The 576,716-nt window shown below is 43.6% G+C and overlaps 19 protein-coding genes, 4 long non-coding RNA genes and 1 other non-coding gene across 61 annotated transcripts in view; 11 read left to right on the top strand and 13 right to left on the bottom strand.

Annotated features, from left to right (window-relative positions):
- LOC143377571 (uncharacterized) overlaps positions 1–112,029 on the top strand; it is a 137,841-nt gene extending 25,812 nt beyond the window's left edge. The window contains exons 2-5 of the mRNA XM_076828999.1: positions 33,089–33,140; positions 77,625–77,692; positions 94,282–94,396; positions 105,185–112,029. Of these exons, the coding sequence (XP_076685114.1) occupies positions 33,089–33,140; positions 77,625–77,692; positions 94,282–94,396; positions 105,185–105,311 (362 nt within the window). The 3' untranslated portion in view covers positions 105,312–112,029. The remainder of the gene's footprint in view (positions 1–33,088; positions 33,141–77,624; positions 77,693–94,281; positions 94,397–105,184) is intronic.
- Positions 1–176,636, top strand: part of Rpl30 (ribosomal protein L30) — a 191,866-nt gene extending 15,230 nt beyond the window's left edge. The window contains exons 1-4 of one of the 3 annotated variants that reach the window (XM_076829006.1): positions 34,201–34,212; positions 175,719–175,767; positions 176,028–176,173; positions 176,420–176,636. In XM_076829006.1, coding sequence (XP_076685121.1) covers positions 175,747–175,767; positions 176,028–176,173; positions 176,420–176,597 — 345 coding nt within the window. In that variant the 5' untranslated portion in view covers positions 34,201–34,212; positions 175,719–175,746 and the 3' untranslated portion in view covers positions 176,598–176,636. Of the gene's footprint in view, positions 1–34,200; positions 34,213–175,534; positions 175,640–175,718; positions 175,768–176,027; positions 176,174–176,419 lie in introns of those variants that run through there. The other 2 variants (XM_076829004.1, XM_076829007.1) reach the window with 2 other exon arrangements.
- On the top strand, positions 130,853–132,635 carry LOC143377567 (RNA pseudouridylate synthase domain-containing protein 1). Of its 2 annotated transcripts, XM_076828993.1 has the most exons (5): positions 130,853–131,025; positions 131,108–131,393; positions 131,461–131,704; positions 131,777–132,053; positions 132,119–132,635. In XM_076828993.1, exons 2-5 carry the CDS (start codon positions 131,187–131,189, stop codon positions 132,267–132,269), a joined length of 879 nt encoding a protein of 292 aa, XP_076685108.1. In that variant the 5' UTR covers positions 130,853–131,025; positions 131,108–131,186; the 3' UTR covers positions 132,270–132,635. The 2 variants fall into 2 exon arrangements, with proteins under 2 accessions (XP_076685108.1, XP_076685106.1); XM_076828991.1 differs by having other exon boundaries at positions 130,853–131,393.
- Positions 132,218–133,819, bottom strand: LOC143377570 (DNA repair protein XRCC3). Of its 2 annotated transcripts, none has more exons than XM_076828997.1 (5): positions 133,367–133,819; positions 133,087–133,284; positions 132,878–133,008; positions 132,597–132,806; positions 132,218–132,519 (listed from the first exon to the last, which is right to left on the bottom strand). In XM_076828997.1, exons 1-5 carry the CDS (start codon positions 133,389–133,391, stop codon positions 132,301–132,303), a joined length of 783 nt encoding a protein of 260 aa, XP_076685112.1. In that variant the 5' UTR covers positions 133,392–133,819; the 3' UTR covers positions 132,218–132,300. The 2 variants fall into 2 exon arrangements, with proteins under 2 accessions (XP_076685112.1, XP_076685113.1); XM_076828998.1 differs by having other exon boundaries at positions 133,453–133,819.
- Riok1 (RIO kinase 1) lies at positions 133,879–136,096 on the bottom strand. Of its 2 annotated transcripts, none has more exons than XR_013087355.1 (5): positions 135,917–136,096; positions 134,829–135,853; positions 134,536–134,747; positions 134,138–134,343; positions 133,879–134,024 (listed from the first exon to the last, which is right to left on the bottom strand). XR_013087355.1 is itself a non-coding variant. In XM_076828982.1 (5 exons), the coding sequence occupies exons 1-5, from the start codon at positions 135,970–135,972 to the stop codon at positions 133,923–133,925; spliced, it is 1,683 nt and encodes a 560-aa protein (XP_076685097.1). In that variant the 5' UTR covers positions 135,973–136,092; the 3' UTR covers positions 133,879–133,922. The 2 variants fall into 2 exon arrangements, 1 of the variants encoding a protein (XP_076685097.1); XM_076828982.1 differs by having other exon boundaries at positions 134,138–134,425; positions 135,917–136,092.
- LOC143377561 (uncharacterized) lies at positions 158,404–165,894 on the top strand. Of its 3 annotated transcripts, none has more exons than XM_076828973.1 (10): positions 158,404–158,703; positions 160,415–160,618; positions 160,728–160,874; positions 160,946–161,266; positions 161,347–161,470; positions 161,559–161,770; positions 161,844–161,989; positions 162,552–163,096; positions 163,184–163,602; positions 164,532–165,894. In XM_076828973.1, the coding sequence occupies exons 2-10, from the start codon at positions 160,493–160,495 to the stop codon at positions 164,649–164,651; spliced, it is 2,160 nt and encodes a 719-aa protein (XP_076685088.1). In that variant the 5' UTR covers positions 158,404–158,703; positions 160,415–160,492; the 3' UTR covers positions 164,652–165,894. The 3 variants fall into 3 exon arrangements, with proteins under 3 accessions (XP_076685088.1, XP_076685089.1, XP_076685090.1); XM_076828974.1 differs by having other exon boundaries at positions 158,404–158,752; XM_076828975.1 differs by lacking the exon at positions 164,532–165,894 and adding an exon at positions 164,000–164,119 and having other exon boundaries at positions 158,406–158,703.
- Positions 162,551–168,154, bottom strand: Mrpl41 (mitochondrial ribosomal protein L41). Of its 4 annotated transcripts, none has more exons than XM_076829000.1 (3): positions 168,037–168,154; positions 167,503–167,707; positions 162,551–167,423 (listed from the first exon to the last, which is right to left on the bottom strand). In XM_076829000.1, the coding sequence occupies exons 2-3, from the start codon at positions 167,660–167,662 to the stop codon at positions 167,086–167,088; spliced, it is 498 nt and encodes a 165-aa protein (XP_076685115.1). In that variant the 5' UTR covers positions 167,663–167,707; positions 168,037–168,154; the 3' UTR covers positions 162,551–167,085. The 4 variants fall into 4 exon arrangements, with proteins under 4 accessions (XP_076685115.1, XP_076685117.1, XP_076685118.1 ...); XM_076829002.1 differs by having other exon boundaries at positions 168,009–168,114; XM_076829003.1 differs by having other exon boundaries at positions 168,084–168,107.
- Tfiifbeta (transcription factor TFIIFbeta) lies at positions 169,025–171,290 on the top strand. The gene is made up of 6 exons (XM_076828996.1): positions 169,025–169,459; positions 169,534–169,685; positions 169,766–169,855; positions 169,929–170,053; positions 170,126–170,269; positions 170,928–171,290. Exons 1-6 carry the CDS (start codon positions 169,311–169,313, stop codon positions 171,084–171,086), a joined length of 819 nt encoding a protein of 272 aa, XP_076685111.1. The 5' UTR covers positions 169,025–169,310; the 3' UTR covers positions 171,087–171,290.
- Positions 171,496–175,178, bottom strand: Mpi (mannose phosphate isomerase). Of its 6 annotated transcripts, none has more exons than XM_076828988.1 (6): positions 175,048–175,178; positions 174,238–174,568; positions 173,845–174,160; positions 173,149–173,316; positions 172,794–172,996; positions 171,496–172,714 (listed from the first exon to the last, which is right to left on the bottom strand). In XM_076828988.1, exons 2-6 carry the CDS (start codon positions 174,553–174,555, stop codon positions 172,508–172,510), a joined length of 1,212 nt encoding a protein of 403 aa, XP_076685103.1. In that variant the 5' UTR covers positions 174,556–174,568; positions 175,048–175,178; the 3' UTR covers positions 171,496–172,507. The 6 variants fall into 6 exon arrangements, with proteins under 6 accessions (XP_076685103.1, XP_076685100.1, XP_076685101.1 ...); XM_076828985.1 differs by having other exon boundaries at positions 174,798–175,130; XM_076828986.1 differs by having other exon boundaries at positions 174,845–175,130.
- Positions 176,637–176,807: 171 nt separating the features above from the next.
- On the top strand, positions 176,808–178,884 carry LOC143377566 (O-glucosyltransferase rumi homolog). Of its 2 annotated transcripts, XM_076828990.1 has the most exons (7): positions 176,808–176,823; positions 177,099–177,276; positions 177,341–177,512; positions 177,577–177,778; positions 177,910–178,188; positions 178,258–178,490; positions 178,570–178,884. In XM_076828990.1, exons 2-7 carry the CDS (start codon positions 177,153–177,155, stop codon positions 178,772–178,774), a joined length of 1,215 nt encoding a protein of 404 aa, XP_076685105.1. In that variant the 5' UTR covers positions 176,808–176,823; positions 177,099–177,152; the 3' UTR covers positions 178,775–178,884. The 2 variants fall into 2 exon arrangements, with proteins under 2 accessions (XP_076685105.1, XP_076685104.1); XM_076828989.1 differs by lacking the exon at positions 176,808–176,823 and having other exon boundaries at positions 176,922–177,276.
- Positions 178,885–178,915: 31 nt separating this feature from the next.
- On the bottom strand, positions 178,916–221,858 carry LOC143377562 (matrix metalloproteinase-14-like). Of its 4 annotated transcripts, none has more exons than XM_076828980.1 (10): positions 220,985–221,858; positions 199,730–199,853; positions 194,950–195,054; positions 189,476–189,627; positions 188,681–188,983; positions 188,260–188,425; positions 187,641–187,777; positions 187,148–187,468; positions 185,947–186,028; positions 178,916–180,902 (listed from the first exon to the last, which is right to left on the bottom strand). In XM_076828980.1, the coding sequence occupies exons 1-10, from the start codon at positions 221,105–221,107 to the stop codon at positions 180,757–180,759; spliced, it is 1,659 nt and encodes a 552-aa protein (XP_076685095.1). In that variant the 5' UTR covers positions 221,108–221,858; the 3' UTR covers positions 178,916–180,756. The 4 variants fall into 4 exon arrangements, with proteins under 4 accessions (XP_076685095.1, XP_076685091.1, XP_076685092.1 ...); XM_076828976.1 differs by having other exon boundaries at positions 185,812–186,028; positions 220,985–221,857; XM_076828977.1 differs by having other exon boundaries at positions 180,885–181,842; positions 185,812–186,028.
- Positions 221,859–245,034: 23,176 nt separating this feature from the next.
- LOC143377560 (kinesin-like protein KIF13A) lies at positions 245,035–378,537 on the bottom strand. 9 transcript variants are annotated; one of them, XM_076828963.1, is made up of 28 exons: positions 378,221–378,537; positions 358,499–358,586; positions 280,426–280,589; positions 276,706–276,974; positions 272,702–272,949; positions 271,410–271,527; positions 270,504–270,716; positions 269,763–270,026; positions 269,431–269,680; positions 269,195–269,337; positions 268,528–268,875; positions 267,936–268,112; positions 267,349–267,871; positions 266,743–266,964; positions 266,390–266,656; positions 265,756–265,938; positions 265,461–265,652; positions 264,391–264,684; positions 263,420–263,595; positions 262,979–263,147; positions 258,830–258,904; positions 257,308–257,459; positions 256,506–256,839; positions 255,508–255,767; positions 254,665–254,848; positions 254,384–254,581; positions 253,977–254,144; positions 245,035–253,517 (listed from the first exon to the last, which is right to left on the bottom strand). In XM_076828963.1, the coding sequence occupies exons 1-28, from the start codon at positions 378,273–378,275 to the stop codon at positions 253,429–253,431; spliced, it is 5,823 nt and encodes a 1,940-aa protein (XP_076685078.1). In that variant the 5' UTR covers positions 378,276–378,537; the 3' UTR covers positions 245,035–253,428. The 9 variants fall into 9 exon arrangements, with proteins under 9 accessions (XP_076685078.1, XP_076685084.1, XP_076685079.1 ...); XM_076828969.1 differs by having other exon boundaries at positions 256,506–256,764; XM_076828964.1 differs by having other exon boundaries at positions 267,936–268,097.
- Pi31 (Proteasome inhibitor 31 kDa) lies at positions 323,864–382,980 on the top strand. Of its 2 annotated transcripts, XM_076828995.1 has the most exons (6): positions 323,864–324,068; positions 368,576–368,940; positions 380,370–380,519; positions 380,593–380,861; positions 382,537–382,689; positions 382,773–382,980. In XM_076828995.1, the coding sequence occupies exons 2-6, from the start codon at positions 368,938–368,940 to the stop codon at positions 382,897–382,899; spliced, it is 702 nt and encodes a 233-aa protein (XP_076685110.1). In that variant the 5' UTR covers positions 323,864–324,068; positions 368,576–368,937; the 3' UTR covers positions 382,900–382,980. The 2 variants fall into 2 exon arrangements, with proteins under 2 accessions (XP_076685110.1, XP_076685109.1); XM_076828994.1 differs by lacking the exons at positions 323,864–324,068; positions 368,576–368,940 and adding an exon at positions 379,813–380,065.
- A 557-nt stretch (positions 382,981–383,537) lies between these two features.
- LOC143377575 (uncharacterized) lies at positions 383,538–570,226 on the top strand. The gene is made up of 3 exons (XR_013087356.1): positions 383,538–384,428; positions 570,034–570,141; positions 570,185–570,226. It is a non-coding gene; the product is annotated as an uncharacterized LOC143377575 (long non-coding RNA).
- LOC143377948 (uncharacterized) lies at positions 391,046–391,433 on the bottom strand. Its single transcript, XR_013087448.1, has 2 exons — positions 391,297–391,433; positions 391,046–391,214 (listed from the first exon to the last, which is right to left on the bottom strand). It is a non-coding gene; the product is annotated as an uncharacterized LOC143377948 (long non-coding RNA).
- On the top strand, positions 391,588–393,831 carry Xrcc1 (DNA repair protein XRCC1). The gene is made up of 2 exons (XM_076829774.1): positions 391,588–393,311; positions 393,469–393,831. The coding sequence occupies exons 1-2, from the start codon at positions 391,966–391,968 to the stop codon at positions 393,605–393,607; spliced, it is 1,485 nt and encodes a 494-aa protein (XP_076685889.1). The 5' UTR covers positions 391,588–391,965; the 3' UTR covers positions 393,608–393,831.
- LOC143377947 (PRL-1 phosphatase-like) lies at positions 393,885–457,402 on the bottom strand. 5 transcript variants are annotated; one of them, XM_076829778.1, is made up of 7 exons: positions 457,246–457,322; positions 436,368–436,427; positions 398,204–398,527; positions 397,641–398,114; positions 397,420–397,551; positions 397,178–397,344; positions 393,885–397,115 (listed from the first exon to the last, which is right to left on the bottom strand). In XM_076829778.1, the coding sequence occupies exons 4-7, from the start codon at positions 397,755–397,757 to the stop codon at positions 397,004–397,006; spliced, it is 528 nt and encodes a 175-aa protein (XP_076685893.1). In that variant the 5' UTR covers positions 397,758–398,114; positions 398,204–398,527; positions 436,368–436,427; positions 457,246–457,322; the 3' UTR covers positions 393,885–397,003. The 5 variants fall into 5 exon arrangements, with proteins under 5 accessions (XP_076685893.1, XP_076685890.1, XP_076685891.1 ...); XM_076829775.1 differs by lacking the exon at positions 436,368–436,427 and having other exon boundaries at positions 457,246–457,402; XM_076829776.1 differs by lacking the exons at positions 436,368–436,427; positions 457,246–457,322 and adding an exon at positions 418,190–418,756.
- LOC143377763 (uncharacterized) lies at positions 458,704–464,726 on the bottom strand. The gene is made up of 2 exons (XR_013087405.1): positions 462,200–464,726; positions 458,704–462,102 (listed from the first exon to the last, which is right to left on the bottom strand). It is a non-coding gene; the product is annotated as an uncharacterized LOC143377763 (long non-coding RNA).
- On the bottom strand, positions 464,744–526,036 carry LOC143377759 (solute carrier organic anion transporter family member 3A1-like). Its single transcript, XM_076829428.1, has 15 exons — positions 525,743–526,036; positions 479,970–480,286; positions 475,637–475,837; positions 473,672–473,725; positions 472,641–472,746; positions 470,622–470,838; positions 469,659–469,802; positions 468,987–469,202; positions 468,804–468,911; positions 468,387–468,623; positions 467,577–468,119; positions 467,296–467,485; positions 466,716–466,907; positions 466,481–466,632; positions 464,744–465,219 (listed from the first exon to the last, which is right to left on the bottom strand). The coding sequence occupies exons 2-15, from the start codon at positions 480,176–480,178 to the stop codon at positions 464,921–464,923; spliced, it is 2,868 nt and encodes a 955-aa protein (XP_076685543.1). The 5' UTR covers positions 480,179–480,286; positions 525,743–526,036; the 3' UTR covers positions 464,744–464,920.
- LOC143377650 (uncharacterized) lies at positions 476,462–478,717 on the top strand. The gene is made up of 3 exons (XR_013087378.1): positions 476,462–476,748; positions 477,291–477,411; positions 478,406–478,717. It is a non-coding gene; the product is annotated as an uncharacterized LOC143377650 (long non-coding RNA).
- Positions 526,895–526,966, bottom strand: Trnap-ugg (transfer RNA proline (anticodon UGG)). Its single transcript has one exon. It is a non-coding gene; the product is annotated as a tRNA-Pro (tRNA).
- Positions 527,917–563,694, bottom strand: LOC143377758 (uncharacterized). Of its 4 annotated transcripts, XM_076829426.1 has the most exons (13): positions 562,203–562,731; positions 539,698–542,135; positions 535,057–535,151; positions 534,856–534,985; positions 534,643–534,746; positions 534,297–534,474; positions 533,631–533,874; positions 533,336–533,510; positions 533,150–533,276; positions 532,876–533,049; positions 532,716–532,798; positions 532,247–532,285; positions 531,357–531,498 (listed from the first exon to the last, which is right to left on the bottom strand). In XM_076829426.1, the coding sequence occupies exons 2-12, from the start codon at positions 541,816–541,818 to the stop codon at positions 532,264–532,266; spliced, it is 3,453 nt and encodes a 1,150-aa protein (XP_076685541.1). In that variant the 5' UTR covers positions 541,819–542,135; positions 562,203–562,731; the 3' UTR covers positions 531,357–531,498; positions 532,247–532,263. The 4 variants fall into 4 exon arrangements, with proteins under 4 accessions (XP_076685540.1, XP_076685539.1, XP_076685541.1 ...); XM_076829425.1 differs by lacking the exons at positions 532,247–532,285; positions 562,203–562,731 and adding an exon at positions 563,542–563,694 and having other exon boundaries at positions 527,917–531,498; XM_076829424.1 differs by lacking the exon at positions 532,247–532,285 and having other exon boundaries at positions 527,917–531,498; positions 562,203–562,730.
- On the bottom strand, positions 564,257–566,794 carry LOC143377761 (beta-catenin-like protein 1). The gene is made up of 9 exons (XM_076829429.1): positions 566,560–566,794; positions 566,090–566,469; positions 565,686–566,017; positions 565,388–565,611; positions 565,139–565,321; positions 564,926–565,073; positions 564,697–564,863; positions 564,453–564,636; positions 564,257–564,384 (listed from the first exon to the last, which is right to left on the bottom strand). Exons 1-9 carry the CDS (start codon positions 566,587–566,589, stop codon positions 564,296–564,298), a joined length of 1,737 nt encoding a protein of 578 aa, XP_076685544.1. The 5' UTR covers positions 566,590–566,794; the 3' UTR covers positions 564,257–564,295.
- Membrin (Golgi SNAP receptor complex member 2) lies at positions 566,797–568,157 on the top strand. 3 transcript variants are annotated; one of them, XM_076829430.1, is made up of 3 exons: positions 566,797–566,936; positions 567,027–567,314; positions 567,385–568,157. In XM_076829430.1, the coding sequence occupies exons 2-3, from the start codon at positions 567,175–567,177 to the stop codon at positions 567,881–567,883; spliced, it is 639 nt and encodes a 212-aa protein (XP_076685545.1). In that variant the 5' UTR covers positions 566,797–566,936; positions 567,027–567,174; the 3' UTR covers positions 567,884–568,157. The 3 variants fall into 3 exon arrangements, with proteins under 3 accessions (XP_076685545.1, XP_076685547.1, XP_076685546.1); XM_076829432.1 differs by having other exon boundaries at positions 566,832–566,936; positions 567,085–567,314; XM_076829431.1 differs by having other exon boundaries at positions 566,861–566,947.
- Positions 570,227–576,716: the final 6,490 nt, after the last annotated feature.

Raw genomic sequence — 576,716 nt, 5'->3', positions numbered from 1 at the left:
CGTCTGTCGGTGGAGCGGTCGGTTGCGTGGCCGCGGCCGGTCGGGGTTGAATGCAGTCGCGGGCCTCCGCGGCGCTTGGCCGCGCCGGAAACGGTCCATCACGTGACCACGTGACCACGTGACGGTCTGGCCTTTGTTCCGCGCGATCATTAGTCTGTCAATATGCCCAAACGACGCTCGGCTTGTACGCCCCTTGCATGTATGTATACGTATCTACCTGCACAATGCGTCCATTGTCTTCCACGCGCGCGTATTATACACCCCCATTATGCACGTGGACGCGTGCGTGCTTGCCTGCCTGCCCGACCATTCGCTCGTCTGCCTGCCTGCCTGCCTGCCTGCCTCCCTGCTTGCCTGCCCGCCTGCCCGCTTGCTTGCGAGACCGCGTACGTGATCTGGACCATAGGTCTCGTGAAAGCTCGCTCGAACGGGATCGATTGAGCTCGTTAACGCGATCGCTTCGACTAATGACTTTTTAGAGGGTTCCTAAAGGGTGTCGCGTGTTGTATGATAAATAAAGGGACATTCCATGCGGACTCGGACAGATTTCGGAGTAAGTTTTCGTAGATTGCTGAAATTTCAATATGTTGCAGTCTTTAGTGATATTTAAACGTACCTCAAAGGATTTTTCAAAATTTTGAAAAATGTCGATTTTACAGCTGTCTGAAGTTAAGTGCTACCTTTTTTTCAATACATTATAGCTATGGAAGTAGTAAACGGATGGAGATGAGCTTTACGGTGCTTATAGAGAAGACATTGAAGTTTTAAGAAAAAATTATTTAAGTTTAAGAAATTTTTTTTTTTTAACCATTTTTCTGCAATTATTTTAAACAAATGCAGGTTTTTAACATCGGGCGCGGTTTTAAAAATCTTGATGGACAAATTTTAAAAAATATGGACATTTTAAATTTGGCCCCGTAAAAATTGCTGAAAGTCGATGCCGCGTCGCCCAGCACCGGCTCGACTGGTCGGGCCGTGCGGTACTCGCAGCGGCCAAGCGGCTACACCTGATATTCTTATACAGGATTCTCGAAAATGGTAAGTATTTGAGAAAAACTGAAGGAGGAAAACTCTTACTGTTTTTTATATCCAACATAATACGGTATCTGAATTTTTGGTGTTGGCAATATTTTCCTTGAAACGAGGGTGACTTTTAGTTTTTTAAATGGAATGCTATACCTGCAATTTTTTTTTTTTTAAACTGAAATAATTTTTTCTTAAAACTTCAATGTCTTCTTCTCTATAAGCACCGTAAAGCTCATCTCCATCCGTTTTCTACTTCCATAGGTATAATGTATTGGAAAAAAAGTTAGCACTTAACTTCCATCAGCTGTAAAATCGACATTTGGAAAAATTTCGAAAAATCCTTTGAGGTGCGTTGAAATATCACTAAAACTTACTCCGAAATCTGTCCGAGTTCGCATGGAATGTCCCTAAAGGAATCGTAGAATCTGTCGATAGCTTGGATGACACCGGGGTGAAGCTGAAAGCGAATGGGGTGCCTCGATCGCGGCGAGTTCCCGATCGAAATGTTCGAAGCACTGCGTTAAACGTTACCCTGTTCCATTAGCGCTCGCGAGGAAGGAGACACGCGAGATGTTCACCGAACGGCCGTAAATCACATTCAGGTTCATTGGATAATCCCGGCGGTGTTAATGTGTCGGCGTATCCCGACAATGTCTCTGTCTCCGTGTTTCTCTTTCGCCATGCTCCGGCTCCCTCCGAGTCACCGTGTCGTCGAGATCTTGCCAATGATCCAATGATCCCGGAGACACCCCTGCATGACTCTCCACCCCAGGCGCTCGAGGAGCCCGGCGCGAAGAAGGGAAGAGCGACGAGGCCGATCCTCCCGCTAAATCCAGATATATGATGCGCGCGGCCGTGACATGCAAATCTGGTCAAAGCCCGGCGCTATTACGTTTTCAAATCTTTAAAGTGTGTTTAGACAGTCGAGCAAGACGCCCCTCGAGGATTCGCGCCTCGGTATCAGCTGGATATCCGGGCGGAGGGTCCTCGAACAGCTCCCCTGCGTGCCCGTTTCCAGCTTCGTTTTTCTCGCCGGAATTCAAGGGAAAAAGCGTTTTCGACGCTCGTCAAACAAGAATCGTCCTCGTCTCGTCGGCGCGTTCGAACCCCTGTCCCCGGCGTGGACGATAACGGGTCAGCTGAAAACGCAAAGAAAGAGCGCCGGACCTGTAAACTCGATCGACGATAATCGTAAAGAGCGAGCCGCGTTCCTGGAAGTGGTGGATGGTTCCCGGAGTGGATCGGCAGGGCAAAGAGACGCACGCGTGGCCAGCGTAAGCTTGGATCAAGTGGATCGAGCGGTGCGATCGTTGGACGTGGACGATCGATGCCCGTGGTGCTCGGCAGCCTGAGACGAGTTTTTGCCCTGCTCTGCGGTCGACAGGCATCGAACGTTTATTTCGTTTAACTTTCGATTCGTGCGGCCGTGCAGGGCGGTCCGACCGAGCCGGAGTGCGTGTGCGTCCATCTCTGCGGTTGTGTAAGAGCCTGTGCGCAACCTTCGCGTTTTATAGCGGGGCCAATTAATGCTGGGCAAAAAGTAATCGGGTTCGAGGGTGGTCGACACCCACCACAAGCCACCCGTCGATTCTCCACCGATCTACAGCGACCATCCACCGGAGCTGCTCACCCCGAACGACGTTAGACACCGTGCGTCACCAAATCGCCAATTCGCGAATTCGAGAGGCAGAGGGAACAGGTTGCTCGGGACCCTGATAAGAAGGGACCGTTCCAGCCTGGCCCATCTCCTTTTTCTTGGTCCCAATCCCACGAGTCCACGGAATCGATTGTGCCCTCTCTTTTCTCGCGGCGCGGCGCGACTCTCTCGTGCGGATGCTGCTGGTCGCAGGACGATCGGGGACAAAGAGACGAAACGCGGTCGTTTCGCGGAATTTCGCTTCTTGCGGAGGCCCGTGGTCGCCGCGAGCCTGCCCTTTCGCAGCCAGAGCGTCGGGCACGCCCGCGTACCGAGCCTCGGCGACCTCGTTAACGCACGAATCGGCATTTTTCTTTTCCAATTGAAACGACGCATAGGAGCGCTCGTGGACAGTGGGTAATTAGCACCGTTGGAACCTGGGCGGCAGCGAGCTTCAACGAAGCGTTCCTCTTCTTCTTCTTCTCCCTGTTGTACCATCACTCGCGAGAGAGAGAAGAACGGTACACCTTCGATATCCGTGTTACTAGAACATGCAGCAGGTCTGCCGGTCCGTGCTGGAAGCGGGAGAAACGTGGGTTTCGAGGTTATTTACACGGGGAGCGAATTCCGACGTCCGATCGGGAGGCGGTCTCTGCGATACGCGTTTGTTCCTGTTGGCCGGCAAGAAATAATAATAAATACACGGCTGACCGAATGGTATTGCGCGGCTAAACTGATTCGTAAGCGTGGAAGCCGCGGAACAATGGGCGCGGACTCGATCGAGCGGCCTGAAGGGACGTAGGAGCGAAGGGGCGAGGAGGCTGGTCAGGAGGAGCCGAGAACGACCGCCGACACAATGGGGACCAAGTCGGCGGTCTGACCTCCGACCTCCAGCTCCGCATCACCAGCGCATTCGCATTCGCATTCGCATTCGCAGTCGCGTTCGCATTCACATTCACATTTGGATTCGTCCATTCGATTGTGTGCTAATGTCTCGTGCGCTGCCCAGCTACTGTGCCTTTTCGCCGCGACACCCTCCTTTTCCTCTTTAGATCTAGCCCTTTGCCTGCTTTCCCGCGTCTTCGAAAACGGTCGGCCTGACGCGGCGCGGCGACGAGCAAGATTTGGCGGGAATGCGAGAGAATAAACCGGGTTTCCGGTGGCCTTGCACCCGAATTTGAAACTTTCCCCGTTAGCTGGTGGCGGCTGGCGGATGGTGGCTGGCGGGGAAGCGGAGCGGTAGGCAGAGGGGTCAGGGTGGCAGGGGCCAGGGGTGGAACGAAGGTCAGTGTCTGCATAAAACCACGCGAGCGAGCCTCGAGGCTACAGGCTGCTGTTGGTTCGAGACTGCCGCCGAGGCGTTTGCTATGCGGGCTGCGCAGCCCGTGGCTACGTGCCCTGCCTGACGAGCCACGACTCAAATTCAACTCAAACTCTGCTTTCTGCATCTGCTGGTCCGCTTTCCCTCGTTCCTCTCCACTGAGTCGCCTCTTCCTCCACGGCCACGGTTTTTAACTTCCGACGACCGCTACCGCGACCGGACTGGACTCTCTTACATTTGCCGTGCTTCTGGCTATTAATTCGGGACCAATTGTGCCTCGAATCTCAATAGGCATCCCTCTGACCTGCCTTCCCAACAGAGTTCCTGCTGATTCGCGGAAATGGAGCGGTGATTCTGCGCTTGTGATTGACGAGCACGCGGAAACAAGGGGGAAAGGGCTGAGTATTGCCAGGCAGATTCTGCGACCAACGTGTCGGCAGCATAATTAGTGAAATACCCTGGTATATACATAGACCGGCACGCGAGATGGGAGGCCGAGGGACGGAACGTGCAAGCGAGGAAGCGTACCTCGCGATAATTAAACCGAAATAAAAATCCAATCGTGCCGCTCGCCCTCGACGTTCCATAGCCTCGATCGACTACCCTCTCGATCCTTCTCTGCCACTCTCTCCCTCGAACCCGGTCCATCGGCTGTCGTGTTTTTCTCCGCTCCTGTCGACGCGTCAACCGTGTTTCGCGAGCTAATAACCGACGAATAATCGCTTCCGCTTATCCCCTCGTTTTTCAATAATGACTTGGACAGAGAGATTGAACGACCCTCCTACGACTTGGATTTCACGCTCCTCCCCCTGCGTCGCGTGGTGCCTGTCCTCGGGCAGGTCTTCCTTCGGAAGATTGTTACGTGATCACTTGCAATACGCGTGGCCCGGGTTGCGTCGGGATCGATTTTTCCAAAGGAGGAAAGTATTTCTCGAGCGACGCCACCGGCTACGAGGCACTTAACCTCCGTTTCGCCGCGCGATAGCGGCAGGATCAGCTGACTAGCAAAACTGACCTAATTATTATGCATTTATTCGCGCGTATTCAAATGCGCCGGGCGGCGGCGGCTGTTCTCTCTCTTGATCCCTCTCTTGCTCTCCCTCTCTCGTGTCCCTTTCGCTCTCCTTCGCATCAACTGGCGTGCGCGTTCCTCGCCTGCACGCTTCCTCGTGAACGCTTAACGCGCGCACGCGAGGAACGCGCACGCAGGTCGCAGGAACGCGAACCGTCCTGCTGCATCCTCGAGCTGCATATTCCAAACATTCGACGATCACGAGCATGTTCCGCCAGCTCTTCCCTTTATAAATTGATTCAGAACGCTGGTGCATCGTCCGCGGATCGTCGATGATCGATGTGTAATCTGGATCGGCTGGAAGCGGCGCGATAAGTCTCGCTGTCGCCGTAAGAATCGTTTATTATCGCGCAAGTGGCGACCGGGATTTAGAGCGATCGACTAATTGGACGGGAACTATGCGATCGGAGATTGCAAAATCGATCGGTGCTCTCTCGCGCGTTTAGCACGGCGACAACGCTTAGCATTCAAGGACGGATTAGCGGAAGCAAAAAACCCGCGAACGTACGCAATCCGCGGCATTTTTTTTCCGCCCAACCGTGCCCTCTTCGTCCCTCTTCTCCCCGTCATCGGGTTTTTCCCGTATCCGCTTCTCTCTTTCTCTCTATCCCTCCCTGCCTCCTTTTCTCTCTCTCTCTCTCTCTCTCAAGCAGCGATTACAGCTCTGCGTTCGGTGCAACCGATCAGGAGACGCGCGAAGCGTGTTTTTCACCAGAGTCAGCCGAGAGGTGCGAAAGTCCATGACACGAGACGCGAGAAACGGGGACAAGAAGAAACGACATTAGTCTCGGCCAAACTTCACTGACTACCGGTAAATCGAAGCTTTGGAAATTTATTCGAAAGTTCGCGGAACTCTGCCGACGATCCGAATTATTTTATCCGTGGCCGTGACTGGAGCGGCTATCAAACCCGCCGGACAGGACCCGTTACCGGCCAGCGGAAACTGAATTTAATCGCAGCCAGATTGCCCGAGTAGGTACTTTGCCGTAAACTAACTTCGTCGAGGGAGAAATATATTCTGCATTCGTTAAATGAGAAACAATTTGCTCCCGGAGAGCTATCGGTCGTCGTTCAATCGCAACACTGGTGCAGCTTTTCCCAAAATATGCGACACCAACGGAAAAACATAGAATGGCCTTCGGTTTGTGCGCATTCGTACATATGTTCCCGAGAGTAGCCTGTTTGTTGCGAGTTGCATCGCGTATTCCGAGACACTGTGCGCAGAGTGAGAAGCTGGGGGTTCACGAAAGTGGAACGACTGCAGCCTCAAGTTTTCCACTGGCGTTCTCCGTAGCGAAAGGGTTAGTCGTGGATGTTCCAATGATTTCGGGGGAGAAACGGGAAGCCTATAAAGCGTTGGCATGGCGAAACAGGCATCCGACGTGTCGGCGCGTCTAGTCGGTCTTTCGGTCGCTCGGTCGATGCTTCGCTTTCGCCGTTGTCAAGCGTGTGCTGTGGAACACGCCGGTCCTACGGGATGCGCGTATGCACGCGCACCACCACACCGCGGCACACGGTGACACACCGTGATAGCGGAGGCTGTATACGTGGTACACACGTACGCGAGTCGTGGGAGGGTCGGGAGGGCGTCTCGGCGCCATGCTGATTTGCATGCGCCGCCATGACGGCCGCTGCCGCTCGAGCGGGGGTTGCGCGACGGACGGGACGGGACGGGACGGAGGGTTCGGAGGGTGAGCATCGATCGCTTTCTCCTGTCCGCCCGCTGCTTACCCCTCTTTGCCCCCTCTTTGCCCCTCTTGCCCATCCCTCTGTCGGTTCCCTTCACCCCCGCTTCTATTCCTCGTTTTACGTTTCGCGCTCTCCGCTCTTTTCATCTGTCCCCGTCTGTCCTCGTCGATCTGCCACGCTTCACGTTGTTATCTTTTCCTCTTCCTTCGTCCCTCCTCTGCCCATTTTTCCCCCTCGCGCCCTCTTACACGATCACCACTATCCACCGAACAACCCAGCACCAACAACCACCGCCGCACGCCCAGAAACCAGAAAACAACGGACTACCCTCTCGCTCCGCTCCTCGTGCCTGTCGCCTTCCCACTTTCCAGCTTCGTTCTTGTTTTTCACACGTCGCGAGAACTCGCTCTCGTCGGGGATGAACACGCGCTGATTTCTCGTCTCGGAGACCGTTTCGCTAACGCGTCGCACGCGCATGCAAGCTGTCTGACCACGGCGGGTCTCGTTCCACTTGCGCGTCTGACTCCGTGTCGTATATGTATTCCGGCCGATGTGTCGACTAGACAGACACCGAGTCTCTGGCCAGTGAAAAAAAGGGAAAGATACCGTGATATGTCAGACGAGCGTGTTCAGGTGGATTTCGGGAAGGCCCGGGCGAAGGAGAATGATGCTGCGAGGAACAGACAGAGCCGTCTATTTACTTATGCGGCCGTGGATGAGCTCGGTGGGGTGGAGTAGCGCGGAGGGCGTAAGGGGTCGGTGCCTCCGGCTCTGTTTGTTTTCGTTGGACCACATAGCGTGATACGTTTGCGTAATGCGCCACGTCCGTCGTCCTTTCCTCCGCTACAACCCCCGTTCCAGCCGGCTCTGGCTCCGGCTGCCGGGGGTGACGGTCGCTGCTGCGGAATCTGCCAGGCGGTAACTCATCCGCGCACTCGTATTCTCGGATATGTTTTTGCTCGTTCTCTCTGCTCCCCTTCCGCCGATAAAGGGAACGTAGAGACGGCACGACCTAACCCCCATCGGAAATAAAGGAAGGTATAGAAAATCTGAGAATGCACAAGCGTAACTTTCGAGCAAGTTCTTATCCATTCCATTCTCTTGTTCTTCGTTTACTTCTTTCTACTCCCTCAGCTCGACGAGCCACGGTTTTCGTCCCCTTATTCGCGGGGGCGTTGATGCGTGCGAGGTGACGAAAAAACCCAATCGCCACCCTCGAGATTTGGCGCGATGATCGATGCGTGAAAATAAGTGGACGCGACGTGCGTCCAGTGCATCGATCCTGGACCGATCTTTCGATTCGAAGCACAGCGCGGGGATAAAAAGAATCGGTGTGAAAGGGCGGTGCATGAATCGCGGCTGCTAATGGATCCGGTAGCGCGCGGTAGGCCGATGTAAATGGCCACACGCGTGTAATAAGATAATTGACCGTTTCGTTGGTCGGCGAGTGGATAAAGTTGGCAGGTGATGCCGTTCGATGACAGCAATTTGCCTCCGCTAGCACGCCTAGCAAAGTGCTCGCTTCCGGCCCGAACGGTGCGTCCGGGAGCCAGCGTGTCTGCAGTCTGTTCTTAGATCGCGCGATATCCTCTCGTCGAGGTGTTATTTAATATGCAGCGGATATTGAAGTCACGTGCACGTGCTTTCGACGAGTCTCCCAGCAAACTTGATTCCGCCTTGCCACGTATCTTTGTGTTGGCGAGTCGTCTTCCATCTTCCGTTCGTCCGCGCCACGAAGTACTGGCCATTACTCGATGTATAGAATTTTCCAAGACGAAACGCTCTATAGTACGATCGAGGTTCGAACAGCACACACTGGGCAAATTTTGCGATTTTATGGCCAGAACTACAGAAATTAAATTTTGTAATTTTACAAATTTACTACAAATGTCAATTGAAGAACTATATTCATTTTCGTGATCAAAACCTGAAAACTTATTTTTAATATATAAAATTCGCCACTTTTACGTTCTAATATATGAGAAACTAAATTATCCGAAAAACAGCACTTACAAAAATTACGAACGATAAAGATTTTTTTATTATTTACATTTATACACTTGTTTCTTTGTGCATAGCAGAAGGGTTATCGCTTCTGACGAAGAACAAACATACATAATGCAAACAATGAAACAGAGGATCGTAGCTGAATAAAATCGTTTAAAAAAGAATAAAAAGTTTTGTAATGTATAACAAGTGAACAGTTATGTCGTATGTTAGACAAGACACACTGGATCGTGTTTAAAAAAAATGCATATAATACAAGATTAGCAACTATTAGCAATTAATAATTGCATTTATTGAATGAAAATAGTCGAACGTAAAATAGGAATGAAAATCATTGCAGGATATTATGGGATTGATAACTACTTTATGTATTGAAAATTCATTCTTATATGAAAAGGTTATTTCTAAAACACTACTTTAAAAATTGTATAAATTACGTATTAAGAAGCGAAACATAATTATTTTCAGGACAAAAAGATATCTTACGCACCACCAGGAATTCAATCCATGCCTTGAAATTATTTTCAGATCTTTGGATAACACAATATAAGTGTTTGAAGCAACTTGTAAATCTGGATTAATTCTTTGCGATCGGTCTAACCTCGCGTGAACATAAACATTTGCGAGTCTATAGGAGCTTTGTATTAAAACATTTAACAGTAAAATTGGTAGCATTCGATACTCGTATTAGTTGTTTAATTGACATTTGCATTTATTTTGTCGAATTGAAAAATATATTTTTGCGGCTTTGACCATAAAATCGCGAAATTTCCCCACCGTGCAGCAGCCTGATTGGAATCGCGAAACATTCAGCAGTTCCCTCCGTTTTGTCCGGGTAAATCAGGAAGCAGACGACAGAAGAGGTTTCGGTGGTCGGCTACTCATTGGGCGGCATCTCGATAAGCGACGCAAGAAGGAAAGGGCTCGCGGAAACGTGGCTTTTGTTGGAACGTCTATCTGGCCACGCGCGTTCTACGGGTAAATAAACGGAGCCTCGGATTCTGTGTGCGTAAAACACGCGAGCGGGGATTCTCGCGTTTTCCGTATCGCATCCGTGTAGCGGACACGAAGAAGAACCAAAAGAGGATGGAAAGCGAGATCGGGGGTGAGAAAGACGCGGTGGCTAGAAAGGAGAGACGAGGAAAGGGGGGAAAGAGAGAAAGAGTACGGGTTACGGAGTAGTAGGAAGTACAGGGCGAACGGCGTGGACCCCTTGGATGGTTGCCTCATGAAAGATGCATAAGACGACTCACCGGGGGCGCGATAAAGAGTCGACAACAGACAGACCGACAGTCACCCCTGTGCACCCCCCTAATACCCCGATGCAATACACTGCCACCCTGCGTATAGGAATACCGGGATGCGGCAGCCACCCACCGCAGGGGGGTGGCTCCCACTATCAATTAATTATAATCTAGATTGATGGATCCGATCCACGTCCGTATCGGAGATTAGTCTCGCTTCTGTCGCAGACGACGCGCCGACGTCGTCCACGACGGACTCGGAACGAGATCGAGGCACCCCTCGGAACAATGTTTTCCTCCCCAAGTATCTCGATTCCGCGTGAACCGAACATGAACGAGGCTGAGTCGTGACGATGGAAATGCAACCGTACGAGAGAGAGGTGGACAGCTAAAAGACGAGGAGGTACGTTTCCGAGGTCTGTGGGCTAATGGCATGCAAGCGAGCGGTGGCGGTGGCGATGCCACGCCGCGCCGGCAGCCTCCCCGTACCGTCGCGGCTGGTCGATAGGAATTAGCATTTTTATGGGTCTATCCCGCTTACGTGCTACGGTGCCCCGTGGCACCTAGATTCTTCGGCATTGTTCACGCACACCTCGTACGCGCCTACGCAGACCCACGGCCAAACATTCGCGCCCGTCGAGAGTTTCTACTTGGAGCTCTCCGACGTCATGTTTGAATCCGAGTGAATGAGAATCGATAATGAATCGATCGTCGCTACCGTGTACCGCCTCTACTTGCTTGCACGGGGCGCCGTCGACCAGCCAAAGTTGCGACGAAAAACTTGTACCACGTACACGATCTACTTCTTTGGCCGATCGTCGACTAATTGGCCATCGCTCCGTATGATCGACCTTTCCGCAGCAGCTGAAAAACCGCGAGACCACGACGCCTCGGAATTTCGATGGAAAAGTAAGCGAAACGAAAGAGTAGGACCGCGAGCGCGCTTTGCTGCTGCAACACCCTATGAGTGAAGGCGCGCGTGGAAAGTGTAAAGGCCGCGTACGGTCTATGGTCTATGGGGTGTTTAGTGCGTATTACCGGGAGAAGGCGGCCATGGGGGTTGGCCGGCAGGGTCGAAGGGAGCGACGGAGGGGAAGACGACCAAAGAGACGGAGGGTGAGGACGAGAGAGCGAGGGAGGATGGAGCGTCGAAGGGCCGGAGGGTCTTTGCCGAAAGGCGCCTGCGCGTTTCCATGGGCACCGTGTCTGTACGCCCCCTCTTCTTCCAACAGGGGGTATATATCCCATTCCAACGCACTCGTCCCCCCTTTAGTCACTCCATCTCGTTCTATCACCGTTCCTTCTCCGCGCCCTGCTGCCCACTTTCAGTTCCTCTGGCCCGGAATCTCTCCCCCTCAGTCTCCTTCCTTCCTTCTCTTCCCTTCGCCTCTGCACGGAATCTCGTGCGCGAGATACAAACGGACCGTTCCTCTCGCTTTTCATTTCGGTCCTGCCGATTTCCCAATGCGTGCGACTCTTGCTTGGATCCCTGGAGCCACCGCCTGCTTTTCGATCTTCCCGAACTCTCGTCGCATTGCTGACCCAATTATAAGACCGTAACTTTTGCGCGGTGTTTTTCGAGCGACCACGAAAAAAGCTGCAGCTGGCGGTGGAGGCCGCCCTTCGATTCGTCACAGAAAAGTCCACGGCGATTCGCCGACAAAATCTCCGGAAAATTACGATCTAAAATACATCAACATATACATATTAGAAACGCAATTTCTACATATTTATTCAGTTCAGCAACACCAATTCGGGGCGCAAATTTGTATTGAAATATCTCAGCTCATAAGGCACGTAGGAACAAAACGAAGGCACTTTTCTTAAGTAAATCAAAGCCAAGCTATCCATTAAGACCATTCAAAATCTAATCGGATCAACCATTATTGAGATTCGATAATCGAAGGGTTCTTGATAGCGGGTCGTGGCGTAATATAGACACTCTGTGTCTCGCGCTGTGCGTGTACTTGGCGCGAGACACTACCGTGTCTCTTGATAATATTCGTGTAGCGGGAGTGAAGAGACGTGCTCGCGCGCGCGCGCGCGCGCGCGTCCCTGCCGTTTTTCGGCCCGATTCCGTCCTCGTAAAAACATCACGAGTCCCGGCCGTTTCTGTTCAAACAAAACCACCTTGTCCGCCACGGTTTTTTCGACTTTACATTCAGGTCCACGTTTTGTTCGGCAACTCGACGACGGACGGGCGGACGGACGGACAGACGGACGTGAGACGAGGACAGGTAGAAAAACTCGTGGTGCACCGAAACTCGAGAGCCGAGAACACCGGATGGAACGACGCGACCGCCTACTTCGACCGCGGAACACGCTCCGTTACGCACGCACACACGCGCGCACGCCACTGTACGACTCCTCCTCACCTACGTCTCCTCTTTTATGCGTATCACGAGTGCTTTTTAAATATATCAGGCATCATGACTCCGCCGAGACGAAACCGACTCGGGCTAGGCTCGATTGGACGCTACCTATCTGGGCGATCGCTCGGTGGGAAAGCTCGATGATTCCACCAGCCGACAAGAGAACGCGAATGTAAACGTTGACGGGCTGAAAGTTTCGTACTCGGGAAAAGGTGGAGATCCGGGGCAAGTCCAGGAAATGGATCGGTGCAACGTTACCCGTTCGCCACGGGATTCGATGGAAATTAGGCGGTGGTTTACGATCGATGAACCAGAAGGTGGGCTCGGGTATGCAGGAACGAACGCCAGTGGAAGCTGGAAAATAAACGCGGCTCGTTTGCTCAGCCGCGGACGCCACGAATGCTTAGAATGTCTGTTACGCAACAACCTGTTTTACGAGTCGCATTATCCCACGCGATTCGTGTCGCGCGTGGGTTACGGCATTGACTGGCCACTGCGTTTATGACGAAGTTAGCGAGTGGCCGTGCAACGACAGACGGCCCTCGAGCTCCTCGATCGGAATACTTATGCGAGTATTACCGAATCGCAGAGGCGCGAGATTCGCGGTTAATTCTCGAATCGTCGCTCCGCGGAGGAACCTCCTGCCGTCTTTAAACTGCGTGTTTAGCCACCATTATTTCCCTAGTTTACGCGGTGCTACATATATATTCTCGATGATCCACCTAGCTCGCCAGGAGAGATCGACACTTACTCATCGGGGAAACGTTGGGCGGTTTAGCGCGCGGGGCGAAAGGACCGCTCTCGTTGGAATAAAAAGGGCTGTTTATGATTTTTCTATTGAAGCGTAACTAGGTGGCACGCGAGCTGGTACGGGTGATAAACTCCTTTACGTGGCAACTAACCGCGCACGGCTTCGGAGGGTTCGACCGAGCGCCGGCTGCGTTTACCGTTTACTATCGCCGTTACAGCCGCTCGTACACATAAATCGCTTTACGATCTGTCGCTAAAAACGGATTTCATGCGAAAGTAGACGTCTGCCAGCGACCGCAACCGCCGTTCCCGCGGAATCGACTGGTCTCAACCGACCAGCCTCGTTTCCTTCGCCCTTCCATCACAATCGGCAGACTCATCTTCCGTTACCATTCCCTGATCGTATCTTTCGGTAAATTCTGGATCTCAACTTGTTGAACTTTGCTCGGTGAAATAGCGATTAACTCAGAGTCGACGAGTTGGACGACCGGTGTCTGGATGCTCTTTGTTCCCTCGTTGGATTCGCGATTTTAAGGATCGCCGATCCTTTGGGAGGAAGAAGCCTTGAAGAGCGTAAATGAGTGGTTGAGCAGGGGGCAAGTAAGGGAGCGGCGTGGCGCGGCGGGAGGAGGGTTGGGCGCGAACGAAACGGAGGACAAGATGATGGATGGCCCCTCTTCACCCACCTCTCCACCCTTGGCTGGGCTACGGGAACCGAGGGCGTCCCGACGCTGACGACGATGCTGACGCTAATGAGCAAAATATGAGGCGCCACCCTCTCCCTCCTCTTCCCTTGGTTACCAAGGCCTGCTGACTGACACCCTCCTCGATTCTCTCGCTCTCCTCTCTTCTACCCTCGCCAGGTATCGATTGTCGCCGCGCGTTCTCCAAAAGAATAAGAAGACGACGAACGCCGCGAGGGGTGGTGGGAACGAGAGTACCCGCAACGAAAACAAGACGATCTATCCGGCTGATTACTTTCGCTCTACCTCCGGCAATTCGCGAAAGGACTCTGGATCGTGGTTCACCCGCCGGAAGCGAGCTCGACGACACGTATCGGCCACACCGACTCACAGTGGGGAAATTTCGCGATTTTATGGCCAAAACTACAAAAATAAATTTTTCAATTCGACAAAATAAGTGCAATTGAAGTGAATTGAACAACTAATATGAGTATGAAATGCCACCAATTTTACTGTTAAATGTTTTAATACAAAGCTCGTATAGACTCGCAAATGTTTATGTTCGTGTGCGGTTAGATAATTTAGTTTTATTTCTTTCGGATAATTTAGTTTCTCATATATTAGAACGTAAAAGTGGCGAATTTTATATATTAAAAATAAGTTTTCAGGTTTTCACCACGAAATTGGATATAGTTCTTCAATTGACATTTGTATTAAATTTGAAAAATTGAAAAATTTCATTTCTGTAGTTTTGCCCATAAAATCGCAAAATTTCCCCACTGTGCGACTTGGCGAAAGTTTGCTCGTGAAGAAGCGCACCCGCTACTTATCGCGTCCCGGCACAAAGTCGAAAGTTTCGCGTGCACAGATCGAAAGCTTATCGGCGATCGTTCCATGTAAATTACGACATCGACGTTCGATTAAATCGGTGTCGGTTCCTCCGAAAGCCGAGGCACCTGTCATCCCTCCTCCTTCCATCTTATCCTGGCGCGAGCGCGTGAATCGCGGTCGGGGGAAGCTTATCGCGGTGGCGTGGAGGAACGATAACGGCGGAGTCGCCGGACGCATAGCGTTTATCGTAAAATCTAAATAAATAACGGCGGCCAGTAAATGCGAGCATAACGAGCGGAGCTCGTGGCCGGCGCGATGGGGATACAGTGTGCGGAGGATGGAGGGTGGAGGGAGGAGGGGAACGCGTGGCATTAACGAGGAGCTGACCGTGTCTCCGCAGAGTTCCCTCGAACCATCCCTTGGCGAAGGTTGAGCCACCTTGCCCGTGGACACGGGGTTAGTGCCGGATGTCCACACTCGTTTTTATCGCGGACGGGATGCTCCGTCGGTGAAAAAGGGACCCGTTTAATTTCATTTCGCCGGCACCGCCCCCGTGCTCTCGACGCCCGAAGCGACGAGACGTCGCGAAAAAGGAGTTGGCCAACGTTTTACGAGCGTACCCGTAACCCTCGCCCCTGCTGTCGACGCCGATTCTGCATTTCTGGTCTCCTTGAAAAGCTGCCCGCCGCTTCTGCACGGCTTTATGCCGATACGCCCTCCGCTCGCAGCTCTGTCCCTTCCCGCGATCTGCCTCGGGTTTTTAGCCTCGTGACCATTTCTTCCCTGGAACCAGTGTCGACGCGTCCGTCCGTTCGTTCGTGGGCCTGGCAGCGTAGAAGAATTCGCGTAGGCGTGCACGCGAAGCGGATCTCGCGCGACACTTGCCCTGGCCGTGGACCAATTCCGAGAGAAAACCGATTATCGAATTTAAATGTACAATGAGCCATTGTGCGCGTGTAACGCGTCGTAAATTTCGATCGTTGCCTGGCTCATCGCCTGGTCTATCTTTAGCCTCCTCTTACGTCTTCGGATAGTCCAAGTTTCAACGGAGAGGATAGCCTCGACGGCAACCGGTGCTCTAAACTATCAACGATCTCGGGACACAATTGAACGCCACCTCGCGCCACCCCTTTTCCTTTCTCGGTCGAAAAAGGGAACCGGGACAACGCGTAGGCACGTCGAGAAGAACCCTCCGACATGCCGGTCGGTTCGTTTTATTGGGTTGCCTTAGTTTTGCGTTAACGATCCCGTTCCGCCGTCACGCCTACCACGAACGGGAGCCGAGGAGAGAGAGAGGTTTTTGCGCGACTCTCGCAAAGCAAGGCGTTCTCGCGTCCCCGAGGAGGAACGTTGCCGGAGCCTCGTTAGAAATTACCGCGCGGTCCGTCCTTCTCGCCGTTAATGAAAGCCTGGCCCCCGCGGCCAAGATTATTCGCGGTTTTTGCGCTGCGAGGCTGCCGGGCGAAGAAGACGGCACGAACGAACCCCGTTGGACGGGGCTGTGGTTCGGCGGCGCGGCGCAAGAATCGCGGAGGGAGCCAATTAATTTGGCAAATCATCGCGTCCCGCTGTAAACAGGCTGGTTCGATCTGTCTTGGCGGCGGGGGAGGAGGAGGTTGCCCGGAGTTGTTCGGAAGGGCGGCCGAATCCAGGCAAGGGTGTCGGAGAAGTTGGAGTGCCGCGAGGGTGGATATCAAAGGGGAAGACGAGCGATATCAATCCCCGGAGAAGCCACGGACTCGTCCTCTTTCTCTCCACGCGCCCCACAGCCAACGCATTCGCAGTTCTCAGCCGCGAAATCCTCCCCTGAAATTTATCGCCGTCGTAACCGAACGCTTCCTCCATCCTACGAGCTATTCGAATCTTCTCGCGCTTTTTCGAAACGATGGATCTTGGCGACCGAGTGAGAAACCACCGAGATCATCCTACGAGATCGTGCACGCTCCCCCGTTCCAGCTTTCCTCCCCTCTGTCTAAAGGCTTCCATTTTATGCGCCCGCTGTTGGATATGTTTGCAACGTACCTGCCCCGAAAGGGCTCGCGACGAAGGACAACGAACGTAGAAAGTGCTGCTCGCGATATACCCACGTTGATCGATTGCGAATCATTAGAAAAGGAGAAAGAGGCTCGGAGAGTTTGTTCCAGGGCGACGAGGAATATCGTATTAGCAGGCTTTTCCTTCTATCTTATCGCCAAAGCTAGATCGAGGCGCACGCGAGGTCAAGGCGGATCAGCGAGGCCACGCAATCGCGATCCGACTTTCGGACAAGTATACGAGGTCAGCCTTCGATTTTTAAAAAGGCTGTGGGTACGTCTTGATCGCGATAACGTATTGCCGTTTTGCACGCTCGTCGACAAACACTCGAGATGCTGCTGACAATCGAGCCGAGCAGCTTCCGAGCAGCGGGATAGCGAATCGAGTAGTTCCATCCCCGGAAGTCTGTCTAATTTCGCGGAGGACGATCCCATCGAGAATCGTAGGAGGTCGTCTCCCGGTTATCTTCGACCACCGACAAAAGCCGACGCGGAATATGAAGGAAATGGTGAGCACCCCTCCCAGCGACGACATCTCCACCCTTCCTCCCCCGTCCCCCCTCTCCTACTCTCTTTCTCTCCGTCTGTCCCCATCTATCTATCCGAGCAGCAGCTATCGCCCCGTCTCCGTCCCGTCTCTTTCTCTCGAGCGCGAGATAGGGATGCCTGAGGGGTGCGCCGGGCACGCGGGGGTGGTTCTTTCCCTCCTGTGACGGAGGAGTTGAGAGTGCCGTTGAATATGCATGAGGCAGCTCTTGCTTCTATCCACCGTCCTAAAAACATCCAAGCGAACCGAACCGACCGATGCGATGCGATGCGATACCGACCGACCGACCGCGCGCGGCTCCCGTCGCGTCGCTCGCCAATCAATGTCTCCGACAGACTTGTCTCGCGAACCTCTGCCCAGGCCATACCGGGTCATCTTCTCCCAAAAAAACACCCTCAGACCCTCCATCGAATAAATATCTCGCCACCATCCCAGCGACAATCAACCGATCGATCCTCCAAACAAGCTCCAATCCTATGCCTGCTGCTAGACCATCCCAGGCTCCGGCGACATCTCTTCTCTGGATGCTAAGCTCCGAATATGCTAAAATTGGCTGCTAATTGCCATCGATGGTGGGCACAGACTGATTTTGCCGAAAGACAGGGTCTATCGAGCATGTCGCGAGACGAGACGCTCGGTCCAAAGGAACGCCAGGTGCCTCTCGGCCGCCAACGTCCACGTAACTACGCAAACGCGTATACGCGGGACAGCCTTAATGCATTCAAATGATATTCACTGTGGCGCGCTGACGCGAGTGCTTTCGACAAATTAACGCCGCGTATCGAGTGACTATCTGTCGGTGCCGTGTTCACTGACCGTACGCCAGAGTAGTTCCACCGGCGTCTTGCGGATCGAACGCGTAATTGGGAGGCCCGATAAGATCCGACGCTCGATTCCGCCCGAATCTCAAGGCGGGCCTTTGCTCGCCACTGCCACGTAAACATGCACGTACAAAACGGTGTTGCGACGCAACAGGAAGTTGTAGAGAATCCTCATAGACACCTCTCGTCTGGGTATCAACCTGGAAATACGCATCATAGCTCGATGAAGCTAAGTAGCTATGGGGTAGCGAAGCGCCACTCCAAGTGGACTTGGTCTGCGAGTTGCAACTATTGGGTCCCAGAGTTCACCAAACCAAAGGTGTAGACACCGCGAAGAGTCCAGACGAAGGACTTGGACTCCCGATGAGGACCTTACGATTTAAAGGCAACCAAGGAAGGACATGGTCCTGTCGCCATCTCTCGGCAAGGTTAGAAGGTGCGGTAGCCATTTTGTTTCTGGAGGTGGCCAGAAGGTCGCCGTGGTGTCGCGGCACACCCGCGCATGTCCATTGGTCCCTCCTACGTTGTCCTCGCGGCTGTGACGGCTACGGTTGCGGTGGCGGCGGCACTCGACCCTTCTCGTCTCACTCCAGCGATGGCACCGTTTCCTCTTCTGCAATCTCTCCTCCTCTCCCACTCAGACATCCTCTCTCCTCCCGTCGTCGAGGTCCCCACCTTCTCTTTCGCGCCCCTCGTTTCGCTCTGCTCCTCTCGCCAGCGTTCGTCGAGGCTGAAACCTCTGCTCCTCCGCGACGATCTCCACGTCCCGCTGGCCTCCCCTTCGTCGTTCCACCACCAACCGCAACACCAGCCCCTCTTGCTCCTTCAGCTGCTCGCCGTGCTTCTTCCTCCCCGTCGACCGGTGCGGTCGCTCGCGTCCACGATATTATCACTCCGCTTTACTCGCGATTTATCGGCCTTTATCAACTACACAGGACGGTACCGGGCGGTGCGTCGGCGTCGTCATCGTCTACGTCGTCGTTGGGTGCGCAGCGACTCCGCCACGGTCTCGGCCACACCAGCTGCTTCGCTTTCGGTTTCGGTCTCGGTATGCTAGGCTTTGATTCTGCGTGACAAATCCTTCCTCTCCCCGTTATGCAAAATAGATAGATGGGAAGCCGAGTAGTCGTCCGATGCAAGGTAGAGAAAAGTGCTGCTCCGAAACAAAGGTCGCAAACGATCCCTCAGAATCGTGCTGCTGCCAGGACGAAAACGCTGCCGCCACCGCCGCGTATCGTCTCCTACCGAGCTACTTCCATGCTCTTCACTGCTCGACTTCTGGCGCACCCGTCGCGCAACAGACACCCGGTTCTTCGTGTACTTGGACTTCTTTCCGCCGCACAGTGGTTCCAAATAGCTTAAAAACGGCAAGCCCGCTCAAAATGTACTTCATTTGGGTCAGAAATCGGTGCTCGGGGGTTTGGGGGGTCTCAGATTACGAATCTGAAGTCAAAATTGCAAAAAGACAAATGGCGGATCTAAATCACTGGTATAAACGTTGTTTTTAAGTTAATTTTAGTGAAATTTGATGATTTTCCGATTTTTTACTAAAACGATATATTTAGAATGTTGAATTTAATACGACGTCGTTAATTACAAAGTTTTTAAATTTATTTTGAAAATTTTAATTTTTCTGGTTTTAGTGAAAAACTCAATATGCCTGCGTTTAGTTGATCGCGTAGTTCAAGTATATTATCGAAAATAATAAAAGAAACCTATGAATTATATGTGTTCGTATTCAGTGGGGGACAAAACTATGTGGAGACCCTTTAAAATCGTATAACTTGATTAAAATTGGTTCAAACGACTTGATTTTTTTTTAAGAAGCTAGAAGGATATGCTTGCTAAGTAAGTGACGTGTTTCGTGGTTTTGAAGAAGATTGCAATTGGTCGGAATAGCAAAATTAATAGTAAAGTTACGTTTTTTCACCTTTTTTTCTGAGCCTGTAATGAAAATTCAAAAATCCCGTTTGTAGATTTAAGTCAGTTTTATACATGTCCAAAATTTCATCAAAGCTTAAAGATCGCAGAATAAGGTCGAAAATCGCGAAATTCCCGAAATCAGCGATTTTCGACCTTATGCTGCGATCTTTAAGCGTTTATAACTCAGAGCAACGTTAATCGATTTTTATAAATTTTTAGGCATGTATATAACTTACTTAAATCTACAAACGGGATTTTTGAATTTTCATTACAGGCTCAGAAAAAAAGTTGAAAAAGTTTTAAAAAAGTTAGCTTTACTATTTTTTTTTTTTTTTTTTTTGGTATTCCGACCAATTGCAGTTTTTTTTCAAAACGACGAAACACGTCACTTATCAAACTATTCCTTCTAGCTTCTAAAAAAAACTCAAGTCGTTTGGACCAATTTTAAACAAGTTATACGATTTTAAACGGTGTCCACATACTTTTGTCTCCCACTGTAGGCACTAAATACACTTGGTACTTCAAATTTGAATATCTTAAAAAACCGCAAAATTCCGCAAATTTTCTCAATTGGGTATCATACTTGACACGTTACTTTATATCAAGAAACTCGTCACAGCGTGACACTCGGTGAATAACATTTTTGTTTTCCTCCCGTTTTATTAAAACATGACTTAGATTTATAACGCATTCAGAAAGGAATTACAAGGGTAAATTCAAAGATATTTTACTTTGTTTCTGTGTAAAGTTTATGTATATAACACCTACATTAATGGTAAACTGTTTTACATATAGATCTTTTCAGATAAACTTTCTTTGAAACGGCCTATATCTCAGTAATCAATCAATATAGGTATTTAAGAATAGCAAAAAGCGGCTATATACTTCGAAAATTGAATTTTGATCAGCTTTTCGCCTGATGGCACCGTGCGCCGCGCCGTTCCCGAGGCGATCCCCGCGTTCCTGTCGCCGCTGCCACGCTCCCGTAAATCAAGCTCGTCGTGAGAACCCGCGGTCGCAGCTACGCTGAACGATTCCGGAAACGTTGTGGCGATCGCCGCAACTAGGAGCGCTCGATGAAAACTTAAAATCCATCGGGTGGGGCAGGGGTTTTGGGGAAATCCGCCCGCTTTCGGAGAGGCTGGATTCCGATCGATCGGAGCGTGGCCTTTAAGAGGGAAAGTTTTAACGGTACGTTCATACGGGAACTGGTGTTTCGAGAACTCGAAATATGTACTTGCCGCGCAGTCTGCCAATCTCTATTCAACGCGCGCCGCGTTGCTGTCATAAATTAGAGAGTCGGGTCACGCGCGGCGAACTGGTGTATGGAGCGCAGATATTTACAAGTATTTACAAACTGCGATATCTTTTGACATTACTGTCCACCAGGGTCCACCGGCTGGCGATAATTTAATATTCCCCGAATCGATCGGTCGCGTACGAGATTTATTTTATGGCACTTTGAGCGGCCGTGCGGGCGCACAGGTTTGCCGAGGCGTGGCTGGACGTTTCCCGGCTCGAAGCAGACGACGATGTTTCAATGTCCTTAATCGTCCCCCCAAATTGGCTAGGATTTCTGCGTTTCCGGGAGCTGCTATAGCTCCCGTGGCTCCTACAGCTCGTATAGACCGAGGGACCAGGAGGCGGCTAAAGTAGCCTCGGCTAATTCGATCCGACAGAACGAACAGCGAGCACGCAGGTATCAATTTCAGGCGTTCGTGCAGCAGGTTACTTGGAATGGTCGGTCGGTCGCGCGGTAATTTACGATCGCGGCCATCATCGGAGGCCCGCTAGCGGAACCCGACTCCCACGTTCCTCCGCGATCGAACGTCAGATTGAACCGCGGATTTCTCAGCGTGCGCATCCTCGCTATCTCTCATCTTATCTCGCGTATCGGCCGTGTCGACTACCGCGGCGACTGTGCGCGACGCTCGCTTCTGCCGCGGGTTATTCCCACCGATCGTTCTCTCCACGCGAACCAGGTCGTCTTTGTGATCGCGTCGCGTCGCGTCTCCTCCTCGCCCCTCCACCCAACCGCGGGGCTAATTTAATGGCCGTTTGAAAATTTTCGATCGCTGCGAGCTCTTGGACGAGTGCACTCGTCGCAAGAGGAACGAGTAGCTGTAAGTACTTGTTGAAGTCGACGTCTAGACACAAGGAAGATACGTCGCGGATGATTGCAACTATCGTTGACGTAGTACGACTAATGAGCGTTTCTCGTTGCCGTCGTTTTCGAGAGGCGCAGCGACCGATCGATATCGTCGAGGAAATTACATAGCGATCGGATTCTTTTCTGTAGGAAAAATCGGCTGGCCATCCTCGGGCCATTCCTCTTTCTTTCCGTCAGGACGTTCTGGCTTGGTCGGTCGGTCGGTCGGTCGGTCGGTCGGTCGGTCGGGGGCGAGGGGACGCGGCGATTCCATTTCCCGTCGTCATAGTCGTCGGTTTACATCCTGTTGGTCGGTGGAGGGTGCACGCGGTCGCGAGAACGACGGGACGGAACGGGACGGGACGGGACGGGACGCAGCGCAGGCTGTGTGTCTGCGAGGCGTAGGTAGAGGTCAGTCGCGCGTGGTGGTGGTGGTGGTCGTGTCGGGTGTATATAGATCGGAGGCACCGATGCACGGTAGAGTGCTTTCGAGGCGAGTGCAGCAGAGAGACTCACGGTGCTGCACGGTCTGGTGATTAGCGCCGCCCCCTGGGGATGGCAACCGCCAATCGGTGGACGGCGTCGCGACGCCCGCCGTCGTTGCTTCACCCGCGAGCCCGCCACCGCCGGGAGTCCCCCTGCAGGTCCGCACAATTGCGGATATAACGGATAGCGTCAGGCAAAGCCACGACAAAAATCAATCACCCACTGCTTCCTCCTGTTCTCTCCACGCGCACCCCTTTCCACCCTTCGGGAACTCCTGTCTCTCTCTGTCCCCTTTTCTCTATCGAGCTATCGGTGTCTTCCTTTCCTTCTCTCTTCACCCTATTCCATCTCTCTATCCGTGCACCTACGCGCCGCACAGTGGGGAAATTACGAGATTTTATGGCCAGAACCACAAAAAATAAATTTTTCAATTCGACAAAATAAATGCAAATGTCAATTGAACAACTAATACGATTATCAAATACCACCAATTTTACTGTTAAATGTTTTAATACAAAGCTCGTATAGACTTGCAAATGTTTATGTTCATGCGAGGTTAGACCGATCGCAAAAAATTAATCCAGATTTTCAAGTTGCTTCAAACACATATATTGTGTTATCCAAAGATCTGAAAATAATTTCAAGGCATGGATTTGTCCTTTTTGTCCTCAAAATAATTATGTTTCGGTTTTTAATATGTAATTTTTACAATTTTTAAAGTAGTGTTTTAGAAATAACCGTTTCATATAAGAATCAAATTTCAATACATAAAATAGTGTTATCAATCCCATAATATCCTGCAATGATTTTCATTCCTATTTTACGTTGGACTATTTTGATTTTATAAATGCAATTATTAATTGCTAATAGTTGCTAATCTTGTAACTATATGGATTTTTTTAAACACGATCCGGTGTGTCTTGTCTAACATAGGACATAACTGTGACCGAGACTGGTTCACTTGTTATACATTACAAAACTTTTTATTCTGTTTTAAACGATTTTATTCAGCTTCGATCCTCTGTCTGATTGTTTGTATAATTTTCTCTAACAAAGAAAAAAGTATATAAATGTAAATAATAAAAAAATCTTTATCGTTCGTAATTCTTGTAAGTGCTGTTTTTCGAATAATTTAGTTTCTCATATGTTAGAGCGTAAAAGTGGCGAATTTTATATATTAAAAATAAGTTTTCAGGTTTTGAGCACGAAAATTAAATTTGTAAAATTCGAAAATTTAATTTCTGTAGTTTTTGCCATAATATCGGAAAATTTCCCCACTGTGCGCCGCTTTGCCATCCGTAGCAACCACCCCACTGTATTTTCCCCGCCGTGAATCAACCATGTTTCGCGAGGTACGCGAGCACACGAAATTATAGATAGCTGACTGTTACTCGTCTATGTATGGATCTCGTTCTCCCTGTTAAGCTCGGTTAACTTGCCCGTTAACTGCAAGCTTTGCTTCGAAGTTGAAGGTACCTTGTGAAAAGTTGGGGAACGGAAAGGAGGGTTGCGCGGAGGTCGCGGTGCGTTGGTCGTGACCGATTTCGACCGTGGCATCTTCCCACGTTTTCACGTATCCCATTCACGCGCGCGTATCGATCTTGTCCACGTTGATCCACGTCCTCGTGACCGACGCGCACCAGCGGGGGCAAGGACAAGCGAGATATCGTCCGACCCAGCGAGCTGACCGACGACCTACCTTGAATTTCATTCACACACACACGGGGAGGTCGCGTCTCGACGCTTACGCGGAATACAAAACAACGTTCCCATGGATCGGATGGGACGCCTCGTGCCGCTCTTTCCGTCCGAAATGAGGCTACCATACCAAGAAGCCGGAGGATCTATCGTCCTCCACGATGATTCTCAACTAAACTCACCACGTTTACGAAGAAAATTATAGTTGGTTCGCGCGACAATGGTCGCACGACTAATCGGAAATTAATTCGTTAGCGGTTATGGCTCTCGACGCGCCCCGTGGGAGGCAGACAGCTCCCGTTATCGAAAGGATCCGACTTTTCCAACGGAGTCAATTTCCTGCGATCGTTCGCAAAGGAAGACGGTTGAGGGGCGTAGAGGCTGGCAGACGCGGAACGGGGCATCGGGACGAAGAAGCCAGAGCGCGGAAAGTGCAGGCCGTGACTGAAAACATCCCATGGCGATAAGGATCTCCCGGCGATTAATTGGTACGACAGCGGCGGCACACATTGGCGGTGCGTTAACGGGTACACGGCAGCCGTGCGGTAACCGGCTGTATCGTGCGCGATATCTCCTTATGACGCCGGACGACCACTTCCTCCGCCTCCTCGTCCTCGCGTCCAACATCCTCGCGTTGACGAAGAAAAAAAAGAAGAAAGGAGCAGAATAGGGAGACGCGCCTACTGGGAGCGCCGATAAAGAAGGGACCCTGGGTCGCGGTGCTCCTGCTCGCCCCGGAACCACTGCTCCGGGCAAGGTCTGCGGGGAAGCCAGCTGCCGGATGTTGCCAAGGCAAGGCGCTGCTCGACGCAGCGAAAGCTCCGCCAGCCTGCCCCGAAGAGAAAAGCTCGCGCAAGCTCGTTGCAGGGATCTACTTGCCCTGGTCGGGTTCGTATCCCCGGTGCTGATGCACGGCGGAACGGTCCTCCTACACCCTTGCTCGAATCTCGCCTTCTACCCCAGTGATAACGTAGGGATCGGGACTCGCGTTCCCAGGGATTCCTTATCCTTGGATAAGTCGGCTGAATCCACGGCAAAGGTGCTGCTCGCGACGCGGCTTTCGCGTGGTCCTATCCACGCCTCCAGTTTCCACGGTTACGATCCTCCAGCGATCGAGAGGCAGCACCCGTCACCCTATCCTCGCTCGGATCTCGACGTCGCGACGTTTGCCGACACCTTGGAACAATGTAAACCGGCTTCCCCATTAGGCAGCCGGTCGTGATAAATATAGGAAGCGTCGAATCGCAGTGCCGGTGGTTGGTAGCCGGGCTTCAAGCTGCATCGTAATTGATTCCCACGTCGCACCGGCATACGGCTCGACCGTTAATCACTCCTCGTTGACGTTACACGCGCGCCTGTGCTCGCCCGCTCGCGATCTCTCGATGCCCGATGCCCGACGCCCGACGCTTCTTCACGCGGTGTAGATACCTATACGCAGCTTACCGTGCGTATATACCCGTCCCTACGCGCCTCCGTATCCGTCCTGGACGATAAAGCGCAGCTGTACCGAACCCGAGACTCCGCTCGGCTGTGGGATCTCTCCGACTGCCCCGTCTCCCGAGGTCAGCCCCGCTGCCCGTGGCACACGCCGAACATCCTTGGTCCACCTGCTCCTCCTCGCAATCGTTTCACCTGCGCTCGCGGACGCCTCGGACGTACTCACCAAGCTTTCTTTCCCGTGCACGCGACCGGCACTCTAGACGGTTCCAGCTGATTCCCCCTAGTCGATCATCCATCAGGACAGATCCGCTTCCGAATCTGATTTACGGTTCCTTTGTACACGCTCTGTCAATCATTCGGATATTCCAGTCATAGATATACCGGTTAGGTGACAGGGAGGGTAAAAGTTCCATGAGCTGTCGTATCTTCGATGGCGAACTCTCCTCGGCGATCCTTCAGAGAATTGGACGTCAGAGTGGCATTCTCGGCGAAGCACGACACATTCTATTAGAAACGTCGAAGGAGGCTCGTGGCAGAGTCGTGGGAATACGCAGGTAGTCGTTGGCGATCATATCCGTCGCGGTAGATTCATTCCGGAGACGTTGAGGTATAATTGTCCACGGGGTAAGCAAGGAGTTTGGGCACACCTTGCGCGACAGGTGCCATCCCGTTCGCGAGCGTGTAGCGTGTGTAGGCTTGGGGAGCGAAAGCCAGGGCCAGGCTGTGTGTATGTCGTATCGTTCGGTTTGGTGGCCGCGGCCACGGCCGTGTCCGGCCCCGCTGGTAGACGGTATCGCCAGTACTTAAAAATATGTTAGCGACCGGTACATAAGCACCGTGACCTCCGCGATACGATCTAAAGAACTCGGGCCTGGAGCCCGATGGGACGGCTTGCGTCAGATGCTTTTACGGGCCGACACCGAAGGGTGACACGAGCGGAGAACGACCGTGACTGTAACCGTCACGCCGGCCCTGGGGGACGCGTATCGCCGGAAAAATGCCGAAACCGAGGTCCACCCGTTCATCGATAAGACCAGCCGGCACCCTCGAGCTCCTCGAGCTGCGACGGCTCTCCGAGCAACGCTCGCCGCCACGAAGACAAGGAGAACAACACCCAGAAGCGATCGGGGATTCGCATCGACGTATATCCAGCAGTGTAATAATTCATTTTATGGAAATGACGTCGGAAAACGCGAACGGGATCGCGGCCCGGGACAGCATATTTTCCTCGAAATTTAGCGGGGCCGATTTCGAGCCAATAAATCAAACTGACCGCTCGGGGATGAGTTCAGGCGGATATCTCCATATCGAGATTCTTTAGCATATAGAGTGCGGCTTGCGTAACTCCTCGGACTTTGCGACTAGTCCGCTCGGACGAAGAAGACGCGGCTCCCTTTCTTACGTCCTCCGCCAACCCCCGTTACAGCTGCCTGCCAACTCGGGGTGGATGGTCCACGAGGCGGTCCGTCGTTGTTTTATGAGCCAGCCTTCGCCGGGGGTTGCTGCTCGTGGCGACCGGTTGACTGAATAAAAATTACGGAATATGTTGCATATAAAGTAAGTGAAAAACAGACCGAGATGATGAATTACCGTGGGAGCGAGCGGGGGTGGCGAAGATAACGCCCAACGCCATCGATCACTGGCTCTGGCCAGCAATGACGCGACCTCTTTTCTCCTCCGTTCGAGCAACCGACTATCGTCGCTGCTACTTTCTTCCCTTTCTTGGCGTTTGATACGAGACGATACCCGATATGCCGCGTGAAGTGCGCGAAGGGTGTGCGAGCGCTAAGTAAATCGAAGCGCCAACGAGAGAATCGTAGCGACGAGGGCGGGAAAGAAGGTCCGGAGGTGAAACGGGAGCGAAGGAGGCGCGGATGGAAGACGGAACGGTGAAGTCGAGCGAAAAGGGCGGCTGGCAAGGGAGGGAAGGAGGAGAAGGCGTGAGAGCGAAGCAAGCACGGGGAGATAGGTAAGCAGGGGCAGAGAGACGCTTTCGAGGCTCGAGAGTCACGCGAAATCTGCATTTCAGCCTTCCATCCTTTCGCTGCTGGCGTCTCCCGCGCGGCTTCCTGCAACCGGAGAGCTTTCCAACGACTCGCAAACACTCGGAGTCGCGGGAAAGCCAGCAGTTTGTGTGCGTGCACCTAGACAATCGCGCGGCAACTCGTCGAACGAGGGCCACGCGAGCCCCTCGACACTTGCCACCGACCTCTCTGTCATCCTACTTTTCCTCTCGCTCCGGTATTTGCCTTGCGAGAGTGCAGCGCGAGCCTTTTGTTCGGCCTCTGGGGATCAGCATTTTCCGAGGACGCGAGACGGAGAGGAAGATTGGTCTTCTCGCGCCTTGCGCGAGGGACATTCGGAGTAAGTTTCCGTAGATTGCTGAAATTTCAATATGTTGTAGTCTTTAGTGATATTAAAACGTACCTCAAAGGATTTTTCAAAATTTTTCAAAATGTCTTTCAATACATTATAGCTATGGAAGTAGTAAACGGATGGGGATGAGCTTTAAGATGCTTATAGAGAAGACATTGAAGTTTAAAGCAAAAATTATTTCAGTTAAAAAATTGTTTTTTAACCATTTTTGTGCAATTATTTTAAACAAATGCAGGTTTTTAATATCGGGCGTGATTTTAAAAATCTGAAAAAAGGAGAATATAGTTCTATCCTTCCTCTTGACGAAGGTTGAAGCTGCGTCGCCCAGTCGAGCCGGTGCTAGAACTATATTCTCCGTTTTTCAAATTTTTAAAATCCGCGCCCGATGTTAAAAACCTACATTTGTTTAAAATAATTGCACAAAAATGGTTAAAAAACAATTTTTTAACTGAAATAATTTATTCTTAAAAATTCAATGTCTTCTCTATAAGCACCGTAAAGCTCATCTCCATCTGTTTACTACTTTCATAGCTATAATGTATTGAACAAAAGGTAGCACTTAACTTCAAACAGCAGTAAAATCGACATTTATCAAAATTTTGAAAAATCCTTTGAGGTACTTTTAAATATCATTAAAGACTACAAGAAATTCAAATTTCAACAATCTACGAAAACTTACTCCGAAATCTGTCCGAGTTCGCATGGAATGTCCCGCGACGGTGGTAAACGCGCCGAGACGCTCTTCCCGCCAACGGCCAAGCACAGCCGTGCGGAACCACTGCTTGCCGTCAGATCACCCAGGTTAAGCTGCGCTGGGCACGCTGCTGCTTAAATCACTGGCGAATCCGTGATTCGGAATGCACGAGCCACGAGTCCACCCGTTTAAGTAAATTCCATGAATCGTATTCGAAAATTACGTCACGCTAGCCGACTCACGCGGCAGAAATTCGTGACGGCGCGATGAAAAATCGTTTTCCACGGTCGGGCCGACCGGAAGGAAGGAGAGCGATGGTTGCAAGGGTGGCGAGGGAGACGAAGCAAGAAGAGGCGAAGGCGACGGGTAATTAATCCGCGGTTTTTCCTCGTCTAATTAGTTGGATTTATTCCGTTGGTTCCCCTTATCCAGCGGTCCTCCTCTTCTCCCTGCGGTCGTCAGTCTCCAGCCGGTGGCTCGACTGGTCGCTCTTTCGCTCGCTCCGGCTCAACTTGGACGGGCTGATGTATGGAAATGTATGCGGGGAGACGAAGGCTCGCATTTTTCCAGCCACGCTGCCTTCATTTCTCCACCCCCCTTTCGGCTCCTCCAGCGCGACCGCATCCGCGGACGCCACCCCATTTCTTCGAAGCTCGCCGCGAATTTCGGCTCGGTTTTCGGCAGCCACCCCCCTCCGATCTCTCTTCGATCCTCTCCTCGTTAAATTCATGTCAGGTCGTTGTTCCTCGCGGCCGTTCCCAGAATCCGCACTCGCTACCTTCCCGACATTTTCACTTTCCATTTTCGGGTCGCAGCTCCTCGCGATTTCTCGCCCGTGTCCTTTTTGTCTTTCCAGCCCGCCTTCCGAGGTCCGCCGCTCGCTTATAAGGCCTCAGACTCGCGGTAGATTCCCCGACCAGCCATCGCGCCATTGTTTCCAGCGTGCTTGTCCTACCCCGGTTTTGTCCCAATGGCCGTTGACGAGTCGTTTTTTCCCTTTTTTTCCCGTTTTGTCCCGACTCGACTTTGCGCGACGCGCGAATTACGAATACAGAATACATACAGAGTTCGTACGCGCAGCGCGGCGACGCGGTCGTCTTCCCCGCGATTTTTCGCGACCGAGCCATTTTACGTGACGCGTATAAACGCCCTCTGCCCGTTTAATATTTATGCTCGCGCGTACGAGCCCGGCTCAAGCCGCGGCCGCATCAATCGGCGAATGTCCGTTCTCGTTGTAATAATTAGCGGAGGTGATGCAACGGCGATCGTCGTTTTACATCGTTACGTGACCGAATTAATTTTTCGCCGCGACCCCGCGTCGAGTTTTAATTAAACGCTGGTTTCAGGACCACGCGCAAGCTGCGGTGACGTGCCTGTTCGCCCGAGTAATGAGAAAGAGAGATCGGAAACGTATCCCGCAGCGATTTCCAGCGGAATTGCCGGGTTTGCGTGATAAAATATTAATATAAATAATGTGCAGCTCGATTCCGGCCGGGCAAATGTTCCATGGACGAGGGTGGGCGCGGGTGTAGTCGCGACAAAGGACAATCGAAGCCGTGGCAGAGACTCGCGGAATGCTGGCAGACTGTTAACCCGCTCGGTCCGGGAAGGCCGAGCAGCCTCGGAGAGAAAGACAATCGCGAGTGGCCGACTACCAGGGCAGAGATCACCAGAGCGGCAACACAAAAGAATTGGGTAGCTGTGCACCGCGTTCTAGGCGCGACCATCGCGAAGATCTTTCCAAAGACACCTCGTGTCACTGTTCACCGACCGCTTCCGTCGCCCATCGGGCAGGTCGAAGAGATTCGACACGCAAACGAGCAACGCGAGTTGGTCGGCATTAAAAATCGTAAACATCTCACTAAGGAAGGTATCGAAGTAATAGATAAAAGGCGATAAGTGCACCCGGCATGAATAATGCATCGAGTCGGCATACACGATAATTGCCGCGCTTCATTAAAACCAGATCGCTCATTGTCAAGGCAAGAGCGCGGGCTCGCGAGGCCGTAAGCTCGCCAGGAAGAACGATCGATATCGTTACCGAGAAATCCGCTGGCATCGGGGTCGATCTAACTGGTCCACCCGATCTCACGAGCACCAGCCATCGGTCTTGAACTTTTCGAGGATATCTGTCCCTTGATACGAGTGCAGGCGCGCTCCCCCTGAGCGCGTTCCCAGGCGATCGCTGTAACATGCAACGGCACGTAATATGGAATGTCGTAAAATTTCGATAAAGAAATAACGAACTCTTCGGGCAATCGTGTATACTAGATCCCTAGACGCAATAGGCGATGATACTGACAATTGAGCATCAGTCGGGCATCCATTATTCAAAGAGAAACGTTTATATTTTTCGTGGGGTGCAAAAGATTCTGAAAAGTGCATCAGACAGTTAAATATTTTAGCGAAGGTATGTTACAAAGTATTACTTTTATATAATTTAGCATTAAATATGTGTGTTCTGGATTATTCAATAATAGTTTACCAATAAAGTTACTTTCTTCTTAGTATAATTCTTAATTTTGAGTTGGAACATGTGTGTACGTAATATGGAACATACCGAGTAACATAAAAATTATGATTGTCATTATAAAAATAATGACAATCAAAAGTAGACCCAATGTATTCGCTGCTTTCAGTGGGCACACGAAAAATGTGGGGTTTCCAACGTATTATTCACGTGCCCAACGTGTAGGAAACGCAGAAAGCAGGAATAAATTGAAAAAAATGATGTATATTTACTTATTCGTATCTTCTACTTAATAAATCTTGATATTTAGTAAAAAAAAGTTAGCGTTCCATATTACGACCTATTTTTCGAACGGATTTTCACTCTTTTCATTTTTTTTATTATAATGTCAAAACAACTGAAATTTTTACATTTGGCTATGTAAATATGATTATGCATTAGTTCCTTCGTCCCCTCATAAAAAAAAATTCCCTTACTTTTGTCATGCTTTTGAAATCAGATGTTCCATATTACCTGCCTTTACCCTAATGCGCGGAGGAACGCTGGAACCGGTAAAGCTTTGCCAACCGCGCGCTCGCGATCCGTCCGCGGAGACGTGGACACGGGGAACCACCATAATGCTGGGAAGAAGGGAACAGAGGGAACGAGTAAAAGACGGGGAGCGAGAGAGCGTGTGGCAAGGTAGAATGAGCTGGTATGCCACGGCGATGCCCAGGCACGTACCTAGCAAGGTAGTAGGTACGTAATGGGTAGTAGCCAGTAGGTGGCAAGGCTGCGTGACGAGGCGATTGCGGACCGTGACTAAAATATTTAAAAATATGTATCTTTCTGGCCGGACTGCCGTCCAGTTCCAGTTCCAGTCCCGGACTCTAGCCGGAGCGGAGACCACCGCACCGCATGCTGCTCCCTCCTTCGTCCTCACCCCCTTGCCACGGTGTATTTATTTCGCGTTTCCTTCCTGCCGCAAGACTAGCCTAGCTGAGCTACTGGAGGGCTGCTGCCCCTTGTCCCTGCGAGCCCTTTTCCACCGTGCCTTGCTTCCCTCGCGGCTCTCTCGTCCACCTCGAAATGGAGCAACGATTGTTTAGTTAATGCGCGACAAAGTCCTCCACGCTCGCATTCGCGGCTAGGTATTATCAGCCGCCTAGCCAGGGAGTAATTTTGTAAACGCGACAATGGAAAGCGTACGACCCGGTGCGACGACCAAGTCGACGTCTTGTTCGATGCTGGCAAGCCGATAAGCCTGCGAGAACGCTGGCCCAGAGGCGATCGAACCGTTGGCGTATCATCGAAACGATAGACACGTTAGATACGTTAGATCGGGCTGGCGGCAGGTGAGTTGTAACAACTGCAGGCTCGAGTGCAACGGTGTTGGAGTGGCCGTCGTGCGGTTCACAATGCAGGATGACCTCAACGATCCGGGGCCCTCGCAGCCGGGTGCGAAATGCCGGCAAACGGTCGTGGCCGGGTCTGCGCGATGCATATTCATGATTCTTTTTTTTTCTGATCGGCCATCGCGGGAAAGAGGAAGTGAGTTCTGCTGGGCGCAACGCGTCGTCGCGCGTTAAGGACAACCCGCAGGGCACCGCGGCGCGACAGGGCGCATACTAATCGCCCGCTCGCATTTCGGCACTTCCGACACGCCGCGCCACCCCGGTTCTCAGGCCTTCCTCGATTCCACTACGACCATTATCGCGAGACTGTTCAGCATTCGATAATGCACCCTTCTTGTTGCTGGCGGACATTCCAATTCTTTCGTCATATTTCCCACGTGTATCGTCAACCACGGCCGAGATTATACGGTGTAATATTTGTTTCAGGCTGTCAACTGCAGCGGAAAGAGCACGAGAGGATGAGAGGACTACGATTTTGGTGAGCGATCGACAAAGTACTTATTCTTTGCGGAAATTTCAGATTCGTTCGACTGACACAGCTTGTAGCGATCCGTCTCGAAATGTCAGCACGATTTAGGGACGATTATTTCTCGCGGAGATCGAGGGACGACACCACGGGCCAGGGTAAATGTCTGGGTGGGTGAACCTCTAATGGGGCATTAAATAAAAATATTCATTGGCGGGCTAGACGACAGGCCGCTGGGGAGGGGCACGGCTTACAGTTTTATGGAGCTTAATTGCAAGCGGAACGCGGCGTTACCATTCCGTTGGGTCGGGGTATTAATTTAATTCGTATCGTCTCGGAGCCCCTTCTCGCGGACGCGCGAATTACGGTCGTTCGAGAAAAATCCCCCGCGGCACGGTTAAAAAATTAAGCCGGTCCTCGAGTGGCTCGCGTGAAATATTCACCGCGACATTAACTTTTCATTTCCCTCGTTTGGCTCCGATTTTCTTCGTGCTTCGCGGCTGATCTCTCTTCTCGTTAAATACGCCCCTCGCGCTACATCTTGATTTCGCGGTAAGGGTCGAGGGAATCGTACGCGAGGCGTCTTTACGACGACCAACCCCCAAACGAAACCGTACCGAGAGGCTGGAGATTTTTAAAACAGCAGCGAGGGAGGGTGTAGGTGGAAGAGGAGAAGGAGTGGAGGAAGAAACGGGCCGTCTTCGGTAGCGGTGGCAGTTAGCGCCAAAATAAAATAAGGATGGAACGAAATGAAAGGCAGGAAAAATAAGTCGGCCCTTATCTCGTCCTCGTCCCGTTCCGTTTGGCCTATGCATATTCAGGAGGCGCGTATGGCCCTCTCTTTCCCTCGTTTCTCGGCTCTCTCTTGCTCTCCCTCGCTCTTCCCCCGACAACGTAAACTCTACGAGGCATCCCCTGGTTCTCGTGGTTGGTGCCACCGGCTCGTTCGTACCACGGCCGACTCTATACTTACCAACGTCCGCAACCCGCTAATTTCTAGGCTTCCTTCTTTAATTGCACCGCCACGATAATAACACCGTATATCGTCCTGTGGACCTACCCGGTCCCGTACACGTGTGTGGACGGAGCACCGTGTAACGAGGTAACACCCACTCTTGCACCCTCCGCAGCCTCGAGATAATCTTTATTGTCGCGCGATGTTCGACGAGACGCGTCAGTCTGCCGCGAGAACCTGCTCCGCCTCTTCTCTCTTTCCAGTGGTGCTGGTCGCGCTAGCTCAGACGCGTCGGCCAGGAAAAGCGCGTCTCCCTGGCGAGAACGCTTTCGAATCGAACGCTCTGAAAGTCGGGGTCTGGCGTCCGTTACGTAAAGTCGGACGCACGAAGTTCGCGGTGCCTTGACCCGATCGGTCGCACCACCGCGCCGCACCACGCCGCGGGAACGAGGTGCGCTCACCCGGTGACCACTTAGCATGCGAGCCGCGTATATTTTAGTGGAATAAGGTCAGAAACGGGCGACGCTCCTGCGCTCGGGGAGGTCGCGTATGGTATCGGCTGTTACCGAACGGCAAAGCCAACCGACACAATGGCGCGGCGATGTCTCTCCGAATGGATCGGAACGGGACGACTACGCATTGTTCATCGATCTGACACTCTACGCGTCTTATAGCATTCTTATGACGCGCGTGACACGCACTCCCCGCGCCTATTTCCAGACAAGACCGATCTTGGTCGTGTCCACGAGCCCGCGAGTCCATTATGGCGGTGGATCGATGGGTGCCCGGTCTACCTGCGCGTTCCAGGATGGATGGCTTCATTAGGAGAGACCGTCGCGATTAGAAACTTTCGAGACGGTCGTCGAACTTCTCGCTGCCACCTCTCGCGACACCTCGACACCTCGTTCTTTGTCCAGTGCTTGGTATCAGAGCTGTTAGCAACGCGAACTAGGAGAAGAGGCTGATTGATTTTTACGCTGTCCCGTTACTAATGCGTTCCTGCCGAAGTGTTACGATCCTCGGCGATGCACATTGCCCGCTCGTCCGTTGACTACCAGTTTTACTCGTCGAAGTGGAAGCACGGTCCCGTTAGGCGCCAGCCTCGTTACCAAGCTAAATTGATTAGGGTCAAAGTGCCAGGACAAGCAGTCTTCGCGACTGGGGCGCATTTTTCCCACTACCATCGGCCCTCCACAGTCTCCTCCAGTCTTGGACCAAACTTTCTTGCCGCATGCTGCCCAGAAGGCTGCAATCGCTCGGACGATGGAAAAAATGGCACGCGCGACAGAGGTGGATCCCGTTAGGCGCCGGCTTCTTCTAGGTAAACGGTAAACGTGTTCCCCAAGTGAACGACGACAGATTGAATTTTGGATGGACGCGGTGCGTCGATATCGACTCGCGATTAGCAAGCGAGCTTCGAAGCAGCGTAGCGCCGCTCGGACAGATATCGAGGAAAGATGGGCGCGGCACGCGGCATTCCTCCTCGAAGAGCTCCGATGGCATTGTTCCATCGCGTCGCACCTCGATCACGCCTCTGTCACGTGGCCCACAATTCACGGGACGTGACTCCTCGGCCCTCTTCAGGTGTCTACCAAACCACCGTCACGCTTACACACTAACTACCTCGGCCGGCTATTATTTTTTCTTCTTTCGTCCGCTCTCCTATATCGCTCTGTCGCAAAAATGTGCTCGACGCACGCTTCTTTTCCATCTTCTCCAATACCTACGCTTTGGCACGTAGAAGGTCTGGGTTAGGTCACGCAGCTATGCGTCGTTCACGGGGAATATAAGAAATATCTATGGCTCGAGGAAGGAACTCGATGGCCCCCGGTTAATTCGCTTGAAATTATAGATTATTTCGCGCTATCGCGATCGGCCTGGACAGTAAAAATCGCCATAACTCCTCGTTAATATTTTTGTGGCGGTGTCTGGGTTAGTTTCACGGCGTGCGGACGATGTGTGTAGTTGGACGTCGGTTCGTTCGTTCGTTCGTTCGTTCGTTCGCTCGCTCACCTGCCGCTCATTAGAAGCCTTATCGCTAATTAATCCCTACAGGAACGGCGTCACGGCTCTCGTGTCGTTCGTTGCCTCGCTTTTCCCTCCTCCTCCTCCTCTCGTCTCGCCATCGTTTGCTGCCTATTATGGTTATACTTCCTGAACTCGTCACCCTACCATCTCCTAGCATGGCGAACGGCTATCCCCGCGGTGCGTGCAGGAATCGCGGGGCCGAGAGTCGCGTGTTTCTCCTTCCGAAACGAGGGGCGAACTCCACCGACGCCGACGCCGACGCCGACGCCGACACTTGGATGAAAATGAACAGTCATCCTCCGTCTTGCGATAAATCTTTTCGTGTTCATCTATGGTAACGCTCTGTCCGTTCCGACGGTTTTAATGAACTTGGAGTGGAAACGCGGATCCGTCTGCAGGAAGGAACTCGTCGATTAGGATCGCCCAGGATTCGCAGGGCCGTCCCGACCTTCGTTCGCTTAGCTACTCGCCAATTTTAGCGAAATGATCGTCGCGCTGCATTCTAGGAGGCCAGACATATCGAGCATTCGAGGATCAGTCGAACGAAACTCGACGCGGAAGATTCAGTCCCCTTCGTGCCTTTCCTCTGGAGATCCCCTTGCGCAACGTCCACGGTGTAAACGACAGTATTATCCCCTGTACGGGGAATTACGTAAAGAACCTTTCTCCGCGGATACGGCAGCGAGACACGAGTAGTCCGCGCGTGAAACAGCCTCCGATCGTACATCCGATTCGTCGTAGTCGTCGTAGTCGTCGTCGTCTGTCCAGCATCCCCATGCCGATAACGCAGTCGGCGACATTTACAATAATGTATTCAGTCAATGTGTCAAGAGGGTCCCGATCGTTGTTTCAGCTATCCGCAACGTTGTTAAGCCACTTAAGCCCTCGACTACGCGACAGCTGGCATAGGTCAGTATCATTATCTCGCGAGGAACGAGAGTGAAACGACGAATCGATAGACGGACGTACGGGACATTAATAAACATGAAGAGGCGACCGTGCGAGGGCCCCTTCCATCCTGGCAACTTCCTCGCGGCCTCCTCTGCTTCTCTCGTCTCCTCTTGTCCACGGCCTCGCGGCCGCGGCTGGTCCGATCCGCCGCGATTTTCAATCGGTTCCGATCGTTCACTTGTACCGCCTCGCGGAGCTCGGTACATCTAGACCTAAAGCGGCCGCCAGTTTAGACTTTAGAGTATTTAGACCACGTTTTCGTTCGTGTCTGATCCGCGCGAAAGCGCCTAGGTGAAATCGCGTTGGGTGTCTGTTTTCGAAAGGAAACGAGCACCCGCTGGAAGCACCGAGGATGGAGTTAGCGAGCATCGGAAGGCGAAAGTGAAGGCGGTCGGTGGAGCGACGCGATTGCCAAAGGTTCCCTCGGTGGGCGAGCAAACTTGCCGCGGTGTCTCGATGATCCGATATCGGCTCGTTTCCCTCGTAAATCGCCTCGCGAATGCCGGGCGGCCGAGAGTCGAGTCAAAGCGGTTTTTAAATCGGCCGACACGCGATACATCTCGGGAACAGCTGTTGGAGCGCGAGCGGCGGGCGTCGATCGTAAGGCTGAAAGACTTAATCGAGCGGGCTGGGCGCGTTAGCTCGTAACGCGGGAAAGAAAGCGGGAGAAAGGAGAGAAGGGAGCCAGGAGGGACGAGGACGAGGACGAGGACGAAGACAAAGTCAGAGAGAACACCCACCTACACACCTAGCGGCGTGTAGGCGCGCGAGGAGCCGGCAACTTGTTAATTATTAATCAGCATGTTTAATTCATATTGCGCGCGCCAGCTGTTTGTTTCCTTGATGCGCGCTAAGGTCTTGTACTTACTACACCGCTTAAACGTTACCGCAGGTAAGCATCGCGCACTCTGGCTGCTTAGGAATTCTCTCTCCAGCTCACCGGCCACCTCTCTCTCCCGTGCCCTCCCTTTTATTCTCCTCTCTTTCTTTTTCTTTCTCCGTAGCCTCTCCCACGCCACACTGTTTACCATGTATCCGCCACGTAACGCGTTCTCCTCTCGTACATATGCACCTCGCGCATCGCGCAATCACAAGGTCGTCTCGCTCGCGAGCCTTTAGCGTGGAACACCCGATTAACGACACCCGCCGCCTCTACGCTTCTCGCTCTTTCCTCTTCTTCACCCTCTCGGATCGTTACCCCATTTTGGGATCCTCTGCTTCGCCCCCAGAGTCACTCGTGAGCATCGAGATCTCCGGTTGCGCGGAGAATTGCATTCGCAGCGTGACTGACACCGGGTCCACAAAACACAGCCCGGTTATCCGTGTCGAACGATGGGAGCACGCTTCGCGCGTTACTCGAAGGATGCTCTTCGGGGGCTGTGTCTTTTCCACTGTGTCCTTCTCCCTCGCTTCCGCCGCGGCAGGGGTGTTTATGGGTTTATTATACGGGAAGAGCTCGAGGAGGCAGCTCGCCATCATACGCTCGCGCGAGGAGCCCGCGAACGGCAGACTGGCGTGCAAAACATCCCTCCGCGGCTCGAGACTGTAGTCTAGAGCCCAGAGCGCACGCCGGGCCATAAAAAAATACCCGTCGAGTGAAAATAAATCTAACCTCGGCTCGACCGACCGTTGGGTCTCCCTTAACGCGGGGTAATAGAAACGAATGGCCGGGAGAGGGTGGCAAGGGCCGAAAATGGATGCGACACCGGGATCTTGTGTAACGTTGGACCGTGTAATACCGGTATTCCTCGGAGCAGGAAGTTTCTCGGAGGAAAGCCATTCCTAAATCGAAATGTAAGCGAGGCGTAGCGTTTGTGTACACTCGAAGCGTTTGTTGGCTGCCAGTTATCGCTGGGTAGATTGTGCTGCTTATTGCGGATAAACTCGATACATTTAATTACCGTTGGATACGGAACGGTGCTAGTTTCCCACGCGAAACGGCAACGCAAACCTTTTAAGAGGGTTAACGCGAGCGTTCAGAGTGGATCGGCATTTTGCATATTAGCCCCCGACCGCATCGGTGCCTAATCGCCGAGCTCGTACGCAGGCAAGATATCTAGAGACGCGGCAGCGTCTCGACGCCAAGTACACGAAACACACCCTGTATATGTCGACTGTCGTTACCGCTATCATTCACTCGTCGCACGGCTATTCCAACCTAACCTGAAACTTGTTTCATTAATATCTCATCACGCCTACAGTATTTTCTAAATTTATTTCTTTGTATAAATAGCCATTGTTATAATTGGCGCAATTTTTTTATATCATTAATTTTGTACAGCTAATAATTTACGACAATGTTTCGTAAATGGGATTCTTTTTGACGGGTTAATTAAAATGTCCGCGACATGAGCGCAGTTCCTTTTTTTTTTTATTTTGTATTTATTATCATCTTCTATTTTTTGTGATTTATTTGATTTCGTGTACTTGGCGTAATTTTTTTACTTTTTTGAAGTTTTTTATGGGGATCTTCCCTCGGTTAGTCGGGGAAAAAGGGAAAATGTTATTGAAGGATCGGGCCGGAGTGAACGCGGAGGCGCTCTGGAAGCCGGAGTACCCGGAGAAGAAAGATGAGCACGAGGGGAGAGAAAAACGTAGACAAGGAACGCAGCCAGGAACGAGCCACGGTGTTGGAAGAGAGAAAGAAGTTGGATGGTAGGGGCCTGAAAGACAAGGGAAGAGAGAGGCACAGTAGGTTTACCGCACTGCTACCACCCTTAGCGCAGTCTGAGTTCATTGCGCGAGTCATCAGTATCCATAAGCGATGAGTTACCCCCTCGCTCCCTGTCTCCCTCTCTTTCTCGATCCGTGCAGCCAGAGCTGATGGAAGGTAGGAAGAACGAACGGACGTACGTACGGACGGATGAACGAGCGAAAGGAAGGAAGGAGGAAGAAGGAAACGGAGGCAGGGGGTTGAGTCGGAGTCGGGGCACCTGGTTCGGTTGTTCGGAGCAGAGCACTCCTCCTCCCTTCTCTGTGGCTGGTCCAGGATGCTGCAGAGAACGCCAACGCCGGTAGCTGGTTGCCAGTGTACACCGATAGGAGGACGAAGGCCGAGGACGAACGGTGCCGGCGGTGGGTGGTTGATTTTCTTAGGTCAACGTATAATGAAGCCACTGCGGAAGAGACGGGGGGTTAGAGGGAGAGAACGGGAGAGGAGCGCGGACAGGCAAGGTCCTAGACCAATCCCCGGGCTTCGTGGCGAACACCCCGTCCCGGGGGCGAGCCAACCGGCGACTTCACTTCCAGAAGGAGCCTTCGAGAAGGCACCTTCCGGATGGAGCCGGTGCCTTCGATACGCTCCTTCGAAAGGGCATCCTCTCGCCTAGCTTGTCTAGCCACCAACACTCTCTCGCCCCCTTCTCTACAAGCTCGCGGCCAAACTTAATAACGGATGATGGTCCGCCTGTGCACGCTTCGACGATTGAATTAAACGAGCCCGGGCTCTTCGTACACCCGCGTTCGTTCGCGTCACCCGAGAATGCTTTCGCGCCTCTCGGGCTGATTAGATTCCGGCACGCCGCGGTTTCCTTTGCGAAACATATCGCAACGGGGACAAACCGTCGTGTCCCGTCGGTTCGCTTCGGCGGGAGTGGCAGCGCCTTTGAAATAGCCACGCGGTTTAATCTTCGCAGGATCGTATCGAAGGAAATCCAAGATAATCCCTGAAGATGGGAAAGTAAAGGGACAGCTTCTCTGGCTTTCGAGTCTCGTAGGCGATGAACGATGCGATCCGATGGTCAGGACCGATCGAAGCTGAGGGCTCGGAGGGTGCCAGGGGGCAGGTGGTCGGTCGAAAGTCCGTGTTCTTGGAGGCAAACGGGGCGAGATGGAAAAATTGCCTCGATGTAAAAACATGAGAATCGCTTCTCCGACGTCCACACTCAATAAAACGACCCCGACCCAAGAGAGATACGGGATCCAGCGAACCGCATAGAGAGCACTCGACCGACACACACCGCGCACCACGTGCCTGCACACATCCACGGAGAGGAGGAGGACGCGCGGACGCGTAGAAACGGACCGGTCGCTTGGTTTGCTTCCTTTTGCAAGCACCGCTGAAGAAGGGTGAACCGGGGCGGAGAGGGTATCGAGTCGAGTGGTCAGCTATCGAAACCTCCTACCCAGCCACCCACTCGTTCCACCCCCGGGGACTGGCTCCATCGGCCAATAATAAAAAAATATACGATCTGTTGGCTCACACGGACGCAACCGACCGGCACACCGACGACCCTGGACTCGGCCGAATTATACATCGAGGCTGCTTCTAAGTGATCGCATTTCCACATAGACGAGCTGGTCCGATACGATATGAAAGACTGGCCGGTGCCGTTATTGCCGCGTGGCCTGGACGAGGGGGCTGGAAAAGAGCACCCCGTGCGCTCTACGGGGCGCCTCTGCAACCGAAACCCAGGGTATTATCGAACTGGATACTTTTCCGATTCTTTATGATCGAAAGCTCTTCCCCTGCCGTCGCGTCCTCGTCCCCAGGAAGCTCGCGAAAAAAGGGTACTCGACGATGAACGACCGATCGACCGACCAAACATGCGAGAAAACCCAAGAGCCCGAAATCGAGGGGATTATTTCGGCGTTTCGTTAGTTCGCGGGAAGATAGGACGACTAGATCGCGCTGAGATGTCGAATAATTACGCGAAATCTATCACCGCGCACCCTCTCCTCGCAGCGTGGCAGCCGGGAGGGCAAAGTTAACGAAAGAAAGATGATCCATTCGTCATAATATAAAAATGGCCGTGACAGCGTTATCTGTGGCCATTTCCTGCAGCCGTAGCTCCGGTTCCCCAGTCTCACTTGTCACTATACCGGAGGTAATGATCATTACCAGGGGTCTCAACCCCCGTGGAGGATACATAGGTATAGCGTGCCGTCGGGCGGGGGGTGAAAGAAGAGGGCAACGCGAGTCGGAGAAGAATGGCAGCCGAAAAGGGAAGAGAACGAACGGCGAGGGTGGCAGAGAGAGGGGTGGAAAGTAAAAGACGATGATATAGACCGGGTTCTCGGTTCTCGGGCTTGTTTCCTCCTGCTCCGCGTTCAGACTTTTCTTCTCAGCCACGTCGCGGTCGGGCATGGGTGGGACAAGATGGCCGCTGGTAGGTCTTGCCGGGGCCCGGTCGGGTTTATGCGTCGTAATAAATGGTAATTTAAAACAGCGAGAACTAACAATTTCTTTCTTTATTTCTTCCCCGATGCTCCGCGCTCAAGAGGCACCCACCGAACGCGACCACCCACACGCGCTCTCCACGCTGAGGGTAGAGAGTGGAGAGAGCAGCCACGGCAAACACACGTACGTGGCAGAGCCGCGGAAGGGTAGTTTTCTCCCAAGGTGGTAAAAGGAAGAGAGGCGCGATCCATCGCAAGGGGCTGGACGAGAGGCTCTGCCTTTCTCACCGCGATATACCAACCCGAGAACCCGTGAACCAGCCAGTCAGCCAACCAGCCCACGTAATATAAAGAGATATGTGCCGTGGAATAGCATTACCATTAGGAGATATAGTTTAGCGGGGCCACCAGATGAAATGAGATACTGCGGCTGAATCATGCATGAAGCAAAGGTGCGATTCGCCACCTCCTTGTACGACTACCACCCCTTCCCTGTGTGCGTGCACATCCACGTCCATCGAGCATCTCGGGGCTATCTCTCCGCTGCATCTGACGTGCTGATCTCCTTTCCCCGCATCTTCCTCTTTCGTTGTCTTTTATAGTTTCCCCGCTTTGTTTTTTCTCCGTACTTCCGGCCCTCGTCGCACATATTTCGCCCTGTCGTTTCGTCTTTCATCTCGCGACACCTCTCGCGATCACGAATCGCAATCTCTTCCTCGGGGGCCCTGCTCTCTCCTCTTCCCTCTCGCAACGCTCGATGAGAAAAGTGAATATGCCACGGTATTCAAATGGCGGTCGTGCGACACTTTATTAAACGCGCTATTTGCATCGACGACACCCCTTGGTCGCCCGCCACGCCTGCTTCCATCGAGCTTCCTCTTTTTTTTTTTACACAGAGCCGCCGTGAAACTACCCTCTAAGCGACTGATTAAAAAGTCGACAGAGAAATTGCCTACCGTCGGCTTCCTGACGTTTACTCCCAGCCTGGCGTCCAAAAATTCTATCCCCCTCCCGAGGACCTGAGCACCCTGTCCTCCGCAGAGGGACATTTTTCAGAATTTCGAGAAGAAACAGGTAGGAGATTGACGGGGAAAGTATCCTCCAAGTGTGTCTCGGTGGAGGCACAGATATTACGCGGGAAGCGGTCGTCCAGACTACCCCTCTAACTCGTGACGGGGTGGCTGGGGCCGCGCGTGCACACATTATGCTAATTTGTCTTTTAATCTCGCGTCGTGCCACCGATGTCGCGTTCTCTTTCCCACTCCCGCTGCGTCCTCGTCCGCCAGATTACAATCTGTGTAGATTGCGTGCTATTTACTCGCCGGGAACAGGCCGGTAATTCAGCCTTTTTATAACGACCGACGTGAGATTGTGCTTTATGGAAATCGTCCGAGTATGTGCTTTCTCGAGCCTCCTCGTCGCTCGTAAAGAACGATAGTAGAGTATTGTGGGGCAAGAGTGCGCACTTAAAGTGTAGACTTCCCTAAAATCCTTGGTATTACACTGATAGCACATATCATTTTCTGAGAAATGACTACTATCCCTTATTATTCGATAAGCAGAGACTTCAGGTAACTTTACCTGTCACAACTTATATAAAATAAATATTTCATGTGGGGCAAAAGTTTGCATGTTACGGGGTAAAAGAACAGAACGAGAAATTTCCACAATAGTTGTGGTAATATAGCAAAACGACTGATAGTTTAAAATTAATTTTGTGTTAATCAAGGTAACAGTAATCGCACATAAAATTACCCCCTTCGTAGTTTGCGCAGGCATCAGTCTTCTGGAGGATCTGTGTATTCGTCTTCGCACGCAGGACAAATTATTCTTTCCGTAGACGTTGATGGTTGGGCTATTCTCTTTTTGGAACCGATTTGTTTTGTTCCTTTCAAACTTTTTCAGAAGTAGACGTAATTTTTAGGGAGTTTCTTCACTTTTCTAATTATTTATTTGCACGTTTGCATTAAGATTTTCTTTTCATTGCTTCATTTACTTCAAGCTGTTTTTTAAATCAAAAGGTTAAATAAAAAGGATTTTGAAAAAAGATTGTGGAATAAAAATTAATAAAAAAAATGAAAAACTGATATCAGCGTGGCTCAACTATCATAAACTCAAAATTTATTACCATGTTGTGATTGATAATTAATTTCAAATTTATTTTTTATAGTCGGTTTAATCAGTTTTCGTTATTAATTTAGCAAACATTAGAAATAAAGTTCGTATTCGAACTCTTGCCCCACTGCAGTGTACCAACTACTTTTCCATTGTTTAATCAATCCTGTTATCTATGAGGAGAATTGAAAACTTCTATTAGCACTTTTGAATAGAAGAATTTCAGCTCTTTCAGACGACATATGAATTAAAATATATACTGATCATTTTATAGGAATAATATTGATTCCTAAAAATGAAAATATTACATCAGAACTAACGAATTCGGTACTTACCGCATTGTACGATAACATTTCGACACTGGTGACTCTACCTTGATTGACAATTGATTGTCAATCACCATTGGCCACTGCCAGAACTCAAACAATGAAATTCGCATAGTGCGACCTTTTACCCGCTGAAAACTTTTTACCTACCGTTACTCTATGCCTGGAAGTAATTCAGCGAGCCAGCATCTGGAGCTGCCATCGGCTTTCGGCAGACGGGAAATGAGGTAATTGTTTCGAGTACATTTCGCTGTGCGATCATGCTGGGAATTTTAGAGATTTAAAATGGGAGAGGAAGCATTGTTGTCGAGGAGACGGGGAAAATACATTTGTCATCGGGGGCGCGATCAAGGTGGATTTCGTCCTGCGCAGGCAAAAGGGCGGAAAGCATTTCCAAAGGAAAGAACCCGGAATCAGGACTGGAACGAAGTAGGCGGGAAAAGCAGGTGGTGGTGGCGAGGCCGATGGTGGGAGCACTTATGCATTTATGCATTCATATTTCCGTGGTCTCCGCTCTCGAGACGAACCGTGTAAGAAGTCGTCCTCGTCGTCTTGCACGGAGAGGTCTGCTGCGACGGCGACGGGGACGGCGACGCGCGCCATGGTGCCCCGCTGTCGTGCAAGAAGAAGCAAGAGGAGAACGACGTGGAGCGCAGGGAGGGAAAGGAGGCGGTGGGCGTAAAGTTGTCCCGGAATAATAATACAGACAGCTCGTGCCTGCTCGAGGAAAAAATCTGAATACATGAAACGTAATGACGAGCCGAGCCGGGCCGAGCCGAGCCGAGCGCGTACCCCTCCATTCTGCCACAACCACTCCGAGAGCGGCCGTGCCCTTTCAAAATAGAATTTCAGCCTCTCTGGATAGACTGCTCTTTGATTCCTGGCGCATCGAGGTCTTGAGAGCGGCTTGGGCCGTTTCCAAAACGATAGAACCCAGGTTCGCGCGGGTACTAAGACGCAGCTGATGCTCTTCTTCGAATAGGAGAGCCAGGAGTACTTGTACTCGAAGGGACCATGATCCTCCCTTTTCTCTCGGATCTCTATTTCGAGCAAGTTTGACTCGAAGGTCTGAAGGAAGATCGCGTCAATTTCCTCGAGTTTGAATAACGCTGATCCGACTAGGATGTCAAGGACAGGGTTTCCATGAAGTAACGTAGACAGGGATCGTAGGCAACTTTGAAAGCGATCAGCAGAAGGTGGAGATGCAAATGATACCTACATGCTGCGAAGGATGTAAGTGTTGGAATGTAGATGAATGAATGGAAGGAAGGAAGGAAGGAAGGAAGGAAGGAAGGAAGGAAGGAAGGAAGGAAGGAAGGAAGGAAGGAAGGAAGGAAGGAAGGAAGGAAGGAAGGAAGGAAGGAAGGAAGGAAGGAAGGAAGGAGTGAAGGAAGGAAGGAAGGAAGGAAGGAAGGAAGGAAGGAAGAAAGGAAGGAAGGAAGGAAGGAAGGAAGGAAGGAGTGAAGGAAGGAAGGAAGGAAGGAAGGAAGGAAGGAAGGAAGGAAGGAAGGAAGGAAGGAAGGAAGGAAGGAAGGAAGAAAGAAAGGAAGGAAGGAAGGAAGGAAGGAAGGAAGGAAGGAAGGAAGGAAGGAAGGAAGGAAGGAAGGAAGGAAGGAAGGAAGGAAGGAAGGAAGGAAGGGCGCCGTCGTAGCTCGGGTACCGTGGCTCCGCCTATCGGCGCGCCGCCTCGCGGTGGTGAATACATTTAGCCTGGTTAGTTTACAAATGAATACAGCGATTGAAGCAACTTATAATATCAATGTACCTCAGGCCGTCCTGCTCGCACGCCGGGCGCCACCCCTTGCTGGCATCTCGCTTCCACCCACTCTCTCGCGGGGTTCCATACAGAATGGCCATATTAACTTGATAATTAGCTCGGTTATACGACTTGCAGATGAGGAAAGACTCGGGACGGACGTCGGCTACCCCTACCAGGAGTGGTGCCAGTGTTCCTTGCTCTGCTCCCTATGCTATGCTCGACTCGGCCCGGCTCCTCGTCGCTCGTCGGATGGATATAGAACCCTTAGTTCGTATTCCTCTCCCTGTCCGCCAGGAACCCCGGCGTGCTCTGTCTGGCATCTGGCTGCGCGTTTCACGCGACCTTTCGTTCTTTCATCGTGCTCTTGCTCTCGATACCGTCGCGCTGCCACGTCCGTCGCGAGTCGGGCGACGTCTCCGTCTAGTTCCCTGTCAGTGAACATCAAAGTGTGCTCGGTGTGGATGGTTTCGAGGAGTTTCCCTCCAAAATCACGTGCCAGGTCGTGAGAACGATCACGTGCTTACCGGTGGTCCCGATGGCTCCCGGAGGATCGCTGGCGTGGATCACCGCGGTACCATCCCGCTGGATTGGTGAATAGGAGGTAGGTGGCAGCAGGAAAACCAAGAACTGTTGCTCGAGCAGCGGCGTTTCATGGCCGAATCCAAGAAAACGCGGTGATTCCGGGTCTACCGCGTTTTTCGTCACGGTAGACGAAGCAGAGAAGCGGAGAAGCGGACTAGGTGGCGCCTTGAAGAGCCAAAATGGCCGCAAACAGAAGGAGAGAAAGGGAAAAGGGGAGAATGAGAGAGAGAGAGAGGAGCGTAGAAACGGTGGTGAAAACATTGCGCCGCCGTCTGGTCGCGTCTGGTCGCGTCGCGGTGCTAGTCTTCTGGGTTCGAACGGAACGATGCGGAGCCGAGCCAAGCCATGGCCCCGTGTCCTCAAAGAGATCGCGCGAAGGTCTTCTCGTCTTAGCCGCGGAGCGGGCGCGGATCAAGAATACAAAGTACGCTCTCCGTAGAGGCGCATTCCGGGAGATGACTGGCATTGAAAGCTGCCTTTGGGGCCGCGCCTGCTCGCCTGCTCGCCTGCCTCTCCGTCTACGACCGGAATACAGAGGATGGCGGCCATATTAGGCCTCACCTCCTTCCACCGCCTCCTCCTTTCTTCTCCTGGTCTGTCCTCCTGCCTCCTAACGTGTACTCCTCCTGGCGTATCGGCGACCGATGTTGTTCCCTGGGACTCTTCGCGGTAAACACTCTTCTCATCGGCTTTGCCAAACCGCGAGTGAGTTGGCCACGAGCACGCGGCATAGTCACACTTTACATCTTCGGACATCAAAGCACATCCTCACCTCCGCTCGACTAATGGCTACCTGTCGTAGTTTCGCCTGTCCTTTTCGTCCCAATTGCTGGCAAATGACGGGTTCTAAGACGTTCCGAATGTTGTGAATTTATCGCTAAGGTGTCTGCCTGCTATCACGTTGCACCTGCAGGCGCGTGCCCTGTGCCTTTGCTTCTGCTGTTCTTACTCGAATCCCCTGACGTCTAGGATACTATAACACTAAATAGATGACTAGACCTTGAGCCTATTTTCGTTGATGAACGTTCCCGGCGAAGAGTAGCGACTCATCGAAATATCGTTGGAAAATCGCTCGGGAATAAGGATAGCGTGGGCAGAGGCGGAGGAAGGTCGCTTGGAGGCGGACCTCACGACGCGACGCGATACGTGCATACGTGCCGTCACGTACGCGACGAGGTTTTTACTGAAATAAAATCTAAATAAAGCGGCGGCTTCGTACACGGCGATACACGGCGATACACGGCTGCCACAAATTGTGTTCCCATGAACACGGCTGCCTGCGGCCCGTGAGAGACTTGCCCCGTTTTATTGTTATGCTCGTCGCCTCGGCGATTCGCCTACGCCTAACCCGACAACGAAGAGTCGCTCTTGGGAAGATGAAACACGATCGTGCGCTTGCAAATGCCACGCTATGGTCAGTTGCGATGTTTTCCACGCTTTGGCCCGTATCGCGGAAGGTCGAAGGCAATTGTTTGTCGGAGCAACGAGAACAAGCCTGTCCGGCAATAAATTCGGGCCTAGAGTTATCGGGGATAAGAGGACGGGGTAGAGGGTGCAGGGTAACACACCTGCCCGGTGTGGGTGCCACGCGGAGGGCAAAGAGGCCGACGAAAATAATGTATGCACCCCAGTACGCACAATGCAAAGTCGAAGAGCGAAGCCACCTGAGCCTGCAGGCGGACACGGGAGCGTCATTCGAGCCGGCTGTTTGGTACTCACGCCTTCCATTGGCCGCTGGTGCAACCGACGCGACGCGACGCGACGCCTAGCCGCAACCAACCTAATCATTCCTGCAATTTTTCGTACACCAAAGAAGGGTGTCCTCACCGAGACATCGACAAGCATCGATGACCTCCAACAGGTTCCGAAAATACCTGTGTAAAACTGTTATATAAAGGTCCTGATTAAAACGGCTATGGAGAACCTTTATTCCAAATAACTGTCATGAAGAACCGAAATTTCCAACTATTATCTGCTTCGGTTACGGTTCCTATTTCCCTCCTCATATCGCTTCCATAACCGTTATTTTTTTGGTTCTATATCGGTTCCGAAACGATTTCAGAATCAATTCTTGTATCGACTTTTCCCTAATTGATATCATTCATTATTCCTTATAGAAACAGGAGAAACTTTTAACTTGCTATTCTGAATAGTATAGTGTGTGTGAATGTAAAAAATATTTGGCTGATTTATTTATTTCAAAGCTTTATTTGAAATCAATGATATGTATGAATGTTTCTCCTTTTTCTATAATTAACGATATCAATTAAGAAAAAGTCGATACAAGAATTGATTCTAGAACCGTTTCGGAACCGATATACATAGAAGCGAAAAAGTAACGGTTATGGAAACGATACGAGGAAGGAAGTAGGAACCGAAACCGAAATAGATAACAGTTGGAAAATTTGGTTCTTCATAACAGTAGAATAGAGGTTCTTCATAACCGTTTGGAGAACCGAAATCGATATTGTAACAGTTTTCAAGCCCTGGTTACAGTGGAATGAGGTTCGTGGCAGAGGCAGATGAAAGAGAGAAGTAGAAACGGAAAGGACATAGTCAGACATTGCGCGACGCGACGCAAGGACAGACTAGCGAGATTGCAGGGAATCCGCAATAAGTCGGGCTAAAACGTAGTTATCGTTGCCGAGCTTGCCGTGATTATTTTCATTACGGTACGCGAGTGATCGTTATCTACGGCTTCCCACTGTAGTCCGCGCGGCAGAACCGGGCCTTAGATTTCATGTTTTTTCTTAATGATTCGAGCAATTAGCCACGCTGAGTGCTCTGACTTCTCGTTCCAGCTCGCTCCTTCGCGAGTCTCCTCCCCCTTCCTTTCGCTTCTTCTCCACGGTTCTCTCTGGTTTCCCGGACCTCCGTAGAGGGATGGACTAGCGTCGCGAAAATGTGAGGGGAAATAATTGTGCTCCGACTATTGCTTTGTCGATTGCGTGCGACGCTCGGCGATTCCCGCAGCGGTTAATTAAAGAAGCACTGCTTATCCCGGCCGGCAGGAGCTCGGTAAATTGAGCCCTTGGGTATTTCTACGTGGAACTTGTAACATCCTTTCCCTGCACTTGGATAGAACTGCGGTCTTGAGGGCTGCCACAGTCGGTTGATCCGTACCTCGAAGGCTGACGAGCGCGCCCGACGGTTTCGCAACCGCGAAGCTGCTCCAGAGGGGTGAAAAAAAAGGGAGGTCTCTCGATTGTCGCGGATTTGCGTATTGTTATGTTAACGGCTGGGCAAAGTAAGAATCGGTACCAGCACAATAGGGAAATCCTCGGTGAAAGAGGAGCGGAAGGGGTGGCGCTGACTGAAAGTAGAGAACAAGGAGAAGACCGGGGTTGGCGGGAGCAAGAGCGAAGGAGAATGTAGGTGGAGGCGTTATCGCATTATCGTATTGCGGCGCCTCGCTGCCGGGACTTGCTTTGCCCTTACGTAAATTCCTGCAAACAAAGATTTACACCGATACAAGTGTGCCGGAGTGCAGGATGCTTTCCAGCCAGCCCTCGCCACCCCTCGCCACCCCCCGTGAAATCTCGGCGAGCAGACTGACGAGGGAACGAAGAGGAGGGCGCGTCCACGACACGGCGTCCGCTTTAATATTCCTCGTTTCCATAAAAACCCGTCGGCTCCGGTGCTGTCACCGAGAAGATTATTTTCGCTAGATCTCGCCAGCAGCCATTCGACCCGCGATCATCGTTACCGGTCAGCCTCGTCAGGGCCTCCGTACGTGGCTGGACCGCGGGCAACGATGGAAGCTGAATATTTCAGAGAGACAGAAAATTTGGTTGCGGTGGGAGCGGACTCGTTACGCGATTGTCAGCCTTCCGCGAGGAAAATCAAGAAGACAGAGAGCCGGAGAGAAGGTTTTTTCGTGGCGCGTTGGTCACGTCGCGGTCGCGGCGGTCTAGGGGTTTGTGCACGAGCAGTTCCCAGGGCGGTTGAAAGGTGCAGGTAGTTTTTTAACAGATAGCCACGGCACGGCGAACCGTACAACCCCTATGGGCGGAGGAGGAGGGTGGTTCGGCCTAACGGAGGAGAAAGAGGAGGAAACGATGGAGGAGGACAGGGCGGACGGTGGCGGGTCACGGGTGGGTGGTGAATATGCAAATGTAATTGATATTACTTTTTAAATATTCCCCAGTCTCCCCGGCGGTGCGGCGCGGCGCGGCGCGGCGCAGCGGCCACCCGTCTGTTGTTCGTTCGCCTGCAGCAGAGGGTGCGCCAGCTTTATACACTCTTACTCTAAGTGCCTTTTACCCCCGGTGTCCCAGCACCCCCTTTTCTCCGGCCCACCCGTTCCCCTGGCCAAGGTAATTAATAGGCTCGAAGATCTACTATGAGATCAGGACGGATAACGGGCGAACGGCTATCGTTACAAGTGGACCGTAACGAATTATCGCGTCGGAAAGGGCCGCGCGATTTGTTTCTTTCCTCCTTCGGCTTAATCGCGTTCCTCTCCTTCCGGTTCCACCTTGCCTACTGTGGAACAGCGCTGTGTAACACCACGAACACCAGGAACACCACCAAGCTGTTCACCCTTTATTAACAGTTACCGAACGTCCAACGATCCTAACGCGACACTGATACGCATCAGTCCAGTTTTTATCTACGATTCGTCAAACGCATCCTCTCCATCGGCTACCTGATCTAATTTCGTCCGCAGGCCGGATTACCATACATTAATTCACGCACAGTGGCCAATGAATTTATTAGTTAAATGCATCGCATTGCCGGCTCGATAATTACAATTTATGACGCAATAATAGACCCGCTGGACAATTGTTCCGTGGACCGCGAACGGGAGTAACGAACAAAAAAAAATCGATTGGAATCGGGAGGTATTGTTCGACACGGTGAGAAGTGAACAAACACGGGAATTAGCGCGATTTTCTGGCCGCGGCAGTCGCCCTTTCCAGCGCACCGACGCCACGCCACTTTTTTTCCAGAGCTTCGAAAGGATTATTTAACGTGCTACTTAGCGATCGCGGAGTACGCTCCCTTGGGAGAGATTTATAGGGTCCCGATGGACCAGGCTATCCCGGCGTCGCCGTCGTTTCACGCAGGTACGCGTTTGCGTATAAAAGAGCGCTTGCACCCGTTTTGGCCCGAGGAATTCCAGCGTCGGCAGCTTCGCCGCCGTGCCGCTAAATTAATGTCCACGTTCTTGCCAAGGGACTGTATATTCGTGGCGAGTCGCGCGGACCATCCACTGCGAGGCTCTCTCGTCAATTCGCGCCGATCGCTCGCTTTTTTTCCCCTCGAAACTTGCCGCGGTTCCGTTGGAAAAGAGAAAGCAAATTGCGCATCGCGCATCGAACGGTTCGACGATTTCGATCCGCGTTTCTTTCCATACAACGACCAAAGAAGGTTACAGCGGCCTAGAGAAATAATCACGGCTGCCGCAGAGACCTTTAGAAGCCTGCGTATTATTACGAAATCCTTCGGAGCGTTATCGTGCCGGGCGTGTACTATAATAAACTGCCTGTGTACAGTTTAGCATCCATTCACGCAACCATAAAAATAATCGCCGTTTTTGTTTTTCATTCGCCACGGGCATATTCATTAAGATTTATGATATTGCGGGACCCGGCGAATAATTACCCGTAAATTTGTATACACGCTGGCACGCGTTTCCGGCCGCTTTCGCGTGGATCCGCGGGAATATCCGCAGGCTGGATTATCGGAAGGTTCGTTCGGGCCTCGAGGGACGATACGTTTCGCCGATTGTCTCAGCAAAAATCCCGGCAATCTGCTTTGTTTCCAGAGAGAAAGAGCGCCCGAAGAATGGCCGATTCACGAGTTCGCTGGGTAATAACGAATGAATTCCTCGGCTCATGCAAATGCGACGGCAGCCGGCGTAAAGTATTCACCGATGCGCTAATAACCGCCGTTGTTTTTACTTAATGACGCGCAGCCTACTGAACTTGTGCTCGATCGGTCCCGGTGGATCTGGGAAATCGAAAGTATTACGGACCGTTGGCGGCTAGTTTGATCCGGCTCGCCGGTTAGTCGCGCGTCGTTTGATTAACGAGCTGCATCCTCGGCTATTCTTCAGCGCGATGAGCCGGGCTTCCAAGTTACGTTATCGCGGCGAGTTATCGCGTACGCGAGACAAGCTTGCAAATGCTCTAGACGGCGGAACAATCGAGCTCCTTTTCCTTTTTTTTTTTCCCCGTGTACACGCGAAACGCTGCGAGAGGGATTCGCGTTTGCGTAGGAGGGACGGCCGTCGGCCGACGCCCGACGGACGCCATCGCCATCGCCATCGCCACCGCCATATCGCTCCACACTGCTCCGTGCGAGCACGTTGCTGGCAATTATCTGGCTTCCTGTCACTCCACTTCAAAATGGTGGATTATCCGGTGGTTGTTTCGCAGGGGGGCCACGCCGTCGGGCTTCCGGAAAATCCACCGGGACACCGAAAACCACTCGCGAGACAGCTGTCGCGACGCCCAACTAGCCTTACAGGTGGTAAACGGCGCGGCGGGCGCGAGAGAGCTCGACGACCTGTCGATCGTGCGATCGCGCGTTCACCGGGCATCCGGTTTCGCCAGTGGATCGCAGGTAGCGATTCGCGCAGGGAAAGCTGCTAATAGGCGCGAATCGGTGCGTGCACGATTACGTATCTTGCGTCGAGCAGCGAGATCGTTAGACACCGTCGAGGAATGATCGAGATGCGGGGCAGCTATGCGCGAAAGCAATTAACTGCGCATCCTCGGAGCAGTTTCGAGCTTTCTGTGATCCGCTGGCGAGGCAGCTATCTGTTCTGCAAGGGTAGGAAAGGCGCTGGGGAACGGTGGGGTCGGTACAGGGACCGGCGTAGCGTTAGGTAGTTGCGTGCCGCAGGTAATTACCAGGTTCCCCGTGGTAACGCACCAGCGATGGCGGATCCCCCTGAATCCTGCAGGCTACAGGCTACAGGCATTCGGGCATTCGGCCGACGACACGGCCACGGTGTTCCCGTCACACCGGTGGTTTCAACGCCAATTAAACACCCGCTTGTCAAGGAGGGGAAGCGACGCAGGCCGATTCCCTATGGCCAGCTCGACCCAGCTCGGGCCAACTCAGCCCGGCCCGATTCGGTGTCGCACGCGATGCCCGCCCGACTTATTATTGCCCTTTACTACCGCCCACGCGACCACCAAGGACTCTTTCTTGCCCCGACGAAAACCAACCAAACACTCCGTGCTCCGCTACTTTTTTTGCGCCTTTCTAATTACGTTCCCGCGCTGCTTTTTACCGTCATTCGTCATCCGTCCCGCGATCTAGGCTTAGAGGCGAGGGTTGGCGTGCAACTCGCTCTTTCCATCCGCGAGGAAAGTGGGCGACCACCGTCCGCCGGCCGTTCCGTCGAAATTGTAAATCCGCTCGCGACCTGGATTCGCGAGGTGCGTAGATCCGAGGGGGAGCACGCGTATTACACGGCTCGTAATTAAAAATAAACCCCGGGTGCGTGCGCCGGAAGAATAAAGTGGCTCGCCCAGCAGCTTGACGAATGCTCGCCCGTTTCTCCAGACGCGTACCCGCGTACGTGTATCGCTCGCGAGGCGAGTGCGTATCGTTGGATCGCCGCGCAGCCACGGAGTTCCTTTCGCCCAGAAGGAACAAGAAACATTGTGGATGCATCTAGGTCGCGGCTAAAGTAACAGTAAGCGATAGCGAAAACGTATTCTGTGCGTGCACCGATAAGAAGTAAAACGCGAGTCGAGCGGAGCGCGGTGCGTCGGCGATTCCAGCGAAACCTCGCTCCTCGAGCCCTCCGAATCGTGGAGGCGCGAGTGAAATCGTAGAAGCGCGCGCCTTGACTCTGCGCGAGTGTCCAGGAAACTGCCTGATAGAGAGATCCCTTGGAACCGTTCGATGGAGGATTAAACTCGTTTAATTGTCGAAAACCTCGAGGAACGAAATTGCTCGAGGTCAGGCAACTCGTTATTGGTTGACGCGTGTCCATTCCAGGTGAAAACAACATCTGTCAGCCGCTAAATGCGCACTTAACTTTGCCAATCAACATCGGCAGCCGCGTCCTTCGTCCACTTGGAAGCAAGTCGGAGAATTGGAGGCGCGTCGCGTCCATCGGCTGGCATTATGTGATGCGTCTCAATGTCGGCGATACCGACGACGCGCATTTTACTTTCCTGCCCGATAACGGTAACGTATCAGGTCGTCGCAAACTTCTGACACGACTGATAAGAATTGGCGCGGCCATTGGCGAGGCGACGGAAAAATCGGGAACGACGGGAACGGAATGGCGGAAAAAAGCAGCGACGCTCAAGAGTTTAGTTTGGAGCGTGGAGGACGTTCCGATAAATTAGTCGAAGCGGAGGGTAAAGGGAACCCTTCTCACCCCCGGCAATCAGCCCCCCCGCGGCTTTGGCAACGACGGCTCAACGCCAGTTTTAATCACGTCGCAGTCATGGGGCGCGCTCCTACTATCGCCCATGGGGCCGTTTCATTGAAACACCCACTCGCACCCGGGTGTCCGACTGCTTTATTAGCCTTGCTCGCCCATTCGAGCTTCTTATCTAAATGCAACTCGCTGGAAATTGCTCGCGAGCTTTGCTTCGTGTTTTTGCAAATCGCCGCCGCGATAGCTGCTTCGATGCAGGACTATTCGAAGCGAAATACACAGCATGGAATTCGCAAAGGGCAAGCCTTCTGTCGCTTTACCGATTCCCGATGATATCTGTAATCGTAAAACCGATATGGCGGGTCCATTGCCTTCCGTTCCGTTGCTCCTAATCGGACCACGAACAGTTCCGAGCGTTCCGCCGTTTATGATTCGATTTGCATGGCCATCAAGAGCCGTGATGCCAGGATAATGACCATTAAACCTTAAGAGCAACACGTGTATCGCTGCGCGAACAGGTCCGCGAATGTTAATCGTGTCGGAGGGATTTTCAGCGCGTTTTTGAGCGCGCGTCTGGCTACAGAGGGACGCTACCACTGGCCTAAATCTGAACGGGCGAGAGTAGAGGAGCGACGCGACGGCAGGGAATATGATTTTCACACGTTTCAAGAGCAGTCGTTTAACCCCCTAACGACCGACCCCTAAAACGAAAAACTCACTGTACAGACAGCCTCTAGCGCAGCCTGATAGAAACAATTAGCTTACCTTAGAAACGAAGGTTTGTGTGGTAGATTTCGAAGTAGTCATCGATGCATAGTCCTACATCACAGTTTTCGCAACAGTATCATGTGTCTTTTTTCCTACCTTTCTTTGTACACACTACGCAACGTCTTTGGGGATTTGACTTGTTCCCTTTCGGAGCAATTTTGCGAATAAAATGTCTTTCTAATTTTTAACATTTCTAATTTTTATAAATTCACCATTGGTATTTTGTTGACTTGTTGCACACCAAAAGTTTACAAATTTCATTAGGTATACAGGCTTAATTTTTAAAATTGTTTTAATTGAGTCTAGAACGTAGTTTTTATTATATTTAGAGTAGTGAGACGAATAAGTCAACAAACCCCGGCTGTGGGGGTAGTTGTCACGATGACACATTAAATGGCAAGCTGGTCATTCATATGCTTCAATATCGCGAATCGCAGCATAATTTATAACATAATACAACAATTAAAGAGAATTAGTCAACTAACCTCGTTAGTCAACTAGCCCCGGTCTCCCCTATTTGTGAGTGTCGTTGAATGTTGGTTATTTATGTGATAACCATATTTTTAAAAAAGTTCTTCTATTAAACTCATTCTACATTCTTGCTGGCTTATAGAGCTTCCCATGTTATGGCGGTAAATTATCATACTGTTCAATACCGTTTTAGGTACCACTTTTGTTGCCCTTTTTTCGTTCTACTAAAAATGGTGCAAGAAGTTGATCTTTATGACCTCCCATGTATGTGTTGTAGTCATGCACACAAATAGGGTTTTCAATTTCTTTTCCACGTTTAATTTCAGTTTTATATCACTGACTTGTCTCAAGTGACTATCTAGACTAGACTGTCTTATTTTATTAATATACAATCCGTTAAACTTTCTAGTAAAACTGGATTGCACGGAATCGGGATAATTATTGTAAAGGAAACTTGATCTTATATCCATCATTGTGTATATATAATATATTATACAGAAACATCTTGGAATATATGGCTGTTTATATAAACAGAGGGACGGCATAAATAACCAGTTGCATAGGTACTGACGCGGGAACCGCTAGAAAAACAGTGTCCGTACGAGATACTGAGGTGGTCGTTGAAGGGTTAAAATGTAAGAAGTTATAGTCGATACAGCGGAAGCAGGTAATTAAGACGGCTCGCACGCGGTAGATAGAATCGCTTGCGTCCCCGGCGTGTGCAATCAAGAAAATGCCTCGCCGACTTTTCCTACTTCCGGGTGAGGCCGCGAAGGGAAACGCGTGAAATCGCGTTATCTTGATGGGCCGCGAGACGCGAGGACGATTCGCGCTCGCCGTCGTTAAAAGGTACGCAACGGCCGTGGTCGCGGGATCCGCGTGGCTGATAACAGCTGGATGGTCGATACTTTTTTGCACACGGCGAGCTGTTACATAAGAGGAAGGCCGGCCGCTATCTCGGTGAATCGGTGTTCCGCGCGCTAATTACCCATCGTGCCTGGCAAATGGCTTCCGCGGGTTACACCGAACCTGGAACGTGCGCGCCGGCTCCTCCTCCGCGATAAGCTTGGAATTTTAACAGCCGAATCAGTTTCTCCACGCTCGCAACTTTTCTATTTCCATCGCCAGTGTCCCCGCCCCACGCCCCCGCCGCGTCGCGTGCACATCGAAAACGGTCACGCGTGGAAATCGCGCTTACATCCCCGCTAAAGTTTGAAAATAACGCGGAAAACGTTTGATCCGCGATCACTCGAGAGAAATCTAATATCCAGCTATCGTTTTCCCTTGCGGGGAAGGGGATAAGCCTAGGAGCCGCGAGGATTCCGCAGGATTTGCGTGTTCTCTCGCCCGAAAACAGCCATACACGTTCCCGGCGCCCAACGTACACGGACTATGCAGCGTGGTTCTTTATTAAAGCCGACCTCGAGCTCCCCCCGGGTTTATCCCGGGGAGACCTTCCATCATTTTAAAGCCCGCCGTGATAAAATTAGACGGACAATTTCATTCGAAGACTCGGGCCGCGATCGAGCGGTGACGGTTTAATTTCGGTGCCCTGGGCGATCCTTCGGTCCCTCCGTCGCGCGGAGGAGGCGCAGCCTGGCCAGCCGGCGCATTAACAAATTTGTCGCTGGAGACTCGGCTTAACTTCGTTACGATCCGCCCGCCCTTCGGTCGTCTCCTCCGCGAGTCAATGCTGGACGCATCCTTGAGGGATCTGGCGCGAATCGAGCGCTCGGATCAGCATCTGGCAGAGAGCTACGAGCGGCGCGATCGCGGGAATCGCGAATTCCAAGGAGCTTTGGCATCGAATCGCGCGAAAGAATTCCCGCGGTGAAGCTCAGCCCCGATAAAGAAATCAAGCGACCGCGAAACATCGGGCGAGCTGCTGGCGTGTGCGTGGAATCGGAATACGCCAGCCTAGCCCCCGGGACTTTTCCTTGTCCGCGACGATTAGATATCGCTGATCGTGAATAAACCACGCCGCGTGCGCGGCGACTTAGAAGCCGAATAAATCCTGCCGGAGATTCGCGATCCGCGTTCGACCGCGCGGACGGCCAGGACTTAAAAGTTTGCGAATCGGTGGACAAGACGAATGTGGCCAGCGCGTCGCGACGGTTCGGAGAGGCGCGAAGGATAAAGCGTGCGTGCACGCACTCGCGCACGTGGAATAATAATTAGCCATCGCCGGTGCTGATACGAGTTCCTTGCAAATGACGTGTCAGGTGCAGCTGTTGCGCATCGTTCCGCAATGCGGGCCGGTGAGCACCTCTCTCTCTCTCTCTCCTCCGCCGGCTGCTTCTTCCACTCGTCGTCCGCGTCGCCTTTTCCTCTCTCGGCATTCCGTTTCGCCTTTTGTTGCGGTTCCTTTATGGATTCCTCCGGGATGCACGCTCTATCTGGACCATCTCGCCGTGTTCCGTATTTTGACGCGTTAAAGTTACGTTTCACGAGAACGACATCACTCATTACTCACGGGGTGATCTGATACACGCGAGCGAAGCACGGTCCCTCGCGTGCTGGCTGTCATTAGAGGGCCTCGGCTGCCGTCTACACTCTACGCTCGGCGCTCTACAGTCTAGTACGTGCATCGTTCCCTCGCCGGTGTTTTCCGCTGCAATTCAGAATCCCGCTCTCTCGTGGTTAGCCCAATCGCTCCCCGTTCACCTTCTATTTTGTCTTTAGGGGTAGGTAGAATAACCTTCGGTGGATCGGTGTTCAAAGGCGTTCGAAATTCGCGAGGGTGCTGCGGGGCGAGTCCACGGTCGCTTGGTGGATCGTGAGTCCATCCCGAGGAGGAACAGTTAGATCGGTCTCGCGTTCGCAGACGATTTCGTGGTTAGCAAGAGAAACGGGGCAAGGATCATCGGAGGAACAACGGCATTGCGGCACAGGTCGTTCATTACTCTGTCGGTTGCAATCGAGACACTGGCAGCGAAGGATAGGGACAGTAACGGAGGAAAGGAGAGAAGGAGAAGGCACGACACTTCCCACGGCGAATGGCGGTGGCGGTCGTGACGAATCGCATGACGCTGTGACGGCGAAGACAACGGCGACGAAAGGACAAGAAGACGAAGATTCCTCGTGGTGTTGCACCATTGAAAATATCCTCGAGGAAACGAAGGAGGACGAGGAGGGGAGTGAGAGGAGCTCTGGACGCTTCTAGCCTAGATGAAAACCCGTAATCACGAGGTAATAATACCCGATCACGGAAGATATTGCACATTTCCCCGGAATCACTGCTATTCCCAGAGAAGATGCCCCCGTCGGGGTTGTTTGGGAGGTCTTACTGTTCGCCGACATGCAATCCCGAATTCGCTCGGTATCTCTCTTTCCTTCCTGCGTACCGCGTAGCCGCCGATCCTGCCGCTGCCAGCGGCACTTTTACGGCTCTCCTCGTTCTACTTCGCCTTCGGTTTTACGCCCTCCTACGCGCTCTTTAAGGATTACATCGATGATCGCCGCTCGGCGATTCCCTCGATTCACCCGAGTCCGACGTTGCGATAGCGTGCTCTTCGCGGAAACGATAGAAACGAGTCACGGGTGGAGGTAATTTCGCGAGGTTCTGGCAATTTGAAATGAGCTGATCCGCTGCATCCACTTGGACACTAGGAGTGCTAGGAGCCGATGATAGCCGGCGAATTGAATGGGGAAAGAGAAAAACGGACAGTGACGTCGACGAGGACGACAACGAGAGCTACGAGGCACGGCCAGGTAGAGAGGCAGACGGGTTTAACATAGTGCGGACTTTTTTACACGCCGTGGTCGAACGAACGACCGACGGGCCCTTCTCGAAGGGCCAGCACGGCGGTGGCGGAGATGGAGGTGGGGGCGGTGGCCGAGGGCGGACGCGGCCAGGGGAAAGAACGTCTCGAAGGGTGCCTCCAGCCAGCCGTACCATTAATCATCGGGGTAATTCCATAGATGGCTGTTGGCTGCTCGAAGGAGCGAGCGATGCATGCCAAACTTACCTCGTGCCTTGCCTACCGAACGACCTGCGAAAAGACGCGTTACCTTTCTACCGGGCTTCTGTATCCTCGCTCCTCCGTTAAAGCCTAACCCCTCCTCGTATGGTAATGCACGCCAGTTTAGTGTATACATTCTTTCATTACCCTGCACCAGTTAAGATTCAAAGTACGAGCAGGTAATTGCTGGGAGCACGGCGGCACGTTTTTCCCCAAGGCTGCATTGTGCCTCGGTTTTTCGCCGCGCCGTCTCTGTGTGTACGCGATCGAGCGTTTATTGATTTAATCCGCGCTCGTATATCGTCCGGTTCTTACAGCGTCTGCCAAACCGCGAAATTTATGTTGCACCGGGACAAAAACGCGTGCCACTCTATATATCACTTGGAGCGAGAGCCGAGATACGTGCACCGTCCGTGTGCGGAGCGTTGTAATTAATCGAGGAGGTGCGAATTATAAGGGTACCATGCCCATCCTTATGGTATTTAATTAACCAGCAGCGCACTCGCGCGATCTTCGAATGCCTCGGTGGGATTTATGGGCCCACATATTTGCTGTATCGAATCGCGTGGTTGGATGTTAAGCTAGGCGAGGCGAGCTCGAGCCAAAATTCAGGGGATGGATGCCGGCTAATTTCCAAGGCATCGATGTCCCGTCGTTTAAGGTATTCCCTCGGCCGCTAATATCCATCGTTAACGAACTCGCTAGGACTTGTAGCCGGTCGTCCGTACACCGTGTATTCCGTCCGGTTTCTTTCTACGCAAGAAAGAGACCGGGTACATCCAGGCGGACTCGTCTCCGTGACTCTCGAGTCCGCCTCGTTGTTAAATCGACGACGGACAACCCGGCCGCCGGTAGGATAGCCGCTGGAACACGTCGTCGAACGTGAAATAAGGATTCGAATCGCGATCCAGAAGCGGAGGGACTAAGATGAGAGGTGGACGGGCCCTGAAGCCGATGCTGCCCCATTCTCAGGGCTGGGGCACAGAGGGAGAGATGGCAAAAAAGATCGAACTCATCCGCGGAGACACGGTGGCCACCAGGCCGTCCGAACGATGTCAGCAGTTTAATCAATGCATTTAGCCGAATTCCTGTCTGGCCCAAATAAAAGGCGAGACAGGGGGAGGTTAAGCACAAAAAACGCGACGCGTACGTCGGATCCCTCCGCCTTCCCTCTTCGTCCGTATTCTCATTTCTCTGTCTCCTCTGCCTTTTCTCTTTGCCCCGGCCACAAAGTCTCCTTCGGGGGCCCGCAGGGACCCGCGGGGGCCCCCGTACTCCCCCACCACGCTGTCAACCGCCAAAAGTTGTTAAGTATTCCGCGGATGTATTCCGCTCCCGTCCTCCTCCGCCCCCTCGTCTCTTTCGCCTCACTTTCGCTACGGACGGACTCTTCTTCGAATAAGGTACGTCAGCCGCGGGGATGACAAGCGGACGGAAAGCGACTGCTCGCTCGACTGGCCCCTCTAAGGGCTACTTCCATTCACGTTTTCGAAGCGGACGATTCCACGGCTAGACGCGCTTTTTGCCCGCGCACTGTCCATTCGCGGTTCGGAAACTTTGTCCGATTACTCTTCCGTTCGCCGTGGAACGGTGAAATTGCTGGCTCTTCCTTTTCTCTGGTTTCGCGGAGCACGTAGAACACGCAGAAGGCGGTCATCCATAGTACACGCGATCCGCTACGCCGTAGCAACAATGTTTCCGATAAAAATAACACCTCGGGAAAATAGAGCGTTCCTTCTTCGCGATCCTCCTCTCCCTCTCGAGGAGGAGGAGGAGGAACGGTTCACGAGGTGAACCACTGTGTCATTGATAGTCAACGAGTCTGCCACGTTTCCTGTTCATCTCCGTTATCTACGCGAGCATCTCAGAGCCCGACGAATAAATTTCCGACCCGTGTCCCTCCGCTTCACAATTCTTTCCACTGCTTTCCAGGGACTGTCCGCTTCGGGAAAGCGCGGTACACATTGCCAGCGAGTGACAGATAGATTCTGATAAATTTTCAGGCCCTAACAGAGATTGGAAACGGCCGGAAATGCTTGTTTTACTTTCCCGTCGCGTTATTGCTTCCTTTTGCTCCGAGCGGAGGGCAAACCGCGCGTAAGACCGCGGCCCGACCGCAAGCTCGTTACGCCTGTCGGAAGTATAAATCAACCGCAAAGATATTCCGCTGTGCCGTCGCGTCGGGAACTCCCGGCGAGGCGACATCAGGAAAACTGCTACCACCTTCTTATAAGCGACATTCGACATCGTCCCTCCGAGCGTACGTGTGCCCGTGCACGTTCGATACGATAACGACGATTTACAGCGAAACGGCCAAGCTGCCCGATAACGAACAGCCACCGTTTCGCTGTCGTTTCGAATTCCGCGAACAAGTGCCCTGGGACCTGGAAAATCGTCGCTACGATACCTGGAAACAGTTGTTGCGCGCAAAGAAGTGAGCGATTCTTCTTTCTAAACGCGGAGCCTCGGCTGTACGCGCGCATAAACACGGCAGATACGGCCGACAATAACAGAACCCTCGTAATACCCTGAGAATCTAATTGTGAGACGACCCCGTGTACGAGAGGAGAGGTGGCGTTTTCTCGATAATAAAGGAAGAATAATCGTAATGAGGCGGCGCGGCGCGGCTCGGCGGAGCGGCGCGCGTGTACAGTTAGCTGCAATAACAGCGGGGGAAAAAAAATTATTGCCTAATAAAATAGCGAGATAAGGGAACATTGCCGAGTAATTGCAAACAGGCACCGGGTACATTGTCGTGCCGCGTAACACCTAATTGCAGATCCGATGCGATCTAATAATTATTCCGGTCGTAATTGTACCGAACCGGCTAACGTTGCCCCGAATGTTTCCGGAATAATTCATCACGCGATTACGAAAACCGTCCGTTAAACGGCCAGGCTAATGCCTTCTTAAGTGGGGAAATTGGAGAATGAAATATCGCTGGGAAAGGTGGAAAACCGATCCTCGGACAGAAGGTAGTAGTGGTCTCTGCTCGCGAGCGACGCGTCAGGCTGGAACGCCGCGGAATACGGTTTTTGAGCGAGCGTGACTTTCCTCGTTCCCACGGGACCCGTTGGGCCCGACTTTTGTCCCATGATCGAGCGACGCGGCGGACTCGGCACGCCGCAGGAGAACCCGAGCATCCTTCGAGCGGACGAGGCCGGACGTTCGCGCACGCACTCATGACGAACAAGACGACAGGCACGTAGAACCGAGGCTTCTACGTGGATGGTACAGTCCCCGCCAGCAATTCCTGCCCCGTCTCCGGTCCATTGTTCGCTACCAGCCCCTCGCTTTACGCAGTGTTTACGAATATTCCTTGTATACTTAAGCAGCACAGAAGCTCGCTGATAAGAATCGAAGCGGTCTCGTTTACGGTTATCCACGTGGACGGAACCACGAAACTTTCCAGAGGAGAAAATACGTGTCTGCTGGAAACTCAGTCGGCTGAGGAAAATAGGCCGACGAGAAATATCCCCGTCGGGATGATTTGTCGTCGTAGAAATCCGCTCGGAACACGGTCGCGACACGGCTATTTCCTCTCCCAACGTTAAATTGCCTGGCGATTAGTTCGCGCTTACGAACCGTCCGTTTATAGTTCTCTCGTTAACTCGTCGCTTTTAATTGCTCGAGATCGGGCGCGCTACCGGCGCGGCGCGCAGCTCCAAAACCGTGCGCTCCCTCGGCCAGTTAATTTACGGATCTTAAGCACGCTGCACGGCTGGCTAACCGGTAATTTAGCCCTGCATAAAATTAAGATTTTATGCCCGGGACAGCCATACAGTCATCATTTTTACGTTATCCTCGTTAATCGCACCGCGAGAGCAACACACCGTCCCTGCGGACTCGTCATTGACGGCGGGGACTGTACGCGCGTGATGATAATATAGGGAGGAGCGTACAAAGCCGGGCCACCGTCTACGTGACACACGTATCTACGTGGGTGCTGGGCATTTTACGAGTTTCGGTGCTCTTGGAAGGAAAGAAAGCTCTGATCGTGGGCCGCGGGCTTCTCTCCGGCAACATGCTCGCGCTACCATCTCGTTTCGGATCTGCCGTCAGATTTTTATCGACGCGCAGGAGCTTCGGCTGCCCGCCATTGTCCTTGCACGCTCCCTGTGTTCCTGCCTGCGGCTAATTAATAATTTCCATGAAAAATCGCTCTTAGACCGCCGCTCGCGGTTTCATCCGTTCGCGAGCGGCGAGCGAAAGAAACGCTTTCTTTTTATTCTCGATTCGTAAATCACTCGAGTCAGCCAATTAAGACTGACAATGCGTGGCGGAGCGGCGCGTCGGCCAGCGCCACTAAATTAGAAGAAATTCAGACGCCTCGGTAACAATTTCTCTTAACGATACCCGGAAGAATCGGCTGGCGCGCGAGCGCGTGTACGCGAGACCGACTTGTATCGCGTGACAAATGCGTGCCGCTCGCGATAACCGCATTCTCCCATTTCGCGGTTAGTCCCTGCGGTTCCCGCGTCGCGCCGCGTCGAGGAAACGTGGTCACTGCCGCCGCAAGCCCGCGCAACCTCGTCACGCGAGTATCAATTAGGCAAACACACAAGAATGTCCGTTTATAACGTGCGGCACGAAACTACGCCGAGTGTCGATTGCTCGGCGAAATGTTTGTAAGGAGATTTGGTTAACGCCTCGCGATCGATGTCCACGGCGGCTGATTTTTCGCCCTTCCCAATTTTTTGTCGCGTCTCGTCGCAGCAGCACTTTTGGGGTCTCGCCTCTTCCGCTCGTTAGCCGGAGAGAGTCGGGGCTTATGCTAATTTTAAGCAGTCCCCCCTCAGTGGCCCCCTCAGTCGATTCTTTCCTAAAGCTATTAGGCGATCATCTCGGATAATCCCGCGATTCCGGGTTTACTCGGGACACGACTTTTCTAAGTTTTCTTCCTCCGCGCCCCCGACTGCTCGTCCAAAGCCGGCTGCTCCGCTCGCGTACCCCTGCTTTTTTTTTCCCGCCACCGGACGTATATTTTCGCCCGTCCCCGCGAACGGGGTAAGACCCAGGATTACGTCGCCGGGATGTACCGACGTGTTCGACGGAGAAGCGCTAAAGACCTCCGTGGAAACGTAAGCCGGACGGCCGTGCCACGAGACGAACGGTGCTGGCGGGCTTTTCGCGACGAAGAAGGAACCACGATTTCATCGCTGTCCAGCTAATGACTGGTGTTTAATCTGTGCTCCGAGGAACCGCCGTGGTTTTAAGTAATTTAACGGTAATAGAGACTCAAGGGTGGCTCGGTTGCTCGTTCGGACGACTACCTGGCCGGTCAGGTGCAACTTTCCCTCGATGCGCCTCCTGAGGATGCACCTGCTCCGGTGTCGAGCAGGCTGGCTCGCTTTATAGAGCGGAGCTTCTATCGTTGATCTATCAAATTGGCCCCGCAGATAAGAAATTGGGGGAACCGACGAGAGGGCATCCGTGACGGAACAACCCCGGCTGTTACTCGGTCTCCGTCACCCTGTCGTCCCGCTCCGAATTCACCAATCTCACCTGCTTGCCACGCTAAATGTGCTGCTCTCTCTCTCTCTCTCTCTCTCTCTCTCTCTCTCTCTCTCTCCTGGTTCCGGGGCTATCGTCGACATCGTAACACTAGGATGTCCTCTCTCATCGGCGACATATCGCAGGGGCGAGTCGTTAACGACTTTTTATCCCCTCGAGCTTTTTCCTCCTTTGATGCGGTGGATAACCGGCAGAAATAACACGCGCTTTTATCTCGTTCCGACACGGCGCGGTGACCCGATCCGAACTCGATCGCAGTAGTTAGTAGTAGTCTCGCCGTCAGACAAACAGTTTCGGCGCACAAAGGCTCCGCGATACCGCTGCTAATAGATCCAAGGGGATTGTTATAAAACTTGGTCGCGCGATATTCAAATGAACCAGCGAACTTCCCTCGGAACGAGACTCATAGTCAGAGTTAGGTAAATCCGGCCGTCGAGTCTCGCGGCCTCTCTTTCAGCCTGCGTTTCGCTGTCGCTCCAAAACCGCTCGATCCCTCTGGTTCCTCCGCGCAGCTTCGCGTGGTCCTATTAGCAAAGGCTCGGAGGTTCGTTGGCCATTTTTCTCGCGGGTCCAACGGGAACGTGAAAAGATAGAGGAGGCGAAAAGCGTGGAGGGAGCGAGCGAGAGGCCGGTGGCTGGAGCTCGGAGCAACAACGAGGACGCCCGACGTGGGATAATAACTTGATTACGCGGCGTGTTTTATCGAAAAATCATAAAGCAATTAATAACGTTCATTAGAGACGAGAGCGCCAGCCCGCGCGATAGCAATTCCGTTTGATAGGTAATTAGACGAGGGAGCGGGTAATTGCGTTAATTGAGACCGAGAGCAAGCGCGTTGGAACGTTGCGCAAAGCTTGGCCAGATATATGGAACCGTTCCGTTCCACACGCACGTTGCCGTGGTCTCTCTAATCGCTCTAATCGCAGTTCTTCTTGCTGCAAATAACTTTGGCTTCGAAGACGGCGGTGGAGCTCGTCTCGAGCCTACCGACGCGTACCTCGTTTAGAAAATCGCCTTTCATGGAAAAAGCGTTTCGCAACGTCCGTACGGTCGACTCGCGCGCGTTTCTTCGGGGAAAAAGAATGTTTTTTCAGCTTAAAGGGCCTTGCCCCCGCTCAAAATCAGCGAACTGTTGGCCAATCCAGGGAAATGGCAACCGCTTACTCGAGGACAGATCTATCGCCACCGATTCTCCCGCGATCCTTAAAGGGCATCAATAGGCAAGGATACCACTGGCTGGCGCGAACGCACGCGTCCGAGTGTCTTGAATGAAACGCGCGGGAATTTAGCGCGTCTCCGAAGATATATAGCGCCGGAGGACGGGATATATTTCACGGTAGGCTAGATCTTAACGATCGAGCGACTGTTCGCACGGGGAACGGTCGTCCCTTAATGCGATCCTTAACGATTTATCGCAGGGACTCTCGGCCTCCACCTGCTGTCCTTCGCGAAGCCTCGGGTTCATGGGTCACGCGCCGCCTTGGTGACACCGAGGTTGGGGCAACGTACGCGATGGAAGGGCCGCGACGCGTAGACACTTGCTACCACGACATCCTGGACATCTGCCGGTCTCTCGAGCCTCTCCTTGTCCTCTTCGTCTCGCTCTTTCCCCATTATTTCACTTCCGCTTCTTTTTTTTTTCTCGCTGGAGGACGTCGCGCAATAATGCTGCTACCGTCGGCATAATACAGCCGTAAGCCCTTCCGATATTTGCCATTTTATGTAACGTCTTCGTGCACGCGGCGAGGCTCATATTAAAGCGAAGCAAGAAATACGGCTAGCCGTGGCTGCAAGTGCGTATCGCCGGGACCGAAAGAATTACGAAGGAACCTCCATCCTTTCGATGCCCTCGCGCCGCGATTAATTCGCGACCACTCGACCGCCTACCGAGCTCGCGGCTTCATCGCGGCCAGATCGGGATTCCGTGTGAATCTAGCGTCGCGATCAGGAATACGATCGAGACCCGAGACATAAACGCAGGCTGCGCAGAGGGAATGCTGGTCGCGCGAGCGAGCCCGGTTTGCGCGGGATAGATAGCTTATGGCTTTATGGGGGGGAAAAGAAAGAGCCCGAAGCCTGGCTTTATGTAATACCGGTTGTTATTGAAGGCAGAGTATCGCGCGTGGTTGGTTCTCGCGTTGCGCCGCGATAACGAAGCGCTCCTCCTGGCAACGCTCTGGAGGAAAGAAGAGAGAGACAAGTATCCAATTAAAGGCAGGGTGGAATAGTTTTGCGCTATCTTATATCGGGTCGCGGGACGTATCGGCGAAAACGGCCAAGAAACTCGTGTTTAACATAACCAGAATCGTTATGACTCAATCGGCCCGGCCATAATTGGCGCTATCGGGGATGCATATCGGTCGTGACACGGGCCCGACAAATTCCGCGGAAGGCTGATAATCTCGGGAGCGTGCTCTATTATTAATATTAAACTATCTGATCGACCGATCGGGAATACATTTACATTAATAAAGGAGCCCGGCGTTACACCACGGGACAAGGTTATCCGCGATTATCCCGCTTGATCCGGGCCGGCCCGTCCTCCCGAAGACGCGTTAATTGAACCCTCGATTAATTAGCAGCGGACGGTTGACGTCGAACGCGCGATCGCCGAGCTAGAAAGTAGCTGGAAAGATATGGAAATGCAAAAGAGCGAACGCCGTGGCGGCCTGCCTTTCGGCCGTCGCGTCGCTGGCTCCGTAAACGTTTACACGGGTATCAATTACTCGAGCCACTGTTACACCACAATTATTCACATAAATATGAATACAATATACATACGAAACGCGTTCCCGTGGCTCCGATGCAACGATTTATTTCCAGCCGGCTAATTTGCGGGTCAGCGCGATGATGTCGTTGGACAAATAGTACCTACCTCGGGTAAGAAACGAACGATCGGTATATTCCGCTTCGATGACTATTGAATAATACAGCACGATAACTGTCCACCGTTCCGGACATTTATCCCAGTATCTAGCGCGCTCTCAAACATTTCCGCGAACCGAATCCAACGCGATCGAAGATAAAAGTCTTGTATAATGCGCGGAGGGAAATTATGTCGGCCCGGAGAGAAGAATCGCAGCCGAAACGAAAGTCTCGGTAGGGATGGTCCGGCGGGCATTAATTTTCTACCGTTGTCACCGGCAGGGACATGCGTATTCATGAGACACAGCGAGGCTTATAAACGTCGGGCTATTAGCGATACGATTAAAATGTGCATTTCTCGGCGTTGTTTTAAACGCAACCCCGCCCAGGAGCTCCGACCCGTAACTCTGGCCACGACGTACGCGCGCGGCCAGCCTATTTCACCAGCGCTCGCCGTGTTTTATTTCCCTATTCCGCTTCCCTGTTTTATCTACCGGAAGAAATAATAATCCAGCCGCCTCGTCCTCAAGCCCGGTTTAATCCGTTGGCTCTGCCTTCCGAATTAATTCCGCTTTTTACCATTTTACACGGCACGGATTTCACCGGGCGCCGTCCAAGTTCAGAACGGCGGTGGGCTGTATCGAGAGCTTTGACGGCTCGCGAATCTCCTTTGTCCGAGGATATCAGGGGATATGGAATGTGGCGTGCGTCTTGGACGAAATGTCTACGAGCTTGTCCTGTCCGCTTGACCGAGAAAAAAATAGCGAAGCGGCTGGATCCTCGACAGAGATCGACGCGCATATCCGGCAGCGTGGCTGTGCATTCTGTGCAACTGCACCGTGGACACGGAGGAAAGCCAGACGGCCCGGCCCCCCTGTCCGCATCGTTGCAAAACGGATGCATTTCGGATGCAGCTGCGAGTTCGTTAGAGCGTCTAACGCGCGTGTGCGAGCCCGAATTGTTTATGCGCGCTGAATGTGGCCGCCACTGCCGCCGTCGAGGCCGCGGAGCGCCACGTACGCGTATCAGAGAGCGATGAATATGCATACCTTAATTCGCGGGGCTAATTGAATAATTTGTAAAACGCGGCAACCCGGGCCAGGCCTGACCGGGACGGGCCAGGACGGAACGGGACGGGCCGCGACCTTTTTGCATTCCCAGCAGGTCGCTGGCCGGCCACTCCGTCCAAGCAGAATGATATCCTTACGGTGGCGAACTTCACCTGGTATGGCTAGCTCGCCTAAAATGCGGTTTGGCACCCGTCGGTGCTCGGGGAACGCGATGCTCCGTCCGTCCCTTCCCACCGCAGGGCAACGCGTGCCCTCTCTTGGGCCGATGGCGATTCTATTTGTCAGGAAAGTCGTTCCCCTTTTTCTACCATCCGCGACGAATTCGTGTCATACTTTGGCATTTCACGTTTTTGCATAGGTGGCTTCTCCACGGGTGTCAGAATCTCCCGATGCAACAGCCCACAGTGGCCGTTTCACGATGTCTTTATCGAGTTTATCAACTCACCCGGATAAACTACTTTGCGGATTGCAAATTGTCCGGCAATCGAAAGGACGGGGCCTGCGGATGATCTCTATCCCTTGGGAAGAGTAGCCAGAGTAGGAGAAGAGGGGGTGAGGGAGGCCGATGTGGTTCGTGGGCCTATTCCCCCCGTTAGCTGATGAATGGGCCCAAGGCCCTCCTTACTTATGCGATGCGTGCCCCCGACGGCATACATCACTGCCAGCTAACGTTTTTACGGGGCACGATGCGAGCAAGAGAATATGATTACGCGCGTTAACATTCCTGGAATATCGTTGGTCCGCGGTCGTTGCGTCCAAGGATCCGTCGGCCATTCGTCTTTTCCACGGAGGAATCGCGGCCAGGCGGAGGCAGTGTCTGTGTATCAGATCGGGTAGGTGGTTCGATTTCGCGCAACGGAACGCGCGTGAATCATGTGAATCACGCCCGTCGCCGCGGACATATCTCTCGCCTAGATTCCTCCCACGACTTTATTGCGCGTGAAATTGGCGAACGGCCGCTCGACGGTGCCTCGGGCTCCAGACGCGAACGCATAAATTCCGTAATTAACTGGCAATTATGATAATCGGTCGACAGCCAGGATAGCGTGTGCTCCTTCCTCGTTCCAGCCTGATCGCTGATTATCGTCGCGATCACCGGCGCTGCGCGGCGTCTGGCGTGAATCCGACAGGGAGCTAAGCGACCTCTGCCGAAGGAACCAGGCTAGATGGAAGACGGGGATTACCGGCGATATGTCGGCAAGTCGACGTGACAACCGTAATCCCCGGCTCCCTGTCGTGGATTCGAAGGAAATCAGTTGTCGTACCATCGACGATTTAACGACAAAGGCTTGGAAGCAAGCACGAATAACCGAAGTTGGCTGTCATAGGGTTCCTCGGAGGCGCTGCAAAGGCTACCAACGATTCTCTCCGCTCCGTTTCTCTCTGCTTCCCTCTGCTGCCCTCTCTGTCGCTTCGCGTCGCTCGTCCCCGAAGGGAGAGAGACGCCAGCCTGCCAGAGGTCCTTTGATCCTCGGCATTCGGTGTCGGCAAACAGGAACTCCGCTGGTGAACGCAGCCACCGCGCTTTAATACCTCATGCAAATTTTAGGAAAAGGGTGCCCCATACGCCCGCGTCCCAGCTCCACCCCCAGCGACTCCTCATCCTACTCGTCCTTCTCGCTTTCCTTCGCCTCATACTCCGCCACCCCAATGATAGCCCGCTATATTGCTTTTCGAACAAATCGTTATCCGGTTCGTGCGCTTTGCCTTTTCGTATCAGGAAATCAAAGGCAAGGGGATAGCTTCGGCCTCTGCGGTTCCTGTTGCCCTTCGCGAGCGTTGGTAACACGTTACTTGCATCTTGTCGCGCGAGGGCTGTAGGTGGCTGCGTCGTCATTCGCGGTGCGAGCTCCTCGCGAGACCCGGACCTGGTGGTGAGTCTCCTCTCCCCCTGGGTATCCCCTCGCCCTCTCTCGTGCCCTCCTCCGACGGAATTGTTCTTTTCGGCACCACCACGTGACTCTGTTCCTCTTTCTTCTCCTCTTGGTTGGCCAACAGTTTACACCGGTCGATATACATACAATGCGGTGCAGCGCAATGCCAGATCAAACGTAGGTGCGACCGACCATCCTTCTTTTTTCGGGGCCCACGAGCGGGTCTGCCACGGGGAATTTATTCTCAGTGAATTACAGGTTCGGGCTCGTCAGCCGGCATATCGTCGCGGGAACATGCCCGCCCGATTGTCGTCGTTCGCCTCGCGAACGCGAGGGTTTCGCTTCTGACTGGGATGCTTAATTGTCCGTAGGTTGTTGGTAGACCAGACCGGTCGCGATTTACGAATGTAAATTACAGCGTCGATGGCGTTGACGAGTGAGAAAAATGGCCCAAGTATCGTTGCAGCCCGCGGAGGGTGTCAATTATGACGAAGGGGTCAGATCGCCTGGACGCTGGCTCTATTATTGGGCGAGCTTTTATTTCTACAGCGAAGGTTATCGATCGGGCGCAATTGGCAAAACGTATCCTCATTTGCGAGAAGATAATTTTGCTGGGGCATACACCCCGGGTGGTTTTGGAAGTTTCGTGGTTTGGGAAGTGTCCATCGGCGAGCTCGACGGCTGGCTCTACCTATAGGTATATTTGTCTACGCACTCATGCCCCAAAGCCGTTCGTTCCAACCAACGAACCGCATAATCCTTGACGAGAGAACCTCGTCAATCACGGCCCCGATGCGCCAGCTAGACGAATCGATACGAATTTATCCGCGGCTACTCCCGCGGACGCTTTCATCGTTGATTCGCTCTCGTCCGGATCACGAAGTCGATGAATCGAGCACGCTTTTCGACGTCGAGCGCTCTTGTGTTTCGACCGATCGTTCGTTCCCACGATTTCGGGTTCCGCGAGCGAAAAAAACAACGCGCAAGTTTCGACCGTCACGGCTTGACAACATTGGCTAGGAGGAATAGGTGTACCAAAATTCTGAGAATAGGTATTTTACGGGAGGAAAGAGGATTGGAGCTGCGCGAGATTCGAGGTCGAGAAGGAGATTCGGAAGACGGCAGATGTGCTATTGATCGCTGGACGCGTTCATCATTCGCGTTTCGTAACGGCGCGCCTGGAGGAAGTGAAAATCTGGCGTGGAAATCGGTGGAAAAGCATTCGGTTGGCAAAGGGAGGACTCTGCTCGCGGAGGAGAGCAAACGAATCTCCGTGGAGGTGGTCCGTGGATCAAGGTGGGTACCAGAAGGGTACCGAAGGACGTCGGAGGAAGCATGGAGTCCTCCGCTGGGCGCGGGTATCTTTTTTGCACCGCGAAATGGCCCAGAGAATGTCATCCAATGAGGGTGAAGTAAAGGGAAAACAAGTAAAATAATGATAAAAGGCGGAGCCCGCGGCGTGATTTGATTGGTCGAGATATCGCCGGCGTTCGAGTCAACCCGCAAAGAAGAGGGGGTTGTCCTCTCCTTTCTCTCTCCTCGTCTTCCTCCCTCAGCCTGCCTCTCTCTCTCTCGCTCTCTTTTTCTCGTTCCTCCTCTCCGCTTCTCTCCACCACACCTTTGTCCCGCTTTTCTCTCTCGATCCTCTTTCCGTCTCCTTTACGTCCATCTCGTTCCACCCGCTACGTATGCTCGTGCTCGCACGCGCGTACACACACCTAACATCGGCTTACTTTATTCAGCTCTCTCTCTCTCTCTCTCTCTTCCTCCCTCCGTGGGTCCATGCTCCGTGATCGTGTCCTGACTCTGGCAGAACCATCGGCTCCCTTCCCTCGCCACATCTTTCCGCCTTCTTCGCTCTCGTTTTCTTCGTCATCATCGTCTCCTCCTCCCCTTCTGCTTCTCTTCTTCCAGCTCTTCGCTCTCCCGCGAGAACTCCAGTATACTTTATGTCGTATAAATAGGTGCGACGACTGCCTGTGGGATCCACGTGAAATATAGATCCGCGATAAAGCCTGGAAAACTGGATTTCGACCTGGACCCGGCATCTCTCCTACGTATAATTGTATACCAAGGAGATTCTCGCCTCGTTCGTCAAGGCGGAAGAGTAACCGGTCGCGGAACCATATGCGAGAGGCATAGGTCAAAGGGATGATTAGCGTGGCGAAAATTCGGCGGCCGTCACGTGTTCCGAGGGGCGGTTTCGTGGCGGAAAAGTATATTGACTCGTGATACGCCATCTGTGCGGAGGAGGCACCCTCCAGGCATTATTGGCAAAATTAATAAGCCCCGAGATCGGTCGCGGTAGGCCGGAATGGGAAGAGCGGTTAATTCTGGCTTTACTCACCGATGTTGGCGGATTAGAAACCTTTCCAAACGAATGGAAATTGTTTGCTCGACGAACGCGAGACGGAGAGAACGGGAGAGGAAGAGGGAACCTAACGACGAGGGGGGGGCAGGATCGACACAAGCTCGCCACAAGCGGGTATCCTAAAGAAGCATCGGTCATAAATTATTGCGGCCTGCCGATGAATTCGATTGCCGTAATCTCGAATAGTCATTACGGCGCATTAAGCGAGACAAGTTCTCCAAATAAGCATCGGGGAAGGTTCACCGATTAATTGCCGCCGGTAATTTGTCGTCCGCCGAGATTTATCGCCGTTCTATCCGTAATGTATTCCCTTGTTCTCGTTAGATCCATGCTTTTTGCTCTGCCTCTTTAGGGGAAAAATCGCCTGTTACACGTGTTCGTGTACCAGCCACGTTCCCAACATCGTTAGATTACGCGAAACAATTATAACGAACACGCTCGGCGAATCTATTACCGAAGTAAGGCTGGAGGAGCTCTCTACGGCCAATTTAGCGTGGGTAACTTCTCGACAGCGCGGACGCGAGGAATTTTTCGGACTGAGAACTTTTTTAACCCGCGACACTCGAACCTCCAGCCTTTCTTTTCCCCCTGCAGGAACGAGTACACGCTTGGGCGCGTGCTCCAAGGGCGAGCCAGCTCGCGGAGCGGAGCCGAGCCGAAAATTAACGCCACCGCGAATCAAGACGACAATGTGATTCATCAGTTAAATCCGCGTGCATAATCCTTTACACAGCGTCCGATCCCCGTCCACTGACGTACCGAGCGTGGATGATGGAGCAAGGGGAGGCGCGGCGGAGGAGAAACGGGGCTGACGATGGTGGTTGGTTCTGTCAGCAGGGACTACGAATTATAATCACAGTTGTGGTTCATGTGGCCTAGGGGGGTGGGTCGGGTGGACGATAGAGGAGGAGGAAGAGCAGGAGGTGGAGGAGGACGACGACGACGCTCGTCCGCTCGAGGGGATGGAAAAGGGTGTATTTACCCAGCAACGGTATACACCGGCGCCACCGAGGACGGACCTAGATGGAAATCTGCGGCATTCAGAGGCACTGGCCAAGAAAATTGGCTGACAACATTTCGCACGGGCGTCGAATTGCCGATCCCGGTCCCCTTCCTGGACAGGAGGCCTCCGCGTTCAACGATATTTACGCCGGACGAGCCCGACCAGCCCGACGCGTCGTTCTAATCGCGCCAGCCATTCGTCTTTCTTTTCCTTCCCGGATACGGTTTAACGGTGCAAAACCAGACGCATCGCGATCGTCGTGCTTACGGACCCGAACGTCTCGAGAAAGTATCGGATTAGGACTTTAACCCCCACAGTTTCAACCAGATTGCCACCTCTGGCCACTAACTCGCTAAATAACTTATCAGTTGCGTCGCATCGTAACGCCACCGAGTCCCGAGTAGACCGCGATCCACGATCTCAGAGAAGAATCGAAATTGGATTAGCGTTCGCCGCCCTGAAAGTGACAGACCAGCTAACAAGGAAGGCCTCGGCGCGGCAGTATCGGATGGATGCCGCATTTGTTCCGAGCAAGAGGCTCGGAGGCGTTTCCGATGAGAAGCCCTAATGACCGCCTCGTGCCGACAACCGTCGAATCCCGGCCAAATAAATCCGGCTTGATTGAATCATTGTTGAGCGAAACCGCGTTAAATACCCGTGAAATTAACCCGGAGGATCCGTGCGTGGCACGCGATCACCGATTGGCTCGAGGGTATCGCTTTTAAAGTGCCATTAGAGGGCCTGGTTCTCCGCTCCGAAACCATTGATTAATGACTTGTCCGCGATCACGGCATCCTTCCTCGCCAGCGTAGCTCACGGAGGCAGACTACTCGCAGGTTTCCCGTTTTCGTTTTATTCGCTCGGCGCTAATCGGATTAAGGGCTCGGTAAACAAACACCTCTGTCGAAATAAATATCGTTGGCTGCTGGAAGGGACCGGGAGCAACCCTTGGTTACTCCGGGTCGGAGTTTGCCACGTAAACCTGTCCCGTCGCGTCCTTTTCAATTCTTTCTCCCTTTCTGCCTTCCTCCCTCTCTGCCGCACGGCAATTCCAACTTCGTGGCAAGGTCGGCGTACGTTAGGGTGAGCGGTGATGGCGCGGACATATGGGAGCACCATGTGGTCACCACCGTATCGTTGTACGCGAACGGAGAATCGAACCCCCGGCAAAGCGACCGCAAGAGATGACGGGGACGCCGGAGAGGAGGCCGCAGATTCACAACGGGTCCGACGGCTAAACGCTCGCCGCAATTTGTAGCAATTTGTTAAGTAGCTGGGTCAGAACATTACCTATATTGCGTTTACTCCCCTTGACCGGAAGATATACGGGGGGGGGGGGCATGGGCAGATTTATCGTTGCTGCGGACGGGATAGATCGCCGGAGAGGAGCCACGACCTCGGCTCGCGATCAATTCCTGAGAGGCGATAAACGTTGCGCCAATGTCTTTGCGAATTCTCGGGGAAACGCGGCGGAAGAAGGAGGAAGATTCTTCGAGGAAAAGAGCTGGGACTCCGTTGCTCGGGCTCGATAATTCGATGCACAAGTTTTCACCGACCCGTCGCCGATGAGAAGCGGATATAAGCTGCGCAGTGGAAAAACAACGTTTCGCGCGGGCGAGCGAGGAGAAAGAGAAAAAGGAATCCGATGTAACGCAAAGATTCCGTGAAATCGAGGTTCCGGGGCTCGCAGACAATTTAAATCGTAGGTAAACGTCGAGGGAGCTCGTTTCATCCCCCCCGACGAGGCGCGGCACAGCACTGCGGCCTTATCGAAGTCTCCGCTCTTTGGCGAGGACTCTCGTCGGCCGCTGTTCGTGCGGACTGCCGAACCGAGGGCGAGACGAGATTCGGGACGAGAGCGAAACGACTTCGGTCTTTCGTGGATGCTTTTAGTCGATGAGTTTCGCTTCCCTGCATCCCGTTTCGCTTTCGTCTCGTTCTCTGCCGCCGCGGTCCTGGCCTAACCCTGCTTTCTCATCCATATGTAACAGTCGCCTGGTATTAATGACAGGGGGAGAGAGAGAGGAAGAGAGACCGAGCACGACATGTTAGCTTCTTTATCCCAGCAGCCCTCTTTCTCTCTCCCGCTCTCTTCTTCCTCCTTCGTTTCCTCCGACAGTTACACGCTACCTATTGCGGTTTTATCGTGGTCTTTTCGTTATCTGATAAATAGAATGGAATTATTTGTCCGTCGTTTGTTCGGCCATCACGTCACGATGTTTCGCGATCGGCAATAAGTTATCGGGAACGGCCAAGCCTTCGAACCTCACAGCGAAGAGTTTTCGTCTATTTAGTAAAAACCCCGCGGCGAATCTAGAGCACGCTTCAGCATCTGTCGTGATGTTTTTCCGCGTTTTTATGGCAAGTCCATCTCGAAACTCTTACGTGACAGTGTGCCTCTTTTGTTGCAGGTGGAAGCAGATATTCGGTCCTTGGACTGGGAGGAAGAGAAAAAGAAGACTTCGCATTGGCAGCGGTGGTAAGATCGTAAATCACGTATAACGGCGTAGCTTGTAAAACCTAATTGAGCTAGTAGCAAAATCACGTTTCAAGAGACACGCGGTTTACATTCCTATCCGCGAAATAAATATTCATGCGCGCATTACATTATGCTCGGTCTGGCTACCTCGCAAAAAGAATTACCTATATCCGTTCGCCGATTGTTTTTCGTGGAAGACGGTCCTCTGCCTCATCGATTGGAGTAATGATGATTTCACGGATGAATAAGTAGAAATCGATACCTCTATCACGAATCACGGCTTAGCTTACCCCGAGATACCTAAACGATCTTCTCAAGAATCGGGGCGAAAACAATTTGGTGCGTCGATGAATATCATAAGTAGGTACAGTGACGAATGCTAAAGGGGAAAACCGTTTGTTCGGCATTTTCCTAACTGGCGTGGAATACTCGAAGCCTCTCGCAGCTGAGCGGAGGAATACCTGAATGGTATCGGCGGCCTTTGTAACCGACTCGGGCATATGTCAGAATTAATGACAATGAGCGGCTCAGGTTGAAGGTTGAAGAGGACCGGCCAGACCTCGGACACCCGGGGCAGTTTTTCAAGCGTTCGTAAAGTGCTTGATAAAGAGCCGGCAATCGGTTAGCCTTTTTAACCGAGGTGCGATGACGGCCACTTACCTGCAGCCCGGTGGCACTCGGACGACCGCCGACAATGAGATGAAAAGACCAGGAAGAGGATCAGGGGGGGGATGCAGCGAACGTGTACGTAAGCATACACGCGTTTGTCCCGTTCAATGCTGCCCATCCGTCGGCATCAGTTACGGTCTCTCGCTACACCTCCGAGGAATTCATTTTTTCTCACCTCTGCTCGGCCGGGTCGTTGAAATCTCTGAAAGGTGTAGCATGTATCTGGAGCATATAGACGTCTAACGTCTCCCTCTTACTCCCGGGACACTAGGATTTAACGGGCTCTTGCTTAGGCGCCATTTGCTTGGGATTTTTAAGCGGCAACTGGCATAAGGTTCCATTAACAGCTAAGTAGGAGCGATTCGATTCGTGCTTCTGGTAAATGCTCCCAGTGCGGCAGTTAGTCGCGTGTAAATTGTCGGCTGCAGCTCCCGTCGAGCTCTCCGTCTCTCTCTCTCGTTTTTGCACGAGCGTTAACCGTACAAATTACACGAGCCTAGGACCCCACTGGTATATCCCCGAGTAGCGGGCACAGAATGCTCCGTGCCCCGCGGGTTGCTCGGTGACGAGAGGAGAGAGACAGAGAGACAGAGTTAGAGGAAGAGAGCGAGTCAAGATTCGAACATGTGGCATCATTTGTTACGTGCAAAGTGGGGTTCGCCCGTTGGGCCATGGGTTATCTAAGCTCGCTTAAACGCGCCCACGTAACCGGAAAACCAATGGGCGCAAAGGAACGAGGCGAGCCAGTGAAGCATGTAAACGACTCGACGGCTCCTGTCACGGTATCCTAAACTTACGTGCAGGAGCTGATCGAGGGAGGGACAGAGGCGGTTGTTCGTCGGGGGTCTTGGACAGTTGCGAAAGAAAAGGTTATCAGCTGGCCAGAGAACTGGAGTTTTGACATAGGACGGTGGCTAGAGAGAAGAATCGGACAGGGAGCGCGTGGCAGAGTCACGGATACTCGATGGGGATCTCGGTTTCCGTGGACATATGGTCAGCCGTGGCTTGCCGTGACAAAAAAGCGCTACAGAAACGGCGACAGAAGTTGGGAGTGTCGGCGAGCGATATATCAGGGCTTAAACTGTCCCGTCGTACCGGGCATGTCCTACCAGCAACGCGCTCCTCCGCACCCTGTCCGACCGACTGGATGGTCGGCTGGCTGGTTAGCTGGTTCGCTGGTTGGCTGGTGCACGTATGGCATTGCGTTCAACAGGGGTGCTGGCATTAGTTAATAGTACCGCTCTGCCAGATCGGGGACGCGCTAATGCAAAAGGGAAAGAGAGAGGATCCTCTCCGCGCCGGATAAAGGCTGGCCGTCTAACCGAATGCGGTTTCCAATCTGTTGGGTTTTTACGCCTCGAGTCTAATGGGGAGGATTATCAGCCCGATTTCACCGATTCCGGGGAATCTGCTGCGGCCACCTGATTCGCTAGTTGTCGGCGTGGGTCAGCCACCCCATCGAAATAACTACATTCAATTACGCGGTCGCGATTCTCGCGAGATGTCGCAAGAAATTGTCCGCAGCCTTTCCCGGGCTGCATTCGCGAGAGAGCTGGGGCCAATTTGCGAGGTCGTTGAAAAATCTCCGGCGAGGCAGAGGCGCGCGTTAGGCCGAGATGCGCGTAAAGGCAAAGCTAATCAGACGCCAAGTCCACTTCTTGTCGCCGGAGAAACTTCATTACGCATTCAGCTTGCCGTCGGGATTATCATATCCGGAGGATCCTTTGACGAGGAACCTCGATCCCCGGCGGAGGACACGAAAAATATAAAACTCGAAGAATCCAGGCGCCTACGTCTCCGGCGGGCGAGCTACCAGAAACGACAAACGACTTTCAGTTAGAAGGGCAAAGCTCGTCCTCGTCGAGCGGGCGCGCGCAATGAATAAAAATCGTTTGAAGTATCGCTAGCTGCAAATTAACGCATAATCGTCAAACGTAATGAGCGGCGACGCCAGCATCGTCGTCCTGACGTACGCGAGGCTGGCCCGTACAACTCGGCCCTCCATCCTGCTCCGGGAAACTTTGATTATTTTTATAATAACTTTGGCGCGCGACTTGGCGCCGTCCTCGCGCTTCATCCCGCTAGAGTTCCTCGTCGTCGTGGGCGCACCTGCGACCTGCGACCCGAGACCTGTCGAATTAACGAGACCGAGTGCTGACGATCGGAACGTGTCCGTCCGATCCGATCGTCTGTCAGAGCTCAGCGAAGCGGAAGGAACGGGTGGCCGTTTAAATGCTTGTCCCTGCCGACGGGCAAGGGAAACGGATGAAAGAATCGGTGAAAGAGAGGTTGCTTTTTCCACGGTGCTTACGCAACCCTTGCCCGATGCCCGGGCACGCGGTATCAATTAATTCCGTCCATATACTATATATAGGTAGATCTGGGCGCGAGTATAGGAGAGGAATGGAGCATTGTAAGTTGTAAGCGGGCCGAGGCCGCTTTCTCGGTGACTAGGCTCTCTCGGCTACGCCTCGACCGACGGCCACGCTCGTTTTCTCTTCTGACGGCACGTGCCGTGCACAATGCCACCGAGTGACTCCCGTGCACGACTTGCCGGCATCATCGACTCGATCGACATGCTCTCGCGCCCTTTTCGCCCTTCTCGCTCTGCTCGCCCTTCCCGTCCGCGCGCCCACCCCTCGTCGAAATACCGAAAGCAAATACCACCGTCGATATCGCGCAGCAAAAAGCATTTATTCCCGATTCTTTCCTCGTACTTTCACTCCTATCTTTTGTCCTCCGTTTAGCCCCGACATATATCCCAGCTTTGTCTCTCCTGGCCGTGGTGGAACGGCCTGTGGGCGGGTCTGTCCCACGCGCTCTCCTCCACCGTGTATGTACGCGGCATCGCCCGTTTTTATTGCTCCCCGGAAATTAATGAGATCGCGAGGCGATACGCCGGTTACGCGCGACGCCGACGCGGTGTCTTTGAGCCGAGCTCCCAGAGAACGCGAGGGGGTGTTTTTCACGGGTCCTCGTATCGTATACTCGCGTTTCAGGTTTCACCGTCGCGCCGTGCGGGGCCATTCAGTATGGAGTTAGGTTTTCCCGTGGTTCTTGCTGGATTTCGTGGATTTTCGATGCGTCGAATACTCATCGACTTCTTCTAGACGGGATCGGGAGTAGGGCTGCCATGTTTGGTCGAGGACCAAAGAACAAGAGGGGGTTCCATCTGCATTCTGAATTTCGAGGAACAACCTCCGACTCGTATTTGGGAAGAAGGGATGGGATCCATTAGCCGTTCTCATCGGCCGCGCTCTCGATTCCGAGCAGAATCATCGTCGCTCATTCGTCACGATTGGTCAAGCCGTCGAGACGGTGATTTGCGGTTCCTACGATCCTGAGCGGAATCGACGTTGCCCTCCTGAAATCGGAAGCAGGGGGCCGAGGGTTCGCAACCACGCGCCGGCTCGATCACGCGTGAGAGACGCTCGCCGGGTAGTATCGCGATGATGAATCGGGGAATCGAAGGCTCGAGGCTGCGTGAAAACGCAGCCGAAGAGTTCGTGCATCGCGCTCGCGATACATCTGGCGGTGCGGCCGGAGAAACCGCAAAGAAATCTTCTGTCGGGGGGTAGGGCAAAGGCGTGGCTGATGGATGAAGATCGATGCCGTGTACGCGACGCATCGTGCACCACCCTCCCGATGTCGTTACACCTCATATCCTCCCCCGTCGACTTAATATCTTTCGACACGTGCACGGATCCCGCGCAGGAGACGCGCCAGGTGCTTTCTTGGATTTACTCCTTGCCTGCGAGGAGCATGCTCCACCGAGGAGTCTTTTTCCCCAAATACCCTTTGATAGGAGACTTCGAATCGTTACGATGCATCGCTGAGCAGAGAAACAGTAATATCTTGGAGGAGCAGGCGCATTGATAGAATACACGCTATTACGCGCGAAAAAGGTGCATAAATTGCCAAAGTTTCTGGCGGAGCGGAGGAAGCCACCCAGGGGAATGGTATTTGGTCGAGGGTGGTGAAAACAGCCGGCTTTCCACGGAGAATCAAGTTGTCTTTTCTTTCTCCCTTTCGTATGCTCGACTTTTTTTCGATAAACTGCAGTTCCACCAACTTCGAACCCACACGTGGGAATATGGTCGTCAAGCTGTTTCTGCCAAACTTCCACTCTCCTCCGTTCAGCGTTTTTCTCCCCCGTCCCGTACTTTAATCCGTGCAAAAAGGAATGCATCAGGATATCGCGAAACGACAAATGTCGCGTGGCATCGCCGCCACTGTCCAAGTATTATCTTCCCATCCCAAATAATCGTTGCTTCGTGCTCGTTCCGCCATAGCGGAACGTTCTCGCAAGCATCGTCGATCGAGGAGGATCTAAATCCACGAGGAGATCCCAGCGTTTAGGTCGAGGAAGCTGTCAGAGCGCGATTATTGATGGCGCGCATTGATGACCGACGTGAAAGAGCGCTGACCGCTGTCTTGATCGTTGGCAGCGCTCGCTAACGCGAATATAATGCCGACCTTTTCCCTCATAAGGGAGTCCGACAATACAACTTTCAGTTTCGGCCGAAGGGTGAAGCTCTCCTCCCCCTCCCCTCCGCTTCTCTTTATCATCTCTCCCTTTCTGGTGGCAACGTGTTACCGTATCGCCGGGACACGTCTCGTCGACGAGTCGTCCTCGTCGCCTACGACGTCGGCCTTCTAGTCGACGCGGTTGTCGTCTCGCGAACACATCGGAGGTAATGGCGTGTGCCCTTTCGAAAGCCCTCCGTTACGGACGATTTTGCCCCGCGTAGACATAATTTATCACTTTCCAGTGAAGTTTCGAGGCTCCTCTCGACACCCTTCCCCAAGGCTGCCGGCGAGAACAGAGGGGAGGAAACGAGCCGTGGACCTTTATCTATCATAAAGACCACCCCGCGTTAAGAATGTACCATTCCGGTCAATTGTACCCGATATCCCTATAATTATAATTGACGGCGAGTCACTCGCTAGAAAGCAGCGGAACGTATCCGTGAAAGTTACCCCTAGGATCCTCGGTCAAACGTTTCTCTCCGAGGCGTCGGCGTCGAATGGGAAGACGATCCCGTATTCATGAGCCACGGGGGTGAAATGGAAAAAAAAGAAGTTGAAGCGGATCCCGTTAGCCAGGAATATCGGTCCGTCATTGAAAGCGGATGCTGGCAAACAAAGCTGACGCAAAGAACGCGCACGTGTGTTTGCCGGTACCCGCGGCGCGGTGCGGCTCGCCGCCCTGCGAGAGGTCCGCTCGCAACGACAGGATCATCTCTCGAGGAAGGAGGAGAGATGGTTTCGGTATCAAACGTAATGGGAAGAGGTTCTCCATCCAAGCCGGTCCACAGGCAGTTCCGAAGGGAATAGGCTGACCCGTTGCGCAAATCCGTAAAGGGGAGTCCGCGACTGCGGAAGGGATCAGGCTGCCACGTGACGAGCGTGTTTGCTGGGTACACAGAGCTCGGTGTTTGGTACACACGGCCTTCGAAGGCACAATGCTCCACGGGCTCCACCAAAACAGCGGCGCGACGCCGGCATAAGCGATATTTGTGTCAGCATAAAGGACCCCCTAAAGCCGTGTTAAAAGAACAACCGTCCCCCGTTCGCGTTCCTCCTTGTCTCTCCCCAGTTCTGCCTCTCTGTCCTCCTCGTGCTCGCCACGATCCCGCCAATAATCGATTCCGGAGCAAAGATGACGCTCGCGGGAGGTAGGAAGGCCGAGTGATCCTTCTAAACTGTAAGAGAATGCGACTGACCCTTATCCGAGTGGTTAATTGCACTTCCTTTACGCGTTGGTATCGCGTAGCAACGAATCTGACTACACCATCGGAATCTGAATGGAGGAACGCGAACATCAAGGTAGTATGTAACAAGATGGGTGCACGTGCCACGGGTTACTTTTCACCCTTGTGTTAATTGCTACTTGGTCGTGAATTAAGAGAGGCTCAGGAGGGAGGTTCTCGCGCGACCGAGTCTGTCGGAAAATGTTATTCGAATAAATGCAATCGGATTAACCGGCAAATGTACAGAGACGTTGGACGGCGACGGTGGCGGCGCGGGATTAATTGGTACAGATAGTCAGGCCAGCGGAAGACTATGACGGCTTAACTAGAGTGCGCTAGCTCCCACGGAGATCGGACACCAGACAATCCTTCCCGGCCGTGTTAGACTTTATACACCTACTCCGATGCGAGGCCAGATACTTTACGTACAGAGGCACGTACACACGTCTGCCGGCCGAGTACACGCGATAAAAATAATAACGGCCGCGATGACATGTTTATTGCGGGTAATTTTACAACGCGCGAACCCCCTTATCTCTGCGGCGTACAAATTTGCAGCGGTTCTGCCAGATAGAATCTGCGGCGCATCCCGCTCGTTAGAATTAGTTGGGCAAACGTCATTCGATGGAAATGAACGGGAGCGAGGAATGTATTGAAAAACTGGAACAAAGTGCGGTTTGTCTTCTTCAATCATCTAGATCCCTATCCGTCGTTATCACGAAGCTCGAGCGGCATGGGAACGGTTTCTTTTAACGGCGGAAAGGCTCGGGCCACCCGCTGCTCGGCCCGAGGAATCGAAACGCGCCCCGAGGGAGGGGGAGAACTGGGTCCGTTTCGCAACGACGCGACGAAAACAATTAAGCTTGTACAAAGTGGAGTGCAAGAACATTCGGAGGTGCTCGACTTCCGTGCGAAAGTGCAGCTGAAAAAAATCCGCTTTCAACGAGGCGGAACCCAAAGAGCGCGCGTGTGCCCCGCGAGGATTTTCAGCTAAACGACCGTTGGCTAATGTTCGCCGTGGACGAAACCTCTTGCACCCGGTTCTCTACGCCGACGACAGTCGCATTAGCCACAGGACGAGGTTACAATGGACCCCTCTGTTTTTCACGCTCTATCGGGATGCCGGAGGGGGACCACCAACCCCCTCGTTCTCTAGCTCCGAACCCCCTACTTAGCGGAGAAGATTTGTGAATCAGACTGTCGCGTGCGAAATAAATAAAAAAAATGATAAACGACGGAATCCTCGGCCCTCTGATGCCGCTTCGACTTGCACGCTGCGTCCGTCAAACGCGCTCCTCTGAAGGGTCATTAAAATCTTCAATTTCCATCGGCTTCGGAACTAGTAACACCTACTCCACTGAGATCACTTTTCCGTGTACTCCGCTCCTTGAGACGCTCTGCCTAAAGTTTCTTTCTGAAAATTCGAAAAAGAGCATCGCGCAGAGTGCTCGCACAGTCTTTCCTCTAAAGTCACCGACGTGCGTTCGACGTGCAGACTGGTTTTGCACCGTCGGGTGTCACGCTAAATCTCTGGCGCATTGTTCGCGCCCCCTCTAGCCGTCACCATTTTCCATTGGCACCCCTCGAGACCCGGGCGCACAGTCAACCTCCACCCCTTATTCCTTCCCCCCCCCCCCCCCCGCGGCTTGACGAGCCTCACCCTAGGATTTCGTGATCGCTCGGCAACGTATATATCCGTCCAATCGGGTCTACGACAGTTACGACCCGCGACCCGTTACACCCCACGCGAGTTTTTCATCGTCCAGCCAAAAATCGTAATAGATTTCGGATGTCTGTAAACGCTGCGAGTTCCAGGGGAGCGAGGAACGACGTGGAAGGATCGTCAGCGGGCAGATCTGACCGTACAGGATCTGATATTCGTTACGTCGGATAAATTATACCCGTCGGAGGTGGGGCAATCGTTTTTGCTAGCCTGACGTTTCAACGCGATATTTCACGCGCCCGCCGCTGCTCAGATACCGTCCGCGATCCTCGCCGATCGGCGTGATTAACGAGAACGATTAATAATTAAGATCCTCGAAGCGGCCTCCCTAAAAAGCCGCGGGCTCCTCTCTCGCTCCGCACCGCCCCGCCGGGAGCAGCGGGTAATGGCAATTTACGCGTCCCACGGGGCCAGATAACTTCATATCTTCCCGGTAATCATTTATTCCCTCAATGGCCACGATATTACCAAATTGAATTAGATAAGCGGCTACATGTATCTTCCACGTACGTGTTGGAGCGCGGGAGGCGCTCGCCGAGGCACGCGTGCACTGTAGCTCGCTCATCAGTCCCGCCCTTTCGTTAATCTTCACGCCCGCACCCGGAACTTTCGCGATCAGACATTACTGGCTGCAGCGTCGCTGACGTTTCTATCAGGAATTTTCCAATCAATAATGGCCCGTGTCAGAAGCTCGACAGAGACGACTGGAGCTGTCCACGGAGAATCACAGCCGGATAGATTGACCCTCCGTCGCTAAATACATCCGTGTGACGTTCGTGGCCAGGGTGCGAGAGACAAGCGGGGCCCGGGCGTTCTCATAAAGGCCTGCGTGGCATCGGACCGCGAACGGGAACGACCATGAAGTCGTCGGTGCTTTCCAAGGGAAATGCATCGGTTCTGCTCCTCCGCTTTCATGATTCTTAATCATCGTTGACACATTACGTCGATTAGTCATCCGTGGAGGATAGAGAAGCGCTCGGACGCCCACGTGGTCGAGCTTGCTCCCTCCAACGATTACTTCGCGAAGTGAACGATCGCCGCCTACCTGTCTCCACCCCGCCTGCTCGATAACCACTTTGCTTTTGCAAATAAATAGACCGGTGAAACGACGATGTTTGTGCAAAGAGAAGGAGACAGATAAATAGCGAGCGGCGCCGCAAGTGCCACCGAAAGTAGCCTGCGCCTCTATTGGCCGGCACGTGGGCCGGAACGCGGAGGATGTTTTGTTACCAGCGTGCGATCCGCGCCACGTGCCGGAGATTAATGTGTTTTGATTTTTAGACTTCGCATTATAGTCGGCGTAAGCCTTCGTAGGCATTGTGAGGACCGTGCGCTCGCACCGCGTCGGGTCGCGTCGCCCAACCACCGCTCTCCATAATAGGCGAGCTGGCAGGAAGCTAGCGCAAATTCTGCAGGATGCCCCGGGGAATGGCAATCGAATCGATCTTTTTCACGTTTCACCCCCCGTGGCTCCTCTATGGCTGCCACCGCGGGGCTATTTATTCGCGGGAAAAGTAAGGAAACGATCCACCCCAACGACTCACGCTCTTCGTTCGTCCGCCGTCGTGCAGCCGAGGCGCAAAGCATCGGGATCACACGATCTCCCGAGGACGCGCGTTGCGACGTTAAATTAACAGCGCGACGTGAAATCGGGAACGAATGTGGCAGACGAGGAGCCAGGTATTCGCACCGTTTCAATTTATCGTTGGTTTTTAACGTTTCAATTTAATTGACGGCCCTCCAGCGACAAAGAGAGAGCCTCGAGAGAGAGAGGCGGAGTAGGAGGAGACGACCCGATTAATTCCTTTGTCGCCTATCTGCCGGGTGGAATAACAAACCTCTTCGGCGGACGGGAGTCGAGAGGATACAAGGACGATAAAATCACGAGGGTCCACGGGATGCCCGGATAAAAAGACTGTAAAGTGAGAGGGATGAGGGCTGGCGGGGAGGAGAGGTCTGGAAAGGGTGGAGGAGGCACTGTGGACCTCCAGCCATCCCTTCATTTCCCAGCATCGGCCGCGCACGTCGGCAGAGGGAGGAATAGCAATTAAAAGTATCTGGCACAATCTTCGTTAAACTTCTTCCTCGTTCTTCGTCGGTGGAGGGAAGGCATTATTAAAACGTGCCGTCGGCTGCAACCGCTACACCTCTCCCCCTGCTCTCACAGATTTCCCTCCCACCCTTCCAGCCTGCACCCTCGCGCGCCGCAAGAACCATCCTGCGTTTTCAACTCTTTTGCATAGAAAATGCCGTGCCACTCCGCCGAATCGGGAGTTGTAAGTATCGCTGTTCAAACACTCCGACGTATTCTTCGAGAACATCGAATTCCGCCGCGCCTGGCTCGCATCCCCTTCTGTATGGAGATCTATCAAAGCTTTGGGCGCGCTTTTTGTCGTTCCTTCCCTATTCTCGAGGCCTGCACAAATCGTCGCGTTAATTCTCGGACCCGTCGATACCGAGCTGCAGTTGCAGTCGAAGGAAACGAAGGGTAGGTACCTATCTAATAGCAGAATTTGTAGCGGGAATCTCGATTATACCGTTGGCTTTCGCGGAAAATAGAAGCTGCGAGACTATAGTGGCTGGAACGGGGAGGGGGGGGGGGGGCGAAACGTCACGACGGAAGCCCCGGTTTATCGAGAATTTTGAGAATGGTAATGCGGAAGCCCGGGAAGAGACAGAGGGAGAAAAGGAAGACGTCGACGCGATGGTCTGGCGAAGCCGAGAGGCTCGTGGAAGGTAAGAAAGGGAGAAGTTCTCAGGGTCTCTCCAAGTAATCCTGCTGCCGGCACGGAGGTCGAGGAATATAGGATGAAAATACCTGGAGTTAGAGAGGTCTTACTTGTCTCACCCTCTTTCCCACCCCCTCGCACCGTCGCCCCAAATAAGACAGAAGTCGTCATATAATTCCACGACTAATGCTCGTCCCTATTAACACCCATCCAACGGGCGATTATTCATCTCCGTGCAACAAAAACCTCGTTAATACCCAGGGGCTCGCGCGTCCAGTGTTTGCACAATTCTTTCGCGTTTCCCATCTTTTACCGGTGGAATTGTTGAAAGTTTGTCGAGCTCCAGATGGCAACCACGCCGTCAGCTTCTCGTGGCCGAGCCTTTCAAGCGAATTTTCACGTTTAACTTGCCTGCGAGTTGATCGACGATTTTACAAGGCTGTCTGAATGAAATTACGGGATGCGGCGAGGGACGAACCAGGCGTAAGTTTATACCGTCGGCGTTACCGTCACCGACGAGGACATTATGTCACAGTTGCTGAGAACTGCTCCCACGTTTACGATTGGCAATAGTGAGAGAAAGCCGCGGCGGTGTCGCTCGATTATTCCGTTAGACTCTCGGAAATTTACCTTGAAACGTGAGAACTTTTCTATGGATTAAGATTTCCATGAACTTTTAACAGCGCAGCTTCGCCAGCTCGGAGCAGTTACGAGGATTCCTGGGCGGCGCGAGGGGCCAAAACAGGAGCGAGCATGTATTTTTTAATGCTCCGGCGGAGATCGCCGGGAAAGAATAAATTAATTAAGAACTAACGACAGCGATCGCTGGCTCGGTAACACCCACTTGGTCGGAACGCATCGTTGGGGACTCGAGATGGAGAAAAGCAAATACCTTCGAGGGGGTGACTGCCAGCTCAGCCGAAGGGAGTGGGTAGCGGAAGAACGAGAAAGAATTCCGTCACGATCTCGTCTGCGCTTGCTTTGTCCCCTGCTTTGATTTCTTCTCTTCGGTACTCCACAGCCGAGAAAGCGAACGGCCGGGAGAAAGGGAGCGGCAGAGAGAGAAGGAGGACGAGGCACGAAATGGAGAGACACAGACGTAAAGAGAAAGATAGAGAGAGAAAGAGGCTTTAGCTGGTTCGGTACCGGGAGAGTGAACGATATTTACATGCGATTTGCATACTAGTTGATCCCTATTGCTTCCATCTCCAACGAGGCAGCAGGGGCGGCGGACCTACACCCGAACCCTCCGTCATGCCGCGCCCTCGTCCTCGTTCTCTTCCTCTTCCTCGTCCTCGTCCTCTTCATCTCGTTTCACGATTCCACGAGTTTTCATCTCTATCTGCTTCTCTCGCCGCGAGTATCTCCACGGAGAACGTTGGAGTTCGCACGTTCTCTCGTGGTGGCGCGTAAGCGAAACCCTTAACGCTAAAGCGAACCGGAGCAGGGCATTCGGCGTTCTTCGAATCCTCCTCTCCTCGTTATCATCGCACGCCTTAATGAAGTGTCCTCTATCCCTCTTTCCCGCTTCGCCTCTGCCTCCCTCCACCTCTTCCCCTCGGCTCTCCTGCACTCCCTCGTTTTCCAGTGTCCGCGCTGACATTTACCTTCCCCGGGAAACCGTCGTGATTCACCCCCTGCTCTACCGATCGCTCTCCTTCGAGTTTGTAAATACGTGGACCAGATAAAGGGCGGGACGAAAAAAAGGGAGCGTCTCGCGGCACGAGGAAGAAAATTGGCAAGCTGTTCGCAGATTTTGGCCCCGGGGAGGAGGATCGGGCGGATTAAACGAGGCTGGCAAACCGACGTAATCAGGTCATATAAATGTGGCTGGCTAATTGCAGATAGTCGGTTTCACGGTAGCGCGCGTTAAGAAGCCGGCAGAAAGGTAAGTCCGGGGTGATCTCGCGTCTCCTGACAGGCGAGGATGAGGAGGGTAGGGGCCTCGCTGGTTTCCTATCTCGCTAGCAAATGGGGAAGCCGAATTAGCCGGGATAATCAAGTCGGCCGAGGGACCGTGGAAGGAGGGCGGTAAAGTTACCGGCGACTAAAGCTTGTTTCTTCTGCGACGTAAAATCTGCTGCCAGGCTCCGCCGGGCGATACGGGCACGCGGCTCGTCGGAGATGCGCAAGTATTAGCTGGGCCGCCTAATATTTTTATGCAGATGCGAGGCGGCCTCGAGCGGCGGGGGCGTTTGCTACACGCGAGATCGTGTTTAGAGGGTGGAGTTTTGTTTGCGCGTTAATTAATCGACGCGCGAGGAAGAGGAGAGAGAGCGTACCGTTCGCGTTCTAAGCACGATTCTATCTGTTCGGTATCCCATTTTTCGTCCTCCGAGGAGAAGGCTTCTCCGCAGAGAGGACCGGAGGGGGGACTGGGATCTTTTAAGAAAAGCAAGCATGGGTCCATCCAGCAGCGGAGGAGCGATTGATATCTGAGCGTGCTGCTGCCACGTGAGCTCCCCAAGCACGGCGTCTAATTAACTCCGTGACTGGCTGACCCCACGTGACCCTGGGCTCGTTGCATGCCTGGATGGCGCCTGTGTGCTTGCACATGCACGCGTCCATCTACGTGCACACGTGTTGCATCGGCTCGCACACCTAACGGGCCGCTATTCCGTCGTAGATAGAGACATCATCGTGCCACCGTGCCGCTCTACACGTTAACCTTATACGGTCCTCGGTCCTCGGCCCGCGGAGGTGGAGCGGACCCCTCTTCCTCTGCGACGCTCCTCTTCTCCGCTGCACGAACAGGCTGATGCACGAACTCGGAGCTGGACGTGGACGTGTACAGGGCACAGAGGGCCCCGAGAAATGCGTGTAAACCGATCGTCTGCTCGATCCTTAACCGTCTGTCACCATTAACCAGGCAAAATCGTGAATTTTTTCGTTATCGTGGCCGATTAAACGCGACGGACACGATCGACGACGCGAGCAGATCGCGCCGCCTCGATTCCGCACACCCTCCAGCGGATGTTCTGACGCGGTATAGAGAGAGGAGAGAGACGGACCGCGCGCACGATGCCCTCGGTGTTTCGTTAATTAAAATGAACGAACGAACCAACTGGTTAATTTTATGCGAGTGGCGAATCGGGCCGGCGTGCATGGCTTTCCCATTACCGCGCCCACCTCTCCCCCTGCCCCCGATGTCGATTGGTCATTGGTGTCACAGACGATCATGCTCCACTCTTCTGCTACCGTCATCGGTGAATATCCCCACGGAATTTCATCGCATTATCGTCCCTCCTATATTCCGCGCGCTCTCAAAACGCCCGGCAGCCACCCACCGGTGTTTAAAACAGCGTCGCTCCCGAGTAAATATAATATAAAGTAGATGCACACTCTTAGGAGTTTATCGCGCGAATTGCTCGGAAGGGCCGAGACGTCGGGACCCTGATTCGTTCCGCTTAAGCCGAGGAAAACTCGCCTAAAGCGGCATTTAATGTGCCCAGATACAGTGATACACTGTTTATTGCCAGCGGCTCTCGGGAATCTTGAGCAGCCGAGCCTGGGAGCGTGCCGTTTCACCTAGCCTTTACTGCCACCCTCCTCCGATCGCCCGTGTAATGGCGAATAAATCTTAATGAACGTGAAAAAAACGAAACAACGCAGCGGTTCGGCCTCCATGGAAATAAACTGAAACTCGGAAGAAACACGGCCCCGGGAAAAAAGTGGCCGGCGCTGCGCGTGAAATTCGCGTGGAGCTCGGGGAATGTTTGCCGAGTCTCGGGAGCGGCGCGGCGCGTAGCTCTCGTATTTTCCGGGGGGAATAAAAAATTTTGTTAGCCGCTAGACCGAGCGATTTCAAAATTCCGATCGGTCGCGGTGGGCGGTGGAGGGCGAGCGGTTGAGAGGGAGGGAACAGGGCGGATACAGCGTGGAAAACAGGGTGTGGCGCGTGAGAGCTGGCTCACCTGAAACAACACAACGTTTTCAGATCGCTGATCCCATAAGCGTCCACGTTTGATCCCTCTGTTGTTTTGCGAACGCGTCCGCCAGCCTCCCGGTTAATTCGCGAAAGGCTATGGCTGCATTCTTCGAGTCGAGGGGAAAAGCAGCGTTACGCCTCCTTCCAACGCTACCTGCCCGCTTTCTTCCCGCGGAAATACAAAAGTTAGCAGCCTCCACCTTCGAAACTACAAAGAGACTCAGAGGACCGGCCGGTTATTCTTCTCGATCGCTCCTTTCGGCTGGTGGTTGAAGAGAATTTTCCATCGGGAAAGGGGGAGCCAGGAAAAAATGCGACGTGGGGCGAGACACGCCAAGTCATGCAGAATAGCAGAGATATATCGTGGCGTAATATGCAAAGCGGATCGGATGTGCCCGGCGGGGGGGCGAAAGCGGGAGCCAAGGGGTGATTAGCGGGACAAAAGCTGGCGCCGCTACAAGTGGAACCAAATTGGTAGAAAATTGATAATCAACCGCCAATATCAACCTCCATTGGGAACCGTGGGTCGTGTCGGTGCTCGAGAACAGGGCAGAGGATTACGTATGTTAGCAACCACGGGTTTTAAAGACGCTTGCAAAGCGCGTGGCGCGTTGCTGTTTCGTTTTCAGAGGGTCTGTACCCCTGCGCCCCCGGCGGTAGGCAGCGTAGCGACGGCCAGCGACTCGATGGTCGCGTAGCTATTACGTAGGGGTAATCGTCGAATGCGAGAGTGTTTACAAAATTGGCCTGCGAGCCGAGGCCGCGCTGATACACAATAGCGACCTTGTTCCTCAACGACTTTGCCACGGGAAGGGCGCGTTCAGGTAAGAAAACTGATAAGCGGCAGTCGACCCGCAACCGCGGAACCGGGTACATATTTTTGCCGCACAATCTGTTCTATCGCTAATCGTATATAAAGCGTAACTAGAAATCAGGCGAGACCGAGTAGGTATATGTACCTATATACCTACGGCGCGTGACCGCGTGTCTCTCGAATGCTAAGACACTTGCATGTGAGCTATTCCACGTCAAAACAAAGTATACTAAATTTCAACGGCCTATGTCAAATAGTTTTCGAAATATTTAATGTTAAAGTTTCGAAAATTCAAACAAAATCGGCTGTCGCGTCATCACTTAAACCGTAATATCTCGGTCATTTTTGAAGATAATGCAACCGTCTTGGGTTCATTTTAAAGCTGAAGGAATGCTTTCTCAAAGCGCATAAAGAATATTTTGTTTATTCTGAATAACCTTAACAGTAATCGATGTCAAAGTTTTAAATCGCGATTTGATGTCGTTCCCACCCACGGTCCGGCTTGAAAAAAATACCATCCGATTCGTTAAGTCTTCGACTAATAAATGCTTTTTTTAAAAAAAGTGGATAAATTTTGGGAACAGTTAATAAGAAAATAAAACTTACGATAGTGCACACCACTTGGAAATGCACGGATCCCATGGTCATTCCGCACGCACGCGTTTTCAAAACAATAGCCTATGGGTTAAAAGAAATTTCTCTTTCAGTATTTTCGGTATTCTCGAGAAAAATAGTAGGAATATCTGTTACCTACTATTGCTAATCTTTTATATGGTGAGCAGATATTCCAACTAGTTTTCTCGAGAATACCGAAAACATTGAAAGAAAAATTTCTTTTAACCCTGTATTTTTCACGTGGAATAGCTCATGTACATATGTATTTTAATTTGTGATTAATATGGATTAACGTGTAACGAGCGGTGAAGAGAAGTGAAACGAAATTTGTGGTGGAATTTACGTTGTGTTTTTGGAGGCTGCCTCGACCGGGACACTAAGAAGCTGTTGAATAATCGACGAGGAGGAGCGAGAGGAGAAAGAGAATGCCGAAGAAGAGGGATCAAACGAGTGGAGCGTGAAAAAAGTATTCGGTGAGTAGTCAAACCAACGGCCACCCTACTGTGAATGGAACACGTGTACGGTGTCACGACTATCGAGAAAGTTCATCGTTACAAAGATCGCGGCTTGAAAGAGTTTCCTAGAATGTGAGCTATCTCCGGTGCCGCGGTGGCGAGTGTGTAATCGAAGGAATCGTAGAACACTTTTCTCATGCAAATACGCCCGATGCGGGCCCCGGGGAAGGGACAATGAACTTTTTCTTTGGTCTGCTTAAAACTTCGAACTTAGGTCCTTTTAAATTTAAATGATTTCCCCACTCGCGCGACGCTCCGCTCCTCTGCAAGCGTCGCGTCGGTGTCGCGAGCACGGTGATAAAAAAGTGCCAAAGAACGCGCACCAAGCGGCGGATAATTTCAGAGAAATTCCGCTTCAGAGGGAAAGATGAATAAACGAAATTCGATCCGGCCGAAACGGGAATTTTCAAACATTTTCCCGTCACACGCCAGTTATTCCCTTTGGAAATTTTACAGCGGTCGTAAAAGAGCGCGTGCACTCGCCCCGGTAATCATTAAAACGAATAAAATTTTCACCCCGCGCGTAATAATAAGCGGACGCACGAATATACCGTTATAATTACGAGACCGCGACCTGGAATCATCGTAGTAATATTAAATATATATATATATATATATATATATATATATATATATATATATATCAGAAATTACACATTTCGCCGCTCGCGACGATCCAATGACCAGAAAAATATTTCCCTATAACGCGGCCGTGGTTCGGCGCACCTGGACACGGTCCCATTTGAAATTCGGATTATTATAATTACGGCGTGCGATTAAAAACGAGAGATGGCAAAGGGGCAGGGGGGCGGGGGGAGGGAGGATGCGTAAGCTCCGGTGTTGTTGGACGATATAATTATAAAGAGTTACATGGTAGGTTGCGTCTACGAGGGGAGCTCGTTAAATCGAAAATTTCATGCGCATTAAATTAAGAATGGCTGTAATGCATTATAAAAAAAAAGCATCGTGATGCATTAAAAAAATAAGAGCGAATAGAGGAACTCGAATCACCCTGTACAAACGTTTGTAGAGCAAAGCGTTCTTTCGTCTTTGCCGCGAGGTTCACAGAAGATTTCGGTACTGATACTGGTATTAAAACGGGATTCTTTTTAATGGCGCGGCAAGCGCGTTAATATACGACGCTCACGTGGAATCGCGTTATCGCGGAAAATGTAGAGAAAGAGAGAGAGAGATTGGGGGGGGGGGAGCTGAATAGGAAAGAAAAGGTTTCCGCGTCCACGCGGCCGGCACCGCGCAGTGGGAACAAGAGTGACAAGGTAGAAGAGAAGAGTTATTAAAATGTAAATATGAATCGACAATCTGTAACCCACCGCGCCGCGTTAAGCACGTGCGCGCTGCCGTGTAGATAAACGTGTCTCGAATATTCGCGAAAGCGCGATCACCGTTCGCAAATGGGCTCCACGAAAAAAACTTATTCCCAGCGAACTTTTTATCGCAATCCAAACTTTCCCCTTCCAACGGTGCACGCTCGGCCCCCGTTTCTGTCTCGTTTCGGACACACCGAGCGGACAGTGTTGATGAAATTGATACCGTAAACGGCGCAAACAGTGCCACAAATCACCCGGGGGCTTTGGTGTGTCTTCGGGCGGTGTGTTATAAAGAATTCGACGTATCAACTGCGACGATTCAACCCAGTCGATTAATCGTTCCCATTTTCAGGGAACCGAGGGATTACCAGGATAAACAGATTCGACGGCGGTTGCCAAAACCCCGGGAATATTCGTCGAATCTGCTGGAAGTAAAAATCCTTGAGCGTGTTCTGCTTCTGTTTTTTACGGTGCCCCGGCCATAAATTTATATCCCCCTGTTCCCGCTGCTTTCTCCCGAGCTCTCCTCTTCGTCGACTGGCTTTACAGATTTATGGACTTATAGATTCTTTCTCCTCCATCCTTCCGACCCCAGGATTCCGCGGGTGGTGGAAGCTCGCACTGACTTAGCAGCCAACCTCGAATCCTTCTTCCCTCTGGTCACATTCCCCCCGCCCGCGAATTATGCGACGGATAAGAAAAGGAGTGCTTCCACTTGGCCTAGATACGTACCTATGTCTCGAACGTTCCTTCGTGCTCCTTGCTACTGGCGACAGACTACGCCTCCATCTGTTTCGATCGTAATTTTATCGTCGCAGGATACCGAGTACTTATGCGGGCATTAAATCTCAAGGAGGTGGAGACTTTGTAGCTTCCCTGCTCTTCCTACGTGACGATAATTGCCTCTATTAGAAGAGGCCACTTCCCCCGAAGGAAGCGGATCACGATTCGTGGGAGTTGGGACCAGATGAGAACCGTTTCTCTCGGGGGCGAACATCGTGTACTTCGGCGTGCAATTATATCTCATAGGATCGCGTCTCGGCGGAAGCATCGAAAACGAAATCCCACGGGATGACAGTAACCACAGGCGGTTCCTTTCCATGGCCGGTGGAATCTCATTCTTCGTCCCCTTTTGCCAGCAGCATCCCTCGCTGCTGCTAAGGGTTCCTCTCTCTCTCTCTCTCCTTCCCTGCTTCTTCCTTTCTCTGTTTCTCTGCTGATTGCTCTCTCGCGCTCCGCGGCGCACTGGCGCGGCGGCCGCGATAGCTCATAAATATTCAATGGCCACGCGGCCAAGATAAACTAATTAAAACTTAGATCTCGGTAGTCACTTTAGATTTTTACTTACACAAGAAGCATTTCAGCGCGGCTGCCCGGCTGGAAAAAAAGTCTACACGGAGCCGCGAATCCGATTCGACTCTTCGCGGCGACGAGCACGCCAGAAAGAGGGGTAAGAAGGGCAAGGGACCGCTTCCAGGCAAAAGGACGCGCAAAGAAAGCTTTACTCTGTACTTCTCATTAAGGAAACCACGCTTTCTTTTCTCCCCGCGTCTCTTTCTTTCTTTCTTTCTTTCTGGTAGTCTTCCGTCCTGGAAGGGCCGGGCGCGCGTCCCCCTTCGCGGTGATCCTCTTCCTTTTTCCCTCGGAATTCAAACCTTAACGAGTAGCTTGAAAGAACTCGTGGCCCGCGAGCGACGATAATGTTTGTTGTCTCCTCGTAAGGTTTAGTTGCGCAGGCAAGAATACAGGCTGTCTGCAAACACGCGACAGGAGCGCACAGACTATCGAGGGAGATCCATCGAGCTGCCCTCGATAGTTGCTTCTCTTTGTCCAATGCAAAAGAGGCGGGCGCTCGTCTCGTGCTCCCGTCACGGTAGTCACTTGCAATATCGACGGCGATCGATACGAGATCCGTGAATAATCGTCCGATCCATTATCGCGCGTCGGATTCTTTAGCCGCTGCGTCGCTAACAAAATGATTTATTAACGACCCGGTCGGGAGTGCGGTCTCGCGTCTCCTTCGTTTTGTCATCCTCTGTCTAGCCGAGAGTTTCTTTCCTCGCGTGGCGATACCTGCGCGAAACGGAAGTCTGGGACTCGTGGATGATTGGCTTTAAAGACTTCTTGGTTGGCGTGGTCGGGACGGGCGAGTCCATCAGCCAGTGGTAACGATCCCCAAAGACGCGGGCAGAGATCGGTCGATCCCTCGTTAGAAATTCCGCGCAATCATATTCGAGCAAATAATTCGTTAGGCCCTCGTTCCGCGGCCTGTTCGTTAGTATAATTAAAATAAATTCAAATGACTTTCTTGTCCCCCCCCCCAGTCTCGCCCGGGTTCCTCGTTCTTCCGGCCCGTGCTCCCCCCCCTCGTCTTTCCAACTCCTTGTCCTTCTTAAATCCGTTGATTAGTGCAAAAATCCGCTTACAAATTAAGCGAAGCCGACGTGGAGGCACCAAACTCCCTCGGGGATGCCGGCGAAAGACGGAGGAACCTCGCGCCCCCTCGGGAGGGACGGAGGAATGGGACAGGAGGCAAAAGAAAGCTGGAAGAAGGGTGAGCACTTTAATATCTTAAGTAAACCTGGCTCGGGATAAGGAGGATGAAAAAATAAGTCCCGCCAGACGGCAGTTGCGAGAGGAAAGTGGGCTGCCACGCGAAAACATGCGCGACGAATTAAAATACGGGGTCGAGGGAGGAGAGGTCGACACTGCGATGGAATTCGCGATCGGAAAATATTTTTTAATTCAATCCGTGAATACTTATTCCTCGAGAAATGAAACGCGTCAGCCGCATCGATACAAAAGAATTTAATCGCGCGGAGCGATCAGAATCGACCGAAGCACCTTTGCGCGATCGAAGTGTTTGCCAGAGCTACTTGCATCGTTGGATCGGCTCGCTTATTAGCCCTTCCCCCTAATCCCCTTCCGAGTTGGCAAAAATAATTCGAGAACGCGGCGGAACGTGTCGAAATTCGACAGTTCAGCCCCCTTAAGAGGGCATCGTTAGGGTTGTTCCGATTCTCGTGACTCATCCGCGTAGGACTCGATATATCGGCGAGCTCGCACATGCGCCCGATTTCACCATAAAACGTGCACGCTCCGTAATCTCTCTGTCTCTCTCTCTCGCTTATAGAGTGTGTGTGTGTGTGTGTGTTTGAATGTGGGCGGGGTAGGTTGCCATTTGCAATGCAAACGATAACACAGCGTATCGCACGAAAACGCGCGCACAGACACAGAGGTGCTGGGCAAACGGACGGGGAGCACCAGAGAGGAAAGAGCACGAAAGGATCGACGAAAGGAGAATCGTCGTTTCGCAGAGATTTCGTGCAGGCGACCGCCTCTCCTTTTCGCTCCCTCCGCCAGATAATTTTGATTGCTCGATCGAATCGCATCGATAAAATTCTTTGCGTAGCGCATCGCAAAATCATTGTGTAGGAGGAATAATAATCACTGGTTTAATAGCAAGGTGTGTATATATATACACACCTACAAAACCGCGTATGAGAAGTTTGTAAATACCAATATATTGAATGAGGTAAGTGAAGAATGGAGAAAAAGTATAAATTCGGATGTTCGCGCTTGCGACTCGTAACGATCTCTGCGGCAAGCGGCGCGTCGCCCGGTCACTTTTCAGAAAAGTGGTAACGCACGGCTACGTCGACGTCATTTCGGTCGCTGGCAAAATAATGTCACGCTACGCATTTTCGGTCTGCTTTGACCTTGACGCGCGCGCCCGCGTTATTATTGGACTTCGCGGCCCTACAATTGTTGTTTCGCGGTCATGAAACTCTGAAAATTTCCGTGGCCAGAGATCTACCCAAGATCCAGCCGAAGCTTTATGATCTAGAGATCGAAGAGCGACGCGATGCATCGTTTTTGTGCCATGGTAGCTAGCGTAAAATTGAGCGCAACGAAATCGCTTTGGATCGGGAAGAGTGAAGTGGGAATAGGGGGTCGCTGCGAGAACTTCGTGGCTCATCGATCAGCGGAACGAGGTAGGAGCTTTTTTTCTGGCACGTAGCGCATTTCATTTACGCCGGGGACCAGAGCGTTCGCGATATCGAGCTCGCGATCTCCGAGAAGTCGGCACTCGGCAGGCCACGCGAAGAGGGAACACCGTCTACGGGGCTGCTTACGCAACTAAAAGGGGGCGCGATATACAGAGAGGGGGGTGGCAGGCGGCAGCGAAGTGGCAGCAACGCTGGGGGCCACCGAATGCCGTTCCATGGCACGCGGAACACGGAATATCCGTTTTAGAAATGAGCTTACTTTAAGGCCGTCCAACGACCCGCCTTCCTGCAGGATCCCTCCGCGCGATGGAGATCGGTAATTAATCATTTAGGAAGCTGCCCTGGCCTCTCTCTCTCTCTCCCTCTCGCCCTCTACCGAGCGGCAGGGGGTGAGCGGGGGTGAGCGGGGGTGAGCCGCTGCTCGGAGGCAGGGGTTAAACGGAATAAAAGGCAAGCTCGTGTGTGCACGACCGACACGACCGAGGAAACGCCAAATGGCCAGCGTGGACTGAGATTGGCTTCGACCACGAACGCCGGCGTTCCGGCTTACGTAGAACTGGGGCTTCCTTTACATACGTACCACCTACCGACCACTGGCGTAGAACTGGAACCCACCCTGGTCTCGGCACCTTTTCTCCCTTCGAGAAAACTGTCCACCCGGTTCCACGCTTTCGACTAGGAACCACGAGCCGCCCGAAGCCCCCTACGCGTAGGAGAAAATCTGACCGACAAGTCGCAAGCTGGAGGAGGCGACGTCGAGAACGCTCCTACCGAACAGCGCGTTGCCATCTAGCGAAATGATGCGCAATGTTAATGGAACGTTGAATCTGCGTTGAAGGAAAAGAAGGGTGGAAACGGTCCTACGACATTGCACCCTCTCGTGCGTAGGACGAAAGTACGTTCTCACTAACTACCCAGCAGGAGTGTAGGTACGTAAACCGTGTATCCTACGTATGTTCCAGTCGTTATCGCAATCTCGACCCCGTTTGATATAACAGTCACTGTGACGACTATCGTCTTCCGACACGCGAGGCCGTTGCAGGGTTTTACACACCCTGCACGGACCTCTATGAAATTGTTACAATAGGCGGAGTAACTAACGGCGACGGCGATAACGGCGATCTAACGACCATCGCTGGATATCGCCCCGGCTATATGGAACGCTGGCAGAAAGGACAAAGGTCTTTTTCTCCTTATACTTTTTCCTTCTTTCCGTTGTTCACGTGTCGGCCACGGTACGTATTTATAAAGCGAAACCATGAAATTCTTTAATTTGCGATCCGCGGCGCCGATTCGCGCCGCTCGGAAAACAAGACGGGATATTTCCTCGTCGGCCGCGAGCCATCGACGCGAAAAGATGCGCCATCGTGCGCCGGTTGGGTAATTAAATTTAATTAAAAGCACAATGGAAAAGCAGCGAGATAATTAAGCGCGAGTTCTTTGTAAATTATCGTCCCCGCACGCATAAAGCGTACGACGTTTACGAGAATTATAATTTCGCGGTGGATACGCCAAGTTATTTATCGGCCCCATAATTCGTGGCCATTGCCGGCGGCCAGGTCGAAAATTCGAAATTCCCAGTTCCTCCCTTGGGACTGAACGTCGGGCAGATAAAATTGCGACAGTCAAGTGCGCGGCTAGCCGTCAATTAGTCGCAAGATGGATACAATTAGCCGGGAAAGAATCGGAGGGTCCGGAGAGTGGACCAAGACGGAGGCAACGAGACAACAGGGGTCGGACCTCCCGAGTCCTGACAGGATCCATAAACGCGGCCCCGATCCAGGACGGTTAGAAGGTGCTAACGAGCGTTCCTTCGAATCCGAGCAATGTCCCAAGGGCTGCCATTACCGTTGCCTTTGCTGTCCCCGCCATTATCTGCTCTGCTACCACCCTCGCAGTCGCCTCCAACCACCCCCTTAGAATCACGGCCCTCCTCGTTAACCTCGAAACGATCCTTCCGACGGTTTCTCCCTCTAACCTTCCCTCTCCTCGCCGCGTCCGCGTAAATACATACGGTGGGGATACACGCGCTCGGCCATTTCTTTTGGGAAGCCGCCGATCGCAAGGAAGATCGATGTCTCCGCCGGAAAATTCCACCGTTGGTGGTATTCCTCGCTGTTTTCGGAGCTTCGCCGCGTAACGATTCGAATTGGAAACACAGCGAAGCTTCGATTGAAATTCGGTCCGGACAGGTCTGGCTCGAAGGCAGAGCGTATCCACCTATCTCTTAAGTATGTTTTTACAAATAGCAACGGAGAGTATTCCAGCGAGTGGACTCCGATCGAGTTTCCCGCGCTGCAAAAACAAGCCCGCTCGTGTTTTCGCGCAATGATCAGTCCACCGTGAATCCGAACCGCCGCGCGTACCTTCTGTTTTTGCGCGTAGAGAAACAACAGTTTGCCCGTTCTACCGCATAACCGGAGCTAGGGCGCATTATTTCGCCCGGCCGTGGAAAAATACCCTGCACGGTCGGGCACCAAAACCACAACAGGGCGGCGATCTCGTTGAATCCACCACGAAGACGGCTGTTCGAAATCCTCCTCGGCCGTCTAATTAAGCCGTCATTAAGAGCGAATCCAGGAACAAATGAGATTCTAAACGCACCGCAAGGGTGACTACGTTTCACACCGATAACTCTAAAAATAAAAGGCGCTCTCCAGGAAACGCGGACGAGACGTTTCTCATTACGCTCATTGTATGTCTCGCGTTAGTTCTAGCCAGTCTAATTGCCGCTACCGTGCGCCGATTACGTTCGCCGATAACGGGCTTTGATTATAACTGTTAATCGCGGCCCGCCACGATTACACTAAGATTATAACTAATTATTGACTTAAACAGACGGGATAGCCCCGTGGGTTCCCTCGACGCGTTCCCCCGCACAATACATCGAATTTCTCACGCGGATGCGTAGCACGCACCGTGAACCGCACCGTTTCGCGTTCAATTAATCTGCCAAGTACGTTGAACCGTTTTTTTCCCCCCCTCCATTCTGAATGCGAGTCCTGTCGCGGTATCTAGCGACGCGAGAGCCGCGCCAGTTGAACGTGTCCCTTTTCGCAGAGCCGATTCCTCGGGGCACGCCCTTGGAGCTCGATCGAAGGGGGGCAGCTACGCCTAAGAGGAAGCTGCATCGCGGAAGCGGCTGCGACTCCGCGAGAAGAGACACGGAATGAAGGAGAATGAGAGGAAGAAGGAGGAGGATGGAGAAGGAGTCTGGAACTAGAACGGGAGCGGAAGCAGCGTCGTAAATCACCGGTAGTACGGAATAACTGGCAAAAGCGCGATAAATCAGGGATCCCGGGGCAACCGAATTAGGAAATTGCCTGCTTAAAAACCGCAATGACGTTAATCCCGGCGTGGCAGGAGCGCGCGAGCGCACGGGCGCAGGGCAATCCGGGGAATAAAAGTGATCTGGCCAAGGAGCGGTTCCGTATCGCGGCGCTGGGTGGAATAATGCGGAATAAAATCAACGTAACTCAATCGCGGTTGTCTTTCGAGATCAGCCTCCCCGTCTTCGGCCGCTGATAAATCTTCGATACCGACTACCTGTGTACGTACCGAACAAGGCCGTCCTTTTCTAATTCCACGTCGACCCCGTCGATGCCAAGTCGAGCCAAGGAAGCGATAAAGCTTCGCGTCCAGAAAATCTTTTCCACAAATTTATCACCGCTCGACTTCTCTGGCGTTCGGGGCGCGCCCCGAATTCACCCTTTCCGCTCCGCCTCTCTGATCGGTACGCCCGTGAAAACGCGGCCGGAAATATCGCCGCGAGGATGAATCTTGTCGCGTGTCGAAAACACTCGCTTGCGTATTTGCTGTATAACTGTACGTATAGGGAACACCGGGGCTGGTAGGCCAGTTCTTCAGCTTTTGATTTTTAATAAATTATGTGGACGAAATATTAAACCGGTTAGTATATTTCATGGGGCATACAATTGGCTAGCTGATTAAATTATTAAAGTTCACTCAATGTGACAACTATTAAGGCGTTTTAATGTCTTTCTAACATGGGGTAGATTGAGTATAGGTACAATCAGTTAAGAAAATATTATTAGTAACTTATATCAGTGGTAATAAAATTTTTTCAACCGAAACATAAATTATAACGTATTTATAACATAGTTTCCGAATAACAAAATAACAATTTGAACCCTATTGGCGTTATTAGTCGACCAGCACCGACCGATCATTTTCACTTCAATAATCTATATAACCCCCAATTATTTACGTATAAACAAAAACACTAATAGTCCCTTAACATTTATTCTATTGTAACTACATAGAGCGTGAGAAAAAAATATTTACTCACGCAGTCAATTTTTCGACAAACGCTGATAACTGTTAAAAAAAACGCGCGACCGCGGGGTCGGACATAGATGCACGGCATAGTAGAAGTGACTTCTTTCTGTTGGATTACTACAGTTATTAAAAGGCAAAAATTATTCAACATTCAGGGAAACCTGAATATAGTAAAAGATAATGATACGTCTGTGGAGCGTCTTTTTCTTTCAATATCTGGCAACGGTGATAGAACAGTCCGTTGTTAGAGAAGAGCTCACTTCTGTTCGGTATACCGTCGTAGAAAGACATTCTTTCCTAGTCGTTAAATAAAACTAAAAGGCTCGTTTATTTAATAACTACAGTGAGTGTTTCCGCGGTAGAACATACGTCGGTGCAAAGTTGTTAACAATTAGTCAACCAGCCCCGGTCTCCCCTACCGTACGCGAGTGCAGTAAATGAAGCATTACGGCCGCCAGGTAAAGGGCCTGGCAGATTTTCGGCCCTTGACAATGGACCGGAGAATTGCCGTGCGAGTGCACGCTACGGTCGCGGCCTGTCTGACTTCCCTCCTGGAATATGGAATGGCCCGCTAATGAGTTTTGCCCCGCGGCGGGGAGGGCCTAAATACACATAACGCAAGCGATCCATGAGAGAATGCATCGCGAACGGGTGGGCATAAGCATAAGCGATCGACGCCGATATTATACGACGACAATCGATTACGACGCAACAGAGGATCGCGACGTAAATAGGAGATCACGAATCGTGACCGGGACAAACGTACGAGCGGACGGACGGCCGAACGACGGCTGACGTGCACCAATGGGCAGACGTTCCGCCCCGGCGCATTAATCGAGTTATTAATTATGTAGTCTCATGCTAATTGTGCCTGTAATCTGCCCGCGATGCCATAAAATATCTGCGCGATTTACGTTCCGGCGGGCTGCGATTTCGGCTCAAATGATCCGTGATCGTTTCCACCTGTTCCGGCGACCGCGCTCGCGCCGCGCGTTATTGTGCTTCTTGCGCTGCAACATCCGTCACGCGGTTCGTACTTCCGCTGTGCTGTATTAATGGCGCCTCTGGATATCCTGCCGCCGTATAACTTTGCTCGTTCTTTGTTTCAGGAACGGTGGAACCGTCAGGGAGGATCGGAGAGCCGGAGCGCAGCGCAGCGTACCATGCCGATACTCCCGTCGATGGAATCCTCTGTCGTTGAACGCACGCGGTGCTCCTAATCGAAGCCGAGCATAAACTTTTAGCGCTCCCATAAATCTTTTATCGTCTTTCCGCGAACGTTGGAGAACCTAGTGAACCTAGCGCGCCTTGATAAACCGTATCTACAATGTGGAAAGGACCAACACGACCGGGCTCGACATCAAAGAAAGTTCGCCCTCTTTAAGAATCCTCGGCAAATGGGCACCTGTCGTGTAACCAAGGTGCACGCGGCTAACTATAGGAGTAAGTGTACGTTTAGCGTTGTGGGGTGTAACGGGGTGCGTGCAAGAAGCCGCGCTACGGTTATTACACGCGTCACGCGGCACACCACGGTCACGCACCCTCCGCAGGGGGAGAGGCCTTATCATCACCCTTTATCTTGTCAACCGAACGGCCAGTCCCATTACGCCACTTACGGGGCACCGACTCGAGCACACCTTCTTCTAGAAAAGAGGACGGAACCAGCTTAAACACAGCTCTGACCGGAACCTGCACGCGAACCAAGATGTTACCGACAAGAACGACACCACCTGCGATCCACCGCGTAGATAAACCGGCAACCCACTTCGATCGTTGCGGCTCTCTTTCGCGCAGACTCATGCCCGCTAATTAACAATCAATCGGTCAATTCGGAATACATATTCGATGCCAGACGTGTTAATTGCGGTAGATTTAACCGATAACTCGCGGTTTACGTGGGTAGATACCCTTTTACAGGCTCCGGTTGATCACTGCTCGTGTAATATCCAATGTTTCTTTGCAGTTACGTCCAATTTGCCCCCATAATTTACCCTCTACTTCATTAAGCTTTCAATCGACGCCAGTGTCTCAAGTTATGCTAACATGAGTTATGCTCAAGTTACGTCTGCCCTTGTTCCCGTTTAATCGTTGTTTACTAATTGTAGCATGTTACAATATTCATCGCCGATCCCGCATGCATACCTATACGCATATAAAATGACACTTCTCGGTCTATAAGACTCGAGGCGAATCTGAGAACGTCAGTTCTATTTTTCATGACACTGTACACCAGCAGAACGGGGAATCCCAAAAGACGTATAAATCCCACGAACCACCGGAACTTTCGGGAAGGAAAAATAATTCGGCCACATGGATAGCCCCTGAGCGTTCCTCTAAAGCCAAAGGAAACATAGAAAAAAGGGGAGGAAGTGGCTGTAGCAAACGACCCCGCGGGTGACTCGATCCAGACGGGTGGAAATTTCTCGTGCGGAGAAAAGAAGATGGTCGATCCATATAGAGGAGAGCGTAGAAGTGGACCCGGGATATAGGTTGGCCGATATAGTACATACCGTGCCAAAAGCGCTCCGTCTTGAGGAGGCGGAACGAAGAGAAGAACCGCCGCCGTTATCAGCCCGGCCCACGATTGGCCGAGCTCAGACGGAGCTTTCGGAGCGGCCAATGGCGCCCTGGTCTCCGCTTTTCAAGGATTCTCCCCCGAAATCCTGGGTGTGGGCGAACCTAGGAGCCCGTGCGGTGCACGCTGCCTTTTCCCAGCTAGCGCTATACCTACACATACGTCAAGGCCGCTGCCCACTGGTCAACAGGGTTCGGCGAGGCTTCCACCAGAGACCCCCCCATTTCCCTTCGTTCCGCTTCTTTTTCTCTCTGCCACTCGACCACCCGATTCTTCTATCCGGACCGTCTTTCTTCCGCCCCGTCCTCCTCCCTCCAGGAAGCTGATTCCTACAATGGCCCCGTCTTTTTACTCGCTTTTCCCCGGGAATATCCCGAGAATTCTGTGTACAGTGGTCGCCGGCCTTTCTATATACCCCTGGCTCACGTACGCGACCGCCACTACGGAGGAACGTGTGCGTCAACCCTGCCGTACACGCCGGGCTTTATGATGGTTCGCGTATTTATTACGCTCGCGAGCCCCTACCTGTTCGTTAATGCACTCGATAGTGGAAAGAACGCGGTCGAGCATGCCAATCGCTTTATTAAAATTAGAAGATTAGTCCCTCTGCCGCGGTCGCCAGAACTATTTCTCTACTCGAAGGGAGAATTATGACGAAGCTGCCAGTGACACCGCGAAGCCGGAGACGGTGTAAGAGCGCCTCTAAGAACCCTGGTCTCCGTCAGCCGCTCGCTGCTCCGACGAGTGTATGGGATTTTATTATACAGGCGTAAAAACGCCAACTGTTCCGGACAGAGTGTCCGACACAGGCTGTCCACCTTGTAACTTCGTTTCTTGCACTCGTAAAGCAACCCCCCGACGACGCGTCTTTGCCTCGCGCTGGAGATTAATTTGGACGGGCGCGCCGAGCAGCGACGTTGGAAATTGCTTTCGAAAGAAGCAACGGCGGGTTCTTCTGGAACGGGGACGAGGTACGCGGGCGAGACGCGCGGTAAGGTGAACGATAGACGAGTGTCGTAAATAATCGGCAAGTAGAGGGAGCCGATTCGCGGGAAGGGAGGAGGGTCGCGAGCTATTGATAACATTATCATAAAAGCGGCGTTAAATGGTCGTCCGCGAGGTTACGCAGCGGCGGTGGTGGCAAAACGGCTCTATAAATGCGTTTACTTTGAGCCATAAAAGCGGAGAGTGCCTCGGTCGACGCCGTTAACGTGCGCCCGCACACGATCGCCGATGGTGTACGTACGGTAACGGTGCGAGCGTTTGCCGGCGCAACATCCACGGAAGAAACGGGACGTCGAAGCACCAGCGCTTTACGGTAAAAGCCCTCTTTGAGGGATCCGTTTATTGGTTGCTAAACATCGATATATTGCTTTCGGGGTTGCGCAAAGAGGCACGCTGTCCTCCGCATATCCACCGATTCAACTATACGCCCCGCTCTCTCCCTCTTTCCCTGTTCGCCCGCTCGCGTGCGCACACGACGCGCGTATAATACATACTTACGGTCCTATAGCGGTCCCTGAGCTTTTGAAAGCACCGCCGGGAGGACGCGGGCCGCCGTGACGCGAATAAATATTTTCGATACCGAACGGCCGGCGAATTCCGAAGATTTTCGCGGGTCTAGAAGTAATGACAAAGAGAAGGCAGCGCGGTCTGCGGGAGATAAGATTCGTAAAATACCTACCCTCTTTCGCCCAAGTAAATCCAACGCAATCGAGCCCTGTTGCGGGCCAAACACGATTTTATCCCTGGTTTTAGCGAGATGCGGCATTCGGGTCTCGTCTGCGGTGACGTCGATACGCGTCACGCGGACTCTCGCAAGCACAGGCACGGTAATATGAGCGAGAGGGTGGCCGACAGGACGCGTCGACGTTTGATCGATTCCACGGGATAAAAAGCGGAATCAGCGAAGGATCAACGAGCATCACGCCTGAAAAACGTGTCCCTTCGCCAAAGACGATCCCTGTGTCACCGACTTACATTTATCCTCATCGCTGAGGAATATTTTATCCACCTCGCGTGTCGCCTTGGAAACGTTCCACGCGTGCACGTATCGTGAGTAGTATGGAAACGAGTGAAGAAATCCGCCGTATCTGTCGCGTCATTTATCGAGCGCTTAAAACATTTTATCGAAAAAGTCGTTACGCTAACGACCAGAAAATTTCCATGAAATTGCTTATTAAATCGCTAAGTTTTTCGCGATGATTTAACAGGACCGTGGCCATTTGTCTCCGTGGATTTAGTCGCCTCCGTTAATAAAGCAACCCTGTTAGACTCCACCGTCGAGTTAGAAACTTTCGCCATAATTCCCTTTCCTCCAGAAATCTTCATGGTGTCCTTTCGCCGGGTCTCTTGTCACCGTCGTGTACCGCCACTGCCGTTCGACGGATCTTACGGATTGATTCTCGCGCGGTTTCTGGGCGCAACTGGACGTACTTTCAACGCGATGGCAACCGCGGAAAGGTTGATTGCGGCTGGATAGGGGGAGAAGAACGGTTTGGCGGAAAATACGCGATCGATTCTGAATGGAAACGGTGGAGCTGGACGACGGGCGTGCAGCCGTCACGCCGAAAGACACGGCGTCGGCTAGGGTAGTAATAATAATAGCCGAAATATTCCGCGGTATGTTGTCGGACGTGTGTGCGTGGGTGCGAGCAGGAATCTCGTGGGAAGTCGGCTGTGGCAACATGTGGTTCGACGAGCGCAATCTGCCACTGACATTTCGAATTAAACTCGCCGAGGACTACCCTAACCGGCAACTTTCCAGGAGTAGGCAGGAAAAATCGTCGGCCCTCCACCCCCCGTCATCGAGCGATCGCGCCGATGAAACAGCTTTGTTTGCTTGCCGCCACGCACGGGAGTATTTAAATGGATGGAATTACAGCACCAGCCAAGGAGCACCGGCCGCAAAAACCGGGAAAGGGTTCTTACGGCCGTAGCTCTCCGCCTCCTCGGCTAAGCCGATATGCATTCATTATAATAAGAAATGGAAGGCGCCGAGTGAAAAGTTTCAGCGCGCCCTGGGCTTATCAACTTCCTCTGAATTTTCTATTATTTAAGAGAACTCTCGTTCCATCTTCTGCGCCCCCAACCTCGGATCCGTCCCTCTTCTTCCCCGATTCATCCCCCTCCGCGGCCATTCGCGACGCTTCCTCCGAACCGCACCGCCAACTTAGCTTAACTTTCTTCTTTCGACGCGGTGCAAAAGCTAAGGTGCGCGGCATTTCAACTTCCCCCGAATGCCCATTAGCATATTTATTTGTCGTTGAACGCAGGCCTTAAACGCGTTTCACCCGTAAAACTGACGATCTCCCTTCCAGCTGTACGCTGTATATCGGCTCCAAGCCGCGAAGAGTAACGTGCCACGGATACCGAACGACCGATAATGTCCGACATTGTATTTAAATGAAGAGAGAAAGAGAACAGAAACGTCGAGCTGCGAAACAATCGATGGAGATTGAATAAACCGCCAAGCACCGTGAGGGGGCAGGGGGGATCTGTTTGCGTTGCGGCGAAGTTAATTGAAAAGTTGCATGCACGCGCGTACGAGGTGCCTTCGGATACTTGTTACAGCAGATGCTCCCCATCTGAGAAAGCCATCCCACCCGAGAGAATTTTAATTGTCTCGCGAGCAATCGCCTCCTTTCGATCTGCGCCACGTGCTTTGGAGCAGCTTGTACGGCACTTTCAAAAGTAAATCATGCATTCGCAGGCATGCTATTTCATAACGCGATCCTCGATGCGTGCCGCAGCTTGCTGATACGATCGCGCAATAAAAAATAGTTGCTATTTTTTACTCGCACCTCATGGCGACAGGGTATAAACTAAACGTAAGGTCGCGCGCTACCGGAGGCGGAGCATAGCATAAATATCATAAATGACGCATAAAAGCGTTTCGCATGTAGGCCACGGAGGGAATACGGACTTACGAGCGACGGAATTTTCTTATCGCGAGCGAGCGGCCTTTCGCAAAATATCTGAAAACGCCCAATTCGTACGAGGTAGGTAAGTTCGCGTTCCGATCTTTTTTTTTTGAGACTGTGCAGGTTTGTGGAGAACCTCGACAGAAGGGTCTATCTTTGGTTCTTCGGGGTGAAAACACCCCTTAAAGCTTAATGTGTGATTCCCTACTTTCCAGTATATCTTGTAGACTATAGTAGGGTAGACGTACCGTTTTTGGCCATGTGCTTAATTATCTCATTTTTTAAATGGCTTGCTGATCATTATTATGTGGAGAATTTCACATCGTAAATATTTTGTTTAGTATACCGCCAGAAATATAAGGTTACATTTATTGCTTACACGGAAAAATATTATATTTTTTAAGAAGTGGCCACAAATGGTGCATCCACCCTAGATATATAAAAATTATTGCAATGAAAACTTAACGGCTTTTCATGGCCTGTAAAACTGTGTAATAAAAATTTTTAAATGTAATTTAAAGAGTAAAATGCTCCCCACCACAAGTTTTAAACAATTCGATTACACAGTTTTATACAGCATACAAATCCATTCAATTTTCTTTGCAACAGTATTTTTTATATCTACTATAGTTTTCGAGATATACTAGAAAATAGGAAAATGCTCGTTAACCTTTAGGGGGTGTTTTCACCCTGATGAATCGAAAATGGGCACAAACGAAAAATTGCCTGATACTTCTATCGAGCTCCTGCAGAAACCTGCGTAGTTTTAAACAAATCGGAATGCCCGGGTGGCCGAACTTCCCTCAGTTTATAAAAAACTGCCCCAATTCCTTAACACTTCCTTCAACGCGTCAGACTTAATTATAAACTCGATGTTCTTTGTCGTCACTACGGAGCATTACATTAATAACTATGTTGGACCCTCTTATCGACCTATCGCGAAACGGAGAAAAGAAAAACAGTTCTCATAGTAGGAACATGGTCAAACAGGTAGCGTATCGAGTCAGTCAATGCATAATGCATGCGCTTGGAGATTAGAAGCAAGACCTGAAACCACGAGGTTTCGTAGTGGCAGCTTTATATCTACGAGGATACGATCTCCTCAAAGTCCTGACCGGCCCTTTACTTCCCTTCGGCCGGGCGACTGGGGTGAGATTCACTGTTCTGGAAGAAAAGCGACTAAGCTAGCTTCCTTACGAACATGACAACGTATTTTATTGCTTCTCTCGCCTGACTTCCATAATAGAAGCGCTGTTTTAAATATTGCGCACGGTTTAGCGAAACGTAAGTCACTTCGAATCTTCGAGCGGACTTGATCTATAGATCGTGCGTGAATGTTCGGGCGAACGATCGGTAAACTGCGCGTAACGCGTCGTCGAATGGATCGTGCAGGAACTCTTATAAGATATTTCTTATAAAATACTCTTATAAATGAATAAACAATTTTCTTGCTGAATATGTTTGCGTATATTTGCTTCTCCCAGTTATATTATTCGGTGCATAGTTTACTGGGTTCTGTAACCCGTAAACTAATTGTAAGGCATGCGCTATTACAGTTATATTTGAAAATATAAATCCTTAGTGATCTTTAATAATATTTTTTCGTCATACTTTGTACACAGGTAAATAAATAGTTATTAACGGTTTTCAAAGGCGATCGTTACTTTCCTAATTCTCCAATGCGATAAAATATCATACCGTCAAGGACCCAGTTGCTGATCACTTAAGAGTAACTACCGCAGGTTTTTAAACAAGGTAAAGGGATATTTGCTATTTCAGTAAATTTATGTTTTATCTTTAATTTGGTATTTAAAAAAGTGCACACATAATAATAATTATTTTATAATTTAACTTTGAAAGTGAAAAATGCAAAGGGGGCAGTTTCTGATCACCTTCACACGTTTTACTATGAGCTATCAAATTTTACTTATAAATTTCAGAATACTTCATAATTATTTAGTAATTTGCTAGAATAAATTTGTATCATAATAAGCTCATTATTTGGTTTATTTTCCTAAACTGATCAGGAACTGGGTCCTTGACGGTATAATGGGATTGAACTGCTCCGAATGGAACCAGAAATTCTCTCCAAGTTAACAGGAACACAGAATGACGGTGGAGGTATGCAAGTGAAGTTTGTGTGGGAGGGAGAGAGAAAGAGAGAGACGAAGGTAGTACGTGCGACGAGGATGGAGATAGATGGCGTGCCACTAACTTTGGTTATGCGAGCCTGATACTTTTCAGCTCCTGGTAGCAGGAGTGCATAATGCAAGGAGGTGGCGATTAGAGCGAGAGAGTATGCTGTTTAGAAAAGGACAGAGATATTAAGAACAAGCAGGTTCCTTTAGTTCGCAGGAATCGCCACTAGGTGGCTATAACAGATCGAGGTCGATAAATTAACTAACTGTTTAAAATGATTGTTCGGGCAATAAATAATTCTTTTTTAAATACGGTTAAATTCCGTTAAATACAACTGCAAACCCCAACGCAAAAGGGGAGAACTATATAGTGAGTTATCAAGATAGTTAGATTAATTTATGTATCTTTAAAATTGCACCTCGAACCGTAGTTTTGGTAAAACTTTTAGCGATGACATGTATATTTATTTCGTGTACGGTTGATTATTCGTTAACAATTTTTTAATATCTTAAATCTGTGATCAATTTTAACGAACAGCTGTGTTCTTATCAACGCGAAGTATAAGAGAAATCTATCTTATGGACTTCGAGCACGTGATCTGAAATAGTACCGACATCGGGTAAAAGAGTCGTTTTGTTGCACACTGTGATTGGGAACAGAAACGCTGAGAACTGTATTCACCGCAATTACAAAAGCACAGAAACAGACGAGGTATGGGATAGGCCTATCACCTTATGGATGTACGTGTCGCCAGCCAAACTGTATACCTCTATACCTCGTCTGTGACAAAAGTATAAAATAAAAGTTAAAATTAAAGTTATTAAAAATATAAATAAAATATGACACAGATAATGAATCATACAGCTTTCGTACGGATACAATTCTATAAGCATGCGGTCGTATGCAAAAAACTCCCCGCTTCGTCCCGGTGGCTTCACTTCAAAAAATACGAAAGCGTTTTAAACGTGCTCATTTTGCTATTTTTTAATGAAATTAGAAGCTTTTATCATAAGTGCAAATCATGATTATCATCAATTTATTCACTTCTGTAAACTACGTGTTCCTTACCGTTTTCGGTAAAGATTTGGGTAAACCCATCGAAATCTTTGTGCATTTTTTTAATAAAAATTACTATGACTATGCTACAATTATTTAAAAATTCACTCTTCTCGTTTGTAACAGATACATTAATACTTCAACTTAATTAAACAAAATTCTTTCCTTATATTTATTTATGTGAGTTTTTTTGTACGGCTTCTTTAAATGTAAAGGCACCGTAATAGGGACATCGTATGTGCAGTTTGCCGTTTGCACTCCGTCGGATGGAAGCTGAAATTCAGCTGAGTGAACAGGAATGCAGAACATTGGTGGAGGTAGCTAGGGTGAACGCTGTGAGCGAGAGAGAAAGATCGTGCGTGCGACAAGGATAGAGATAGGCGGCGTGCCACTAACTTTGGTTATGCGAGCCTGATACTTTTCAGCTCCTGGTAGCAGGAGCGCACGATCCGAGGAGGTGGCGATTGAAAAGAGAGAGAATGCTATTTAGAAAGAGACAGACACACTCTGAACAAGAAGTTTACTTTAGTTATGTGTGCCACTGACAGATGGCTCTGGCGTTCTGTTTATTTAATCTAAGCAACTTTTTAAATCGTCCTTAAGGGGGTAGACACGTCACGTGACCTGGCCGATTCGGCAGGTCGGTATTACAGCATTTTTTCCTGCACAGAAATGGTAATACCGATAGATCGACGATTACCCGGTGAACGCGAGAGAGAGCTGTTTGCTATTTCTGTATTCTATTCTGAATAAGGAAAGAAATTCTTAGCTGTTCCGTTATACTTATAAAAATTTAAATGGAAAGTTGGCTGGTACTGTAAACGTAGAAAATCCATTGTACATTTCAATTACTTGAAATGTGCTTATGCTACAATATTCTACGTTAGCGGTATTTCTGAATAATAATACAGATTGTTTCAAGTTTCTTTCATTTTATTTGCATAAAAGGCCTTTACAGTGTTACAATAAAGTATAAGGTATATAAAGTCACTATTTTCTTGTGATTACTATCAAGGTTTCCATCATTCCGTCAAAATATTCCGAAGTTAAAACCTGTAAGAAGAAAAATATTTTTAGTAACTTGACTCGTCTATTATTGAAAATGGGAGAAACGTTACAACATTTTGTCACGTATGAAAATATATTAGTAAAGGGAATAATTTTATTGTGCAACATGTTGGTTGAAATTAGTCGTTTTAGATTTTATGTTTCCGGTAAGATTTAATATTAATTCCTACCACTCGTAGCACTGTAATCTTATTTTAGAATCAGTCGGTAACGTTGGGTGCGACACGAGAAGCGGCCAATTCAGCAACTACCTACTCTGAAATCTGTTGAAATGCTGTGCGTGTGTGCGTGCTTGTATATGTGTGACATGTTTAGAGTTTAGAGTGTGCCAATGCGATGTAACTAATCTCACATACTGTAACTAGAGCGATTATTAATCGTGTATATTTCTGCTTTACAGGTAAGGAATTTTTACATAGAAGACGTTAAACCGGCTGCATTTTCGACTGGGTTCATTGATATGAAATTTGCACAAGATACTGCTTCAGCCGAACCCAGACCTAACCCAGACCTTTTCTTTTTTTTACGTGGAGAAATCCCTAACGGATACCCCTAACCCTCCCCTAACCCAGACCTTTTTTTTTTTTTTCGTGGAGAAATCCCTAACGGATACCCCTAACCCTCCCCTAACCCAGACCTAACCCAGTTACACTTGTAACATTTCATTGTATTGCATTTCACTTATTTGAATAAATTGCAGTTAAGTGGTAAAAGAGTTTTTTTATTTAACGAGCACTACTTACTCCTTCCTATTCCAAATCACATATAAAAGATATGCTAAAAAGAACACCTAAAAAGATCCTTCCACGCAGAGTGGTTTTAAAAATCTTCGCATTAAAGCACTACTTTAAATATGCCATTCAATACTCTCAAACTCTATCGACTTTCGTTCAAGGCTTCTACTTCTCTTCAGAGACATTATTTTGCGCTACCTCTTTCCACGTCATGTTATCCTGTTACGAAGCCTGATTTTAGAGATATCTGAAAATTTTCGCCAGATTTTGGCCCAGGTATCAGGAGAACATGAAGCGAAAAGAGGTATTCTGAATTTCAGCTGCGAAGGCATCCTCGATTCTCTCTCCGAAGACGTTACTTAGTGCCACCTCTTTCGACATCATGTTCTCCTGTTACAAAGCCCAATTTTGTGCATTCTGAAAACTTTTGCCAGATTTTGGCCCAGGTATCAGGAGAACATGAAGCGAAAAGAGGTATTCTGAATTTCAGCTTCGAAGGCATCCTCGATTCTCTCTCCGAAGACGTTGCTTAGTGCCACCTCTTTCGACGGCATGTTCTCCTGTTACAAAGCCCAATTTTGTGCATTCTGAAAATTTTTGCCAGATTTTGGCCCAGGTATCAGGAGAACATGAAGCGAAAGGAGGTATTCTGAATTTCAGCTTCGAAGGCATCCTCGATTCTCTCTCCGGAGACATTACTTAGCGCCACCTCCTTCGACATCATGTTCTCTTGTTACAAAGCCCAATTTTGTGCATTCTGAAAATTTTTGCCAGATTTTGGCCCAGGTATCAGGAGAACATGAAGCGAAAGGAGGTATTCTGAATTTCAGCTGCGAAGGCATCCTCGATTCTCTCTCCGGAGACATTACTTAGTGCCACCTCCTTCGACATCATGTTCTCTTGTTACAAAGCCCAATTTTGTGCATTCTGAAAATTTTTGCCAGATTTTGGCCCAGGTATCAGGAGAACATGAAGCGAAAGGAGGAATTCTGAATTTCAGCTGCGAAGGCATCCTCGATTCTCTCTCCGGAGACATTACTTAGTGCCACCTCTTTCGACATCATGTTCTCCTGTTACAAAGCCCAGTTTTGTGCATTCTGAAAATTTTTGCCAGATTTTGGCCCAGGTATCAGGAGAACATGAAGCGAAAGGAGGTATTCTGAATTTCAGCTGCGAAGGCATCCTCGATTCTCTCTCCGGAGACATTACTTAGTGCCACCTCCTTCGACATCATGTTCTCCTATTACAAAGCCCAATTTTGTGCATTCTGAAAATTTTTGCCAGATTTAGGCCCAGGTATCAGGAGAACATGAAGCGAAAGGAGGTATTCTGAATTTCAGCTGCGAAGGCATCCTCGATTCTCTCTCCGGAGACATTACTTTGTGCCATCTCTTTCGACAGCATGTTCTCCTGTTACAAAGCCCAGTTTTGTGCATTCTGAAAATTTTTGCCAGATTTTGGCCCAGGTATCAGGAGAACATGAAGCGAAAGGAGGTACTCTGAATTTCAGCTGCGAAGGCATCCTCGATTCTCTCTCCGGAGACATTACTTAGTGCCACCTCCTTCGACATCATGTTCTCCTGTTACAAAGCCCAATTTTGTGCATTCTGAAAATTTTTGCCAGATTTTGGCCCAGGTATCAGGAGAACATGAAGCGAAAGGAGGTATTCTGAATTTCAGCTGCGAAGGCATCCTCGATTCTCTCTCCGGAGACATTACTTTGTGCCATCTCTTTCGACAGCATGTTCTCCTGTTACAAAGCCCAGTTTTGTGCATTCTGAAAATTTTTGCCAGATTTTGGCCCAGGTATCAGGAGAACATGAAGCGAAAAGAGGTATTCTGAATTTCAGCTTCGAAGGCATCCTCGATTCTCTCTCCGAAGACGTTGCTTAGTGCCACCTCTTTCGACGGCATGTTCTCCTGTTACAAAGCCCAATTTTGTGCATTCTGAAAATTTTTGCCAGATTTTGGCCCAGGTATCAGGAGAACATGAAGCGAAAGGAGGTATTCTGAATTTCAGCTTCGAAGGCATCCTCGATTCTCTCTCCGGAGACATTACTTAGCGCCACCTCTTTCGACATCATGTTCTCCTGTTACAAAGCCCAATTTTGTGCATTCTGAAAATTTTTGCCAGATTTTGGCCCAGGTATCAGGAGAACATGAAGCGAAAGGAGGTATTCTGAATTTCAGCTTCGAAGGCATCCTCGATTCTCTCTCCGGAGACATTACTTAGCGCCACCTCCTTCGACATCATGTTCTCTTGTTACAAAGCCCAATTTTGTGCATTCTGAAAATTTTTGCCAGATTTTGGCCCAGGTATCAGGAGAACATGAAGCGAAAGGAGGTATTCTGAATTTCAGCTGCGAAGGCATCCTCGATTCTCTCTCCGGAGACATTACTTAGTGCCACCTCCTTCGACATCATGTTCTCTTGTTACAAAGCCCAATTTTGTGCATTCTGAAAATTTTTGCCAGATTTTGGCCCAGGTATCAGGAGAACATGAAGCGAAAGGAGGTATTCTGAATTTCAGCTGCGAAGGCATCCTCGATTCTCTCTCCGGAGACATTACTTAGTGCCACCTCTTTCGACATCATGTTCTCCTGTTACAAAGCCCAGTTTTGTGCATTCTGAAAATTTTTGCCAGATTTTGGCCCAGGTATCAGGAGAACATGAAGCGAAAGGAGGTATTCTGAATTTCAGCTGCGAAGGCATCCTCGATTCTCTCTCCGGAGACATTACTTAGTGCCACCTCCTTCGACATCATGTTCTCCTATTACAAAGCCCAATTTTGTGCATTCTGAAAATTTTTGCCAGATTTAGGCCCAGGTATCAGGAGAACATGAAGCGAAAGGAGGTATTCTGAATTTCAGCTGCGAAGGCATCCTCGATTCTCTCTCCGGAGACATTACTTTGTGCCATCTCTTTCGACAGCATGTTCTCCTGTTACAAAGCCCAGTTTTGTGCATTCTGAAAATTTTTGCCAGATTTTGGCCCAGGTATCAGGAGAACATGAAGCGAAAGGAGGTACTCTGAATTTCAGCTGCGAAGGCATCCTCGATTCTCTCTCCGGAGACATTACTTAGTGCCACCTCCTTCGACATCATGTTCTCCTGTTACAAAGCCCAATTTTGTGCATTCTGAAAATTTTTGCCAGATTTTGGCCCAGGTATCAGGAGAACATGAAGCGAAAGGAGGTATTCTGAATTTCAGCTGCGAAGGCATCCTCGATTCTCTCTCCGGAGACATTACTTTGTGCCATCTCTTTCGACAGCATGTTCTCCTGTTACAAAGCCCAGTTTTGTGCATTCTGAAAATTTTTGCCAGATTTTGGCCCAGGTATCAGGAGAACATGAAGCGAAAAGAGGTATTCTGAATTTCAGCTTCGAAGGCATCCTCGATTCTCTCTCCGAAGACGTTGCTTAGTGCCACCTCTTTCGACGGCATGTTCTCCTGTTACAAAGCCCAATTTTGTGCATTCTGAAAATTTTTGCCAGATTTTGGCCCAGGTATCAGGAGAACATGAAGCGAAAGGAGGTATTCTGAATTTCAGCTTCGAAGGCATCCTCGATTCTCTCTCCGGAGACATTACTTAGCGCCACCTCTTTCGACATCATGTTCTCCTGTTACAAAGCCCAATTTTGTGCATTCTGAAAATTTTTGCCAGATTTTGGCCCAGGTATCAGGAGAACATGAAGCGAAAGGAGGTATTCTGAATTTCAGCTTCGAAGGCATCCTCGATTCTCTCTCCGGAGACATTACTTAGCGCCACCTCCTTCGACATCATGTTCTCTTGTTACAAAGCCCAATTTTGTGCATTCTGAAAATTTTTGCCAGATTTTGGCCCAGGTATCAGGAGAACATGAAGCGAAAGGAGGTATTCTGAATTTCAGCTGCGAAGGCATCCTCGATTCTCTCTCCGGAGACATTACTTAGTGCCACCTCCTTCGACATCATGTTCTCTTGTTACAAAGCCCAATTTTGTGCATTCTGAAAATTTTTGCCAGATTTTGGCCCAGGTATCAGGAGAACATGAAGCGAAAGGAGGTATTCTGAATTTCAGCTGCGAAGGCATCCTCGATTCTCTCTCCGGAGACATTACTTAGTGCCACCTCTTTCGACATCATGTTCTCCTGTTACAAAGCCCAGTTTTGTGCATTCTGAAAATTTTTGCCAGATTTTGGCCCAGGTATCAGGAGAACATGAAGCGAAAGGAGGTATTCTGAATTTCAGCTGCGAAGGCATCCTCGATTCTCTCTCCGGAGACATTACTTAGTGCCACCTCCTTCGACATCATGTTCTCCTATTACAAAGCCCAATTTTGTGCATTCTGAAAATTTTTGCCAGATTTAGGCCCAGGTATCAGGAGAACATGAAGCGAAAGGAGGTATTCTGAATTTCAGCTGCGAAGGCATCCTCGATTCTCTCTCCGGAGACATTACTTTGTGCCATCTCTTTCGACAGCATGTTCTCCTGTTACAAAGCCCAGTTTTGTGCATTCTGAAAATTTTTGCCAGATTTTGGCCCAGGTATCAGGAGAACATGAAGCGAAAGGAGGTATTCTGAATTTCAGCTGCGAAGGCATCCTCGATTCTCTCTCCGGAGACATTACTTAGTGCCACCTCCTTCGACATCATGTTCTCCTGTTACAAAGCCCAATTTTGTGCATTCTGAAAATTTTTGCCAGATTTTGGCCCAGGTATCAGGAGAACATGAAGCGAAAGGAGGTATTCTGAATTTCAGCTGCGAAGGCATCCTCGATTCTCTCTCCGGAGACATTACTTTGTGCCATCTCTTTCGACAGCATGTTCTCCTGTTACAAAGCCCAGTTTTGTGCATTCTGAAAATTTTTGCCAGATTTTGGCCCAGGTATCAGGAGAACATGAAGCGAAAGGAGGTATTCTGAATTTCAGCTGCGAAGGCATCCTCGATTCTCTCTCCGGAGACATTACTTAGTGCCACCTCCTTCGACATCATGTTCTCCTGTTACAAAGCCCAATTTTGTGCATTCTGAAAATTTTTGCCAGATTTTGGCCCAGGTATCAGGAGAACATGAAGCGAAAGGAGGTATTCTGAATTTCAGCTGCGAAGGCATCCTCGATTCTCTCTCCGGAGACATTACTTAGTGCCACCTCCTTCGACATCATGTTCTCTTGTTACAAAGCCCAATTTTGTGCATTCTGAAAATTTTTGCCAGATTTTGGCCCAGGTATCAGGAGAACATGAAGCGAAAGGAGGTATTCTGAATTTCAGCTGCGAAGGCATCCTCGATTCTCTCTCCGGAGACATTACTTAGTGCCACCTCTTTCGACATCATGTTCTCCTGTTACAAAGCCCAGTTTTGTGCATTCTGAAAATTTTTGCCATATTTTGGCCCAGGTATCAGGAGAACATGAAGCGAAAGGAGGTATTCTGAATTTCAGCTGCGAAGGCATCCTCGATTCTCTCTCCGGAGACATTACTTAGTGCCACCTCTTTCGACATCATGTTCTCCTGTTACAAAGCCCAGTTTTGTGCATTCTGAAAATTTTTGCCATATTTTGGCCCAGGTATCAGGAGAACATGAAGCGAAAGGAGGTATTCTGAATTTCAGCTGCGAAGGCATCCTCGATTCTCTCTCCGGAGACATTACTTAGTGCCACCTCTTTCGACATCATGTTCTCCTGTTACAAAGCCCAGTTTTGTGCATTCTGAAAATTTTTGCCATATTTTGGCCCAGGTATCAGGAGAACATGAAGCGAAAGGAGGTATTCTGAATTTCAGCTGCGAAGGCATCCTCGATTCTCTCTCCGGAGACATTACTTAGTGCCACCTCCTTCGACATCATGTTCTCCTATTACAAAGCCCAATTTTGTGCATTCTGAAAATTTTTGCCAGATTTTGGCCCAGGTATCAGGAGAACATGAAGCGAAAGGAGGTATTCTGAATTTCAGCTGCGAAGGCATCCTCGATTCTCTCTCCGGACACATTACTTTGTGCCATCTCTTTCGACAGCATGTTCTCCTGTTACAAAGCCCAGTTTTGTGCATTCTGAAAATTTTTGCCAGATTTTGGCCCAGGTATCAGGAGAACATGAAGCGAAAGGAGGTATTCTGAATTTCAGCTGCGAAGGCATCCTCGATTCTCTCTCCGGAGACATTACTTAGTGCCACCTCCTTCGACATCATGTTCTCCTGTTACAAAGCCCAATTTTGTGCATTCTGAAAATTTTTGCCAGATTTTGGCCCAGGTATCAGGAGAACATGAAGCGAAAGGAGGTATTCTGAATTTCAGCTGCGAAGGCATCCTCGATTCTCTCTCCGGAGACATTACTTTGTGCCATCTCTTTCGACAGCATGTTCTCCTGTTACAAAGCCCAGTTTTGTGCATTCTGAAAATTTTTGCCAGATTTTGGCCCAGGTATCAGGAGAACATGAAGCGAAAGGAGGTATTCTGAATTTCAGCTGCGAAGGCATCCTCGATTCTCTCTCCGGAGACATTACTTAGTGCCACCTCTTTCGACATCATGTTCTCCTGTTACAAAGCCCAGTTTTGTGCATTCTGAAAATTTTTGCCAGATTTTGGCCCAGGTATCAGGAGAACATGAAGCGAAAGGAGGTATTCTGAATTTCAGCTGCGAAGGCATCCTCGATTCTCTCTCCGGAGACATTACTTTGTGCCATCTCTTTCGACAGCATGTTCTCCTGTTACAAAGCCCAGTTTTGTGCATTCTGAAAATTTTTGCCAGATTTTGGCCCAGATATCAGGAGAACATGAAGCGAAAGGAGGTATTCTGAATTTCAGCTGCGAAGGCATCCTCGATTCTCTCTCCGAAGACGTTACTTAGTGCCACCTCTTTCGACATCATGTTCTCCTGTTACAAAGCCCAATTTTGTGCATTCTGGAAATTTTCGCCAGATTTTGGCCAATATATCAGGAGAACATGAAGTGGAAAGAGGTATACTAAAGGGTATAGCCGGTTAAGATGATAAAATGTGTCCTTGAACCGAATTCGACTCACGATGAATCATTCGAAAGCTTATTAAAAAAGAAACAGTTGTGGCAATTTTCAACTTCGTATCTCCACCCGGAGGGTAGTAAAGGGCAAAAATAGGAAATCAGGTTTTTGCCGAATTTCTCCTATACTAGGGGATGAAAAATTTTGAAAAAAATCAGAGGCATTTCTGTTATCGGGGCACATATTAGAGAATTGTTTCAGATTTTTAAATTGAAAAACGAAGCTGTGAAAAATAAAAAACGCCAAAAAATGCTGAAAAATGTCGATTGTGTATCGAAGCAGGCTTGGCACTATAATTATATTTTTACTGTAAGTACGTATGATTGTTACTATTGTCCTGAATTTTTTTTCAGATTTTTCAATTGAAAAACCAAGCCGTGAAAACTAAAAAACGCCAAAAATTGCTGAAAAATGCCGATTATGTATCGAAGCATGCTTAACACTATAATTATATTTTTACTGTAAGTACGTATGATTGTTACTATTGTCCTGAATTTTTTTCAGATTTTTCAAGTGAAAAACCAAGCCGTGAAAAATAAAAAACGCCAAAAAATGCTGAAAAATGCCGATTGTGCATCGAAGCATGCTTGGCACTATAATTATATTTTTACTGTAAGTACGTATGATTATTACTATTGTCCTGAATTTTTTTCAGATTTTTCAATTGAAAAACCAAGCCGTGAAAACTAAAAAACGCCAAAAATTGCTGAAAAATGCCGATTATGTATCGAAGCATGCTTAGCACTATAATTATATTTTTACTGTAAGTACGTATGATTGTTACTATTGTCCTGAATTTTTTTCAGATTTTTCAAGTGAAAAACCAAGCCGTGAAAAATAAAAAACGCCAAAAAATGCTGAAAAATGCCGATTGTGCATCGAAGCATGCTTGGCACTATAATTATATTTTTACTGTAAGTACGTATGATTATTACTATTGTCCTGAATTTTTTTCAGATTTTTCAATTGAAAAACCAAGCCGTGAAAACTAAAAAACGCCAAAAATTGCTGAAAAATGCCGATTGTGTATCGAACCAGGCTTGGCACTATAATTATATTTTTACTGTAAGTACGTATGATTGTCACTATTGTCCTGAATTTTTTTCAGATTTTTCAAGTGAAAAACCAAGCCGTGAAAAATAAAAAACGCCAAAAAATGCTGAAAAATGCCGATTGTGCATCGAAGCATGCTTGGCACTATAATTATATTTTTACTGTAAGTACGTATGATTGTCACTATTGTCCTGAATTTTTTTCAGATTTTTCAATTGAAAAACCAAGCCGTGAAAATTAAAAAACGCCAAAAATTGCTGAAAAATGCCGATTATGTATCGAAGCATGCTTAGCACTATAATTATATTTTTACTGTAAGTACGTATGATTGTTACTATTGTCCTGAATTTTTTTCAGATTTTTCAAGTGAAAAACCAAGCCGTGAAAAATAAAAAACGCCAAAAAATGCTGAAAAATGCCGATTGTGCATCGAAGCATGCTTGGCACTATAATTATATTTTTACTGTAAGTACGTATGATTATTACTATTGTCCTGAATTTTTTTCAGATTTTTCAATTGAAAAACCAAGCCGTGAAAACTAAAAAACGCCAAAAATTGCTGAAAAATGCCGATTGTGTATCGAACCAGGCTTGGCACTATAATTATATTTTTACTGTAAGTACGTATGATTGTCACTATTGTCCTGAATTTTTTTTCAGATTTTTCAATTCGGTGCGCCGCAGTTAAAAAATTTGAAACCGATTTTTTCGTCGTTTTTTCCGTGTCAGAGTAACTTATACGTCAATTGCTTCATGAAATAAGTGTTTTATGCGATCTTCAATGTTTATGCGTACAGCAAAACATCATAGGAATTAAAGAAACTGAAAAAACCGAATCATTTGAAACTGTTATGCCCCTGACATTACTCTGACACGGAAAGAACGACGAAAAAATTGGTTTTTAATTTTTTTAACTGCGGCGCAACAAATTGAAAAATCTGAAAAAAATTCAGGACAATAGTAACAATCATACGTACTTACAGTAAAAATATAATCATAGTGCCAAGCATGCTTCGATGCACAATCGGCATTTTTCAGCATTTTTTGGCGTTTTTTATTTTTCACAGCTTGGTTTTTCAATTGCAAAATCTGAAAAAAATTCAGGACAATAGTAACAATCATACGTACTTACAGTAAAAATATAATTATAGTGCCAAGCATGCTTCGATACACAATCGACATTTTTCAGCATTTTTTGGCGTTTTTTATTTTTCACAGCTTGGTTTTTCAATTGCAAAATCTGAAAAAAATTCAGGACAATAGTAACAATCATACGTACTTACAGTAAAAATATAATTATAGTGCCAAGCCTGCTTCGATACACAATCGACATTTTTCAGCATTTTTTGGCGTTTTTTATTTTTCACAGCTTCGTTTTTCAATTTAAAAATCTGAAACAATTCTCTAATATGTGCCCCGATAACAGAAATGCCTCTGATTTTTTTCAAAATTTTTCATCCCCTAGTATAGGAGAAATTCGGCAAAAACCTGATTTCCTATTTTTGCCCTTTACTACCCTCCGGGTGGAGATACGAAGTTGAAAATTGCCACAACTGTTTCTTTTTTAATAAGCTTTCGAATGATTCATCGTGAGTCGAATTCGGTTCAAGGACACATTTTATCATCTTAACCGGCTATACCCTTTAGTATACCTCTTTCCACTTCATGTTCTCCTGATATATTGGCCAAAATCTGGAAAAATTTCCAGAATGCACAAAATTGGGCTTTGTAACAGGAGAACATGATGTCGAAGGAGATGGCACTAAGTAATGTCTCCGGAGAGAGAATCGAGGATGCCTTCGCAGCTGAAATTCAGAATACCTCCTTTCGCTTCATGTTCTCCTGATACCTGGGCCAAAATCTGGCAAAAATTTTCAGAATGCACAAAATTGGGCTTTGTAACAGGAGAACATGATGTCGAAGGAGGTGGCACTAAGTAATGTCTCCGGAGAGAGAATCGAGGATGCCTTCGCAGCTGAAATTCAGAATACCTCCTTTCGCTTCATGTTCTCCTGATACCTGGGCCAAAATCTGGCAAAAATTTTCAGAATGCACAAAACTGGGCTTTGTAACAGGAGAACATGCTGTCGAAAGAGATGGCACAAAGTAATGTCTCCGGAGAGAGAATCGAGGATGCCTTCGCAGCTGAAATTCAGAATACCTCCTTTCGCTTCATGTTCTCCTGATACCTGGGCCAAAATATGGCAAAAATTTTCAGAATGCACAAAACTGGGCTTTGTAACAGGAGAACATGATGTCGAAAGAGGTGGCACTAAGTAATGTCTCCGGAGAGAGAATCGAGGATGCCTTCGCAGCTGAAATTCAGAATACCTCCTTTCGCTTCATGTTCTCCTGATACCTGGGCCAAAATCTGGCAAAAATTTTCAGAATGCACAAAATTGGGCTTTGTAACAGGAGAACATGATGTCGAAGGAGGTGGCACTAAGTAATGTCTCCGGAGAGAGAATCGAGGATGCCTTCGCAGCTGAAATTCAGAATACCTCCTTTCGCTTCATGTTCTCCTGATACCTGGGCCAAAATCTGGCAAAAATTTTCAGAATGCACAAAATTGGGCTTTGTAACAGGAGAACATGATGTCGAAGGAGGTGGCACTAAGTAATGTCTCCGGAGAGAGAATCGAGGATGCCTTCGCAGCTGAAATTCAGAATACCTCCTTTCGCTTCATGTTCTCCTGATACCTGGGCCAAAATCTGGCAAAAATTTTCAGAATGCACAAAATTGGGCTTTGTAACAGGAGAACATGATGTCGAAGGAGGTGGCACTAAGTAATGTCTCCGGAGAGAGAATCGAGGATGCCTTCGCAGCTGAAATTCAGAATACCTCCTTTCGCTTCATGTTCTCCTGATACCTGGGCCAAAACATGGCAAAATTTTTCAGAATGCACAAAACTGGGCTTTGTAACAGGAGAACATGATGTCGAAAGAGGTGGCACTAAGTAATGTCTCCGGAGAGAGAATTGAGGATGCCTTCGCAGCTGAAATTCAGAATACCTCCTTTCGCTTCATGTTCTCCTGATACCTGGGCCAAAATCTGGCAAAAATTTTCAGAATGCACAAAATTGGGCTTTGTAACAGGAGAACATGATGTCGAAGGAGGTGGCACTAAGTAATGTCTCCGGAGAGAGAATCGAGGATGCCTTCGCAGCTGAAATTCAGAATACCTCCTTTCGCTTCATGTTCTCCTGATACCTGGGCCAAAATCTGGCAAAAATTTTCAGAATGCACAAAACTGGGCTTTGTAACAGGAGAACATGCTGTCGAAAGAGATGGCACAAAGTAATGTCTCCGGAGAGAGAATCGAGGATGCCTTCGCAGCTGAAATTCAGAATACCTCCTTTCGCTTCATGTTCTCCTGATACCTGGGCCAAAATATGGCAAAAATTTTCAGAATGCACAAAACTGGGCTTTGTAACAGGAGAACATGATGTCGAAAGAGGTGGCACTAAGTAATGTCTCCGGAGAGAGAATCGAGGATGCCTTCGCAGCTGAAATTCAGAATACCTCCTTTCGCTTCATGTTCTCCTGATACCTGGGCCAAAATCTGGCAAAAATTTTCAGAATGCACAAAATTGGGCTTTGTAACAGGAGAACATGATGTCGAAGGAGGTGGCACTAAGTAATGTCTCCGGAGAGAGAATCGAGGATGCCTTCGCAGCTGAAATTCAGAATACCTCCTTTCGCTTCATGTTCTCCTGATACCTGGGCCAAAATCTGGCAAAAATTTTCAGAATGCACAAAATTGGGCTTTGTAACAGGAGAACATGATGTCGAAGGAGGTGGCACTAAGTAATGTCTCCGGAGAGAGAATCGAGGATGCCTTCGCAGCTGAAATTCAGAATACCTCCTTTCGCTTCATGTTCTCCTGATACCTGCGCCAAAATTTGGCAAAAATTTTCAGAATGCACAAAATTGGGCTTTGTAACAGGAGAACATGATGTCGAAGGAGGTGGCACTAAGTAATGTCTCCGGAGAGAGAATCGAGGATGCCTTCGCAGCTGAAATTCAGAATACCTCCTTTCGCTTCATGTTCTCCTGATACCTGGGCCAAAATCTGGCAAAAATTTTCAGAATGCACAAAACTGGGCTTTGTAACAGGAGAACATGCTGTCGAAAGAGATGGCACAAAGTAATGTCTCCGGAGAGAGAATCGAGGATGCCTTCGCAGCTGAAATTCAGAATACCTCCTTTCGCTTCATGTTCTCCTGATACCTGGGCCAAAATCTGGCAAAAATTTTCAGAATGCACAAAATTGGGCTTTGTAACAGGAGAACATGATGTCGAAGGAGGTGGCACTAAGTAATGTCTCCGGAGAGAGAATCGAGGATGCCTTCGCAGCTGAAATTCAGAATACCTCCTTTCGCTTCATGTTCTCCTGATACCTGGGCCAAAATCTGGCAAAAATTTTCAGAATGCACAAAACTGGGCTTTGTAACAGGAGAACATGCTGTCGAAAGAGATGGCACAAAGTAATGTCTCCGGAGAGAGAATCGAGGATGCCTTCGCAGCTGAAATTCAGAATACCTCCTTTCGCTTCATGTTCTCCTGATACCTGGGCCAAAATATGGCAAAAATTTTCAGAATGCACAAAACTGGGCTTTGTAACAGGAGAACATGATGTCGAAAGAGGTGGCACTAAGTAATGTCTCCGGAGAGAGAATCGAGGATGCCTTCGCAGCTGAAATTCAGAATACCTCCTTTCGCTTCATGTTCTCCTGATACCTGGGCCAAAATCTGGCAAAAATTTTCAGAATGCACAAAATTGGGCTTTGTAACAGGAGAACATGATGTCGAAGGAGGTGGCACTAAGTAATGTCTCCGGAGAGAGAATCGAGGATGCCTTCGCAGCTGAAATTCAGAATACCTCCTTTCGCTTCATGTTCTCCTGATACCTGGGCCAAAATATGGCAAAAATTTTCAGAATGCACAAAACTGGGCTTTGTAACAGGAGAACATGATGTCGAAAGAGGTGGCACTAAGTAATGTCTCCGGAGAGAGAATCGAGGATGCCTTCGCAGCTGAAATTCAGAATACCTCCTTTCGCTTCATGTTCTCCTGATACCTGGGCCAAAATCTGGCAAAAATTTTCAGAATGCACAAAATTGGGCTTTGTAACAGGAGAACATGATGTCGAAGGAGGTGGCACTAAGTAACGTCTTCGGAGAGAGAATCGAGGATGCCTTCGCAGCTGAAATTCAGAATACCTCTTTTCGCTTCATGTTCTCCTGATACCTGGGCCAAAATCTGGCGAAAATTTTCAGATATCTCTAAAATCAAGCTTCGTAACAGGATAACATGACGTGGAAAGAGGTAGCGCAAAATAATGTCTCTGAAGAGAAGTAGAAGCCTTGAACGAAAGTCGATAGAGTTTGAGAGTATTGAATGGCATATTTAAAGTAGTGCTTTAATGCGAAGATTTTTAAAACCACTCTGCGTGGAAGGATCTTTTTAGGTGTTCTTTTTAGCATATCTTTTATATGTGATTTGGAATAGGAAGGAGTAAGTAGTGCTCGTTAAATAAAAAAACTCTTTTACCACTTAACTGCAATTTATTCAAATAAGTGAAATGCAATACAATGAAATGTTACAAGTGTAACTGGGTTAGGTCTGGGTTAGGGGAGGGTTAGGGGTATCCGTTAGGGATTTCTCCACGTAAAAAAAAAAAAAAGGTCTGGGTTAGGGGAGGGTTAGGGGTATCCGTTAGGGATTTCTCCACGTAAAAAAAAGAAAAGGTCTGGGTTAGGTCTGGGTTCGGCTGAAGCAGTATCTTGTGCAAATTTCATATCAATGAACCCAGTCGAAAATGCAGCCGGTTTAACGTCTTCTATGTAAAAATTCCTTACCTGTAAAGCAGAAATATACACGATTAATAATCGCTCTAGTTACAGTATGTGAGATTAGTTACATCGCATTGGCACACTCTAAACTCTAAACATGTCACACATATACAAGCACGCACACACGCACAGCATTTCAACAGATTTCAGAGTAGGTAGTTGCTGAATTGGCCGCTTCTCGTGTCGCACCCAACGTTACCGACTGATTCTAAAATAAGATTACAGTGCTACGAGTGGTAGGAATTAATATTAAATCTTACCGGAAACATAAAATCTAAAACGACTAATTTCAACCAACATGTTGCACAATAAAATTATTCCCTTTACTAATATATTTTCATACGTGACAAAATGTTGTAACGTTTCTCCCATTTTCAATAATAGACGAGTCAAGTTACTAAAAATATTTTTCTTCTTACAGGTTTTAACTTCGGAATATTTCGACGGAATGATGGAAACCTTGATAGTAATCACAAGAAAATAGTGACTTTATATACCTTATACTTTATTGTAACACTGTAAAGGCCTTTTATGCAAATAAAATGAAAGAAACTTGAAACAAACTGTATTATTATTCAGAAATACCGCTAACGTAGAATATTGTAGCATAAGCACATTTCAAGTAATTGAAATGTACAATGGATTTTCTACGTTTACAGTACCAGCCAACTTTCCATTTAAATTTTTATAAGTATAACGGAACAGCTAAGAATTTCTTTCCTTATTCAGAATAGAATACAGAAATAGCAAACAGCTCCCTCTCGCGTTCACCGGGTAATCGTCGATCTATCGGTATTACCATGTCTGTGCAGAAAAAAATGCTGTAATACCGACCTGCCGAATCGGCCAGGTCACGTGACGTGTCTACCCCCTTAAAGTTGCAAATAAGAGGCGTTCGAAAATTCTGCGTCTCTTCGTTAAACAGTCATTGTCTCGAAACATCTGCGCCACTTCTCGCTCTTTGATTTGCTCTCCGGAGACGTTACTTTGTGCCATCTCTTTCGACGGTGAAGCTATCGACAGCTATCGCTTCAGTTTTGCTATGAATCCTCGTTGGCAGTCCTCCCGAGTAGGCGCTATCTCGTATCTACTACCTCAACTAAATTTGTCACGTGACTTGCTATGTATTATCGCCAATATGGCGGAACTCTGATTTGGGAATGTAGTCACGAGTTTTCGTTTTCCGTTCTTATATGAGCAGATTTTGGTCTGGGAGAGGTCTCATTCGAAAGAAGAAGATTCAATGCGGAGCGCTCTGCTCACCGTTTGAGTCACAAAACTCTTTTAGTGACCTAAAAATGCTTGGATTCTGCGGGTATATTTTGTCGACTTTTGCTTTACTTTGGACACTGATATTATTACATATCAACACAATCTCGTTGAACCATGAGCAGAGCACTCCGCATTGAAGCTTCCTCTTTCGAATGAGACCTCGCCCAGCCCCAAATCTGCTCATATAAGGACGAAAAACGAAAAATCCCGAACCCATGTTTCGGGCCAGATTGTGTCGGTATACAGCGCGCTGCATTACCCGTGTCTACCCCCTTAAGAACGGTAAATGGACAAAATTGTTGCAGAAGATAATCGCGCATCTACCACGGGTTTATTTTTATAATTAATAATGGTGTCTAAATAGTGTCCCACCAGTGTCAGGGAACAGATAGACACTTTTAACAACCAAAAGTCATCGCTGCTAGTCAGAGTTAATCTACGAAATGAATATAAATGAAGTGCTGTATAATTGTAGCGTGCTCATTGCGAAGCTGACACGGATACTTGTAATGTGGTTGAAATTTCAATTGAAAGACCTCGTACGAAGTAGGTGGAAGAATTACGTAGATGTACTGTATCATAGTGAGAATTTCATAGTAGTTTCCAAACCTTACGACATGTACATCAACAGCAATAATCCTGAGAGAAAGGTATACGGAGATTATTCATGAGTTACAAAGAAACGCTTGTTACACTGACGAACGCTCTAATTTTTAGGACACCCTTCAATCCGAATTAAAGAGGATTCTACCAGATCTAGCTAACCCGAGTTTATTTCACGAATTCCATTTTGTACATAGATTAGATTATGCCACCAGCGGAATTATATGCATCGCGTTAAATAAAAAAGCAGCGAGAGCCGCTTCGAGCGCATTCGAAACACGAACCACTAGGAAATATTATTTGGCCTTGCTTCACGGGCACGTCGATGAACCTTACATTGTTATAGATAAAGCAATTGGTGGGAAATTAAATAGACATTTTAATTGGAGTCACGTTAGGGCTTTCATTCATGATAATGTTTCTTTTGCAGGAGTCGATACAAGAGAAAAGAATGGAAACCATAAAATGTGCACTGGTGACAATATCTTCTGCGAGAAGCCAAGGAAGTCTTGCACGGTACTCGTAGTGTTGGAGCATGGTTTTAGAAATGGGAAACCAGCTACTAAAGTATTATTATGCCCTGCGACTGGTAGACGGCATCAGCTTAGGGTTCATTGCTCCCATATCGGTCATACGGTGATTGGGGACTACACGTACAGCGAAAGGAAAGATGTGGAGCCTCATCGGACATTTCTGCATTCCTTCAGGTATTCTACTAGCACCTCTATGGTACCATACACCTTTAAGCTTATGTTTATGTTCATTCTTTAAGGTTGATATTGAATAATGATATGGAGAACTTGGATGTAAGGAGCGCAGATCCGTTTCAAGCTTCCGATCCAAGGAATCGATGGGCACCGACAAATGTTGCTAGAGTCTTAGACGAAAATATATTTTCTGACATTTATAATCTTATACAGTGAGAGTAACATGTTAATTGTTTAGCACCGCATTTCATAGTACTGGATCAATGGCCGTAACTCCAGATCCTTGTATTTGGAACGGAACAATTATTTCTGGTAAATTTGACGACAATCTGACAGAAGCATACCTATGGGAATTTATTCTATAAAACTGTATGGAGCTAGTCATCATGCTCGACCATGTTATTCCTAGGGCTGGTCGTTCGCTCAAATTATCATTAAGCACGTGATTATATATAGTCGCCGTTACCTATGTACAAGTTTCCTTTGAAAAGTATTCATAAAGCAGAATAATTGATATTGCGATGAAAGTTTATATCGTTTTACCTGATTAATACAAATTATACAGAGATCGTTTTTACATAACTTATGCAATTGTTGTCCAATTATTCTTAAGCTTTTTGACCTATTTTGAGAAACAGTCTTCCATTCTTCTACCCTGTACGGAGCGGCAATCGAGTCTACGACTATTAGACCTATCTTGCGCATGGACATTAATATCGGAATTCTATGGCACAGACATACTTCCAATTCCTCCTATAAAGGAATGAAATTGAATTATTATATTTATACAATCTCAGAATTGACGTGCAAAGAATTAAGATTACAATGGTTGAGACATGTTCCACGAATATGATGTCGCCGTTTATACCAAATTTTTTTGTGACCTCTAACTTTTGTATTAACTCTTGTAATCGTCTTGATGGGAAACCAGATTCAGTACAAATGTATACAGCACCTGTATCGCATATTAAAGAAAAGTACTTTGTGTAAATCGAGTGGCAGGAAATTTGTGTGCCTGGATATTAATTTATACCAGCAGCAAATCCATTCTCTGTTACAGGTAATTGAACAGTCAAGCATAATTGTAAAGCCAGCTGAGTTTTTCCTGTACTGGCACCTCCATAAATTTGTGTGATCCCACGTGTACTGATACCACCTCGGAGCAACGCATCAAACTTGGGGCAGCCCGTAGTGAGAAACTTCTCACCATTCTTCATTACTGTTGCGCTCACTGATTTCATGAAACAGTATCTAAACGTTATACTATGTAATGTTGAAAACAATCCTAGCAGAACTGTTACGCAACAAAATACTTATTCGTCGGTGTACATAGATCATGTTTTTCTATTTTGACAATTCATATTATTTATGGAAAATGTAATTATATTTGACATAATACCAAAGTAGTCCTCCATAATTCCTATCGTTTACTTATCAACACAATTCAAATTTTTTCAGGTTATGGACGAACAAACGCTGCTGCCATCTAATGACGATATCGGTGTACTAAAAAAACCCATTCAATGAGTGCAGTGGAACAGAATTTGTTTTATTTCTTTGCATTCTCGGGATGTACATTGTTTATACAGACGTTCTAATTTATTATACAATTCTATCTTTGCAAATTGTTTAAATCCTCCATAATGCAAATTTATAAATAATTCTTCCCCCTGCACAAATTGAATGGAGCTTCTTAGTTCACAGGTTCCACCGCTAGATGGCACGAACTGCAAAATGCGCGCCAAATTACGAACACGCATATAGGCCTGTGATGTGCCTGAATGCTTCATATATATATATATAAAATACGAACACGTATAGCAGATTTGTTTTATACAGTTTATATCCATTTTAAATCAATTTCATCTATTATTTTTTCTTCAGGATTTTCTCCTTTCGTTTTTTTATATGTTTCTTTGTTTTCGTCTTCCTTTTTTCGGCTCGTTGTTCCTTCACCGCTTTTTTCCGTGCCTGAAGTTAAATGTATTGTTCTCATTACGTGGTACATTGTTTGAATGAGTGTAAAAATATACATAAACATTCGGAAAGAAAAGGAAACGAAAGGACAGAAGTAACTACATTACCTTCCTACTTTCTGGACTTTCGTTCCGAGGTCTAGCTGAAGTCACAAATTTTGATTCATTTTCTTCTAGACATTCTTCTTCGCTACTTTCATCCTGTTCGGAATTATCAGTTCCGTCAGTTGAATCGTCTTCGTCGCTCCCATCCTTGGCCTTCTTACTGTCTTTAGCGAGAATTTCGGGAGTATCAATGGGCTTTGATAAGTCCGCTTTTAAACCAACAAGGGTTTTATATATCAAATCCTCTTTTCCAGATTTAGCAAGCTTTATGTCACGCTCAATATCAATCACCTAAACACGCTTATATTAAAATTTATACCTGCGAAGATTAATATACATATACAAGTTCGCATGTATAGCATATTACGTATATGTACATATTCGACTGTTCTGTAAAATACCTGCGTCAAATTTTGGGGGATATAAGCTTGCTTAAAAACTTGATCTTCTATTTGTTGTGTCGGATCGAATTCTTGCTCATTTTCTTGTGTCATTTGCTCTGATATTGCATCCAAATACGAATCCATATTGTCTTCGGTTACTGTCGGATCTGTTATGAAATCAAATAATGACTTCACAGACATCACACCTACGTCATTCTTCTTAAAAAATTCTGCAAATATAGTTCACATATGTTAACAATAGTGCATGATATTGATAATGTTGCTATGGGAGATTTCGGGTCTATTTTTACCAGTGATATTTGTGCAATCCTTTCTAAGAAATTCAAGCGCCATAGGGTGATCGTGTTCAACCGCCTGAGATACATCAATTATAACTATAGATCCATCGTAATACAGCATATTATATTCACTTAAGTCAGCATGAACAAGCTTGCATTTATTATATAATCTCCACATTATTTCGACACATTCTCTGTATAATTTCCTTGGTTTAGAAGATGTGAGAACGACGTCTTTTAATTTAGGCGATGGCCAGCCATCGCTACCTATGAAATCCATTAGCAGTACGTGGCTACGCAATAAGATCGGTTTCGGAGCGTACACTCCTCCTTGCTGAAGACGTATCAAATTCCGAAATTCTTTTTCAGCCCATGTTCGTACCATTTTACGTGGATTATGACGACAATATCCATGACGAAAACGAAATTCACCGGTGACATATTTGTCTCGATCCTTGAATTGCAAAATTGATGTTTTGTATATTTTTATCGCAAATTCTACTCTTGTCTTCGAGGTCGCATGATACACGTTAGCCTCCTTCCCTGTTGAGATGCACCCATTAATTTCTGCAATTATACCTTGATTTAACAGTTTAAACAGTATCATTCTTGTACGAGGATCCAAAACTTGCTCAACGGTTGCACGGTCGTGCTTGTCTTTCGTACGAAACCTGTCCTTTTCCACGCGCTTGTCATTTTCGATAAGAAGATTAGCTGCGTGTCCTGGCAGAGATGGACCTTCGTATCTTTCGACATTAATTTTATTTGCGTAGCGGCGAAATAACTTATCCGACGGCTGGTAATTAGTAATCTTGTTAGACATACTTTGAGCATTAATAGATCGAGCTTGAACACTTTTTACAATATTCTTTGACCCAACTCTGATTTCATCTACGTCCCAATCGTAATTACTATCATCTAAATCATTGTTGTCGTCGATACCATCTTCTTCCTCTTCGCTATTTGAAATATGTATCTTATTCATATCTTTGGGAAGTTCGGAATGAAACAATGGTAGTCCTTTACAAGTCTCTAACCTATAATGAAATGTTATGAAAATTATATAAATTAAAATGAATATAATTAAATGACACACATACGGCGCTTCAGCTTCATCAGCATCGCTAAATTGTCCTTCTTCGCTGTGCCCGAACATAATAATAGTCTTCCCTAATGTTCTTTCTTTTCAAATATGTTTCACAATAAGATGAATGTTTCACTACAAAATTATGAATCACGTTTTCTTAAAGTGCCAATGATCAGGTACTGCTATTGTTTATTTAATTCACTTTTTTATCACTAGGTGGCAATCAGGTGAAATTCTACTTAGCTTGATCACAGAAGAGGTATACTTCGTAGATGGTAGCACCAGCATTGGTTCAAATCCAAGCTAGCCCGTAAATGTGGTTTCTGCGTGCACCGTGGGTCGTGCATGCAGATTTCTGTGTTACCGCGGGGTCGTTGTTCAAAAAATTAATTTTTTTAATCAAAGGCCTTCATTCTTGAGATTATGCAGAAACAGAATTTCACTATTTTTCATCGTATCAATATGAAAGTGATTCAGCTGATTAAATTGACGGAAAATAATTTAAATCCAACTACTTTGAACGAAACGGGCTTGCAATTCTGCAAATAATTTTGATGTGAAATATCGTTAATAATTATAGTTCAAATTTGATATCAGTTTGGTGTTCACATCACTAACACGTAGAGGCACGGTACTCTATGAAACACTTTTTGGCAGGCACAGGCACTGACTCTACAATCGCGTTGCACACGATTACAAAATCATTTTCTGTTTTTAAACATCCTTCAGTTTCTGAAAAAGTCTTCTAAGTAACGGGTATATCTGAATAGAATCCTGTTAAATTAAAAGGCCTCCCACATGGTCCAGTAATCGATGAAATTGATGCGCGAATTGAGAAATACACATACAATTTCATCGATTACTGGACCATGTGGGAGGCCTTTTAATTTAACAGGATTCCATTCAGATATACCCGTTACTTAGAAGACTTTTTCAGAAACTGAAGGATGTTTAAAAACAGAAAATGATTTTGTAATCGTGTGCAACGCGATTGTAGAGTCAGTGCCTGTGCCTGCCAAAAAGTGTTTCATAGAGTACCGTGCCTCTACGAATTACCATAAGGTGATAGGTCTATCGTTTTAGCCTATACTTCGCCGATGTTAGTAACTAAGGGGTAGAAACAAGTATCTCACTCATATTTCTCCAAATATTCCTGCAACTATTCACTTACACTAAGTTCAACTAAAACGTATTTATACATTATAAATAATACTACGTGATATGTATAAGCATTAACATTAATGTATCGAACGATTAAACATTGAGAATAAAAGAGAATTCAGTCGGCGCAGAAAATCATTTGCAAATCCAAGGCGAAATGTTACAAATTGCTTGATATCTCGAGTTCTATCGATTATAGTTAATAATAATTTATACTGGGCGGTTAGTGTAAATGTTGTTAACATTATTTGTCACAGCAATAGCCACTGGAATGGATATTTTAGCCGAAAATCCATTTTTGCCGAAGAATTCGCTGGATTTCGCAATTGTAACTAACCGTCGACCTTGTTTTGATCGGGGGACATCATTCCTCGAAGTCTACATAAGGAGCTCACAGATCTTCATGTACTCAGTCGTCGTCGGTCCTCCGGACTTGAAGGACCTCCGGGAACCCTGGAGCTGCCGAGCCACCTGGATCCACTGGACTTCCTGGGGACCTGGTTCTTCCTCCCCCTCCCCCTGGAGCTGCCGAGCCGCCTGGATCAACTGGACTTCCTGGGGACCTGGTTCTTCCTCCCCCTCCCCCCTGGAGCTGCCGAGCCGCCTGGATCCACTGGACTTCCTGGGGACCTGGTTCTTCCTCCCCCTCCCCCCGGAGCTGCCGAACTTGCTGGGGATCTGGTCAGGATTTCAACCCTGGTTCTTCCGCCAGCCTCTCGCCCCTCTGGCCTGGGTTCGTTTATTCGCTTGGTGCTGATGAAATTTTGGGGTTCGGTAAGTCATTTAAAATTTTATTGTTTTGCGAATGTCAAATCTGATTTCTTCGGTCGTTTTCCATCATCTGTCCTATTTCCATGCATACTTTCGATAAATTTGCGCGAGTCGTTCTATTTTCTGTATTTCTTCGATGGGTTTGCATGATTTATTTCATTTTCGTGAATTTCTTCGATGGTTTTCTCTGATTCATTTCATCTCGTCGATGTCTTCGATGGTTTTCCCTGATTCATTTCATGTCTTCGATGGTTTTTCCTGATTTATTTCATCTCGTCGATGTCTTCGATGGTTTTCTCTGATTCATTTCATCTCGTCGATGTCTCCGATGGTTTTTTGTGACTTCTGTCACTCTGTCATGCATCTCATCGATGGGTCTACATTCTCTGCTCTTTCCTTCAAGTACTTATCTCTGCGGTGGTTTTGCATGCTCGTGCGTGCTCTGCTGTTGGTCGAAATTATCTCGATCGTCTCCAACTCAATAAGCTTTTCCTTAATTTCTTTCCAGGCCGACCACACCGTTACTAACATATAGTTGATTGTTTCAGCTTTTAGAGTTCACCGTTACTCGGGGAATGGAGTTAATAACACGATATATTTAACAAGAAACTAGTGCAAAGTGACAGTGAAAGAAGACATCTAAGGAAGCCTAGGCTAATTTATTATAGTATGAAGTATTTAAGGTCCCATGTAAAATTGCCAAGCAGTCACTAAATCATTAACTTTGTTGTTCGTTTATTGGCTCCTCATCTGCGATGAGGAGGTTACCGCTGCTTCCGTTTGCGGAAGCATGTGACTGAGCATGGAATCGGTATGGGTGGATCAGTTTCATCCCTTGGTGTTCTTGTCCAAAGGGAAAAGTTTCGGGCGTAGGGGGTGCACCTTTTGGTACACTGCCTGCGTAAGTCACCCGGTTCGATTACCCAATCTCCGTGTTAGACGGCTTGAGTCAGGTCAAGTGTTTGCTCCTGACGAGTCGCATCGGAGCAACAGGAATCGTCTGGGAGGCGCCGAGCGCTTTTCCCTTTCGACTTGGACAGCAGGGTGGTAGGAACTGCGCCGTCCAATACTTGTTTCACGCTTACCCTTCGCCTTTCCTTCTTTCCTGAATTTCTTTTAATCGAGTGATTGCTTGGCAGTTCCCTAGATTCCATATCTAAACCGAAGGGATCGATGGAACTTTGTTTCCATCCATCTCTTTGGTTTAGTAGGCTTCATGTACAGGGAGATCGATGGAACTTTGATTCCATCTATCTCCCTATGGGTCTCGAAACGCAGCAACCTCCTCGCGGTGAGACCTGGTAATCGGTGAGAACCGAGCCGATAGCTGCGATTGTCAAATATTCTAGTCGGATATAAGAATTTCTGTAACTTGCAATACTATGGTAGAATGTAAGAATAAAATATGTAACTTAAAATGTTGTTCGATTGTTCCTACCGAACCCCAGAACACGAATATAGTGTTAAGATGGAAGAATAAGTGCAAGTTGGAATATTTCAGCGAGATACTGGAACTGTTGAGTTTTTCACAATTTTTAAAGTCCTCTCTGCTTCAGCATTTTATTGAAATATACAAAGTTACAATTCCTTTGCGAGGTATTCCACGTTACATCATCAAAGCATGTCTTCCACAAATAATGTTGTTGTTTATATAAATTTGTTTTGCGTTAAATAAACCGGAATAGGACAGCAAGGTTAAAAGACGAATGTGATATCGTTTTATTTTCTTCCTCCGTTCTTTTCCGTTGAACGAAATATGTTCATAAGACGATTTTTAAATTGTTACTCTAACAGAAACATTTGTAAATCGCGGGCATTGACTCTCAAAACATAGTTTTACTCGTGCTTAATTCTAGTTCCTACCACGCGTAGCGTTACAATCTGTTTTGAGACTTCACCGGTAACGTTGCATGCGACACTAAAATGGCAAGGGGGTCCTTGGACCCCCTAAACCGGCGACACAAAAATACATTGCTTGATAGGTCTATTCTATACCTCGTCTGTGTTCAAGACTTCTCGATAAAAGAGAGAACTCTGTGGCAACAGCGCGGCAGAGACAGAGAGAACAGAAGATGTGGCAGCTGTGCGTCAAAAGTTCGTCTAAATAGAGTACCTGGAGATGTCACCTATGTGCAAGTTCTTTTTATCGACCGCAGTAGTTTCATTAGGGTCCGTCTGTTTACAAGGGACGTTTCGATCGATTCGGACCATAAGAAAAATGAGATGGTAGCTTTAATCGATTTCAATTAACCAATCATCTGAATTAAAGTTCCGCGGGGTGCATTTTAATTAAAACTAAAATAACTGAAGAATTCAGTAGGTACGTGTGATTTTATTATTATTTTGTGGGAGATGCTTTTAATGAAAATTCAGTGGCAGATGGCAGTACCAACTACGCCTCCTTCCTTCTGTCCGCTGGCTAGGCGCGATACGAATATAACGAGTTCTCGGCATTTTCGCTATTTATCGGGCAACTATTGCACGCGTGCATTCGACCGGGGGACAAAGGCGCGACGTCTTTAGAAATATCTTGCCCTTGTAAAATCCGCGTTACAAAAGCCGCCGTATTTTACACGGGCGGCGATAGGGTGAAGCAGGCAAGGGAATGAAAGGCTCTCGCAGAGATTCGAGTCATTGAAAATAGTAGCCCCGTTGTTGCTGAGAGCATTACTCCCCCTTTGTCGCGGCGAGCCTTTCTTCTTAATAATACTGATATCGGCCATCGTTCAGTCAACGATTTACTTTAAAACATTAATCCCTACTCGAAGAAATTAATTTTTAATTCTCTCCTTCATCATCGGGCCGATGATGATAATTTAAGAAAAATCCAACTTCGCTTCATTTCATGGAAAAAATGGATGATCGCGTGCTAGTAACCTGTAACGGAAAAAATTACTTCAGATATATTCTATTTCTGAGAAAGAATCGTTATAGAAAAATGGTGATTTTTTTTAGTAAATATTACGATTGAAACTGTGGATCGTATTTCGATGTAATTTCATTTTTGTGAAAATTCACTGCTGCGTTCGAAAAGCATTAGAAATCACGGCGATTCCGTTTAAAACCAGAAGGACCGATGCAACTTTCGAAAATTCACGGAAATTACATAATTGCCTTATCTGCTCTCTATTTGCGCAAATACTTCATGCTCGGCAAAGGAAAAACGCGCGAGGTTGAATACATCATGTGACCAGCGTGCATTAAAGTGAAACCGCGTTCTTCGAACGGATTTCCTAAACCGCGGGGGCAAAAAACTACGTATCAAAACCGAACACCTGAGCACGATCGAGGAGTCTTTGTAAAGAACGCTATGAGTGATTTTTTACACTTACAGTGTTTTCGGCAAAGACTCTTGAATTTTCCTACCGAATTATCTACCAATTCTCCTAAAACATTCAAGCACAAACTCTTGCAGTGATGCAAAACAAATTTACCTTAAAATTACAAATTCATTCCATCCAATGCGCGCAACAAATAATCACACATTTATTACAGGAATACGCTTTCAGTATTAAAAATAGAAATGCTCTTATTCGAGAGTGCCACGAGAAGCATTGCCCAAAGAGACCTTCGCTTCTCTCTTTAAATATCGACTTAAGACGATTTGAAAGTAAGGTCTTCGATCATTCAGATTTCAAGGTGCCGTACAGTGGCACGTCCTGTAGGAAAACCTGACGAAAAGCGAAGAAATTTCTCCTCAATTTTACAGATCTATGTTTTGCACTGCATTTATCAATTAGCAAAGCATGATTTTTCACTAATTCCAGTTTTCATTGTACAGTCTTAGAAGTTGCTACATTTATGATCTGGAACTTTTAGATTAGAATTGAAAGTAACTAATTCATTTAGTATCGATATTTAATATAATTCTTTTCTTTCTGTGTTGGTAGCTATCTGGCATGCTCTAAGTTAATATAGATCGGAAAGCTCGGTCTTATGGCTTTACTAGCATTACTACTCGGTTTCGCCCGAAATTTAGATTCTGATTTAATAAAAGAAAAATTATTTATTTTTTTAATTACAATTTTTTTTAGTTATTATTACACGACCTGTATATTTGTTCTCTTCTCCTAAGGAAATAGTTATGTATCAAGCGAGATCAAGCGGCAACTTTTCTTGTAAAATAAAGATTAGAGATTCTTGAAAAAAGGCCCGTTGCATATTGCTGCGATAAATTGTGGTATTACGAGTCAAAAATAAGAAGAAGATTATAATTACTTAATAAACATTTAATATACATTATGAATGAATGAATCAATTATAATATTCTTTTCTTGCGATTTCTTCATGTATTTCACATATTTATATAGGTAATTATCATCACTTTAGAGTCACTTTATTGGAAATTATTCCAACAATTTATCTTAGATTGAAAAATATTACTTTTGGCCAGCCTTCCCTATGACACGTGCCACTGTGTGCCGTCTGCCGGGTTTAAAGTATTCATGGGTAGGAACGAGAAGGCTCGCGCGGCGCAAGGAGGAAAGACACGAGTACGTTGCCTCGAATCATCGGACGATTAGCCTTTCAGAGACCGTTGCCCCCGGAATCCGAATTGAATAAATCGCCACGCTCGAAGAAACCTCCCCGCACAAAGTACTAGGCGTACAAAAAGGTTTCGTCTCGGTGCCTCCTCCCCTCCTCGCGCATTCCCCTTAACGCGAGCGTATCGAGCCAGGCGTGCATGCTCGAGGTGCTCGAGGTGCTCGAGATCGCATCTTTTCACGAATGCTTCTCGCGTGATACCACTATAATGTCATACGTCGTAACGATCGCGGCATTGTAGTCTCGGAACCAACCTGTCACGCCACCGAACCTGTACACAAATTCATTCACCGCACAAACACAGGCCCGCGCACCCAGGGCAATCGATCCAATTAATGTTGTCGACTTTAGAGAGTTTAGAGCGCCGTATGAACGTCCACCGGCGATCCACGTAGGCCGATTTTGTAGCTGGATTCTTCGACCAGGGCCCATTCTGGGGGGCGCGACCAGGGCAGCTGCCCAGAGCGGCAAATTTCGAGGCGGAAAAATTTGTGGACAGACGCAATTAAAATGAATAAAAGTGGTTAAGGTGAATGTCCCAATTTCTGCTCATTTAAAAGAGGTAACTCGTCGTAAAGAAGGTGTAAAAAATTTGTTTGTGATGAAAATTTGCATAATAATTGATTAATTCTTTAATAATAAATCAACCAATTGGAAAACTATTTAAGAAAGATATTTCAACTATTAGTAATTTGTAATTAAATATATAATGCTCTAAATGTCCATATTTCTGCTAATGAAAAATAGCGATGTATGTATTGCATATAATAATAAGAAAAATACGAAATGAGCAGAAATTGGGACATTCACCTTACGTTGTTTTTCTGTTGAGTTATTTTATCATAGTTGTGTGTGTGTGTGTGTGTTTTTTTTTTAAATTTAAAAGATAGGCAGGTACATGTACTGTTCCTTTTTTTTGTGACTATTAAATTTTTTGTACAACGAAAGGCTTTTGTCAGAAATTAGAGTTTCAACGAGTTGAAACTTGGAAAAGCGTGGCACACATGGCGAAATCGATCGAATTTAATGTACCTACTGGATAGATTTCACCAGCGATCCCCAGAGTTCGATTTAGTTGGGGTTTTCGACGTTCAACCCTTTAAAACTTGAATAATGTGGTATAGTAGGTGCAATCGATCGAATTAATGTTGTTGACTCTAATTTATTGGATTACTGGACTTAGAGTTTAATTAAAACTGCAAATTAAAAGAAACCAGAGACTTCAAGTGTTGATATCTTTTGACGTTTGTAATTCGAGTTGCCTGAAGTTTGCCATTTTCTCAACAGGAAATTCAGATCATCAAAGGGACAGATTAAACTCGATATAACATCAGTGCATTCAGACGCAGTAAGAGAAAGAACACAGCAGTAAGTGGAAATCAGCTGTGCCTAAATTTAAGTAGCAATACCATCAAGAACTTCAAGAGTATTACCATTTCTAAAAGACACAAATCTGCTGAATAAATTTACGTAAATTCGAATATCAGAAACTAACTCGGGGCATCTCATGATCGCTAGCAACCGCTATCGATATTTGACAGACTATTAAAGAATCCCTAACGATTTCATTTAGCAAACACTTGTGACAAACCAGGTCACACGTGTGGCAAGAAAAAATTTACAAAAAAAAATACGTGTCCACGTTCAAGAAACTGTGCCAAAGTTAACAGCCGCGATATAACATTCCTACTTCCAATTGTCGTTTATATCAGCGCCTCCCGGAGAAATTGCGACGCTATTAGAATAGAAACAACGCGATCTGTCTCTCAATGCGCTCGTTCTGGCCTGACTTTAACATCTCCTTGCATTGTGCGTCAATGTCGATCGCGATTCAGAATTTTCGCTAATTACGCAAGCAACGTGACGCAGGTGCCTGCCATCGGGCAGCTGGGAATTGGAATCGATCCACCGGCAAATAAGAAAGACTCGAAAATTCAAGGATTCCCGCGCGATTCCCGTGTATGCGCGTCAAAGCGCCGATCGATTGGGGAATATTCTGCTTACGTTATCGTAATTAACGTTATCACAACGATCGCCTGCACTTTCGAGGATTGTGCGATTCACCGGAGCCGGCGGCTCTAGCCCGGAGTACAGTGGTCTTTCCTCTGACGATAAATCTGATCGGGAATGGCACGGAGCTCGGGGATTACCCGCGTGCATCGAAGAAATTGTAAACATTTAATAGTAGTCCACGATCCAGACGGCAGTGGTGTCCTTAATTTGACGCAAGCCTGGGAATTTTTGATCCCCTGGCAGATTTCATCCACCCCCGAGACGCGATCGTGACGCGCGTTTGGATAATGTTCAGACTGAAGCGCAATGCAACGTCCCCTCGCGCTCTGACAGAAGAGAAACTGTTACGGAGCAGCGTGGGCGTGAGAACCAAGCGTGTGCGAATATTTGGAATATCGAATTTGATTCAGGACGCCCAAGACCTCGCGCCATCCTGGAAATTTCGCAAGAAACTGCACCAACAATCCCAACTCCCCTGAGCATTCGCGTTTCGAACGCTCGCATACTTCGAAAATATTCGTCTCCTGAGACTCTTTGGGGCAGTCTTTGGTGCAACTGTTAAGAGGGGAATTCTATTTTTTGCGCTAAAAGCACAGGACAATTTGGGATTTTATTTTTAGGAAACTAGGGATTTATCTAAGGTTTGGACCAGTATACAGATGAGTTTTATACTTCTTTTGTTACAAAGGAAATTGGCGCAAATTGGATAGCAAAAATTAAAGGTTCAGATTTTTCAGATTGAAAACACTCTACGCAATAACTCCTATATTCATGATTAGAAATTAATATAAAAAAAAATGGGACTTGTTCAAAGATGCATAAATACAGGGTCCAAATTTCAAATGAATCGGAACGCTAGGTTTCTTTAAAAAAATCCCAAATTTGACTATGTTTTTAGCCCCGAAAATAGGATTCTCCCTTAAGGTTCCTTGATGAAGAAATCTGAATTCTATGAATTAATAATAGAGAAGTAGAGTATATATACAAGTAATTTTCTTTGAAATTGAATGTTCAGTGTTCCAAGGCATTCAATGGTAGCTGAAATAACAGTGATTAACAGTGATTAACATGTTCTATTGTCCCGTCGACACGTTTCTCCGCAATTTTCACGGACACGCTAAATTACAGTGTTACGTATAGAGAATATCTTTCTGCTTCTCTCTGAATAGTTTCCGAGCTCGCGTCTGGGAAGGGAAAACGCTCTAGAACCCCTTCTGTTATCTCTCAAGTAGTGTAGGGAGCATGATCTCGACTGGCTGGATGGCAACTGAAACCAGGGGTATGCCGTAATGATGATTCTATATCGAAATTTTAGTGAATTCCCTACTCATCTGAGAACTGTACGAGCCGTTTAATGCAAAAGTGGTGTAAGTCAAAAAAGTTGATTACTAGATAAAACTCCTGAACGAAACAGAAAAAAGATTAAACTCTCGAGATGTGGTGTTAAAACAAATAGGCAAAAAATTGACTTACACCACTTTTGCATTAAACAGCACGTAGAAATCCTGTGACATCAATCCTTGCTGGTTCAGAATTGTACAGTTACGCGTAGAGTTAACAGCGTATTCGTTGAGAGTCAGTTGCATCCAGTGAGATCAGGTCCAAACTCTCTTTCGGAAGACTTTTTTTTTGTACCGAACGAATTTCTCTCTAATAAAATTTGTAAACGTTACTGAAACATGGATAAATGTACGAGCCAAATTGTGACTGAAAAGATTTTGTAGATGCTTCATAAAAAAAATCCAAAGATTGTGTAAGAAAAATCACGTCTTACTTTAGAATACCCCCTTACAACATTCAACTATTTATCGCGACAGTGCATACTTGTATTGAAATATTCAGAATAACTAACGATTGATGACATCGGATACATTATTCTTTTATCCGGTGATACTTGTAACCATAGTTGAACGTTCACAGTGATACAACTTTACCGCTGAAATAAGAGTCGAGTTGTATCAAACTTTTAATTTAGAGTTACGAGGCCAAAGTAACATTTCCCGCGACTCTCTGATTTTGCATCAGTTTCGTTCGCACGTCTCACCTATTCAAAAGAGATTTTTCCAACCCAGTGGTTCCCCGATTTCGCATTGGGCTCGTCCACGACACTTCACACTCTTGCGGCTCCCTGCTTTCGCATCAAGTTCGTCTCTAAAGGGGTCTACACACGCTTAAACATGTTGCAATGCAACGCAGAGCTGGGGAAAATTTGGAATGGTTTTAGACAAGATACTAAAAACTGAAATATTATTTCATTTAATGCTTAAATCAAATACTGTTTCAAAATGCTATTTCATTAAAAGCTTAAATCACGAGAAAATACTATTTAATATTTACATTCGGATTCGAATATAGGAAACTAACTTTACTACTCGGCTTCGCCCGAAATTTAGATTCTGATTTAAAAGTTTTGTGGCGACAGACAAACATACGTATGCATTCTGCTTTATATATTAAGATGGGGGATCGATAATAGGAGATACAAAATTCAAAACCAGACAGATTTCTCAAATGTCTCTCGTTACCTTCTTAAGATTACATATATTCGAGTAAATATTTATTGCAAGTATTTCTGAACGCAGGTATGTATGTTTACACACATTCTTTGTGTTGCCAGTCAGTCATTTTATGAAATACTAGGTAAATTGTTTGAAATATTATTATTTGAAATACTATTTCTTTATGTAACTACTATTTCAAAGAAAAGTTTATTTGTCAAATCCTGTATTACTCGAAGAAATACAGATATTCATTTCTATTCATCTATTTTAAAACTCTATTTTCCCCAGCCCTGATGTATCGGCTCTCAGGTTTCACGAACCCTGCATCAGGTTCAAGTCGCCACCGCATTACTGATTCCTGGCAATTTGCGATGCGATGCTGAACCAATCTACACATGTAGTAACATGTGTCATAAAACCTCAGAGTGGATGCATGCATCGCAACATGTTTCGGCGTGTGTAGACCCCATAAGGCGTCCACCCTCCTGGCAGGTCATCGACTATACGCTGTGTTCGTCTGCAAATTTCATCCCAGTGGCTCCCCCGATTTCACATCAGGTTCGTCCTCGTTTTCAATAATCCTAGCTGCGCCTTGGCTTTGCTACCTAACAAACTGGTAAACCGTAATTCAACATTGTAATCGCAACATTTAAAAAAGAAAAACAACATCCAAGGCCGAAAGACTCGAGCTGCTACTTAAGGTAGTTCCTAAATAATCTACTAAACTGAAGAATTCTTTCAAATTTCGTACAAGACTAATTTGAAATACAAGAAACCCTTGTACAAAGTTTAAAATCGATTTACCGCTTAGTTATCGAGAAATTGTTAATTAAAGTTGATGCATTTTAACACAGTGGCATATGGCAGAATCAAAAAAAGAGGGATATAGTTTCAGTTTTTCTTCTGAAACAGGTAAAGCATATTCAACAAGTGTACCAAAATTGGCACCAAAGTAGTTCGAAATGTCAGGAAATGAATTTATTAATTTTTGAAAAACTGACCACATAGTTTCGTAGTAAATGTCCATAAAAAAAATAGGTTTACGAGCAGACATCTTTCGTCCTTCTCCAATATTATTTTTTTAATAAATTTTCCTTTGTAACGCAACCTGTCTGTCATTTTGATGATAAAAGACGCTTGAAAGAAATGCGACGTTATCAGATCTGCTGCTCCAATCCACTACGCTAACCAATTTAATAATCTATTTTCCTATTACAATTATTAACATTGAACTTTTCAAAATAAATATACATGATGTTAAAAATTATCATTATTATTTCTATAGTATCGTGCTACTTTGTATTTATCATTTATTACCCAACTCTGATTTCACTAACATAGTTGGTTAGGAACTACCTTAAACCAAGGTTTATTTTCTTAAAAAAACCACGATATTTTCTTCGCAACTCGGCAGCCCCACAAATTAACACGCAATAAATATCCCCCGATCTAAAAACAAAAAAGAAAGAGTATCCATAAACCAGAGGACTAAGCTACGCTTTAAAACGCCATACCTATATACCTATTTCCAGTTCTGTCACCCACGCGAGGCGCCCGAGCACGTAGCTGGTGGCGTATACTAAACATCCAGGTTCTAAAAAAAGTCCGAACCGTTGGAAAAATAGACAAGCGACGACAATCATCTTAAATCGGCCCTCCCATTGATAAATCATCCTATCAGCCTCTCCCGGGAGGTGCCCCGATCCCGGTCTCCCACGATCTCCGCCGTATCGACCATTAAATCCCAACGGGTAATCCACCTGCCGACGGAAAGTAAACGAAGCGCAGCTCGCCGTGCGTCAGACGGCAGTAATTATTTCACGCACCCGCTCCCCTACACCAATGTACGTTTTCGAGTCCGAATCTTCGACCTTCGATTGTCCGCTGCCGGCCGCGCGGGGAAGAGCGGGTGATTATTTTCTTCCTGTTCCCGCGGAAAACCTCCCTCCCGTCCCCCTGTTATTTCAGGTTGATTCCAGTTCTATTTGCAGATGCCCGGCGGAGAATATAGCGGTGGCATTTCGTAAATCTCGCCGGTTTAACCGTATTGGGTGTCGTAGGAGTCTCGGAGGGCCGAGGTGACGGCGGCGGTGGCTGTGCTTTCTTACGTTGGCGCGATAAAGCGCGCGCCGAACGGCGCTCGCGCGCCACGGGGGCGGAGGGCGATCCGGGGGCGGCGGGCGATCCGGCGGGGACCCCCCGGATTGACGTCATTCAATGACGTCAAAGCAGGACCGTGCCGAAAGCGAGCAGGAACCACGTTCAACCAGGCCGACGCACGCCGAATATCCTTCGTAGCGTGACCTAGTGCCACTCGCAAAAGGATCTATTTCCGCGTCCGCCTACCCGACCTGGCCCAGGTAACAATAAAACCGCCGGCCTGAAGTGGCGAATATTCCCTCGTTAATTGGGTTGTATGGCTAGCCTTGTGAGGGGTTGCGAGCTACGTAATGGCGGAGCGTATTAAACGAGGTATGGGGCGGTTGCTGTTGGGATTCACCCTGCAACTGAACAATAGAATTGTAGATGGACCAGGTGGGAATGCGCATGACGGGATTTGGGGGTGATTAAATCGGTGTGCAAGTTCCGGCTCCAGAGGGGAGGAGTTATGGCCATGGGCGATTTCTAATAAATTAAAAAATATGTAAGTAAAAGTATAAGACTACAAAAATGGACTAACTGAAATTTCTTGTGAAATTGTCTTAGTAGCAGTAATGTATTCCCCATAGGCTGTACTAACAAGGAAACACCGCGAACCCGGAAATTAAAAACCAACGGAATTTTTGCTTTCTGCCCAAATTCCCTCTAAGGGGGTGTAATTGACCCCTGAAAATCCGGTTATTTTCCGACTTTGTGTTATAACTCGTGAACTGTAAAATATATATTTTATCAAATGATAGATCTAGTTAAAAGAAGTAATTGTTGTCTTGAAACTTTTCCTCTATCTCTTACAGTTCGCGAGTTATAACAGAAAATCGGGAAATAGCCGAAGTTTCAGGGGTTAATTTCACCCCCTTCGAGTGAATTTGGGCAGCAAAGAAAAATTGCGTTGTAATCAGGAGGAAATCCTTTACATATTCGCAAAGTTTCAGATTTTTTGGAATCTTCGGATTCGGGATCTTTCCTTGCAAGTAGTCGTACCAAATAGGAAAGATTAATTGTTTTCAAAGTGTCCACTTTTGGGCTCGATGCATGCCTCATATATTGTTGACTGTTCGGTTAGTTTGCTGTATATAGAACGAGGCAGAAGTTGAAAGTGCTGTGGGTAAGTTTGATGAGAAAAGTCTGGAAGGGTTGAAGGAAAAGTTTTAGCATTTTGGGATTGAAAGATGTGAGAGGTGACTCGCGGTTATTTAATGCGAAGAGTGCATGCTCCTCTTGCTACAACGTGGGCGACGTTTACAGTGGTTGTCGCTAGAAATGATTATTGGAGCTTAAGTAACGCCACTCCAAACTGCACGTTACTGCATCACCGTATTGTTATCTTACAGAATGAACGCGTATCAGAGTCCGTCACTATGGCCTGCGCTATCGTGGGTTCTCGTTCGTAGTCATTTTTCTTGGAAATTATGCAACCAGTTGAGAATACTTGTTCCACACCTTTTACTCTTTTTTTATTTCCGTAAAGAATCGCCTGCTCCGCGGTCGCGCGCCATGGTTCACTGGATGCCCTGCATAGGGTTGTATAGGGGACTTGAGGCTTGCCCATTGTTTTCGAGTATGAATATAAAAAAGAGAAGCGAGGCTATAGAGGAGCGGGAAGCGTGATCGCAATACGCCTTGTAAAAAGGATGGATAAGAAACTGGGGAAAGCGGGTTGCGCTGCGAAACAACAGCGACGAATGACGAATAGTTTACTTTGCGATCGACGAGCACACTTTTGCTAGAATAACAGAACCTTCAGTTGCGAGGCTCATTTTATTTGGATCATTTCCCGCGGTCGGAAATAATTATTCAAATAAGGATCTCATTACGGGCTATTGTTACGCGTAATGGGATGTCCGACAGGGAAAAATAGAATACGAGGGGAGAGACATATTTTTAATTTATTTAATCAATTTATTTAGTTTAAGCGCGATCTACCTACATAATTTTCTACTTAAACACTCGTGCCAAGAATACCTGAAATCTGGTTGAAAGTCATCAGATAGCAACTAGCGAATGGAGCGATTTAATTCCGAAATTTGCTCCCGTGTGAGTCAAATAAAATGATTCATTTGCAGTGAGAATATAAGGCGCGGGTTCCTAATAAACTATCTAACTTTAAGAAACTTTTATCTTTTTTGCAATCGGATGACTGTGATGGGTGCTACACATCCCGCCAACAGGAGTTACACTGCCGAAGAGGGGGCCAAGATTCCGCAATAATTGAAAAATAATAGAAAGGATCGACATAAAAAAAATATTTCCTGCGAGTTCAAAGATGCCTCCTTACATCCCAAAAGAGTTTAATCCAATATGACCAACAGTTATTCCAGAAAAAATTCTTAAATATCAGTTACTTTTGGGGCTGTTAGATGAGAATCTCCCCTTAAATCCGCCACTGCTTGAACAAGATTAAAAAGTCATTCTAGCCTAAGTATTTTTTCCTACTCGAATAAAGAATTGCTGAAATGGCCATTCTTATTGAAACGTTCCCTAATTCCTGATTCCCCATCCCACACTTTAAATAATAATCAGTGCACTCTACCTCAACGCGAGCAACAAATACTCATACAGCACAAAGGACAGGAATAACAAGGGAACTTTCCCCGCAGAAAATGGACTAAATAAAAATTCATCCCGACAACTTTTCTGCAAGCGAAACACAGTGCGAGTGATCGATTTCGAGGCGGAGCAGGCGTTCGCCTTCCACGAACGATCGCTCGTTCAACCCTTTCGTGATCCCCCGATTTCATTCACCAGCCCCCTGCATTTGCGGTGTACGTTCAGGTAAAAAGGCGAAGGAAACCCGAAGCTGTACAATTATTTATTTTAAGAAATTATTTGCGCGCGGGAACGGATCGCGCACATGACGCTATTTTAAACTGCGTCAACGCGCGAAGTTCGGAGGCGCGCAAGTTGTGCCGACGCCGGGGGCTTCTTGTTTAAAATTATCAACAGACGAATTAATATCCTAGGACCGATATGCTTTCATTGCGAGCCGCGTGCCACGCCGCGCTGCTCCTCGACTTCGTGCTCGTCGGTTTAAAACAAATCTCCATAATCCTATTATCCTGATCCTATTACTTGAATTCGTAATATCGTTAATAACTAATGTGCTGGCTTATGCTTTTTCCCTTGGTTCAATCACCTTTCGCGAACGTCCCCCGTTCTCTTTGCTGTTTTAAACAGAAATTTTAATACGTAGGCACTGGACTCTTCAAAGGGATTTCCTGATGTTCAGGGGTCTGAAATTTGGAGTTTATTTTACCTTTTAATAAAATCATAAAATTAGTAATTTTAATTTATCTAATACCATTAACTTCATTTATTAATTTTGAGTTTGCCATTTAATATTTTTAAAAACCTGTAGGAACTTCTTAAATTTAGTGCTAGAAAAATTATTTTCAGAAATAAATTTACAATTTATTCCTTTTTATCAGGACACTTAAAATTTTTAGTTAAAACTAAATAAATTTAAATATATTATAAAGTATGACTATACTCAATCAACTACAAAAATATTAGAATACTATACTTTATTTTTGCTTTATGAGCAGGAATAATTGGGGCATTCTTAAGATAATTGTTATCCGAATGCAATTAAGAACCCCAGGAGGATGAATCAATAATGATCAAATTTCTAACATATTATTACATCTCATAATTATTTTACGCACAATTACAGAGCAAAGTGTTGCATGAAAAAAATTCATTTAATTTTAAAGTGCCATAAATTGTTTGTTTTCTTTAAATTAAAAAATTGGCCCGCCAGGTCATAATGGGAATATTACTCTTCAAACACCAATGTTAAATGGAAATATCATGCTGGCCATTTTTTCTACACTTTATCGATTCATGTGTAATAAGTATTTTGTTTTACTTTTCTTATAAAACCCCTAAAAAATTCCTAAAATAAGTATGTAACCCCGTAACAACGACTACATTACACAAATAGTACAGGAGCATTTTAAAGAAACCACTTCTTCAACGTTGAAAATTATGCTCCGTAGCATTTCAAAGAATAGAGAACGCAATACCCCGAGTGTAAAACGAAAGTTAACTTTCGCACCGAAATGCCAGAAAACCGGGGAGCCTTAAGCTGGAATTTTTTTATTTTAATTCACTTTAAGGTCACATCCCCGTTGCGGTTATCAGTGACCTTAAATTCCAGTTAACGCAGTGCAGCCTCAATGATCCGGACTAATGAAACAAGTCGTTAATTATCGTCTCGTTGGGAGCAGGCTGCCGATCAAAGAGTCGGCGATATTTTAAATCACGCCGCGATCGCGTCTGACGCACGAGGAGTTTATTTAAGAAAAGGAAGAAAAGGAAGAGAGAGGTAAGGGGAAGGGAGGAGGAGAGATGATTCTACGGAGGAATTCGCGCGAGACGGAACATCGTTGCTATCGTTAGGCTCGGCGAGCGTTAGAGGAACGTTACGACTTCCTTCCGCGGTCGTCATGAGCTTTCGACGAGTGCATCACACGGCTGTTTTAATTATGACGCACTTACAGCGTATTACGCCAGGGCGTCCGTGGCACGATGCCGAAAATACGCCGATGAAAGACACGCGATGACGCTCGGGGCGGCTCTCGGAATCGGGATTACGTTCGAAATAAATTGGATGAATTGGAAACGCTTTGTCCGGCCGAGCGAACCCTAATTTAATCGTTAATGCGCCGATTATTATTTGAAATCCGCCGGATGCCTCGTGGATTTCTTATTGCGCCACGCTCGAGCCAAAGTGCGATCCGCGAAGCACCTTTTTTTTACGCGATCTAATTGGCAGCTACATATGTATGCCGTGTCAGATTAATTACTTTTGCGGGAACGTCAGTTTAGCTTTTTGCAAAATCAACGGCGCAGCCATTGACTAATTAATCTCGTAAATCTTTTTTTTTTATACGCCGCTGCATAGCGTTGCGCTGAGATACGTGGTGGAAAAACTTTGCCCCGGGATGTGTCCTGCAAGTTTTTAATTAGCTTCGTGCACGGTGTAAAGCGAGAACGTGGCGAAGTAAATTCAATTCGCGTGGCGGGAAGCGGTATTGTGTCGCGTAGTTAGAACGGAACTAATATTCCAAATAAATTGTCTCCTTTTTTTTATATGCGATAACACTTTAATTCTATTTCATCGACTGCTTATCTCATGCACTTAAGTCTGTTTTGGGTTTGTGTATGTACCTTTATGTGCTTTTCTTTTTCCTCATTCTCTTTTCTTTTCCAATACTTTATGTTATTATTTCGTGTATTTTTCACAGAGCTTCCGTTGAACTAAATAAATAAATAAAATGAATTACTCGTAGTGATCCATACTGAGAATTCATAAGCCGCCTATTTCTGGAATACCTAGCCTATAAGTTAAGTCGTGATTAGCCTGAGATGAAAGTATTTCTCGCCATGTATACCCGATGCGCTGAAATTATTGCGAACTTAACAAGGTTGTGATACGCCTCAACACGGGCTAATCCGCTACCAGCCCACGTAGCTTTACAGCAATAACGCCATTACATCCCTGTGTGGGAAGTCTCTAGTGTAACCTTTACCTAACATGCGATAAATACGTTATATCGGCATTCATGAATATTTCATTTGCCGGGTAGGAACTATCATTACTGGGGATACACGCGCGGAGGAATAGTCGTGGATATTGGACGATCGCGTAAAACGAGGAAAAGAAGTGGCGGGCTTGGAAGGGAACCGCCAGTCACTTGCGATCAAATCGTGTACAGTTAATCGTACAACGTGCTCGTCTATTCCATTCGCGTAACAAAGTAAATGTAATTTTTAATAGGCTCCAACGAGATAACGAGGTGAATTAGTTATTAGAATTTCACACTAAACTGCACAATTTCAGTAGTCTATTTTATAATTACACCCATCGCTTGAAATTTCCTTAATTAACTTTATTAGAGCAGAGGCTTCGCGTTAACGTATAAATAGATATATCTCTTCGGTATTTTTTATTAGGAGCACCGTGTTCTTTTTAATCGCGCGAGGTGCACACACTTTTAGCTGATATAATTGCGTAAGTTTTAAACGAACCGATCCATCGCCACAATGTTTTCAGAATTTAAGGGGGCACCCCACCCTGAAGCCACTAACAAAAGACCAAGTTAGGGATTTTTTTGTTCGTATAAATAAAAATATAGGGCTTGGAGTTTTTATATAGTTTTAAAGCAATCTTTATTTTGCTAGAAATTTTTTTTTTTTTTGAAAAATTGTACCAAATGGCGGTGAACGAAATAGCTTCCCGGAACACTGCAAAAAAAGTGGCCCACACTCCCGGGAATGACTGGATCATCTGAGAAGGAAATACAAAAGATATATAAACAGGAATATATTATCTATGACCAGCGTAGGATTTTTTAAATATTTCAATTATTCGATTTTTTGCAAGCATTTCAGTGCAAATTTTTATTGTAAAAAATTAAAGCCAATTCTTCAAACTGCTATAATTTCCAAAATAATTGGAACTTTGCGAAAATCCTACGCTTGGTCAACGATAATATATTCCTGTTTATATATCTTTGTTGTATTTCCATCTTATATGATCCAGCCATTCCCGGGAGTGTGGGCCAGTTTTTCATAAAAAAAAATTTCTAGCAAAATAAAGATTGCATTAAAACTATATAAGAAAAAATCGAAGCCCTATATTTTTATTTATACGAACAAAAAATCCCTAACTTTGTCTTTTGTTAGTGGCTTTTCAGGATGGGGGACCCCCTTAAGTCATCTGCATTCGTTTAAATTAAACGGTAACCGAGCGGATAATGCGTACACGGGAATTTAATGAATAAGCTTTAGTTTAGTGAATAGTAGCTGACTCATTTGTTACCGACGAATATCACCACAAATTACACCCGTTTATTTTTCAACCGCGAGGACAAACGTCGCGCGTTTCGTGAATGCGCGAAAAAGCAATTTTTTGCGCAAGACATATGCACAGTGGGACGCGACAGACCTTAAAGCGTTCTATAGTGCTTCCGGGTCTCGATATCTCGTGCGTACTACGGCGAGAGCAAGCGCGGCTGATTAAAAACGCTGATAACCAAGATTTTATTCTCTCAAGGCATTTTATCGAATGCCTTGAAATCTGATAATGAACGGTGAAAGGATGACCGGTTGAAGCCTCCCTTGACCCAATACAACAAAAGGTATGCGTACAAACGGAGCTGGAGATAGGTAACACTTTCATCTGCGAAAAATGATAAGATTACTTGTCCGTGTACTGTGTCTTCCGTTGAACAACGGATGGAAGTAAATTGAAGAGTACTTGTAGAGAACAGTCTAAGCGTCAAAATTAAAAACAAAAGAGACATTTTTTATCAGAAAATATTCTACGTGCCAATGGTAATACTATAGCATCGAACAGTGATTCCCAACCTGTGGGTCGGCAAATGTTTTCTGGAGAGAGTCGGCATGGATTTTTTTTGAATATTATTAAATTGGAATTATATTCTAAAATACATGTTTTTAATGTGTTTTCTTTACCGTATTAAATTTACCTTAGGTACCTCACATGGGGGCGCAGGTTATTTGAATATTATAAAAGGGGATCGCGAATCACAATAGATTGGGAAACGCTGATATATGTAGAATTCGATTTTTGGCACTTATAATGTTTTCTACAAGGGTTCTTCAATCATGGGCGTACGGAGGGTGGTGCAAAAGGGGCAGTTGCCCCTCCCCCTGAATTTTGAGAAAAAATCGCTTATTTTTCAAAACTGATCCTTATTAAGTTTATGCTTAAGAAGGGAATATTTTTAAATTTCGATTTTCAATTTTTAATTAAACTGGCACTATAAAATGGGTTAAAAAAAGCAAGAGGGGTGTATTTTTCTTTACCGTCATCCCACTGCCCCCCTCCCCCCGGAAAAAAAGTCACCGGACGCCCCTGTCTTCAATTATCTTGTGCTTGACTTTTTTTTGTACGTAACTATGTATATCATCCTTCTCCTCTGAATGATTCCTCGCCTCTTTGGACCGTAATTTACGAAATCTGTAGCTCGCATGCCGTTAAAAAGCGCTTACGATGGGCTTGACGTCAATTCGTGAAAAAAAGTCACAAGTATTTATCGGAATAAATTATCTGTGGCCGTCGGTGACGGCACACGGTCGCCAAACTGCTGACGAACGTTAGAAGATAAGTTACGTACATCCATAGATAATGTGCGGCGAAAATGATGAGTAATTTGTATAATCGACCACTGATTGGTGGTAGCGAGCATTTCCTCGTCAGCGAAGAACATGCAATAAGTCGAAGCTCGATAAAGAAGTTTCAGATTAGAGATCGACAAAGATACTTCTGAGGATTTTAGCACAAGATGTTTGATGTACGACGGAAGTAACAAGATACGACAGTTTTCTATTCTGTGGATTAAAGAGAATCGTATAAAAGAGAAAAATTAGAGGAGAAGGCATCTGAACGGAAGAACTGTAGATGACGAACGCGACCAGGGCAGCAAAACTTGCTAATGCATCAGCAGTTTTTGTAGCAGGAGAAGTAAAAGAACACCCTAGAATCAAAAAGTACCTACACCAGTAGATTGTTACAATATTCCACTTTCAAGTGAGACCAATGGATCAAGTCCATCGGCTCTCGTGATCGCGCCTGACATCTTAAAGTAAGTTTTCCTACACGCCACTGAACGCAACGTCAATTTTCTCGAAAATGAAGCGCGATATAAAAAAGAGTTACTGTTTCTTTTCGATTTATAACATGTAAATGAGTCGATAAGAAAGAATAAAGTTTTTTGATATCGCGCTTCATTTTCGAGAAAATCGGCTTTGAAGTTCTTGACGTTGCGTCTAGTCGCGTATAGGAGAACCTACCTAACCTTTACCAGAGCCGCGCGCGATAATCCTCGACAGCGATACATCCGCACCTACGTCGCGTAACCGTATCCCATTTTCTCGGTGGCGATTTACGCGGCGTCTCCGTTGGTGCGACGGATCGAATTGTGCCGGGTGACGCGGCGGCGGTAACCCTGGTCCCGGTGTGCATAATCGACGAGAAGAAGAAAGCAAGGATCGCTGGGGACTATGAGTGCGCGACGGAACGGAAAGGCAGCACGGGCCCGTCGGAGTCCGCCGACCACGTGGTGGCGCACAGGCTATTTGCCTTGCAATTACACCCAGAAACAATTAACGATGAGACGATAGTAGCGTGGTACGTTGACGTCAATTGTCGAAGATAACGTGCGCGCGCGCTCGCGTGCAGGCCACGGCGGTGGCGAAGGAGAGCCGACGGCGGGGAGGGCAGGACTGTGGCGGACGGCGCGAGGGGGTCGGCGGAGTAGCGGCGATGCTCGCTAAGAATGGCCGAGACGTGGGTGAGGGGCTGGTGTGGGAGGAAGGGCGGCGGAGGGGCGCCGGCAAGTTCGGCGTAGCAGGGGGGTAGCAACATGGCCGTCGATCAGTCGGTATCGAACCGTCGCGTTACGCGAAGCTCCTACGACTCTGCACGCCGTAGGAACGCCGCCGCTACGAGACGAGATACGAGATCTCGTGAACGCGAAGGACGACTTCTCACCGATGGCATCGGCTCCCCGACCTTACGCACCCATCGAGGTCGGCACCGTCAACGCGCTTCGTTCACTTCAGAAACGGCTCCACCGGTGCGGAACGCGCTGCGCCCGGTAATTCGGGACGGGATCGAATCGTGAGTACTCACTAGCCCCGTGGAACTTGTCATCTATACGCTGCGCTAGGTATCTGCCTCTTCTGTCTCTCGCGAGCGGTCAACGGTTTCAATTAAGTCTGACGGGGGGTGGGGGGTGGTCCTCGGCTGGGGTTGTAGCCTCTGCTTTCCTGCCGTGCTCCTTTTTTCTTTCGCTCCCTCCGGGCGCTTCTTTTCGTCGCCTCGTCAAGGACTATCGACAGGTATCGATCCTGGACCCGTCGATGAGCAAGAGGTCGTTGTCGATCCGTGACGTCAGCCGGGAATACCTATTGTACTTGTTGCGGGAAAGCTTTTGCACTTTTGCGAAGGAGACCCCTTTCGCCAGGCTTCCTACTTCGATTCTTTCTTTCTTTCTTTCTTTCTTTCTTTCTTTCTTCTTTTTCCTGGGAATAACGATGTCGCGTTTAGCTCGCGTGCTTCGCGCACGGACGCGTGAATGCTTCTCGTCGAACGTGCACCTTTCGATCAGAGCTTGGGAAAATGTAGCTTTCGGAGAATCAAGGGGTGATTGTTGCTTTAAGGCTGATTCGTCGCACCTGGATCGAAATTTTATTTTATTTCTGTCAGCGTGGAAATGGAATTGTAGCTCTGTTTAAATAAAGGGTTCTTGGCCTGGGCTACTGTTTGTAGTATTATTGTGTATTTGAGATACGATTTTAAATATCGAACGCCCAAGCTGAAAGCAAACGAAGTACTATTTTAAACACAATATGAATGCTCGCGGAATAACGCACGGTTTAATTTGAATTGTCACAAAATGAAATGGAATTATTTTATTTTTGTTCGTAACTCCCAAAGTGCCAACTGTTTTTAATTTTGAAATATTTTGCGGATTCGGTGAAAGTCAAAATAAGGCAGAAGTATTTTAAATAGAAATACAAAGAGTTTCAGAACTCCAACTGTATTTAAGAAAAGAAGATAATCTTAATAAATATAAGTCTACAAATAGCTGGGACTCAAGAACTTTTAGCTTTTAATAAAAAACTTTTTTCAAGTTTCATGATGTAATCTAACTGTCAATCACACAAGTCTCTCTGCATTCTACAATGTGAAAATGAATATTCATTCTGTCTGCATTTGAATGAGAATAAGAAGCCATTTTGAATGAATATGGGTTCTAAAGATGACCAAGAAAAATTGCTGGAACTAAGGAAACTATGAGAAATATGAATATCATAATTCTTTAGAAAAAATTCAATCACTTGAATTTGGAGAACGTCAATCATTGCCTTACAATCTGAAAACAGAAATGTCTCAAGAATGATTTGCGTGTAAACCCAAGTTAACTAAAGTTACTTCTTCCCTTCTCCTTAAAAATTCTACTAATCGTTCAAAGTTTACATACCTTTAGTTTGAAACACCCTGTATTTTATAGACTATAATTAATTTAAAGATCTGTTTCGCATTCTGCATTGAGATATTAAAAGCCTCGGTCAGGGTCTCAGTTTATTGCATTTTAAGACAGCGGGCTCCAAGAATGTGGAGCAAAATTCCGACTGCCTGCAAAGTCTGCACCTTTGGGCCTACACAAATATCAGCAAAAGAATCTGCAGTTAGCGAAATATGAGCATGAATTTAGGTAGCCTTCAACGACCACTGAACTACTTTTACTTAAAGAATGTTGAAAGCATTTAACACATTAAGCAACAATCATATTGCGAATAAGTGAAACGTTTCTCTTTCTTTCCAGTAATTTCCGACAGTTTTGAAATACAATAAGGAGGAATAATCATCTAAAAGTTGCGGACAAGAGAATTTTTGCTCGAAAATGGATTCCGGAATGGGGCAAAGCAAGAAGCAGATTCGTGTAGGATTTTATGACATTGAAGGCACCATTGGTAAAGGGAACTTTGCCGTGGTAAAATTAGCTAGACATCGTATTACCAAGACAGAGGTACGTATGATTTAGTGGGACATATGTTTGCTACTATTTACACTTTCTGTGCCACATCCGCTGACTAAAAATCCCAAGCGTAACAGATCCGTGCTGTTTCTCGTTTCAGGTAGCTATTAAAATAATCGATAAAACCCAGTTGGACCCAACCAACCTTGAAAAAGTTTATAGAGAAGTAGAAATAATGAAGCAATTGGAACATCCGCACATTGTTAAACTGTATCAAGTCATGGAGACGAAGAATATGATATACATGGTACGCTCGCAGAATGCTTTCGCGTTAACGTTTAGAATCTAAGAACGGATATAAGCGTGTGCCTTTCTCAGGTGTGCGAATACGCAAGCAAGGGTGAAATATTTGACTATATTGCACGGTATGGACGAATGGGAGAGCCCAGAGCTCGTGCAACGTTTGCTCAAATACTCTCCGCGGTTGAATACTGCCATGCGACGGGTGTAGCGCATCGTGATCTCAAAGCTGAGAATTTACTCTTAGACGCTCAGATGAACGTGAAGATTGCTGACTTCGGCTTTAGTAATAGATTCTCGCCTGGGGAAAGATTAAGCACATGGTGCGGTAGTCCCCCTTACGCGGCACCAGAAGTTTTTCGAGGGAAACATTATGCTGGTCCTGAAATTGATGTGTGGGTAAGCAGTTTATACGTGGCCATTTAATGTATAACGTTCAACGCGCACAGATAAACATATTATGCTGTTTACCCTTGCAGAGTTTAGGTGTCGTATTATATGTATTAGTATGCGGAGCACTGCCCTTTGATGGATCTACTCTTCAGTCTTTGAGAGATCGTGTTTTGAGCGGAAGATTCAGAATTCCATACTTTATGAGTACAGGTAGTTCGCCTAGCCAACGCTTCTTTCCCTCGAGATTCCCATCTGTTTTGTCTAATCTTAGAAGATGCACATTAAACTTTTATTACAGACTGCGAAAGTTTGATACGCAAGATGTTAGTCTTGGAGCCTGCGAAGCGATACACCATTCCACAAATAAAGAGACATCGCTGGATGGCGGGATCCGCGGACACTGTTTGTTCAATGATCATAACAAGATCGTCGCCATCCATCCAAGAACCAAATGAACAAATACTTCGACTTATGCATAGCTTAGGGATAGATATTACACGAACCAGAGAGGTATGTTGCGCTACGTATATCAATGTATAAAATTTGAACGATGTTGTTTTATATAATTTTTGTCCATTGACAGTCATTAAAAGCTAGCAGCTATGATCATCATGCTGCTATTTATTTCCTACTGTTGGAGAGGCTGAAGCAGCATCGGGTCGGCAGCACAGCAAATAATACCTGCTGGCCTAGCGTTGCAAGAACGAAAGAGGACAAATTCAAATCTAGGTAAATTTGTACTCACCGACCATCCTTTTCCAATTGCTGAATCTTACCGTGTGATATTAACTCTTCTTTATTAAGTTTAAATTAACGTGGCAAATCTTTCACTTGACTTCCAATCCGGCCAGCCAGAAGAGATTTCTGAAGAATTGAATTTTAATCTTTCGCTTTTTATTTACAGCGATAGCTTAGTGGGACGATGATCTTTAATGACGGTGATGGAAATTTGGAGATTTTGTCGGGACAGGTTGGATTGGAAGCGCTTTGCTGTGACTTTAGTTTTGGTAATTCTTTATTTGATTTCATTGCTTTCCTTTTCATTTCGATTACAATTTCGTGAAATTGTATTTATAATTATTTAACATATTAGGGAGTTTCTGTTATATTATAATTCATCGAGTCACGTTCATAATTTCATGCGCTCGTAAAGAAAAGAATTGAAATTACTAAAACAGCAAATGGAGCAAAAGAAGGGACCGCCTAATCGAACGTTACGCGCTCGTCACCATAAACATCTGCATCGGATAATGAGAAATGCGTGCGAAATACCATATGTATCGACTTCCAGGACAAGAGAAGACACGACCCGAGGAGGGAAAAGGTTTAGTTCGACTAGCTCTTCAACTGACGAGGGATGCTGCAGCGCGGAAGGTGATCTGGAAGAAGGCCCGAGCGGTGACGAATTAAGGGAAGCTCAGATTAAACTAGAGGAACATAGACTAGGCCTAGATCATGATATCAGTCAACGAATTGACAGTCAGATAGTGAATCGAAGATTAAGTGATTATCAGCACCATTTTGATACCCCACTTATGGATCCTATTGATCCTCCTAGTCGAACAACATTATTTATCGCGGGTGGTAGTGGTAGCTCGTCGTCCGAACTTTTCGAATCTAGTTTTGACTCCGGTTGCCCACCAGATTACTCGGGGGCAAATTCGTTCACGAGTAGCTTGCCCTCCTGTACACCTCCGCCGCCTCTTAGTCCGTCGCCGATCACCGGCAGAATATCGAGAGCCTCGCAAGGTCGTAGAGCCTCCGACGGTGGTCCCAGATTACTGTTCTGCCAACAGGGTGGTGGAGACAGACCAACCAAGCAGCGAAGTATTCAAGGTATGAAGATATGTTCCAGAGACATGTCAAGATGTTTCAGAAGCTTCTCGGCCATGAAATGGTAGAAATTGAATTCTTTTGTTGCAGACTCAGGCAAGGCAAGGGGTCACTTAGACCTCGTTCACTTGAGACCACCGTCTACGCCGCCTGAGAATCAACCACAGTTCAAAATTCGTGGAGACTCCAGTACACAGTTACAGCTGTTAGTGCAGCAACGTATGTTGCAGCAAAAGCGAAACTTGTATCATAGACATAGAGGTGGAGGGAGCCCGACGCCGATACCGGTATCAGCGAGTACCACGGGTAGACGCGCTGATCACGTACCAAGACAGGATAGTTATAAACTAGCTCAGAGAACGCAAATCTTGCCACCCCTGTCTCAGGGGCACGTTGACAGAGACTTTGACAGAGAGCGAAAGCGAGACGAAGAAAGATGGAAAAGTCTGCCATCCCGACTAGCGGCAGACTGTCAGTTGGCAGAAAGGACGTTGCTGTGGAGTCAACAGGTAATTCTATAAATAGAAATTTAAAAAAAAAAATCGTTTGGGTTGAGCTGCCTAATGATACAAAAAAAAAATTATCGGGCTACAGTTAAAGAACGGAAAATCGCTCGTTGGTATCTGTTCAACGATCGTGACGTCATTGCTAGTTCGGAGCAAAGTCAAGTCGCGCCGGAATCCGTGAACTTATATACTCAGACTCAAACAACACAGAGTATTATGTTACTGTTCCTTTCGTAATGTTAACATTGTTGTGAGCGTGTATCATGCTCACAACGATGGATCTATGTAAATATTCTTAGCATTGTTTTATGACATTAGCGACTAGATGTTACTTGTGATACGATAGCACAATTATTTGTGTTAGATGCAAATAAACAATTATTTTTCTTTAATTTGGCAGTTTATTGTTCACTCTAATTTGCCTTACTTCGTGCATGTACCGATCCTCTACTGAACATCAGTGTACAGTTAACAAAACAAAAAAAAAGGAGACAATTGTATAATTTGAAAACAAATTAGCTGCAGCCTACATGTATTGAAAATACGTGTGTCGAGAAGTGCAAATAAAAAATGAGTAAAATAAAATTCTATTTTGATAACTGTGCAATATAATTTTACATAGTTATTTCTCTGCCTGTTGAATACACATATCTCAAACAATAACACTGACTTGCGCACCGACACATCGTCGCAATTCAGAGAATATATTATTCTCTGGCATACTTCAGCACCACTACGATTAAAGAATCCTCAAACAAGACAACGTTGAACACCCGAACATATGAAGCTTGAAAGATGCATATCGTTTGTAGTACCTTTCCCCTTATTTGGCTTCCTAGATTTTATTTTTTGATATGAACATATAATAAAGATAACGAGCACAGAAACTATATATACAAAATGTAAATAATTTAAAGAAGAAAATATATCAGGTGGGTCTCAGTGGAGGAGCATCATATTTGCCACCTGGCAGTGTGGGTGGCTTCTTATGGCCCACTGGAAGCAACCCTCACTCGACCATCTTCGAAAACGTTGGGGATCCAATGGAATGAGCATCTACCCTGTTATACTTTTAGTATTCAATTGGAGATTTTGAGTCTGAAAGGCTAGACTAGAATACACCAAATACAATAAGCAGTATTGCCTTCCTAGTCTTTCCATATCAGTATTTTTTATTTATATAATTGTGTATTCTATCATATCTATTTTCTAAGTACCCAAGGGCGACTTTGTATAAATTTCTTTATAAACCCGTTTCCACCACGATACTCTAGCTTTCATACACAAAATCTTTGATTAGACGGAAGGCGCGCGTTACTAAATGCCAAAGATTTACTCCTCCTGAATAATTGTTTCTCTTTCCTCGGAAAACGTCTGCTGTTAAGCATAAAATTTTATCATAAATATATATTTATACACATGTATTTCATTCATGGGCAAAATTACATATAACGCGTATGTATGGTGAAACTGTAACGTTATTAAAAAATCTTTGTCATGTAGTAGCATGCGCGCCTGCCTTATTGACTGGCTGATTTAATCAGTCCAATATCCAATTATATCATAGACTGATAATTAACAAGAAAAAACACCAACCAAGTTTATATTCATGAGCGGGTGGCATATGTCTTGCTTTTCAATGACTACGTTTAATTGGGAGTGCAACGTGTATAGCTGCGCATATTTTAATGATAATTAATTGAAGAGTGCTTTTGATGTGCTTCCTGAATACATTTCAGCAAATTATACGACAACGGCTATATGTATACATTCTCCCCCTCCCGGCACTTCTATTCTTTTCGAAGCATCTCGGCCCAACGTAATTAAAGAAGATTTTTAAGTTCACTTGCTCGTTCTGTAACTTCCGCTCCATACATCTTAACCGAATGTTTAACGTAGCGTAAAATTTAGGGGGTACGTTGCGGAGTGGGAAAACTATCAGTGCTCAAATTAATGACAGGTAACAATAAATACGTTATATAATATAAGGGATAGAATCGCAATAATCGTCGCGTTGCAGAAACGACTGAAATAAAAAGTGTATTGAAATTAGACGCAAGAACTATGCCACTTATGCTTTTCTATACGCAATTAACTGAAGAGTGGAGTTAGAAAGAGAAGCGAACGGAATCGCGTTAAAGTTTTTTGTTAAAGATTTTTATTGGCGAACGATTTCAATAACGTTGTACAAAACTAGGTGTTTTATTATTCCACTCTTCAATATGATGGTTGTAGCAAGTTAGGAAATAACAGAAACAATAATAAATAGCGATAAATAGTAGCTGCTGTTTAAAAGAGAGAGAGAGAAAAAAAAAAGTAACAAAGTGCTGCATTCTGTAAAGATGTTTTAAATAAAATTGTTGTATACACGATCTCGAATGAAAATAATGATTGTTTATATTTTAAATTGAACGCCTCGAATGCGTTTCCGTTTTCTACAAAGGGCGCGGGTCGAATCAATAGTTACCGATTAATGTTACCTCGCGCAATTGTCAGTACAAAGTTATCATTTCACCGAGGGCATAAAAAATGGCAATTCCGCTTTACGAGCTTCTTGCGCAATAACAATTAAGAGAACGGGAGAATGAATCGATAACAAGCAAAAAATGTTTGTACATTTTGATACGAATACAGCACTTTTCGAAGGCAAGAATATGTATTAGATTCTGGTAGTCTAGTCAGTAGGAAGCAATACCGGCCGTGCACAACTGACAACGACTTTAATATTCAAATTTTCCGCCATTTTTTACCCAACAAAAAAAAACAATCAAACATCGCTCAAAAAAATCTTTTGATAAGTAGCAAAAAAAAAGAGAAGAAACAGTAGCCGTTAAGTTAGCATAATCATACGAGATCTTGTTCTGGCATATTGTTCTTGAAAAGATATTCCGAGAACGCATAAAGAGTAACTCAGGAATTGAAAATCAGTTTTAGCAATATTGCGCATTTACATCTGTTCCCTTTCCTTGTCGAACGATAGACTTTAAACATGCATGGAATAAACATCATTTATGAACATGTACTGTTCGTTTAATAGCAAATAGATTTACTTCATCGTTACATGGACACGTACTGCGATGCCATCTTTACTTGTGATACAGATTTGTGCAAAAATTATTGTTGACCATGATACACAACCACTGTTCAACCATATACTGTCTGACTAATGTGCGCGAGCACTTCGAGAAGTAATTGTTTACCGTCACGTAGCGACGAGATTAATAAAAAGAATAAGCGAGACGCGGTGGTTTTGATTGAAAAGTCTCTTTGCTTTTGCAACGCCTTAAGTATTTTATTCCCTTGCTGTCACATACGATGGTAAACAATTGCTACTTAAAAACTGCAAAACTGTTGACAATTGTATACACTGCGCATACAAGTATACCGAATAAAACCATATGCAGACTGCGAGAGGATTATCTGGTATCCAGGTTTTTACGTTGATTGAAATACCACCAAAGTTAATCGTTCCCCGTCATTTTAATTTCATTCCGGCTTCTCCATAGTAAAAATATCTGTACCAGTTTTCTCAGCCCGATTTCTAGCTTCTTCGGGCGTTAGTTTCTCATATTCGCTAGGGTTCAACGATTCGCCGTTTGGTCCTAATTTTCCATTCTCAAAATCGTCCTTAATCTTTTTAGCATACACTAGGTTAAACAAGTCTTTCGGCGTGTATTCCCGTGGCGGAAGATCTTTGACTCGGTAAGAGACGTATGGCTTTAAAGGAAAATCTTTCAGCGATGGAACGATCAGTTCTGGTTCCATTTCTGGTATGCTGACCCATTTATCGTTTATCATTCTTCCCGTCAACTTCACACCCCTTCCTAAAAGTTATTCATTAGTTCCTTTAGTTTTTGATGACCTAACGCACTTTTGTTAAACTGTGTGATCGAACATGCTTACGATCAATTGGAATATCGCTGTCTGGATTCTTTGCCTGCTCTTCTTTAAACGCACGACTACCTCGTTTGTTTAACACCAGAAACTTCCGAAAATTTCGTTTACCATGACAAACAGATGAAGTGGAAATTTGCCGACTTATGATCACGCAAGCGGATACCATCGTAAGTTTTACAAAAATACGTGATCCTTAATCAGACACAGAATCCTGAAACAATTATGCATTACGTCTCTGTTATAAAAACAGCCTTTGCTAGGATAGATTTTGCCTCGAAACTTAATCTAACGATTGGATGATTTTGAAATAATTTTCACCAAGTGAAAATTGATACGACAGTAGTTTCGAGTACAATTTTTCACTCGCGTGACAAATATTTTTCAATCATACAATTGTTTAATAAATATGCAAATTAAAAATATCGTGCGTTAGCATTTACACGGATACGGAGTTTATACTTCAAACCATGATGTAGGCTTCTAATATTGTTACAGTTTTATAAACATCTTACAGCGTTGTTAATAATCCACCAAATTTACCGGGTATCGTGTTTTTTCATTAATGTTTCACGATTAGTTTATTACACCTTTAAGTCTGCATCGCATGAAACGACAGGCCATTGACCTCGATGCATGCAGTACACAAATTGCGAAGTTTAAGATAAGAATCAAGCGGTGATATGTAATGAAGGGAAGTAATAAACCAAATCAATGGTTTCGTAACCAAACTTACGAATCAATTAAAATAATTTGTTGATTGAATAATTGAAACTAAGTTTCGGAGTAAAGAAACAAGGAAAGGAGAAGAAAGATGCATTTCATCCAAGATCTAATTATAGATACCCGACAAGATATATGTAGAGTAGATCGAACATTCAATGTAAACTTTTGCGTAGAATTCTAGCACTCTTATTATTTTCGTGTCGCATTCAACATTATCAGCTGAGAATGGAATGGGGTTAGAACGTTATCCGTGGTAAGAATTAAAAGTAAATTTGAAAGGATCTGGATTTTTTTAAAATTTAAAGTCTAAACTTCTTTCAAGATTAGTTCAATAAATCAGTTATTATGCTCATGATTCGATAACAAAGAGAGAAAACAATGAAAAAATATATATCCAATGAATCTCCGTTCCAAAAATTCAAATTGAATATCAAACTATCAACCGTAATGGCGTCGCCCTCCCATTTGAATTTAAATCAGAGATATGTAGCACAGACAGAAACAATTCAAATTTAAAATAAATACCAGGGTATTATAATTAACTATCAAACTCGAAATATGTCGCGAAAGAATCCAGGAACGCGTATAAATATTTATAATATATGCCGAGTGGAGAACAGAGAAAATAATGTAGGCATATCATTTATAATATATATTAATACTCAGTCGATAAGAATTGCAGTTGTAGCCCTCTGGTGACATACCCAGAATGCAAAGTTGCACACATTCTTCTATGCGGCGATACGGTCTTGAAACTCTTCAACCATTGCTTTATTTTCATTTAGAAAATGTACTTTTCCTGACAGTGCATAAGCATAAGTCCACTGGAGTCCGCATAAGCTCACTGTAACACGTACGCACGCACACAGAGAAGGGATAGAAGTTACTTTCCTAGGTCAAATAATTATTCAGCCTGTTTAGTTTCGAGTTAGAATAAGCAAACCTTACATTAAATTTCCTGAATGTACTTTCTATGAAACATAAAGGGCTTCACGAAATATAAATATATCGAGCGTTACAACCACGGTTTCATTTATTTCACAATACAGCACCTGATTTCTTAAGCAATTCCTCCCGCTAGTAGAGAAATCATGTCTACGAATCTTATCCACACAGAGAAAGAATTAGATTTGAGCAATGCCGGCAGAGGAGTGTGGCTTGTCAAAGTACCTAAATACATAGCGAACAAATGGGAGAAAGCGCCTGGCAACATAGAAGTTGGCAAATTAAAGATAACTAAGTAGGTCTGAACTCTACCTCTATACCTTTAACGCTATAATTTCATGGAAACTAAGATCTACGTACAATTGTTAGAAACCCTGGTCAAAAGGCGGAAGTATCTCTTAGACTTTCGGAAGCCGTCTTAGCTTTGAAAGAGCCAGGAGAAGAGGAAATTCCGAAGCAACACAGATTAGACGTTACGACTGTAACGAAGCAAATGTTAGGTGTATTTTCACATGTTACTCGTAAGTCGCCGATAGACACTTTGTAGCACTTTAAATTCCTCGTTCGCAGATATATCTTGTAACTTTTTATTCTTCCCCAGCATCGAGTAGTTCAGATTCTATTGTTCCTGAAACTGAGAAACTTTACATGGAAGGAAGGATAGTACAAAAGTTAGAGTGTCGACCATATGGTAAAGACTTTGCTGTAAAATTGTCAGAGAACTTCTACGTTGAATATATTTCACATGTTGCAAATGCTTTCAGCCGACAACTGTTACATGAAATTAAAACTGCAAAGCATTAAGAGGGCTTCCGTACCACAGAGGCAAGTTCAGCAATTGGACAGGGTAGTTCAAAATTTCAAGCCTGTTTCAGACCATAAGCATAATGTATGTATTTTACCAAAGCATTTGAAATTGTAATGCATTTGTGTTGTATTAACATGTTCGTTCGTTTTATAGATCGAATATGCAGAAAAGAAGAAGGCCGAGGGTAAAAAGATGCGCGACGATAAAGATGCAGTATTGGATATGCTGTTTGCAGCATTTGAGAAACACCAGTATTATAACATAAGGGACCTTGTGAAAATTACGAGGCAACCTATCGTAAGTATTTTCCTTCTTCGAGTTACGCATTCTGTTAGGGGTGTGCGAGTACCCGGAATTTACGAGCTGAGCTAAACTCGGTTTGATTGCTCAAGTTGAATTGAGCGTTTGAATTTTCCAAGCTGTTTGAAAAAAAAAAAATGCGAGCCACTTGGAAAACTCAAACGGCTCGAATATTCAAACCCTCGTAAGAGTTCCAATTACTTGGAGATAAATTTTCATTCAGCTCGCAAATTTTCGAATTACTCGAATATATTCGAATAGGTCTGCAACTTTCGACTTATAAATTTCGAATCACTCGAATTACTTCGAGTTACTAGCGTCTTATAAATTCCTTCCATACAGTTAAACTAATGTCTGATATTAAATACATAAATATCCGAGTGCCTCGAGTAATTCGAATATTTATGAGTAACTCGAAAGTTGGAGATCTGTTCGAATATATTCGAGAATTTTCGAGCTGAAAATTTACCTCCAAATAATTCCAAGTCTTACGAGGGCGCGAATATTCGAGCCGTTTGAGTTTTTCAAGTGGCTCAAATTTTTTTCAAGCAGCTCGGAAAATTCAAACGCTCAATTCGACTCGACCGATCGATCATTATTCGACTCGAAATTCGAATACTGATTGCACTTGTTACTGACTATTTTATTTTGTTAGGTATACTTGAAGGAGATATTGAACGAAGTTTGTAACTACAATTTGAAAAACCCTCATAGAAATATGTGGGAGTTGAAGCCGGAGTACCGACACTACAAAGACGATGAAAAATCTGCCGAAAGTGCTCAGAAGAAAGCCGATGAATCAGATGACGATTAATGGTACTTGTATATACGTTTAGATCTATTCCGTTCGCCTATTTGAAATGAAACTGTAATTTTTCTATCGTGAATTCGAGGCTGTGCAGGATTTGTATGACTCTGATAAACTTTTTAAGTACTGTATACGTATTTCCATTGATTTTTTTCTGTCGTCTTAATAAGGAATAGAGATTAAGATTAAATAAATTATTCATTTATTATTTTTAACAATACAGTGAGCAGCTGAATCAACTTACTGTATTATATTAAGATGTTTATTGTTACATAAGAGAAAACTGTAAATTTATAAAGTATATATTTATACTTCATAAAAAATGCATTATATTATTTCAAGTACATTGTTGCTGCAGAATCCTCGCGTATTTCTTAAATTTGTAAATAAAGAGTAACACAATTCTGTACACACGTTAAGATATTTCCAAAAACAGTTTATATTTCTCTCACTGTTGCGTTCGTAATTAGTGTAAATTAACATATTTTTCATCCCTTTCTTTCATAAATAAGGCATTATGGAATGGTTATTTTTTAATGCTAATCTATATTAATAAACTGCTCAAGTTTACACGTGTGATGTCGTATAGCTCCGTTTGATAATTTGGTGGTGTACCACGAAACAAGGAACTCTCATTTAAAACATTGTATATAGTTAACAAAAATCGACTAGAGTTGATTGCACGTTTGTCTTCTCTCGTTACATACTAATGAGCCGTAAAATGGCGTCATTTTCGTAACTTTGTAAATTGTACGATCACGAACGTGTATACATTAAATAAATTACGCAAGTGCGGTACTGCATAAATTTGCATACTTCTTTAAAATCGAGACAGAGAGGAAGAAACTGATAGTGTATTCGGACGGTCGCACTGGTGCGCACTGAGTGCGAATTTTAGCCTGTTTTAGCCAATCGGAAGCGGAAAAAGTTCACACTCAGTGCGCACCAGTGCAACCGTTCGAATACGCTATAACGATCCTCCTGATATATAAAAATGCTATATATATAATAATGGAAATCAGAAATCTATATAATACATATATCATGGCAGGAATTGTAATTGGTAAATGCTTCCGTCGCAGTCTAGGAATGTCTCCAGCTTTATACACATGCACTGTATAATATTGGAAGCATCGTGTACAAACATCAACTCTATTTTCTACTGTTTATGATATGAACTATGGAATGCCTTACTATGGAAATCATGTTTTTTAGTCTATTAAAAAAGGTATAATATTTTAAACTTTCTATTATAGGAATCATTGCGCGTGGCTTCGCAACTAATGCTTCTAACTATTCGTAAAGTTCAAAGAGCAACAGTACTCACTTTAGTCTAAGAAGAATTTAAAAGTGCAATAATACTTTTAGTCGTGCAATTTTGCCGTTGCATTTCGCCGCACTTTCGCCCAAGTATCCGGGAGTTACCTTTAGACGTTTACGAACGCTTGAAACATCAGCATCGGGTGGCAGCCGCATAGAACTTTGATTCCGATCTTCTCGTTCGCCGGAATAAATATCACCGAGCCACGGTAAAGGATCTTTGACGACGAAATCTCTCCCTTTCCGTTTATGATGATCAAAATACTAGCTGTACTTCTAGGAATGATATTATACGAGGATCTACCGGGAGGTATCTAAAACACGCAGATATTTGTCATCGCGAGTCTTGTACTGTTAACAATTGATCAGAGATCTCAATATGACGAGACTCACTGTGATTTTAGCAACAGCAAAATCTGGTACAGGCGGACGAAATACTTCTGTGCATTCGTCCTCGCGGGAAGGTTGTAATTTTTTTGCAGACACCGGGTCACAATTGTACGATAAGATTTCGATCAATGTTGGCACATCCTTCAATTTCGGAGTGAGTCCCGCTCGAACTACGTTGTCAGAACATGCCATACATTCCATGCAATCTGGAAATGTATTTATAAAATATATTGAATATAACGTAATTAAAATACAGTATGATGTACATTTGTTCAAATTAGACAAAGATATCTGAAACTACTGTTATACGAGAATCCCCCCCTTAATTTTGTCCAGCAGTGTATTATACGACACTTACCACCAGAAAGATATGCGTGTGGTTCATTTGGTCCAATATATAGAGCCTCGCCAGGCTGCATGGTAACAAAATTAAAAAAATAAATGCCAAAACATCCCACATCCCCTGGGTAGTCCGAATATAGTCTCTCTAATACACTGGCGTGTAAAGTTTGCCTTAACGATTCATCTGGAATGAAGATATTGTATGTATCGTTATCAATAAAAAGGTTTTCCTGCGCACATAGGGTAAAGTAGTTGACCATGTATCAGTAGTGGACAACTTTTCAGAAAAACGTGAAAAATAAGGTTTTTAGAAGTGCAACTATGTATTTTCAACAGTGCGCCGCGGCTCCTAATACCCACAGTTCGTCACTTCTAAAAACTTACTTTCAGTGGCGGATTTAACAGGGTGACTGATGAACAGTTGCTGCCTGGGCCCCTGTCCAGAAGGCCCCCCAGGGCCCCATCTTTAATAAAATAATAATTTTATCCAAACTATATTTTTTTCTGTACTACTACACTAAGACCGTTTTTAGTAAATTAACTCTATATTTTCCCGAAAAAAACGAGCTCCTCAGAACGTTTCCCACCTGGGCTTTTTCTTAAATCCGCCACTGCTTATTTTTCACGTTTTTCTGAAAAGTTATCAACTCAGTAGTATCAGTATACATGGTCAAATACTGGTACCTTTACCCTAACTGGTATTAAAATTTACCCAAACTGGATAATCTGTCGAGCAATTTCCTAAGGTGTAACGAAATCAGACCAGGATCACTGGCCATTAGACTGTGGAAACACGCTTTCAATGCTTTGGAAGTGCCTGCTTCATCGGTCGTCATAAATTTCAGCACTTTATCTTCTCCTACTACAGCACGCAGCTCGGGAAGCACTTTCAGAAACTCTTTTATCTCTCTAATTGGACGGAAACCGCAAAGAGCCTCGAAAGGTGTCAACGCTATTGTGAGCTCGGGCTTGTGATTTGTGTCTTTGTAAATAGTTGGATACTGCTGATGCAACTCTTTCGCCTTTGCCTGCCGTGGGGACGTAAGATTTAGTAACGTGTCGTGCAAAGTACACATTATTAGAGTACACATGCTTGGGTATGTACCTTGTTCGGATGTGCCTGAATTGATAACGCTTTGTTCACAGATAAAACCTTAAAAAGAAACGGCAAGTGCTGGCCAAATATTTCCTGAACTTCGCTGCCCAGTATCTTGCTATTTTTTTTTATATAATCCGCTAGAGAAACGTTCAATTCCTTTATGTACGAAGGCCCGTTTGGATGGGTACCCATCCACAGCTCAGCGTACGGTTTCTTTTCGTCCAATGTAAAATCAGAAGTGGCAGACTTCATCAATGTTGCAACAATGCTATCGATGCCGCGTTTCCCCCAATCATAAGTCTGTATCGCAGATTTAAGTTCCATTTTGCAAATATTTCTGAAACATAAAACAGAGGCATATTAGATACAATTTTTCAATCGAAATACTTTTATATATATGTTCTATCATAAGCGAAGAAAAGTTGTTATATGTAATAGTGAAAATTTCAACTTATTGTCATCTATTTAGTGATACCGACACGTATGTTTCCTGGAGAAATCCTCAACGTTGTGACGTTTAAAACGATAACATATGTTTAATATTACATATTTATAACGATACATACGCGTAACGAAACGTGGGCGTTTGTCAGAAAGTTTTCAATTAACTGACCTTTGTGCAAACTAATGGAGCGATAAAAAAGAAGTAAGTAAATATTATTTATAGATTATTACCAGCTCTTCTGATAACACCTGGCAATATTTCCCTCCCGTCTCTTATCATATTTACGATATACCGTTCCGATCTTGCAGCTTCATTTTACCTTTTCCCGTGTTTCTTATCGATCGCATTGAGGTTTTTAAATATTTTCCTACCCGAGCGTATTCGCATCAAAGCTCTTTCATTTAATCCGTCTATAAAATAAACTCGATTATTCATAATTTTATAATATTATACACATCGTATTATAATGTTACAAAATTTGATTATGTACAAGCATAAAGGGCAGTGTTTACAAAACTGCTGTATGCAAAAACTTAAGTAAAGATTCACATGTCGTTTATTATCAGCGCAGTGAAACGAAACTAATAAATATAAAGGGAAGTAATAATTAGTAAGATAAGTAATAAGAAAAGTTTTAATTCTTTAGTCAAATACGATCATTAATGATAAACTATTACATGACACGTATATAGGATGTTTATAAGATTAACTTTATTTAGCCACATTACATATCGATCTGTTTCTTAATATTAATAATTATCAAGATTTATAGGACAGTAGCTTTTTACAATCTTCTATTGTAAATTTTAAATCAATAAAGTTATGCGCTACCGGAAATACCACTCTATGTAATTTATATTTCGTGGCGATCTCGAACTCGGCACGTTGCGAGATATGCCATCTCTTCCACTTTCAAGCTCTTTCACGGTTAGCCTGTGCGGCGGCAGTACGTGTGTGGATCAGGTATTGCGATTATACATAAAATTTATTTAATAATACGATGTTGCGAAGAACTCGCTAAATACTTTCTTAAATAATGTTTCAGAATTAAGTCTACTTAAACAGACAAAATGGTAGCTCAAAAGAAACAGGTAAATATGTTTATTTAATGCACGTGTTCTATCCAATTTTCCAAGCACATGTTGAAACTTTCAACTTTTTCTCTTCTTGCTTCGCATCTACCTCCTATTTTCCATCATTCTTGTATTATTTTATTCTTGTTCAGTTATTTCGTTTTCTCCTAATATTTTATCGCCCTTTTTCCTGTTTCTATCCTTTGTCCAGTTGTCTCTTTCCTCCAAAATTAGATACGCTTACGCTGTAGTTGTACGTTATGCATTTTCTTTAATAGAAAAAGTCCCAGGAGGGTATCAATACCAGACTAGCTCTGGTTATGAAATCCGGAAAGTACATGCTGGGGTACAAGCAGACACTGAAGTCCCTTCGCCAAGGCAAAGCGAAGCTGGTCATCATCGCCAATAACACTCCTCCTCTAAGGTGAGACTGAGATGTAGTACTCCTGTAAAAGTTACAGACTGACACGGGAATTATAAAACGACACGTTTAGTAAGAGGAGCACGTTCGAATTACATTAAACGAATTTTATATTCTTAATATCGATTTGTGTCGTCGTAACGGGAGTCCTACGGAGTAGTCTCACGTCTCTGCTTGTAAGTGCAGAGACATTTCACGCGCGACGCAGCAGACTAGAATCTACAAAGTTCTGTGTATTTCTGTCGACAGGAAATCGGAGATCGAGTACTATGCTATGCTGGCGAAGACTGGGGTGCATCACTACGTTGGAAACAATATAGAATTGGGTACCGCGTGCGGAAAGTACTTCCGCGTGTGCACCCTTTCGATTACAGATCCTGGAAACTCCGATATTATAAAGTCTATGCCTACTGGCGAACAAGCATAAGCATATATTTTTTATTTAATAAAAATGTATTGAAAAACATTTTGTTTGTCTTTCTCACTGTCCCTGTTCGCCCTGAAATTTAATTTATCGTCATTTGTACGAAGTTGGGTTGGCGAAGACGGAAACAAGACCTTTTTAAATGTGTCGAAAAAAGTATGTTCATAAGGTGCGTATTTTTTCGTCCTTGCAGATGTCACTAGCTGCAACCAGTTGCTTCTAAGCATTAAGGTGCGATTTCATGCTGATGCTCGACGCTCGTTTTGAGCGTCAAAACCAGTCACGTGATTGCTCCACGGGACTTTTAAGGTGCGATATCATGCTGACGCTCGACGCTCGTTTTGAGCATCAAAACCAGTCACGTGATCGGTCCACGGGACTTTCAGCGTCGACACTCGTTTTGAGCGTCAAACCCAATCACGTGACCGACGCTTGACCAACGAACGAGCGAGTCAGAGTGAACGAACATCAAGCGGAAGAGCTAAACTGAGTTTAGCACCTTCAGCAATCCTGTTTACACTCTGCTAGGATTTGTCATGCCATTATTCAAAAAGAAATATGCTGATATTAAGTTTCGCTTTCTTAGTCACTGTTCTCTGGGTAGGTAACTGTGTGGAGCAATATTGTTCCATTGACAGTGTGCAAGATTGTGTTGAACAAGATACCAATGTCTATAAGAAAGGTACTGGTCCATAATTTTTAAATAGCCTGCTGCAATATTTCTTATACATTTTGTCCTTTAACAGATTTGAATAAGCAATATACCAAATACTACGATGCGATCAAAGAAGCAGAAAAAAATGACAAGCCATGTAATAACACCAACAACGGTTGTTTTAAAGATGTTATTGAACGAGACTTGAAACCTTTCAGAGAGAAAGGTATAGACAAGGATTTGATAAATACTGCAAAAAATAGGTATGCTGTAATTGCAAAGTTTACAATAAGTAGCTTCAACTTGAATCTACTATGCTCTTTACAGAGGAACATTTTATCAAATAGTACGAGGAAAAGTGTATAGGCAAAAAGATTGCATGTTCCCCTCGAGATGCGCTGGAATAGAGCACTTTCTTTTGAAACTTGCTCCAGACTTACCGGATATGGATCTAGTAATAAATACTCGAGATTATCCTCAATCGAGCAAACATTTCGGCGGTCCGCTGCCCATTTTCTCCTTTAGCAAGGTGAATAAAGTATTAATAAATAATGCCAAAGTAATGAAACTTACGCTTTAAGTTCGTTTAAGCCTGTTGTAGTTTGTAAATTTATTCTCTGTATTGATAAAAAGCTCGAGCATTGCAAAATGTATTTATAGACGCCACAATATTATGATATTACATATCCAGCGTGGGCGTTTTGGGAAGGCGGACCTGCAATTTCTTTGTACCCCCGTGGCCTTGGAAGGTGGGACGAACATCGCGAGTCTTTAGAACAGGCTAGCAGAAACACACCGTGGGAAGATAAAGAGGATAAAGGATTCTTCCGAGGTTCTAGAACGAGCTCGGAGCGCGACAGTTTGATACTGTTGAGTCGCAGTAACCCAGATTTAGTAGATGCTCAATACACAAAAAATCAAGCTTGGAAATCTGACAAAGTAATAATTTCTTATTCCAGGTATTTATTTATCGTTGTATATGGTGTATAATTTTGTGTTTTATTATAGGACACATTGTATGCGCCGCCAGCATCAGAGGTCCCTTTAGAATCACATTGTAAATATAAGTATTTATTTAATTACCGAGGGGTTGCAGCATCATTCAGACACAAACACTTGTTTCTGTGTCGATCTTTGGTGTTTCATGTTGGGGATGAATGGAACGAATTTTATTACGATGCAATGGTGCCCTGGGTTCATTACATACCTGTTTCCAAGGACGCTAATCAAACAGCATTGCGGTAAGAGCTTATATAATTCTATTGCTAATTGCAGTATACTTTATAAAGTGTGTTACTTTTAATGTTTTCGTACGTGCAGGGAATTGATACGATTTGCGAAAGCTAATGATGACATATCCAAGAAAATTGCAGATCGCGGGAGAGATTTTATATGGAATAATTTGAGGATATTCGATGTCATGCAATTTTGGAAAAAACTAATGAAAAGATATTCGAAACTTTTAATGTATAAAACAACTTTAGACAAGAGTTTAATAGAAATTGAAAAGAAAGGAAAATCTTAACGATAGTTCCAACAATTTGCATTTAATATAAGTAATTTTACACTTTTTCTATTTAAATCTCAATATCAGGGTGCAAAATATTGAGCAATAAAAGAAATTCCGTAATAATAGGTGTTGCTGAATTTTTAAAATAAGCATCGGTTAAAACGAACATATATTTTTTTATTGATACTGTACAATGTCAGGGCATAGCACAATGTGGCAAGTTTCAATATGAATCATTTTATTGCCCCGGCGGAAGATCTAACGCAAACAAAGGCCTTGTACGTGTACGTTGCACGAAAGATATGCTATATTTGTGTATTAAATATTCTGCACACTTCAAATACTGATAATATAAAACTTTGCAAGTGTTATAGATATGTCCTTCGCAGAAACAATTTATTTAACAAAGATTAAAAAACTGTACAAGGCATTTTGTGCTTTGTTTATTCTTAAATACTAGATCATTCTTAAGTACTGGTTTATTTATAACAAAACTAATGGAGAGATTTCTTAGAACGTAAAGAAACATATGGTAATGTCATTAATGTTCCTACGATGATATATGTATACTATAAATTGTAAATGCTGTTCAATGTCCTTATCACGGTAGTTAAATTCTTTTTCATTATTTCTACGCACATTATTTAAATAATACAAGAAAGATGGATATATCTCAAAAGACATTTGCAATTCAGAGTATACGTAAATTCATGTAGCGCGTATAACATACACTATACATTATTACTTTTAATGTCATTTCGGTATCGAAGCGCGATACAAACAATCGCTACATTAAAAAAATAATAAAAACTGTTGTTTCTTACGCGTACTACGTTAAATCTCACGTCTCGCAACGTGGTCATTGGAAATTAATGTGCGACTATTAATAATATTATTCTTACTTTTCTGTTACATATCACGAAAGAAGCTATAGGAATGAAAAGAAACTTATCGAAGAGAATAGAAAACATTATGTCTAGCGCAAGAGTTCGTGAATAAAATATAAGATCGTTCGTATGGATGAATGTTAAGAAGACAATTACGTGAACTGCTTTTATCTGGTACATTGTAATAACAAGAACACGATAGAAACTTATAAGAAAGAAGCTGCGCTTTATTACAATGTTTCGGAGGGATTTTAAGGCCCTTGTACGGAAGATAAGTATTTTCTTTTTGGTACAGTCACTACCATGAGTACTACAGATATTTCCATAGGATTCGATAACATAAAAACATCAGGGTTCCGAGACTTCTGAAATACTCTCGCAGAGTCTCTTCGTTTCCTTACATTCTGAGAAGCATTCCTATCTTTAATAAAAACTAACGAATGCTCTATAATACTCATAATACTGTCAGTCAAGAAACCAATCGACCATTTTCTTTATTCGTTATCTGTCACGTTGCAATGGATTCTGCTTCCCCCCGAAGGCTATCTCCTGCATGAATGCGCAAAGTAAGTGCCGTTGAAATTACCATCTTCGCAAACCATGATGTACGAATAAAGAATAAATAGGCAGTGTAGAAAGATTTAGTGACACGTTATTACATGCGACTTACGACGTTATGTATAAACATATTTTACAGGTTCTTTTATACTTTACACATACGCAGAGCGCCTCGCAAGACGCTCAGAATCTATCGGCGCATCTGGCAAGGCGCACCGCGAGGCGCTTAACAACTAGTGATGAAGCCGAACATTGAAAATGATAATCACGCGATGTTGCTTCGACTGGAATGATTGTTTCGCGAGAGATTAAGGGCGCGCCAACGAACAAGCTTAGGCTCATTCGTGAACGTCAAAAGGAATTGCTGCTCACGGGTCCGTGAGCATTAGCACAACTGCCGTTTTGGCACTGTTTGTATTCTCCGCGCTCGACGCACACTTAAAGCCGCGGTTCCCCTGTTTTAATAGGTCAGTTCAAACTATACAGTTCCTAGTGGGCTTCCTTTCATCGATGATCCCCATCGCTCAACGATCTCCCTCGATAAAGTGCCTCTTACGTGCCGGCGATAATTCTAGCGACGAGCATGGTCATCAGATTGAGCGAGAGGCACCACCATTTCGACGACGATTCGAAAACGCTTCCCACCGCGGAGCCCGCGTCCTGATTGGAAGACGTGACTAGCTGCTCGTCCGTTTCGCCTGTCGAATTTTATAAAAAATGTCGTAGGGGAGGGGGCCATTGCAAGCTTAAAAGAATCGTCGCTGATTGGATGGTTCACTGCACCTGTCGCGTTTGGCGCAGTTTTCGCGGGCGAAGCAACAGGTAGGTAAGTAGAAGCACGTAGATTACAAAATCTAAGGCTGCTCGTTGTTTGGAACTTATCCGACCCGCGGTCGGTCTCTCCCTGTTACGAAGTCTGCTCCGTGGACCTGTCTCGTAATCACGGTTTTTACTTTTTACATATTTTTCCGCGCGATTCTGGGTGCAGATCGTTGTCCTCTGGAAAAAGCGAGTTTTTTGCCGGGTTAATGTAACCGCGACCCTCGTGTTCGTTGAGTTTCGAGTGCCTCAACGTGGCGCCACGTTATCGTTTTCGGCAGTCGATCTTGCTCGGGCGAGTGTGGAGTCGGATTGTTAAGATTTCTGTGCCTTTCAAACTTTTCCTCCTTTTGCCGATTTTTAAGACTTCCAAATCTCGAAGTGAAAAATCTTTTGTACGTCCTCAAACGCGAATTAACGATCAAAGAACTAGCTGATGTCCTCTACGTTAGAGGTGGGCAACGTAGTTTTGGCAGAATTCGAAACAAAGAATGTGCGTTAAAGGGAACTTGTTAAAAAGTTGTATTTAATTGTAACAAAAATTGTAAGGAAATAGATTCTATAAGAGTGGAAAGCTGTTATGCTTACCCCCACCCCATTTCTATTATGTCCCCCTTCCCGCCATTTACTTGGCGCGATTTTCAATTTTCTAATTCTCTTTACGTCAAATATTATTGTAAACATTGCGCATCGGCACGAACGCTCTGACACGTGTCTATTTTCGTTCGAGATTCTCCAAAAAATAGTTGACTGATATTGGCGACTCCACTGCTGTGGCCTCTCCGCGTTAAACGTAAATTCATCTTATTTTATAACTCTCTGAAAGCAACAAAACGTGGAACCTAAAATTACCACAGCGTTCGGAAGATAAAGTGGTAGTGTCGTATGTTTTTGGTGCACAAAAATCTTTAGTGAATAGAATGTAGAGGTCGGGTTTCATAAAGTGTTACAAATCACTTTTTTTTCGAAGAGTAATTATCGATAGAGTCCTTTTTCTAGGTTTTGAAGCTTGCGATTCTTTACGTGACGCATGTAAATAGTACTGTCCTCGTCATTCTTTCAAACGAAATGATGCATACATCTTTGTATTTTCGAATAGTTCTTCCTTAAATAAGAAACAATGTTTTAAGCAAACGTTGCTAATTTCTTAAAGAAATTCTCTATTCAGAAATGCAAAGTGTTTACTTGATTTGAAAGATGATGGCGATGCCAGCGCCCCAGATGATGGGCCGGCGATGGTACTAAGCATGTCACACAAATGGCCGCAGTAAGCTTCAAAATCTAAAAGGAATCGTATCGCTATTCCTGATAGCCTTTGTAAAAGCAGCTTGTGACACTTCATACAGCCCGCCGTGTATAACAATATTAAAGGAAACAAACTACAGCAGTAAAAAGTTAACAAAGTATCGTATCAGAATGCAGAGTCGAGAGGAGAATTCCTGAATCCCAACAGCTTCCACATAGACCTTACCAAAGACGTATCACCCGAAGATAAAACAGAGTCTGTGCAAAGGGAGACGGAGGATTCAACATGCCCTGTACCAAAATGAATCCTCGTGTAACGAAACCGTCGGGACTGAAGGTAGAGTATACACGTGCATATAAACCAAACGTGTCGAAGAGAAGTAAACGAAGAGTACGTGCACATGAAAGTGTGTGTGGGTAGAAAAGAAAATTCGAACAAAAGAATCGAAGAAAGGGAAGAAGAAGATAGGACAAAGGAATTCGTGGCAATTTGCAATTTCTTTTCATTTTTTTTGTCATTGGTTAGAAGTAGGATCGGCAGGTAAAAAGGAGAGGCATTGTCCTACGGTAGATTAAGTTCCAAACAACGATACCGTCCTCCATACAATTTTGCATCATGCACCTGTTTCTTCCACATTTCCGTAAAAGTACGTGCGTGCTCGCGCGTGCATGTTAACGCACACGTTCCTGCGCGTTTCGTGCTGTGATACATCCTTCGAGCGTGTATATGCAAAGATTCGTGCAAAATTATCGACGAGAGTATAATTATGCGACAGAGTGGTCCTCGTGTAGCATGGGCCTGTCCATAGATGGCGCTCAGTGTTTTGTCTTGCCCCCCACCACGGGATCTTATTAAAAGGACTCGCAAGATTTTCGCGGGAAAGCACATCTAACCTTTTTGACACCGTAGTAACGCTGACAATTGGCACTAATGGGGGGCACTGATTCGTTTCTCCTAGCTGATCTTGGACAGGCCTCATGGAATGTTTACGTAAGAAGATACTATTTTGCCCACGAATCTATGTAGACATGATTAACGATAATATAGTTATTTGGGAATTCTCTGTCGGGAAACGTAGGGCAAAGCAGTATCTTCCCTTTGTAATTTTCAGTGGTACTTGGGCCAGTGATTGAAAAGTGTTAGTCGAAAGTACACGTGCAACATGAGATATAGCGATGGTACCATCCCAGAAATCGATGTTCGGATTGGTGACACCGAGGAGCCGGATCATTCGTTCGGTTCGAAGCGGGGATGCACGAGAGACGGAATAGCCCGAAGAAGAAGAGAAGACGAGGAGTGAAAAGAAACCAACGTAAGTATGTGGACGTGAAAGAATACGCTGAAGTAGGAGCGATAGATTGCAGTCGAATGTGATTTCGTAGAGAAGCAACATAAATACAGAAAAGAAAGAGAAAGATGATATACAGGGAAAGCTTATCGTTGTAATATTTACTGTTTTCAGCAAACTGGGCCCGGCGACGGTGACTGACGATATTTCACGGTTACTCCCTTCTCGTGGCCGGCGTTTTAAACGTAAGTAACTATTTCTTTTTTCTTTTTGCACTCGTAAAACTTCATGTGCCGCCTGGCTAGTAAATACTCTGGGCTTTGGAAACTGTGTCAATCTAATTCGCGAAATGATACTCTTTGCTTTTTTGAAGAGTTTGGTTGAAAGTTGGGGATCGTGGGGAGGAGGTTCGCGAGCGGACTTAGCTCTAGGAGGACTTTCGGTGCTTTGAATATTGCCGCGTCTTTTTAAATGTTTTATAAGCTGCTTGCAACTCGCAAGAATTTGAGAAATAGCAAATACAGAGATTGTTATATAATATTTAATGAATTCCTTTGTGGTGGTAATTAATTAAGTAAAGTAGCCGATTATTTTGCGTGGTAACTTATTTGGCAAATTTCTGCTGAATAAAGTTAACACTAAAATTCTTTTGCGTCTCATTTAATTGCAGAGGGATAATTTAGTGAAAGCCGCCCTAGAGATAATTACTAAGGATTGGGGATAAGTGATATGATAACTTTGCATATCGGCAAGGATACTGCAAACTAATCGTCAAGATTTAACGAAAATTAACACTCAACATTTTATGAAAATCTTAAATATAAATATAATTATATCCATTATTTTTGAATACTTTAATTATTACTGCGAAAATAAGTATTGTCTCTTGTTTAAAAAAACCAATCCTCCAAAATTTGCTCGTTCGTTAGTATCACAAAATTGGGACATTAGTTAATAAACCTGTAATGCAATTCGTTTGAAATTCTCAGTTAACATTAGAGATTGAATAATTGAAAATTTAGTCACGAACTAATATAATTGACATTTAAAAACGTCACGAGGCGACGAATGTTTTTTCCACGTTCATTAGTAACAGTCGAAGCATCGCGTGCCACTCGTTTCATGTAGTATTCCTGCCGATGTGCAGATATGATTCGGCGAGGAATGAATAAAAACAGAGGAATGGCGATGTATTAAAGCGGCTTTACGTATTTGTTAGCAAATTAACTGAATGTTACATGTGCGTCGTAACGATGGGAATCTGATGATGTCTGATCAAATCGATTTCGTTGATTATCCGACCTTAATGTTAGCACCACCACCACGTAATACCTAAATTAATTGATCACCGCGTATTGGATTTTTCTGTTCACCGAAGAAGTTTGTGCAAACAATTTATGCTAATATTTAAATAATCGTGTGACAATGATTTATTATTCGTAAATGAGAATTCAGTAAAAAAGTAAAAAGCTAATGAAAAGTATAATACACTGTACGCCGCGTGGCATCACGATACAAGTGCGCTTATTGTGATAATGTCGCTTGTCCTTAATGTGGAAGAGCTGTTGAATAACAATTGATACAGTCTGTGACGAAATATCTATGCTTCGAATTTCTATAGTCTGTTATGTTAATTTTTGCACACTCCTCGCTCTCTGTGTACTATGTTCCACTTTGGACCTTAAAGTTGCATTTCATTGCGTGCACAAATTTCTTCGATGGCCCTAGGTATGTAATAGCCAGGTGTTCGAGACGCCAAACACTGTAACCTCGCAAATATAGTTCACTTAATTCCACTTCGAGGCCCTGGTATAGAGGTGGAATAAGTTCAAAGCTTCAATTATCCACTGTTATACAGATCACAGCCCTTTTATACATTTATGAGCAATATTTTCGAAATTCAGTATACACTAAATATTAAATTCTTCCAAATGCAACAGACAGTGATTTTCTTATTATTTAACTCTACTTTAAAGGAAGTAAATTCAGTCTCAAATTGAACATAGCTAAAGCATAATAACAGCGAAAACCAATTGTAAAAATTTAAATACATGTAAAACTATGCACAGTAGTTCTAGTATCAAGTTATACTTGGCTATCTAAAAACACGAAGATAGACAAAATTCAAGGTAGAATTTTAGGGAACTTTCGTGTTCGAGTAGCTTCAGTAGTACTTTGATCACGATTACGTGGACATTGAATCTTTTCTATGGCGAGGCAAGGCTCTGGTCTGGCTCGAATGAAGCTTTAGTACCTGCGTCTAGGATGATGTCCCCGACGTCACCGTTTCTGTCGTCGTCGTCGTCCCCAAAGTCACCGTCGACGGACTCCAGGATGCCAGCGTGTGGGAACGTGTCCTCGGGATTTTCGAGCAGCCATTGGACATTACCTAATGTTCCTTTGTTAGCGGACCTGCACCCGAACCACCAATAGGCTGTCGACCTTGGGAAGGCTGGATCAGCAACGTCCACCTAGAGCACCAGGATGGTCCAGTCAATGTGACTTGAATCATTATCTTCTAACTACGGGTGAGTCCGAAGCTAATTTTTAAACCCTACTAACTCGAATCCGAAAGGCTTCGAAACTCTCGAAACTTTTAACAGCTGATTCTGTTTTGTAAGTGGAATATCTTGCTTTCGGAATTGAAGTCAACAAAATTGTTGTATAAATCTCTGTTGACCATAGTTGAAGAAAGTACAAACAAAAATCTAATATAGAAATTCTCGAGGCACGTTCCGAACGATTCTTTATTCATTGATTTTATATTTTCTCTTATCTGGGTATCGAGAATTTTGAATCATCAAAAAATTGCAAAGTTTCGTGTTCTCGAGAATCCCTACTTCTAACCCTTTGTGAAAGGTTTTTTGGGTGATAAAGTGGGTCAAAAAGACTGAGGAACTGCATTATGGGTAAAAAGTCAGTGTGTAACGTTGATTTCAACTTTGATGTGAGTGGGAAGTATAATTAAAGAAGCTCAGGCATTGCTTGGACCTGGGTAGTATCTTTGGAGTGCAGAGAGTTCATTTTTATTAAATTTGCATGCGATTGTGATTGTGAAATTGTTATTATTCTGGATAACTTTTAATCGAGTCAATGTTTAAAATAATCTACGCACGAAAAGGTGCGAGGAGATGGAGTTCCATATGTATAATATTGCTTTTAAAGCGCGTCTGACCATAGACGATCCTCTATCACTTGTTTTATCTTCCTTTATTAGCTTCTCTCGCGTAAGAATTCTACTTGTCGCAACTTTTATTATTTGTATTATTTGTTCAAATTAATATGTCTTTGCCATCACTGCAATCTAAGACGTTGCAAGTGTCTGTGACTGTTTTTTTATAACATAAATGCATCTATGAAGACTTTCTGCACAGGAAACTAAAAATCTATTCAGTAATATAATGGCTAGTTAATTAGCTCAGGGTAAGTTGCTCTTAAAGAAAATACACATAACGATTTCAATCAACCGCGTATTTCGACAAAAGTGGTAGCTAAATTTGTTTAAAATTTTAGACGATCTTCCACATTTTCACCACTGTTTCATTGAGGAAGACATAATATAAAATTGCGAAGGAATATAAAAGACTTACAGAGAATGTCCTGTCGTTGAATCGATAGTAGGCATCCCCCTTGAAGAAGTACGTGTAGCCACGATACACGATCGAGGCATCGAGATTATCAGGGACGCTCTCCCAGTTCGAGATCAATTTAGGGTAGGTGTTCTTCACCGGCGGTTTCTGCGTAGGGTCGAACCTCCAGAATTTCGTGCCCTTGTAGAAGTAGATCTTACCGTTCCCAGTCCAAACGGTCACGGTGTCGATATTGTCAGGTATGCCTGTAAAACCTTCGCTGATGTCCTTCGGGTAATCCCCGTCCATCCTCTTCCCCACGTATCTCCAGTACTTCGAACCCTGTAGCCACGTGTTTGGTTATTTCTAGCGATCGTCGACAGATCGAAGCTTCAATTGTTTCTTTTTCATACAAAATCGAAAATATACAGTGGGTCGTTTCACGGCTTGGACAGTTAGACTATCTCGGTAATGGAAGAGTTATTGAGTCGATTGGATTGTGGAGAACTCTTACCTTGAAGAAGTACGTTTTGCCATTCTTGTACGTGAACGCAGCGTCTATGTTCCCTGGCAATCCCTTCCACGAGTGCGAGATGTATTTAGGGTAGCCAACTGCCACTCCATCCGCGGTTAGTCTCCAGTAACGATCGCCTAAAGTCAAGTTAATTACTTGTTAGAATGGTAGGATATGGTGACAGAAAAAGGAAATCAAAATTCGAGATTTTGAAAGCGAATCCTTGGAAGCTTTCATCTCTCATCTTTCCTCCCTCATTCTCAGTTTAATATTTACAATTCCACTTTGCTTTTACACCTATTTTTCCACTTGATTCATATTTACGCTTCTCGCACACTACCTTTTCCTCATTCTTCATTTCACTTGCAAATGGAATGAAAAAGGAGGCATAAAGCAGAAATACTATGCTTTAGGCTTTGTGAATGCTACTCGATAATTAAGTTCGCCCATAACATGAGTCAATGATCACCTCTCCAAATATTCAACATATGTTTACCATAGTAATTTAAGCTTTTTATCCTAAAAACACGTGTACCAAATGAATTCTTTTTGAAGGTCATATTCACAATTCATTCTATTTCTTTTCATATATTTTTGCATCGTTCAATTAAACACGTACCTTTGAAGACATACATATGCCCCTCCGCAGAATTGAACATCGTGTCGACCTTCGGGTCCGTGCAGAGTTCCGAGTCTTCTTCGCTGGGCGGTGCTGCAGTCGTGGTTCCGTATTTTGGTCCAATTGGAACTCCACCAGTATTCACCGTCTTCTTTCCGTACAAAGCCTGCAATAGAGCCATTAAAAATTATGCATTCGCTCTTGAAAATATTTCGCTGCTCTTATCGTTCATCGTGAAATAAAGATAAAATTTAGTGTTAATTAATTAAGCAGTGGGTGGCGTGAAAAACAGTTTTGAAAAATTACTTCTTCATTTTTTTAGTAATACTTGATGATTGGGTAGTTAATAATTGGCTAGATAATAATACTAAGTTAATTTCTCGTTTAATTATATCTTTTCAAAAATTTGATTTCTACTCGCCTGAATGCCCTGGATATCGTCCTCGTCCAGTCGAAAATAGGGCTCATAGCCACGATAAAATGGCGCCATTAGGGCAGTCTTGACGTCGCTGTGGCTGAGTCCAAGGGAATGCCCAAACTCGTGAGCAGCCACCTGGAAGAGATTAGTACCGCGGAAGCTGGCGATGGTCCATTGTTCAGCGTCGTCGAAATGAACGTCGCCACCGTACACAGGGAAATAAGCGTGGGCCAGAGTGCCGCCAGGTCCATCGAACGGATCTCCGTCGCCGTGTTCGCCCATCTCGAATCGAATCTCGATGTGCACCTGTAATTATCGAGATATTACACTTGACTGCAAAGCTTTCCACAGTTGGTCCCTAATCTATGCAAATTTCATCCATTTTGCGAGGAAAAAATTCATTTAGATCATTTATAAATTTAAACTAGGGCTGTTACGAATATTCGAATCGGTTGAAATATTCGAATTATTCGAAATATAAGAAATACTTGAAATATTCGAGTATTTCGATTACTCGAATATTTACCTCTCTAATTTAAACTATTTGACAAAAATTACATCTTGGATATAAATTAGGTTACGCTATTTCCAACTCAGAACTTCAACAATTCTTGATAAAGATGAGGCTTACTCGGCAGAAATATCAGATATTTGAACATCTTTAAAGCTCAAGTAGCTCTGCTGGCAACGTGTCATAAAAGAGAGTTATGTACTTAAAGGTTGCCTTGTTCTTTATTCCGCGCTCAATCTTCATCAATTTTTAATTAGGAACATTGTCGTTAATATTACTCATCTTACCTGGCCAGACTTCTTTTGGATGAAGGACAGATCGGTGTACTGCGACCACACCTTGAACGCCTTGTTTAGTTCCGTGTCGACTTTGTGCTGCGGCAGATTTCGCGGATACTTGCTGATTTTGTAGGTCAGCTTCTTCACGCGCCACCTCGAGCCTACGCAGAATCGATGGCGACTCGTTAAAAACACAGGGAAAATATTTACACCGTTAGGCGCGGGACAGAAATGTAACGCGTCTCTTTTCGCTTCTCCGGCGATCTTTGGGCGCGCTTCCGCGCAACCTTCGCGTGACATGATGCACGGCGTTTCCGTAATTTATAATTTTTATAGAGATCATCTCGCCAATGCTTTGCAGCGTCCATTTATGTAACGATCGCTTTGCGTGCGGCAATTATCGTAACACCGTCTTATTTCTTCATTGTGCAACGATTTATTTTTACTCGATCGCGGACGACGACAGGGCGGAACGTTTAGGCTGCAGCTTCGCGTTGAAATGTTTATGACAGGTCTTATCTCCTGTGACCACGATAAAACTGACTCACTTCGGGACTGTCTATTTTTTTTTTATTAGACCGGTTGTTCTTAATCGCGCGAGATGATTCATGGTAAATGTCCCTTGCATGCTGCATAGCCAAAGCACTCTTGAAACACTGTAGATAGGAGAGAATCCTAGTTTTCTCAGCTTTCTCAATCGTTCCACCAATTTCTTCATCGCTCTCTCAAGTTTCCTCGGTAGCCTTATCGAGTTACTTCCTAGCCCAATGAACTTCAGACATTTCCTAAACCATCTAACTCCGAATGTATCACTAGTAATACAAGATCTCCCACCCGGAAATTAAAAAAATTATAAAAATTGGGGATATTTAGAGGATATATAAGTATGTATTGCACATTTTTTTGCAGTGCAAATCCACTCTAAGAGGGTGAAATTGACCCCTGAAAATCCGGCTATTCTCCGATTTTCTGTTAGGTATAACTCGCGAACTGCAAGAGAAAAGTTATTTCGCTTAATTAGGATTATCATTTGATAAAGGTGATACGCGAGTTATAACACAAAATCGGAAAATAGTCGGATTTTTAGGGGCCAATTTCACCCTCTAAGAGTGAATTTGGGCAGCAAAAAAGATTGCGTAATGCATACTTATATACCCTTTATTTTTTTAATTTCCGGGTTGAAGACCACCCCCTGCAAGTACAACACTCAAATTTCAACTCTGCACCCGTTGACAGCCACCAGGCCCGGCGCAAGCCTTTTTTGCCAAATTGCGCCCTTTATCTATAATACATTTATTTGAGCTTCTCGATGACCATACTCTGAACTTTTATTCATAGTTTAATACCATATCGTACAACTTGTAATATTTTAAAAAATGCGAACAACGAAAAGACCATTTTGCGCTCATAATTTTGCCTCGCCACTTACTGATCCTTTCGAATTAAAAGTAACCAATGGAAAAATGTATAAACTGATCTTCAAAGCCAAGAAATCTCGCGAGACACCACCAGCGGGGCGCGTCTGTTTCAATTATCCCCAACACGGGACTCGTCCACTCATTACGAGGAATGCATTCGAGGAAGACTGCCTCGTCACGGCGGCCGCGGGTCCATTATCTCTTGCAAACGACAGGTCCTGCGACAAGGTTCCAGCGACCAAGGTCGGCGGTCGTCGAATTGGCTGTTATTAAATCGAAAAAATCGCGCGGGGGCGTCGAAGCTTAGATCCCCTTTCAGCCTGCTCGCCCACTGAAACACTCTGGACCCCGCGAAGCCCGTGCTCACCTACGAAACGCCCTCGAAACCAGCGTTTCGGGCCATCCCATTGCGGAGCGTCCAGTGGGTCACAGCTAGGCGGCCATGTTACGCGAGAGAATTCCATAGGATGCACGGATCGGTGATCCCGTCGGCCAGCGGGCTCGCCGGAGGCACGGAACGCTCGCTGGAGGTTCAAAGTCACGGCTAGGATCGATCGCACTTGAGGATTCGATCCGCCGCGAGCGGTTACGCGAAGCCGGGCGTGATTCTGCGAACGCGTCAGGCCCCGATGATGCCTCGCTACCGAGAAACGCGGGTTAATGACAAGGGAACGGTGCACCTTGTAGGCGGTGATTAATTAGATTGGCCAGATAGTGATTAGTTAGAGTCCCGAGATCGCTGGTAAATGGCGCGACTCCCGGTCAAAGGATAATTGCTATAACTTCGGGCGGGGGGTAACGTTGAGGGGGCATGTTTCGCTCGGGAGTTACTGGAACGATGGTAGGACGCTTGGAAATTATTATGAGGCTGATACGTGGCTCGAGATTGCTGGGACGTGATTCTATTCTCATTGCACGTAATCATTTTCAACGGCGATGCAGAGGTAGCGAAGGAATTAATGTTGCTTTTGTATGAAATAGTGGAGGCTTGGGTAATGGTATTGGAAGGATCAGGTGGGGTTTAATTTCATTTGTGGAGAGAAGAGTTTGATGGAGAATGATTCTGGGAATGCCTTTGGCGTGACTTAAGGGGAATTTTTTTTTTAAGCGATACGCCTGTCGTTATGATTCGTTTTGTACCTAGTTTATTTAGTTACTTTTTCGTTGTAGGTAAATATTTTTTATTCAGTTTCAAATTAATTGTTTGTTGTGCTTATTTCGCCTGCAATAAACGTTTGTTTAAGAATCATGTCTCGCTGGCGTATGTGATTGGAACTCTCGGGGTGGACTAAATCAAAAAGATCAAGAAGGTTCTTAATCAGTATGTTCGTGGTTATCGTCGGGAGAGAATGGAATGATTTATGTTGAAAATTGGCAAAATGGCGAATGCTTGAATTGAAAAGTCCGAAATTTCATCATTCTTTTTTCGGTAATTTTTTTTAAAAAAGGGAGGATAAAGTCAACATAAAAATATGATTTTGCTTGCGAGGAGAACTATTAGTACGTGGACTATCCTGTAAAAATTTCAGAGCAATTATCTACGCCAGGTGAAAAAAAGTACGTTAGCTGGTACAGCAGCAGTTATAATTTATAATTGAAGTGGTATAATAAAGACATATATTATTATTATTATTATATTGAACGAGTGTAATTGGGAATGAATTTTCTGGATTTTTTTCACGTTTGATGGCCAATGACTGTGTCAGGTGGGGATTTTAATAGGTTCCTAGGAAATGCATTTGGAGCAGCTTCGAGGTGTAAAAAATGCATTCGGAACGTCCGGCAAAACAGCTGCGATACAGATGCGCATGACCTGTTTAGGGTGACTGACTCTACATTGACGATAATGAGGCAGGAAGTCAAAAGTAACACCGGTGACTGCTAAACATTCCTGGCACCGTGAAAACATTTCATTGTAAAACTCGTGTTTGTTCTCTTCCAGTTGCGTCGCACAGTTGAGTAAAAGACCTTAAAAGTTGGCATCAGTTCCTAGGCGTCATGGAAACTTATGTCAATTAAATAATTTAATTAAAAACGGTTATTTTAAAGTAAATAGAACAAACTCTTTTAACATTATTTAATACATTTTTCTACATATTCTATAACACAATCTGTGAATTTATTTGAATAAGTTTAATTTAATTTAAGTGAATTTTTGTTATTTTTGATGATACGGCAATGCAGTGATCATGTCAATGATCATGTGAACTAGTATCACTGCCATCAGTGCCATCATATTTATTATCAGACCGCAACGGTGTAGTATGATCATCACGACTTATAACTGTAGGCAATAATAAGTTTAAAGCTTCTTTGGGCAGAGATTCACGTTTTTTTGCGGGTAATCGTCTCTTGCTGGTTATTACGGGATCTGAACTTAATAAAAAGTGATTAAAAATAAAATATCCTGATTGCAAAAAGACATTATTTTCATGAACTCGGAACCTTTTTGAATAACTTGAAATTTTAGGGATTCTAGAAAAAACGAGCACAATCTAAAAGTTAATCTCAGTTCTTTGATAATCAAAGATGACAACTGTGCAAACAACAATGCTCGATCGGACTTGGAAGTTAACTAAATGTTTAATTAAATGTAATGTACATTCTTTCCCTTCAGTGTTCGAGAAACTTGAAAGAGTAGTCTGGATTTCTCTGAAATTTCTCAAAATCTGTATTAAATTCTAAAGTTTCTTAATTATTTCCTACATTCTCGATACAGAAAGAAACGCACCCTCGCGTTTACTCTTGCACACAAAGCGAGTTTCCACCTATCCTAAACCAAAGTACGTAGGGTCTAAGACCCTTAACCCTGCTCGACCTCGCTAATTCACCCCCCTGTTTCCCAGTAATTAATAGACTCGCTCGTTACACCCAATTATTGTCTACGTGCTGAGATATCGAGAAATCATAACACCTAATGCCCGACCTTTCGATGCAGTGTCGCTGAAACTTCGTTAAGGGACACAGAAACGTCGTAATCTTTGTCGGAACGCGAAGAAGCGGAAACTGGAGACGGTTACGTAAGCGAGCAGCAAACAACCCTTATCAGGGATCTAAGGTGTCCGTCTCGACTTGCGTTCCTCTCGCCTCACCCCTTCAATCCCTCCCCAGTCCCCTTCGTCTCTTTCTGTCCCCGACAAAGTCATAGATTCGAGTAAAAAGGAACTCGCCTCGAGGTCGTGTCGCGGTTCGGCCAAACAAAAAATGTTGAAACGCGTGGGGATGGGACAATGCGTCGATCGATTCTCCTTGATAAATTAACTTTTTGATTTACTTGGAAAATGGTTAGCGTTTTTAATGAATAGGAAGAATGATAATGAGTCTTTGTAACTCGGGCCGTAGAACACGATATTTATATAGTCTTTATTGGTTTGTATCAAATGGAATTTTAATATGAAACGTTCAGTGTTGTAAAAATGCAGTACTATGAATTAGCATAATGAATTTTTGGGAAATTTTTTACAGTCGAAACTGAGTGTCACTTTTGATTAATTATTCACAGTTGCGTCAAGAAGATATCTGTTTCAAAGAATTCGCGATGGATTGTTTCAAACCGCGGTCACACGATTGTTGATTATTATATAATCCTGATAGTCGCTATTATCGTACGAAATATTAGTAGATAATCGTTTCGACGTGATCAGATATGAAATAATAATCCCAGACAGAAGTTACATTCAAATTCCAGCTTTTGTGAGTTCTCAACGATGGTAGTCGATTAGATAATTGAATAATCAATTCAGCGTTATCTCATACTTTAGATTTCATTCCACAGTTTAGCGAAATTCGTCTGAATTCATTTTAGCAATATTCAGTGGAACGAGACAAAGAAATCTGTAATCGTTGCAACGCATTGCTGCATTCGTAATATTTTTATATCAATAAAGAATTTGGTATTATATTCAACAGGTCCTTCATTCAGCACTTTAATGCACAACTGATGAGCTGTGTCAATGTCTAGTTTGTTAAGCAAAATATTATTAATACTAGCTTGGAGAATCTCCAATTTAAACTACTGTATCGCTGTTTCTACAAAAAGTTTAGTTTAGTTTCGATTCTATTTACCTTGAAGAGCATACCGCTTCGATCTCCCAAATCCAGGACCAACTTTATCTTTGACGCCACATCTTGGCAAAGCCATCAGCTTGAACGTTTCATCGTCAAAGTCACCTGAAAAATAAAACAATTTTGTCTTAAAACCTCATAGAACAAATCTTCCTGTGGCAAACCTATTTATCCCTTCGTGATCACACTTTCTTATAATCACTGCACCCCAGGCACATTTTCGAATTACCATTTTCGTGTTTCTGAATCTTTTAACTTTTGAGTGATAGATAATTGTACCTTCGTAATACTTATACAATCATCCTCCACTACACTTTTTCTAGAAATGTAAATTTTCATATGACGAAATCTGTAGTTGAAAAAATAGTTGTGGAAAAAGGCAAAAGATATTTTTGCTAGAATTCATCAAGTTTTAAAATTTTAATATTAAAGTCCAAAAATTTACAGAAATATTGGCAAAGACATATATGTACTTCTGGATGAAAATTTCCTGGGGTGCGTTAAACAAGGAAACTACTTTGACCACTGTAAATAACATTATTCAAGTTAAAAAAGAGTAACAGCTGTGCAAACTTTTCCACAGTTCCACCCCCCTCTATTTTCCTTTCTAACATCAAAATAAATAGAACATTCTCCTCCATTTATCAACCCCTTCGTGTCTAATAAAATTAATTCTCTCTCCAAACTTCTGATCCACTGTCAAAAAGGCCACCAACCCAAAGTCCAAAATGAGAAGCCTTCCACGAACTTTCTGTTGTTCCAAAGGTACCTACCCGCGTCACGCACATCTGCATCCATCCTTTTCAACGGTATTCAAATCAGTCCCGACGACCGTCCCGTTAATGCCACGATTTTCACGCAAACAAGCATTAATAAACGTACAACTCGCAGTCGCGTGACAGTGGGAAACGTGGGCTGGTTTTCGCGGCGGTTAAAGCTAGTCGCACACTTCGGCAGATCGGCGAAGACGCTTTAGACTCGAGTGGAAGAAAAGGGTTTATCATATCGATGGGTGCAATTGGGGCTCGACACAGTTTCGTCACACGCCACCGCGCTCGATCTGCTTGAGTTTCGGTCGGGGAGGTTCGCTTTCCGTCCTGGATTCCCGCGAGTGTGCGAGTAGCTTAACGTTTTCGCGTGCTCTGCATATTATGCATATACGCGTTGCATCGATGCATATGCACCGCGATACAAGGGAACATGCACGTGTATACATTGCACGGAAGATCGCGAATAGAGACCGGAGCGTGCAGAACGGTCGAGGGATCGATATCTGGGAATCCTGCGATCCGAACTAGTGCACTCGATGCACCAGGCATTGGTTTCTTTCAGGTTTGCAAGTGCATAAAGGCATTTCTACAATCAACTTGAATAATCAAATTTTTATTTTTAATCATTGAAAACTAAAAAAAATTATTCTAATATCATTTATAAGTTGTGTTCTATAATTTTGAGTAAACAACTTTGAACGAGCTTTGTGCTGGCAGAAACAAATTCATCAATAATTAAGTTTCCAGTAATAATATGGAAGTAGTGTAAAAATAAATCTAATAATAATCTAACATAGCAATTTTTAAAATTAGAATCTTTAAGATAAATTAAAGGGTCGGACACCAGTGGATTTCGTATAAAATTTTCATTGCACATCCCTGTTACGTGAACAGAACGAAACTCTTTCCTTTGCAACACCTTCGACAGTACCAATGGAAGCAGGCTTTCTTTCCCTTACAAAAAGCTGGCAACGTTACGAGTCGATTTCCCTCGATTCTCTCGCAATTTAGGAATAGCTTCGTTCGTTCTTACAAAATATTACCCGCAGCTGGATGTTTCTTTATCCGAGCCTCGGCGATTCACTGGAAGCAATACAATACAAAGCAGCGATTCTAGGAAACAGGAAGTACAGGATGCGCGGAGCACGTGGCAGAAGATTAGGTACTGTCAATAAACGCGTTTCATCTTGAATAATACCGCCAGCGGTGTACAATTTTGTAGTTAGATAATTCTTCCGTTCACCTTCGGATTTTATTCGTGACCATCGAATCGCCACTTCCGATTCTGCGGATGCTCGCGAGTCGAAAGCGTTTCGCGGCCGTTGCGGCAATGCGCGCGCCGTTTTTGCTTGCTTCGCAATTTGACGGTAGAAGGGACGGTTAGTTTTGGAAAATTCTCTTCGAAATTCAGATGACTTACGTAGGATGAGTTTATTTGAATTTTGAAAAGTTAGATTCAGTCGTTTGATATTATAATGTTAATGTTTGTTCCCTGTTTTCGAATTGGGAATTCCTGTTTTTCTATGTCTCGAATTAATTGGTAAGATATTGTTTATCGAGCAGAGGTGAAGCAACGATATTGGTGATAGAAGTTCAATCCTTTCTCTGTGAAGCAAGTAACGCCTTGCCTCGATTTCGTAGCGATTGATGAATTCGGCGTTTTTGTCACACGGATTGCGTGAAATACTTAGTTCGAGATTTCATTTTGTAACAGAAACTAGAATGACTCTGTTAAGAGGGTATTCGCTCGGAAGTGCATGAAAAATGGGCAGTTTTTATGAATTTTTTTTCGCTTTTTCAATAGTTAGAAAAATAATAACATCTGTACAAACAAACCGTAGGTACATACTGTATAATAATCCCTGTCGTTTCAATTTCTACAACCACGCTTTTAAATAACAAACGTAATACAGAGCCCAGAAAAATCACAATTCCATAAATTCATAAATTAGAAACACACAGATCTGATCGCCAAAACCTCAAATTTATTATTGTAGGAAAATCTTTATTTAACGTCACACTTAACGACTTTTGCAACTCTGAATAAAATGTATTTACAAACTCGAATTAAACGCGTATCTATTACGTACATTTCTGTAACATCATTTATATATCACGCATTATTAGCCCTTTAAATTCCAACCCACAGCCATTCACCGACATCACTAAAAAGAACCGAGCAAAACATCAAATCAGCCAACACTCCGCGAGCCACGTCCATTTCCCAATTAACACCCGCCTTCTTCGAATCGACCATTACAAAATTAACCATATCTTGCTCGGCCATCAATAACCATAACTGGTTTGTCCCCACTGATAGCGTTTTATCAGCGCCATTGCTATCGTTTCCTCGTTTCGCGAGCAGGTCGGTCATAAATCCCGCCGGAAACAATAACAATTTGTTTCTTTGTTCGGTCCTGCCGCTCTTTATTTGCCACAGTCAACGACGCGCGTTCGCGTCAAGGTTCGAGCCTTGGGTAGTGGCTGGCCAGGAACGTTTGTTTAATAGCCTGCTCGTCGCTAAACAATTCTCGGCGGACAAGCGCAATTCAGCGCAGCTCTCAGACGTTATTTGACATTCGCTCGTCGATTTTCCAGACCGCTGTTTTTTCCCTGCCATTGATTTCTGTTGACCGAAGCACGAAATCGCGCGGCGTCTCCGAGCTGGCACGGTTAAAGCGGCGTCCGCCTCTTCAAGGTCTAGAATATTTAAAAATGCGCTCTTTATTCGGAGCCGGTCGGACAAGTATCTCTGGGAGGTGCAAGTGTATGTTTTCCTGCTAGTACGGAGCAACCAGCAGGCGGGTTCCAGATGATACGAGCGGATACACAGAAGTCCTCTGTAACGTTTTGATGCTTCTCTAGTAATGGGGCCTTCGTTGATCGTATTATATGTGAACATTTTGATTATTTGGTGGCGTGGATCGGGCGCTATTTGAGTTTTAAAAATTGCCCTCGAGTTTGACCATTTTCAAGTCTAGATCTTGCTTTCAACTTTTGGCCATTTCGAGTCCTAGATTTTGCTCTCAAGTTTGGCCATTTCGATTCCTAGATCACGTTTCCAAATTTCCACTCCTCCATATCTAAATCTCACCTTCTGTTCTCGATCACTTGATGTTTCCCTATCCTTACCAAATTTTGACTACTTAGCTTGCAGACATTGCTTACCACTTTCAACCTCCTCTTCTATCAATTACCAAAAATTCCCACCAAATAAAAACCATTTGCCATCTTTCCAAGGCCACAAATGAAGCTCGAATTCTACCACTCCACCCAGACATACTACAACCGTAATCAGGATTTTTTTTTCACTATTCAGCTCGCGGTGGAATAATAATTGTTCACACGAACAGGTATGACGTGCGCGTCCTTTGACGTATAGGAAACGGACTTTTGGAATCGGACTCTGATACCACGCATGATGCGTGCCGATACAACGCGCAGCTATCTGATTACACCGATCTAGCGAATTCGATGTTGTCCACGAGTTTTGGATGAGTCACAAGAAACGCTGAATGAATGCATCCACCAGGGGGGGGGGGGCATGATTCACGAACGCGCACCCACGACAACTATTAAACTCAATTACGGCTAAATATAATACACGGCGGTCCCAAGGACGCGAATAAAATTTAATTGATAACGAAGACGGAGTCATACGTGTTCCTCGCTTCCGCCACTTATTTTCGTCGCTTAACTCGCGAAGGACTTAAATCTTAATTACTCCAGAAACGGTCTAATAATCAAGTTCGAAGGAAGCCTGCTAAACACAAGATAATTGAAGTTTTTAGTATTATTGTGGGTTTTTGATTTGATCAATTCGTTCATCGAGCTTTCTTGTGTGTAAGTTTAGTTGGAGGAGGAACTTTGTATTTTCTTCTTTCGATAAGATGACGTAGAGATTCCATTGCTTTTACATTATAAATTATTGGAATGTAAAGGACAGTTGATATTGTTTTTTTTTTCATTTATGAACTATGGTAACTTGTAGTGAGATTGCCTTCTCTTACCCGTTATGTTCAGTCCAGCGAAAGCTTGGAACTCGGCGACTGCTTTCGACAGTGTATCCTGGGATATGATCCCACCACTTGTTGGATTTATGGGCTGCAAGTAGCCGAATTGAGAGAGGTAGTTCTGCAACGAGAAAATAATTTACAGTTATGAATTATTCATTACAGTAGATTAAGATCTATGAAACTATTATTCCTCGCTAAAGAATAGTAACTATCGACACGTTTGAATTTAAAATTGAAAAACATGGATTTTAAAAACTTCATTCTGACCAAATCACTATGAAAATATTTGTTACCACTGCGAGTCTACGAGCTAAACAAATCAGAATTAAATAAACAAGAGATAATAAAAATGTCTCAAGAATAGTGAATTATAATTCCGTGTGGACTATTTTTCATGGCAAATATAGTGATCTGCTAAAAACCCAAAGTTTACAGTATAAACATAACACCATATAACAAGAAACTTTCAATTTTCGGGTCACTAAAGTTTCCTTTCTCGTCTGAAGGGCTCGCCACGGAAATCGTTTGCCTATACTACTTAGAATCTTAGATTCCCCTTAGAATCCACTGTCCTAGAGATCCAGGAAACATCTTGCCCATCTTCATTCCAGAGAACAAGTGCAATAAGCACCGTCATTGCCTTTAATTCACAGGACATTACGTCCAATGTACAGATTGTCTTTTTAAAACTGACTCATCTCTTATATTAGACTGATGCCGTTCCATTTTCTCTATCACACTTCCCTCCACCATCGCGATGTCTCGATGACAACAGATTCGCGTCGAAGTGACATCGATCTCGCCTCCAATTCACCCTTGTACTTAAAACTTTTCCGCTTGACTGTCAAAAACCGCTAGACCTCGCACGTCCGTGAACTACGAATGGGACAGATGCCGATGACAGAGGGGATTGACCTGGGCGATGACTGCGTCGCGGTATGATACTGTTATTTAACCGAGTCGGGTAAAGGCAATTAATATTCTGGCGAATAAAACGCGCCGCGGCGTACGTGCTTCCGTTTTCCTTGTCCTCTCGTTCGCTGGGGAATTGCGGGAATTGTTTTTTCATCACCGTGGTGTGTAAAATATGCAGTATCTGTTGCTTTAAGTAGCCATACCTTTCTTACGGTAAACCTACAAAATTTATAGACAAATAGAGTGGGAAAATAGAGGGCCTAGAATTTGACTTCATAATAAAATTTTGTTAAATTTCTTATTAACGGAGAGAAAATTGCATACAAAGTGCAAGGAAGGAAAATATAGCAAAGTTAATACAAGCAGAATGTTCTTTCCTTTTATATTACGTAATACTATGTGCCTAAAGATACTAAAAAATACTATAATTAACACTCTTCTATGAACAAATCATCAGAACTTAACAAAAATGCTATTACCTATAATAATATTTCCCAAGATTGTCTCAAAGATACTTCTACCCACTCCACCTGCACTACCGTAACGTAGTACCAATTAACAGTAACACACTCTATTACACGTTCGGGAAATAGTAAATTCATTTACAGATCAAAGTTATACTGTACTTCGGAAAAAAAACTGATCCCAAGCTCCAACCACGCGTCGTAAGTGCAAAGTTATGCCACATGAGTCACGTTCCAACGGTGGAAGAGAGCAAATAATGAGGACATTCATTCGAATATTCGATACGTGCACATAGAGTAATCCAGTGCAATCGTTGCTGCACTCGAAGGTACATACGTTAACTCTTAAATCCATGGGGACTAAAGCCTTGAATGACGATGATTCACAGTTGCAACCAACGAAATAAGCCCCTCGCTAGGTTTCATTTCCTGGTCGTAATTAGCTCCGAGTACTGAATTTGGAATAGATACGTGACGAGCAGGTTTATGTCGGTTTTCAAAAGCTGCTCGCGATGGTAAAGGACAGATTATTCTTATTTTTGTTTCGAAATCGCGTTCCAAGTATACGCTACAAGCTTCAAGTAACGCTATGCAAATTGATTCGGTCCACTTTTATGGATGAAACGAGTTTCAGTGTGGATGTGTGTACTGTACTGTGAATAGACAGAGATAAATGTGATCCTTGTAAGGGGTATGAGACACAATATAGAAGTGATAGTGTAGGTCATGTTCGTCTGGTGTGGAGAAGTTAGTGATTGGAACGTGGTATTTTTCAAAATTTTAAAATTTATGTTACGATTCGATAGTCCATGAGGAAATAGAACATAATTTTGAAATAAGAATTTCCGCAGAAGAAGAAAGTTGCACCCAGCATACTCCAATATCCTCAACATCCGCGCGAGGTTTCGTTGAAATCAGAATTTCTGTGTTGGAAAGGTTTCCGTGTCAGTTAAAGCACGAGTGTTTTCTATATAGCAGCAACACTCCACACAGTGCTCGGTCATTTTGCCACAGTGAATTCCATAGGATCCCGTGCACCCTCGCCGACTAGGTGGCCCTGGTATTCCCCTCTCAGTGTCGATGATTCAGTCCGCGAAACGCTTCTGACGAATCTCGTAAGCACGACGAGCAGCGGCGGCTTCCAGGAACGCCGTGATTTTTATGAATGAACGTAAGTGGAGTAGTAGCTCGTGGCTGCGCGTGCACGTGTGTCACGCGTGAATGGACGCTCCTTGTGACGCCCTCGTGTAACAGGACCGCGTGTGCGTCTGTGTTCTAGCAGCGCGAATTACTGTCGTCGCTACTGTGCGCTCGCGCGAAGCAACTACGACTCTGAATCATCCGAGTCGTTTTTTCTTCCTCTTGGAATTTCGATCGTGACTCGACGGCTGGCCGGGGAGAAATCCTCGCGATCGTGAAATCGGGATCCAAGGATCCCAGGGTCTCGTTGACTAGGTGGAGAAATATGGAGTTGCGTGGGTGGAGGTAAGAGGATCTAGCTGATGAAGCGATGTGGGGAAGACACTACTGTGCATCGCGATTGCGATGAATCCACTTAATCTTGAGGCTTGAATGCGTGTAATTTCATACTGATTACGATTTTTAACGATTTTCTGTGGTGGGTGGAATATTTGATTTTGTTTTGAGACTTGTTGGTGGGTGGCTCTGGGTTTGGAAGTAGATAATGTAGTGGATGGTAGAGAGAACTGGCTGGAGAGCTGGATTGGATTGCGCAGGCGAGTGTAATTTGTAATCGTGTTTCGAAGACTTTTGATTAGTGGGGAAAGCTTGAAGTAATGTAATATAGAAATAGGTTTTGTAATTCCTATATGTTAGGTCCCGTGGAAAAAGAGGACCAACCCACGATCTTTGGATCCTCTGCGTATTGGCCAGCCGCTTAACCAACTCCACCGAAGCCGACTCTCCGAGGTCTCTTATTCCGAAGTCTCTTATTTCGGGCTCCCTCTTATGGGGGTTCGTGATCCCACAGTAATTTGGTTAAGAAATGAATGAAAATTGAATGAAAAAATAGAATGTTTAATTGGTAGATTAATATACTATGTAGTATTCAGTATTGCTGCAAAACATAGCTTTTGCAGTTCAAACTTCAGGAAATTCGACTTCAGGTATTATTAATCTAGCAGCGTATTATTCTTTCAATTAATTACTATCGATTTAAGCTCCTGAATATTTAGTGCCCAAGATGTCTACTTGGAACTTGCAACTTTTTCCGTGCAGCTCGATTACCAAAGCGTCTCAACGTTTTAAATAACGTGTCGGAAGATGGACGATGATCGGTTCATCTCCGTTTCATGACGAATCGCGAATTCTTTACCAACGTGACGTATCGCGGGTGTGTTTCATCGTCCACACAATTACTCTATTGTGTAATTATGCCTTGGTATCTCTTACGTATGAATTTATGTTTTAATTCGTAAGCAAACTAATAAACTGACGCAAGAGATCTCGTTCCTCTGTAAGTAGATAAGGGAATGCCCTATTAAATTGGTTGTTCCATGAACAATATCTATCCAACAGTTATGAATAACTAATTTGATGCCTGAATTGTAATTATGAATATATGAAGACCGCGTGGTTTAAAAACTATTGTTATTATTATTATTTAACGTACCGCAGCAGTGTATTCCAACGGATCGATATTTAAATCACTGAGTCATAGATTAGTCTTTAAAAAGATTGAAGATTAAGAGCAGAAGTCGCCACGTAGATCGTGGATCACGATGGTCGCATTGCAATTACACAGCACGTGCAAGCGCGCTCACGTGACAGGCAAAAAGGAACGAAATAAAAAAATGCACGTTTTCAGGGCCGAAATTGCTAGCACGTTCGAAAAAACGAGAGAAGGAAAATTCAACGTCGTCTGGGAGTCATTTTTCTGTATCGCAATAGCTTCCAGGAACTCTTTCGTTTCTGCTAGTACATTATTTGCTTTTCTTTGCAAATCGTCGTCATTCTGCTCGACACAGCTATCTGCAAAATCACCTGTTAACTGGGGAAGACGAGTTAACACGTCATTTGGAACTACCTTTGTGAATGTTCAATCATCATACTCGTAGAAAAACAGATAACTTGCCTTCGGTGGTTTTCAAATATCTACACATTTTTTGATCCACAGATTGCTGCTTGAAAAATGTGAAATTTAACAGATCAAGCCCTGTTCACAAGAGACACTTTTGTGATTTAATTTACTCCCTTGAATCTAACATTTACACCACTATTTCTGTCTTTCTTAAAATCTTCCCCTTTTTCACATGTTTTCATTGAGATTTTCTCCTTTCTGTTCAATTATATGTTCTACCTTTTTCTGTGTTTCCTAACCAGTTTCGTTTCTGCAAGAAGTACCTACCTATCTAAAATATGAATAGTGAACCGCAGAAGTGAAACAAGTGAAAATGTAGTTCACAGGTGAGCATTTTGCGAGGAAAATGGACGACGATTACGGCACGAAACAGCACGGTCGAAAAATTCCTTCTTCGACCCGCGCAGTGTTGCAAATTTGCAAATTGATAATCATTGACGTAATTACTGTGGCTGGCCGCTAAGGCGAGGCACGATATTATGTTTTATGCTCGTGTTACCTTGAGATCCGCCTTCGAACGTGCAGAGCACACGATAATACGATTTAAAGTCGTGGGGTGGGATGTCGAGTAGCTAAATATCGTAGCCTTGTGGGAAAGGATTTTAATAACTTCTGCGGGGCAATCATGGAACAGTTGCATTGGGACACAACGTAGAAAAAATAATTAATGATGTACCAGGACGAAATTAATGAATTCAAGTTGAACTAACCTACTAACAGTTACTCGACAGTTTAGATGGAAGAGATAACGAGGCAATTCTTATCGCGAACTTTCTTGAAAGTAAAGGTGAACAAATTTGCACGAAATTACATTCCTTTTCTTAAGAAAGAAAACGGGAGAAAAGAAAAGAAAAATTTACTCAATTTTTGTAGTCGTTATGCAATTTTTTAAGTGTACAAAGGATTCGAGTAAAAGATAGCAAATATCGAGCACTATTGTTTGAATATACATGATGATTCATGCAATTTGAACAAGTAATGGCTCTACTTTGGTCGAAGATAAGGGAAAATGTAGGGGAGTAAGTTGTTGCGATAATACAGCACGGCATGATATCATCAAAAAGCAAGCATGGTGTGAATTTGTAATAACACTTTCTATGTTCTCTATCCGATGATTTTTCAAAAGCTCAGTTGCAAATGCTTGCTTATTCTCATCTTGCTACCTCAACTATATAAGGGTATTTATAAAAATGTGGGCTATTTTTCCGGATCGGTTCAACTCACTAAAACAATAAAAAAAAGTTGGTATACGTGTACGTCGAATAATGGTTAGTTTTGCAGTTATATGGATTTTTATATTTCGTTAAAAACCGGCCCGGAACTCCTGCGAGGTCTCAGAAACACCAGGCGTTTTAAACGCCGCGTGTCGCACTGTTTTAATGCCACTGACAGCTGACTACACGGGCGTTTTACACGCTTCGAGAAGGAAAGGATATTAATGCAAATATAGTAGGGTAAAGGACCCAATTACTAACACCTAACCAATTACTGTCACCTTAAGCTATTTTACTTAAAATAACGAATAAATAAACGTTGTAAAGTCATACAAAAAAAGAATTATGTAATTCAACCTATAATCTATACTATAGAATATATACTATAGTTTATTTATTCGTTATTTTAAGTAAAATAGCTTAAGGTGACAGTAATTGGGTCCTTTACCTTATATTAAACCAACTGACAAACGCTCTAGTCTGCCGGTTGCCCTTTAATAGACATTTCGTGCCGCTGTTTTACGGAATATAAAAATGCTTATAACTGCAAAACTATAATCTTAATATATAAAGCAGAAAGTGTTTGTGTGCTTGTCTGTCGCCTAAAAACATTCGAACGGCAAACTCTGGGGTCACGAAATGTATCCCAGCTCATTACGCATAGCTAATCCAGATGGATGTGACTACTTTCACAACAAAAAAATAAATAAATTAAAAATTTTTTTTGCTTTGTAAAATCAGAATCTAAATTTCGGGCGAAGCAGAGTACTAAAGCTGGCCCACATTTTTATGAACACTCTGTATATAAACATTTTTATTGTTCCTTACGAATAACAATCTTCTCTCTCTCTCTCTCTTTGCCATGTGTACAATGCATTTCTTATTCCTATCCTTCAACTCTATGCTATACTTATTATTCTATAGGTACCTACTTTTAATCCAACCTTATTTGCTATCTCCCACACACTATTACCTTCTTGTTCACTACCACTGTCTTCACCAGAAACAATCCACCACCTCTTTTATATTTTGTCTTTAATATAACGAATAGTATATTGTAATCCAGTTTCCAAAGGGGTTTTCGTCGCACAAATTCGGCTGCATCGTCGTATCTCGTCCACCTGTCGAAAAGTTGACATTTCGATTGGATGAGTTATCGGGAACCGACGTATGGCCCGTTTCCATGACCCGATTTTAAGCTTGCACGGTTTCGTGCCTCCCCCGTCCACACACACACATCGTCATAATCACGCTGTTTTCTGTTTCGTAATGGCCCCTTATCGGCCATGCCTATCTGCCTCTGAAAGCATTGTTATGCACGTGTCCACGTTTAATAACGATATAGAGAACGAACGACGAACAACGTCGAACGTGCAACGCTGCACGCGTACATGTCTTTTGCTGGTTTCTGACCAGAAACTGGCGATACAAAGATTCCTCGAGGAGCATCCGATCGATTTTTAGGGGAACTTCCTGCGTAGGGAAGCCTCGAATTCACTGGTGGAGCAACCAGGTAACTGGGTCAGCCGATGCATCAACCAGTGACCTTTCAGATTAGGAGATAGCGAGAGGCCTCAAAGGCCAAACGTCCGTCGTCTAATGGAAATTCGCGCTTCTGAACGAATCCGAGCGAAAAAACGTGACTTTTGCATGTCGTGGCACGTCGTACTTTGGTGCTCCTCTGTTGGGCGAAGTTCCTGAACTTTGCAGGTATTTCGCGAACTTTCGCTGTGCATTGTCAGTAGTGGATTGTTTTTAGTGTTTTCATAGGTTGAGGAATAGTTTTAGTGGCTTTTAGCAGTTACGAAAGAATTCCTTCAGGTGGAAAGTGGAGGAAGTAAATTGTCAACCCTTTAGCGCCGTTATCCCATATCTCTTAATTATGATCTACGAAACGCGGTAGCAAATCTACCTAACTTCGTAAATATACGAAGTTCCCAAATCAGTAGGATTCCTCGCCAAACAAGGAAACAAACTCTTTATTATTAATTACCTAACCCACGATACGTCCAAGTTGCATTGCTGATCGCTAGAGTCCCATTTCTGTAATCGAGAACATCGAGGATCGCGCGTGAAATGTCTGTTGATAGTGAGAGAGGTTTGTCTACCCGCGGAGCCTTATCTGGCCGCGTTATCACTGATAAGGCCCTTAGAAAAGCGTGTCTTTCCACTGAAGCACAGCGCGGCGAGCTATAGCGTGAAAAAGAGCGAAAAGAGCCACTGGAAACGAAGCAGCAACTCTTGCGAGCTCTGAAGGCGCTATTGTTGCCAAGATGGCTACGTGTGTCGCGTTTCGTGCGAGCCTAGAGCGTGACTCACGGCTCTAAAGGGCCAGCCGGATGCATAAGGCATGATGCACGATTTTCTGAAATCTCGACACGTTTAGTCGGTCAGCTTCAGATCTAGGTTCTCCTAGAATTTCATAGAATTTCAGTGGAGGTAAATTGTTGTACTCGGAGAGGGATTTATTATTATTAGTTATTAGAAGTTTGGTCGTGTTAGATCATGAAGGGTGTATTTTTTTATTTGTACTGGGATGATAGTAGTAAAGGGTTGCTTAAAAGCTTCTTTTTGGGATAGGGTTAATAACGGTAGAAGTATACATATACCTGTTGGGCTGTTACGAATATTCGAATTCCACTGATATTAGAATTATTCAAAACTTAACTTCGAGTTCCACTGGTATTCGAATACTCCGTACTATTCGAATACTCGAAATTATTCGAATATATTATCTGTATTCGAAATTATTCGAATATTTACAACTCCAGTATATACTGCAAGATTTGTGATTAAAGCTTCCTGAATGATTAATTTTTATATTTTTCTTTCGAGTATATGGAGAAGAAGAATAAATTTGTATTTCCTCATTTGATTGTGAGAGGTATCAAATTCCTGTTACTTCATACTTTGTATGCAGAATACTATGTGCACTGCGTATTAATCGCACCCAGTACATATATGAATCTTCTTGGAAATATCTATATTCATTACAGAGCTGCCAATTAGGTTCTTGTCCTAATAACTACTAGGTCGATGACATTATCCCTACTCACCATGTTCAGATCTAGATTGTACAATTTAATGGAATTTCAGTGGAAGTTAATCGTTCTATGACACTAGTAGTGAAGGGTTTCTTACAGTTCCCTTTTAGCATAGAATTAGTAAGGGTAGTGTTACATACTGCAACATCATGATTCAATCTTCCTGAGTGATGAATTTATTCTTTGTTCCTTCGACTATCTGGGAAGATGAATTTGCTATTTCCTCATTCGATTATAAAAAAGTACAAAATTCTCGTTACTAACAAGGAGAGTCTCCAACATGTCCGCCTCCGATTGCTTTGAATTTTCGATATGTTTCAGAGGACCGAAAAATAAGAAATACGTGTTTTTTTTATAGCGACCTGTTTTCATATTTAGGGGGCGAAACCCCTCAAAGTTCATAAGGGTTACAAAATTGTGTTGAGTAAAACTTCATATAAATTTCATTTGCATCATAATTATCCAAAAACCAAAGCAATCGGAGACGAACACCTGAAAATCTTATAACTTTGAAGGGTGGTTTCACCCCCTAAATATGAAAACAGGCCGCTATAAAAGAAGCAAGCATATCTTATGTTTCGGCCCCCTAAAAAATATCCAAAATTCCAAGCAATCGGAGGCGGGCACCTGGGAGACTCTCCTTGTAAGTGCATTACGTATCGATCACACTCAATACACGAATTTGCTTAGAAATATCTCCACTTATTGAAAACCTCTAACAAATTTGACTATATGTGATATTCAAATTAAAAGCAGAGAAGTATTCAATCTGCACCAAACATCACATTTTCAGCAAACACAGCAGGTGCCCCACTACTTATGAACGCTACTGTACATATATTCATTCCTGAGGAACCCAGCTGCCAATTAGGTTCTTGACTCCCTGCCCAATAACTACTAGGTCAACGGCATTACTCCTGCTGGCCGTGCACGACAAAGACTAGAGCACAGTTTCCCGCCAGCCCACAATCGATACCTTGAGAATCGAACTATCCTCGCGGCGTGGCCCGTTTACAGGGCCGTGTCGCTGCGTTATCGATCACTAGCTGGCTAAAAGTAGCGCGCTGTTGAAACTCTGATTGCTCGATGATCAACTCCACCGGCGTTAACACTCCGCAGTTCGCGTCCAGCTTATCGTTTCACCCGCGGAGGTGCTTCCAGCGAGTGGAGGCTGAGTAACGGATCGGTCAGCCTGACGAGACGCAGGCAAGGTCGTGTCGGGAATAACATTTTACTCGGAACGAAGGGGGTCGCGCTGGCGCGTGGGGGAGGAAAGGCATTAGTACAAAGGCGAGCCCGGGACCATTAACGTGGAAATATATTGTGCGGTCGCACAAAGCTACGGTGGACGATGGGAGATAGCTTTTGTATTCAAGAAACGGCTGGAAGAAGATGCGGAGGCGTTGAATACTGATGTCGTTCGCGTCGACAAAGACCTCTTCAAGGCCGGGGTCGCCACTCGACACTTGCCCGTTCCTTGCCGCGTCTCGGCTGACAGATTCTTGCTTGCATTCTTCCTGCACCGTTAACCCTTTTGGCGCTGACAATTTCAACGCTCGACTCACACGGCGTGCGGGGCTCTACTAGTCCCGTTTCTTAAGCATAGTCGCCGAACGCATTTGGGCGTTTTCCGCACATGCTCTATGTATCGGACGAAGAGTATACGTGGTATTAAATGTGGGGGATGCACCGATGGCACGCGTTGGGATTCTTGAGGCGATGCTCGGCGCGCTGTGCCTTGAGGAGGTATGGAAATGGTGCTGAAGTAATGAGGGGGTTGGTGGAACCCTTAAGTGTCTTGTAAATAAGAGTTATTTTGGACATTAGTGCTGTGATTTGGTGAGGTGTGTAGGAATATGATTAAATTAGGGCAGGATTGTAATGAAAGACAGAGAACTGGTGGCTTGTATTGATAAGAATATTGTTTTATACAGCACTTGTGGATTTGAAGTTGGATACTGTGTATTTGCATGGTATAATACTCGAACCGTCGATAGGTTTTGCTTTCAATTTTATTTTTTAAGATATTTTTCCCTGGTTGGGGATTTCTATAGACTGCAGAAGTATCTTTGTTGAAACTGTTGAAATGCTAATTTTTTATGTGTTCATGAAAGTTTCTGAATAATTAAATCGAAATGCTGCAGTGATTTCGCAAATTTCTGAAGAGTTGACTCTATAGAGCGTTCTTGTCGGAAATTTTGAAAGAATTCCTGTATCAAACCGTGACGTGCCATCGGGAGATCGTATCAATCGTTATTGCAAATATTGTCACGTGTCGTCACAGGAAAATGCTTATTTGATCGATTGCATCGCGCAGTGAGGTAAGTACAGCAACAAAGAGGCATCGAAAAGATCGATAATCTGATATTTATAGAAGTATATGCATTATTTTTGTTGGAAAGTCGAATCTACGTGTTTCAAAACGAACTTCATTTTCTTTTAAATGTTCTATGCTCTGTGGTCTGAAAAGACAATCTTAAATTCAAGAATTTTTTACTGCAGTTAGAAGATCAAATTTTTAGTACTAATTATGTAACGATTGTTTTACCATGTACAAGGTAGTTAATCACACCAGACAGGAAGTCCATAAAATTTATTAAAGTATATTTAATAACGAGTGACTGATCTACATCATAGAATTCACAGGTTTTGTACTGTACACAAGTTGGCTGACTAAAACAATCTTGTTCCACTAGTTGGAAGGTGAGCATAGTGAGCAGTTTACTAAGAAACTTCTGACAATAAAGACCCTAATAATCAAATACTCATCAAGACTACTAACCCATAGAATTAAAAATAAAATATTACCTCTAATTTCAATTTCTAACTATTTCCATCAACACAGTCCATTCTTTGTCACATGTGCCAGAAGAATGTAAGCACTTACAATTAGTTATAAAATTATATGATCCCGTCTCCAATGGAGATATTTATCTCAATTAATTATGAGCTCAAGCATATGAATTTGCCACACGTGAAACACCCCTAATTTAAATTTTTAACTATTTTCTTCAACGCAATCCCTTCTTCGCCATTTCCACCAAAAAATAAAACCACTTAGTTAATTATATGCGATCCTATCGCCAACGGAGCAATTCGTCACAATTATGATCCGAAACATATAATTTTTGCAGCTGAATTTTGCTCGTCCAAGACCACCGAACATGCACAGGTGTTTGACCCTAACTGACCTTACCCGACCCAGCAGCTGGGTTGGGTAAGGGGCCAATTTAGAATCTTGCGTGCATCTGTTCGCGGAATAGCTTCCGAGATAGCAGATTCCCGAATAACCCCGCGAAGGCAACGCGGCGGCCGTTTCCGCGGGCAATTAAAATGTATCGCGCGGTGGTCGTTAGGAGTCCAAGATCAGCCATCGTGACTTCTCACGAGGTCGACTTTTATTGGGATTCCGCGCCGAGGTTGCAATAAAAGTCGCGTACCCTCCCGAAAATACTCAAGGCGCTATAAACGTATCTTCTCCTCTCATTGCGGGCTGGAATCATTCCAATCGTTGTCAATTTCTGCACGATGGATGTAATGGAGCAATTGGGAACATTGACTTTCTGAGAGAATAAGATCAAGTTTCAAGATCAAGTGTTTCTGGAGAAATCTAATGTCAGCAGGGTGGATGTACCAGTATAAATTAACACGTGCCATTGAATGACCATTTTTTATTTAAACGAGTAAAATTAGTTATTAAAATAAGCAACTGATTAATTAGAGACTTCTTTTAATTTCTTGCTTCATATCCAAATAATGTTCGCATATGGTTTTGTCATATTTCCCTTGTAACTGACAAGGGAAGTTAGGCAACGAAGAGTCAGAAAATTATGCAGCGTGAAATCACCCCTTGGAAAAATGGCACAATTCTCTTTTCTGTGGAATAACCCAAGAACGGTGAGAGATATCGGAAAGAAGTTTAATCAAAAGTTGCATCTTTTTCTTATCCCTACAAAACTGTGTAAAAATAATTATCGATTTTTACTAATGTCCGAATAAATATAGAGCAGATTTTTTCACAGAAAGGGTGCTAGGAACACTTGATGCATCACACTGATAAGAAAGTAAAGCTACTCCCACACAAATTTTTTCGCAACACGCTAATCACTGCCTCGTCAGCATAGCTCTCAAAGTTTATCAGATAATTACTGAAAAACTCGAGCAACCCCAACCTCCACCACTACCACGACTACTACAACTTCAATGTACCCTGTGTCCAAGAGTCACCACTCTTTCATCGACCGCCATGTTGCTTTAAAAACGAGAGGTTGCTGACCCACGACCTCCTATGACACAAACGTGTGTCACAATCTGTTAGAGACCTCGCGGGTGGAGAAAAAAAGAGAGTCCCGTCGATAAAACGGCGTGAGTCAGAGGCGTTTGCAAAAAGCAGAAACGCTGATTCAACGGTACCGGAAGTTGATTCTTGTACGTACGCGCCGATTTCACAAAGGCGTGCACTAATCGGGTCGAACTGGCGATCCAGACGCGCATCAAACCATTTTTCTCGCTCTCCCTGTCCGATAAGGCACGCTGCGTGTCGATTATGCATCAGTCTCGGCGGATGCAAATGAGGGTTATCGAGAATGTTAAAGGTGACATCATTAGAGATACAGCGTGTAATGTCAGGCGAGAGTGTGTCCGCAAAGAGATAGCGCATCTGAATTAGTCTCATTTTCTTGTTCTTTTCTCGAAAGTAATTGGTATCGATCAGTATCGATCATTCGTCAGGGGTTCAATTTTGGATGGTGTGTGACAAGGAACTATTCACCACCTGAAAATTCGAGTTGAAATATGCAACGAGCAATTTTCCTTTCTGCGGAAAATTATTGGGTAGGGGTGAAACAGGCCTTAAAGTTATCGTGTTTTTTCGTTTTCTTAATATATTTCTTAATATATTACTTAATACATTAACTAATATAACTTATATTAAGTAATATATATTACTATATATTACTTTATTATTTATATTATATATATATTAAGTGTGACGGTGCAAAATGGAACAAAACTTTAAATATAAGAATATTTCACTTTTTGTGCTCTATCACACTACCAAAAGCAAATAAAGTTATATTAAAGAAACGAATAAATGCGATAACATTAAGGGCTGAATTCACCACCTCAGAGTAAATTTTCGCAGAGAAAAAAATTGCTGCTTGCATAGTTCAATGCGCTCTAAATTTATACGTAGTTTAATTAAAATCAGACTTTTCGGATTAATAACGTTTCCTTGCTAATGGCATTAACAATAATTCACGTTTCCGCGTTTGTAGCTTGAAACACAAACCTTGCTTAAAGATACTTAAAAGCTCTTGAAAGCTCGCTTTTCAAAATTTAACACATTGCACGTGCAGCATAGAAATTAAAATTAAACCTGCACTGTCACCAATACTCAAATTTCTTTCGAAGAACTGAATACATGAATATGTAGGTACATAACTACACTTTTGCTTGCAGTTACAGTTTAACATGATAAGGAAACAGTAGCCCACAATCGGGTCGAGAAACGGGCGAATGTCAAACAAAGAACTTTTGAAGGAAAGAATAAATGCATCTCCCCAAATTCGGGTGTCCTGAGTCACCTAAGTAATTAACCATCTAGAGGACCGTCATTCCTCCACCTTGCGCAACGGAACCGTCACAGTTTCTGCGTCCGATTGATCGTTCAGGGCACGTAAGTAATGATCAACTACGATTAGTAATTGTAATAAGCCGTCGCCAAGTGTACTGCTATCTTTGCATCGACAAGTACCTTCCGTAAAGCTTGATAAGACGCGGAAGGTACACTCGCCAGCGACCAGTCGCCTTTGTGACTCAACTGATACATTTCCAATGCTTCGACACTCCAGCAAGTGGATTCCAACGGCGGCCGAATCGCTTTCGACCCACATTCAACCTCTTTTCGACATGTCTTATCAAACCTAATCGGGATCTGTTGGTGGAGCATCCATCATGAGTATCTCAACTGATCCACCGATTGAAATCGAATCTCTTCTGTGTAAATAGACTCGCGACTGACGTTCACAAAGGAAGAGGCGTTCTGATATATCTCTGGCACAGAATGTCGCTCATACCGTGCGATTTACGGGCCGTCCACTTGTTTTGTTTGTCCTGACGCTGTGCGACACGAAATATCAAGGATCAAACACGTGGTGCATTCGTAGCACTGCTCGAATGGCCGGTAAATGTCCTTATCTAGATATTTCTTGAATAATATCTTCGTATCGTGCGAGCTATTACGAAACGACAGCTAATTGCGCGATGGGTTTGAAATTATAATTATGTTTTTCGAAGCTTGGCTAATCTCGTTTTTGCTTGTGGTTGTTGATGATGTTCGAGTACTTTTTTCTAGTTTAAAGAACCTAAGTGCATATTATATAGTTTGAGGATATTTTTTAAGGGAATTTAATGACACTGTTTCAGTATTTTTAGTGGTGTGCGAGGAAGATGGTTGGATTGATTTTAGGGCGATTTTGAAAACTGAAAAATTGTAAGCTGAATTTTGTTAGGTGGGTTGAGAAGGCATTGATTCTGTTTAAGTAATTAATAATTTCTAAAGGATTTTGACTTGGCGTTCGCAGTGATTCATGTTTATATTGATGAAGCATCTTTAGACAACAGTATCGAAGTCTACTTTATGAATAATTAACCTGCATTAGTAATCGAAGCACATAGAAATTACAATACAATCTCTAGCAAATTCTCTATTTCCACTTGTTCTTCGCAACAAAGGAAACATGAATCTATATTCAAATCATCGAACACTACCGGTTCAAACTCTTTAGATCTCGGCTACAAGTATGTCGACTGTACTCTCCATTTATGTCTACACGATGATCGACAGTAACGTGTCAGCAAATTTGCTCTTTGAAACAAAGAAACCATAGATCCACCTTCAAAATTCAATACGATCACTTCAGAGCCTTTACATCCTATTTCTATATCGCACACACCTCATTTGTGCTTTCAATATTTCATAACTATCGCTCCATAAGGTATAAAGAAGTTCCCATAAGGAATAAAGATTTCAACGAAGAGATAATCGATAATTAACCAAAATCCAGCAGACACTCGTTTAAAGAGTATCTTCAAAGGCGTCGCTAATTGAAAGCTCAATTAGATCTCGTTCGAGGGGAGAATATTTTCTTCCTCCACGAGAGCCATATGGCTCGAGGGAGATGAATGCTAAGCAGACAGTGGATACGTAAAGGAGCGAACGATCGGGGGATCGAGCGACGATGAGAATATCTATTGCCCCCTATCGTTAATATTCTGATGACGGATAGATCGTGTTTCGACTGTGGATCGGCCACAGCGAAGGCCAACATTCGCGATCTTACGCTCTGTGTATTTCCGTGTTGAGGCACATACATTATTTACCATTTCCTAGTATGATCCCGCGCTGAGAGAAAGAGCTGCGAGAGAGAATCAACGATTTGGCACCCTGCCGCAGAGCCTCGTGAATTTTTCCATTAACGATCTTCCTCTCGACAAAATCGCCGAAACAAAGGCTCTCCGCCACTTGTAGCGAGGATAAAGGCCTTTTTATACAGAACATTTTAGTAACTGGTAATTCGCATTTCAGATATATTCACATGGCAGATCAGTGGTGTCTCTGATCTCAGGGATACACTTCTCTTCTTTTTTTCTTGACTACGACAGACTTAGGCCCCTTTCACACGAGACAGTTTGGTGGTTAGTAATTGGAATCCAGATCATATTCAGATGGCAGAGCATTGGTGCCTCTTATCTCAGGGATACACTTCTCTTTTTTCTTGACTACGATAGACTTAGGCCCCTTTCACACGAGACAGTTTGGTGGCTAGCAATTTGTATTCCATATATATTCATATGGCAGAGTATAGATGTCTTAAATGTCAAAGACACAGTTTTCGCAAGAATAATGTAAATGTGATCCATCTTTGAAATCTTGTGGCCTCAGGAGTGGAATGACACTTAAATACTCCTTTCTTTCGTCAAAAGACTATGTTACCCATGCAAAATTTATTTCATTTCGAAGAATTTAAACACGTTTAAACACATTAGTGCGTTAATAGTTATCAATTTTCTTTTACAACTTCATTGATATATCCAGTTTAGCGACGAAGAAGTTTAAGGGTGCTTAAGTATTAGTGACAATGTTTCTCATTTTTCTTTCTTAATTAATTGGTAAGTGCAATGCCAGGCACGTGTTTAAAGCTACACCTGTCGCGTTTCTAAAATTTTACCGCAACACGTCGCTTGGACGACGAAACGATGCTCGTGCTGGTCTTTGTTTGACTTGGCACGTTGCCCAGGACATAAATTCGTGTCAATTACGGGCAAGATCTGGACAAACTGTAACGCTACGTGTCGAACGATGTATCGTGATCAAATTGTCACGGTACCAGATCGCGATAATTGTTGAATAAATTACTGGCTGTCGGCGCGTTCATATTTCTTCCTGCTTAATCCATTACGCTTTCCATTCACGTGATCCAATATGAATCAAGGTGCAAGAAAACTATTAATCGTATTTTGACTCTCAAAATTTCTATAAACACTTCTTATATTCAATCGGATAATGAATTCAGCGACGTCAGAAAAGAAAACATTTAAAACATCTAAAAAGTAGCAAGAGTCGTCAATCTTTCTCAAATGAATCCAAAATCTCAAAGAATATACATAAAACTAACAAAAGCTGTTAAATTTTCTGTAAAATATGTTAGAGTTAACGCAGATTTAAAACTGTATGCAGAAAGCATTGAAAGTTATTGGAATTAATGTCAAGTTCGATAAGATTAATTTAGTTTAAAATTAATCTAAAGAAAATTTTTTATTGATTAAAGAGAACTTGTATGCTTAAGAAGTAATTAATCTTTCTCAGTGAGCGCGCAGCAACGTGTCTGATTGAAGTAAGTATCATTCTACTGCCTACGTTCTCGACTCTTACTACTTGCAACGAGCGTTTAGCCTAGTTTCCAATCGGCGGGATAATTCGAGTATCGTCAGCGTATCAGAATTTCCCAGAATCTTCGTGGAATCTGATAACCGACGTTTACATTCCAATACAAAATTTGGGATACTCCTCGTATCGAAACTTTCTTGTTTATTAAATTAAATTAACTTCGATCTTCATTTTCCATCCATAAGATTGTTCAAGTATTGCAAATCTATGGCCCCAGATGTACTCAACTGCTAAAAAATCAAATAACAAAATTGTACGGGTAATCTCGAAACAAGATTTCAGCAATTAAAATCGATTTCTACATTTTCCTTCTAAACGACCATTAAAGCTCTCTTTTTCTCATTTACAAAAAAACAGCCCAAAAAACGGTCGGCTCGGTAGCGTTAACATGGTCCAAAAACTTGTTATTCATACTCCCGGCACAAAGAGCCGCTCAAATATCCCGTACATCTGTTTAGCGTGCAAGAATGTCCCCCCTGAACAAAGAGAATAGCGATCCGTAACCACGTTTGCGGTGCGTCGTTAATATTTAAGAAGATCGTAAAACGTGCAACAAAATAATATTCGTAGCTTTCCATCCGTTGCGAAAACGGTCATGTACCGCGTGGCTGGGAAAAATTGCGAGCTTTTTCTACCGTCAACGATCAACTAATTAACGATACTCGTGTCTGATCCCGGCGAGAAACAGGCTTGGAGACACGTGGCTGAAACTTTCTTGGGATTCATGACTAGCTCCATTTAACCGTGAACAAAGGAGCACTACGTCGCGTAATTAAGGGTGCGAGAGGCCTCTTTCTCGGGCTTTTCACGCACCGCGAACCTTGGAGATAAAAGCACCTGCGTTCCTATTTACCTGGACAGATAATTATGTCGTTATCGCGCGCTGAGATTGCTTAAGCCGAGAGCACGAAATAGGTTGTTTGGAGGCGCGATTTTCAACGATTCCGCTTTGGGCAAGACGGGATTAGTGGCTTAAACCTGAGACCTCTTAATTCAGGCATTGAGAGAAAAACGGACTAACCCACATTTTTGCGAAATTCAGTTAGTAGCAATAATGTATTCCAATAGGATGTACTAATCATATAAAATAGGAAATATTAATTTCTGTTCAATGTGGGTTAGTTCGTTTTTGCTCTCAACGCCTCAATTGCAATTTTAAGATTTTGCTTTAAGCTTTTTTTCGTATTTGTTATCGCGAATGCAATTTTAAATAATTTTAGATGTTTCCTTATTTCATTGCACTTTGAAATGGTTAAAGGCAACACGTGCATACATCATTTTGAAGGTAAACTTCGCGAATGTATTTTATTGAAATTAGAGTAATAAAGATGGCGAATACAATTCGCGCTATTCCACGCGGTGATTGATGGAAATTTGGACATAAGTGATTCTAAAGTGGGCTTAGTTTTTAGTTTCTATTTTTTCTTGTGCGCGAAGAGTTTCCACGGTGATTTTAAGTGCTCAGAAATTTTTAGGTTTTTTGAAAAGGACGCATCTGAATGTAATCAAGATTTAAGTTTGAAAATTTGAATATGGAGCTTTAATATTTTACAGAGATTTTCGGATGTTTTTATTAGATCCTTTCTATATTTTGCGGATAGACGGAAGGCGATTTCTAAAGTCTCGTCATAGCTTAAACAACTCACAAACTGTCTTACGTATCTCTGTTAGTTTTCTTTGGCATTTTGTGAAATCAGTCTCGCATAGAGCTAAATTATCTTATCTCGTGCCTTGGAACCGTGCGTTCAAGTTCTACTCAAGAAATATTGTTGAAAAACCCGACTGTCAATATTGACCTTTTCACGCCCCAATATTAATAGCAACGCGAATCAGTCTTCCATTAAAAAGGTAATTCCCATAGAAGCATGCTCCAAGCTGAAGTAGAAACGGCAGTCTATGGTCAGACCATCTTTCAAACTATGTACTACATTTCCAATCCCTCATTTTTCTTACTAAATACTCTCCCAACTTCCCAATTTCATATCTTCCACACAAGTACCTACATTTCGTAAAAAGCTACGAGTTTTTCCTTTCTCAACCTGTTAACCAGATTCTTCTTCGACCAGCAACGCTCATTACGTATTCAAATATAATTAAATGCAAATCAACGCATTCTGTCCACACTAAACACTAGGTACAAGCCAATGCTATATTTCCTCCTGTTGCAGGAGTGTAATTATTAAATTTTTACCACAAATTACCTCGTCACGTGCAACACAAGCCCACTTATCACGTGTTCTTTAGTTAACAGCTTAATTGCTGCTCAAAGTATCGCACGTAACGAAAACTCTTAATGTTTCGCTGAAATTAGGAAGCTACAGCTTCAAGTCTCACATCGAAACGTTTTCAAGAGCATTCGAACCGGTACTTTTCAATGAGTCGAAGGTCAGGAGCGAGTCATCGTCGCGTAGCTGAACTTTGTCAGCGAAGGTAGCCAAGTGACGTCACATTGTCCAGCCTTATGTCATTACGTAGGAAACCGGTCTCCCGGTGTTTCTGCATTATACACCGCATACCTAACGCCGCACACAGAATCTATATAATTGTTTATGCAACATTCCTGGCATTACTGCAGAGAATTTTCAATTCGAAGTCCTAAACGACATCGCACCACTCCAACCACCGTTCCTAGGCGACAGACCATCCTTGTTAAGAAAAAACTGACAAGGGAGCAAACGTGCATTTAATTGAACGTCTAATTAATTATTCCTCAAATTCCCCTTTCACACCGTGGCAACAAATAAATCTCTAAACAATAGTCGCACAAATGATAAGCTCCGAGGCACGATCATGAAATGAACAGAAATAATGGGATAAAAATCATGAAAAGTTTGAGAAACTTATGCAGCCCACGTGGCCATCCTTGCGAGTACTCAAATGAACAGTTCCATCACTCGCAGACTGGAGGACCCTCCTCCGGTTTTCGACGATACCGGGAAGCTAGGCAGCGCCGTGCAATTGATTCGTCGAACGAAATCGACGTAACGTGCGCGCGCGAACGGTCCCCGAGATAGCTCGGTATCCATCGTAATCTGTATATCAGTGTCACAGAGATAAACGTTTCCTCTGGAATGTTATTCGCGTTGTCAAAAGGCCACGTACCATTAATACCGCGCCGCGCGGGCATTACTCACTCGCGTATGACACACCGCGCGGAACGATAGATTTCACGGGAATCAATTTTCCTTTCGATCAGCCGGCGGTCTATGCAGGTATTTTCCTCTGCGCAGCCGCCGAGCAGCTCGCCAGGGACTTGTTGCGTCCGGAGGCAGCCGATTTTCCGGGAACAGCCGTGGAAACGCGTGCCGTCGCGCGGGGAACGCTTCGCATTGCGCAACCACGCGATTCCAGTGTCGTCCCATTGCCGTCGTTCTGGCGAGCTAGATCTTTTCAGCGCCGATCGGCGCCCATTTTCAATTATTCTTCCCTCAAGTCTCTCAACTACTCTCTCCTTGCTAGCCAAGGCTCCTTCGTCACAGAGGACCCGATCTTAATAGTGAAATCGACGAATACTCCAGTAGCCACGCGATCGCTGAATTAAAATCGTAACTTATTCACTCACCATCGCCGTGGTCTGCGATATGACAGGAGCCTCGTCCTCCGCCCTGACGCAGGAGACCGCGAAGAGTATCGCCAGCAGGACACTTCCCGTACACCTTTCCAAGGGACTGCTCCACCTGGCCATCTTCTTCTCCGGATAATTCCAAGCGGAACTGAAAGCGGTCGGCACCCGAGCGCCCCTAACGACAGCGTTCGATCACCGGGAGTCTATCACCGCGGACACAAAGCCAGTTTCGAACGTTCCTGCACCCCGCGACACTTGCGCGCACACGCGTCTTCCGAGCTGGCTCTAGATCGCAGGATAACGCGCGCTGGTGATCCCACGTGTCCTCTCGATCGTACGTAGCCACGCGGTGCCTGTCCTTCCTCCTCGACTGTCTTCCCCCTCGGAAACCACCGGAGCACCCTCCTCGAGGACCTTCCCTCTGCCTCGCTCCCAGGCTTCTGCCAGAAGCGAACGAGTCGATCGCTTCGCGGGAAAACGATCCAGGACTGACCGTCCCCCCAGGTGTTAGACCCGCGGCAGCGGCGGCAGGGTCAGTCTAAAACGTCGTTGCCACGACACTATCGATTTCGTGTTTTCCCCCCGTGTGCTGGCTCGCCACCGGTTACTTCTCTGTGATGTCTCTGGCACGGGTTCCGGGGGCAGTCACGAAGCGAAGGGTGGCCACGCACCACGCTGCTGCCTTCCTCAGTCTCGGGGGGGGGACACGGGCGGCTCCTGTGTCCCTAGACGAAGACGAGGGCGCGAGAACGCGGACGAAAGGGATTGCGAACGGAGGAACGAAAGAAGAGGCGCGGAGAAAGGACGCGGCCGTACGGGGAACTGGTACCGGTGTCTACCGCCACTCTGAATTACAATCAGTCTGCCACTGACTTTTATTGAGGCCTCCCACCACGCGCCCCGCGACTACCACCATCGACGCTCGCAGCTCCGCGGGCACACGGCGTATAATACGATACGCAACGTGCCTCGCGGCGTCCCGCCAGCGACCGCACATCGCCACACGATTTCTGTTTGCTTCACGAACAACTTCTGTCCGCCGATTTCGTTTGTATTAAGCGGGGGTCGAATGGAACTGTTAAAAGTTTCAGGTAATTATGAAATAACTGTAATTTTATGATTATTATTCTTCTCCAGAGGAAACTGTTATAAAATGCAGTGTATTAACTGAGACTTTTATTACATACCGGGAGATCGGGGCGAGGTGATACATTTTTCAGTTTTCAATTTTTGTCGTTTTTGTTTGATTTAATTACTTGATAACAAATATGCTGAAATATACTTTGGTCCTTCCTCTTTAACATATTGTATAGGAAAACTTGAGGAAGTATATACAAAATAAATGAGAATATGCTATTTGGATGTGAGCAAAGTGTATCAATTTACTCCACTGCAATGTTTAATGAATAACTAATAAATTTGAAGTGGAAAATTTTAATCTAGATAACTTTCAAACAATATAGACTACAAATTAACAAACACGTAGTCTAAAAGCTACACAGAGTTTTTATTTATTTCGCCACGATTTCTCGAAGATGGGAAACTGTCATAAACAGTGATGGAAAATAAATAGTTTGAAATAAGTGTAAGCTGTTTACAGAAATGTAGAAGACGTACTCTAGCGGACAGAACTTACGGAGTAACCCAATGTTTCACGGGGGACTATGTCCGACCACCAATCACCTATTCTACTGAAATTTTCGACACAGTTTGGTGGTACGTACTGTGTAAATTATGCGTTGCATGATTGTTGTATATATATTTAATTTATTTGCAAATAAGTGTATGAAGGTTTGACAAACTACTTAAAAAGTCTTTGCGAGTAGAAGTATTAATAAACAAACTAGACAAACTTGAGTGCGTTAAGCTTCTGTGATAAGTCTGTTAGGCGAATGTATTTTCAGTAGCCTAATATTAAGTTTGAGCTTCGTCTATTACTGATAGGTAGCTTTGAGTAGCTCTAAAGGTGCGCAGAATAGGGAGTCACGAGGAATACAATAACAAATCTTTTCTTCATCGTAGAATATACGAAGAAAAAATACTTCTTAGGAAAGACGATATACATTTTACAAGTCCAACAACATTCCTCTGCCAACCTTATTTTCGTGTCTACGCTGGGGAACAGAGGGGTGCAGATAAATATATGGTCTGACGAAGGACAGATGCGCGGATAAGTGGAATGATAGACGGAGGAGCAGTGGAAGAACTCGATGGGAACGCCTGCAGCTCGTTATGACACTCGTTTCGACCAGTGTCCAGGATATCTGCGTAACATTACGCACACGTGCTCTGCCTTGGCGGACACACTAGAAATAGGAGTGGCTAGGAAATATCCTTGCAACGCTGTGATTTGATTAGAATAGGGGGGTCGATGACTGTTGTTCCGTTGAATCGTCGACTATCAATGTTGATCGTTTTTTCGAGAATGAATATTCGCTCATGGCAGGCCTGAAGTTTTTTTGAGATAGGTAATGCAATTCCAAGTCTCATTTCGTATGTCATCCTATTTGGATTTTGAAGTATTGCGTTGGCACAAAATTTCGTAGGGTTTTTTTTTAAATAAAATCCAAAAACAATTTTTAGATATTTATACATAGATTTATTCATTTATTCAACCACATATGTGCCATTTTCTTCCACCTTCCAGAATCACTTGTTTCGTTAAACGCTACGAATTTTTGCAAGAACTCGTTGAATCCCATCACCTGAATCGATCGTTTCGTTTCCTTTCGAATTTTCAAACTCTAGGAGCCTCCTTCGCTCGCGATGGCATAACAGCAATTCACCGAGTAATTTCATACAGAATTACACGAGATTCTGTTGCAAGTGTAACATAATTTTCTAAACATTTTTCGCCACCACGTGTGTTCCCCGCTTATCTCGATCGCAGCCATCACTGCGATACGCGTTTCCGTGTTCTATGTACAATGGCATGGCGCACCATATTGTTCCTTTTTTGTTCCTGCACGGAAGAAAAACGTTGTTCCTCTTACGATCGCGTCGTCAGATTCGGCCATTATCGCTGCAGCGGGTAATTGTCACGAATGCTCGTGCAGATCCCGGCCAGGCGATCCTCTTTTCAGAGATCACGTTGTTTGTAGCTGCCATACTTCGTTGAAATGTTCGCAGGCACCTCCGTTTAAAAGGGTACTAGTCCCACGGTACGTACAGTTTTCTCGAAAAACATCGGTGGTCGCGTGTTGTTTTGCGAGGAGTGCATCTAGCCATACCGTGAATACCTCATGCGTACGACGTCGTGAATAAATGATTTCGCCGGTGCCGAAATAGTCGAATGTCTCTGAAAATAGTTCGGATCAGCGACGCAAACAATACAATTTGCATGATTAAATAAAATTGTGTTTCTTCTAAGGCGCATTATCAAAACGAGAATGCGAAGCAAACAGAATTGTTGGGAATTTGTTTATGACGTTTCGGTAGTCCATGCGCGTGGATCCTCTTTGGGGAACTTACAGGAAACTGCTTGATCGAAACGAGTGGAAGGGATAGATAAATAAATAAGTTGCAAGGGGAGTAGTTTAACAAAGCAATATGTGTAAAGTTGGTTAGTTATCTTATTTTGTAGCGTCAGGCCAGGTGCCTTCAATTTTGAGTTTTCTACTTTTCAAATGTATTATACCTTTAAACATGACATTTTTTTTAAAGAAATGTGGTCATAGAAAGATAGGAATGGGAAAGGAGTCGCAGCCTGAGCTAGTCTTTCCAATAGTACTCTGCAAAATGAAGTAGACAATCACGGTGGAAAAATTTATAATACAAACATATTAAAGATATTAAAATTTCCTTGAAAAGGAAGGAATTTTACAACAAATTGGAAGACAGTTTTTTTCAAATAAAACTGAGTACTCAACTACTAATTATCGTTATATGAAATTTGGATTTGGAAGGCAGGTTTTTACAAATAAAATTGAGTACGCAACTATTAATAATCATGACTTATATGAAGTTTAGATTTAGAAGTCAGTTTTTTACAAATAAAATTGAGTACTCAACTACTAATAATCTGTACATGTTGCACGAAATTTAGATTTTAAATAGCACAGATATGGAAATACTTTACACATCTGTATATTGTTATAATAGTCTATGTCTATTTCATTCTTTCGCGCGCCGAGGCGAGACCGAACAATCAATAGTTCGCCAAAGTTACGCGGGCGATACAATTTCCATCGGGACTTATGAAACGGAAGGATTGTCGTAATCCTTCCTGTCGCCACGATACAGGTTTGCGTTTGTCACGCAATATCGCGAGCAAAACACTGTTTTCTTCCTAGCAGAGTTTCGGAAACCTGCTCTTTAAAGCTGCACCCGTGGTCTCGTTTACCTTATTTCGGTGTCCTCAGTTCACTTTCGTATCGAGATGCTTGATCACGTGAGAAAAGGGAGTAGAAGAAACTAGACTCAATTTTAAAGATTTTTATTTGTTAAGTGCGAGGAATCGTTGAACCATTGAGTAGATCTTTTATTTCCCAATTAATCTATCCTCTTCTCTGGAAACTGATAAAAATTTTCATTGCGTCAATCACTATGTTAGTTTTAGTTCACATTGGAATTTGTTCGTATTTGTTTTCTTAAACGTAGAACAATTATCAAATCTACATCTCCCTTTTTTATTTTCATTAAGAATTGTACTCCTTATCCTTTCTTTCTGACAAAATTTGGGAATCGTCGAGTGCAAAAAGTGGTATAGACGTTTCTGTTCTTAATTTTAATTGTAAACCTTTTACTCAAAATTGAATACAATTGCTGGTACCAGAATCTCATTGTCAACTTCGACTATATTTGAAACGATAATTTCGAAAAGGGGGTAGGTCTTCAAAAAGTAATTTTACGGGAAATGAAATAAAACTGGAATGTTCATACAATTATTATTACAACAATCAAGCTGGATTTTATTATTCTTTGATTAGGTATCTTGTGTTCGTCAAATTTCATTTTTTATTGCTTGAACTTATGACGTTTTCGTAATTATGGACGTCTGTGTCATTGACTGTGGCGACAGTTTTACGCCAGATACGAAGGAACAATCATACTTCGTTATTCCGGCACCGAACAATGGACGTTGACGAATCCTGCGCGAATTTCGTTGCCGCGAAAGATCGAGGAAGTGGCCACCCTGTGGAACCACACGATGCGTTTATGAATCACCCAGCTTCTTAAGCCTCTTTCCATTCCCAAGAATTCTTTTTGCGAAGCCGACGACCGCAGGCCTGATCTTGAATCGGGATTGGTGCACGAATTTCGAATGCAAATGAGCCCGCCGACCAGTGACTAATCGGCAAACCAATTCATATAAATTGCACGCCTCTTGGTTACATCGAACCCTTTGACCATTCTAACATCATTCAAACATTAAAAAAATTGTAGTTACCACTTATTTCGTGTCAGTTCTCTGTACTTAAGAAACTCCCCTAATTATCAGCACATATACAATTAAATTCATTTTCATTTAATTAGATTTGATGTAAGAAAACGAGGTGTTCGAAATTTCCAAAAGTGACTGGCCCTGAAAAGTGATTTTTCATTTCTATTAGGCACATTATTATTATGCTAATATTTCACAAGTTATTATATGAATAGTATAACACATACGCTTGAATTCGCAATGAATATTCTTCAACCCCTGAAGACAGCAAAATGAATTCAAAGAAGTCTAGCACATGCCACGTATGACTCACCACGAGTCAAGGGTTGAAATTTTCAGATCCCGTCTAAATTCCCTAGGAGATTAAAATGCAATCCACAGTTCGTCCCATTTCGCGCAGCCTGCCAAAAATATGCTGCCTCGTTTCCCCGAAGCGGCAGACATTAGAAACTGCGAGATCGTCCACGTGACACGAAACACGATGAAGGAACACGCGCGGCAGCACGTGACCGAGCTTTTCGGAAGCTGTAATTATCGCTGCATGCTCTATCGTCGGGGCATTCCGCGTAGCTTTCTGAGAATCAGCCTGCTCTGGAGCGTTCGATTTTGCAACGAAGAAGAAAGCTACGGGAACACCATGGATCCATGAATGAAAGCGTTTCGGGGGAGAACGTGACCCACATGAGAATCGGGGGAACGTAAAGAAGATCCGACCGTTCCTATTTTGAATGAAAATAGAAGGCACGTTGTGGAAGCAGCCACAAAAGAAAAGGAGTGTGATGACGATGAAGAAGGGGCGGAAGGGGGCAGGGATTGGTTAAGCTTGTTTTATTCGGAGGTAAAGAGGCAAAGACGAGATCCTCCTTCTGACCCACATGACCCGAGGGTTAGGAGCAGTCCAGAATGCATTTGCATTAATTCGGTCCTAAGCCTATTTAAATGCAGTCGATCCGAGTTTGCAATCGTATCTGCAACTGCCAGCAGCCAGAGGACGCTCACAATGCGAACGGTGGCCGCAGAAATTAGGGGGTAAATGAATTTCTGCGAACCGCGCCTCTTTATATGGACACCCTCGGAAAAAATGGCCGACGGACTGCGCCCTCCTTTTCGGGACAGCTGAATTTTTATCGGGATTATAGTTCCAATGGATTCTTCTTAGTTACCTGTTGATTCGTCTTGTGCGGCGAATTTGTTTGTTAAGTTGTTCCGAAATTAGGGTTGTTGGGATTTTTGCATATTTGGTTTTTGATACGAACTGGGGTATTTTTTAGAAATTGTGTTTAGAATAAGAATCGAGCTGCTCCGTCGTTATGGACAGAAATGATTTTTGCCGCCCTTTATATTTAATTATAAATAATTATTTTAAAATATATTTTTTGACAGTGAGTCAAATTTGTGTAGGTATTTGTTGAATATTCATAAACAAAATCAGTAACAAAATAAAATCAAATACATAGGTAGGAGGTAGGGACCTACCTATTTTTTAAATCACGAAAAAAAAATACAAGTCCTTATAAAATATTTTAAAAAGTCAATAAAAAACAACGCAAACACTTTTATTGATTTGAATTTTCTATTTCCCCAATTTTGCCGCTCTGAATGTAAGAATAATATGTGGATGTTGGATTAATTTTTTTTATCTTTGAGCTTCTTATTTGGCATGATTCACTATTTAGCAAGAAATTCGTTTCTGGAAATAGTAGATCACAGAAAAGGACTTATTGTTTGGTTTTATCGCGTGGATGCGCTGGCACGTGCTACGGCGGCGCCTCGATTCTTTATATCTCGTCGAACCAACTTTTTTGTGCATCTTGAACACGTTTCTGTGGAAATCACTTTATTTTCATTTTATCTGTCCTCTGCTTGGGGAGCCTCAAGTTTCAGTCGTGCTCGAATGTCGTGATAAAGGAATTGCAAACTTATTACTGTAAATGATTACTTCGAGTATGGAGATCCGCGGAAATGTACTAGGAACTGTGTACCAACATGTACCATTGCGATAAGGAAGAAACAATTTTGATAGAGCATACTCTTCATGGAAGGACAATTCAAAGTCAAAATTCTAAGATGATTTTGAACACGTCACCCAGAATTTTGTAGAAGATTCTTTTTGCAAGTAATTTTCCACGCAATTTTCGTGATTTAAAATTCAGGTTATTTTATAATCCCTGTTAAACATCGATAAATTGACCGCCCTACACATTAATTACGTCGTCTTATCGTGCAATTAATTACCGTTCTGCACGATCACCTTAAACACGAACTAGGCCCGGCCATGGTTCCACAATTTCTTCAACATCCTTAAGAATCGACCTTCCTGTGTTCCAAGTACACTAGTGACCAAAAGTTTGAGAATATACTTCTCCAAATTATGGACAATAGTATGCAATCGAACCTGGTCATTGTTACAGACTGGTAACTCACTTCTCATCTCAGCATTTTTACCATATAGCAATTAATTCTTGTCCTTCCATCTATAAAAATTACTCCGGCTTTTCCCCAGTACAGTACCTCTGATATCGGACTTCGACATATTACACGTCATAACTAAGAAGCTGTAAAAAATGGAGCTGCACTCCTCTTGCTGTAATGTCTTCCCCAATCAGCTCCAAACTCACACTTTTGGCAGTTAGTGTCTTTGTTTCACCGCCATTAGAAGCGTCCTGTGAACGTATCTCGCCTTAGAAAGGATTTATCGGTGGATTCCTCGGGGCCCCTAGCCGGATAACATTCCCCGAAAGGGACATTCGTTATAGGGGGAGGGTACGACACGAGCTTCCCTCCGTGGGTACCAGGAATTAGCAAGAAAAGGAGGAGAAGGAGCGATGGGGCGAAGAAAGACATCAGCTCGGGAGGATCGTCTGAGCCGCGCCCAAAAAGTCACCTGATTGTCGACTCCCGTTCCCTTTCTCGTTGTCACCCTGGCCCCTCCCCCTGTCTAATTCTAATCGCCTATTGATCCGGTCGACTCATCATTCCTCGCGTTCCCTGCCTTTTTCCTCTCGTTTTCGCGACGCCTTGGTCAAGGCTATCGCGTGACACTGGCTCGTCGAAACGCGACGGATCCCTGTTTAAGGATGAAAAATGGTGGAACTGATTCCATTAGGGGCGATCCAGATGCAGATTGCAGGGGAGTGCACGTGCCTCGCTGGTCTAACGGGGGCTTCAATCGCCACAGTGGTGCGTTATGTCGTTAGATTTCTGGTTTTACTTTTGAGTTGGGACTTTTTTTAGTGCAGAGTTAGTGGGGTAGGTTGGTAATTGTAGGTGGACGCAGCTTGGCTTTTAATTTTATTTCTGCGTGTCTGTAAAGTATCTACCGCTTAAATATTCCTCAATGTCACTGTCCCATTGAGCATTAATATCCCACGATATTGCTGCTCGAGTCGAATCGACGGCAATTCATTGTGTCCACGCAGAGCGTCTGCCATTCGTCTGTGCGTTCGTTAATGAGTCAGCATCCTTCCTTGTGGCAAGCACCGCGGATAATTGTTTCAATCGGGCGAACGTATCGAGCAGCGAGCCTTTGTGGTGTTGCTTTCGTGATTCACGGTGTTCCGTCGAGCAACTTGGACAACTTTGCATTAATTCTCCTCATTGTGGCCTCCAATGAACCTCTGTCCCACCGTTTTCCTTTTCAACGTGGGCTTGCGCGCAATTTTTCAAATCACTCGCGGCGGTCTCGTTTTCCTGGTTCGTTAAGCAGCGGTGTTTGTATAAGTATAGATACCACTGTGGTTGAACGACACATTGTGGTGTTTGTGTTACGATCTGATGACTTGATAGGGAATTCCCGGTGGATTAAGTGAAGCAGAGCGTTGAAAGCACTGATTAATTCTTGTTGTTGGTAAATTGGTAGAAATAAAAGCATTGCTAAAGTACGTTTAGGGATGTAAATAGCATTGAGTAGGGCCGGCCACAGGGAGGGTGCAGCGGACGCAAGACACCCGGGCCCGGGGTGTGCAGGGGCCGCAGAAAAAGGGAAAAAGAAAAAATGAGAAAAATTGGAAATTTTTTTATTTGATTCATTTAATTTTATAAACCAACTTGTGGTGATGTGGTGGTAAGCATGCCAGAGTATGCGAGGACTGTGAAAAAATAAATCAGAATATAATTTTAATATAATAGTATAATCTAATAGTATTAATGATATGCCAATACAAAAAAGTAAATAAATAAAAGAATAAAAAAGCAAATAAAAGTTAGATATGTTAATGTTTATTTGTTTTATTTTACTTTTTTTGTTATTGGTATTATTATCCCTCTTCGGTTGTTGAGATATAGTTCAGGGCCCCCTTATTTCTTGCATCTGGGCCCCTTTAAAATGGATATGTTCAATAAATAATTATTTGTTTCATGAAAATTACGATTCGTAGTTCGTTTCGTTAGTATAATTTACTGCTAGAAATATCTGATTGCTCTATGAAATACCTGGAAGGAATAGCTCCGATTCCTCCAAGAATTGGCTCGTGCACTTTGACAGTGATACATGGACTCGAGAATCCATCGTTTCCATCATTCCAGCGGCAAATCTCTTCCGATCGAATCGTCTATGAATACCATTACACGAGCAACGCTGCACCGTACCCTCCGTCGATGCATAATTGAAGCCAGTTACTTGTTGCGCGATAAAAAACGAACGGTGCTCCTCTCTTAATGGATGAATCAGCGAATCATGGCATCGATTCCTTCCTGCCTCGGGCAATTTACTAAAGGAAGCTCGCACCTTCGTTTCCTTCCTTTTCAAACTTCGTGGAAGTTACTTTCGTTATTACCGAAAAATTTCCCTACGCAACGCAGACAGTAAGTTTCATCGCGTACTATGAATGTTGGAGGAAGTGACTTGGTCCAGGGACACTTAGGTGAATGACTTTGCAGTAGAAAATAATGATTGAGTTGTTTAGGATTAGCCACTATCATTTGGGCTAGTATTATTGGGATGGAATTATTATTTGTCGAGATCGGTTCAATAGGTCTTGAGTTTTGCGCAAACATTAAAATCGGCTCTCTCTTTATATAATAGTATAGATATAGATCTCGCGCGCCTTCGTTTTGGCAAACGAATAATCTGTTGAACGGGCGATGAATGAAGTCTCGCGAGCCCTGTCACCCGTGCAGCGTGCAAAACTCGAGGCTAATGACGAGTCGCGTTATCTTTAATGAGAATCATTCGGGAACCTGTTCAGCGCGGATGAAGGGACCAGTCGGCGTATCTTAGCCGTAAAGAGGATCGTTTTCCAAGAAGTATCGAGAGTCATCCCGCAGGGAACAGAGCCGTCGGAAATCCATTCGCCGATTCGACGTACTCGTGACCTAATCTGCCCCGCGTAGAACTTCCCTCCGCTGTCCAGTCAGCGTGTTATGGAAATCAGTGGGCGAAAATTATAAACTGCACGGTTTATCCCATCCCTCCAGAATAACTTTCAGGCTAATCGACGAGGCGACACCATCTGGGCGACATTTGCGGAGATCCTCGACAACACGCGAGGAGAACCAGAATTTTCAATGTATAATCTTATTCTTGATACACATATTGGATAGTGGTTGGGAATGGATTGGAAATCCGAGGTGCGGGTTTCTCTCTCGTATTTCGACAGTACAGGCCTTTTCACGCGAGTTGCTTTTCTGGTCGATAATTGTAGAGTCTGAGCAGAGTTGGACATGGAATAAATAAAAAATTATTTAAATAACAGATCAAATAAAAGTTACTTTAACTTTAAATTATTTGACGAATGAAGTTAACCCGGGTCAACCGTATTCGACACATGACGAATAATTTTTTTAGCTTTTATTCGTTATCCGAAATTTTATTCAAATGCAAATTTTGCCCATCTCTGAGTGCAGGTACCAAAGAGTAATGGTTTCGGTAATAAGGTTATTGGCAATGGCATATTATTATTAAGCGTCGTTATTGCAAAGAGACACAAGAATGATGAATAAAGAAAGAGACCTAATAGTAACTAATTACAGAAAAATTTCTGTTTGTTTAATGTTGGCATTTCATTCCTGTACTATTAAGGTGCTTTCAATTTGCAATTAGTATTTTAGGTATGTCCGTTCAGCAGAGCAATAGAATGTGTTTGAGATAGCAAATCGTGATCCATGCAAGTATTTCGTGTGACAAGGATTTAGTGTGATTGATTTTTATTGATTTTGTTAGATAGTTTTTGTTGGAATTTCCCAGGGCGATTTTTTACGCGAAGATTGCACTTCAGACGTTTCCCAGCGGCATCATCGGGGAACTGCCGGTGGTACGCACGAACGCACAGTTATCGTAGCGAGAAATCTAGTCCGTCTGTGCGGTCGCAATAGCACCGACAGGAAATCTGTTACAATTAAGTAATTGGCCAAGCAGCAGAAAGCTAGGGCAGACGCTCTCCGTCAGCTCGTTCAATTTATGGAAATTCCTGAAGCCTCGCTAACGAAAGCAACCACGGACGCGCTCGGTCGTCATGCAAGATGGAAGGTGTTGCATCCATACGGAAATTTGCTCTTCGGTGGTTCTTTTTTCTGTGCAGTTTGAAATCAGAGGAGAGGGGAATTTGAGTAGGTTGTTGAAGGGAGTGGAGTTGAGGTGCTGTGCAATCTGAGTTTCAGTTGATTTTATTTAAGGTGTATTGGATACTAATCGAATTTATTTGAGGTATATTCAGGTATATAGAATTTGTTTTGAGGAATATTGAATTCTAATTGAACTTGCTTGAGGTGTATTGAATTCTGATGGAAGTTACTTGAAGTATATTGAATTCTACTCAAATTTAATTAGAGGTATATTGAATTCTGGTCAAATTGTTTTGAGGAATATTGAATTCTGATCGAATTTATTCGGGGCTTATTGAATTCACATCAAACATCATTAGTTTCATTAAAGCATCTCAAATTTCATCTGATTTTATTCCTATCTACCATGTTACTCGAATATCACTTTGATTTATGTATTCCACTAATTCGAATTTTTCCCAAATTTATTCAATTATCACAGTTACTCAAACCTTGAAACTTTTTGCTACTTGAACTTTCCAAGTACAGCTCGTCCCAGAATTTCCGTGCAATTAAACAGCATTCTAGCGAGATGCATTTCCCGAAGTTGATGTTTCCTCCACGTCATTGTGACTAGGAAAAATTTATTCAGTCAATTGGAAAGAGACAGATTGTCTCGTTTTTTTCCACAGGACGGTAAAAAATTCTTACCTCTCAATACACGTACGTAACCCCACTCGATCGCGATTAAAACGCACTCGTTACATGTCGCGTTACGCGAATTACGTAATCCTGCTCCATTTGGAATTTTTATCCTTTTTGTATACAATATTGACAAGGACAAGGAAATAAAATTGTAGTCTACACAAACACAGCGTCTTATATGAAATAATTTTTACTTTGTCCCTTTCTGTATTTATTAAATGATCAAATATTTACAATCATCTCCAGATTATAATAATAATAAGAGGTTTATTGCACACAGAGCAAAGTACAATATGTTACAAAATAGGAGAAAAAATGCAAATTGCAAAAGCAAGCTTTCTGCTGCTATTAACCTAGCCTGATTAGCACTTACCATCTCTTATCTCTTTTAACTATCATGGAAAAGTAAAAAAAGAAAAATCATATTCAAAAGATTCAACATCTGGGGCCAAGACGTAAAATTCATTCAAACTATCTAGAAACCATTTCCCCTGGTCAATTGAAATTGAGGAGTTCACATGGTAAACGATATAAGTGCCAAAGAAGACGATTTTTTTTTTTAATAGAACAGGATGTTAATTCAATGCTGAATGCGGTGGTGAATGTTGTAAGTGTCACAGTAATTTATTTTAGATTCTAGGGCTGTCAAGATATAGATAATAATTATCAATGTCGCTGTGGTTAAAAAGAAAACGCTGAAAATTTTCACTCCTGGCGCTTGCATCATTTACCATTTATACTCCACAATTTGCACAATATGTCTATAAAATTTCATCGCAATTGCTTCCTATTGACTCTCCTCTTTACCAGCCTCTTAACGTCTCCCCAATGTCATCCTCCAACCCGTCCTTCCAACTCGTTGGAAGAACGCAGTTCGCCCAGAAGGAAACCCGACCGAACTCGTCCACTAATAAATAATTCCTATGCAAGGAATTGGCCGCGTAATTATGCGCAAGGCTTTCGGGATGCATCTGCACCGTGTTTCCCGTTCCATTGAAATGCAACGCGATGGATCATCAGGAAAGGTCAGCACACGGGGACGCGAGGAATATCTATGCGTTCGTCTAGCTGCCTGTGAATTTCTGCGAGAATAATGCATCTTTTCTGCATCCACTGCATCGACAAGTGTCAATGGACATTCGACCTCCCTGGTTGCACAATTAATTTAATCATCGTTCTGCCTCAATTTCCATATCATATTTTCATACCCTGCAAATTTTTATTCTTAAGAGGTGTTAAAAGTTTTGGTCAAATCCTGAGAATTTTGCTTACTTTCTGGACTGGGCTTTCAACGAATCTTTTGAATCTAATTTAATGCATGATAAGTTAACAGTGAAATATGTTTCTCGAATTGTTAGACAGAGTTCTCCAATAAGATCTACCAAAAGTTTTTTTTTTTAGAAAATTATGAAAGTCTTTATTTCAACATATTATAATTATGTATGAAGCACATAAGTACTAAATGGCCACCGCAATTATTTTTTGTACGATGTCACCCTTTTGTTGAGATTTTTGAGAACATTGAAGGAAAAGTAGAAGATCCATCGCAATTAAAATTTTGCTTAAATTTTCGGAGATTTGCGTAGGTACTTTTCAAATCGAATCGAATTTTCCGCCACGTTCCAAGCGATTATACGCATTCAGGAGTTTATCAGTCAATGGCTGTTGTTTCCACAAAAATGCGTCACTTTGTGCCATCGTATTACAGAATCGTGGCTGGTCAATGAGTGACTCACAATGGCAATAAGTTTCTTTCCCTTCCTGTTTCATGGAAGATTTTAATGCACGCTTTATTGCTTACGCCATTTTATCTCGCGAATCGGCTTGCGTCGATCGCTAAGGAATCTAAAATGCCCAGGGGATTCAGACTCGGAAGTGACTCACAATCAGTTCGATCGAGAATTCCGAAATCACGTTGCATCGATTCTTATCTAAGCTGCGTGATCCTACTTCGACCTTTGTTCGAAGATTGAAGGCTGAAAGCGAAGATTCCTTTATGCTTTGGTCGAATCCCTCTATTCGCAGGTTTCTAAATGCAATTGTTTATTTGTTGATTTACTAAAACTTAAATCTCCAGTAGAGGAAATTAAGCTTTTAGAATGTTCAGTGCTCTACGAAATGTAAATTTCTCGGTGGAAATTATAGAACAGATTGAATGTCGTAGTTGCATTCTATGTTTAATTATAAGGAAATAATTATTCCAGTGAAGTCGACGTCTTCTTTCCTCTCTTCGGTCAGGTTTCTGGGAAAATACGTTTCTTCTGGCGAGTCCAAATTTACTTCCGGTGAATGCCACGGGTCATCGCTGATTCACGCGTGCTAAATTAATAAAGTATTTTAAATCATTTTATTTCATTGTAAAGCCACCTTTGGCGGTGAATATTAAATGCAATACTGTTTAGAAAATTTAGTCACTTTTTGGGATTTATTGTTGTACATAAATACTTTATTATTTCACAAAAAAATACTAGTAGGTATTTAGGACTGCAATTTCTACTTTCAAATTTATTTCGCAGTCAGAACTGAAGCGTAGAGCTATTGAGTATTTTTGGTACTGTTTCAATTTGCTTTGAAAGCAAAACTCAAAGATAAGGAACCATACATATATATCTGAAGAGAAATCACATAAAACTATTATCAATAATTGACCGCATAAGTACCTGCAACGAGATGATATAGCCAGTTTTTCTTCTGGTTGCGTCTCCTAATTTGTTGCACAAGGGAGTAGGAAATGAGGAAGATGAATAACGAAATAGATAAGCGTATGAGCAGAGTAACGGATGGATGGTAAAAGGGAATGAAAGACCGAGGGTGAATGATACGTAATGGGAAAAGTGGGCGTAAAGTAGGAGAAAATTGTCTGCAATTTGATGAAATCCTTCCAGGATACAACTTTTGCACAGCATCGCGATGTGGTACAGCTGTGCATGGCGTAAATAGCTTCAATATATTTCAATGCAACCTGCTTCGATGATATTCAACCTGATAAACTCCCTGCTCGAGTCGTTCAAAGTTATCTATTTTCATTTCCCATTCATTCAAACTCAAACCTCCAACCATAAAAAAAAATTATTCACAATTGCCCGTAACTTGACAAAATACTAGATTTATCTTCAAGTTGTCTTAACACAATCTCCTTCTTTCAAACTGACTAACCAGCACTCACAAAAATTTACCAATTTCCATAAAATCTCATCAAATCACAGAAACATCACCGCAACCAGTGTTCCACAAAATTTCAAAATAGCACTCATTAACCCCACTGCAGTCTTCAGCTCACCTATTAACGTATCACCTTTGCCTCAAAATTAGAATAACGTTTACACAAGTAACAAATTTCAGTTGGATCAAAAATGACCCAGAGACTGTTCCAGGGTGAATCAAATTCGCCTAACTCAAATCATTTCCTTCCGTTTCCCTAAGCGCAGACTCCGTCAAAAGTGCAAGCAATCAAAAATAAAATCTCTTAACCCCCTGTTTCAAATCAATTAACACCCAACGGTGCATCGTGTTGCGGCCAGCGGCTAATTTAATAACGCGCGACGCTTGATTAATTAGCAGCACGTGCGCGACACGCGAGCGTCTGGATTTATTAATATCTTTCTGGCTGGGTGGAGATTTTGAAAGGCCAGGTGGGAGCATGTTTCTGTGCGTTTCAGCGATCGTATCGATAAATACGATCAGGCAGGCACGTGTCTGAGATCCCGTGCCCCGCGGATTCGTGCCGCGGAATGACGGAAGCGGCTGGATCACTTGGGTAGGAAGTCGTTCCACTCGCCTCGATCATGTGCGCGATCTCAATGTAACAGGCAATTCCGAATTCACTGGACGGAGGCAGTGGGACGAATTAATGGCTCGTCACCCTGAAGCTGATTCGCTGATCGATAATTGGATGCGAAATTTTAAAAATGGGGATCGGGACCTTCGTCTGCTCGCTGTGGACAAAAGTTCTTTGGAGGATAAAGGAAAGCACAGTACTGGGATATATTTATTGCATCACTCCCAGATTTACGCAGCATGCAGAATTTTTGTAGAAATATAGATTGATAAAATGGCTAGTATCCAAATTATTTTGGCAGAGATAGTGAGCTACACATTTTTGCAATAATATTTTCTTAGAGGGGTATAATCGAGGAGTGATTTTTCAAAAGGACAGATTTCCACATAGAAAGAAATTTTAAATGTGATACCTACGTTTATCAAAATAATCTTTTTGTTTATTTGTACACGTACATTTTATTCTTCCATCTGATAGCGGTAATGTTTTAATTTAGCGACATTGTTTTAATAGTTATTTAAAAAAAAAGTTTGGAAATCAGCCCTTTTAATGGAAGCTATAAAAAATAAGCCTAGAACCTGCACAATCTTTTCTGCCATTTGCAAAATATAATATAATGTTTATGGTTAAGATGACAATGGGTACATTTTTAAACCAATTTAGTATGTGTTTGGGTAACTCTATAGAATTAAGATCCTTTTGTTTCGAATTCATAAAAATTTCATAGATGAGTATAGGCAAACTTGGAAATGAGACCTTTTGTATGAAATATATATTTTCACTTCAATTGTTCAAAAAGAAATTAAGTCTATTTTGTAGTGTTTTGTGCCACTTGGAGATATAATTTAACATTATTAAGGCAATGCCATCAAAATTTGCTTGAAGGTCAAAAATGGAAATATGTCCTTTTGAGAAGTCACTTCTCAAGTGATAACGTGTTTATTCGAGTGATGCAATAAATATTAGCCGCACTGTATCGTGATAATGGAATATTCGACTGCACACTATGAAGAGCACTCAATTGCCAATTTCTATCTTTTTTCAGAAATGGAAAATGAGTTGAGATATGGAGGGGGTTAGAGGATGGATTTTCTTTGAAAGTATAGTGACCTGTGGAAAGACAGAATTTTAAATTCTGTTCCATTTCGTTTGGAAATGGCGTGTACGAGAGTCGACCAAGTGTGAAGTAGTTGCACCGAGATCACGCTTTCTCAGATCTGTGTTGACGCAAGTCTGTCGCGATGTCTTTCTCTGGGCCCGAATTTCTAATTTCACGGTTCGATTCGCTGGCACTGGTTGCAACGTGTGTGACAATACTATCCAGATATGTAGCAATTAAACGCGTTACATAAACTGGGTCTTTGTGAGCGTCGCCTTTTTGGCTTGGGTTTTTGGGTAGTTGTAGTCTTGAAGTGGAAACTTTGATAGAGATAACGATGCCTGTAGAATAATCGCGGAACAATAAACAGAATTGTAAACCACTTGCAGGAATTGAATTTTCCGCGTACGTGCGTGACGATATCGAACTTGCAGCGTGATCCTCGAGAAGACCAATCTGGACGATATTGTTGTTTCTTAGGAATAATTGATATGCGAAATAGTTCCACGATTTTTATACACAAGTGTGAGCAGAACGGTAGAACAGTTATCAGTCAGAGTATTGTAATATCAGAATATTATAAAATTCCACCTGTTTATTTCTTTTCAGTTTCTTCTGCAGAGTATGCTTTCGCCAACTGTGATTAGGGGATACCAGGGACAAACGTAACAATTTGCCCTTTTGAGTTTGCAACTTTTAAACGTTTTTAATTTTTTATAACTTGGAAAAACTTGGAATATATTACACGAGTTATTTTAAATAAGCCTTTCTTTAAAATGAGTCATTTGTTACTTTTGTTCCTACCCCTAGAGACGATTGTAACACCGTATCTAACTTGATTTAAAAAAAAAAACAGTTAATAGAAAAGATGCTTTTAAATGATATTTTTATTTATTCTACAGATAGACATGCGGAGACGTTCTTAAATTATGTAAGGCTTTTGGGGGGGGGGGGGCAGGAGGTTGCGAATTTCTTACGTTGTTTACGTAAAATATTTTTTAACCTAATTTTCAATAAGTACAAATCCTATCGTTAATGATCCAGAGAAGTAATTTTAATTTAAATATACCGAAACCGAGTTAAATGCATTATATAAACTTTTAAAAGAATTTTGATAACTGAAAAAATGCAATGTGAAAACTATTACGTAAGAACGGGGGGAGGGGATTGGAATGTACAAATTTACAAATTATTATACTGGGGGAGGGAGTAAGAAATCACCAAAAGTACCCTTACGTAATTTAAGGATGGACAGTAATTTTACGTAAAAATTCAAACGGTTTCATGTTAATAAAATACTCGAATTATGAAAAACATTTCTAAGCACCACCGCAGAATCAAATAGCAGACTTAAATCCTTTATCCTTGAGTCAATGTCTGAATTGTTCGGCATATGAAATTAAGAAACCTCATCTACTATGCGCAGAAATATGAAGTCGATCTCGATCGGAGTGTTCGATAGAAACGCTTGAAAGTTTAAAGCGAGCTAAACTCCAAACGATCGGCTCTATAAAAACGCGGCTGCTCCTTCGAGGCGAAGGTTTTCGAGCGTGCAGGCGGCATTTCGAAAAGCACCGAAGGGATTCCAGTAACGCGACTAACCGCGTCCCGACCTTGCGGCCCCGGGAAATCGCTTGAATAATTCAACGTTTAATTCAGAAACCGTCTATGGCATATCTAATTTTTATATGCAAACGGTATGTAGAGTCCCCGTAACACATGTGCCCGAACTTGAGTCCGGATGGTCCCGAAGACGTTTCCTATTCCATCGGGTCTATCGTGATCGAAATATCAAAACGTTTGCACGGTCACATTGCAAAGCCAACGGAAAATTTCACTAAATTGCGCCAGTCTGTATTCATCTTCATTCCCTTGTACTTCTCTGATCCTCTGATGCCATCGTCCAGAAGAATTCATTTCTCCGGCCGATTCTGAGTACAGTATATACACTTACGTGACCATATATGACTTTCGCAATTGCAAGTCTAATTTCTTGAAGGCTGCACGAAATAATAACTGAATAGAATTAATGAACAGTAACTTTAATTACACTTTGTCCACACTATACATATTTCCATCCCTATTGAATGCCACAAGCTTGGTAAATATATTTGAAAAATATAACTTAGTTTCTTTTGCAAGATCACTGTGTTGTCCCGCGTGAAGGGAGAGTATACAATAAACATTTAGAGGAATCCTTGAATTCTAATTTGAATAGGACACTTTTCCCCTGCTTCGCGAGTCTGACAAGTGGGGACGCGGCTTAACGCTACGCGGCCTAATGCCTCGCGCCTGTTGGCGGGCCGCCGAGTGTCGCGCAAAAGGCAGCACCTCACGGTGTTTTCGCGCGGTGCAACGGCTCGAACAACGACATTATGCACGTGCGCCGGTCATGTCAACGCGCCACGCCTGCTGCAAAACAACGAGGAACCAGCTCGCCTCATGAGCACGTTCGCTGTTTTTCGTGTACAGACTTCGACCCCGGGGGGCAGGGCGAAATTTGTATTTAACGCTGCGTCGAGGAGGGAGGACTAACGATAAAAATAAGAGGAGAGATTCATGTTCGACACGCGCTCGCGCGACCAAAAACGACGAGCAAGAGGCGCCGATAGTGCCTTTCGCATAAATGCATTTGAATTCAACTCGTTTGGATGGTGCGCGATATAGGAATGCGGTATGTTCGGCTGGCGTTCTTCTTTCATCTGGCCCGGTGCCTTTACAGGGAATCGCGACGAAAATTCAGGGAAACACTGTTGTATACGGGAATTGGTGTACGTCGCTGCTAGTCTTCTGAAAGCCTTTGTGCAATTGAAGGCAGAGCTGCTGGTATGGAGAATTTTTTTTCAGGGACTTGTGACGGCTTCGTTTTGTGAATCTTAATTATCACTTCAACGAGGAAAATCCTCCGAGTTTGTAAAATTAAGTTTTAAGAAAAAATGATTTTCTGTGATAAAGATGATGAATTATTTACAAAATAATAGCGTCGGGTTCACAGCAATATAATTTTTCAGCTAAAGTAGGCAACTGTTGTGAACTTACTTTTAGTGGTGGTGAAATATGAATTTTAGCAAAAATGGATTTAGTTAAACTGTACAATTGAGTATCTTGCAGCAAGAGGGGTGCAGCTCCACTTTTGAGTTTCTGAGTTATGGGGTGTAATATACGTAAACGAATTCTACATCATTTGGTACACGTTTGATGTAAACCCGAAAACAAATGAGCAATTTATTGCAAATAAATAAAAAAAAAAATTATTAATATTTTTATTAATATTAGTATCAATATTTCTTTTTTTCTAGTTCTAATATTTCTATTTCTAATATTTCTAATATTTCTAATATTTCTAATATTTCTACTATTTCTAATATTTCTAATATTAATCATAATATTTTTATTATAGAATATTTCTCGCCAAAAATAGAAATAAAAATTTACCAACTCAATAACTACTGCTTATTTTATTAAAATATATATCTTTCAATTAGTGTTCTCTGTTGAATGTTAAGTCAAAGCAATAATTTTATAAACAGTTTTTTTTTCTAATTTACTCGAAGTTGATAAAGGTGGAGCTGCACCCCTCTTGCTGCAAGCGCTTCAATTGAAGGATTTAAATTAAAATGCCTTCAAGCACTCAAGTCTACTCATAAACCACAAAGACCCACATCCTTAATGAATTACTTTTTCAGTTCCCAAGCCCCGTGTACCCCAGAACTTCCTCCTCCCTCTTTCAAAGCGCCCCGCGCAGTGATCGAACTCGGTTTAACAAGCCATTCTGAATCACCGAATTAGTGTGAACGGGAGTGATCCACGGTGATTTATGCATCCTGTGGCCAGGGACACGTCGTCGCATCGGTATGGTAGCAAGGTGCAAAACGCCGCCCTTTTTTTTACGATCCGCCACGCACGGGTGATCGGTATCACAGAGAGCTGGGCCGTTCGATGTATTTATATGGCGGGTGTATATAATCCGCGCATCATTCGCGAAGGGAAGACCAGACGATTGGTGTGCTGGCCATGGGCAAGTTCACTGATCCCATCGTGTTCGAAACGCACGCTCGCATCGGAGACGCTGAGGATATAAGCGTATACACGTTCCCCGGGGCCCCGTACGCACTCGTGTCGAGAGAGAAAGAGGGGCAAAAAGAAGGCGAGGAAGGTGGAAGGGAAAGAGACAAGCGAACTCGCTCTTACACCACGGGAACACGGCCATGACGTGAAAGCAAAAGAAGGCTTGCGTTACATCCGAGCAATGGTACCCTCTCGGCTGCTGAATGTCAATGGCTAGGGCGCTTCTTGGAATTCTGGCAAAAATCGATGCTCCCTGCGCTGGGGTAGGCGGTAATGAAACCTTTGGCCCGCGTGCGTTAACCTTTTGCTCCACCTTCCAAGCTTCGTTCTATTCGTTGCTTAGCACCGTGGCAGAAATTCGGTACATTCTAGAGTATTAATCTAGGTAGAATATAGAACGGTGTGCCTTTAAAGTTACAGATGCTTTGGTGAAGCTAATGTCTTCTTTGTTGCATCTCAGTTCTAGCTCGAAGTGCAACGGTTATTGCAGTATTTAATATTTAAGCTTAGGAAAAACTCCAGGTCCTATTGGAGGCTTCTAATGATTATCCAGATGTACATATGTATCCTCAAATTTACCAAGGACTCTTGCAGTGTGGCGATTCCGATGCCTCCTCCAGTTAGAGTCTAATTCCCTTTTGCTTACGCTGACTCGGCTAAATTAAAGCAAATTTAGAGGATGCATGCTGGGTATAGGTAGATACGCGACCCTGCGAGGCGAACATGCGACTGAGAGGGTCGTCGAAGTGGCATATTAATTGCAGACATCTCGTGCCGATGAAAAAGATCTTCGAGTGCACTCACGTGCATTCTGTTTGCTCTGTCAGAGATCGGCCGGCGAGCGTCTCGCTTCTTGTCCGCGGTTCTTCCACCGGGACAAAAAGGACCTTGGAATCCTCGGGGCCCCCGGTGTCACCGACATTCCCACAGGAGTCATCCTATTATATTTAAATTGGGCGAGCGTGCCTCACGCCCATAATGCGGCTGCACGTGTATGCAGGCACGTGAGTCGGCGCACGCGGCCGCAACTTCACGCCCTTCCATTTTCAGCCGCAGCGCGCGGGGCCCACGCACGGATCCCGATGTTCTTTCTTTCGCCCCGCGGAGGGCCCTCGACAAAGGATGCACTTTCGTTTGTCACCGGGCTATACACGATCGCCGGAAGCGCGGAATGTTAATTGCGACGCTGTCTGCGTTAACGTTTATGCTGACCGGCGTATAATTAGGTGACAGAATTTCGACTGCGCTCCTCAATGACCGCCTTGTTCGATCCCTATCCCGAGACACGAAATATTTGCCGATGGCGGCTGGGCAGCTTTTGTGGCGGATTGAAAAAGCCGGTCAAACAGTGGCGCGAGTAGTGTCAATAGGGTTTGCGTGGTTTTTTAAATAACGCGAAATATTTTTCCTGTTGCTACCTCGCGATGAGTTTCACTTGGTGGGAGTGCACACTCGTCTCTGTCGAAGGTTTCGAGCTTTCTTTAGTCTCCACTCTCTCGCGTGAAAAATTTGACATTGTGTTTTTAAAGGTAACTTCGATCGTCGAGTAAATATTGATTTTATTGGAAACTCTTTAACTGTATTCCAGTAAAAGTTGACAGAATTGATATAATGGTTTTCTTTTTACTCAATTTTGAGCGAATGTGATGTTGAAAATTTCAAAGTCTTATTAAAATCATTATTTGATGTGGTAGAATGTTACTGGGTTAAATATTAGTTATTACTACTGTGTTTAAGGGTGACTATAATACCAAATAAGGTAGATGTCCCTGAACGGTGCTCTGGCGGCGACTTGCCCACGAATTAATTAATTACGAACTTCTCTTTCTTTAATTTTGTTCGGTGAAAATTTATATTGGTTTTTTAACTTTTCTCTTTATTGAGGTATTTTTTTTCGGGGTGAGAATGTTAATTTTTCATATTATTTTAATTGAAATAAAAATGTTCTGAAAAGTGCATTGTCCGTATTACGGTGCTTTTTTTAATAGCGTTCCCTACAATCTCGAGCGTTCCGTTTCATTCTGAGAAAGGAAAATAAGGGTAAGTTTAGCAGTTACAGAGGGAGCACTAATTAAGGAGCACCTTAAAACGAACAAGTGTTAAATTCCTGTCCCTATTACTGTATTTACTTTAAAAAACACGAAAACGTTTCAAGAGTGCTCATTTTGTTATTTTTTCATAAAATTAGAAGCTTTACGATATAATTAACACTTTACCTAAGTGCAAATCGTGATAATTATCAATTCATTCACTTCTGTAAAGTACCTACGTGTTCCTTACCGTTTTCGATAAGGATTTGGGCAAGTCCATCGAAATCTTCATATGCATTTTTTAAATAAATTTTACTACACTTTAATTGTTTAAAAATACAATCTTCTCGTTCGCAACACATACATTAATAGTTTAACTTAATTGAAAAAATATTCTTTCCTTTATTTATTTCTACGAATTTTTTTTGTACGGTTCGTGCAGCGAAGAATATGAGCAGCGCAAATTCAAACCGAAGGACGTAAATGAAACAATACACGCAGGCAGAACATTAAATTATACTTTTATTATATTCATAAAAATTAAAATGTACACACCTTATGTTTTAAGTCATACTCGTAATTAGCTTCTATGCATGTATCGCAGTTATGTATAATATTTAACAATAGAGGTATAGGTACTCTCGAGACGAGACGAGCTTACGAAACGAATACAATGAAATTTTCATTCTCTGGGGTGATACGGTGTTTCAGCTTACTCCCGACAATTATTATTATTATTAATATTATTGACTGCTTACAAAATAATACTATTACACAGTGATCCATCGTCTCTCGGTTTACGACACAGTTCTCGGTCTATCTCCGTTAAATTAATTATCATGTCCGCCCTCAGATGGCCTACGCGGTCGAAAAAGTGTTAAGTAGACAGTACCCTCTTGCGTTCCAGCAATTTAAGCACGGGGGGGGGGGGGGTAACCGCGCGCGACTCGCTACCGAGTTCTCTACAAAGAAAACAACGAAGATGATTAGCCTCCTTCGAAGAAATTACGCGGAATATATATATCCCCTACCTACGATTTTATCATGTTTTTTTATGTTTTTTTTTTCGTTTTCTTACATCTACTTCTCCTCGTCGCTAATTGTAAGCACGTCGCACCGCTAGTGCGCACGCTCGCGATCGGCTCTGTATATGCGCGCGTGGTGGTACCGTGTGTGATTCGCGTGGACAGGCGTTCGAAAGGTGGCATGAAATCAAGAATGACGATCTCCGTTATAGAAGCACACGGGACTAGCTCGGCAAGCGCGCGTAGAAAGAGAAAGCTATTGCCCGTAGAACGAGACGAAAATCTATTTATCTGCAGCATATTTCGGCTAACTGAGGACAGTCGTAACCCGAGCCTCGAACGAACGGTAGCCAAACGTCCGCGACACGCGTGTCGCGTCAACAATTGTCGCCGTCTCCGTCTGACTATCGCGCGTTCGGTTCCTCGGGCTGTGCTTCGTGTGTTTACGTCCGCGGACGGGAGAGCGAGCGAGACAGAAACAATAACATCGTGCTGAAGCGGTTCTCCGTGCACAGTAGCACCGGCGCGCGAAAAGGTACGACGCTAATTCGATCGCTAGCTATCGTTCTCTACGCTCCTAATGGAATTCGAATCTCCACCGAGGCGACGTTAATCGCTCCCTACGCGTAACACGAAATAAAAGTCGCCTAAACGCCTCTCATCTATCTTACTTTATTATACACTCCTGATCGACAGTCGCTTCGATCGCGATCGCGCATCGCTCGACTCGATGGAAGCTGGTCGCGATAATTATCGCGTATTTACATCGCACAATTCGCGTGGTTTCCACGACCAGTTCCTTCGAATTTTGGTTAACCTAGAATGGCGTGATCACGAGAATGGTAGAGGTTTGTGTGCTATTGGTTCGTTTATTGATTCAGCAATCGAGGTTAAGATTTTTACGAACGATCGATTGTATCGAAACGCGTTGACGACACCCTCGTTAATAACCGCGTCGCGTCGTTTCGTAGCTGCTTGTATTTTGTTTATCGCGTGAATTTTTTGAAACGTTGAAAGTGACAGTGGCTTATTTTAATTCTTAGGTGAGTGTCGAACGCTGCTCCACGGTTGTGATCGAAGCGATTTATCGTTACAACGTTGGGACGACACAAGTTGGATCGCCTAATGCTGTTTGCTGCCACGTGCCAGGCTTCGGTATTTTGCCAGGTAAAATTTTGTTGTTAATGATCCTTTTTTACATATTCGCAAGCGAATCTTGTGTTTTGCTGTAATCTTAAATTACTTTGGGGATTTTGGTTATATTTTAAACATAGACTTGCGACGTATTTTGGCATACACCATTGTTTGCGGTATTGAGTAAAATATTTGTTCATTTATGAACTCGTTAATGTAAATGTTTCTTGAAATATGCGAAATATAACCCCTCGATTTTATTTAATACTTTTTCTTATCGTTATTATGGAAATATTATGTCGAGGGGCTCTATTTCGGTTTGTTAAATATCTTTATTACGAACTGGCGCCGCCATATTTTATTACTTTCCATCGAGCATTTAGATTTGTACTTTTTCTGAAGAATGTTTACAGAGCTTTCGATATCTTTTTATACATGTGGTATTCAATATTTCTTAAATAGTAGCCATTCAATTGTAATGTAGTAGATTGTTAGATTTGCTTAATGTTTGTAGCGACTTAATTTCATTACATTACCGCGCATGCTTGTTACTCTTTACTGCCGGCAAATAAGTATATGTTTAAAATATTTCCTGTAGCTTAGAAAATATTTTATCTGTATAATTGGTAGGGTGAGAGAAGGGTTTGATTCACAGTATTATGCGTAATTAACTTGCTAAGGAATTTCTAACTGCAGGAATAATCTGAAAGGTACACAGAATATTGATAAATATCCAATAGTTTCTGTCCAATAACTTAGACAAATTGCATAAACTGAACTAAACACAATATGTACAAATCAGACAATTGATTAGGTAAGTAATATATGAATTATTAAAGTTTAGACTTTCCTGGTCATTCGTGTTCACTCTAAATCGCGTCCTCCTATTAATTCATCTATATTCAACAAAATCTATCTGCTGTAACCGATCACATAATGACAAAGCCCGATCTAGGGAGGCTCGAGCTGGGCAAGTGCTCAGAGCGGCAGAATTAATAGAAAGAGAAAATTAAAATCAATAAAAACCAATAAAAAAGTAAAACATTTTGAAAAAATAGGTGTACATGTTTGAATTTAGAATGAAACTAATAAATTGTTTTTACATCGCCCATAATTACTATTTTTTTATAAAACAAAAGGCTTTTCAACAAATACCTACAAAAAATTTCACTCGCCGTAAAAATTCTGTTTTAAAAGAATTATTTACAATTAAATATAAAAGGCGGCAAAAATTCATTTTTGTCCAGAGCGACGGAAGAGCTAAATAGATCGGGCCTTGGATTATGGCTCTTAAGAAAAAGCCATCGGAGTTATCGTGCCCCCGCCCTACCAATTGGGGGTTAAAATTAATCACGAGCACGTTCTATGCGATCACGCGATCCCGATAACAGCGCAGCAAAATGGCAGGACATCCCGCGATATGTCCTTGCGTCGCCCCGTATTCTTACATAAGACATCATCCGAGTGGATTTCAGTTGAATGGGAACCGACTCTAAACACATTTTCTGCCTTTAATCACGCAATGCAAAAATAGGCTTTCCTATTTCCGGCCACCTAGTGCCGGGGCGAGTGACATAGCGGTTCTACGGACCTACAAGGAATTCCCAAAGTCCTTACAATCTAGTTATCGATCATCTCTCGTACTAATTTTCTCTTGTTCCGGTTGATCCGAAGAGGTGCTCTAAGTTATTACAGGGCGACTCCCCGACCGATCGGAACGACCGTATTCCGGTATTTTTGATTTCTCCTTTCCCTTTTAAACCTTCGACCGCCAGCGATCAGTTGGAATGAAACGTGATTAGCAACCAATGACATTTAAACCGATCAATACCGAAGACGCATTGATATAACTCCACCGCCTCAGTATGCTAAGTATCCGTTACTAAGCCTCCCAGTACACTGAATACCAGTATTTCAGCGTCCCAGTGTACTGAATACCAGTATTTCAGCGTCTCGGTATACTGAGTACCAGTATTCAAGTATTTCAACGTACCGAATACTAGTATCTAAGAGTTCTAATATCCCCTCATCTGTATCTGGATTTCTTAGCGCTCCAAATACCGGTATCCAAGTACTCAATCTGTCGAGTGCGAGCCAGCCTTCTCCTATAAATTTCAGGGAATTGAATGCAAAGTTTGTGAGTTCGAGATCAATACTTTAAAAACATTTATAATCACTCGGGTTTTTTTCTCGCAACGATTGCAATGAATATCGCTAAGAGCTCGAGAATACGTCGTTCCTCGGGTCGGGGACTCGTGAAGGTACAATGAACGAAAGTTGCACGGTCGACGATTCTATTTGGTCGCTCCAAGATCGACGTACAAGATTGACTCGATTGCAATGTACAATGTCGGTGTCGGTATCGGTCACTACGATTTAACGACAAACAGAAGGGGATGGCTGGTGAGGGGAGGGCAAGGGCGGGATGGGAGGTAGGAGACCAAGTCGTGAAGCTAGTGCACATCGTACTAATTTTCTTACATACTGTGTCGATAAACGCCTAAGTACCAGTGTGTGTGTGTCTGATGGTTTCCCCCCTTTTTTTTTGCGCACATACATCTTGTCTTTTGTTACTTGCTCTTTACATTACATTAAAATATAACACCAAACTCGACTCGCTTACGTTATACATACACATACGTGAGTTTGTTTCTTTTTTTCGCGTTTTCTTTTTAAATGTATGCAGCGATGATCGTTCGAACAGTCTCTCACTGCCAAGCGTTTAGAAGAGTTCCGAATTCAATATTACGTGCTCGCGATTCGCATTAATTGACGACACTGGAAATATGCAGACCCCGCGGATAGCGCTCGAGACTCTCGAGGGTTTTAATGGATATTGGGCTGCGACGCGTGAAATATCTCGTTGTGAATGGACTTCATTGTTCGCTGTTTTTTAATTCTTTGTCGGAAAAATTATCTAGAACATGGATGATTTTCTGTCGAAGTGTTCTTCTGATCAAGGAGCCGAGGAAAATAATATTTATTAGAAACTCAGAACTTTGAAAATGTGTTAATTCAAATTCATTTTTTTAAAGAAGATTAACTGTGTTTAACGTCGAACGGAATACAGCAAGACTCTCGCGTGTCACAACCCAATGTTTTATAAGCCGCAATGATTTTTTAACCAAATTCGAAATTTACAAACGAAGGAATCGGTAAAATTGACATTTCAAATGCACAGTGCAATGATGCCTGGAACTTTCGTGAAGCTAGTGGGTGCGAATAATTGTTCTTGCCGTAGATCAGACAAAGGAACAGTGGATCTGAACAGTATTCGAATGCTTGCAATCAAAAACTTCAATACCACAATATTCAAGTTAATCAAGTCCCATAAAATAAATTCACTTGCAAATAATAACATAAGTAATCCCAAGATTCCAACATATTTTTTAAACTTTTACTAAAAAACAAGCCCCTTCCTTCATCCAGCATTAATTACCACGTAATTATTATCTGTAACTACACAGTTATGATTTTGAAGTTTAAAGTACATAGTGTTCAAACTCTGAACTCTACTTGCCATCAACAAACTGTCTACACGACACTCATCTTATAACTCACTTCTTCGGCCCTTCAGTAGCTCGCGATTGCAAGCATTCCAATACGGTCTTTATTCGCTAAGAGCTCGGTTTGGCCGACACGTTAAGAGCTCGGCGCTATCCCACCACTTGTGGCTCACTCCTGTCCTGCGCAGTCGAGAAACGATCGCTCGGAATCGTGCCCCTCTACGTTAAATGCTCACCGCCGGTCTCCGAGCAATTAGCGAATAAATACCGTTCTTTCTTCAACAACCACTGTGAAGCGAGTCTCATAAAGACTCCCGCGGTTCAGCGTGGCCGCGCGTTAAGTCAGTGCTCGCGTCACAATTCAATCGGTACCCGGTGGCACCCTGCTGTCGGCCGGGTGCAGAAACGGTGCATGGACGCGCGTGTATGCATCGAGCAGCGGTGCGGGGATAGAAAAAGAGGGAGCGGCGTAAACAGCAAAAGATTAGTCTCACAGCCATAGTTTAGGAGAATCGGTTAGATTGCAGAGCGTTTTAAATACATGCCACTCTCGCGAAAAAATGGACCCGTGCGACCCCTTGTCTTTTTTTCCTCTTCGTATCATTTTGCTCGCTTCATTTTTTGGAACTTGTGACCGTGTCTGCTTGCAGCAATTACGGATAATGTTAAACTCGGAAGTCTTCCACAGAGACACTCGTAAAACCGATTGGTCGAAAATATTATTCTAGAAGTCCGTTAGGGTACAAAGTATAGTTGTGAACGATTATCATTAGATAATTTATAACGATAAAAATGGACATTGTCTTATCGTGGGATGGAATAGGCTGTGTAAGCTCCGTCAATGCTAGATGCTCCGCTGTAATTCTCCAAACAAGTACCAAGAAATAGAACAGTAGGAGAAGATGAAGATAGGGAACATAGAGCGTTAATGTAATTTGTGTAGGCTCGAGAGGTAGAAACGAGTGAAATGTAAGTCACAGAAACGATGGGAAAACAGTAGACGTGTGGATACAGCTGGCTGTATCGAGGAACCGAACGCAAGAAAAACAGAGGGGGGGGGGCTGAAATGAAATATTTATTAATCTTATGCCGGGCAGGCATGTAGCATCACTGTGACATCGTGAGTCTTAATTTCTTTTGTCTTTAATAATCTTGATTACCAAAAAATGGACAGAATACCTTCAGCCGCGACGTTTCCCTCCCGAGTAGGCATCGTTGCGATATCAATCTCCCTTTTTCTCATTTTATCCTATTTCCAAAATGTACCAGCCAGAGAAGATCTGGACCGTCAGCGGCAGGGAAACGTCGCGCCTCAGGCGAGTTTATTATTTATATTCAATAAATATTACATACAGTAATATGTTCATTATTTGATAGCGTTAGTATTGTTCTAATTGGACAGAAGTTGTTGTTGTTGTTGGTTGTGTTAGTAGTTCACAATTTGGGCGAATTTTCATTCACGATCCAACCGTCGTGATCGTCGAATCTCTTCCTTTTACATCCCCCTTGTCATTTGATTCCTCCGTCTCTTCGTACTCTACACAATCTATTCCGTGAATTTAAAAAAAATATGACAGTCGTCGTCGTTTTGATTTTGCCTGGTGGGACGCGTGTACATTAGGTGTTCCTTCCCTTTCCTTTTATCTATAGGGTAATATACACGTGTAGAGTTCGTTCAGTCCTGTCGAAATGAAATCAATCGTCGCCCACGTACTGAGCAAATCGCGTTCAAATGTATCAAATATATATACGTGTGTGGAGTGTGTACGTGTGTGTGTACATACATAGCTCCCCACTGTAGACTCGTGTGGGGAGAACGCGAACGGAAAATTCCGTGGTCTGCCACAGGGTGTTTATTACAATTGAAAGCAAGCTCGTTTATTCGATGTCTACTATCTAAAAAGAAACTTACGAACCTAGTATTGCGATCCTATGTACCGCACGTTGCAACCCAGGTGAAATTAGAAGAGAAGAGAGAAAGGAAAAGAAAGAAAGTACCCATTGGCCTGCTCGAAATCGGTTGATCCAACGACGCGGCGGGCCAATGCAGGCTTCTTGTATCGTGCAACATGCACGTATCAACAAATTGCGCCGTACATACATATACATATACATATACATATACACACACACATATATATATATATATATATATATATATTTATATAAATTAACGTGTGTTACGTTCGCGTAATATAACACAACTGGTGGATAAAGAGGATGTATGTTACAATGAAAAGGAACTTAACAGATTGCGCTAAAAAAATACAATATATGAAACAATTGTATACATATAAAATCTTTAAATAATCTACAAAACGCGGTAATAGTATTTTAAAGGGCATTTCCATTTGGGCGTTCGTCCTTTCGTTACGATTCTTTTCCCTGGGCACATCTCCGACACGATTCAAATTACCGTCGGGTAATTTCGGAGAGTGTGTGTAGTGTCGTGTGTATATATATGGTTGTATTCGCGGCAGCGGTTGCTCGAGGAGTTGCAAATCTCCACTGGCTGTCGTGTCTCGAGTTCGATCCGATTTTGCAAATGCGATTGACGCTTATCCCGTTACGGGATTAGGTTCTCTGAACAGCGGTCGCCTTGACGCTGCCAACCGTCAAGCGTGTGTGTATGTGTATGTGTGTGAGATGGGGTGAGGAGGTGATCGTTATCGGATCGGCTACCTGTTTCATGCTGCAGCCCTTTCTCGATAGCCTTGTTTGACAATGTACAATTCGTGTGAACCACGCGAACTAAACGATGCTCTCTCTTTACGTAAAAAGTAAATGGCTCGTCATCCCAGTCGCGAAACGTAAAATTCGTGGAATGCAATAGAAATCATGTGAAACGTCGCCGCCTGACTCTCGACACATAAAGACCGCAGTCCTCGCGTGTATCGGGCCTCTACTCCTACCGAAAGATGCGAATTAGATACGCTATGCTCTCGTTCAGCATGTTCCGTTCAAGATGAGTGGGTGGTTTTTGAGGGGTGGGTGGGGGGAGGGTTGGTGGAGGTGAACATCCCATGCTTTGTTTTCTTCTTTTTTTTTGTGTGATACACGTCAAACGACCTAATATCTCAAGTAATATTTATAAGTATTAATAATCCATAGCTGCCCTAACGTCTAAGGGACTGAAACACTGCTGCTACACATAATCATAGGCATGTAGCAATTAGGATATTTAGTGGCGTTTAGAGTAAAACGAAGTTACGGTGAAGCGGTGTGTGATCCGTTTACTTGCCACGGGGAGAAGATCGCGTGCCTGTCGTTGAGAGGCCCTCCCCTCGGCTCCGACTTCGGTGCAAGGAATGTAAACCCTCACCTGGAATATCGTCTCCTTTCGTTAATCGGTCATTATGGTGGTTTTTACAGTGTACCTCATTTCTTGAGTGGGAGCATGGGTAGATTAAACTTTAGATTAGGGTTTATAATTTTCTGGGGGAATCGTAGGGGTTGAGGAAGAAGGGAAAGGAGGATCCCAATTACTTGAGTTTTACTGTGGACGGGATATCTCATGGTAATCTTTAAATTTCTCGCGAGTAAAACTGAGGGGGTTGGAAATTTTCCTTTTCTTCGTTCCCAACCCTTTTAGCTCTATCCACGAACATTATAAACATTACCATTAGATCACGGGATACCTCGTTCAAAGTGAAATAGAAGAAGCTAGGGACTTTCTTTCCCCTTTTTTCTCAGCCCCTTCAGCTTTGCTCTTGAGAGCGATAGTTTTCTAATCGCGAGATATCTCGTCGATGCATACAAGCTATGCTACTGTTATATGTACCTCTGCTGACGCTTCTGCGCATCGGTGCAGACTGAGGAAGAGTGAAAGTGTAGTTCCTAAGTGCTCTGCCACGTTTGTCTTGGATTAGTTTGTCCACCTTGACGAAGATTCCGCCTTTGGGTCGACACGTGAAGTACCTATGGCCGTTCACAGCACCATCGTTTTTACCTGTAACAATAGAGAATACTTCTGTATTCCTTTGTCTACTGTGTTCCCAAAGCTCCACTTCTGTATCCCTACTGAATACTATTCCGAGGATATTTCATTTTCAATTCTTCAACCGAAGACGATCAAAATTCAAGTGTCCGCTGCACGCACGGTTTCCCCGAAAACGTTAAAAATGATTTCATCAAATACATGCATGCCAAAACGTGACCAAAACTCGATGCCAAAAGACTGAAGCTTACCAGTTGGGGCATCGAGTTCCACCCCTATCCACGTCCCAGATGCAAAGTCTGTTGGGCCAACGTACGCTATGACTCCAGAATAACTGTAGGGACGAACCAACACCGATTCGCCAACTACCACCCAGTCTGGGACCGATGTCTCGACTCTGCTCAAGTCGTGTCTCGAGCCGAAACCTGAACTTTTGTCGCTCACATCGTCTGCAATGAGTATTTAGAAACTAAGTTCCACCGCTTCTTTACGGAGCAACGTAGAGCTTAGGGGATGAAGAAGGATTATATACCATCGATGCGTTCGGACGAACTGTTGTCACCGTTCTCGTAGGGCATGTTGGGTTGCATCGATTGTTCTAGTCGTGCTGCAGCTTTGCTCTCTGATAGTTGTGGACGGACCATAGGGAATGAAGCCCTGTGCTGAGAACTGGTAGGCCTTCCTGTCGTGGCAGAAGCTTTCCTTCGTCGTACCACCTGAATGTTAAAAAATCATATTCGAGATTAGTATGCATAACGTATCTATAAATGGGAATTAGAGAAAAGTGTCTAGGTGGAGGTATCAAGGACATTTTCAGGTCACTTGTACTGTTCTAAATGGGATCCATTTTTTTTTCATTTAAGTATATCAAACGGTGTATGTTTTTTTACTAATCTAAGTTAATCCTATAGAGGCTTCGTGTATTCTTAATTCTTCATGGGGATTTGTGCACCTGATCGCCTACAGATTTTCAGTTCATCAGTTAGCAAAGCTGACGATATAAAAACGTAACTATAGAATGTATCTCACAGTGTTAAGTCGCACAACCTCGATCTTTGTTATCTCTAGTTACTTACTCATGTTCCTCTCCAACATTCTAATGATCCCCATTGATCTTCCTTAATTCGTCCTATTAGATGCGTGCAAAAGTTCGTTCGCTCACTGTTAGGTGCATGCAAATGTCATTCTTCGCTATATCTACTTGTACTTTTACCAGAAAAGTGGTAGAAGATCGTAGATTAAAATATATTTCCACTTTTAATAAAGACTTTGGTTCCATAAAGCGAACGAATTTTTGCACCATCCTAATATTGTACTTTTTAAGATACATCCATTTCTAAATTGAAATAGTAGGCCTGGTAGCAATATATCTGACCTTTCCCGGGGGTAGTTTCGTGTGTACAACCGAGTTACCCTCCGAGGGACTCTCCTCGCCCGAATTCGACGCCTGGCTGATTTCCATATCGCTTTTCCTCCGATTGCTCAGAACCTGACTGGGCACATCCTTCTTCTGAACACTGTTCACGTGAGTTGCACAGCTGTTCGCATCACTATCGCTTTTCGTTGAGGAAACTGGACTATCCATGCCCACGTCCACGTAGGCACCTGTTTCCTCCAGGTTCTTTCTAGTACGCTCTGCAATATCACACGAAAATATTTCGATATCCAGTGCCAGAGGAGACAGACATTAGTTGTCCCACGATAAATAGCTAAACTTTTATAATAGGCTAGAATATGCACATCCACGATTGCTTTTTCAAATTAACACTTTGAGTGGTACTAAATAGGTATTTTCCTTAAGGGAATTAACCACCTTGGCCAGGTCACGAAATACCGCATCTTTGGGGATTTATTTCTAAGTGACAAAAACATATTTTCGATTAAAATTTTTCAAGAAAGGTAGAGACATCTTTGAATAATATATACAATTTTTTTCAAGTTTTCTTTAGAAACAAATATGGCAGTCGAGATTATAATACATTTCTGAAACAAAATTTGGAAAAACAACGGAATATTAAATAAAACCAAGTTTTTCAATTGGTTAAAAAATAAGAAAAAGGCGACGCGACATTTTGAAGCGAAAGACATCTCAGTTTTATTTAATATCCCATTGTTCAAATTTTGTTTCAGAAATCTGTTATACCTACTCTTGACCGCCATATCTGTTTTTTTTTAAAAACTTGAAAAAATGTATATACAATTATTCAAAGATGTCTCCATTTTTCTTGGAAAATTCTAATCGAAAAGGGTGTCATTGTCAGTTAGAAATAAATCCCCGGAGATGCGGTATTTCTTGACCTGGCCAAGGTGGTTTAACCCCTTAATTTCGACCCACCCCGCGTGCAATTCGCTTCGCATCCCTGCGAGACTGACCTTCGGCGCAGCTGTTCCCCATCACGTTCAACTTGTCCAGGGCGTTAGTCACCTCGCCCATGTACTCCTCTGGCGTCTCCTCGACCAGGGAGCTGTCCATCCGTTCCGGCTTCTTGTAGTCCAGTAGATTCCGGTACTCCAGGTCCGGGGTCTCGTCCACGCTGATGGACTTGACGGACAGCGAGTCCTCGGACGTGAGGTTCGTCGTAGACACGGCTTGGGAACCGTAGCCACTGCTGCTCATACTTGGCGTGTTGATCTTCGTCGATTGAAGTTCGACGAGAGAATCCAGTGTGCGTGAAGAAGTTAGTGGTTTTACTGGTTTCGCCGTTGCCTGAACGTAATCGTGTTTGATACGCTTTTGATAACGATGAGGTAATTCGGGGTGCAGTTTCGGTCGTGGCCGTGTGTTTTCGTGGCAAGATACCCAAGGATCTTGAGAAGCTAAGTATCCTTTGACAGCAGTGTATAGAAGCTACTGAAGCTAATGAATTCTACTGATCAAAATTTCTCAACTTTCAAAGATGATGTGTCACTTGTATGGTGGTAGACTATGAGAATCTCTTAAGGGGTTACAACAAACTTTATGTCATGATTCTTAAATATCACGTTTCTTTATATGAAAACAAAAACCATAAGACCATTTCTTCCTGTCAAGGATATCTAACCCCTTAAGGCTTCTCTCACAGCGAAGCATTGTAGTGGTACATCGGATTGTATCAAAAGAATCAGATAATTCGGTGTAGGGGTTCATCGTTTAGTTTCGGTGTTAATGATTCTAAGACTTAAGAAGTTGTACTACCTGGTACGGGTCATATTCGGAGTAGTCGGCGTCGCTCTTCTCCTCGTCCTCGTCGTGGGCGGGCGTCGACAATTGATTCCCAGGGTTGGACGTTTCCTCGTGCAGAGTGGTCATCCGTAGACCCAGCTTACTGCCCACAATATTTGGGGACGCTAGAACGAACGAGGCTGAAATTACCGAGGGAGCCACGGGATTGTCGCGCGCGTGTCCAAAGTGTCATTGCTTGCGAATATCAGGGCCGATCTGGCCACTGTGTAGAATTATCATTTAACAAAATTATCACTTAATTTGGGATCTAATTCTCTCCGCGGGTTCCAACACACATTCTATATAAACGTAATCGGGTTCATGGGCTCACGAGATTCACACTGAAGGTGCCAGGTCGGTTCTGATACACATCTGTGATTGCAAAATATCGAACAAAGGAGAACCCATGCTGTTCCTAAGAACGGAAAGAGGGTAAGAACATATTCCACGTATTCGGCTATCTTGCTTTCACCAAACATCTAAACCGCGAAGGTGTCGCGGTGGCCGTAGAGTAATGAGTCTTTGGTGTACACCTCTGGATGTCTCGAATCGCCATGGAATTTGTACGTGTGGTCGCGGTGTGGTAAATTACGTTCGCTTTATTCCGTACGCAAGTGTTGCGATAAAGTGTCAGGGTTTAGAAGAGGAAGCGCATACGTGGAATATAAGGCAGCCTGAAATGAACACAAAACAGAGCCGAGAAGGTACCGATATATTGTAAGCAATAAAACACCGACACACAGATGGAACTACGCACTGCGCCAATGGCGCAGTAAGGCTGCAATTCCAAAACGACAGTAACTACAGAAGTGTAGATTAAAAGAAATAAATACATTAACAGAAACTGAAGTACGGTTTTCACAGTAATCTATAATTATACTACATAATGGTCGAACTAAGGAGTAAGGAAACCAAAGAATCTACTAATATCTACGAGAATGATCGAATGAACCCTTTCAAACTTGCCAGACATTGGTAATCTCACATGTTAAAGTTGATATGTTTAAGAATCTTTTCATCTGTAGGTACGTATACGAATCAAATTCACTTGCGAGAGATAATTTCATTAGAAAACTCTTGTTCATTGGGATGCTTGGGGCCCTTTAATCCCTTCCTCCATTAAGCTGATTTTTTTTCAAGATTTATGATTCTATCCCGAGGACTTTGCATCCTGTATACAGTTTTCACGTGTTTTCACGTCGCACAGTGGTTTAAAATGCGATTCTAGCTAAGCAGAATTATTGTTATGTACCTTATGACACTACCAACAGAGAAAGGTTTAAAGTGTCCAAGACATCCAACAAAGAAGAGTACTGTTTTACCCCACTGAATTATGCCCGTAAAAGTCCCACTGAAAACCCAAAGAAAACGCGAGTACATAATCCAGTATCTGAAAGACGAATACAAGATCTGCCCGCGGTATTCCTCCGCGCGCCTTTCAGCGGGAAGACTAATTGTAAGTTTGAAAGAGTGCCCAACAACGAGTGTCACCTACACTTGGCAGAGGTGGATTGTTGCAGACGTGTCAATGAGTTGAGATTCAGGTTGAGATTCAGGAAAGTTGGTCTCGCTGAAAGGAGATAGACGCACTGATTACATGGCACTCTCTCTTTTTCTCTTGATTTTTTTTTGCTCTCGTCGATTACTAAACACTACGTTCTCTTCTCCTCTTAATGGCGAGCCACAAGTGAACATTTTTCTCTGCTTACCGGCTTCTTAAAATCATGAATCATGCCCGGCGGGCAAGTGAGACACTGAATAGTGAGACAAGAACCAGACGAACGTCAAAACACTTGTTTCTGTCAGACTCGACGGCCGAGGAACACTCGTGTGATATCGTCGCAATTAACGCGGACAATGTACAGGCAGATAAGTAAACGCGGTTCAAAATTTCATTGCCACTTTTAGATCGCACAATTCTCTCAGCATGTGCAACGTTTTAACTCGCCATTTTCATTCAAATCCAAAATGCACAGTCTCTATGATCGTGGAACAACATGATAGAATATAATGAAACAGAGAACAAGGAAGCCTACCACATCCCGTGGGATAACGTGCATTGTGAATTTGTTATAGATATATTAACGAAAGTGATTAGTTTAAAGTCAATGTTACCAATGATCTTTACTAAAGTCGATAGTTAGACGCTATCCTCTCATGAAGCATGCTTCACTAGTTTCGAAACAGTACCATGCACGACTAATTACTGTACATCTTGTAATCTAAGTCACATGAAAGTCGGTTGCTAGTACTTTTTTTTGTCCGTTTGACTTTAAACTGACTCTTTCTGTGGAGGGAGAAAAAAGGGAACTCCTTATTAGGCATGAATCTTTTTAAAATGTTCATTTTCCATTCGCACCTGTCTCAGCATAAGCATTTCCCTTTTTCTGAAGAATCGCGAAAAACAGCTTAGCTTCCTCGAATACTTTATTAATGTTAAATGACTAGGAATCTTATCTTGAGAAGCGAGTAGTGCTAAATTGTTTTTCAGGAATGGATCCACCTAAATCATTAATCGTATAAATATATAGATAGATATATGTATATGTAATATGTACACATTTATGATACAATTCACCTACGTCTGTTTCTAAAATACTGCTCGATAGAACATTCACAAGAAAATTCGGAACAGTCAAATCAGGAACAGTTTTACAAGCTATAAAACTTTATTCTCGTCTTCCCCTCAAACTATGTGCGACTGTAAAACATATTATGCACACTGGTTCACTCTTGAATTCAGTCCTCAACGTTTTCACAAACTTGACAATCTTGTCGAACGCAATATGCATGTGCTTTGTACAAATCACCGGAGGGTGGCAAACTATAGAAATCATTTCTAGTCTAGTGAAGAGTCTTTTGCGGGCGGAATTTTCCGACAAAAAAATCCATGCCTACGGCTGCGAGTAATGAATAGAAGTGCCTCGTGAAAAATGATTTCTACGCGTGGTGACTTCTGATAAAGGAACCAAGCGGCGCGAGGTCAGCCTTTACTTCCAATGCGTTGGTGCCAACAGCGCGTAAGAATCATTGCATATAGTGTCGGAGAAGAAACAATTCAGCGTGAACAGGCTTGTTTGGTGCACAAGGGGCGGCATTCGCATGCAGTAATTCAATAATAAAGTGGAACAAAAGTAGCGATGCTCACGGAAATAAACAGCGTTCAGACAGAGGAACATCAGCAATTTTCAGAACTAGAGGTGTTAGGTCTATTTAATCAAAAAACGATGCAAAGAATAGGAGTCAGCGTTCCTCGAGCAACTACTATAGTACTGCCCGGTTAAGTGCTCGCGTGGGGTGTTTTTAATGTGAATGAATTTTGGATAATTAAAAGTCGTCCGAATAGCGTCGCGTTTGGACTCATTTCGCGAAGATTCAGTGAAGGGTTGACAGGTTCGTCACCTTCCCCGGTTAAGTGCTCGCGTGGGTGTAACGCGAGCACTTAACCGGGCAGCACTGTGTTTTCCAATTATTATCATCAATACCAGCAGCGTTTTATGCGTCGACTAGTTACAACTATGCCTGGTCTGCTAAAGGATCTCAATACGGACTGTACGAGGGTGATCTGATTACAGCTCCCGGTTCTGAACATTGCTAGTATCCACAATTAATTATACTGTCGACACACTAAGGCGTACTGGAGTAACTAAGACAGACAGACAGACTCAACCACTCACGAGACATATGTACTAATTGTCACCGCCATTTACGGCGTCAAATTAAATATCAAATCAAGACTCCATTTTTACCTGAGTTGAGAATGGAGCCTTGCGTGGGCCGAAATAGTTGTAGAAGTAGTAGACGTAGTGTTAAACAGAGGAACAGATAAGTTGCATACATTAATTAGTCAAGAAGAGCGTTCAGTAATTTTGCTACGGAACTTGGCTATCTTAAGTTTTTGTCGAATGTCTTTGGCGCGGTTTAATAAGTGGTTGGAGCTTTTTAGTGTCGCTGCTAAAACGCTAGGCGGAACCGAGAGAGCGGGTTCTCGTCTCTTTTCCCTTCTCTCTCTCTCTCTCTCTCTTTCTCGTGTTCACTTTCGATCGTTTACCATGCTCAACTCTCCGCAGCCGCGAGAGCTCTATCGCGGTTAAAAAAAACAATCGTCTAAGGAAGCTGTAACATTTTCTGTAACGGACCCGACAGACTGTGTGCAAAAAAGTTGAACATAGCGTGGTGACATAACAATATGATAGAAGCTTTAGATGTAATAATACGAAATTCCAGTGTAGTGGTAATCGCTAATAAAGGGGGCCAGTATTACCAAACATTTTCAAAGGATGGTGATAAAAATGTTGATCGTGTCTGTTCTAAGTGACAGCCATTTCCTTGCATAGTGTCTTGACCCCACATTGGCAGTGATTTACCTTAACGATATCTTACTAAATGTGATGCCGAATTTGTCTTACAATTGTCAGACACAGTGGAAGGAAATGGTAATGAAGGATGACATGAATTTTAATAATAAAAAAAAAAGGAAATAGACGAAATGGTTCTTTTCGATTGGTCAGAACCAACGTGTCCAATCGCAAAGGAAGACGTAACAGTGGAATTTTCGACAATCTAGGGCAGATCGTAAAGTGACTATCATGGCAAGGTGATATATATATCATATTAAAAACACTGCATAAGCCACATTTCAGAAACGTATCGTAGATTCGTTAATTGAATATATAATTGAAGAAAGCGAAATCAAGGCAACGAGAAGTGATTTAAACGCAAATCGTATATCGTTCTAAGGGCTAAGGTTGTTAAACACAGTGCCATTAATAAATTCATTAAAGCGTCGCCTGAGTAACTCGTTTGGTCGTTTAAGCGAAACTAAGATGTTGCATTCATTAAAATGATGTATTTGCACAGAGATAAGTAAGTTATCGAGTACAAACTAAAGTCTCGTAATCAATTCATTACATTTATGTAAGTAGCAATCCATTTAGCCAAAATACTCCGGCGGCTTGGTAGCAAGCTCTGCGCCGAACAGAGGTAGCGGTGGATTTCGCCATAGCGTAAGAACGGAAGAACAGATAACTAAAGAAACTGTACTAAACTCGGCTACGCCGTCAACGTCTTTGGCGGGTGTGCTTGCAAGAGCGAAAGAATTCTCTCGTGGAAATCTTCAAATTACCTTTTTGTTGGCGTACTTATGGTAGTACCGTTGGTTTTTTGTTAAAAAGGTTATTATGAACAACAGTAACGTATTAATTCTATTGAGAAATTATAGTGATATATGTATATAGATACATGTAATCGTTTAGTATAAAATGGATTACTACAAAATGAACAGTCGTCTAATGGATGATAGAATGGAATGTATGAGTGAATTTTGTGTGAATAATAAGAAGAAAATACGAGTAGTCTCTCATTTATCGTATACTACATTGCCATTTAATCAAGTACCAAGAAATCTCTTTTATTTCTGTTTCTATGATTTCATAAATCTTATACTTCTTAAAGTTCTCCCGCATTTAACCGTACTCTAAGTTCAAAAATCGAACAGGACGTAGATTGCGTTCAGTATGTACTATGTCCCATTTACTACCAAGAATATTACAATTAAGAAATCATAGAACGTATATCAGCGAATCTATGTTCTCGAAATGTTTAACTGTAAAATCGAATGCGTGTAAATCGAGCGTGTGCTTACCGATTCCAAAGGATTTTGACGGTGCAGATATGAAGTTCTCGTCGTTCCTCGCGTGGCCCGTGGACGCGCGCCGGGAATGTAGCAACCCGTTCAACTCTGTGTTAAGATCCGTCACGCTTTCGGAGCGTGTGACATTCAAGGAGTCCATGGAGGTGTCGGATCTCATGATCTGTAAGTACCAGCACGTCATATCGATCACACCTAATCCCAACGTGCGCCATTCGGTTCTACTGACTATTTAAAAAGAATCTACGATATTAGCAACTTAAATGAACCAGGAAACAAATGAGACTAAAATGATGCAGGAACATCTCTGTTCTACCAACGTGAACGATAAAAAAAGAAAAAGAAGTTTCAAGTAAAAAAAAAAAATTGAGAATATGAATGACGAGCTAGGATGTTAAATTAATAAAGAGAAAACAAATTAAACGAAAAGCATACAGTGCGTCCAAGACGGCGTAGAGGCAGTAGTACCTGCGAGAAGTTGGGTACGCTTGCTGTCTTGCGCATTAGTGGTTGACCTTGTGCTTGCAGTAACTCTTTTACCGCAACGTTTTGCCGTAATCGGTCTAAAGTTAAGATACTCTCCACCGCAGAGACACCGCGTGTATATTTTTCTAAGTAAACACCATAGATGCAGATTTGAGTTATGCGTTTGAAAAATGATCATGTAGACTACTGGCCAAAAGTTTCCAATCACTCTGAATTTTGTGCGAACCCTTGAACTTGGTGTCCGGGTCCGTTCCGACACGTAGTAAGTGCCCTACTACATGCATTTTAGACGATATTACTATAAGGTAATTTTTTTTAAATATCTGGGGGTTTCTGTATTACTATTTAATATAATACGCTCGGTGGGGTTACGCGTGGGTCCGAAAAAACCCGGGCACCACCGTTGGAGGGATACTTCAACCTGTTCCGGCAAAGACGAGTTAACTCGTCACTCATATTAAAAAACTACGCTTGTTGCGAAAGAATGCATATATCATTTCTTCGCTTCCTTTTTGTTTTCTTTTTCTTTTGCCAGTTTTAACACATGATTAGTAAATGAAGGTAAGCATTTCTCTGTTTATTAATATTATTCTTTGAGCGAATTGTTTATTTATGGATCGGTGAATCCTTTCGCCTTTAGTTTCATTATTCTAATTGTATCAGAAATAACATTAAAGATGTATTTATACCTGTAATGGGCAAGACGAGTTAGCTCCTCTTTTGTCATTTGCCACTTTCGATTGAAAAATGTGCCGGCCAACAGGTTAAACAACTTTTTCGCGTGACAAGGTGTTCAAGTTTATTGGACTTAGAAGAATATTTCGCACTATGTGATTTCAATGGAAATAGTGATTTCAAACTTTCGACTGGTAGTGTAAATTAATTATCAGAACCTGCGCAAACCCCTAAAATTGACTTACCAATGTACGTCTCACCGTCGCACAAACTGTTGTCCTCGCCACTGGCGGCGATCTGCGCCAGACTCTCGCGATCCTCCAGCTCCTCACTGGCTTTGGGTATATTAGAAACGACCTCGTAGGTGACGCCAGTCTGCGTCAAGCAGTCCGTGCGAACGATCCTCTTGAAGATCCTGTCCGTGATGCTCTGCCTCTTGTAAATGTTCAAGGCCAATCGTTTTCGTAGCACGAGATCCATGGGCGCTGGGTGCGACAGGCGCACCGTTGATTTCAATATCAGGAACACCCTTTCGTTCGCTGTAACACGTCCCCACCATAGAAATTAAGTTCCCTTAACAGGTTCTGCGCTGCATCATTCGAACACCGAAGTTAAGCATCACGGGGCGGCGTACTGGGGAAGGATGGGTGACCATTTTTTCTCCTGGTGCGCCGCTTGCTGCTGGGGGGCGAGACTGTGGATAGGGAGGTTCAAGCGGAGCCTCCCTGGCCTCTAGCAGCAGCGGCGCGATGAATGGTCCATTGCGCCACCCCAACATAACTCGGAAAGAGTTCCTGCGGAGGGGGTGATTGTACCCCCTCCTCCGGATAGGCCCCCTACTATGAGGGCTTGGCAGGAGAGGTCCCAGTGCACCGGGGGGGAGGGTGGCGAACGCATCGTTCTGTTTAGAGTTCGCCTAAGTCCTTCCCCCTGTCGTGGGGACCTCTGCAGTCGGGAGCCACCGTGGTGGTGTTTTAGTGATGTAAGCCCCACATAACCTCGGCTCTCCCCCGACAGTTGAGGTATCCGTTAGGGATTTCCACCACGTAAAAAAAGGGGTCTGCGCTGTAGGTGTCACCGGTGACCCACGATATCACAAATGAAACTTTTATCGATCAGACAAGCCAACTTTTAAATTCAATATTGAAATCAAAGTAGGGGACAGAGAAGCTGAAATTACGAAATATTTAGCACTGCTACTTTTCTATAAATGGCTGTTTCGGTCTAATTTCCATGGTCCTACTGGAAATCTGAATTTCCACGATGGCACGAAACGCCAAATCGGCTGATTCAAAGAAAGGTACTTCGATTTTACCATCGGTGACTTTGTTCAAGTGTATGTTGTCGTGTATACTGGAGTCCCAAGCAGCGATGGCGCACACGTCTTTCTCGATCCGTCGAATGATGGGCAAACTGTAGAATTTATTGCCGTGCTCCTTGGGTAAGATGGAATTCAGCCCCGTCACAGAAACTTCTTCCCCAGATTGATGGGTGGAGAGGTCATCAGCTGCACATATTCCATTTCACGAGAATCATTAAACTCTGCCCGGAGAAACTTCTTGTGGTAAGTTTTCTGGGTCGCGAGGATATTAAAAAACTTTCGGGCGTACCGTTGAGATCAAGGAAGAGGACAGGAATGTGTGGTTCCATGCCTGGGGGCGGGTTCCAGTCGGCAGGGGCACCAGGGATCCCTGATCCTGCAGCAGGGACCAAAACCGCGTTCCTTTCTTCCGTTAGGCTGACCCATTGGTCCACCAGACTCTGCTCTCGTTCCATATCCTGTTCCGTTTTATCTGCGCATAAAAAACAAATATTAGAAGCATAGTCTGTTATACTTGAGAGCAAGAGTGTGGGTACATGGAGGCGGTCCATATTCCACTTCTTGTTACTGCTATTTAGCTGTGTGTCAGCGCGTGATGGGATCCACCAAACGTGTCTTCCTTTTTGAACAGTGGCTGGGTCTATAGTTACTGTATTGCTCAATTATTCCACTGATAGAATTATCACTTGAGATAAAGAAATTTTGGTTGTTGGAACCATTAGTATTGCGAGGGTTAAGAATGATCTTTTGACAAGGACACACTGAAATTTTCTCTTTTGCGGTGTGAGTAATCGTGACAGGTTATGCAGAAAATTTAGTTTGTATGAAAATTCTATGCTAAGTAGGTTATTTCTGTTATTGCAAGAGATATTATACATTGAGATGTTTGTGATAGAGGGTCTACTACTTTTCGTTTTGTGTACCTTGTTTGTTGATGAGCTTCTGTATCTGCTGGTCCAAGTACTGTCTCCTTCTCATCAGCGCGTCGCTCCACTTCTCCCTCAGTATACTCAGGTCTTCGTCTTGATAACTGTCTAGTGGAATCTGAAGACGATTCCTCACAGATACGCTACCAACTGCTATATTTAATATCGACTGGCAGATTATGGGCAACGTCCCTGAATTTTGCACTGGTTTCACGCGAACTTGTATTCGCCGTTGTTGTCCTTGGCGTAATTGATAGATGCCCCCTAAACGGCGCATTTAGTGAACCGCATTCAAATTTTAAAGAACGATTGTAGGATTAAAGTAGAATAAGGGTGGAGTTGGTACGTACCCGTCCACGTGTCTGGTTTCACGACCACGTCGACTGGCGAGTACTCCCCCTGCTCGTTGAGCTCTTGGATTTCGACCCACAGTTCGATTTTCCGCGTCAATTCTGACCATCGATCGGCTAGGGATCTAGCTTTGGCCAGTTGCTGCTCCACTTCCCAGCCAGGCTTGCTTCGAGAGAAGCCCGCACTCCGGTGTCCCCAGACTTCTATGCTTAAGGCACCTTCTGCATATCAAATTTAATTTTTTAGTACCCCTAGCTTTGCACAGTCTTCTCCCCACTAAATTGATTTTTCAAGAAACTTCAGAGACTTGTTTCACCGAAGAATATTGAAGTCACCAAGGGTAGTAACGGGGATCGATAACATTCGAATATTACTCCCAAAGCATTCAGTGCTGCACAAATCTGAAGTATCTAGCTAAGCTACTAACAAGCTTCACTTTCCGAACCCAATCGATCAACCCCCACAAGTTCGTCTCAAACTTAAACCCATCGCTACTTAACATCTCCCAATATATTCCAATAAATCTCAAACAATCTCCAATTAGAATACGCTATTCTATAATAAATCCTTGCTCCAAAGATTCCCCCAACTCAGGAAATCCTTACCAGCACAGTGTTCCATGAACTCCTCCGTGATGGGCACAGTAAAGTCTTTCGTGTGATTGAATTTGAACGCCAACGAGTCCCTCTGCCCTGTCTGGCATGTGGCGTTCATCTGCTCCGAGTTGTCCACGGCTGGGACCACTATGGGCTCCGGGTGCCCGCAAAACATGTACTGGCAGAATACGTAGTGGCTCAATGACAGTGGCAGGCCGGTGGCTTGCTTGATGGTCACTCGGCAGGTGATGTGACTCGATCCTGAGTAGTCCTCAGGCTCAGAGGACGTCGAATCCGCGGACGATTCCGACGCGGCCTCGCAGATACGATCCTGAGGGAAGTGGCCAGATATACGACTAATCTCGACCTGCAGTCGACCAGCGACTTCTCCCTGCTGACTGATGATCGGCGTGTGATAGTCTAATCGAACGTCGTGGAACAGAACCTCTAAGAAAATATTCGCTACACCGATTAGATTGTGGTTCTCCTGGGACTCGTAGAAAGGATCCTGCGTCTTCCCTGGCACTTCGTCCTGTTTCAAAACGGCAGTGAATTGTAGAAAGGCTTTTCATATTTATTGCTTTGTAGATATTCACCTTAATGGCAGGCAACCGTTGACAGTTATTCGGATCCTTCCTCTCCTCGTACATTTCTCGCATGTCGACTAATTTGTTCTCTAGCTTCTCCATGGACCACACCTGGCTGCCCATGTTCGTCCTTTTCACTAAAATCGCGGGCTCGCTGACGAACGCCCCTCGCTGAAAGAATACACTCTACGTGTTGAAGAGTGCGAAAGCAGAGGCATAGAAATAAATAAACGAAACTCAAATGAACTGAAATGATATAAAAGAGGGAATGATAATAGGAAATTATAGAATGAAAGTATAATGGAAATTATAAATCGCGCACTTTGGAGGTGTCCTTGCAAGCAGATTATTAATTTCAGAGATATTTCAGTATCACACTTTCAAAGTAGCTACTCGTAATTTTAAAATCTGTCTAAAGCTTCTCTACTCTTATGAGCATCAACTCTAAACTCTAGAAGGTACAAAAATACTCTGCAAAATTAAAACAATACTAGCCCAATTTCCTCTTCTTACAAAAACACTTTCCCGACCACTACTCAGCAAATATAGTTGAACGCTTCGTTACGCTTCTCTTCAACCGCAAACGCCTCCCCCTAATTACCTTTCTATTGGGGCTCAAGTTGTTCGGCGGTATTTGAAGGGTGACGCTGAACTTGGTCTGCTTGCCCATTTCCTCCGCCAAGAAATTCGCCTCCTGCACCAGCGCGTTCGCCTTCAAGATGTCCGCCTTTAATTGACCTAAGCTCCTCTTGAACATCTCGTCCCTCTCCTGGGCCCATTTCTCCACGCGCATCTGCGTGGTAGGCGTGCAGGCGGGCAGCTTTCCGCTTTGACTGCCCCGCAACGGGTCGTAGGGCACGTAGGGCGAATATGGCGTCGAAGGGGACAGAATATTGCGTAGCTGTTGAAACTGGCGCTCGTACTCCTGCCTCTGCTTCTCTAGCGCAACCTTAAAAAAATGCTCATATTTTACTGACAGGGGAACCAACTTCGGTGACCCGAAGATTTCGATTTTCTGAAACTTTGCAGGATTACAGGCGACCTCAATAAAATTATCAGACAATCTTTTCTGTGCTACTTTTATCGAGGTCCCCTAAAGACCTGCACAGTTTCCAAAAATCGGAATTTTCAGGTTTCCAGAAGTTTCCTTGTGACCTATTCTGAAAACTATCTCATATTTGCCACCCTTCACAGTGCAAACTTTTTTCTGACTACTACTGTATCTCCATGGAAGGAAAAGCGTCGCGCTAAAGTAACCCTCCGAGTACCTGTTTGTCCTCCTCGTGTTGCTTCTCGAGTCTCGCGATGGCCCTTTGAATGGGATCGTTCGACATCTCGTTAAGCATCAGCTCCTCCCGGGCGAAGTTGTAATCGATATTCTGTGCGGGCGTCTGCGGCTCGCTGTTAATCGCTGTCGAAAGAGAAACAAAGCGGCGTTCCATCCGCGGTTAATCCCGATAAGGCGATTTTTAAAATTCAATAAAACCCCGCGACGGCCCGTTACCTGTTGCGCTCCTGGGACAGTTGACGCGGAAGAAATGATGATTTCCCCAGACGATCCTGTCGCCGTGCAGCAGCGGCGTTTTCTCCACCACCTGTGTCCCGTTCACGAAACACCTAGCACCGTTCAATGGTGTCATGTAGAGGCCAGACTCCTCTATCGTGATGACACAGTGTTCGGGTAGGATGCCCAGCCCGTGCAGCTGGATATCCTGGTCCGTTTTGGCCGAACGCCCTCCCACGAGCGTTCTTTCCTGATCCCCACAAGCAGAATTGTTTAAATGCTTTTGTTTAGAGGGACTGTCAGGTTGGTAACAGGTGGCGAGGTTCACGTACTTTTAGATAGTAAACAAGCAGCTCGTTCAAGCTTGGATCGTCGTTAAGGTTAACAAGATAATACTTGTTCTTCTCCACTTGGATGCCAGAAGCTTGCACGCTGATGCCCATCTTCTCCAGGGCTTGCTGCCTCTCGTGCTGCAGCCTCTCCGTCTTCACTAGCTTCTCCTCCCAGGTCTGCGACATTTCCTTCATTAATCGCTCCGATTCTGACAGCTTCTCCGTTATGTCTGTGCGTTGTTGACCCACTATCGATCCTTGACCCTTTTGTTGCAGAGGAAAATGAGATTAAAGGAGGCTCGGGAGGCTAAGGGGGTGCTGAGTTTTTTAATGAGTCCGTTGGAAGGTGGGGATTTGGCAAATTTTTTTAATTTTTGAATAGTTAGTGGGTTTCTCAAAGGATTTATGACGATCTCTGTGGTATTTAATTATTCTATAATGCTTCAGAATATTTTGTTTGGAAAAATGCTACCTTTTAAAATCTATTACAACTACCCTAATTGCTGTGCAAATTCGACAACAACTAGCTTTGTTTTATCTTGACTTTCAACATTTCTTTTGTGGCTATTTCCACTTTACTCACAAAAGATGGAATTAAAGAAGAAATTATTCCAGCAAAGCTACTGCTATTTACTTTTGTCAAAGTGTAAATTTCTCTAACCCTACTCTAACCCTTCTTTGGTCCCCGCAAGGACTCTGCGTGCTCATGTAATTTCCCTGCACGAAACCTGATCATCTTACAGTTGCGTGCAACAGCATCTCCTTCAGCGTCTCCACCTCTTGCCTCAGTTCTCGAATAATTCTTGCATTCGGATCCTCGTTGACCACCGCGTGATTAACGATCCTCTTCGCTCTGTCCGCGTACCGAAGGGTGGAAAGCGTTTCCTCGTAATTGTCTGCAGCGGGAGATATAGTGGCTACCATCACGGTTTTACTGTTTCCACCGAGATTATCCTAAAGTCGAAGCAGAATACATTTGCAGGCGGTGGAATCGGCTGTAGATTAACGAAATTTTATAGCTATTTATTTTGTGGGACTCTAATAAAGACCTCTTTTTGCGACCTCCTATACTATGTACATCGCTGGTTAAGTTTAAGTATTAGGACACTCACTTTGCGTGGAATAATTGTGAAAATCTATACAAATTTATTGAACAGTTCTAAGAAATTTTATCTTATTTGGTATTTTAAAATATAAAACAATTGAAAATACCAAAGTAATATAGAATATAAATTAATTCACAATACCAAACAAAAAAAGTATTCAATCTGTATCAAATATCGCATTTTCTGCAAATATAGCAGATGTCCTAATACTGATGAATGATACTTAATACTGTCTGCGTGTTTTCACACCAAGGGATTTGCATTCTGTGCAGAACATATTTTGGAAAATCTTGTACCATTCAAATTGTTAATTAACCCACTATAACCGAACTCTGGAATTTCAAATTAAATTTCATTTCGTACAAACTTTATTATAAAAGTAAAGGTTTGTGATTCCTATGTTGCAATATGTAATTTCTGTGAATTAGAGCCTGCAATATAAAATAGAGATAATGATATGCAATTCCCTAAAGGTCACGCGGGGTGGTATAGAGAGTTAATACAAGGAAATAAGTATTATGCAATCGACGTAGTACAATACCTTTAACAGCCACGTCAGAACAGAGTCCCTGTACGGCACGAACTTGTCCTTATTTTTATTACTTCCGGAATTCTGATCCGCCAGTTTTGAAATGACTAGACCCAACGTCGTTAGGGATCTGCAAATATTAGCCCCTCTTGTATCTCGTGATCGATCACTGGTCACTGGCATGCCAATCACCCGATACAAGCTTTTACTCTTGTTCAGAGAACACTATAATTTCCGTTAGCAGCACTTTGCCAACTAATAGCGAACATCGCAAAGAAGTCGTAACATCCGCCTGGAATCGCATGCTTCGATATAAATTCCTGTAAGGCCGTTCTGAGTAAAGTTTAACAGCAAAACTCGAACATAGCCTCAGGCGAAAAGGAACTTCTGCCCGTTCAGTCGTTCGAGAATCGAGAAGCACTCGAGTGGTTGGCAGAATATTGAGATATTGTCATTAATTAACACGTTCACAGGCTGATCCTTGTACACGAGATTGAGGGCAATTTTAATTAAAAAATCTGCTCAATACGTAAAGTTACTCACAGAAGTATCTGTGCACCCTATATGTAACAATATTTTGCATATTAAGTTGACCTCAAAGTAAGAGTTCGCAACTCTAATTCATATTAATGTAATCCTTGATTAATATACTTTTGTTTTGGGTGCATTCTAGTGAAAAATTATACATAGTTTATTTAAAAAAAAAAGTATTATTCGTGGATGTAGCAAAGATCCTTGCAAAAAAATATTCGCCCAAATTCAATATTTTATTTATACAGATTTATTAGATTCTTCTAATGTTTCTGCGATTTTATTAAAAGATTTAATCTATTATGCATAGATTCAACTAATTTTCGGTGAAATTTTGACTTATCTTGTTCCATTCTTCTAGCAAAATTTATTTTAAGATTTCTTTGGTAGATGGTACTGACCAGAAATATATTAATCAAGGTTTATTAACCAATCTAAACTATAACGCGTAATTGTGAATTTAACATTACTTAAATAAGTAAAATACTTTTACGGATACTTTTGTGAGTAAAGTGTTTTAACTCTAAAATTCAGCTTCTACTTCTAATGCAGTGTGCATAGAGCCCTAAAGTGAAGTTTCATATATGACTACCACTTAATTGCCAAACTTATGACTTCGCTATGTTCCTGTCACCTAGAAACAAAATAGGAATATTTATTCGGCCTAAAATATCTATTCATTTTCTATATGCGGAGGTGGCAGAATGGACGTTTATTGGCGCAGGCGATGAACGTGTCAATACATTTGCATAGATATCGTCTGCCAAAGTTACTTGTTTATATTGCTTCCTTCTTTAAGCCTATCGCCGACTGCCCCAGTTTTCACAGCCCTTTCGCTCCCTGCTAAGTCCACTAAGCTCATCCTCGAGACCTTCTCCCCGCTGACGCCGCTCCTCGCGTCCGTCAACGTCTGCGTGAGGATCACAGAGAACACGGCGTGCGATCGCGAGCTCTCGGAATTCATGTTCGTCGCCGCCACCGTCCTCGACTTGTTACCCTCTGCCATCAGATTGTCGATATCCTGCGAAATCATCGATTACTCTGGTTCATATTCGAAAGCAGCAACGTTGCGCTGCGCGCATCGCGTTTAGCGAAGCGTAAAGCTGGGTTGCCACTTTTGTAACGCGATGCGCAGAATGCCATCGAATTTTCCGCAGTGGAACTTTAAAATCCGATCAAAGTTTGCAGCATTCAATTATGGGGAGGTGGAAGTTAAGGGGGAAGTCCAATCGACGAGCGAAAATACATATGAAAAATTGTGAGTGCTTTTTTTCTCGGAAACTTAGCAGAGGATCCTTTTCAAATTATATGTGTATTCTTGTATACTCATAAACAAAGGAAAAGCCATTAGTTTATTTCATTTTAGTTTGAAGAATTATACAGTGGTTCTTAAGAAAAGCGTTCCGTAGTATTGAGAATTATTAAAAAATCAACGATGCTGCTTGCAGCGCTGGCTGTTGAAGCGAAAAGGTTTAATGGTGTTGCCTAGTAGTTAGCATATTACCTGGAGAAACTGTATAATGAAATGGTAGCATCTTTATTCGAGTTTCTGAGAACGAGAGTGTTTTACATCGAAGAAGTTGGAAAATTGAGTCGCTTCTATGCATTAATGTGTCTGTCGGCATTAATTTCTTAGAAAGAGGTAAAACTGACTTACACACCCAATCTCAGAGGCTCGTCACAGTTTAGGAATGGAAGCAGACCAAAGATTTCATAATTCTGCAACCATTTCCATTTAGTACCTTAATTAAGTATCACTGATAACGATAATAATAAAAGAGATGTTTAAGAAACCTTCATCTAAATCGAATTCATTCTACTCAAGGCTTTATCAACTTCGTATTTCATACCAGTACTCTAGTCTTTTTTAAATTCCTGAAACTTTTAAACTTTTACGTGCAAATAAATGCCTAGGCCTGCGCAGAACAGTAAATCTTTAATTTACAATTTACAAAAGCGACTGAAGCATTAATACAGGCATTACCAATTAATTTTTCCAAACATAGAAAACCAACTTTAAGGGCTCACAAAGTACACAGCATGCTGATATAACGATGAAGCACAGGTAATTTAAAATTTAAGAGTTTTTCTTTGAAGGTAGATATAAAAGTGCTTTTTAGTATTTGGATCACAAATTTTCCAAAAAAAAGCACATAATAGACTCGAAAGAATGAGAGGTTAGTAGTTTGCAGTAGACGGAGTCAATTGAAACTTATCAGGCGTTACTGGTATGCGCGAAACGTGTTTGTTGCATAAAAGAGGTAGCCGCTACCTTCGCCGTATGTAAAACGACCTGATTTTACTTTCTGAAAGGATCGTGTATCATTACCTTCGTCCGTTTAATGTTCTGTGCCTCGGTCGAACGATCAGTAAAAGTCGTCTGATTTAGATCGATCGTGATACTGACAGTTCAATTAATTTGTTAAGCTTGTTAGTTGCTGGATTAATTGTCATGTTAATTGAAACACAGCGTCCTTTTAATGGACAACAGAGGATGCTGCTTCATCATAATTCGAATTAAGTACTCGCTGTCAAATAAAATAACATATACCATAGAAAAGAAAAAAAGAGAAATAAAGTAAAAAGAACAAATATTATAACACCAATACCGAAATAATTGTATTACGTAGCAACCACAATCATTATTCGATCAGAATATCCTCTAATAAGTTTTCCAATCGAACTGTGAATAACAGTGGATAAAATTGGTATATAGAAATTAAATGAAACGGTAAAATTTTATTATTGGGGGTCAATCGATTGATGCGAACGAACAGAGTTGGAATTATGAAGAATATTTCGCAGTCTAGTTTTCTATTCACTTTTTCTAGTCCTACCAAAAATATGGATTTCCAACGTGCCACTGAACGTGTCAACGGAGAATTCTGACTAAAACTTGACAAGAATGTACAATTATAGTAAAATAAGAACGATTAGCTGTCTGGTTCTATGAAGAACAAAGGGCAGTTAATCGATATCAAAGGTAACTTCGATGCCACCCCTTCGATACCAAGGGAGGCTATATTGTTTCAGTTCAGATGCATCACCTATAAGATACTATTGGCAATTGTGTCGATAGGGACTGAAAAGTATTATTTAAAGATCCTCGCCAAGAAAAGGGGAACAAATTAATGTACAATGAAAACAGAAGGTGTGTGAACGTGCTAAAATTAGGCAGAATCCAATTATAGGAATACACGAAGTCCCTGCTTGCCCCTAATTAACGTAAACGCTAAGTCGAGCAACGTGCTTCTGTAATTTCCAACAGTGGAATACTATGCCTACTTAGGTTTTTTATTAACTTTAACTGCAAAGTCTGCAAACACGAGATCTATTGGAGTACTCTATTTTTGGTACTCCTAATCTGGACGATAACTAGTTCAAACCCCTTTAAAGTCTCTACACAGCACTAATCAAAAGCGCGACATAAAATAATATCCACAAAAAAACAATAACGGCGCAAACATGAAAGGTGGAAATTACAAATATGAAAATTGTAGTATGAGGCTTTTGTATCATTTTTAGGAGACATATATGGGATTATAGCGTGCTCTCTGTCTAGGTTCTTCCAACACCTGTTTCGAAAGCTATAGAAAGCTTGGAAATGGAAGAGAAAAATGGAATATCAATCCTCGTATTTGCCTTGTATAAACTGTTCACGTTGAACAGCTATGGTGGTTAGTAGTATAGTTATAGAAATTAAATTGATGAAGCACCGCAACGACAGGTATTGATCACGACAGCCTCGCATTGGAACACGGCCAGTTAACAGTCAAAACAAGTGATAAATAAAGGAGGATAGATATATTCTTCTGTGTATGCAGCACACAAGGACACTGTACATCGCTGGCGATTGATAAATGATAGATTCAATGAAAGCCAGGTAAAGGATCAGCGTTTGAATTACACACCGCTCGAAATAATTAGAGAATCACCTATGTTGGACGTCTAGCCTTCTGTTGGTCATGATTCATTAAAGTGTTTGGCCCCAAGAGTTATTTTCCAAACCTATTATTCATTGTGTTCCACTTTGTTGTCTAGGCTCTAGTTACAGAAGGGCTAGGGGCAATTCTTTTTTCCTTAGATATTCTGGGAACTGTCTGTCAGAAATTTGTTCAGTCAATTTGGTTTTGATGTCCTTTTTATACTGACATGTTGAATATTAACACGTGACTTGCTCAATTTCACTGTCCACTCAAGTGAATTCAATGATTACTCAGATATTCAATGATTTTAAATTTGTTACTGTATGCAAGTTGGATATTCAGTCAAGATACCACCTTAGATTATTATTTATCCTTTCATTGTTATTCAGCTCATCCCTCTGAATAGTTCAAACTCTAATCCATTTGGGCAGGGTTTTCGAATATCACACAAAGCTGATTCAAAGCAGACCAGTGACTGAATTACATACTAAAAAATTGTAGAATTTTAAGGTACATTTATATTACAATGGATCTTGATAGTGACAATCGCCAATTTTTATGAAACTTATGTAAAACATAGTTCTTACAAGAACATGCCGAAAAATAGAAACTACATGTTAACTATTTTTATGAAAATTAAATTTACTTAAGTTTCATCAAACTCGAATCGGAATGTTCCCTTGTTAGAGTTACGACAATCAAATCGCTCAGTTTTCACGATAGATTACCCCCCATAAAAAACTACGATACAATGAACACCGAAAGCAAAACTAATGTTACATCAGATGGGCCAAATTGGGGCTGGAGATTGGATAATGGCAAGCAAGGGACGAAAGCAAGTTTCTAGTTACCTGGAAGGATGTGACGGCGAGTCGACTGAGCCCGTCAACGTACGGCCCCAGGACATTGTGTTCCCTGACTTTGAGCGACTGTTTGTTAGGCTTCGGGTCCAATAGGTCGTGCACCTTCTCGTTGTAGATCTCCATGTACGAGACCTCCACCTTGTAGGAGAGCTCGAAGCTCTGCTGCTTCGCTATCATGTCGAATAGATTGTCGCACAGCCGAGGTATTATGCCCTTGTTGTCTCCGCTCCCCATCATCGTGTAGGACTTCCCAGACCCTTGAAAATTAATCCACGCTCCCGTAAACAATGCTCGCGAAAAACTATCCGCGTGGAAATTCCGTAATGGTTCCTTATCGCTCAGTGAGGTTAGTCGAGATAGAGTTGATTCGTTATCACAGGGTTGTGGGGTGTTTCTTTAATTTCTCGAGGAAACCGTACACCCCCTCGACGTCTTATTTTCGTCCAAAAGAAAATTGCTGGCACAGGGGAATTAAATTGGAGGGAATCAGGCGGAATGGAGATTATTCATTAGATGGGGCAGAGATTATGAAGGTTTAGATTTTGGGGTAGTTCAATTCACGGGGTTGAGTTTATATTTCTTGGATTAGAGGTGCAACGAATGATCGTCGGTGGCAAGTCGTCTGTTACTCAGTGGGATTATTAAAATTTCTCTTCGACAGTGGAATGTGCACTACCACTTATAATTACAGATCCTAGACTAATGAATCCTAGTAGTTAGAATATATTCCATGAAATTGTGGAAACTGATTTCCTAGCAAACAAACCCTCCTACAGAGAATCCCCCTCCACATTTTCGACTGATCTCTACATCCCCCTTCCCCGTTACACCATAAACAATCCACCCTTATTCCTACACCCAAAACACAATACCTCCTCGAACCCCAAGCCCCGATCAGCGCTACTATCTCCCTCATTACCAGGCTTTGCATTCGCATCTGCGAGCTCCTAAGACGCGCGAGCTGTCTTCCAGCGTAATCGCCTGAGAGGATGACGGGAAACGAAAGGTTAAACCCGATTCGCGGACGGCAAGCGCGCAGCTAAGTGAAAGACGCGGGGAGCCAATAGAAGTGCATAATCTGATTCTTGTTTTTTCTTCCCTGTTGCCCCGTGAAACCGTCCTCCGGCAGGGGCGCGCGCGCGCGGCTCGTTTGTCCCGTGTGCGAGCAACGCCTGTCGTCGGCCCGACCGTTGGGTCAATGTCTCGTGTAAGATCAACCGCGGACGTTTATCGGCGCTGACCTCTCTTAATTGCGTTACACGCGGTGCCCGGCTACATCCGAGCGGACAGCTATTGCGCTTCGGGGGTGGAACAACGCTCCTCTCTTATCAGGGCGAACGAACGTCGAGGGGGCGTGCAAGGGGGGGGGACAGATAGGCCTGGGAGGGCAACGGTTTTCTAACCGTTGCGTTGCTACTAGGCGAATTTACGCGGTTCACTTTGGTTGATTCGACAAAATTGAATCGATGAGATTTAAAGGCGAATGTTTACGCATTTCAATGAAATCGACCGAACTGTTTCGCTTAAAAATGCCGCCGCAGCAAATTGCACATACGTGCCGACTGCACAATGGGGTATTTATCTCGAAACCCGGACGTAAATCGATTTAAAAAATTTTGTGGAATCGGTAAAATTTTTGCTGCTCGAGGCAGTTGAATCTGTGAGAAACAATTTTCTGTGCTCGTGAAGCAATGGACTTCGTCGAAAGCTAAGATATTTTAATCTGTCATCGTTGGCTTATTAGTGATTTCTACACGTTGGAAGGAAATTCTGTGAATTCTTGCATTATGGAAGCTTTTCAGGTAGCTATATATGTATGCAATGCACTTTCCGACTGGTTTTACTTTTTCATCTTATAGATTTGTATAGTTATTAACACCGCGGTGTTGAAATAATTTGTGAACATTATTATTATTATGAGACATTCGTGTTTTTTTCTGAAAATCGAGAAATAAGGAAATTTATACGGCATTATAAAATCGAGAGGTACAAATTATTTTTAATATTCTTACTGCCTTTAAAAACAATTCCGATCTATTACTTTTCATAAGCTACAGAATTCAGTTTCATTTCGTATTTGTCACTGATAAAATTGTACTCTGCAAAGATTTCTATTCTGCCTAATGAATAGTTGCGAAAATTGGCAGAGATCGGCAATGAGCACAACTTTGCTCCAAAAGACACACCACTTAAAACGTTAAAATGGTTTTATGTGAATTTTTGCTGCAAATTTTCTTCCTTTTTGAACTCAGTATTCTATTATTTATATGGAGTTACTTTCCAAAGTTTAAATACATCTAGACCTATCCCACATTTTTAATTCTTTAAAGACACATCCTTCTCCAAGTGAATTACCAGTTTCACAAAATTAAAACCTAAAAGTAATACCCTCCACATAGCACAAATTCCCCTTACCACAGATTTCACCATGATTTTTCCTTACCCCTAAAATAGCGCTGCTACTTTTCCGACGACAATTAACCCTCGACCTTAATACTTCACTATCCCCCGTCTCAATTAACTTACCCCATTAAGTTACGGTTCACGACGTTACATAAATTCCTCTTATCACAGCATCCTCCATTATTTTCCCGACACTTGATCGTCGTTGTTTCCCTTACCCTTAACCCTTACACTTCAAAGTCGCCATTCTACCCTCTGTCTTTGCTGCTTCTCTGCCCCTTAATCATACCGCAACTCTGCTTCAAGCAGACAAAAGAAAATAATATAGAAACCTCTAATTCCTCTTTTCGCGAGAGAAACTTCGAAAGTGTAGCCTATGCATAATAATTCCATTCTTCTGTCCAAAGAAGGAGGAACGTTGAAATTACTACGGTTACATTGTAATGGAAATGGGCCAGAGGCAGCCTCGCTTTTGCTCGGTGACGATAATCCCATCGGAAAGGGAGACTTAAAAACCGCACAATGGCCAGTACAGAAGTGACAAATCCGTAATCCGACACGCTGCTACAATGCAAATTGAAACGAGACTCTGATAAAAGTACGCGGAAACGTTACGCGTGAAGGGAGCTTAATCAGCTGCGAGGCGGGTGGGTGGGGCTAACCCGAAAGGTCGTGAAATCAAGGCTGCAATATTAGGTCGTTGGAAAAATCGCGAAAGTCTGCTGCTCCTAACGAAGACGCATAAATTCACGTGTGGAAGCTACATCCATCACACTCAAGCTAACTGCACGATTGTCTATCAAATTCCTTACGCTACATCTCGTTAGTCACGATTTATCATTATTCACCGTATTTATTCAATCTGCTAAAGCCTTCGTGATTCTTAAAATTTTCCATTTTGTGTTTACTGAAAATTGTGCTTCGAATTATTGAGAAATGAACGTTGCTATATAATTGTAGAAGTGAACGATACTAATTATTGTAGGTGTTATTCACAGGTGGAAATAATAAATATATCGTCAAAATCGATTATCCTGAAAACGAAGTCTGGGAGGAATTTTTGTTTATTCTATATTTTCGATTCATTTTCTCACGCAGAATCCTACCAGGAGTTATTTACTTCACTTCGCTGTATGCCTATTAAGACTCTGAATGAAGTCAGTTGATAAATTAAGTATTCTAAATTTAAATGTTTTACCATTTTTCTTGGCACTTTGCTCTAATCGCGAAATAACAGCAATTGATCGATGAAGGAGGCGTTTAAAGAGTCAGAGTGGTCGTTTTCCTGCGATTTGTCGAACTCACCGGTTTGCCCGTAGGCGAAGATGCATGCGTTGTAGCCCTGGAACGCATTGTCCAAAATGTCGCGGCCCAGGGCGTCGAACACCACCTCCTGGCTGGCGAAATTCTCCACGGCCGGGTCCAGGGAGTAGAAACAGTGATCGAACGCGAACGATTTCGGTTTGTTCCTGTAACAGGGAAAAATGAAATGTGAAGCTAAGTATTAGATGGGTTAGTGATAGTGTCAGGTTGATGATATTGGTTTGTAAACAGAAATTTTTAGTCATATCGAGTTGAGGACTAAAATTCATGGTAATATAGTGACACCTTAATATCTGCATCGAGATTTATGCATGCACATGTATATCCATTTTGTTGAAAAAATGCCAAAAATGAGTATCTAGCAACAAAATATTGAAATTGGAAGTGGGATTTTAAGTGTTAGTATTATGTTATTAATTATTATGTGTCATGAATTTGATTGATTAACTTAGCAGGTGGACGAATTTTTAGCCATATTTTCCTTTGATTATCAAGATTCTATTGTGGCAGTAAATGTAGTGTACTAGAATCTTTGATGATACAAAGGGTAATTTAACAAACCAAAATCTTCAGCGCTCTTGAAGTACGTCTTTAAAATACGTTAAATGATCAATTTGGTTACGTTTGACAAAGTAAATTTTGAATTAGTAATAACAGAGAGTAAATATCTCAAAACTTGACCAGCAAGAAATTATTACAGAACAGGATTTAGAGTGGTCTCTCACAACTACGTTTACTTCTTTATGTATTCAGTTACGATTCGTCGATATATTAAAACAGAGTTACTAAGTACTGTTACTGTTCCCTCGAGTTCTTCAGGTATCACGTTAGGAAATCCATACATCTTTGATAATAAAGTCCCAGGAGTTTTCACGGGGAACAGTAACATTATATCAATAATCCTGAATATTCCTCGACGACTTTAATCAATTTATGGGCTCTTGGGACATTGGTATCGAAAAAGTTGCAAGTGTAGACGCACAGAGGGTTGATTTACAACCCCTTCGTCGCGAAAACCATTCTTGGTATTGAATCCAGACGCGTCCCTCAGGGAAGAAACTGTACCAGACATCGAGATATGGAGAAATTAATACTAGACGCATTGGACAATGCGTACGGACAATGGAATCGAATTTATCTAACACGAGGAATTCTCTGTTCTATTTGCAATTTGGTAATTCCACATAAATAAGTGGGAAACATCATTATATCCACGTAATCACGCTCATAATCATTTACTTAAGTCTTATTTATCATCCCCACAGTAATTTCTATATTCTCCAAATTCATTCTAGAATTTAAGTAACTAGTGATTAAACTAATGCCTGATTTTTGGAAATTTTTTCAAACAACTTATTTATTCTAACTTTATGAAACTTTCAGGATGACTTAGTACATATTTAAAAAAGTAAAAAAATTCCATTTTAAGAACTAGTCAATACATATCGATTTATGGTAGCAGTTCCTAGCGCCCAAGGCGTCAAGTCAAAAGTATAAATTGGCGTACAGTGTAACTCAAAAAATATTTGACGATTTCATTTAAATCGACTTCTCCCAGTGCATAGATACAGAAAATTAAATTCTCCTCTACATGACCCTATAAGTTTAACTATATTATTAAATTATATAATATCTATTGCACAGTGAAGACTGAAGATTCCATAAGAATCGCTACCATCTCTTAGTTTCAAGTCCTATCATTTTTTTAATAAAGCACTTCTCATTATTCTAATAGGTTCATCATCTATAAGTGTTTACTCATAACCCGAAAGACTTATGGTCCATCCTAAACGTTCTTAAACTCCTTTCCTTCCCAGTACTTAACAATTTTTAAAATGTTCCTATAGATCTACCTTGATCCCAAGGTTTTCATATCAAATCCAATATTCAACTTCTACAAACAACAACCTACATTTAATTTCCTACTGTTCCATAAACGATGATTCCTTAGTCATCGTTGGTTAATCCAATTACTGTTGAAGAGTTACAAAATTGACGTCAGGTTTGCGTGATCTAGAGCCTTTAGATAGCTGACGCCGATAGGAGAAAGTCGTCCGGGCTTTATCTGCACATTTACGCGGGAAATCGGCGGAGAAGCTGACCGCGAAGGAAATACGTAGGTCCGGCGGTGGAAATGAAAACGATTTCCTCCTGTCCTGAATATCACGTAGCACCGCGACCCTGTCCCAACGTCAAATGAGTGGAAGTCGTTGGGAACGACTGGGTCGCGTTATACGCATCGGCCCGCTATTGATTTCCCGTCGCATTTCCTCCGCGAGTAATCAGTTTCCATCGGCTTTTCCGGCCCCGAGAAAAACTGGAACGTTTATTTCACAAACCGCCTCAGAAAACAAAAGAAACTTTTCCTTTCATATCAGAAAAACGTCAACCGCGGATTGCTGATCTGTTGCGAGTGAGACCGCGGCGAAGTCTGCGTCGAATGACTAGACACTACTTAGTGTTGTCTTAAACAGGAAAATAACTTGTTTGTGTGACGAAACCTCTCCCCTACACACCACCTAACATAACCCCCCTAAATTCCAGCTCATCGTCCACCCTACACTGCAGCAATCCCTCTTCGATCTCACGTAACCCCACAGAAATTCACTATTAACAAAATGACCGCACCAAACATACCCACGTCCTACTTGCTTGTCCCACGATGGCCAATTCGTCGATGGCTTTGATAAGGGTCGTTCACCCCCGAAACAATCGCTGCCACGGAACAAAAAAAAACGGTCGATGCGGAGGGTGGGCTAACGGAGGATTACCGAAACACTTGGCACACGCAAATTGGGCCGACCTCGAAGCCCCCCGAAGAAAGATCCGTTTCCGCGTTTCTAGCGCGCTGCGGACCCGACGAACTTGTGTGCAAAGGCGACGTAGGCCGCTCGATAGCCCCTGTTTTAATCGAGACCGAGTCCCTCGGACACGGGGCGAAGGCTCCGGCTGACCATCGCGTGACGGAACCCCTTCGAGCCCCCGTTCTACCGGGTGTGTGCTAAAATTAGCATTATTAGGTCATCCGATGACTAATGCGGTATGACGATCTTAGGGCGGAGTGGTGGGTGAAAAGGGCACGTCTTGGGCTTGGAAGCTTCCATAGTCCCCGCCTTTGGGTTTGTTATAAATATTACAGGGGGTTCGGTGGGGGAAGGGTATGTTGCAGGAGATTGCTTCGTGTAATGGTTCTTTTAAAGGGTTCTAGATCACGTTACAAGTAGGGATTTGGAGGGCGCAGGAAGAGAAAGGCGATAAGAAAATAATAGCAAGAACAATACAAGCCGTAAATCTCTTTCTAGAGTCTCTTAACACTCCGAGGACTGCTATAAAGTACCTTAACTCCCTGAATACTCTTTCTCGAAACTCGGGAGGCTTGAGTCCGCTGAACTCTTTTAAGGCCTTCTAAATCTATTCACTCCAAAAAGTGACTCGCTAAAAGTCACTTTCCCTACTCACTAGCCACTTTAAAATACCGAAATACAAATTGTATGTTCTCTCTACGATTCCTCTAACGAATTAGCCAATTTTCTCCATTTTATCTCCCCAATTAATCGCTTCTTTTAACACGTTGACTGCCGATGAAACCTGGCGGTGCTTTCCTCGACGCCGAAAACGATGGGAGTGTAATGTTTAAAGAAGGGTGGCTAGAGCGGTGTTACAGGGGCAAGAGGTGTACTCCGCTCGCTCCGCCTGTGGTGTGACAGTTCAGCCAATAACAAAAATACGTGTGTTTTGTTTTTATGATTGGCCCTGCTTTATTGTCCATTTTTATTTATCTCAATTGATTTAACCTTTCAAAACCATCGAATCGGTGAAATAGCAAAACAAGCGACACTCCAATTGACGTGCTCAGACAAGAAACACGCCGATCGGTATAATCGGCAGTCAACCTGTTAAGAGACCGGCGAATAACCGGACACCCTGTATATTAACGTCGACAGATAATTATGTACGTAGAAATTCCCTTTTACAACCACCGTTTCTGACGTCACATAGACACCCCAAAATAAGTCATAGGATTATCAGAGATCTGACTGAGGTCTCAGTGAAGGTGATGTTTGGCGTTCCGTGGCTTCGTGACCTTACGAAAAGGGACCCCATTTTTTATTAACACCCCGTTGTACATGGAAACACACCCTGAAATAAGGCGAGCACCGGCGGCCTTCGGCACGCAAGGCTCTGCGGTGGTCAGACCGCCAGTAGTAAAGGTGTACAGGTGGTCAGACGGTGAAACTGGGTTATAACAGGCCAGCATAATTGCTTGCATTCGGGGCGACGTCTGACAACTGCGATTCGGAAATTGGGTGATTCATCGCTCCAATTACTAAGCGTGACTGTAGGGGAACGGAATTGATAATAGAAAGTAGCTCTGTCAGGGGGAAATTCCCTCGAATCATCGTGCTTGGCAGGCAGCGACTCTTAACAGCAGCAGGGCGAATCATTAATTTAAAAACAGATCTGGAGATAACTACTGGGTTTACTTCAGTGGGTCCCTTGTCTCTTATCAGAAGCCTACTTCGGTAATCTGTGATCAGATCATCGGTAAACTTGTGGTTCCAGATTCAGGTAGCATGGCGTTTAGCTGCGTAGTGTTTTCGAGGAATTCTATTAGTGACTTCCTTTACAAACATAATATGATTTCTAAGAATAAGATCAGCTCCCGTGGGGTATGTAGCAGAGCGAACTAACTTCTTCCAATAAACATAGGAATGAAAGTTTCTCCAACTCACTAATATGAATGAATTAAATTTCATATATTCTCTGTAATAATTACAGTACTTATCGAAGAGGCACTTATCTTTCAAACTACCAAAATCCCACTTGGTGTGGTTACTCTCAATAGCTTACGCAATCAGAAATATCTATGCAAATAGCATACTAAAGAATTTATATCATTTGTATCACCAGAATGTTCTAATTTCCAAACCTTTTCTAAGCCTAAGGGATACGTCGAGAAATCATGAGAACTTCGCGCTAATCAACATTCATAATTAGGAAGGTCAGTCATTGCCTGACTCACGAGGAGTCGCAAAAATCGACGTCGCGAAACGAATTATCCCAGACCGACTTTCTATGAAGTGGGATGCAAATCGGGGAAAATGGAGGGTGTACATCGCTGCAGGCGGCGGATGTACAAGGCGAACAGTGAATCGGGGCTTTAACGAAGGTAAACTTAATTAAGGTAGTTGTCGCTGGCGCAGCAGAGGCTGCGTAGGTCGTGGATCCGCTCGAGCCAATAAATCGGGGGATTTCGCTTGAATAATATGCCGACGGCCTAACCCTCCAGCACCGGAACTCTCAACAATTTCGTGCGATGGGTTCTGCGTCCAGTTGCGCATTGGGATGGTGCATAAATTCTGTTAAATCATATTTCCACTGGTGCGGCTATTTATTGCTTCAAAAGACACTCGGTGTGAAACTTTTATAGCTTTCTGGGCAACATATATGTAGGGGACTGGAATTTTTCAAATTTTTAAACCCCGCCGAAACCCAGCAGAAGTTGCTTTCGCGAACCAGTAATTTCAATATCCACCACAAAACAGTCCACAAGTCATACACTTTCAACAAAATTAATCGATAGATATCAAACGCGTACATATTGAAACTCCACAAGAAATAAGTAATCCATACCAATTATCGATTCGTAGTTCCATTGCTGTTACTTCAATCCTTACCGCAAACTTGACACATTTCCCCCCATTTTATAAGCTCCCTTACAAATCATAAGCATTTGGCAAATACCAAAGTGGCAACCGTGACGTTTTAAAAACACAAAGCACACCACTCAGATATGCGATCAGCTCAATCGATGCCCGCGATAAAAGCTGGAGACACGCGGACAGAGGAAGAACCGAGACGCCAAGAAGTTTCGTGTCACGTTGTTGTAACGCAGTGACGAAAGCTTTTGCTCGGGGGTCGTAAATAGGGAAACTTGTAGGGGGGGTAGAGTTGAGCTTTTGTTGCGCCTTACAGCGAGGCCGTGGTTCGACTTCCGCTATGGAAGCGTCCCTGAAAAACTACCATCGACCATCGTCGGCCACGACACGTACCCCTGCGTTCATCTCTTATTCATAAGCGCTTGAAACATTAAAAACCACCCGCACGAGAACTACCGTCTACTTTTCGTTCTACCGCGCCGTATCAGACCAATTCCCCTCCGCAGCGCACGCGAAAAATCGTCTCGCCGACGGTTGTAATTTATTTTTGATACTTCCACCGTGCCGCGAGGCAGATACTTGTTCTGGATTTACTTTAGCGAGCTGCCAGCCGGGGAAACGGCTGCACCAGCCACTCCAGCGCGAGTTAGTTTTGGGAACTTGAAAAATCGGTCACGAGGCGCTTAAAACGATCGCCCCCCCCCCCCCCATTCACTTTTTCGGTTGACGAGCTTCGGTGGCCGATTATTCTACGGTTCTAGGCTGAAGCTTCGGGAAGAGGCTCTGAGATTAATTCTTCTCGTGAAAACGAGGCTGGAGTTATTTTGGGTATCAGTTGCGGAGGGCAGAAATAAAGAATTTTTAGGTATCTTTTCGGTTGTCTTGTTTTAATATTCCTCTTGAAATTGACAGTATTTTTTTAGTGATATTTGCGACCACTGTTTTCATAAGGCAGTTTAAAGTGTTCTTTGAATTTTAGTGATACCTAAGTACATGTATGTGTACAATAGATACGTGCCGGTGATTGCGAAAATGGTCTGAGTCATTCTCATTTTTCGTTTCGAGATATTTAGACTTTTACGGTAAAGTTTTACGTTTGAGTAATCGATGTAATACAAAAGAAGTGGCAAATATAAGTTTTTTCGATTTTTGACATGGACCACTTTCATGTACTAGCAAAATACTCGTGCATCGCTATGGTAAAGTAATAATTAAAAGAAATTACTGTTATATCTGGGTTTTTTTAAAGTAACTTTTTATATAATTTTTGTAAAGTAACCATTGTTTGTGTGGGTAATCTTTGTAAGTAAAAACCATGGCCTAAGAGATATTAAGGAGTAAAATACATTTTACCCCTTTTCACCCTATCGAGGAGGGAACTCCAAAAAAATTATTAAAGAAATATAACTACTCTCGAGCAAGCTTCTCATGCCAAAGAAACTTACACCTACCACAGGTGGAGAAACATTACCATTTCGACTGGCCATTCACAGCGAGTTAAATCAAAATGAAAATTCATATGATCATAGCAGAAATATCAAAACGATTACAACCATTTTTGCTATCAATGCGCAATTATTATTTACAGAAGACTATTAATATCTAAAAACACCGTTTTCGTTTTCCCAGGCTGCTAGTGCTTTAAAATTTAATAGCTTCCTCCTCGAAGGGACTTATTATCGCGTCCTACAAGCTGTGAAGTGTTACTTGCACACTCGTTGTGATTTATCGAGGGCAATGTTACAACTCACGTCGACCGAAAAACAGCGGGGGCAAAAACGTAGCGCTTCCTCTTTCTCATCCGTGATCTTTACACACGACTGAGAGCGTTCGCGTTTCCAATGCACGGCGTATAAAGCGCTAGCAATTAACGCGGGCAAGGTGTGCACACACGCTCGCGTTCTTGCCGAACAAACAGCGCAATTATATTCGCGGTGCAGCAGTCGTTCGTAAAACAATGCAGTCGAGCGTTGTGCATCGTTTACGTCATTTACATCTTATGCAAGTTACGCCATTGCGTGTGGCAGCTGCTATAATGGAACGATACTCCGACGAACGTGTTCGTCGCGTTTCTGTAATTACTCTTTCCGTAACACCTTTCTTCTGATTCGTATGATTATTTTCTAAAATTCAGTTACAGTTTGTTTCTTTGAAGCGCCACACTGTACGGGGAATTCAACTGCTTCTTTACGAGCACGTATTATTTTCTGCTTGGCAGAATCTAGATCGCTGGAGATCGGAAATTCGATATGAACTGATTTATGGTATTTTAATTGACACCCCCATTCATAATTTCCATCGTATCGCGCTTTAAACTCGCAGGATACCGTGGATCCACCAGAATCAAAATTCTAGTTCATAACGTAACATGAAATTCTTGCAATACACTTTTCATCGGGTTTTAATTGATATTTCTTAGCGCCTCCAAAGAAAAACCGAAGATGAGTATAATAACAGTGTTCGAACGAAAATTCCTGGGAATGACTGTCTTAATGATTTCTATAAAAAACTGAAAATTAGTGTGTAAACTCAATTGGAACTAATACACTAATAACTAATACATAATAATAATAATAATAACAAATCTTTATTACACCAGTAGACATTATGAATAATAACAAAAAGAATTGACCAATTTTATTCTTTAATTTATTTACCGGCGAAGCATTAAAATAAAAATTCTAGAATTGTCATTGCATTTGGCTTGATTAAAAAAAAATTGAAATGTAATGTTGCATTTATGTAAAAACAGCTGTTAATGGGTTAACTCTACAAGAGCTGATGTTCACAAATTCGTCTCGTTCACCTTGATATGTATGCCGTGTAATTCCAAAGTATGACATGTACCTACTCTATCATTTGACCTACATCATTTTGCAGAATTATATTTCTTTATTAACTATGACCCTAATATTCAAGCAACTACCGCCCACGACTAGTTGCAGTTCAGTTCAAGGTCTATCTTTCGTTAGGTAGGTCAGAATGAATCATCGAGGCCCACTTAACGCTGCAGCCTTTCCAAGCCTTCGATCGAAATCGTAGACACATGCAGACAAATGTGTCTCGGGGGAAGAGTCATTGAACGTGGGAAAATAGCGAGGAAAGAGAGACGCGTCTTATGCAGTTGGATTCTTCGTTATATGCGTATGAGCGTGAATGCCAGCGGCACGCTAATTGAACGGACAATTACGGAGACGGTAATTAAATCGTCGGGGATTGCAGGCTGATCTCTTTCCCCGCTCCTACGGTGTCTGTTCTTCTTCGTAAATCCGTTCTTTGCGACGGAAATAACGAATAGTTCCTTGGATGGATCGAGGACGAGTTTAACTTTTGTTGACAGACAACGTGGCACTTTTTTCGGTAGCATTTGTGTAGATTTTTTTATTCGTTTCTTTATTTAGTTTGATCTGTTAGTGGGACGCTGGAAATAATTAGGGGAGTATGTACTGTACAGTGATCGATAGTTTGAAAGTTATTCAGGCTACAGCACCTGAATGTGTGTGAGAATGTGGGCGATTTTAGAGTATTTTTTTCTATTCTTGATGATTGCTTTTTCTGTGGAATCTTATAGACTTGGGGTTCATTCTTGAGGTTTAAAAATCCGAGACTCTAATATTCTTGGGATTTAAAAATCGGAGATTCTAATGTTCATGGGATCTAAAAATTTGAGAATTAAATCTACTGGGAATCTCAAAGTCTGGGATCTAAAAATTTGAGAATCTAAGACTCTTGGGAATTAAAAATCAGAAAATCTAAAAATCTGAGAGTCTAATATTCTTGGGATCTAAAAATCTGAGATTCTAATATTCTTGGAATCTAAAAATCTGAGAATCTAATATTCTGGGAATCTCAAGTCTAGGATCTAAAAATTTCAGAATCCACCATTCTCTAGATAAAAAAAATCTGAGAATCTAATATTCTTTCGATCCGAGACTCTGGGAATCTAATATCCCTGAAATCTCAAAATCTGCGAACCTAATATTCTTAGAAGCCCAAAATCTGGGAATCCAGTATCCTCACGATCTAAAAACCATAGAATGAAAATATGAACATGAAAATATCACATTCGTAGAACTCATAAATTCAACAATCTAGTAAATTTTCGACATCCAAAATTATCAGAACCAAACCTCTCACCGCCACCACCCCAAACCGCCATTTCCCAAATACCCAAAACCAGCACCCATTCTCAACCATCAACTGCCCACGTTCGTCATTCCATTGTCCCTCGAAATAACCACCATTCGTACGCCCACCATTACGTGCCCCGGTTATACGCCCACGCAGGGCTGCCACTCTTGCGCAATTAACTCTATCCCTCATACTTCCCATCGGAGGTCACAATACTGGAACCGTGAACGAGTGTTTTACACGGCGACTCGATGACTGGTACACACCACCATTGCCGGCCTTCCAATCGGCCAGCAACCCCGAAGGGCTTAATTCGCAGCGACGGCCATTTTTAATTATTCCATTGAACCGGGGGCGATGCACATGGAGCACAGGGAGTAGCGCTCGACCGGAACAAAAAGCGTAACAGGTAGGCTGCCCAGGATAATACCGGCGTATCCAGAGCTCGTTTCAATCGATACGGTTCGCATAAGCACGCACAGATGCACGGGAAGCCGTCGAGTGTGTCTCAGCGTTGCGAGTGACGTTGACGACGGATTTCACGTCCATAGGGGACACCGTCAATACATGCAAAAACACTGGCCACCTACACCGTTTCGATCGCCTGTGCACGTGACAGCTGAGTCGCGAAGAGATTTTATTCGAGCCACTTAACACTTTGTCTGCTGCATCTACTAGGGGGAGCTTATGCTTGCTGCCCATCTCTTTCATACATCTCACAAATTCCCGGCCCATTTCTGATAACTTTTACCACTGAATATTGCGGATAATATGGGGATATTCTAGGGGGGCGAAATAATATGGAATTTTTAAGGTACCGTGATGTGGCGGATGTGCCGCCTGGGCCCCTGCTCAGAAGGCCCATCCCAGGGCCTCATTTAAAAAAAAAATGATGATTTTATCCAAACACAATATTTTTTAGTAAACTACGTCTTCATTTTCCCGAAAAATGGGCCCCTTTTTCCTTAAATCCGGACTATTTATCAAAATCGTCAAGTCACGAATATGTGACAGCGATAGATAAGGGGTTACTGATATTGTTGATCTTGGAACTCGTGGAATTGAGAAGAAGGGGGTTGCAAGATGTGTCTAGCCTTCGTTTTGTGAGATTGGGGGAAAAACGGGTTGTTATTGGTAGTTTTATGAATCTTGAGATTTTTAGTACCCAGGTGTGGTAGATTGATTAGAAGTCTTGAAGCTGGTTTCTCGAGGGAAATTAACTCGTCTGTCTGATAGTCGGTTTGAGATTAGGAGCAGAGAGTTTCGAAGTTTTAGTTGGCTGCTATCAGTAGTTCTCTGAGTATGGTTATGGTTAATATGGTTTCGCGAGGACGATTGCTGTGACTAATCAGAGGCGACGGTTTGAAAGACCAGTGTGGGTCGCTTCCACTTCATCCTTGTACTTCGATGAAAAATTGAGAGGCGTTAAATATGGTGGCCACAGCGTCAAGCTATTGTTCCATGATCAATATTCATATTTTCCATTTAAAAAAATTCGTTACGTCATTATGTCTGCATCGATGACTGAAAAAGGTCTTCTGTCTCTTTATGACTTATTGTTAGAGCCTTACAATTGATGTTGTTGAGGGACTTCAAACGTAAGTTATGTTCTTTAGAAAGTATGCTTTTTCCAAGTTTCATTAATACTGCAACTACTTAGACTCGTCTAGAATATTAGCACACTTGTACCTACACTTTGCAATCGCTATTCATTTGAATGTACTCACATTCATATTCTGATTTACTGATTACCACAGATTTTTCATTAGTTAATTTTGATGAATTAAAAAGTGGAAGAAGATTTGTCCCACTGTATAAGCCCCGTTCATAGTAGTCAAGATACTTGACTCCAAGTCGCTTGCATTCAAATAACTTCAAAGTACTTTACCAATGTGAACCTGTTATTTACTTTCAAGTTTATTTTCAAGTTTCAAGGGAAGTAGAGATTTCTTCAGCTTTACTTGCCTTGCAATACAATTTGACTAATGTGAACACGGCCTTAATGTTACTAGGACCCTCCATTATCCCAGCCACAGTTAACAAATACCAAAACCCATAAATATAAAGAATTTGTCTACATCAAATAAGCACTAATTCTCAATTCACAAACTTCCAATAGTAGTCTAGATGTTTCGCTGATTCTACTTGGAGAGACCTTGCCAAAACTGTCTATAGAACGAATCTACTTCTTCCACGACGGAATACCGATTATCGGTACTTTTTCCAAAGGAACAGATGAAAAGAATCTGGATAAAGAGATCGCGAAATCACGAAAGGTCTGTGGCGAGAAGCTGTGTTACTCGTTAGTCCTTTTAATAAGTGTGAAGGGAAATTCAGCGCAGAAAATGCAGTCATTTAAAGCTTGCCTTGTGTATCGCGAACGGAACAGAAAAACTTCTCCTCGAAGGAGCCGCGACCCGTGGGGCGAATTCATTAAACTTCGCAATGGAGGGGTGTGGGCGGAATACAGAGTTGGGGCTCGTTCTCAAAGGGCCACGGTATAATTTAAACGCGGCATTATAATTGCGCGATACTGTGCCTGGAAGAAATTTCATTACTTCTAAACTTTGCATCGATTTCTCTGCTTCTGATTTTTCGCTCCGCCCCTCTGGGAATAATAAAAGAAAAAACACTTTGAATGGGATATCTGTGACATCGAAAATCAATTCGATTTACCTGTTACGAAGTCTTGAAATAAATTTCATCTGCGTCTAAATCAAATCAAATGCTAATACAAGACGAGTTTGGAATACAAGTGTAATAAATCAGAGATAAACTTGATATTGACGTAAAAAATCGTTTAAAGTTCTTTATTTTGAAAATTGTAAAAGCAATTTTTCTCGTTGAAATTTTTTTAAAATATCGAAAATATTGTCCCGGAGCAGCGCTGTTACGAATACTTTAAGTATTCGAATATTCGAATAACAGTAGAATTCGCATTTGAAATTCGACTAATTTTAATATTATTCGAATGGTTCTAATATTATTCGAATAAATGATTCGTGTTCGAAATAATCTGAATTATTGAAATAGTTCGACTATTCGAATATTTACAGCTCTATCCCAAAGTCCCTGAATGTTTAGTTTGAAAAGAAACCATGCTCGGAGTTCGCTTTTAACAGTAGTCGGCGTAATTCTAAACTACCAAGATACTTCTTACCGTTTACGACCGTTATATGACCGATACGTGTATTTACATTTGGGCTGAATCTCAAGTAATCGAATATCAATACGTCGCGCGAACAACGAGATGAAACGAAATTGTCGAAGTGGAAGAAACTACGGTTCGATCCTCGAGTAGGTATCGAGTAATAGAAGCAAGTACATATTAGTCTGTAGCAAGGGATTGGCGCAGGGCCAGGAGCCCCTTGACGATGAAGAAGAGATCAGATACTTGACACACAGAGCTTGGCCACGACTTTCCTTCGTGGAAAAGGAACACCTTGTGCCTCTGATGCTTTCAAACGGCCCCTTTGAACAGAGAATTAGGGGGTGAGCAGGGGCAGGAGGAAGAGGCGAGAGCCGGAAGATCTTTGACAACTACAAAACCTTGTCGCGTGCTATTTGCTTTGCCAGGCCGCTGCAACACTGTACCAATGCAAACGAGCCATTGTTTGCGATGGTTTTTCAAACTGTTCTGCATCTGTCGCTTTAGTCGCCTGTTTGCTTGGCGGATGGTTGTCCAGAGTGATGGCTACTTAAAGATTTCACAGATAAAATGGGGAAGTGATTTACTGTCAGATTGGATATGCGAAATTCTCTTTTAGATTTTCTTTAGTATAATTAATAGCAAAATATTTTGTCAAAGCACGTTCAAATTTTGGGGGCACGCTTCTCGAGGGTTGCAAATCGGCCATGCTTCTTTAATTAGAGCTTTATATTCGTACCGACTGGATTTCTAATTCGACAGGAATATACAGTCCTGTTTAAGAATAAAATATATGCAGGACACTGCAATTGACAAAAATATAGCGACCTTTTTAAAGCCTGTACACATCTGACGTTGCTGCTAGGTAACGTTGCTAAGTCAGACGTCAACAGATTCTACATAGGTAATTCTTCGAATCTTAATCGATTACGAACCATATTGTGCAAAAATACAAGTGAAGTGTTGTTTAATCATTTCTCTACTTCGAATCTTTTCCCATTCATTTTTGCATTTAAACTTTGCATTGGAAATATGGATCCACTAGCTTCAAGCTAATCCTTCCTTTCTCAATCGATTAGGAATCATATTCTGCTGCAATACCACTAAAATATAATTTTTAGATCTTTTCCTTTCGAATTTTACTCCATTCCGAATGTTTGCATTCGAACTTCGAATGAAGACAAGTTTCTAATTTCTGACGATAAAATGGATCCTCCAGCTTCAATCTAATTCTTTCAATTTAAATTGATTGCCAATCATTGTTTAATTTTCAATTAAATTTTAATGTAATATTCTAAGCAAGTAATATGTCTGATAAAAGGAATATTTTGATGATTCTGATTATTGAATATTCTGAAGATTCATTATTTTCATTCCCGGACAAAAATAGCAACTGGCGCGATTTTTTGCGTCAACTACGTCGCCATTCCAGATTACACAAGCGTCTAATTTCCCGCGATAGCAGGGATCCTCCGTTTTCGCGACGATCAGCGAATTCGCCATCGCGCGACTCCCGTGTCGCTTTCATACGTCTCGGGCACAACAGTCGTTAACTCCGCAAATCCCGTGGACGCTTGGCGAGGATTCAAACGCGTTGCAGGATCAGCGATACGCCTGGCCCAGCCATTGAACTGCCTCGCGCCCACAAAAATCCACGACCCCTGTGCAAGCGGATTGCACCCTCGTTTCCCCAGAAACCGAATGCGATTTGTCACGCGAAAGTAATTTCGCCTGCACCGCTGCGCTTCCATTCCGAATTTCCCCCCTGATTTCCCTGGGAATTATCTAGGCCCCGCGACCGCCGGTGGTTTGTTTGTTACTTTTTATTGTTTCTTCTGAAATATTGGTATCTATATACTTATTCGCGCGACGACGTCCGCGCGATTGTAAATATCATGTTCTTTATACAGCGGGGTTGATTTCAATTTACCTCACCTTATACGGGGGGGGGGGGGGTCGCAGGTTATTTGAATATTATAAAAGGTGGTCATGGACTCAAAGAAGGTTGGAAAACACTGTTCGAACTGATCGAGGCTTTCGGATTTGTGAAAATAGATTTTTACTAGCTTAAAGATTCCGACGTTGCCCAGGTTGTAATTATATATTTTTTCGGTGCAGAGGAGGGAGTTTTTGAAAAGAGTTTTTAGCGAGCACCTAGGGGCTAAGAGGAACCTAACTATATGTACTAAATTTTGTGGTCATAGGATCAGTGGTTCCAGAGATATCGTGATGAGTGTGTAAGTGTGCGAGTTATAATTGAATTTGATATACCTGTACAGATGGATAAACGTCGAGAACAGCAAAATGGAATCTCACAGAATTACATTGGCGAAGCTGCACTTTATAGTCAGTGGACATTTAAAATTAAATTACACAAGAAAGAATTGTGCACTTTTACTCAAGCACCTACAACAATCTGCCCCTAAGCCCCACAGCCAACCACACCCCCTCTTGCTCCCCTTCTCACGCCTGCATCGGGCAACCCTGTTATTGACTCAGAAAAATGCAAGGCGTCGCCTGTTTGCGCCCGTCCAGGGAAACGTCGAGAATTAAATCGGAAACAATCCGGTCGAAAATCGTTCGCAGCCTCCACCGCCCCCATCCCCTCCCCCAGGGGAGGCTGGAATTCAATAAAATCGCGCTGGGTGGGCGCTGTGAAAGGTCAGAGGTGAGGTGCAGTTAAGGCTGCATCAGCGAGGGTTGCAACGGCGCTTGCAATGGATTTATGGGGTTGCAGCCTCCCGAGGCCTCGATCCACGCGCGTGGATCTATGATCTATGCGTCGGCTCCATAGTGGAACGGGGGTGTGAGGCTTTTAGTGAGCGACGCCTCCGACTATCGTCTTACGCTAAATTGAATTCGACGTCGTGTGAAAGATCACCCGTCGAGGCTGGATGCATCCGAGAACGGTAAATCATTAAGGTGATCATGATCGAGGGGGCACTTTCAATGGGTGGAGACTGTGACGAAGACGAGTTGCTTGGGATGGGGATCAGAGCGAGTTTAATATCTGTCGGTTCGTAGGCACGTTGGGCAAGGTAAGAAGTTATTACTGTTTAATTTGTAACTTGTTGGTGGACGTTTTGCTTGATGCTTTTTGGGTGTTTGGAGGCAGAGGAATCTGACTTTTGTTGGAGTTTATCTGCTTGGTATTGTGTCGCTGGATTTATGGGTTGAATTTTACGTTAATACATTAAGACACCAAACATTAAGAAAATGCACCGAAAAGGATCGTCACGCTGGCTTTCCCTCCTTAATAATGTAGGGGGCAGTTTTTGATTTAACAGAGAAATACTCTGCCCTCCTTAGTTAAAATGTCCTATTTAGCATTTCGAAACAACCGAGAAACCTGAAGTCTTATCATTCTCTTTGTGCGGTCTTTGTTTTTTTCATTCAATTTGAAAAATGTCATTGTTTCGTAACAGCCTAATATAATTGTTTGTAACAGGTGTGCCGGTAGATAATGTATTATTAACGTAGCAATAAATTAAATGTTTCAGATAGGATATTTTAACTACATTAGACTGTTTCAAGATCTCTACGAAGCATTTAGGATTTTCTAATTTTACTTAAAAGGTAAAAGACGTGTGGAACTTGAAATATTCACTTTCAAATATTTCCCCGTATCTTGAAAAATTGATAATACTAGCTATGACATTTTAACTAACGAGGGCAGTACTGTGGGACTTGCAAACTTCTTCTGCAGCTATTACTAGATTTGAGTGGCTCAGTAGTGTGTCATTGTTGACTAATCATATCTGCTTGGAAATAAATAAAACTCGACTCGATGGTTGAACTCGTGTTGAATTTTAAAATGATTAGATATTATACTTTCCCTAGATAAGATTAGAAAGCTTTTGTTAAAGAGGAATTTCATTACATAATATTGAAAGGAACTGGTATGAATCTAGTAGATCTCAAAGTACTTGGTGAAGATTAAATAATTTAATTTCACTTTCGAAAGGTATAGAATCAAAAGCATAGGACGTCGAATTTGCTTTGGCAAGCGGATATGCAAAATAGCTTGAACGCCAAAAGTACATTTCCCAGTTAGGCAGAACAAAGTGGATCCCACGTGTCCAACACTAATGCACCTTAAAATGGGTCAAGTGACACTTACCCTCCGAAATTCTACCAACTTTAGCCGAAAGGGCTCGTTTCGCGCGAAATCATTAACTTAAGTCGATGCTGGAGTTTCCTGGTGTCCTCTTCAATCATATTTTTGACCATCACATCACTTTCCATCTTCAGATATATTCACACATAAGAACAAGAATTTACGCGAGAAATTTTTTTATCGTAGTACGTTAACCTTACATAGACAATTTAATAAGAGCTACTACCATTACTGTTTCATTTTTTTTCTTCTCCGAATTAAGTAGCTTCCCGATTTCTAAAAAAAAGTAGGTATAGTCTTGATTTCACACGCTAATCACTCTAATTTCCTATACTCTCCCTGCGATATCAAACCTTTCCAATAAATGCAAAATTGAATGAGTAATAGGTACACTGAATCTGCATCTATTCGCGATTTTAATGGTACTATATTCATTAATAGTGAAGAATATTGCAATACCACAGCATTTAGCTCTAGAATTAGTTATCTGTTTTACTAAAACGACACATAAGCAGTGGCTAGATGTCGACCTCGATTTCTCCGTTGACATTCCGAAGCGACTGGTCGTTCAGAATAGTCGTGGAAGAGCATCGAGGACGGGGGTGCATTCGGCGTCAAGGGCTTCCGAGAAGATGGCGACGGTGGATGATGGCCAACAGGCCAATACCACCATGTCCAGCCTTCGCGGTACTTCCGATATCCTTTGTGAATTAGGGGCTAATTGAATTGGAACGTCTCCAGGAATATAGGTGAATCCTAAGAACGGTCACTCGTGTCCCTTGGGTGGAACGACCGTATTAGATATTGCCTGAGGTTGTGCTAATAAAGTGCAGTGAAGAGGTGCATTTTCCTTTTCGTATGATCGTAAAGTCATTGAATAAAATTAAGCTTTAAGCGGACTGCCTTTTAGCAGAATATTTTAGAGTAATTAAATTTATTGGGTAGATATCAAAACTACTTAGGGTTTGGGATGTAAAGTTTAACTATGAGAAATTCAACGTAGAATTTTCCTATTAAATAGAAATGGAATCTCGAATCCACCTATTAGGTAGACATAGAATCTAACATCCATTAAACGACAGATGTAGAATCTCGAACCTATTTGTTACGTATGTAGAAATTGAATCTGCAGTCCACCTATGAAATGGAAATCGAATTTAAGATCTACCTATTAGGCAGACAAGAAACCTAGAATCCACTAATTACGTAGGCATCGAATCTATAACCTACTTGTTATACAGCAAATCGATATCTACTAGGTTGACGTAGAATCTAACATCTACTCATTAGACAGGCATCGAATCTACAACCTACGTGTTACGTCGAAGTCCAATCTACGGTCCACCTATGAAATAGAAATTGAATTTAAGACCTAATATTAGGCAGACATCCAATTCAAAATCCACCCATTACAATCCACTAATTACGTTGGCATCGAATCGACAGTCAACTTGTTAATATGTAGAAATCGAACCTCAATAGAGTCCACCAATAAAATAGAAATAGATTCTAGAATCCACCAATCTCCCTATTATGCAATGCCCACCCCAAAATCCACCAACTACCCAAAAATCGAACCTAAAATCCAGTCGTTAGAACTCGAGCATCGCATCTGAAACCTGCAGGCAGCATCGAACCAAAAATCCAGAACCCAAAATCACTCACTAAAAAACCAATTAATTACCCACAGCTTCAGGAACCCAACAACCACAAAATTCGATCTTTTCAAACCCCCAGCCATAACACAAGAAAGCAAATACCTAAAATCAAACACCAGGCTTCTTCTTCCTACCCATTTTTTCCCCTCTCGAGCGCATCACTGTCTAGAAGCCGGGTTAAATATGTATGTAAATGCCCTTCGAATGTCTCTCGACCCGTTTCTCCGCGGATTCGATCGGAATTCGATGCATCCATGCGAGGGGTGCATTCACTGCGGGGCGAGACTGTGACGGATGGCAAAAGCAAACAGCCTCCGCGCGTCCACCCTGCCACTTCCGTGTCTGCAACACAAGGAGGCGCAGAGGGGGCGTCCCTCCAAAGGAAACATCTTGCTCCTTTCGTGAGCCACCTTTTCTTTTCGGGGTGGTGCAGCGAACTTCGTTTAAAATACGCCTCTGGCATTGTTCTCGGATGAACTCTGCAGCCACTTCTGAATAGAGGAACAGACGGGGCGAACGCTGGACCACGTTCAACGGAACGGACAGGGCGAAGCTGCGCGTTTTTCTTCGTTTCACTCGAGCGGACTCTCGTGGAATACGCTTTCGGGACGGAGTGATGATTGTCAGGTGAATCTGTGATTCATTGAATTGCGAGGGAACTGTTGCACCGCAGTGTAATTGGATTTGATTTTCATTCGGTATTTCTGTAGGGTTCTCAAGTGAATTACATTTCTTGGTGTTTAGGTAGAATGCCGGAGAGATGAGTTGGAATTTTTAAAAAAATTCGATGACGGATTAATGGAATATTTAGTAGTTCTTTATAAATTGTGTGGTTGAATAATATTAATTTAGTTTTCTGTTATAACTTTGTTCTACGTAATTTAGATTGAAATTTTGTTCACATTGTTCAACACAAAATTAGTGAGATTAGGCACTCAGAATTGGCAAGCTATGAATATACACGATTCGTGTTAATGATGGATTTGAAATCAGACGAGAAAGGCTGTGGCACTTTTACTGTTTTGTAAATTAACATTCTCGCGGGGGGGATATACAATATTTTAACCGAGGAAATTCAATCGAGTAAATTCTTGGGAGAAGGAAACTCGGGAAAGGAAATTCACCCCAGAATCACCCCTTGAAATGCTGTTCCGTGAAATACCTCCTGATCAAAATTTATGAGATTAACTTTCTTATCTCGGCAGAGCCTGGCCGAAAAGTGTTACTGCACATTCTCATGGTAATAGAGTTTTCATGCAACGCTATTTCGCTCCGTATAATTTCTCGGCGACATAAATATATCGCGTCGTGGTAAACAAGTCTATAAAGAATCGATGAGAGCTGCAATTTCTGAGTAACACTCATTGAATTAACACTTGGAGTGGTTCAAGCTTTTGAAAAATGCCTTTTCAACTCGGTTATAACTTTCTGAGCTTAAACTTCTGCATTGTTTATTACATCTTCATGACAGTCCTACCAATGGATAGGCGAGATTTTTCCGATGAAAATGAGTACAAACACGACCCTATTCGGGCTATGTTTAATTATCCAAAATTCGAGTCGCTTTTAAAATCGGTTGACTAATTACGCACCCTGCATAACTAAAAATACCCCGAATGTGGTCGAGTTTAGACTCATTTTCATTGGGAGAAGCTCGCCCATCCGCTGATGACACTTTCACAAAGATCCAATCGAGAATATAAAAATAAAAATTGTACAAATGTAGAGAATAAAATCGCAAAACAAGCTCCGAGCTTCGCGTGTTTTCCAAACAAACATTCGGGGACTCCCGGGCAATACTTTCGATGCTTTCCAGGACATATCAACGCGAAACGCCACTCAAAGTGTTAATATGGAGAAACAAAGTTTCCCATAGCAACAAAATTTTCGAAAATCAATATACAGTAAACACACAGTGGCAAACAAGTTTGTCCACGTGGAACTAACGTGCTCGTCTAGATTACGCGTGCAGATTTGCCTCTCCTATTAGAGAGATAAAAACCAGGCGACAGCTGAAAAAGTGCAGATGGCACGGATAATAGCAGGAAAAATAACAGTAGCTTTTGCAATTAGTTAGCCTTTTACGCGAGCAAGCCTGTGGAGCCACTCTAAGTTTCACGCGGATTCAGGCGATCGTTATAGCGTTAATCCGTTAATTACGCCTCACCTGTTTCGGAAATTACGTTTGACGAGGGTACACTGCCAGAATTTCAGACCTAAACAGGTCGCTTTAATCAAACCTCGTAACGTAATACCGAATTATGTGTCCCATTGAAATTTCGAGCACCGTTCAGTGTTATAATCTCTAATCTCTTGCGTTTAAGAAACGTGTTTGCTTTAACGATATGGACTTTATGCAGTGTAATCGTGTGTTGACACGCATTAATGCTTCTAACGACGCGCGTCCACTGTTTCATTTCTGATAACACTTACCGATAAGTGTCTTTGGCGTTCGATAAAGTGGCGGCGATGGAAGTTTCTGCGGTCGTGGCTGTGATCGCGATAAGTCTCTTCGGCAGTCTTCTTCCCATTAATATAAAATAGTCTGTTATGCTCCTTGCGTTTCGTGTGATTTTTGGAAAGTTTGCTCTTTTGTTTCGTCAGAGATCAAGTAGCTGCTACTAGTCAGCATTTTAAGACTAAATTAATCGTTTTCAGTTCGTTTAGAATCCACTATATGCCAGTCTTTCATTTTTGAGATGCTTTTGAAATCTGATTTTTCATGTGAATTTGAAAAAAAAAATGATACACTCTAATCTTTTTTATTTTAGATAATACAATAACTTGAGTTATTCTTTTAAAGATATGTTCTTTTTATTTTACAATTAGAGTAGTATCATCAGTGATATTGTAAGATGAAAAAAGATATCTCTGAAGTGCAAATTTGAATCTGTGCAAATCTTGAAATTTTTAAAATTTTGTGAGTAATAATACGTGATAAGAATTTTGAATATAACAGCATTGTGTGTTAAATAGTTATTGTTTAGATGGAAATGAAATAAGTCCTAGCATATATTTTAGAAACAGACTATAATTTAGAGATACGTTCTCTAATTTATAATTGAAATTTAATAATATAAATGATTTATAACTTATAAATTACACGACATATCCACTGAAAATAGATCAAGCAAAGGAAGCCTGACGAAAGAGAAAAATTCTCGATCCTCTTGCAAATATTTAGCAACAGTTGGCAAGTTTTACTAGTGTCAATTTCGAGGTGTGTATCGCCGCCAGGTGTGTCAACGCAATTTTTTGAATGACTCATCCACGCGATTATTAACATTCTGATGACGTACGCCAACGCTCACTTTCTACGTCGACTGAATCATTACAGAAAATCAGGGCCTCTGATAGAACGTACACAATTCGACACAGTCTTAAAATAGGCTTTTAAAGAAACAACGATACCGTGTATTAATGATTGAAAATAATCTGAAGCGTCGACCTTTCACCCAAAGTTGAATGAAAGTCAATTTTAATGGCAGCATATTTACACGGCCTGATAAACTAAATGTTTTTACTAATGAATTCGATACATGATTGGCTCCTATTACTTTTTTTTTTAAATCTACTACTTGTTAATGATTCAAATAACACTTCATGAAAACACGATAAATTTCATTATTTATACTCGAACATTTCTATTAAGATTTCTTAATTATCAGTTTAATTATCAGAGTCTACAAATACCTAAACAAGTACTGACTTATATTCAAGACCACGCGCGAATAATAAATTCAAGCTGAAATTTAAAACGAAAAATAATCGTATTGACAATGGAAGAACATATTGCCACGGTCAATAATTTTCTTTTCCACGAGATCACTTGCAAATAGGTCGATCTTTTAGCGGTAACTTAATCCCATTAACAAGCAATCCTCTTCCGAAGTATTTTATCAAAGCATTATCAACTTGCATCCCACAAATCACGTGAATACGTCAGGGATGCTTGCCAGTGTCTTGTTTGTTATTTCGCGATTTTATTCAGCCGCGAAACGCAGAAAAATTTCCATCTGGTACAGGAGAAACGAACGATAAAACAAATAAACGACTAGCGAGGAATAAATCGAACAGATAATTGCTCCCACTCCGATCGAGATATCGAATTGGACCGAGAAAAGGAGGGCTGCATATAATAACACCGATTCCAGCTCCCATTTTCTGTCTCGTGTTCGTTTTCTACGAGCACCCTGACCCGAACGGGTCATCCCATGCCGCCCAATGGAAATCCTTTAATATCGCGAGATTGAGGACGGGGCTTAAGCCCCGGTAGGACCGACCAGGCCGAATAACCGTGAACTGTGAACTCGTTGGCCACTGATGGGCTAACTATTCCACTTTTGTTCGTCGTTAAGCGAAATTTTTCATTAGCCCCGCCTTAACGAAATTGTTAGGTGACTATGAAAAGGCTACCATCCTGCCGCCTGCAGGGGAATACGTGATTGCGTCACTTGTATGGGGATTGCTAGAAAACTGCTGATTTTCTAATTAAATTTTCTGTGAAGTTGGATAAGGGGTGGGTGATGGGGATCCTGTGTTATGCGAAATACTTCGTCGTAACTAAAAATTTCTCATCCTACAAGGGAGGATCCCCACCCCAGAAATTAAAAAAAATATACAACTTTGGGGATATGTAAAGGATATATAGGCATCTATTACGTAATTTTTTCCCGCTCAAATTTACTCTAAGGGGTGAAAATATTGACCCTTGAACTTTATCCGATTTTGTGATATAACTCGCGAACCGTAAGAGAGAGGAAAAAAGTTTTCAGACAAAAGTTACTGACATTGCAATTTTCAGACTTCTCTGGCATGTGGCAAGAGGCACCCTGACCTCTGAACTGCCCTCCCTTTCTCAAAAATAGCAATTCCACGCTGCTCTACCATTTCATTTGCAAGCTTCCACCCTTTCAATACCTAAATTATCCCACAACCCTGAATTTACCACCCCGGGTAAACCACAAATAACGCTTCCATTTTCAATCAAAACCTAATTCCTCGAACCAGCCATTCATCAAAGGGTGGAACGAGAAGTTTCACAGTCGATCCCCCGCCCTTTCGTCTCACACAAAAAAAAAAGAAAAGAGAAACGCATTTAGAAAGTTTCATGAGCCAGGTTTAATTTCGGCAAGATGTGTTTTACGGTCTATCTAGCAGAAGACCACGGCAGAAGTTGGAGTCGGCCCGTTTCGAGTCGCGCGCCGCCGTAATTAACCCAGATTCTTAATTAGCGTACGCAACTTCGTGACCCCGCGAATTTTCGAGCGGCTCCGTTCCAGGCGGCGACACGAAGCCCTAAAGCCCTGAAGGGCACCTGTTTCCCATGCGTTTAACGGGTTCGTCCGAGTCAAAGTCTACATAATTACTCGAAAACTGGCGCCCGGAGTCGAGCCACCCGATTGCCACAAGAATTCATTCCGTTTGGCGAAATTTTTAAGTCTTCATGTACTGAGATGATATAGATTTATTTTTGTAGATCCCTTACTGTATTTAAGGGTATCTTTTAAAGAGTATTACCCAAGATTGTTTAATAATTAATTCTGCTTTCTTTTCCCCTTTTTGCATAACTGTGTGTCTTTACTTTGTGTTTTTTATTCCTCACGGTACACCTTGAAGGATTTACCTGTTAATAATAGTACTTATGCGTAAGGAAGTTTGCAGAAAACTTTATAGGTACTTACACCTTTTTTTGTTCTTAATTAACAAAAAACAAATAAACAATTTATTCATCTCTCAGCACAGAAAGATGCCAAAAAATTGGGTTCAAAGGTTGCAAGTCTGTATCATAAACAGAAAATCGAGGGTTCCCAAGCGTGCCACAATATTTGCATGCTCCTAAGAACAGAATGGTCAGATAATTCAAACCTCTTTTGTAAAGAAAATTACATGGTTCCGCCCAGAACGGTGAACAGGATTTCACCCCTTGACATCCTCGAATATTTTAGGAGCAATTTCTTACCGCTCGCAGGGAAGCCTGGAAACCAAACCTACCCCCGTTAACCTGACTACCCGTTTAGTTTTACCGCTCCGTACCCCGGACGAGGAATTTCATTTAGCCCTGAATCCGTTTCGCCTAGTGATACATGGACCGTGTAACGGAGAGGATGATCCCGGGGATCCAGTGAAATGGCGTTGAAAATCGGGAACATGTGGCTCGTGAGTTTCGATAAATCTCGATGGGTGGCCTGCACACCACCCACGGAAGCATCGAGCTGCTTTTGACTTTGCAACGGCTATTTCACTTCGAGAAAAGTGGCCGAAGCGAAGATGAACCTCTTCCGTCGATCCCACTCGGTGAAATTGTGATTCGAAGGCAACGGGAGAAATTAATTGCGGCAAAATTAAAGGTTCAAAGTTAACTGGTATGATTTCATGTACAGCTTCTTAGAAAAGTATCCGTCCACCGCATATGTAACATACTACATATAATTCTAATTCAATTATGCAGTTCTATATTCGCCCAAATTCAATATTTAATTTATAGAAACGTAATTACAATAAGTTTGTGTTACATAGAGTCAACTAATTTTCTGTGAAATTCGGGCTTACCTGGTTCTATTATTTTAGCAATTTTTTTGAGAATTTCTTTGGTAGATTGTACTACTTAGCTAAAAATATATTAATCGCGGTTTATACCAATGTAAATTATAATGGGAAATTCAGAATTTAACATTACTTGAATAAGTAAAATATAGGAGACGAGATATCTACATAGAACTGTAGATACCCATTATAAGATGATCTATTATAAATGAGGAAGGATGAAACTAGGACTACCTAGTTGAATATTTATTTCTATACTTTTTGTTTCTTCATCCCATATAACGAGTTAACCCTCGTGTGGCGCGTACAGGGTCCATTTTGGTCCATTTCAAATATCAAATTATACATACCACTTATTATTAGTACTGAGTTTTATTAGTATTTTTAGTTTTTTTTACGAGTATTATTATTCAGTCGCGAATAGCATAAAAGTTCCTTTGTTTTATGGTGGAGATACAATAATAATTGCTAACGCTAGGTTGAAACTTGAGAAATGCCACAGAAAGTCAAAAAAATGAAATAGTTAAAATGCAAAAAAAAATTTCATTCAACTTCCCTACGCGAAACCGCAATTTCATATGCAGCAACCTAATATCATTTCTTGAAGGTGAGAATTTTAATTTTAAATCAGGGCAAGATCAGAATCTGTAGTGAAAGCTTATGCTGAGATGTGCATGAATGGAATTTTTTTAGTAAAATGAACCCTGCATCCGACGAGCAATTCATCGTCCAGGGATTAGAAAAGAATCAGAATCAATATTCTCGACGAAAGGTCCAAGTAGGCATGTTCGCGTGATTTTTTAAGTGAAGAAGAAACGTCGAAGTGGGAAACATGAGTGCGATAATAGGGGAAGAGGTCCAAGAAAAGCGTATGCCGCTACGTGATCGATAGAACGCTACTATGCGCAACTATTTTTGCGTAGCTCGGGCAATAGCGTGCAATAGTGTGCATTACTATGCGGTTATGCGGTCATCCGAGCATAGTGTAGCCACCGTGTGCGGACATTCGTCGTCTATCGATCTCCTTTCGGTGAAAATAGAACGAAACTCGAAGGGACACGCAGTTCTATCCACTTTACTTTCCCTGTTCTTCTTATGGCACCGAGCCGCGGCAAAAAAACACGAATCGTTCTGGTACTCTATAGCATCGAGCGTTTCGAATGTCCATTCCCCAAGCAGAATATATTTTACTGTTCATTTTTGGAACAGTGAAACTCCATTTTCTATCATTTTAATTGCAAAGTTACCTTTTGCACTCCTAGTGGAACGTTGAGTTATAGCAAAATTTAAATTAAAGCTACAGAATAATATCATTAAATCTTGTACAAGTGTTTAGTAGTGTAATTACAAGAAATTATTAAGTTTTAGATCGACATACTGTATCTTACTTTTTCCTCTCACCCCTTAATAGATATTTCTCTATTCTGAAGCTCTGTATGCAATAAATGAATTTGAGTAAAACATCTCTGCTCAATTAGCAAACGAGTACGTAAATGGGATTGCAAAAGGTTGGTATCTTAATTAAAAGATCAATTACGGAGGTTCTTCAGACTCGACAAACTTCTCCTAAACGAAATCGAAAATTCCCAACCAACTGTTCCCAAATTAAAATCATCAACATCAGCTGAAGAGTCCTTGTAGAGAACACTTACATTTTAACAATTAAAAGAAAATCGGAAAATGATCCCTACGAAAATCAGCATTTGTCCCTTCAAATATCCAATCTTCATTTCAAAAGTAAACAGTACAAAATTCTTTGACTTACTAAGTCCAAATAATTAGTAAGAAAAAAAAAACAATAATTACAAATAAAACTACATACACGCATAAAATGTCTGAACACAATGCACTTCCATTCAACAGAAAAGATTTCCAGAAGCACAGCCAACATTTTCGTTTTCCCAGAACAATTTCCACAAGTGCTGAATGGAAGGTGTGTAGCAGCAGCGATTATTGTACCAGGGTGAATGGATATCTCGCTCGCGAGTCCGATTTCGATCGGCAGGACACGTTGACAGTGATTTGTATTCTAATTGCGTGACGCGTCGTCCTGCTGACTGGACAAAGGAGCCGTATGCCAACTCCTGTCCTTGGCCCTTCGCAGAAATTCGCGCCTCCTGAATCACCTCCTGAAGCACAATTCACCATGCCACACCTTGCACGAAAGTGGAACGTCAGGCATCGTGAGAATGCCAGCCCCTTAATGTCTTCCTTCCATTATTTCGAGGCGTCCTTAAGTAGAACGCCGTCGAATATTATTTGAAATTCGAACGCGTCCCAGCGCGTGCTACGGAAAAGCTCGCATGAATAACCCTGGCTCTAACTGCAGGCTTTACAGCTTCCTGGAATCTCGTAAGCGTTTATTGGAAAATCCATCCAAATTCTACAATCATACACTGGGAAATTAATTTACAGTTCAGGCTAACGTTTGAGTAGAAGCATACGATTGGTTTTATATACTGCCACCGATGCTTCTAAAAACAACACTACACGCAGGACGGCGGTGAAAAAGTATTGCACGAGTATACTGCTATTTTTTACCGATCGGTCACGCGAAAAGTTAAACGAAGACAAATTTTATTCTAAAAAAAAAGTTTCGCAATAAATTAGCCCTCGTTATAAGTTTTCTAAAGTTGTATGTAAATTTCTTGCATTCAAATTGTTTTCTCTGTCTTATTTACTTCTTACGTGAGTTTGAAGATGATTGTATGTACATACCGTTTCTTGGGAATTTATTCTTCAATTAATGTAGGTTATAATAAAACTGAATTGGTGGATTAAAAATTAATATAATTTATTTTAGATTAAATTGATAATTAAAGATTACATAATTACTTTGAAACAGTGTATATTAACCTATACACGTGTCGATACTGTCGAGGAGCACAAACTGAAGGGACTTGAGAGACATCTGGGATAAAATAACATTCACCGGTTCCAAATGAAAGTGTAATATATTTCGCAATAGGTAAACCATTACCGCTTAACAACCCCATAGTTTATCTTCATCCTCAATCCTTAAGCATCTACAATTCTGAACTAACTCTCTCTTCCTTCACGCATCCTCCCCCCCGTAGCCAACTAAAGCTCACCTTTTCCCAGTAAAAAAAGGTACCCAAAAGAAGCACCCACCAAAGCTCGAGACCTTATCGAAATCAAACACTTAAGATCCTGCGAGATTCCCACTTTCCCCCTCGAAGTTGCCATCGAGGGGGCGAGTGAATCGATGTTGGAGCGGATCGAACGCTTCCAGCAGTGAACCACCCTATGAAAACGCGATTCTCGCGCCGATAATTCTCTGTCGTTAAAATTCAATCCCTCCGAGTGCTGGAAATAGGCTTCCGGTTCACCGTATCGTTTTCGAGCGACGTCTGAAAGTAGAACGGCCTGGATACGACCAAGAAGCTGAGCACAGCCCCCGGATAAGAGATGGGGGGGAGGGGGAGTAGCGCGCTTCGATACGCGGAGGAAACCTGCCCTCGCAGAAAGGGAATTTATCCGGGCGAGGAATTTAAACGGTATCGCTATGTGGGTCAGTCTTTCTCGAGTCTCGAGGGCAGGTGTATTCGTAGGTATTCCACAGGGGAGAAGACTTCCCCCTTTATTCCTATGCGTGTCCACGGAAAGCTACCCCAATCTCGTCGAGCTGGGTCTTATCGCGCCTCGTTGGAACGCAACGTGGAATTCGTGATCCCGTAGGTGGCTGAGTACCGGGGGATTCGAGAATATGGTTGAAGATAGTGTACAGTAGCGTAGACGCGAAAGAATAATCCTCTCGTGGGTGGGCAAACGAGTTTAAGTCATATTTTGGTCAAAACAGGATAAGTAGGTACTTTAACATTTTCTACATTGCTGTCCTTTGCTTATGGTTCCAGTAGTACAAATCAATATCACTATTTTACTCTTATATTCTCTTGTATCAATCTTATATCAATATTTCTTGATTTTTTTACCGGACAGCGTAATATTATATGTCAAATATACAGTATAATGGCGGGTAAAACAGTATAAGTTAAATAGTTTTCTTTTTTGTGAATCGAAGTTAAGAATAAAAGCTTCTTATGCTTGATTTGTAATTTAATTCGAATTATTTTGGGCGAAAAAATGTTTCGAGACCCATCAGTTCAATCAGAATCTGGTATTCGTTCACAATTCTCTCATCTCAACATCCGGCCAACAACCCCAACGCTGAAACTCCGATTTCCAATGCTAATCGTTCCTAAAATCAGCCCCACTAATAGGGGAGCACTCAGCACGCCCCTTTGACGGCACGTAACATTTGTTTCAGCAATTACCTACCGCGCGGGCTTCCACCCGGACCACTGTACCAGTAATTTTAAGTCTGAAGTCGCTCTGCATATTCCCGCCCCCAAATACCACCCCTCGAAACCAAAACCAACGCGAACCGTGGCATTCGTGGAGCGAACCATTGTCATTGAAATGCACGCAACTTCCACGAAATTCTCGCCCGCAGTCGGGCGGGTTTCATCCCCCTCCGCGGCAGAGAGTTTCTGGAAGCGTTGAAATTGCTCCCCGTTCCCACAGCTCCGGAGGTGCGATTTTTCCGCGATCGGGGGAGAAGCAGGGAGACAGACGGGGCAGAGTGCGAAAGCGTGTAAAGGGTAATCGAGAGGCCTCGAGTCGCGGGACGGAAGCTGGTTCGCGAGCGTGTATCGAAGCCGGCACACTGGAAATCCGTTTAAGCGGTCAACTTCTAAACTCGATGATGCCCGTGCAGGGGCGCGCCGATGGGAAGGCAAGCCCGCGCTAGCCGCGCGCGAAATCCGCCTAGGTGCTCCTCTTTTCAGGGCGCGGAATGGCCGATCGCGCGGAAACTCAAAGGCTTTTAAGGCTCCCCCAAACCAACGCGAATTTCGCGGAGCGGATCCGCCGCGGATCAGATAAAAGTGCCCATAAGCTGCCACGTATAAAAAAAACTGCTGCCTTATCTGATCCGCGGCGCGGAGCGGATATTCGCGTTGGTTTGGGGGGAGCCTTTTCATCGCTCCATGACGCTTCCGTGTTTTCCGTCGTCGAATTGCCGTTGACGAGCGATCTACATAGATAGTACTCGTGCCCCGTGTGTCAACCCCTCGGGAACGTGGCAAATTGCAAGGGGTAAATTGAAACTGGTATTTCGAGAATACATCTTGAGGATTCCAGGGTAATGTAGGTTCTTTTAAAGGGTTAAATCTTTCGTATGGGAAAGTGGAGGATTTTTTCACTAGAGAGACTATAATTCCCGCAGATCTCTCCTGCGATGATTTTAATTTGTAACAGATGTTAGGAAGGGGTAATACGTTTCTAGGGATATCTCGTGAACTTGGTAGATTAACTTTAGAGTTAACTGTGACTTGGATCAGAGTACTCAAGCTAATTTTCTTAAATTACAGGTGAGTGCAACAGCTTTGTAGGGTATCTCTAGTGGCACCCATCTTGCTTCTACTAACAACCCTTCGAGATGATCTTGGAGGAAGGGAGTTTTCGTTAGGTATGTACAGTGCGATATATACGATGAAGAGATTACATACATTTTTTTCACTCAAAGTGACCCATAAGTAGTTAGAATAATACTGACATTGGCGTGGGGCGTCTGTTCATTTATTTGTTTAAATTGTCTGGTTTTACAGTGCCAGCAATTTAATTTTAATTTTATTATAACTACAACTAAACTGAATTCATTTGGTAGTATAGATTTTTCTAAAAAAAATCTGAGAATAACTTAACCCTTCGTGGTCACGCGGGGTGTATCGCACCCCAAAAGCAACTTTCAAGTTCGAATGTGGCGCCTTTACGACTTCCAAAGAGGATTAATCACGAAAAAAAATCGTTTTTTCCCTCAACCATGGAAAATCGGTCTTTTTCAACTATAAATTTCATTATATCAAAATTTCCATTTCTAGAAAAAGACTATTGGAGTGTACAATTAATACTCAAAACTTAAAGGATTCAAAAATACGAATAATGGTAACTGAGAAATAACGCTGGGGTGCAGTGAACTCCGCGTGACCAATTTGTGATTATAAGAAGGTGTGACCACGAAGGGTAAAATGCAAGCATTTTCTTGAGTGCAAATATAAGAGGCGAAAAGGGACAAGGTCAAAGGAACCGGGGGAATCTTATTAAGCCGTAAAAGAATTAATGTAATTCCGTACTTTCATTAGAACTAAAAGGGAATAGCGTACGCCTTAATCGCCCTGTTTGCTTTAACGCGAAAGACATCCTCCTGAACTGTATTTGCAGAGCGACGTTCGCGCTTTCTCCGGGTTAACGAAGTATTTTACTTCACTGTTGCATCAAACTATCCTTGATGAGTCCATTCTGGACTTTCGAATTTTTTAGAACGTGACCAGGCCAGCCTAATGAATGGAAACCGTCGTCTTATATCCCTAGTCTCAAAAGAGAATAAAAAAATCGAAACAAAAAGTATCAAACCATAAGCTAGTGGCAATGAAAAGCCACTAATCACAAATTCGAAAATTTCGCGCCCTTATTACAAAAACAGTGGAACAGTACAACCCAAAATCTAATATTTTCGATACATCTCACGCTTCTGAATGGTCCTCCACCATATTCACCACGAATCCCTACAAAATCAAAATACTCCATGCATAATACTTTGAGCACCCTTCAAACTTCAGTCCAGAAACTCCGAATCCAAAGATCACTGCTCTGAAACCTCCAAAAGAGAGATGGCTTAAGATGCTCCGAGGTCACGACTTCAGTTTCCACCCCGATTTTCAGTAAATATCGTCTTAAAGGAATTATTGACCACTTTTTCTGAACCAGCATACAATTTTAAACATATCAGGGGTTATTCTGATAAAATAAATAATAATAGTTTTAATACATTGCGCCTCGTTTGGATGATCAAATATTCTCTTATATTTTTCTTTCCAAAGATTAGGAAATATTCGGTGAAAATTTTAAACTCCTCGGTCTTCAGCTTTCTTTATATTAAATTTCAGTGATCATCAAAATGAGCACTCTTTATTTTCATTCCCAATTTCCATATCATCCTAATTTCAATTTTTATAGAGTTCAGTGGAGTAAATAATACCAGTGTTAATTTTAATAGCCATTTTATATTAGCTGATCCGACTGTCCCGGGCTTACCCTATGAACCAACGCAGAGGTAACAATATACTGCGCTACTCTACCTGCTTCAAATATTTGGTCACGCTACTTTTAAGCTAGGGACCCTTCCCACAGTGTTAACAAACTTTAACCGCCGCGAACCGCGAGGCATCTCGTCCCAGTGAACAGTTAACAGCTTTAAGACGTTCGTCGAAGGCCACGGAACTCGTTCGGGGCGAGTTTAACGTGCTTAGAGCGCGGCTAACAACGGCGTACAATTCATAATGCGACGCCTTAACAACGCGTTGTTTGAGGAAACGAAGCCAAGACCTTAACAGTGCCGCGGGCTCGCTCACGGCGGCTGACAATTATCGCTGGTAAACGAGAACGGGGACTGGCTCCAGCAGTGACTTTTGAAACAACGTGCAGCCAGTGGCCACGTGCGGAGATCGCGAACCAGAAAGGCCACTGCCTTTGACCTGGTTCACGGGAAATAACTGGCATAGGCGTCTAAAGCGCTTTTTTTACACATTTTACTGCACTTTTTCGAGTTATGAAGCTGCCACGCACTGGCTTGCACGAGTAAAGCTTAATGAAGTTTGAGTGGGATTCGGTGAACTGCAAACTGAAATATTTCGAATATACGTTCACTGATTTTTTTTGCCAATATCGAGGAACCGTTTATATCGTATTTGTAAATAAGTTACAACAGATTTAAATAGAAATATAGTGGGTAACTTACTTACTTAGTGTGGTAACTTACACTTCTTACAGTTCGCGAGCTACAACATTAAATCGGATTTTATCCTCTTAGAGTGAATTTGGACAGCAAACAAAATTGCGTTATACTCAGGAGAACATCCCTTACATATTCGCGAAGTTACATAATTTTCTGAATTTCCGGGTTCGGGATCATCCCTTGTCGAAAATATAAGGCTTGAAACTTTGTAAACCGTCATACGTGAAAATGGATACTGCTACGAAAAAAAACTCATACAACCTTTTTTGTACACAATTTCCTAAGCTACAAATTTCATAATAACTATTTTTGTCGTAGACGTGGTAGATTACGAGATTTTCGCGAAAAACTATTTTGTTTTTACCTTCGACCGTCTGTAACATTTTTAGTAGATGTCGAATCGGTGGGGTCTTTTTATTGTTTAAAACGACGAAATAATATTATTCCCCAGACAAATCCTATTTTCGCTGGACTAGTATCCAATTTTCTGGAATATTCTATATACATACTTCCATCTGCAGAGTAACGGGAGAATCAATTTGTATGCAGAAAGCATGCCGTTCCATTTGTAAAAAAAAAGGAGAGCACGAACATTGAGACGGTGATTGCCGTTGAATTATTTCGATAATTCAATTGCTTTATAACAGCAGAGCGGGTGGGGCGCGTGGTTCGTGGAAGCAGAATCGAAAATGGTTTGTTTGCCGCGGAGTTGTGGAAGTCGACTGGAAACTGCGAGGGAAAATTAAGGACACCTCGTCGCGAATCGTTTCCCATCGATTTCGCCGCGCGGCACGGGAAAAGATCGATCGTAAATCCGGTCACGTAGCGCGGCCTAATGATCGCAGCGTAGGGACAATCGCCGGAAGAAGCATGTTGGTATCACTTTGTCGCCTCGTATCGGTGTAATTTTAAAGAGTTACGTATTATGTCAGCAGCGGCCTCTTCCGTCGCGCGTTGCAGTGCTTTCCGCTAAAATCGAGAAATCCCACCATTCCGCTACGAAAAACAATCGATTTTCCTATTTTACTCTTTTTAGGTACTTTTCAGTTTTCACTATATTTGCCAGAAAGAGTATGTCACAATTTTTTTTTAATCCAAGAATTTTCCTTGGCTGTCTATGGCCCTTTGCCACATTTCTATTTCCCGAACACTGACTTCGCCTAAAAGTTAGCGAACGAATTTTTGCACCGACCTAATATTCAGTTTCGAAATGTCAACTTCCTTATTTTCAGTAAGTGTGATATTAGATCTATTCGAATTATGAGCGACCTCTTCGAATATTGCGAACAGCAGAAATTATTCTTACCTGTAAATTCTGAAACTAGCCCCCAATCGGCGTAAGCGGAATACAGTTCCTCAAAATAAGATCTAAAGGACCACAAACGATATTCAGAATCCCTTCTTTCTCAAAATTTCCACCGAACGCGACAAATCTCCTTCCTTTCCCCAGGAGTCAGGCACAGGGACATAGACACGCGGGGATTTACTCTACTCATAACGGGGACGTTGGTGTCGAAGAGGAAGGCGATGCTCGACGCGCACGCGAGGCCCATTCGCGTCGGATGAAAACGCGCGGTGCACGCGAGCGCGAGCCCGTGTGCTCGACCCCTCTCGAGTTATGCAGATCAAATGGAATTATTTCCCTCGTTTCGCGGTTGAAAGGCGAACCTGAAAAGTCCCAGAGCAGTCGGACGCCAGCCGGGAGAAGATGAAGAACTTTTCAGCTGCGAACGATACTCACATCCCCGCACACACGCGCGCATAAACACACACAGCGAGCATATAGACGATAAATATGAAGGTGGAGGGGCGCACAAGCCCGAAAAGGACGACTGGTGAATTCGCCAGCGAGCTTTTCAGAAGATCTCCACGAAGATTAAATTGCGATGATCCCCTTTTCTCGTGGACCCGCTCTTACCAGTGGAAGTGAGGTTCTTTTTCTACTCTCGAGGCTCGTTCGTATTCTGAGGAATTGCAGCTCGCATTGTCGGGGCGAAAGTGTGCTCGCGCGGGTAAGGGTACGTTTCGTGATGCTGAAGAAGCGATCGAGGGGGCTGTTTTCCACGACCGCGAAAGAAAATGTACTGTCGAATGACAGAACATTCGCATAGTAGAATCGTTCGGATAGTGGAATTTCTACTCTACAATAGGTACATTTGCAGTGAAATAAATCACTACTCTAAGTTCATCGTCTAACGAAACAAAATTTTCCAACGATTCCGTCGAGAAAGTAAGTTGCCCGATTATGCTGTCGTCCAAGTGTCGTCGAAACAAAGGGACAAGACGCTCTCAAATCGTGCGAATAATCGCGCCGATTATTTAACGCGAATTAGCCCGTGGGGCAGACAACCGTGCGTGGAAATCCTCTGACCCACATATCCAGAAGTTTTCCGCGCAATGAGAGTCTCGCGACGGTGCAATAGCCCGGAACAATTCGTGGAAGTTCGGGTTTCCGGAAAATTGGCGGGTCCTGCGGACTCTTCGGGCTTCCATTTTCGCTCTACCGTGAAATTAATTCAATCTCTCTTCCTTTCTCTGCGGTCTCTGTGTACATGGGGAAAGAGTCAATTAAGTGGACCCCGCTCCGCGAACAAGGAGGGAACGTATGGAGGCGGCCCTATATTCTCCTTCTTTCAGATGAATCTCTTTCCCTCTATTGTAATCGCTTGTGTATCGATTGAGGATTTAGTACATAAACAGCGTAACAATTAAAAGAGTGTTGTTTCGAAGGACCGAACCAGTGCGCCGAAACAACACTCTTTTAATTAGAACGATTTATGCGGTCGAAATTCAAATTATTTTATATAAACAGCGTAGGTTTGAACATACCGAATTCTTCTGATTAGGCATCTAGTTCTGATGACGCAGAATAAGTTGTCGATGAACTAGCAGTGTATTAGTAAAATTTGGTCAGAGTTCATTAGAAATTTTCCAGAGTTGAGTGGATTATGTAAGATTCGATGGATTTCGAATGTCTGGGAAATGAGTTTCTTCGTTTGAAATATTTATTCAGTACACCAAACTGGCGTTTCCTTTGGAAACGGTTGACCATGGAAGTAGAAGCGAACAGTAAACGCAAACGACAATCACTGTGGAAAGTCAAGCGTAAAGTATGCGAAAAGCGCGGAGTCGCTCTGTAATTAGGCACGCAGACGAATTACCCCGGCCAGTATCATCAATGTATTATTTAACGTTTAGCTTAACCGTGAAATGATTGCATGTGAAACGACTGGGCTGCAATCTGCACGGTAAATTTAAACAAGAGGGAATAAGGAAATTAGGGGGTGGGGGAAGGAATGTATAAAGTTTATTAATACGAAAATATGGTCGAAGCATTTAAGGAAAAAGAAATATAAATGACAGTGCTTCCTTAGAGAATTGGAGGACTGATCGAGGAAATAAATCTCCGGTAATAAAACATTACAAGAATATTGATCAGAAATTTATTTACACTTCGGTAATTAAGTGTGACATAATTCACCGATTTATCAATGCCACTGAGAACTCAAAACTGACCTGCATTTTCATTTCGTTAGAAAATAAACACGCGTTTAAAATTCAGTATAAAAGAAGATCAGTAGATGCTCTGAAAATATTGGAGTTATAAATAATTTCTAGAGCACCCCAACTTTTGCAGATAAAAATAATCAGTAACGTTTCGAGCCGATAGCTAGTGAAATAACAATTATCAATCGCATTAAAACTCTAGGGAAATAAGCTTCTGCAAGACGATTGAAAGAAATCGTGGCGTCACTGACATCGCTTAAGTCATTGCCCATTGGCTATCTTAATTAAAACATAATAATTAGTGGCAAAACAAGGGGGCAACTAATATTTTTCCTCGATATTCTTCTTCATAATACAAAGAAAATGTAAATCGAATTACAGTGCCGGATAAAAGTATTGCGACACACTTTAAATTAGAATGACTTGTTTAAAATTGGTCCAAACGATTTGAGTTCTTTTGAGAAGCTAGAAGGATTAGTTTACTAGGTGACGTGTTTCGTCGTTTTGAAAAAGAATGCAATTGGTCGGAATAGCGAAGAAAATAGTGAAGGTCGTTTTTCAACTTTTTTTATCCGATCCTATAATGAAAATTTAAAAAACACATTTTGTAGCTTTAAGTAAGTTGCATACATGCTGAAAATTTCATCAAAATCAGTTCTAGTCCTTCTAGGATCTCAAAAAAAAACTCAAGTCGTTCGGATCAATTTTAAGAAAGTTATTCTGTTTTAAAGGGCGGTCCAATAGTTTTATCCGCCACTGTATGTGACATTAAAGCTATCTCGACAGTGATTTCATAAATAACTAATTACATTCCGCGCGCTAATTAAACTGAAATAACACCTCGGCAAGCAAATTGAATTTTTATCGAAAATTAAAATTATCTATCACCATACTAGATTTGAAGTGTCTCGCGATTCTTATCTTCCATTCAAGATATCGAAAGCAGGACGATATAATAGCCTAGAAAAACATTCCCGATAGGAGAAAATACTTGAAAGCATAAAAACAGGAAGGAAGTAAGAGAAACACGGACAGAAAGTGTGCAGACTGCAGAGTGAAATGTCTCAGAGTTCGATTTTCAGTGTCGAGATAGTTGATGTTAAAATCTGATCTGAAGATGAAGATATTACTCAAATGATAATGTTGTTCCTTGAATTAAACGTTGCTCAACACCGACGTGTCAACGACACCTTCAATTGACACGTTCGGAGCAACGATTGCTGATAAAAGCAGCTCGTGGTACCGAGCAGGGTAAAGAACTCGATGATTTTTTCGTTCACCGAACCGTGCCACCGTAATTACCCCCTAACTACGGCGAACATCGTGAAAGTAGATCTTGTCAGTCGCCGTTGCTCTCTTCTTTTCCCTCCAATAATTACGTTTACGAGTGTCGCCGGCGTTTCAAAAGCAGCGGCTATAAAATTCGTCGTACTTTTCTGAATCAAGTAGAATCGCCTGGAGGCAATTATTTATGCGTGAAAATTGGGCTAGCATCGTACTTGAAACACTCGCATCTTTGAGTATAAGAGAGCTTACGGTTTGGGTTTTTGTGAAATTAATATTGGGCAGGTTTTTTATTAGATTTGAAGTGTGAATAGTGGGCAATAAATTATTTGAAAAACAATATGCAAGATAATGTTCGGAATAATGGTTTCATAAATGATAATAACATTTCACGAATAATAATTGCAATAATAAATCATTTTGAAATGAGTTTTTATTTCGGATAACTGTTTCGAATAAAATAATAGAGCTTTCAGAACTGTTTAATTCTAGTTGACAGATTTGATTAATAATAAAATAAATAATCATATAAAATATAAAATTATTTCATTAGTTACACAATAACGAAATAATTCAGAGGAAAATTACTTGCTTGTTCGAATAAAGTAACGTACGAGTATTTGAAACTAACTTGTAGTCAAGATAGTATATTACTTGAAGAATCATTTCTAAAATATTTTGTTCAAACAATGGCCAAGCCTGAGTAACAGAAATAATGTAATTCAACAAAGGGGAATTATACACCAGCGCATGCGTCATATAAAAAAGATTATTAATGACATCAACGTGGTATGCACCTAAAGTTCTGTGATCTTCGTTGTATAATAACCTTTAAGCTATTTTCATGTGTTCATTTATACATACGTTATTTATGCGTGTATAAAAATATAAAATTTCGTGTACGATACAACAGGTCTTTTCTTCCATCAATGACTGTTGTTCATTAACAAATTAGAATGCACGAGGATGTTATGAAATAATCGTCGGTTCATTGAGTTGAAAATTGCTTCACCCCAAGTAATTTTCACAGATAAAAATAATCGTAACACTGCCTCGGGTCAATAAATAGCGCAATAATAATTATCAATCGTAGTAGGAAGATACAGAGAAAAGAAAAGAGCTTATGGAAGATAATTGCAAGAATTATGGCGCCATTGACATTACTAAAGACGCAGTAACTGTCTCAATTTACCATTTAATAATCCTACATTCTCTAAACAACTTTTACTTTACTTTCATTCAGCAAAATCAAAGCAAAAATACATATATATTTCTTCAGTCGTTAATATTACGGATGTAAAAATCCCACAAAACATTAACATGCTCTTTATCACGGTAGAGTTTCAAATATTCAGTAACTCCTCAAAGAATACTAAAACAAAAAACAATTAAACTATGATATTCCACAGCAATTCTACAAAATTTTTCACAGTTTCTTTCCCTTGCTTTACTCCAACATCCAATCAAAACACATAATTGCCTCAAAATGAATTTAATTTCACCAGTGACCCACACAATGCCACAAGTGTTATCAATAAATTACCCGGAATACTCCTCTAACTGTCTAAAAAAAAATCACCATCGCAGCGCTACACCCTCGAGCAAATAAAACGCGCGCTCCCACTTGCGTTCACCGCGAGTCGCAATTAATTTCTCGTCAAGCCCGCCAGCAATATTCGCGATTAATTGTAAACAAGAGGCGGACGCTTACACGCGCGATCGAAACGGCAGAAAGCGAAAAACTGGAAAAAAAGCTGGGAGAAATTGGGAAACCGGAAATGTGTCGAGCGCGGCTTGCTATTGATCTTCCCCCTTCGCATTTATTTCTCCCGCCAGATTTATTTCGAGCCAGCCGGATATCGGCCGCTGATGCCCTCTTTAAAAACAATTCATCGACGTTTATCTCGAAACTTCGCGCTAATTTGCGGCAACTATCGGTGACAAGAGGTGGGCTAGCGTCGACATGATGCTGTGCTCGATTCGATTTCCTACGGAAATGATAAATTGACCGCGAGTCTTCGGCACAAAAGAGCGACGCCATTAAACGCGTGGTCGCGATCGTTTGGGGTTTTGAGTAGCTGCAGTTTGGATTGAGTAATCGAAGGCTAAAGAAGCGTAAGCTGTGTGATTATTCGTTACATTTGAGGCTGTACGTATTCGATGAGTTTCATCGTGTTTACTTACTAATTGTACTTGCAATTTCCGACTCTGCCGCGGGTTTTTTTAAAGGGGTAGGTGGATCGTGGAGTCTCTTACCTGTAACATAAAAAGAATTAGATATTAGAATGTGGTTTTAAGGGTAGTTTAGAAGTAATTGTAGTTGTATATAACCTTCATAACTAACAAAAAGCAGTCAAGGAAAATTCAATCTGCTCCCACCCCAAAAGCGCCCCACAGTGAACACAGTAAGTCTACCAAAGATGACCAGTCAAGAGACAAACCAGATAAATAAAATCACAAACAAGCTGAATGTACAGTCTGCTACATCTCCAAACCCATCTCGAAATCGAATTACGAAGGAGGTCAGACGGAAAACAACGACACTCCTAGAGACTTAAAGAAGGAGCCGAAGAAATCATCCCGAAGGAAGATCCCTTTCTCAGATCCAATCCACCTTTATTCTATTATTTAAAACGACCGATCCGAGCGCCCCGAAGGCGGTCGGCTCAAAGAACGTAGCGCTGCTTTTCTTGGAGAAAGCTCGAGGAAGCTCCTCAAGAATTCGTCGACGCGTACTTCAGCCAAGGTTCTCGTCATTCCCGCGCATCCCCGTCTCCAGATTCAAGAGAAACGCGCCATCCCTTTAACCCTTCGCATCCAGCCCCTTCTTTCAAACGGAAGTCTCGATTTCACACAGCAAAGGGGTAGAGCCCCGCGTTTGCCCCTCCAAGGCCTCGATGATCTCTTATTTTCCCAGGCGGAAGAGATGCAGGGAGGGAAGATACCTGCCCTCCCCTATTAACCTACCAGCCTCCCGCGTACGCGGAATTTACCGAAAGAATGCGCACCCGCTGAACCGAGACGCGTCCTTCTTTTTCCTGGCCAGGAATCCCTGTTGATAGTCGAGCGCGGTTCAGCTTCTGCGCCCACTTTTGCGCAAGCTGTGGGTTCGATTGTCAGAATCTGCCCGATGGTTTGTTTGTGTAGGGTGAATTCTTTTTTATTTTAGGAGGTACGTTTTCATGGACATGGGAGGGAAATTTGTGTGAATGGATTATCCAAGGATAAGCGACAAATTATAACTGTGCAGTGGGATAAATGTTCATCATCAAAGGGTAAATGTAAAATTAGATTAATTAGGATTTCTCTGTAATTAAATATTACGTTAAATGCTAAGGGTCCTTTCTACTTTGCCGGTCGAACAAAAGGATTTTAGTTTCACGAATTTTTGTGCAGGGACTACCTATTGTACGGATTTTTATGTGTTTGTGTAATGCTTGTATAACCTAAGTATTTTTGAAGTACATAGAATGAAACGTCACCTCTTATGAGTAGTATTCGAATCCCATGAAATGAAACTTCTGTACTGGAATTGACTCGGAGTCGTGAGTACATATTGAACTTGAACCCATCACTATCAAATGTGTCCTTTTCTATTATTCTGCTACTTGCGCTATTATTTGGCACTTGTTACCTTTGGTACATCCACTTTGCAATTGATAAGAGTATGTACAAATTAAAAGCGAAGTGTTCGCCCGCACCGTTTTCAAAATCCTCGTCCAACTTTTTGTACACCACTGCCAGCTGACATTTTACGAAGGGCCTAATTTTATCGCCCTGTCGATGCCGCCGCGTCCCCAAGTCTCGGCTCGTTCGAACGAGTGTATTAACGTTCAACGAACCGCTATTAAGAAATTAATGGCACGGTACAACGTAGCATCCGCGCGCTCAAAATGGGACGGTCGTTGGTAATACAAATGTCTACAAAAGAAACAAACCGCGAGCACCGTTCCTGTCGCTTTTATGTATCTCTGAAACTACGCTACTGCCTCTGGAACTACTCTAACCATTCGTACGTATAATTAAGCCCGCGCGTTTCCATGCCTGCCGAGTTGTAATGCTTCCGTTTCCACCGAAACTGTCGACTGGCCAGCTGTGCTATCCTCGAACGCGATAGCAGAAACTCTCGCGGAGCTTGTCGTTCGTCTTTTGTCTACATTGTGAAGATCCTCGTGGCACCGCGAGAAAGACAATCCGGTGGTGTGGCAGATGATTCGCTTGAAAGACATTCGAACTTGATGACAACCGCTGCTTGCGCTGGATTTTGAGATCAGCAAATCTTAGAACCAGTACTGTTTAGTTGCAGGGCATCCCAAAATTGTGGGATAAGTATAGGAGAATCTAAGGTTCCTTAGATTCAAATTAATTCCAAAAAGGAGTGAAAGAATCATTTATTATATTTTGATCTGTGGCTTTAGGTTGTAATAAATAAGGTTAAAGAAATAATTATAATTAATAGTGTTATAGTTATATTATGGAATATATTTAAATTGTCAGAAAATGGGGAGTTCCGTCTAGAATTATAAATCCTATATTCAAAATATAATATAAGGAATTAAAAGTCGCGAGTGTGGCTTTCAATGTGTTATTTAACCCTCGCATGGCGGATGCAGGGGCAATTTAGACCCACCTTAAATATCAAACCACGTCTATTACTTCTTGAAGAAATTGACGATTTTATTCTGAGGTGTGTGTGAATTAAATTGTGGCTCAAAATCGCCCCTGCATCCTTCATGGATTCGAATCATTCGTCGCCTAAGAGTTAAAGTGGCCACACAAAGTCCAGACTATATTTTCAGATTCAGAGTACGTAGAAAATGCAAAACTAGGGTTTGGAATGTAGAGTTTATCTATGAGGTAGAAATTCAATGTAGAATCTACCAATTAGGTAGACAAAGAATCTAACATCCATTAAGAAGACAGACATAGAATCTTGAACCTACTTGTGACATATGTAGACATCAAATCTGGAATCCACGTGCGAGATAGAAATCAGATCTAGGATCTCCGTTACATCGAATAAATAAAGAATCCTTTATCATTTCATCATCTAAGGTTTCATTTTCAAAACATAAGGGATTAAAAGTCGCGAGGAGTCTGACTTTCAACGCACACTACTTAAAAGTTGCCAGAGGAAATTCTGAGTATCCCCTCGAAATTCGGAATAAATAGAAAATGCAAAGTTAACTGAAAAATGTGGGAGAGTGCGAGAGGATTGGGCCTGAATTTCGCATTGGGAAAGAAAAGGGAAAGAATGGGTCGTGAAAGTGAAAAATAGGCTCGTTTACTAGGATATCGAGCCCAGTAATACGTTCTTGTCCTTACTATGTTCTAAGTCACGTACACAGGCGATCGAGTCTACCACCGACCGACTCCCCACTTTCCCTGCCTGCCTACCGGCGTCACTGTTTTTGTGTATTCCGAATTTGGAGACAGTCCTCGACGCCCTTGTCGAGGTTAGCTTCGAGCAATCAGTATTATTCGGGCAGTGATTGCGAGAGGGTCTCTCTAAGGACATTCCTCGGGACGCGTTGTTGTAGAGTGACGTGGCAGTGATATGAAACTCGTTTGCATTTTAATATTCCTTGATACACTGGTAAAAATCGAGATACCAGTGACCGAACAAATCGTCAGAATTATTCGTGTGACTCGCGTGTGAGTGCAACTACTACTGGGTTTCTAGTGACGGCCACCGGAAATCGGATTCCTCAACTTTAGCTGCTTCTACCTTGAAAACGAAGTCTGAGATTGCAAAGTGGTAACTAACTTTATGATTTCTTATGGTATGAGGAATTTGCTGGTGTTGGATTGTTTTATAATAATTTTGGAGCAGCCTTATGTGTTCGAAATTGAAACTCAGTTGAACGGTGTGATTCTATAATATTTTTTAACTATTCGAGAAGACTGTAAACAATGTGGAGCGGTTAAATCAAATGTCTGTGGTACGTTGAATACACTTGTGCTTAATTTGAGTAAATTCATAAATTACGATTCTCATGAATTGTGTTCTGTGATAACGGAAGTAAGATATTGACGTTTTTAGGGAATATTGGGAGGCGTTGAGCAAAGTAAATGAACAAATTAAATAGAATTTTGTTAAGTTGAGAAGATAAATTGTGTTTCAATTTGTTTTTCAGTCAATTAGACGACACTGCGTATTAAAATACTACTAGAAATTATATTTAGTCATCCTACTGAATCTCATTCATATTTCAACTTTGCACTTTTATATTCTTCTTCAATAATTCTCCTTCCGAAAAGAACACCATTTCGTACAGTTTTACGCGATGAAATCTCAGTTTGTGCGAATGAAAAGCAACCTGACTAGCATTCCTCGATTGAAACTCCCACGAGGAACTATCTACGTACTCCTCCGCTGCCTAAGTATCTCAAAAGTTTATCTCGAGTCCATTTGTGGCTGTGCACCCATCTCGTGCAGCCGAACCTTCGTACTTGAGAGTCCCTCTCAAGAACGCTATAAATGTAACTTCGATTGGGGATTTGCCGTCGAATCTTCATACTGAGTCAATAAAACTCGGGAATATTTCTCCAAGATCGAGTTTACACACTGTGGGGTTGATACTGTCGCTTCCTATTTCTATTAGTTTTCATGGTAGAAACGTGGCTCTTTTCTTGTAAATACAACAATACACAATATAATAGAAGAATTTGTATTTCCTAATTTCTTAAAATTCCATAATATCGTTGTGCTTTATATTTTCCTGTTAAGAATTCTTTAGCAGCTTATATAACTCAATTACTCAGCAACTCAAAGATGTGGGAGTTAAGTTTATTAGAAGATGTGATGTGATTCGTTATATTAATTTACTCTCCTCACTACTCGGCTTCGCTCGAAATTTAGATTCTGATTTTATAAAAAAAATTTTTTTAGTTTTTTTTGTTGTGAAAATAGTCACATTCATCTGGATTAGTCGGGCATAATGAGCTGAGGCACATTTCATGACCCCAGAATTTATCGTTCGAAAATTTTAGGCGACAGGCAAACACACAAACATATAGAAGCTTTCTGCTGTACATATTAAGAATACTGTTCATGCGTTGCGCTGATAAGAGCGACGACACTTATTGTTAGTCGGATTTACGCCAGTACCTATGTTTCGAAACGCTCTGCTCTTGTTAGTTAGGTGCTAAAGAGAAATGTTCTTATCTCGCAGTCAAGTATGAATTTATAACTTAATTCACTGCGAATGTAAACAGATGGAGCCTTTAAGACTTAAAAACTGTTATTAAGTCAAATTATAAAAATTCGGACTTACACCCCTATGATTGTCAGCCCTGCAATTCTTCAACGCCACATCTACACCGCCTCTTAACTCTCCTGATTTTAAACACACTTATTCAGCAATGAAACAAGACCAATTACGATGGCGAAGACGAGAGGGTCCGTCTGTCGCGCAAAGATGGTAACGCCTCAAAGAAACTGGAGTTGAAAAGGCAATAAGGCAGAGTTGAAACGCCACGTCGCGTCCTTCGTACGCTCCGCGCAAATCCACCCCTCGAATAAAATTGAAATTTTAAAATCCAGCAGCAACGCCGACCGCTGCGAATGAGAAACGGGCAGCGTGCGTAAACCCACGGGAAGATACATGCTCGCAATATGCGTCCCGCTTCCAGATTGCCTCCATCTATGGAAATGAAATTTATAGAAGCGCCCCCAGCGAGAGGGTGGGAGCAACGTATAATAAAGTATAAGTATAATAAAGATACCCTCACAATTTTACATGGATCCTCTGCTCAGTTTCCGAAAAAAAACACTCACAAAGTTTTATATAAACTTGTGCTCGTCGATTGGGGTTCCCCCTTAAGCTTCCTGATGTGTTCAAAGAGCGCTATAAAGCTTTATAACTTCAGTGGATTTTTGATTTTTTTTTTTATATTAAATAGTATGGATTGAAGAATAGTATGAATAGCAATTTGGGGTGGGTTTCTTCTTCTTTTTTTGATATTGGAATGGGGTGTTCTTGGTTGAGATTAATAATTCTCTTGTTCATTGGTGGATTTTTTTAATTTTGCGGGATATGTGGCTGTGCTGGATATAGTTTGTTTGCAGGGAACGTTAATGCTACAGTAAAATCAATAAGCTTTGTTGGTTTGAATTATTTGTTACCCTACGGCGACCCAGTTGCGAGAGACATGTATTTTTCAATATTGCAATAATGGAAATGCGCTCCAAATATTGAATAAACATTCGGAGAACGTTTATTCGAGCCTGATACCGGGAGATGGTGGAAATTGAAATGCCTGGAATGAGTACATATTTAGTTTCGTATCCAAGCTGGTTGAATATACCTGATTATCTAAAAATAAATCTTATTCAAATTACTGTAGGTATCTAAATTCTAATTATTTACTAAAAAAAATGTAACAAACAGCGGGAAGTACAAAACAAAGTCGATTGGATCCAAATTACATAAAAAGGAATATACTTTTCGAACATACGTGTACAACGTTTGGATAACAGGTGTTCAGAAACTGGAGGTTCTACTGTACTTAGTTTGTTATTTAACTAACAGTAAAAAGGCTTGAAAAGGAACAGCAATATCTAAATGAGCTCCACAGAAACCAATGTGACTAACTCCAAAAAAAAGTAGAGAAAATGGATAAAATTATACACATTGTGTTTTAAAATTTCGTTCGAAATATATATACAACCAAATTTTGTAGAATGCATTATTGAAAATATGTAGCTTTAATATCACAATGTGCAAAACACGTAGTATATATATATATATCGAGAATAATTATTGTTCAAGTGTTTACAAATTTCGCGCGAACTCAGGCAGTTAATCGATTTGGTAGCTGAAAAGAGGAAATTACAGAGAAATTGAATACTATAAAATTTCACCGTCACAACATATTTATTACAGGACTTCAAACAAAAAAAACAATATAATTGTCTATTACTATTTTCAAATGGAGTTAATCACATGGCTTCTGAAATAGGTTACTTCAATGTTTCCCAATCTTTGTTGAGTCGCGATTCCCCTTTATAATATTCAAATAAGGTAAAAAAAAAACACTTTAAAAATAGGTATTTCAGAATATAATTCTAACTTAATAATATTTAAAAAAATATCATAGCGGCCCTCCAGAAAACACTTCGCGATCCACAGTTTGAGAATCACTGGGTTATTCAGCAGCGATAAAAATTGTCATCTCGTGGTGATAACTAGGATTATCAAGGCATATAATTTTATTTATGAAAATTTGTGCTTTGGTACTACAATTTGAAAAATTAGAAAAACTGGTGTCCATCACCTCTGAATGACTCAACCTGTCCATTTACCCTCGGATGGCCGATAAAGGGTCCACTTTGACCCGTCCTAGATATCAAAATACCCATGTCACTTATTATTATATATAATTATTTCTTGAAGATAAGAATTTCTTAATAAATCCTGACAAGGTCAGAATCTCCGTCGAAAATTTATTCTGAGGTTTGCATGAACGGAATTTTGGAGTAAAATGTACCTGTAGTCCCAGGGTGAAAGCATCCTGTAGGAAGACGACCGAGGGCCCCCATTAAGGAAGAATTACGATATCCAGGTGTCCCCATTCGATACAATTGTCCAACAAGGAACGAGCAATCGCGACGTCGCGATTGCCCCTTCGTCTTGATTGCCTCCAAGAAGGCTAATACCAATATTCACACTCGAGGGAGTCGCAGCTCGCAACGTTCGAGCTGGCAGCCTCGTTTACTTATCTGCAGCATTCGTACAAGCCGCCGGGGCGGTCGATACTTCCCTGTGGAACACATGATTTCCCCAGAACCGTCACTCCGACCAGCGAACAACCAATGGGACCCAGTTTTTGCGGGCAATTGCACTGGAACTCGCGTAATTCAGCGCCGACGTATAGGCAAATATGTACGCGGCATCGGCAATCGGCGAAACCAGCGCCGCTCGGTTCAATATGTTTTCGCTCAGGGGCAGGGAGCAAACTTGAAATTCGTAAAGCCAACAGGGTATTAAGCAAACGAAAGGCTCTCTGGACATCTAATTAAATGGGGAAAGTCGGGAGTCTCTCTCTCCCTCTCGTTTGAGTAGCCCCGTTTCCACAGAAACGTCAGCTGCTGAATAGAATAAAATTAAGATAACCTTATGGTTCGCAATCTGCCTCTCTATCTTGACATACCTATTCCGCCACAGTTCGGTGTACCTTGCATTCTAGACTTGCAAATGTTTACCCTACCTAATTGTATATTGTATACCTAACTGTATAGTGGTATAAACTAGCTTTACTTCCCAGCTTCGCTCAGAATATAGATTCTGATTTCTTTTTTTTTTTTGTGGAAATAGTCACATTCATCTAGCCAGGTGTAATGAGCAGAGGCACATTTTGCAAGCATCTTTAATTATCGAGAAAACGAACTTTAAATTCTGAAAGTAAGAAAGTAATTAAAAATGTTCCCTTACTATTACACTGTTACTGATTTTTTTTTTAATACAAAATCTAAAAAGTTGTATGACAAAAATACACGATTTTTTATCTCTTCACTCTCCTACAGTTCCAACTTCGTGTTCATTTGTATGCATTGCGGTGGATTCTGGTGCATACGTTATTTGTTATGGTAATAGTCTATGGTTGCATTGAAAATCTCCACTCGATATTTTAGTTGACAGCTGAATGCAAATGAAGTGAGTGAAACATTGCTCCTATATGTCAACTAAATAATAAGACATTCTGGGAAGGGAATTTATTCACGTTCAACAACCCAATAATTTAATTGCACATTTCTTCGAATGGCTTAAAGTAGATGGACATTCGAAAGACTTCCTTCGTTACCGTTTTCGAAGACACCATCTTCAAACAAGCTCCATCCTTTTCTCACATTTTTTCTCTGTCTCTCTGGAGGCTCCCCTCTTAACACCATTTCCGAGCCTCGCGATGGAAAATCAGCTGGAAGTGTTGAAACCCAATCAGCGCGATGAATAATTAATCACCGTAATACGCTTTTGGCAAAGGGTGGAAAAAATCGGCGCGATTAATTATACATGCGGGGGCAGTCGGTTGCCTCGGAAAGAGAGCCTGAATTCAAAGGCAAGCCGCGCAAACACGAAGCCACTCGAAGCTTCTCGCGGTGTCCATTGATTCGAGTATTGGGTCTAATTTCATTTGGATAACGAATGAAGTCTGTCGCTGTCGGGAATTTAGGTGACGAGTAATATCAAGTTCCATTTATTGAGGATCAATTGGGGCAAGTTATAAGGAAAGCTACCAGTTCTTAAAATGACAAAAAATTAGTTAAACAAAGTGGGGATCCCATCATTTTGTGATCTTTATTTTGCAAAAAATTCGCAACCAATAGAACAACTCTTACATTATACAATTATTAAAACTACCATGCCAGTTCCATTTTAGGCTTAAAAATAACTACTAAAAATTACAAATATTATTAATTGAAGAGTCCTTGCAGAGAACACTGTAAGTGCCAAAAATCAAATTCAATACTATAGTATTACCATTGACACGTAGAACATTTTCCGACAATTTTTTTTTAATTTTGGCACTTACAGTGTTTTCTACAAAGACTGCAATTATACTACTCACTATTAAATAACTCATTCAAGAACATTTTAAAATAATAACAAGGAAGAAAATATACCCAACAGAAATAAAGTTACTTTTCTTTAACAATGAAAATCTTGAAACTAAATTTACTCAATTTCAGATCATTGAGGGTTGGTAGATTTCTGCATAACTTGATCCAATTATGACACAATTTCTTAAAAAATAGTAGAGATAACTAAGAAGAAACATATTCCATTATGTAGATAATTTTCTATAGTTCTCATAAACGAAACTGAAGGGGTTGGTGAATTTTACTTGAGAAGACTTTTGCAAAGAAAGAAAAGCTTCTCGGCTCTTCCAATTTTCCTCGCGAAAACTGTCTTCAATTTCAAATCACTTACTGCGGACACAATTTACATTACAAATTTCGCTCTCCTTTCCCATTTCCAAGTGCCTGTTCAAAAACAGGCATAACCAAAAAACAAAATTCAACATGCCAAACTAATATTTCAAAAATACCTCCACCTCTCAGAATCCGATCATCCCCCACATTCCCCGCCTCCACCGCACATCTATCGCCCTCCGCCATTCGCACAATGGCACCGCGCAAATCCCGCGCATTAACAAAGTACCTGCAACTTCAAACTAAAAACAAAGCCACTTTGCACCTCATTTCCCCGTTTAACCATACAGAATCCCCCGAGTCGAAGCTGGCGGTCGATTTTTCCACCCGAGCTTTTCTATTTCCCCGCGAGCCTCCAGCCCCTGGACGAGAGGGCGGCCGGGTGTGCGGCGAGTTTAACGTGAAATTTATTGCCGCGGCGTGCACAACGCTCGATACGTGACGAAAATTCATGCACGACCAGGCCCCCCGTCCGTGATAATACATAATGCAAAGAATCTAAGTATTACCAGCGTGTGCAATTGGACACCTTCCAGCGTCCGAGGAAACGGGCGGCGGGGGGATGAAGACGATAGCGTCGGTTCGACGAACTTTTTCGAGGGGGAACAACGGATCGGGGGCGGAGGGCAGTGAGTAGGGAAAAGGGGGGAAAAGTCACCAAGAGGCACAGGCTTGCACTCTCGCTTTCTACGTGTGGGTCCGTCGGGAGACGTGGGCGGCGGACAAGTTTGAGCGGACGGCAGCGAGATGGAGGGCAGAAAGTTTCTGAATTAGATTTTGCTTAATTATCGTAGCTGCTCGCGTCCCTGGCAGGCTTCTCTGCCGATTTCTGACGAAGTTTCGCGGAGGAGGAGTTAGGAAGATGCTGAATTTGTTGATATTGGTAGCTGTTGTTGGTATATATTATTATACAAGGAAATAGCTAGCCCAAAACGAACTGAAATTGTAAAACCAAAGCAGGAAATTTAAATAATATTTTTGCGAATAGAATAAACTAACCTATCATTTCTTTCCATGACGTCTGACCTACCATTATATCATAGACTCACTTGCAGAACATGTGAATATTAGCAGTTAATAGACAAATTCTAAAACTATCACGGGCTTACCCGAGTTTACCCTATCTCAGCAACTAGGGCCGACCGGCATTTTCGTCAAAGGAAAAGGTTACAGAAACATCCTGACAGTTTTCTAAAATTCTGAAAACTATGGAAAACAGAACTACTCACCACCTTACTAGTAACCATAACACCTTGCGTCCCAAAAAGTAGTCACCACTGAAATTTGTGTCTTCGAAAGTTTCCTCGCCTTTCCTTATCAGAAAGGACGTCCAAGACAATCTAGAGCTCTATCAAAACTTCTAATTCATCACCCCACCCTGTGTTTCCCAATTCAGCAACCTCGGAATATTCCACACCAAAATGTCCCTCTTCGGCGAGCAAAGTGACAGCGCAGTTTAATCGAATTTTGAAAGCCGTCGCCAGTCGGGCCACGTAAATTATGTCCGACCCGGCATTTCGTGGATCGAAAACAACACGTGGGTGTTCGTGTAGGAAACGCGAGCGGCGTTTCAAGGAAAACGAGAAAAATACTCCGGCCATCGCCGAGGGAAGCTCGTGACTGGTTTCCTCGTGCAATTTTCATCCTCACTGATCGATCGATTAATAAGACGCGATAACAGCTAATTAAGGTAGTAACGGCTGGAAAGGGGGACGGTGTAACTTGGACGTACCGAAGGGCAAAAGAAAATGTCGTTTCTAATGCAAGCGTAATGAGGGCCAGTCGACGGACGACGGCTCGATAACGAATGGCGCGCGGCCAGAGAATGCAAAACAGCTGTTTCGCATACAGAGGGAAGAGCTTAATTAACCGGCCCGTGTTAATTCGTTGAAATGGCGGCGGCGGTTATCGAGTAAGGATTAATCGCACGTCCAATTGTCAGCTGCCCTAGAAGCATTCTGGATTCCGGGCTTCGTCACGAAATATCTGATTTCACGAGAACAGGATTGGGGGAAATGATTATTTTTATGAAATCAAGATTTCGGTACTTTTATAAATCTCATGTTATACAGGTTTTTCATATGCAGAGTCCAGAGAAACATCATTTTATTTATTTATTTTTTAAAGGATTTCGTCTGTGATTCAGTTTGTTAAAATGGAGGATAGTGTTGCTATGTTTTAAAAAAAATCAAATTTACTTCAAAGTCACTTAAAAGAAAGTGGGATGAAGTATTATGCATTTAGTACAGTTTGAAATCAGAATTGAAGAGTCCTTATAGAAAACACTGTAAGTGCCAAAAATCAAATTTTTCAGGAAAGAGAAAAACTTCCTCGCCTTTAAATTTGTTTTGATTGCTAAATATGCTTAAGTATACTAAATAACCCAAGTACGTCACAAAATTTTCTTTTTTTTTGCACAAATTCATTTGTTTAAATCTACAAGCACGCTAAGGACCAATTCTATTTACCTATCATCTAGCACTATTAGTCATTTATTTACAAAGGAAAATTGCATTGAAATTCTATACTATAGTATTACCACTGGCACGTAGAACATTTTCCGATAAAAATGGCACTTACAGTGTTTTCTACGAGGACTAATTTAGATTAATTTCGAAACAATGAACGAGGGTTAATCGAATGGCCAATTATCACTCGTGCAAACGTGGCTTTATGAATAATAGATTGTTGGGAACATTAAACCTCGCAGGTAGAGCCCGGATGACCTCAGTGGACCTGTTTCGCCCACCAGCATTTTTCAGTTCGCGTCATTTGCATTTGCATTTCCTGCTCCATTTTAATGAGATGCATAAATACATTTTCAAACACCGTCGAACCTTTTAGCGCAACCAGTGATCGGTAAATAACAGAAACGAATGGACCACTGAAACATATTAATGTAATGAAAGTATCCTCTTTCAATGTTTCGGAAGAAAGTGTGGAGGCAGTGTAACGAATAGTCGCCTGGCGGGAGCTTCATTAAGGGCCGTAATTAAGGGGCCTTTTTATCCGCGGAAGTGGAGTTTGCTTGAACACACCGGCGAAGATCGTGCAATGACTCGAGATCCTCAAAAGCACGGGAGAATTAAATTACCGTCACTGGCGAATCGAAACGGTGGTATTTGCGAAAATAAAACGGAGGAACAGGGAATGAAAAATCTCTTTCAGCGGAGACGTACACGGTTAAGGCACTTAATAATCGTGGAAAGTAAAGCTGGAGGAACGTGAAATTAGCTCCGCGGTTCGGATTGTTCAACAAACCGCGGTTTATTCTTTTCTGGAGATCTTATGGAAGGATGAATCCCAAGAAAACTGTTCTGGGGTTAATATTGGTGGAAGAACTGGTTCAAGTCGATGCACAATATGTTATTTAATATAACTTTGATAATGTTAAGGGAAGAGGGTTTACGCGATTCGCACCAGAACTACCGAGAATAATTAATGTATAACTATTTTTACCAGACCAGTCAAAATCACTGGTTTTTTTATAAAATACGTTATGCGAGGAAAATAAACCTTTATTCATATTTTGAATTTTTTATATTGTTAAAAATAGACTTTTTTGTACTTAAAAATGTTAAATTTATTACCAAATTTTAAACCAATCATTTTGACTGGTTTGGTAGTTCTAATGTTGATTGGGGAAGTCGAGTTAACTCGTCACTTGCATACACTTTTACTTCCGTTCAGTCTTCTTGAAACCTTATATACAGTTACTTACAAAATTACTCGTTCTGCCTATATATAATATGTATATTTTACACCCTTTAACCTGAATTAATATACTTTTGTATCGGGTGTATTCAATAGAAAAATTTAAACAGTTTATTTAAAAAAAGTATTACTATCTTTGAAAATAGCAGATATCGCGCAAAAAATACTCCCTCAAATTCAATAAATCAATATTCTTCTAATAATCACTACTGTAATATCCGCTGTTTGCTGGACCGAGTTACATCACCATTCATCGTTTCCACATGTGCATTTCAAAATACACAAGAAGCATTTATAAAACATTCCATGTCACGTGTACCACCGGTGGCCCACGCAGAACGTCCCATTCAGTGCAAACACATCTAATAAAAACCAAGTTTCAGATACTCGAAGACGAAACGTACTGAACTAAAAATTTACTATAAAATTTGCCGCGCGCTAGTAATTTCCCGTGGCCAGTTTAAAATACCAGAACACTCGTATTTGGAATGAAGGATCGCCGAAAGTTTCGTGGAGCCTGGAAGAATGCTTTCGGAATCTTTCACTCGACCAATCGGAGTTTGGAACTGTATAACTTCGTCAGCTTAAACTCCCAAGTTCCGTGAAGAATTATGCGCGAAATGGGCCGATGGATCGCTCCAAGGAATAACAGGCGCAGCGGAGGAAACATGAATCACCCGCGGGGCTGAAAAATCACTTTCCACGTATCAGGCCCTGGGAGCTAACAAATTGCAGTGTGGCAGTTGCTTGCCATCATAAAACGGATATTAGGTGGTCATTCTCCGCGCAGACGTGGGCTACTTTGTCACGGGCTTAATCTTGTTATGCCTGTCTGCCGTAAAAGGTAATATCTGCAGGCTGAAGGGACATCTTATCTTCTGCCACTTTTCCGTCCCGCGCTTCGTCAGGAAGCTCGTGAACCTCGAACTGAATTGGCCCAGTCGTGGACCTCTTAAGTACGAATTAAAACGTGCAGAAATTAGTGGTCGACGTTGAACGTGACGGAAGAAAGGAGGATTTCTTCCCTCTGCTGTAATATATAATGAGGAGCTGACGACCTACTTTGCTTGTGCCAGTGTCGTCGTTTAAAAAAGAAGAGGGTAAAAATATCGACTGCATGTTGGGATACACTTGTGGCTAATTAAACTGCACTGTAACTTCTTCTTATAACAGAAATCGCGATTGCAGCGTGGGTGGAATAGGCGTGATTGTTTGGAAATCACTTTTTTTGGAGTTCACGAAGATTATTATTTTTATAGTTAGAGGATAGCTTGAATAATTTTGGTTAATTTGTGATTTTACTAGAAAGTAAGAAGCATGTTGAATTCACTTATTCGCTTTTGGTTTAATGGGTAGGTTTTAGAGGTGCCTCGTTATTAAATACAGGTTGCCTGTAGTAGATTTGCGAAATGGATTTTCAGGTGAATTCTAGAGAAATTTTCAAACCTAATATTATAACTAGGATTCGAAAAACCAAGATGATCTTTGGCAGTTCTTTTTCCTTGAAAATATTTTTTCGTTTTAAAATACACTCTTTAATGTAACAATTGTGTAAATTTAATTCGAGAACTAAGAAGATTGAATTACTAATTAATTTTCCTTCAAAATTTGCATACTTCTTGCCCTTCTTCCTGCATCAACCTCAACTCAATTTCTAATCTGCAGAACCTGATACCACATTCCTTTCATCCTTAAATTGAAACTTTTAATTTGATAATGCAAATAATCCCCCGGTGTACCAGAGAATCAGAATTTAGAAAATTCACAAAATCAGAGGAATTAGAAATGTTTAAATTCCAAACAACGTGTTGGTTCCATGGATTTTTCCATCCCTAAACCAACAATTTTTTACTCCCCCGCTAATGTATGTAGTGTTGTTTTTTTTCTCTTGTAAATTTTCTCATGGGACTGACCTTACCGATAAAGAGAAATCACTCGTAGGGACAAGAAACTGCAGACACGACGTTATTTTACGCACGACGAGATATCGTTCGCGCGTTCCTAGTGGATCAAAGCTCTGGATTGAGAACGATCGCGAAACCCTAGAATCGTCTCGCCAACGCAGACCTATCCTAACGACTACGGTTAATTTCCCAGAATAAGGAAAACCGTCGTGTCGACGATCGACGAGTAACTGGTTTCCCGTCGCGTCGAAAGGCTCGAGTTAAATTGAAACAGCCTGGCACCAGAGTACCGATAAATTTTAGACGGGGCCGTGGGAATTGATTAACCGACAGCGGTCTGCCTCAGGACACGCCGAGATTTGATAAAGATTGTCTTTATTCTGTGGTTTCCACCCACTTCTACGAGAAATGTGAATGCTCAGCTGAGAATAATATTGAAAGAAAAATCTTGGATCATGATTTTGGTGAATGAAATTGGGATGCTGTAGGAAAGATTTGAAAGTGGAGTCAACTGAAATCAGGCCTCAAAGTTATCTCGTTGCTTCGTTTCATTCGCGTAACTATATTTTTCTTTTGGTAATGTAATACAGGATAAAAGTCTCAACAATTCTTATTCTTAAAGTTCAGTTCTATATCGCACAGTTACAAAATTATAAAAAATAAACGGGAAAAAACGCGAGTACTTTTAGGGCTGATTGCACCCCTTCAGAGTGAATTTCCGCAGAAAAAAAATTGCTCATTAAAAAGTTTCATTAAAGTCTACTACCACCATCCACGACCACGCAACTCCCCTTACAACCCCCCAAACCACCCCTCAATTACCAAAGAAGCTCCACATACACCCTTCGTCACCAACGACCACACCGAAAGAGACCCCCCCAAAAATATGTACTTCCTATAAAGAAAATTTCACCCCCCCAGCCATTTCCTCGAGGGGGTGGATTCTCCGATGAGTTCTCGACAGCCCAGCTTCGATAACTCCTCGATTCGAGAGGGGCTGGCTCGGTGATCTGCAAGTTCGACGCGCGTATTCACCGTTTTTCCGCGAGGCACATTTACAGGGCCATTTTCTATGCCATTCCGGCAGACGTCAATGCATCATTTCCCGAGGGTTTCGCGCTGGTTTAATCTCGAGGCGGGAGACCTTGCGCGTTTTGTCCGCAGCGAGCCCGAAGGTGCAGGATCCACCTCTCCCTCTCCGCGCTAAAAACATATTGAAACGCCCAGCTGCCAGCCAGACCGCCCTCGTGCCGTTAAATTAACGTCAAGCCGTGTTGGTATTTAGGCCAAACCCGCTTCAACCCTCTCCCTGTGTCTTCCGCGCGGCTCGGGCTATTCGTTATCAATCCCGCTGGCCTATTCCGATCGGGGAAAGGGGGGGGATGGACTGGCGTGCTCCGAGGATGTACGGTTTTCTCGCTCGCGGTGAAACGGTTCGGATAATGGAGTCTGGAGAGGGATGAACATTTTCGCTTGCGTATGTCGCGTGTAATGGATGGCTGGGATGTGCGGGGGATGATTTCTTTGTTATTATTCGGGGGAGGTGCCCCGAACGGAGGTAGCAGGGTGGAAGTTTGTATGATGGCGCGTGAGGCTTGGATCACCGATTATATTCAAACTCTGTGTATAATTGGCAGAGCTGGGGAACATAGATTTTTGAAAGAGATAAATAGAAATAAACGTTTTTATTTCTTCGAGTAATAACTGGGATCAGAAGTCCTCTTCTGGATATTATTCATGCTGTTTTGTAGGACAACTTGTTAGAGCTTCATAAAAATCTATGAAATGAACTCACTCCTTTGGCCTAAATTGTAGCGTCTAATAGTTACTAGCGTTTAATGGTTCCTAGAGTTTTCTCCCTAAATTACACGTGGTTAAGAAGCGTTACTCTTTTGTAAAATAATAATTGGTTGACAAGGAAAATTTAATTAAGGAGGCATTGCATTTTATTAGTTTGTAGTGGTCGCATATCAGTTCCTTATTTAATAAATATTGTTAAGTTGAAATTAGGTAATTCAATATATTGTAACTGAACAAATATTAAAAAGTGGCACTATGACAGGCAAATCGGTGACCCCGACGAGATCTGTATACGAAAAGATGCGTTTGGAGCGATCGCCAGTATGACAGCCAAAAAATCGTGACTTTTACTGTCGCGTGAAAAAAATTAATTCTCTCTATTTTATATGATTAGTAGAGCCTATTGGAATACATTATTGCTACAAACTCAATCTCGCAAAAAGTGTGGGTTGGTCCGTTTTTGTGCTCGATGCCTCATTTGTCACCTTTTCGAAGGAAACGACGAGGCAAGGCAAAAAAAAAGCGGGGAATGCAAACAAGCAAATATCTGGAAAAAAATCCGACTTATCCCCTTTTCGAAATTATCGATTCGCTTATGAGAAATATACGTATCAATTTTGCACACAGTACAAGTAGCTAGCGCAGCCTGGATAAGGCCCCATTTAAAAGACGAGAGAAGGAGGGGCTCATACTGCTCATAGTTATATCTCCCAGAAAGTTGCAGCAATTTGCCCCTTCCGATGGCGTCGAACGAAGGGTAGGAACTTTGCCTTCTGATAACAGGGAAAGTTCGATTAATGGCGCCGAGTTTCCTTTGCGCTCAGCTCTTCCAGGGCACTCCTTCCAGGAGTTGCAGGAGCTGCGAGATGAACCCCGCTTTAACGGGCTTAACACGCTGACACAATTGTCGGCTGGGACGGTGTCGTGTGTCGTCGCGCGAAAAGTAAGACGATGGCGGATGTGGGAGCGGGAAATGAAGGTCCAACAGGCACGAAATGTGGGGCGGAGGTGGGTGGGGGATGAAATATTGCGCCGTGGAACGTTTGCACGTGAATTTCGAGCTGGGGGGACACTTGGGTAAAATTTCTTGGCTGGCAAGAGGCGATATTGCAGCGTTACTCGTGACACTATAGTTTAGTATCAAGTTATATCTCGCAAATGAAATACTAATTCCTATGAATTCTATTATCCTATCACATCAATCGCAATCCTAAATCCGTCAACACATTCTGTTAGATAATTTGAATTAAATAGGCAATCTTTCGTTATTTCCCTATTGGAGTCGTCGCACGCGATACTTTTCTGGGACCTCGTTAGAAAATGTGATATGCGTAGATGCGCCACGTGTCGAAGGTAAAGGAAAGCAGTAAAAGTGTGTTCAACCAGCTCAGTTATTCCTGCTTCCACAAATACAACTTAACACATTCAAGCGGTGAAGCGTTATAACTACGTTAACTTTTCAACTACTAAACTCTACGATCTTCCAGTATTATTACTCTGCTGCTGCCTAGTTATCCCAACAAATACCCGCATTATTATTTTCAAGAATCCCTAGTGCTCTCCTATCCATCGCCACGGAAAGAAGTTTGGAATAAATACGCGAGCAGCCAGATAAGAACGAGGGTGCAAGAGGAATCTGCTGCTCGAGCTTCAAGAAGTACCCTTATGTTGAAACATGTATCGCGATCTTTTCGAACGAAGGGGTCTTGTCTACGAAGGAATGCCCCTCGTTGCGCGATGTAAGGGGGCGTCGAAGAAGCAAGGGGCGGCAGGACGCAGGAGTCGCGTGATGGAGAACGCGGAATGCGAAATGGCACCCTATGGCAGAAGCTATAACAGCAAAGCAAACGAGACAAGGCTATGAAATATGAAGCCAGACGCACGGCAGCCAGTCAATGGGGGTCGTGGATAAAAAGCCAAGCGAAATTGAGATCCAATCTTTATCCATCTCCTTTCCTCGCACTCGCCTTTGGGGCGCCTTTTAAGCATCCAAGACAAAGGACCCGCGCTTGAATCGATACCAATTGAAACACAAGGCGAGAAAGGCGGGCAGGAAAAGAGATAAAAGGAAGATGAAGGTCCTGTGTCCTGTGAACCTCCAGCAGCGGTGTAAATGTTCGTTGAGTTCCTCAGTGGGAATATAAATTACGTTTTCATTGAATGCTAAATAGATATTTGTAACTTACGAGGAATGTTCGGCAATTCGGAAATTCAAAAAAAAATTTGAACGTTGCAAAAATGTAGTTCAAGTGATGATAATGACGTAACGATTTTTTGTTTCGGCGATGAAACGATCCTGGGAGTGGAAACAACCCCTCAAAGAAATTGTGAGATTTCATATGACTTATCGCGAATATCTTCGAAACCGTAAAGGTATCGAGAAAAAGTTTAATTCATAGGTTTATGGTTTTTAATATCCTACAATATGGTGGAAAATAATTTTTTGAACATTTTCCCCCACCACCCTGTTTCTGAGAATTCTTTATAATCATATTGTAGGATATAAGAAACCTTGAAACAGTGAATTAATCTTTTTCTCGCAGACATTCGCGAATTATTAATAGAACAGTATAACTTAATACGGGAAAACTGTGTCAAAGTGACACGAGGGACGGATGAGGGTTAAGCTCCACCCACAATAATTTCTTCTCCCAAGCGAAAACTCTATAGAAACAAGACAATGAAAACATTCAGATTTCAGCCTGCTAATCAGAAAAAGAATTCCCCTAAACTCACGTAACAGACGTTCTGACGAATTCTCCAAACAACTCAGCATTTACAACTACCCCCATCAATTCCACAAAACCATCCACCCGTCATCTTGGTCCACCATCCCCGCTCCAATCCTCCAAAGAAGAACGCTCAATCCTCCCCTGTTCCCCAAGCGACACAACACTCTGCTCTTCAGATCGATACCAAGGAGCACTCAACATCCGCCTCTTCATTGTCTCAAAGTCATCGAGCCTAGCCGGCGCGTGGGTGCCCGCCGCGAGACCCCTACATTGTGCGAGCCGCTAAAATTAGAATATTCTAAAACACGAGCGCCCGGCCAGCCTTTGTTCGCCGACAAAGCGACAAACCGAGCCATTGAAGCGATCGGCACAAAGTACACCTCTCGATTGCGTTTCCAAACGCTCAAGGCGGCGCGAGCTCCTCCTCGGGCCCGTCGCGGCCGGTAAAAGAAAGCGTTTCGGGTCTTGGAGTCGATCGGAAGCGTGTTTTCCCTCGAACCGTCCCAGGAACGCTCCGTCCTCGCTCGAAAGCTCCGCGAGGACAATGGGACGGTCGCAGAGATTGACCCCGGTTGCTTCAAGCTCCTTTATCTTCTCTACGGAGGGGAAAATGTAGGAATAATGGTGGCTCCCGGTATGCAAAGGAGGGCCGAGACAAAAGGCGACTAGGCAGGGAGGGGGTGGAGAAGGGGAGGAAGAGGGGCGAAGAGGAGCGAAGCGAGTCAAAAGGGAGACAGCGAAGGAAAACTCACTGGGTGGGCTAGTTTCCCAACTACGCGGAGCTTTTTCTTCCGCGCGCTCCACTTTTCGAGTTCTCGCCCCCTCCAACCCCTTCCTACTACGTGTCCGAGACACTTGACACGCGTGCTAAGTGCGCGAACCCTCTCGTTGCCCCTTCTGGCCACGCTGTGAATACGAGGACCGTTACAACCTCTTGAAGAATGAAGTCATCGATCCTCCTCGGCTAGGTGAGACCCTAATGAGTCACCCTCGCGCTGATTACCATCGGAACGATCGGCGGGACCGGGCGTCTTCCCGCTAACGAGCACTTGTGCCGAACATTCTTCGCCATTCCTGTCGAGATGTTCGAGATTCTGGGAGGTGGGACTTGGGAAGAGGGTTCTGCAGAAATGGCACGCTGGTTTGTGACGCGGAGTCGAGGGAGGACTTTGGGCAGTGCTTCTTTATGGCGATGGAGGGTATCGAAGGGGGTTTTTTGCGTGGACGGAGGATTGGGATGGAAAGATTGCGTTTGCGAATCTGAAGGAATTTAGAGGGATTTTGGAGTGAACGTCCGTGAAGGACGCTCTGTGTAGCCTTCAGCAACCCTTGGACAGCGGATAGCTTGAGGACCGACGACGTATAAGGGGTCCATTTTCACCCAAAACAGAATTGTCTTCGCACAATCCCCAGAATAAGATTTTCGATAGATTTAGAACTTTTTATGATATACAATCTTCGTTTTCTTGAAGCAGTGACGGTATTATATGACGGCTGACGCAAGTAGTGCCGCGTTCACTTAACAGAAGAATATATAATGAATACGAGATTGATACACAGTGTTTAACGAGAGAACGTGGTAGACTGCGAGAGTATTAATCCAGCGGAACCGGTGTGCTACACTTTTAGTAAAAATTACTAAGTTTAGCTTGAAAATTACCAACATAAGTACCGAACAGCGGCATACGAATTGCTTTACTTCGACCCTTATACTTCTGTTGCACCAACGATCCCCCATTATCTCCCTAACATTTGCGCGTGATCCACCTCGAAACAGAGACACCGCAGCAGGTAGGCGAGAGAGGATACCTCGAAACGCTCTACAAAGACAAATACCCGCATATATTTCACGAACTCTCGTTGTGACGCGCAGAAAGCTGCTGAAAAAAAAACAGGAGGAGGGTCGGGATTTATCGAGTTGCGCCGAATAAAACTGATATATCGATAGGTAACAGTCGCCTCCTCGTTCGAGGCAAGCAGTCCGCTCATTTTTTCGCCCCCGTGCAGCAAATCCTCTGAAATACTGATCCCGAGGCGGCACGGTCGTGGACTTTCAAACGTTATTTCCGCTGAAAGGGTTCGTGACTGTATTTTATTGACCCCAGGGATCCCTGTCCTTGAAGGAGAATCAGGGTGGCGTGAACTGAATCAAGCTCGCCAACTCCTGTAGCTGAATAAACTTTCCAATCCCTTACGTGCCAGACCGTACGAGATTTCCTTCTCGCCATAAAGACAGCCCAGCAACCACTACTTCCATCGATATCTTTTAAAAAAAAGCAACGTAGGTTCCACGCTGTTATCACTGAAATATCACACTGCAGAGGCTAGAAGCTCGAGAAAGGAAGAACGATCAAATGCACAGAGAGATTCCATCGCGTGGGGCACCGTCCACTTTAAAAATGAAAGTCACAGTGTATGACGCCCCGATGCGAGGGAAGTCGCAAGGGGATGAAAAATGAGAATCTTCAGCGGACGCTTTCCTGGGCCGCTAGTAAATCAGGTCGGGCAGGAGGCTCCATTGGCGAGACGTTAAAATTCTATCGCGGCAGGGAAAGGTCGCCCCGATAGGAATCCACTTTCCCAATATCCGTGTCCACGTCCCCCGCGGGGACGGCCAAGAAATCTGTTTGAACCGACGAATGTTATCCTCGCGATAATCCGTTTCGAGTGGTCGCCTCTGAATCGCGGCGTGGAAGGGATGTTCGGCGACTTCCAGGCTCGGTTCTCCTGCCGCGGCGAGAGGGTGGCCACCCCCTGCTTGGAATATGTGCATCTTAAGCCTGCTGGCTGGGTAAATACGAGATCCACGGTGCCGCATGGCCTCAAAGTAAATTCGGCGGCCATGGCAACCACTAAATGCGTCACACTGGCTAGTGCCGGCAGCGTTGCCGGGAAATATGTTACCGTGTGGCGGTATAGTTAAAAGTCAGGTAATTAATCAGCAATACCAACGAAATCCTATAAGATTTTACACGGACACGACGACCCGCTCCCAGCGGTGCACCGCGCCCCAGCCTCGCCGTCGCGAAAGGGTTAAGAAGGGCGAATGTAAAAATTTACACTTTTGACTAATTAGCGTTAGGAATTTTGCAAAACTTTATATACCTTCTTTTATCCTTAAGTAGACAATTTTGTCAAATGTCATTAGCCCTTCTTGAACTCGCAGATTTATATCCCATAAGGGGATCGGTGTGCTTCGAAGAAATACATTCTTTCGAAATATCTTCTATAATTCCAAATATCACTCGTTCTAAGAAAACATCCACGTTTCTAAATAGCAGGAAAGGAGAACCGTGTGCACGGGTCTAAATTGACCCGCTTGGCCCACAAAAACGCCGGTTCTCAAAGAAAGAGGTTCCTTCTTGATTTCTGAGAGAGTTTTCTACCTCGTACCGAAACGGGAAGTGCTATTAAACGATCCACGCCATTACTTCCTACAACCTCCATTCCACAGTACACGCGGACCTCTTAGAACAACCGCGTGCGGGGTAACAAGCTCGAGTTTCCTTTGAGAAATCGACCTAAAGGGCAGCTGCAGGCTTCGCAGAGAAACAACAGCGAACTGTTCGCCGGCGCTGCAGAGAATTAGACGCAACGCGATGGTGACAGAGGGAGTTGAAAGACAAAAGGCGCGAGGGGAAAAATGAGGGAGAGCGCGCTGGGAAACGAGGGAACAGACAGAGGAGGCTCAGCGAAAGCCCAGGGAGAAAAAGAGGGCCGCACGGTCGTCCTTCAATCCTGCCATTTTCGTCCTCGACCCGAGAAAAGCCCGCATTAGATGTCCTTTCCACCTCCCACCTGCCCTGCTCCACCGGTGGCCTGCTTTCCGGCGCCGCCGCAAACCAACCTCGTACCCCTTTTACCTCGACTACCGCGACGGAAGTAATGAAGATAAGGGACGGGGAAAAAGAGATAGGGACGGATAGAGGGGCTAGCAACTCGAAAAACGCGGGTTCCGTGGTAGATATCCACTGACAGACGTCGATATCGGATCTACCTAGACCTAGACCTTTCACCCAAGGATCAGCGTAAGCTCTTGTCGCACTGGCTGGTGATAGCAAATGGGTATGATCCTCTGGATGATTATCAAAGAGTTCACTGATCGTAGATGCTGGAGCCTCGGAGGTCGTTGACGAAACTCGAGGACGTGTAATTGAAGACTGCTGGAAGGAGGCAACTCCATAATTTAATGAAGTCGAATTATGGGTAGCATTGAAGGTAAAAATATTCTGAGTAAATTGGTGGAGTTATGTGTAGGTGAAAGTTGCTGTGTAGTTTCCGATACAGATCATGAGCAAGCAGAGAAACTGTGAGATTTGGTAGATTCATGTTTTCTGATGTTTCCATTTACTAATAGATAGGATTCTAACATAATAATGATGTTTAATGTAATTATTCATCCGAGATAAGTGGTTTTTATACAATTTGCTGCAAAGTTTTGAAAGTGTGTACCCTGCCATAGAGAAAATATATTTTTGCTTACAAGGGGAGTTTGGGCAACCCAAAAATTCAAGAAATTGTGCACCTTGCGTGTAGTTATCCAATTAAGGATTGGTGATGGAGGTAACTTGAAAAGTATAGATTTCTCGATAATTATTTTTACGCAGTTTTGTAGATATTAAAAAAGATGCATCTTTCGTTTAAACTTCTTTTCGATGTCTCTCACCGTTCCTGAGATACTCGACGAAAAAGAAAATTAAGCATTTCTTCAAGGGGTGACTTCACCCAAAAATAGGTTTGACTTACAGGTGAACTTATACTTGCAAAAAAGTTGCATAATTTTCTGAATCTTAACGTTGCTTAACATTTCCTGTTAGTAATAGTGCTAAGTGCTCTGTTAATATGTCGATTTTAAGTGGGTAAAATATTTTAAACGCACGTTTAAAAATATTTTGTTAACACTGTTTTCATAAGTTTTTCAAAAGTTAGTACATCTGGAGCTGCTGCCCTCTTGCAGCAAAGTCAATCAATCATGGGGTATTAAAAATTGAAAATTGTAAAAAGTGGAAAATGAAATTTAATGGAATGTAACTGAATATAGCTGCTCAGAATTCACATAAAATTGTGAATCTCCAGGTGGTGATCAGTGATGGCGTCGAAGATATCGTAGACTGTACTACTTAACGAAGCGTTTCACTCGACTGTTGGGGGGGAACACGTTTCTCGGTAGTGGAATGAGTAATATGACAGTGGATGGAGATTCTACACTGTGCCTGCTAGTTGGACCGTGGATATTAGCAGCGAGTTTAGACTTTCACGGCTTACGATCGGAGAAAGTTGTCGCTTTTGGAGAGTCCCGTCGCTCGTAGGCCTCCTCCGTATGTAGAACTTGGAAATTGAATCGCTCGAGGAGCGTTGCTCGTCGCCCGCGTCTTGCCATTGCCAGAAATGTCTGTCTGTCTTCATTATGCAATTCAATTTGCCGTGGAAGTTCTTACACCGGGCGAAATGGCGGAGCGCGACGAGTTTCTTTCTTGCTGCTTGCTTCGTTGCTCTTTGCGGCGAAGGGAGAAGAAATTGTTGCTCGTGAGCGTCGAGGGCACCTTCGCGGTTTTTAGCGATCGAGTCGCTTAGAAAGTTCGTCGTCTACTTCGGCTAACAAATACCTTGGAGCCTTTGAAGTCGGTGGAGGTTCTTAGGGGCTTCTTATCTTCGTAACGAGAAGAATTCTTTTTAGATGGGAGTGGGAGGAAATGTGGAAGCTGAGGGTACCTCTTAGAATATTAAAATCAAGTACTGAATTTTTGGGAGTAGAGTAGAAAATGAAAGAAGAAAAATTGGGAATTGCAAATGAGAAAAGGGACGCATTTTCAGTGGAACTATAATCTTTGAAGATTTAGTAGAAGACTTTTTGAAAGCTTGAGTAGGTACCTACTCGAAGAACCGAAATAAGAAGAAATAGAATATTAAAGTGAGAGAAAAGAATATACTCTGCACTGAACTACAATGTTTAAAAATTAAATAGAAATTTTCTAGTCATCTAATGCATTTAATTAAAATTTTAGTGATTTCGAAGTAGGTACCGAAAGATTTCAAAGTTTCTCTCATTTAATTTCGTATCACTGTGCTAAAACTGCACATTTTGAAACAGCTTATTCTACGAAAGCTACTAACCATCAGCAGCTAGTAGCAGATTCGTTAGTCCCTACAGTATGATCACACAGTGTCCCCTGAAGCATTAATTCTTTCAGAGGAAAGTCATTCTACGAGCGAAATAACACGTCATCCTTTATAAATACCATACCTAGTGCCCGATTACTCACCAATCACCTCGAACCTCTTAGTAGTCAAATGATACTACCTACTATCTCAAAGTCTCCACCAATAGAGCTTTTGGACATTTACTGTGGCACCCACCCAACAAACGTCAACGTCCTGTCACACTAGCCTTACTTTGCCCCGCAGTGCATTGATTATACGCTGAACGAAGAGAATGATAAGCAACTTTCACGAAGGTAAAACTGAGCTCACGAACCCTGGGTTCCTCGATCCTTCCACCATCCTATCATTCGTTACTATTTATAATTTGTAAACAATTTTGAAGTGGTACAAGTTCTGCATACCTATCTACTATTCTTCACAGGGGTGGATTTTTGGTGCCCTTAGGCTGACAAACATCTACTGCTCCCCGAAATTGGATATTCCACCAAATTTTCCGTTCCCCAAAATTTATCGCTTCCCAAAATTGGATGCTCCCCTAAAATTGGATGCTCCCCCGAATTTGATGCTCTTCGAAATTTGCCGCTCCTCAAAATTTTCCACTCCCCCAAATTTACAGCTTTCCAAAATTTGTCGCTCCCCAAAATTTGCCGTTCTACTTAGCCTATATCCAAAGCCATCCGTGATTCTTCACCAATTTAATCCTCCATCGTTGTCGCAGCACACTCAACAGCTGCAGAATATTTATTCTATCGATACATAGAATATTCTCACAATACTCAACAGATTTCACCCCAAACTCCCCCAGCCACTATTACCCCGTGAGAAATTCAGGATTAAATTGCGCTCGTAAATTTAAATGAAATCTGCAGAGTATAAGACAGATCTTGGCAGAACTTTCCACTCGACCTCAAGATAAGACCTCTTCTCATCGATTTCCTATTAGCTGATATTATCGCGCGATATTAAACGCCGTCACGTCGTTGTTTCGAGAGGTATCGGAGGCTGTGCCGAGGAGGAGCCGGAGCAACACTTTTCCACCAGATTCGCGCGAATCGCTGGAATCTCGTCGCGAAGCATCAAGCGCTCTCAGGCAACGCACGTGAACATTATTGCGCAACAAACTCATAAAACCCGGTTAAACAAAGTTCTTCCCGCGGGGAAAAGTTTTTACGTCCTTTGGTCCGAGGCTTCTACTCGTCTCCTCCGCAACTCCCGCCGCGGAATATTAAATCCTCGTACCGTAGTTTCGTTACATACCGAGTGCTGCATAATTTCACGCTAAATACTTTGCTCCACGGATGTATGATAATGCGCGGGACTTTAATATCCACTTAGGGGTTTTTCTTCAAAGTAAACGTTTTCTCAGATGTAGTCAGTCCTGGGTCATCCCCGGTTCTTCTTGAGGGTTTAATGGAAAATTCTTTGGAACCTTGGAAGGTGAGGAACTGGGTCGAAGAATTAGAAATCTTGAGTCATGGAAAAGGTTATCTTTCAAGGTGAAGTGTGGTCTTTGGAAATTGAATGGGAAATGCTTGGGCAATCTTGAGGACTTGGAGAAGTGGAATGAGGAATTAGGAATTGCAACTGAGGGAAAGAATATTTACGTCGAAGTTCAGTATTTGGAATTTAAGAAGATCCTTTGGAATCTTAAAATCTCGTAGAACCGAGGCGAAGAAGTAGAAATTTTAAGTGAAAAAAGATTATATTGGGAATCTTCCCTTGTATGGCATATAATTTTTTTATTATTATTATAAGTCTTTATTACACAATGAAAAAAGAAAATACGTGCGAGTAGCTAACACAAATTGCACAAATTAGAGTAAATGGCATTATTAATAAGCATTAATCATGAACGAAGCACCCAAGAAGTAAAAGTATAAAATATAACACAATTTGCTTGATTAATTCACTGCGATTCGACGCCCCGTTAAGCGCCAAATATTTCCACGGCAGCTTGGAATTGCTCGTAGCAAGTACGTGTCGCGGGCAAATCGTCAGTCGTTAGCCAGAAACGCGCGAATTCACGTACGTCCCCTTCGTGTAATATCCGTTGACGGTGGCGGTTAGGTACACGAAGTAAACGGCTCTGGATTCTATTTACATGGCAGCCTAGCGCAAACGTCGCCTCCAGCTAGCGGAAACTAATAACACAGTTAATCCGGCCTTACAGGGCGTAGCGGGACACGGGAAAGAAACGGAACGGGACGTTGCAGCGCGCTGGGAACGCTTGGCACAAATTCTGCGGCGCGTTTATTGCGAGGAACTGTTTCGCTGTAAAAGATGTATCATAGAGCAGTTTTATGGGACCGACTCGCGGCGGACAATTTACGAATCCTCCACCGTGAGCGCGCAATAAAAGTCGGCGTTATTGGCAGAACGCTCGCCATTATTATGCATACGGTTGCCATTTTCGTCTGCGGCATTGCTACCTAACCAGACCGTGCTGCTTCTTTATTATGTAATACATACCCCGATGAGGCCGAATTATCGTCGATAGCTCGAGGATTGAGTGGTCGAGGGGGTGCAGTGGCGCGTAGACGGGGGAGGAGGAAACGGTAATTTTAATGGGGTTGTGTTGGTTTCATGTTGTAGGGCAGAGGCGATTTTAATTGTTAATGCTTGTGGAGGGAGTTGGTTCTTGGATTTTTCTGTGCTTCAGGCTTACTAGAAATTTAATATAATGGCCCCGGGTAATTGGATGATAATGGGGGATGAGGTTATTGAGATTGGTAGGTGAAATGAGTAAAAGTTGACTAACCTTAAGAAGAGGTTTCAGGAGTACACCTCCGATTGTTTTGGTTTTTGGATATGTTTTAGAGAAACAATAAGAAATACCTGTTTTTTTATTTTGGCCCGTTTGCATATTTAGGGGGTGGAACCACCCCTCGAAGCAGAGTTGGGCATTATCCTGATAAAAAATAATTTAAATAACGAGTCGAATAAAAGATACTTTATATATAATCCAAGGATCTGGATGAATTTATTCGACGCTACGGATGAAACTCTCTTTGAATAAAAAAATTATCTTTATTCGAGGGATAAATTCTCATCGAATAAACGTATTTATTCGTTGCTCTTCGGCTTGGATTATTCGAGTCTCAATAACGAATACAAATTTTTTATCTTTTCTTCGTTATGTGAATTTTATTTAGATAAATTTTTTGCCCAACTCTGCGTCAAAGTTCATAAGAAGAGGCATACTAATTGCTATTGTTAGATTAAAGAATATTATAACATTGTGTATATCAACTATTTATATAAAGTTTTATTCAATAGAATGTTATAATATTCTTTAAACTAATTGTAAGAATAGGAACTTTTGTATTTCAATTTATGAACTTTGAGGGGTGGTTCCACCCCCTAAATATGCAACCGGGTCAAAATTAAAACACACGTATTTATTTTTCGGGCCGCTAAAACATATCCAAAAACCTCTCCTTGTAAGAAGCAATTATGAGGACTCTTTAATCTACTGGGATCGTTTGATGACTTCAGCTCGCGCAACACTTTTAATTAAAGAGATCATAGGATGACGAGAGCTTGTCGTAGGCAGCCATCTACGTCATCTTCAGTAACTTCACCGGTCATGCCTCGTTCCAAAAACCAAAGACCAGAACTTGTACCCCACATCTTTCACAACTGATCCTTTTCCCATTCCCCAAATATCCATCCCTTAATGTTCCTTACTATTCCCATTACACAGAACCTTGCATTTTCAACTACACCCCCATCTAAAAAAGCATTGCCCAAAGATAGCACAAATGCCCCACATTAATTAATATGCTGAGTAATTTACTCCCCCAACTAATCCTCTTCCCACCCCCAAAATATCCATCCCTTAGCATTACTCAGCCACCCAGTTAAACCCCGAGTTTCCCTTCCCTTTCACATCAGGCTTCCATAGAAGCGCGAAAAACATCCACTACATCCCTCTACCCCCCGAACCACGAGACCCAGCAAAACCCTCGAACGCCACCGCGGAACCACGGAAACACCGAAAACACTGAAAACGCAGCATCGTGTTGCCAGTGTAGGGGGGCATGTACTGGTCAGAAGGATGCGAAAACCCTCGGATATTCGGCAATTGCTGGGCTCGTTTCGTTGGTGGACGCGACGGCGCCGAGGAAAGTACTTGAGCTCCGCGGATATTTCCAAGCACCAGGCTTGGGGGAGGGTTTGTGGGTACGCGGGAGTGCCTCGGGCTCATAATTCCGTTCCACGAGAGGGGTCGCGTTGCAGGCTTCCGCACGTATGTACGTACGTGTGCGCGGACACCTCCGTACGAGCTGCACACGTGTTGGTTTGGCACCGTTCAGCGCGGGTAAGGAGCACTGCAAAGCCGTGTCGTACAAAAAGCCGCGCTTGTATCGAGCGTCAGGAACGAATGAGTCACAATGAGACCATACATCGAACCAGATACTATCCGCCAAGGGGCTTTGTGCAGCCGATGCTGTTGCATTCGGTGTACACGGTAGCCGTGTAAAAGTGCACGCGGGACGGTGAAGCGTTCTCAACAAAGAACGATTATTTATCGCTACCAGCGGCGTGCGCGGTGAGACTCGAGCGGTGGACGGCTCGGCAGTTAGTCACCGTTTCGATGGGCACAGATGCTGGTTACCGGTTGCGTGGAGAGGCTTGCGTGATGGGGAGTGGCTTTTGTGACGGTGGAATGGAATTTAGCAGTAGAATTCGGAAGATGTAGGTGGAAATTTTTGGGCGCGATAATGGGGGTTGGTTTTCGTTCGGGGTTGCGATGGTATATTTGAAGATTCAATGAGGTTATTTCTTTGACAATCGAAGGGGGTTATATTGTTGAGTGTTGGATGTGATGGTTATTTTGTAATTTAGTTGCAATGAATTACGATAGTTGCAGAAAAATATAGGATCTGATAATGAGGGTTGATTGTTGTTTCTGTTGTTGAGTGCTGAGCTTAGGTGCTGTGGCGTGATCTTTGACGATTGAATTTCTATTTCTACTGTTAAACTAGAATTTTATTGGTATTTTGCAATTTCAAATGTAATGTGATAGTTGAAGAAAACATTATTGCTAATATAATAAGTTTGTCCCTACTCTTGAAGCTTAAATTCTGTAATCTGATATCCAAAAATCGGATACAATTTGATGCGCATAGAAAGTCCCCGAAATTTTGCAGAAGTAACAAACTTCTTTCTCCAAAATTTCTTAAACCGTAATCTATAAAAATAATTCCAGGACTTTTCGAAAACAGTGAAATGCCGCTTTCAAAAAGTTTCTAACGTGTTTTCGCCATCGATGTAAGAAGCAAATAATAAAAAGCGTTCGATGTAACATACAGCAACACTCTACTTGAACTTTCGCAACGAAAAAATCAAATTTCTCGAAGCTACTGTACACTTTAAAACCATCAAAACTAAAATAATTCAATTTTTAAGAAAAACTAAAACTATCGAATTAAGTTTCTTACCCTCGATATTGAAATCAAATTTTGCAATTCCGCGACGCAATACGCGCACGATACAAAGCGATCTCGGTGTGTTCGACTTATCGCAACAGTTGTATCGTGTTACGTAAAAATAGAGTTTGGTAATGCTTGCAAGCAAAAAAATAATTATTCCACCTGGACGCGTGCGCGGAAGTGACTCAGAGTGCACGAATTTATGGCAGCCGGGAAGATTTTTATCGCGCTCGTGCAACATTAATAAACGTCGCGTTACGTAAGAGCGCCGTTTATAAATAACAATTAAAACTACGCGAACGTCAGCCACGAGCCTAGAAACTCCAGAAACGATATGCCCAGGGAAATTCGTCGCTCAGAAAGAAATGTGGTAATTGAATTTCCCATAAACGCAACATTGTTCACGGTCTTTTTGTTTATCCGACTCGATTGCGATCGCAGATCCATCGCGCAACGGTTGCGAAACCTCTTGCGAACCAGGTGAAAACAAACGAACGTGTTTCATTGCTCGAACCATAAACGCGCCAGTTTTTCCACAGAGAAACGAAAGTGCGAGTGATTTCAACGCCTCCTGCGAGGAAACTGCAACAAAAGTTCGTCAACCATTAAATCTCATAAATGCATTTATTTCTGAAAATTCGTGAAGCCTTTTGGGATGTGGAACACGATACTATAGTTGCAGCATTTCCCACTGTGACGAAATGAAACAGAAAAAGGGAACTGAAGAATTTTCTAAACCCTTAACTCTTTGATCCACAATCGGATCAAAAACGACCCCATGGAATTACCTACTAAGGTTAATTGAAGATTTTTGAATATTTTACGCTACTCAAAGTAGTAACTAGTATTTCCTTATACGCGTGTTAACTAGTTCACTGTGGGTAAATGAGTAGTATTTTCCTTCCTTTGCCACGATTAAGCAGCGACTGTTGAAGAGTTTATTACCAAGAATTGGGTGGAGGCGAGCCCAAGTTTCCTCGACGATCGCAAGGAGGAAAACAAGAAGACTGTCCATGACACGGATGGATTCATAAAAGTTGGTGGACGGGTTTAGAAACTAATCGATGCCGCGAGGAACGTTTCAATCCCAGTGTTCTCGAACTTCCCAGCAATCTGCTCTATCGTTAACAAAACAGTAAATTGCATCCTGACGGGCTGCAGCCCGCGTTCTCGATAACTGACCTGATTCCAGCGCACCGTGGAGACAATAAACTCCATTCGCCAGCCCAATATCCCGGCTGATCGTTCGTTCCTTTGAATTATCAATTTCATGACGAGCATAATGCTCCTTGGTCCGAGCTTCGCCGACCATAAAACGGCAACGAAGGCGGAGCCGTCGAAATTGTCTTATTGGAGGCTGGAAATGTTTTCATTAAATTATTCCGGTTGAAAGTCGTGGCGAAATTGTAGGAACCTGCGCTTTTGAGGAACGACTCGAAAACGGTACAAGCTTCAACACACAGCTGACCCACTTCAGGAAATTTTATTCCCCGCTCGATTATCCTCGACGCGTGCCAGATCCGAAACGTCGACGCAGATAGGTCAAACGTTTCATAATTTATCCCCAGCCCGTGTGAATCGTGCCGGTGCTCTTATTATTACTGGTCATTCTCGGTGTCAAGGAGGGCCGAGTAGACGACTTGACGAGTCATGAAAGAAATAAAGGAAAGGAATGACTTGGGTAAGGAAATTTTTCGGAAGATATGTCCAGTGTACCGTGAAAATAGTACTAGTGGAATACTAGTGGAGGGTGGGCATTTATGCTCCTGTTGCTGTACATTCAGCGAAGCAGGTGGAGATACTTTGAAAAATCAGCATGACGTTCTTAGTTTTGAGTACCCTAATGGAGGATGTAGTAGCGAAGTTACTTCTAATTAGAAAGGCTTTAACCCTTTAACTGCGGCTGTGGTTTATAAACCACATGCTAAAATTATAGCCAGAGGCGGGTGTGGTATATAAACGACAAGTTATTTTTTTTTTGCGTTTGGAGCGCTTGGCTCTATAAAAAGTACCCGCAGTTAAAGGGTTAAGGGATGAGCTGGCAAAGCCTTTTGCAACTATTATGGTAACACAATGACATAGAACTGTTTCAAGTAGATTTTCAGAATGTAAATATCAATGAAAGCTTACACTTTAGCAATACAGAGTTAACAATCACGCAACTAGTACCTAGTATCTAAAATAACTAAAATAACTAAAATAACTAAAATAACTAAAATAACTAAAATAACTAAAATAACTAAAATAACTAAAATAACTAAAAATACCAAAAATACGAAAAATAATTACAATCTACAGCTGATCAGAAATTTCTGCCACTAAAATAAACCTAAAAATCGAAACTATTCAAATATTTATCCCGTCTGTCGACACCCTATTTGAAACACAGCGAAACGTAGCGCCACGCACCTATGTAATTAACATTCAGCTCTGAAGCTCAAATTTAAAAAAAAAAAGCAAAAAAACTACATTTAATACCATATCATAGAAACTGTTAAGTCAGTGTTTTTTGACATGGCAAATGAAACGCTACTCGAGTATCCAATTGGTTCATATTCCTTGGCCTACGCTGCACATGATTCCGCCGCCATTGCACTCGTTAGGATGCAAGGCCTCGTGGTAATGAGCAATCACACGCGCATGATAATAATTGCTCGCTGTTTTTCCAGCCAGCAGTTTATCATATCTGAAGTCACGGCGAGAACGCGCGTACGCGCTCTGCCTTGCATCTCCTCTGGTAATTAGCACGTAGGATAATTAACCGTGAATAATCGGGAAGCGACCCTCTGCGAGGCTCGCTTCTCGCTTCCGCGACGAAAGTGGTCGCGATTTCGCCACGGAAAGGATAACTGTTCGATTCGCAGTCGAGTGTTAAGGCCTTTCCACGCGCGACAATTTTGCGGTGTTGTGCACACAGGATTAATGATACCCCCCCGATAAAACGTTAACATTAATATACGCCCCGCTGGCAAACCTGTCCAGGACTTTCCATCCTTCGAACATCTTACAAGATTCATGCGCTCGGCGTCAGCTTCAGTTTTAAAGAAACAGCGAAGTGGAACAAACCGGGGGCGTAGATTTTGCAAAAGTTCTAGCAGATAGTAAAGTTCGAAGGGACGTCTGAAGGATCATGGGTAATGCGTCGAGACAGAACGAGGGGAGACGACCAGCTTCGTACGTGGACAGTTCTTCGCGTGGCCACCCTCGATATCATTTTTCTTGCATTGGAAGAATTACTTTTCAATTGAAAAGTGGTACGGTTCTGAACATGGGCAACGAAGTACAATTGTAGTAAGCTTGTTGAGGTATCTGTTGAAGTGTAAAAATCGAGTAGATGTTGCAGAAGTTCGAAGCTGAAGACTGTTATTAGTTATCTGATATCGAAATTTGAAATATTCCCACTTTAGTTTATTGATAGCCTGCTGATTTTGAGTTCAGCTTTCTGTAGTCGTGTGTCTGATGTATTTTATAATAGCAAGTCATTCTTTAAGTATATACCTACTGAAGTATATTACGATAAAATACAGTTTGAACACCTTGTAGGATGATCTTTGACTTGGTGCGTGCGCCATTTGCTTTGCAAAATAATTTCAACAGCAAATATGTAATCACATTTATCTGTTTCTATAACATCCTCTCTATCGCTAATGGAATCTGATTAGCCACTTGTTGATTAGCCGTTTATGAATAACAATTGCTACAGGGAAGCTATCAGTCGAAGCTGCACTCAGAGTATCTGGTCACCCAACAAACTACCCAATCATTATTCCGTGGCGGTCTGACTCGTTGAATAATTTCGACGACGACGGCTATGAAACGAGAGCGCGGTGCATCCCTCATGAACAACCCGCTCAAGAAGCTTTCAATTATGCAATGATCGTCGCCTAAGTTCGACACAAGCGAGACGAAACGCTTCCGTTGGACACTCTGTCGCGTTTAGCCCCCGGGACAGTTATCCAGCCGCGTTTGCAACAGCCAGATGAGCGTGTATCGATCTTCGACGTCACCCTCGTGGCGCGAGGGATGCTGGCTGCACTTCAGTCCCCCTTTGCAACTTACCCCTGAAACGCACCGTCCACCCCCCCCCCCCTGAAACTTCCGAGAAAACTCATGGTGGTATCGCGTCGAAATCGCGACTAGTGGCTCGATTTTGAGAAGGAGCAACGTTGAAGAGCGTTGTTTCATGAAGCACTGGAGTCTTATGGGCCATCGCTGGCTTGTTCCGTTCGAGTGGAGGTGTTGAAATTGGGGAGGTTTTCTTTGGGGATATTAGAACTTCAGAGATTTTCGTTGGACATATTAGAATTTCAGAGATTTTCATTGGAGATATTTGAATTCCAGAGAGTTTCTTTGGAGGATATTAGAATTTCAGAGATTTTCTTCGGGGATGTTAGAAATTCAGAGATTTCCTTTGAAGATATTAGAATTTCAAAGATGTGGATTAAGGGTGAGTAAGGGGATGTGAGTTGGAACATTTGGAGTAGTTTGTGCAGAGGTTTCAGCTTTTGCGGAAGTGTATTTTAGAGTATGCATAGAGTTTAATTTTTTTTTATGGTAGAATTTGGAAATTGTTTATTCAGATGGCAAAGGGTTTGGAAAGTTGTCTTTGATTACAAAGGTTTTAATATTACATTGTGAAATAAGAAACTTGAAATTACAAAGGCGTAATTTGAAAGTGCCAAAGTATCAAATTAACTAAATTCTAATATTCTACTCTAAAAACAATCGACTTCAATATTTTGATAATCTGAGTCCAAAGTGCACGCTGTACATCAGAACGAAATTCCACCTACTCCACTTGTTCAGATGACAGCAACTTCGACTGACAGTATTTCACCTGAAAGTCTCCAACAATTCAAAGCCATTCGTTTCATAAAATCTCTGCTCTGAATCGATGAAATGCTTCCCAGACATTTAAAGGTCCAATGAGTTATTACAAATCCGTATTCCCTGACCTTTCTGTCCCAATTTAATTTCTGCCCCATTCAATCCATGAACCCATTATGCAAAATACTTCGTACGCGATTATTTAATCGCCGAATCGAACTTCATTAAATGCATAAACTTCCACGGTCCTGGCATGCCCTCGAACAATACGATTATCGAGGGCCTTGCGTAGCAGAGTGAGTTTTTCACCGAAGTAAAACAACAGCGAACGCTAATTAATTTCTCCTTCGAACGAATGATGTCTTACGAACGTTCGAAGCGTGGGTGAACCGTCTGTTTGCGAAAATAATTGCAAAGAGTGCCACCCTTGCCGACGTCACCAGCCGATTTAAAGTTATTTTTAAAACTCTATTCATATATGCATCTCCCTAGGGAAGAAAAGCTCAGAGGCACGCCACGGAAATTGCAACCGTGTCTGTCGCGAAATTGAGTTTGCTTTTAGTCCCTGTTAAAAAGGGGGCATTAGGCACTCTATCGAAGCCCGTGACGCGTGCCAAACTTTTTTCAAACTTCGTGGGATATTCAAATTTTCGGTATTATGAGTGGGCGTATGTGACGTTCTCCTGTTATTTTTCATTTTGGATGTAAACATTATAATGTTAAGAATTTGATCTGCTAGCGACACTTTTTTTTTAATATTATTTATGTTACCCCCTCCCCAAAAAGAAAGCGCATGATTGAATTGAAGAAATCAAGGAAAAGATGAAGAATTTGATCAAACAGTTGTATTGGAAAAAAGCAAGAGAGGAAGACGATAAAGAATCTTCGCAGCGACAATTGCAACGCGCCACAAACAGAAACGCTCGGTGCCACGTGAATCCCCGGGGCAAACTAATTCCACCAGGTCTTCCCCCGCGCGTGTCCTTTGCCGTGGACGATGGAAAAAAAGCTCCTCGAACGCAGGATGCCTCGAGGTACGTGCTAGTCATCCACTCGACTGCTGTTTTTCATCGCGCCCCTCGCGAGCGACGGAATTAATGCAATTGCAAATTGACGCTCTCCACTCCTCTGTCATTAATTCGCGTCTTTAGAGCTCCGCTTTACACGCCCCTGATGGATCATCACGGCCCTAAGTGCCAGCCATCGCGTGCCAACGAAAGGGACCAAAATGATATCGATGGCCACTTTCAACTAAATAGTGGTTAATTCAAAATATTCTGAGATTTAGTTTATTCTAACCCGTTTCGAAAGTCGGCAAATGCTATTCGAATTTCGAAAACAGCACCTGGTCGAATCGTCCTTAAATTGCGCAACGCTTTAAATTACGTAAAAGAATTTTAATAACTGAAAAAATGCAATGTAAAAGATATTACATAAGGCAGAGGGTTGGAATATAAAATCTTATGAATTCTTTTACCGGGGAGGGACGGAGTAAGACATCGCCAAAATTACCCTTACGTAATTTAATAACCACTAACGGAAATGCCCATCACTTCGTTTTACTTTGTATCAGTATTTACTTCTTTCCAACGAAGTTGCGTTTCGCGCGCTTACGTTTGTGAACGAAAAGCACACGCAATTAAGTAAGAAATGAATTCTGCTGAAACGCAGTCACTCACCGTTCGATTTTGTCCATCGTGCTGGGATGCTGCAAGATGGTTTGCTGTCCAGACATTTCGACGACGCATTGTGTACCGAGTTCCAGCTCTGCAAAATGAACAGTGTCGATCAGAAACGCGTGGATACGTGGCCATTTTGAGGGGAAAAGGATTTTTTTCAGGCGCACACCGTGACGAATATTTAAAGTAACTTTGTTCGTACAACTAGTCCATCCTGAAGTATTTATAAAGATACAAATTCAGAGTAACATAAAGATTAGATTTTAAAAGTAATGAAAATTTTGAGGAGGAAAGGTATTGAAACCCACATTCATCGTTTGTTTTGAGTAGGTAATTAGCTGCTATCCAGATATGTAATCAATTTACAAGTTCATAATGAGATGCTTGAAATGCAGGGATTATTCTTGTTGCATCAATTAATATACATCGATAAATACTTCAAGCTTAAATCAGCAATCCTTAATGATGTAGTAATAGTGCACATTTCAGGCATCGCAGAAATTATCTGGCTTTAAAATAAAAAAATAAAACAAGTCAGCTGAAATCATATAGTGACACAAATTAAATATAAAACTCCATTATCTCTGTGCTCCACAAATTTAATTGTAGATTTGTTATTCTTCCTATCGCAAATGATATTCAATACCTTTATTTACTTTTCCCAGGATAACGTTAAATTTAATATGAGCAAATATTGCTGATGATTGCAGTCGTACAGAAGTTTGTGATTAAATTTCTCTCATCTCTGTGCTCTATAAATTTAATTCCACATTTTCGATTATTCCTCTCGCAAATCATAGTCGATATCTTCATTCCCTTTTCGCAGAATGACGGTACATTTACCGCGACCAAATGTTCCGCAAAAATCATAGGAACGTACAAAATTGTGATGGTAACAGTCGCGCAAAAATTTATGATCAGAGTTGCTTTTTCTTCGGAGCAAAGCTCCCTTCAAGCTCCCAACGCAATACACCAGTTATCGCAGTCTACATTAGCACTAGGATAATCAGTTCCGTGTTTATGAAGACACGATGTTCGCGAAGCATCGGTGCGAATTTGCTATGGCAGCTGCTGCAGCCACAACGTTACGAACTCCATCAACGTTCGACAAGGCCCGTTCCCATTGACGTCCGTGATATACAACTGAATATACATTGTATGCTCAAGGGGATTTATCTAATTATAAGCCCCGAGCATGCTGAGCAGCAGCTTAAACATTATTCATGCACCACGCTGTGATGCTGGCGTCGAACAAATTTTCGATCGACGAAGGCTCGCTTGGAATTTACAAGGGAAAATGTAATTGCGTCTTTGTCCAGCGGTAACGAGACCGTAAATACTAGGAATTAGAAAATTCGAGACAGTGGAGTAAAGGGGCGAGAGATTTTATTATAAATCTGAAGGATATGAGCATTGTAAGGATTTCTACTTGAAATGGGCCATAAATTCAGCTTTGAAGGTGTAATCAGAATTTTATCTTCTGTTTTCTTTATCTTAACGTGGGAGATTTGAACGATCCACGTCGAAGGACTGTTGCTCGTGTATCCTAGACACAAACTCGTTTAAACTTAGCTCATTTTTAGATCGAGAAGTCCCAGTGGGAACTTGGAGGAGTGAAGTCTGTTTCTGTACTTTATTACATTTCTTTGCTTTAACAGTAGTTTTCGGCTCGTTGGGTGGAAAGGATTTCGTAGAGGTAATATGTTCATGGAAATCGGGGTTTAAAGTTTGAACGAACGAGGTCAGAGTATTTTCTGCTTGATATTCGACGACTCTGCGTGGCAGAGAAAGAACGCAATTAATTTTCAATGTTTAATAACTAGATGGGAGAAAGTTCGACGATTTCATAGGTTCTTTCAACCACGACTGAAGAAATTTTCGAACGATCCCATGCTCCTTGATTTGATATTTTTCTGAGCTTAACATTGTATGAATTAAATCACAGTTTCGTACTTTATCTGCAAATTTATGAAGTGGAATAAGGAAACCATATTTGTTTTAGAGATGATCGAGGAATTTGGTTTCAGAATGCTTTGAGTCCAACGAAGAAATAGCAAAGAAAATTGTGATAGGCTTGTATGTGTTGTGTTTTAAAATTTTAAGCATGTATCTTGACTGTGGATGGTGCCAGCATGATTAAGAAGTGTGAATCACTGTGCTTAATTATGAAAAACTGGAGTCACTGGCGACCAAACAGCGAGATATTGATATCTGTGCAAGCGAAACACTGCGATTGCTATGGGTAGAGATAACACGTGTTGGAGATAAATTGGGGCAGTGATCACTGAAGGATTGAATGTCAAAACACATCTAATTTTACTGTGAAATATTCTGGAGATGAATGGATTCGTTATCGATTGTATTTTTATCGCCATTATAAAGTGTGGAAAATATTTGAAGTCAGACATCTCGCAAGCTAACTGCTAAAGTATTTCCATTCCTTTCTTTCACTTTTCACCTAAAACCACTCCATTTCTAAAGTTCCCGCCTGAATGAATCTTAATAAATTAACATTCACTTTCGTAGTCATAAATACATTATGCATTTGCATCTTCTTTTAAAAGAATCATATCATATCACCATCATACATATGAAAGTATAAAAGTGAAATGGGTGAACAACTGTACATTGCACATCCACCACTGCAACTGCAACAAAGATTTTGTCACAGGAAAAGTAGATCTTTTAATCGAAAGTAATGTTTTCATTGAAAGGAGAAAGCTACTTTTGAATTCAGTGTTGAAATAAAAATAGACTACAAAAATCTGAAATTGTGTAGATTGTAGAATATAAAACTACTACTTTATTTAATTCAAAACACCCACAGATATAGTAGTGAGATAAGACAACTTTTATAAAGTAAAGACAACTTATCCCATTTGCGTGTAATAGACAACGTGTTGATACCTAAAAGAAAACACTTCAAAACTGTAAATCTTGATATTACACCAACAAGCTCAAGACGAGCTCAAGTCTTCCTCCCCTTTTCCATGGCCAAAGGAACATACGTTACAGCAGCAATAAAAGAGGGGCCCAAACGGCGACCACCGTGGGGCTAATAAAAAGACGAAGCTACCCCGAGGAGGGGGCGAGGGAATGGAGCAAATAAGAAGGCAGGGGAAGCCGTACAACGTTGTAATACATCTTACAGCGGTCGCGCCTCGTAGTGCCCGTCACATGTACACCCACGCGTAATCGTATCACGCGGCAACAGTTCGCGGGTAAACATTCACGCTCGTGTTATTCAAACAAGCCGCGACGCTCGGTCGATTCGATCGATCCCCGCGATAGGGCTGAAGAGGCCAGGAAACCTGCGGTTCTGTTGCGAGGGAACACTTTTCCCCGCTGGAAAATCGCTGCGCAAGGCAGTCGAATCTCCTGGCAATTTCCAAACAGCGAATTCTTTATCCCCCTACTGTGTTTGCTTCGCTCCTCTTTTCTCTGGCTTGAAATTCGAGTTTCCTCGTTTTTACAGCAAACACTTTGGCGGCGATAAAATCCTTCTGGGTGCTGCGAGCGGTAGAAGGAATCGTATAGGTACATTCTTCTGGTGCGTGTATACTTCAGTTTGTGGACGTTGGAGGGCGAGCTTGGTGCTTGTGTTGTTGGTATGTGGTTGAAGTGAATATCAAGTGAAGATAACACGAATTTTATGAATGAAACTTGATGTATTATGAATGAAAAGGAAAACGTTAAGAACGATCCCTATTTCCCAAGTATGTGCACTATCCACTCTATCCAGGCCCGCGTTTATACTTCTGGAGGCCCCAGGCCCAAGATATTTACGAAGCCTCAAAAGAACAAGTCTATTTCAGTTAATCAAATTCGTACACATTTTTAAAGTGTGGCCCCATAGAGAGTGAGGTCCCGCCTTGTGCTAAATGCGAACCTGGCACTATTCATGCATAACAATATAATAAACAAGTTGAAATGGAATATGTCAGAGATATTAGTCACAGCGTAATGTGGAAGATAGAATAATAATGCATAATCGATGAGGCCATTTAAGCCAGTAGAAGAGCAGGTAGAAGACGCGCGGGCGGGGAAATACGTAGGGAAGCCATGCACCAGGTCTTACGACAGTCTTATGACAGTCACGAGTCATAACGCTCGTAACATTCAACTCAGTATGCATACGTAATCGCATAAGGCGTCAAATCCATACTAAGCGAGCCGCCTTTAGCTTTATTCAAACGCATCGGCGACCTGCTCGGCCAATTGGATCGATACTCCTGTTCATTCATGACTCGTCACGCTCCGTGACGCAGGGATCGGTTTTCTTGTGGTGGCTGCCTTGCAAGAATGTCGAATCCCTTTCTTAAATCCACAGACAGAGAAGATTTATATAACAGAGGAAGGGTAATATTACTGCCACCCTGCAATCGCAATTTTAAAATCCCTCGTAGAGACACAGAAAAGTAGATACTACCTCATATTGCTATATTAGAGATTTAAACGAAAGGAGCTACAAAGAAGGGCAAGAGAATTATCTTCAGTAGGAAGTAGACAAGGAGGATCTTCCATGAATAAAGGCCAAAAAGTTTTTTTACTACAAGTTGTATACTTTTTTTTATAAAAATCCAGAAGATCTCCTATTTTTTGAGCGATTTGATGAGAATGTTCCCTTAATGGAAAAGGAATTGTGCTCGTATATGCAGTTTGGTTCTTCACGAGTTCCAAGAAAAAAATGATATGAGAATGAGGATTAAATATATTCGCACTGAATTTGCAAAATTTTATTGAACCGCGTATCTGATCTTCCTCATCTTCTGCGAGTTTCATCGCAGCGAAAGGATTCTATGAACTGGCTGAAGAACTCAAGGAAGGGTCAGAGCTAAGCCCATCAACGGTGACGACTCAACTCGCCCGTCCATTGACACTTTCATTCATGTTCATTGACGAGAATCTCACGCGCGAGCGTGCGTACGCTGCGTGCGACTTATCGAGCGTGCCCACGCACAACGGTCGTGCCTTAGGAGTTTTAATTACCTTTGTCACGGAGACGTGTCGCCGCGTTGATCACGGCGATCCTCTCCAGCGAGACGATGGACTATGCTAAACGATGGTAAACTTATCTACGTGATGCATCGGGGAACTTGAGGCGAGAGGTTGTAGACAGAATATGACATAATGCGTGGAACTTATTTCAGAGGTGATTCAACATTTAACACTGAGTGGCGCAAGGTTTGGGAGGCTGCTCCTTCAAGTCGATTAGGTCTATTCGAGCAAGGCAATACAGAATATAGAACTATTGGTCAAAGGTTGCTCATCACTGTTCTAGAAATTCTTCCAGCAATTCTAAGGCTTAATGCATCGCGTGCATCCTGTTCATCTACTCGCCAAAGTAATCAAATCGTGTGAGATCCTCAAATTAGTACAATTATTTGGTAAAAAACTATCTTATACCATTTTATAAATTATTTCACTTTGTCCTGTTGATAAGAACACTGAATGTTGGACAGGTGTTCTCGTTGAGCACCAAATACAAATTACATATGAACACAAAGTCCACTATATTTGCAAATAAAATGAAATCAAATCTATAATCGTACAATCCCCGGAGGATTAATAATACGTGTCCACAATATTTAAGCACTCAAAATTCAAACATAATCCCCAGCAACAATCGCGCTATATAGTAACGATCGCACTGACCACACCCCTAAATCGGGACCTAAAATTTTTTCCTCCTCGTGGCCGAAGGGTTACGTCGTCAGGGGGCAATTAATACGTTCCCTTTAGCTTGCCACGTTCAATTTTCATTAGCCGCTGGACGATTCCTTTGGCTGGATATCCTTCCGTTCCGTCTCGGCGAGAGTAGCGAACGAGTGCTTCTTTCAGTTAATTAGAGTCCGCGGAGGGTTCTTTGGTTTTGTTCGGAACTCCGCGAAACGGCGGAATTTCGTTCTCCCTTTCTTTTTCTTTTCCGCCGACCGACATTTTTCGAGGGCGCAGCAAAAACGAAAGGATCGCCAGTAATCTCGTTGAACTGGAACGTTAATGGCCCACGAAAGGGGAAAAGCAGGCGAACTTAACGTGGGTAATCTTTGCCCTTTGCCTTGGTCCCTTTATATCATTGTCTGCTTGCTTTTACCTATTTAGAATTTTACTTTGTTTGGGAGAATTCCAGTGGATTTCTTGGCGCCACTGACATTACACAAAGGGTAATAATTGCGTATTAAATATTAGTAGCTAGCTGTACCTTGTGTTTTACACGACATAGTAAAAAATCTATAAAAAAAAGAAGAGATTAAGTAAAGAATCTAAAAAAAATAATTAAGTCTGTATATCGCGAAACGGAAAGAAATCACTTAAACCATTTTCATAATCACCGGCACAAATATATTTCAAAATTTATATCGAATAGAGGAGGGGAGTGCCAATATATACTTAGCTTTGTATTAAGTTGGCTATGCAGACGTAGAAATATTTTAATATTCTTTGGCTTTCGAATATCGTTCAAAGAGACGAACAAAAGTGACAGGCGATAAAGAAGTAACGGACGAATTGTGTGGCATTAGCATATTGAAAAATTGTGTGATGTAACATTACGTTTACACAGCGAAACGATATTCAAACGACACACGTGGAAAATTCCCTGTGAGTCACCACTATAGCGTCAGGAAGCGTGAAAATACTGTTGACAGCTGATATTAATTTGATGCTAAAGCGTCAGCTGCAATGTTAACGAGTTTAGATAATTAGAAACAGTCGAAGGTAGATATGAAGTATGGTGTATGAAGATAAGGAAGTTTTCAAGTACAAGGTTTTATTATTTACAGCCTTCGCTGCAGAATGCTCTAATTTACTAGTTATCGTTCAGGAATTTATTTCATTTTTCAACTTTGTAAAATAAATGAAACAGAAAGGAAAAAGGCGGTACCAGAAGCAGTAATTTCAAATTTTTCCAGAATACTGATATTAACTTTTCTGGAACACAGTGACTTCTAATTGGTTTCTAACTTATAAAAGAACTAAGTACTAATCTCTCCGCTCTGTTTTTTTATTCTCTTCGAAATCTATCGGGAAGGATTTCCTCGCATTAACCATTCTCACGCATTTATATTATTTTCTAAAAACCACAAAGGTTACAAGTAGCACTAGTAATAATTTACCCTATAATTTAGTACGTATTATTTACATGTCTAACCCAGAAACTCCAGAGAAACTCGATGAATTTCTTCGTTCCACGCTGTAATTGCGCAATTCTCCTGGATTACTACGATGCACATTCTTTTGCCAGCGAATGTTTCCGCGGTGTTATTCATTCAGGATTCCTGTCGTCTTGAGAATTTTGTACGAAAGCAGTTTTTAACAGTAGTACAATGAAAGAAGAATATTTATTACATTTGTCCAAAAGTAACGATAGAGTAGATAACATTCTACTGAGCGTTGCACGATTTTCCTGGCAACGAATTTTCCCCAGATTGTTTAGTAAAATCTTGACATAGCTAGACTAGCAGGGTGCACCTCGGGTAAACATCGCTTTCGTTTTCTTTGAATCCATCTGCTGCGCCAGGTAGACAGGTGTCTCGAGCTGGTTTAGGTCCGAGTTAAAAAGACAAGACACTCGAGTGTTCGAGGGAAAGAAGCTCGGCGAATATTTTTAACCCTCGCAAATCGGAATCCTTGCTATTTCGTGAACCAGAATTATTTTACGGAAAACGATGGCAGCGGAAGTGTAGAAAATGTTGTCAAAAGATTGTTTTTATAGTAATAGGTTCGATGCATCGATATTTTTCCATTTCTTTGGAGTCACAGATATTTCTGGATCAGTTTTAAAATTGTAATGAGAACTGATTATTAACCTGGCGCCACCAAAAATGTGATAATTAATTTTCACGAACCCTTTAGTTATGGACACCAAAGTAATTAAACCAATATTTACGTGCCTTTCGAATATTTCGATAAGTCGACGATTGTTTCGATAATACATAGATCGAGAGTCCCCTCTAAAGGACTATTATTTTCAGGAATGCACAAGGTAGGGTTCCACCACGTGACGCAAAGAAAAGCAAAAGTTTCTAGAAATTTTATTCATATTTTTCTGATTTAAATGCGATTCACTTCCTTCCACTCACAATCCCTCGTTTTCTTTAGAACCTAGTTTTCTACAGAATAGGTAAAAACACGTTCTTATATTTCTAAAAATCACGAGCCAAGCAACAGGGCACGTACGTATATCGTTAAGTGCGTTAGAGAATAGTCAAAGAGCTTTTTTAATCGATACTTCTTTCGCCGCACAAAGCGCACGCGTGTGTCTCGAATGAATAAATGTTTCAGGAGGATACACGTACGCCTCGAAAAGCAACCGTGCATTCATGCAACGGGCGTGTGTGCGTTCGTGTAAAATCCATCTGTTTCACACACACACACACACGCACGTGGGTTAAAGTGAAATTGCTACTTTCTTTCCCAAAGGGCGTGCATGTGTTCCCCGTCCTTTTTGCTCACTTTCTTCCCTCCCCCTTCAGCGTCTTGCTCAATTCCTGTCTTTCACAGAAAATGTGTGTCGAAGTGTATGTCATGCGCTTTGAAAAATATGGCTTTCTGCTTTGCAAGTGTGATAGGTATTATTATTCAAGTGCAAGGGAGGTTCGTCCATTTTAATGAATCTTGTAAACTTTTATCCCCATGTCTCCTTAATTAAGTATGCACGTAAAGGTAGAAATGAAAATGATATTGGTTGACTGGAATTTTGGGATAGTTTGTTACAGAATGGTCGCAAGGACTGCATTTAGTAATGCGTAATAGAAAAACGTGGTTTCTATTGAAAATTTTTGAGAACTTTTTTAACTACGAAATTGATGTTAGATTATATAAACATATGAGCGTGGAAACCCAAACTGATCAATTCTATAAAATAGAAGGTAGAGAAGTTTACTAATTATGTGTTTCAGTACTACTAGGGAGTACTTATGTGAGCGCCAAGAGCGCCTCCTAGTGGTATCGAACTTCAAATTAACGTTACATACTGATTTCACTATACTTTCCAAAAACGTTAATTTTAAATTACTAATCTTGAAATTACAGTACTATATAATATGCATACGACTGTATTAAGATCACTAGTAATCGTACAGAAACACAAAGCCTCAAGTAACAGTGGCTCTATCACGTGCCAACGCCTTTCCAACTCACATAAAGGCAATTTCTAACGAGGTAAAGGGTTCTCAGCGACAGATACCCTCACTAATACGAGTGCAGGTGAATTTTTAACGAAACTCAAAGCCAACCGCGATTAATCGGGGTCCATGGAGCGCATAGTTTACAGAGGACGCGATCCTCGCTGCGCCATTAACGATTCGCAACGCTCTGACTCGTTGTCCCTTCGAACGAGCATAAATCCTTCCCCCTTGACCTTTTCACGTATTCCAAACAGAGAACGCATATCTGGGTCTGCGGACCTCCTACGCCACCGTTCCTACGAGCGCTTTAACGAGACGAAATGATGCGCTTGTAACGGAGAGAAGAAAATTCCATTGAAAAGCTCCCGCGGCAGGAAAACTCCCTGCTCGTGGAAAATGAACGCGCTCCTACGAACTTCAGGATCAAAGCAACAGCTGCAGTAGCCGCTGGAGCCGCTAACTCTCCCAGACGGATCGCAAATATCTCGCGTAACGAACGGCTCGGTTTACTGTCCCAGCTCGAACGCCTTTGACGCGCTTATAACGAGGGCGAAGGCATACAAGTCTCTTAAACTGTGCCATCGATGTCCCCTTAGTCCAAATAATGTTTTATTAAGTAATTGTTAGTATTTGCGTATAGTTCCTGATCGTTTTTGCGATTCTATAAATTATTTTCCATTTCTGGGATTTCGAACACAGTCGAATGTTCGGTTAAAAGGTTCTCGGCATTTAATTGTTATCTACGTGGACTCTTTAAATATCCTGCTTTGCATAAACCTGAAGCCGCTTTATCGCGATCGATACGGTGATATCGTATTATAAATAAATTTCACAACTGCAGGCCAGTGGGCATTAATTATTTCCCGATGTCGATTTCCGTTGTTTTATGTCACTGACTCTGCAACGATGATAATATTAATTTCTTTCGGGCATTCACAATTTGATCCAGGGACGAGCACTAAACGCTGATGCAGATTACTATGCAAAGATGACTATGTGACGATCGTGTCCAACGCGAATCACGATTCAACGATCGCCACGGCGGCGATAAAGCCCGATCGTTGTGCTTCGATAACTGTTGGCTACTCGCTCGACGATTTTGCACACATGCACGCGGAGGAGCGAAGCTCCATATTCCAAGCCCTTTGCCATGGGACAGCTTCAAAGAAGAGCAACGTGGGAGGGTAGCGTGGATCGATAGCGCGACGGGGTTAGTTTCCACAAAGCAGAGCAACGAATCGAGCGATTGTCAGAGGACAGTGTCGATGGCTGAGAGGATGTGGTCGAATTCTACGGATAGTTTGGAAATTAATGGTAGGGAAGATGTTTCTGGTAATCGGTTTGGTTTTGGGAACTGTAATTTGCTTTCAATTTTGATTTGCTGTAGTTTAGTACAGTGGTACCCCGAACTTACTTAGGTATGCATTAACGTTCGAGTGATCACATAGAAGTCGACGCCTGGCTCAATTTCGACCCGTATTAAGAGGGTACCTTTTTCGCCGATAGAAAAAAGGGACTTTTTCAGGAATTCATTCAAGATGTACCTGATGAATTGATTTCTTTTTTTTATCCGAAAGAGGATTCATTTTAGATTGGGTATATAAAAAATTGTTGATGGTGGATATAAGCAAGTATGGAAGAAAAATTAATTTAATTTTTGACTGACAATGAGTATCCATTTTGACGTGGCATGGCAATTGTCCACTCTTATACAGTAATTTATTGGAACACTCGATTAAGCGTTCCAAAGCATGAACTGTGATTACTTCTCAGAAATACTTGAGTCCCTGCAACCTGAGAGACTATTTCTGTGTAGGAGTAAGTAGATGGATTTTATTTTTTTGAGATTTTTATCTACGTACTTCTAATAGTTTATATTTCGCTTTAAACAGAATTCGTTTGCTACAGGTGAAAAATTAAAAATACTTTTTTAAATGATACAATTTGCAAAAGAAGACACACTACAATTTCTGTTGACATTTCTGCTAAAAGTGTATAACAAAATAAGCAACTAATACGATAGAAACGAGTATTTATAAGAGCATAGTAACAAAAGTGCAATGAAACGAGAACAGCAGCTAACTTATCGGAGAAATAATTGATCTAATTCAATCCTATTCCGTCTACTTCGCTTTATATATTACATAACTGCGTGAAGTGTACTTTGCGTTAGAAATTGTATTAATATAATTTAATTTGTAATGAAACCTCGACAATTTTCTTATCTAACTCGTACGTTTGCCAATGCTTTATCAGGACTTTGTCGATAGCAGGGGATGCTTCCTCTTTCCGTAGAAAGGTATCGCCACTTTTGTACTTTTAACGTTAATTTCGCAATGTCTCGCAGCGACAACGTTTCTCCAACCGCGATTGCTGTTTATATTTTTGGAACGCGCACTGCTCCAGGGGCATACTCGCTCCCAAGTAGGGCTCAAGTGCTGTGTTATTTTTTAACGCCACTTGAGGCGATTCTGTCGTGAATAAGTAGAAGTAACGAAGTTTCAAAGAAACGGATGCACGCCCTCCACTCGGGAAGGGAAATTAAAATTATCCAATTTATTCTCGTTTCTAATTTTAAAAGTAGACATTATCTCCAGCTCTTTTACTCGTTTTATCGAATTAAAACATTGCCGCAGAATTAAATTCCCTGCCCTTAACTTGAATTTCGCCGGATAAAATATTCAGTAAAATTTGATTTTATCAAGCAATGAATTTTAATGGAGTTATTTTACTTTTCCAAACAAACTTCAATTTTTAGGAAGTGTATATTGTTTAATAACTTGTGATGCGTCCCAATCATAAAAATATTAACAGTTTTTAGTGAATGTATAATTTTTAATAGCGAATGAATTTTGCTTGACAAATTAAAAAGTATCCGTGAATCGTATTTTCGATAAATCACAGTCAGCTTAAAATTCTTTGCGATCTCAGTCACTTGGATTCATCAAAATTCGTCTATATCCCTGGTGCTAAGATTATTTATAGCTGTGGAATTTCAAGAAGGAAATGACGAAGCTCCGAAGGGAAACGATAATTACGATTTTTCCCGGGAAAAGCCCCACCAGATCGATGTCGCGTGATTTCTCGAAGGAATTATTCACCTGTCGTATCGCGTGTATTTTGCAAGATACTGTTGATTGTCGAAGTCCACGAGATACGAGGAATTCTCTGATAACAGACTGTATTTATCAGCAACTTCGATCTAATTCACCACGATCCACGACTTTTCCGAAGTTTTATCTTGAGAAATATATCTTACTATAATGATTCGGTAAAAGTGTGCATTAATAATTAAAAACTCTACTGGAAAATAGCAATCTGATTGAATAGTTAATATCATTTGATATAATCTCGAAGATAAAAGGAAGGATTTCTGAGTACCTGGATATAAAAATTAAGTGCACTTCGAGTAAAAAGGAAATCCCAGTTGTTGAAGCTTTATGCACCTCGTGAAATTCTAAGGAAACACTAGTTTATGAAAATCCAAGCAGATCGTAAAATTGTAGGATTGAAAGTATAAACCAGAGATTCCTAAGGCACTCGGGCTACTCTTTAGCAAAAGAAATACATTCAGCAACGCGATGGTAGTAAAAAGTGTCTCGAAAGAACGCGTCAGATTTTTATAACGATAAAAGAAATACACCTATACCTCATTGGTAAAAAAGAAACTCCTTTCAATTAATAATTGAACTCCAATCGCCTACTTCGTCACTAGGTTCAGTTTCATTTTCTTAAATGCTCCATAGTTCTCTAATTTCCTAACCACGAGTGTAAAATATTTCTCCAATGTTCCCACAGTTATAAATATTCTTCCGAATATAATGAACTCCACATTTCTCAACAATTTTAACAAAAGTACACAAAAGATCCACGAAGCCTGGTACAAGCGCTAGTATCCTAAATCCTACTATAAACGCACAATTTGAACAAAATATTGTGCATTCAAATTTTATCGACCTGTCGCGTGACACTCGCAACATCGCGGAATAAGAATGATCTAATTAAACAAACCTCGGAATACAAGGGTCGCGAAAGCAGGTCGTGAATAGGCAGCGAGAGCGCGTTTAAGTAATTAGAAAAAGAAAAGGAGAGTAGGGTTGGGGCAAAAGTTGAAGCGAAAAAAAAAATACATAAGTTCGCAGCGACGTGTGCAAACGGAATAATTAAATACGATCGCGGTGAACGGAGAAGAAAGCACCAGGAACAAACACGGGCGGCGAGATAATTGCGCGCGGAATAAAAGAATTTCAGCGGAGGAGCGTTGAGGGTTTAATTGAACAGGATTATAGTAATAAGTCGGCCACCGTAAAACTCCACGATTCTACCGTTATGGTTCACACGTAATTATACCCACTCGCGTTACGAAAGTGCAGAAGGTGCTTTCGAGTTATGCGCTACGATTGCGATGGACTAGTGCCGCTACTGGATCACCAATTTTTCTTCTAAAGGGTTTTCTTTGACGTCCTGGTTAATATGGACTCCCAAAATGTTTACAGAAGTACATATTGCATAGATAAGAGTTAGCGGAGCAATCTTGGTTGACATAGACCCCCGAGTGTTTGCAGGAGTACTGTATATACAGATAAGAACTAGGGGGGTGATCCTGACTATCATGAGCTCCTTGAATTTTTACAGAAATAACAGTTGAGTAAGGAGGAGATAATGCTGGTTCGTATGTATTCCATGAATCTTTGTTATAGAGATAGAATTGAGGAAAATACCTAAGTAGTTAACACGACCCACCGTCAGATTTTGGGCAAATTCTATGCAGTGGAGAATCGAGGAAGAATTTTTATAGAGATAATAATTGAGAGAATGGTCCTGATTGCTATAGGCCCGTAAAATTCTACAAAATAGCGTGACTCGCCGTCGAGTAACATTTCGGAAATATAAAGAAGAATTAAACAGACACTGTGGGTTTTGCATTCGGCTTTGTCGTTTGCCAATTCCTATCTCCCACACAAGTCATTATCTACGTACAGAAAACCATTATACCACGAACGTCCACGTGCAACCCGCAACATAAAAACATTAGTGCCTACAAACAGCACAACAGTATACACAAACTTCTGTAACTTTTATTAACTAAAGATTTCGTACTCGATTCAACGACCCCTACAAGTCTGCAAACTTTTCAGCCATCTTCTATAACCCCTCCTGTATATCACACGAATCGATTCCACCTAACAGTAGGATAACGACCTTAGCCACGCATCGTGGAAGCTCGAGAAACGGGCCGCGATGTTCCAAGGGGACGAACTTTTCTCTTCTTCGTGTTAAAGAAACAATAGTTCTCCAGGGCCGCGAGTCTCGCTTGGTTAACGGATTGAAACGTGGATGGTCCTAGTTGCGCTCGTGAAAATCGGCTCGCGCGAGGCCAGCGTCTCGATACTTTGATCCTAGCTCGGCCGCGACGATCTACGTAGCTTTGAACCCGCGGAAACCTTCCTCGGGATCCTTGGCCCAGATATCTGCGCGTGATCGAGCCGCCTGGTCAGCGTTTCCACGTAATCGACGTATCGAGTGTGCGTCGTTATAGGACCAGGGGAACGATGACGCAGACACGATGGATCCGCGATGTCGTTTCGTCCTGCGACTGATACGATGCTGTCTCGCGAGGTGGAAGGCAGAGGCTGGGAATCTTGGTGGAAGGCGGTTGAAAAGGTTCAGGCATTCCCCCACGGGACACTTCTGTCCCTTGTTATTAGGGAATCAAGGGCGGATCCAGGGGGGGGGGGCGATACTATTTTGTATAAATAATTAATGTGAACGTAATTATTTAGGTTATAGTATCAGATAGAGATATTAAAATATAAATTACAAGGAAATTTTAAATCTTGTAAAAGAAGATTAAAAAATGTACTTATGTACTTTTACATATTTCGCCCCCTCCAAGAAAGGCTCCTGAATCCGCCACTGTAGGGAATTCGATCCCGGGATCATCCCGGCTGTTTTTTGGATTCTAAAACTCCCAGGATTCGATGTATCAAGTTGTAACTTATCCCGAGAATTTCGAGAATTTTTAAAAACGTAAATTACTTTATGAACGACTGAAAAATATAAAAATGAAATCCAAAAAACAGCCGGGATCCCGGGATTGAATTCCCTACTTGTTATTGAGGAGTTCACTTGGTAAACGATGTGCAGTTTTGCCTCGTTATAAAACGGTATTGTGTTCGGCTCGTTCTTTGCCGTCTTCTTTTAGTAAGACGATGCTGCCGCTCTCTCGGCCGAAATTTATGGCTTAGATATCGCTGTCGCTTGTCCTCTCGTTCATTCTCAATACCTCGCACTCGCCGCGGAGACTACGATAGAAGTAGTGGAGATAAAGATGTACTTTTAACGAAACAGGGGAGTGGAACTTACAACGAGACAACGCTGACATTTCTTTAACACCCCTAAACCGCTCAGGGCTTTGTTAAGAGGATTAGGTAGGTAGTCGTTTTCCGTGAAGGAAACACTCTCTTTTTAATGTATTTGTAAAAAAATATAAGCAAATCCAGGTGTATCCTTTTACCCAATGTTTATTATTATCACAGAGGTTGAAAAACAGTTGGTATGAAATATACATGTGCTTTAATAATGGCGATGCTGACTGACTGGTAAACATTTTAACGTTCTTCTGTGGTTTTCAGGTAATATTGGTGTTAAAAAGTGACGTAATCCAATTTCAAGGTGTGATTCTTGCTCGTCACATCCGTAGTTTACCGCAGAACCAGTAAAAACTAAAATTAAAACCGAATGATTAAATTGGTGACCGAAAAACGACGATTATTTCAAGAAAACTTTAGTCCTGTTTCTGCGCTACTAAAAATCCGCGGCTCTTTAATTTTTTTATGAAAATCTCGAAATTTACGGACTGTATCAGAGGTTTGGCGGGGAATCGCGCATGTTTTACGCGTTCTGTAATTTTTTCAAGTCGATATAAACCTCCGTTCAGTCGCAACTAGGCGAAAAGCAAGAGGAAAAAAGATTCGAGAAAACCGCGTTTAAAGTTTCTGGGCAAAGGCGACTCTGCAGGTTGCCGCCTGACCTTTTTAGCTGCCAATTCAACAATTTCGCGAATTTTAATACAAACCAAGCAGCATTGTATTCAGAAAGGATAGTACTTACGGAAAATACAATAAAAAAAACGATTTTTCGACTGCCTAGTCCCATTAACCCGCATAAGAAAGTTGCTACTAAAAAGTGTTTTCCTTATTTCTTAAAATTACATGTAATTTCAAAACTGCCATTACGTTGAAAACCTCCATTACGTTGAAACGCAAACCAGGTGTCCATGAACACCAATGTAGCAATTGAATTAAGCTCGATTGCCTTAGAAACTATTTATATATGTATGAATTTCCCCATTGACTTTGAATTTAGTCGCGGGCAAGTCTCTGTTAGGAGCGAATCAACCGCTCCGCTCCTCTGATGCCATTGCACCGATCCGAACGCTCAAATTCACCCACGAAAGCTCTCACAAATTCCACCCCTTCCCACCACCCGCCCCAAGATTCGATGACTCGAACCCGTCAGCCAGTGAAATGTCCCTGCACCGAATCGTATCGCGAAAAAACAGCGTGGATCGATGCGGGAGCGCGCGAGGAGACTAGGCTCGAATAGCGCGGATTATCAACAGGCATCGCTATTCAGACCGGAGTGCACTTTGCCTCTTCCCCTCCTCCCACGATAATTACTCGCCATCGTCGGATAATTAAGGAAATAAAAGTAAACGGAGTGGAAGCGTTCGAGCGAAGTATCGATTACTGGGGGGGGGGGCAGGTTCGATAGACTCCTACAGAGCGATTGCAAGCGTTCAGCGTATATACGTGGCGTAATGGTAATTTGCGACGAGCGGAAATTACGGTCGCGCGAGCTTGCGAATTTTTCATTAACTCGTTGCGTCACTTGCCAGGGATTCGTGTTCGTAAAACGTTCGAATTACTTTATTTTCGTTTTTCTTTTTTAGTAATGAGTGGAAAGGATCGAATTTCAGATGCACCGTATCTTTGGCTCCGTTTATTTAAATGCTCTTCACTCAATGGGGAAAGGTATTGTAATTTAAAATATCGTAATTTAAATTTCAATATTGCGGGTATTGAAATATTCAGGGCCGGCGCGGGTTCAGCGCGTCCCCCGGAACCCGGAGCCGCGCTTTAAATGGCCCCGCGGTCCGCGAAAAGCTCGTCATAAATTTTGCGGGGCCCTTGGTACAGATATTTATTATTACAAAATTTAGAAGTACATAGAAATACGTATTTTCTGGCCCCGCAAAAGTTCACGCCGGCCCTGGAAATATTCATTATAAATATACTAATACTTTTTTATAATGAAAAGACTGCACCTACTGGCTAATATAGTAAATGGCGTGCATTTAAAAGAAGCCAAGCTTAAAATCTCTTTCACTCCTCAGCTACAGAACACTTTATAAAAGGCAAACACATGCAAGGGACAAATGAAAATGGAACGATTTAAATTTCGGAAAATGGAATTTTTATTTAGAAGCTTGCTTGTTAGCATTCCAACGAAATAGCAGTGCAGTTATACGTCCTTTATTACAATTTCGATTATAGCGAAAATTGCGCGGGCACGTGTCCAGGCGAACGCTCCTGGCAGCGCGTGTGACATTGGTAATCCGCAGGGCAGAGGCGCGAGCGTAAAACTCGCGGCAATGGCAATGGCGACGTTTAATGGCGCTTTCTTTATCAGCCGCGCGCGCGTTAACGATATCCCGATTACGCCTGGCGCGTTACGTCAAAACGATCGGCGATAAGGCCGTGCGCGTCGATACGCCCGCCACTTGTGCTGGCGTACGAGCTGCAAGACGCTTCGAATCACTTAAAAAGTGCGATAAAAAAAATCTATCCGCCCCGCTGTTACTCGAATTTTAACAGTTTTAAAAGTTTCCACAGGTTCCCAGTTTTACATTGAATTTATGACCAGCTGACGGTGGGAAAGTTATCGGCGCGCATAGATACGGCGGATGGGGAAACGTTAATAGGAAATCCATGTTTACAAATCTTGAGATAACAGCAGATATGAATGGAGAACCTGCGAGCATTTGTAACTTGGAAGCTACGTTTTGAAATGTAGCGTTTATTCGCTATAAGCTCGCGATTCGATACTTCCTCGCTCGGCTTTTCGTCGAGATAACAGCCTCGCATGCTCTCACCAGCGCCAGAGATTCTAGGAACAGCGACGAGGTTGTAACGAGGGAATACTTGAAACTCGTTTTCCCGCTCTTTGAGCCATGCCACTTTTCCATTCACTGTGCCGTGTATAGGGGCTGGGATTACAATTGCAAAAGTGCACGTGCACGAGTCCAGAACAGTTCGAAACAAGGGACGAATTGAACGGACATTTCCAAGCGCGCCGATTGAACGCCCATCACTTCCATCTGAGACACGCGTCGTACGATGGAGATGACAGGTAGAAGGGGAATGAAGTCCAAAGGACACAGTCGTGACAAAAAGCGAAAGCAAAGACTCCTCTTTGTCAGCTGGTCACTCGACGCACTAGCGGCCTTCTAAACAGTACACGTTTCCCTAGCAAGCCATACTGCCCTCCAGAACGATTCGAGAACCCAATCCACTGCAGAACAATTCAGGAACCCAAACCACTCCAAAGCGATTCAGGAACCAATTCCACTGCAGAATATCTATTCTCCCGTCCCCGCTATATACCCGCGCGATCCCATATTCCACGAGCCAGTAGCAGAGTGGCTTGCAGGGAAACTAAATTAAACTATCAAAATCGACAGCCACTGGGGTATCTCTCTTCTTTATCGACGATACTGAAGACAATTCGCCAGTGGAGATCGCTCCCTACGATTCATCGATGGCCGTGGGACGAACGTTCCCGTTCGAATGAGCCGATTACCCAGCGATCTGGCTGCAAGAGATCGCGTCGCGTGGCCCAGTCGAACGATGCTCGATGCCCCGAAGGTCGTGACGCGAACGTCAGTCTGGCGTCTCAGTCACATGTTTGTTCTTTGTCACGCGGCTTTGCCCTGCGACAGCCCGGCGGTGCGTGTCCACGTCGCGGGGAATCGGAGCGGAGACGCTCGCCTGTCCGGGAATTTGAACGAACAGCAGCTCGCTAGACGGTAAGCGTCGACGTCTCCGTCGGGGACGCGATGGCAGGACCGCGGCGGGCCTTGGCAACGTTGCACCGCGAACGGCGCTTGGGGCCCGTGTTTTCGGACAAAGGAGCGTGCACGGGGGTCCACTGGTAAACACTGGGCAAGCGGGTGTCGAAGAGAACGGGCCGCACAGCGTTCGCCCGCCTCGGGCACGTTTCCTATTTATCGCGTCGCGGCGATACGAGACGCCGATAACGGAGCGGGAGGCGATAACGGGCTCCGTATCGGGACGGCAGGTAAATACACCCACCACCCCATCGGCAGTGGCGAAATGGGTGGAAGAATGCCACTGTCAAAAACGCAGGCGGCTCGTGGACCGCGGAGGAATCGACACGGTCGATTTCGAAATCGCCCAGGAAGCACGGCGCGATTACGGCTGCTGGAGCACTCGGAGGCGGAATGATCTCAGGAAGGATGGTTAGCGGGAGATGGTGCGATTTGTTTTCTTTCCTCTGGCACCGTACGTACCTCTGCGATTGAACGGCCGGACCCGAACGGCGACCTTTATTTTATCCGTAGCCATGATTTCACACCGGTAACGCGCACTGTGTATCCCGAATCACAAGGAGCCGCTCGATGCTTTTTCTTTTGTACACAAGTAGATCTCCACGCGATCGTCGTAGCGCTACATTATTATCAACCGACACCGCGAACCTCTCGTCATTTCAAACGGCACTACGTCTCACCGAGCCCATGACACACTTCGCCATATTGCTTGAAGCTCGTCGTGCGCCAGACGACAGATCGTCCTATCGAGTGAACGTGCTTTCGAGAACTGCCACCAGGAACGCTCGGGTTGCCCGAGTCCTGTGACGTCACGTGTCCTGCCGGCTGCCATCTAAGGGGCAGCAATTGAACCGAGCAATCGAGAGATATCGATCGATGGGAATGCTCGCCGCGCGAGAACCCGCGAGATTCAAATCGCCGCGTGGTATAATTATTAATTATTCGCTATTTATTACTGATATTTAAACAGTGCTGAGTCGGAGACATGTACGTTAATTTACGCTCTCTTTCCTCTGTTTATAATTTTTCACACTATGAATGGCGCAAGGTTTAAAGGGAAATTGTTATTCAGCTATTTTCCTGTTGGATATTCACGATATGGGCAATGTTTTTCAGATGAAACTGACAATCGGTACAAATGCAGCATTACTTAGGCTAATTTTAATTATACTAATTATGTCTCGTGTATGATTAACCCTAGAACACTAACATGGGGAATGCAGTGACTAATGAATTTTAAGTTCTTTTCTTTCTATATTTTCACTTTACAAATAAGTGTATACTCATTAATTCGTTTTGAACTTAAAATAAACAACTTTTACAAGTATCTCGTTAATATAGATAGTAAAAAAATACAGATATTAATTTTACAACATGGGGTGCAGTAACATTAGTATTCCAGAATTAAAAATAGCCCGAATGAGGTCGAGATTATACTCATTTTTATCGGGAAAATCTCGCCAATTAATTGAGAATATAGAAATTAAAATCTGTTTCACTAGATAACTTCCCAGGAGGCTCGACTGTCGCGCGAATAAAAGACAGGAATAGAATAGAAGGGTAGGGAAGGTAATGAAGTATAAAGCGAGCTCTAAGTTCGGTTTGTTACAAGGTAGGCATATTTCCGATGCTTTCCAGAAACAAACTATCGAAGTGAAAAGTAAACGTCATATCCGGTATGCACACGATGGACATGCCTCAGCGCGAAAACACGCCGACGCCACTGAAAACGTTACAGTACTACAGTTCACCTCTAAATCCTCATCTAGAACTTATTCGAATCGTACACCATAATTCTTTTTACGAATCATTTATCGCAATCTATTATGTAACCCTTAGTTACCATAATAAACGCTCGATTTACACGCCGAAAAAAATATGAATTCATATGTTTCCTGACTACGCGCGTCATAAAACATGATGTCGAACGAACTAACCATGGCGTAAATGCAGGAAATTCCAAACAAGCCCTTCCGACAAATTAACAAAATGAAATTCTACGTCTGACTCCCATATACCCAAAATGCAGTTCAAACTATTCAAGTCTCGTGCCCCGTCCCGGAAGCCGCCACACAGAATCAGCCGAATACAAACGCAAATGGCGTGAATGGGCGTGAGAGCTCGAAAACTTTCAAAACTCGTCTGTCACTCAATACCAAAATGGTCGATCCAAACAGCACGTTCGGCTTTGCGTTCATGCAAGCCCTGTACGATGAACAGATCGCGAAGAAGGAGGACATCCTGATCCTATTCGTTCACTGGTACTTCGTAAAGAATGGATTCGGATGCATCGGTCTGGGCGATTCCGTAAGTTGCAAGGAAAAGCGTTGTTACCACAAGTCGCGCAATATCGGCAGCGATCGTTTCTGCGTAATACGCTCGTGCAATTAAAGGAGAAGTGCGAATGCACCGCAATAATCGAATAATGCGTCGTACTTAACCTACGAAGGTTCTAAATTCATTTTCCAATCACTGCAAACCGTAATGATATCGAAATTTTAGTGTAACTGCGTACTGTCATTCTCGTAATAAATTATATTAAATACAATCACAAAGTAGCCTAGTACGATCTAGTACTCTTTAAATAATCGCTCTTGCCTTTTTCCCTCAGAAAGCGTACGATTCCTCTGAAACGGCATCGGAGTTTCTTCCAGAGGGATGGAATACATGTCCGAATTATGCCTTGCGCTACCTAAACGAAGGGAAGCTGTACATATTGCACGGCACAAGATCTGACGAAGATTTACTTTTAAACCTACTGGTAATTGAAAATTATACGCGCGCCGTATATATTTCTGTTTCTCTGCGATAATTCTATGCTTTCGCTTTCGCAGAGGGTTGACAATCAGAGTGTATCGAACACTCAATATCCGATTAATCGGACTGTGCACAATCTCCATGGGCCATTGGAGTCTCTGATGCCCTCTTATTCGAACGTGCTACAAACGTTGCAGAAAGATCTTCTCAGACCATTGCTTCCAAATAATACAGCAGAAACTTCTACTCAGACGTCAACTAGCGAGCATAGCATTGCGACGGAGCCTGATGCTGATCCGTTGAGGGTAGGACCATCGGCGCGTCCGCGACTGGTCACACAGCCATGGTAGTATTCGCATCGATTCGTAAGAGCGCAGCATTATATGTGAAAGAATCAAATGTAACTTCTGTTTAGAGAAGCAGTCAGCAATTATTTACTTCGGCGACTCCTCATCGATTTTGATGAAATTTGGATATGTTGTAGAACTCCACGTTTCGAGCAAATTTTTCCTATACATGTTACCGCCGCTCGGCCTTAGTTTCCGAGATATTTGCGAAAAACTTTTGTTGATTTATTCCAACGCAACGCATTCCACTTTCCAACTTGTCCCGGATATTAGTATAGGTTGCGGTTAGATCAGCGCGGGGATGCGTGCCCGTTCGCGGGCGCGTAAAACGTGGTGGCAAATCGATGTAAGTTTGGAGATTTTAACCAGAAACTCGCGGATGCCCGTCAACCCCGACTCTGTTCGGCGGCGCTGCCGAATATTAGGATGCCTCTGGTTCTAAAACATAATTTTTTTGCTAGAAAGAGGGTGCTTTCGAGAGCACCTATTGGATGTGTGGGGGCTCCCGTCAACACCCCGACTCACATTTTCAAATAATTGAAAATAATGCTGAATGTAAAGTGCACTTATATTTATTTATACTAAATCTAACCCAACAGTAATCGAAATTATAATACCAAAGTAAGAAATTTAAAAAATATTTTTGCGAATATCTCGGAAACTCAGCCCGAGCGACGGTAACATGTATAAGAAAAAGTTGTTCAGAATCGTGTCCCCAACAACATATCCAAATTTCATCAAAATCGGTGAGGAATCGCTAAAGTAAATAATTACCGAAACTTCTGTTTAGAGAAGCAGTCTTACTACTATGAACAAGGGATGACAGGGAGACAAAGTAGGAGAATCGATGCGATATTATAGTATTTTATATTTATTAATAACCTTTGGAAATCTTTGCAGGCATTGCACGACACCGATGACAGGGTCATGGATGCTTGGTCGATAGTTGACTCTTAAATCTCTGTCATCCATTTTCAAGTGGAAAGTTCAGTTGCTTATAATTTCTGAAGCAGTTAAAATTAATCGATCCCACGACTGATTGGTATAAATGTTTACATTCTCCTCGCGACATGCCCGAAATAATTAATATTCTTTTTATATGCTGGCTTATAAATGGGTCGTCCTTAAATTACGGAAGGATTTTTACGTAATATTTTTTAACCCAATTTTCAATATGACTAGCCTAAAAAACAATGTTTCAATAATACACACGTTAGATAACTTTGTTTTAAATCATGAAAAAAGGGGGCTCCCTCACCACGGAAATAAAGCAAGAAGGTAAAGATGTGGATTGGATCGAAAGCCATGGACAAGCGAGGAACTTCAGGTCCATATAATTCTAATTGTTAGTACAATTTAAATTTTATTAATATATATTATTATCCCAGATAAGTAATTTTTGTTTAAATTTCCCGAAAGCAAGTTAACTGAATTATATAAACCTTTGAAAGAATTTTAATAACTGAAAAAGTGCAATGTAAAAAATATTACGTAAGAAACGGGGGTAGGGGGTTGGAATATAAAATCTTACGAATTCTTATACTGGAGGGGAGGTAGGGTGTAAGAAATCGCCAAAATTACCCTTACGTAATTTAAGGATGGCCCCTTGAATGACAGTAATTAATTGAATCTACGAAGTATTGGTTACTAAGCTGTTTATTTAAATATTCAAAGGGCTCCCGAAATTGATCCTTCAAGGGTAGGAGGTGCAGACTTGAATCCATTCTCACGAGGCGGCGGGATGATCTTTGATCCTTTCAATCCGTCCGCACGCAATCCTCTCGATCCACTCAGACCAGGTGTGGGAATTCCTGGGAGACTGCCACCGTAAGATAGATACTGGGAAAATGTTTAAAGTACTTGATGAAAAAGTTCGTATTAAAATGACGATTAATGTTGCTGTGTTACAGGGGAGCTGTTCCGCCTTATGCAAGATTTGATCCTTTTGGTCCTCCTGATAACAATCCACCGAGACCACGGCGTAATCCAGATAGCGATGACGCGATGCCTCCGGGGTATGATGACATGTTTATGTAAAGAAGACTACGCAAACACAAAACTGTACTAACCCAACTTATAATAATGTATAACTGTTTTAAATAAACTATTTCCAGTAACTTTCAAGAATAAGATTAATTGAAGGGACTGGTGGAACAGGCAGAAGCAATCGCCATATGATCACGCAAAATATGTTAAGTATTCAGGTAAGCTATTGGGCGCCCCGCGAAAATGCAACAATGTTGCAAAGCACAAAATTTTTCAACATTGTTGCAAATGAAATAGAGGTGTTCGAGAAATAAAATCCCAGTTACTTTGCGCCACCTCCTTCGAAGTCATGTTATCCTGTTACGAAGCCCAAATTTTGTGCGTTCTGAAAATTTTTGCCAGATTTTGGCCCAGGTATCAGGAGAACATGAAGCGAAAAGAGGTATTCTGAATTTCAGCTGCGAAGGCATCCTCGATTCTCTCTCCGGAGACATTACTTTGTGCAATCTCTTTCGACGGCATGTTCTCCTGTTACAAAGCCGAATATTGTGCATTCTGAAAATTTTTGCCAGATTTTGGCCCAGGTATCAGGAGAACATGAAGCGAAAAGAGGTATTCTGAATTTCAGCTGCGAAGGCATCCTCGATTCTCTCTCCGGAGACATTACTTTGTGCCATCTCTTTCGACGGCATGTTCTCCTGTTACAAAGCCCAATTTTGTGCATTCTGAAAATTTTTGCCAGATTTTGGCCCAGGTATCAGGAGAACATGAAGCGAAAAGAGGTATTCTGAATTTCAGCTTCGAAGGCATCGCCTTAAAGTAGCAAACAAGAGCTACGCCTTTCATGGGCCTTTAAACAGTTCTCGGTTAATGTGATGCTTTTGAAAGACTCGAAGCTTGTAATTTCTGAATTTTCAAAATTTTCTTCAATATCGACTTATTAACAAAGGAAATCTATGGTATTCTTAAGGAAATACCATAGATATTTGAAATTTGGATAGGAATATGTAAAAGGTATTTCTGAATAATAATACAGTTTGTTTCAAGTTTCTTTCATTTTATTTGCATAAAAGGCCTTTACAGTGTTACAATAAAGTATAAGGTATATAAAGTCACTATTTTCTTGTGATTACTATCAAGGTTTCCATCATTCCGTCGAAATATTCCGAAGTTAAAACCTGTAAGAAGAAAAATATTTTTAGTAACTTGACTTGTCTATTATTGAAAATGGGAGAAACGTTACAACATTTTGTCACGTATGAAAATATATTAGTAAAGGGAATAATTTTATTGTGCAACATGTTGGTTGAAATTAGTCGTTTTAGATTTTATGTTTCCGGTAAGATTTAATATTAATTCCTACCACTCGTAGCACTGTAATCAGTCGGTAACGTTGGGTGCGACACGAGAAGCGGCCAATTCAGCAACTACCTACTCTGAAATCTGTTGAAATGCTGTGCGTGTGTGCGTGCTTGTATATGTGTGACATGTTTAGAGTTTAGAGTGCGCCAGTGCGATATAACTAATCTCACATACTGTAACTAGAGCGATTATTAATCGTGTATATTTCTGCTTTACAGGTAAGGAATTTTTACATAGAAGACGTTAAACCGGCTGCATTTTCGACTGGGTTCATTGATATGAAATTTGCACAAGATACTGCTTCAGCCGAACCCAGACCTAACCCAGACCTTTTTTTTTTTTTTACATGGAGAAATCCCTAACGGATACCCCTAACCCTCCCCTAACCCAGACCTAACCCAGTTACACTTGTAACATTTCATTGTATTGCATTTCACTTATTTGAATAAATTGCAGTTAAGTGGTAAAAGAGTTTTTTTATTTAACGACCACTACTTACTCCTTCCTATTCCAAATCACATATAAAAGACATGCTAAAAAGAACACCTAAAATGATCCTTCCACGCAGAGTGGTTTTAAAAATCTTCGCATTAAAGCACTACTTTAAATATGCCATTCAATACTCTCAAACTCTATCGACTTTCGTTCAAGGCTTCTACTTCTCTTCAGAGACATTATTTTGCGCTACCTCTTTCCACGTCATGTTATCCTGTTACGAAGCCTGATTTTAGAGATATCTGAAAATTTTCGCCAGATTTTGACCCAGGTATCAGGAGAACATGAAGCGAAAAGAGGTATTCTGAATTTCAGCTTCGAAGGCATCCTCGATTCTCTCTCCGAAGACGTTACTTAGTGCCACCTCTTTCGACATCATGTTCTCCTGTTACGAAGCCCAATTTTGTGCATTCTGAAAATTTTTGCAAGATTTTGGCCCAGGTATCAGGAGAACATGAAGCGAAAAGAGGTATTCTGAATTTCAGCTTCGAAGGCATCCTCGATTCTCTCTCCGAAGACATTACTTAGTGCCACCTCTTTCGACATCATGTTCTCCTGTTACGAAGCCCAATTTTGTGCATTCTGAAAATTTTTGCCAGATTTTGGCCCAGGTATCAGGAGAACATGAAGCGAAAAGAGGTATTCTGAATTTCAGCTTCGAAGGCATCCTCGATTCTCTCTCCGAAGACATTACTTAGTGCCACCTCTTTCGACATCATGTTCTCCTGTTACGAAGCCCAATTTTGTGCATTCTGAAAATTTTTGCCAGATTTTGGCCCAGGTATCAGGAGAACATGAAGCGAAAAGAGGTATTCTGAATTTCAGCTTCGAAGGCATCCTCGATTCTCTCTCCGAAGACATTACTTAGTGCCACCTCTTTCGACATCATGTTCTCCTGTTACGAAGCCCAATTTTGTGCATTCTGAAAATTTTTGCCAGATTTTGGCCCAGGTATCAGGAGAACATGAAGCGAAAAGAGGTATTCTGAATTTCAGCTTCGAAGGCATCCTCGATTCTCTCTCCGAAGACATTACTTAGTGCCACCTCTTTCGACATCATGTTCTCCTGTTACGAAGCCCAATTTTGTGCATTCTGAAAATTTTTGCCAGATTTTGGCCCAGGTATCAGGAGAACATGAAGCGAAAAGAGGTATTCTGAATTTCAGCTTCGAAGGCATCCTCGATTCTCTCTCCGAAGACATTACTTAGTGCCACCTCTTTCGACATCATGTTCTCCTGTTACGAAGCCCAATTTTGTGCATTCTGAAAATTTTTGCCAGATTTTGGCCCAGGTATCAGGAGAACATGAAGCGAAAAGAGGTATTCTGAATTTCAGCTTCGAAGGCATCCTCGATTCTCTCTCCGAAGACATTACTTAGTGCCACCTCTTTCGACATCATGTTCTCCTGTTACGAAGCCCAATTTTGTGCATTCTGAAAATTTTTGCCAGATTTTGGCCCAGGTATCAGGAGAACATGAAGCGAAAAGAGGTATTCTGAATTTCAGCTTCGAAGGCATCCTCGATTCTCTCTCCGAAGACATTACTTAGTGCCACCTCTTTCGACATCATGTTCTCCTGTTACGAAGCCCAATTTTGTGCATTCTGAAAATTTTTGCCAGATTTTGGCCCAGGTATCAGGAGAACATGAAGCGAAAAGAGGTATTCTGAATTTCAGCTTCGAAGGCATCCTCGATTCTCTCTCCGAAGACATTACTTAGTGCCACCTCTTTCGACATCATGTTCTCCTGTTACGAAGCCCAATTTTGTGCATTCTGAAAATTTTTGCCAGATTTTGGCCCAGGTATCAGGAGAACATGAAGCGAAAAGAGGTATTCTGAATTTCAGCTTCGAAGGCATCCTCGATTCTCTCTCCGAAGACATTACTTAGTGCCACCTCCTTCGACATCATGTTCTCCTGTTACGAAGCCCAATTTTGTGCATTCTGAAAATTTTTGCCAGATTTTGGCCCAGGTATCAGGAGAACATGAAGCGAAAAGAGGTATTCTGAATTTCAGCTTCGAAGGCATCCTCGATTCTCTCTCCGAAGACATTACTTAATGCCACCTCTTTCGACATCATGTTCTCCTGTTACGAAGCCCAATTTTGTGCATTCTGAAAATTTTTGCCAGATTTTGGCCCAGGTATCAGGAGAACATGAAGCGAAAAGAGGTATTCTGAATTTCAGCTTCGAAGGCATCCTCGATTCTCTCTCCGAAGACATTACTTAGTGCCACCTCTTTCGACATCATGTTCTCCTGTTACGAAGCCCAATTTTGTGCATTCTGAAAATTTTTGCCAGATTTTGGCCCAGGTATCAGGAGAACATGAAGCGAAAAGAGGTATTCTGAATTTCAGCTTCGAAGGCATCCTCGATTCTCTCTCCGAAGACATTACTTAGTGCCACCTCCTTCGACATCATGTTCTCCTGTTACGAAGCCCAATTTTGTGCATTCTGAAAATTTTTGCCAGATTTTGGCCCAGGTATCAGGAGAACATGAAGCGAAAAGAGGTATTCTGAATTTCAGCTTCGAAGGCATCCTCGATTCTCTCTCCGAAGACATTACTTAGTGCCACCTCTTTCGACATCATGTTCTCCTGTTACGAAGCCCAATTTTGTGCATTCTGAAAATTTTTGCCAGATTTTGGCCCAGGTATCAGGAGAACATGAAGCGAAAAGAGGTATTCTGAATTTCAGCTTCGAAGGCATCCTCGATTCTCTCTCCGAAGACATTACTTAGTGCCACCTCTTTCGACATCATGTTCTCCTGTTACGAAGCCCAATTTTGTGCATTCTGAAAATTTTTGCCAGATTTTGGCCCAGGTATCAGGAGAACATGAAGCGAAAAGAGGTATTCTGAATTTCAGCTTCGAAGGCATCCTCGATTCTCTCTCCGAAGACATTACTTAGTGCCACCTCTTTCGACATCATGTTCTCCTGTTACGAAGCCCAATTTTGTGCATTCTGAAAATTTTTGCCAGATTTTGGCCCAGGTATCAGGAGAACATGAAGCGAAAAGAGGTATTCTGAATTTCAGCTTCGAAGGCATCCTCGATTCTCTCTCCGAAGACATTACTTAGTGCCACCTCTTTCGACATCATGTTCTCCTGTTACGAAGCCCAATTTTGTGCATTCTGAAAATTTTTGCCAGATTTTGGCCCAGGTATCAGGAGAACATGAAGCGAAAAGAGGTATTCTGAATTTCAGCTTCGAAGGCATCCTCGATTCTCTCTCCGAAGACATTACTTAGTGCCACCTCCTTCGACATCATGTTCTCCTGTTACGAAGCCCAATTTTGTGCATTCTGAAAATTTTTGCCAGATTTTGGCCCAGGTATCAGGAGAACATGAAGCGAAAAGAGGTATTCTGAATTTCAGCTTCGAAGGCATCCTCGATTCTCTCTCCGAAGACATTACTTAATGCCACCTCTTTCGACATCATGTTCTCCTGTTACGAAGCCCAATTTTGTGCATTCTGAAAATTTTTGCCAGATTTTGGCCCAGGTATCAGGAGAACATGAAGCGAAAAGAGGTATTCTGAATTTCAGCTTCGAAGGCATCCTCGATTCTCTCTCCGAAGACATTACTTAGTGCCACCTCTTTCGACATCATGTTCTCCTGTTACGAAGCCCAATTTTGTGCATTCTGAAAATTTTTGCCAGATTTTGGCCCAGGTATCAGGAGAACATGAAGCGAAAAGAGGTATTCTGAATTTCAGCTTCGAAGGCATCCTCGATTCTCTCTCCGAAGACATTACTTAGTGCCACCTCTTTCGACATCATGTTCTCCTGTTACGAAGCCCAATTTTGTGCATTCTGAAAATTTTTGCCAGATTTTGGCCCAGGTATCAGGAAAACATGAAGCGAAAAGAGGTATTCTGAATTTCAGCTTCGAAGGCATCCTCGATTCTCTCTCCGAAGACATTACTTAGTGCCACCTCCTTCGACATCATGTTCTCCTGTTACGAAGCCCAATTTTGTGCATTCTGAAAATTTTTGCCAGATTTTGGCCCAGGTATCAGGAGAACATGAAGCGAAAAGAGGTATTCTGAATTTCAGCTTCGAAGGCATCCTCGATTCTCTCTCCGAAGACATTACTTAGTGCCACCTCTTTCGACATCATGTTCTCCTGTTACGAAGCCCAATTTTGTGCATTCTGAAAATTTTTGCCAGATTTTGGCCCAGGTATCAGGAGAACATGAAGCGAAAAGAGGTATTCTGAATTTCAGCTTCGAAGGCATCCTCGATTCTCTCTCCGAAGACATTACTTAGTGCCACCTCCTTCGACATCATGTTCTCCTGTTACGAAGCCCAATTTTGTGCATTCTGAAAATTTTTGCCAGATTTTGGCCCAGGTATCAGGAGAACATGAAGCGAAAAGAGGTATTCTGAATTTCAGCTTCGAAGGCATCCTCGATTCTCTCTCCGAAGACATTACTTAGTGCCACCTCTTTCGACATCATGTTCTCCTGTTACGAAGCCCAATTTTGTGCATTCTGAAAATTTTTGCCAGATTTTGGCCCAGGTATCAGGAGAACATGAAGCGAAAAGAGGTATTCTGAATTTCAGCTTCGAAGGCATCCTCGATTCTCTCTCCGAAGACATTACTTAGTGCCACCTCTTTCGACATCATGTTCTCCTGTTACTAAGCCCAATTTTGTGCATTCTGAAAATTTTTGCCAGATTTTGGCCCAGGTATCAGGAGAACATGAAGCGAAAAGAGGTATTCTGAATTTCAGCTTCGAAGGCATCCTCGATTCTCTCTCCGAAGACATTACTTAGTGCCACCTCTTTCGACATCATGTTCTCCTGTTACGAAGCCCAATTTTGTGCATTCTGAAAATTTTTGCCAGATTTTGGCCCAGGTATCAGGAGAACATGAAGCGAAAAGAGGTATTCTGAATTTCAGCTTCGAAGGCATCCTCGATTCTCTCTCCGAAGACATTACTTAGTGCCACCTCCTTCGACATCATGTTCTCCTGTTACGAAGCCCAATTTTGTGCATTCTGAAAATTTTTGCCAGATTTTGGCCCAGGTATCAGGAGAACATGAAGCGAAAAGAGGTATTCTGAATTTCAGCTTCGAAGGCATCCTCGATTCTCTCTCCGAAGACATTACTTAGTGCCACCTCTTTCGACATCATGTTCTCCTGTTACGAAGCCCAATTTTGTGCATTCTGAAAATTTTTGCCAGATTTTGGCCCAGGTAACAGGAGAACATGAAGCGAAAAGAGGTATTCTGAATTTCAGCTTCGAAGGCATCCTCGATTCTCTCTCCGAAGACATTACTTAGTGCCACCTCTTTCGACATCATGTTCTCCTGTTACGAAGCCCAATTTTGTGCATTCTGAAAATTTTTGCCAGATTTTGGCCCAGGTATCAGGAGAACATGAAGCGAAAAGAGGTATTCTGAATTTCAGCTTCGAAGGCATCCTCGATTCTCTCTCCGAAGACATTACTTAGTGCCACCTCTTTCGACATCATGTTCTCCTGTTACGAAGCCCAATTTTGTGCATTCTGAAAATTTTTGCCAGATTTTGGCCCAGGTATCAGGAGAACATGAAGCGAAAAGAGGTATTCTGAATTTCAGCTTCGAAGGCATCCTCGATTCTCTCTCCGAAGACATTACTTAGTGCCACCTCTTTCGACATCATGTTCTCCTGTTACGAAGCCCAATTTTGTGCATTCTGAAAATTTTTGCCAGATTTTGGCCCAGGTATCAGGAGAACATGAAGCGAAAAGAGGTATTCTGAATTTCAGCTTCGAAGGCATCCTCGATTCTCTCTCCGAAGACATTACTTAGTGCCACCTCTTTCGACATCATGTTCTCCTGTTACGAAGCCCAATTTTGTGCATTCTGAAAATTTTTGCCAGATTTTGGCCCAGGTATCAGGAGAACATGAAGCGAAAAGAGGTATTCTGAATTTCAGCTTCGAAGGCATCCTCGATTCTCTCTCCGAAGACATTACTTAGTGCCACCTCTTTCGACATCATGTTCTCCTGTTACGAAGCCCAAATTTTGTGCGTTCTGAAAATGTATGCCAGGTTTTGGCCAATATGTATCGGGAGAACATGAGGCCGCAAGAAGGTATCCTAAAATTCAGCGAAACTTCTGCTTCAAATAGTTCTGCGCCTTTGATTCGCTTTCCAGAGACATTACTTTGCGCCACCTCCTTCGAAGTCATGTTATCCTGTTACGAAGCCGAAATTTTGTGCGTTCTTGCGAGAAGCCAAATCTCTGTTTGCAACTTTGTTGCAGGTGCAAGAATCGTGCAATGGAATTCGGAAGAGGCAGAGGAGTTTGGATAGGAATATGTAAAATGGTATTTCTGAATAATAACAGAGTTTGTTTCAAGTTTCTCTTAATTTATTCGCATAAAAGACCTTTACAGTGTTACAATAAAGTGCAAATTATATAAAAATCACTATTTTCTTGTGTTTATTATTGAGGTTTTCATCATTTGGCCCACATCTTTACGTGCCTGTTCAGGTCGAAATATTCCAAAGTTAAAACCTGTAAAAAGAAAAATATTTTTAGTAACTTGACTTGTCTATTATAGAAAATGGGACAAATGTTACAACATTTTTTCACGTACGAAAATCTATTAGTAAAGGGAATAATTATTATACAACATGTTGATTGAAAATAACCGTTTTAGATTTAAATGTTTTCGATAAGATTTAATTTTAATTCCTACCACTCGTAGCATTGTAATCTTAGTTTAGACTGAATTGATAACGTTGGGTGCAACACGAAAATGGTAAGGAGGCTCGCGAGCCCCCTGAGCGTGACACAAAATTACATTGCGCGATAGGTCTATCCTATACCTGGTCTGTGCCTATTCCATATACCTCGTCTGTGATTCGTAGATTCGATCGCTAGGTGGCTATAGTGTCGTGTCCATAAAGTGAACGAATTTTAAAATCGTGTTAAGAAGCGAGAAATTAACAATATCATCGCACGACAGATAGAAATTTTGGGTGGAATGGAAACCCATTGGTAGATTAATTACGCAGAACTTAAAACTTAACTCCTTTTGCGTATAATTAACATTTTACGACGAACACATAGGTTATGGTGTCGGTACGTGTGTTTCGCACTGACAGATTTTGGCGGTAAACAAACTCAATTTAATTTTCGAGTGCCATTAAATTTCTTTAGAGTAGAACAATATACACACGTTCAATTTGAATCAAATCACTCTGGCATACACTTGCGTATATCCCCAAATGAAGAAAACTGTGCTGAATAAAAGTTGCAAACAATGATTATCAAACTCGCCAAAGTGATTAGCTGTTCCTCCGAACATCCATCCCATCCTGCGTCTAACCTTCTCCAGCATCGCTCAAACTCTTTGTGGCGATGCGCCAAGCCAGGAGAAATGCTTGCCAGTGTTATTTTCCAAATGATGGAGCCTTCCTGCATCACAGGCATAGATATCGGAAACTATCGCAGTTGCGTCGTAATCGTTACTGCCTCCACATCCGCAGAGCCTGACAATTGGGTACCCATTGTAAACCATCAATTCATGACGCACGACGAAGCGATAAACGGGAAGTTCAAGGATCAGGTACAGATATTTACGAAGAAGGAGTTGAACCCCGACACGTTAAAGATAAAATTCGACCGCGTGAAGGTGACTTGCATGCAGCCGGCAAACTTGAAAGAACTATTTGGTCTCTCTTTCATCGTGCTGAAGACGGAAGTAGTGGTCGATTTGGAATTGGATGTGTTCGGAAGGTTCAAACTGAAACAAGCAGACGGGGATGATAACAAATCGCCTGTGGATGATTTTAAGGAGAAATACCTGAGAATGACTGATAACAAAAAGACGAATTACAAACGTGAATTGCTTACAAAGATTAAAGAGACAAGTATGAATAATTTTTCTAAGAGGCAAGAGGAGGACAAAGAGCCAATGAAGAGACCGTTACTAGAGAAATTGGAAGCTGGAAAAGCGGAGGAAGTATTCGGAGCTAAAAACAAAGATTCCGCTAATTCAACTTTGCTGAATGGTTCTAAAAAGAACGATGAGAAAGTTACAGACGAATCGAATGAGAAGCCAGTGGCGCGAACTCCGTTCGGTGATATTATATCTTCACCGTCACCTTCGATAAATAAAAAGGATGCGAAGCTGGAAAACCAGAGACGTAGCACAAATTCGAGAAAGCGTTCCTTGAGCCACGAAGATAGTCCTTCGAAAGAGAACGTAATTAGAAAGAAACAGAACTGTTCTCTGTGTCCAGATGAGTCGGACGATAAGATATGTAAAAATTGTGGGCGATTACCGCAGCCTAGACCAACGCCTAAGCCGGAAGCAAGTACGAGCAAGAAAAGTATCAAATTGAAAAAGCCGACGAAATTGTTTTCCAAACTCTTGGAGGATGTTACATTTTCACTCAGTGGATACGTTAATCCACAGAGGGACGAAATTAGGAGAAAGGCGCTTCAAATGGGCGCCAGGTATATCGCCGATCCTAATACGACTAACAAAAAGTGTACTCATTTGATTTGTGCCTTTAAGAATACACCAAAGTCTCAGCAATTAAAAGGTCATTGCAAAATTGTATCGGACACCTTTGTGGAGGATTGTTTTAGTGAAAAAACAAGGCAAGCTATCCAGAATTTTTAGTTAGTCTTCAACAACTGAGTTGGGCAAATCGAAAATTCAAAAATCTGAAACTTGAGCTAAATTCCTGCAAAGTTTCAGATTTTTTCGAATTTTCGAAGTGGCGAAATTGTTCTTAAATTGTCACAATTTTTGCAGATTTCCTTGGAGGCGTTACGCTTTAGACATCAAGGACAAAGCTGAACCGGAAAGTGAAGAAGAAATTTTGGGTAGTTCTTCGCCGCCGCGGGCAATTAATGCGTTCGAAGAAGATACAGATTCAGATACCAATTACTAAGCTGCCTTTCTTTCCGAAACACAAAATTGCTGGCAGAAATTCTCATTCACTGTGTACATAACAAATTAGAATACTTCATAAGTGTTAGATTAATACTGTATTACTAAATACGTAACAATTTAATGTATTATATGGCTTGTTATTTAACTAATAAAACATACGTACTACTTTTGTAACTGAAACTTTTTACAAAGTTCAGAATTAAAATGGTCACTTTTCTAATACATCTGCATTTCATTAATTCACCGGTCGCATACGGAATATTAGAGAACGATAGTTTCTTCACAAAACGACTTCCATTCTTTTTTATTTCATTACTGATGCTTTACAATATAACAAAATTTTCTTTCCATTTAATTTAATCAGTATGTCATTAATACAGCGGTAGGTAGGAAATTACATTAACAAATTAAATATATAATAATAGTAATTCTTGTTTAAATTGCGCTAACTCGTTAAATTTATCTTCTTTCTTTTTGCTTAATCGATTTAAAAGGAGTGACTGTTCTTTTTATTATTACGTCGGTTCAAAATAGAGGATTTCTTCTTTGCTACCTAAGTTGTTCCTGTTTTCTCAATATTCATGAGCTGATACCTTTAAACATAACATACAAAACACCGTACGAAAACGATTCTCGTAATTACCATTATAAAAGAATGGCAATTATAAATCTACGCTTCATCGTATTTCCTTACGGATCATCTCTTTTTTCCTGAATAATAAAATAACATTTAATAGCGTTTCGATTCAATTCTTCGAAGAATAAAAGATTTCTTTCTTAATACACTGTTGCAAGTACATGTCACAGTAAATACGATTCAGATCGAAATATGTTTTTCCATGTACAATTTTAAATAAGACCCACAAATCTCCGTCGACTCTAAATTTTAATGTAGAGGGCAACGATTACTTCGCCTCGAAAAGACTCCAAATATCATTTCACAGGTGAAGTATGCTTTTGCTTTTTAATAAGCCGAATCATTCCCTTCTAATTTTCCACCATTCCCGCAATAAATCTATCACAGATAAGTAAATTATCACTCGTACACAATAATTACTTCCGCTCGAAGAAGTGAATCGATGCGCAAAATTGAATTCCACGCGGTACAAAATGAAAAGAACAAATTCGTTGGTAACTCTCTCTCTCCCCGAATGAATATTAGACGCGCTTAATCGAAGCGTCGGTATCGTACTTTAAAAAGGGCTGTATGAAGAAGAAAATAAAAACACATACGCCGATCACGGCTGTAACAGTTAATTGAACTAAGAACAAAAGAAATCGAACAATCGAAGGTCATTCAATTTCGGAATCTAAGACTCGATAATTTTCATCTTTTTTTTACGAATGTCCCACGTCCCATCCTCTGGTAAAAAATATTGCAGTTTCTCATCTTTTTAACATTAGAAAAAAGGATCTGTGTACCAGGTTCGAAAATTCCATTTCGCGTCTGCGATCACAGTGAATGTACCCAGCCACCGGCAATCAAGCATTATGCGCGATAAAGGACGAAAGATTTGGTCGTTGACGACGGAATCGTGTCAATCAAAATTCATTAGTCAGTACCGTAGAAAATACGCTCGTAATTCTCACGAGAAAGGAAGGGGGAGGGGGAGGGGGAAAGAACAAAGAAAATACAAAAGTTCGATCCACAACGATTCGCATCGTCGCCCTTGCGGTGTGCAATCTTGGCCAAGCACGAGGCAATTGAACAGAATTCGCGTATCGTAACGCCATGCGGGAAATATGTACATTCACATAGAATCGGCAGACGCGTGAAACGATCTAAGTATTACATTCATTATTTTAGGAGCGAATTCATCATTTTTTTCTTCGTCTATCTTTTGAACACAGTTTAGTGTGGCGTACAGCGTCGCCGACAATTTTACCAAAATCCTAAGCGCGCCTCGCGCGCGCAGCTCTCTCTCTCTCTCTCTCTCTCTCCGTCTGTCTGTCTCTCTAAAACTTTATCGAATAAAAGGTGGACGTTCAAAGGATCCTGGTGAAATTGCCGTTGAGCTACGATAAAAGTGATATATAACTCTGGAGTCGATAATTACTTCACGTTTTGCTTCGCGATATTTCGTTATTCAAGTTAACGCAGATTCCAAGTCCAATAAGAGTTAAGAACACCCATCAGTTCGGCATGCCACTGGAAATGCAACTCTACGGTTCCCTTGCGTTAATCGCCCCATTTTCCCTATTTCATACAGATTTCCTGTTTTCATTATAAGCGTGTCGGAGCTGCGCGTAATGTGTTTAAAAGTTCAGTTGTGATTGAGAGAAAAAAAGAGACAAACGAACCACGTTTGCAGAATATTCGCGATATAATGTACAACTGTTTAAGCGAGTCTCGACCGCGCTGGGCTATTTACAAAATTCAAATGAACATGGCGAAGCCCATTTTGTTTAATAAAAATAATACATTACTGTTGTACAAACCACACTTCGCTCAGTGCCGCGGGATGCTGTTCAATAAATACGTGTCGATATATTACAGTAATCTCCGTAAAAAAGAAATTCAAGTACAGATCATGCCTTTATTTTCTTTCCCCTTATTCACACCGTATGCAGAACATCTGTGAGAAACGTGCGTTCGATTCGCGATCTACAAGTAGACACGCTGAGTCGCTGCTTTTTATTTCCTCGAGCGAGAAAGAAAGAGAAGAACGTTAAAAGATTGTTGTCGGTAAGACGCTTATACATTTCCTGTATTCGATCGTTCTGGGGAACGAAAGTTTTTATTGCACTAATTCCTCTAAAAAGCTACGCTCGCCGACAGCTGGATGCAATCGTAGTACCAAAGGAATCATCTTAACAAGAAGCGTTTGCTCCAACCATCCCTAGAATATTATGTATAAATTACGCATCAACTAATATTCACAAATCGATTGGTAACGTGATCGCGCGTTTCATCATCTTGGATCAAATAAATGCAGCCTTCCAGAGTTCTCGTACATAATAGCCTTGAATTTCGCTGAACGGAATGAGGCACCACGCACGGGCGCGCAAATTGACCCAATGACCGTTTATCATTACAGAGGTAATCAGATCCATTGAAATTTTATCCGCTATTTTCGTTTATCACCCGCTAAAGGCTCCCTTCTGTACCGCAGCGTTTAACATTAATTTAGTATCAAAAATAAATACAAAAATTTCACAAAATAAAGGTGAAAGCAATCGCGAGCAATCTCCCCGTTTGAATTGCATCGGCTCGTGACGGAGAATTAGATGTGCGCGAAATATGGCTGTGAAATTTGTTCGGTTGCATTTCCATTGATAGGCCTTTCAGAACAGAGTCGGTACAGTATGTCTCTTGTTGCCAGGCATGAAAACCTATACAATTAGGTATACCAATCAGTATGAAGTAGTAACTTTCTCAAAGAAATCGTTTAATCTATTGGACGCAGCAGGAGTTCTTCTGTCCATTTTTGAGCTTCAACCGAGACTTGGGACGATACTTTTCAAGGTAGGCCAGCTGCTTCGCGTTGATGGCGCCTCGTCTTTTCCTGCAGAGACAAATCCCAGTTCCACGATTATCCCGTAACGGTAGAAATTAAGAGCTACTTACTCTCTGATCAACGCGACCGCGTCTTCGTACTTCAGCCCCAATTCAATCAGAGCAAGCGCGACCAAGACTGGTGCCCTACCAAGCCCCGCGACGCAGTGCACTGCCACGCACGCGTCAGGAGACTCGCGGAAGCGATTTTTCAGTAGTTCAAACCATTCATCGACGACCTGCAACAGAAATTCATTTATGTAAATGAAGTTCTCAGGCTCGTTTAAACTCTTGTCAGTATGGCTATAATTTACTTCGGTTGGTGGAAATGTGCCGTCGTCAAATACCAAGTCTATGACGTTGATCCCTTCTGCTTTAAGTTCCTCGACTTTGTACGTTGGTTCGCAGACCCTCACTACTTCTTTCACATTGTGCTTCTTCAGTTCCTATTAAAGAAACGGGGCGCCTGTTAATTCGAGTCCGCCAGATTTCCTCGTAACACTGATACAGGGCAGATGAACATTAATGTACGTACTTGGATAAAAGTATGAATGGTCTGATCATTGGGCCGATCAGTGATGAGGAACTTCATGTTTTTGTATTCGATCTCGGCGGGCGCCGGCCTGATGTCCTTCACCCTCATGTTGCTCATTTCCTCTTGGACAGCAAGTGGTGTACCCCTACTTTCCTATCGCTCCGACTCTTTCGATGACTTTTGTACGACACTGTTTAATCTTTCAATATGCCACACTGTACGACGCAACGAAAGCTGAACTTGACAAACTTAGCCCATAGGTGTCAGTCTTATAAAGTTGTTTCTCATTTAACTAATTGAATACTTTGTTATTTTTTTACAGAGGACAGAACAGTGGGTTCACATGTAGACCTCGAGGAGGGGTTGTCGGGGCGCGAATTTCGCCAAAAAGGGTGAGGGCTACGTTACATTAGGCGTTGATTGATATGCGATCGATTCCCACTTGGGATCCTTGACTATGATTCGGAAGATTATCTGAAACCAACAACCTCGCCGTCAGCTTTGTCCTAAACCCCGACGATAAGAATATAGTGGTAAAAATCTCCGCAGCCTTCGATTCTTACCTATTTGGCACTGGGTGCGCCTGGATCAGGTGCGCTCAGTAACTACGATGCTTGCATTTAATAGTGTAAATTAACAATTGATGCTATTTAATTCTTCTACGTCTTGCGCGATGACTAGCTGATGATTTTCTTGACTTTGAGGCAATGATCCCGATATTGAATTTTCCTTTGCCCGATTAAAATTATTCCTCCTTGCTTCCTCTTTAATGGTACCTAGCAGGTTCTAGGGTATGCGGGCGTGTCTCTCTATTTGTGTTGGGCCTGGCAGTATTCTGCACTATCCAGCTGAAACTCCATGTATGTGAGGATGCACTCACCAGGAAACTGTAACACCGATAAAGAAACATCCGTTAATAACGCGTTCGTGTACGAAGCACGTGCGAGTCATTGGCTTTGCACTAAGGTGACCATTTCTTTCATGGGGTTCCCAGAGACATGAGATATATTTTTTTAGGGACCACCTACTCGTAGAATATCATTAGAGAGCTGGTGGCAACGGATTCGCATCGATTATTTTGTAACTCTAAACAAGAACTCGGGGACTATTACTGAAAATTAGGGGCAAATGATTATTTTAAAATCCAGAATTGGGGACAGAAATCGTGTTCCGGGGACGAACGATCACCTTACTCTACAACGACGATTGTTATCGCAGAGTGGTTGACTGTTATCTTTCGTATGAATGAAGGTTAAGTCAGAGTGGTAAACATTTACCGAACCATTGCAAGGGAAGCGCAGACGAAAAATGATGAATCGACGAGCAAAACAAAGTTTCTATTTCGGTGCGTGCTGCGATATTTCCGTTGTACTCGCAACGGGTAAGCGATTACAAGCTGTTGTGAATATTTCGCACGTGCCAAATACGATCTCGCGCGCCAATTTCCGCGGACAGTATTCGCGTGCGTGATAAATGACGCTCCTCACCGGGAAAATGTTGAGTAACAGCTGTGATTCCTTTCCGTGGTAATTCATCACGAACGTGTCACGCACTGAAGTGAACAAGCTCGTTGCGAAAAAAATTCCTTCGATCACGCAAAGTCTGACGAACCTGCGTTACCCTAATGACGTTAGTCGATGGTCTCGAACGGTCTCGAAGCTCGATTACAATCGATTACCGCAGAGGCTGTTACCCACGACTTTTTACGATACACGAATGCACGGCGTGATTAGGTTAGAAAATACTTTCGACGCTTTCTAGGAAATATCGACGCGAAGACACGCCAAAGCAGCGGGAAGCGTGGGAGGCCCTCGGCGTGGAAACACGCCGAGGACAGTGGAGGTGTTAAAACACAGCAGAACGAATGCATTTCCGTCAAGTAATACTTTTTACTTGTTACAAATTTCAATTTCTCAAATTCTTGCGTACCTATGGTCAATTGTGCTTGCTGCGTTGGCGGTAATTTTCACGGCGGTAAGTATTCGTTATCTTGCCCGCAGGAAGGCGCTGAAAATCGGTGCAGTATGAGAAAGGGAGATCGATGAGTAATCGAACGCTCATGGTCATAATTTAGCGGTTTGAAGCAGAGATAATTGGACGTTCGGAAAGAAAGCGAAGCGTTGCGTCAGGAGCGCTTTTAAATTTATCGGTGGCGCTAGTCGCGCGTGATCTTGTCGACCGCGATATTCGAAGCATTTCGATCTAGCGTCGAACAAAGGCGAATTTCTCTTTATTTTTGGCACAGGCGTTCCGCGCCGATGCCAAGCGAAACAGGCAGTTCAGAAATGCGCGCGAAGAACCGCTTCCGTCATTTTATTCGACTCGATCGTGGGATTTTGCGATGGTCGCAGAATGGAAATGTCTAGGTCAACTTTACGACAACATGATCCTTCTTTTTAGGAAATTTTGATAATTGATTATTGCCGTGGAAGGAATCACGTTAAAGTTGAAAGAAACTGTAAAATGTAACCATTCTTTTTCGGTGGGCTTCAAATATTGTATTTTAAGTTTTACTTGGTTAAATTTTGTAAATACCGCCTAAATAGGGAATAAAATTAATTGAAATTGGCACCTTCAGTTTCTATACTATTCCTAACTTACGATCTCTTCCTTTTCTTAGATTTAGTACACTGAACTTGAATCTTACGCCACAATAATGCAAGATGCATATCCATTTTGTACTAAAGTCGTAGAAAATAACGTGTTCTAGATTAAAAAAAAATTCTCCAGAGTACAACAGGCTCCATCCCACTAACATCAAAGCGAACACCTTAAGTCTTTCCTTCACATTAATTCAAGGCGCATCTGTATTCCATGAAACGCTTGCTACCAAAATTCTTTGTAAACAATTACGTTTTAAATTTCAAAAACAAGAACCCACACATTTCTCCTAAGCAGTTGCCATTTGGGTCCCTGTCCAGAATTTTTATTTTCTTTTGTTTCCCATAAATTAAAATTATTATCAAAATTATTATTTTTTTTAAACGTGTACATACAAGCGAAGATATTTAAAAGTTATAAATTTTGATTCCAGAGTCACCGTTACAGCGAAACCTCGAGGTGCGCCTGTTTTAAACAAATTTCTGAAGGTCTATCGCGCCATCGACTGCTGCGGCTACAATAATCAATATTTTTACATGCTATCTTGAGAAAACAATTCTTCAAGAGCTGTACTTTCTAATGCCAGTAAAGAAATTTTATAACAACTTTTAATTTACCAAAAACAGAGCCACGAAATTAGCCTTCTTTCTCGGCCATTTTCATCTCTTAAATCCGCCACTGCCTAAACCACTTTCTCCCCAAAGCTACCCCCCGCAATAATTCAAAGCTACCACCTGAATCTACCAAGCGTTTGCCGTCGAACACGCCAAAAAATAGTCACACCTTACCCGGCAGAGATTCGGAAGGGCAGCACGACCGTCCTCGGCTTCCGTTCGCGCGTAGAAATTCAAAAGTTCGCCCGCGGATGCGGCGGGGGTTCACCCCACGGCGGCAGATGAAAATAATAAGCTCGACTGACAGGCCGTCGCCTGTTTACGGACGTCCGCGGATTCGAAAGGCGCGCAGGTGAACGAATATAGGCGGCGGCGGTGCTTCGGGGAGGGCGAGTGGCGCGCGACGTCGAGACGATTTACGAAATCCCTTCTTTTTACGTAACGGACGCACGGCTCGGTGGTGAACGGCGCGGCGGCCACGCCAGGCGCATCCCCGGCCGCGATGACGGATGGGAAAAAGTCAGATCGACCGTGCACAGATCGACGTACCGGAATAACCAGAATAATTGGCAGCCGGTAGGAGCGCGAGGAGAGACACGAGCTGTCTCCTACGCTCCTACAGCGCGCTCTTTCAAGGTCGGAGCCGCCTTGCCAACCCTACACCCCGCGTCGATCAAAGATGATTCCCCAATGGTTCCTTTCGTTAGGGTTCATGGGTATTCGCAGTTCAATGTTTTAACGCAAAACAACGCGAATTTCGCGGCGCGGAGCGGATCCGCCGCGGATCAGATAACACTGCCCATAAGCCACCACGTATAAAAAAAACTTCTGCCTTATCTGATCCGCGGCGCGGAGCAGATATTCGCGTTGGTTTGGGGGAGCCTTTATGCGGGGGCGATGAGGAGCGCGGATGTTCGCGCCGAAGGAATTCGAGGCGCAGCCACGAGTCACCTCGACTCGACCACTGCCAAGTGCAAGGATCGGCGAGGAAATGAAAGAATAGCTCTGAGCTATTCTTATTGATATTAATGTGTGTAGGCAAAAACTGGACGCAAGAAGTAGGAATTAAAAGGTTAGTTGCAAGTTATGTGAATATAGGGGGAGGTTTGTTTACCCTGTCGATATAAAAATGAAAGAAAAGGAGGCGAAACCCTTACTTAAGGGGGTAGGTTTCCCTAAAAATTTTTGGAAATTGGTTTTTAGGATGTTTGCATATTCAGCTAGCTGTATCTTTTCTACGTATTTTAAGCGCAACCGGGCCCCGAAATTCAAACAGTTGAAGGAATTACAGGAAAAAATGTACGAGCCTGCACATGAGATCGGATAAAGATGTCCAAGTTTAAACGCGATTTCCCAGAAACTACGTTCTCCAAAGCCGCTGGAACGATTTGAATGAAAATTTACAGGCAGTTGCAGGAAACTATTGCCCTCCATGTATTGGGAGCACATTTTCAATATAAATTCGTGTGAAAAAAGATAAAAAATATTTTTCCTACAAAGAAAGGATAAAATCAGAAACATCGACATAAAAATTGTATTAATTTGTTTAACAAAATTTTGCTTCCTGCACAAGATGGAGACTGTCTTACAGATTATAAAAATGCCTTTACTTCGTGTTTTAGGTAATTCACCTGCCCGGAATCGTGTCCACCATCAAACGGTGCATCGCGTACACGCTCTCACATTTATGTTTATAAATATATTTTAAATTTTCTTTTTGCACATTAAATTCAACGAAATCACGCTTAAAAATTGAAACAAAAATTATCTCTATATTGATCTATTACTTCAGAATATGCGTTTGAAGAAGGGCCTGATTTTGGGCTGCTGAGGGTAACCTCAGGAGGTAGAAAAAGAATCGATTCTTTGGGGATTTACTTCAGAAAGTACATGCATATTTTTATGCAATGGTTTTTCTATTCAGATGCGGGACACTTTAACAGGTTGTTATATTATGTTTCGGTATAGAAATATTTAGTTACTGCGAAATTACAACTGATTTCCCGGAAGCTGTTTTGCTTTATCACCATTTAGAGCGGAGTAAGTAGTAACATGTTACAATTTACCCCGAGCTTGAACTTTTGCGTTTTATCTCAGCAAACGAGAAACTAAACATCAGAAATGTGTACTGACTCGTTTGCGACAAAGAAGCAAAAATTCAGACGGTTTCTAATGACGGTCAATTGAAATAAAAGTGCTAAGATTTTTCTCCCTTTTCTTCTTAAAGGGAATTTACTTCCGGGCTATAACCACAAAATGAATACATAACGCTCGTTTGTGTCACTAAAACCGACGGTGTTAATATCGTCAAGCGGCTCGCGGAAGCTGCGGGTCACCAGATTTGTCGTTCAAAAGACTTTACTTATGTTACAATTTACCCCGTGTTACAACCTACCCCGGTCTCCCCTACAGTCTCAAAATTCTACCTTTATAATATTAAATTTCTATAGTTCAGCGATACATTAAGCGGTTAACGCCCACCTTTTCCAAATTTCAGCACTACGCACAAATTCTTGAAAATGATGACTAAATCCGAAATCTTTTAGTCACGAATCTCCATCAGCGATAAATGCGACAAAAAAGCGATAAAAAGTATATCCATTTTGCCTTGAAAACCAGCTTAGTAATTACGCCTGATAATGAACAAGCCATATCACCTGCAGACAGCTAACAGTGGCCGAGTTTCAGTAGAGCCAGCGAGATGATTTCCAAAGTCGTTTTCTTCGAAAATGAAGCTTCGTACTAAGAAATTCTCTCCCACCGTTTCGACTTATTTCGAAGCGTAGAATCCTCTCTAATTGTACCACCTACCTCGACCCACCCTGTATGATTAAAATCGACCTCGAATATCTCGTCCCCATCGAGCTGGAATGCAAGGCACGAGGAGCAAATCGGTGCCGATGAATAAGAAACCGTGCAGGGATCTAACCAGGGGCACCATCGCGGCTTTACCGTTAACACCTTCTGTAGGAGCGTCGGCGAAAAAAAGATTCACTGAAATCAACCTAGAAACCTACTTCGGAGGGGGAACACGTTAGCCTCAGTGAAAACGAGTACGACCACGCTGCACCTCTCTTTACGGTCGCGGGGACCACGATCTGAGAGAAGTGAAACGCTCCACCGACGTGTTTCTCGCATTTCGTTTGCAGATCCAACTTTTGGGTGCCACGGATGCATAGTCACGAGCGGCACGTGCGTGGAACGCCTAAAGGCGTGCAGCGAGTATGGCTAACAAACGTGACTAGGGGATTTCCGCACACGGAATACTGTCCAGATTTTCCTCGCATAAAAATTAATCGAATGTGCGAAATCGAATTTTCTCCCGCGAGGCCCACTTTTCGAGGTAATCGACTTGGAGGATCCACTTCTTACGCTCTTCCCTGTAATTCTTACTGTATAATTCTTCTAAATCAGACATTTCGATTAGAAAAATTGTTAAACAAGTGAGAATTGCGATTGGGTAAAAAGGACCTGGTAACGGTAGTAAGGGTAATGAAAGAAATACGACCATCCAGGGAAAGATAAATTCGGCCAATTATTCCCTATATTATTCAAAGGAGAAGCTACAAATTTTTCTGTTCTACCTTTTGACCTGAATTTCAAAGATGTTTGCGCGAAGGCAAACACTTTTAGCTCCACTTTGTAATCTTTAGAAGATGCCATATTTTCGAAGGGGACTCGAGATGACGGGCACATATTAATGCGAGGATAAGGCGTGTAAATCCACCGAGTGGGCACAGGTGTTCCCCTATCCGAGAAAGATAAACCGCGAATACAGGTTGGCTTATTATTACCGCGCGTACGCGCCGCGAGCGCATAAATTAAGACCGCGAGAGCGCCGCGGCGCACGATCCATTCGATTCACAAAGCTCGCAGTCAACTTTCACGCCTCCATTTTCACCTCGTGCAATTTAAACTGTGCATAGCGATGGAAATGAGAAAATAGAGCAAAGAATTCAGGAGCGCGCCGTCTTGGCGAAAATAGACAACCGCGTCGAGTCGAAATGGACCCACGAGGCAGCCTTAAGGCCTTTTCACGCAGGCCACTTAAAGTTGGGGGTGGAAAATATATTTTCTGGAATATCTCGAGAACTATTAGGAGTTGGAAATATTTTTTTAGGAAGCGTGCGTTTTTTAAAGACGAATCCAGCCCGCTGGTGGATTTTTTAGAAAATTTCAGAAAACATGCTTTCGACCCCCAACTGTAGGGGCTCTTTTCACCCCTTCAACATGGATAATTGCCGATTACAAAAAACACGTGTCAAATATTTTTCACCATTCTGCAAATCTGCAGAGTCTCGTAAAAGTCGGCGTGTGCAATTTCGATGTGTTCCTTTGTAAAAAGAATAATCTTCATTGCTACTAGAAAAAGTTGGGGCGCCTGGAATTTTATTTCCTTCCTTATCGATTCGGCTAGGCTGGCATACAAATTGAAATTAATAAGATCCTTCGATTGCAGAATATATGGGACAGCGATGAACTGTGATGGTTTCGCGTCTCGAAATCAGTCAATTCGTTGAAGTTAATCTACACGTAATCCCTGATAGCAAATATATACTTATATTTACCGTCACGTTTACGATGCCATCGGGCCTAGGAGACAGATAGTCGACTGATAACTCACGCTGTAATCTATCTGTATTGGGCTTGTAATTCTTGAATCAAAAGCTTGTTCGTTGTATAATACCCGGCGTTTGCTTTGATAATTCCTGCGAAAATTCTTCGTAAACCCGTGGGCAGAATTCAGATAAACTGTGAGCAAACTGGATACTCTGAAACTTTAAATTAAACGCAACATGGATTCGACGTCAAGTCAATCTTGAAAATTAAGGTGACTTTGCAATTACTTCTTCGGCTTACTTTTCTCTCTTTTATCACCGTGCTTTTTCTGAAGATTATTTAACTCCTCAAAGATTTAAAAAGTCTCCTTCGTTACTTGTAATTAGTAATAATTAATTATTAATCCGAATTGTGTCACTTCTGGAGCAACGGCGATCGAAGATCCGAAGTATCCAAAAGGTAATTTTAATTTTTTAAAAACTTGACCGGTTTAATTTTCGTCTTGATTTTTGCGCATTAGTCGGCGTTTCCGCTTAAATACGAAGGCAGAAATTTAATTAAGACGCCGCGGGGGAAAGTACTAACTCAATCGCGATTGTTAAATCGCGAGTCAGGCCCAGGAGGGAGCGTTCAATTCGAGCGAGTCACTTCAGCTGAAACTTATGCAATTTCCCTGTCACGAAGTGGGACGCAGCCTCCCAATCGGTAATTGGTGAGGAATGGTGTTAACCAATTGCGACGTTATAGCTGTAACTCGCAAGCAGGCGTAATCTTGGCAAGTGGAAGCGACCAGCCAAAACTGTTATGACTTCTGAGTGGCGTTACAGATTAATCAACTACGACGCAGTCGATTCGTCACGTGCCGGTCTGCTGCCGAAAATAATATAAATACAACGAAACTGGGCGATGTAGAAAACATGCCTATAATTTCGACCTTTGAACTTAAATGGTTATCTGTACTCAGCTTGTCAATGTCGGATCTCACTCGTGAGCCTTTATGTTCATTGAAATTTCATTGGTAAGGATAAAGCTGGATTAAAAAAGATAGTGTGAATTTTTCGGAAATATCAATTTGAAGTTCCAAACAGACTCATGTGGCAATCAATTAAAGTTGAATATACTCATTTGGAAGAGATGGTGTGAATTTTTCAAAAATACCTGTCTCGAGTCACCAAAGCGTTTCGTGTGGAAGGGATTTAATGAAGACACGTTTAAGAGGGCGGGTGAATTTAAGTATTGATATATTCATTTTGCAGAGGTACTACTGGTTTAATAAATATGGAAAAAGAAATAGAAAATACATTCATTTTTTATAAATACCAATCTTGAGTCAACAAAGTGATCTGGTGTGAAAAGAGTCTTTTCCATAAGCTTGCATTCGATGTCGCTTATAAAACAAGAACTGCTTGATAACCTATCTTTATGGCATGATCAAGAGCCTGCTCCTTTATTAACCGACTTCAAAAAGGACGAGGTTATAGATTCAACCCATATGTATTTTTTTTTGCCCCTAATTTGAATCCAAATTTACACCCCCATTAAATCCTGCCTCCGCGCAATGGACGCTTGCTTCAACGTATCAACTTGCAATTTTCATGCAACCCTTCGAATGCCTGGATATTGATCCCCCCATTGTATCTAGATCTCTTTTCACCCGTCTATTCGCGTCTTTAGATTCCAGGTATTATCATTAAACTACACAGCCGGCTCTAACTTGCAAACAAGGTCACGCAGACCGCACATGAATGCGAACTTTTTCCTCGGTCTCCGATATGAAAAAGTGGCGGGCAGCAAAGTGGTTAAGCGCGTCCCGCGGTCGACGGGTCGGCTGACCAAGAATTTTAACGATTAAACGGCTGAAAAAGTCATCGTGGGTCGCTTTTGATCGCGGCTCCGAGGAATTAAATTCAGCAAGCCAACACGCCGATAACCAATCTCTCTCCGCGGCGTTGATAAAGTTGCAAGCTAAATATAGTAGTGAAAAGTTCCCGATGATTAATTCCTCCTTTCTTCACTCTCCTGGGTGGGTTTTCGTTAGTCACGAACTTTCTGGCACCGATCAGTCTTGTGACTGAGCGAAGCTTCTGGGACCGTCGAAATGGCAGCTGACACTTAACCCTTTGTACCCCAATGGAAAAATAAATGATAGCACGATCAAGTGATCGCCTTGTCTCCATTATTTGATCACATGATAATATCATGTGCTTGATTTAGCCATTTAGTGTTGTGTGAGGGGTGGTACTTTTACGTAGAAGTATCAGAAGTATAATAATAATATTAATAATAATAATGGATGATGATGATGATTGAAAATTGTATAAATATTATAATTCGTTAAATGTTAATTTGTGAATTTGAGTGAGTATATAAGAGTTGGCGTGTGAATAGTGTGTTTGGTATGCTAACCGTGCGGCGTAAAATAATAAATAATTCCGCATTTGTAATTTACTGCTTAATCATTAAATACAAGTTTCTGTAAAAATTTGTACCTACTTATATGAGAAATAATGTGTACCTATCATGGCTCTAGAATTTAACCCTGTGCACTAGGACCTATGCCTTTCAGACACATCAAAGTTAAAATGCAACTTACATATTGGTATTATTAAAATTTGTAAAAGTGGAGGAATTCGTAGAATTAAATGGATTATTGATGTTATCTATTTCAAAGTTCTGTATTTAATAAGGGGAGGACTGAGTAGAAGATATAATATGTACCTGGAGCACCAGTCATAAAAAATGTCTCGTGTAAAATAGCCCTAAGCCTTGAATTTAACTTTCTTTGAAAGCATAACAATATTCATCGTTTAGAGAAGTTCTAATTAATTACAGACCTAACATTCTGAACTCTATATATGCTTCACAAGCACATGAAACTTTAAATTCAAGTTACATGCCGATATCACTAAACGATTTTGGCTTTCTCCTTTAATCTTGGGGGGGGGGGGGAGATAGCTTTGTCGATGATGGATCGACGTCACATATTTGTTCTATCGATCAGCGAATAATAGGCGCGGAGTTGAACAAACGAATTAGGCGCAACCGTTCCGAGAAACTTTCTAAAGCAGACAATCGAGAAATTTTGTAAATTTCTCCAAACATACCGTATTTGCCAGTGACTTTGCTAAAACACATTCGTGCTGATTCATGTCGTTTAAGTCACTTGATAAACCGAAGAAAAACCGCATAAGTTCGACCTACATTCGATGGCGGGATGGTAAACAGAATTTTAATTACGGTTGCTTAAGCTGTCAGTGGGTGCTGCACTTTATCTCCACGACGTTGTTTTTGCAACGATATTTTAAGCTGCACCAACGAACCTGTGAGTATAGACGTATTACGCGTGTGTTTGCCTCTTAAATTTTGTTTAACCTAGTAATTGTGGAATTATCCCCCGCAGAGGAGCGCCGCTAACAATTCATTCGGTTAAAAATAACTTCCGCGTTCGCAGATCGTCGAACTTTATTTGTCGAACATTGAAAATTAAAAAATTCCGCATTCCAGAATTCTTGAATAAATTATTTCTACACTGCACTCTGCTATGCTAATTGATTCTCAATTTTTGGACTCTAAATTTTATGAAAAAAAAAAAAACTAAATCCTGGAGAATTTCTATATTTACCATGCCATTCACACATTTCTTTATTTGTTTAGGGGTAGTTCCTAAATTACGTAAGGCTTCTTGAGGGAGGGGAGATAGTCGCGAATTTTTTACGTTTTCTTGCAGAGGAGAGAGAGGGAGTCAGGTAGCGAATTACATAATATAAGTTGAATTATATAAACCTTTAAAAGAATTTTAATAATTGGAATATAAAACCGTACAAATTTTTATACTGGGAATGGGAGGGGGTAAGAAATTGCCAAGATTACCCTTTAGTAATTTAAGGACGACCCCTTATACAGACATTATACAGAATGTTAAACGAATTTGTAATCTTTTTTCGGTACCAAAACTTAGACTCTAAGAATATATTACAAAATACTTCCCTCCATTTTGCCCAACTTTATGCTCCTATTTTAATCTCAAACTCCAAAGACAGATTCTCGGGCATCAATTATTTTTCTCATTATTCAAACTAATTATAAGAATTTTTTACCACACCACAAAGGTAAATATAATCTATAAGGAATCTTCTTTCCCGCCATTTGCACCTGTCTCTGTCGACAGCTTCTTCTGAAACACGCATCGGTGTTTTTCAGGAAAAATTACCTACTGTTTAAGTGTTTGTATTTAAACACGTCATTCTGCAATCTCAGCTCGTCAAGAGCATTGCGATGCTTTAATAAAAACCTCGCTACTATCGGTCCTCAAATTGGCAGCGGAATAATTTGGCACGAGGCATCGGCGGAGCAAAGCGAGTCGCAACAGCGGACACACAGCGAAAGAAAAATATCTCCGCTGTTACGTCACGAGATAATTCGCACTGGTGACATTGTCGAGTGCATCGCCTACCAATGACAAGGGCAGTGTTGGTCTCAGGCAAGGGTAATCGCTTAAACACCAACATTTATAGCAACGACGCTTCTTCAACTAGTAATTCAAGTTTCCCGTCTGACATGCTGACACCATTCTGCCTTTTAGAACTGTACTTTCTTTACTTAAAATTTTCCTCGCTGGACTAGAACTTGGTTGCATTATTCTGCCTCGGGAAAGTAATATTGAGAATACTTAGTCATATTTCATGACTGATGATTACCAATATTCAACCCCGATCGATTTATTATTTAAAATAAATAATAGAATGAATATCCCGAGGGCAACAGTGATCTGTTACTGAAAATGAATGGAGAAGTAATTTTTTTGAGAATGGTATTGATTTCAGATTAATACCTTACTCGAAATGGTTTAAAAAATAATCTTTTCCTGGGTGGAATTGATCTACGATTGACGTGTCACTCGAAATAATTTTCTGAAAGACGGCATCGACGCAGAAAGTACCATGCGCGAGGGTATATTGGTCGCTCCAATGTCAAATTCTTCAATTTTACAGGAACAAAGGGGCAAAAGCTGAATGCTCAGCGCTGAATCGTGTGCAGCCATCTCGTTCGAGAAAGTTGCAAAACCTCCGACCCCTGTGACCACCATGCAAACGAAACAAGGAAATTCATTGTTAATTATCGAGAGACTAGGCGAACAATAAACGCCAGACAAGAGAAATCGCGGGTCAAGGGCCATCGCGAGTATCGTCGCCGGGAAGAATTTATCGAGCAGCGCGGAGAGGAAAACACCTACGACGAAGAGGAAATTTTCAGCTTGCTGAACAAGTGGGATTTACCGTAGGAAGCAAATGTCGTTAATGTTACCAAAAAAATTTAGCTCCCTAAGCATTTAAATACAGTAGGTACACCAGAAATCTCGTACGACTCCGTGCAGAGGTAGAGTGATTAACCCGAGACCCACTGTAACTGCGTGTGAAGGAATATTCTTGGGGGTACAAACCACCAAATCGTAATCCTCGCAAGCTATTATAGAGCTGGACACCAGGAGAGTCACAGCCACCAGACAGCAGCATTAGATTACAATATGCAATTCTTTTTTATTACGTTCAATGATGTACAAATACAGCCTAAAAAGTTTTTTAATATAATGATGTTTACTTTTTCTTTTTTAATAAAATTCTAAAAATAACCTAATTTTGAAGTGAGTTAGTGGGAGGGTACCCTTAACCCTAATAAGGAACACGGATTTTTTTTTTACCCGATGATGTTCTCATTCCTTTAACTCTAATACGAGCGTTGGTTCTTTTTTCACCCAATAGCATTTTCATTTCTGTAAAAATCTTGTCTAATATTGAGAGAAACATAAAGAAGTGTTGCCAGTGTGTGTTTCTCGCCCCTTGACATTATACCAAAAGTAGAATCGAACTAAAGGCCATAGTGTCGTCAAAGTATTACACTAATGTCCAAAAACTATACCGAAACGTCCCCGAAATCTTGACTACAGGACACTATCGACTTTTCCTGTTGTTATTTTTACAACGCTACATCTCTGTAAGCCGCACTAAAATAAAATTCGACAAGTCTCAATTCTAGTATAAAATAAACTTTTCCTAGTGCCACTATTATTGTAATTTCAATTTCATTCACTTGAACTGATCAAGATAGAATATCTTCGGCTTAAGCATTTGAACGCGATAAAAACTAGTTAGATATTTTAACTACATTTTGCCCAATTTTCCACTCACCCTTATTGCGATCTTGTAATAATGAAAGCTTTTGATCTAACGCATCGAACCTAACACTCGTTGCGAGAGTTTTATTAAACGACGACTAACAGGTTAATAAGGAGGACCCATTGAATTGCGAATGCCCGCATTATTTCTTTATTTGCCGCCTTCTCTCATCCCCGGAACGTCGACGGGGCAATCAATAGGGCACGCAGGGCAGAGGCGGCGTTTCTCTATTAATTTCATAATTCATTACGCAATGCTGATCGTGACCGTGACGAATTCGAGCCGCGATAAATCAAACGAACGTCTCTCCAACTTTTATCCCGCGCTTTTCAGAGCTCGTAAATCCTCTCGACCGTGGTAAAATATTGGTTCAGTCGTGGCTCGCTCCGTTCCTTCCTCGATTCCCTCCAGATAAGCCAGCGGCGAAGATACAGCCGTTAGAGAAAAATTACACCGGCAGAAATGCACGCGCGATATAAGAACGATTAGTTTCAAGGTTTGACATCGATTTTTTGTATGTCCTCACACACGGTCAAGTAGATATGCTCCTGTAACGATTTTCCATGAAGGAACGTGCAAATAATTATAGCGCTTGGTGATTACTAAGTAAAAACGTACTTTTGGAGATGCTTTAAACGATGATCATGTTTTCTCAGGTTTTGGGTGGTAGTTGTCAGGTTGTAGCAAGTAGATTAGGTGTTGAGTAATTGTTATTTTTAGTGAAATATGTTAGTCATTTTACTGGTAATTTAGAATCGAATTTAATGTGCTTTTCTTTGAGGAGATTTTTTGGAATCTCTCTTTACCTATCAAATTAATATACTAATAGTGGTACCTACCCAATGTTACTTGTATCTGGGATATATATTTGTTAAATGAAGGGCAACTAATTTTCAGCAAAGTATCTCTATCGCTTAGAAGAATATGAAATAAATTTTTAAGCAATTCATGGCTCAAACTTGCATGAATTAAAATATTCTAATACCACCAGAAAATGATCTGCGAAATAATTTACCGAATCAAGAAAAGATATTCAATTACACCCTGTTGCAACATAATAAAATTCGTAAAGCTTAAGGTCCTTTTCACACAAGTCACTGAGGCTCGCAACTAGTGTTTCAGCTATATTTACTCATACTTATCCCTGTATTCGGAAGTTCAATATTTAACCATTCGTTCAGTGCATACACGGTGTGCGGGAGCCGCCCATGGGCGTTCAGCGACTATGTTTAAGAGATGCTATTACAGGAATCCCGCACGTGCCATACGCCGAGCGTTCAAATTGCCAGCACCAAAAGGATTAACAAGTACAGCACTGGCCGAAAGATTGGCGGAGGAGCAAATTACGGTGCAAGGAGTTAAGTTAAAAAGTGGATTGAAATCCTTTGTTAAATTCGAAATGAAAGGAGCTCGTATCCCGTGGGAAATAATATCCTGCAAGTTCGATGCAACGGGCAAGTTAATGTGTCGGGTGGAATGTTTGCTGAGCTCGATCGATCGGATGGATCTAATCAATTTTCCAGAGTCTCGTGATCCCGGCGAACACGCTCCGCCTCGTCTAACCGATAAAATTACAATGTTGGTGGAGCAAACAAGCGGGCTCCGTGTCGTTTTCCGAGAAATGCATACTCGGGTGCGCGGCGACCACGCGTGCACGTGATCCTGACATTTGGAATGCGCTATATTTATTCGGAAAGCACGTGTTTGCTGAGCATGCCGCGTCTTCACCCTTCGATCTATAAATAAGTACACACCAGGACTCTGAGCTTTGCTCTGCCTCCGTCACGTCTCGCTAGTTCAGCGATTTTATATTATATGATAATGTGAAAAAACAACTTTTTCTTCGCTCTTTCAAGGGGATTCTTTTTAAGTGTCCCGGATAATCCTGGGTTAGAAAATATTGAAATACTGAATGAATGTTTTTCTGTGACTTTTTGTTGTTTTTTTGTTCCCTATAATGGGACTTTTCTTTTCTTTAGTTTGTTTGAGATTAGTATGAAGATTGAGATATGTGGTATGTTAAGGTGGAAGATGAATACTTTTTTTTATTTTAATTTTGTTGTTTTCTTTGTTTCTTATTGTAAAGTAACATTATAAATAAAATTCACAGAAAGATTGATAGATTTATGTTACGACTAGTTTGTTCCATTTGGAATATGTTTTGAAATTCTTGGAGAGACTATAGTATATACTGCCTTCTTATGAGATATATTACTGCTTCGTACAGATTTTAATTGTATTTTATTTGTATTGCAGTATGTAATATGTGTTGAGGAGTAGATAAATATATCGTTCGAATAGATCGATACAATTAATAACTGGGATGGTGTCTACTAACGACTAATTGAACTGATTAGGCCATTTTTGCTCACTAAATTCGCTTTAACCCATTACTGGCCAAGCATTAAAATAAAAAGTCTAGAGTTTTCATTGCATTTGCACTAATTAAAAAAATGAATGAAAATTTAATGTTGCGTTTATGCGACAGCTGTTAATGGGTTAAGGAAAACTTACATTCTACATCGTATAGGACACGTGGTGGAAGTTGAAAATTAAAATATTTAGGCTTCTACGAATTCAGTTTGAACTTCTGCAAAAGATGTATGAAGAAGGATTACTCAGACGCAAGAATTTCAACTACCCCTGTAGATCATTTCCTCCGATCTAACTCTAAAGGAATTATGTCATCGAACGTCGTAGGAAGGTAGCAAGAAACGCCGCGAACCAGTTTGCAGCAGTAAGCCTGTTCGATTGATTCGAAGAATTTGAAACATTTCTCGGTCATAGAAGCACGGCTACCGTATGAACAAAATCAATTGGTCAGCACATGTATACATCTCTGATTCCTAACCATACCTTTTGACTAATTCCACCCTTTTAATTCTTTATGCAAACTTGCAGGCAAGTGGAATTGAGAGTGGATTGCGAGAGACTCGATTTGTTGAATTAAGTTGAATATTCAGTCCTTTGAGCAATAATTTGAGTAGCTAGGTAAAGCTTGAGTTACTCGTAAAAAATGAAGGAACGAAGATATTGTGGTCGTTGCGAATGAATTTGGATGATATTGGAGTAGTTGCAGTGGAATTCAAGAGATATTTGAGTAGTGACTAAAGAATTCTAGATCATGCAGCACCTTTCAAGGAAGATCAAGATACTGGAGTATCTTTCAAGGAAATTTCAGATATTGGAGTACCATTCACAGAAATTTCAGATATTGCAGTACTCTTCAGTGGAAATCCAAATATTGGAGCACCCTTCAATGGAATTCCAAAGATATTGGAGCACCTTTCGATGGAATTTTAAAGATATTGAAGCACACTTCAATGGAATTCCAAATATCGGAGCACTCTTCAATGGTATTCCAAATATTGGAGCACCCTTCAATGGAAATCCAAATATTGGAGCACCCTTCAATGGAATTCTAAATATTGGAGTACCCTTTAATGGAGATCCAAATATTGAAGCACCCTTCAATGGAATTTTAAAGATATTGAAGCACACTTCAATGGAATTCCAAATATTGGAGTACTCTTCAATGGAATTCCAAATATTGGAGTACTCTTCAATGGAATTCCAAAGATATTGCAGTCATTCTGAAGGAAATCCAAAGACATTGGCGTAGCTCCAAAGTAATTCCACAGATACTGCAGTAACTTGAAAACAATTAGGTAACTCAAAATTCAAAGTACCTACCTACTTAAAAAAAAAAATACAAAACTCACATTTAAATCAGACACCTCGTATACAACCAATTAATTCTGTTCCGTCTATAGTCCAAGCCAGCAATATTTTTACAATTATTCGCGAAGTTTCAAAGGTCACGTCGGGAGCACGTGTCACGGCGCAATGATCGAACGACGATCACTAGGGGAAATAATTACTCAAAATCTCGCGTGCTCGTCCTCGGTGGCTCATTTTAAGATCGCCTCGTGTCTCAACGCCAGGAAACTCCTCGCTTCTTGCGCGAAACTCATAGATCAGAGGGACAGATTTCTCCTGAAGAAGTTTGCTACACTTCATCAACGATTTCGTTAGCAACGACGAATCCAGCGAAAAGAAAGACTAAAAATCTATGCTCGTCAATTAGGAACGTCTGGTTCGGCTCAAAAATAACTATCGAGCTGAAATTCAGAAACTCTGGCGCGAGCCAAGGTTACTTGCTCGGAACGCAATTTCCAAGACGTTTATAATACTTCCACGCGCAACCTGCGCAGGTGTTGCTCGTTGTTCTGCCTCAAGGTAGCCAGCTTGGTGTACCTAACGCAGTACTACGCAACACTGCGCAAACAGTCTCTAATGCAATTGAATTTTGCGTCACGCTAGTGATGGGATCGAGTTCGGCGCGAGTACACGATCAACCAACTCGAAACCTCGGTATCGCTCCGTTAGAATTCAAGAGCAATTGAAACTTGCTTGTGGAAGTTTCAAATGAATTGAATCACGTGGAAGTGATAGTTGAACCTCGTCGAATACACGCGACGATTTCTACACTTGGAGGCTCAGAATCACGAGCGACGTGTTATCTATTTATTATATAATATCGGGCAATCTGTTGGCTATCGTAGAGGTACCAATTTATAGCAATGATAGGCGACATCAAAGGCGTTCATATATTCGTGATGATTTGGAAGTGTTAGTTTGTTAAATTTGAAGACTCTTACGCAACGTGGAAGGGACTTGTGTAAAAACGAAGATTGAATCACGAGTACACAATTGTAGTTGGTGGAAAATTAATTGACTAATCAGAATTACTTATTCTAAGGACGGAGTGTTTTCGAAAATTTCAGATAAAAAATGATTATAGACGACTATTCACCCAGAATAGATGCTCCATTATATTTTGGTTCACGAATTCGAACGAAATATTTGGGTGTTTCGAGAACTCCAGGTGTACTATAGAACCATCTTGTGCAGTTTCTAAAAATATTCTTGGTAGCGAAAAGAATTGCAAAGAAAAGGACACACGCAAAAAATTAAGATTGTAAATCAAATATTATCTCTATAGGAACGTTAAGACCATTTTACTATTTCAAGCTTGAGTCAGTTACCCACTACTACTAATTGGAACATCTATTCGAAAGATATTGAAGCACTCTACAATTGAATTCCAAATATTTGAGCACCCTTCAATGGAATTTCAGTTATTGAACCCTTAAACTACCATTAATGTAAGATATTCCCGTAAAGAGTTCGAATATGACTTCTTCTTTCCAGAGGTACTCGTGCACGGTTAGAATGTATTCGGCTAATATCAAAGACTCTATTTAAGAGCATTGTTATTATTTGTCAAGGTTAATACTGCTTGCGAGGTGCTTGATCCCATCACTAGTGATGGGACTCGAGATTTGGTCATCTCGTTTTAGTATTGCGTAAGAAATCGCGAGTATCTGAAGATGAAAAGTATTTGCAATGTAATTACCTTTTAACGTTAGATGAAACGTTCATAACACACGAATAAACTAACAATAATGATAGTACAGATTACTCAATTATTCCCTTCAGAGTTACACGCACAATTTACAATTTAAGCTACTTATTAATTAACAAACCAAAGCAAATACACATTTAATTGCTCCATATTCTATCAATACCAAATATGTAAGCGAATTGACATAGATTCTGAGATCGTGGTACAATCACATCAGAAATATCTGAACCATAGTTGAATAAAAGACTTACAGCCCCCTAAATTAACCTTAAAAAAAATGTTAATTTTTTTTCTTAAAAGTCTAATTTCAGAAGAAGACGCTGGGCTATATTTATAAGCAGAACACTCTGTTCACACATGTTCGCGTTTGTTTAACCGCCATGGAACGTTACGGGTCGTGCGTAAGTTCAATGTGCCTGGATAGTGAGAGAGGGAGAAAGAAGCGGGCGGTAAAAATAGTAGAAATGGCGGACGATTTAGTCAGAGGACTCTACCAATTAGCGTAACCTGCGGTCTGATAAATGGCGGATAAGGATACCACTGCTGGCACCTATACTCCCACGTGCTGCTCCCACATTTAGCAGTAACGAGCGTGGTTCACCGCTCAAGAAAAGGAAAATCGGTCGATCGATCGATCACGCACGCTCAATAACCCGATGCAACAGCAGACGCTTTCAGAACCGTGAAATAGGCGGGGGGAGACGTCTAGAGACTCGTTGAGAAAGAAACTAAACAGAGGGGTCCGTTCTCGCCTATTTAATTCCTTTTCGTAAAAGGTTTGCGTGAACCGAGGACAAAACGATACAGCACACAAAACAGGAGCACAAAATACCGCAAATACACTTCAATTTACACCGAATTAACCTATAAGCCTCCGGGACAGCAGAGGATGGGGAGAAAGAGTCGGGCGACAACCTACATTCTCATTTACACGACTGGTTTAATAACGTCCCGCTACCGAACGCGTTCACATTATTGAACCACCGTGATGCCAAAGAACGCGCGCGCGATCTGTTCGCCCAGCGACGCTTGAATGAGCCGTTCGGCTGTATAATCGGCGAAAATTCGGGGTCGCCACGTGACACGGCACGGAGTACGGGATACGAGGGCGAGAGATGGAGAGAGAGAGAGAGAGAGAGAGAGAAGTGGCGTTGGTAACCATGAAACGCGTACCTTAAGGTCATTTAGCGATGGGACCAGGATAACCGCCACGGTGTCTGTCGCCTGTTCCCTGGTCTCGATTCCCCGTCTTCGGGAAGCAGAGGCGCGAAACACGGTCGGTAGAAGAAAGTGAACTCGCGTCGCACGGTCCTGATGGTCGGCAAACGGCGTGAGGAGGGCACAGAGCGGCACGCCGGGAAGTCACATCTTACGCGACACTTGGGCACACTGTCGTGGATCCTGTCGGCGAGGCTTTCACTGGGTGGCGTCTCCGTGAGAGGGTCATATAAGGCCACCCACTGGCGGCGGGTCCGTGCAGGGGGGACGGACGTCGGGGTTTAACGCTCGGCGAGCTTCCGCCGATTCCAAGGGGCACGGGGGAGACCTGTGCCTCGAAGCCTCGCGGCTGATGCACACGCACACACACGCCCGTACACGGCCAGCGTGCCACGAGACTTTACCGGGATCGCGGACGATCGAAGCAGAAGGCTAACGAGCCGGGAGGCCCAGCGAGCTCGCGGACAAGTCGGGTAGGTATCACGTTCACGTCGCGACGGTCGCATCGAATCTGGGCCAGCGGTGGCGCGCCGATGAAAATAGCACATCGCCGAGACAGCTTTGCCCTCCTCTCACGCACTCGTCTCTGCCCTCCCCTACCCGGCAACTCGCCCCGACGCGGCGCGAGAGCTCCAGCCCCCACTCCCGCGACCGTGACGCTTTGTCTCGCCGCCTCCGACCAATCGCGGCGCTACGCTCCCCGTGACGTCATTCCCGCGACTAGTGATGGCTTGGAGCAACGCTCGAGCGTGAACAAGAAAACTCGAGTATCGCGCTAATTTGCTTCGTAGTAATATTTTGGCGATAATTATGGCGAAACTGATGTTCATATACGAATCGACTTGATCTTTTTGACGTTTCGAGTACTTTGGATGCTAATAATTGGTCGAGGAACTTGAGCTGCTTGAGACTTGAGCTGTTTTATATTCGATTATGTAGAGAAGGTTCACGGGTTAATGGTTTATTTGAGATCTGAGTAGAAATGAAGCTACAGAACGAATCTCTTTGAGAGATAATTGAAATGCTCGAAATAAACGTTTCTTTGAAGTGACTTTCGATTGGCGAAACCTATGTATGCGCTCCGTGAAGTGAAGAAAACGACTTCGCGTTTATTTTCGATCTTCCTCGATTCCGAAAGCGAGACACGGCCAAATCGCTGAATCCGGAAATCGTGTGGGCAATTGCCAGGAAGGAGACACGTGCAGCGTGATTCGATGGGCGATTGATTACTTTGGAACAGTGCTGCGCATCCGTCGCGAAGTAACAGATAAGAAGAAAACTCGAGAACGAACAAGGCCGTCCAATGACCTTTAGATAATGACCTCGACCTTAAGATAATCAAACGCGGTAAAAAAAAAAAAACGTTCTTTCAGCGACCTTACCAGTAACGACGTAAATTTGTTGATAACTTGCGCTATTTTGGTGCTCCGAAAATGTCTTATTCCTCAGTTACGATCAACTCTTTCTACATATTATATACCACCGGCGATTGAAAACAAGATAACACATTTCAAAGTGAAGCAAGTGGTGCATGATTTAAAGAATTATTTAGGGAATGTTCTCGGGGGCACTTGAATGTGCACTTGAACTTTGTCAAAGTTACCATTTGTGAGAGGGCAGCCTTAAGTGTATTCTTTTCGTTCTATTTCTTTTTCAACGAGAAAGGTTAATTTACTAGAACCAAAATTCACATTTTTTTCAGAGGTTCGCCCTTGTTATTTTTCAACATTTTCAAAATAGAACCCGCCGCGCCATAGACATACGCATATAGTTTCTAAAACATTTTGCAATTTTTTGATTTTATAAGAACCATTTCGTCGGAAAACTGTCAACCAGATTTTGTTGCAGCGCTAAGTTACTGGTTCTGTAAGTTGGTAAATCTGTATTAAATAAATTTAGAAAAATATATTCGTATAACTTAAATATCCAATAAAAAGTTCTGAAAGTTTCAAAAAGATTCATTAAGTAGCTTGCTATTAATAAATTTCCAAAGATACCTTTACTTTTTGGGCCATTACACTGCTGTCACCCCTTAACACGACTCTCCCTAATTTTTTCCACGCTATGAAATGTTTTTACCTTAATGAAGCACAGACACGAGTAAGTCCATCAAACGTTGGACCAAGATTTACCACATTCTCCCTTTCCTGGGCGCTTTTAACCGACAAAATACGAAAGATAATAGAAAATTCCAAGTGGCATATATTCTATAATAAAACGGCACGCGAGGACATACCTTAATCTCTCGAGACAGTCCTGCTGACAACCGAATATACGATTTTGCCCGCGCGATATAGATTGTCAGCAATGGTCTCCAATTCATAAATAATGTCAGCACGTGTGTTCGTTAATTAAGAGAGAAATGTTAACGCGACAAGTGGGGCTCGAGTGTCGCAAATGTTACGCCACGTCACGCGACGTGGCGACCATTCTGTCCGAATTTTGCAATCCCTCACGAGATCCCTCGTACTGCAACTGTGTCGGGTGCGGGGGCAAACTTTTCCCTTTCTTTTTTTTTTACCCTCGTGAAACGCGCTGTAAAAGGAGCGAGCTTCAGCAAATAACGAGGAGAGAAACGTTGCATTATTCATTAAGACGGTAAAGAGAGCAAGGGATTACTGCCGAGTAACAGGCGAGATGAGTGTATTCAAGGAAATCTTCCTGTACGCTCTAAAAATAATTCTCAAACGAGGAACTGTCGCGGCTTATTGTCTGCCAGTATTTTAACGACGCGGCGGCCTGAAAGGTTTCATAATTTCAATGTTATTCGCGCGTGGGAGGCTGAAGCGCAATTTCTTTATAAATTTCTGTGCAAAATTATGGTACATAGGAGTATAGAAAAATTTCAATGGGAAAAAAACCTCATGGAAGATCAATTTATTGCAAATTGTTGGGTAATCAGCAAGAACTTATGGGAGTTGAAGAATTTGTTCAGAAGGTCAAGGCGAGAAATTGTCAATGCATGATTAATTCAATTGCTATAATTAAATAAAATTAAGTCTTCGACAGGACATGTTTTTAACATATTTTGGTTGAAAAAGGAAGCTACTGTTATTACAGAAAATCCGTAACACAAGGAATCCTAAAAATCTGACTCAAATGTATTGAGAAACTCTTGACAGCCAACAACAGCAATAGTGCCGGAAAAGATGAGAGAATCTGTGCAAGAATGATACTATATAACAAGAGAACTGATATCGGAATAAAGGAATTGCAATTACAGAGACTAAAATATTACAATAAAAAAAGACAGTAATAATGAGGATGTAATAAATAACCACGTAATACAAGCTGCATTTCATCATTAAAGTCATTTAAACTATTACCGATTGAACTAAATTAATTAATAATTCGATGAACCCATAGATATTACAAGTATTATCAAGTGCGAAAGGTTTATTCATAAAGAATGACATAATCACTAATAAATCATTTATATATTAATAAGTATCTTATTGTAATATTTTATCTGCAGATATACCCCCAACACTGACACGAAAGAAAAGGGGCTGCAAACCGCCGCCCCTCTTTGTTTCACTGTGGGTGGTCCCAGCATCCTCGCGTCTGATCGAAGTATCATTAATTTCGATGCGCATAAACGCGTCCAGAGATGGTCCTATTAGCCACAATCAATCGTAGAAATGGTTCTGCGTATCCGTCAAACGTGGATCGCGGAGGAATGCAAAAGCGAAGCATTATAAAAGCGTAGAAGACCCACGCGCGCGATCGCGTTTTCCAGGCGCCGACTTCTCAATCAACCGGCGCATAAATCGACTGTGACTTCGACACTGACCTCTTACCGGCCTGGAGCTGTTTCAATCCGCATTTTCCGCCGTATGCACGGTAATTCCATTCCCGATGCTTTGCACATTTCCTCCCACGGATACATCGGCAATGGCCGATTCTCTGATTTGGACAAGGCTCTGGATTGATACCGTCCACTGATAACAAGCTTTTGCGGTGGGAAAATGAGGCACATTGAAGTTCAAGCTAAAAGTGCTTAAAGATACTGTTACCTATGTTTTGCAACTCAAAAGCAGATAAAGAAATAGAAATGGTCCCTTGGGATTAAGGAATATTTTTGAAGATATTAGCTTGATACTTAATTTCTGAATTTTGCAGGCATATTCAATTCGACGTGGTTCCTAATTGGAGTTTCAGTCGACTTAAATGCTCTATGTGATTAGTGTCAACATCTCTGATTGATTTGAATACTCAAGGTTTTATTGTAATGTCTGTGATTTAGTGCAGAAAAGTTACCATTTTTTTTCAGAATGTTCGATTTAGTACTATGTTTTAATAACGAAGAACCAAGCATTAAATTAGTATTGAGTCTTCTTGCGAGAAAGCTGTGGACCTTTATTACAGTACTACACAATTTAATAAGCTTTGATCCAGAGCAACGTTTCTTCACAATCTGAAGCCAACAGCCTTTGAAACAGAGAGGTTTCCACTGCACCACTGCGTCTTTTATTACACACCTTTATCTGAAGAAGGGTAGCCGGTGATAAAAGGCATTTGACGCACAAGTGTTTTTATTTACCGCCTAATTAATCCCTTCCTTCTCCACCATTTTCATTTTTAGTACCTTTCTCTCGTTGCTCAACATCCAAACATTTCAGAATTTTTCCAAACATTTCTATTCCTCCTAAACTTCCCAAACTTTCCATCGTCCCCTGGCGAAAATTATCCAACAAAAATCGTGGAAATAAAAGTGGAAAATGTAATTTCAGAGAATGATACTACTTAGCGATATTTGAAAACGATGAATATTTTTTGAAACTTTTGATAAGCAATTGTAAAATAAATAAGGTACATTTTTTCAAAAAGGCCATTCTTTCTGATTAGGCTGAAAGCAGAACCAATTTCGTGTGATGTATAGTTCCAGAGATAAAAACTTATTTGTAGACCCCACTTTCGTGAAAATGGACTAAAATTGCAAACTTTAAGGACCTGCATTTTTTTAACTGATTCGAAACTAGCAAAATGATGACTTAAACCCCCCCTAATTTCACGTGGACTACGTCATGCTTTAGTTTCGTAAAAATCCTAGACATCGATTAAACGAATTGTTCCTGTAAACGGTGTAAAATATGGCTAACAACCCAGTAGCCTGCAATGCAACAAGCCAGGGAATTACGTAAAATTATGACGATCGATTTCGCCGTTTCGTGATTCGACGAAATCAGACGCAGCGACGACAGTCATATCAAAAGACCACCATTTTGCAGGAAATTCCGCATGACGACGAGAAGGGTATTCAAGATAAAGGGAAATCGTGGTCGATCAAAAGCCCCGCTATTTCTCTACTCATGACTCCAAACGCAATCACCATCATCGACGTCCAGATAATCCGAAATACTGATAAACGAACCGCATGCACATCAATTAAGAAGCAATCTATAAAATGGAGACGACAATATCGTGATCTAAAGATCGTTTGGCGGTGATTTTATCACGGTGGCGTCGCGTTTCTTCTGCAAAAGATAGTCGTGAAATATGGATCAGAGAAATTTTTTACTATAAATCACATCTCAACCCTTATGCGGAATTTGTAAAGTTACACGGATAAGTAAATTTCGGTCAAATTGACCCAATATCATATATTTACAAGAGACGAGCACACAAAAATAAAACTCAGTTCATTTAATGAGGATTCTTAACGAATTACCTGTATAGAACAAAATTTTGTGCCATTTAATTTAATAATTTTCTATTTTGCTTTCCTGTGTTTCGATTTGAGAGTGACGATGAAAGGGTAATTCCTTTTTCAGTGAATTTTGATTCACACGTAATGGGATGCATTCATTCGTAAGTCTTGGAGAATATCGACAGCAACTTCCCTCGTTATATGGCGCTATGATGCACATATTCCGTGCAATGATCGGGTCAGGTCACGTTTGATCGAGTTCCATTTGCTCGAATCAGTGGGCCGTATTTCAACGGCACGTTCTGCCAGCAACCAGCCAGCTCGTGGAAATTCAGACGCGAGAGATTCATGAACATTCAGATTTCAGGGAGACTTTCACCTTCGACAACCTCTCAGCCTCTCTGCACCCCTCGAGGCAGATCGATTGGACTACTTTCGATTTTCGATGGTAGCGACCGACCTGATAGTTTGGTAAGTTGAACTTGAAAAACGCAAATTCAAATTCTGTTTTTCTTCAATTTTCATCGAACGAACTGAGGAAATTTTTTAAAAAATTTTATGTATCGTGTTTTCAGGATTTTCTAAGTGAAAGGTGGATGTGACTAGACTACTTATTAAAATCTTTCCTAATTTCATTAATATTGGAAAAATTAATGGTGGTTTCTCAGCAGAATGCCCCATAGAATAATTAAACCACATTTTTTCTCTAGGTTTGATGCTAAAGGTGATAAATAAAAAATTCTTACTTCAAACATAAGAAAAACAGATTAGCTTCAATACAGCGTACAATTTTTATCATATTGTAATTTGTTTGAAGTTTTATAAATCTCCAAAGTTGTCTTTCTCCGGTGAAAAAACTTTCTTCGCAAAGCCGCCATTTCCCTATTTTTTACAATTATTAAAAAAATCGTACGTTACATTGAAGACAATCTATTTCTGTTTAAGTTGACATAAGAATTTCTTATTTTTCATGTTCCAGTCGCTTTTGGTGTTGGGAGCCAGCTGACAAGACATGGCGGCAGACAATGTTGTATAACTCCGCCACTTTAAAACTTTAAGCAATAAATAATGTATGAAAGTAAAGTTAAATTGTTCCCTAACATCTCCTAAAAAGATGCCGATATTTCACTGTGATATTACCTGAGAAAATAAACGTTAAAACCCATTCTTTTAGGTCTGCAAGGTGGTGTATCCCCTTAATTTTTACTATATTGAAATTCACTACTATTATCACCTCGGTACACTTCTTCTACCCAATCTTCTGTACATAAGTTACAGTGGAATACCGAGACTCCGAGTAACTAATAAATTCTGTCCCAATCACTAATCAAGAATCTTCGCGCTCCGTTGCGAAACAAACACCCTTGTAAAATTTTAAAACTGATTGAAAGTTCATGCTCTCAGAGCCCAAGGACCACGATTCTTCCTCCCATTTCTATCCACCGCGACTATATAGCAGCTGGGACTCCACGTGGCTTCAATGAATGGCTGGTTATGCGACACCATCCGTTCGAAAATCGCAAAACCGATTACTCATTGTAACGTAATCGTGGCGGCGCACTATCACTGGCACGCGATAACGTCCACGGGACAGCTGATCTCGCGAGCCGTTGAATTGCCTGTACGAACGAACTTGGGCGGCTGAGCTTGCCAAGACAGAAACACGAACTGAGCACTGCAAAAATAGGCAGCGACACGTGAATTACGATGCTTCATGGAATCCTGGCTTCTAGGCGACCAAAGGTCAGGGCTATCGAGTGCAGATGTCTACTTAACGTAGAACTTCTACGAAGACGGAGGAAAGCGTGAGTCAGGCGTTGAACAGGTTCTGGTGCTATTGATCAAGTACCCTGGTAACATCGTTGCAGGAGGACCTTGCATAGCAGGGGATCTTGAGAAGAACGATAACCTTGGGCGCGTAGCAGTAGGGTAACATTCTGTACCCGATTCAATCTTCTCTTCCAACATTTTTCATTGGTCGTTTGGGGGATAAGAGCATTGCCATTCAGTGGTGCGATTTCAAAGTGATTTTTGGGGAATTTATTTTGAAACTCTCCATATACAGTTACTCACGTTTAATGTGTATTCAGGAATTTTTATGGGCCTTATCAAAATCTGGGGTACCAACGAAATTATTAATCTATATAGATGTGGCTATCGTCTGAACTACTTAGCACGAAAAGTTGAGTTTTAAGAAAATGGTAGATTCATAAAGATTCTAGGTTTCTTGCATTTTTGCAGACTTTGTAATTTGTGAAAAATCGAAGAATTTGGAATATTGGCTTGGTTCTAGATTGGACGAGAACTAGTGGTACGGTGAATAATTGTAGAAAGTGTGGAGCCAAGTGGAACATTCGTTTTCGAGATTTTATGTCAGCCAGTTATGAAAATGCAGCTTCAAGAAGAACGCTTTTCAAATTTCTCTAGCTCAGGTATTTTAAGAAATTTTGAGTTGGTATTTCAGGGAAATATTCTTAGAAGGTTTAATAAGAAAACTGTGGATTTTTCGACAAGTCGATTGGGTACCCCAGTTAAGGAATTCGAAGAAACTGGTGTTTGTAAAAGAAGTGTGTTTTCTGAGATGTTTACTTTAATCTGTAAATGGATTTGTGTTGGGGAATGTGGAGTACTGAAAGGACACTGCATTTCAAGGATCTCAAGTACTTCAGTTGATGCAATTAGAAAGGACGTAATGAGATGAGTTTTACTTTACTGGGGAACCTAGAAAGAGTAAGGTTTACTGTAACCATCTCTCAAGGTGACGCAGTCCTGCACAAACCCCTTTAAAATCTCCCCACTTTCATCCACTTCCCTGTGCAGGATTCTCTCTCCCTTAAAGCCCTTTAGCACCCATGACTCCGTATTTTTTAACTCAACCAACCGTCGAAGATAACTTTATCCCGTAATTACATTTAATTTGAAACGAAACTGGAGTGTAAACTGGCGGGTATGAAAAACGAATTCCTGACGTGCCTGATTAGGGTTTATGCAAAAATCGGCTTTTGAAAAAACCGGTTTTCGAATTCCAGTATTACACAAAAACCGATTTTAGAATTCTTACACAAAAAAATATAATTAAAACGTTAAAACAATATTTATGGAATTACAAACATAAAATATAATAAAATATAGTCTATCTATACGAACCCAAATAAAAAAGAAAAAATTAAAATACCTAAAATCCGTACAAAATATAAATTATAAATCTTTATTTCATTTAGTATTTTTCTTCAAGAAATATGAACTCATGAAAATTAGTTTTACAATATGCTTGTTAACATTTTGAATTAAATAATTAATTAATGCTTAAAACCGGTTTTCGATTTTTACAAATACATCAACAAAGAGAAAACAGTTTTTAAACCCGGTTTTTAAAAACCGACAAACCCTGATAGAAAAATAAAAAATGATGGATCTAAATTGCCACGATGGATGGATTGATGACAAGATCCTGCAGTATTAAACGAAAAGGCTAACAAAGGATTTGAAATGCAGAATTATTCGCTGCCCTTGCTGCTGTGCCACCAGAACCACTTGCTCGTGCGAATGTTAGATTTGAGACACCTACCGGTGCGTGTAGGCGGAGAAACTGCATCTCAGCGACCAGTAGGAGCGTGGCTGATCAGAAAATATTAATCGCACGAGCTGGTCGCCTCGGCTAGACTATGAATCAATGCCACGCAAGCTCGAAGTTTCTCATGTGCACTTGAAACGTTCTCGCTGGTTATGATGATTGCTGTTTCGTAACAGTGGCCGATATATCGGCCAAGGTGGAGTCACAGCGGAGAATGTTGATTTAGAGATCGATTTCCCTCGCTGCCGAGCAACTTTAGGTTACCATAAACGAGAAAACCACGCGACAAGATGGTGGGACGATAGTCCTGGTCGACTTGTCGTTTAAGGCACGCCATGAAATCCCACTTCTGTTTCATCGTGATGGAAGGTTTCTTTGGAATACCGCTGACGCTTGCACTAACGATAGCGAATTCTCAATTTCCTATTTGCGTCATCGTTCTTTGAGTTGATGAATTAATGTTTTGTCAAATTCGCTGCATTGTTAGGAGTTTATTAAGGGATTGCTAATCAGCAAGCGTTTAGCTTTAATATTCCTTGTACCTAGTTTTTTAAACTGCGTCCCAGTGTCCTAAGTATCCCGGGTATTTCAATTCTGTAGGTGTTGTAGTGCAGTCAGTAGCCTAAGTATAGTGCCTCTACGAGCTATAGTGACTTAGGTGTGAGGTCACTCAGTGGGGTCTGAACCGATACCCCGCTGGGTACGGGCCGCCAAACGTACCCCCTACTACCTCTCGCAGGACTGTGTTTAGGGAAGACCAGGACAAAATTGGGGTCTTAAAGGGCAAAGTCCCCAACATTACTTCAAGACATGCAGTGATTTTCATTTAAAATAAGTTGTTAATATAAAATAATTTATATTACAACTGTTCTAATGCAGTACATATACCTTACTACAATGGATTTTTATTTAGTATGTGCTGACAACGAGACAAATTTTAATTGCCAGTAGCAAAGCTTAATTGATGTCTTTTAATATTGATAATCAATTTCTTCAATTTCTTTTTTATTTTATTAAAATCGAAATTATATTACTTAATCTTTAGGGCCCCGGTTTTGTCCTGGTCATCCCTAAGCAGGATATCGGTTAAGACCCCGCTGAGAGGCCTCACACCTAAGTCACTATAGCTCGTAGAGGCACTACACTTACTACTAACTAGATACTACAAGAATTCTATGCACTCTAGATAGTTTAGTACCTACTTCAAGTACATGCTCACAGTATACAAGTAATCTAGTACTCGTAGTACTCCAATTATTCCAAATGCTTTGATACTGCTATTCAAATACTCCCAATACCACTAGTAATCCAGTACTTTAGGTGTTCCAGCGCACACAGGAACTTAATCAAGATTTACATTGATATAAATTGGAATTGCGGAATTCTTACTTCGAAGTCGATTTAATGTGTAAAATAAAATATGTTACGTATATAATGTGTACGGATACTTTTATGAGTAACCGTGTGTCGCGCAATATCTCGCATTCAGAATCCTCCATCGTCAACCCCCCGCTGTTTTTCCTCAATCAGAATCCACTCATCTGCCGTCACTCTTTAAAACTCCTACTGCGATCTACCTCGCGCAACGGTGCCCCGCTAGCCGCCACGATCATCCCTCACAAGCGACATATCGCGGGCAATGTTGCAACGGAGGGTAGATAAGTCCCAAGTGTTGCAACTTCCTACGATAAGAAACACGCCAGGCAGGGCCCCCATCGATTATCCTCATTCATAAATCGTGAGATCCAGGGACAGTTATCGCGCTGACCGAACGGCAGCCGTCCCCCAAGTAGACGCTTGATGTCGCCACCCACTATTAGCGCGCTCTCGGTGCACTTCGTCCTGATCTTCGAAGAAAGTCGCCGGTGAGTCACGATATCGTTGCCAAGGCACGATATCCACGGACGGGTGACCCTTTCCAGATTGCACGCTATTGCATACTATTGCACGAGATTGCATAGCTCTGCGTGGGTCGCTGTATCGCGCAAGCCTGAGGCACACTTGCTACTAGGTCTATGTGGGTAGCACGCATAGGTCAGGTTCGAAATTTTTGCCCACGTGTTGCCCGAGCCAATTAGAGTGCGGTCTGCTGGAGCTAACTACTATTCAGATAGCGAAGGCGGTACCAACCGTAGAATACTAATGTACTCCTATTTTTTTGCCCGACCAGCAGTGCTGCTACAGTTTTTTACTGAATGAAACTCGTCAAATTTAAAGCTGGGACCACGGGTTCAACCTCGCGGTAACAGATGTGGACCCGGCTTAAAGGGTTATTCTGGTTTGCGCGCCGTTAAATTAAGCGATTTTCCGCAATTTATTGCGAAGAAAAGAAATGTAGCAATGGCATGAAACCTTTTTTCTGCTCATAAATGCTTTTAAAAACATTAATTTTATTAGTTTTGTATTTTCTACTTACCGTAGAAATGTAGTTTAATAAATGGAAAAAAGTTTTATACCTTTAGTATATTTCTTTTCTTTGCAATAAATTCCCGAAAATCGCTTAATTTAGCGGCGCGCAAACCGGAATGACACCTTAAATAAATTTGAACTGTAGATTGAAGATAAAAAAAGAAAATATCATTTTTTTGGTAGAAAATGTAATTGTTAAAACACAAATACGAAGTAAAATGAATATTCAATCAAATGCACTAAAGAACGCACTAATTATGGGATATATACGTAAATTTTAGATATCATCAGTAATAAGCGCGTACCGAAGAAGATTAATATTGTATATAGCAGCAGTTTATCCGTAACAGTTACTGACACTGGCACAATAAAACCGTTAGGAATTTGATATGTGTGAATCCGCCTTTATTGTACAGCAGTTATCGATTAAATTAAATACTCGCAAACATGGTCGTGTATTGAGGATTCCAAGAGTTGGCCTCATAAGAGATTTGCAAGGAAAGTAAAAATTTAAATTTCCATAATGTTCATCCCATCTTTCTGAAACTGGCACGAAATGATTGGCGAGTTTCTTGCGATGAAAATGAGTCCAAACACGACATAAATCGGGGTGCTTTTAGCATTTTGATTGACGGTGGCGTACATTGCTATTTTAACTATCAATAATCGTTGATATTGAGTAATAACGGCACTATGCAATTTACTTATTAGTAGAGGTCACTGACGATAAAATTAGGCGGTTCACCTTCAGCACGTGCCCTGCCAAGCTGAAACTAATGTCCTTGACGAGATTTTAGTCGAAAGCGACCCTTCGAATTTTCATCGAAGGACGGAATTTAACCCGCGTGCAGAGAGGCCTTAGGCTGGCCAACTAAATCGTTGGACTGTGTCGGGTTTTACCCTGTATCGGAGATTTATAAATAGTTCTTTGGGAGGGATTAGAGAAGCCAGTCGATGTGTGAAAACAGTCCCAGAAGCAGCGAAGTCAAAAGCTTCTCTGTATAACAGTTGTTCCTGTGCGAGAAATTTTGAAACCCGTAAAACGGCCTCCTAGATAGTTAACGAAGATTCAATAGAGATGATTGCAACTAATTTCCTAAAAAATTCTAAGTAAAGATTAGAAGCAATAATGGAGATCAATTACAAAAATGATAAAGAAATCCCTTTCAAAAATATCAATTAACCCAAGAATATCCTTGAACCAACTAAGGATCCTCTGATCTTCCCCTCATTCGTCTACCTTCCCATAAAAAAAAACATCTCCATGGGTTTCATTAAACCCAAATTAAAACCTTCAAGGACAATTCCAGCCCAAAGTAGATCCCATCGTTACACTACACAAGACTCCCAAGGATCCCTCAAATTATTCCCCCCAAGTAGAACCGAAACGTCCCACGGAAAGTCACGAAGTTCAGCCCTTTGTTACAGTCTCCAACCTCGCCTCCTCCTCAAGCAAAAAAGGAAACGAAGCTGGAAACTCAATCCACCTGGAATGGCTTCAGGATTGAAAAGGATCAAAGGAGCCGGCGCAGTATCTTGAAGCGGAATCCTCTGGATCGTAGCTGAGGGTTGTGTGAGCTCGCATGACGTCATGAGGAATCCATAGTTTCGAGGGTGGGAGTGGGTGTGTGGAACGGTGACGTGAAAACGATGACGTCAACGTGGCTCGGGACGTCACAGAGTGGCGGGGGCGCGTTCACCCCACCCTAGCTGGCACCAGCGGGTCTAGAGGGTGGACGTTCTCGATTCGACGGAGGGGATGAAGTTCGGCCACCACCCCCCACTTTTGCGCCCACCGTCTCCCTCTCGACCTCCAGCGTTTTCGAGCACACTGCCATTCCGAACTCTTCCAGACGACAAACGGGCGGGGGATTGAACGAGGCGCAGGGCGACGAACCGCGGCCATTAGGCCGTGTTCACAGTGGTGTGGACCCCTCTCGATGACTTCCACGCGCCAGCGATATTTTCCAGCCAAGCGAGGACGACCATTTGGGATTTCAGGAGGGGAAGAATCTTGGGAAGGCTGGCAGCAAGATTTTGGTACTTTCCAGAGTCAATTCCAAGGAGAACGGTAGTTTTCTGTTTAGTTCACAGAATCTTAGAAGAGGGGAAGGAGTTCGTAGTGTAGTTTTGGTTTTGGGAAAGGCGATAGTTGCGTCTTTTGATGGAAGTTGGAGGTTTTTGAAGCTTAAGATTGAGTGCTGAGGGTCAGAAGAGAAATTTTTTTTGTAATGGGGGGATATGAATTATTGATGAAGGCATGCGATTTGGTTGCTGGATAACGATTGAGCGAGGTGTATCTATATAATTGTCAGATTGTACTTTAATTTAGGATTCCGAATGTAGGAATAGGTTTTGTAATTCCTGCGTTTCGGAAGCCACAGAAAAATAGGTCCGCGGGCGATGGGATTCCAACCCACGATCTTGCGGGTCCTCTGCGTACTGGTCAGCCGCCTAACCAACTCCACCAACGCCGACACTCCGAGGTTTCTTTTTCCGGACACACTCTTATGCGAGTTCCTGATCCCACACGAATTTGAATGGACGTATCTAATTTACCATTTTTCAGGTATGATTTTCAAGAATGTTATTTGATTTCTAAATCAAGTCATAACTTTGGGAGGAGTCGGCTACTTTTAAGGGATAACGTTCGTAAAAATTAGTCGCGTTAATAGGATTATGGGAACCTGGGTCCATTTCCCCCCGTTCCGTTTACAGTACGGAATTATTCAAGGATTATCTGGCTACCTGTCTGCAGTGTATAGTAGCTTAGAAATACAGGAAGCCATCCCTCCTAGCTACAGAATGCTGTTATACCTTAAGAAATGCAACGTTCGTATTGTTAATGCATAAAAAGATTTCCTCAACTAAAATCCCCAGAACATACAATTCCTCGATAAATGAAAAATTCCACGAAATAAAAATCAACACCGTATGTTTCATGAATATCGAGCGCGCAACAAACTGTTAATAATCACAAAACGTTCCAGCGGAATTTTTATTTGAAAGTACAAAAATTCCAGAAAATTTTCACGTAAAATTACAAACATTCCGACGAAATTTTGCGCGAAATTGCAAACATTTCCACGATATTTTCTGTAAAAACCTTGCAATATCTGCGGGAAGAAGAAAATTAAATTGCTGCTCCAAGCGCGTGCAATTTAAAACACGGGAGGTTAGTGCTAAAAACAGCTTTCACGGAATAATCCACCCCTGTTACGTGAGCTATTCATACGATTTAACAGGGCGTGTGTACCCACCCTAATGCCGACGGTGGCGCTGGTAACTCTACCGGCGGCGGTAGAATCTGATTTGTCGCGACGCTTTGTTGTGCGTCATCGGTTGAAACGCGTATCCGTGAAACAATGTCCCTTGTTTCCCACCCCCGAGGCTCGTTTTCCTTAACCGACAAAACGCTTTGGATCACTTTTGTCGACGGGACTCTAGCCACGCCGACACTGCGTGCTTCCTCGCGCAGTTGCACCAAGTTGCACGAGGAATGAATGTAGTCTTTTATAGCGACAGCATTTTTGACTCTTCGTTTTGGAATTATAAGTGAAATCAGTGCATTCGAAAATAATTGCAGTTCTGAGAGCCAAGTCGATCAACTTCGTCAAATAAAAGGCAGGGGAAATTGACAGGGTAAATAGTAATTTTGTTCTCAATTATTAAAATTGAGAAATTTACATAAAGCGGAGTTGAAGAGTTTGTGGTGGATAGAGTTATATGTTTGTTTCCTTTGCAATTGCATAAGGGTCAATTTGATTATGAAGTTTTTGAAAAAATGTGGAAATATAATTTTCAAATTCCTAAGGGGCCCTTAAATTAAATTACGTAAGGGCGAGTTTGGCGATTTTTTAACTCATCGCAGCCCCAGTATAAGAATTCGTAAGATTTTATATTCCACCCCCCCCTCCCCCTTTCCGTAATATTTTCTACATTGCATTCTATCAGTTATTAAAATTCTTTTAAATGTTTATGTAATTCCTTTAACTCGGCTTCGGAAATTTGAAACTAAAATTACTTTTCTGGAACATTAAAAATTAGGTTAAGAAATATTACGTAAGAGGCTTACCCCCCTCCCCCCCCCCCCCGATAAGAAAACGTAAGAAATCCGCGAAACCCTCACCCCCAAAAAGCCTTACGTAATTTAAGGACGACCCCTAAACAGGGTTGAAACGTTTATTGATGGACTTTTTAATAAAAATAGATTTCTACCGTGTATTTATACCATTTTCAGAGGTACGATCCACTTATCAAATTCCACTGCAGCTTCTAATTCCTGATAGCAATTAACAATACAGAGGCATTCCAGGTCAATTGACTTTACAACAGTTCTCAAGTATAACGAGTGAAGTGCTCTCTTTTTAGACCTGTCGCTATTCGAATTAAAAGAAAAGAAGAAGCCCGATGAAATAATAAAACTACATAAAATTGAGCATTGAACAGTTGGAATCTCCAACTCTCTTTGGATCTCTCCAACACGGAATCCCCCCCAAAAAATTCAATCCTTAAAAGAAAATTACCTTCCACTAACCATCACCATTACAATAAAATAATAAAGTAAAAAATGCCGCCACAGCTCAACTCGCCACCTTTCCAACCGAATCCCAAGTAAACCCCTAATTTCATAAATTAATACTGAGTATAATTTTCATATACCAACCCCCGTAAACGAAGCCTATCCAGCGACTGGGTAGCTACCTACCTAATGCCACAAGCTTCTGAAATTTATATACACAACTGCAAAGACTGTTCCCTTGAACAATGGCGAAATTCTATTCGCCGCGCGTCACCAGCCCACTCGTAACAGTGTTACAAGTAAAGAAGTCACGGCATCGTGTGGTCTCAGGTGCTCGTAAAATCGATACCGCAAGTAGGACACTGGGTTATTCGGCGAGCGATGATAAGGGGCAACCTCGAACCAAGGATCACCGTCGATAATGGTAAGAACCGTTGCGAAAGAGGGGCAGGAATGGGCCCCCAGGGTGGCCTGCCCCAGAATGAACAGCTGTGGACGTTGGGAGATTTCGAGGAAACGCAGGGGGGTGGAGGGGGGCGACGAATAACGAGGAGAATTAAAACTTTCTCGGGCACCACGTGACCCGAGGCAAAACGAATCTTTTTCTGAAAGCTACCAGAGGCAAATATTTATGTACTGTGCCAGCCGAGGATACGAGGCTGCGATGCTTCTCGAGATGACGCTCTCGAGAGGGGGTGTGGATTATGTTGACCACACCCTTTTAGAGGGGGATTAATATTGGATGAAAGTTCAAGTGGAGGAATACCTTTGTACAGGGAAGCACTATGGAGACGAAATTGTTTGGGTAAGGGAATTGTTGATGTTAGGCTAGTGGCGGGGGTGAGGAAGTAAGGGGAGGGGATGAGTTTGTTACAAGTTTGAGGGCTTCGTGGCGTTTTGGCTGATTAATTGACAAACTGTAGGAAATAACACTATTCCTGATTTTACAGAAGAAATTGTTTTACTGTTTTGTGAAAGTAGTCACGCTCATCTGGATAATGAGCTAGGGCACATTTCGCGATCCAAGGGTTTACTGTTAGGAAGTTTTTAGGCGACAGACAAACACAGAAACATGTAAAATTTCTGCTTTATGTGTGAAGATTAGGTATGCGAGGGTAAACCTCTTTTGTAATCAGAGTGCTCGGTGGAATTTTGAACAGAAATATTTTTAACGTTTGTAATCCAAGTTTCTTTGATATTATATATTATAACGAATTTTGCTACACTCGATATGCTTTTGCGCTTTTCGAGGGGTACGAGAAGATTCATAGAACAGAGTTCTTACTGTAAGATTTGCCAAATCCTTTCATATTGTTCAAAATTATTCACCTAATAGCAACACATGATACCAAAAATATCCAGAAGCTATAAACCCGAACACAGATAACTAGATATCGAAGTCACATCGGACAATCTGAGTATTCAAATTGGGAAGTGAAATATGAAATTTTCATCGATGTTCTGTCATCTTTAATTATCCACACGATTGCAAAGTTACGAAAATGAGATTCCTCTATCATTAAATGATCGTCAAGTTGCTGTTACCCATTGCAATCGATATTTGCCAGGGATTTCATCGACGAGCGAGCTACAGGGTACTTGTTTCGCGATGCATTATGCTCTGAAACGCAATTATCTCTCCCCAAATTCGACTGCTAACAGCATTAGGTCCTCCCCTCTGGGATCGAACTTGACGGGGGCACTACAGACATCGTCGATCGTTAAGCAAGGTCAGTGACACCGGTCGTCCACCCGTCTGGCATCGAATATCTTTTTCATCGAGCCAGCGGTGGAGCACTCGTCCTGTTCTTCGCATAAAACCTGCGCCGATACAATCAAACATGACCGGCCCACCTTGCAGCCCCTCCAACAAAATGCCCCGCGACATATCGCACCAAAGTTTAACAGCAACTTATTAAATCAGAAGCCCGATGAGGGAAAATATTCGCGACTACCCCAAATTCGTGTTTATATTTACCAGACAACGTGGTTCAGCCCGCAGTGCCTTAAACATCCATATCTCAAGGGGGCTGCTTACCTGAAATCAGAAAATTCATTAGTCAAAACAAATTTCCAGAAAAAACATTTCGCGTGGCAATCGTGGCTAGGTTGAAAATCACAGAATCAGTGTCTATCCATATTAACACTCTGGAGTCTCACTGGAGTAGCCCACAATTTTGGGGATTTTTTAAAAAAAAAAGTATTGAATATTACAATTCTATACTTTGTATGTGTATTAATTGACATTCGAAGAATGTGCTCAATTTTTTTTTGTGCAAGTATAATTTTGTTGAAAGTTACAGTGGTGGTAGTAACGTATACCGTAGGAATTAGAATGAAATCATTATTTTAAAAATTCGAGTTTTGTAACACAGAAAAATAACATTTTTCCATTTTTATGTGTTCCAAAATATTTGTTATGTTTCTCGTTTCAGAGGACAACGACAGCCAGAATCATGGTCGCCATCAACAAACTTCTTTTTCAAATCCCCCTTACTACTACCACTGTAACTTTGAACAAAATTATTATTATTGCACAAAAATTTTTTAGCACATTCTTCGAATGTCAATTAATAAACTCACTAAGTGTGGAATTATAATACCCAATACTTTTCTTTTAAAAAAATCCTGAAATTTGCCTTATTTTCACAGTGTCCCTTAAATGACACAAGGTTCCGTAAAAGCCTCTTAGTCGGTCAAACCTTCCCAAACGGATACCCCTGTCGAGAAAGTGTTGTACAAAGCGCAGGAAGCAAGCTACCTGCTAAGTCTGTTTCCAAAATAAATGTTGAATACTTTCAATAGATTGCAAGAAATACCGGCGCGAAAGCACGTCGACGTCGGTCGAGGTGTTTCCCACCAGTGATTAAGTTTATACAGCTGCAGCCTGTTAACTTCATTTCTCATCCACACAAAGAGCATCCAATCACCTCGCAACGTTCCATCTTCCCAAGCTTCCACTAACGACCACCTCGATCCGCAACTTTGACGTTCCAAGAGGCTGGTCGCCACTTAATCACACGTTCCCCGATTCATAAACCACGCATTCAGACGCGCGAGCAGAAAAAGACGAGGGGGCTGGGCAGAGGGGTTCGCCCGTCTCCCTGGGTGCTATTAAAACGAGACAAGTGGAGCCAGTTAAAAATAAGGAACCCGTTCAACAGGTTCCGAGATCGCTCCGCGAATTTCACGGTGCGCTAAAACAGCGGCGGTCGCCTCTGCTCGCCCGAAAACTCCCAGGCGTTATCGACTCGCCTTGGAGAGAGCGACGTCGTTAATTAACAGATTACCGGGCGCCCCTCCGCGCTTCTTTGCTCCCTTTTCGGCCACGCAGCCCCGCCGCTAACTAATGTCTACACTTGCATCGATCGAGTTAATTATAAACGGCGGCCTTTCGCGGACGTTATTTCCGTGTAATCGCGACGTCACGTCCCTGTCGATCGCTTATCGAGCGTCCGTGATTATGGCTAAATTTAATCGCGCCCGAGGTATTCGTGGATCCGACGGCAGGCGCGGCAGTTGCGTGCGCTGAGGGCGATTTGGCCGGGGGATGAGTGGGGTGCATGCTCGGGAGTGAGTTTTCCATACACTTTTCGTATTGCGAATGTGTTTCGTAACACTTTCTCTTTGATGTAGGCGAGGCTCGTGGAGGATCACTCGGGTAACAGTTAAATTTGAAGGCGGAAAAATCGGGTCACTGTGTCTGTGTTCCAGGAGGTGATCGAGGTTTAACCCCACAGTGCACATGTAAATTAAAATTACACCATTGCACACGTTGGGTCTTACAAGCCCATCTCTAGAGATGTGTCTGGACTGATGGGTTGTTTGGTATTTATTTATATAAGGTCGATGCAAAAGTTTGTTCACTTTGTTGAACCGAAGTTTTTGTTAAAGTGAAAATATATTACTAGTTTTTTTTTAATTGAAGTGTTTTCCTCGGCTGTCTATGACCTTTCGCCACTTTTCTGGTAATGGTACAAATAGGCGTAGTAAAAAAAGACATTTCTCATAGCTAACAGTGAGCGAATGAACTTTTGCACCGACCTAATAGGCTTATTGTATCCAGATGCATTATTTGCTTGTGGAGATTCTTTTTTATTTTTGTGCAGTACTTTATACGTTTATAAATTACACGCATGGAAAAATGATCTCGATTTGTTTAAGTTAAATTTTTAAAACAAATTACGGTTTTTGTAACGCTTCTCAACGTGCATGTGCAATTTAATTCGAAGGAACGTTTAAAATATCCAAACCAAGAAAAATGTTTCCTACCCGAGATATAAATCGAAAAATATATCATACTCGAGATATAAATCGAAAAATGTTTCATACTCGAGATATAAATCGAAATTTTTTAAAGCACGCCAGGAGGACGAGAAGACACGCGCATATTTACTATTCAGATTTAACCTGTTGAGCTCGCTACTTCAACGCGTCACAAGTTGTACATTCAAAAATAAGAAAAAAAAGGAGAGAATTTAAGTACTCTAACGTGGTAAATAGGTACTTCAAGTGGCGTTCAATTTTTTACATGCTCCAATAATTACGAGCATCCTCAAACTTCCTCATAGCTCTGCGTATTAATTATCGATCGCATTATTCAGAAACTATCAGTGTTTAAGCCGAAATTTCAGCAATGTTAATTAGTCTGGCGTAAATATGCAAACTTCTGCATGAATCGTATTTTTCGTGGTCGATTTTTAGTGAAGCTTCAAAACATACCGGTGGATAATATAATGTACAAAATATTATGGGAATAAAATTATTTTTTGCTCAGACCAAAATACTTCCACAAAAATTTTATAAGGAGAGCTTCAATGGCATTGCGAACTTCAGTTCGACGATCCTAAATGGAGACAAAAAATTACAATTTGCTGTCAATATGCTAATGCTAAATAAAACCAAGATTTACGACTTTCGCCTGTCAAATAATTCTCGAAATGTAAATTTCGGTATAAAAAATTTAGAACGAGGTACCCAAACTGCGTAATTTTAAAGAAAAGCAATAAAAAGAGTAATATAAACTGTTAAACAACAAAGAAAAGAATTTTGATTCGTAACTGACAAAGCAATCACTTAACAAATAATTATCAGATGTTTGGTGTAAAAATTACAAAACAATTTCAACCAACTTCAGCTGAAAATAATGCATCTCACAATTTACGAAATTTTTCATTCAAATTTTGGCATTTGCACTTGCTATTATTAATAGAAGCAGATTACAGTAGCAGAAATTAAAATCTTCTTGTCTCTCGAATCAAAAATACATATTTTGCGATTTGCCGGATTAATGAACTATGTAAAATATTTAACTCAGTAAGTACCGAAAGAGCTTCTAGAAATTGAGTTAGTGATTCTGCGAGGCGCTGGCGGAAGCGCAGAATGACGACAACAAACGAGCCGTGTAATGAAGAATGTAATTATCAACGAGGCGGTAATTTTCGCGCCACACGTCAATACGAGGTGATATATGTGGCCGTGATGTGCAACAGATGTTTGGGGAACATGTACTTTTCCAGGCTAATTCGAACGTTTCCATATTGGGGAATTAATTATCCCAATTACGCATCGAGAAACAATTACCAATGCCTCATAAATGGAAATAATGAATGAGAAGAATAGCCATTAATTTGTACTCTCGATACTAACAATAACTGTGTTTCTATTAACTTCTTTAATTCGCGGAAGCGAAGAATGAGTCCAAATTAGGAGGCTGATATTAATTGTACAGTATATTCACAAATGAAAGCAAGAAATGAATAAATACTGCCTTTCGAACTGATACAATTTCAATTCGTAAATCGATAACCCTTCGTACGATTCCACAAGTTATAAATCACAGAATCTGTTTTTTATAGGAAATGTTGAAACAATGCTTTTGAATTTGAATGCAAATCAAACTTATGTGGATGCACAGCGAAGACAAAGGAGGGGCGAAAATTCTTGAAGGTTCTTGAAAGCTCCGGTACATAATAAGTTTGCAATGGGAAATATTTCTAACATACAAGTACGGTCTCCATCAGAAGATGAGCAGAATTTTATTCGGATGACGAATAAAACTTCTATTCGCCACAAATGGATAAGTTTTTATTCGAATAGAAAATTTATCCGAATAAATCTTAAATTGAGTAAGAATTCATCTGAATAATTTCTTAATCAAATAATAATCAATTCTATAAGAAAATCCGGTGGGCGCATATTCAAATGGCATCTCGAATCCCCGGCCTACTGCCCGGAAGCCCAAACACATCGGCTGGGACTGTTTGCGCGAGAGAACTTGGGAAAAACATAGACATGTACAGACGGCGCTTAAGCTGAGGGGGTGGCAAGGTTCGCGGTAAGGAGAACGATACGAGTAAATCGGGTAACTCAGTGATTATGAATGCCGAATGCATCCGAAGCTAACCGACGAGCCTGTATCTGAACCTCTGCCTTTCCCCTCCAAGCCCACGTCACCCACGCCGATAGTCCCAGCTTCCGCTGCGTCTATATATGTCTATGGGAAAATCCCAAGCCTTAGCCGCCAGGACGCGATCACTCTTGTACAGTCCTAGTGTGATATCGATAGTGTATCCTGCGTGTGTTTGTTATCCATCTTAAGGAAAACATTTCTTACGATTCAAATAAGAGAAATAATTTTTATTCAGTTAATTATTTACCCGTTGCCTAGATTGCTATGAACACGCTTTTAGAAAACTAAGAGGAAATCAAAACTGTGAAGAGTTATTCGTACCATTATTTGAATAATTTTGTAATAGATGTTCGAATGAATAATGATAAGTTATTCGAATAAATATTTAATCGATTCAATTCGCTTCGATGTGGTAAAACGGGGCAAAAAGTCGCGAAGGGTGACAAAAAGAGAGCTGTATATATATGCAATAAAAGAACGAAAGATTGAGTGCGCACGAACCCTGCCCCCTTTTCCATCCACAGCGTCTGGATCGAACAAGTCGTCGGAGGTCAGCAGACAAAATGGTCACCGACCTTAAAACGACACCGTGGGGTCGCAGACAACCCCAGAAAATTTTAATCTTCTCCACAACCGTGTCAATAGACGCTAGGAACAGTGATTCCCAACTTGTGGATCGCGAAGTGTTTTCTGGGGAGTCGCCACGGTTATTTTCAGTTGACGATTTCCAGCACTTATTTATTTCAATATGCTTACACTGCCATATTTTATTAAACCTTACCTTATATGTGGGGGGGTGGGGGAGGTTATTTGAATATTATAAAAAGGGATCGCGACTCAAAAAATGCTGAGAAACACTGTGTGCTAGAACGTGAAGCTTTCATTCCCAAATTTCGATTTTCTTACTGTAAACGAAACCCACGTGCTGTCAATGTCTTTCGAAAATATACCTATAGAGGAATACAAAAGAATTGGTCGGAAACGTTAGGCGAACTTTGTAGTATCAAAATTTCAGTGTCTGATACGCTCTAAAAATGTAACAGTGTCATTCTAAGGTTAATTTTGCGTTCCAGAGAAGTCGCAGACGGCAAGGTCACACTCCCGACTTCCAATCAGAGGCAGAAGGCACGTCTGTCGGCTCTTTATTGCGATGTTTGCACAACATCGCAGTCTCGGATGACGAGAACAAAACTGTTTGTGCGTGAAACATCATCCACATGGGTTGTGTCTGCCGGCGAAGAAAGAACCCCCGAGGGTGGCCAACGCTGCTGATATAATCCTGCGTTTATCAGCTCGAGTGAATCTCGAGGATCATTTGTAATTTGATTTTTAGACGCCACGCTTCAACGCGCGATATTAAATATTAAAACGAAGAGACCATTCCGCATGAGATCTATATGATAAATCGACGAGGGGTAGATGTTTTTTAAACTTATACCTCTTGATCAAAGTTGAAGAGATCTATCGACAAATCCGAGGAGGATCCAAACTGTTATTTCACGGAACAAAAAAAAATTCAATTTTTCAAAACAGTCATATAAATAAAAATTTAAAATAACGCATGAAAGTTGAAAAAATGATTCGTCACGCGTCGACTAAAGTTAACTAAAGTTGAAGCGCTCGGGGGATAAGAAAAATCAACTTTATTCGTCGAAGAATCTAAAGTCAAAGAAACTGTTATTCGATCCATTATTTAAATAATATTTTATTTATTTAATGCCCAACTCTGCAAGGTGGTGTAGTCCATTAAGCACACTGTCCTCTTTTTCAACTGATTTCATTTCAACCCCTCATCGAAAGGCGAAAGTGCACCACGAAGGAATGACCACGAGGCGGAAGAAAGTTGGACGAGCAACAGGCTCCGACGCGCGAAGAGTGGCGCGGATTGAAAAGAGGAGGAAAAGCCGCGAGGGCGCGTGAAAGCGAGAGTGGCGGTCTATTTTCGAGAGGTTCTTTTGTCTGAACCCCTGAAGGGGGCGGCGCAGGTGCGTTTTGTCGTACGGAACGCGTCCTCGAGCGCTTCGTTGACCTGAAATTTTAATCTCCCCGTGCCACCGGCTCGGGGGTGGGCGGGAGGGAAAATCTTATCTCGTGTTTCCGTGTGTTTCGAGTACGACACAATGTTACCATAAATTGATTCCACGGCGACGTAGGTGGCCTTCCAGTAGGCTGACGCGGATCGCTTTACAAAACGCACTCGGATTGCGCTCCGCCGCGCGAGGTGCAGTGAACCTGCCCTGATCCAAACCGCTGATAGGTGGCGGGAGGAATTTCTGTTTGCCTGTGTGGTAAAGATTGTTGAAGCAGACTTTCCTCCTTGATCGTTGAACAAGGGTAGTTGGATTATTTCAGTCGTATTTCGTGTCCTTTTTGAGTGCCATAGTCCTTCCTGCTCGGGTCCTGCTTCGAGTCCTTTTTTAGTCCTTCTAAACACCTATTTGGGTCTTTTTTTAGTCCCTTACGAGTTCCATTCGGGGTTTCTGAGTCCTTCGAAGACGATTTCTACTCGAATCTTTATGAGACTAACCCTTCCATCTATTCAGTAGCGACATTTAATTCTGATGCAGGGACATCGTGCAGGTCTCTTAGGGATTTGGATTAAATTTGAGAAAGTGAACTTGGGGGTTGAATGGTAAGGCATTCTGTAGAATATTTGGCGCTGAGTTTTTTTTTTTAATAGACATAAGTCTTTAGAATTAGTAAGTTATATAGCATATTCTATTCGGTATCGAGTCGTTTCGTTGCTGTTGATGTCAGTAAGAAGGGTCAAAAATAGAATTGTGCATTCTTCAGGAGCACAAAATATGTTTTCGAGGACAGTTGCTGAGATCATCCTTATTTATATCAATTCGGCCATGCGCTGTTGTTAACACCATACAGCGAAAGACGTCAAGACGGTTCCAAGTCCTATCGGATGAAGTCAGCTAGGAATGAGTACGGTGTAAATCGATTTCACCTTACTTTGAGGAACTAATTGCTGGAAAAGTGGATTTTAACGCAAGATGAAAGAAATATGAGGGTAACTCAATTTCCCTACTCCCCAGTTTTCTCAGGAGCTTGAATATTCACTACCCTCATTAATGATGAATTTATTTTAACGGACGATGCAGTGACTTATTTTCGACACTACCTAAATATTCAAAGTTTGAAGGGCTGCTTCGCCCCTTAAAATTAAAATTGGGCCAAAAAATAACAGAAGTACGTGTCTAATAGATTTCTGTGCTTAAAAATATATTTCCACAAAAAAAGGCGGGTGTTAAGCGGGTACCGTTTTCAACACTATTTTCGGGAATTAATTTAACGAAAACTATAAGTTTATACTGTATGTCGTTTTACCTGCATATTAATGTATGTTTGAAGTGAATCTCAGAATTTTTTGCGCGTTTTTATTAAAACAAAATAAATTTTTTAAAAAATTTCAAAGTTCATTTCCAGCCTCAGAAGTTTGACTTCGATCGGTCCCTCTGCAGAGTACATTTTTGGGATCAAAAACTATAAGAAAATGAAAAAATAATCGATTTTTCCCTATAAGGACCTGAACCCCCTGCAGCTTTTACAAAGTCACTATATCTCGGCGAGGCACTATACCTCGTTACCACAACCTCCACATCAGGAATTCGAACACCCCTTACCTCGCCAGCATCCCCAAACTGAATTCCAATTCAGCGGACTTTCGATCACGCGCTCCAAAATCGCCTTCACCAAGATTGCATCCGACACCACTCCTAAAAACCTCGCACCCATCTTCGTTTACGCAACCGAAATTCGGTTGTTTTACCGACGAACCGGGGCGACTGAAGAATTTCACGGTCGGCAAGCCAAGCACGCGCTCCCGCGCTTCTTACGCCCGCGAAGGGCGCAATAAACTCCTTCGAAGCGGAAAGCTTGGGATGCAACGCGTATCCCGAAAGGAGAGGCGAATGAATGCGAACAATGTGCCTCCCGTGGAATCTTTTATGACCGAAAAAGCCGCGCTCCGCCTGCAACACGGATACAGCGCATAAATCGAGCAGGGAGACGTGGCGTGGGTGCAGCGGAACGGGCAGAAAGGGGGCATCCAAACCCTTGCACCCTTCAAGATCAAAAGAGGGCTGCCAGAAATTTGTCTTCTTCGGGAGGCCAAAGTATCTGGAAGATATCGTTCTGAGACCCCACAGCGGGAGGTCTTGGACTGGGCGAGTAATTTCGCAACTCTTAAGGTGCATTCCCACGGCACGTGGCTATCAGATGTACTTGCCGGGCTGAAGTGGGAAACCTAACCTCAAAATTAAATGGGCACTCCCACTTTTCTCGCGTATGACTCCGAAAGTACAAGAGACAGAAAAAAAGGGTTTGAAATGAAAGTTTAATGGTACGATAAGCTGCGAACTTGCGTTAACAATTTTTTTAAAAAAAATTCTTTTCTTTTCAAAGAGAAAATTTTCCTGACGAAAACAAAATTTCACACCCTTAAAAGAGCGATTGGGCACGAATGAAACATGCAGTTATTTTTGTCTCGAATCACTCTATAAACCCACAAAGTTGCATTCGAATCGGCGGGTAAGGATTCGCTGTGTTCCATTGTTAGCAGGCTAGCCTAAGGTGATCATTCGCACCGCGAGTTTCGCGCCGTGAGATCGCACCTTAAAGGTTGCTGCTCACTTATCAGTGACCGTGCAAATTCCGTGCGGCGTGCCATTAGTAAGAAGAATAGAGCCTCTATCCCCTCTTTTTTTTTTACCAATGGACGTTGGCACGGAACTGTCACGTTTAATGACAAGTGAGTAGCGACCTTTACGTGTTTCAAGACGAAAATACCGCTGGCGAGCAAACGAGTTGATTGTTTTAGTATGTTAACGGATCAATGATTTTAGATTCGACTTTGTTCAATTTGCAGGAATGAATTTTAAGGGGCCATTCTTTTAGCCAGTTGTATATGCTGTTTTCTTTTTTTTGTTCTTTTATAAATTGTTCTTGAGACATGGGTAGTAGAGTTTAATATTTTAACCTTAAAAGTTTAATTATACGTAAGTAATTTTAAATGACGAGGTACATATGTAATTTGTATTTTGTGTGCCCAGTTATAGGCTGAGAATTTCTTCAAAATCGTCATTTGTATCTATAGATACGCGTATGCGCGTGTTAACGCAATGTTTACCAAACTTTTTAGAGTCGCCATCCTCATTTTTCATATTCAAATGACTACTATCTATAGTTAAAACTATTACTTCCGGCAAGCCCCGAGCACCTGCGCCATTAAATTGTAACTCGAGCACAAGGGTATAACGCAGAATATTATCCAGAGGGAGCTAAGAAACGAGACTTCTTCAGCGAGCCTTGATGGAGGGTAAAAAGAGGAAACCGAGAGACAGGCTCTGCGTAAAGATCGCGTAACGATGTTAATGTTACGGCGCCAAGCAATAAACGTCAAGGCCGACTAATGTCTCGGCAATTGAAAGCAATTTGAAGAAAATTCTGCATGCCACTACTCGCTAGCACATCGACCACCTAACAATAAGTCAAACGTGAAGTTGATACGCTATCCGTATGACAACACTATTCGTAGGCTAATTAAAAATAATTACACTTCACCTATTCTATCTCCATTAAAAAAAAAAGAAAAAAATCATTTTCTACAAATAATTGTGTAAAATCTGAACTGGTGTTGTTGTCAACAGGTTTATTCTGAATTTAGAGTTCAATTTAAAGCTCTAAATTAGAAAATATAATTTATCGACAATAAAACTGAAATGTTAGTACTCAAGGGAAATTGATGCGAATCAACAATTTTTATGTATATAACTTATCTTTGCCAGAGTCTCAAAATGATATCTTGGCCAAGCAAGAAGAACAGATGTGTTGGATTTGTTGGAAGAAGCATTTTTACTCTCGAGTGAGCTGTCAGTATATCGTGCAGAGGATAATTCAAGATGCCTGAAGTAGACAATGCGTGATGTGTAATGCTATAGCGACAGTGATGTAACTGCGGTGACGGCTCAGAGCCTCTATCGCTGTGAAACACGAGCAACGATGGCGGAGATACCATTTCTATAATTAAAATAGATTACCAAAACGTACAGATGACTACTTCAAAAACGGCGGCGGTAGAAACTTCAATTTTTATTTACACCTGCTTTACCTCTAGAGAAAATTGGTTAAATAAAACCTGCGCGATTTCAAAGGAGATACGCGTTGAAATAAAGAATTCTCTTGTCGATAGAAACATGTAGCTACCCATTTTCTCTTACAATTTTCAGATATCCGGAATTCAGATAAAGCGGAGTATTTTATTACATAAATTTGATACGTTTAAACGAAGTCGCTTTAGCGAAAAAAAGATTCATTTTTAACCGTTGAATAGCGTGTGTTTCTTTCAAATTATATTTATATTCAAATTATTCGAGCTACTCGAAACGTTCGCGCCCGAAATTTCCTTTGGAACAGTCCAAAAGGCGAAGCGAAGCTTAAATCCTCATCTGCTCCCAACCCCAGTTGCGGGAATCCCAATTCCTACCCCCGTCTTCCCGCGAACGAACGGAACTGCCCTGCGCCGGCGACTGAAAGCAGACTCCGTGTGACGAGGGAGAGCGAGGAGAGTTTGAAGAACTCGGGCTGCCCCGTGGACCCGTCTGCCCGAGATAGTAACACAAGTCTCACACGTGGCGGCGGTAAAAAGAAGCGTCTCGAAGAATAATCCGCCGTCTGGCATGGACGATACCGAGGGGTGGTCGCTTGCCCCTCGAAAGTCGAGACCAGCGAGGCAGATAAACCGGCGATAGTTGGCGACGGTCCTCTGATCGTCGTGTTACGGCCGCGCATGGATCACCGAGTGTATGCACCCATTACGCCACTTTGCACTTTGCTGTTTTTCTACTTTCCATCTTCCTTTTTTGAGTCGATACTCTAATGCTGATTCTTGATTAGTGTTCTAAGCGGAGGACGGGAATTTTGGGGCATTGGGGCTGGTGAAGCAATCGGTTGGAATGTTTAATGGGGTGCTCGAGTTTTGAAGCTGAATTTGATGAGCTTAAGGGCAAGGGCGATACCACCCTTTGCGAGCAGGGATCTTTTATTCAATGATGCGGTTGTTCAATAGAGGAGCTTTGGAAAGGGAAAGAGTATTATAGTGTTTTTAAAATTCGTTTTTCTTTTTAAGGTTTAATTAGCATGCAATTTGAAGTGAAACTTTGGTCTGTCTGGGCGGTATACTTTTGGAGGGTAGAAGGTTAAAACTGCGTAAATAGTGAAGAATGCAAAGTTTCCTTGTTCGATACGTAATCATGGGTAATGTGGAGCAGAGTGTTTTAAGCGCAAGATAATAATTTCTCAACGTTATTAGCTCTGATATTTAATGCACCCTCCTTCAAGTTGATAATTATTCAAGCTTCTCTGAAGAAACTGTATTATTAATGACGATACTCAAATATCCTGGAAAATGAATGAAAAATACAGAGCCTCCTTGGTCGACGCGTAATCATGGCTAACGAAGTGCAGAGCGCAAGTATAGTTCGCGCGTTATGTTCGTGTTAGCCGCTCCTCGTTTCCTGTTCCAATCGTTCGCCGTTATGTAATGGTATGTATCGGAATTTACATAACAGGAAACGGTAAACCAGATATCCGATCGGGCGAAATATAGGCGTTGTTATTGGGCTGTTGTTATCGCGTATCGACGTAGATACGCGAAACTGATCGATTCGCGGCCGAACGAATGCGCTCCGAGGATTCTGCGTCACACAAGCGGTATAAAAAAAAGAAAGATAAACCAGCATGCATCAACGCGAACGAAATGTGACGGAGCGCGAACGATAACGGAACGTGTTCTTCGAAACTCATAAATGAGAAAGGACTACTTCCTCTTACTGTGCTAGCCGAGGGACATTGTTCTATTTTTAGGACGAATAAAAGCAACAAATTTAGCGAATTCTGCGGGAGATCCAGTGGCCTTAATGCATCCAACATGGCACATAAATTGCAGCAGTTAAGAGCGAGAATTCTGGGAAATCAAGAAAACAGTGGAATGCTCTTCACTCCAGGATATTAGGATTGAAGATCGCGCGATTTATTTCCAGTTTATTGGACGAAGGAAATTGATCTAATTTTAGGAGGAATATGCAAGTTATTCGGACGATTGAGTGACCTAAATGCATCCAATCTGGTAGCTACACAAATTTGAGTGGTAAAGGGGTTAGACCACCTTGGCCAGGTCAAGAATTATCGCATCTTTGCGAATTTATTTCTAAGTGACAAAAACACTTTTATCGATAAAAATTTTCCAATGAAGCTAGAGACATCTTTGAATAAATTGTACAATTTTTTTTTAAAATATCAAAAAATTCCGAAAACTTTAAATGCGTTCTTCTAGAAACCACGTTTTCCGAAACGGTGTACGCTGTAGTTTGAGTAAAACTCTATGGATTTTTATAGAATTTTGCACAGATGTTCTTAAATGTATCCTCTATCGTTCGACCGTCAATTTTTTCGATATTTTAATTTTTACCTGACTTATGCGTAAATAAAGTCCATTTTCTTACACACGAAAGTGATCTGTTTGATTCAAAGTCAAAATATTTTGTTATTGCTCAACCGATTGAAAAAATATGGTATCTTTTTTCGTCGCTTAGAAAAAAAATCATGAAATCGGCTGAAAAATCGGCCGTCTAAACCCGGATACCTCGCAAAAGCAGGTATTCTGTGAAATTAAGAAAACAGTGAGAAGTTCTTCACGCCACGATATTAAAAATCAATATGTTCTGAAAATCATCGAAGGGATAAATTAACGGAAACATTCTCGACAAAAGCGATCCTTCAAAATAGCCTGACCGACTTGAAGAGGAATTTTTGAAAATCTCGCGCCACTTAGAGTGTGAAGAAGATAACGATACGGTCCAAACATGTGTATCTACAACGTTTCCACTATGCCCCTCGCAACAGAATAACGTGGAAAGCATTTCTGAACACGAGAGTGTTCAAGTATCCACTCAAAGCCCCTCCACCCAAACTCGAGTTTGCTACCGAGTTTCCGCCATCAACAACCCCGTATTCACAAACTTTAAATCCACTTGTGAACACGTTTCCATCAATTTTTCAGGGTACAGTAGCTGGAAATGCGATAACCACTGTAGCAGCTCTGATTAAAGCAAAAATTTGGTGCGAAAAGCGGCAGCTCGAAATTTTTTAAATTCACATTCCCACAGAGAAAATATATTACTTGCTGAGTAATAGTGCTTGAAGAGCGCAAAATGGTTTGAACGCACCATGTTTAAAAATATTTTCTTACCACGGTTTTCATTAGTTTTCAAGAAATTCCTACATTTGGAGATCGTTGCGAAGTGTTCGACAGTGGCACCCTGGTTGCTTACAAATCGCTTTACAGGCCTGATGTCCCCCTCGCGCGAGATGTAAGAGGTGACAGGGCCGATAACGCAGCGTGTAAACACCAGCGACTACCGAGCGCTTCATTCGCGTTCGTAACGATCGACCGTGTATCAGCAACAAAGAACAATGGCCGGAGATGAGGAATAAAGGGGACGTTTAGAAAACACAGGCGAAACAATCGGCTGAATGCCGATCGATCGACCCCTCGTCCGCGCCGCAGCCTCGTGTATTTTGTCACCCGCGCCATTCCCTCCGACGAAAACCGCGATTGGCGGAAAAAAACACTGCCACCGAAAAATCGACTGCGATCTACGGGCTCCGAGCCACTTTTTCCCCGACGGAATACGCGGAGAAATTGCAGAGATGCAAAAATACTCCATATGTGTCGAGAAAGGGGACAATTTTTCTTATCGAAGATTCTTCTGCAACTAGGCAACTATATTTAATATGAACGCGCTTCTGTACATGTTTACATGGAATAATTGCAAATGAAATAAAGAATTGACAAGGTGAATGTTTCCATTTCTGAATTAGCGTGTTAAATGTAAAAAAATACGATTCTTGGAATTAGAATATTAACCATTATTAAAAACTTTCCTTACTTCCTCAGGTTAGGCCACTATTGCACCGATAGTCTCCTGCCAGACCTTAGAATTAACATCGATACTTCAACAAGGAGTTCGGAATGTTGCTTATTATCCTTCTGACCACTGTATCGTGTTAGGAAACTCTGTCGAAGAATTCGACACAGGAAGGAATAAAGGAAACACTTAATGGTTTCACATTCTCCAGCAGTGTGCGTGGCTTCCTTCTTTCTTTTCTCACTATGAATTACCCAGATCCGTCGTTGATATTTCTTTTTCGCGTCGTCGGTCGCGCATCAACCGCCCGTTTGACGTCAATAGAAAATCATGAATCGCATTATCGCGAGGCGCCTCGCAGCGTTGCAAAACCGTCTGTCCGTAAGCTTCGGATGCGGTTAATCGCGGCGGGATGGAATATCATCGTGTTCGATGCCTGAAAAATGCTTTCGTGGCATGGCACCGCGTCTCGTGCGTACCCTATGTCGATCGCGTAAGACAAAATGGTATAATCGATACCCGACGACGTCAATACGCGGGACATTAATCGAAAATTACTTGTTCCTAAGCAAACGAGGTTTGCCATGGAAAGTTATAAAAAAATAAAGCGCGAGCCAGTTTGATAAGGTGAATGTCCCAATTTCTGCTCATGTCCCCATTTCTGATCATTTCGTATTCTCCTTATAATCATATGCGTCACGTTTGTACTATAGCTGCAACAAAATAATTCTAAATTATTTAAACATCTACGCGAGTGTTGCACGAGCTTGGAGCAATGCATACATCGTTATTTTTCATGAGCAGAAATACGGACATTTAGAGCATTATATATTTAATTGCGAATTACTAATAGTTAAGCATCTTGAAATATCTTTCTTAAATAGTTTTTGTAATTGGTTGATTTATTATTAAACAATCAATCAATTACTCTGCAAATTTTCATCACAAACAAATTCTGTACACCTTCTTTATGACGAGTTACCTCTTAAATCAGCAGAATTTAGAAAATACATAACAATTTTATAAATGTGTACTAGGTATAAACACAGCCGAATTGGCACCTCGTTTCTGGAACAACATACCCTAAGCAACAGTCTCGCATGAGCGCTCGTGCTTAAAAAATAAAGGAACTGCTTTTGTAAGAACTAGTTTGTACTATGATTACTTTCCCTATCTTTTAGTGACACAGCAATTGTGTTTGGATTTGCCTGGAAAAATCGGCTTTAAACCAGGAAGACGACTCACAGAATTGCCTCGTGCGGGAAGGCCTTAATGCCCTCGCGCACCCAGCGTAACCAAAGGTGGCCGAGTAAGAGAAGGAACAAAAATCGAGCGCGGTCAATTTGTATCGCGACACATGATATTTCCATCCTTGGGCTCGCGTTGCTTCAAGTTCAGAGAATTTATCCTCTTCTCTCCTCGAGTGACACAGAGCATGATTTTTTTTAATAGAAATCTCTCGTTATCTCCTTGGCGTCTCGCTTTACAAGACCACGTGCGCATCTAGTGTAGGACGGGACCTCGGATTACGCCTCGTCGTATTTCACCTATGTAACGCTTATTAAATTTAGCACACGTGACTGGATCCCGGGCGAGCGACTGCCTGGAGCACCCTTGTACGCCAAAAAGCTCGGCGAAAAGTTATACCCTTTGGGAAAATCGAAATTCAGGAAATTGTGCGAGAGATGTATACTGTACTTATGTAGCAGGTATTGGAAGAGGCAATATTTTGAAGATCCTTCCTTCTATGTAAACTACTTGCTCGTCCCATATTTTATGACACTGCAGATATCGATTGTGTACCATTTTTAACTTTAAGCGTTTGCAGCTCAGAGCAACGTTAACCGATTTTGATGAAATTTTAGGCACGTATATAACTTACTTCAATCTGCGAACGGGTTTTCCGAATTTTCATTACAGGCTCACAAAAAAAGTTTACAAAACGACCTTTACTATTTTTTTTTTTTTGCTATTCCGACCAATTGCATTTTTTTCAAAACGATGCAACATGTCACTTAGCAAGATAATCCTTCTAGCTACTCAAAAAAGAGTCGTGTCGCTTGGACCAATTCTAAAAAAGTTATGCGATTTTAAAAAGTGTCCAAATACTTTTTATTCTAACTGTAGCTACTATGGATAGCGCAGTTGCAGAAGCAAGAGATTTTTAGAATAGTTAGAGGAGTCTCTATGGTACTGAAATTTGATAAACAAATTTTATAAATGTTTGTAGGGAAAAGGGAAAAATTTCATGAGATATTGAATATCTTTCATGAGATGTTTTAATTATTTCACTTGAAATTCGATATTCACAAGGAAATATCACGAGCCTGGAAATTCAAATAATTCTGAAACTGTGTATATGTAGGGGATTTCCTCCTGATTACAACGCAATTTTTTTAACTCGCAATCTGCGAGAGATAGAAAAGAAGTGTCAAGACAAAAGTTACTTCTTTTAATTAGGACTATCATTTGGTAATTCGCAGTTCGTGAGTTATAACGCAAAATCGGAAAATAGCCGGAATGTAAGGGGTAAATTTCACCCCCTCATAGTGAATTTGGGCAGCAAACAAAAATTGCGTTGTAATCAGGAGGAAATCCCCCGCATATTCACAGTCTCAGAATTTTTTGAATTTCCGGGTTCGAGATCTTCCCTTGTCAGTTAGTTCGGAGAGCATACTCGGAGTAGAAGAAAATTCCCAAGTTAATTACAGAAGCCTGCAGCGCAGAAACTTGACGAGAGAAAGGAAATTACCACGTAATAAGAAATTTCGAGCAGGAATATGATTTCATTAAACAGAACAGCAAGAATTGCAACTACGGAGATGGATGTAACAGTATAACTGCGTTTGAAGTTCAAACACTCAATTACAAATATTTTATTCATAGCTAGAACCTTATCCCCACACTGCCACGTCCTGCGCGACAAGAAACCCCGTTATCCGTTTCCATTTACAACCCTCGCCGTACCACGCCGCAATTTAATATCCAAATTAATTAAACTGAAAGCGGGCCGGCAATTCGCCGTTAAACAAACAAATCTACCATTGCGCGTCACACAATAGGCAGCCGATGACTCGCTCGCGCGCGGCGGCTAAACGTATTTCGAGGGACTTTTCTGAAAGCCGCGCAATCGCGACAGAGCCGCCCGGTTGCGTGCAGGAAATACAGAAGCGAGACACTTGTCCCTCTTTTTATCGTGGGAGTGAGTGGCGTCACCCATTTTCCATGGAAAACCGGTCGGCATGTGTGGCAATCCGTGGAAACGGAAATCGAGCTCCATCGAGCGATTTCGATCCAGGGATGTGTGCCCCTTCGAACGCAACCATCGGCTTCCTCACGCGTCGAGCGCGCGTGCGCGGTAGGCATAACCGAAGATGATTAAAATATCTGCACCCTAAGCTATCGAAATACATCCTGGAACAACCGCGGAATAATCGTTTTATCGAACCATGAACGCCTTATTGGTCGAACGCGAAACTCGGTGGAAAATGGAGGAGTTGTGTTGGTGGGTTTGCGTAGAAAAATGGGGGATTGATAGGAAGGGATTTAATATATTGGTTCGCTGAGTTGGCAGTGTTATCGAAGTACTAGGTATCCTTCTGCTGTTTACACGAGGAATTAAGTTTTCTTTGAAATTAGCTTTCTAGCTCTGATATAAGATTTGTGCGCGTGATAAATGTCACTGTGCGTCATGGATCACTAGCACTGCCTTGGGACTTCGTACTAAGTCGATAGTGTGGGAACATATTTTCTTGGAGAAAGATATTGCGGAAAGGAGACAAGAGTGGTGGTAGTCTCTGTAAAAGTATGTCCGAAGTTGGCAATGGGAATACAGGTGGTTGACTTGAGAATTCTAGAAGCAGGGATGTTGGAAATGTTTCTGAGGTTTCTTTCCCTACTGTCTGCTGTCCTAAAGAATAGTAGAGATATTCGGCACTTTGCTGCGTTAAAACTTAGTTGGCATCGAAATTTTGAAATCAGTGAGCTTGAAAAGAATTCCGTACTAACTAAATTCTGCCTTTTTAAAATACACAATTTTCTTCTCGGCGATTCTTGTTATCCTTAGTGTAATTTTTCTACGATCAATTTGGAACGCTTCAAATTTGCGATTCAAAAGCTTTGGAAACAACCTCCACCTTTGGTTTCCCAAAAGGAAATGAATTACCACCCAATTCTTCCTACCACCCCCTTTAATTCCCAAAAGCAACAGCAATGCACTGTACACGTATTTCGATCATAGATGTACACAGTTGACCTTGAAGTCCCAAAGAACAGTTACTTTAAGTTCAAAGAAAAATTGCCATCTGATAAAAAACTAATTTCTGTCACGTTTCTTTAAGTCATAAAAGCAGCGGAAGCGCACAGGGTTGTCGCGTCAATGGAGCCACCCCGTATAACGAAGTGGAGTTCGACGGCGACGAAGGGGTAGAGAAAAGGGGAACCGAACGGCTGGAAATTACATATTCCAGTCGCGTGGCGAAAGAAACGCTGCCAATGAAGAGACAGCGCGATATCTATTTTCCGACGAGGGTCGGAAACAAATGGAAATTAATGGTCAGCGCAGCGATGTAGCCCGCAGATGCGCGGCGCCTGTCCTTGCGTTACTTGACGTCACGCGAGCGCTCAAAAGCGTGACGGATTATAAGCGTATTCTAATTTATCAACAGGGACAAGAGGCGCTCGTAAAACGTTACATTTTTCACGAATTCACTGACTCGTCGCCCGCGCACGCTTTGATTCTCCCTGGAAACGTGACTCGACGAATAAACGATCCACGGGTATTCGTACAACAATAATTAACGCTTTGCCTGCCGACGACGCTTCTTCGCGCGTTCCAGACACGCTTGCCAGGCGTTCCGAGTGAAAACGCAGGAAGAGAAGGCGGGAGGGAAAGTGTTGCAACAACAGCAATTCCATACAGTACGATAACGCCGCGATATGAATCATATATTACATGTATACATTTCCAAGAATGACGTAGAATGACGTGACCGCCCACACGGCTTACGCGATAAACGTCTCACTAACTAATCCCTTCGCGAAGCCAACTTATATCCCGCCTCGCTGCGCCATTCATTCGAATTCTCCCGCCAAGAAAATTCAACACGAGAGCTGGATGTTTATATATATCAGAGGTAAACGATACAATGAGAACTCACAGTCTGATACTCGGCAAGACCCTATTAAACGGTCAGTTCGATCGGTGCAATGGTCCACGAATGGTCGGAAGAGAACAGTAGCCGCCTTCGCGCGGCTCGAAAGGAACTCGCGATGATTCGTCGGGGGCACACCGCGCACGGGACATCGCCGGTAGACCGTGCTCCCCACGCACACAGTGAACGCCGTGTATTTCTTCCCCCCTCCTTGGCCGCACGCGTGAAACTAGCCTCGCGGAATTCTGCCATCTTAATACGCGCGGAAGGAAACAATAACCGCTCGCGGGTTCGGGACAACAGGCGAGCCGACTTCACCGCGAGGGCACGGGGTGTGCCTCCCCCCCTCCGCGATCGATCATCGTGGATCGTTGCTCGCCGCACACGAGGCGAGCAAAACAGAAGCACGCGTGTGCCTGTGGCGTGCGCTCCGCGTGTGTCGGGCGCGCGCGTCTCGCCCCGTAGATCGCCGCTGCCGGTCACTCGGGGGACTCGGCCCAGACGAATCTGTTTACAAAGGCGCCACACGCATCCATTCTGAGCGTCGGTCCCTCTCCAGTGATAAAGTCGCGGCCACCGACCCAGTCACGGTCCACGCACGCAACTTCAGACGGGTTTCGGGGGCAGATATATTAATAGCACCGGGGAGGGGGGAAGCTACACGGTCACATTGAGCGCTGACCCTGGGGGACAAGCTCGCACGGCTCAGCCGATCAGACGAGAACCGATGCTTTCAGGGCGGTATGGTGGCCGCGACAAAGCGAGCACGCTCGCCGAGGAAAGAATGCAGGCCCACTCCGTGTATCGCCGGTGAGGGGTTTCGGCGCACGGCACGCCGTGTCGCGGGGCTCTCGTCTCGGGCGCACGACGTTTGCAAGCGAACGGCGAGGAAGGAGGGCCGCGCGAAAAGACACGTCCCTTTCCGCGATGGATCCCCGAGGAGGGATTATTTGAAAAGGAAGGGAAGAGGAGGTCGGCAACGGTGGCGGCGGGTTTCGACGGGACGCCAGGGTTCGTCGTCCCCGCAAACACGTACACGTATCCGTGCGTGTAAAAGCGTAGGACGAGCGGATCCCGTGAGCGTAGAGGAAGGAGCGAGCGAGCGCGCGCGCGCGCGCTCGCGTGCACGCGTACGAGGAGCACGCATCCCGTGCACGCCACAGACACACACGCACGGGAAACGATGAATATGCCGAGGAAGAAGCACGCAGCCGGGACGAGGGACACGCGCGCGACAACGAACGCAACGATCGACTGCTTCTCGCCAGCGCGGAGAGACACTCGCGGTACACGCTTCCCCGACCGGACCGTCGTTCTGTGTCGAACGGGGCTGGCTGGGCGCCGAGGAACACTCACCTGAATCGCCATACACATTGAATATGGAAGGTACGGTGGGGCGTCCGTTAAGCGAAAACGCGACTCCGTTCGTAGATGACAGAACACACACAGAACACTCGCGTACGTCCTCACGCTAGAGAAGCCTGTGGACAACTGGCGAAAATGGCGGAAGAAGGCCGCGAGGTGGCCGGAGCCGAGCCGCCGCGCGATTGGTCGGCGCGCCGCCTGGCGCCAAATTCGAGCCGCGGCGCGACGCCACTCGCGCGGCATGAATAATGCGCCGCGGTAAACAATACGTTGCGAGACCTGCCGTTGTTTTCCTTATTTTTCTCCACCGCGGAGCGATACGCGACAGGCCGCTTGTTATTCGATCGGAGCGGGGAGGGGGACTGTCGACCAACGCTTTCTAGAAAGATTCCGCCCCGTGACTCAATGTTGCGCAAATCCTATCGACCTCCCCGTGGCACGAGCGCGACATTTCCACGGGGGCGAGTACCAGGCGCGGCGATGTAATTAAAACTCGCGCGCTACGAACTCGGATAATTATTAATCATTGAGGGACACGTGCGCGGGCCAGCTATTTTTATTCGTTGCCGTAGGTCGTTTGAAAGGGGCTGGGGTGCCTGCGGAGGTTCCATTGTTGGTAATTTTATGGACAGAGAGATAATTATACTGTAAAGACAGTCTTGTGCGTAATTATACCTTGAAAATGTATTCTTTCATCGCGTGCTTCAAAAATACGGGTGGACTTGTTTTAATTATAGTGGGCACAAGGGTAGTTCGATCAGCCACGATTACGCTTCGGAATGAAGTATTTTTTAAAAAGGAAGAAGGTACTTTTTAGGGTCGTATGATGTAATTTTCCATGAAATGATTATATCGACGGATAAAGCGAGTCAGGGTATTACTGTGGTCTTTTTCTTATGAAACGATGTTGATTCACGTAGCTTAAATAAATTCCCAGGATCAGGGGCACACTCGGGATTTAATCTTGGGGTGAACCGAGTTGGACGGATAAAAATATTTCTAAGAAAAATTTATTTAACGCAATTTCATTTGATGCAAAATCAATAAAATTCTTTAGGCGATTATAAAAATTTCTTTGAAGACTAAAATCCAGTTTTCTTTTCTTTTTACAAGGCTTCTTTGAGGGTGCCTTGGCCCCCAATTGGGTGCGCCACTGCCCAGGATCTAGATTAATTTTACAGTATCTTTCTGATAACTCAATTTTCAAAATTTTCCTACATCCCAAAGTTTTAGAGTAAACATAGAAAAACCAATAGATAAATTACTTCATCTACCTTGCAACTTAACATTACTTCCACAAAATTGTATTAAACCCTAAGAAACCAATGTTTATCGATTCCATTGTAAAAAACCAAATCTATTCTACTAAAAAGGGAGAAAATGAGACATCGGGAAGAAAATTCTGAGAAGGGGCAGCGGCAAGTGCTCGCGAGAAGAGCGGACAGTGCGTTTAACAGGTTTCAAAACATTTATTCATTGTAAATACATTGTTTGTGCCTTACTTCTGAGAAAAAGAAACTTAAGTTCGGATGAGTCGAGCGAAAGGCGGCATCGTTAACGGACGACGGTCGTCGTCGTCGTCCTTTAATCTCAGGCGTGAAATAATCGTTAGGATCTGACAATGACTTACAAAGTGTTTGATCGATGGATCTAAGGGAAGAGATTCGTGTGCCTGATATAGTAACAGAACGTTCCACGAGCGAAAAAAAAAATAAAACAGCGTTGACCGCGCACGCACGCCATACATCCTATCCGAGGACGAAATTATAATAATCGAGGAAACGATAAATTATCGGACAATACGAGATTCTCTTACGTCTAACATTATATATATATATATATATATATAGATATATATCTTTCTCTGCAAATTACGATCGTTCGTCATCACCATTGATTACCTTTGCCACTTGTACCATCACGCGTTCCTTATTAATTACGTTTTTAGCTTTCTTTTTTTTAAGGCATATCTCAAGTTACAACGGAATCGAAATCGCTTCACGCCGATCTTAACTCGCGGTTATCAAAACAATCCAGATAATTAACGTGCCTGAAACGGTCAGGGCGAGTAATTTGCTGTTCAAGCGCTGTCCGCGAGAATCTTTTCGCGCGAATGGTGTCTATGCGTTGCGCGCACTGCCAGAATTGTATGAAAATGCTTTCAGACGCCAGTGAAGTTTTAATTTTTTTAAATGAATGCTTACTTTGAGACCACCTTTCATGCAGTCAATCCCCTTTTCTTACAATATCGCTCTAGTGCTTTGCGGGCTTCCAGGCTTGGAAAGGTAATGGTACCAAAATGGCCAACTTCAGAGATCGCAGGAAAAGTAAAGTTGTGCTGTACTATGCGAACGCAAAGTTTAACTAAGTTTTCTAAAAGTTACATACAAATGGAAAATGTACTTTCAATTTCGCAGTTTTATTTCTGCTTACTTTTCGTAGCTACTATTGTCGGCTTTAAGTTCACCACGGTTCTGAAATTTTCTGTGAACATACTGAAGGAATAAGTGTAAAAATAAAAGTTTGAAATTGCTACTTTTCCCACGATATTCCAAATTAATCCATTTCTACCCACTGCCCTCTTTGATTCGATTCGCTGTGCCAACCTGCTCGCAGGAAAGAGCCCATTTCTGCTGATATTTAGACGAAATTAGGGTCTCCTCTGCGAGTCTGAAGGTACGAAGAAAAACGAAGTATCAAAGTACCGTTCTATCGTCTCGCCAAACTCATTTCGAAATCTTCCATCGTGTTCGTATGATTGTTAACTTGAAACATTTTATACGCATACCCCTAATTTGTGAGTTTACGTGGAGTGTCCCATAATGCATGGCACGAACTGGAAATAGTTGATTCCTCGGTCAAAAGCAAGTCGAAAATGGAAAATGAAAGTTATTCGTACCAGTCTTCGTTCCGAGAAAATCCACTTCAAAGATACAAATTTGATTAAAATCCGAGTTCGCGTACCTCCTCCTCGATCTATTGCAACGTAACTATTTGTTTGCAGTAAAATTTTACAATATAACATTCATGATTTCACTTAAAAAATATTCTGAAAAATAGTTTAGACCGTCCTATCGCTTTTCCAAATAGAACAAATCCACGAGTCTATTTGTCGAGAAAATAATTATTCTTTATACATAATGAACTGCAGAAAGTTAGGACCTATTTTCATATAAAGAAGAAAGAATCGACGAAAATCGACTTCCTCGAGAACGAAGGCCTTAAAACGTTTATTTTCTATTATTCGCCTATTTTCTTAAAGAAGAATCGCCCGATTCGGGCGGTACCACGCACGTTGGCGACCCTCCGCACTTTTGAACCCTTTCTTTTCACCTCGCAAGCAACCCCGTGTATTGCTTTTCATAAAACCTTACGTAGAACCATCGTGATCGATTCGTATCACCCTTTCGTTACCGACCCAAAACGTTTCTCATATTGTTCTGCTTATATTATGGTCCCTACAAAAAATACATTACATCTATAAGCAGTTTACATTATCATATAATAGTCATATCTATGTACACAACATTCTTTAATTTAATTCTCGTTACTATTCATATAACTCCCTATCTAATACTTAAACGCTTCCTCCTTCGCCGAACCCCACCTCCCGTGTTTCCTTCCTTCAATCCGCTCCCATTTTACTGTAGCTCAGGAATGTTACATACAGCAAGTAGTCGCGACGAAACAGAAACACCGTTCAGAATTCGCTAAAATATCCGTTAGAAATAAGTGTATAACTAACTAATGTGTATACTAGTAGTAATAGCGATAGTAGTAGTAATAGTAGTAGTAGTAATAGCGCGGCGATAGTTACAATAATGATAAAATTATACAATGATAAATCAGATCGAGGGTAAATATCGACGGCGTTTCTAACTAATTGTAAGTAGAAACGAAATGGCGTACAGAGCTTCCCGTAAGGAAACGTGGTTCGTGATAAAGTATACGATAAGGGTCTTTCTCCCTTTGCTCTGCGTAAAAACGTCCTTAAGTAACACGATTGAAATATTGTGTGGGTCGCGCGCGCGGTTCGTCCTCTCGCCGAAGAAGTAACCGTTTATTACTTCAGTTTAATAAGACGTCGCCGTCTTATCATAGCGACCACATAAAATCTATTCATCGTATATAATACGTGTACCACGTTGGTTTTCTCTTCCTCTCAATTGCTCGATACAAATCATTCTAACTATATTTATATGTACAGGTTGCAGTGTGTCCCGGTGGACGTGTACAGGGTGTACATGGCAACATTCGTGATTGTGTAATTAATAATTTGCGAAGAAAGTTTCGCACGTGTCGAGCACCTAGTTGAAGCAACTAGGGTTTCGATAGTGCTCCTTTTTCTTTAGAACACCAAGGTCGGGGGGTGTCGAGACACGTTTAACGACCGCAAGTATTAATTTTATTTTTTATATGAAATTTTCGAGTATTACGACAGTCTGATATCTCGTACAGTATTATAAATATTCCTTTTGCGTTTTCAATTTATGAATATTATAATTTTGCACACGCGAATACCACTGAATATTAATCACTGGCTTTACTACTCGGTTTCGCCTGAAATTTATATTCCGATTTTATAAAAAAAAAGAATTCTTTATTTATTTTTTTATAGCAGTCATATGCATCTGGATTAGCTAGGCATCGTGGGCTGGGGCACATTTCGTGACCTCGGAATTTACCGTTCAAAAGTTTTTAAGCGACAGGCAAAGACACAGACACTTTCAGCTTTATATGTTAATTTCTGTTAGACTGTCGCAAATACTTAAAAAGTCGTACGAATTATTGCAAACTACAGGATGCAAAAAAGAAGTGGTCATGGTTTTCACGTATAAATCTATGCACCTAAATCGATGGAGGTTCATTAATAAACCTACCAGAAAAATCAACTTGATCATGAATCACCAACAACGTAAAAAGAAACTGTATGCCAGAATCGAACCATCTTCCCCGGAGAAACTGTTAATTTCCGCCCTAATTATTCAATAGGCAACTCTGCGAGTTGTAATTGGCCAAAAGTTTAACAATCTTTTACTAAATGCCCTCTTCTTATGAAGTAGCTAATCCTGAATCTCACAATCAAGATCAATTTCGAAATTCCTGACCCAGGTGCTGAAATTCATCTATGAAAACGATGACCACCATTTTTCTCCACACCCTGCGCACCCTGTACACTAACATACATCACCGTCGACCAGTGTAAATTGAATTGGGTTTGATTCGATCGTGTGTATCTTCTTCTCTATTCACAGCACTTCAGTTTTCTTTTCTTTAATTAGTTAATCTCTACAGGGCACCCGCGAGGCCCACCGTTCGGGAGTGGAAGATGGGGAAGAGAGGTTCATATCACAAAGTAAGGGGGTACGTAAGTGCATCGTAATCGTATGTATAGTTACAGAGAGATCATCGCGGTCTCCTCGAGAATAAACGGCTCGCGAACGGTCGGCCGTGCGGCGGGCCACGTTTCTCGAACATCAAAATTGCCTCTAAAATATAGTAGCGTGTATCTACGATCCGAGAAATTGACAGTGACGGGCCAAACAGCGTGCGAGATATATCCGTACAATAGGTAAGTGTTTTAAAACGTAAGTAAATGCTGCGACGACGTCTTAGCCAGCATGTGTAGTTCCTTTTCACTCTCTTCTTCGTGATTACGTAAAAATTAACACTATAATATATTGTTCGTACAAGCATTTATATAAAACGGTTTCGTACCCGAAGCGCTAGACTTGTAAAGGTCCAAAATAATCCATCCCCCCCAGCGAAAAGTATTCACCTTAAGTTCGCGTTATATCGTTCCATTTTAAATTCCTTACACCCCTACCTTCGATCCCCTCTCACTTACATTAAAACGAAATTGAGCTGAACGAAGTAACTCTTATAATTTTTCTCTCTTAGGCTAGGACTCCGTCTTCTCTTTCAGCGATAGATATTCGTGCTCGTGGCTTTCTTTTATACTCTTTCAATCGATTGAAGTTAAAGGTGCTCTTATCACGCCATATAGAATTTCATTCCTGAGTGAGTTTATATAGTTTCTCTTTTTCATCCCGTTCTTTCTTCCCCATCCGTTTGTAATATCGAAATTGATACGACAGGCTTTCAGGTACAAAACAAGTGTTAGACTCCTATCCCCGGCCGACATCGAACCAGCTGAATACGATTGCGTTTAAAGCCAGAGCCTGTTCGAGGCGGGCCTTGGAGCGACATTAATCCCAATTGACCCTTGATCTCGTCGAGCCACCGTTCGCCAACAAAAACCAGCGGCTTCTTTGCTTTCCTTGTTTTCGTTGCTTGGAAGCATAATTCGATCTATAACATCTATGTATAATATATTATGTAGGACACGAAGTGACGCACGATACGACGAATGATATCGCTCGAACGGTTCCCTCCATTCTGTCTCCTTTATACGCGCTACGGTTGCCTTTCTCTGAGAGCTCTTCGAACGGTGAGAGACGCTGATACATTCAGAAGAGAAAAAGAAACATTAGAGATCAGGTGCCGCTTGCTCGAAGCGTGAGATTTCTTTCTTTAATCAGTGTCTGTCTTTGCGGAAAGAGGGGAATAGGATCGTTACGCTACGACAAGTATCGCGCTCAAGGTATGTTCGCGTGGAACGAGTCAAGCTACCGATCATCGTCCGTTTCATATTAGTTTCACTCCTTCCCCTTTACATCACTACGTTTTAAATTGACTACTCTGTTGTTGTATTTTTTTATTTCTTTCGAGAAAGCCTAACTCCTAGTTATAAAATAAATCGCAGCTCTCGATCTGCAATCAATGATATCCATATAGATCGTTAACTCTATCACTTAATTATTCCTTCTTTTTTTTTTCTCTTTAAATATACGTTTGTCTAGTCTTGTATTTCTTAAGGCAGGAATTTTTATATATTTACAGTTTTGTCCTTGTTGGCCTTTTCCCTCCGTGTTCGTTTCGTTTCGAAGCCATGCAAGGCTCGGCGCGCCATTGGGCCACTCGTTTCAGACATGCCGCGAGTCTCTCGTTAATTATCCCATTAAAAAGCTGCGCGTCCGGAAACGAGCCACGCCCGACCCTATTTACCTTCCCTATTTATTGACATTATATATCGCATCACCAGTAAAAATGTACACCCTAGTGATATATATATATATTATATATTAGTTTCTAAAAAATAGCCAAACCAATAAAGGCAAACCTGTGGCAAATCATTTCGGTACGATAAACGATAAGCTGTCTTACGTAAATGTGCTCATTGTAAAAATAGTTTTAGACTCGCCTGTGTGTGTACATGTGCGCGCAAGACCGTTACAATATACGCGTGTGCATGTGTGAGTGTATGATTCGCTTGTGTTCAACAGAATACAAACTCGTGTCCGTCGGTGTGCAGAATTATATGTATAAGTCGACCGTTTCGTCGTTGAATTTCTTTTTAAAAAATATTACGTATTAGCACCATGAATACTCGGATACCCCACCCACCTTTTGTTCAAAGTTACGTCCCCCCCCCCCGACCACCCACCAGCCCCTGTTCATTGTTTAGGATTGCACAAATCAATAACGCACATTACGTCGCACGTGGGCCGTTAGCTCGGCCGCGACAGTAAAATAATTTGCCACAGACTCACGTATCACCCACTTTGATATATTCAATTGTATAGCCTCTAGTATGGGATAAACATTAAACGTTCCGTGCATGGTTCTCCGTTTTACCAGTCGACGGTTTTACTTCGACGTCTGGCTCCTGGGCGGCGAGCGGCGCCTGCCTCGTGTCGGGAACGTCCACGTCCGTCATGCTCTTCGGTCGATTCCCGTTCTCCGTGGAGTCGTGAGTCTGGTTCGACGACCCGGTGTCGTCTAGGTTCGTCGATTTCGTCGGCTCCGTGGGCGACGAAATAGAAGACGGCGTGGGCAACTCGGAACTAGGGGACGTAGCGTCGCCCTCCCCCATGTTATGGTGATGCGGTCTCTCTTCGAACACTGAAATACTCTGTGTTTATCGCGTGCCCTGAATTCCTTTCATCCTACCACGCTCACAGCCCCCTGTATACACGTGTCCTCTTTTCATATATACAGCGCTACCGAGTTTTAATCAGGCCTCTTTCCTATGTCCCTATTTTGTGGTCGATGGAATATTCTGTATGATTTTTTGATCGGGTGTTTCTTCTAGTTTTCTACTTCAAGTTGAGGGGACATTCTCTGCGGTCTTTTTCCTACTTGCCTAGTTTATAATGGTGGAACATTCTTTATTGCCTTTTTCCTATTTCCCTAGCTGAGGTCGATGGGATATTTTCTGTGATCTTTTGACTGGGTGTTTCTTCTATTTTTCTACTGGAGGTTGATGGAATATTCGCTACGATCTCCTTAGGATTAAGTTTTTCTTACTTCTCTATCTGAAATTGATATCTTTTTGTCCTGTCAGATTTCGAATATGGGAGCTTTTACGTTGCTTCTTCCTTCTTGTTAGAACATAGTGGAGGTATCCTATGAACATACTATGTTCTCTGTAATAACTTGATGTAAAGACATCTTGTCAGGAGATATGATGTTGAGCAGGGAAGTCAATGGTCCTGAGATGTCTTATGATATTGATTCCCACACTGTTTATACATTTACTGTGCCCGGATGGAAATAAGTCGGTTGAAATGTCACAGGGGCAAGAGGGGTTCTTCGCTCGCATTGGCTTCTTTCCATCCGGGCACAGTACATGTATATAAAGGATATGTAGAAATTTGGGATTAGGATGTTTAGTTAGAGAATTCTTTATGATTTCTTCGAAGTGTGTCTGGAGACTGGGTCCAGGAAGGTTGTCTGAGTTTTCTTGACTTTTTCAGAGGGATCTGGTTGACGGAATGGTATGCAATACTATAGATCTATGGAATTCCTGTAGTTGACAGTTGAAGGGAATCTCGAGGGTGTTGTAAAGGTTGAGGGCCTTCTATGGCGATAAAAAATTGACGCATCGGAGTTTCCTACGGGGATAGTTTAGAACTTGGTCTACTGTTCTAAATATCATAAGCTGGCCATTTTAAGATTCTATATCTGGTATACATAACTTTTGAACATAGAATTTAAAAAATCAGTGATATCCTAAAATCCTATTGATATAATTATGTAATATAGAGTGATCCCTAGAATACGTTTATTGCAAGTCTGTTGTCCCTGAAAGCATGCGCGTAAATTCGCGCTGGAAGGCTCGGACTGTGAACGTGTTGAAAATATCAAAGATGAATGGACTCACGTTTGTCAAGGCTGATAATTGACCCTACGACTTCGTTAACAGTGAAAGACGGTGCTTGGTCTTCCATCTGTCTTCTCCTTCTGACTAGCCACCAGTCAATAAGGAACAGTGCCAGAGCTAGAATCTTGATGCCAGCACAGAGTCCAACGTATCTGAAAGGATCATGTTACGGTTTAATAAACTCTTGGAATCTGATTTTTCTAAATAAAAAATCAGCTACGATGAAAGAACGTACCTGTATCTAAATTGCTCGATGTCGTAAATCAGACACCGTCCACCTTTCTTCCCGCAAGTAGTGCCCTTCCAATATAAGCACGTGGAGTCAATTAAGTTACCGAATAAAATAGGAGCAGGTATGTAACCGAACAGTCGGAAGATTACAAATTGCATGCCCAAAGCGAACGATCTCTCCTCTTCCGAGACCGACCTGTAATCAAATAGAAACCCAACTGGAGGTGAGTGAATGATTATATTTGCTGTAAAATGTACAGGGTGGTCACTGTATCGTTATCTCATCATATTTTGAATATCGAGAAGAATGAAAAAATAGGAAAATATCAAAGAATTCATAAAAATAAAGATCGAGTTCAGATATGAGTTAGGGTTATTACGAATATTCGAATATTCTAAGTCTAAGTATTCGAATATCAGTAGAATTCGAATTTGAGATCCAGACAAAGTCCTGGAATATCTAGAGAGGGATGAGACCAGCGAGAAGTCAGCCTTGGAGTGGCTGACAAAGAAGCTTGCAACCCTACTCGAGTAAAAACATACATTTCCCCAATACGCACGAGTAAAACAGAATCGATACTCACCGCAGCACTATCATCAGTAGAGGCATCTGAGTGATCGCGACGATGAACGTCATGAAGAACAGTAAAATTAAGAAAGGGAATATTGTTCTACACGGCGAAGTGCACGGCCCAGCGGTAGCCACTGGCACCACCGTCACTTCCGCGAATTCTGGAGCCGTTGGCGGCAACAGTGTTAAGTTTCCATGTATACCTGCTCAAACAGACATAAAGAAAATTCCATATTACTTAGAAATATAAAAGAAAGAAACAAAAGAGAACTCAGCAGAGTGTATCACACTCACATGCGCAATTAGTGAAATTGGATTTCGAACTGAAGGCAGTGCAGCCTGCGTGGCAAGGACTGAAGTACGTCAGCCCGTTGTTGCCGCAGACCGGCTCGACGTCGTTCGTACGGCATTCGCAACCGAAGTTGCACGCGGCAGTGAGGTTTACTTGAAAGGGCTCGGGGCCCTTGGTGCTGCTGTTGAAGTACGGAATAGTGGTCCCAGCCATTTTGACGTTGTCGCAGCCGAGGAAGAACAGGAGGCCGTAGCACACCAGGCATATGATGTTCGACACGAGGACGAACTGAACGGCGCCCTTCGGCCTTAACTCTAAACGCTTGAGCAAACAGCCGCCGAAGAATATACCGATGCAGGCGCCCGGTATCGCTATGGAGCCGGTGAACACGCTGGCCTGGCTCTTCCCCAGGCTGAACTGCGTCTCCAGATACTTGGGCAGGAACACGACGAAACCGGAGACGATCACCAGCTCCATGCACGCCCCTAAACACGTCACCACGTACACTGGGTTGCACACCAGCCTCCACATGCTCCTCGGGATGTCTGTTGAAAGGAACATTTTCGTGTAAATATAATCTATCGACGAAGGACGCTTGCGCTCAATTCTATACAGAACTTTGCAGCAGGGCATTTGAATATCATTACTTCATTCAATCCGACGAGTCACAAACTCTACCAATCTAATTTTCTACTCGAGTTCAATGAAATCAGCATGTACCGTTGATTTCAGTTTCGAGGCGCCTGGGAGGGATATTTGGAGTGGAAGGGTTATTAACGAAGAAGAAAGGAGTAAGAGCTTCTTTCGCTTGCCTTTCACGTCTTTGCCGTAACCACTGTCGTCGAACTTCTCCTTCTTGGGCTCCTTGTACTGTTCCTTCTCCTTCTGGGAGCAGGATTTCTTCTCCTTCTCGATGATCCGTATCTTCTCCTTCTCCCTTTGTAGGACTTTTGGGAAACTGAAGAACGGGATCGCTACTAAGATGAGCAGCAGGCCGCAGAGGAGGAATCCACCCCACCACATGCCCACCCATCTGTGATCGCCTGGGTCTGTTTCATCGGGAATAAAATTGGTCGTTACTTGCTGTGTGAATGGGAAAACTCGGAGCATACGCCATTTGCAGAAATCCTCTAGTTGTGCATATTAACCGTACACGCTGACCGCCTATATGCGTTCTCCGCACGGCGGGCACAAGTGAAATCGAATTTCTACAGAAACTGTTTCGTTACCTATACTGATGATCGACCCGGAGAACGAGTCCATGTGAAACGATAGTAGATAAGCTCCTAAAAGGAAACCCAAAACTGGCCCGAAAGCTGCCATGCTGTACATGCAACCTGGAGAGAGACAAACAACATTGGTCAGTATCTTCTTCATAGATCGAGGAATTTTTTAGTGGTATGTCGTTTTACCAATGTACAAAGAAGCGCTCTCTGGTCGAACATGGTCATCTATGTAAGTAGTGCCGAGGGTGAACAGAGGAGAACCACCACAGCCTAGTAGTAACTGAGCAAGTACAAATAGCATAACAGGGCCGGCGGTAGACGGGGATCCTTGAATGCAATTATCGCCTCTTAAATTGTTGTGTGGTGCCAAAGGTGGAGATGATAGTCCAGACGACAGTCGACCTATGAAAATGATGGCCTTAACTTGACTGGCGAACGTAATTCGCACGTCGTGGGGTCGAGTAGTTAAAACAGAGCGACGCATCATGCTGCAGTAAAAGAATACTGCACTAGTTGCTAATATTTAGAACGACCTCAACTTTCACACTAATGATCAGTGAATGCTTGAACTGAGTTTCATTTCTATATATATATTTTTTAAGTTAACAAGGGTGCACACTTTTTTTGGTATATATGATGAATATTCTATTAAAAAAAAATATTTCTCACGCTGGAAACGCATATCTGTAAATTTCAATTTAATTTCTGGATTTTAACCAGCTATTTGAATTTTGCAGTATGTATGAGAAGGCGCATTGAGAGAGTACTGTGGGACGACTAATCGCTTTTAATTCATCGACTGGTAATTAATGAGCGATCCACGTTGTGTGGATTCTCAGCTATCCGCTGAAAATTTACCCAATCCCATATCCTGTTCACGCAGAGACACCCCCCGACAAATATTGTCGGAGCTGGAGTTGTTCGCAGCCGTCATCAAATTAGGCTCGGCTGTGAAATGCGGCACCATGAAGATCATCGATCCCAGCCCCATTATTACAGCGCCTAGAATCGTAACAGGTGTCAGAATTTTCGTGCTACTCTGGTGCTCGTGGGTGGAGCTGTCCAGGTGCTTGAAATATTCGAGTACTTGAAACTCAAGCCAACTAAAGCTCGCTTTATTCGAGTAATATATAACGTAACATACTCAACGGATCGAATTCGTTCAAGCTTCCTCGAATAATCCAGCTACTATTCAATAAAATTCACAAAGAAATCACACAAAATTTAGGCCACTGATTTGGCAAGAATCTTGCTCATACATAATCCAAAATTTTTAAGAAAATTAAATTCAAAATTTTGTCTCTTACAGATCTACATGTATCCTAATGTAAAAATGTAACGTATCGAAATTACTGTATGAAAATAGGGTTACTTTTATGATTTTTTTTTCGTATTAAAAATGTTATATAAAAATTTAGCTGTATTCTCTCCAAAAAGAAATTTGATATCTAAGAAATGATGCCATAGCAACCCCTTCACCCACAAAGCTTCTTGATTTTTGTAGAAGCAAAAGTATCTCATAGATTACTGGGCCGATTTGAATAAAATTTTACATGAATACTCTTAAGACTATACCGCAGTACTTGTAGAAGCCGATTTATTTAGTTGTGTCTTGTTTTATTTTATTAATGAAAACGTCCAGAAAAGATAAATTTTCAACTCGACTTTCTCGCAAGCTTTTGAGTACTGTATATTATTCTACATGCTGTCCACTAACTATAACGAAATCAGTGACCCAAACTTCATGTCCCTCCCTGGTAACTTCAATTTAACTACTTTTCCAAGCCACCTGGACAGTCCTGCTCAGTCGACGGAATTTACCAATCGCTATCCAGACGGGTATGTGTCGCCTGCTACCAAGGTAGCTGACGAAGATGACGGTAATGACATTGCCGATCTCGTAGGAGCTAGCGATGACGCCCGAAAGGCTGGACGGGATTTCGAACCTCTTCTCTATGGTCGTGATCACAGAATTTATGTAACCTGAGCTAAGCGCCTGCTGCAACGTGACGAGAAACGAGAGGAGGAACACGAACACCTGAAATCATGGAAACGTATAAATATCATCACGGGCACGTGATGGCCGAGCCTTGAGTTGGAGGATGCGCGTGTGCGCAGCCTCAATCCTCGCGTAGTTTTTCCTCTAATTACTGTTCGGGGAATTGGCGGAGTGGCTGGTATTTGCAGGCACACCTGCGTTTTTGCCGTTTACACGCGCGCGCGGATTAAAAATACAGTTGACAAATGTGCGAGTGTGCTCAGCGGCCTGTGCGGCAGACAGGGGTCGTGTTTTTGGATCACGCAAAACTCCTATATTTATTATTAAAAATAAATGAAAAAAAACTACAACTTCTTCAAAGATGCATAGAAACATGGTCCAAATTTCAGATGAATCGAATCGCTAGTTTCTTAAAAAAAAAATCCCCAATTTTGCTATGGTTTTGGCCCGAAAAAATAGGAACCCCTCCTTAATGGTGGCTTTATAGTATTAGCTGGGATTTGCTTGGTACACTCCGCGGAGAAGGCGCGTCATTCAGGGTTAATGGGACGCAGAATTGGTGTATTGAATGTGTACTTGATGATGAAGTTTCGAAGTAGAAATAATTGTTTAATAAATGATTCTTTTGTAATGTAACGGCTCCGTGGAAAAGAGGCACATGCCACATCTATATAGATTTTTGTTTTTTGTACTGCCAAGTAGCTCCTCGAATCTAGCCTACATTCCACCAACTTCTAGCACTGTGGCATGTAACCTTTCCTGGGCAGAAGCATATTAAAATTCCTTGATATCAAAAGGCAACGAATGCCGAGTGGAAAAGAGGCCCGTGCCACATTTTTTTTAAATCATCGAGATGCGATGAAAGTGAAGGGAGACAAGAGCTTGAACATATTGACGAAGAGTTAGATTGAATAAAAATTTGTTGTACAGCTGAGATACAACATAATAATGTCCACTCTTACAGCTATTGTATTTTCATGTATTTCTTTGTTATTTACAAAACATATGTAGCAATATAATATTCCAAACTGATTGAAAGTATCAACATAACTGAATAAAAAATTATTTAAATAAAGGATCACTTAAAAGTTACTTTAACTTTAGATTAGTTGACGACTAAAGTTAGTTTTTTATTATTCTATGAGAATTTATTTGACGAATAAAGTTAATATTTTATTCGTATATCGTTTCAGCGTTGAATAAATTTTTCAACTTTAACTTTAAGGGGGTGTTTAAGTAAAAAATAACAGGGAGTGTCCAGCTTCCTCGCACTTGTACCAAAAACACGTTTCGATTTAGGGAAGGGAAGTGAAGTTGTTTTGTGAAACAAAATGTTGACTGAAAATTTGTGAATTGGACGGTTTCATGAATTTGCATTGCTTCTGTGGAGTCTAAAGCTTGATCGAGGCAGGAACTCGATGAAATGCTGTCGATGAAATTTCATTTTTAATATCCTTGTCGTCCAATCGAACGATAATCTGATTAGATAAGCAGGAAGGTTTATCGATTCCGTCATTGTATCCCTGAGCGAATTTTAACTAACGAAGGTAAAGTGCTGCATTACCGATGATGAGGAACCGGATAAAACGTTTTTGTGATAATCGACGCGCCAGTTTAAATAAATTTAACAGGAAATATGTCTTGCCCAGTTTTTTTCGCGTTATCACGATTGCGTCGTGAAACATTTGTTCACAGAAATTACGTGGTAACGTCACAGCTATTGCGCCGTAATATTGAAATATTGGGATTACTCGAATAAATTATTCGCATTCGAAATTATTCAAATAATTCGAATATGTCGACTAGTCGAATATTTACAGCTCCAGTGGAAAGTCACGAACCTTTATTCCGGCGAATCTCTGTATAAAGGCCGGTCTGCAAGTGAGAATTCCGCAGTCCTTCGAATCCGGATTAAACGGTGGCGTTGGGGCTCTTTCTTTCTCCGTTCTGTGCTCGGCCATGGAAAAAGAAGAAACAGTGTTTGGACAATTTTCAAGATAGCAGACGGACTTCTCAAGGAGAAGGTAAAGAACAGAAGATAAAAAGCACGTGTGTGATTCTGTGAATCCTTTAACCACCCGAGATCTATGTGTGAGTTTCCATGTGATTCTTGGGCTTTTATTAAAGACACTCAGTAGTTTTGGATAATAACTATATAGAGTATTGAAAAATCTGAATCAGGGGTTTTAGGTTTTGTGCTTAAAAGGAAATTTGTGTTTTAGGTTTTGGGTATTTCTAGGTTCTTGGAGGTTTTATTTTGTTTGACGTGAATTGCGTATTTTTATTCGAAATTAATTTTTAGTTGATAGTGAGTATTGGTCTTGAAAGAAATTTTGATTCTGGAGCTTGAAATTTTATTTTCTTAATGGGGAATCCAGGCATTGAGACTACTTATGGAAATACTAATTCGTATATTTTGACTTCACGAGGAACATTATGATATAATTCATATACGAATGGCTTGAATATAAATATTCCAATTTCGTTTAACAATAATTTATAAAACAAAATTTGATTTAAAGCCAAGTCTTTAAAGATTTTATTTTTCTCTGCAACACTTCTATTTGCCACATAAAATAAATTCGTACACCGACATTACTGGTGTTCTTAAACGGAAACTCGAGTAGCAGGCTTACAAGCTTCTAATAGAAATCAATTCGCTTCAAATAACTTTTGTTTCTTGTTTAAACATAAATTGTAACTTCGATGACCACGATACACTCTTCTGCCGCAGTTAAAGGATCACAGAATAAAAGACGATTGATTCAATAAACAATAGTGGCGTTAAATGTACAGACTGAACAGTTCCATATTAATTACAATCGTCTTTTCGTTATTTACATCGATCGTATGATAATCGTACAAGCTTTACCTGTCCACCATGGAAGCACTGGGATTCCTGCTGTGACATTTGATGATAAAATCTCTGAAAAAGTGTAAGAACAAAAAACAGGAAACATGAATAACTGTGCTGGATGATGCACGATGAATGCGTGTATACAATATGTACAATAGTTTTAAATGGGGGCATAATATTGTTAGTATGGAGAGGCAAAAACTTCATCCTTTGGAAACGCCACCTTGCGAAGCAAGTCACGGTACCAATTGCTTCATAGTAATCGGCAGAATAAGTAAATCGAAAAATCTAGTTTTAGCTTGAAACTTTTATCTACGGTTCCTTCCATCTAGAGTTTAATATTTTAATTCCCTTCTTCGGAGAGTTAATAAACTGTTCTGGAGTAATAATATTCCACGAGAAAAAGACAGAGGAATTTAACGGAAATTAACGGTCTATTATCTTATTAGTTTCCTAAGTTCTTCGATAGAAAAACTTATATCACAGAGAACACAAGTGTATCAAGAAAATTACTAGAAGTCCATTCAGATGGCATGAGTAATAGTTTCGCTTGCTTTTAAAATCGTTTGTTCGACAAAACACGGCACAGAAATAAATTTATATACAAATATGAACTTCGAATTTTGCGTGGTTCAATCCACAAGAATTCGTTACAACGAACTTACCTACTCCTTGCTGATGCAACTATTAGTAACAAGAGGCCATCGATGCTCTCATCGCGTATTTATCATCGTGGTTGAGTAAGTTTCCCACGAAAGGTGTGTCCAAAGGATAAGTCGATGACGAGTGTAACAATTAAGTACACGTGGAATCTATTTCACGCCCACTAAATGTGTCACGGTCAACATTTATGCTTTCACTTTCTACGATGTCAAGGATGTTGCGTTTGCAATTTTCGCGGCTGCCATTTGGAAACCTTTTACCGAATGTAAATAACTGGGGCTGCTAGAATGGCCGATTTCACAATAAGAATATCAATCGCAGGAATTGTTCTGGTGACTTATACTTGGTACTCGGCTCAGTTCTCACCCCTTTGTATTTTACTCGTTGGGAACTTACAAGAACCGTGCAATAATTACTTAGTAGCAATGGCAACTGTTATTCACTCTATTAAGCAGTTTGTAGTGTGTTAGTTTGACTGCGAGCGACACGTTTAGTAACCAGGAATTAATCGCTTTTGAAGCAAAGACGACTGTACTATAATGACGATACTCTGTTCAGATAGCCAAAGGAAAGAGAAGCTCCTGCAAGTTTTTAGTTTCCGAACTAGCTACTAACTTAAAAGAAGCGTAGGGTGTAGAAGTGCATTTTACAATAAAAATCAAATATTCAAAGCTTCAGCTGAGCTCTGATCTTAAATTGTGGGTGCATGAAAATTCAAGGAGCACGTTCTAGCTACAACTCTTTTTCTCAGACACAATCGACGTGAAATATACGAAATGAAATTGTACAATTAGGAAACAGAATTATAATTGTAATACTTTCAGACTCGAAGCCTGAGTATAAGGAGCAACTATGACTAAAATGGCAAATCATGACTCGCCATGAGAGTTACAGAGCATGTACGAGTCCCCGTCGCATCAAAATCGACCTGTTTCATTGAAATTAATAGCTACATAATACCGTCCCCTTTTGCAAGGCGGGGTTACAATTTGGGTGAGTGGCTTTTTACTGAAAATAGGTTCAAAACCTTGGGCCCGGTGAATGCAATCGAGTCTCGAGATATTAATTGCCAAAGCTGGAGACCATTTTTACAAGGAATGCCTTTTCGACCATTTTCTAAAATAATGACCCATGGACCATTTTGGCAATTTGACAGAACATGTCTCCTGGGCCATTTTGGCCATTTACAAAAAATGTCGCGTGGACCATTTTATAACACCTGAATGATTTTACAAAAAATGGCCCCTGGGCCATTTTAGCCATTCTACAAAGAATGCTAATTTTCAGAGAAACGCGAGTCAGCCGTTCGGCACTCACCTATGGTCCACGAGGCCGGAGCTGGGATTTCTACTGTGACACCTTATGACAGTGTCATGAGTCAGTCTGCTACCGGTCGCCTGCAGCGGGTCTGTGGTTTCATCGGCGCCCGTTCCCGTGCTCTCCGCGTAGAGGCCTGTCATGGCGTACATGCTTTCGTTCCTTCGATGCCCGGCATGGTAATTGCTGCCAGACTCGGACCTGCAAACGTGCACGAGAACACGAAGGTCAGCGAGCAATTTGGAAGTGTTCCATTAGCCACCTCCTCCTGTCCCTTCCCCGTTAACCCGAGCAATATATGTACCCAATAATCGAATACGTTTTAAATGAGCCCTTCAAGGATGAAGGACAGCGCATGATTAGTGGAGAAAGACTTCTGAAATGCCAAATGAATAATTTCATAACGTAGCATATATGGATCATCGAAACTGGAATGGTACCTATTGGAACGACGTAGGCAAAGTGGAAATAAGTGTCACAGGCTAGTAGAAGGCCAAGGTCTTCAGGAACGCAGAATGATGGTAGGTGTACCTAGCAGTGGTGAGATTTGTAGGCGGGGTCTAGTGTGTCGATTGGAGAGAAAGGAGCACGGAGAGGTCTGGGCTGCCAGCCACCCAATAGTAGTGCTTCGATACTAGATCACTTATCAAACTTCGAATCCTACAAAATTCAATTTAAAAAGATTTCAGAGTTCATGGAGTTGATGATTCAAGCTTTGAAAAATTGATTGTCTGTATGAGAATTATCATATCATCAAATTCAATTTGCTAACAGTATTTTCTAAGTCTTTTGTTACTCCATGTTTCTATGGATATCTCAGGGAATGCAGGATTCTAATAGAGGAATCTAGACTTCGCGTGGATGCAGAGGAACGCTGGCATTTCTTTACTTTCATCCTTGCATTTCTGGATGACACATGTCCTCAGAGATTCCGGTTGAGGAATGCCAGATAACTTTCTCTAGGAAGCAGCCGAGTCACACCACTCTAAGTGACAGATGATGTACAGTGGACAAATGTAAATGCCAGAGGTTCGAGTCAACTGACCCAAATCGGCATAAAGACTTCTGAGTTGCTTTCGTCACAGCTGAGAACTTCTGCAACGACTACATTAGTAACTTTCCGACGTGGTTTCCATAAAATTTTGGAAAACCACCAAGAAACTCTATTGACTATCTTATGTTCCTAACTACTCTCGTTTTGGAGAGAAAAGTAGAATTTGGGTTGGGTAATAGAGTATCTACCCTTTAGAAATAATTCATACTAAAGGTTTCGTAATTAATTAGGAAGTAATGGTAATGAATAAAATACGAAATCTTGATGAAAGGAAGTGTTATAAATTTGATTAATAAAGTTTGAAAATATCACGTTTGATATTTCATGACAATATTTCAATCGCGAATTTCCTAGGAAGTTAGATGCTACTTTCTGAGAATTGAATAAGATCTGCACAACGATTTGAATATTCTATAAACAAAAAAGTGAGGGAACAAAAATTTTTCTGATGAAATAATATTGTCAGATAGCAAAGAACAGGATTAGAAGTCCATATGTTTCTCTTCTTTGTATCGTCCATATCCCAACAAGCAATGAAACTCGACTGCTATGGGACGGTAAGTTTGTCACGGTGTTGCAAACGCAATTTCTGAGTTTCAGTCCTTGTTAACGAGGAAGGGAAGAGGCAAACAGAATCCTGGAAGCCCCTGGACGCTGAGCCTGTAGTTATCTATACATTACACGTCGACCCCCCAGTCGAAGGATCGTATTACTTCCCCAGGTAACAGGAGACTTTCCCGTGTTATTTGAATTTTTCTGAGAACAGCATTGTAGAGGTGAAAATTGCATATCCACGGTTACAGAGTTTCCTTCATTTCAATATTAACCCTATGTTATCAAAACCTAAAACAACCCCTTACAGATTTGGTACACTTCCGTGATTTATACCACAACTACTGCAAAGTATCAATTTCTGTGGTAAGTTTTGGATTTGTTAATTCTACACTTTCTGCAAATTGGGAATAAAGACCACCTTTTGCTTCAAAAGAGTCGTGATAGCAATTTAATTTAGTTTACAAGTAATTTTTTAGTGTACAAGAGATAAACCCTCCCCCAAATTAAAGATGTTTTGAAAATCCACTATTTTTTTTAATAGTAAGTATTTACGGCAAAACTGTTTAGATTCATTTGACTATTAAATTCGCACAAAAATTGTAGATGTAAGGAAACTTCTTGTATAGCATCCTCGTGGCAGATATTTGTGATAGCTAAGAGGAGGCCCAGTGGCTATTTAGGATTGACATTTCTCGCGGAGGAATTATAAGAATGCGCCGCAAGTTTTGGGTGCAAAGGGATTCACGGCACGAGTGTGTGTACACGTGATATTTTAAGAGTACAGTGTGATTAAACGACGAGGTGGGTGGCCAGTCAGAGCTGGTGAGAGCTAATCAGTCGAGAGTCATACCCAGAGAGTAGAGTACGAATAAATAACGAAAGAGTAAAGAACGAGAGTGAAAAATCAGAGTTGCAGTATTCGCTACAAAAAATGATTCTGGAAACTGATTTGAGTTATGACTATTTTTTAAGTAGAGACAGGTGACATTACTGAAGAGGAATTTTGCTATGTTTAACCAATACTAACATTATACAATAATTGTATTTTTTTTCAAAACATGCAGTTACACCAACGACTCGCATTTATCTTCAAGAATTACATAATAAAAGAAGCTTAATATTATTCAAAATTTTAGTATTCGAATACTGTAATATTCCAGGGATATTTATAACACTTGAATAAATTATTTGAATATTCCCAACTTTACTATCGACGGAAAACCTTGGACCCTAGTCGCGACACACTCGATCCCATCGCTATCCAGCACGTCAAGGATGCAGCCATCGAGAAATACAACCGGTCCTGTAAGCGCGAAAATTTACGACGAGAACCGCATCCACCTCGTCCCTGTTACGAACAAAGACGCCTGGTCGGTTTCGTTAAGAGTGTACCCTCATTTGGATAATAAAAAAAATCGATTATTCTCACTATAGCAAACGAACAAAATTCTCTGGGCTATCTCGAAATATGAATAAATCTGTTCTTAGTGTTCTTACTCTCATAAACGTTTTTACATTAAATCCCTGGTGAATTTATATTATACCCAGAATGAATGTATGAATGCAAAAATAAATTATAATGTTTACTCTTAACGGGGTAGATATTCGCATTTGCGAGCGGAAAAAGAAAGTATTGAAAGAAAGAAGCGACAGGCATCGAAATATGTAAAATCTTTAAGTTTATTACAGTTATAGGCCGAAAACTGTGATTCCCACCCCTTTTAACTGTTTGTCGCTCATAGCTACGTTGATCGATTTCGATGAAATTTTCAATATAGATACAACTTAGTTAGTTACACGACAAATAAATTCCCGAAAAATCCGCGCAAACCAAGATACCGTGCATATGAAAAACTGGAGCATTGTATCCAGTCCGCAATCATACGCAATCATATAAACAAATCGTCAAGCCGCGAACTCAATTTTCCGGACTGTGTCACTTACGAGATAAAGCCGGTATGGAAGACAGATTGTCGCTGCACACGTTCAAATAACTCGCAAAAGCCAGGCGAATCCTTTATTTAAAAGTGTGTAGCAGCTTTAAATGCAAATTCCAAGATTTTTTTGTAATCTAGAGCCATATAGGCAGTAATAAAAAAGATGACAGATTTTTATTTTTACTTTTGCCATAAAAATAAAAAGTAATAAATAACAATAATTTCTTTTCTCCATGTTCAGAATTTAGCCATTCACTGATTTCCGAACACTTCATTTATGTTATTTATTACTTTCAATAACTTTTTCGCTGAATGACGACGTATTTGGGGATAAAAATCAGAAATAAAATAAAACAGTATAAATAACATATGAAACTAAATACACAGTATTATAAGATTGGTTCGCTCTGACGTTATCTCTGAGACTTTCAAAAGTATACTGTCCTCTCAGTATGACCGGCTGCGACAGATAAGAAAAGTGATAGAAAAGGACCGATTAAAAAAGAAAAATTGAGTAAACCGAAAGAAAGAATGAATACAAAATTTGGAACCGAATTTTAAAAACCGGTCATGTGATCGGGTGTGGTACGTTCAGTGTTGAATTAAAATCCTGCAAAAACAGAATTAAGTGCACCTCAAAAACAATGGTGCACGCCAAAAACAAGAAAGTGGTGTTTTTCACCCGGCGAATGAGAATACCCTCTTAATTTTCGACCAAGGCGAGTGGCCGCCCCCGTTAACTTGCAAAGAATAAATGCCGCTGCGAAAGAGGCGCGAGAGGAGTCACCTTTTGTGCCCGAAACCGCCGCCGCTCTCGTTCCTCTTGTGGCCACTCTCGGATCGTTTGTGGCCAAAGGCACTGGATATGCTCTCGGCGCGTTTGTGGCCGCTCTCGGAGCGTTTGTGGCCGATGAAACCACCGCCCGATTCCGTGCGTTTGTGGGCGAACATGCTCGAGCTCGAGCCGTTCCTCTTGTGCCCGCTGGTGGACGCCATCTTCCACCCCTTCTCGCCCTCTTCTTCGCGTCTTCCGCTTCCTTCCCTATGAAGATCGCTGGATTACGGCCTCACCGGTGACATTCTTTGGCCTCGCGCTCCCGTTGCCTGGAAACAAAAGCAGAGCGACCTTTTAGCTGGGGGGTCCCTTTGACGGCCAGATAATTGGAGGGTTCTGGGGCATTCTGGGGTGGATGTTTGAAGCTGTTACACAGGTTTCTGAAAGGTGTCTGCGAAAGGTCTGTCGCGTGAGAAGTCCTACTTTGAATGGAGTTGTAAAGTATTATTGGGCGAAGGAAACTATGGGCGTAGCGAGGTATTGTTTATGAGCTTGTCCAGCGGAGCAGAAATTGGTCGAAGGACAACACTTTTGTGGTCGGGTAATCGGAGTTTTGGGCATTCGGGGTGGATGTATGTGGCTGTTACAGAAGCTTCCGAAAGGTGCTTGCAGAAGGTCTGTTGCTTTGTGGGAAGTCCTACTTTGAAGGGAATTATAAAGTTTTATCGAGTGATGGAGACTGTGGACGTAGAGATTCTGTTTAGCCGATGCATTCGGGGAAACCTGTTCAATTGTAGATTTCTTGAACAGATACTTTATCAAATTCTAAAGTCACAGAGCCATTGTATTTTGCTTCTGTTACTTATGTGCCTTTTGTCTGTTACTAAGGTTTAATAATTAAACCTTAACCATTGTACGGAATTTGTAAAGTGGTGTCAAGAACCGAGAATATAAAAATAAAATTCAATTCATTGAATTATTACGGTTTAATATTTTAAGCACTTATTTAATTTCTACGATACAAAATATTTGAGAAAAATTGTTATTATCATTTATTATTGACGGTCATTAGTTATTTAAAGATACGAAGGAGTTTCAGTCCAAATAAAACATTAGTAAAGGAGGAATGCGGATTTGTGGCTCGATTTTGGGTGAAAATGACCCAATTTCGGTACAAGGGTTAAGTTTTTCCCTTTCCCGCGATATCCTCTAGTCAAAAATCCATTTAAAACAGTTAAAATCAATATCATTCAAAGTAGAATCACTGTACAGGGCTCGATTGAGAGCTTGCGGCGAACGCGGCGCGGGAAGCCGCCGCGTTGTTCGAGCCACGTCACAAGCCCCCCTGATGCACAGACGCTCGAATACCTTTCAGACGAAATACGGACTGGGCCATTGAAAAAGTAAATCCGTGCGTCGACACCATTTGATGCAATCGTACGAGCAATTGACATGTCAATGTTCCACGGTTCAACGAACCTGCTTCTGGTAAAGTCAGGGACGTTCGGACGCGCGAGCTAGCAAAGTGGCTGCCGTCTTCGTTAGGAAGATACGAGGGTAACTGTACCTACGGACTAGCTGTAACATCGTGCGCCTGACTATTCCGCGATAAGTTTGTGAACTTTACGTTGATACTGAGAACACCGTCGCGGGACAACGCGGAGGCGCGATATTCGATAGAGACTGTGTGCACAGATGTCAGAGCTTTTTATCGTCCTTGGAACGCTGTGGTGAATCCACGTGTTACGGTAAATTGGGACGTTTGTGCCAAGGACGATTCTGGGCACGATTGTTTTAACGATAACCTCCCGATAGCCGCAATTCGTATTTCAAAAATATTCATTTGGCAGAGTTGCTCCAAAAAGTATAAAATAACATAAATTAACTAATACATATTAAATACCAATCATGAACCACTGGTTTCTATAAAAGCTGATTCCACGCGTAATTAACCCCCCAGCTGCGATACATTTCAATGAAAAATGGCCCACAAAGGGTAATAAACACATATACCGTTCGTTTAACTTTGCCAAAATGAATAACCATCTTCTGATGAAATGGTACAAACATGCACCTTTCCCAAATAAAAAGTTGAAATTCCACGAAATTTTGAAGCTAGTAGAAAATGTTGCAACAGAACTTGTCGTCGTGGTATTCGTAACGCGACGTTTCCCGATTGTTGCGAGAGGCCCCGGGCCGTCGGACGAAGTCGTTTCTTGTCGCAAGAGTTAGCGGGCCATCGGGACGAAAGTTTCGAATCAGCTTGCGTAATTGGCGCGTTACGTAAAGACGACGCGGCGTGACACGGCGCGACGGCCACCGCCTTAGCGGGCGCCCGAGACGGTGCATTAATTAATTCGACGCCAATTAAACGCTCGGAACTAGCGGGCCGGCGAGCTGGCCAACTTCCGTGCCACGGGCACACGGATCGTTTTGGCCGGCCATTTTCTCGTTAATCGACCCTGATTCGCCTGACACGTACCCTACGCGATCTATTTTCGATGAGGACGCGACAGGCGTTCCTCGTGGATCGCATCGTTGATGCGAAAACGGCCTCAAGAGAATCGCGTTGACCCTCATTTTTTGATAATTGAAGGGTCTAGGGGGAGGTATTGGCATTTGTAGCTAAGAAAATTGAAGTTCCTTTGGTTTGTACGTTTTCAGTGTTGTGGGGTAAGTAGAGGGGGGAAAGTAGACGAGTGGAGTAACTAGTAGGGTATAACGTACACGTGTGGAGTAACTAGTAGTGACAGAAGTATATGTGTGAAGTTACTTCGTGAAAATGATGTGGGAGGCGCAGCTAGTTGCGTGAAAAATGATGTGGGTGGAGCACCTAGTTGCGTGAAAATGATGTGGTTGAAGTAACTAGTAGGCTGAAAAGTATATATGTAGGAACTACTAGGGTGAAAAGTATGGGCATGTTTGGAGTTTTGCAGAGTAAGAGCTATTTAAGATAGGTATTATTTAACTATTTAAAATTTCGACATATTTTGAGATGTGGAATCAAAAGAATTTATGATGAATTGAATTTATGATGTATCAGACAAATCACTGGATCAATCTATAGCTTTTTAACTATATTGTGGTAGAGTTTTATCTACCACAATTTTTTGTTCGACTCGATTCCGGTTCTCTAATTTCTCAATCAACTCGGGCCTAGAATGGATCGATTCTAATTCCACGTTTGCTGTATTGTTCATCTTGATAGGTGTCTATTTGTTCTCAGGGGTATAGAATGTCTCTACCAAGTTTGCAAATAGTATAGACCAAAGGGAGTGTAGAGTCATCTTTGAATGGAACAGGTGAAGAAATTCACAGAGAAAATTGAAAACGGGCACCATTATGTGCAATGTTGCACGTCATAGTATTCATTTGTGAGTAAAAAGTGGACTAACAATTTCAAGAAACTTTATCGCAGGAACATGCTAAATAGATTTGACATTATAAACTAAGGGAAACGAAGCTATACAGTACGCCGTTTCTGCCACAAAACAGAACGCTAAAATTATCTTTCCATATTATTGTATTATCCTGATATTACAGAATTGATACCAGACGAAAATGAATATGAGTACAAGAAGATTGTGTTATAAAATACTGCATCCAAAAACAGAATGAATTATTAAAAAGCTCGCAGATATCTTTCAAAATACTCAAACTTCCCTAAAAATATCTTCAACATTTCGTCACGAAAAATATGCACTTAAGAATAATGTAGTTTTCAAAAAAATCCAGGATTTCGAAGAATTTTTGTAATCTTACACTCCCTCAACCCGAAAATAGAACATGGCTTCTCACCATGAACCAGAAAAACAACCACCGCAAAAGAAACAGATTGAAAGAGAACCGAAGCAACCCTTTTGCAACCCCTTGCGAAACCTCGATCGAATGAGCACCCACATAGTCGTATTTGTTTTCGCAGTTGTCTGAAAGGTTCATTCGTGCTTGGTGGGACACGCGGAGCACACTTTTCGCGGCGTTTTTTCCAGATTATCGACCGTCCACGACCTTGATTTCGTAGCTGATGAAAAATTGAAGTGGGTGTACTGCGCAGTATAGGCGGCTAACGAATTCAAAGTCAGGGATACATCGTAATGATCGCGGGGGTATAGCCGCTAGCACGACAGTGACAGTTAAATGGCATCAGCTGTTGATGTTTCATCGACTTCCAGCGGAAGTCTGGGTCTCAAGCGTTTCATCGAGTTCGTGGCCAAGGAAGACGTGCCAAGTAAGAATGAAATTTCTTTTTTCTCGTTTTCACTTTTGTTCGGGGAACTCCTGATTGTTTTCCTAAACAGAAGCTGTTATCAATGCACTAAGTGTGCCAATACTTTTTTGAGTACCTAAGCAATTTTGCTTTTCCTTTTTTTACTCGTTTATACTACATTATTCAGAGTTCTGAAAAATACACTACTTCTGTATGCTAGAATACATTAAAGGACATATTTTGTATTAATATATTACTTCAATGTATAAAGATATTTAAAAAAAAATGGGTGTGTCAATACGTAACGAGTGTCGTTATATAAGTCAGACATAAATTGTGTGGAAAATTAAAAAAGGTAGCTTCTGAATGAGATTCTTCTTTTTTTTCTTTGAAAAATTAAAAACTAGTCGTAAGAAGAATGAGTTATGATTAGGAGATTTTGCAGCCATGAATTCAGAATGGAACGATTGTTTTTTTTTTTAAATTTAAATTTCAAGGGAAATTTCGAGACGAAAATCCCCATAGCGCTCAAATATTTATTGCAATCCAATTATATTGAAATGAAATTTGAAGCGTTGTGTAGAAGCCTAATTGATTTAAATTAAATTAAACTAATATATCTCCTATGCATCATAAATAACATAATAGTATATTATTATACAGCTCCTAACTGAATTAAGAAAATACTGAAATACTGACCAGTGTAATAGCAATCTGAAGTGGTCAAAATGCAAAACAGAAAACCACATAGTTCACCTCAAGCCTAATTAATTCCTTCTTGTTACCATTATCGACATACTTTCTCTTCTATCACCCTTCACTCCTCGATACATCCACCATTTTCAATTCCCACGACTACAGCATTGTATAATATTAATTCATTTCAACCACCTGCTATCGATTACCAATAACTGTAATCGATTTCCACTTTCCCAAACGGAGCAGAGGAAATAATAAATCTGCCACAGGTAAATTACTTTTAACATATAAACAATATCGCAGGAATATTCTTAAACAGTATCCATTGTAAACGTTCGTGGAGGGATATTTTATTAGACACCTGTTTCAATCGCGAGGATAATAATTGGCTACCGCGAGACGAGAGTTAACGATTAAACTTTCCCCCATTCTCTGATCAAATGTTCGTTACTCAACCACCGTTGGTCGCAAACCCAATTATACACCGTTGATCGCATTACGTCTGAGGTTATATACCTCGTTCTGTTCTATCCTCAAATAGCATTATGGGGTTATGGGGTTACGTACCCGCGAATCCCCTTCGGCCATCGTTTCCCTCATCTTTTCCAAAGCGTTTAGCACCACTGTGTCCCGGTTCCTTTGCAACAGACTTACAGTTAAAGGAAACTATGTGCTTTTACAACCTACTTAGGGTAAATTATTTAACACTGTATGGAAGAACCAATCTGTTTTGCTGAATAATTTGGTAATACAGAAAGTGGTGTGTACATTGTAAATCACTGGTAGTCAATTCGTGAAATGGGGTTGGTTAATCAATTCTGTAAATATATAATGAATTGTGAGCGGAATGTTTGTTCTGATAAATGTATTTCTGAAAGTTATCTAGCAGGTGGTAATAAATTAATAATATCAGATGGGACCTTTTTGAGATGGGAATTTCCATTTCTTAATTCTAAAACAAAAAGGCAGCTGATTTTTATGTAAAACAAAAGATATGAGTTTATAGCAAGACTCTATTCTGGTCAGAGCGATGTTTACTCATTTTTAGAAATAATGATCGATAGGAATTTATTCGACGATTCAGTGTTAGTCACAATGATCGTAAAGCAGGCAACTGGTAGTTTGTATCTTAACTTTTAATCGTAAGCTCAGAGTTTAAGTGAAAAATGTAGCTTCACAGAGAAAGTAATTAATTAATGCTCAACGATTCAGGTCAATGTTTCTCAATGTTGCAATACTTTCGTGTACACGCGAACAGTACAGAATACTGTGAATTAATTAAACCAAAGGTGACGCAAATATAAATAATATTATAACTGATATAAATAATTTATAATAATAAAATCAACGTTTACAATGTTACAAGAGTCTCGCGGAGAATGAACTGTACCAAAACACAATTGTTTCTCACTCTTCGCGGAGCATTTTTCGTTTCGCGTCTGATAAAATCGCTGAGCACACAGGGAATGCAAATACATCAGCATGTTTGCGTACCTGACAACATATCACGAGGAATAAAGCTGTTGCCAGAACCCGGTGTGCCGCGTTTTAGAAACACTTCCAGAGGCTGTTCAAGCACCGTTAAATTCGCGAACGACCCTTTTCGATAGTACCGTTCGATACTCGCGACTACATTTCGAGTCTGGGGCACGTGGAATAACAAGCTTTGGCTTATCATTCGTCATCAATCACTGGACTTTGCACAGTTGTTTCAGAATGTCTCACGTGCCTCAGCTTCTGGCATCGCCTTGTATTTTATTAGGTTTGGTGTGGTTCCTTAGTTCAGGGCAGGAACGCGGTAGCAATTGCTACCGCTGTCCTACGATTCGAGAAATGTAACAGGGACTTAACGTTAGGTAACCCTTGCATGGAAACTGAGTCACAACTCCTCATTCCTTCAAAAAATCTCGAAAATCACGTTCTTTTTAGCCAGCCAACTAAATAAGCATGACCCTTTAAATCATCCACGACCTATCCCAGCGACAGAGCTGCAAATATTTGAAAGGCCTGAGGCACTACTTTCGAAAAGACGCAAGAGCCACGCGGCGCATTACGTCCCTCGGCGTGAAAGCGCGCCGCCGCCAGTCGCGGAGCTGACGTCCAAAAAGTCTGGTTCCTACTAAAGCTGCAACACGTTCGCACCTCAGCCTATGCTCCCAGCAACATTCCCCGACATTCGCCACGATCTGAACGGAGAACAGTGGAACGATCCCAAGCGCGGGGCCAACGATACGGTTTGCAGTTCTTGGAGCGTTACTTTCGAGACCAATTGCCCGACAAACGTCTAGTTAAACGAAGCCCCCATTCGTTTCTCCTGTCCATTACGAGGAATTACCATCGACTGTGCTTCCCCCCTCCCCCTCCGCCCCCGCGGGTAACCCAGTTCCCCGTCGATCCATCATCCCCCGTGGCTCGAGACGATATCGCGCGGGCGCCGTTGCAGGAGCGTGCGCCGCGGATTCGGCGAGAAGTTGAAATACGCCGTTGCGGTAACGATATCGTGCGGCGGTGCACGGCGTCGTCGTCGTCGCCGTCGACGGCCGAAAAGACTGACCTAGTGCCCAACCCATCGCCGGGGAACTTGAAGACCTACCGGCACGCGAGGGACCATTCAATCTACACGTGAGGATGGATGGACGCCCGCGGGGCTCGGGCCGTACCACTGCGATACGGAGCCGTTCGATTGAACCTGCTGACCTCCGCGATATCGCGCCATCGCTGGCTCGATCGATACAAGGGGGGGAGAGGGGTCACGTGCAGTCTGACTGCACCTCGATACACGCGCCTCGGCGGATCGAAGGGCAGCGCAATACGCGAGGTCTCCGAGCGCGGGCACCGAGGACCGCGGCTGGGAGACGGGGGATTGCGGCTCTGTCGCGAAAAGTGCGAGTGCACCCGGGGACCCGGCGCGAGCTCTTTTCCAGGCGGGTAGTCTATGCGGCTTGGCTTCAACGCTCCCCCAAACCGACGCGAATATTCGCGGCGGCAGCGAACCTTTCGCCGCGAATCCGTCCCGACGGTTTCTTTATACGCGGCGGCTTATTGGCAGCCGCGGCGGAAATGTTTCGCGTTGCTTTTGGGGAAGCCTTTATTCCGGGCTGCGGCGATTGAGAGGGATGAATATGAGCGAGAGGGCACGCGACAGCAGCGAGCAGTAAATTACGATCGGCAATGTCGCGGTGTCGTTAACTTAAAAAGTTTTAAGTTATATGCACTTAGAACTAAAAATTAAGCCTCTGTTTGTACTGGAATTACGGTGGTGGTATGTCACTTTAATTGAAATCGTGGGGCAGGATATTTCATCGCTTTTTATCGCTCATTTCGACGCTTGATTCTGTATTAAATTGACCCCCTCCCCGAACAATATCAAAATCCTTAACACACATGCCGCCGCTATCTCGCCGAACCCCCAATCACGAATCATCCACAAAACAATCACCACTGATCATCGATCAGCCTCCCCCCAATTGCAATCAGGATCGATCCCACGGCAATTTCCCGATTTTCGGGGCAAACTCCCCGAGGGGGCGAGCCTGAAAGCCAGCATGGGCGCAGCTGCCGTGCAATATTCCTCTCTGATAGAATTTCCCGTCGCCTCTAATTAATGCACGTCTAGCTAATTTATCGGCCGGTAAAACGCCGCACGAAAATTCACCGCCAGAACCGATCGATCCGCCACGGGGAGCCGCGGTTATCGGTGAGTTTTGACGCGGAGCGTCGATTAATTGAACAGAGGCAACTAGCCCGACGTCTGGAGGAAAAGACGAGAGGACCTGTCCCCGGGGATCCCCGGCTGCCGCTTTGTGCTCGCCAGCACAATTGTATATTGTTGGGCTGCGGGCATGTCACAGGCCGATTCACCGCCGCACAATACCGTACACGCTAAAAATTCCACCGCCTACCTTCGTGACAGTGGATTGTTTGTCGAGTGAAACAGCAAAAACGAGAAGGTTCTCCACCGTAACAGTTACTGGGACGAATACTTCCTCGCGCCACCGTTATTCCAGCCGCCCTCCGACAGGAAAAATTCGTCGGATAATTCTGCTTAAGGGAAATAGTTTGCCTGTGTGAAAGGGGAGCTCGGCTGAAATTTGTTGGTTCGGTGAAAGGTTAGCTTGCACGTTGCTTGGAGGAGCGCTGCTCATTTTAATGGCGCAACGGTGTGTCGATTTATGAAAGTGGGAGGGTAGTATGGGAATTGATGGTGTAGGAGAAATGAAATTTGGAGGAACGAAGTTCGTCCATGTTTTGAGTAATATGTTTCACCTGTGATACCGTAAACTGGGTGAACATTGTAGGGGTAACACTGGCAGTTAATTCGCATGTATGTAAGGAAGGAAAAGGACACAAAATTTGATGCATTTTCACACTTGTAGTACAATCATAAATAGGATACTTAAAGCAAATGTAAAAATGTTAGGTAATTAAAAAAATAAATATAAAAGAGAGTGCATTGAACATAGAAAGAAACAAATTTAAGTGACAATGTAACTTCAGATTAGTGAAACTTTAGCAGTTAATTAATATGTATTAAAGAAAGAGAATGATACAAATTTCATGCATTTTGACGACTGTAGTATAATCACAAGAGATGCAACGTTATAATATGATACTTCACTGCACAGCGTCATTTTTGCGTTTCTATTTTCGTATTTTTTAATGTTATAACGTTTGAGTGATAATTGTACATTCGTAATACTCATACCATCATGCTCCTATAGTCTTTTTCTAGAAATGTAAATTTTGATATATTGAATTTGTATTTGAAAAAATAGTCGTGGATAAAGGCGATTATTTTTTGTTAAAATTCAACCAATATTTAAATTTTAATATTAAGGTCGACAAATTTACAGAAATATTGGCAAAAATATCTAGGGGTGCGATACACCCCGTGTGTAATTTTTATATTATATAACAAAATGTTACAAAAACATGCCAACATTCGTCCAGTTTACGGAATCATTTCCTACTGTTGGAAAATTCTATCACTAAGAATAGTGAAAGCAGTGATACTCGCATTTCACGTCAGTAATTTGCCGCATTTCCACTCGGACTTTACAATATCCAAAAATACCTTTCTCCTTCTATACCTATTTAATGAATCTCAGCGGAGAACCTGACAGTGACTTCTTCGCTAGTACATAATTCCTAAACGTATGCATCTTTTATACACCCAAAAAAAACTACCACTCAACCCAGCACTTACTTCCCTCAAAAAAATCCAGAACCTAATTTATTCAGTCCTTCGTATCGAACGATACCCACAATACGGCGGAGCGAAAACATCAAAATGATGTAACATTTTACTGATAGCTAAAGAAACCTGGTTCTGTAAAAAAAAAATTGGGATGCCGCAAGGGCTTTGAACTTTTACTTTTTTTCGAACATATGCTTAAAATTTTCTATTTGTTAATTTTATTGCTAAGTTTATTGTAATATCGTTATTGTTACATAGTAAAGAACATCTGTCGTCAGATTGAAAAATAGGATACGTCCGTTTTTTGTCAAAATTGAGATATCTGCTGTCCCATTTATAAAAAATTAATCTTAACACCTTTCCGTAGAAAATAGTTACTATTATTAATTTCCTTGCATAAGTTACTATTTCCACGTTCTGTTAGATTTTTATTAAAATTAAACAAAAGACTAAATACAAATGAAAATGAATTTTTCACAACTGAAAAAACTTTGAAACTGCTATATTGTAAAATCAGGAAACCCAGACATCAGATTTTGCAATCTGACCACAGAAATTATCCGGTGAAAGCAAAGAGCAAATGATTGCGCATTACCTCTAAAACTCATATTTTTTGAGCGGCTTGCGGCGGCTCAAAAATGTCTTCATCAAGTTCAGAATTTGACAGCGCAAATTCCACTACACGAGGCAACTCAATCCACCCAGTAGAAGTCGTGAATATTGAAAAACATCTGCCCCTATATTTCTATCCACCCGAACCCGAGCAACGTCCCATTTATATTTAAAAATGTAAATGGAAGCTTCTACATATATTCGCATCCTCATTTACCGCATTTCCTGCAGACCTGGTCACGACGGCGATGCACCCGTCCAATCGAGAAGTAGGAATAAAAAATTCAGCTGCACCCCCCTCGAGGTGGGGCACCGGCTCTGTCGAAAGTTTCGCGAATCAGGGGCACGCTCGATGCAGCACACGTTGCAGTATTTTTCGTACCGACACACGAGGGTTACAGCAGTAGGCAGACGGGAAGAAAGTTCGCTCAGGGTCGTTGCGAGGGAACGGGGGAGGGTTCGGCCGGCGATCGAACCCCCGGCTTTTCGCGGACTCCGCTTTAATCGCCGGTCGAATCGAACCGACGGACGCTTCGTGACCGACGATTACGGGAACACGCTGCACAGAGAAAAGAAAACTTCCCTAATCACGCGGGCTTCTCGGAGAAGCTCGACAGACTTTTATCAGGGGACCAATGGGCTCCAAAATGGACTCCATGATGCTCGAAGAAGCAGACAGCAACTGCGGGGGCAGCAATTTGACTTGCGTTTTGAAAATTGTCTACGGGTTTTGATTAGCGAGATTAGTTCGAATTTACAGTAAGTTACTTAATTCTGCTTTTACACGATTTTGATTTACCCTCTTGCTTCTATAATTCCAGAGATATCCAGGGTGTCAATTCCTATTGATCCACTCTAAAAAAGGGGGTACACCCAAAACTCTACCTAGAGCTAGACTGAAGACACTGCAACTAGCTCTAGCTAGACTCAAAAGACACTTGATCTAGACACAAAAGTGTCGTCGTGTAGGCGTACCTTAATAAATCAGGGCTGTAACGAATATTCGAATAATCTAAGTATTCGAATATTTGAATATTTGATTAATACCAGAGAATTCGACTTTCAGATTCGAATAAGCGAATAATTAGGAGTACTCGAATATTCGTTTCCTACAAAATATACTCTGCTTATACTGTTTGTCACACGCTTATGGCAGGACACGGGCAGGTCTAGAGTAGAGGGACCTTTCTCGACAGAGTCGGGGTTGTCCACTCATTATTATTAGAATAATAACATTAATAACTCATGGTTGTTTTCATTTCAAAATGTAAAAATATATCAAAGATTAATAAAGTTCCTTTATCGTTTGAAATACAAATAATTGTAACGGCCAATATGAAAAGAATTTCACGGTAAAGTGTGAAGAAATATTTCATGTTCAGATTCTTATTCGGTACAATCCGAAATTCGATCACTCCCAAAATTCGAATATTTGAAGAAATTAATCGTATTCGAAATTATTCGAATGGTCGAATAATTACAGCTCTATAATAAATAAACACAATCCATCCGAACCTTTGACTCTCTTCTTTCTACAAACTCGGGCAAGCTATAACTCTTCGAATGTGCGACATCCACTTGCACCAGATAAAAACCCTGTACCGTGACAAGATAATCCCTCTTGCACCACTCAATTTTCCCCTCAATCAATTTTTCTACCTGCAGCTCGCTCCAGATTCCAGGGCCACCCTGTGCACACCAGCGGCCGACAAACTTTTTGGCACTGCAATAATACACCGCGACGCGAGTACCGCATAAAAATATAATACAGCAACCTGCTGGCTCTACACAGGCACGCTGGGATCGTATTCCTGAGCCCCGTGCAGAGGAGCCCGAGTTCAGCGGACCTATCGACTACCCCGCTGGATAAATCACCGAGATTGCAAGTATGCACCAATGCAACCGTCGGATGCAACTGCTGTTAATCACTGCCTGTAAACCGGTTGCATACAAGTTAACTGGTGACCTGATCGTACGACTAATTCCTTCTTTGAAACACTGCTGCACCGTTGACGACGAGCCGCGGTTCAATGGGAATCGCAGTCGAAGGTTTTCGGGGCTGCAGTTTACCCTCTGGCCGCTGCATGCGAATTTCAATGACTGAGAATTGGTACGTGAAATGTGAGGGACTATGCGGATACTCGTGAGCGAGGCACACTGCCGTTCATGAGTATTAGGCCACCTGCTCTGTATGCAATAATTGTGAAAGTCGCTGGAAATTCATTGAAGAATTCTAGAATATTTTACTTCGTTTGGTACTTTAAATTAAAAACAGCGAAGAGGATTTAAGCTGTACCAAATATCACATTTTCTGCAAATATAGTAGGTGTTCTCATTGTTGCGAAGGGCAGTGTATGTGTGTGTTTGAATTTATAATGGTTTCTTGTAGCTGAGTGGAGCTTAATTTGAGTTTGGAGTTGTTGGATAATGTGGGGAGTGGTTGCTTCTGTGGTGGGTGTTGGAAATTTTGGGAGATACTTTGCAGGGTGGTGTAGATTTGTGTGAATTAGTATGTAATATGTGCCTAGTTATGCAGAAAGCTACCAACACTCAATGATGTGAAACTGAGTAAATTTAGTTTGAAGATTTTAAGGGTAAGTAAATACAGCTCCATTTCTATTGGGTATATTTCATTACTTGTTGTTGTTTTACAGTGTTTTTTATGGCTTATATAATAATGTGTAATCGATATTATTTTAAATTTTCTGCACTTTTGATGGGTTGGTATTATTCAAGAAATTCAGTTACAGTATTATCCACATCAAAGTTAAGACGTTCTACATTGTAGCCGTCTATATCTTCACTCTTTAAATTGTCATAAAAACTTAAACAATCTGCTGAAATATGGTGCATCGTTTCTTGTAAATTTTTAAGTCTTGCGCCTGATATAGGTTTACCCTTTGGCTATAATATTGGTAGGTACGTAAAAGGATCCATATTTTTAGAATATCTGCCACGAGTAAGTTTCCTTAGATTTATTATTTCAAGTGGATTGGAAAATTCATTTTGCTATAAGCAGATATGGTTCTTTCTTTTCCATCCAGAATAATCTTAATTTTCTAAAATGGCTAAAAACTATGGCTTGGTAGTTTTAATAATTATATAATGTAAGAGTTGTGCAATGGATTTGTAATTTTATGCACATAAAGATCACAAAATTATGGGATCCGTACTGAGCTCAACTAATTTTTTGTCACTTTGACGGTTGGTACCTTTCTGCATAACTAGGCCCATATGTATTTTGTGGGGGAAGTATAGAGTCTTGGCAATAAATTCCGGTGTAGAGAGTGATGGGAAGAACACTTTACCTTTGTGATAAATGTGAAAGATGTTACTCTGTTGGTAATAAAGAAATAAGTGAATCGAAAAAATTGCAGTGTTTTACATACTAATATCTGTCTTTTTCTTCTTTTTTCAAAATAAACTTTCCAAAGCATTTTGAAATATCCCTGAACGTCTTTTTCTATGAAGAAGGTAAGTTTTCCCGAATAGTATGCTTTGCGGTGCTCTCCTACTTTGCCTAATAATATTTTATGATATCACCAATATTCTTGGAGGCACTCACTTGCCACGATCTTATACCTCGCTTTCTATGTATAAACGTTGGCTACTGGAACTGACAAATTAACAGCAAATGAAAACCTATTTTACAGTGCGAATAATTTCAAATACCAATTCAAATTTTCTTGTGGTAAAATAGCATGTCAGTAGCCTGAATCTGGTTAAAATCTAGAAATCTAATATTGTGAATACACTAAACCAACTAGATCCTTTTATGAACGATCTCAATTCAACATAAACCCGGACAAAAATTTCAAATGACACGCAACAGTTTAAAAATCCCATTTAAACCCTTGCATAACTTCTTTGGCTAACGTCCAACTTCAACAAATTTAAACATCATCGAAATAAACTTTCGTTTGAACAATTTTTCGAATAAAATCTTTCTCTTATTTGTTGCTCGCTTTCTTATCGTAGCTAATATTATTTGAATAACAATATATTAATTCGATATCTAGATTTCTCAGTCAGTAACACGCGAATAGACCGTGGACTTGGCATTTACATAAACGCGCGAATATTACAATGCATCGTAAGAGACCCTAATATAATAATGCGATCTAGTAATTAAATTTGCTGACGTCACCAAGAAAGCTAACACCGATATCCTCTGAGAAGGCCTGAAGTGACGCACGCGGTCAGCACGAAGACGTCCACTGACAATCCTTTTAGTTACATAAACGCGTCAAAGGAACGACTAATTAGGAGGAGTCGTTGGAATAACTTCCATCCAATTTCCACGCGCGCGCACGTACGATAAGTCTAGCGGATGATCGCGTTAAGGCACTTTCGATGCATCGTTTCCTCTAATACGCGGATAATCCCGCGAGCATTTAATTACAGAAACAGCAGTTCCGGCCAACAAAATTTTATTTCACCTACAGGCTTCAGATCTGCATGGGTTGATAACTTTTATATTCTCCACCAGATATTGGATCTTTATTTTTGCGACGGCTTTAAGAGTTTCAACTCGAAGATGTCTATAAATACTGCTACTTCTAGGTCTAATGTAGAAATTACGGGAATAAATAGATAATAAAGGTATTATTCTGGGAAGGCTGTTATTCTGGAAATAGCAGAAATCACATTTTCATGTTTGACATCACTCTGAATATCTACCACTATACAGATACTTGGAAGATAATCATAATATTATGATTTGTGCAACTGAGGAAGATTCGATGAGGAACTGAATTTAAATGGAGTAAAAATAGCGGATAAGTATAAATAGTGCTAGTTGCTCGTTGCAATATAGAAATTCAGAGATCAACTATGTAAAATGTAGATTCTAAGTGAGTGCATCCTAGTTCCCAAAAATACTTCTGTCACCCAAAATGGCTCCAAAGAATACCACCTCATAGATGTTTCCAAAGCCGAATTTCTCCAATGAAATCAACAGAAATTTTTCTCCCTGTAAAAGCAACTTATCAGATCCAGATAATCCCGATCCAACTAACAACTTCCAACAAAAATACTTCGCCTCGAAGCGATAAAGCACCCAGAGCCTCTTTAATTGATATCCCTCGAGCAGCCCAAAAAGAAACGTGACCACCAGTGACAAAGTGTTGCTTTCAAAGAGAATCTTCATTGGCCCCTCGATAACCATCTGCCCACCAAAAGAGTCCACAAGCCTCGGATTAACAGCCACCAGCTTCCCTCCACACGATTTTAATTGAAATGCCGTCGATGTCCCTCGAAGCTCTCTGTGTACGCGAACCGAGTCTCTTATTCGGACCAGTAGGAGCTGGATTTCTCGAGTAAACGGCCCTCGCTTGATGCCACTCTAAATATAAATCGCTCCTTGGGAAACGCGAACATCGGATGACCATGTGCGCGGCGCAATTACACGGATTACTGAAATCACTTAATCAGCTTGGCAGCAAAAGCTGTTTTTGTCTCCTAAGGCGAAATCAGATGCTGTGACGTGGGTCCCAGCTTCATGGAATATCTCGAGTCGAGATATTCAACGTGGGGCCGTTCTAATACTGTGGTTTAGATAAAAAATTTTACTGTGCCATTTAGAGGGATGCGTTAATAATAATTGTGTGGTAGTAGCGGCAATTTTAGTAGACGAAGTGCTCCGAATATTGAATTTGAAGGAAACAGACTCCACCTCCTCCGTAATACCTACTGAGTAGGTACTCCGTAATGTAACAGAAATTTAATTTGACACTGCTAAAATCACTGGAAATTTCACTTGAGGCCCTTCTTGCACCGAACGGTACATTTAAACCTACTTATTCAGTCGGTTCATGTTTCTGAACTCTGTTTTGTTTTTAGTTGCAATGCTCGCCTCTATGTATCGTTTGCTCCTATTTTCGTTACTAACAACAAGTGGTTCCTACCCATGTAAGAAAAATAAATAAATAGATAAATACCGAATACATACAGCTCCACTCTTCGACCCATCAGAAAGCCTGGAAAGCTTCACTCAGAATTCCGAAGATGGATCCACCCGCAGCGGAATAAACACACAAACCCCCCATGCAAATTAAGGAGCCCTCGATAACCCCCCTAAAATTCCGATGGAATCCGCATCGATCCAAATCCCCCACCGCCGCCCACGCAGCTTCAGCCAATGGCGGGCTCCAGCTAATCGAAAAAGCCCAAGGAGCCAACTGCCCGCTGCCTGCTCCGTTTTTCACAAAGCCCTTCCAACTCCGCACGCGAATGTCCCAGCGCTCGCCCACGAAAACTGCCCGCGCGCTGCAAAATGCACGCGATACACCGAGGCGAGCCGGCCGGAATTTATCGTTTTCGAGAGTGGCGTGCGGCCATTGCACGCGTGATAGAAATCGAAGCAGGCCCGGGCCTCCCCGCAGAATTACCATTCGGCCCTCGCGCGCCGTTAGAACCTGGAAGAGAGCGAGGTCAGTCTGCTGGCCGACTGTGAGATCGAGCGGAGACCGTGTAATCTCCCGGATCGTTCTGCAGGAAACCCGAGCTAGCCCGACACTCGTGGGTAGGATAATGAGGTCAGCGCGCGCCAGCGTTTCCAGATGTATCGCAAATTCTGTGGACGTTCGGCTGGCGCCATGGGCTGTTGAAACGCGCCACGGATAGACCACCGGTAGGATAAGGCTCGCTTCATAGACTGCAAGCTTGTTAGCTTATTAAACTGAAATTCCAGGAATCCAGAGGTCCGTAAGCCAGGCTTCTATGCGACTGTATTCCGAAAGTAACAGACTGCTCGCTGGTTGGAGAGGAGTAAAGAGACCCATGGGCGATTTCTAGGGATTTTATAGAGGATAAGACACTTGGTGAATTGTTTCTACATTCTGGTAGTTTCATTCTGATGGTTTTTACATTCTATCGTTCATTAGCCTCCAGCGTCAACTGATGGGGCTCGTAAGGAAACATTCCTGGTAGGGGGTTGGCAAATTAAGTAAATATTGGCACTGCTCGAAACCTTAGATAATGAGAATATTGTATATAGATTATCGCTGCTAATGGATTACAGAAGGCGAGAAAATGGGGTACGAAGACTACGTGGTCTGGGTTAGGTCTGGGTTAGTTCTGGGTTGGTTCTTCAATTCCTCCGGTTCCCAAATTCCTTTAACTCTCTTCATACTATCATTAAAAACGCGTTGTAATGTTGCGGTGGTGGTGCGAGGTTGTAGCGAAAAGTGAATACTTCTAATGAAATACTATTGGACCCTCGGTTGTCACGCCTATTTTTTTTCAAACGTAGGTGTCACGCTGGGTCGATTCGACCTAAGCCAATTTTCAATCAGCCGCTGTTTATAAAAACTATCTGTTAAATTAAGGCGCAAAAATTGTGAGGTAAAGTTTGAACATTGTACAGTATATGTTCATCGTTGAAGACAAACATTTAAAGTATCGCCATGTTTAAAAAAAATTTTGAAAGAGAAAGAGTTCCAGACAAATTTTCGTTACTAATATTTTTAGCTAAAAATTTTCAGAGTCAAGTTTTGGGTCATTTTGACCCAGTGTGACAACCGAGGGATGTTAATATACTCTCATCCTCCGAGTAAAACCAATTTAATGATTACTATTAATAGTAACAAGTAATGCGCCTATTTCGAGGGAGCTAGTATTCAATTTTCGTCTCGACAATTGAAGCAGATAACCAATCTTTAAAAGTGAACATCACGAACCGAATGCAAACTGTTGGAACAGATCGGATTCTTCAAAATTGAAGCTGATAAAAATATTCGAATCGTAGCCGAGGATGTCGATATTCTGCACGGTGAGGCTTCAGGAGTTTTGTTCGGTGAAGCAGTGACTGCTTCGGAACATGAGATTATCCAAGTTTCAATACGTCCAGATGACGCAACACGCGCTGTAACCTCAATAAAGGTAGAAATTTCGAGCGCCTCCATTGCGCACGTGAGAACGTGGCTTAATATTCTCGCAGACAATGCGTGCTGCGTATAATTGAATGTAGCGTCACGTTGCAACGGGATGATGACCCAAAACGCGCAGCCGAGCTTTGCAGAGATTCTATTCAGCAGAAGAGGAACAGGGTTTCCTAGTAAGTGTGCCCTTTAGCCGGCATGTTCACACGATATTCATCCAATTGTGCTGTTATACGCTCGGATTGGCCCGAAGGAAAAAGGCTTGCGGAAAAGAATGCTCTTCGTGCCTCGTTTAACCTCTGAAGGCATTCAATCTCCGTCTAGAGAATTTCCAAGTGCTCTTAACGGCGGAGGAGGTAATTAGGTGGTCTGCTTCTGATGGGCAACGCTGTACGAGACACTTCTGGAGGATTGGGTGACGGAGTTGAAGCAATTTGAAAGGAAGAAAAATTAAAATTGTAAAAGACAAAGACCTGTCCTGGATTCGAGCCTCGTTTCTCCTCCGCTTAAAACCTTGAAGCTAGTCCCACGCGTGTCGCAGCTGTTGGAAGAGAACCAAGTCGCTCCAATGGCACTCACGATCAGCTTTCAATGTTTTAAAGCTGCGCATCTTTTATGGGGACGACTGGCCATGCGCACCGAATATTTCGCGGCTCATTCGGGCCAATTGCTTCTTGAAATTCTATCCCGATTTTCCTTCCGAGAAATGTTCGGTCGAACCGTGAATATTTTGTTTGGAACCTATTGAAGATGTAGTTCCTTCAATTCCTCTAACTTCTACGGGGCTTGCAAATCCTTCAGTTTCAGTAGTTAATTCAATGCCAGCAGTATCTCCGTGTTCCGAATTCATTCAATTCTGCCGATTCCTTCAGCTCCTCCTGTTCCCCAATTCCTATAGCTCCTTCAAGTTCTTCAATTCCTCCGGTCCCCAAATTCCTTTAACTCCTTCAACTTTTTCAACTCCCCCAGTTCCTCAATTCCTTCAGGTCCTTCAACTCTGTCAACCCCTTCGCGTTCTTCCAAATCCTACAATCTCCCCAATTCCTTCAGTTCCTCCAATTCTGTCAACCCCTTCCCCGTTCATCAACCCCTCCAGTCTCTTCGGTTCTTCCAAATCCTACACTTTCTCCAAATCCTACAATTCCTCGAACTCCGTCAATTATTTCAGTATCCTCAGCTCCTTCGATTTCTTGAACCGACTTCTCCCAAGCCTCCCCGCATGGCTGAACGCAACGCCACGTTTCCCTTCGAAATCAACGGCGGATCGCAGTCTCCGGGACTGATTCGCAGGAGAGTTCCAGCGCCACGAGGATCGTGGGCAGGATAATGAGGGCGCAGGTAGGAACACGACAAAAGAACCGTTTGAGTTTGCGTCAGCCTCGTGCCTTGGAAACGCTGGGGCAAGGCGATCCGCTCTCCTCGTTCAACCTCCACTAGGTTAAGCGGATTAGATTGGCTCTGAATGAGAAAGCAGGTATAATTCGGTCTATTAAAATCATATGTATGGCTGCGATAATGTTTCCGCAGCGATTCGATGGCCCTCTAATACGAATCCTATCATGTTTGCTTAAGCGATTACGCATTTAATTGCGCTTGGCCACGAGCAAGGTTTCGCGTGAAAATTTATACACTGCGCGGAAAAAGCCTTCGCTACTTGTAAAACGCTCAGTAATCTCTAAACCGAGTAAAAACAGCAGTTACCAAGAAATTGCTAAGTCATTCCATGGGAAGGGTGAAATTAATTAATAACATACTTCCGTTCCGCCATTACAAGATTCCACCTATCAACTATTTTTTATCACCTGTCTACTTAGTTGCTCGCCATAAACATGTCGGAAATAATCGACGAAGACACGCAGATTTATGGAACAAATGACTGCATTACCGAATCTAAAAATAGTTTCCACGTATATCTGGTAAGGGTAATTTTTAGACTCTCGCGCGATTGTCCCATATTTTTCATTAATTCACACCGATTCAAGCGTGTATGTATTGCCGAAAATAAAAATATCCAACAGCTCGATGACACGTTTCACATTCTTATTCGCAACGACACCACTGGTATTCAGAAATTTGCAAATCCAAAGATTCGATTGCCCCGAGTATTCTAAACAAAAACAGTGGCGCCCATTTAAGTTAATGTGTTAATTATTAATTTTTCACTCAGTTTAGCGACTACTATGTACCCTATAATTATTATTGAAGCCCTTTTTCAAGTACCTACTTTGCAAATAGAGTGGCGAACAATAGTATCGTGTCTAAATGGTACTTTGGAAGTTCAGTAGGAAATTTCACACGGATTAAATCTAAAATATCAAAAGAAGGATATATATTCAGGTTTCGTTTTCACCTCGACTTATGACCAGCCGACGAGAAGTGTGCACAATGAGCATTGTCTGACCTAATCCAACGTCGACATTGCGGTTTCTCTTTCGATATCAACGGGGCAGAGCATTTAGGAATTTAGGCATTCTAAGAACGACCTCTTTCGTCTCTGTTACTTGTGTTCCAAGTACCAAGCAGACAAAGCGATCGAAGTCGAAACAAAATCGAGTCACTACTAAAGACCACTATGCAAGCTTGCCTCTCTGTTTCAGAGAGCCTAAGCTTATGCCGAGGCGGCCCTCTATGATCCTGAGTGGCCAATTAAATTCGTCTTCGCTGTAAGTATGCTTGTGACGAAGTAGGTACATGTGCGTCTAATGGGACTTCGACATCCATTTTCCATTCATTATACCGGGGAAAATAAAAGTTCGACAACTTACGGGTCACGTAACATCTGCGTTCGCTTTATGCTCTGGATCTGTTCGCCGAAGTAATGGCACCCAATTAAGGATCTGCGCTGAATTTTATCGATTATAAACGTGGGATATACAGTGTGGGTTACGTGAACCGTTTCAGGCTGCTTCCAACACGCTAACAAAATACATGCGCGTTCTCTCATATTCCTTTTTCAGATTCTGTGCTCGGCTCATTTGAATTAATTCGCCATTCTTACGCTGGAGAACACTTTGACCTTGGCTTTCCCTCGAAATTTGGAATAGTGCACCGTTTGTATTCCACAGCAATAGCAAAAGCCTAAGGTCTGGACTAGAGCTGTAAATATTCGAATAGTTGAACTATTCGGATAATTCAAACATTTGAATAATTTATTCGAGTAAATCGGGGTATTTGAATAATTCAAAGTGTTCGAAATTCGGATTGTAGGGGAGGCCGGGGCTAAAAGTTCCGATTTCGATAAACCATAAAAATGACTGGAAAATAATGTAGTTATTCTCTTCACTATTCACTAATTTCTTGTTAAATTTATTATATCTTCTGATTTTATGCTTGTGTTTAATATATTGTAATAGGTTTCCCATAGAAAGTAATTTATTTGTGGCTGATCGAAGCGGAACTTCTTACCCCTATATGGGGCAAGTTGTTATCGCATTGGGGTAAGTTGTTACTATGATATAAGAGTTGCCTTTTAATGAAATATTTCATTTTCTAATGAAATAAAGCAGAATTTTATTAATAATGGTTATTTATGAAGGTTCGGACCAACAAAAATGTATTATCTTTAAAAGAAAACCAAAAGCGACAGTTTTTATTTATCTTTACGCATAACTTCGATCGAAGTCGTGTCCCTTTCCGCCTTTCATTCATATGTTCGCATCTTAAAGCACAGCGGAAACAATTTATACATTTGCGGTAGGTCTGTGACGATAGCACCCCCAAATTCAAATTTTTGGAAAAACTCAACGGCATTCGTTTGTCCATCGTTTGCCCACGTTTGCCCATAAAAAATTTTTTTTTGCCCACCCTCCAAAAAAAGTTATGAACAAAATAAAAAATTTGTCTTCATCACTCACGATGAATTCATTTCAATTTTTTAAAAGAAGGATACGAATATACCCGATCTGGCCACGCTTGCCCACTCTCAGATTTCATTTGCCCACCCTCCAGAATTTAAATAAAAAATAAAAACCGCGAAAACATGGGTATAGATGAAGCGATCGCGTTAAAGTTCGATTATTCTCGAAAATATTATCGAAATCTTTATTTCAACGGTGCAGTCCGTTAGTTTAGATGTAGAAGAGATTTGCCCATGCATTAATTTCGTATGCCCACCCTCCAGAATCGAATTATTAATAAAGATAGCCAAGAAGTGCGGTACCCGTTGAACCGAATACCTTTCCGTTCGTTTTTTTCCCGAATGAATTATCAAAATCAATTGTACTTACCGTAAAGGTTGAAGGTGTTTGGTGACATGTTATCCAAAAAATGTTGCACACACTTCTTTCTCACTTTATTGGAACGACACTTAAATTTGTATCGCTCATCGAACACTTCACACTTTTCACACATCTGCAGCATGTGCAGAATATCACCAGAGTGGTTTTCTAGTCATTTTTCACTAATTACCGCAATGATATCGCACAACGGAAAATAATATAATCTCACAGTTACTTCACAAACCGTAAATGAATGCACGGTCTTGCAAGAGTTGCGTCCGAACTCTGTAGACCGACTGACTTTCGTGCGTCGTTGGAAGGAATTCGAGGGTATCGCAGACATCTGTTTACGTTTCGGCACGTTCGATGACGACACGCAGCGTTGATACCCTAAAGGGTAGCAGCGCCGAGTGCCACTGCCGAAACGTAAACAGATGTCTGCGATACACTCGAATTCTTTCCAACGACGCACTTCTTGGCTACCTTTATTAATAATTCGATTCTGGAGGGTGGGCATACGAAATTAATGCATGGGCAAATCTCTTTTACATCTAAACTAATGAACTGCATCGTTGAAAGAACGATTTCGATAATATTTTCCAGAAAAATCGAACTTTAACGCGATCGCTTCAACGGGTACCGCACTTCTTGGCTATCTTTATTAATAATTCGATTCTGGAGGGTGGGCATACGAAATTAATGCATGGGCAAATCTCTTCTACATCTAAACTAACGGACTGCATCGTTGAAAGACCGATTTTGATAATATTTTCTAGAAAAATCGAACTTTAACGCGATCGCTTCACCTGTACCCTTCTTTTCGAGGTTTTTATTTTTTATTTAAATTCTGGAGGGTGGGCAAATGAAATCTGAGAGTGGGCAAACGTGGTCAGGTCGGGTATATTCGTATCCTTCTTTTAAAAAATTGAAATGCATTCATCGTGGGTGATGAAGACAAATTTTTTATTTTGTTCATAACTTTTTTTGGAGGGTGGGCAAAAAAAAATTTGTATGGGCAAACGTGGGCAAACGAAGGACAATCATTTCCCACCGACAAATCATTAAAATGTTTTCATGGGGGTGCTGATGCAAATTTTTTTTGCCATAATTTTTTTTTGAAGGGTGGGCAAACGCAATTTTTTTATGGACAAACGTGGGCATACGATGAACAAACGAATGCCGTTGAGTTTTTTAAAAAAATCGAATTTGGGGGTGCTATCTTCACAGACCTATTTGCGGCGGGGCAAGTTTTTACGGTAACAACGTGCCCCAAGTCACGGTAACAACTAGCCCCTACCGACACATGTAGCAATTTCAAAGACTATTCTGCTTATACATGTATTCAAACGATAAACACTATTACACCATGTTCTTAAATGTCATTTGATCCATAAGAACGATTCAATCTATAATATCGACGTTAAATAATTGAAATAGACCAAAAAGTAATGATAGAAAAATGTTTACTTATCTGGTACGCGTCTAATAGGTCCTTGCTTACAACCACACAATTCGCTGTCGCGGACGCTATTAAAGTGGGCGACAGAGTGGCGTGATCAACTCACACGGAAAAAATAATTTAAAGTACAACGCTCTTTTTATTTTGAAGATAGAGCCGTCGGAACAACTCACCCCCGGAACTTTTAGCCCCGGTCTCCCCTACCGAATACGAATCCAAACGTTTGAAGAACAAATAATTGTTAAGACCAGTATGAAGAGAATTTCACGATGAAGTGTGAAAAAATATTTCGTGTTCACATTCCTATTCGATACGATCCGAAACTCGATCACTCCGAATATTCGAATAGTCCTAATTATTCGAATTCTCCGACAATTATTCGACTAGCGTTCGATGATTCGAATCCTCCTAATTATTCGAATATTCGTAACAGGCCCAGTCTGGACTTTATAAAAAACTTAAAGACAGTGTTTAAATTGGCGACCGTCCATTTCCTCGCGTGCATAATGTTAACCGTCTCTGTAACGAATTTTGCCATGGTATTTGAGGCATTATAGTTTCAACACTATGGCCTGTCGTTGCTGTAAATCTTTGATTCCATGAGTTTTGTGTAACCTCAAGAGAATAAAAGAAAAAGGGTACCTACTATCTACGTCTGAATTGCCGTTTTGCTATAAGTATCCCTAGTGTGTTATTTCTAATATAATTGGCTAACAGAACGGAATAGAGCTATAGTGCACACGACATTTTTCATTCAGAATAACTTGTTGAACACCCGGGGGAAGTTCGTTGAACACGTCGCGGAGCAGCTCGTACGTAAAAATTGATTGAAATAAAAACACTCGAAGCTCGTGCACTCTGCTCGTCAGGCAAAGTGTGAAGATTCGTTATCACCGAGAATATTAATCCATCACAAGTAGCGAGCCTTTCGTTCGCACAGTGGGCGATTACCGAGTCATTACTCACAGCCTAACGAGGAAAAGCAACTCCCACGCCGCCGAAAGCCTTTGCAGAATCCTCGGCTCCGAGGTAAGCGAGCGGCGCACGTGGCCAACGTATAATCGGGCCGCATCGAATCTTTCCATCGCGCGCTGGCGTATTTGCAAGCCGATCAATGGAATCGTGCCTCCGTTATACGTATTTGCACATGTGCTACAAACCGTTTCCAGCTGTATCCTTCACGGCCAGCGACAAAACAGCCGAGCCGGCCGAGGCGAGCCGCGATAAAGGCCGGGCAGTGAAAGACCACGTGGCAAACAGTCGTCGCTCTCTTTTTCGCGGCGCATCGACGATGCGAAGACTCGTTGACAGCCGATACGGAGTCGTTTCGAGGGGTGAAATCGCCGGAGAATCGGCTCTTTCCACGATGGTTATTAGCCTCGCTAAAATCAGTATCTTGTCGGTACTAACGCCACTGATAAGGGAATTGTGAGAAGTCCGGGTCAACGGTTCCCTTGAGATCTTGCATGTAGTTAACGCACAGTGTGTATAATGCTGTGCTAAATGCGTAGAGTGCAGGGCCCAAGAATTTTCGAGAAAATGAGGTCCAAAGTCTGTGCTTTCTGGACGTTTTTCTTTAAGTTTGCAGTGGCAGTTTTATAGCTTTTTAATCATTGTGAATTATTTCAAGGATTATGTGACTCGAACCTACTGCAGTTTCGTTGCGAAACACGTTTTTAAGAATGAAGCGTAAATCTCAATCATTAACACTGGCCCAAGTGCGCAATCTGGAAGGACTTAATGGCGTCGTGAAACGATTATTATAGCACACCACGAGCAAACAAATGGGTGATAGCGAGTCGACACTAGTGAATGGCGATTGCGGCTGTTTGTTCGCTCTACTCGGAAATGAAACAGCAAAGAAAGTGATCTCGAGTTTATGGAGGAGTCCGTACATACGTACGCTTGATAACAGGACAGAAATGGCTCGTTGGAACAGAAGGTCTAAGAATGGAAACGTATGTTTAACCAGAGATGATTAGATTCGACTTAACCTCGCAGTAAGACTCTATATGCAATTCTGGCTTCCTGTTTCAGTCATAGATACTGTAAGTACAGATCTCTGTTTTCAGCTATGATACAGGCATCTTCAGCTGAATTATTAATTTGCAGAAAAGGGAGGATGTATTTGATCGGTGCAAAAATTTGTTCACTCAGTATAAGGATTTTTTCTTTTCTTCATTACACCCACAGTGGGGTGATCAAATTATTAGAACCACCTGCATAAATCGACGATCTTACATTAAGATCGTAGCTTGTATTGAAAAATCGTGTTCATCTGTTAACCAAGAGAAACACCGAATTTCTAACAAATTTATATACAAACAGTAGACTTTTCCTTTCATTGATCAAACTAAGAAATAGACTCGAGCTGTAACGCAGACTGATAGGCGTGAAGTAAGGATTCTAAAAATAACGATTAAGAAAGCAAAAGGTAAAATCCATGAAGGATACGCGTGTAATTTACACAAATCTTGAAACTCACTGATTCAATTATCACAGTTTAAAAGGAGATCTCTGTGAAATCGACACTGACCATTCAGAAACCATTGAAAACGAAATTGTTTCAGAGCCAAAGTGGACATGTTAATTAAACACGGAGACTTGACGTATAATGCATAAATTTCACTGGAATTTCAGCGATTAGTATTCCTGCAACGCCCAATATAATCGAATAAGGGCAAAGTTTCCAGCAGTTGCTGAAAGTACGCTCGATAACAAGAACAAAGCAGAGGGAAGAAAGTGGAAAAGTTTCTAGTTGCATGTGGCTCGCGTAAACTTTCGTCCATCAGAACGTCAAACTTCGTTCCTGGTAATCTCTGTAGTCATATTTCATCCTTCGCCGCGGAAGGCACAATCATTATATTGCTCCATTCGAATACGAAAAACCAAATGAAACGCATATATCAGGCTGGCAAAGTTACCCTAAAACATGCACTAGGTGAGCAGGTTCCTGCTGGACAGATTAAACCACAGATGCCCAAAAATAATATTTGTAATTTACATATACGAAATATCAGTCACAGCTGCTTCAACATTGACTACTTATTCGATCCCTCTGTCTTCAACAAATGAGTACAGAAGCTTACAAACGAGAAATTTCCAGTTTGGAATCTGGTGAATTAATAACCCAGAATATCGCTTCTTTATTATTAAACGATTTCATTTAACTTCACTGCTCTGTATGTTTGTTTGGTTTACATCTTGTAAATCAATTTTAACTCACTTCCGCAAATCCAATCGACTTGAAACTTGTTAAAAATAATTGTAATTTAAAAATTAATTGTAATTTGTGAATGTTCAGATACACCTGTTTCTTTCAAAAGTTTTCAAAGGGATATTTGAGTGGAGAATTCATAAGAATAAAAGTTGGTTGTAAAACACAAACACTAAAAATGTAAAAAATATATACCAAAAATTTAAGTGAACCGATTTTATTTAACTGTACCAATGATGACTAAAAAGTACAAAGTAATTCTTTTCCTTTACTACAATTTCGATGGCGAAATGTGATAATTTAAATAAAGTCATACAAACTCTGTGATTATCCTGTAGAATTGTGCAAATCAATTGTAAAAAGGATAATCACAGAATTTGTATGATTTGATACAAGAAAATAATTATTTTTTACTTTTTAGTGCATTATTGATCGAGTTAAATAAAATCGCTACGCTTAAATTTTTTGTTTTTAATTACTCGACGATACCCTATTTAGTATCAGAAGTACGTAGAGACAAATTATTTCGAGCACATGCTGCAGATAATGAAGACGATCAAAGTGTACAGTAAACTCAATGCAAATAGTAACATTAAAAGAAAAAAATTGCATCCATTAACCAACCAATCTCCATTTTCTTTCCCAACACCCACAAAAATCATGAATACACCCCATGGGGCATCCGTCGCCTCCCTCTCGCCTGAACAAATAACACGCCATAAACACCCTACAAATTAATACCCCACTAAAGAAATCCCAAGAAGCCGAATACTCGACCTCGATACATCGACCGAGGCGACCAAATTCACCAGAGAAGGCCACCGAAATAACCGAAGGATATAACTGTAAAGCGATTGGCAAATCGCTTCCGTGTGACATCGTGGTCGATGATTCACAACGAAAAAGAAGGGAAAAACCGAGGGACAGATAGAAGGAAGCAACAGCTGTTCACCTGACACCGGGAAAATCCATTTTATCTCGTACATGGCCAACGACTCGTGTCCTTGATCGATTGCAGATGCGTGGAGCGAACTCGCGAGCCTTCCAAGGTGGCGACTCTTAAAAGCCTCGAGCAGGATGGAAGTGTTGGGTTTTGCAAATTCGTGGACTCCACTTTCTGCAGGTCTCTGGACTTCGGTAATCCAGTGCACAGTTAACCCTGAATTTGTGGCTTCTTTTTTACCCTTTTTTTGTGTCACGGAATTGACCAGCTTGGCTACTGGGTGGCTTAGGTGTGAAATAAAAGTGTACCGGTGGGTAGGAAATTAATGATAACACGATCGACCTTTTGCACCCGTTCTGATTCTTGCGCGTGCACTTCCCTCTCCGTCAAGGGTTTTCGGTGCCTTTGGACGGGCGCCAGAACGCCCCGTATAATGCTGTTACAATGCTAATTCCTGATCGCAATGTCTTTGCGGTGCCAGGCGGAATTATGCGCCACGCTCTGCCAACGTTAGAGCGCTTCATAGGCGTTCGAAGCGTCTTGTACGCGTTTCGCCTGCCGTTTCGACGTCATATCGAAATGAAAGTATTGCCTCATTCACGTAGTTGGCTCCCTTCGTTAACCTGTTAGCCGGGTCACTTCTATATTATAGAAGTAAACTTTTAATACGGCAATGTAACAATATTAAAATAAATAAGCGCAGTGTATTAAAGTAAATAAATGTAATCTTTGATCCTCAACCAGAGCTGGCCATTATTCGAATAAACATTTATTCGTTATTCTCAAATAACTGGATTTTATCCGAGATTTGCATTCGAATATTATTATTAATATTATTCGAATAAAACTGTATTCGAATAATGCCCATATCTGTCCTCAACTACTAGGGTAGAAGAACTGTTTTCTACAACTAGATTAACTCTCTCTCCTTCAACAGAGTATTTCCCAGAAAACAAGCTTCTCTCCGCGGCTGGATTCCTTTCTACACAACTTCTAAGAAAATCTGCACATCTCGCATACATTTGCATAGTTTTCATTAAGCAAGGGTTTACTAGGCGTCGAGTCTCCTTCCGATCGACCTTTGAGGGGGAAAAATGTCGCGAGTCGTTAGTGTCCTCCAGAATTAAAAATAGTCTGAGCAGTCGGCGGAGCAAGGGGAGGTGAAGAGCCTCCCACGTGATTTCACCAATAGGAATACCGCTACCCCTGTGCTCCCCTATGTGCACACACGTGTGCAGAACCCACGCGTGGTTACGAGCCCCCGTGCTCGGTTCAGCCACCCGAAGCATTACAAAACGACGAGAAATTAACAGCTTTTGACGACGCCTCTCCCATTTCTCCCTTCGAACAATCACGAGCGCGCGCGCAAAGTGCCAGCTTCCGGAATTATATAATTCCTGAGCGAGTCAGGTGGGATACTGCCTGCGCAATCTCTTTGGACAATGGATCGTTGTAATTATCCCGCTGTATATCAGAGGGCCCATAGCTGATGAACCGCGGAAATTCAGATTCATTACGCGAGCCGTATGTGAGTGCAGAATCCTTGGGGTTCTGGGAGCCTGGAATCATCCACGGGGTATTTCTAGACCCTTTTACGTAGTTTGTTATTAGGTGCATACGTTAGACTTGCGTGGATGCCGTAACTAGCTGGATTGGAACGATATTTCTTGGGGAAAGGGAAATTACAGTGGGAACGCGTGCGACGTGGACAAATGTTTAGATTGATGTTGCCTAGTGGGAGAGTTGGTTATTCGCAGAATCAAATGAATCGCCGAGTTTGAAATCAATATGCTATATTTCTCCCCGTGGGAAGGTTCTATATATTATATTCAAAAAGTGCAGTAGCAAATGATTTTGGCTGATCGGGGTCAACCAAAGGGTTGAAACCACCAAATGACAGTTCCTAGTTATTGCTATTTAAAATTTATCTTGTATGTTATAGGAAGGCTGCGACAATTCTTTTACCAAATTTTCAGTGGTGACTTAAGACGCTAACTAACACACGGTTTACTTAGGACAACTTTATTTTTCTTTTAAACATAAATAATAATGACTATAAATAAAATAAAAACTGAACAACTCTTCGTTCTGTATTCTAAATTATATTTATAAAAAAAAACGAATAAAGTGATGACTTTGGGGACTAATTTCATCCGTCCAAAGTGAATTTCCACAGAACAAGAAAATTCCTTCTTGCATACTCCAATATGCTCTACATTTGGCGCGAAGCAACGAGGTGGGTGCTGCACGAATTAAGAAAAAGTGGTGCGGAAGCTTCTTCTAAATGTATAAATAAACGGAATTTTCGTTTAGCAGGGAAGCATCGATACAGCGAGGCAGCGCGGGGGGAATTTAAAGGCGGCGATTAATTTGTTGTACGCGGAAATTTCTGACGAAGCCGTTTAATTATGTCAACAGTTATTCTTACGAATGGCGTAGCTGTATCTCTTGCTTAATGACGATGGCGAGAACTGCTCGTCCACTCTGAATGTGCCCAGCATTCCCATTTTATTGCCACCATTCCAGGGAATTTATACAACATTTCCTGTGTAAATGTTTGCAGCGGCTGCTCCCTTGGAATCGAACTGGACCAGGTTCTGCGACCAGCAATTTTCCAATTCTGATTTCCCATCACGACCGTGCTCTCGCATTTGAGATATCGATTCCTGCGCCGTTATACAGTTCCAATGAGTTATCCTCAACCTCGACCCCCGTCTGCTAGATTGCAAAGAGAAAATATGGCGTCACAGTAACACATGGCTCGCTTTTTCTTTCTCCCTCAAAGAGTGATTGCCAGCCCCATGAAATCGCTTTCAATATTGGAAACAGTTGGAGCTTCTATTCCTCGAAATTAACTCGAGTAAAAGAAATTGTCGAGTGCATCAGAAAACCAAGGATCTTTTTTAAAACTATGTTTACTTAGAGAAACGCAGTGGACCCCAAAATAGCTGCCTTGAATGGTCACAAGGAAGCTATTTATTATTTTTACGAGCTAATATCTCTCAAGTTTTGTCTAATTAGAAAACACACTGTACACTAATTTTCGAGCAATCAATTGCTGGTGGTAACTTAACTGAAAATGAATTGATTCGTCGTGTAAAATTGAATTGGAATTTAAAACTAAGGGATACATTTAATTCACAGGCTCTTTCAACCCTCGCACCACCCTTTCTATTATGTCTATTAAATTTCTTAATAAACTTATTTACAAGCGAAGCACCGCCATAGCTAACAAATTAGTGCTTTGGAAGACACTTACAACCCCACTTCACCGAGTGCGGATGTTAAACAAGCGTTCGAGTAGAAAACGAGGAGGCAATCATCGGGGCAACGCGGCGATTCCAAAGGAATCCGTCTCGAATGAAACTTCTTCCAGGACCAGCAGCTGTCACCTGTTACGCAATGGCAAGGAGAAGCGAAAAACCACGATGAGACACTCTCTCCGATCGATTCGATAACCGATCGACCTTAGCCTACTTTCACGATGGAATGGGGAAATCGACAATTATGGCAAACTTACGCTTTCTCCGTGTGCGTGTTACGCAGAGGTGCTAGGACGAGTGTGGCAGGTAAATATTATGGGAAGCAAGGTGCAAGGATACGTCAGTCGCTCCGAATACGGCTTACGAATGTTCCGCCCTTATTTCGTTTTGGGGTCGCTGACAAAGGAGATGGAATTTCGCGAAGCAATTTTTCCTCCGAGGCAGAAAAATACAGGCTGGGTTGGGTGCTAGCTGACGTTTCAGACAGAGTTGGGCATAATTCGAGTAAAGTTTTATTCGAAGATTATTATGGATAAAAATTTATTCTAATAATGTCCAATTATGGCTTCAGAGCACCGATAGTTTTCTATATTTTTAGTTAGTTCTAGCAAGCAGAATAAAGGCGGATTTAGACTTTTCACTTTGAATGTGTATGGGTCCCTGGCACCCCCAAAGAAAGGGCTTTATAAAAAGAATAAAAACCTGAATTTTTTTCTTTAAATAAATTTTTATATTCGCCTAAAGAATTTTATTGAATTTGCGTTAAAAATATTTTTATCCGTTCAACTCAGCTCACCCCAATTTCATTTTTCATTTCGTCCAAAGTGACTAGCGAACCAAGTATAGTCAGTCTTTACTTTCAATGAATTGAATGGATGATTCATCCGTAGTAAAGCGGCAGTGACAAGTCTAAACGTCTCGGCCTTCTGTGCCAGAGGACTAACTTTCTGTACGAGAAAATCAAGCTGAGCTTCAATCACTCTTAAATGATTCCTGCAGCTATCAGGATCTTCGACAGCAAGTTACACTAATAGTTGTATTGATGCTTCCAATCGTTCTCGCCGTCGAATCCAAGGTTTCATCCACTATCGGCGAGGTCGACTTTTATTTTCTCGTTTCTAACTGCCAGGGCTGAACTTATTAACTCAATTCCCACACTCACTATTTCACGCGCCGACATTCTCAGAACTAGTAAATTCAATTCAATTATTGAACATAGTATTGTACAATATTTTTGTCTAGTGTAGTATATACTATTAGAAAAAGATATAGTAAGTAAAAATACTATATTTCCGATACCGCGATAAAATTCAATAATTATATTTATATTTACTTTCTCATTCTATGGCAGCATCAAAACTTTAATTTGCCAAATCAAACTTTAACAGAGATGTTTTCTATAATAGAATACGAAGTGGCGGGAACAGGAAAACAGAACACAGCCAGTCTATCTCTCATAAAAAATGAGCTCTTCATATAAGAGGTATGTTAATAAAGACATTAAATCAATTACTAAAGCAAAATGCACGAATAAATGTACATTTAAAAAATAAGATGTCGTTGTGTTAATGTAGTTTTATTTTGTACCACTTTCCTCTGAAAAGTACAATATTTTTTCACAATGTACTATATTTCCTATCACATTTGACCGTAAAGTACTATATTCCCCGAAAAAAGTGGCCAACCCTAATAAATACTCCAGCTTTTATATTTCACATTCCGCGGTGCAAATCCAAGTGACAAAGTGTAAATTCGCCTTAACTTCTCCCTCCCGTGTCATCTTCCATTTCCTTCGTCCTTGCGCAGCAACTCGGTGTGTGAAATGGAAATTCCTCTCGAGCTACCCAAAACACAGAAATTTTTACGCGCCGATCCATTAATAGTTTGAGTGACGCAAGGCTTTAAGAAATGCTGGTTCAAGTCGGTCAGGCACTTCCAAGCGATCGCTTCTGCTGAGAAATTTCTACGTAACTCGTCCTAAAAAAACACATTCGGGGACACTGGGACAGTATTTTCGACGCTTCGCAGAAAATATCGACGCGAGAACACGCGTGCTCCCTCGGCGCGGAAACGCGTCGACGCCATTGCAAGTGTTAAAAGGAAGCTGACTGCCTTTGTGACAGTAGCATCTGAAAAGTTAATTCCAGAACGGATACAGGGGTAGTGCGGTATCACTTTATGCAAAACTTTATGCTGCGTGTGGTGCAAACATGCTTGCAATAAACATCGTTTGGATATATGTAAAGCTAGTAAAAATTAGGATTTTTTTTCATCGGAACCGTATTTAAAGAAAAATATGTGGGGGGTCGCTAACAACCCCGTGTAGGATAAGGTCTGGAACCCTTCGTGGTCACATCTTATAATCATAAATTGGCCACGTGGGGGTTCACTGCACTCCAGCGAGAGTTTTGAGTTAGGTGCCATTTTCATATTTTTAAATCTTTTAACTTCCGAGTGATAATTGTACATTCGTAATAATTATACAATATTACGTGCTAATGGTTTTCTTCTAGAACTGTAAATTTCGATATGATGAAATTTGTATTTAGAAAATAGTCGTGGAAGAAGCGATCTTTTTTATAAAATTCACAAAGTGTTTAAATTTTCATATCAAGGTCTAAAAATTTACAGAAATCTTGGCAAAGCGAAAAGACTGCCTTGGGCGCGATGCACCCCGTGTGACCACGAAAGGTTCAACTGTAAGCGAAGATTCTCTACAAAACTTCAAAAACTACTTAAAAAAATAAACAGCGATATCGAACTCCAAGAAACTTAAAATTGCATTAAATTTGTCCTGCTTTCGTCTCCTTTCCGCCGCTAAATTTAATATCTCCTCTGCCCGGATAAGAGCTTCGTTTGCAATAAATATCACGTGGCACGGAGCGCGTTGCAAAACAATATTCAGCCCGGCAGCTCCGAACTGGCCATTCGAAGAGAAGTCGGCGTCCAAAGACGGGCGGAGCGGTGTGGCAAGACCCAGTTCAGATTGTCTTCAGGCTAATCACGAGTAATTAACCGAAACGAGGTTAGGATATTAAACTCACATGATGCAACGGCGTAATGCTTTCAACAGGATGGACGTGTGCCTGCCGCGAGCGTTTCCAAGCACGATTTATCAAGAGCTGCTCTGGGTCCGGGGAGCACACGTCGATGGAGCTGATTACTTGCTGACACAAGACGAATGTTTCGCGGGTCGATGGGAATTCCATATCGCCCAAAAGGGGCACTGGTGTATCACGTAAAAATACTCGATTGCATCATTGTTTTCCTTCCTCTATGCAAGCTCAGCTGTGACCTGCTCTTCGTTAACAACCGCACAGTGGTTCGTCAAGAATGAAGTCTTGATTTTAATAACAATGGCGAATGCATAATATTTCACCTGGGTCCCCTCCCAGCTAGGAACAGCTGGTAGCGAAAAAGGCAACGTTTCGGCAAAAGAAGAAATGTTTGCATCGCCAAATGGAATTATAAAAGAAATTCTGTACCAAGACCTCGGAAATATAATACAAAGCAACCTAAGGGCACTAGGCAGTCGTTCGCATTTTCCAATCGCATATAGTTTGCGGCAATAAATAGATAAATAATAGTAACAGTAATTTCAGCTTTTTTTCGTTCTATTTTGATTTCGGCACTGAATTGAGAAATGCCATTTTTGTTTAAATGAAAGCTTCACTGCTAATGAATATCGAACGCATGGAAGTAGTTGGAGGATGAATAGAGTTTTTAGAAACGGTGAAACGAAATTCTTGGGAATGTAGAGCCCTTTGAGGGTTTCTACGTCGATTTTGAATCCCCATTGTTCGAGCACCATTGTACTTCTGTATAGCGGAAGATGGATAAAAGAATATACACAATTCGTTGTAAATTTTAGTCAATTGAATTTGGACCGCATACGATATATTTTGAAAATAATTAAAGGCCAAGAGTTAATTTTATTTTCGTACTATAGCCATTCTTTGTAGTTCATTATTGGAATTTAAAGCGCTGCGTTGCAGTCAGGAGAGAAACTAAGTGAATCAGGATTCCTGGAACGATTTCTACAGCGGTGTCCCATTGACAAGTCTCTTTGTCCAAGAAACGCAGAGAATATGCTTGCAGGATTGCACAAAGGGACGAGAAATGCAATAATAGGTGGTACCTGAAGAATATGGCGAGGGAAGTAGGTGCTCAGTGGTCTTGGACAGCCAGTTAATTTTGTTCCGACTATAGTGAGTGGGAATTAGAACCACTTTCACTGCACTGAACACTCTAATGCATGTAATTAATAATTATCCAAATTGCACTTGTACCGTTCTAATCCTAGGCTTGCCTTTCCTTAAATGAACAAAAGACTCTTTCCCACTAATTGGAAGAAGTTTCTTTATAGAAATATTTTGTACCGAATATGCTATGACTGTTGAAGAATATAAAATTAAACTTATAATAAAGAATTATATATAAAACGTGGTGTTAAAATCGACAAAGAAGCATATCTGTGCACAGAACTCCACGAATTTAAACAACTTCTACAACATTAACCACCAATGCAACATTTTTTCTTTACACAATCTTTTCCTAAGATATTTTCTAAAAACTTCATTCCATCTTTAACGAAGGTCCACAAAACTCTGAAACCAGTAAAACGGCATAATTTCAAACTAATTTAATTGCACTCTATTGTTACCAAGCAGCAGTTATTCAAAAATAATTGTTAGCCAAAATTGTTCGTTGGCCGCGGCACGAAGATTATAAAATAACAGTGAAATTGTTCGAAATTAACGTCGTAGCGAAATCATCGCAGAAAATTTATGCGCAGAAGAGGAGAATAAATTGTTGCTCGCGGATTTTGCGAGAGGTAAATCCTCGCGATATTACAGGGAAAATTGAGTTGCTGTCTTTCCCGCATCGACGACTTCGGTGATCAGTGAACGGTTATTGAATTTTCGCGGTCGCCAAGCATTGCATCGGGATTGTAACCGTCGGTTAATCGCTAATTACATTTTTACCGCAACATTCTTCGTCGAGATAAATGTTTGCAAATGAAGAGCCGCTAATTGACCATTAAACTTCTGCCACGCGAGCTTTGTGCCCGTGCGAAGCTAGTTTCGAAACGAAAGAAGCCGCCGCTAATTAGTTTTCGCGCGCTGCTATACAGGGTGTTTCAGAATTGTGAACACAAGCTTGATGAATGAATGGGTCATCAAAAAGCGGACAGAAAATCGGAAAACTGAAGACGGATGTTTATGCTCGGAATTTTAATTACACTTTTTTTTTATTTCCAGGGAGCAACTTTAATTTTCTAGTTTAAATCAAATGTCACTGAAACTGCAAGATAATTGGATATTACTGATTACAACTTTCTGAAGTACTTCAGTTTCCCTTTTAAACACTAGCTACCAAAAAGCTCATTCTCTCAAGAAGATAGAATTTTATGGATTAAAATTTTCCTAATTACAATCCACCTCCTTGCAATCTTCATTTCGTCATAAATAAATTTCACTACTTCTCAAACTGTACAGATGAAAAGAAATTAATTACTGCTACTCATCACTAAACCATCAGAATTTGTATCATAGTACAGTACAATACAAACGCACACTTAATTTCACGAAATATGAACTTGAATACTTTTAAAATTGAGTAAATTTTGTAAAATTTAGTAAATTTTGTAAATTTAATAAAATTTAGTAAAATTTGATAAATCTAAACTCTCCCAATATCTCATCAAGATGTTTCAAAACTATTCCTCACCTTCACCGCCCATTGACTCCTGGCACATTTGCCATACATAATTCCGAAACACCCAGTACACTTGTATTTAACAACGAAACAAGTCGTCCCCGATCGGTTTGATCAACGATAGGCGTGACAGTGAAATATTAAATTTCTGGGCTAGACCGCGAGAAAGTAGCTCGTTATAATTTACGATATACTATTACAACCGTGTTTATGTAACAATCCTATTAAAACGAGAAAAAGAGAGGAAAAAGGAAAGACGGAAGAAATAATCTCTCTCGTAATCGATGCTTATCGAAATTACTCTGCTGCGACGCAATAATTACACGCCCCTCGAAACCTCTTTGAAACACGATTTTATAATTAACTCGCAATTCCATCGTGATTTTGATACGAGGAAAATTGCATATTCGAAACTGGGGATCGTCTATGTTAAAACGATTGCTTTGTTGCGGCCAAGTAATTGTTTGTATGTAAATCGATGGTACAGAAACCTGGGACAAGGTAGAAAAGGCAGCCTCGTAACAAAATAGATATTTTATACAGAGTGGGGTGTAATTAGTGGTCCAAGCTAAAAGGGAGTAATTATTTAGGTAAAAACAATTTCGAACATTTTTTTATAAAGCCAGGCACAAACAAAAGTTATTTTACAATTTTAGTTCTCTGTTGCAGGGTTCATTTCATCCACGATAATTCTGCCACTAACTGCATGGATACTCGAGTTTTCAAACTCGATTTTCTGGAATGTAAACCATTCTATCAGAAATCCCTATTCCACAATTTTTATTTATTTTTACAGGGACGATCACCTGTATGTATCCAGCTTAAAAATACAAGCTACGTTGAAAATTCAAAAATTCAAAATTGACTAGGTCACCCCATATGTAACATAATTTACATATTAAACCGACTCCAAAGTCAGAATTTGCAATTCTAATTCACATTAATAGATACACTTTTATTTCGGATGCACTCAATTGAAAAATTGTACACAGTTTGTTTTAAAAAGTATTACCTCTAAAAGTAGCAAAGATAGTGCAAGAAAATATTCTCTCAAATTCAATATTTAATTTATACAAACGTAATTACAATAAGTTGATATTCCTCTAATATTCTTGCGATTTTATTATAATCTATAATCTATTACTCATAGATTCAAATAATTTTCTGTGAAATTTGGACTTATCTTAATCCATTTTACCAGCAAAATTTATTTCAGCATTTCTTTGGTGGATGGTGCTGACTAAAAATATATTAATCGCGGTTTATATCAATGTAAATTACAGTGGGTACCGTCAAACGGGGTGACTTTCACCACAAAACTAGATTTTAAAACAAATGTAAGTTAAACAGGAAAAGTATCTCCCTTGAATAACTTTACCTGCCTAAGTACTTCGAGATGCATTTTGTCTGAGAATGATACCTTTTGTTTTAAAACCCAGATGTGTAAATAAAGTTACCCCAGTGATCAAAGTTACCTCATTTGACGGTAATTCCAAATTTAACATTTCTTAAACAGGTAAAATATACGTATGACGTGGGTGAATACTTTTCTGATTAACCGATTAACAATTCCTTCGATTACAATTTCTAATAAACGTCCAATTAACGTCACAGTGCGAGCGTTCTCAATTTCGTTCTACATTCCAACCACCCCCAGCCCTCTTCCCTTTTCATCCAAGCAGACGCGCGATCCTGGTGCCCTGCGCGCGCAGAATACGTATTTGTTCCCTTCGCGTGGAGCTTTGTGAAAGGAAAAGTCCGCGTTCGATTCCGTAAAAGAGACGGAGCCCTTGAAATTCTTTCTTACGCTTCCGCCGATCCTTGGGATTCGTTCTCTACCGCGGGAAGACGGATTATCCTCGACAGCCGTGGGTGTCCTTCGCGAAAGGGGGATATAGAGTGTAATACACGGACGGATTCCCTTTCATTCTACGCGCTGAAAGTGGACGCTCTGGGGACAAATATTAGTGGAAGCAGAATAACCGTTCCAGGCAGTGAAACGGACACTTTCGGTGGCCGAGGTTCTTTTTATTGGCCCCTTGGGTTCCTATACCGTTCTTATATCCTAAATATATTGTAACAAGTTTTTCTATCCACTAGTGGATCCTTCATTCTCTTCCACTTTCAGTAACTCCCTGTCCTTATTAGTCTTAGCTTCATTGTTTTATTTCAGTTCATAGCTTTAATTTTAAATCTAATTTTAGATGACATGATAATAATAATATTTTAAATGATTTGTGTTTTGCCAAACTATTTTTTCCAACTGAAAACGATTATGATATCGGTTCAGTTCTCGAAACAGTTATAAGAACCGAAATAATCTTGAAACAGTTACGAGTGAAAAAGGTTCTGTATGGGTCTCGATTCTGGTTCCACAGAACCGATATCACATCGGTTCCATAACAATTATATTATTATAAAACCGATATATAACTGTTATGGAACCGATAAAATATCGATTCTGTGGAACTGTAATCGAAATCGATATATTTAGAATTTTCGGTTCCTTATAACAGTTATTCACAATATCGGTTCTTCGTAACTGTTTCAGTCAGAACAGATATAACAATCTGAAACATTATTTTCGGAACCGTTTCAGCGTCTGTTATTTTTCCACAAAAATTATTAATTGTCAATAGAGACACTCATACAGATTAAGAATCTTTTCGAATTGTTTGTTTCAGACAATAGCTATTTTTTGAGGTGCCATATTGACGCTATAAAGAAACATTTAAAACAAAGTAAAAAAAAATCTGTTTAAATTTGTTGTATAATATAAGTGTAGCTTAATAAATACCAAAAGGATTTATTTCATTATATATTGTAATTACTCAGTAAAAAATCTTTAAAAATAGCTTAATTTGTCCGCCTTAACTAAAAAAAATCAACAACTTCTATTTGCAGTAGAAGGAGAGTTTGAAATGTGTGAAAGAGAAAAAAATTGATGCAAACTTGCAAAACAGACGGTGTAAATGAAGAGGATATTAGTAACGCTACACTGGCTGCGTGAAATGATAGAAGACTGCTGACAAGAATATTCCAACTAGCACAGAGCTAAAGCGCAGCAGAGCAACATATGGACGTAATATTCTACAGTTATTCATTTCCCCAGAATGAATGAGCGTGCACATAATCAGAATGCTTCCACACTAGCAGCACGCTGCGACATTCTATCCCACTCTTTACGGTTCCCACCGTTTGCACATTCTCCATATTTCGTTCTGTTATATCCAGGAATATAATGCGCCGCGAAAATATTCACCGTTGTTTGGTAAACAGGCGAGAGTGGGGTGAGGCTGAAGTTTGAAAAAAAATTGATACAACTTTTTTATTGCCACGCGCGAGCCAGTGGTTATTTCTCGCGCACCCGGTGCACAGGCGTTCAATCTCTGCTGTGGATGTGTGCGCGAGCAATAAAAAAAACACGATAAAAAAGCCGTGCAGGCACACGGGCTAGTAGTGAAGCCTGAGCTCGTAAATATCCACTGGGAAACGATTGTTCATTAAAGTTCGTTTAATAGGCTGTAATAAACAGGGGGGAAACGATACAGAAAAAAATTTAAAAACATTGTACGGTACGGTACACTTGTTTACCTACATATATCGCTGCAAGTAATTAGGGGATTGCCTACTACACGAATCGATCGCTCGGGAATTTTACATGCAGCACGATCAAACGTATCGATAAAGATACTACCTCCCCTGAATAAATTAAATTTTCAACGGTTGGTACGAGTACTAAAAAATAGTTGATATTTATTTTTTTTTATTTATGTATTTGTTGTTTATTATAGTAAGAGTTATAGACTAGGACAATCTTTGCTTATTTTCGCACGTTAGATACATTGCTTTTTCCTTTTTATCTTATTTCTTATGCCTATGTTACAATACATTACTGTATTATTTCTAAAGCTATATTAGCATTTTACATATTGCTTTGTCGCAGCTTACATACTTTGGTGTTATACTTTATTCTATTCTATTATGTATTATATTATGTTTTGTCTATATTTTTTATCTTAAATCCTAAACTTCATTTTATCTGTATACTTCTTTAAGTTTTCTTTGGTTCTTTGTACTTTATGTTGTTATTGCCTCTGCTTCTACTCATCAAGGCAGAACGCTCTTAGCTTCAGGCTTCCCCTTATGAAATTTGTCAGCCCCCACACTTGTTTCTCGTTGTTTGTTTTTACCAGTTCTATCCACTCCCTATTCTTCGTTATATTTGGTCTAATTTCTTCATATATGGGGCACTTACGTAGTATGTGATCTCTGTTTTCTGCTTCTCCTGTGTTACACATTTGACATATCAGGGTTCCCTCTATTCTATGTCTTATCACAACTTCTGTTGCTGTTATCCATCCTAATTCTCCTGTTAATCTAACAGTTGATATTTACCACATCAATGCATACACTATATAAAAAAACAATGGCGAACGAATTATAATTATCAAGAAGAAAAAAACGAATATGGTTTTTACAAATTTCAAATTTCGCGACTCAAAAATGCTTAGTGGGCTGTATAATTAATTCAATTGAAATTTTTAGAGCTCCCTTAGCAATCCTGTAATTTCCATTACTGCAGGTTTTTAAAGAAGGGCATTTGCTTCTTGAAGCGTTTCTGTTGAATAAATAAATTAACTTTCCACAAATTAACACATCCACAAAGTTGCTCCATTTGTTCCCCAAAAACTGTCTAGTCGCGAAGTGTTTTCGGGCGGGTCGCCACGGTTTTGGGGTTTCTTTTAAATAAGGTCTACTCTCGTTTCAATAAATAAATGAAACAATAATAAAACTATTACTAAGTTAAAATTATATTCTGGAATACCTATTTGTAATGAGTTTTCTTTACCTTATTAAATTTACCTTACCTTATATAGATTATTTGAATATTATAAAAGGAGATCGCGACTCAAAAAAGGTTGGGAAACACTGCTCTAGAATATATTCCTAGAACATTCTGGTGCCACTATGTTCTCCTCCCAACTGCTTTTACGATCTCTACGTGGACGTCCCACCCGCTATAACGATCGATGTTGAAAAACGTGAGATCGAGAGAGTAAACGTTCGAAGTTCAACGATAATGGCACTAGAGAAGCGTATAGAGAGGGAGGGGGAGAATCAGAGATAGAAGCGATGAGGAATTTATCTCGTGTTTTCAACAATGGCTGAACAGCAACGGCGGTTAACCATCCCGCTACTCGTCGTCGCAGAGGCGACTAATTAAGCCGCGACACCGAGTTGTCGGTTCGTTAATTGGTACACCGATTAAAAGCATGACAGACGCCGCAAGGTATCGTTTTGCATAGGACAAGGCCAGAGCACTGGCGAAAATGCACCTGGATTTGAATGGAGCAAAAGCAAAATGGAGTGGGCTACGAGTAGTGACAAATCGGGGAATGTGAAATAATAATATCGAGTCACCTTTGTATTTTTTTGGAAAATGGGTTTTCTGGTTTATACTGTTTTGGTTGTGTTTAAGTTTGAGGGATCTCTATGTAACTATTTTCTAAATTCATCGCCACTTGGGGGGGTTTGCAGGGTTTCGACCCAGCAGGGGGTATTTTTTGGGCCTTTTTTCCGAGTTTAAATTTGTGTCAGTTTGAATCATAGGTTTGTATCAGATTTTAAAGTCTTCGAGATGGAATATTCCATTGTAGAGAATGCTTCAGAATGTAGTTTTTTTGCATGGTGTGGCTTAAAATATTCATTAATATGTAGTTATATGAGTGTGATTGCTTTGAGGAATTTTTTCAATTTGCTCCGATTTTTTCCATATTGGAATATTCCATTGAGAAGTGTGAGATCTGACCGGACACTACGTACAAAGAGGCGGGGACATGAAAGGAAGGGAAAAGGAATAAATTACTCAGAAAAATTCAAAACTCAGTTACGTAGAATTCCAAAGTTACTCAAATGTAATTTGAGATTCTATTTGATTTGCAGTAGCAGTATTAAATTGAATGTCGGTTTACTTGACAAAACACAGCATGTACATAGAATATTAGAAAATATTATATAGGCACCTATTTCTTACTGCCGTCTGAAATTCATCTTAAGGTGTGAAAACCTGCCCCAAAGTCAAGGATGGGAAACCTATTTACACTTTTCGGAAATTAGTAAAGATAAACAAAACGTTCTTAATATTTCATAAGCAATAACATAGGCAAAACAAAATTTTAACGTTTCCCCCAAACCTGAATTTCAGTCAATAAAAAAGTACCTATCCAATACTTCCCAATACTCTACCCATACACCACATCCCATAAAAATCAGCAATTAATTGTCCATTCGGAAAAATGCTCCTTGTTCCCAGCAACTTATCTAAACTCGGGACATTAAAAAGTTCCACCACTACATAAAACAATAAATCAATAACCTATTCAATCCCTACTTCCACTCCTGCAAACAAGACCTCAAGTAACACAGAGCTGCAAAATTGACGGTCTTAAAAACTTTTCAACAAATGCTGGTTTCATAGGAATTTCGAATTCTAAATGCAAAATAACCTCAAATTTGCTCTTCACTTGCTCTGGCGTTTTTATGTTGTAATATGGGAACGAATTAAATTAGTAGCGAAAGATTATTAAACGAAAGAGTCTCCAAGAAACTTCTAATAAGTCCTATATAATATTTATCTGCACCAACAGTTATGGCAACTCTAAAGCCGCTCGTAATCGACGTGGCACGAAATTTTTATTATGTTTTTCAAATTCAGTACTCAGAAGTGTATGGAAAACAGGTACAATATCAAAAAAAGTTTTTTCATCGCAGACCTGTGTGATCATTCCCCATCTCAATCCCAGCGATAATCCGCTTACCTCCAAACATAAGCATTTAACAATGCAACCCACAAAAACCACTAAAGTCCCCACTATTTCGCAGCTCCCTTAAGCTGAATTTACACGGTTCACTTTGGTGGAAAAATACGGTTGACTCGACAGAATTAAAAGCAAAGTGTACAGTGTAGATTACTATTCAATCAAAGTGTTCAACCAAATTAAACATTGAAAGAACAAAGTTCCAACTTTTGTTTAATGCGATTGTCCAGTCAGGATGATTCGTCCAAATTAAACACGTATCTTCAATATTAAAAGATTTTATTTCGGCTGCGTCGATGTATTCTTTGTAAACAGACCTGGCCATGTTGTGCCAGAAAAATGTTTTCAAAAGCAATAACAATATTATGAAGAATTTTCGGTGTTCCTCGATTTAATAATGACATATAAATGCAGAGAACAGACTCCATTACTTTCCAACTTGCACGAAAACCATGAATGTCTTTAATGCTCGCAAATCATTTCAACGCCGGCAAAGGCAATTTGCGTCCGCGCCATTTTTAGCGAACCAGTTCGCTGGATTTCATTGATTATGTGTAAACATTCTTTCAATTTCGCCGAATCGTCCGCAGTGTTCAACCAAAGTGAGCCGTGTAAATTCGCCTTTACGGACCGTCGTCCCAAGCATTTCCGAACCGCCACAAAAAGCATCCGACCAGACCGTGGTCACCTTGCCAGGACCGCTGCATCGCACCCGACAATAACCGGATTCCTTTCGGCGATGCCACCGTGACAGAGCACGGAAGACGTACTTAAAAATAGTTGCTCAGACGTCGTCGAGGTTCAAGACCCCGATAATACCGATTGCCACGCACGGCACGATACGTCCCCCCCCCCGGGCCAATCACACACGCAGCTGCGTTCGCACGTAAACAGGACGGCGGGCGAGTGGCTCGCGCGAAAAGATAAAAGATGTCGAGCGACGCGTCTGTTTGGGTATCGGCCCCGTAACGTCGCAAGCTTTCCGTCCGCGGGTGTTTACCATCGGGCGGGCACGTACACACCGGCTGGCCGCGTAACGCACGATAAAAATGTGAGCGAGAGAAAGAGAGGGCCGTGATCCTCCGCCGTCCGCGATAACAAAGGCGGTTCACTCGAGTTCGAGGGGTCCCCCCTCCGTATGCAAGAGCAACGGGAGATAACGCAACGATAAGAATCTCCCTCTCAACAGGCGATACCTGGCCAGGAGCCTCGCCGCCGGATTACCAAACGCTCGCTTCTGACCTATTTCCACGAAGATGCTGCACGCCACGTCCCTGGGACCCACCGCGACCCGAGCAAACGGGAGTTGGAATATTCGATAGGAGCCCCGACGTGACAGAGACGGCGTCTCCGCGGACCGCCGTCGAACCGGAGATGAGGAATCGCGGAATCGAGATCCGGGGCTCCCGCGGACACGGGCGGGAAGGTCTTTTTTGGGGGGGTAGATGTTGGAAATGGTCACTCTACTCGATGGGTGATGGGGACGTTTGCTAGGCCCAGGGAGATAGGAGCGATGCTATGGCTACTTGAATGGGACTTGTCGTGGACTCACCGAAAGGACGCTCGAAGCACCTCGCCGAGACTCCTTTGTATCCAGGGCAGTGAAAAATCCTCGTGGTGACACCGCGATTGCCGAGTTTTGCATACATCTAAGCACACAGTCACTGACCACCACGGGACGAGCACACGGACGTGTTGACGCGCACGCTTGCCTTGACCTCGCGATCTGACCGGTAGATCGGTAAGGACTTCACGAAAATCACATTGATAGCGTTCGACCGTCAGCTTGCTTCGGAGATCATAGACCAGCTGTGTTTTTGCCCGACCATTGAGGGACTGGCGCATGCGCACTGGCCGCGCCGCCATCTGCACTCTCTCAGGAGTAGGAGAACGCGACGCGCGCAATTCGAAGGGTCAGTTATACCTGCGTCGATGATATTGTTCTTGTTTGTTAAACGAAAGTATTATGACAATAGGGAAATAGGTTATATTTGTATGCAATATTTATGACCAAGTTAAGATAGTAGTGGTGTTTTTAGTATTGTAAAATGATTAGAAAGAGGGTAACTATTTTTGTATAGTAAAATAAGAAATTTAAATGGTGTTTAATATTTAATGTTTTTTAAACCGTAGATGAGAGTGTTGCTACTGTTATGTAATTAAAAATAATCAAATTTTACTGCATTAAGTGGATGTTATTTGAGTTTTAATTAATGTGGATGAGTTGATGACAAGCAGGAAAACATTAGAGATAGATTAACTGCTAATGCGCAGGAGTATTAGTATTTCCTTCCCTTCTCTTTTAATAGTTCTGGTTTACATGTAAATGCGCGAGAGTGTGATGCCTCGTGGAAATGTTCGTACTCAGTTTCTACTTGATATTAATAGTTATTTGAATTGATACCAGCTGCAAAATTTGAAGAAACCAACGATAGAGCGCTCCATACATTATGCATGCAGATAAATGTAAATAACCTAATTACGAGTCGCTATCAAAATGTATGAGATACATGTGCTCTCGTGCCGTATTATATTAAAATGTAACACTAGTCCAACGATGAAATTGATATTTTTTCTGGTAATTTGTTACAGTTATTTATTTATATAACATATTTATTTGTGCGTCCTTTATTGTTTCTATAAAGCCGCTTCTGATCATTAAGTAACTAGAGAAATAAAGAAAGTAGTAAGTAAAAAAAAAATCGGGCCCCTCCGGGATTTGAACCCGGGACCTCCTGCACCCAAAGCAGGAATCATACCCCTAGACCAAGAGGCCAGATGATAGACGTACTAATAATACACAATATATATTGTTAAAAAACAGTAATGATATTTAATGATATATGTGATTGTAAAATTATACATATGATGTAATAATCACTCAACGGAAGAACAATCCTAGAAAACTCAATATTACTTTATATGTCTTAACAGAATTGAATGTTTTTACATATTACCGAGTATTGAATATCACAAACACCCAAGGCAAAGGTCCAATTTTCATGTGAAGGTACAGATACGTATATAGCCATTGTAAAATATAAAAGAGAAAAGAATCTACATCTTCTTTCTTACCCTCAGTTGATAAGAACGATTACCGTTATAAAAACATACCATACAGTGATTAAGGGCGGTATTCTCAGTCGCTAAAAGTTAGAAAGTTTGGTTATGTAAGATATTTACGAAATGTCAACTGTTACAGATGAAATAAATTTATTGAATGCGTACTACAAATAAATACTCGTTACAATTACTATAGCCATCTACGATTATTCCCCGCTACTATTTTAACCTCAGTCTTGTACTATCTCCATTGAATTATGTAATTTTTTAAAGTGTTACAAATCCGTTCCACTTATAAACTATAATATAATAAGTATGTATGTATGTGGACACTTCAAGGCAAATAAATGTAATTAAGTTATTTCAAAAAGCTGCTCAAAACCGCAAAAGGAATGTAAAAAAAATTTACGTAACCCCCCATTTTATAGATCGATTCGAACTGGACTGAAGTAAGCGGCCAATTAACATCTTACTTTAATGCCTTACTTCACTTACGTTATTATGCTCACGAACTACGACTCTTTTCTACTTAAAAACTATATATAATATGTAAGTATTTAGACTCTACAAAGAAAAGAAATGTACTCACTTTTTTTAACATACTTAGGCTTAGCGTGAACTAACTTTAGAGGATTGTAGACAGCGATAATAGATATAAACATGTTCTTTTACCATTCGTTTTTATTAACTTGCAAAATTACCTTACTCGTCTACTCATGCACAGATAAAATATATAAATAAAAATGTAGGTAAATGGTGAACTTGAGTCTATGAATCGAGACCGTCTAAGCGCACATGTGCAAATTTATACCACGAGTTCGATCGTTAGCAGTTATCCCGTGAAAAATAATTCGTTCATCCTTGGATATAGATACGAAATCGTGGCGACAGCTCTTGATTTTAAATGTCGCATAACAGAGTCCCTAAACAGTGATAAACCTATCATAGAATAATGAATAAATATAACAATCGAAAAACATGGCCAAATGCAATGACGAATAAACCACACGTTCTTCTCGTCCTTTTCCTTGTGTTTCAACTTCGTTAGATGAATACTCTATGCACAAACCTCACGACGAAAACTCTAATAAGAGATATGCAACATATATATACAGATATATATATATATGGTAAAAAAATCATAACGAGCTATATAAACGATACAACTGTAAGTGTTAATAGTTTTACATCTTTGGACAGTCAACAAAAGCGATTGCTCGCGAAAAATGTTTCTCTGACGGGTGCGAAGAACACAGTAGAGAAATTAAATAACCTTACGATGAGCATCAACCTTTTATTCGGAGATCCATTATCGTTTCCTTACGAATCATCAACTTCCTTGAAACTTTTTCTTTTTTTCAAAGGGAGCTTCGTTATTGTGGATTCTGGGCCGCCAAATAAAAGGTTAACTCTTCAGCAGAAACGTTACGACAAAATTCACGATTCGATCCTCGGATCGATCCTGGCCATTCATTTCTCTCTCCCTCTCTCTCTCTCTCTCTCTCTCTCACTGTCAATGACAAATTCGTCGACGTAAAGGGGCGCACGTTTCGTTGTGGGCATCGATTACTTGGCGAACACGAGCTTTCGATAAACTATTATCTGAAAATGACTCCAAAAACAGTCGGGCCACTTGATTAACCAAATAGGTATGCACGTAAAAAACAGCAATAAGATCAACATCGATCGTGTTTGCCAAGCATCAACGGGAGTACCGTCTTGGAGTGAATATAAATTTCTTTCAGACCACGGGCAAGTTCTCTTGTCATCATCTTTAAACATCTTTCGATATGTATTTCGTAATTTCCGAACTGTGGAACAATTCTTTACAAAAAAAGATTGAGTTATTTCACAGATTATATATTTTCTAGGTGCTGGGGGGATTTGAACACAGAACCCTTTAGATCCCTAAGCAAGCGCTTTACCAACTGAGCTATTTGAACCAGTAGAAAAACTCTATCTGTTAAGATGATGGATAACTTACGCGTTCCAAAGTCAACTACCCTTTATGTTGATGAATTTTCTTCGTATACCATCGCGTCACTCGAATTCACCCACGTTAACAAACAAACAGCACGAAACAGATCTAAATTGAACACTCGCCGTCTCGTGATCTTCGTTACGTGAATTATAGCACACATTTCGACTAGAGTAACATCATATACGCAGTTAAAATTAAATCTAGGAGACGAAATTAATATATATATAAATATATATATATATATATATATATACACACATACTATTCCAGCAGTCTTGGCGGCTCAGACAGATTCTGACACGATTGTACCCTGGTACTCTTCCAAGTACACTGACAATGAGAAATAATGATCATTCTTTAATCAATAATCATCTAATACAGTAACAAGGTATAGAATTCACGCAGAAATAAAATCTCACAAGCAATCAATTTAACAGTAACAATTAAGAGATTCCAAGGGATATTTAAAATAACAGGGTACAACTTAATCTCTCCCGGGTCATTGTTAAGTTGAACCGCGTTTAACAGTCCTTAGCCATGGCAGTACGTCTTTTCAACCAAATTTTTCCACGCGTCCCTCGAATTTTAGAGCGTTCCTCCGACGAGAAAAGAAGAATTCTCACTTGCAAGTAATTCAGCGTCCTTCCAATTCATTCCCCGCGACTTTCTCGACTACACCAAATTGTAAGTTGTTGGAAATAAGAAGGAAAACAATATCTAGAATACCGTCGTTTCCAGGAGAACACTATAAAGTAACTTCAACGTAGCTGAATATTTCATAACCGTAGCTTTCCAGGGACAATTCCTCCGAGCCTCGCGACGGAAAAATAAAGGATCGCTTGGTCGAATGCGAGAAGACAATGCTGTGCCATCCAGCCGACTCACAATTTCTCTATCTCTCCTCTCTACCTTTGCCATTTAGACTTCAGACGGCAGAACACGTTACATCTTTGGCTTGTTTATCGTTTCGTCCGCCGTTTTCCAGACTCGTCCACTCGCGGCGGGTCCGGCAGCATCAGCGAAAGAGCACGCTCGGTTAAGGACAGTCTCTTGCCGAGTACTCGAGTCACTAGACGCTGGATCGATACTCGAACTCGGTCCCACGAGTAAGTTTGCGTGCGATACGGCCGCGGTGTAATACTATGGCTTTGCAAGACGATTACAGAGGGCAAGAGGTTTCCCTGATGGCGCACCTCCCTGCGCGCAATTTCCAGTTGTTGCAGCCTCCAACCGCGAATTCACTTTGCCTCTCGGGACACTGGTCTCTGTTCTTCTATCGCTCTAAAAAATAACTTCCTTTGGGCTAGAAAAAGGTATGCGCGAGTTCACGAGTAAACGGAGAACCGAGGGTTCTCGACAACCGCCTCTGCTAGCAGGGGCGGCTATACCTAAGAGTCAGAGTCCCTCAGGAAACGGCTGCATCAATTGAAAGACCCGCGTTTAAAGTGGTTACCTTACGTTAAGTAAAAATAACGGTCCGTGATTTGCTGTCTATTTACAACGTGAAGTACACAGTACGTATAGATCGTATAGATTGAACAATGACGCTTATCACATGGGTCGAGCCGTGGCCTGATTCTTCGTACGACTGTTCATAGTTACGGATCGATTCGGTGGCGTTGAACCCTCCCCTCTATTACCGGGAAGGATCACTGGCGTCGCACTCTATCTTTAGAAGTATCGAGTCTTTGGGGAGCTCCTCTCGATTATCTAACAGAAACCTTCCGAAAGCTGCTCGAACGTCCACGTGACCCAGCAGAGCGAGGGCCAAAGCTGCTAAGGTAGCTTTTGTACTTGGTGATGGTTGATACTGTCACGATGATCGACACGGTCATCCATGAAGAGATTACACGACACTCCTATTATATGGAAAATTACAACTACGCGTTTAGACTATTCTTCCTCTCGAACGAGGGAGACCTTCTCTTCCTATACATCCTATTGCTGACGTTCAGTTCCTCTGCTCCGTCCAGTTTGCATCGCTGTTGCCGCCACAAGAGGGGGAACTACGCCCTCTTTTCGCGCATTCTTCCGTTTACAAATGAAAGGACGATCAATTATCGCTCTCGGCGTAATCGTCGCTGTCACCACTGTCGTAGTACTGGTTCCTGGATTGCTGGCGACTCGGGTCCGATGGGTCGGCCGTCGACAGTTCGTCTAGGTATCCCTGGGACTGGTCACCGGCCTGAAGCATGTCCACGGACTCGCCGTCCAGGATGTCCAAGTTTTGGGAGAACACGTCCTCCGTCATGGAATCGTACGACCTGGGGAGACAAAACGACTTTCTCACTGAAATGATTCCTCCGACAGGGCAGTCTTCGACCCACTGCAACACTCTACTATGCGAAACACTTGCAATGCTGGCCTTCAACGGTTCACGGCTCGGCAAACTATTCGCGATGGACTCATCGACACCGTGAAACGTTCAAGGCACCATTAGTCAATCGAAAACGATGCAACTTAGGGTCATACACTGTTTGAACAGGCGATGTTTAGTCGAAGCAAACGGGGATAAAAGCGAACAACCTTGAGCGTGGCTATAAAAAAATGAGGGAGAGTGGAGGCGGTGGATTTTACTGTATCTTGGATTTATGAAATCATTGCGCAAGAAATATTTGAAATTCAATGTGGAAATTTCACTCGGCTGTTACGAAGATAGAAATGGAGCCTGTATTAGTGACCTAATCGCGTTTAATCTCTCTGCAATAAATAAAAGATGGTCGGTTGATTATTGCGGAGGTACAAGCTCGCAACTTTTAATACCGTTAATTATCGATTTGCACAAATATCGCGAGGTACGGAGCTGCCCCGAGCCGTTTAGAATTAATAATTCATCGTGTTCAGCACCCAGTTAGATACGAATGGTGAGTCCAGGGTATGGAAAATTAAAAAAAAAATGGAAGGAATATAAATGAAAAGAAGAAGCAGTTAGCTGACTCTCTATTAATGCATTATGCATACGCGGGGCCTCGTGCATCGGGCATACCATGCAATTCAGTTTTCTTTACTTACTGAGCTGCAGATGATGGTTACATTTCATCATCACACAGCCTGCAACAAACGCATAGATCGCACCATTGTCATTACGGTCTCAGTACAGGGTGAAACTGTTAGGTCCCCCAAGGGGCATACTGTCTATCTAACGGCAAAGCATGCCAGAATTCGATAGCTATGAGGTCCGTTTCATAGCTTGAAAAAACGGTAAGCCAGAACTTTCTATGGTCACTATAAACCCGGTTCATCTATTGCTCTATCTTCACAATATTTTACGAGCGTGCCTCTCGGACTTCGTCTATCAGTTTTGTCCACTTAACTGGGAGTGCCTTTCTACTTCAGCTCGAATGGAATATTTATTACCAGCACGGCGTATCAGTGGCTGATAATAAAGGTAACACGAGGGACCGTGTTCGGATGAAGCGGCACGAGAAATGTATAGATAGATGAACCGTGAGAACCAGACGCTATAAAAATCGATACTCACATTTGCTCGTTCTGTTCGTTGCCACTCTCTTCGGCGACCAGCAGCTCGTATTCCTCGGCTGCGAAACGATCCCAGTCCGATAGCTGTTAGACACAAACGAGCGTTACTAGCGGTCCACTGAAACGTTGACGAAGCACGTTGGTCGTAAAAGTGTCTTTACCTCGTGGCCATCGGAGTCGTGCTCGCGCGCAGACGCGAACGGATCCCTCTGCTCGTGATCCAGGTACTTCTCCAGGTTGAAGAAGGTGTCGAAGAAGATGGAGGTCAGCTTGCACTTCTTCAAGTCGCTCAGAGATATCTTCCCTGGCGTTGCTGGCTTGATCATGTCCAGCATCTACGCAGAATGTCGTTCGATGAAATTATCACACATGGATCCTAGTTTAAGTACGCTACTGATGAAATTGAATGGCTCGTTTGTAATACTTTCTAATCACCTGACAAAGACAGTCCTCGAACGGCAGTGTCTCCAGGCCGATCGCCTCCATGCGATGCAGCTGCTCCTCGTAGAAGTACTCCAGCTCGTACATCGACAGGTATCCGTCGCCGTCGAGGTCCATGCATCTGTCGGTTGATCGCGAGTGAAAACGTTGCCGCGGATATCACAGAATTTTATACCGCACCTGAACCAATACTCGATCGCGGTCGGGTGGTTCTTATCCTCCTCGCTGAGCAAGAACCACACGAACTCCGTGTAGCTCATCTTGTCCTGGGGCTGTTGCACGCCGTTCCCGCTCTTCACGCCTCCCCTCGTCACGGCGCCGCTGAAGATTCTTGCGATCATGCGCTTCGACAGGGCTGCGATCACAAGAGCACTCGTCACTCATAATTCTGATTAGCTCGAGGAACTTTAGCATCGCAAGTGAATAGAACAAGATGCAAGTTCAAGCTTCCCCTCGCACAGACACCTGTCCTCACCGTGATCATTGTGTTTGGTGAGGTCCGTCTTGTCGATGAACAGATCGTGATCGCGATCGAGCTCCCAGAACTTGCAGTATATAACATAGAAGTGCTCGTAGCTGAAGTACGCGGTGACCTGATTGATGTCCTCCTCGTGCTCGAGGATCGCGATCACCGACAGCAGGTTGCTCCTCCTCAGCTCGGCCACGGAGATCCTCCCGCTCCAGCTGCGGTTCACGCAGTAGAATATCCTAGCGATCACCTAAAACCGACATCCACGAAGGGCCAGCGTCAGCCTCCGTCGAACAATACGCTTGAAAAGACCTCAGCCTCGGACAGTTGAGGCTGGGTCGGCTGGCGAGCAAATCAAGCAGCCAAGCGTTTCAATTAAAGGGTGGGCAGAGAGAGAGAGGAAAAATAAATAGAGGAATAAACATTCTCTATGCTCGAGGAACTCGATCCCGAGCGAAATGTAAAGTAGCGGCCTGTCTACTCGTTAAAATGAATTCCCGATGATCGAGGGGCCGCGATAATTGCTCGAGGCGACCGCTGATCGTCTTGAATAATTCACGACGATTGTGCAAACCGCCGATGGAATCTTTTTTCCTCTGCCTCTCTCCCTCGGTTCCTCTCTCCGCGGCGGAGTAAACCCGGCAAATATTTATCGCGAGCGAATGCACGAACCGTGTGTACGTAGCGTGAATGGAACTCAGTAGCCTCTTTCAGGAAAGTTAAACCGGGATGAGTCTCGACCACGTCTTGCACCAACGGGATTAAATCCTCCGGGAGTATATTGTTCCTTAGCCCTCGGGTCGTGATTCTGATAAACTTGCTCGCCGCGTCGTGGTGGGTGTTCGACATTCTGCAAACAATCCGCCCAATAATCTCCATTATCCCCTGTCTCTCAACTCTATCCATCTAATGTACAAATCAATGCAGACGCTCTCGCGGCTTTCTCATCGGCAATGGAGCAACAGCTGCCCGCGTGCAGTCGCTCAAGACCTCCCTCGCCTGGGATCTCGTTACTTACTCTTTCCAGAAGTCGAGGAACGGGCTCATCTCTACGTGTCCGGTTAGGTCTCCTCCAGCGGCCAGGAAAAGGGGTACCTTCCAGTACAGCGGCAGGTCGCATGCCTGTAACACGCACCGAGGTCGTTCACGGTGGAATTTTGTGGGAAATGCTTCCCAAGAAATCGCTAATAGCCGAGATCGATCTTAGACTCGCAGCAGGTAATCTGTTTACCTTGGTGATCGCGTGGAATTGGGCTCGAGAAGCGCGATGGCCAGGTAGAGCCTGGAAAGCAGCGGTGATTCTAGCGACGGTGACCTCCACCTGCGAGAGCGGCAGTGGTTTCCCTCCGGGGAAGTAGAATCTGCAATCATTCGAACGAGCTCGTGATCGGTGCTGCAGCAAGGGATACGGATTTCGGATGAAAAGCGTTACCGTGGTATGTGAACGTTTCTGTTGGCTTTCACGTGCCTCTGGAGTGTCGTGTGTGGCGGCAGGCTTTTCTGCTGGGCCTTGTCTTTCGCGTACGTCTGCAATCAACAAGCATCGGTTCCAGGGAATCTCGCCAGACGAGGCTCGAAGTGGGAGAATCGCGGATTTCGGTGGAAAATAATCCGCGCAACGATCCAACCTTAGCCGATCGACCCGCGCAACTTACTCCTCTAGAGGGATCTAAACATCTGGCGCTCCTCCGCCGCGAAAAGAAGCACACGAATTCCAAGCTTAGCTTCTAAACTCGCAAAGCCGAGAAATCAAACCATAACGCAATTAAAAACCGAGATCGCAATCGTCGGCGATTAAAAATAGAAGCATAGGTTTATTTCCTTTGGTAGGCGTTACACAACCACGTTTACCTAGTCGCGAGCAAGAGGTGAAGAGCGTGACGAGTCGCGCGATCCTGATTCCATTGCGACGCTTCCGTCCTGTCTGCACAGGATCCGCGGGTTTCTTCCGCATCGGGGAGTCGATCGATCGCGAAGCGTGGACCGACACGTTGGGATAATTCTACGCCTCTCTGGAGCGGCCGTTTCGCCGCGGCGCGTATCGACGCGGCAAGGACACGGCATCCTGTTACGCGACGCAGTCGCGAAGGATCCGAGGAATGCAAAGAGGCGACGCATATAATGCATCTAACCGCACCTCGCCCGGGGAAGGGGAGTTACATCATCGGCCACCTCGACGAGGTACTCGCGACCACGGGACGAGGAAATCCATCCACGTGCTGACCGGTGATTATGCAGACAGCGGTGCGCTTTCATTCTCCGATCGCGACGACCTTGTTGCGTTTAGTGGCCCTTGGAGGACGTTCGGAACTTTCAGCTCTCGTCTCGCCAGCTAAGAAATGGGCTTCAGCAGTACCCTTCGGGATTAACGGGCTTGAGATGGGAGGCCTGGGATCAGGCACCAATAGAAACGAGAATATTGATAAGCAATAAAAATAGGGAGAGGGATAACGTCGGTGGTAATAATAACGGAGGAAGGAACGGTGCCAATGGTAAAAATAGCGAGGCCGAATATCCTTCGTTTAGGGAGGATTCAATAATGCATTCACCTGTGTGGGAACGAGGCAATGCCCAGCTGAAAGTGATCGAGCGAGGAATGCCCGATGCTCGGGGCTCGAGTGGATCGGTTATCGATCACTGTCCCGAGCCAGCGACCGTGCTCTGAAATCTAGATCGATGCGCAACTCACCGCCAAGTATCTCAATGGAGCCATGTCGACCAGAGGAAGGGCGGTCAAAACTGGGGTGCAAACGGGCGGTAAAAGCTGTCTAAAAGGGATCAGCTTGCTAGCCAGGTTCTACCGGTCGGAATTAAGACGCGGGTGGTTGCGAAATCCCGGAACAGACCTAATCTACGACGCGCGGCATTGAAGCAGACGGTGTGCAATCAGCTATCGTAATTATTGTGGCCTCTGTTTGGCACGGTCCGCTGCGTGTCACACGGGATACCGTCGATCAGCGTTCCAATTGACATTGCGAATTCGACTGCGCCTCTCGATCGGCTCTGCCAAGCGGCCAAGGACCACTCGTTTCGATACCGAACACTTGACCTTCGCTGCGCGAACTGCGTCGGTATTTTGCTTCCATTTAATTCGGCTCTCGTCGACCAACCCCCTGGCTCAGCCATCGTCCACCAATTCGTAAACATTCCGAATTAATTTGCCTCAAAGGAGTTCAAGAATATCGTCAAGGTGTTGGGTCAACCGGTCACCGTTTGGTGGCCCTGTGATGGCTGGAAGTGGACGCGAGGGATGGAGATCGTGAAGCAGAGGGAGGAGATTGAGAAGCGTGTATTAGTCTGGGCCTGTTATACTTGGGGTAGAAAATAGGAGGCATTGAAGGCTTTAAGGACCTATGTCTGATTTCCACGGGAGTGAATATTTTCCCTAGGATGTTATGGTTAAAACAGTAATCTACTCGAAGCGGGGCAAAGGGTAGCCGAGGAGTCTAAAGAATAACCATCGATAGAAAGCCTCTGCTGGTGCGTGCAGCAACAGTCCATCGCAGAGGTTTCCCTGGTTCTTGCACGCTCAGCCAGATCCCATTGCGATTTCACGTCAGAGAGATATTCTTCCTGCTTCCATTATCTTCAGCGACTGGTTCTCAGCGGACTGCCGCGAACTTTCCTCCTCGGGCTGCTTTTCAGCCATAAGCGGCGCGATAGAGGCTTGCTCCAAGGCGACAGTCGACGGCCTTTTAAAATCTAGCACGGTATCCGATATGGAACGGCCACAATGACTCAGCCGACGCGAGCACACGTCGCGAGCAACGATTTCTCGTCGTTAACCCCAAGGGCGCTGGAAATCTTTTTCCTAGTTTTCCTTCGACTCCGTTTTCCCTCCGATCTCGCCGCGGCCACCAGTCATCCCGCTCCCCGTTATAGGAATCGGCGACGCGCTGGCGTTTCATCGAATGGGAATCTTAATTAGCGATACTTGGAACGCTGCCGATGGTCATCTGGCCATAAGATTCCCTGCCGTCCAATTCATCCGCGGGTAATTTCAGCAAGCTCCTTCCAGTCTCTTACAGGCGTGTTTTCTACTAATTACGGCAACTGCCTGCTATCGCGACCGTCCCCCTATTCGCTGGCAGCGAGCAGCGTAGTTTTATCTCGGCGATCCTCTGTCTAGTTTACAGAGCAAACTCGATGACTGGCTGAAACACCAGTTACTCGCTGGCAAACGTAATATGCTGGCGCATTGTCGTGTCGTTTAATCCGACCGGTACGATAAAGCAGCCTCGATATCCCTGTTTCCACTTATGGTCACGGTGGTCCTCGTGTCCCTTTATTCCTCTCCGCGAGGTCGAATAATATTAATCGTAACGAAAACCGACAGTGAGTCAGCGCGGCGAGCAAACAACGTGACACGCAGCTTTCCTCCCCCTCGATTAAGTTAATTGAGCCGAAGATCCTTCGCCGCGATATTCACTGCTTCTCTTCTCTAACCGAGCCTTTCTTTCCGTCTCGTTCCCCCGGTCGCTGTCGCCGTCACGCGGACGAACAAACTTTCCCGGTCCGCCGCGAATAGTCCATCGAACGTTTTCAAAAGCTCCTTCGCGAAACACAGAGCCAGGGGCTTCCTTCGCGCTCGCGACGGCAATGCAACGCCCCCAGAGTCGAACTCGAGAGTACTGAATCGATGCAGCCACCGCACTCGTTGCATCCATAAATATCCGCGTGTTCCTCGGTTCCCGATGCCCCAAGGCATCCTGGAATCCGCGCGATTCTCTTGCTTCGATTGTTCTTCTGCTTTCGAGTTCCTCTTTCGAGGACTGATCGACTCGTGGCAAGATCTCTGGCGCAGAGATTGGAATCCCATCCCAAGCTTTCCTATCGGGGAACCTGAATCTTTCGTCAAGTATCGGGAAGAAACGATTCGCCGTGCGGAGAATTACAAACTCTGAACCGAAAGTGACCACACCACGCTGAGTTGCTTCGAGCAGACTCAAGGCTAGGTCGTCTCGGAGCGCAATAGGAATGCAATAAGCGTCTAATAACAACGCCACAGCCAAGCCCTCGGGACACGCGCATTGTTCGAGCATTGAGCAACGTATCGGAACCGTGGCTTATCGTTGGCGTGTAGCAGCGCGATTAACACGATCCCCGGCTCCTTCAAAGGGCTCCACTGATCGAGATTGCTCCCGTCTCTTCTTTACCCCGTCCCGGATATTCAGGTCAAATTACAGACACCTACACAACCAGTCCTCTCCTCAGCAAACAACCAAAGGAAGCGAGGAAAAGGAAGATAGAAGATGTCAGGCAAATAGTGGCACCACTGTCAGAAGTGATCAGAGGTAACCGCACAGCCCGGTGGATGCACCCAAGTCAGCCACCCACGGTATATCCGCGTTCGACTAGGAGAGCGTGGCGCGATAACGCTTTTTGGCAGCCACGCGTTGCTCGGTATATCCCGCCGCTTTCTGGCCCCGGTCCAGAGCCACTTCGAGACTCTCCGCGGCGTTTCTTTCTTGCACGGTCGATCGGTAAAGCCGCTGTTTCCTGGTATCTGACCGCCCGACGAAGATATTCGGGGATGGCAAATATTTGGTTGCCCGGCGCGGGATCAGCGGGGCGCAAAAACGCGAGGCGAAGATGGGAGGGAAATAGAAGGGGACCGCGGCGGGGAGGGCGACTCGAGTGGCACGCACGGACGACCTCTACGCGAAGAGATCTTGAACTCGTTTCGGGACAAAAGTGCAGGAGCCGACCGGTCGAACATCCTCCCGGGGATGAGGAATTTGGACGGCGACCAAGACGCCCGATATAAGCCACCCAGAGTGGCGAGAAGACGGGAGAGGACTCGGGGCCCTCCCGATCTCGGTGCCGCACTTCCACCGGCGGAATTAGAATTCTTCCAGGAAATCGCGACGGAGAGATGGGTGGCCATCTGCTAACTTTGCGCGCAGGTGTCAATCATTCCCGATCCCCAAAGCGCACATCCGTTCGGGGATTTCTGTCGCTATCCCCTGCTCAGTTTAATTCCCAACTCAAGCTTGAACGCCTCGATCGACTCCCCTTACAAAACCTTCGCATGCATCGCGCAATTAGTCAACTACCAAAGCCGAGAGTTTACCTGAGCCTTGTTCTGGACCTCGTGGCCAGTCCTCCAAGTGTTAATAGCCGGCTGCCGCGGTCCCCGTTTGTCGAGCAGCAGCTCGCTGGGGCACTTCTCGAAGATGAGAACGCGTTCCGCCACGGATCCTCTAGTTAAGAACGGCCTGACAGGGTTATTCCCCGTGCCGGTCGCGGCGGCAGCTCTGATGTGCTGCTTCTGCTGCGTGGTCAACTCCGGATGCGGCACCTGCTCGATCCGCGGTCGCGGACTGTTGATCCTGGGTCCCCACCTGGACGTCACCGGGTCCTTATCGTCTTTGCTGCCATCCTTGTCCTTTCGTATCTCCGTTTCGAACTTGGACCTGGCGGTGGAGACCAGCTGGTCCGTGGCGTTGAACGCCGGACCGTTCGCCTTCTGCTCTTCCAGCCTCTGCTGCGTCGGAGGGTTCTGCTGCGCGGCTCTGTACCTGACTTTCGCGTAATCCACCACGGACATGCTGGACAGATCGTCTTTGCTGAGGGGTTTCGCGTCGGTCGCGCTGACGGTGATGGCCCCGGGGGGTGTGGAGGCGACGTTGTTCACCAACGCCGAGGAGGCTGGCACCAGAACGGCGCCGTGGTGATTGTGACCGATTATTATCGGCTTCACAGGCACCACCTTCGGCTTCTCTTGCTTTATCGCGGGCTTCTGCCTCGCCAGCGGCACCGTCCTCTCCGCGGGCTCTTCCGTGATCACAGAGCCCGTCTTCAAGGCGTTTATCAGCCTCTCCTCCTCGCGGGCCACCTCGTCCAGGTAGACGCTCGAGTTGGAGCTCCTCTTCTCCTCCTTCGTAGCCGGTGATTTCCCTTCCTGCTGGCACTGCCTTATCGCGGGGTCCGTTGCCCTCTTATTCTCGTTTAGCTTGTTCTTCAACGGCCACGTGGTCAAGCCAGAGTTCGCCGTACCCGAGGAATCGTCCAAATTGGCAGCGGTCGGCGAAGCGATGACCGTACTGGCCGGCCTCTTCTGCTGCGCGATCTTAGACGGCGTCAGATCCGCCGGGAACGTGGTCTCGATCGTCTCCAAGAAGACCTCTCGATGGTGGGCGCCGGGAGTCTTCGCGGGCACCTGAGGCTTGACGATCTGCGACGGTTTGTTGGCGAACGGCGAGGTGGGCGACAGCAGGACGCCCGCCTGCTTCGGCTTCGACTGGCTGGCAGCGGTGCTGTTCTTCAGCGGCGACGTCTGCGGCTGCTGCTGCGTCGAGTTCCTCTCGAACTTCTGCAGCGCGAACTGTATCGAAGAGGGCAGCGTCTTCGACGGCGACCGCTGCCTAGAGGCGGCTATCCTCGCCTTGTCCTCCACCACGAAGTTGTTCACCAGCTTCTCCAGGTTGCCGTTGTCCAGGCTGGGCGTCTGGCTCAGGATGTCCACCGCCGCGGAGGAGCTCGGGCTCGTGGGGCTTGTTTTCCCTGTGCTCGCGGTGGGGGTGAGCGCGCTGCCGAACTTGTCCGCGGCGGTGGCATTGCTGTGGCAGTTGAGTATCTCCGTGGGCGCCAGGCCGCGGCTCTTCCAGGTCTGGTAGATCGCCTCGGCGTGGTCGCTGATCTGCTTGGCGATGGCGGCGATATCCTCGTCGCCGGAGCTGGACGTGGTGTCCGTGGGGAACTTGCGGCGCAGATCGTGCTTCGCCGTAGCGGCCATCCTCGACCAGCCCTCCTCCTCGCCTATCTCCTTAGCCTGACGCTGGTCGCGCAGCTGGGGATGATGATCGAGCAGGAAGCTGGCCGCTCGGCCGCTCAGCTCGCTCGAGTGATCCAGCACCAGCTCCACCAGACGTGGATTACCCTCCACGGGAACCACGTTCACGGGGATCGCGTAACCGAAGTGGACCGCCTGGCAGTCCACCTGCTCCGAGTCCGAGCGGGACTCGTTCACCAGGCAGGCGTTCAAGTCTGGACAGTGAACGGCGCGACCGGGCCGCGGATCGACGGTCACGGGGACGAAGAGGTCGCGTCGGGTCGCGCAGACCCGGCGCTCGATCGTCTCGAGATCTAGAGCCAGCTGTCGGCCAGCGACACCAGCCGTCCCCAGAGCTTCTCCTCTCAGGCCCGATGATGACGCTGCTTCAGGTATCACCGAGCTGGCTACTGCTGGCATATCTCAGGCCACCTGGCCCAGGAACCTCGTTCCCCTCCAGGGCCACGACGACGGCCGAGCCTCGGTCCACGCGATCCTCGCTTCCCCCGCGTATCCCCCCATAATCTTCCTCTTCTAGCCTCTTGCTCCTCGTCTAATCCTCGCGTGCAAATTTCAACACTACCGACACACCGCTTCGAGCTACTATACTACTCGATCAACCGAGTTACGCAACTGTCCACTGTCACTAGCGAGGCATTCGACTCTTCTGGGTCACGTGGCACTAGCGATGGAGCTACATCTCTGCATTCCACGAGCCACCACGGATCCAGGATGATCTGAAACAAGATAAATATAAATTAGTATTTATCCCAGGCGATCTGACCGCCGCTGGGTGTATTTTCGGATGCGATATGTGCTCTGAAACGGCCGGCGATCGTGTCCTATAAATCTCAACCTTTGTCTAGCGAGCTCTCTACGTTTGTAATTAGAGATGATCTACGATAGCGTCTACACTTGGGAAATAGCGTGATACGCGAGGCTCTACCACACTCTTTTACATCACGAAAATCCTACCGAATCATAGATTCCTAATCAAGCGCGACTAACCGATAGAGCAGGCTCTACCCGCTCCTAGCTGACGAGCTTCAAGTTTAGGGACCGCTGCAGCACGCAACAGACAACAGCACAGCAGACACGCGTGTCCAAGAGGCTTTGTCCAAGCTAAAAGTCGACACGCTCTATCGGTACTTTCACCCTGCATTGCGACGCGTATGCAAATGCGCGCGTACAAGCCGTGACCAGGCTTCGTGCATGCGTGCCTCGAATCGCCGCAAGCCGTGCACGTTTCACGTTCCTCACGTCTCTGCCATCCTCCGGCTCTCCTTTTGTCCGCCCCTTTCCCCAGGGACCGCCGGCAAAATTTGTATTCCGAAAGACGAGCGAGATTTCTTTGTCTCCGGCCTGGAGTCACTGACAATGATTCTTGAAAACCCCCCTGAATTCACCGTCTCGATCCCCAGTGACTGTCAGGGATTACCAGACTGCTCAAGCATGCTACTTTCTATAGTTTCTTTGCTTTTAGGTAAATCGTCGCGATACGAGCTCCTCCTTTCTTTTCCTTGGCTAATGGAGATTGCAGTTTCGGTGGTCGGTGGCGGCTTCTACGCTGCACTTAGAGGATCACTGTTCAGACAGACTGTGCCTAGCCACGGGTACACTTCTGATCCTGGTGGATCCCTCAGTCACCGGTGATAGGCGACAGTAGTCACGTGTACCTCCTGCAATTTAGTTAATGCCCCGGCGACTCTGGTCCCGCTATTTTCTATACTTTTATGTAACACGTCGTGCCAAGAGTTTCTAGGTTCCCCCTAGAGCCCGGTAATCTTCTAATGGCGACCATCGTTACCAACTTCGCGCTGCTGTTACACATTCCAGGTCCACGAGAAGCTTCCAGCTTCCAAGCTTCTTTCCTCCCTCGATCCTCGGGTTTGAATCATGGCAGGGCCGCACACTCGCCACCTCTAAATATATCCCTCGCTAGGGATAAGGGTGACGCAACGCGAAAAGTAGAGATCTCTGAACGAGCCAGCTCGCGACAATGTAAATAAGTGTGGATGGGCCTACTAGTGGCAAACGCGTAAAGGAGTTAGAGCTGTTCGTGTACTCGGAAAAAGCGAGCGGCTCGAAAAAACCGAGAAGCCCGGGTATGTCGAATAGTTTGAAGCTTGAATGTTTCTCTACTGGGTAACCATGAACCATATATTTCTTAAGAAATATTATTAAATCATACATACGCCAAAAATTATTTTCAATAGTTAGAGAATATTTTCATTTGCAGTTTACATTTTAATTACTCACATTATTACGAACCATTATCCAGTAGATAAACATATATATTCTAAAATATTGGAAACATTCAAGCTTCAAACTACTTGACATACTCGGACTGCTCGGTTCTATTCGAGCCGCTCGCTTTTTTCGAGTACTCGGCTCGACTCGTAAACCGAGTCTCGGCTCGGTCCGAATTTCAAGCTACTCGAATACTCGAGTACTCGAACAGCCCTAAAAGGAGTGTCGCTACTCACGAATAGCGGGCGTTCAACGACAGCTCACGATACACGGAGCGCTATCGCGTAGCGCTGCTTCAGACGGTCCGCCGTGAAATATAAAAAGAGAAACTTTACACAAACGTAAATCCCATTCGGCCCTGCAGCTTCCGAGTTACGAGCACGCCGCCCCAATAATTCTCTCCCCGAACCTTGCCGCGGCACAACTGGTCCCATTCAGCTGCCCACCAATCATTCGAAAATATCTCCCTCGCCGACTACTCCACACCGCTTCGCGGCGATATGAATCATTCCACCTCTCGATAACACCTCGACGCGCCTCATTCCAGCCGCTGTGCGCACTCATTTAACCCGCGCGACAGAAAAATAGGCTACCGGCCCAACTCCGCCGCCAACGCGGCAACCTTCCTCGTCGTTTAAAGCCACAGTCCATTCCCGAGGCGTTATCGACGCGTCACGCTTCACCTCGCGTTTACCCGGCTTTCCAATGTTTCCAAGAGGATGCAATTTTCGCCCGACAGGGAAATCGCCGGAGCCTTCCAGTGCACGTCGCACCGACACAGAATATCGCCACCCAGATATTCCAGCCGAGCAAGTTCGGGCGATTTTCGTCCTCTAGGGCACGGGGGAACAGAGGAGCCTGGAATGGTTCCAAGGGGAGGGAGGCCAGGATAATCGAGCGCGCCGCGGCGCGGAAATCGTCCGCGAGCTGATAAGGTGGAACGAGTCGTCGGGCCGAGTGTCTGGTTCCAGGTACGCATAACTCGGTCACGTTTGCGGTTTGCATCGTTAGAACACGATACCGCCCACTAAAAATAGCGGCGAGCCAATATCGATAGGCCGTAAAACGGTGTCAATCCCATGATCGGACGAGCAGCCGCGCGCGACGCCGGCTTTCCTGCCTCTTAGCGAAATTCTTCCTTCGTTCAGCGGTCCACTGTTCTCGTTGGACCTCGGTGGAGGAGTCCATTCTCAAAACTGATCTGCTTTACGGTGGATCAGATCACAGTTATCGGTGGTACTTCTGTGAGAACTCTCTGCTCCCAGTGCTTCGAAGCTGGACAGACGCGGCGATGAATTCGGAGCGAGCTGGTTTAATGGAATCGGTAAAGAGAAGTTAAGTACCTGAGGGAACCTTTGATTTCTTTATCACCCACCGAGGAAAGTGGAGCGACGTATCGTGGATGGAATACAGAAGCATCGCCGAGGACACCGCCGGGAAAATTAGCTCAGTTTCACAATCGGTGGCGGGAAGGGTGTCGCTTATAAATAGTCTGTTAATGCAACGCGCGAAAAAAAAAACTGATTTCAAGGATGACTGTGTTTTCCGATATCTATGCGGCGGGGAGAAAGATATCCGCTCGCCGCGATAGGATCGAAGTGCGTCAGCAGAGCTCCATTAAAACCGGGCCGGCGACTCCGCGGTGCCATAAATTCGCCGTTTCGCGGATGGATTTCAACCAGCAACGTTCGGAGTACCGTGTCGACCCGGCGAGCACGATTCTAATCGAACGTGACAAGGCTTTCGACTTCCCTCGCTGGAAACTACTCCGAAACGCGACACGGTCTGTTCAGCGGAGCTCTGTCCGCAGGAAATTCGCCGGGCAGTATGCAAAAGAGACATTACCAACGGTTAAACTCGTGAATCGCGACGGTTTATTCGATCCCAAGGCTGCGTGGTCTCTGTTACCGCGGGGAGCTTCGAAAACGCGAGTGGAATCGCGTACGTGAAACGCGATGTTACGCTCGCGGACTAGAAATAGGCTGCTGAAGAGTTCTTCTCAGGGACAGTGCTCTAGAATCTAGAAGAATTCCTTGCAATCGCGTTTCGGTTCTTCTCTCCGTACCCCCGCGGTTCTGTTGCGGTAATAAAACACCGAGGATTGCAAGCGGATATTGGTTCTCGAATGAGAATTGATTGCACGGTGAAACTGCAGGCTTCTAACGATCACCAAGCCCCTCGGATGAGAATGTGCTTACAACAGAAGAGGAAGAAAGCATTGAATAATTCGAAAGGACCCATGGAAGTCCTGCTACCCCTTCTTCCACTCCAGGACCCCCGAAATCCCGGTCGAATAGTTGCAGAGATTCACGAGGAAGTGAAGCGAGCCCCTCGACATCTCGCAGCCATGTATTTTCAGCCTCGCAGACCTGAATTCGATGCAGTAAACTCTCGAAAGATTTGCCAAGTCGCTTCGACATTAATTATCTAGGAGGGTGAGGTCCTCCGGACTCGGTGCAATTATCTCGCCCGTCGTGCTCGTCCCACCAGGTCGACTTCCGCCCGTCATGGGCCGGTCCAGAGATAAATAAATGGAAAAAGTCCCTCGATCGATGCGATCCCCGATTACGGGAGGACGAGCCCGAGCAGCTTCGAACTTTACATCCCGGCTGACTTTCCAATAACACCGCTCGAGAGTGGCGGAGGCGGTCGTCTACAAGAGTCTCAGGGACGTCGAAAGTCTCGACTATGGGGGACGGCTTGAAAGCCCGCCGGCGGGCCTAAAAGTTCCGTGTATTTTCGGTCGTTCAAATGGCTCGTGAAAACCGACTGGGATAACAGAGCTTGACAGGGGGGACGAGCGAGATGCGAGGCCGAATAAAATTATTCGCGACGGCGTGCTTCCTCGAGTCCTGCGGACCAAAGAGCGTCGGAGGATTTGCCCGGGTTCGATGGATCGTGACTGCGCGACTTCGGTGAAATTTTCATTGTACGGAATAATTATGTGTCGCGAGATACTCGAGCGCGTTCCGCTATTTGAATATTGAAATGGAAATAGAGAGGTCAGACGGTAAATTATTCGCATACCCCCGCCCGATCGGTATCGCGAGCTGCAGGCCTCGTTTCAGATTCAATTCACGGTAATGCGGGGGCAATAATTTTCTGGAATTTCACGGGGATCGTAACGGCCGTTGTACACGGACTTCGTGCGCGCCCCGACGCTCGACCCCGTCCATCGTCCACGCCGAAATACTGGCTAACTTTCGGTCAAGTGTATTTCTGGACGCGAAATTGAACTCGCTCGGTCGGTCCGCGGATTCGTCGGCCTCGTCTCGCGATATTCGCCCCAGTGAATCCGTCTTCTATCTGTCCGAAATTGTCCCATTTCGAGGTCCCTGCCGAATATTTCCACCTCCCATTTCCGCCGACACGCGAGCACTGATAAAAGATCTTTTCCACGTGACGCGAGCCTCTCATTCAGCTCCTCGTTTCAAAGGGTTAAAAATAAAATTGGTCGATCTCCTCCGTTGGCAGGCACCCGAATCTTAGAAATTTTATTTCCACCGTTAATTGCGCTCCCTTTTCACTTACAATGTCACTCGATCCCTATTCAATGCTCCCGCAGATTTATCGTTTAACTTATTCACCCTTCCTTCCCTGCGTTAACCATGGAACGCTACAGGTCGCGCCAAAACCACCGCACCGCTCTGTAACCGAGCTTCCACCGAACTCGAGGGGAATTCTAATTCCAACAGCACTTGGTAAGCGACGAAACGCGAATACCAGGGTGCTCAGACGCGCGTCGCGGGATGCACCGGGTGCATCGTCGAGAAACGAGCGATATGCATCGCGAGCGAGCGCGACACCGACTGAGCACCGTCTCCGGAAGCAGGACTTTAAACGGGCAACTGTGACGCCTACCTCGACACGTCGATAGTTGACGGGCTCGCGTTGTAATCGCGCTTTCGTTTCCTATCGAAAGAGCCACTGCAATTCGGGGGAATAGGCGAAGGGCAGGTATCCACGGAAACAGGGATCAATTTTATCAATCTTTCGTTCGAGCATTGCCGGATTATTCTGGGCCGGGTTATCTCCAAATGCGATTCTGATTGATTTATTGGCCACTGGCACGCAACCGCCGATAGCAAGTTATTCCGGAAGGTGGATTACCTACGCTGCGTCGGCATCGGGAGAAGTATCAATTGCGATGGGGTAGTTTTATAAGACAGGCGGCTAGCTTCATCGATTTATCGATTACAATCGCTGCTGGCTTTTCTTCATCGCCAAATATAACTCGAGAAGTTATTGCTCCAGCAGAAGGAGATCGTTAAACGTGCCGAAATTCCAGTTATACGAGGGAACGCACGTGGCGGAGCGGCGAACCGGCGTCCAGTCGATTTCCCGAGGCAGGGTCTCGAATACTTTATCGTCGCAGTAGGCGTGCTGCGATTAAATTGCCGCCGTGCGTAATTTACGCTAGTTGCGTGAACCGACGTGAAGAAGACACGTACGCACGAATAATTTCATAAGGCGACGCGGTCGTAATTCATAGCGAGTTCGAAATCTATGCTAATTGGCTGGACACGCGGCGATTTATAAACTCTGGGACTTAGGGAAAGTTATGATTTATACAGGGGAAAGGGGATAGGTAGTGGAGGAAGAGGATTCGAGGCGTCCACCGGCGTTGCTGAGAATTCCTTCGACGCGGAGGAGACGAGGACCGTGGCGGAGGCACGATGGCTTTCGAAGCCATTGAAATTCGCTATTGTCTGCTGTTTTTTATTCGACGGCTGGGTCAAGCTATACCCTCTGGTGTCAGTGGGTCAAGCTATGCCTTCCTACTCTCGCGTTCAAACCTCCTCTCTGGACGATGAGATTTAATTCACGGCTCGACGTGCCTCCTCTTGTGACCGTAATTTCAATGAATTGTCCTCTCTGCCTCTCTCTGTCTACCCTGGACGCCTCTCGCCGACACGTGACGATTAGAGCGAATTGCTAAATTATGACAATGGGACAGAGACGTCTGTGTTTGTCGCGAGCGAGACGGGGATCGATCGAAGGGGGAGGAAAGCGTACGGCAAAGTGGCGGAGCAGAGGAAACGTTGGAGCACAGTGGAGGAGAATAAAATAGAGGCCACCGTGAGGAGCAGCAGGAAAAAGAGGACTAGGGAAGATCAGTGGGACACGGAACGCCAAAGCTGGATGAAAGTAGAACAGAGGACGTTGGAGCAGAGTTCCGTAGAAGAGAAAAGAAAGATCCCTGTGGCGCGTAGTAAAGAAAAGAAGGCTGGGGAAGATCAGCAGAACGTCGGGCCAGTTTCAAAGTAGAGAAGACCAGAGTGCAGCGCGGCAGAGCGGACAGGGAAGATCAGGGCACAGCAATGCAGAGAGGAGAAGGGAGGCGAAAAGTCGAGTAAATTTCGAAGGCGTTCAGCCCACGACTCGTGGTGCGCGAGGCGTCGTGGCGTCGTGGTGTCGTGGCCGCCGTTTTGCCATTCCCTGGAGGGTTCCTTGGCCACAGTCCGCGAGCCGATTTAATTATTCCACGAAGGTAGGCGCTTTGAGTTTTCCGGCAGCGAGCGCGCGCTCCGAACGGAAGAAGAACCCGAGCCAAATATATTTCTGGACGGCACAAGCCGCTCGACATTTTCTTTCTTTTCTCCCTTCCTCTCCCCAGTTGCCCTTTCTTCGAGATCCTCTCCGTCTCTTCTCTTCCGTTCCCTCCATTCCCCCTTTAAATCTCAATACATATTTCTCCCCTCTTTCCACCCTTTAATACACCCTATACAATCCTCAACGGACACTCGACCTCGCGCAATGGAACACGAAAAGGACCGTGTAAGAGGCGCGCCGTCGTCTCTCGTCTATTCTCATTCCACTCCGTCGACGTTCACGACCACGCTGCTCTTATTGCTGGACAGAGTTAGACGGCTAATCCGCTATTAATCGAAGCAAATGTCTTGACCCCGCGATCTACTTGCACCGCTGGCGCTCGTTACTACGTGGAGGGATTTCAAGACCGCAGGGCCTCTCCAAGAACTCGTTAAACATTCCCCTCCCTCTCGCTAATTTCTTTCATCGCGTCCCATCGATACCGCGCACCGTCTCCTGCTTCCGCGTTAGCAGAGTCTACTGCCAGGGATCTCTCTGGCACGATGCAACTCCTCTTCTCCACTATTAATCACCCGCGATGGAAACCTTGGCGCCCTTCGACGAGTTCGATCGAATTACATCCGTCAGAAGTTGCGATCAGAAGCTCGAAAGTATTTCGAGTGGGATAATGGATATCCGAATGCAAGTGGAAACTGGCTCGCACACATGGCCTCTTCCTCCACTCGATTCTCGATTTCACGAAAGTGCACCAGTTCCCGGCACGTGCCCGGCCAGAGACTTGCTCGCTGGCGAGAGGATCGCGTGCTCCCTTTCGTCGATTCGATAATACCGAGCAGCCGAGGCTTTATCCGAGCCGTGACGCAACAGCGGCGTTACGTAATCCGCGAATCATGACCCAGACTATGCAGCCGGGGGAGGGGGCTTTTTATCGGCGGAATGGTCATCGACGAGAGTGCCGCGATACGAACGGCAGTTTCCTCGAAGGAAAGCCGAACGGTTCGCGCACCCGATGACGCGCGGACGCGTTCCAAGAGGCCTTCCTCTTCCAGCCGCAGCGAGATCTCCCTTAATTCCCGATTCTCTGTTTGCGCTAACTATTTTAGGGACGTCCCATACATCACGCTCCCGTCGTACATCACGAGGGGCGCAACAAAGCAAACACCGTGGTCTTCCGCGCGTTCGGCTCGCGAAAGGCCTAACCTACATACCGGATCGTCTAATCATCCGCTAATTACCGGCCCAGGGAAGAAAAGAACGACGATAGGAGGACCTACTTCGATTACTCGCTGGCCGTATCGGCGTCCGAAGCAACACGAACGAGAGCTAACTGTTTACCGTTACCATCGATCAGATCCAGCAAGAAATCTCTCATATTTGCGCAGGCTAATTCCGCTTGCCAGCCCCTCTGTCGCTTCTTCAAATTTACATCGCCGCGCTAACTGTTCCCATAATCCTCGATATCGCTGATCCAACAGAGCCTATCTTCCTCAAACAAGGATGGGCAAAGAAGTCGTTGCTTATCCAGCCCAGCGGAGTCCCCAGGAGAACGAAACTTATCAGGCACTCGGATTTCGGATGGTCCTTGGACCACGATAAACATCGAAGCGCATTCGCCAGGGAACGCGGCTAAATCAAAGCAACAGTCTAATCTCCAAGCTTTCGTCGAACCGTCCCCTCAGCTTCTGGCTCGCCGCTCGAAAGAAGCGCAAGGCAGACGGTCAGTTTGGATCGTCCGTCGAGCTGTGTTCGATGGAGTCCGACTGGCGCCCAACGTGGGCGAGGCTACTCGAAAGGTCCTCGATTCGCGATTTTCGTCGCACCTCCGCGCACGATCTCACCCGAGTTTGCCTAATTGGGAGGCAACGAGGTCGCAGCGATCGTTAATTAATCTCTGGCGTGGGTGTGCTCGTCTCTCGGAGGCTGAAAAGCTGCTCTTTTTACGTCGTTCATCATCCTCGCCTCTTGATGACGGTCTAACGACCGGGAGCATTAAAAAAAGAAACGGGAAGGCTGGACGCTCGCGTACCGCCTGGCGAGCGTGCTAGCTAAATGTATCTTTAGCAAAGGCGAGCGCGATTCGCGAGCGCGGGAAACAACCTTCGAAGACGTGCTGGAGGTATGCGCGAAGGGTGCCTCGAGATTAGCAAGCCTCTGGGAATTTCGAGAAGCTTGCTATGTACAATGCATGGCACTACACTCGCGGACAACTGCCAGTGGCGTATTTAAGGAAACAGATGGGAAATGTTATTATCCGATTCGATCGAAACTTTTTTATTTTGAAGAAGACACCTTTTTCCCCTGGAGAAACCTCTAACACTTTAAAATTTCTGAAAATATGTATTTTTAAAGGCATTGAAAGGACGAGTAACGTAAGGAAATAGTGATTTTAAACTTCAAGTGTCGTTATTTTGTCTTAAATGTCACTCTTTGCAATTTCCATGGCTATATCCACTAGGGATCTCATAACCTTTAATAATCTCACACGGTTTCTTATTTCAGGCCAAAAGTTTAGGTGCCACAAGTCCTACCGTGCTGCACGAACTTTTTGGCGCCTCCGTGTCAACGAATTCCCAGTGCCATTTGCAACGATTAATTACGGAGAAAGAAAATATATTTCAATAATTTAAGAGACCCTTGATGCAATGCAAAAGTCCCATTAAATTATCTGCGGTAGTTTTCCTTTAATTAATTCCTAAAGATCACCTATTCTCATGGGCTCTAGAACAGAACGTCCTCTTAAATCCGTCACCGATAACTGTGTTTTGCAAGGGAGTGCTCTCGCGAAGCCGTCTTCCAGGGTCGTCCAAGGTGTTGGCCCCCTAAAAAGACGGCCGAAGAATGGAGCCTCGGTAAAAGGAAGGGAACTACGTCTAATCCAGCGCGTTCACGGTCACAGGCACTGCAAACCGTGGATGAAAAGAGCTTTTTAGTCGGGCATTCAGGCAGGCGGAGGACGGTCGTTGGTTCAATGGTACAGCGGAAAAGGGAGCCTGAGTGAATTGAAAGGGGCAAATAGATACGCGTGGATCTTCATCAGCAACCGACGTGGACCGATACCATGCCACGTTTTAGCAGGATTCTCGAGGATCTCTGTCTGAAACGTGGATGCTAGCTCGAGGGACGCTGCGTATTACCGTCTCCCTCGAATGAAGAGACAAGCTATGCCCCGTGTATCGATCTTTGCGCGCCAAAACCTTAGAGAACCATGGAGAGGCTCGGGTTTAGGAAAAGCATCCATCGATGACCCGAATAACTCGATAGAAAAAGCTCCTCGGAGCGAACACCGAACGGTTCATTACCGGAGTTCAAGAAAATAGTGCATACACCATTTTCTCCTCTTCCGTATCTGGGACAGATATTACTCGCGGGCACTTGAATTTTAAATCAGGAAAGGGGAATGGAAGGGAGGTGCCTTTTAAATAATGGGAAGTTGATGATGCTAACGTCTGCCTAGAATGAATGAGATGCCTAATTGGAACGATGAGAGCTTAAGTGATACAGGCAATTGCTCGCACCGTAGGTAGGATAGCCTGGTGAACACACCTGAGATTTGAATAAACAGGCGATAGAATATGGACCAGAAGCACGTAGGACGCGAGGGAACGGGCCGGAGAGTCTTCGCGAAAGCCTACGTCGTAGGCGAGAATCCCATGGGGAAGGGATTCGTGAAATGGGAAACGGCAGAATCTTAAAATTACGGAAATGCAGCCCCTCCTTGGCGCAGGAGCTCGTGTTTACGAACGAGGAACGGACGCGTGTATCAAGCAGTAGGATTTACAGCGCACCTTTCACTAACAATGAAAAGAAAACCTGGGTGTTCCGAAGGCTGGCTCGCGAACGCCGAGGCAGAACCTCTTGAGAGCTACTCGAACATCTAGGGAAGTTGCCTCGAGTGATCAGCAGCCTCGCGCAACGCACACAAACCCTAAATAGATGGACGCAAGCGGATCCTCCCTTCGGCTTTCGATGATGCCACCTGGACTCGGGGAAAGCCGCCGGCGGCTGGGAAGTCCGTGATTAGAGAGAAGGAAGCTAGCGAGCGCCAAGGTGCTATCCAGCCATTAACTCACTCCCAAACGACACGCTGCCTTGATTGCAGATGTAATCGCGTGCAAAGCGAGCCGGATGTAACGGGTCTCCCTGGCAGCGAGGGCTTCGCAGGGATCGATTCGAAAATGCAGGCACGTGCAATTGTACGCGTTTTGCAAGCGTAACGTAACGACTCGTTGCGGTACCGCGTGGGTCGTGGGTGAATGCACGGTGCTCTTGCGCAACGATTATCGGCGATTTTTTCGCAACGAGCCCGCGAGCCAGCACGACGAACACGCGGATCTCGAAAACCTACAGGCGACTCAAGTCGTGTCGTTTACTTCGGAGTCTAATGCGTGCATTTTCGGAGAAGCACGAACCAGTGGTGCACTCAGGATTTAATCTTGGGGGCAGCCGAATTGAACGGATAAAAATATTTCTAATGCAAATTCAATAACATTTGTTAGGTGATTCTAAAAATTTATTTAAAGAAGAAGTTGCAGCCTCTGGGTGCGCCGCTGCCATGGACCGTCTCGGTGATGGATCTCCCCTTTCTCTATCACATAAGGGTACAGGAACAGGTGCGTTCGATGTAGAAAAAGTCGGTTGTTGTTCAATTCTTTACTACGATCCAGCGTACGCCTGTGTACCTTGACGTTAACAATCGTTTTTTTACCTGTTTTCGTTTATACAGAGAAAAAATAAATAGTTTTGATACATGCAAATTGAGCGTCCAAATAACATTTTTTCATTCATTTTGTATGTATTTTCTCAAGTTTTCGCTCACTATATATTAAAGAGGAAGGACCAAAGTATATTTTGGCATATTTGTTACGAAGTAATTAATTGAAATAAAAATGAGAAAAATTGAAAACAAAATAATGCATCAACTATCCCCGGTCTCCCCTACACGAATTTGGGAGCGCGTAGTGCTTTCTAGAAGACAGAAAAGTGTCGCGCGAGGAAAGATTCTGGACCACTTTCGAAACAGCATGGAACTTGTTCCCGCACCGAGCAATTCTTCGAATGGCATTCTACCTAAGCCCGTAAACTCCGATTCCCGGCGGGAAAACGCTCGCACGGGTCCAGTTCGCCCGCGTTCAGCCCAAACCGGGCAGGGAAACCGTTCCTTCGCATTGTATGCAAATCGGTTAATGAAAACACGTCTCGTTGCCTGGCGTTCCGTCCGAAACGGTGCCGGAACAGTATTCCCAGCTGCGGAGTGCACAGCACGGTGGAGCGGGTCGCTCGCTTGGATTTATCGACGACCCTCGAAAACGCGAAGGATCATCGTTTGGAGCGACGACGCCGAGACGACGATGGAGCCCAGGCTCGCCTGGGATCGTGCGTCGACCGGCGAGCTCGCTGACCCTAATAACCTCGTTGCCTCTTCCCGACGATCAATTAATTACCGCCTAATTGGCGCTGAAGCGCCGGTATCGCCGCGATAAACCTGTAACGCTGTAAGCGACCGGCTGTCCCCTCGTCAAGGGAAAACGTCCGAGCAGGTACAGCGTAGAAAATAGCAACGTGGAAACAGGGGATCCAGGAAGGTATACGCGTAACAACTCCACCGCAAGTGGGGCTGAGAGATTAGATAAGAAATCTTTTGAAGTCTTCCGAGAAACACCGACAGATTTGATTTCTGTGGTTGCTAAAAAATATCCTGGGTCGGATTACGATCTCTAGAGGCCCTAAGCACTTAAACGATTTCGAGGCCCCCTTATACAAGGTAATCATTCCAACGCAATTTCGATTTCTTAGGCATTTCCGAGAATTTGACTAAAAAATGTTTCTAACAGAGTTAGATTTTAAAATTTAGAAAATTTCTATGGTGCCCCCTGATGCCCTAAGTAAGCACGTGCTTATTTTGCTTATCGGTTAATCCAGCACCGCATACGCGTTTAAAATTGAAAGGGGAGCATTTAGAATCGAGGTGCAACCATCCCTCAGGGTCCCCCGGTGGCCAAATCCGCGAAATGGCGCAGACCTTGCCGCGATCCTCGGCCGATCGCGTTCCGCGGAGGCGATACTCCACCCACGCTGACTCTCGGTCCCTTTTCTGGACCGATTTTTCCTGCCGAAAAGCGGCGGCTATCCCTTTCGTGTTCCCGCGGGCGGTGCGGCGCGGCCACGCGGTCTCATTGCCAAATATGGCTGGCCGCGGTATTCTTAGCACTGCTCGAGCGCGAACGACACTCGCCGGGGCCGACCGAGCGGACTGCTCCGTCCTCTCCGCGAACACGGAGATGGGGAAGTCGAGAGACTTCGCCACAGGCATCCGAGACGGCGACGGGAGGCTCGACCGAGCGACAGCCTAACGTCTAACGATTCGGCTGCGATAGAGAATAGATCCGGGAGCATCAGTTGCTCCGTAAAGCTGAGGCCAGCCAATGAACCTCCGTTACCCTAATTTTAAATCATCCTGTTCCCCCAACGCGGCTCTACCGTTGCAACTATCTGCATTTTATTATTAATATCCATGACGACCCACCATATCGCTTCTTTTGATATCGAGATACAGGCACCAACGCCCGAGTGCCTGCAACCCGAGCGATCGGAGTTGGAACGGAACTTGGTCCACCACTTGTTACGCTTAACTTCGCCCAGTTCTTCACGCGAATGGAATGAATTATAACAGACTCTGTCGCGAGCTACCAGCTGACTCCCGAGCAGATTTTGGGGGAGCTGGTTAGAAGCTTGCAGAAGGTCTGAAGTAGCTACCTCAAGGGCAAGGAGTGCTCCAAATTGTTCGTGTATTAGAAAGTATATTAATAAAATGGAAAATGAGAGGAATACTTGAAGACTGCCGCCAACGAGCCAGTGACATTCATCCTCGACATTATCAGCCGCGGTTATGTCACAACGTCGACTGTGAACTACATATTTGCCACGCGACAGGAATAATCTCCGAAGACGGAACTGTCTCGCCGATAAGAAGAGGTTTTCGCCGCGCCAGAGTCGTGCGAACAAGAATCGCTCCATTTCATCGAGACTGAATGGAGTCGATGGAAAAGGGCCAATATTTTCTTTCCCGCCACTCGACGCTGGATCAATATTTTAATTAAACGCTCCGGGAAGCCTCTGTGCTTCCCTTTGCAGGCTCGGAGAATTCCTCTGGCATCAAGTGAATCTGTTAGCTACCGTCAATCCTCAGCGGCAGAGGGAATTAAGGGAAATTAATTGAAATATTCCTCGGCGCATTTGCCCGAGAATCGCGATGTACAAATAGAAGAAGAATAAGATCAGCAAAGCGACGCGCAACTGACATCCAAGAACATGCGATTCAGAAGCCTCGGGAGATATTTAATGACGACGGGGCGGGCAGAGATCGACCGCTGAAGAGCCGCCAGAAACTCGCGTTATTTTCGGATTCCTTCGCGACATTGCAGCACCCATCGTTCATGCGGATGCAGGGAACCGCGCGCGGAACGATGGATGAACGGCGCTCGTTCGAGGAACCGTGGATCATTTGCGGATCGAGGTCCTCCGCGCGACTGATCATCGCTAAAGATCAAAGGGCACGTTTGTCTAGGGTTTGGCGCGCCTTTCGATTTTCTGGGTCAGGTCAGAAGGGTGTGGTGCACGCCTTCAGTGCTGATCGCCGGATGATTTATCGAGGCAGCAATTTTATTAGACAACGGAGAGACCTTCGGCGGCGATCGCTCGTTGGCTGAGTTTCCCAGAAAAGGCGCGGCTTTTCCTCTGGAGCACTGCCTTCGTCCTTCGCTCGCCGATCGATGCCCTTCCCGCGTGTCGATTTGCTGGCGAATTGGTGACAGGGAGATTGAGTGGCGGTTCCTCCCTCGAGGATCATCTTCCACGAAGTCTCTTCGATAAAGCTACGCAACTCAAACGCTCCGAAAACGCTCCGTGTCCCTTAAAACCTCTTTCCTGTGACTCGCGGTGCGCATCGCGCCCAAAAGAGGATCGCCTTCGGAGCCGCCGTGGGATTAAACGAGCGGAGGCGATCGCGAAGAGGGAAAAGGGGCACAGCGCGGCGGTAAAGAATCGGTGACAAAACGGCGACGGAGCAAGGTGTAAGCTAGCAGGTTGCCGGGGCAAGGAGCAAACGGGAGCGAGGGAGAAGCAGAAGAAGAGGAAACGAGAGGTGCGGGCCACGTAAACGCCGGTGAGAGTGAATGGATCGATGAAACCGTCTCGACGCAACGGGCGCCATCGCCAAAACGTCGTGGGCCAAAATGTCAGCGTTCATCGATCTTCGGGGCCTGGTTGACTCGAATTTCGCTGGTCAAGGAGACGATCTTGCGGCTTCCTTTGGTCATCGACCGGAACTCCAGGATCGGTTCACCGAACTTCTAGGGACCTGGGGAAGGTGCTGCAGAGGAAACTTTAAGGATTCTCAGGCGCTGCGGTGATTAGCGATATTCAGCGGCCAATATTTTTGCTGCGTTCTACCCTTCTAGCGAGTAGGTACCTACCTCAAGAACTCAAACACACTCGTCTGTCTTCGAGCCGTTGAACGCGGAATTATCAGTTTGTCGACTCCGATGCGAGGGGCAACCCGGTAGCGGCCGTTCGGTTGGACGTTGGACGTCTCGCGTCGCGAAGACCTTAGAAGTCGACAGCTCGCCGTCAGTTGCCGCGATTATGAGCTATGCCCGCTGCCAATTTATCCGATGTCGTGATCACAATGCTATGCTTGCATGCCCCGGGGTCATTGACCCGCGCGAACCGTACGATTCCATTCGGTACGGTGTTTGTGTACAAACTTGTTAATCGCCTGGTTGCGTGTCCAAGTCGGGCGGCGAATTCGATAGCGCGCGTGGATTACCAGGGAATTCGAAGGACACGCTCCTACGCGATCACCGCTCAGCCTTGGCGATTACCAACGTCCTATTAATCCCGGTTACGATCGTGCGCTGACGACTTTGCGCGGCACCCAGCGCACGCTTCCAATGGTTCCGTTCCCCATCGTTCATCCGCCTGTCTTTCGCTGGCACAGCGCAAACAATTGAACGAAACGGGAGCAGCTGTTGGTCTTCGTCTTTGCGACGCGATAGCACAGTAACGGATCGCGTCACAATACCTCATTATGTCATAATACGGTCAAGCGAGCGCTAATAGAATCGCTAACACGTTCGCTGGCGCGAAGTCTCTCGAAGCGGGTCCGCTCGACTGTTGTGATTACGCTGTGCAATTAATCACGGGACCAGAAAACAGCCCCGCGTAGGAGCGGCGCTTTGAGCGTGGCTCGAGATAGAGTAGGCTTTTTCGCCGGTTGGATCGATCGAAGCACGCGGTGGACAGAACACGTACGCATGCAGAATAGTGCGGATCGGCCGGCCGGTGGCTCTTTGATGTAGAAAGTCCAAGGGAACTCGAGCAGAACCGTTCACTTTCGCGATTTCTACGGCGATTCCCTACTCGTCGGGTCGTTCCTTATCTTCTTTGCGTACGGAAACGTATTTATTCGCTCGCGCGGCTCTAAAGTCCAGCAACCTCGTTGCGATCGACGCTAGAGCTGTACAAACACTCGGAGAAGCCAGCCGAAAGGAAATTAATTGCGACGCCGAGGAAGACTAGGCTGGGGAAGAAGGCTCGCGAAACAAAAGGTAAGATAGCAGCGTTACTACAGCTCGGGACGATGACATAATCGACGGCTGCGTGCATGCAAATCGTCGTTGCACTTCGTGCACGCAGCCCTGCCTCTGCGGCCGCGTACAGCGCGGGGCGATTAGAGCGACGCGATTGTTGCACAAACGGGGGAATAGTTATGGCAAACACGCATAATCCGACGAGCGAGTGCGTGTGAATGGTGCAACAAGCTCGGGGAACCGCATTTTGAGAAATCCTTCGAATTCGAAGGGCTGCTCTGTCAGAGACAATACTGCGGGATCAGGAACTACCATACTTAACAGCGTCGGCTTTGGCGACATTGGTAAGGCTGTTATAAGACTAACAAGGAGAGTATTTTAGGTGTCCGCCTCCGATCATTTTGATTTTTGACTCACCAGATTTTCAAAAATCCACAAAAATGATTTTTCAACCCTAACTTTGAACGCAGTTTTCGAATCCCCATCGCCCGAAACCATTTTTTCTGTGGCTCCCAAATATACAGAATTTTACGAAACGCGTATTCCTACAATATATAGGATTTATAGATCGAGGCTTGGGGATTATTCTCTAACAAGACAGAGCCCCTCCTCTCTCTACTGTCAGGAAACTGCCAGCAATGTTAGCTCGACGACGAAAATCGTGAAAGCTATGTGGAGGAGCCTCGTTCGTAAATAAGAGGTTGTGTGTTGTTTCTCGTCGGTGGTGCCCACGGAAATCTCTCCGTGAAAGCAAGAGAGTGGACGAAAATGGTGGTTCCGTGCCGAGGGATAATCCGCGGTGGGTTCTTCTCTCGATACACTAACCGTGAATCTGACCTAAAAATTATAGTAAAATTTTCGCGAAAGCGGCCTGCACGCCTGCGTCTCGAGCTCTCCTCGAGTAGCTCGCTCAGCATTTTCGCTGAGAGTGGCCGCACGCGAGCCTTTCAGAGGGACTTTCAGAGTGCACCCTCTCCAGCGGAAAGAAAAAAAAATCTATACGAATAACCGCGCTTGGGCGAGAGAGTCGCTTAGAAGAGATTCCCTCGGTTACCGCCAGACTCCTCTGGATCTCTAATTGCTTCGAGGATCGAAGGAGCGAGCGAGCTTTCGAAATTCCTCAGACACCCTCGAGCGGACCCCGCGAGACCGAGCACCAAGATTTCGATCGTCTTTTAACGTTCCGCGGGGCCTAGTCGACTGGAAAATGGAGAAAAGAAGGGAAATGGCGGCGCTAGACACCTTGAAACTCTGAGTGCTTCTAAGGGCCCTCTCTGAATTCTTCAAACACCCTCGGGGATCGCTAATTTCCACTCGGTGAGCGGATCGAGAGGCCCAATACGCGAGACTGGAAGGATGCACGCATAGGATGCATGTGCAGCGAACTGGAAGCGAGGACGAATAATTTCTCAAAGCAACAGAGGTCGGTTATAGGCGCGCGGAATGGCCCGTGCTTCGTGCTTGAACGCTTCAGCAGCGAAGAATCCGCGAATCTGGGACAGTTTGATCGATAATGGCGTAAACCTGGCCGCGGCGATTCCCGGAATGGCAGCCTAATTGGATCCTCCTTAAATAAGTATTTCAATTTATCCGCAACGCGCTAGTCGCGAGCACCAGGCCTTTTCAGAGGCGAGGTCGAGAGTGTGCTGGAAAATCCTAGTAAACTGAGAAGTTCGCAGCCGCGAAACGATTAACCAGCCCCTACCAGCGACCCTCGATTAGATTATCGAATTAAAAGAATTGTGTAGTTTCAACCACCGTACAAATATTTCGCGGCATTTCTTGGACACTCGACGCTCGGAAATTGCAATGGAATTTCGCGAGTCTCGAGAGTGGCAGGGTGCTTGAGAGTCAAAGGGAAATTGCGAAACAATCGCAAGGTCGAACAACGGTGGATTGCGCTCGGAAAAGTCAACTCGGTGGGGTCTCGTTTGCCCGGGCGCTATTTGAATTTCGCGACCTACTCGTTCAAGGTCACACGTCGTCTGCAGCATTCATAGTGATGCAGCCGACGTGCATTCTGCGCCGACGAGAATCGATAGACCACAGCAAAGGGATTAGTCGAGCCCCCTGCGCCGCGGCCGCGAAATTTTCACCCGCCAATTTTCCTAGCCGGGCGATAGTGCATTCATCAACGGGCCTGTGTGCTTGTCCCGGATCGAATAATTAAAAGATCAAAGCGATCAAGGGATCGGGGCAAGGATCGACCCGCTCGAACCATCTCATCAAGTCGATATAACATTCCACGCTCTGAGGAATTATAATCTTCTTGCTACAATTTAGAAATTCAAACGGATAACTCTGGAACAGCGATATTAGCGGGAGAATGTAAATTAAATTAGAACTAATTATCTCAGTGACGAGCTGCTTCTTTCCTCGGGGGATGAAATAATTGTAAAGTGGGGCGAACTTGCGAATGTTTTCAGGGAAATGGCGCAAGGAATAGTAAAAATTTTGACTACTCCACTGGTGTAGTTTGCAAATTATTTTAGACTCTGATTGCTCTGAAATGCAGAAGTTGCGGAGGACGTAGAAATTATATTAATATGGGATTCTGTGCAAGACTCCCCAGAAAGAGGCTCGGGTTCAAGCCCGCGAGATTTGAAAAGGCATCCCCAGCATTTCGATCACGTGACAAACATTGCAAACCCGCCCTTTCCCTTCCGCCACCCGACGCGTGCACACGCAACGCAAGAAATCGGAAGGGACAGGGTTGCGTCACCGCAGAAGCAGGTACGCGATTGGAAAATTGGCTTTGCGCTGCAAAGACGCCTCTCAGCTGGAGTTAGGGGCCAGGAAACCGTATAAGGATCCCCCAACCCTATCGATACGTTACGCGAGCAAGCCATATCAAAATTTATCATTGAAATTATTCCAGCAATCCAGAGTGCAGGCCGGGTATATTCGCGTACGCGAGCTTCCACGATAATCTCAGGCGATTTAATTTTAGCGCGACTTAATCGACTCGAAAACGCTGATTCTACTATCGTGCGTGTTTACGAGGGATCGAATTAAATCCGCGAGAAACCGTGCTCGACCGATATCTCGATTTCTTGCGGTGAAAGAATGAAGTCACGCCGTGAATTTTAACGACGCCATAAAAACCGAATAGTTACACTAGCAACTATCCAAGGTGATGCTCGCGCAACATTTTATGTAAATAAACACCGCTGTGTATCACTAGAAAAAAAAAAAGAAACCCCGTGTACGCGTCCCGGGTCGTGCGGTTCCCGAAAAGTCGACTGTCAAACGCCAAGGAGAAGACCAACCGACTTTGATGAATCAAAGTGACGCGTTCGCGAGCAGATTCGTACACGCGCGTACGCACGCTCCGATCCAGAGCACGATACCGATCAATAACATCGGCGGGGAATTAAACGCGAAATAGAGGGATGAAAGTGACAGGTGACATACTGCGGTTGCTCCTTCAAGGGGTCTGATCTCCCTCGCCGTGGCTCTCTCCGAAACTTGGTCGCTCCTGATCGCAGGCACAAGACGAAGAATCACAGAAACGAGCACTCGCGGCAAACACCGATCCTTCTTGCTTCCGACGCGTCTCGAGTCGGCTGTCCTCGGCTTGCGCGCCGTGAAAAACGCGAGCTAAGGTACAAGGGAAACACCACGAAACTAGCCGACACGACTAACAACCGCGCCTCTAAAGCTTGCAGCAGCAGACTGGCATCTTTCGTGCAGCAAACTTTCGCGCAAGGGCACAGCGCGCGCTCCCATTGGCCGCGGGGCGCGCGGCTCGGCCAATCGCGATCGATCGTTCACCGAGCGTTGACCCCCTTCCCCACTACACCCGTATCATAACACGGCGTTTCTGTTTGGCGTCGAAGGGTGGAAAGCTGGCATGTCGCGAGCCGCGCCGTTAACGGCGATCGGAAATATACTTGGATTCCCGATTAATCGAACGAGTCTCCTTGGTCCTTTACCGAGTACGTGCGCCGACAACGGTTGCTAGGGAACTGACAAGGGGACCTTCAGGACTTGCAAACTCAGAAATTGTTTATACTTAGTGCACGTGAAGTTCTTCACTCGGACTTTAATTTCCCAAAGCAGTAAGGTACGCTTCCCTCCTAATTCGAAAAAATCGACTTTGAAAAATGTCGAGCTCCCTTATATACATTTGACAGAAAGCAATGACCAAGGAAAAGCGTGGGCCAGTGCGTAGCGCTCGCGACTAGTAAGCGTGAGGTCGCCAGTTCCGTGTCTCACTGTTGGTACTATTAGTAGTGATCCTCTAGGCAGTGATATCGGAACAACGTGTGTATCTGATTGGTTGCCGCGAGTTGGAGCAAAAGCGGAAGTAGACAGAGAAAGAAACTGTAAAATATAAAGAGACAGAAATACTGACAGAGAGAGAGAGAAATACTGTTAGAAAGAGATAGATAAACGTTTAGGTTATGTTATTTCCGGTTTTGCTCCAAAATGGTTGCAGTTATACCACCGATCACTCCCTAGAGGTCCCCTTGTGAAGGTCCCCTTGTGAGTGGACTCTGTATCGGGATCGAGCACGCTCGAGCGAACGCGCATGCGTCCACGTGCGTCGTCATGGTTACGGCTAGTCCGAGAGAAAACGCGCGCAATTTTTTTTCTTTGACACGCACATTTATACGGGTTTAAATGGGAAATAAACATGTTGCGATTAGCAATTGTATGACGCGAATCGCTCGGCTATTCTTGCAGCGTTCGTGATTGCCGGCTCGTTTTCAAATATGCCGCGGGAAATTTGAAAGGAATTTTTGCTTACTTGGAAAACGATAAGCTGCAGATAAGAAAAGTTTCTCTGATAATGAACCACATCGCCACGGTTGTTGTATTTGTGAAAGTACTTCACGTAGCCACTGTTGACGACAAATTTCTCGTAAAGACCGAACTGCTTCCTACGATAGTAACTCTTCCACGCGTAGTCCGAGAATAGTATTTCGCCATAGTAGTTCTGCAAGTTATAAACGGTGTCTTCCGACTCGTACGGACGGACAATGTCGTTCAAATTTGTAATCAGCTTGTTCAGAATTGACATGATACGAAAGGTGGCAGGTTGTTTTACTTTCACCCATTTTATTGTCGTACATCTATGATATCTTTGCGAAATATTTCGTCAATGGGTGAAAAAACACTATCCGAATAGAGAGACTCTAGTTAACTGAAAATTTGGAATATATAGACTTTCACGTTATCGTGCACTATAGCGATATCAATCATGTGGGCATGATATAAACTGACTGACACATTAGACCGTGAAGAAAAACAACGAACCTATCGATTAATCGCGCGCGGACTGCTCCAGCGCGTATTTCAAACAGCTGCGCCGTCTCCACGCGTCATCCGTCAACCATTAATCTTCTATCAACTTTGCTATCGCGTACGAAAAAAGAACATTTCGCCCAATGTATTTCACACGTATATTAAATGTTAATGGAGGATAGGACTATCACTTCCGATACCGATTTCAGTATAGCGGAGAGGTCGAAATTTTTAAATTCTTCATTAGCAAGTGTACATCAGAACTTGTCAATTAATTGCAATATGTGTTGCTGTTCCGCTTCCCTCCATTCCGAATCACCGGCATCGCCGAGATTTCCAGCGTATTCTAATAAAATGAAAATGCATGCATTACGCGATGATCATCTATAACGAGTCTCGTAATAAAGACCTTACCTCTCATGATATGCCTAATGGTTTTAAGAGATGCCCTTCTTTGAGCTAAAATTCGCGTGACTCGTTGTTTCACTGCTGGCGGACAACCGGTGCAAGCTTCTAACAGTACGTAATCCACTAATTGCAAGATGAACAGTCCACCATCCAATCTTCTCAGGTACGATTCCTCTTCGTCTTCGTCTTCCTAATAATCGAGACAGGCGTGAATACATCCCGAAGTGAGACTTCTACTACACTCGCTGACCTTTGTATTTTTCTCGACTTCCTCCACTTTCTCGAGGTATTTAAAATGGAGCTCCATCAGTCTGTCTACTTTCTCGTAATCATTTTCCGTGAATTTACTCAATAATCTCTGGCGCTGTTGCCCTTTGCAGTTCCTCAACATACTCGCTATGATGGACACTACATGCTCTGCAATAAGAATCATCATTAGAACATTCCAGATCAGAACATTGGTAGATTATTTTCATCACCTTCGTGCTCTTCCGCGGTAAGCATTTTCTTCCTATTCTTCGTTGGAGTTTTCATGAACAAGGGGAATATAGTCCTTAATCCTAGAATATCTACAAATTTGCTACAGTTGTCTTTTCCGTCTGGACCGTTCATGGCGTGATCTAGTACCTGGAATACAATCGAAGAATTCGTTAATATTGAAATACACTCGCGAATCTCAGTCGAGTCCATACCTTCAGAGATCCGTTCCTAGACATCTTTTTCTCTCGTAACATCAAATTCATGAGTTGCAGCCCCTCTCCCCTTAAAAACCTATCCCTGTTCACAGTTGCCATTAGACTCGAACACAGTACGTTAAATAGGTTCTCCATCATTTCTTGCTCCTCAGCCGTTTGAGGATCGTGTCTTTTGTAGTACTGAAAGTGACACGAATTGGTAAGAAGTATCGGATACACAAATAGGAACGTTAAAATTATACGTACTGCTAATTGCTGTAACAGTACATCGATTCCATCAAGCTCGCCAAGGAGAAGCCTGTTCTCTGGCGTACTTTGTAAAAGAATAGATAAAAGTTCACTGGCATAGAGTTTATTGGCGTCGAATGGTGCTTTAGCTTTAATCCTCCTTAATAGCCATTGCATTAATCCTTGTTTCCCAGCATCGGCACATAAGTCAGGCCTGAACTCCAAGAGATTCTCGAAGATAGCTGAAAACATAATGTAGCGATTAGTTCAATTTCAGAGAACAGTCATTGCAAGCTTAACAAAGTAATTAATATACCCATGGTGTTATAAACCCCATCGCTTTCCTCTTTCACAGATTCATCCAGCCTTTCTAAATTTTGTACAAGAAGCGCACAGACTTGCTGGTCTAACAGAGCATCGATAAGCGTATCCGCGCCTTCTTGACTCTCGTGCAATATGTCTACGTCTGTTAATTCTTGCAAGAGGTCCACGACGCCAACAGCAACGTCTGTATTCTCGTGGGACAACAATTCTAGCAGAGAAGGCACAGCACCCAACTCTACCATTAACGGATATAGATCTGGATTAGTGGCAACGACGTGAAGCTCTTGAAGAGTCTCGTGCAGTTCAACTTCCGATTCCATGAATCTAGAAAAATAAAAATCACACGAATTCCAAATCTAATGTCCCATTAGCACGGCTGTTTTAAAGATGCCATACTTCTCTGGCTGATCAGGGAACTTCACCCGCATCTCTTGATTTCTGAGCGCTCTTTTCTCAAATAACAGTACCATCCTTTTAAGCGTCGCTTCGTCCAATGCTTCCACCTCTGGAGCTTCGGTCTCTACGTATTTCAAAATATCCTGCTTCTCTTTCTCCGTTAACTGCGGTTCAACCACATCGTTCGCGGGTGAGGGCAAAGCGGCCCTAATAGGTGTGGGAGGTTCGCTGCTTCTAACCGGAGTCACGTCAATTTCTTTCTGTTGTCTCTGACGCGCGTGATATGGAGTTTTAATAACCCTTTTCGGCTTCTTAGCATTTTCCCATTCATCCTCGTCGTCCTCCTCACCCGCCAGTGGCCTTTTCGGTGTATTCGGAGGCTACAAGAAGTAACACTATGCAATGAGGTTATGATGAAACGAAAAGTTTCGGTCAGAATGAGCTGCAAAACACATCGCAAGAAAACGTACCTTGTACGAGAGTAATTCACCAATATCCATTTTCAAAGATGTGCAACGTGTTCTTTAAATTTGTTTAAGTGCAATCGCTCGATCCAATTGTTAGCCACGCTCGGTACATTTCATTATTATAAATGGCGAATCGCTGAAAACAACCAGCGGCTTGTACATACATTAAGTTTTACTTATAGAAGTAGAACAATTAGCAGTGCGAGAGACTGTTTAACTATCTTTGTCAATATAAACCTCGTATCGCTGAAGGAAAATATTCTGTATGACATACAAAATCAAACAAAGATGTCAGTAGCTGCCTTGCATTGAAAGGGAAAGGACTATGTATATATTGTAGAAGCGTCGATGAAGCTTTATTTTACATTTTTTACTTTTAGGTACATAGAAAGTATAACGAAGATATTGTTTAATTTTCGATGTTTAGTGATCACGGTCTAATACAGTGCCTTTCGCATTCTTCCCTGCAGTATTCTACAAAACCCTTTCGATGTATCACCGGAGCGATTTTGATAACCACTGTTCCAGATACGCACTCGATCTGACAGTAGTGCCCGTACGTACACGTCACAACTTTCGCGGCTGTTAAAAGACGAATGAAAGTATTTATTAGGAAATATGGAAACGTTGTATCACCAGACAAACAAATTGGTCCAAGAGACGCAGCACCTTTTCTCGCAACTCGAGAAAAATTCGCCTAACCTGGATATCAATGAAATAGAAAACTTTATAGAATCTAAAATAAGTCTCATCAACAGGTAGTCCACTGTCGAACTTCTGTCGAAAGAAATGTCGATTAATGATCCTTAAACTCTGTTCGTTTTCTAGGAATTGCGAACGATTGGATGTATTGTATCTGAAAGGTCCCATATTTCAAAGGCAGAACGCTAAGATGAGAGTGAATCAGCTAAAGTACGATAGCCATCACCTGACGGCTGCCTTAAACTCCTGGCGTTACAAAGTGATGAAACAGCAGAGGGAAGAGGCTGAAAGAGAGGCCCTTCTGTCCAAGACGTTCACCGCGAATGACCACGTCGACATTATGATAGATCACAACACACAGCACAATTCTAGCTTGCGAAACGCGGTACATGGAGTTGACGATCTAATTCAAAGTGGGAGTAGTATCTTGGACAGCTTGCGATCCCAGAGAATAAGTTTAAAAGGTGCTCACAAGCGGCTAATAGATATTGGGAATACCTTAGGACTTTCGAACACGACGATGAGATTTATAGAGCAAAGAAGTAGGCAGGATGGATTTATTTTAGTTGGCGGGATGATATTCACCTGTATTGTTATGGTTCTAGTTATAGTCTATCTTGCGTAGTAGCAGAGTCTTATTTTTAACAATGCACAGGATGACGCGATTAACGGTAAGACGTGTGAAATATCCCTCTCGATAATGTAACAAACCACTGCCTCTGGAATTGTATAAAATATAACGTCTTTGGTACATTATAAGAGAGATATTCAACGTTCTTGACCTGGTAATGCTTCATCCTTCACGTGCTGTATTACAAAAACGAAATTTGTAATTATTGCATATTGTCTGTTAAGATGAGATGTATTTGTACATACTAAAACATGAATCATTGATTGTTTGCAATTATATTATTGAGAACACCTAATTTATAATATCTCGTTATCCTCGATAATTTTCACGTTCTTGTGGTCTTGGTCCTTCGAGCCGGATCGCTGTGAAGGATAACTCCGAACTCCAAGTCTGGAACCAGGGGGGGTCCCCACGACCTAGAAAACCACCTGGCAAACGATCGTAAAGGAAATCCGCCTGGCAGGCCCAAATTCACTTTAACAGGGTGAAATTGACCCGTGAAAATCATATTTTTCCGATTTTGTGTTATAACATCTGCGCCACTTTTCGCTCTTTAATTTGCTCTCCGGAGACATCACTGTGTGCCATCTCTTTCCACGTCATGTTATCCTGTTACAAAGCCCAATTTTGTGCATTCTGAAAATTTTTGCCAGATTTTGGCCCAGGTATCAGGAGAACATGAAGCGAAAAGAGGTATTCTGAATTTCAGCTTCGAAGGCATCCTCGATTCTGTCTCCGAAGACATTACTTAGTGCCACCTCTTTCGACATCATGTTCTCCTGTTACAAAGCCCAATTTTGTGCATTCTGAAAATTTTTGCCAGATTTTGGCCCAGGTATCAGGAGAACATGAAGCGGAAAGAGGTATTCTGAATTTCAGCTTCGAAGGCATCCTCGATTCTCTCTCCGAAGACATTACTTAGTGCCACCTCTTTCGACATCATGTTCTCCTGTTACAAAGCCCAATTTTGTGCATTCTGAAAATTTTTGCCAGATTTTAGCCCAGGTATCAGGAGAACATGAAGCGGAAAGAGGTATTCTGAATTTCAGCTTCGAAGGCATCCTCGATTCTCTCTCCGAAGACATTACTTAGTGCCACCTCTTTCGACATCATGTTCTCCTGTTACGAAGCCCAATTTTGTGCATTCTGAAAATTTTTGCCAGATTTTGGCCCTGGTATCAGGAGAACATGAAGCGAAAAGAGGTATTCTGAATTTCAGCTTCGAAGGCATCCTCGATTCTCTCTCCGAAGACATTACTTAGTGCCACCTCTTTCGACATCATGTTCTCCTGTTACGAAGCCCAATTTTGTGCATTCTGAAAATTTTTGCCAGATTTTTGCCCATGTATCAGGAGAACATGAAGCGAAAAGAGGTATTCTGAATTTCAGCTTCGAAGGCATCCTCGATTCTCTCTGCGCAGACATTACTTAGTGCCACCTCTTTCGACATCATGTTCTCCTGTTACAAAGCCCAATTTTGTGCATTCTGAAAATTTTTGCCAGATTTTGGCCCAGGTATCAGGAGAACAGGAAGCGAAAAGAGGTATTCTGAATTTCAGCTTCGAAGGCATCCTCGATTCTCTCTCCGAAGACATTACTTAGTGCCACCTCTTTCGACATCATGTTCTCCTGTTACAAAGCCCAATTTTGTGCATTCTGAAAATTTTTGCCAGATTTTGGCCCAGGTATCAGGAGAACATGAAGCGAAAAGAGGTATTCTGAATTTCAGCTTTGAAGGCATACTCGATTCTCTCTCCGAAGACATTACTTAGTGCCACCTCTTTCGACATCATGTTCTCTTGTTACAAAGCCCAATTTTGTGCATTCTGAAAATTTTTGCCAGATTTTGGCCCAGGTATCAGGAGAACATGAAGCGAAAAGAGGTATACTAAAGGGTATAGCCGGTTAAGATGATAAAATGTGTCCCTGAACCGAATTCGACTCACGATGAATCATTCGAAAGCTTATTAAAAACGAAACATTTGTGGCAATTTTCAACTTCGTATCTCCACCAGGACGGTAGTAAAGGGCAAAAATAGGAAATCAGGTTTTTGTTGAATTTCTCCTATACTAGGGGATGAAAAATTTTGAAAAAAATCAGAGACATTTCTGTTTTCGGGGCACATATTAGAGAATTGTTCCAGATTTTTAAATTGAAAAACCAAGCTGTGAAAAATAAAAAACGCCAAAAAATGCTGAAAAATGCCGATTGTGCATCGAAGCATGCTTGGCACTATAATTATATTTTTACTGTAAGTACGTATGATTGTTACTATTGTCCTGAATTTTTTTCAGATTTTTCAATTGCAAAACCAAGCCGTGAAAACTAAAAAACGCCAAAAAATGCTGAAAAATGCCGATTATGTATCGAAGCAGGCTTGGCACTATAATTATAGTTTTACTGAAAGTACGTATGATTGTTACTATTGTCCTGATTTTTTTTCAGATTTTTCAATTGAAAAACCAAGCCGTGAAAACTAAAAAACGCCAAAAAATGCTGAAAAATGCCGATTATGTATCGAAGCAGGCTTGGCACTATAATTATAGTTTTACTGAAAGTACGTATGATTGTTACTATTGTCCTGATTTTTTTTCAGATTTTTCAATTGAAAAACCAAGCCGTGAAAAATAAAAAACACCAAAAAATGCTGAAAAATGCCGATTGTGCATCGAAGCATGCTTGGCACTATAATTATATTTTTACTGTAAGTACGTATGATTGTTACTATTGTCCTGAATTTTTTTCAGATTTTTCAATTGAAAAACCAAGCCGTGAAAACTAAAAAAACGCCAAAAAATTCTGAAAAATGCCGATTATGTATCGAAGCAGGCTTGGCACTATAATTATATTTGTACTGTAAGTACGTATGATAGTTACTATTGTCCTGATTTTTTTTCAGATTTTTCAATTGAAAAACCAAGCCGTGAAAAATAAAAAACGCCAAAAAATGCTGAAAAATGCCGATTGTGCATCGAAGCATGCTTGGTACTATAATTATATTTTTACTGTAAGTACGTATGATTGTTACTATTGTCCTGAATTTTTTTCAGATTTTTCAATTGAAAAACCAAGCCGTGAAAACTAAAAAACGCCAAAAAATTCTGAAAAATGCCGATTATGTATCGAAGCAGGCTTGGCACTATAATTATATTTATACTGTAAGTACGTATGATTGATAGTTACTATTGTCCTGATTTTTTTTCAGATTTTTCAATTGAAAAACCAAGCCGTGAAAAATAAAAAACGCCAAAAAATGCTGAAAAATGCCGATTGTGTATCGAAGCAGGCTTGGCACTATAATTATATTTTTACTGTAAGTACGTATGATTGTTACTATTGTCTTGAATTTTTTTCAGATTTTTCAATTCGGTGCGCCGCAGTTAAAAAAATTAAAAACCGATTTTTTTGTCGTTTTTTCCGTGTCAGAGTAACTTATACCTCGAATTGCTTCATGAAATAAGTGTTTTATGCGATCTTCAATATTTATGCGTACAGCAAAACATCATAGGAATTAAAGAAACTGAAAAAACCGAATCATTTGAAACTGTTATGCCCCTGACATTACTCTGACACGGAAAAAACGACGAAAAAATTGGTTTTTAATTTTTTTAACTGCGGCGCATCAAATTGAAAAATCTGAAAAAAATTCAGGACAATAGTAACAATCATACGTACTTACAGTAAAAATATAATTATAGTGCCAAGCCTGCTTCGATACACAATCGACATTTTTCAGCATTTTTTGGCGTTTTTTATTTTTCACAGCTTCGTTTTTCAATTTAAAAATCTGAAACAATTCTCTAATATGTGCCCCGATAACAGAAATGCCTCTGATTTTTTTCAAAATTTTTCATCCCCTAGTATAGGAGAAATTCGGCAAAAACCTGATTTCCTATTTTTGCCCTTTACTACCCTCCGGGTGGAGATACGAAGTTGAAAATTGCCACAAATGTTTCTTTTTTAATAAGCTTTCGAATGATTCATCGTGAGTCGAATTCGGTTCAAGGACACATTTTATCATCTTAACCGGCTATACCCTTTAGTATACCTCTTTCCACTTCATGTTCTCCTGATACCTGGGCCAAAATCTGGCAAAAATTTTCAGAATGCACAAAATTGGGCTTTGTAACAGGAGAACATGATGTCGAAAGAGGTGGCACTAAGTAATGTCTTCGGAGAGAGAATCAAGTATGCCTTCAAAGCTGAAATTCAGAATACCTCTTTTCGCTTCATGTTCTCCTGATACCTGGGCCAAAATCTGGCAAAAATTTTCAGAATGCACAAAATTGGGCTTTGTAACAGGAGAACATGATGTCGAAAGAGGTGGCACTAAGTAATGTCTTCGGAGAGAGAATCGAGGATGCCTTCGAAGCTGAAATTCAGAATACCTCTTTTCGCTTCATGTTCTCCTGATACCTGGGCCAAAATCTGGCAAAAATTTTCAGAATGCACAAAATTGGGCTTCGTAACAGGAGAACATGATGTCGAAAGAGGTGGCACTAAGTAACGTCTTCGGAGAGAGAATCGAGGATGCCTTCGAAGCTGAAATTCAGAATACCTCTTTTCGCTTCATGTTCTCCTGATACCTGGGCCAAAATCTGGCAAAAATTTTCAGAATGCACAAAATTGGGCTTCGTAACAGGAGAACATGATGTCGAAAGAGGTGGCACTAAGTAACGTCTTCGGAGAGAGAATCGAGGATGCCTTCGAAGCTGAAATTCAGAATACCTCTTTTCGCTTCATGTTCTCCTGATACCTGGGCCAAAATCTGGCAAAAATTTTCAGAATGCACAAAATTGGGCTTTGTAACAGGAGAACATGATGTCGAAAGAGGTGGCACTAAGTAATGTCTTCGGAGAGAGAATCGAGGATGCCTTCGAAGCTGAAATTCAGAATACCTCTTTTCGCTTCATGTTCTCCTGATACCTGGGCCAAAATCTGGCAAAAATTTTCAGAATGCACAAAATTGGGCTTTGTAACAGGAGAACATGATGTCGAAAGAGGTGGCACTAAGTAATGTCTTCGGAGAGAGAATCGAGGATGCCTTCGAAGCTGAAATTCAGAATACCTCTTTTCGCTTCATGTTCTCCTGATACCAGGGCCAAAATCTGGCAAAAATTTTCAGAATGCACAAAATTGGGCTTTGTAACAGGAGAACATGATGTCGAAAGAGGTGGCACTAAGTAATGTCTTCGGAGAGAGAATCGAGGATGCCTTCGAAGCTGAAATTCAGAATACCTCTTTTCGCTTCATGTTCTCCTGATACCAGGGCCAAAATCTGGCAAAAATTTTCAGAATGCACAAAATTGGGCTTCGTAACAGGAGAACATGATGTCGAAAGAGGTGGCACTAAGTAATGTCTTCGGAGAGAGAATCGAGGATGCCTTCGAAGCTGAAATTCAGAATACCTCTTTTCGCTTCATGTTCTCCTGATACCTGGGCCAAAATCTGGCAAAAATTTTCAGAATGCACAAAATTGGGCTTCGTAACAGGAGAACATGATGTCGAAAGAGGTGGCACTAAGTAATGTCTTCGGAGAGAGAATCGAGGATGCCTTCGAAGCTGAAATTCAGAATACCTCTTTTCGCTTCATGTTCTCCTGATACCTGGGCCAAAATCTGGCAAAAATTTTCAGAATGCACAAAATTGGGCTTCGTAACAGGAGAACATGATGTCGAAAGAGGTGGCACTAAGTAACGTCTTCGGAGAGAGAATCGAGGATGCCTTCGAAGCTGAAATTCAGAATACCTCTTTTCGCTTCATGTTCTCCTGATACCTGGGCCAAAATCTGGCAAAAATTTTCAGAATGCACAAAATTGGGCTTTGTAACAGGAGAACATGATGTCGAAAGAGGTGGCACTAAGTAATGTCTTCGGAGAGAGAATCGAGGATGCCTTCGAAGCTGAAATTCAGAATACCTCTTTTCGCTTCATGTTCTCCTGATACCTGGGCCAAAATCTGGCAAAAATTTTCAGAATGCACAAAATTGGGCTTCGTAACAGGAGAACATGATGTCGAAAGAGGTGGCACTAAGTAATGTCTTCGGAGAGAGAATCGAGGATGCCTTCGAAGCTGAAATTCAGAATACCTCTTTTCGCTTCATGTTCTCCTGATACCTGGGCCAAAATCTGGCAAAAATTTTCAGAATGCACAAAATTGGGCTTCGTAACAGGAGAACATGATGTCGAAAGAGGTGGCACTAAGTAACGTCTTCGGAGAGAGAATCGAGGATGCCTTCGAAGCTGAAATTCAGAATACCTCTTTTCGCTTCATGTTCTCCTGATACCTGGGCCAAAATCTGGCAAAAATTTTCAGAATGCACAAAATTGGGCTTTGTAACAGGAGAACATGATGTCGAAAGAGGTGGCACTAAGTAACGTCTTCGGAGAGAGAATCGAGGATGCCTTCGAAGCTGAAATTCAGAATACCTCTTTTCGCTTCATGTTCTCCTGATACCTGGGCCAAAATCTGGCAAAAATTTTCAGAATGCACAAAATTGGGCTTCGTAACAGGAGAACATGATGTCGAAAGAGGTGGCACTAAGTAATGTCTTCGGAGAGAGAATCGAGGATGCCTTCGAAGCTGAAATTCAGAATACCTCTTTTCGCTTCATGTTCTCCTGATACCTGGGCCAAAATCTGGCAAAAATTTTCAGAATGCACAAAATTGGGCTTCGTAACAGGAGAACATGATGTCGAAAGAGGTGGCACTAAGTAACGTCTTCGGAGAGAGAATCGAGGATGCCTTCGAAGCTGAAATTCAGAATACCTCTTTTCGCTTCATGTTCTCCTGATACCTGGGCCAAAATCTGGCAAAAATTTTCAGAATGCACAAAATTGGGCTTCGTAACAGGAGAACATGATGTCGAAAGAGGTGGCACTAAGTAACGTCTTCGGAGAGAGAATCGAGGATGCCTTCGAAGCTGAAATTCAGAATACCTCTTTTCGCTTCATGTTCTCCTGATACCTGGGCCAAAATCTGGCAAAAATTTTCAGAATGCACAAAATTGGGCTTTGTAACAGGAGAACATGATGTCGAAAGAGGTGGCACTAAGTAATGTCTTCGGAGAGAGAATCGAGGATGCCTTCGAAGCTGAAATTCAGAATACCTCTTTTCGCTTCATGTTCTCCTGATACCTGGGCCAAAATCTGGCAAAAATTTTCAGAATGCACAAAATTGGGCTTTGTAACAGGAGAACATGATGTCGAAAGAGGTGGCACTAAGTAATGTCTTCGGAGAGAGAATCGAGGATGCCTTCGAAGCTGAAATTCAGAATACCTCTTTTCGCTTCATGTTCTCCTGATACCAGGGCCAAAATCTGGCAAAAATTTTCAGAATGCACAAAATTGGGCTTTGTAACAGGAGAACATGATGTCGAAAGAGGTGGCACTAAGTAATGTCTTCGGAGAGAGAATCGAGGATGCCTTCGAAGCTGAAATTCAGAATACCTCTTTTCGCTTCATGTTCTCCTGATACCAGGGCCAAAATCTGGCAAAAATTTTCAGAATGCACAAAATTGGGCTTCGTAACAGGAGAACATGATGTCGAAAGAGGTGGCACTAAGTAATGTCTTCGGAGAGAGAATCGAGGATGCCTTCGAAGCTGAAATTCAGAATACCTCTTTTCGCTTCATGTTCTCCTGATACCTGGGCCAAAATCTGGCAAAAATTTTCAGAATGCACAAAATTGGGCTTCGTAACAGGAGAACATGATGTCGAAAGAGGTGGCACTAAGTAATGTCTTCGGAGAGAGAATCGAGGATGCCTTCGAAGCTGAAATTCAGAATACCTCTTTTCGCTTCATGTTCTCCTGATACCTGGGCCAAAATCTGGCAAAAATTTTCAGAATGCACAAAATTGGGCTTCGTAACAGGAGAACATGATGTCGAAAGAGGTGGCACTAAGTAACGTCTTCGGAGAGAGAATCGAGGATGCCTTCGAAGCTGAAATTCAGAATACCTCTTTTCGCTTCATGTTCTCCTGATACCTGGGCCAAAATCTGGCAAAAATTTTCAGAATGCACAAAATTGGGCTTTGTAACAGGAGAACATGATGTCGAAAGAGGTGGCACTAAGTAATGTCTTCGGAGAGAGAATCGAGGATGCCTTCGAAGCTGAAATTCAGAATACCTCTTTTCGCTTCATGTTCTCCTGATACCTGGGCCAAAATCTGGCAAAAATTTTCAGAATGCACAAAATTGGGCTTCGTAACAGGAGAACATGATGTCGAAAGAGGTGGCACTAAGTAATGTCTTCGGAGAGAGAATCGAGGATGCCTTCGAAGCTGAAATTCAGAATACCTCTTTTCGCTTCATGTTCTCCTGATACCTGGGCCAAAATCTGGCAAAAATTTTCAGAATGCACAAAATTGGGCTTCGTAACAGGAGAACATGATGTCGAAAGAGGTGGCACTAAGTAACGTCTTCGGAGAGAGAATCGAGGATGCCTTCGAAGCTGAAATTCAGAATACCTCTTTTCGCTTCATGTTCTCCTGATACCTGGGCCAAAATCTGGCAAAAATTTTCAGAATGCACAAAATTGGGCTTTGTAACAGGAGAACATGATGTCGAAAGAGGTGGCACTAAGTAACGTCTTCGGAGAGAGAATCGAGGATGCCTTCGAAGCTGAAATTCAGAATACCTCTTTTCGCTTCATGTTCTCCTGATACCTGGGCCAAAATCTGGCAAAAATTTTCAGAATGCACAAAATTGGGCTTCGTAACAGGAGAACATGATGTCGAAAGAGGTGGCACTAAGTAATGTCTTCGGAGAGAGAATCGAGGATGCCTTCGAAGCTGAAATTCAGAATACCTCTTTTCGCTTCATGTT

The sequence above is a fragment of the Andrena cerasifolii genome, chromosome 16 (genome assembly GCF_050908995.1).
Source record: "Andrena cerasifolii isolate SP2316 chromosome 16, iyAndCera1_principal, whole genome shotgun sequence".
Taxonomy (NCBI): domain Eukaryota; kingdom Metazoa; phylum Arthropoda; class Insecta; order Hymenoptera; family Andrenidae; genus Andrena; species Andrena cerasifolii.
The sequence above is the reverse complement of the archived record's forward strand: the minus strand, read 5'-3'. Positions and strand labels throughout refer to the sequence as shown.

Excerpts from the sequence above, each read along its gene's own strand:
- LOC143377567 (XM_076828993.1), top strand. The coding sequence starts at position 131,187 with ATGAATATAAATGAAGTGCTGTATAATTGTAGCGTGCTCATTGCGAAG. Across the intron at positions 131,394-131,460 it reads GCAATAATCCTGAGAGAAAG|GACACCCTTCAATCCGAATT; the intron begins GTATACGGAGAT and ends TCTAATTTTTAG. Across the intron at positions 132,054-132,118 it reads ACATTTCTGCATTCCTTCAG|GTTGATATTGAATAATGATA; the intron begins GTATTCTACTAG and ends TCATTCTTTAAG.
- LOC143377570 (XM_076828997.1), bottom strand. The coding sequence starts at position 133,391 with ATGATCTATGTACACCGACGAATAA. Across the intron at positions 133,285-133,366 it reads CTATGTACACCGACGAATAA|TGAGCGCAACAGTAATGAAG; the intron begins GTATTTTGTTGC and ends TCATGAAATCAG. Across the intron at positions 132,807-132,877 it reads TGGAACATGTCTCAACCATT|GAGGAATTGGAAGTATGTCT; the intron begins GTAATCTTAATT and ends ATTCCTTTATAG.
- Riok1 (XM_076828982.1), bottom strand. The coding sequence starts at position 135,972 with ATGTTCGGGCACAGCGAAGAAGGACAATTTAGCGATGCTGATGAAGCT. Across the intron at positions 135,854-135,916 it reads GCTGATGAAGCTGAAGCGCC|GTTAGAGACTTGTAAAGGAC; the intron begins GTATGTGTGTCA and ends ATTTCATTATAG. Across the intron at positions 134,748-134,828 it reads GGATTGCACAAATATCACTG|AATTTTTTAAGAAGAATGAC; the intron begins GTAAAAATAGAC and ends CTATATTTGCAG.
- LOC143377561 (XM_076828973.1), top strand. The coding sequence starts at position 160,493 with ATGGATTCCGGAATGGGGCAAAGCAAGAAGCAGATTCGTGTAGGATTT. Across the intron at positions 160,619-160,727 it reads ATCGTATTACCAAGACAGAG|GTAGCTATTAAAATAATCGA; the intron begins GTACGTATGATT and ends TTCTCGTTTCAG. Across the intron at positions 161,990-162,551 it reads GAGGACAAATTCAAATCTAG|GACAAGAGAAGACACGACCC; the intron begins GTAAATTTGTAC and ends ATCGACTTCCAG.
- Mrpl41 (XM_076829000.1), bottom strand. The coding sequence starts at position 167,662 with ATGGTATCCGCTTGCGTGATCATAAGTCGGCAAATTTCCACTTCATCT. Across the intron at positions 167,424-167,502 it reads CAGCGATATTCCAATTGATC|GAAGGGGTGTGAAGTTGACG; the intron begins GTAAGCATGTTC and ends AATAACTTTTAG.
- Tfiifbeta (XM_076828996.1), top strand. The coding sequence starts at position 169,311 with ATGTCTACGAATCTTATCCACACAGAGAAAGAATTAGATTTGAGCAAT. Across the intron at positions 169,856-169,928 it reads GTTAGAGTGTCGACCATATG|CCGACAACTGTTACATGAAA; the intron begins GTAAAGACTTTG and ends AAATGCTTTCAG. Across the intron at positions 170,054-170,125 it reads TTTCAGACCATAAGCATAAT|ATCGAATATGCAGAAAAGAA; the intron begins GTATGTATTTTA and ends TTCGTTTTATAG.
- Mpi (XM_076828983.1), bottom strand. The coding sequence starts at position 175,063 with ATGCGAATACGCTCGGGTAGGAAAATATTTAAAAACCTCAATGCGATC. Across the intron at positions 174,161-174,237 it reads TTCAGGCACATCCGAACAAG|GCAAAGGCGAAAGAGTTGCA; the intron begins GTACATACCCAA and ends TCCCCACGGCAG. Across the intron at positions 173,317-173,844 it reads CGACAGATTATCCAGTTTGG|ATGAATCGTTAAGGCAAACT; the intron begins GTAAATTTTAAT and ends TCTTCATTCCAG.
- LOC143377566 (XM_076828990.1), top strand. The coding sequence starts at position 177,153 with ATGCTGATATTAAGTTTCGCTTTCTTAGTCACTGTTCTCTGGGTAGGT. Across the intron at positions 177,513-177,576 it reads ATAAATACTGCAAAAAATAG|AGGAACATTTTATCAAATAG; the intron begins GTATGCTGTAAT and ends TGCTCTTTACAG. Across the intron at positions 178,491-178,569 it reads GCTAATCAAACAGCATTGCG|GGAATTGATACGATTTGCGA; the intron begins GTAAGAGCTTAT and ends TCGTACGTGCAG.
- LOC143377562 (XM_076828976.1), bottom strand. The coding sequence starts at position 221,107 with ATGGCCAGGTGGAGCAGTCCCTTGGAAAGGTGTACGGGAAGTGTCCTG. Across the intron at positions 199,854-220,984 it reads TATCGCAGACCACGGCGATG|AACTACCTCTCTCAATTCGG; the intron begins GTGAGTGAATAA and ends TTCTCGTTGCAG. Across the intron at positions 189,628-194,949 it reads GAAGCGGTATGCTCTTCAAG|GCTCGAGGTGGCGCGTGAAG; the intron begins GTAAATAGAATC and ends GATTCTGCGTAG.
- LOC143377560 (XM_076828963.1), bottom strand. The coding sequence starts at position 378,275 with ATGGCTACGGATAAAATAAAGGTCGCCGTTCGGGTCCGGCCGTTCAAT. Across the intron at positions 265,939-266,389 it reads GAAGCTCATCAACAAACAAG|ATAAAACGGAACAGGATATG; the intron begins GTACACAAAACG and ends TTTTATGCGCAG. Across the intron at positions 254,582-254,664 it reads TTCGTCCGAACGCATCGATG|ACGATGTGAGCGACAAAAGT; the intron begins GTATATAATCCT and ends TACTCATTGCAG.
- Pi31 (XM_076828994.1), top strand. The coding sequence starts at position 379,919 with ATGGTCGATCCAAACAGCACGTTCGGCTTTGCGTTCATGCAAGCCCTG. Across the intron at positions 380,862-382,536 it reads CGACTGGTCACACAGCCATG|GGCTCCCGAAATTGATCCTT; the intron begins GTAGTATTCGCA and ends AAATATTCAAAG. Across the intron at positions 382,690-382,772 it reads ATTCCTGGGAGACTGCCACC|GGGAGCTGTTCCGCCTTATG; the intron begins GTAAGATAGATA and ends GCTGTGTTACAG.
- Xrcc1 (XM_076829774.1), top strand. The coding sequence starts at position 391,966 with ATGATTATCAAACTCGCCAAAGTGATTAGCTGTTCCTCCGAACATCCA. Across the intron at positions 393,312-393,468 it reads TGTTTTAGTGAAAAAACAAG|ATTTCCTTGGAGGCGTTACG; the intron begins GCAAGCTATCCA and ends CAATTTTTGCAG.
- LOC143377947 (XM_076829775.1), bottom strand. The coding sequence starts at position 397,757 with ATGAGCAACATGAGGGTGAAGGACATCAGGCCGGCGCCCGCCGAGATC. Across the intron at positions 397,345-397,419 it reads GCACATTTCCACCAACCGAA|GTCGTCGATGAATGGTTTGA; the intron begins GTAAATTATAGC and ends TTTCTGTTGCAG. Across the intron at positions 397,116-397,177 it reads GCGGTCGCGTTGATCAGAGA|GAAAAGACGAGGCGCCATCA; the intron begins GTAAGTAGCTCT and ends TTGTCTCTGCAG.
- LOC143377759 (XM_076829428.1), bottom strand. The coding sequence starts at position 480,178 with ATGGCGTCCACCAGCGGGCACAAGAGGAACGGCTCGAGCTCGAGCATG. Across the intron at positions 469,803-470,621 it reads ACCCGTCTGGATAGCGATTG|GCGCTGTAATAATGGGGCTG; the intron begins GTAAATTCCGTC and ends TTACGATTCTAG. Across the intron at positions 468,912-468,986 it reads GAGCGCTTCTTTGTACATTG|GTTGCATGTACAGCATGGCA; the intron begins GTAAAACGACAT and ends GTCTCTCTCCAG.
- LOC143377758 (XM_076829425.1), bottom strand. The coding sequence starts at position 541,818 with ATGCCAGCAGTAGCCAGCTCGGTGATACCTGAAGCAGCGTCATCATCG. Across the intron at positions 534,475-534,642 it reads TTCCTCGACTTCTGGAAAGA|AATGTCGAACACCCACCACG; the intron begins GTAAGTAACGAG and ends GATTGTTTGCAG. Across the intron at positions 533,875-534,296 it reads ATTCACGCTACGTACACACG|GTGATCGCTAGGATATTCTA; the intron begins GTTCGTGCATTC and ends TGTCGGTTTTAG.
- LOC143377761 (XM_076829429.1), bottom strand. The coding sequence starts at position 566,589 with ATGGATATTGGTGAATTACTCTCGTACAAG. Across the intron at positions 565,612-565,685 it reads TGGGGTTTATAACACCATGG|CTATCTTCGAGAATCTCTTG; the intron begins GTATATTAATTA and ends TTATGTTTTCAG. Across the intron at positions 564,864-564,925 it reads TACCGCGGAAGAGCACGAAG|AGCATGTAGTGTCCATCATA; the intron begins GTGATGAAAATA and ends TTCTTATTGCAG.
- Membrin (XM_076829430.1), top strand. The coding sequence starts at position 567,175 with ATGGAAACGTTGTATCACCAGACAAACAAATTGGTCCAAGAGACGCAG. Across the intron at positions 567,315-567,384 it reads AAAATAAGTCTCATCAACAG|GAATTGCGAACGATTGGATG; the intron begins GTAGTCCACTGT and ends TTCGTTTTCTAG.